Below are 545,069 nucleotides of genomic sequence, written 5' to 3' on the forward strand. Positions count from 1 at the left end.
TATTAACATGTGCTCAATAACTATGCACTTCATACTTAAATATCTGAGCCATCTTATCCAGGGCTATACATTTTATATGCATTGGCTCAGGGACTACATTTTCTGACATTCTGAACAATGCTTAGCACACCGAGGGTGCCTCATGAATAATACAAATCATGACAATAATCATTGACTTTAAGGACTCTGTAGATGCAATCTCTGTTCTTTGTTCTGGAATTGGCCCAAATACAGCTGAAACCCTAAGTATTTGAGGCATAAACACATCTGATACTCATATGACACTTTTTCATTCCTTCCTTTTCTCAAACTCAGAACAAAAAATGACAAAACAAAATGATTTTCAATTAAACCATAAAACTTCACAGCTCAACTTTTCAGCTCAGCATGGGGTAGAATCTGTCACCTCTAGGGTTAAGTGATCTCTTCTCATCTGACTCTCATTCGCTTTCTTTCTTTCTTCCTTCCTGACCTCTGTGCTGCTTTTCATGTTGTCAACCATGACATCCTTCCCAATCACCTGGGACCATTTGCTGGAGTCTCAGAGAATTGGCCTTCTTGGTTTTGCTTCCATCTATCAGAGTCTTCTTTCTTTGCACCATGCAGCAGAGAGATCAGCTGGTCCAGTGGATAAGGAGCTAGGCCCTGAGAGACCTAGGTTCTACATCCCCCATTGACTTCTTGTATGATGTCAAGCCACTGCCTTAGGGACAGAGTTTCAAAGGATTTTAGGCACCCAAAAATGCAGCTAGGCATCCAGTGGGGTTTACAAAGCACCTAACCTTCTAAGCACTTTTGAAAATTCTGCTAGGTGCCTAAATACCTTTTGAAAATCTTGGCTGTATTTCTTCTGAGTCTTCTGGGTTCTCTCTTCAGTACCTCTCCACTCCCCCCCCCCACCAGGGATTCCTGTTTTACAGGCTCATCTAATGACTTCCAGATCCTTAATCTAATCACCAGCCCTTTCTTATCTTAATCACCCTACCTCTATTTGTGAACAAAATACTGACTCCTTGCCCCAGGGACACAAGCAGTCCTTCTCTGCAGCACTCATATTCCACACTCAGATTGCACTACAGCGAAGAGCTCCTCCGGGCGCTAGGACGTGCGCTGCAATCACACCTCCTGTACAAAATGGGGGAGAGGGGCAGGAGCCTCCCAGCCCTCCTAAATGGCACCTCTGTCTAGAGGGTAGCAGCACCCACAGGCAGGAACAGGGCCCCACCAACTCAACCTTCAGATAGAAATAGTAACTTTTGAGCCCTTTTCATTGTGAAGAACCTTGCAACAGTTACCGTGGCAGACTGGTTGCTAGGGGAGAGAATGTTTTATTATTTGATAATGTTAATGGAGTAGTTCATAAAAATTAATGGTATTGCCATCATACCTAGATCATCTACAGCATTTGCCTAAGTACTGCATGACATTCTGATTAAAATATTAGCACTGAACAAAATCAATGCAGCACCTGTTAAATGGATGTAAAACATGCTAAATAATAAATCTTTAAAAGTAATAAGTGGAGAATCATCAGCATCTCAGGGAGTTGGTTCCAGAAGGATCTTTTTTTAGGCCATTGCAATTTAATCTCTTTACCAACAATGTCATGGTTACAGGACAAGCTGCATTTTAGACCCCGCTGCAGTCCCTCTAACGTGCAATCCTTCAGCTGACAGATCTGGCTTCCTTCACCTCTCTCAAAGGTGGAAACCCATGGTTTAACCACTCTGGCACTTGATGAATGGGTTACCCTGTTTCCCAACCATGTGAAACATAACAGGCCCAATTGTATTTGGCACCTGCAAGAAAACTTTTCAGGAGTATGTGTCTAGGAGCTGATTAAAATAACTCAAAGCAGTTTTTAATCAAAACAAGCATATTGGTTATTCACCCAGAAATACAGAGGAAACAGAGAAAAAGATTAAGACAAATGTCTATATGCACTTAGTGTCACCTAAACTTTAACCTTTTGTTGCAAATATTGATAAGCTCAATTTAGCCCAGTTACCTCCATCTCTAGAGTGGAAGACAGAACTCCAGGAGGATAGTAGTCTCTCTCACAGTAACTCCTGTACAACATCTCTCCCTAAGAAACTGCTACCTGTTCACCCCTCCTCCTCTCTAGGTAGGAGTTTTAAAAACAGTTTTGTGTCCTTTTGATCCTAGGCCCTGGGAAAAAAAACTTATTAACCAAGCAGGTGGTGGGCATTGTTCTCTTTAGGACCTTTTGTATTCTCGCTGGAAGTATCTTACCTCTGTCATTGTTTCATTTCCTACTTGTTCTCCCCAACAGCCTCATTTAACTCTGTATATCAGCACACAATATCAAGCAGGTAAACTGAGGTACATATAATATTCATACAAAAATTTTCCTTGTTCTCCGTCTGTAGTCTGGAAGAAAATGTTATTATTGGTAAAATTCACAAATGACAAAAATTGGTGGAATAGTAAATAATGACAGCCAAGTTCTACAGAGCAGTCTGACATGCTTCCTAAACTGAGCTCATCTGAACTACATGCAACAGCAAAATGCAAAGTCATAAATCTAGGATACAGCTCATATTTACAAGATAGGAGACCATATTCTGAAAAACAGTGACTCTGAAAAGGATTTAGGAGTCATAGTATGAAAACTGAATTTGAGCTCCCAGTGTGATCCTGTCACTAAGAGAGCTAATGTGATTTTTGGATGCATAAACGGGATTTTCAAGTAGAAGCAGAGAAGTGTTATTGTGAGCTATGTTATAGGGAGGTAAATCAATTTACTTTCCAAATCTGTGCTACAAAGTTCCTCTCTCTGACAAAGAATTTGCACAAACCCTGAATTCTTATCCTTGCAAAAGACTACAGCTGGATTTTTTATAGGAACCTATCCAAATACCAAAAGTGGAAATAATAGGATTAACTTTCTCTCTCTTCTTAGGAATTCAGCAATGGAATTTGAAAAGGAATTTGAAATTAACACAACAAAAATAAACCATTACAACACAGCAGTTACAATGTACCCTAGCTAGGCTAATGTAATTAAATAGAGATATGTTATTTTCCTTTAAAATGAATGTAACACAGGGCCTAAACCCAAATATATAATACCTTATAAAATAAATACAGGGATTGTGACTTCTGACAATTGGAGATCTTCTGCTTTCACATAGGTTCACCTTGGGTATTATATTGACCATTAAATAAAACATTTAGTTGTACTACATTACCAATTGTTTCAGCAGCCACACTATAAAGCACAAATACAACTTCAAATAAAAAAGAAGAAAACTTGACGATTACTGTAGGCGTTAGGTTCACACACTATCTCTGGTCAGTGACGTAATACACCTCCTGAAGATAACATTTGACCTCCAGACTGCGATTCCTCCTTTATGGAAAATTTTTTTCCAGTCTCAATTTCACTGATTTCTGTAAAATTACAGGAAACTGTACTGAGATCCAGCCCACAGATTCAGTCTGGGTTATCCTTGGCAGCTCCGTCTTCTCCCTGCACGACTGGGCTGGAGCTGACTGGTGGACTAGGATGTTGTGTCATGCCATGTGTGTCATATATAGGACATTCCCCAGGGTACAATCTGGATTGTTGAACAGTGGTGTCTCCTTAGTTCTTTAGCCTGGAATGCCTCTTATACTACTTTGTTGGTGAACAACCACCCCTCCAAGTTCTGCTCTCACACAGCCTTGAGCATGTAAATTCACTCCTAGCGGAACACATGAATGCTCTCCCAGCCATCCATGAATTACATGGAGGGTGACACCAGCATATCCTTAGCCCTAGCCTTGTTCCCCAGAAATGTGCATCTTGCATTTCTCGGTATTTTCCTGGGCAGCGTAAGCTCATAGTAAGTCCATCATTCCAGCACTGGGTAATGATTATGCACCAGCCTTGTCATCTTAAATAGATTCCCAAACACTTTAATCTAAACACACTGGTTTAGATAAAACAATAATACAAGTTTATTAACTAGAGAAAGATAGATTTTAAGTGATTACAAGTGATAAGCATAAAAATCAGAATTGGTTACGAAAGAAATAAAAAGATAAAACCACAAGCTAATTCCTAAATGAACTTAAAAGCAAAATGCCTCTCTCATCATAAGCTGTAACAATTAATAGGCTGGATTTTCTTTCAGCCAGGGACCTTTCCCCTAGTTCAATGTTCTTCCAGTATTCATTGATGCCAGAAAGACAAGAGGAGGAGAGGAGTGATGTGGAGATATCTGTCACTTATTTTTATATCCTCCTCCTATCTTTGAGGATTATCCTCCCTCCCTCCATCAGGTTGTAGACAAACAGTCCCCTGTGTACATGAGATTCAAATTGTCTCTGGAATGAAATGTAAATTTCTTGTTTATACCTTCTCCCCAGCTGGGGGATGGCCTGTTAAGCAGGTAATGGCCCTTTAGCACCTTGCTGGTGTGCTAGTGTGTCTTTGTTTCTAAAATATTGGTTTTTGGATGTTACCCAGAACTACAACATATTTCAGTAACAATCACATAGTAAAATCCCATAATTTTACATGCAGTGTTGTTACACACATTTCAACACAATAATAATATTCAGCAGGTTCTGAGTTTTCAAATGATACCTCACACGGCATACTTTGTACAAAATATAATCATATAAAAGTGGTGAACATGGGGTACAGAATGTCATAACATATTCACACAAATACAACTGCCTTACTTAATTCTAAGCTTGGTTCTTAGAACAACAAAGGTAAGGGAGCAGCCTTTTAGGCAAGTAGCAAAATTCCCTATGCCCTTAACTATAACCCATTGCTATAATAGAAAAATGCTTATTTTCCTTCTTGGGACTAAGATTTACAGATACCTTAACATATAACTTTTGCAGACCAATAGTGTCCAACTAACCTGTAAAATTACAGGAAACTGAATTGAAACCCACAGCTCAGTCTAGGTTACCCCTGGGCAGCTCTGTCTCCTCCCTGGAGGGCTTGGCTGGATCTGACCAGTGCTCAACATGGCTGCCAGTTTGCCTGAATATGCCAGTGTGTGTGCACATGCACAAATGTCTGCCCTTAATGAAGCCTTTCACATCAGCTTCAAAACAGCTATTGAACATGGTTAATAACTTCCTGCACTCCCTCTCATGTGCTGAAATAGCAACTACTTTGCAGTCACTCAAGGCTCTATAATGCCACCCTGGCTGAGAGCAAGTAGAAACAGCAGTAATAAATGTTTCTGGCTGAACACTATGAAAAAAGAAAAATATTACTTACTCTACGTGCAGCATTAGTGCAACCATTACTTGAATACCATGTCCAGTTCTAGTGTCCATACTTCGAAAAGGATATTGACAAACTGGAGAGAGTTCAGAAAAAAGTGCCACAAAAAATGGAGGTCGCACACATTCCACCAGAGCTGTATCTGCTTTGATAGCCTTCCTTATGAACATCTGCAAAGTAGCAATCTGGACGTTAATCCGTAACAACACTATACTATAAAGCTGCATTCAACATTAGATACTCTATTCGGACTTACAGTTTTATCATCTGCCACAACTGCAACTCTGAAGCCCCTTCCTTCCACTGACAGGCACTGCTGTACAGTCACCTAAAGTGGAGCACCCACAGGGACACTCCTCAAAGAGGAATAGAAGGTTACTCAGCCTGTGCAGTAACTGAGGTTATTTGAGATCATTGTCCTTGTGGGTGCTTCACTACCCTTCCTCCTCCCCTCTACTTCAGAGTTTTCACAAGAGATACTATGCAGTAGAGAATGAAATGCGGGGTGGGGGGGTTGGTCGCACAGCACTATGTTACTGCCTGAGACACAAGACGGACAGCGCATGTGTCACTCAACCAGGCACTGCTACTACAAATCTCTGATTACAAGTGCAGGGGCATGCAATCACCTAAAGTGGAGCACCCACAGGAACACTCCTTGAAGAAGAACTTGTCTTACAGTGAAAGACTTAAGATCAATTTATTTAGCTAATTTAAGAGATGGTTAAAAGATGACTGGATTGCAATCTCAGTGCTAGAGCTGGCTGAAGCTCAGCATTTCCAACACTTGAACTTTTTTTTTCTTTCCCCATTCTGAAGAGATCCACTTTGGCCTTGAGAAAGTATGGCAAGGAAAAACAAAGGACAGATGAGGTCTACCCAGACATTGGAAGCATGTGTATGAAATTTAAGAGGGGGGGGAAAAAACCCCAATAACACTGGGAGTATGTCTGTCAAATAAAGGAATAAGGGAAATAGCCCAACCAAGAATGAATAAAGCTATTTCCTAAGAACTATGTCCAAAGACAGCATTCATGAATAGACATATAAAGTTAAACTTGCAACTGTTTTGTTAAATTTAAAATTGATTTAGGGGTAGTGTTGATTGCAATCTGTAGAGAGACTTAAAGAGTCAAGACTACTCGTTAAAGCACCAGAGTAGGAGTCTGGAAATCTGGGGTATATTAATGGTTCTATGTTTGACTGATTGTGTGACCTGGGACCCTATTGCTTAACTTCTGTACCATAGTACACCTTTTCTGTAAAATACATCTAAATGATGCCTGCCACACAGGCAGGTTGGCTAATTCAGTATTGTTTATTAAGCACTTAGAACTCTTTGGGCAGAGAGCATTAGAGTCACACAAATTATTAGTTTTATACAAGCTTTTTAAAAATAATTTGAATAAACATTTATTCAAATAAATGCATCCCTTTTCAATTTTATTAAGATCTTCTTTGAAATTGTAACCATCCCTGCATTAATATTGTTTAGGTTACTCTAAGATGGATATATATTAATTGCTGTAATTCGCCTTGTATGCAAAATCATTAATTTTTGCTTCACGGTTCTTTGTCTTAGTCATTTAAGTCAAATTTCAGGTACAGCTATGCAGCAACTAGACACCCACAGCTGACTCATGCTTGCAGGGCTGTTTCATTGCTGTGTAGACTTCTGGGCTCAGGATGGAGCCCAAGCTCTGGAACCATCCCACATCATAGGGTCCCAGAGCCCAGGCTCCAGACGGAACCCAGAGTTGGCTGGCATGAGCCAGCTGCAGGTGTCTAGTTGTTGTGAGACATACCCATCTTGTTCTCTACTTGAACATGCATTGCCAAATACTAAACTTTATGTAGGCCTTTTAAATTAAAAGAGATCTTCAAAGATTCTTTGCTTATTTTTGACATGGTTATTGGCAAGTTGGCAATATTCTTATTAATTACAATGATTTTCAAACCTCTGTTGGCACATCACTGCAGCTGGAATTGAAATGTTGTGTTTCCGCCAAGTCCATTTGTATTTCAGCCAATAAAACTGTGGCCCAGTTGCTGCTTGCTTACGGTCTCTATAAAAAGTGGGCTTTATGCAGCATGGATATTGTTGGCCTGAAGTTTGTGCTTTAACGGGAATTTCATGTGGAGACAGATATGATAGGTTAAAGCTCCATGGACTAGAGTCATCCTTGTGCTAGTACTAAAGCTACACAGGACAGAGAAGCAGCTTGTGTCTTGCAACACCAGCAGATCTGGAATTTGGATGCTTCTGGCACAGGTTAGAAGTGCTCTGTGCCCCTGCTGAAATAGCTTCTAGGAGTGCAGAACTGGGAGTTTTCTTTATCATAAGCTTATGTGAGTGTGCAAAAAAGTGGACTCATCACTGGAGCGTTTCCTCATGACTAGGCATAGTGTTGCAGGCTCTCTACCCCCTAGCACCTCCAGCCAAGTCATTCCAGACGTTCAGTGGTCTCTCTTCTTCTGCTGCTGCTTCAGCCCACCAGCCAGGTACTCATGTAGATCCACCCCAACTGGGATCACAAAAGTACCCCTAAAAGTCCCAAATCATCCTAACACAAGAGCACCTTCTGTCCTCTCTTGGGCTATTCTTCAGCCCATCCTTGAGGCTGCATCTTCAATTCCACCCTGGATTTCATAATCTTGAGGATGGGTTTGGCCACCCCTTCCGGGGGCTGATAGACCCCACTCCACCAGATACCTTGCATTAAGCAGCTAGATCCATTCCTTCAGATGTGATGCTGTTTCCCTCTGCCACTTCTTACTTCGGAGGCCCTTGCGTTGCTTCCCTACAGCCTCTGCTTAACCTTGCTCTTCTCTGGTTTCCAGGTACCTGGCTTCTCACTAAGTCCTCTATCTATTTGGTTTCTTCATTCTGCCTTCCTAGAGAGAGGGGAACTCCATGTCTCCTAGGATTCTCTGTCTTGTGTTGATACTGGATATTTTGTGATTAATGTGGATATTAGTGAGATATGATATGTTTGATTTATAGATTAATAAGGTGTAATGTGTAAGGTTTTTTATAAATATATTAGTTAAATATAAAGTTTAAACTTTATTATATTTATTAAATTTAGAGAGTTAAGCAGTTATTTAGAAGGCTGGTATAGGAATGGCTTTTTTAGGGGCTTTGCTAGGGAGTTAGTTGATTTTTTGGTTTGGTAGTATTTTTTGTGGAGTTAGGTGTTGATGGAGCACCTTTTTTTTTTTGTTTAAATAGTGATTTTTAATATTTTTATACATAATTTTTATGTAATTATTTTTTATTTATTATTATATATGTTAATTATTTATATTGTGTTTTTATTTTTAATTATTTTATTTTTATTGTGATAATTGGGGTTGTTAAAATAATACTTAGTGATAGGAAGGGCAGTGTAAAAGTATGGTTTTTGGTAATAAAATAGTGTATTTTTAGATGTTTAAGGATAATTTCTTGTTTTTATTATTGTTATTTATGTGTAGTTGCAAACATACAGTATTTGTATTTTATTTTATGTGTTGTGGTATATAGAAATTGAGATATTTATAATGTTATTTAATAGTTTTATTTATTTTTGTTATTTGGAAGATGTTATGCTACAGGGTTAGAATAGCCAAGAAAGCAACTGAAGCTATGCTAGGCCTGTAGGACAGTGGTCAAGCAACTCAAATTGTACTGGGCCTCCAACATTCTCCTCCTTGGTGGCCGCCATAATTTAATAGGCTACTATAATGATTTTTTGATATACATTTCTGATTATGGCTTAAGCACTTAGCAGGGGTTTGAACAATTAGTGGGGGGTTTTTGTTGGCAGGATATATTGCAGGGCGCTACTTTATTTGTATACGGGTTTTTTTAGTTTTAGGGATTTTTTAGGGATCCAAGATGGATCCCTGTCCTTGACACCTGTCTCCCATAGCTTTCACTTACTTTTTTTATGAAGTCCCTGTTCCTCCCCAGCTGGGTCTAATAACAAATCAAGCCTGACACTCCCTCCAAGTGCAGCCAGGTAAGGTCAACTGAGCTATCAGAGTATGTCTATACTGCAATAAAAAACCCTGGCAACCCTGATCTTAGAGCCTGGATCACCTGGCTCAGGTTCATGGGGCTAAAAATAGCAGTGTAGATGATCAGGTTGAAGCCCGGCATTTGAGACCCACCAATCTCATGGCATTTCAAGCCTGGACTCCAGCCCAACCATCTACACTGCAATTTTATAACCCTACAGCCCAAGCCCCATTAGCCCAAATCAGCTGAGCTGGGCCAGCCACAGCCATGTGTGAGTCTTTTACTGCCGTGTAGATGTACCCTCAGACTCATGTTTAACCCTTTGTTCACTTGTGTGGAATAGATATGTATCACTGCGATAGGGTATTTTGTAGCTATGTATTCAGTTTCCGTATATCTCTGTTTGCTCTGTATGTATTTTAAACAAGGGTGCATGTGGATGTTTCCTATAAAATAATTGAAAACCACCAGTATTAATGTGTTTTGAAGGTGTGTGTATTGTACATATGTTTTTCTGTATGTTGTTTGCATGGATATGTGGGTGTATGTATAAAGGGTGTCATGAATTTTAATCTTGCTTTCTCCGAAATAAAACCAGCATGACTGGGGATGGAGACATCCAGTGGAGTCACAGTGTTGTACTGTATCTATTTCTAGGTGTGTAGTCTTTGGGTGGTGTTCGTGTTTGTTAAAATACTGAAACTTTATGTTGAGGGTTGCAAGATGGGGAAGCATTTTGGACTGATCTATATTAACATTTCCACAAATACTACTAGACCCTTATTTGTCTTATTACAGTTTTGAATAAACAGAAGAGTGTCTGCAATTGCAGCATACCTGGGTTGCAGGCCATAGGTCTAAAGCTCAGTCTCTGATTCTTTATAGGCAAAAAGTGTTACCACGACTACATGAATCTTGTAATTATGTTTTCTGACAATCCTGGCAACATCACAAAGTGAACCAGCTTTGTCTGAAGGTACATTTTTGTGAGAAATTTGAACTGCTTCTATTTGCAGATCTCCTCTGTTTAATTTGTAAGCTAGCAGCCCCTACTGAGAGCATGATGTTGGTGTGTGTGTGTGTGTGTATGTTGACAGAAGAGTGCCTTAGTTCTTATTTTTGTTAAATGTTTCAGTAATGCACCTATTTATTTGTAAAATACCCATAAGATATATTGAAACATAAAGAGAACACAATTTCTATTTACTTCACTTCTATTTGTTAAATTGTATCTTTTCCTAACATACCATGGCTGTTCGTTTTATATACAAATGTTGCTGTTTTACTAAAATTACACTCTGCTATGCATAAGCACCCTGTAACATTTTTTAAAATAACCATAAAGCTTAAACATTTCTGTCCTTCATACTTTAATACCCTGATCCTAATAAACCTGATAGACCATCATTACTGAATAAACCCACAGTGCCCTATTTTAAAGTATAGAACTAGTTGCTGATGCTGAGCTTAATCCCTGGTGCTCAGATTTCTATGTGGGTCTTGAAAACATACAAGTTAACAAAGACATTTTCTGTGAACTGCAGGTCTGACATTAAAAAAGGAGCAATCTATATTCACAGCTAGATGTGCAAATGTTTGTACACAAACTCTGACAGACTGGAGGCATAGTCTGTGGACAGAATTGTCAAAAACTTATTTTTCTTTACAATAATTTAAATACTGACTGTATTTTGCCTTTTCGAAAAGAGAAATTGATGTTTTGTATTCAGGTTTTTAAGCCATACCCAACACTGAGATATCAAAAACACAAAAAACAAAAGGAGAAATGCAATGGGAAGCAGAAGAACCTTGTGTAGGTTTTGAATCATTATCCCTTTCTTTGTCCTCATGTTCTCATTCAGTACAAAAGTCCACACTGCTTTACCTCAAATATAGAAAATAATTGGAAAAGTTTTCCTGTCACAGTCCATCACAGGGTCTAATCGTTGCTAGCAGGCCCCTCCTTCTGGCTGCTGTGGGGATTAGCACCTTCCAGCTCCAGGGCCCCCTTCTACAGCTCGCTATTGCCATTCTCTCCCTGTCTCTGCAACTCCAGTTGCTCCTTCTTCATGACTTGGCCCTCTGGCCAGATCACTTTAGGTGTTTCCCCGTTCCCGGGTACCAAAGTCTTTTGAGAGACTGTCCGAGGCAGTCTGCTCTTTTCTGCCTGCTCTGTGCCACTTCCCCAGTGGCTGCTAGGGAAACCTGGGTCCATTCCCTACTCCGGGGTCAAGCTCTGAACCCTCTAGTCCAGCGATTCCCAACCTTTTCGAGTGTGCGGACCTGCTTTCAACCTCCAAACATTTTGCGGACCACCACATGCTACTAGTTGTAAAATAAATTACAGTAGTAGGTTTTTAGAAACGATATGAAATTATTTTTTATTTGAAATTGTACATTTCCTTGGTGAGGATATTATTATTTTTCTTTTCCACAGACCCCTTGTAGTAGTGGTCCACAGACCACAGGTTGGGAACCACTGCTCTCATCAGCAGTCAAGGTTTGTTCCATCCTACACCTTACTGTCTTTTTGCTGAGCCTTTCTGTACCTTCTGTCTCTGGTTTGCCAGCCACACAACTCCCAGGAAATAACTGTAGGCTACTTGCCTTTATAACCCCCAAGCTACACTCCTATCACCCAGAGTGTTACTACAGCCTACAGTCCTTTCTCCTATCAGTTTCCTGCCCTTATAAATGCAACCGAGCCCAGCTCCTTCCCCCTCAGATTAGCTGGACTCCCTAATTCAGTCAGGAAATTATTTAAACCACCTGATTCCCCTCAGCTGTGGCCTGTCTGGTTAATTGGCCCCCTTATTAGCCTACATTAACTCTTTCAGGGCAAATGTGGAGTGAGCCTAATTTTTAGCCTAATTTAGCCCATTGCACAGTCAGTCAATTGTAGGGAAAAATCTGGAGGTACCATATTGAAAGCAATGAAATTAGGCTAAAAATAATGAAAAGTGGGGGAAAAAGGTAACTCGGACTCTAATTATAGGTTACAACTCAGGCTTTTTTGAGTTCCCTGCTCTTTTATAAATCCTTGTCTAGGCTCAAAGGTGATATTGCAAGACACTTTAGTTAGAAGTGAATTTAGGTATTGGGCAAACGTTTGTTTTTACTATTGTTATCATTATTATTATTATTTTATTAATGGGAAATTTCCCTTTAAGAACAGTGTATGGCAGTCTTAGAGGCAACAGCTATACTACATGCCACCTTTTGCAGCATGTAGCATACATACATGGTTAGGTCTTCTCCCCCCATGCCCCCTCTCCCGCACAGGTATAAATAGCAGTGTAGTTAGAGAGACATGGCTTAGGTGAGTTGGGTAAAGATGTCTGAAAAGTTTGGGTATTTAGGTGAGTACATACCCTGAACACTCTCTACTCGCCCAGGTTATGCCTTCCTAGCTACTCTGTTCCAGGCGAGGGGAAGGATTCCAGCAGCTCCTCACTGCTGGGGCTCTTCCCCACTCAGGGAGGCAGCGAGAAAAGGCTCCACCATCTTCCTACTGATGGAGCCTTCCCCTGCCACAGGGAAAGAGTCTGGCAAAGAGGAAAGGCTTTCAACTCCACAAGGAAAGGCTGAGCTTTTCCTAGTTGCCTCCCCCTACCACAGCCTTTCCCTGCTGCAGTGAAAGGCTCCAGCAGTGGGGAGCTGCTGATGCTTTTCCTCACTGTCTTCCCTTGACATAGCCTTTCACTGACACATGTAGCTACACATTGCAGCATGGATGCAGCCTGCTTTTCACTGCGGCACGTAGATAGCATAGTCTATATGCCGGCAAAAGTGGTATGTAGTGTAGACACAGCCCAAAGTGTGTTTGAGACTGAAAAATCTGTGGGAGATTTTGCCTGTGTAACCAAAGACCCTGTCTTTGTAAGCTCCAAGGAGGTCAGAACTTGATTTAATAAATGTATCTTTCCAGAAAGCAAACATCATTGTCAAAGGTGTAATGTTAGCAATGTATTGAGTCATCCAGTCCCCCATAAGCACTAATAAGCTATAGAATCTTTAAGCTTTAGGTCACCAGTTTAATTTCTGCCCAACTCAGCAGGCATTAAAAATTGTTCCTATCCCTATATGAGATGATTATGGAGAATCCTACTTCCAGCTCCCACATTATAAACTTACCACCAGACTTTGCACCAGATTGTAAATTCTTTGTCACAGGGACTGTCTCTTAGGGCTTGTCTATCCAAAAAATTTGTACCACTAATTATAGTAGTGTAGTCTAAAGCAGTACAACCCTTGCCTTGTGGATACAGTTATGCTAATATAAATGTGCATTACAGCCATATAGCTCTTCCCATATACAGTGCTAAGAACAGTTGGACCCTGATCTTGACTGGATTCTCTAGTAAGAGCTCCTGAAGGAGGAATAAAAATTACCTTATAAATTTGGGAGCGGTGGCAACACTGTTTAAATGGTCACATTGGGGATGAGACAGGCCAAAACACATGATAAACTTTGGCCCAAAATTCACTACATTTTTTTAATATCATGTTTTTTTGTGATCTGACTCATGATTTGTGAACTTTTGGGGTTGACAATATTATGATTACATAAGTTACAGACAGGGTCAAGTTAATTGTTCAAGTAACTCTCAGAGGTAACTCAACCAATCACTACCTGGCCTCTACAGCTAATTTGAACTTAACCGTTCTTTTGGTTATAATGAGCTAGTGGTATGATGGAGGCTAGATACATGGGTCAAGAATAGATTAAAGAGCAGAGATGATTGGGCCAAGTAAAGTTTCCATGACTACATGCTAACTTGGTCTTCATTGTTTGAAAGGCTCCCCCCGGATGCTGCTGCCCCAGTTTATGGGGCATTCCTCTATGCTACAGAAGGAAGCGGGCTGCTAGTGGCACCCTGAAAGTTACTTCAAGCACTCACCTGCTACCGCTGGAACAGACAGCAAACCCACTCCAGCTATAAGTGACGTATGTCATCTATGGCTGTTATAGTGCCTTCATGTAACTTCAGGGGGACCACCTCGTTTATAACTTGCTGGTCACAAGGCTGTAGCTTTCTCAGCTGGATTTCCCAAGTAGCATGTGGACTCCCTCTGCTGGAAAGATCAAGGAGAGAGAACAGTCACGCTATAGGGGAGAAGAATGTAGGAAAAAATCCCTTCGAACAGGGGCTTATGAGTAAATACTCCCCATCATGAGCAGAAATCAAGCCATCCTGATAATTGGAGGCCTTCACAGACCTTTTGTGGCCTCCTAAAGGCAGGTGATCGTGATGAATGTTTCCCTGTTAGCCTCCTAGCATGATGGTTACACCACCCTGCCTGACAGGAACCAGTTAAAAAGGGAAGGTACAATGTTGCAAAAGGGACATGTGCATCTCTGGTACAACCCTCCGCACCAGTCTGAGGAGGTCTTTCATGCTCTTTCCATTGGTTCCTGCATTCTTGCATCCATTGGACAAGGTAAATGCTCCAGTAAACAAGGAGAAAATAGTGAACCACCATCTGGGGTAAGGAAGCCAATGCACCCTCTGTGACCTCTAGCTGCCAACTGGGAAATCATCATCTCTAGCTATTCGATGGGGATTCCAGTGCCAAAAACTAAGAGGAACACCTGGGTTTCAGAAAGCTGTCTCTAGCTGTTCCATGTACCAATATTAAAACAACTGACAAGAACTCCATCTAAGGGAAAGTAGATTCTAGCTCCCAGTTGTGACCAGGCAGCTCTGAAAAAATTATTTCAGATGGTATTCTAAGAATTAAATTTTCCAGCTTCAGTAGGGTTGTGGCCCAAAACAGGGAAAATCTCACAAGAACAGCTAGCTTCATGGGACTTCCTTCATTTAGTTCTATTTATCTTCATCCATTTGTAATAGGCTTTTCCAGCCTACTGTTTAGCTTTCCACAGTAGCACATTGACATTTTGGGGTTCACCCAGGCCAATAAGGGGTTCAGTCACCATTCGCTTTGCAGCCCTTGGTGCATGCAATCTATGCTGCTGTGGCTCACAGACCTGACACCAACAGCCAGCATATAAGCATGGAGGTCTCACCCTGGCCTTCACCATCCAGTTACTCTTTGCAGGAGAATCTTAACAACTCTTCCAGCCCGGATTTCTCCCCACAAAAAACATGTTTCTCCAGTGGTCAGTCCCTCTCACTTGAACACTCACAAAACCTAAAGTTCACTGCTCCTTTAAAGGGACAGCACCAGCCTGTTAATTTGGCTGAAGATTTTACTCTTCAGTTTGAAACACTGCAGTGAGATGGTTGTGTAATAAAACAAGATTAAGTTTATTAACAAAGAACAGATAGGGAAACTATACTAAGCAGAAATAATTGAGATAGTAATGGTTATAAACAAACAAAAATAAAAATGTTACTAAGACTAAGGTCTAACTTAACAAACTAGAGTCCTTTGTTTAAGCAGGTTTCTTACCTATATTCAGTTTCCAGAGGCTTTCAGCACCCTGGGTTTTTTCTCCAGATGTAGAAGAGCTCTGGCCTCATGTATCTGCCCAGTAATGAATGCTAAAATGGCTTTCTGTCCTTACTTATATCTTCCAAAGGTCAGTGACCTGCTTCAGGAGGCAGAAAGGTTTCCTGGAGCTGCAGTTTCCATCCCCTGTTGCGTGGCCATCCCTCATTCTGGTTTATCTGATGGCTATGTCTACCTTGCATGTAAATGTAATTTCATTGTCTCTCCTTGCTCAATTTACATTAGAAACGCATTTGTGCAGGTTGAACCACGGTCCTTTAGGTAGGTGACTTAAGCACTGTCTGCCAAATACCTTTTAAGAACATATTTCCAGTACATATTTATAATTCCTCATAAAACACCCATACATATACAATGCAATAATATTAAAGATCAGTTGGCATATGATACCCTACCTTTCATCTTTTAGTACAGATTATGACGACAGTTGAATTGGGATACACTGAGCTGGTCAGGCCGGCCGAGAGTCTCTGCTAGATACTGGGGAGCCTCTGGCACTGGGATGCTCTTAGGGCCATACACACATACCATTGGGAGACATGTTTCTCAATTTTAAACAACTCAAGCACAATCAAACTCTTCTAGGTTCAATCATTTTAATTTTATAGACTAAAGTCTGTTTCATGACTGTTTAGTTTTATGCTCCAGACAATACTGCATTAACTCTTGCTTTAGTCAAGGGAAATTAGAGGTTGTAATCATGCATCCTCACTCCTAGGATGCTTCCTCATGCCTGGACAGAGTGTTGCAGGGGACTTTATGTTTCATTTGCCCCCACCTCCTCCTACCTGTGGCTACTTCCTTGGCCACACTGGCAGAGACAGGCCATTGTTTTCTTCATTCTTTTCAGAGCACCAACTCCCCAAACTTTTCCCCGATGGGAGTCCAAATACCACATAAATTGGTCTTCCACTCCCCCTAGGCTTCTTTTCTAGTCCTTTATCCTTGTAGAGCCTAGCTCATGGTTCCCCACAGAAGCCTACTCTCCTCCCTGTGGGTCTATATCACCTAAACTGGTCTTCCTCCCCTCCTGGGCTTCTTTTGTATTCCCATCCTTGTAGGTCCTAGCTCAGGGCTCCCCCAGGAGTCTACTTTGCTTCCTCATGGGTGTCTCAGCCTGACTTCTTCAGGCTCTTCCCAGAGGTGAACTCTCCTTTTTCCTTCCTTGACTGATTTCCCAGGGCTATTTCAGGGCTGGTCTACACTAGAAAATTAGATCAAGCCATCTATGTCTCTCAGACGTGTGAAAAATCCACACCCCTGAGCAATGTAGTTAAGCCGACCTAAGTCTTCCTGACTGACCTAAGTCTGACCTAGCTACTGCCTCTCAGGATTTGTCTACACTAGCTCTTGTGCTGGTAAAACTTTCGTCGCATAGGTGTGTGAAAAAAACAATCCCCTGAGCGACATAAGTTTTGATGGCATAATCACTGGTCCTAACCACATCAGTCACACCATAAGGGGCTCATTCACCTGTACATCCACTAATGTAATATATGCCATCATGTGCCAGCAACGCTCCTCTGCCATGTACATTGGCCAAACTGGACTATCACTACGCAAAAGGATAAATGGACACAAATCAGACATAAAAAAAAAAAATATCCATAAACCAGTGAGAGAACACAATCTCCCAGGGCACACTGTCACTAACCTGAAAGTCCCCATACTTCTCCAAAAAAAATCCTCCAGAAACAGACTTCAAAGAGAAACTGCTGAGTTAGAAATGATCTGCAAACTTGACACATTCAAACTGGGTTTAAACAGAGATTTGGAATGGCTCTCTCATTACAAGAGGTAAATTGCTTTGCTCACCCATTCTCACCTCCTACTCAATGACTGTCATTAGACCTTAAGCACACGGCTTTCATCCACCTCCCCCATTGTTCTCTGTGCACTTGTATATTTATATGATGATCCTATGTTTCTCATTTCTACCTCTGCATCTGACGAAGTGAGTTGAGCCTCACTAAAGCTTATGCCTGCTAAAATTAAATTTGTTAGTCTTTAAAGTGCCACAGAACTCTCGTTGTTTTTACTGTATACAGACTAATACGGCTACTCCTCTGGAAATAATCACTTGTGTGGACAGCGCTATGTCGGTGGGAGACACTCTCCTGCCAACACAGCTACCACTGCTCTTTTAGGTAGTTTTATTATGTCGGCAGAAGAGCTCTCTCCCCTCAGCATACAGCAGCTACATGGGAGACCTTACAGCCACGCAGCTACAGTAGTACAGCTGGGCTGCTTTAAGGTCTCTAGCGTAGACATAGCCTGAATAGATACATGGGATTTATAGCTTATTACAACAATCTATATCCTGCTAACAACCCCCCAGCTGCTTCCCCTCTCCCCCTCCTTTCCTCCCTATGACTGGAGGGGTGTTAATGGGCCACTTCACCTTGAATGGTCCCTTAAAATATGTAACTACTTACGCTAAACAATCTGTTCCACCTTGTATTTAGCTGTGACACTCTAAGTTCCTAGCTCAGAAGAAGAGCTTTGTGTAAGCTTGAAAGCTTGTCTCTCTCACCAACAGAAGTTGGGCCAATAAAAGATATTACCTCACCCACCTTGTCTCTCTAATATCTTGAGACTGACACAGCTAAAACAACGCTGCATGCATAAAATGAAGCTGACAGGGCCAGGAAAGTAAGTGCAGCTCACACCTTCTCAGCAGTTGGAAAGGAAAAGGGAAATTGGCTAGGATTAAAAGTGGAGAGATTCTACCTCACACTGGGACAGGGACCAACCATCTCCCAAAGGCATTGTGCTAAAACACATACTGCAAGGGGCCAAGCTTCTTTTGGCTGCCTCAACCAATCAGAAGTATTGGATTGACAGTATTTTCCAGCCTCTCTGTCAGGGTGGGAGGTGGGAGCTGGGATTTGGAGAGTGGAAAATCCTCAGAGGGGAACAAAGAGGTCAGGTGTTAACACTGAGGGCTTGTCTACACTACAAAATTAGATCAATTTAAGTTAAGTGAACCTACAGTCACTGTAGCAATTAAATTGCCTGTTGGTGTCCACACTGCCAGTGGTGTGCATCCTCGCTAGCAGCGCTTGCACTGACTGAAGTGGGGCATTGTGGGGCGCTGACAGCCACCTGGGCTCACAGCTGGAGCTCTCCCCACCCTAGGGCTGACAGCCAAAACCAGAAACAAAATGTGAAATAATAGTGGTGATGAAACTGACAAGAATGTCTATTTCACTGCTGGTGGGTTCCCTGCTGTGTAATTGAGCCCAGCACCAGGTTCACAGATCAAATCCCGGGGAGGGGGCTCCTGTTGCCAGCTCCGCGCCCAGCTGTCAGATCAGGGCTGTCAGCCGGGAGAATGGGGGGAGGGTTTACCAGCTGCGAGTGACAGCCAGCAGGCGATAAAATGCAGTGTCTACATGGACACTGCATTGCCCTAACTACTTCGACCTAAGCACAATACCTCTTACAGAGGTTGGAGTTATTAATTCAATGTAGTGGGCACCTACATCAGTGGGAGCATCACTGCAGTGTAGACACTAACAAAGTTAGGTCGACATAAGCTGTCTTACGTTGACCTAACTCTGAAGTGTAGACCAGGCCTGGGTCTTAAAAACCACAGAGCCTGAGAGAATTCAGAGGGAATCACAAAGACAAAGGAAGCTTGCAATGGGGAGAGGAACATACGCTCATAGCAAAGGGGTCCTTTTTAGCTATAGGATCCGCAGAGGAAGAAGAAAACTGTCTACAGAAGAGAGGGAGGGAGATTCCATGATTTGGAGGAAAAGCTATGTGCAGGAAGGGGAATTCTGAAATCCTTAGTGAGCTTGGATCTAAGCTATAAAGAACGCCCAAGTGGTGAGAAAACTGAAGAAGGGAAATGTTTCCTCATGTTTTATTGTTTAGTCTTATCTGTATATTTCTTGTGCTAGCTAAAATAAGTAGTGATTGGCTTTTGGAACCCTTTGCAAAATGTGTGTGTCTATTTGCTTCCAAGATCATGTGTCCCTGAAGAGCTGAACTGCAGTCAGTGTACCCATAAAGTGAAACTCTTTGTCCACATAGAGGATGACAACCTAATATTGCTTTCAGTTACTCTGTTAGCTCAAGTGGCAGCCATCTGTGTGGTGGAAAACAGTTTGGGATAATGTAATTAAAGACTATCATAATATATATGAACAATGAGGGGTGGAGAATCAAAGTTGCATAGGGTACTGTTACTCTGTCTACTTGTATGGGGACTAACATTTTTCCTGTACCCCCTCTTTCAAGCCCAACTGTCTACTGTCCAGGCTTACCCATAATTACAGTCTCTGAATGGGCAGTCCCACCGGAAATGACCTTGTTGCCCACAGGTGAAGCAAGCCCACACATTAGATTGGGGATGGCCCCTCTGGGTAAGGATGCTCTTCCAACCCTGTATCCCTCCTAGCAGGCTGCGGTTGGGTTTTGGGCTCCTCTGAAGGCTTTTGTACTCTCCCCCACTGGGATCGGGCATCCTAGTTCCCCAGGAATCCTTCAGCTAGATTCGGTGATCAGTAGTGCATGGGCCATTGGGGTGCGCCGAGCCATCCTTTGGAGTTTCTGCTCCAGATCTGAGGGACATCAGATAGTTCTCTGTCAGGGCAATGGCCTCTGTGAGAGTTTTAGGACAGTGCCTCACCACCAACTCATGCCCCTCCATGGGAAGGATCTGCGTGAACCGGTCCACGACAACCTCTCCACCACCTGAATCCCTGTGCAGCTATCTGGCTGGAGACATACCAGCACTGTTCTTTCAGACTCTGGGTGACAGCCCTGGGCCAAGCCTGAAGTGGGAATTTCTTGTTTTGAGAGAGATGTCTGGGATTGCTGCCTTGACTTGAGTGTAATGCTGGGCGGCTGCCATGTCGAGGCACTGGTCCACGTGGCACAGCCTGGTCCAAGTCCATCAAGTGGGGGGAGCCTATAGGGTGCCCCAACTTTCCATGGGCCATTGAGCCGCAGTGGTGACCCTCTCAAACATGACAAGGAATTACTCTGGGTCATCCATGGGGCTCCATCTTTGTCAGTTACGATGGATGGCACTGGGGCTGTACCTCTGCTTTGCGTGGTGAGACTCACTGCTGCTCCAGTCAGCTGTAGGAACATTGTCATCTGCTGGATGAGCCACTGTTGCCACTCATACTGCTGTGTTACTATTTTTTTAATCAGTTACTGGCCAGGAAGTTGCCTGAGCAGTTGGTTCTGCTGTGATTGTTCCTGGGCCACCTGCTTTTGCTGGTTTTCCAGGAACAACTTCAACAACTTCTCAAAATGCATTTCTGCCTCTCCCGCCCTTCCCCCCACTCTCTTCTGCAGGCTACTTTCAAACCTGGGACACTATGGTAACCACATTCTCCACCATGTATGATAATGTGCTTGAAGGCCCAGGCTTCCTAGTGGTTCGCACACCCAAATTCTAACCTCTTACCTTCTGTCAGGGTAGTAGAGGTGTCTGTTCCTGACTCTAAACTGGGACTCTATGGCTCTCCACCCGCATGTGGGCCTCAGCTTAAGGGAGTGGTTGGGGGACCCAGGGCCTCCCTCTCCCTCTGGTCCCAGCCCAGGACCCTGTAGGAAACAATACCAGCAGCGTCTCCCTTAAGTGAGTCTAAGTCTTGTGCCCTGGGCTACTTCCTACCTATACGTCCCTTCAGTTTTGAATGTAGACCATATAGTCCAAACAGTCAATCACTTAATAAAAAAAGTCCAAAGAAGCAAGGCCCGGCCGGACCTGCTAGTTCTCAAAGGGGGTGGTGGTTGTGGGGTGCCTGTGGGCCTTATTGTTCTGTGGTTTCCTCTCAGGCTAAACCTTCTGTCTGGCTTCCTGGAGGAGGATTCCTCTCTCCTGCAGTCTGTCTACCCCTTTGCATGGGCTTCTGAGCGTCTTTTAACCTGCACCTCCAGCTGGAGCATGCTCAGCAGGTCCAGAGAGGTGGGGCTACCTGAGCCCAGTATTGCCTTTTAATCCCTTCAGGCCCAGTGTGGTGTTTCTATACCTCACTACACCATATTAATACCATACAAATAATGCCTGTTAATGTTGATGTTTGTATATAACCTATATGTATTGAGTAATAATATGGATAATGCATTTCTGACTTGGCTCAGGATTTCCTGGCCACTGATGACCATGGGCTTATCCCAGTGGTTCCTGTTCCGACAGGTAAAAGATCCCCCAGAGTCAATAATTAATCAATTGGAAATAAATGAGTTTAATTATAAACACAGGAGTAATATAGGTTTAACTAGTTATAAAAGGACATAAAAACAATTAAGCACAAAACATAAACTGATATAAGAAAGTATTAAACAGGCAACTAACTACAAAGACCTAAACTAATATTAGCCAGACAGTGGTTCCTTGACCAGGAATCAAACCCTAGTTTTCCACATGGTAGACAGGGACACTTACCACTATGCTACACAGACAACTAGTTGCTTGTAGGAAACAGAAAGGTGTTACACAGACTTAACTGAAAAGCACAGAGGCAGAAGCAATTAACTACAGGACTAGTTGCTTGTAGGAAACAGAAAGGAGTTACACAGACTTAACTGAAAAGCACAGAGGCAGAAGCAATTAACTACAGGAGGGAATGCTCTCACATAGAGATTTCACAGACAATGAGTTAATTACAAGGCACAGAAGGGGTGGGGGGTCACACGGGCAGTCAACTGCAAAGGGGGCAAACGGGCAGTCAACTGCAAAGGGGGCAAACGGGGTTTAAAACAGAAACTGCACAGAAGGGGGGTCACACGGGCAGTCAACTGCAAAGGGGCAAACGGGCAGTCAACTGCAAAGGGGCAAACGGGGTTTAAAAGAAACTGCACAGAAGGGGGGGTCACACAGGCAGTTAACTGCAAAGGGGCAAACGGGCAGTTAAAACAGAAACTGAAAGGGAAAGAGAGTTAGCAATGGGGGGGGGGGGGGAGGCAGCTTCTGCTTTCAGAGCAGATTTAAAACAGAAACTGAAAGAGAAAGAAGGTTAGGATCTTACCAGTCCCAGCAGGGAAAGTTGCAACATCACCCATGAAGCTAAGTAGCAACACAGAGCAGGCTTACACGTTCAGGTTCGGAGTCCGGAGTGGGAGAGGGAAAAAACAGGGCAGCTGGTGTGTCTAGCAGATGGTCAGTTCTCTCTGGAGCCTGGGGCGTGCCCTGGCTTTAAACTAATCACTTCAGGTGGCCAAGGTTACTCCTGATTGGAGGGGAGACATTTGAATCAGGGCAAACCTTTGGCTGGGAGGTGAGCCGACCGTTAGGGTGGCTGTGCTACCGGTCACGTAGACAGCTGCTCCCAGTCACCTGGTCAGTTTCAGGAGGAGCGAGGAAATTGCCTAATAAGGTCAGTTTCAGCAGGAGAGAGCTAATGGCCTAATAAGGTCAGGTCGAGGTTTTACTGATGCACCAGGTGGGTAGGTGGGGGCGAGAGGTGGACATATCAGGTACTGCGTTGCAACATGCCCCCGTGGCCAGCCCGAGCACCCACCGGTCACAGCTACACCACAGACCCCCCGAGGCCAGGTGAACAGAGGGAAGAGGGGAGGACGGAGGGTGGGTAAGGGGTAGACTCCGAGCACGAAGCGATTACACCGACTTAAACAATACAGAAATGGGGTCAGGGGTTTGCAGATCTTCCTCCACTGGGAGGGGAGTATACCTAACTTGCACAGGTAAAGCAGTAACAGTTTTAGAAATAATATGTTTGACGAGGGAAATACCAACAATAAGGGCAAATAACAAACAATGCAAGGATTAACCAATGCTTGAGTGAGGCAGCCCACGACCCAAGTCCCAATGAGGTGAGGCTGGTTTGCCACCAGTCCCAGCGTTTGCGATCTTCGTGGGTGTTAGTAGACAAGGAGATAAGGTCGTTGATGACATGTGACCAATTATTTCAGCCTGATTTAAGGCGGAGACAGTAACGTCCGGCAAGATGGGGCATTAAGTTCTTTAAGGGTAGGCAACAGTCTTTCTGTAACATCGTCTGAAGCATGAGATGATTTCGTTCTGTAGAGTCAGCAAAATGGTGAGAGAGGTTTCCACTCATGAGAACCCCTCGAACGACAGCCTCTTCCCAGGTTCATGGAGGATGTTGTCGTCGAACTTGGGTAGCCAGATTTGGGGTGTCCAGTACCTGAAATACAACTTAGAAATACACGGTTTGGATGCCCCCGTGCGGGGCACAGATTAAATCTTGAGGGGTTTTTATGCTTCCTGATGGGATGTGAACGCCCCTGACCATCATATGGATGTGGAGGAATGCAACGGCTAGGGTGGTTAACGCCCAGACAGTGTTAGCGGTGATGCTGTGTCCTGGGAGCCCCCAGGCCCAATTGGCCGTACAAGCTATGGCCGTCACCTCTTGCTGAGTGACCCAATCCTGCCTATTTTCCAAGATGAGGCATCCCAACCAAACCAGCGGCGGTCCGTGGCCCGTATTACGCATGAATTCTTTTAATTTAGGCATGGTTTGGGTATGCGCCTCAGTAACCTGAGTGGTATTCCCTTGGGCAGCTATTTTACTTCGTGTGACCACTACTGGTAATGCCTCAACCGTAGGCATTGGGGCAGATGGGTGAAGTTTCTCCGGGAGGGGTGGGTACAATGAGGGTACTACGGGCAATGGGGACCCTTTACGTGATTCTGTGCTATTAAGCCCCTGCACATAGGGGGTTGTTTTAGTGGGCACATGTGGCACTTGGGCTTTAACGATGGACACTTGTGCCCCCGTGTCTAACAGGAATGAGATCGGTTGCCCACTGGCAGTGTAGAGGGTGGCATACGGCCGAGTGTCGCGTGGGAGGGTTGTGTGGTTGGCTAGACACCCAGCCGTGGCCCGTTTTTTGTCTGCTCTCCTGACTGCGTGGCGTACTCTGTCCATCCCAACCTAAGGGCTAGGGCTTTTTGTTGTTCATCGGACAGTTTACGAATTGCTTCCTTAGTGAGGTTTTGGTTAAGGAGGAACCCGAACATGGCCCGTTCGGCCTTAGTGCGTTCAGGGAATCGGGACTTGCCAGGTGAGACAGGGGGCGGTGAAAAGGGCGGCTTTGGTTCTGCCACCAGTGCCTGTCTGGAGGCCGGGGGCGACGGGGGGGGGCCACTTAACACGGTCCACGGCCTCGTATAATTGGCTGATAGGGCGCCCATTAAATCCCCGCAACCATAACACGGTGCCGGTGTCTGCTAGATTACACCCCTCCAAGGCCCTGTCTATTGCCCCTTCGTCAATGGGGATTAGAGTGGTGTCGGTAACATGCAGGAATGGAATAGGTGATGCCTGCTGTGCTTGGGTTAGGCCTATGGGGTGCGTTTGGGGGTTCCATACCGTGGCAGAAGCCCCGGCTATAGCGTAGATTAGTTGTTGCGGGGTTTTAATGCTGCCTTCTGGGATATGTGTACCACGCCATGTGTGACAAAGATGTAGAAGGGCTACCGCTGGGGTGCACAGTGCCCAAACGGTGTTGGAGGTAACGTGGTGTCCCGGGAATCCGCGGGACCAACTAGCGGTCCGGGCTATGGCGGTTCCTTCAGCGTGGTCAACCCAGTCTTGCCCATTTTCTAGTATAAGGCGCCCCAGCCACACTAGTGGTGGTTCATCTGGTCCGCGAGCCGTCTCGCGGAGGAAATCTTTTAATTCGGCTTTGGTTCAGGTTCGGGCCTCAGTAATCTGGGTGGTTACACCCTGCGCGTCGGTCTTACTGCGCGTGACTACCACAGGCAGTGCCTCGACCACAGGAGCTGGGGCCGAGGGGCAGGGCTTGTCTGGTAACGGCGGGTATAACGACGGGACTTCAGACTCGGGGAATTGGGAATTGAGTGGCGGGTTCTCATATGGTGGGGGTTTGGGGGTATTGGGGATCGGGTCCTTTATGGGGGTTATTTCAGGTACAGCTTGGGGCAGGGAAGGATTATCCGTGGATGGGGGGGTAGTGTGGAGCGCAGTCGTAAGGGCTCCGTAAACTACGGTCAATTTGTCTAAGGTTTGCCCCAAGGTGTGATATAGCACTGAGACTATGTCCTTAGGCTTGTAAACATCTGGTCGCAGTTTTTTGGGTTTCTTAATGTCCTCCATGGCCGCAATTAACTGTACCAGGAGGGCGTGCCCGGGGGACCCGGGGTAGACTCGGGGACTCGGGTTTAATTTGGGTAGGCTGCCCCCGCTCGATTTTATTACTTGGGAACAATGTGCCCAGAGCTTTTCAGGGTCCGAGTCAGCTGCTCTTTCGCCCGCGGAGGAGCATTTGGGCTGGAGGCTGCTGTCAGCGGGCGTTGCCCGTAGCAATGGGTGAGAAGACATTAAGCACCCAGCGTCCCATACTGTTAAGGGGACCGTATAAGACCTGCAAGCCTGCCCCCTACCAATAGAACACACCCACTCAAGGGTGTGTCCTTGGTCTTTACTGGTAAGGAGGTGAAACTGGAGGTGTTTAAATTGCTGTTCCTCATTAGCCTCCTCCGTGACATTTTTCCACGGGCAAACATAATTATTGCCAATAGGGGATCCTGTTCGTGACGCCATGTTCCGACAGGTAAAAGATCCCCCAGAGTCAATAATTAATCAATTGGAAATAAATGAGTTTAATTATAAACACAGGAGTAATATAGGTTTAACTAGTTATAAAAGGACATAAAAACAATTAAGCACAAAACATAAACTGATATAAGAAAGTATTAAACAGGTAACTAGCTACAAAGACCTAAACTAATATTAACCAGACAGTGGTTCCTTGACCAGGAATCAAACCCTGGTCTTCCACATGGTAGATAGGGACACTTACCACTATGCTACACAGACAACTAGTTGCTTGTAGGAGACAGAAAGGTGTTACACAGACTTAACTGAAAAGCACAGAGGCAGAAGCAATTAACTACAGGAGGGAATGCTCTCACATAGAGATTTCACAGACAATGAGTTAATTACAAGGCACAGAATGGGTGGGGGGAGTCACACGGGCAGTCAACTGCAAAGGGGGCAAACGGGCAGTCAACTGCAAAGGGGGCAAACGGGGTTTAAAACAGAAACTGCACAGAAGGGGGGGTCACACGGGCAGTCAACTGCAAAGGGGCAAACGGGGTTTAAAACAAACTGCACAGAAGGGGGGGGGTCACACAGGCAGTTAACTGCAAAGGGGCAAACGGGCAGTTAAAACAGAAACTGAAAGGGAAAGAGAGTTAGCAATGGGGGGGGGGGGAGACAGCTTCTGCTTTCAGAGCAGATTTAAAACAGAAACTGAAAGAGAAAGAAGGTTAGGATCTTACCAGTCCCAGCAGGGAAAGTTGCAACATCACCCCTGAAGCTAAGTAGCAACACAGAGCAGGCTTACACGTTCAGGTTCGGAGTCCGGAGTGGGAGAGGGAAAAAACAGGGCAGCTGGTGTGTCTAGCAGATGGTCAGTTCTCTCTGGAGCCTGGGGCGTGCCCTGGCTTTAAACTAATCACTTCAGGTGGCCAAGGTTACTCCTGATTGGAGGGGAGACATTTGAATCAGGGCAAACCTTTGGCTGGGAGGTGAGCCGACCGTTAGGGTGGCTGTGCTACTGGTCACGTAGACAGCTGCTCCCAGTCACCTGGTCAGTTTCAGGAGGAGCGGAGGAAATTGCCTAATAAGGTCAGTTTCAGCAGGAGAGAGCTAATGGCCTAATAAGGTCAGGTCGAGGTTTTACTGATGCACCAGGTGGGTAGGTGGGGGCGGGAGGTGGACATATCAGGTACTGCGTTGCAATAGTTCCCAACCTTTTCTCTGCCGCGGCACACCTCAAGCTCCAGGTGCTCTTCTCCCCACCCCACAGCAAGCGGCTGCAGGAGTGGAGAAGAGAGGCAGAGGAGCCAACCCATTGTTCACACAGGAGGGGAGGAAGGAATAAAGGGATATTGAACTCTGATTGGTTGTTCCGCCCCCTGGAGGAGGTGGAGCAGTGAGGCAGATGGCCAAGCAGAAGGCGGCTCCCCCCCTTTGTTCTCACATGTACTTTTTCAAAAAATTCCATGGCACACCGGTTGGGAAACACTGGCTTAGCCCATACAGTTACTTGCTCAAGTCATACAGCTGGCTACATGTTGAACCTAGTTGTTGTATAGGAATTGGAGGTTAGGCAATTGGATCTTAAATCTATGTCATGGGCCTCTTGCACTTTGAGGCTGGGGCTCATCTCTCCTGTTGGGGGTGGAACCAGAAAAGTCGCAAAGAGCCCTGAGGGAAGTCTTGTTCCACCAACAGACCAAATACCTAGTGGAGTAGGTAGGACATTATAATACTCTTCCCCTCCATCATTGATGAGATTATTGAGAATGAGACTGGTCAAATTAGGGACAGGCTGTCTGCTTGTATGGTAGCAGAGTAAGGTTTTGGTGACGACCAATGTATTATTGGCTAAGAGGTTAAGAGCTTTCCTTTCAGATATTAACTTTGCCATTAGGGTGACCAGATGCCCCAATTTTAGGGGGACAGTCCCAAAATTCAGGGCTTTTTCTTATATAGGCGCCTATTACCCCTCATTCCTGTCACAATTTTTCACACTTGCTCTCTGGTCATCTTATTTGCCATTGTTATTCATACTTTTGTTGCCTTAAGATTAGACAATTGCAATGTGCTTTTGATAGGGCTACACATTAAAACCCTTTGGAGACTGAAGCTGGTGCCATACTGCCACAGCTGCAGTCGAGGAGCACATCTGGATCTTCCAAATTATAAAAGAGAAGAAGTTGCTGGCTAGGCGTTCTTTGTGATGGCTCCAGGACTCTGGAACCTGTTCACTCTCAAGTTGGTCTGAGATAGCCCAACTTTGGTATGTTTCTGAGAATGATGAAAGGGTGGAAAGGATATTTTTTTGTAGGTGGCAGGCTGGCAGAGCTCCTTTTCAAATTATTTAATGCTACTGGAGGGTGAGTGTGGGGATGGGGAATTCAGTTGTAATGTGTGTCAGGGTACCTAAAACTTTGTATTTTATTATTCAAATCTAAATAAGTAAGCTTTTGTAACCGTTTTTACTTGATTAGTTTTGAAAGTGACTATCTTGAGAACTGTGTATATTGAAGGGCTTTCATTTAAATAAGGTATATTAAAAACTCAGTAGCATCTTATTCTACATATGCAGGTCAATTACCAGTAATCACTGTTTTCTAAAAATGTTCATAAAAATGATAGTAAGACACTTGGCTGAAATTGGGGGAGAGACGACTGATTGAATTAATACTGTTGAACTTCAGCTGACATTTTCAGAATGAAAGGGCATCTCTAGAACTTTTATATATAAAGCTTTCCTGAAACTGGTGCAGTTACTAAATTGAGTGACGATAATACATATCTACCTTAAAGCAAATAAAGATAATTTGTCACGACTGCTAAGACACAAAATTGCACTAACTGCTTACACCCAGCTGCATATTGATTTCCAGATTACAAAATTATAACTAATTTTCTTAACATTGCTATGCCACTTTTCTTCTTCCCGTTAATGAAAACAGACTGCAACCAATTATTGTTAACCTTTGTCGCAGAACAGAAGTGCTTTAGTTATTTCCATATAAAAGACTGTGCACAGTGCCTTCTGTATAACACCTTCTCTAGGAGCTATGCCTTTTTATTATTTTAAGAAGGTGTTATAGCAATGGAAATAAATTATAATTGGATTTAATGAACTGTGGAGAAAAGCTAAAGTAGACTTAATAGTAAGGGATTTTTAAGAGCCTTGTAATGGTGGACTACACCATTGAGAGTCACACAGAATATTTTGACACCTATTTCAACTATATTTGAGCATCTTTTTTAATTTGAATTTGTTGAATTATTAATGTTCACTGCTAGGAATATTTAAAATGCCTAATCAGTAGTCAATTAAATAATGTATTTCCTTTCTGTGGTGATTTTTTTGTGTAGTTAAAAACTATTAAAGTTATTCAATACCTGTCTGACCTTCACAGAGCATGAACTGAGAGATTTACAGGAACAATTAAGGTGTTATGCGTAGGACATAGCTTTGTAAAGATGAATACTGCATTGTAAAGATAGATATTACATTAGAAACTCACTTCCTGTCTACCATGTTTTTCCTGGAAGACTGCAGAACTAGTAGATTTGTGATGTCATAGATTCCAAGGAAATGACACCTGAATGACAAAAGAAAGCAATTAGATTAGAACCCTATTTAGATTAGAACTCTCAACATATTCAACTCAAATATCTTCAGAAATTGCTGGATAAAATACAAAGTTAAATATTCAACAATCCTGTATTTTCAAGTAAGGACTCAAAGCTCCCAATACTCATGCATATAGGAAAACAGTGCCTGCTCTGAAGATTTTACAATAAGCATTCTATTCCCTGACAGCATTCTTGAAGATAAAAGGACCAGACCATTGTTGTACAGCTTTAAGACATATTATTATTATTATACCAATATATAGCAGTTCTCCCAAATCCTCTCATCTGCCTTATTTGTACTAGTCAAGGCAAAAGTGGGAAAATATGAAAATTTCTACTTCATGCCATTTGTAATCAATTTGTGGTAAAAATGTAGCTCAGTATTGACTGTTTACAGTAACCTTAGACACTGAACATGTTTAGGCTGCAAATCTTATCCTTTAAAGGAAGGTAAATTACGTGACATTTGACAGTATAACTTTAAGAAAAAATGGAGTATGTTTTCTCATCCTCTTTCATTACGTAGTAAGGTGCAGGTGCACCAGGTGGCAAGAATTTCAATCTTTTCTGAGCTTTTGTAAGGTTGTCTTTATTTTTAATTATACGGTTTTGATCAAGCTTCCATTTAAGGGCAGAATGAGGGCACAAAATGAATAAGTTTGAAACAAATTATGTGTTTCCTTGGCGTGCATCTAAACTAAATAAAAAAAATTCTTCAGTGTTTTCAAATAAGAAATAGAAGGGGAGATTTTCTAAGGCAAAAGGCAGTTAAGTGCACAACTCACTGGAAAACTCAGTAAGTTGGGTTCCTAACTGTGACTTGTGCCTTTAAAAACCTCTCCCTTAAATGTTAACACTGTGTAGCAATTTAAAAATAAATTCAGATTAGTCTCTTATTAATTAGTACTAAGAATGGGTACCAGATCCTCTAATTTTAATGTACCAATTACACTTGCATATGCATGTATTTATGCACACACTTACAGGTTCACTGTTCAAACTTCTCACTTCATTCTTTGCTGTTTCCCAAGAATAGAAAAGAAAGAAATGCAATGTATTTCTGTTAAATGCACTAGCTGAAATCCTGAGTGCTTTGCTTCTAAAGAACATACTGATTCCTGAGTATGTTATAGGTGGGACAGTTAGCATTGTCTATTACTAAGGCTGCCTGACATGTCCCATTATAAAATCCTGTTTTCAGTACCGTATAACTTTACCAAACTAACTGTTTGGACCAAAATTTTCCTTCCATGTGTCTGCCTCAAGCTGAAAGTTTTAGAAAAATTTCAGGCTAAACAGTTCAGCTGTTTGAAAATGAGGCTAGGGAAAATAAGTTTTTTAATGTTAAAATTTTGGCAACCTTTTATGTGAAAAGATTTAGTGCCCTCAGGCTTTGGAACAGCTACATGAAATTCCACATGTGGGTGACTTCCCCGTGAAGATCCTGCCAAATTTGGCCAAGTTATAAGCCTTGGAGGAAAACACTTGCAGTTTGCACATGCTCAGAAAAGACTTGCTAGAGTTTAACAGCTAAAAGTTCAGAAGATTCCATCTTCATGCAGTACGCTTAAGCCTCTCACAGCCAGGGTGTCACAAGGTGCCCTCACCATTAGAGCTTCTCCTTCTCACTGCTCTGGGGATTAGCTCTTTCCAGATCCAACACCCCCTTCTGCTGCTCACTGTGCACCCTGGCACTACTCTCTCTTTCACTTTCTATGACTCAGGAAGCTCTTGTCTTCATGGCTTGGCCCTCTAGTCAGATCACTGTGTGTTTTCCCCATGCAGGGTATTAAAATGTCATTGAGTCAGTGGCCCACCTACTGTTCCAGTCAGCCTTCCAGTCCAAGGCCAGGTCCAGTGCTACCTTCAAGCAGCTGGTAGGGGAACCCAGGCCCACTCACTACTGCGGGTTCCAGTCCAGGGACCCTATTTCTGATAACAGTGGCCTGTTTTTCCTCAGACCCTGGACTCCTTTCTACTAGCTCCCCTCTCTCTGGGTGTACCAGCTCCAGCTCAAACGCCTTCCTCCCAGGGAGTAATTGCAGTCTACTGACCTCCATAGCCTCAAACCCACCTCCCTACTCCCAGGGGATGACTGCAAACTACTTCCCCTGCAGCACCTTTCTGCCATTTTCCTGGCTTTATACCATCCCCTCCAGTTCCTCCCCGGCTGGATTCCATCTTCAATCAATCTTTCAACCCCTGGTTCTTCTCCAGATGCAGCCCATCAGGTTAATTATCCTAATTTAACCTGCTCTGCCTTGGTGGATGAGGCTGGGGGAGTGGACATCTCATCACATAGGGCCAATTCTAGGAGTTGGAGACCAGGGCAGTTGCCCTGGGTACTAACTTCCTACAGAGCAACTAAGCATGCTCCCTTCAGTCCAGGGCTACAGAGGTGAAGGGGGGCTTTCCCTGCAGTGGCTGTCCCTGGCTGAGTATTGGAAATTGAGAAAAGGGGGCTTGTCTCTCCTGTGCTCATTGACCACACCTTTGCTGGCAACAAGGCAGCATGGAGGAGGAAGCAGTTTGATTCAATGCAGAGGGGAAAAGAGTTGGACCAACAGTGTTTTGGGGTGGACTGGAAGAATAGCTTGAGACAAGAAGCTTTGGAACCGGTAGAGCAGGTTGGGGGAGAGATCTCACAAGCAGCTCAGGTACAGAGAAAGAACTGAGGGCTGGCTGGGCAAAGATCCTGAGACAAGGAGCTGCGGGATGTAAGGACACAGACTGGATGAAAAGCCCAGGGAAGGAGATTGGGAATAGAAGCCAGCGGGATGTGGATGGGCAACTGGAAGCCAGGGAGGGACAAACTGGGGAGTGAAAGTGGGAACTGGGAATGACTGTGCAAGGAGACTAGGGATAAGGAGCTGGTAAGGGACATAGTGGGAATGGATGGGCAAGGAAAGTGGAAGGGTGAAACAGGGATGAGGAGTCTGGAAGAGTAAGGCTAGGAATAAGACTGGGGAATAAGACTGGGGTTGGGATCAGAAGCCTGAGGAGTGAAGACTGGACTGATCAGTGAGAGTAATGGGACAAGAAGCCAATGATGAGAAAAAGACAGGACCAAGTCAGGTTGCAGGTGGTAGGGCAGAAGGGTCCGTGCCCACTACAGCACATTCACCTCCAGAGCCTGGAATTGAAAGTCCAGTGTCATCATTATTCTGCTGTCACCAAATGTCTATGAAACCCACCGGCAAAGCATGTGTTTCATTCCTCTCTCATGCTGGTCCACATAGCAGTAATAAATTGTCATCCTTTCTCATATTCTCTGTTAGCTCAAGTGGCAGAGGTCAGTCTAGAGATTACATCCATGCTAATGACCCATGTAGGTGTCAATATGTTTTTTCAACCTACAAAATTACACACTAAAAAAAAATTAAGGTTGCGAAATAAAGCATGTACAAATTTGGAAAAGCCAGAATTAAGCTTGCCTGTGCAATCTTAATCTGGCTCCCTTGTGCATATGCATTATGACACAGTCTTTGGTTACATGATCACATCCTATTTTTTCCCTTGCATCTTTCAGTGCATAAAATGGACTGAGCTCTGGGGATTAATCAGGGTTGTGTAATGTGTTGATTCTGGACACTTTATGATCAGTGTGGATACCAGTGAGACACAGTACGCCTGATTTGCAGATCAATAAGGTTTAATGTGCAAGGTTTTCTATAAATATACTAGTTAGATACAAAGCCTAAAATTAACTACAATATATCATACTCACTAAGCCTGGAGAGCTAATCAGTTACTCAGAAGGCTGTATACTGGAACAGCTTTCTTCAGGAGCCCCGCCAGGGAGTCAGTGGATCCTCTTGTCCAACCGGCAGCACCTCCCATGAAGTCAGGTATTGATGGAGCGCCCCCCTTAGTCTAAATGGTGACTTCTTATACCCTTCCATAAACAACCTTCACCTAATTATATATCTCCTTTATCATATATGCTAATTACCTACATTGGGTTTTCACCCTTAACAACATTCCATTCTCACCATAATAATTGGGGTCATCAAAACAACATCTGGTGATAGGAGGGGCGAAGTAAAAGTATGCCCCTTGGCAATAAAACAGTGTACCCCCAGACATTCAAGGATAACTTGTTCCCATCAACGTTATCTATGTGCAGCTGTATCTGTATTTTGTCTTATTATGTGCCGTACTATGCAGAAACTGAGACATCTGTAAGGTTATTCAATCTCTGCCAACTGGAAGATGTCATGCTACAGGAGTCAGAATAGCCAAGCAAGCAACTGAAGCTAAGCTAGGCCTGTAGGACAGTGGTGAAGCAACTCAAATTGGGCCTCCAACATAATGAAGAGACTTGTCTATAGGATTCTGGCTTCTTGTTGCAGAAGTTGAAAAATGTATAATGAATGAGGCAAAGGATTGTAGGAAGTGGAAAGATGATTTGATGGCTAAGACAGTTGAATGCTTCCCTGAAGAATTGGATTCTATCTTTGTCTCTACTAAAGAGTTCCTATATATTGCTATGCAAATTCCTAAAACCATACTTCTGCAGGTGGTGACTAATGGTGTGTTTCTCATTTTCTGGGTGCCAAATTTAAAACACAGAGATCTGATACGCAAAACTGCTCAGTGTTCACAGCTGCAACTAAAGTCAATGGAAGGTGTGCTTTGAACATATAACATTATATATATATAATAATATATCATATATTATATATATATAATGCTAATTACTCTGGAAAATCAGGCACTAGGCATCTAAAATCAGGCACCCAAACTTAAACGGTAATTTTTTACCTTAATCTCTCTGTGTCTCAGTTCCCCATCTGTGAAATGAGAATAATATACCCACATCTCATGCAGATGATGTGAAAATTAATTAATTAATGTTAGTCAAGTACTCAGATACTATAGTGATAAGTGCCATAGAAAAGCCCATGAGGAAATTAATAATTCTGTCTTCACAGCAGGGTTTGAATAGAGTGCAGTAAATAAGGCATAGAGCCACACATTGAACATCAATGAGCAAACAAAATATTGAATAGCTGTTCATTAAGTGAGCATTGTCCAACCTGTTCACTACATGAGGCAGGGGTCTTTGGAAGAAATAGGATGTGATCATGTAATTAAAGACTGTCATAATGCATATTCACAAGGGGGCTGAGTTAAGGTTGGACAAGCAACCTTAATTTTGGCATTTCTTAACTTTTGGATGTTCAACTATGGAACCTTAATAATGTTATTTTAGCATAAGCAGGTGTGAAATTAATAGTACAGCAGTTTGTTTAAAAGAAAATAATTCACAGTGAGGAGGGAGATCTGTACTGTCCCTCAGGGAGAGTTCTTAACAACACCTGGCATTTGGTGTTCTCTGGGGCATACTGAAGGCAACTTTATGAGCTCTAGAAGACCCCACCACAAAGCAGTGCCTCATGAAAGGGAGCAGATTCTCAACTTGCCATCCACCTAAAATATGTAGAGGGAGAGAAGAGAGAAGGAGTATCTGTTGTGGAAAAAAGGGAATAATCCTACTTCATGTAACAGTCATACAGTGTGTATTCTGGAAACATACCAAAGTTGAGACACACACACACTCAAATCAGTAGGAGAATCTCCTAACAAATCCCACCACACCATTCCACTCAGAGATTGGGGTCAAGCAATTTTGTCCCCCACCACTTTAGAAAGGCTTCAGGGCCTGATGTATTCCCAGAGATCTGTAAGGAGTATGCCAACCCTCACTTGTCTGGCTCCATAACTATTTTTTTCTGAGACTATATTAATATAACCAAGAGTCGCTTATATCACTCCTCATACATATAATACCTCCATGGTTAGAAGCAGACTCCAAATATACTGTAATAAAAGAGCACAAATTGATATTCCAATACATCCACATACCTGTACTTGTAGATCCAACTCCTGCAGTAAGCACAGGATCTTTACTGTAAATTTGAAAAGTTAAGACTTCTTTGTGCCAGAGTCTCCATCCAACAAAAGATGTGATTCAACTTGGGAAAAAGATCAGTATACAAAACTTGACATTTCCCAGAAGACCTATTGACTGCTGCATTCATAAAGACAGACATAAATAGAAGTTTAAAGCTAAAATGATAATTTTAATTCTTTACATAAAATTTAGCTCTTCATATATGATACAATAGATATAGCAATCTGCAAATGAATTATGTAACATCACTTAGATGTGATGAACTATATAAATCAGTAGTAGCATCCAGTATTGCAGGATCCACAAAATGATTCCTTCCTAAATTAGCATGTATCCAACTTTGCAGGATTATCCAGTACCAAGTTCTCAATTTGATATGCTTGTTTTGTAGACACTCATTATAGTACATTTTTCACTCCAATCCTGAGTAATCAAGCAAACCTGTGTCACTGCTTAGTTACAATCCTAATATTTAACTACTTTAATGATTGCACAAATAAGCAATGAAATCAGTAATTTTTTCTTATTAGCCAATATTGGGAAACATTCTGGTGTATCTCCAATAGTCACACAGTTCAGTAATTGCTGAATACAAGTAATTTACAAAAGTAAATGTTTTGGCTACCAATATCTTATTAAAAGTTCTAAAGCGATTCGTGTTAAGATGACATCTCTTTTAATAATGAGGTTTATGTATGACTATTTGGCTGCTGTAGCATTTAATATATATGCACATGCACATCTTATTTGTATATGCACACATATTTTAGCATTACTATGATCTGCATCCCACCAGGCACATGGTATATTTGCCATCTAACAACAGAAGGAGCAAGCAGCAGTCAGACAATTTATGGTAACAGATTTATGAGATGTGATGACTCACAGATTGAAAAATCTGGTTTTAGGAATTACAATTAATCTTAATATTTCCTTAGTATAGGCTTGTATCATATGTTGAACGGAAAAAGTAAGATTCCACTCTGATGCCAAATACCATGAGGGATGTGATACTACCAAGTCATTTTAAAATGTCATTTATAAAGTTATTTTATGTTTGCCTTTGTTTTATCTAAGAGTGATTTTTATGTAATAGACAATTGAAAAGATGTTTTCACCTCTCAAGTTATTTTAACAAAATAAAAAGAGGAACTCCAAATACTGATTAAACAATATACTTACTCAGGAAAATGGGATTATTATGTTTCTGCAACTTTATTTGTTTCATTTTGAATGTTTGGGGGAGGAGAGGTTGGGAGAGGACCAAATATGAGAAGGTAAGAAAAAGACTTGATATGATTAGAAACAAAAATACTAGCCTCTCTCTCAAGTTCCAGCAGTGACAGCACTTTGTACACCCCCAGCAAACACCATGGTTATAGACAACTTCACCAGATAGAATCCAAAACCCTGGGGAATCTAGCCAACATTTCATTCCTCGCGAGAAAAGGAGAGAAAAGCAGAACTCAGCGCTATCTTAGAACCAAATCTGATGTAAACTCTTCCAGGTAAACCTCTTCATTTACATATTACCTCTCTTCTAACCAGTGCTGCCAAACAGTTAAGGGTTATTTCCCCAAACTAGAGAGTAAGGGGGCCTGGGAATTTTTTTAAATGGGAACCAAAAATAGCAGTTAGATTCAAACATTCTTTTCTTTAAAGACTAAAAACCATTAGGCAAGAGCTTCAGTTATTTGCAATATAATTTCTATTAGCAAGAGAAAGATATTTTTAGCAACACTCAATTAGCAATAGAAATTATCTCTTAAAATATTAAATATTTCAATTTTATGTCCTAAGATTTGAAATGTAAAAAAGGATATCAACATTCTTTTAGAGTTATATGAAACTACTTGTATAATATATTCATTAAACCAGGATTTAGTGTTTTACATCATTTACTTTCCAAATGTGTGGTTATGTCAGCATTACACAGCAAATACACCAGCTCTCTCAGCCTTGCTCTAGTTAACTCTACTTCTTTTTGGACTTCCTGGGCATCCTGGAGATGTGTCCTTCTGCAGTACCAAGGCCCTGTTCACTTTTTCTTACTAGGTCTTGGAGATGCTACAACTGTGGTATGTAAAAAATACATTTTTTCATAGTTATTATGGCAACCCAACAAAATCAGTCTCACTTAAGGCTCACTTAAGAGTTTTTCTTCTGTGGATAGTATTCTCCTCCTTGTAAGCCACATTCTTTTGTGCAACCCTTTTCCTTTGAAATGTCACTTTAGGAACTGGGGAACCTTTTGGGAAAGGAGAAGCCTAAACAGGAAGGATGTGCTTCACCTAAACTAAAATGGAATCAGATTGCTGGCATGTAAAATTAAAAAAGACTTTAAAGGAGTTTTTAAACTAAGGGCTGAGGAAAAGCCAATAGGTACTGAGGAGCACACTGTTCGAACAGAGACATCCCTTAGGAGAAGATTTATTAATGGAGATCCTAGTAAGGAGGAGAGGATGGCAGATGATCAAATACGGATAGGAATTGATGAGAAACAGTCAAATGAAAGAGTCTCATTCAATTACATCACATAATGGCAGATAACTAAAAAGTGACAAATTTTATAAATGCTTATATACAAATGCTAGAAGTCTAACTACTAAGATGGGTGAACTTGAGTACTTGGCATTAAATGAGGATATTGATATAATAGGCATCACAGAAACTTGATGGAATGGTGATAATCAATGAGACATGGTAATACCAGGGTACAAAATATATAGCAATGACAGAGTAGGTCTTGCTGGTAAGGGAGTGGCACTATACGTGAAAGAAAACAGAGACAAATAATAAAAATATTGACTGAGTCATAGAAACTCTATGGATAGAAACTCCATGCTTGAATAATAAGAATATAGCAGTAGGAATATATTACCGACCACCTGACCAGGATGGTGATAGTGACTGTGAAATTCTCCAGGAGATTAGAGAGCCTATAAAAACATAAAACTTAATCATTATGTGAGATTTCAACTATCCTCATGTTGACTGGGTACATGTTACCTCAGGACTGGATGCAGAGATAAAGTTTCTTGACACCATAAATAACTGCTTATTGGAGCAGCTAGTCCTGGAACCCACAAGAGGAGAAGCAATTCTTGATTTAGTCCTAAATGGAGCACAGGATCTGCTCCAAGAGGTGAATATAGCTAAACCACTTGGTAATAGGGATCATAATATAATTAAATTTAACTTCAGAAAGGGGAACTACACAAAAATGAGGAAGCTAGTTAAACAAATTAAAAGGTATAATCCCAAAAGTTGAAATGCCAGCAAGCTGCATGGAAACTTTTTTAAAACATCACAACAGAAGCTCAAATTAAATGAATACTCCCAAATTAAAAAACATAATAAGAGGACCAAAGAAGTGCCACCATGGCTATATAACAAAGTAAAAGAAGTGGTGAGAGGCAAAAAGGCATCCTTTAAAAATTGGAAGTTAAATACTACTGAAGAAAATAGGAGTATAAACTCTAGCAAGTCAAGTGTAAAAGTATAATTAGGCAGGCCAAAAAGAATTTGAAGAGCAACTAGCCAAAGACTCAAAAACTAACAGCAACAATTTTTTAAAGTACACTAGAAGCAGGAAGCCGGCTGAAAAACCAGTGGGGCCACTGGACAATTAAGAGGCTAAAGGAGCACTCAAGGAAGAGAAGACCATTGTGGAGAAACTAAATGAATTTTTTGCATCAGTATTCATGGTTTAGGATATAAGGGAGGTTCCAAATCTGAGCCATTCTTCTGAGGTGACAAATCTAAGGAACTGTCCCAGATTGAGGTAGCAATAGAGGAAGTTTTAGAACAAAATGATACATTAAATAGTAATAAGTCACCAGAACCAGATGGTATTCATCCAGGAGTTCTGAAGCAACTCAAATGTGAAATTTCAGAACAACTAAGTGGTATATAACCTATCATTTAAATCAACTTCTGTACCAGATGACAGGAGGATAGCTAATGTGACATCAATTTTTAAAAAGGCTTGAGAGGCAATCCTGGCAATTAAAGGCTGGTAAACCTAACTTCAGTACCAGGCAAATTGATTGAAACTATAGTAACGAACAGAATTATCAGACTCATAGATGAACACGATTTGTTGGGGGAAGAATCAACATGGCTTTTGTAAAGGGAAATCATGTCTCATTCTTTGAGGGGGGTCAACAAACGTGTACAAAGGTGGGGAAGATCCTCTCATGGATTAGTAATTGGTTAAAAGATAAAAAACAAAGGGTAGGAATAAATGGTCAGTTTTCAGAATAGAAAGCAGTAAATAGTGGTGTTCCCCAAGGATCTGTACTAGGACCAGTGCTGTTCAACATGTTCAGAAAAGATCTGGGAAAAGGGGTAAACAGTGAGGTGGCAAAATTTGCAGATGATACAAAATTACTAAAGGTAGTTATATCCAAAGCAGCCTGCAAAGGGATCTCACAAAATTGGGTGATTGGGCAACAAAATGGCAGATGAAATTCAGTGTCGATAAATGAAAAGTAATGCGCGTTGAAAAACATAATCATAACTACACATATAAAAATATAAAATAATAACATTTTCAAACCCAGGCTGAATAAGGAACATTATAGATGTTTATGGAAAATATAAGTGGAAGGATTTCTTTAGGGATGCACAACTCTTAAAAACAAACAGATGTAGCTGATATATTAAAAAGGGAAAAGAATGTGCAGTATGTTTCCTTACCTTATTAAAAAACACATAGCAGAAAAGATATAGATCAACAAAGCTATCTGTTTTAGAAAACATTATACACAAACTTGAAGTTTCAGCAATCAAGATTATGTCTATAATGTATAATCTCATGACTATGTTTTTATGGGATAAACGGCATAGAGTGATGGAGTGCAGACTGTAAATATGAAATAACAATAAAAGACTGGAATGAGATAATGTAGATTATAAATATTGGCTTTAATACTAACCAAATAGTGCAAGTTCAGCACTAATGAGTTTACAGAATGTATGTTTCTCATTCTCTGTATAGTAAAATACCTCTCCCAATATCTGTATGAGGGGAAGAGCCAGGCTGTCTTTCACACAAATAATATGGGACTGCTGGATGGTAAAAACATTTTGGAAACTATGCTGAAAGAAGTTAAAAAGAAAGTTAGAGACAGAACTTGAACAGGACTTAAAGACGTGTGTATTGGGAGTTTCCCTGTTCAAACGATTCAAACAGGGAATAAGGAAGCTACCTCTTTTAAGTGTTATAATTTATTTTTCTCTGCTAGTATACGCATTCCCAAGGCCTTTTAAAAGGCCTTTGTGTAAACTTAGAGATTTCCAAAGATTCTTGACCTATTTTTGACATACCAATTGTGGCACTGGTAAATCAGGTACCAGCTCTTGCCAAGTCTGCAGGCATCAGCTGAGCACTGACAAATTCATAGCTGGAAACCAGAACAGCTCACCTATATGTTACTATTGTTCAAGATAAGTGTTAGACTTCTAAGGATGTATTTAGTCGCTATAAAGTGCTTGTATATTTCTGCATGCATTAATTTGACTTGTAATGTCCGTATTCCATGCTACAAGGTAAAATATAAGTTTGTTTTATAATTGTAAAAATGTCTGCTTGGAACTTGTGAACTCAGATGGGAAGAATGGAGGAGAGGCAAGTACTGCATGTACTTCTCCATGGGAGGAGAGGCAACCAACAAATCTTTTGTCCTACACTGGCCGACTTAATTTTGATAGTCCTCCATTTCCAAAGACAAGCTTAGGGGAAAATAAGTTGTTTTTTCCATGTTAATATATTCATTGTAAGAATGTTTTTAGAAGGTCTAGCACCTCCATGCTTTGGACTAGAGAACTGAAATTTGGTGGGAGGTATGGGGGAAAGGGCTGCTCTGATATCAGGGATGTGACTTTTGCTATCCCTGTAAACATTTGCCCAAATCTGGCCAATTTACAAATCCTCGAAAAATCTCAATTTGGACATGCTCAGTAGAGACTTGTTAGAGTTTGGCTATTAAATTCTCCAAAGCTTTGTCTGCATGGAACATACTCCAGCCTCTCCCAGGTCCTACCTGCTGACCAACCTGCACAAGTGTCATTGCCACCAAATGACTGAGTATGCTCTACCATAGGGCTCCAGAGGCTGAGTAGAATTTTCCCTGCAATTGCTGCTCGTGTGCATTTTGACATACAGAACAGGAACTGAGAGCAGGGTGACCATGGAGGAGCTGAGTCTTTAACATGATCTGCTAACTTGGGTGAAAACTACAAAGTGCTTTGTCTTCACTGGGATTTTACCTTGAATTAGTTAATTAGAGTTAAGAATACATCTTCTTTCGTGGAGACATAGCCGAAGTGTTGCAGAGACTAAATGCATCTTTGTGGCTGTGTTTTCTGAAGTCAGAAAGTTAGCCAGCTTTTTCTGACGGAACAGTTCGCAATCAGTTTGATGTTCATATATTTACAGCTTTCTTTTGCTTAATTTATTTGTCTACCAGCCAGGACTAAGACTGTAACATGTGACATGAAGGTGCATATGTGTTACTGGATGCATACAGAAAAGGGTGTGCTTATTTTTGTTTCTGTTAAATGAATAAATAATGCAAAATATTTATTGGTAAAGCATTTCAGATATTTTGAGCAAGATCCTCACCCCAATCTCATCCTTTTATGCCATTTAAAAAGGCTGGTGTGGCATAAAGAGTCCCTAAAAGCCCCATATCTGGCAAAGTAGGATTCCCCTAGCACAGGCACCATGGAAGTGAGCAATAAGGCTGCCTCTGGAGAACTCCTGGTTTAGGGGACATACTGGGGATGAAGGTGGATGGAGATATAGAAAAGGGAGGGGTGTGTTAAGAGCATATGCAGAGATTATGGGCAGCACTGTAGTCCATAGGGAAGATTCCTGTGAACGGAAAGTGGAAGAGAAAGTGATAGAGTAAGAGAAAAATAATTGCACAAAAAGAGAGAGAAAAATGAAGAGGAACAATAGCATTCATCTGAATCCAAAACCATTTCTCCACCCTTAATTTTGGCAGAGCACATAATTTTAGAACAAAAAATTGTAGGCTTCCAAAATTTGATCTTTGATTGCTGAGTGCACTACTATGGTACTATTTAATTTGTTCAGTCACAGCGCCAGCTATACTTCCACCCCTCACAGCGATTCTCTCCTACACATAGTCACTTCCTTTCTCACTGACACAAATGATTGATTCAGTCTGATAATTGTACATCTGACATATATAGTGCTTTGGTGCCTTTCACCATTGCCTTTTGAGATGGACAGTTGCCATACTATATATATGGGTCAATAATGTGTGAGTTTTTGGACTGGTTTCTCACATATTATTGGAATGGCAATAGCTGTACATTATGTGCATGTGCATATATAGCCTGATCCGCAGTGGGGGAAACATAGCTGTAGCCAACCCATTCTAATAATATGTCAGACGCCAAATTTCCTGAAAATTATGAGTGACTGAAACCGAAGAGAATGGACGTAATTATGCAACTGCAGCTGTAGTCGATCAGGCCATGTCTTACTGTATGTTACATACCAAGCAGCAAACCATTTACGCTGATGCTTAAGTCCATGCCTACTCAGAAAATCATATATAATGTACAAAAAATGTTAATTTATAGCTAAATTGCTTATAACACCTCAAATCCAGTCATTTAAAATGAAGGCAATTAAAAGTTAAATTTCTTCATATTTACATAATTAGTTATTTAAAAACACAATATGCCATTAAAAAAAAAAAAAGGATCCCCAGGAGTTTTGTGATCTAACCATATATGTGATTATGTGTAATCAGATATGTGATTAGGTGATCTAGTCATATATGTGCTTCATTCCTTAACTAGGATATGAAACCTATCCTCTTCAGCCTTAAATATGATCACTTATTTATTGAAAGGCAAAAATGGTATATAACATACATACCACAGGCTACACAACAAAGAACATTTTATTTCTTATTAGTAGACGGCAACATATCCATGTATTTAATATTGGTAATATTTTTACAACATCAATATCAGTGTTTAAGAAAAATGAAATATTTAAAAAAATGTTTTAAGAACATAAACCAGTACACTGCATACTTGAGCTTTCATTTCTAATACAGCCAACACAACCTCTTTCTTTGGGTAACATAACAGATAATGAAAATTCTTCTGCTCTTTTATCTGTAGTTGTAGTTAAAACTACAAAGAACAATTTTAGCATCCTGCTTGAGGAATTAAGTGCATTTTAAAAATGGATAAATGTGATATCACAATCCTAAGGATTTTTATTTTTTGAAAATGTGCATAGTGTCTTTTAAATGACAAATTATGTAGATATTGTGATATAGCGAAGGCAGAAGGCTGTAGAAAAGTGATCCTATTTACAAACTAGGAAGGTGGGCGGGCTAATGCACCGCTCAAGGCCCCTCCCCCAGCCTAAGGGGGGGAGCCACTGGACCTAGGATGTAACTAATTGCATGGGACAACAAAAGTAAAAACAGGAAAGGGCGTGAGGGTCATAGGTATAAAAGAAGGGAACCAGAAGGGGACACCGAGCAGAGAGCCCCGGACAGCGCCCACTGCTCCCGGAAGGTATTGATGGAGCCGGTGGACGCTGCCCAGAAGAACTCTGCCCGGATACGTGAGCAAAGAAGGGAATGGAAATAGGCCCCACACTCGCAGGGCGCCTCCCCAGCCAACCTCCCCTCCCTGGTATTATAGATGGCGACTTTGGCCAGGGCCAAGAGGAGGTTGACCAGGAGGTCCTGCGACTTTGTGGGGCCACGGACGGGGTGTGCATAAATAAACAAGTGCGGGGAAAAGTGCAGCCAGAACCTCAGCAGGAGGTTCTGGAGGAGCCGGAAGAGGGGCTGCAGCCTGGTGCACTCCAGGTATGCGTGCGCCAGGGTCTCCCTCGTGCCGCAGAAGGGGGAGGTGTCGGGGCGGGGGGTGAACCGCGCCAAGTACACGCCCGTACTCACGGCTCCGTGGAGGAGCCGCCAACTGATGTCCCTGGCGGGCCGTGGGGTCAAGGTGGAATACAGGCTGGCCCACCGGGGGTCCCTGCCCTCCGAAGGTGGCAGCAGGTCCCACCATTTGGTGTCGGGGCGGGACGCGAGGGCGGGGAAGTGAAGGGTGTGGAGCACGAGTGTATAAAGGTGGTCTCTCGGCGCGGTTCCAAAAAGGACCGGCTGCAGATCGTGCAGCCGGCTCGATGTGTAGGGAGGGGGGGGCCGAGCGGGCTCACGGGGCCGGGGCCCGATGGAGAGTGCCGGGGGGCCGGGGCTGGGGGGCGGGTGGGGAGAACCCTCTCCCAGGACCCGCTCGAGGTAGACGTGAGCAGCAGGGGGAAGGCTGCTCTCACCTCCTGGAGTATGTGCCGGGGGGTCCGAAGGGTGGAGAGCCCCATGCGCCGAGCCAGTGCATGGGGGTCCACCCAGTCCCCCCGGGCATAGTCCAGGAGGTCTCTGATCCTGGTGACACCCGTCAGGACCAGCCTCCGTCGCAACGAGGGGGTCTCCGCCACCTGCACACCGAGTTGGGGGTTGTGTAGCAGGGGCTCCGCGAGGAGATCCTCCCCCCCGGGGACCAAAGGGGGCCTGAAGGCAGAGACCAGCCTCCAGGTCCGGAGGAGGTCCTGGTAGAAGACTGGCAGCTTGGAGAGGTCTCGCGGAAGACCCCTCGGGTGGAGAAAAAGGAGCTGCCGGTCGTAGCAGAGCCCTCAGAGGCAGCAGAGGAAGGCGTGCGCCAAGTGGCTCCACACCAGACTACCTGCACCATAAAGGAGTCTCTGCAGGGCCTGGAGGTGGAAGGTATGGACCTGGCTGCGGAGGCAGCACAGGCCCTGCCCCCCTTCCTCCAGGGGGAGACTCAGGATCCCTGCAGAGACCCAGTGCAGTGCTGGCCAAAAGAACTCCAGCACGGTCGTCTTGAGGTGGGCCAGGAAACCCGGGGGCGGGACCAGGGTGTTGAGCCGGTGCCAGAGCATGGACAACTGAGCACCAGTGCCCGCCCCCGAAGGGAGAGGCACCGGAGCAGTCCCGTCCATCTCCGCAGCCGCTCAAACACCTTGCCCTCCAAATCGTGCCAGTTCTTTGCCGGGGAGGGATGGGTGGCGGAGAGGAAAACACCCAGATAGAGCAGCGGACCCGCGCTCCACCGGATGGCTTGAAGTGCGGGTGGGAGGGAGCTCGCCCGCCACCCGGCCCCTACCATCAAGCCAGAGCTCTTGACCCAGTTGACCCGGGCTGAGGAGGCTGCCAAGTAGACGGCCAGGCAGGCCTCCAACCGCACCAGGTCGCCCGGGTCCTGGACCACGAGGAGCACGTCATCAGCGTATGCTGACAAGACCAGCCTCAGCCCTGGCTCACGGAGCAGCCAACCCCATCAACCTCCGACGGAGGAGACAGAGGAAAAGCTCAATGGCCAGGGCGTACAGCTGGCCCGACAGCGGACAGCCTTGGCGCACTCCGCGCCCGAAGCTGACCGGTTCGATCAGGGTCCAGTTGAGCTTGACCAGGCACTCCGCGGAGGTGTACAACACCTGGAGAAAACCCACAAAGCGGGGCCCAAAGCCGAATGCCCGCAGGGTGCCCAGGAGATACCCGTGGTCCATCCTGTCAAATGCCTTCTCCTGATCCAGAGACAGGAGGGCAAACGACAGACCATCCCTACACCCGAGCTCTAGGAGATCCCAGACCAAATACAGGTTGTCGAAAATGGTGCGTCCTGGGACAGCGTAGGTCTGGTCGGGATGGACCACGTCCTGCAGCACGGACCCCAGCCTCAGGGAGACGGCTTTGGCCACGATTTTGTAGTCTGTGCAGAGGAGCGAGATGGGACGCCAGTTCCGGAGGTCGCAGAGGTCCCCCTTCTTGGGCAGCAGGGTGAGCATGGCCCGCCTGCATGAAAGGGGACGCTCTCCGCTGTCCTCGGACTCGGCCCAGACGGTGGAGAGGTCCGGGCCGAGGACGTCCCAAAACATGTGGTAGAACTCCACGGTCAGCCCGTTTATGCCTGGGGATTTGTTGGTGGGCATGAGGCGGAGGGCTTCCGAGAACTCGGCCAGAGTGAGAGGTAGCTCCAGCCGGTCCTGGTCGCCCGTGCCGACCGTGGGAAGTTCGTTCCAGAGCATCCTGCGGGCGGCGGCATCGGTCGGATCCGGGGAGAAAAGGTCAGCATAGAAGGCCTGGCCCTTCCACGCATCTCCACCGGATCCGTGAGTGGGGCGCCGTCCTCCGCCAGAAGGCAGGTGACGTGCTTCCGGGCCCCCTGTCTTTTCTCCAGGGCATAGAAGAAGCGGGAGTCGCGATCCATCTCCCGAAGGAGACGGATGCGGGATCGAACGAAGCCATCCGAAGCCCGGAGGTCTTCGAGGGCCCGGAGCTCCTCCCACTTCTCCCAGCATGCTCCGCAGAGGGATGGATCCTCGGGGCTGGCAGCTAGATGCCTCTCCAGCGCTAAGACCTCCCGCTCCAACTGCTCTATCCCCGCATCCCTCCACCGGCTGGCCCCTCGAGTGTAGTCGCGGCAGAAGAGCCGGGTGCGCACCTTCCCCATGTCCCACCAGGACTGCGCCAAGGGAAAGGCACGCTTCCGCCCCTGCCAGACCAGCCAGAACTCCCGGAAGGATGCCACGAAGCCCACATCCTCCAGCAGGCTGTTGTTGAAATGCCAGTAGGCCGGCCCCGGCCTCTCTGCTGTCAGAGAGGCCATCACGGTCACCAAGTGGTGATCCGAGAACAGGGCTGGCCGTACGCTGGAGGAGTGGGCCCGCGAGAGATGGTGGCGGGAGAAATAGATGCTGTCCAACCGGGATTGGCTCAACCGATCTTCCCCCAGCTGGACAAAGGTGAAGGTGACAGTGTTGTCCGGGTGGTGGTCCCACCAGACGTCCACCAGGGAGTGGTGGTCTATGATCTCCCGGAGGACAGCGGCGGTGGCCTGGCACTGCTCGGTCCCCGTGCGGTCCCGCTCCTCGAGGGTGGTGTTAAAGTCCCTGCCCAGGACCAGGCACTCGCGAGGATCCAGTGCACCGAGGAAGGCGGCCGTCTGTTGAAAGAACCGCACCCTCTCCAGGCCCGCATTCAGGGCATAGACGTTGACGAGGTTCAACGTCAGCCCCTCCATGCGGACCCAGAGGTGCAGCAGACGGCCCGGCACAACCTCGGTGATCCCCAGCACCTCGGGCTGCAGGTTGGGGGAGAACAGGGTGGCTACTCCGCCCGCACGGGCAGAGAGGTGACTCAGGTGCACCCCGTCCCCCCACTCCAGCCGCCAGCTGGCCTTGGCGGCTGGGTCCGTGTGGTCTCCTGCAGGAACGCCACGGAGTACCCCCCTCCCCCCGAAGGAAGGAGAGCACCTGCGTCCTGCGGAGACCCGTCCTGCAGCCCCTGGTGTTCAAGGTGGCAAAGTGGACAGGCATTATGAGGAGGGCCGGGGGGGATTCTCGCGGCTGGGAACGCCAGCGGTTCTCGCTGGGCTCCGCAGCAGCCCGTGACCGGTCCCGAAGGCCATCAGGATGTCACGGAAGCTGCTGGCCCGCTGGTAGGCCGCGGTGTCCTGCCGCCCGGTCCCTTTCCCCTCCTTCAACGTGGCCCTCACGGCCCAGAGGATGCGGTGGAAGTCCCCCCAGCGCTGCAGCGCAAGCTGCACCCGGTTCCGGGCACCGCGTGAGTCCCGGAGAAAGGTGTGCAGCTCCTCGCGCAGCGCCTCGGGGGGCTCGTCCTCCGGCTCGGCCACTGCAGCGGCCCTGCTGCCGGACGGGGCAGATGATGGGGGCAGCAGCGGAGGGAAGACAGCAGTCCCTAAAGGGCTGGGAGTGGTGAAAACAAAGGCCGCCTCCTGGGAGCTCTCCAGAGGGAAGGAGACAACTCCAGGGGTGGCGGGGGCACAGGTAGCAGGGGGCGGGGGAGGGAGGGTTCGGGGGCGGAAGGTGGAGGAGGGGTGGGACCAAGGAGAAGGGGAGAAGTCGAGACAGGGGCAGGGTCGTTGGAAGGGACAGGGGGAGGAACAGGGTCGGGGTTGGGTACGGAGTCCGCGATGGCTAGGCCGGCGGGGCGTGGTGTCTCCCGAGTGGGGCCGGGAGCTGGAAGGTCAGGCGAGGCAGCGGGGACGGCCTCGGGGCACTTTCCCCAATATATATATATATATAAAAAGTTGTGACTTTATAAAAAAAAAAAAAGTTAAAAAACCAAACCAGATGTACAGCCAAAATAGCTGAGATGTTGAAAAGTAAAATTTGGCATGGAATAGCCGTACATAAAGAGCAGTGCCTTTCCTTGTTCCAGAGAACATTAGTTTGAATTTGATGAAATCATGAGCCTTTGAAAATGATGTACTGCACACGTGCTATAGATTTTTCTCCTGTAATCTTGTAAAGCACACAGCTAAGGAAGGATTTGCTGCTCATGTGTTTGGATGTATTTAGTTGCTTATGAAAGTCCAGTCAAATATACTGCTGCAAATCATCTGGGTTTGAGGAAGGGATTCTGAGGACTTTGTAAGGACCACAGTGAATTTTGTAAAGTGTGCAGGGTCTGAGACTCTGCCATACAAAGGAATCTGTAAGGACTAAGGCTGTTTCTTCATACTTAAGAAGAGGAGTTTTTAGTGCAGGAGAATGAGTGGGCATTAGCTATCATACTGCAAAAACACAGTGGAGCGAAGGCATTTTTTTGTTTTACTGTGAGTAGGATGACCAAATGTCCTGATTTTATAGGGACAGTCCCTATTTGGGGCTTTGTCTTATATAGGTGTCTATTAACCCACACTACCATCCTGATTTTTCACACTGGCTATCTGGTCACCCTAACTGTGAGGTAAACTAGGCAAGGTCAGTGCTGGATAGAGTATTCTGCTGCCCCTGCTCGGCCTACTTCATGGTAAACATTACAAATGTCTTGTCTCCATTTAGGGTTTTACAGCAAGATAGCAATTGTGTATTTGTTATCTTGCTGTAAATAAACCCACCTTTTTAAGCCGTAAAGACAAAGACTGAGGCGAGGGCTCCTGTTACAATTTGTCAGATGCCAAAGTACTTAGGAAGAGCTCCTGTTGACCTTTTCAGTTCTGAAGAGATTGAGGGTGATTTCCTGCATGCTTTGTCAGGTGTAGGGCTGCAGAACTGCTAACGAATGCAGAAGTCAGGCTTCCCTCTACACTGCTTAGAGCAATGGTTCTTAACCTTTCCAAACTACTGTACCCCTGAAGCCTGAGTCCCACCCCCACGGGGCTGAGGCATGTAACTTAGTTTCATGGCGCCTCTGTGGCTCCAGGCAATTACCTTTCTTGCCACCCCCAATACCAGCTCTGCACTTGCGACCCCTCTAAAACTCCAGGTTAAGAAACACTGGAGAGGATCTCCAAAAGTAATGTTGGACAAGGTTGGGTGGGAATGTGGGCTCAAGTAAATGTAGTGGGCATTAAGGGCCAGATTGACAAAGGTATTTAGGCACCTAAAGATGCAGATAGGCACCTCATTGGTTATTCAAATGCACCTAAATAGGTTAGGCACTTTTAAAAATCTCCCTAGGCATGCCTATCTATATCTTTAGGTGTCTAAATACCTTTGAATTTCCATAGGTAAACAAGACACAGAACTATTGCTTCAACCTCTGTGGATCTTATGACATGTGAAGAGGCTGAAGGGCTCAAGTAGGCTTTGTAGGTACTCAGGATATAGTCTAGTCTAATGCACTACAAGCATTGCAAGTGAATGCTATGATTATAGCACAGGTAGGCTTTTAATCTACCTGGATGAGGTGGCCCAGACTATCAACCAGAGTACATACCCAGGGTCTCTGGATGCTTGTATTCAGGATGCTAGCCCATGCCACTATGTCTATTCTGCTATTGTTAGCCATGGTAGCTAGATTAAAACTAGTATGGGTATGCCCACCTGTTCTACAATCACACCTGTAGTGGATGCAAAGCACATTCCCAGCTGTCGGATTCCTAGGTTTTGCAGCAAAAAGATTTGCTCTGGTGGATTCCTAAAGCACCTGGGAGAAGTGATATAGAACCATACAGTTCTAGGTGATGGAATTTACATACACTATTTGCAATTTCTGACAAACCAGCAGAACTTTGAAGTCATGGCCAGTGAAATAATTTAATTGAATTTTTGTTAAGAGATTCAAGAATGCATGGGGAAGTTCTCAGAAGTCAGGAAATACATGCCTTTTTGAGAGGCTACATTATCATGCACTATTTAGTTACACATTCACATATTATTTAAATAAATACAATTGTGACACAATGCAACCCCATGTACACTCTTATGGTGTGGTTGTGTATCATTCATGTTCACCCTTATAGTGTAACTGTGTATTGTTTACTGCAAAGTATGTCACGTAAGGAGTTTTTGGAATGCTCATGACATACTGAACATTGTTGTTATAGTAGTATGTTTGTTGCAATGTCATATGTATGGTTATGAAACTCTGCTATGTAATATTCCCAAATATGTGTCTCATGGTTGGAGGCAGATCTAGGAAACACAAAAAGCAGGGAGGTGACTCACACTTCACTAAGGCATGCATAAAACAAACCAGCTCTTCCAGGAACAATGGACTAGCCAAAGCATCGATAAGGGGATGCTCTTTCACTCAAATAGAGGAAGCCATGCCGGACATTTTCTGTCACCTGACCCCAGATGGGGGGAGAAGAAACATGTTAAAAGAAGAGATATTTTGCCATCTGGAGCTCTCTCTTCCACTCCCATATACACAACAACGTCAAGCAACTGAAGGACTGTCCAGAGGGGAAGGGCCTGGCTGAAGGAGTCAGCCAGCCTATGGTGAGCATTATCTGACTTTGCAGGGTTACTGAAAGCATTAAGCTTAGTTTAGAATGCAATTTGCTTTTATTTCATCCTGATCAAATCTGGTTTATATTCCTTAGATTTATAATCACTTAAAAACTTTCTGTACTTAATAAATTTGTTTGTTTGTTTTATCTAAATCTATGCATGTGGTTTAGTGTGTGTTAAATACTTCATTTAAAGTGACAAAGCTGGTGGAGGGGAGGGCTGGGCATTGCAGAACACAGATTTTTGGGAAATCTGGGACTGGGGCTATATTGGGGTCACCCAGCAAGTAGTAACTAAGGCTGAGTGGGGCTGTAGACAGGTTGCTGGGGTCAGAGTTACTAAACCAGGACTGTCTAGCACACAGACACTCAGAGTGTGACCTGCATGCTGGCAGGCTGGTTGTGAGCAGCCCATTTGGGAGCTACAACAGCAAAGCATTGTGAGGCACCGTAGGTTATGGGGCAGGCACTGACACAACTCCTCACTGGTCTGGATTGCACCCCAGAATATGACAGTGGCATAGTCAAAACAGGATTTATACAAAGCTAATTATTTTAACTGAGATTTATACTGTAAGCACTGGTGCAACTGTTTTAAGTGAGTCTCAGGTGCGAAGCCTGCAAATAGTCAAAAGAAAGATTTTTTTGTTTTCTGTTTGCTTATTTAGGGTGAGAGACAGAAACAGGGGCAAGAGGAGCAAAGAAATATATGGCAAATGCACCAGAAAACAGTAGAATAATTTGTGTTCAGATTGCTGCATATCTTATGCTGGAAAAAAGCTAGATGAGTTAAACAGCCTCCTCATGGATTATGACAAAACCCATGGAGGGCAGCCAGTTTACTAGGACCCATCTGAGGTCCCAGAGTCAGCCCAGAATGGATGCAGCTAGAGAGAGAGAAACTGCAGCTGGAAACCCTTCAAATCCAACATGAATAGGTGTGAGAACTAGGACATGGACTGTCTGACATAGTGGTTAGACAAGAGTTAGGCCAAGTCCAATACCAGTAGGTCAGAGCCCAAGAAAGACCAAAGGACAAACGAAGAGACAGGTGTCAGGAGGCAGGCAGGGTCAGATTACCAGGAGATGAGCAAGTATCACACAATACAATGCAGGGAGAATCCAGTATCATGGACAACTTCCTGTTTATGTGGTTGGGTTAAATAGTGGCTGGGGACCAATCAGGAAATCAGGGTTCCACCAATCAGATCCCAGGAGTGGAGGCCTCTGCTAAAGTTCAGCTGCTATTCTAGCAGCAGGTAGTAGGTTGGGACTGCCTAGCTTGTAAAAGCCCTGTAGACTAGGGTTTGAGACCCATGGCCCCCAACAATGGGACAAGACCAAAAAGAAACATCAATATGAAATCAAGATGTGAGAACTAAAGGTGGACAATCCCCAAGCAACAATCAGTTCTACCCAAGGACGTGTCCTCAGCTGGGATAAATTGTGGTCTGCATATAAGGAAGCTGAGTGTATTGGAAAATACCAGATCACTTCTGAAAGGTTATGTGAAGAACAAAGTTCCAGAGGACAAGAGCATCCCCACAATGATTGCAAAACTCTCTGGTAAAGCTTTAAATGTATTTAATGAAATGCCAGTTGAAGAGGCTTTGAAATATCCTGTATTTAAAAGAGCTGTATTACAAAGATTTCAAATTACCCCTGAAGTGTATAAAATAAAATGTAGGGGTCTTAGAATGAATGACAAGATGAGTTATATGAAATACGTGTATAAATTGTATGATTTGATGAGAAAATGGGGCAAGGGGATGAGGGCCGAGAATTATGACTAGTTCTTTGATCTCTTTTTCCAGGAATAGTTCCTGAGCACACATTCTGAGGAAATCAGACAAGCTATCTGGGATAAACCCCTGGATGCTATGCAAAAAGCTGCTGATCTAGCCAATGCATGTATGCAAGCTAAAGCATCCAGTTACCTCATGACACAGAGAGAGGGGCAGAAGCCTGGTATAAAGTGGGGGACACTGTTCTACCCTTGGGAAGAAGGAAGGTGGCTGGGAGCCTAGGCACTCACCTCCCCAGAATTGTTCCCCTCTTAGAAATCCCCATCACAGATCATCTGTGCAGGAAAATGGTCCAAGAAGGTGTTATCAGTGTAACTTTGCTAAGTATATGAGGAACCATTACCCTCAACTAAAAGAAGTTAAACCCACATGCCATCCAGCACACCTAATGCAGCTGTCCTAAACACGGAACTCCAAGAGGTACCTGGAGGTCCTCTGATGAATTTTGTGAGGTTTGACCTTGTGGGGATAGACCTTAGATAGAATTTATTAAAGTTGTTAAAATGAATGACCAAGAGTGCATAGGGTAGAGAGACATAGGTGCCCAGATTTCTCTGGTCAGGGACAGCATGTTCCAAAAGACAGACATTTCTAGGAGGGGAACAATTCTGGGGAGGTGAGTGTCTGGGCCCCTAGATCTGGGCTTTGTGTATGGGGAAGGGACTTTATACATCCATCTTCCTAATGGGGACAGGGTCCCCAGATCCTGGCACAGATGGAGTCAGGGAGAAGTGTTCAGACCTTCTCAGAGGGGCAGAGCCCCCCCCCAAATGCCAGAACCCACAAGAAGGGCTAGGAGAGGGGCTCAAATCCCACCTCCCCAGAAGGACAGGGCCCTTTCAGATTCTAGTTCACATGGGAGGGGGGTAGAGAGAGGGGCTCAAGACCTGTCAGAGAGGCAGTGCTCCCCCAGATCCTGGCACACATATAGGAAGGGAGAATATGAGGTTGATAGCCCCCCTGCCCTTCATCCCCCCTCACTTCCCCAGTCACCTCTTCCAAGTGTCCTACCTTTCCCTTCCCACTCCCTTTTAGGCTTTTTGCTGATATAGCTTATGTTGTCAGGGAATGTGGTTTAACTATACTGGCAAAATACCTCCTTTTGCTGGTATGTGCTGCCTCTCCACAAGGAGGCTTTGCCGGTTACTTATTTTTAAATTAACAAATGCATATAATGATTAGAATTAGATTTTGAATCACTTTGGTTGTAAAATCATAGATCCTCTACAGAATGTACATAAAATAACTAAGAAAAATTGAGTGATTTATTGCCTGAATTAGAGTAATAAGTGAGGAAAGATGGGCCAAATCAGATGAACTGGTTTTTAAAAATCATTGAGAGAACTTTTAGAAAAAACAGGATGAATGCCTACTGGGACTCAGATCCTATAATGTCTCAGCTCTTCTCTCTTCCCTTACCTTTTGTGTTTGCTCCCTCCCTTTTAATATTTATATGATGTTGTCAACAAATCTGTTTATATTTAAATAAAAAGCACCAATATTTTGCTCTCTAACAACATATAATAAAATACACAATTTATATTACAGATTACTGTAAGGTATCCTATAAATACAAAAGTATTTTACTTTCTCTTTAATTATGCATGTGACAAAGCATGCTGCTGTCTTTTTAGTTAATATATAGATTTACAAACATCTGTTTTTCTTTTGCAGGTTTATTTGCATATTCTAAAACAGCTCTCTCTTTTTTACACTTTAATTTTTCTCATACCATTAGTTCTTCATCATTTTTAGGGGTGACGTTATTCATCAGTCATTAATTTAGGATTCTGGGCCACATACTAAATCTGACTGGATTTCTTTAAATTTAATGTTGTGCGAAATTCCTGAGTTTTTAGCACTTTGTTTTAGGATAACAACAATATCCCTTTAATGTAGTTTCCCTAAATTACCGGTCTTAACTCCATTTTAACATAATTTTTGTCTGGGAATATTTGTGTATGCAGCTGGGGTCCATTATTCTTCATGTTACTATCAGCAGGTCTAACCCAACTCAGAGAAAGCTTAACTCAAATACATTCTTAAAATATTTTAAAAAATGCTAAGCACATCAACCCAGTGAATACCCTCTGGAGGAGTTTTACATCTAAGGAGCTCTGCGCTCTGGCTTCTAGCAGTTTGAAGGCAATATTTAGATACACATGGTAAAGGTCATTGCTGCTATAGCACAGACCATGAGAAGAAGAGGAAAGATAAAAGATTTCTCACCATGATAGACTGTAAAAAATAATGTCTGAAGCTTCTTCAGCATTCACTATGAAGTTTTGACAACAGGTATAATATGTGCTCAGCTTTTCCTAACTAAGATCCCCTGAGGTGCTTCTTGAATAGCCTCAGATCTGTAACCAGCAGAATCTTGACAACTGTAAAATAAGACATCATAAGTCCAGAGCAGAGATAAAAGCATAAGCTAAACTACTACATACATGGTCTTAAAGAGGTTGCAGTCCTCATATGCTGCACAATGAGTAAAACAAAACTAGCCATAGCTCATTACATGACAGCTTAAAGAAAATGTACAATTTTCCTGTACACACACAAATAAAATAGTCATTTCTGCAGTTCTGAGATTTGTGATGTGTAAAGTATCAGAGACATATAAAGCCCTCCTACACAAAGAAAGGGATGCACTGAACTATCACCCCTTTACTTTCCTTCCAAGGACTTTTAGGCATGGCTTGTCCAAATAGATTAAAAAATCCAATGAAAGCAGGGAGAAGGATTGTGAATACAGAGTAATTTAAAAATATGTATTTCATTGTCTCCTAGGACTGGTGTGTCTGTAAGTTACCTCCACTTACAATATACTTCATAATGGGAGTTTCTCCACTGACTTCAGTCAAGCCAAATTTCACCCCTTGTCTTTGTATATTTGTACATCTAGCAGAATGGGGCTTCAGTCTTGCTCTGGGCCTCTGGTCGCACCTGTAATATATGTATTAAATAATATCACGTCACACAACTGCAGCAGTTTCCTCAGCTTTTGTTGTCCCTATAGTTGCAGAAATGTAGCTGCTGTGATGAACAACTTCTTCTCCCCAGCAACCATGCTGTAAATGTAGTGGAAACACTGGCACTCGTTAGTCTTCACAATGACCAAGACTATGCCAATGGTATACCAAATGAGCCCACCTGAAAACAGTTTGTTTTCCTGCTTTCATGGGATTTAGCACAAATGTAGGAGCACTCAGGTACTTGCTTCTCCTGTTCCTGTAAGCTCAACTAGTCCTGTGGGAATACAACTAATAGTGGCAGCTTCCTTCAACCTATTCCAATTGAACTTTGTTATAGGACATTTCACACACAGGTCCCTAGCTATTTAAGCTTTTTAATTGAGTTCCACACAGTTACTAAACAACCATGGGATGCACAAACACTAAACACCATTTGGGATACTCAGATAAGCTGTTTTTCTTCACAGTTTGCTTTGTCGTTGCAATCATGGGTGCAGGCAGACGTGCACTACAGAGTACAATTCTTAATTTCCTGGAAGCAACATTTCCTGTGGAGATCGGCTGATTTTCATTATTTTTCACTCATCCTTTTTAGTAACCCACTACTAGACATCTATAACTAACTAAACCTGCAGTATTATACAATGACCTTGAAAAACTATGGGTTTACTGTGGGGACATGTGGAAGAATAATAGCAGATCAAATATCCCATGTATATGTTTCAGTTTCTAGGTCCTCACCTGTGGCTGTAATATAAAGCCGTCCACACTTAACTTTCCATCTTCCTCTGTAAGAAGACTCATACACCAAAGTAAGAAGAGCCTGGAAGGCTGCAAATATATGTCATTATTAATGAATGTACAGTTCTAGCTCCTTCACGCCATGGCTATAACTATGTCACAGGAATTGTGAAACTACCTGGAAGGCAGAATTGTTAATTTCGAGTATTTCCACATTAAGGATGTCAAAGTGATGCACTGCAAATTAATTTGAGTTTCTTGGACATGCAAATAAATACATTTGCACTCAATGGCCTCATTCCTTCTCCAGGCCTGGCTACTTGACAGTCTTAACACTCTAATCTTTCCCTTAACAGTACATTTATCTGAGGCCTGACTTAGATATTATGTGTCATTATCTTGGCAGAATCAGTTCACTATGAGAATTGGCCAGCTGTTGGTTCACAGACAACTGGCCAATTTTTATAGACAATTGTCAGTTAATAGACAAGAAGAGGTGCCAGATTCTTCATCGTCCACACTGCAATTGGAGCTGTGATTGCAGCATTGGCTGGCATACCTGTGCTAGACTTAATCTAACTAGCATAGCTAAAAATAGCAGTGAAGACATGGCACCAAGGGCTTGCCTGAGTATGCCTACAGGTGCTGCACCGACTGAATAGAATTAAGTTTGTCCAATAACACAACCAAATATACATTGTAGGCCTGACTGTGGCTGGTATGCAGTGTAATGCCAATACACCTTTTTGACTCTAGATGAGTCTTCACCTGACTGTGCACCCAATGACCAAGACTTTCCTCCCCTTTCCTAACTATCTAAATGAAGCAGGCCCAGTACTCACTCTTAAGACACCCCACTGCAAGGGAGCCCTATCCCTGTGCGGAACAGCTCCTAGGGTACCATTCCCTGGGTTTCCTTAGCCGAACAGGTGAGAGAAGTGAGCCCTTTCCTCCTGGATATGGAGTCTGGGACTCTTGTCCTATCCAGTATGGTGTCAGGTATTGATTGGGTCTCTTTGGCTGAGAGACAAAATGGGTCCTCTGTTCTAAGGTGCAAAAAGCAACATCTAAGCTATATCTCCTGCTGATCTTACTGATGAACAGACTGGTTTCAAGATAAAAAAATTTATTATCAGCAGAAACGATGTACAGAAATGCGGTAACAAACCTTTTACTACTCTGCATATCTACAGCCTGCAACTGCACTGTTCCAAGCTTCTTTATTTCTGCTCCAGTAGGAAGTGCTTCCCAACTCCCAGGAAACCAAAGACTACATCTAAAATATACAGGAAGCGTGGCATCTCTACACTTCCTGGAGACCATACACTAAAGCACATCTTCCCTTTTGTGGATTCCTTTTCAAACACTTCCTGACTTAATTCTTCAGGTTGCTTAAACAGAACTCTAACATGTCTCGATCACTGTCTCAGGGCGTTTCAGGAATCTTCCCAGTATGCTGTATTGCAAATCCTCTTTAGTCAAATCTTTGTCTGTAACAGACTGTTCAGTCTCATGGTCAGTAGTAGGGTGAGTTTGTGAATTGTTTTCAACTTGTATGTCTGCTCTCGCTTCACATGTCTCAGTCAAGTAGTCAGGTATCTTGAGCAGATGCTCACGATTCCTTTGTAAGATTTTGCCTTCATCTGTGATCCCTGATTATGAGTAAGGCGACTCTTCTTTGATCACTGTAGCTGTGACTGGCCTGTGCCTATCTTGCCAAATTCTCCCCAAACTGTTTTTTAACTATGGAAGAGGTCTTGCTCCTTTATTATAATAGTCTGTCTGATTGTACTTTCCAAGTCTTTTCCTCACTATCACAGACTCCTTAGAGCAGGGGTTTTCAACCTTTTTTAGAAACTGTACCCCTACGGTCTCAAGGTTTCACCTGAAGTACCCCTTCATGGTTTTCACCCTACCTGATGTAACCATGGTTGCAATAAAAGGCATACTGGCCTAAAATTAACACATTTTCTTCATGTATCTAAAATACATAATTTACATCACAACAGAACGGACACTGTTACCTTAGGCCAGAATTCCAAACAGTAGTTCTTAAAGCTCTCAGTTACAACTTTGGATGCACATATATTCTGCATTGTATTGGCTGGTTTCACAGTCTCTGATTATTACTAATCTTGGACTACTCAATCTTACTTTAGGTAAGGAAATCCAAGAGTACAGCTAAGCAGAGTCTGTGAAACCAGCTGTTAATGTTTATCACGCCACCCCTGCATTTACCTGCTGACTCCCTTGAACTTACCTGCTGCCCCCCCTTGCACTTACCTTCCATGAGGCACCTGGCTCTGTCTGGGCTCCGCCGCCCCCCCCTTGCACTTACCCAGGCTCCGCTCCCCGCATTTACCCGCTGCGTGGCACCTGGCTCTGGCCGAGCTCCACCACTCCCTGCCCCTGCACTTACCCACCGCCCAGCCCTCTGCACTTACTTGTCGTGAGGCACCTGGCTCTCCTGCTCCAGCCCCGCAGCCTAGTGTTGGCTCAGACAGGGCGGCCTCACCCCCCGGCCTGGAGGGGGTGCCTGGCTGGGAGCCTCTTGCGCCCCCCGTCCCCACTGCGCATAGTGACCCAGCGCCCCCCCGCAGGCCAGCACCCGGGGGCCCCCTCAGTAGGCGACTGCCCACCTCCTGCCCCGTCCGGCGTGCAGCTGGGAGGCAGGCTGCAGCCACCCACCTCCTGCCTAGTCCCTGCTTCCAGCTGGGAGGCGGGCTGCAGTCGCCCACGTACCACCTGCGGTACTCTGAAGCACCCCAGGGAAAACCTCTGTCAGAGTATTTTTGTATCTGTTGTAGAGGAGTTCATAAGGTGGCTTCAAAATTGCAGTGGTGTAACTCTATAGTTGAATAGTGCTAAGCATGGATTTTTTTGCATCCGTTGCTTTTTTGAGCACGTTGTTCACAATTTATACTTCTCACCCAGCTAATCCATTGATTTCAGGTTATCTGGGATTATATATCTGATAATGAAACTTGTACATTTTAGCAAAGTCCAGGCATTCCGTATTCTTGAACTATGGTCCATTGTCAGTTATTACAGTTCTTGGTATTCCAGATGCAAAGTATCTGACAACTGTTGTTGCTGTGGTATCTTCAAGCATGATTATTTCTGGGAAAGTGGTAAAGTAGTCCTTTATAACCAGGTGAACGTCTCAATTCCAACTTTGTCTCATGGAAATGCAAGTTGTTTGTGACATTATTGATTCTTTCTGCTGAGAATCGTTGTACTTCTGACATGTTCCACACATGCATATTATTTCTTTGATTTTTACTATTCATCTGTGGCCAGAATACAACTTGTCTAGTGCTCCTTGTTTAATTTGGCCATTCTCTGGCATTTCTTTAGCCAAACAGGTAAGAAAGGGTCATTCCCATGTGCCCTTCATGTATCTGTTCCAATATTTTCCTTCTGACCTTCTCAGAGATCACACCATAATCTGTGTCCCTTTCAGGAGAACTGAGAACACTGAAAGCTCATTTTTATAGTGGGATATACTGGTGGGAAGTGTTGATTTTCCCCCCTCCTTTATCTATTGCTTGTATCACTGCTTGCAGCATTTCATCTTTTGTTGTTTCTTTATCCAATTCGTCCCATATGCCTGGAGATACAGCATGTGACACTTTTATTCTGTTTACATTAATTTTCACTGCTTGTACCTGATCATCAGGCTATGTATTGTCAGATGGAGCATCTGCTTTTGAGAGTGTGTCTGCCATTACTAAGTGGTATCCAGGTTGGAACTCCAGGGTCACAGTATAGTTCTGTATTTTCAAAAGTAGTCACTGTAGCGGTGGTGGTTCTTCTTCAAGTTCCTTTTTTAATATCACAATCAGTGGTTTGCAATCAGTTTTTGCTTTGAAGCTATGCCTATAAGAGAAAGTAATAAAATCTTGTACATCCATACACCAGACCTAGGGCTTAGATACATGGAGCTGTAGTCCAAACTATGTGGTTGTGAACTGTAGAGCGCTCCAACATGTTGTACTCTAACTGCTCTGTATAGACCTGCTGGCACAAATTAAATGGTACCTAGTATGCATTGTTGTAGTCGTGTTTCAAGCAGGACTATGTTAAAGCGCACTAGATACCTTTTAGTTTGTGCCAGCAGAGTCTCAGGACACTCTCAGTCATCCCCTTCTCTTCCCTCTGCCCCAACCCCCTATCCCCTTCCTCTCCCCACTGTCCCCTCACCCATCCCATTCCCCCATCCCTTCCCTCTTGCTGTCCCCACCCCATCTCCTTTCCTTTCCACACTTTCCTTTCCACACGTCTCTTACCCCTATCCCATCCCTCTTCCTTCCCCACTGCCTCTTCCCCCCATCCCACCGCCTTGCCCTGCTGTCCCTTGGGCACTCACGGTTGTACAGAAACAGGACCCGGACACATAGAAGAGGATGTGGACAGGTGCTAGAACCCAGGAGACAGCATCCCAGAGCTGCCAGCCTGTCAGGGAGAAGGGCCGAATGAGTGGGCACAGCATGGGAAGGACAGAGCTCCCCTCCCTGCCAACAGGCTGAACAGAGCAAGCCCTGCTCGACACTCGCAGAAATCAAGAGGCAATGCCCTCCCCAAACTACACCCATGGCTAGTGCAGGTTTATGACCCAAAAAGCCCCCCCCCCCCCCCCCCCCCCCCCCCCCCCCCCCCCCCCCGCCTATGGTAACCAGACTTTTAGCGTTCAGCCAGCACTGCTAACCGGACACTGCCGAGTTCCCTTTTTGACTGGACTTTCTGGTTGAAACCAGACACCTGGCTCAGGGAGGGAGGCCGCATGCTCTGGCTGAGCTCCTCCCCTGCCAAAAGGGGCTGCTTCGCCTTCCCTGCCACAGGAAGTGCTCTGTGTCGCTGTCTCCCCTCAGTTGGCCCCACCCTGGCTGGACCCCGGGGTTGCAAACTGAATTTTTTTAGCACACAGCTGGACAGCAGGTTGAGAACCACTGCTCTATGGTATAATCCTCTTAATACCAAGCACCTCATGTGTGTAGGCCCCAGACTGATTGCTTGCCTCTGCGTACCCCAAAAACTCTTGTTTTGATAATTTTCCCTTTGAATTTAAGCATCGGTGTGCACGCTCCCAACAGTGGAATTGTTCCTTCAGTATAGTCTCTCACAGACACTTTTGGACTCTTCCACTTTCATGTGCTTCTTACATCTCTCTATTTCAGTTTCTGTTATTACATTTACTTGGGTCCCAGTGTCAAACCTGTATGTCACATAAAGGCCATTTGTATACATTTTAATTAGCCAAACTTTTGTGTTCTCGGCCTCCTCCATTACTGTGCTTAAGAAAAGCTTTTTCTCTTCACTGGAGAAATCCCTTCTGCACTTAATATATGAACTTTCCTGCTTTCTCTGCACAGTTTAGCATAATGATTGGGCTTATTAAAATTTCTACATATTTACCTGAATTCTGGTCATTGTTTAGATTCATGCTGGTTGCCACATCGCTGGCATTGTTTCCTGTTTTCCATAGTTCTGTTCCTGGCCAATTTAATGTCTATGAACTTTTCCCTTACTAGTTTAACTATAATACTTACAATCATGTGCGCTGTGCCTTTCTCCAGGTTTCTAATTTGTATTTCTGTTTGTTCTGCTTGTTGGCATATACATATAAGACTATTTCTGCTAGCTGTGTTAATAACGTCTTAAATGAGAGTGCTCTGATTTTTTTGGAGCAGTCAGATATTGAATTAATATACTAAGCAAGGACATATAAATGCCCTGTTTTACCAGACTTCTTTTTGCTGCTTGCTGTGCAGTGGTCTGCTAGAGGGCATGACAGAAAGAGAATAATTTACATACAGTGCTCAATGTCACTTTGCCGGAGACTATTCCTGCGAATGATTGCCACCCTCACTAAGGGAGCTGTAATCGTTTATCACCCATCTGGAATTAGATGTCAATTTAGTTTTTAACAAATCTGTTCTACGTGTTTCTATGTTCTATGTAATCATCTCAGGATCTACAGATTTTTAATATATTTCTGTTTACTCTTGATATGGTAAACCTAGCTCTGCTTGTACTTTGTTCAAAATAGAAATATGATCTTTAGGGGTTTGCTGCCACCTGCAGTTCGAACATCATGTTAACCCAGGTTTACATTACCAATTAAAATGCTACAGCCTAGCATCTGAAAGAGACTTTCAAATCCCAAATAAGCTGCTGAGCAAGATGATCAAAAGGCATCTTGTTATAACTTGCATATCATGTTCTCATGCTAATAGAATGAGGAGACCAAATCAGTCACATGACAAGAGAGAATTTCTTCCATTCCTAAAGTATTGCTTCAAATCTAACCCAAATATGCATTAGCCAAAATTATCACCATTTGATGGCTTTTCAGTCATTTATGTGAAATGAGTTGATGCTTTGAGTCCAGTTTCTAGTGGATAAGTGTGCAGACAACAAAAACCCCCAACTTGCAACTCTTGTTTGCAGTATCAGCAGGGTTCATTTCAACAGGAGCCGCATATGGAGAGGACTTTCTATGTACAGCTTACCTCTTCCTTCATGGAAGGGAAATCAGACACCTTATAGCATAGCCCTTCTTTGCCTCCTCTGCATCCATAAAGGACTCTCTGTGACCACAGGGAACTGCATGTGGAAGGGGTGGGAGAGGAGCAGTATGGGGAAAGTCTGGGGAAATGCATGTTGTTGCACCCTCCAAGCTCTTCAGAGAATCTACTGGAAAGCTAGTATAGCCTTTAAATGCATCATCTTTTATTCATAAGCCCTCCAGTGCTGTGGAACCTTCTTCATCTTGAGTAAGTTTAGGAGTCAGAAGCAGCCACATATGCAGTATTTCCTCGTACTAAGGTTTCACTGTAGGAGTGGTTAGGAGTCCTGGCATCCGCATAGGGGCAGAAGACTTTGTGTGATTGGCCCTGTATTTCCAGCAATTACCCAAGATCCACACAGATCTGAAGTGGGTGGACCCTGCTTTCTCCCAAGTAGGGAAACCCCAAAAGATGAACTAGGAGGAAAGTCTGTGATGTTGTTTTCTTCACCTCAGGACCCTCAGGACCATGGGTTTTCACAATGAAGTATACAATCTGAATGCATCCCAGTATAAAACTGGGATACATTAATATCTGTTTGTGCCAAGATGGCATAAATTGGTGCAGTAATAATCTTTGCATAGATAATTGTAATGAGACTACACCATATTGTGGGTGGAGTCTGGGCATTCTGGTCACTTTAGTACCAGAAAGAAGCAGATAAACTGTAGGATGATCAAAGTAAATCAACAAAAATCACAATTTAACCGCTTTTATTATTTTCCATCTATTGATACATGCAAAGAACAATAAAGCAGGATAGACTTCATGGTGCACAGAATTCAAAATCTTGGAAATAAATATAGACTTCATTCTAGCATTAAAATACCTTAATATGTTATGAGGTTCAATAAGGCAACCTCTTAATGAAAAAAAGATAAAACAGAGAAGAACATGAAGGATGTGAGTACATTTAATTAATTGCCATGGCATGAAGGTCTTTTAGATGTGTCCAGACATCGTTGCACCTTTTCAAATAGTTCCTGTTAATTAATGTTAGTTTCTCCATGAGTGTCATGTTAATGAGCTCTTTAAGACAGTCTGCATAGGAAAGAGAAACAACAGTTTCAATAATCTTAAAATGCCACTTTTGAATTCTAGAAGAGAAGTTAAAATCCATTTCTCAACGTTGGCTGGGAGCATCAGCTCATCTAATACAATTTACAAGTTAATAATTTGTGTATTTAAAGAGATACTAACACAATGGTCTTTTTTGCTGCCCTTATCTTTACCCTGGAAACCTTGACTGAATGAATAAGTACTATGGGCCTGATTCTCAGCTGATTTACATAGATGGAGTACCTGGCCCTCTTTTTAAAAAAATATGGTTCATAAACACTTCACTCACATTAAAAAAAATACACCAATCACATATATGGTGCTTCCAGTAACAGTGTGTTTTCTTTTTATTACTATTTACTCCCTTTTGTCCATTTAGGAGTACCTAAAGTGTCAAAAGTGTAATAAAAGTACAATATTATAATGATCAGCATAAAGTGTACCAATTTATTTTAGTTTAATTACTATGTAAATTGCAAGATTGTTTTTGCAATGTTACAAAAGCAATGTCATATTTTTTGTGACAAATGAAAAGTTACTTATTCAGATGTTGAAACGAGACTGGTTTTATTTTGCCAACTCATCTTTCTCAAAGCATGCTTAACACAGCAATCTAAAAGTTTACATAATGAGAAAGTTTTCAGTGTTGAGTCCAGCATCAAAAATTGTAAGCCAGGGTCAATCCTGCTTTATGAAATTGTCTGAGTGTTTTAGGGTTTTTCAGGGAATCAGGGATGGTTTCTGGTAACCAGAAGATAGGGCTCACCCTATCTTCAACCCATTTTTGTGCCTTGGGGAAGAAATCATGCTCCCTAGATATGTGCTGTCCAGGGAAAGAATATAGGCTAGTGATTAGAGTCAGGAGATCTGGTTCTATTCCCAGCTATACTACTGATTTGCTTTGTAATCTTAAGGAAGTCACTGAACTTCTTTTTAGTGTCTTATTTTACCTAGTTGCAATATGGAGATAATAATACTTACGTAACAAACTTTTTGTGAAGTTTTAGCAATTAGTGTTTGTGAAGTGCTTTGAGATCCTTGGATGAAAGATGTTCTTTAAAAGCAAAGTATTATTGTTTATTATGTGATCTCATCACTAATGACGAGTACACTCATAATACATAGGAATTTCTGCTCTAGAGACAGTCCTTTCTGTAAAACAACACTAGTAACTTACTGTAAAAATAGTCTGGTCAAATTTTATCTAAGGCATACAGTACAAACTATTTCCCCCAATATCCTTCCATAAAGACTACAGCTGAACTGAATAGTGTATTTTGAATCCTTTCATCTATCAGGCAGATGTTACATCCCAAATGGGATGTTTGGGAAACAGAACATGAGGGCCTCTTCTTGGGTCTCAAAGCTCATGTCTCCACTGCAATAAAAAACTCATGGCATTGAGTCTCAGAGCCAGTGTCAATTGACTTGGACTGGTGGGGCTTGGGCTACAGGGCTAAAAATTGCAGTGTGGACGTTCAGGCTTGGGCTGGAGCCTGGGCACTGAGACTCTTCCTGTTCGCAGGATCTCAGAGTTTGGAATCCAGCCTGACCCGAATGTCTACACTGCAATTTTTAGCCCTGTAGCCTGAGTCCCATAAGCTCAAGTCAGAGTACTCGAGCCAACCATGGCTGTGCCACAGGTCTTTTATCGCAGTGTAGATGTATCCAAAGTGGCACTCATCAAAGGCCACGGTGAATGGTAGGGGGCCAACAGAAACTGACATCTGGAATTTTGGGCCAAATGGAAGCAACTTTATTAATTCCTTAACAGGATAACTACTCAGGGCAACAGGAAGGCCATGGTTGATGGAAGGCCATCAACTCTCTCTGTCACCCACCTTCCTCATTTTTGATAGTTAAATCCTGAGCATCACAGTCTCAGGAGTTAACAGCTGCTCAAAACTTAGGCCCTAACAGAACCTGTTCCACTCCTAAAGACTATGGTGGCCTGCAACCCAGAACAGAGTATTGCTGGGGAACCCTCTGGCCTCATAGGATGCAGTGTTATCAACTCTGCAATTCCTTAGTGAGTCACGTGAGTTTGCTTGGGGCTGGAGCCAATCTCATAATGATGCAAGTAGCTCCAACCCTTAGGAGAATTTCAGCCCCTCCTGGGGGAAATCTCCCTCTGATTGGCTGCTCCTCCCTATTTGCCCACCTCCTGGGGAAGAGTAGACAATAAGAGCTACTGCAGAAAGAATGCACAGCCCTCATGACTCCCCTCAGGAACCCAAAGGACCTTTTATTGGGAGAGGGAGCAGCTGAAACTATTCACAGAAGAGGGCAGGTGAGGGGAAAAGGAGGGCGCAGAAAGAGTCCAGCAGCTCAGGGTGGCTCCTCCTTCCCCTCCTATGAAGAGTGGGTCAGTCTGCTTCTTCTCCTCCTTCCTCCCCCGCATCCCTGCAACACCAGGACTGGGAAGGCGGAGAGGGTATGAAGAACATCTGGAGTTGCCTGCCATTCTGTAATGGGGAGGGGGGACGGGACTCTGTTGCTGCCTCTCAGACCTGGGAGAGGGAGTGAAGAATGCATTAAGTGGCAGGAGGAGCAGAGATGATTTGGAGAGAGTGGGGATAGGCAGATTGTGGGCGTTGGGGATGGCAGAACTGATGCAGAGGCTGGGGAGGTGCTGGGCTGAGGGATAGGCAGATGGGTGGGGGAAACACACAATTAGAATTTTGGGGTTTGGATTGAAGCTGAAAGCTTTGCACCATCAGGAAGCCAGTGGGAAATCCTGGAGCGGGGCCAAAATCACTTTACTCAATAAATGTGGGAGAGTTAGCAACACCCCCCCCCCCCCCCCCCCCCCCACACACACACACACACACACAAAGAGCAGATGGCTGTGGGGAGTTCAAAAATCCAAAGACAGATCAAAACCATGATATAATCTTTTTGAAAACATCTCATGATTTTTGAACTTCTCGGGTTGGCAATACTGAGACTGGCTCAGACTTGCTCATAAATCCAACCCTCTTTCCCTAGAAAGGTGTGTTTATGCCCAATTCCTAGTGAAAGGGCTACCCTAACCCACCTGACTTTTATGGTTTTTGGGAGAACCAATCACCAAACCAATATCTACACTCTTAAAAAGAGGCGGGGGGTGGAATCAAACTCTGCTGCCAGGATCTACTATCCAAAGTTGCAATACGTGAAATAGACACTATATCAATAAAACAAATAAAACCTGTGCTGATTGGTCAAATTGTACCATGCAAACAGACTGAGTAAATCCGTAAGGCACCCGTGCCAACAAACTGCAAATGTCCTCAAAGTCCACGAGCCTCACCAGTGCCAAGTACAGTGGGACAATTACCTCCCATGTCTTACATATGTCACTCCTATTAATACACCCCAGAATGATATTAGCCTTTTTCATAAATGCATCACATTGTTGATTCACATTCAAATCTCTAGCTCTAAGCCCAATGTCCTGTGAAACCAAAACACAACCTGCAAACCAAATAAATGGCAAATTCATTTTTACATTCCACCAATCACCATCTAGATAGGAGGAAGTCATAGCAGAGCAGGAAGGGGCCCTCATCTGCAGCGAATGCTAATAACAAATGCCCCGTACCCCAGGCAGCCAACCCAAGAACCTGTTACATGGATGAGGCCTATCCAATGAAAGCCTCGTCTTAGAGGTGCTGAGTCATAGGCCAACTGTTGCAACAGGGCATCCTAAGGGCTGTGGCACTGCCCTCGAGGACCTGCAGCCCAATCTCATGCTGGATAGTAAGGCCAATGTGCCTTTTATTGAAGAGGACAATTAGACTTTAGTGTCTTTCAAAGTAGGATTGTAAATTACAGAACAGTTAACTGAGAAGCTGCCTCAAATTACCACTAGTCTCAGATGTGCCCAGACTCTCCAAGGAGATTAAGTAAGGTCATTAATATTAAAGACTGTGAATTTCCCCAAGGATGTTTGATGTTCTGACCCACTGAAAAAAAAGAAACATGTGTTTTATCAACAGAACGATTTGGAGCCATGATCTTTCCGCAGCCCCTACAGCTCTCATGGTCTCCTGACATGAGGAGTCACATAGTGAATGGGTGAAAGTACATCCTGCTTCAGCCTAAGGTAAAGGCATCTTTTGCCATTCATCTGGATCAATCTTCAGATGAAGAATTACTCTGGTTGTTGTTTTTGACAAGAGGCAGACAGGTCTGTCTGCAGAGATCCCTTCATCTGAGGGGCAGAGGGAATCTGAAGTAGAAAAATCACTTAACAGTCCAGTCATCTCTGTCCAGTCCAGATCTTTACAAGAGTCCCAGCCTGCTAATGAGTTCTTAAGGCCTGGGGTGTGTTTTCCTGAATCTAAATGAGAAAATAAAACCACAACATGCCTTGACTCTTTCAGACAAAGCTGAAAATCGAATCTCTTTTGAGCATATTATTGTAAAACATGAAATCTTGGTAAGATGCCTTCTTTAATGGACCTAAAAATTTAGTCCGTGTTTAAATGCAGCTTTATTTAGCAAAAAATCTGTTATTAATTCTCAGTATTTTATATGCTGAGAGTTTCTCTCTGTTTGACCATTCCTTTCTTTATAATATGCTCCGCAACACGGATTAACTTGATTGTAGAGATGACCTTCAAGTTGCATGAAGGAAAATCTCAGGGTTTTTTTGTTGTTGTAATTAAATGCAAATTTTAGCCCCCTTTCTCTGTTAAGATAGCCTTGAAAACATATACTGGGAGCAACTGAAATAAATACTAGGTTTAAAAGAAACAGTCAGCTGGCCTCCACTTCTGCAGTCACATAGAATCACAGAAATATAGGACTGGAAGGGACCTCACAAAAACCTCTAGTCCATCCTTCTGCATTGAGTTAAAAGCAAGTATACCTAGAACATCCTTGACATGTGTTTGTCCAACCTGTTCTTAAAAATTCTGATGACAGGCACTTCACAACCTCCCTTATGAGCCTATTCGAGTACATAATTATCCTTATAGTGAGAGAACTTTTCCTAATATCTAACCTAAATGTCCCTTGCAACAGATCGAGCCAATTATTTTTGTCTTACCTTCAAGCAACACGGAGAACAATTGATCACAGTCCTCTTCATAACAGCCCTTATCATATTTGAAGACTAATCTCAGATTCTCTTTCGATATTCTTTTCTCAAGATTAATCAACTCCTTTTTTTAACGTTTCCTCATACATCAGGTTTTCTCAAGCTTTTCCCATTTTTGTTGTTCTCCTCTGGACTGTCTCCCCTTTGTCCACATTTTTCTTAAGGTGAGGCACCCAAAACTGGACAGAGTACTCCAGCTAAAGCCTCACAGTGCCAAGTACAGTGGGACAATTATCTCCCATGTCTTACATATGTCACTCCTATTAATACATCCCCGAATGATATTAGCCTTTTTCATAAACGCATCACATTGTTGATTCATATTCAATATGTGAACCACTATAACTCCCCAGATCCTTTTCAGCAGTTCTACAGCCCAGCTACTTATTCCCTGTTTTGTATTTGTGCATTTGATTTTTCCTTCCTAAGTGTCGTACATTGCACTTGTCATTATTTAATTTCATCTTGTTGATTTTAGGCCAAATAATCAAGGTTCTGTTGAATTCTAATCCTATCCTACAAAGTGTTCGCAACTCCTCCCTATTTGGTGTCATCTGCAGATTTTATAAGCATACTTTCCAGTCTGTTATCCAAGTCATTAATGAAAATGTTGAATAGTACCAGATCCAGGAAAGATCCCTTCAGAATCCCACTATATAGGTTATCCCAGTTTGACAGAGAACCACTGATACATACTCAAAGAATAGTTGTTGTCAACCAGTTATACACTCACCTTCTAGTAATATCATCTAAACCAAATTTCCCTCGTTTGCTTATGAGAATGTCATGTGGGACTGTTTCCAAAGCCTTATTAAAATCAAGATGTATCATGTCTATTGCTTCTCCCATTTCCCCCCCCCCCATCCACAAGGCCAGTAAATTGTCAATGAAGGAAATTAGCTTGGTTTGGCATGATTTATTCTTGACAAATCCATGGTGGCTATTACTTATTACTCATTAACTGCTAGGTACTTCAAAATGAAATTTAATAATTTGTCCCAGTATCTTTCCAGGTATCAAAATTAGGTGGATTGGTTTAAAATTCCCCAGATCATCTTTACTTCCCTTTTTAATGATAATACTATGTTTTCCCTTCTCCAATCCTCTGGGACCTCACCTATCCACCATGAGTTTTTGATAATTGTTAATGGGTCTGAGACTCTTTCAGCTAGTTCCTTAAAGAACCCTAATGTGAATTTCGTCAGGTCCTGCCAACTTGAGTACATCTAAGTTATCTAAATATTGTTTAACCTGTTCTTTTCCAATTATGGCTTAGGGTCCATTCCGTTTGTTGTTGATATTAATTGGTTTAACTGCCTGGTCACAATTACCCTTTCTAATGAAGACTGAAGCAAAATAGACATTAAAAATCTTAGCCTTCTGATGTCATCTCCTTCCCCAAGATGTAGTGGACTTATATCTCTTTGTCTTTTCTTGCTCCTAATGTATTTAGAGAACCTCTTCACGTTGCCTTTTATGTCCCTTGCTAGGTTTAACTCATTTTGTACCTACGTCTTTCTGATTTTGTCTCTACGTGCTTATGCTGTTCTTTTATATTCATCTTTAGCAATTTATCCAGGTTTCCACTATTTGTAGGATTCCTTTTTCAATTTTCAGGTCATTAAAGAACTCCTGATGGAGCCATATTGGCCTCTTACTATTCTTCCTATCTTTCCTTCACATCATGATATTTTGCTGTTGTTCCTTTAACATACAATGATTTTTTTCCCCAGAGACTTTCAGTTGATATGCTTCTCAACTTGTTCTGGAAGTCAGAACAAGGGTGTATTTTCTTGATATATAATAATCCTTTTTTTCCTTGCCTGTCCTTCAAGCTATACCCTTCTATGCCCATATTCCAGTCATGAGATTTAGTCCCCCAAGTTTCAGTAATGCTAATTAAGCCAAAATTTAACATGTGCACTATATCTTCCATTTGTGTATATACATCTAAGATGTTGAACACATTTCCTCATTATTGTCCCTCATGATGCTTCTATAACCCTTCTGTAATTTACCATTCCCTCCACCGCAACTTCCAGCCCTTTGTTAAGGTCACCTTTTTTTATACCTATCTGTAGGCTCTTGTCACCTGCTCTTTTTAATCCTAGTTTGAAGCCCTCCATACCAGGTTAGAATATTGGTGTCTGCTGATGCTCTTACCTTTCTTGGTCAGGTGGCTGCCATCTCTTCCCAGCTAGGGGCAGCAGAGCTGGGGGCTAGTGGGGCCTAGTGTCCCCTGAATGGAAATATCATGAAAGTTGAGCTATGGTTCTACCTCCCTCCACCCCATCACTCTTAAGCAAGTTGTGTCACCCGGTCTGGCTGGAGAGGGTTCCATGGCTGCTGGGGGAGGAGGGGAGAGTGGGACGCAGGGAGGCTTGAGAAGCTACCACAGCACCTGCAATCAGGCCAGGAAGCAGGTAGGGACTGGGAGCTGGAGCCAGGAGCACCTACCCTTGGTGAGAGATTTGCAAATCCCTTTCCAGCCCAAAGCTGGCTACCCACACAGCCAATCTAGTCTCAGTGGCTCCCTTTGCTCTCCAGGCGGAGCACCCACCTTCTCTCCCTGGCACCCAGCTGTCCTCTGTTCTCCATACAGGGCACCCACCATGACTTCCCTTCTTCCCACTTCCTAATCTTCCCGCTCTGCCCTGCTGCTTCTGACTTGCCCCACTGTATGCAGAGCACCCACCCCAACTTCCCCTGACACACCAGTTTTCCCCCTCTTCCCATGACATTCCCTGCTCCCCATGCAGAGCAGCCACCTTGACTTCTTCCTGCTCCCCCTCATCCAGCTTAGCACCTTTAGGGTTTAACATGCATTTTAACATGCATCCCCCCCACCTCACCTGTCATTCAAAGTGAGATTCAGCCATCTCTATTCCCAGCAGTCCTCCTTCCTGGAACAGCATCTCATGGTTGAAGAAGCCAAAGGTCTCCTATAGTGGTGGACCAAAGGGAGAAAGGGGGGCCGAAAGGAGGCCATGACCCCCGTGCACTGGCCTGGGGGGTGGCCCTGGCCAGGCCCTTCATATGAGCTGTCCCAGAGGGAGTGGGGCTGCTGGGAGCGGCGGAGCAAAAGCAGCAGGCTCTGCAATGCATGCGCCTTCCTGGGGCGCCTGCGCACTGGCTTCCACCCTCCCTAGAGTGCTGGCCCCGGGCCGAGAGGCGCATGTCCCCAGCACATGCACGCATAGGTGTCTCCTGGCGGTGGCACAGGCAGGGTGGGTCAGGCTCTGGGTGGCCTGGGAGTGGCACGCGCCCTCGGGGACAGCTTGGCAGCACCCTCTGCAGGCAGCACCATGGCTGTGCTGCGGGGAGAGAGAGCCTGGGCTGGCAGGGCAGAGACCTGAAAGTGAGGCTGAGACTTGCTGCTGCTGCAAGCAGGTTTTGTGCCGGGGAAAGGCACAAATGCAAGGATTGGCCCCAGGCACTGGAGATTCACAGTATACCACTGGTCTCCTATGCACTGCCATGCATTCATCTCCAGGACGTGCGTGTCCATGCCTGGACCTGTATGCTGAACTGAGAGGATAGTTGAGAACACAACCTGCACCTTAAGCTTCTTCATCTGTGCTCCCAGAGCCCTGTAGTCACTGCTGATCTGCTCAGGGTCAGACCTAGCAGTATCATTAGTGACCATGAAGATGAGAAGCATGGCGTACAGTCAGTATTGGGTTTGGGGAATGACCCTCAGCAGCCTTTCCATAACATCTTGGATGTGGGGTCAAAGCAGGCAGCACACCTCTCAGGACACTGTGTCAGGCTGGCAGAGGAATGCTTCCATCCCCCTCAGAAGGAAGTTCCTGATCACCACCACCCTAAGCCTCCACCTATTGAGAATGGTGGCCATGGGCCTCCCAGCCTTGGGGGGAAGGTAACTTCTTTTCCTCAGCCATTGGGGTCTGCTCTTCTTCTCTTCTTGCTAGTACTTCATCCTGGTTCTTGACTGAGATGGACGGAACCTGGGTGGGGGTGGAGCACTGTCTACTGCCTAAGGTAGCCGGCAGCCAGTCTTCTCTCCATAGAGCAGCCAGTTTTCCTTTCTCCTCTGGTGCTGCTGCAGTCTTCTCTAGTACACTAGCATTCTCCACCCCAGGTGTCTCCTGTCTATGATGTCCTCATGCTTCAGGACGCTACAGTAAAAAGCCATTTCCTCCTGCAGCTCGCTTACATGCTTTCTGAGGGACTCTATCAACAGACATCTCTCACACCAGGATGATCCCTCTGTTTGGCTTGCTTGGGCAGTGATATGCAGGCCACATCCTTAGCAAGTCAAGACCAAGGCCTTGGTTGAAGTCTTCAGAGTCAGGATGCCTATCTCACCAGGGCCCCCACAAGTGCAAGCGGAGGGAGACCGAGCAGTGGTGTTGGCGAAGCACCACTTGGGGTTGGGGGCGGGGGGACAGCAGGAAGAACCTAAAAATTCCTAACTTACAAGAAATGCTGTAGTAATTGTACAAAACGTACTAGCTTACAACAGTGTTGCTGGGATGTTTGTGGCCATTGCTGTAGAAAATTGTAATGATTTTTAAAATAAAAAAATATATATAGGATATTTTCTCAATAGCACTGGGACCATCTTTAAGGCAGACATAGAATACAAATATGTACCAAATTCTAACATGACATTGAAGTTTGATGTATCAGCTGACTAGAACAGTGCAATACATGATTTTGGTTGGTGAAGTGGTAATGTGTTTAACAGGATTTTATTATATTTATGTTTTCCTTTCAGCACACATTATAAATGTCACAGTTCAGCACAGCTGAAAAGACTGAATTAATTAGTCTGTCACCTGAGGGAGAGCTATGCCCCTTTCTGCCTGGGAATGAAGTGTCTTGAAAGAACACTAGAGTCGTCCTTCATTGTTCTTGACCTTTCCAGAAATGTGGCAGATAGATTGACAGGTATGTGACTGCAACAAATTGACACTATGCAGATAGAACATACTGCAGGAATGAGGGAATGACCGAGTAGTAATAGAAAACATGTTTTCATAACCTTTGTTTTAAGAAAAAACTCTAATATAGCCTTAGTTAAGGCTGAAGCTTGTCTTCCACCATTTTGCCTGTCTCTTCATTTTGCTTTCATCAAAATCCAACCAGTCCTTCTGGAATAATCGCAGGTATAATCTTATGACAGGGCTATTTTCAGTACTCGTGGGTGTTCCAGTTTTTGAAGCCTGTCCTACCATCCCATTTGGTTTTACAAAAAGCAGTGTTTTGCCTCACTTTTTGCCTCAGTGAAATCCTGTAGATGCCTTCCTTTGTTGATGACTCCTTCAGCTGGACAAAGGATCAACAGCTGTGTGAAGATGGAGAATGACTCTGTGCTGTCTTAGTCAGGCCATCCAGACCAGGTGGATCTCATTATCTCCCACTCAGCAGAGACAAAAGACAGATTTCCTGAAGGGGGAAGCTAAAGAGTCAGGCCTTGTCTACACTAGCACTTATGATGGCAAAACTTTTGAAGTGCTTGTGTGTACTGTGGTATGTTGGCAGGAGACACTCTCCTGCCAACATTGCTACTGCCACTCGTTTTATGATGTTGGCAGGAGGGCTCTCTCCCATTGACATAACACGGCTACACAAGTGCTTATGTCGGCAAAACTTATGTCGCTCAGGGGTGTGTTTTTTCACACTCCTGAGCAACAAAAGTTTTGCCAGCATAAGTGCTAGTGTAGACATGGCCTAAGTTTGGAATTGCTAGCTCAGCAGGAGCTTGGGCCAAGTTTATGTTGATCTGTTTTGAAATAAATCTGTTTCAGGGCTCTGTACTTTGAGTTAAGGCTTAATGGAAGCTTAATAAAGGCAGCCAACAGAGAGACGAACATACCTTATGTTTGTTATGGGTACAGATCCCACCTGATTTTGCACGGAGAAGCCTAACTCTGCTCAGTTCAGTGGGGCTATCTGGCACAATAGTTCTTGCCTGAGACGTGGCTGCTGCTGCAGTATACATCAACTACTCCGAGGAAAATCAGGGAAGCCAGACAAAAAAGGAGCACTAGTGCTTCTATCCAGAGACTCAGAAGCAATAAGGGGTGCTGAAGGAGAAACTCTACCTCCTTCCGCGACCCTTCCCCCCCAGTCTCCTAGGGCAATTTGTGTGTGAAGCAGCAGTGTTGGTTTGTCCCTAAGTATTTGATATTTACAAATTTGAGACCAGCTTAATGAAGCTTTGGAGGGTTTTTTGCCTGGGAATTCAATTCATTGTTATGCTTCATGCTAATCTCATGGCTCTCACCCTGTAGAATTATGGGGGAGGGAAGCAGAAGAGGTCCTGACTGTGGAAACGGAGAGAAAAAACTCTCTGATAGGTTCGGTTTGGGATACGGGGGGTTAAGCGAGACAGTGATGATTCTAGGGGTTTGCTTAACCAATAAACCCTTTATTTTATAATAAACAATTCTATCCTTATAATAAACAGTTCTATTTCTATAATAAACAGTTTCACAGCAAGCAATTGCACAGCAAACAGTGATAGCAAAGGGCAGGAGAACTCCGTGCACGAAAAGACAAAATGTGCCACCCAAGACTTTAGCGTTTTGTGATCTCTCCTGGATCACCACATGGCTGCCAGCATGTGACACTAGGGTGCCCAGTTTTGGAGTTCCCCAAAGAAGTTACAAGACAAACACAACAGAAAACAGTTAATCCATACTCACAAACATTATGTACAGGTATACTATGCTGGCCAAATTCAGTTGCCGTTTGCTTAAGATACTGCAGACGGAAGAGAGCCACTGTGAGTGATCAGTTCACAGTGAAGCGGGCTAGTGAAGATGCGTCAGCCCGCCGAGCCGACAAGACCGGGGGATATGCAGGATGCCGGGTGGATTCAATTCCTCTCTGCCTTCTGCCACCTGGGTTTGAACTTTTATAGTTTCCCCTGGTCAGCAGAGGCTAAGCCCCATTGGTTGCTATTTGCTGCATGACCTTCTAAGGTCATGGCTTGGAGTTTAGCCAACCAGGTGCTCCTGATTTCCCGGGCAGGTATGAACCAGCCAATCAGGTGATTACAATTATCCTGGGCAGTTGCTGACCATGCACCAGCAGGTGGGGTCACTTCATTTCCTTATAAGGAGACAGGTACATGCAGCTCGTGCTGCTGAGTCAACCCTCCCTAGGCTGCCTCTTTATCCACGTGGGGCGGGGGCAGTGCATGTGGTGCTGCAGACGCCACTATGCAATTCAGTCTCCACACTGACAAGCTTTTTTTCCCTCCAGTAAGGTGGGAATTGAAGAGCAGGAAGTCGTACTGTAAGAGATTCTAAAAGAGTGGCAAGTGTCTTGTGCAGAGCATAGAAAACCATTCTATTTAGAGACAAATCTTCTGACATTTCTTATATTTCCCTGATCTTTAAAAAAATATTTTTATCAGTGAGGTGGATGGCATTAAAGCAGGATTTTTTGGGGGGTATGGTGGGAGGTGAGGGCAATGGAGTTAAACATATACCTGCTGTTCTGTCTTCAAGTGAAGACAATCATCTCTTTGTGACACCACAGTTGGTTGCTGTGGAGATATTTCCACAAGGCATCAGAGACTTTTAATGCCTATTTTATTTTCCTAAAGAGATCTAAGTAGACAAGGGCACTAGGACTGTAGAACTTCAACATGAAGGCCCTTAACATGCTGTGTGAATGTCCCTTTAGTATCTGTGCACATTAGTATACCATTAGAGGTGCTGACTTTGGTCGGGCAAGTAGTAAACAAATTGAATTACTCTTTTAAAGTGCAAATAACCCTTGCACAGCTATTTAAAATAAATGGTATGTACTGTCCTATTAATAGAAACGAATACATTGTAACTTCCCTGCTGGGGAACAATGAAGTACCTAGGTCTTCAACTGAATAAAGCACCTCAAAATGTTACAGGCAAAATTACTAACAAGGCGTTTTAATGATATACAAGCATGATGATAGCCTTTGAACAAGAAGTCCCCTGGAAACCCATGTTTGGAAGAGAAGAGAAATTGCTGACATTAAGGTATTTTGCCCCCTTTTCCACATAGTCTCCTGAAACACTTACTATTTCACTAGCTTAGTGGGTAAGAGGAAAGATCATCTTGTAGTTAAGGCATTAGCCTAGGCTTCAGAAACTCTGGGTTCAGTTCCCAACTCTGCCACAGTTTTCTTGTGTGACCTTATGCTAAGTTAGGTATCATTGATTTCGAGGAAGTCCAAGGATTTCAATAGGAGTTAGGCACCTAAGTACCTTTGAGGGTATGGGCCATAGCCCACAGTTCAGCAAGGTGCTTAAAAATGTGTGTCACTTGCTGAACTGGGTTTTTATCCCTCAATTCCCCAGGCTACTAGTATTTCCAATCTGTCTTATTTATTTAAATGATACATTATTGGGGGCGAGGACTGTCTCTTACAATATTTATGCAACATACAACCAGTCAGTTACTGTTGCTTCCCTTTCTTCTGTGTATTTGCAACCTGCCAGGGAGCTGAGTCTCCATTAAGATTTGTTTTGAGCATACGGCTAAAGCACAGCCTGTTGAATTTAATTTTTAGCAATATCATTTCCTCTTCAATGGAAAGTTGGTTTAGTTGAGTCCTGAGTGAAAATGATTATGCAAAAAAGGAAAAGCTATAACTTTTCCCTTTTTCCTTAATAGGTTTGAGCTTCTTCTCTCGGGAGACCCTAATTAGAGAAATGCAGGTCTTAGGAATAATGGGGTAATCAATGGTAAGTTGAAAGTGTAGATCTCTTACCCAATTTGTTCTTTTCATGACTCTGTCATGTTTTCCCATACAAAAAAGTGTGTTTTTCGCCATCTAGATGACATAATTCAGATAAAATAAGGTAAACAAAAAGACCAAACATACGGTCTCTATTGCAAGGAGGACACTGACTTATTTTGTAACATTCTTCATTTGAATGCAAACTTAAAATGGCAACTGCCTCACAACAGCCTCTGTAGCGGGAGCCTTCTCTCTGTCTCTAAAGTGCAGTAACAAGAACTCAGTGTGACTTCTCCTTTCAGTTCCATAGCTACATACATCACAGTTCTATACTTTCCTTTAGTACTTATATGAATGCATAATCTCAATCATACTTTTCAATGTCACAGTAGTATTGCTGCAACCTTGCCCCACTCTAGTTCCCTGCCAGTTTCATCAGAAGCTTAAGTATCTCAAGAACATCAGCAGGTGCAAATTGAACTTAAACTGGCTTCCACCTGATCAAGTCCAGAGTCCCTCCTGTGCTTCTATAGCTTTAAGGAAAAATACTGTTACTTTTCTCGGATTCAGATTTCACAGCATAAAACCACCACCTATTTATACACTCTGTGCACTGCATTCAACAGCCGTTGTCTTGATTACTAAGCTGCAATTGATTCACTTGACAGCAAATTGAAAAATTACGTCAGGCTTCTCTATAAAAATGCCTCCAATATCAGGTGCATTATGCAATGCTTAGTATTGACAGAGAGCTGCCAGGCTGCTGGGTACTAATGACTGCTAGGAGAAATTAAAGTGGTAAAATGTACCTAGAATAACTATAGGTGCTGGCAGAGCCCTCTGAGCAATGGCAAAAGAAATGAGGGTGGCTTTGAGACAGAAGGAGATTTCTAGCCTATTAGCCATGTCACTTCATGTTAAATGAGCCTCATTGGCTTCATTGACATTCTTGCTAAATAGTGATTGCAGGATCTACTGTCCATAAACTTGTCATGGCAATCAGCCTGCTTGTACTTAAGGGGATTCTATTATACACTAGGATTGCGGAAATGATGTATGTCTTTTGAGATCAGCCACTACCCTGATACGTGCACAAGTGTTCAAACAAGAACAAGAAAATAGAGGTGGAGTGTCAGAGGATTTGCCCTTGGAGACCAGAAGAGTCTCTATCCCTTTTTACAAGGACAGTATATTGATAGCCCGGCAAAAAGGAACTCTAAAAGAATATCTGTAAGGTTTGGAGACCAAGTATACAGTAACTTTGTAAATCTAACTTTGGTAGTATTGTTGTATATACAACTTTAAATGTAATATTAACCATAAGGGGAGGGAAGGGGAAGAAAAGAAGAGACTCCAACTGATAATTCTGCCTTCCACATTGAGGAAAGTGATCCATAATCTAGATGGAGCCCTTGAGAATCTGGGGAACAATCCTGAACTATTACAGGGGTATGGAGAGGAGGCCAATCCAACAGAGGTCTTTTCAGGACCTGGAGGATTGTGGATATTAGTGAAGCAGAGGAGCTCATACTTAGATTCCTGGCCAGGTTAACACCAAGGGTCAGAGTCTGATTCAGATTTAAGGGTCCAGATCAGGAGGCAAAATCCAAATCAAGCAGTCATCTAAGCCAGGAGCAGGAATAGTCATAGCAGCTACAGGAGATCCACATGGTTGCTTGCTTATATAGAGCCGGGAGCAAATTAGGAACCATGTGGCTGCTACCTTTCAGATCCCTTGATGCAGGACTTTCCATGGGCTGTATCTAAGGCAGATTGTGTTTATTGGAACAGAAGATAGTGACAGCTGCTGCTGGCAGCATAGAGATGCTAACTGTGTAGCTGGTCTAGGTTCTAGACCCATAAGATTTTCCAGCATATATTGTTCACAATTACTGCATAATTCAGGAAATACTTGTCCCCTCCACAACAAACAAAACCCCCAAACCTTTGGAAATCAGATGCACTTTCTCTTTTCCAGTCATTTAAAACTACAACTTCTAGAGTGTGATGATGTCACCACTTAACCTTCTCTTTGTTAAGCTAAATAGATTGAGCTCCTTGAGTCTAACACTATACCAACAACGATAATATTACCCCCTAACTCTTATCTAGTGTTTCTCATCAGAATATCTTAAAGTATGAGTTTTTTAATCCTTTAATTATCCTCATAGCTCTTCTCTGAACCCTTCCCAATTTATAAGCATTCTTCCTGAATTGCATACAACAGGACTAGATACAGGATTCCAGTAATGGTTGGACCAGTGCCAAATGCGGATGTAAAATAACCTCCCTACTCATACTGGAGATTCCCCTATTTGTACACCCAAATATTGGATTAGCCCTTTTGGCCACAGTCTTGCACTGAGAGCTCATACTCATCTTCCTATCAACCATGATCTCCAAGTCTTTTTCAGAGTCACTGCTTCCCAACATAGAATCCCCCATCCTATAAGTGTGGACTGCAGTCTTTGTTCCTAGATGTATGGCTTTACATTTGGCTGTATTTAAACACATATTGTTTGCTTGTGCCCAGTTTACCAAACGATTCAGGTCACTTTATATCAATGATTTTGTCCTCTTCATTATTTATACTCCCCCAATTTTAATGTAATCTGCAAACTTTATCAATGATGATTTTATGTTTTTTTTCCAGGTCATTGATAAAAATGTTAAATAGCATAGGGCCAAGAATGGCGGGGACCACACTAGAAACACACCTGTTTGTTAATGGTTCTGTATTTACAATTACATTTTGAGACCTATCAGGTACCTGGTTTTTAATATGTGTAATGTGTGCCAAGTTCATTTTCTATCACTCTAGTTTTTTAATCAAAATGTCATGCAGTATCAAGTCAAATATTTTACAGAAGTCTGAGTATATTAAATCAACACTATTACCTTTATCAACTGAACTTGTAAACTCATCCAAAAAAGATATCAACTTAGTCTGGCAGGATCTAGTTTCTATGAACCCTTGTTGATTGGCATTAATTAGATTACCCTCCTTTAATTCTTGTTAATCGAATCCCATATCAGCTATTCCATTATTTTTTCTGGGATTGATGTCAGGTTAACAAGTTTGTAATTACCCAGGCTGTCCTGTTTATGGTTTGAAAATATTGGCACAAAATTAGCTTTCTTTCAGTCTCCTGAAACTTCCCCGGTGTTCCAAGAATTATTGAAAATGAGCATTAATGATCCAGGGAGTTCCCCAACCAGATCTTTTAAAATTCTTGGATGCAAGTTATGTGGACCTGTTGATTTAAAAATGTCTAACTTTAGTAGCTGATGTTTGTGGAATCGCAAAAATTCCACAAAAATCATAAAAATAAGACAGGATGCCTTAGACTGAAACGGTGATAGAAATGCTAAATGCTAAATTCAGGCAGGATGTCTTAGAACTACAATAGAAATGCAAAATCGTTGGTCTATGTTGTAAGACGTTAACTACCTTTGTAACAGCACCCAGTCATACCCTGTCAGATAGATAACAAGTGACTCTGTGTGACTCGGGACTCACTAGCACCAAAAGAATCACCGGGACATGCTGGCACCATGAGGCCCCCATTGTGTGTTATAAGTACCCTATGTGCGATAAATGACCTGTTAAGTATCAGAAACTCCACTATATGATCTATATGTAAAAATGAATCTTAAAAACCTATATAAGTCACCTGTATTTTGTACCAAGGCGATGTTCCAGAGATCAGCACGGGGATGTGCTGTCTGGGCTTCCCTATAGCTGTCTGTGTGTATGTCACAATTAAAGTTCTGCTCGATCCAATCCTAAAACAGAAGCTGCGTGATCTTTTCCACGACCTGTTTAATAGCCTCCTGAGTTACTAGTGGAATGGAAATTGTTTCATCATCATTATCATGTGCTATGACTACATCATCTGGGTTTTTTTTAATCCAAATACAGAACAGAAATTTGTATTGAACACTTCTTCCTTTTCTGCATTATTATTGAAAATTCTACTTATTCCATCTAGTAATGGTCCTAAGCCATTATTACAATTCTTTTTTATCTTTGTATATTTTTAAAAACCCCTCTTTCTTATTGTTCTTATTGTCCTCTGCTGACCAGATTTTTCCTTATCTCATTTTGCTTTCCTTATCAATTTTCTACAATTCCAAGTTTCTGATATATATTATTACTATAAACTTCCCCTTTCTTACATTTGTTATACGTTGGGTTTTTTATTTTTGTTTATAGCTGCCATTACTTCCCCTCTAAGCCAGATTGTTTTTTTAGGGGATGCAGTCTTCTTTTTCAAGGACTGTGGTTTTCTGGTCATCTGCAGAATGTTCTTAAACAATTCCAAATTATCATTTAAATTTTTCTGATTAAATTCTTTCTCCCAGCTGATTTGGCTCAGAATTGTTTTCAACTTTATAAAATTGGCTGTTTTAAAGCACCAAATATATAGATTATTGGTTTGGTCTTTCTTCTGTGAACAAGTCAACACAATCCCTTGTACCTAACCTATACTTATTTATACTTCTGTAACCAATTCCTCTTTTTCTTTTTCATCAAGATGTGGTCTAATATAGAATTCCCTCATGTTGGGTGCAACACTTTTCAAGTTAAGAAATTTTCATCTGTTATGTTTAGAAATTCCAAGGATGTTTTAGTACTGGCAGCGTGAAACCTCTAGTATATGTCAATCAGACTAAAGTGCCCCATGGTCATGCTGGTTTTTCCCTTCATATTATAGAGAGGTGCTTAAGGAGTCAGTCATTCTGTCCCTAGTATGATTTGGTGTTATGTAGCAGTCGTCAAATAATACCCCATCTTGTGCTTTATCTATTAGGACATTGATCCATGAGCATTCAAGAACATTTGCTTCCAAATTGTCAGTGAGTCAGAAACAGATAATGTCATTTTTGACATAAAATGCCTCTCTCCCGCCCCTTTTGCCTACTCAATCCTTCCTAAATAAGTTATAACCATTGATTTTAACATTCTAGTCAGATGATTCATGCCATCAGGTTTCAGTAATATCAACCAGATTGAATTTATAGTCATAAATGAGCAATTCCATTTCCTCTTGTTTGTAACTCTGGCTCCTAGCATTGGTGTATAGGTAATTAATTAATTACTTCTCATAACATCTTTTAATTTCTTGATTAATTTTGTTCTCAACATCATGATTTTGTGCTAAATGAGTGATAATTTGTTCCCTCTTTTCGCATTTCCCTTTTGTTATTAGTTTAACACCCTCCTGAGTAGTGCAGCCAGGGTGTCTCTGAAAAGATTACTTCCCCTTCCCCTGAGGTGGAGGCCATCCAAACTGTACGGTTCCCTCTCCCCACCAACGTGCCCCAAAATCAAAGTCCTCACCTTACATCACTTACCTAGCCAGCAGTTCACTTCCAGAATCTTCTGTCTTTCACTCATGGGACAAGAAAGATATCTGAGAAGCTCACTTAGACAATCTTCTCCTTCAGCACCCTTCCAAACTCCCTGAAGTAATTAATAATCTCCGAGCAAGGCCTTACTTAATTTGTGATATTGTGGAAATGATGGATCCTGCAATATTAGGCTTCCACCCCAATTTTGTCAGCTGCCAAGAGCTGACAGCAGGCGCCCCAGCTGTCAGCTGCTATTGGCCGGGGCTGCCGCTGTCAGCTCCCAGTGGCTGGCAGCCAGGACTGCCACTGTCAGTTCCTGTGCATTAGTGACTATAATATAGTTGCAGCAAAATGTCTGGTTATCCAAAAAAATAGCAGGCATAACAGAATACTCGAGTGTTTATATTGTTCCAGCAAATTTTTCTTCAACAAATAGGTCTTTTCTGGCTTTTCCAAATTACCGCAATTGATAAAGGTCCATTATGACTTTGCCATGATTTTCCATGTCTTGTTGACAAGTGAGTCCCAATTATTTGACAATCATCCTCTGACTCAAGTAGGGCCTTATCTATGAGATATCCCATGACAGTGTCATTAGTGCTGAAATGCATCATCACCATTGGATCCTTATCCACCAACTTCAGAAACGTATCTAGTCTTTTTTTGGTTCTGGGAAAACAGCAAACCATCCTGTTGTCCACCTGTCTCTTGCAAAACTTCTTTCCATTCTTCTTAGTATAGAATTCCCCACAAGAATCGTCTCTCTTACTTGTTCTTCCTGTTATGCAAGGCACTACACAAACACATGGCGAGGCACTGCACCTTTCTGGAGGAGTGTGTAATTTAATTTAAACTAGACACAGCAAGTGACTGCAACAAGAAATAGATGGGAGGGAGGACAAGGCTAACAGTAATACAATGAAATGAGTTAGAAATAGTACAACATGATTATACTGAACTGTGAAAGGTTTTTAAATGTGTCACTGAATATCAGCTCTCTCTGACTGTCCAGCAACCTAGACAACATAAGTTGGCAAGAGAAGTGGACAAATGAGCATTCATCAGAGAGGTTGTTACTGGAGTAAAGGAGGGAATGATGCAGTGAGAGACAAGAGCAGATAAGCAGTGAAGGGTGGAGTTTGATGTGTCTTCAGGTTGAGGACAAGAAGCTTGAATTTAATGTGGTAGAAGAGGGAGCCAGAGTCAACAGCAAAAGAGAAGGGAGAATGTGGAGTAGGCCTCAGAGATAAATTCATGCTGAGTTTAAACTGATGGTGGGACATCCGGGAGGAAGTGTCAGAGAGACAGATTGAGATGTAGGAATGTAAGGATGAATACATGTCAGGAGTGGATAAATAGATTTACCAGTCATGTGGTAGCTGAGAGAAAGGATAGCTGAAAGAAAGGATGTAGTGAGAGAGAAAAAAGAAGGGATCCAAGGATGGATTCTTGTGGAATCCCCCCAAGGAAAGTAGGAGGGTAAAGAATGAAACCCAGAAGGACCAACCAGACACGTCGGAGTGTTAAAAGAGGATAGGAGTCATGAAAGCCAAAGAAGGATCAGATTTGGAGGACCAAGACGTGATAACTGTGCGCAAGATAAAAGAAAGTGAGGAGGAAGCAGTCTCAGAGCCAAGCAGGAAGATGCCATTCAAGACCTTAGCTAGAAGAGTGGGGAGGTGGAAAGCAGGACTGGAAGGGAGTCAATATTGGGTTGGAGAGAAACAGGGCCAAAGCATAATTTTTTCGGGCCCAGTACAAACTTGTAACATGGGCCCCCTCCCACACACATACCACAATCCTTCATCCCATACATACAATCTCATGAACCATGAAAAATTTTTTCCTTATGGTAATGGGGGTTGCAGCCTAGGCCAAGCCCTCCAGGTAAAGTGTATCCTTTTCCCCCCATGTGGGGGCCCTGGAGAGAAAGTTGAGGCAGTAATTGTGCACAGCACATTCACTGAGTCCAGAGGTGAAGGGCAGAAGAGAAATGGGGTTGTATTGGAGGGCTGGGTGGACTACAGGGAGGGCTTTTAGAGGACAGTGAAGAGCAGAGCATGCTTGTATTGTGAGAGAAAGCAACCAGGGAAGAACATGAGCTTAAGGCAGAGGGAGAGCTGTTACTAACATTTATTCAATATTAATGGTCTATTTTCCATTTTAATTTCTAAAATGGACACATTTGTAAAGAGAAAAACAAAGGAGGAGGAGAATTTCGGGGACAAAGGGGAGTCTGCTGGGGCAGTTGCGTTCCAATAGCATTATTGTGAAGCTGTTGGTAAGTAGCAGGAGAAAAGCAATATTAATTTTCCTAATTGAGAAAGGGTCAGTGTGTGAAGCCCATCTGTCAGCATGTCCAGTCTTTCATGAGGGCAAAAGAATGTTATGCTGGTAGAAAAAAAAAATCTGACTTTGGTGCATGAGAAAAACAAGCTTACTTACCAGTAACGGCTGTTCTTTGAGATGTGTTGCTCATGTCCATTCCGCTATAGGTGAATGCATGCCACTGTGCACAGTTCCCAGAACTTTTTTCCCCTTAGCAGATCCCATAGGGCCAGCTCTGGTGCCCCCTGGAGTCCTGCGCGCATGCCGCAGTATATGAGCACTGCCGGCCCTACGCCCCCTCAGTTCCTTCTTTCTGCCAACTCCGGCAGCAGGGACGGGGGATGGGATGTGGAATGGATATGAGCAACACATCTCAAAGAATATCAGTTACTTGTAAGGAACCTTGTTTTCTTCTTCGAGTGATTGCTCATGTCCATTCCATTATAGGTGACTAACAAGCAATACCTTGAAGGTGGGTAGGAGTTACCGGTGAGCTGCCCTCAGCACGGCTCTGCCAAATCCCACATCCTCTGTTGCCTGCTGGGCGATGACACTTGAGCTGTGGTTGAGTGTGCTGTGATGGTTCCCGGAAGGGACACCCTCACCTGCTGATTGCAGAACTTGATGCATGATGTAATCCGTGAGGAGATGCCATCTCCTCTCCTCCTCTGAACCATGCAGTTTGGGAAAAACACGGGGAGAAAATTATCTTGGTTACAATGAAATTGGGAAACCACCTGGGGCAGGAAGGCTGGATGCGGCCTCAACTGCACCTTACCCTTATAGAATACTGTATAAGGGGGCTCTGAGGTCAAGGCCCTAATCTTGGAGACCCTTCTAGCTGAGGTAATGGCCACCAGGAAGACTACCTTCTCTGAAAGCATGAGCAGGGGGCATGAAGCTATGTGTTCAAAGGGGGGCCCCGTGCATCTCGAGAGGACCCAGTTGAGATCCCAGGGAGGCCCGGGTCACAGATCTGCGGGTAAAGCCTCTCCACTCCCTTAAGGAACCTGACCGACGTGGGGTGGGAGAACAGCGGTCTCCCCTCTAACCGCTGATGGAAGGCCAAAATGGCCGCCAGGTGAACCTTCAGCAAGGCCAATGCCAGACCCTGGAGCTTTAGCTGGAGCAGGTACTCCAGGCTCGCCTGTTAAGGCGATCGGCTAGGCAGACTGCCCCAGACTCCGCCTAAGAGGTAAACTGTTTCCATTTAGCCCGATACATGACCAGTAGAAGGTTTCCTGCTGCCAAGCAGGAGTTGTTGGGCCTGCACCAAGCAGGCTCTCTCTCCCTCCGCCAACCACAGGGCCTCCAGGCCATGGGGTCCAGGTCCGGGTGCAACAGTTCATGAGGAATGCATCAGAAATCGACCCAGTCACACGACCCCAGAGTGAACAGAACCTTGGACACTTCGCATTTCAGGCCGACGTGAATAGGTTCAGTTGGGGAACGCCTCCCTTCTGGAAGATCATTGCCACCACCTCCAGGTGTAACGGCCAGTTGTGGCGGGGTAGGAACGACTTGCTGAGGCTATTTGCCTCATCGTTCCTCACTCCTGGGAGTTCTTGCAGAGGGCCAAGGGGTGCTCTCCCCCCTGCCTGTCTATGTAAACCATGGCTGTGGTGTTGTCCGTCAGCACCTGCACCACTCTGGCTGTCGGGAATCAGAGGGATGCCTTATACACCTCAGCTCCTTCACGTTGGGTGAAATTAGGGTGACCGACTGGATCAGTTCCTCAAACGGAACACCTTTCATTATTGCCCGGGGAGTCCGCCACCAAAGGGTAGGCCAAAGGGCAGGGCTATGAACTGGTAAACTATTTAACTGTTGTCCGACCTCCTGGGGGACCCCGGTTGGAGAGCTGAGGACGAGCTGGGGGGTTGATTTCTACTTCTGAACCCCCTATTCCTGTCCCTGTTTCTCTAGGGTTGAAACGGCCTAGAGGGAGGCCTTGACTGCTGCTGTGCCTGGGGCCATGCGTGCAGCTTTGTGTCGGTCTGATTGGAGAATAGGGCCGACCCATCGAAGGGGAGGGCCTGAATCGATTGCTGCACCTCCTGGGACAGGCCCAAGGATTGCAGCCACGAGCACCTTCTCATAGCAATGGCGGAGGCTATGGCCCTACCTGCCGAGTCAGCAGTGTCACTGGACATTTGGAGCGCTGCCCTAACCACTGTGATTTCTTTGTCCAGGATGGTGGTAAAGTCTGCGGCCTGGTCCTGGGGCAGGGCCTCAGCAAACCGCCTGAGGGAGTCCCACAAGTTAAAATTGTATCTCCCCAGGAGGGCCTGATGGTTGGCAATCCTGAACTGCAGGGCTGCCGTTGAATAAATTTTTCTCCCAAACAAATCCAGCTTTTTGCTGTCTCTGTTCTTAGTAGCGGAACCTGGCTGACCTTGCCTGTCCTGCTGGTTGGCTGCGTCTACCACCAGGGTTCCTGGAGCCATGTGAGTGAAGAAATACTCGAACCCTTCGGCCGGGACATAATACTTTTTCTCGCCTACCTTTGACGTAGGGGCGACTGAGGACGGGGTTTGCCACAGGGCCTTTACAATTTTGGGGACCCTATCATGGACTGGTAAGGCCATCCTTGCTGGGGCAGCCGCCGCCAGCACATTGAAGAGGGTGTCATTGGCCTCCTCTAACTCCTTCACCTCTAGCGCCAAGTTAGAGGCCATCCTCTTGAGCAGCTCCTGTTGTGCCCTGAAATCCTCCAGTGGCACCATATTGTCCCGGGAGACTGCCTTGTCTGGTGAGGAGGAAGAGGACTGCTGAGGCATTCTGCAGGTGTTCCCTCACCTGACGAAGGGATGCACCCATAGAGGGTCCCTCCAAACTCTTCGTCCAAGGAGTGGTGTCTATGGGCCTTCTCCTGAGCTGGAGGCACGGACTGAACCCCCACTGACAGGATGGATTTTGGCCCCTGTCCCATCTGGATGCCCCATGGGGCCCAATAAGGCCACTGCTGTGGCCATTGCTGGGGCCAACCTGGGGCTGACTGCGCCGCAGGCTATGGCGCCTTGTGGGGGCATCAGCTGTCCCGACGACTTTCCCCTCTGTGGGACCCCGAGCCACTAGACCTGCAGTGCTGTGCACGGCCTCGGTCCAGGGTGCCATCTGGTGCCGGGGACCATCCTCTTGACACCTCCAGTCTGGAGGACGACAAGGACCGCCTCCGTCGCTGTGAATGGTGCCTGTGAGTAGAAGTGCACTCTGAGGAGCTCGAGGTACCGGAGCATTGTCTAGGCACCGATGGGACTGGGTTCTGTGCCACCTTGGTGTAGGCGAACTCGTTGGTGCTGAGGATGCAGAGCAGGAGCTGTCTGAGCACTGCCTGGCGGACCTCGACCGGTGCCACCTCTTAGCCTGCGCTGCCTCCGGTGCCAGGGATCGACTTTGGCGCAGAGAGGGAGACTCCGCATCCCGAGACGAAGCAGGCCGACTCGATGACGCCGACCTGGAGTGACTGCTGGGGGAGCGTCCTCGCTCTACCACTGGTGGCTATCTGGCAGGAGATCTTCCTCCCCATACTGGGGATCTCCACCGTCCTTCGGGGGGACCCAACATGGGCTTGCCCCGGGACACCGGCCCCTTCTCCTTCGGGTGGGGGGGGGGCGGAGGTGGCGTAGGCAAGGCCAACAAGGGTCTTGCCGCCTGAAAAGCCTCCAGTGTCGATAGCGTTGGCTGGGGCACTCTCCCACCTCCAGGAATCGGGGGACGCTCCCTGCTTGGAGATGCAGGTACCAGAGAAGACTCAATGGGCCGTGGCTGATGCATCTCCGCACTCGACCCTGCCCTTACCGACGGCTCAGGGGAGTGTTCACGCTCCGCACGCTGTCTCTTCTTTTTTGGCACCGGGGATATTCCTCGGTGCCGAGTCAAGGCCGGTGCCGGCAGTGCACTCTGCACCGAGGAGACGCTCAGTGTCGAGGTGGAGAGGAACGGCTCAGACGCCGGGCGGAGCGCTGCCTCCATGAGCAGGGCTTTTAACTGGATCTCTCAGTCCTTCTGAGTCCGCGGTTTAAAAGCCCTGCATAATCTTACACTTCTCTTTCCTGTGCTCTTCCCCCAAGCACTTAAGGCACCAATCATGGGGGTCGCTGAGCAGGAAAGACTTCCCGCAGGAGGCACATGGCTTAAATCCAGGTGACCAGGGCATGGCCCGGCCGCTCTAAGTCCTTCAGGGACTTCCTGTCTAACTACACTTAACAACACTTTACTACTACTTAAGAACTACTTAAAACTAATGAAAATACTTCGAATAACAAAGTGTTCAAAGAAGGGGAATGGTACTTGCGGAGAGCAAGGCTAGTTCCAGCAACCATCACGGGCAGAAAGAAGGAGGGGGCGTAGGGCCGGCAGTGCCTCATATACCGCGGCACGCGCGCAGGACTCCAGGGGACACCAGAGCTTGCCCTACGGGATCTGCTAAGGGGACAAAAGTTCCGGGAACCGTGCAAGGTGGTGTGCGCTCACCTATAATGGAATGGACATGAACAATCACTCGAAGAAGAACTGAAGATTTTTATCTGCAGTAAATCCTACAGGCCAATAAGAGTCACATTAATGGTCACTTTATGCAGACCCTGTGTTCTATGCAAAGCTTCTCGGACTGCCGTCGCACCAAGTTTTCCAAGCGGTGTCATTTTCCTTGCTATATTCTATACAGTTTTCCCCCGGCCTTTCAAAAATGTCTGCGTAGCTGTGGAGCCTTTCTGCAGCACAACCATCCTCTTTGTCACCCTTCCCCATTTTGTGCACGTGTGTGCAGCAGTCCATTGCTTCACTGTGGCCCTGCTGGCTTGCGAAAAATGAAGCCACAAGCACCAGCATAAGTGACCCTTTTAAATTGAGACAACAGCGTTTCATCCCCCATAATCAGCATGTCTGGCAGCTGTAGAAGCTGAGAAATGACTGTGTTCCTCCACCCCTTCCCTCAATAATAGCCTATCGGCTGGCAAGGCAGTTTTGCATTAGTGTTGTGTAATGACCCCCCCTCCCCCCGGCTCATTTATTAACACTCCCTCTGCCCTAGGAAAGAAGGGCTGACACACGTCCTCCTGTTTTCCTTGCACTCATGCTATACTTTCTTCCCTTGCCAGACCTTTTGGCACTCAAACTCAGTTTATACTTACAGTGATTTTCTGCTGAGAGCTTAATGAGAGCAAAAGGGCACTTAAGACTTACAAACATCATAAGGCAAAATAAGTGCTATGTGGGAGCCAAGCTAAAAATGAACAGAAACAGCAGCACACAAAGAAGGGGGGAACGGGGGAAGGCCATCTTCCAAAAGCATCCAAACGCCTTGTAGTAGATTGTTATCTCACCATGAACATTTAAATTTTTTTGGTAGTTTATAGACTTCTAGCTAGGTATTTCCAATGTGCCCATTGCTAGGTTTAACAAGACACTCTCTTACATTGACTAGCACAGTGTAAAATCCTTTCACACTAAGCTCACTGCTCTAAAGAGGAATATTTTTAATGCTTAGAAATCTCTTGAGAAATAGCCAGCTCTTATTCTGGACAATAACTCATTGTAGCAGCTTAAGGTCCCTATTAGCCCTTTCCCATGGCAAATCACATGGAAGGGAAGGTGTTACTGACAAAGATTTATCCTCATTTCCAGCTCAGCATTCCGCCTTGTGTGCTCCTGCCAGAGGAAAAGCCAGAGCAGAGAGGAGACTCACAGGCCAATAATGGCAGGTCTCACGGAAGGCTGAGATTAGCAGACCCAAGAGCATTTTCCCACAAATCTCAGGCTGTTTGCACTGCATCCAGGCCTTCTATCCCACTAGCAGCATAGTCTTTATCCCTGCCACTCTGCCTAGCCATAGTGTATATACGTTACCATGCTTGGAGCAATAATAATTTATGCTGCCTATTGCCTCCCTAACTTTTGATTTCTTGAGAGGGGAACATGCTGAACAATGTGACTGTTCCAACTGACTGGCCTTTGGCTGAAGGGATGAGAGCCATATGCAGGGTGGGTGGAGGGGCTGAAGATGCCATGTAGCAATCTTTCCCCCAAGACACACTTTTCGCTGGATTACTGTGGTATTTCTTCTCTACCTTTTCACCTGATGGGAGCATATAGCCCTAAATTCTGATGCTTTTTGTTTCTCCTGCTAGATTAAGTACTTGCCCAATGTCAGGTATGCTAAAACAAACAACACCTGGAAAGGAATAGAAGTTTCAGGAGGAGAAATAAGGAAAAAATATTCTTAAAACATGCCTAGATCTCAGTGTCCAGACTTTTTACAGAGTAAACCTACTTTCCAACTTCCTGGACCAAGCCAGGGGAGGTGCTCTGAACTGCCATATGGGATACCATCATTCTAACCTTGCACTCCCTAGGTTGATAGACCTTGCAAAGTGATGGAGATGTTGACTTTTGCCCAGGGAGCATGGGGCAAGAGTACTTCATTTTGCCCAAAAGATGAATAATGCCAATGGCCACTAAATAAATCAATTCTGTCTTTTCTGAAATGTGTGTGTGTGTGTGCATAGACATACTTCATTTACATCTCTTCTTATACATTATGATAGCTGAAGTGCACACTACTGTAGGAGGAACCTATGACTTCAAAACAATGGGCAATGCTACGATTGTCCAGGTCTGTGTACGTTTTTTTTAGTTTATGTAAGCAGGATCTGAATGAGCTCTCCTCCTGACATCTGGGAAAAGATTTCAGGAACAGACAGTGTTTGCAGAGTACTCCCACTCTGTGTTGGTGCATAGCCTGATGGAGCTGCTTTGCCAAAATGATCACTTTTGGCTGGTGTTGGGTTACAAATCACTTTAGTACTGAGGCAGGGGTAATGAAATGTTATCCTTATCGTATACGGAAAGGGCAGCAGAATGGTACTTAGCCTGCCATGATTGAGGGGGGTCACCCTAAACTGAACCTCACTTGCTAATCAGGGTGTAGGGATGCCAAATCCCAGTGGAGATGAAGGTGGGGGGTGGGGTGGGGACAGGCCTTTCTACTTGGGGCTGTGAACTCTGCCTGAAGAGTCCTAGATACCATTTAACCTTCCCCTCTCCAGTGTTTAAAGACAGAGCTTCTTAGACTTAAGTGAGGGTCATTATTTCTTTTCAGGGATTACTAGAGCTCAAACCCTGATAAGCAGGTCTCGGGGGCTATCCATGAGACCTGGTGTAGAGACAGTGCTGAAATGAAAGACAATGCAGCAGCTGTACTGGCAGTGCGGTTTCCTGCTACTCAGTGAAGTCATTAAGAGCTGAAATCCCTAAAGACCTGGGCTAAGTGGTGGCACCTCAGAACATGGGACTCCAGAAGTGGCAGTGAGCAGCAGAGAAAATCAGGGGTAGCAAGTGACCAGTGGCAGGAGAGAAAAGCACCAGAGGCAGCTGCGAACAGCCAGTTGCAGAGGTGCACAGTGATCATAGAGATGTTGCTTGACACCCCCTCTGCTTTGTGGGGTGGGGACCAACCCCAGTGAACACACCTCAGAGTCTTTGTAGGCAAGGGCAGCCAACAGTGAATGGTGTGCAGTGGAGGGAGAGGGGAGAGATGTTTTAAAGGGACATTCATGTGTCAGACTTTCCCACTGCAAGGTGGGAAACTGAGGCAAATGACACTGTCCAATGCACTGTGGTGCCGGGGTTGCTTACGGTTGCATGCTTTTGAATGTTGTGGTGGTGTTTTCCCAAATGAATGCTTGGCTCTCTTTCCTTTTTAATAAAAGTTCTTTTTTGTTATACACAGACTCAGTTCTGGCAAGTGGGGAAGTCTTACCTCTTAGAGGCACCTAGGGGCTGTGGTAAATTTTCTCAGATTACTGGGACGGGGCTCAAGCCGGTTCTATTTTGTATTGTGAAGAGGAACCCCTAGATATTGAGCCTGGCCATTGATGCGATCGACGTCACTTGGCAGAAGGGTTACATTTAAAAACTGAAATCTGGCTATTTTTGTTGAGACAGCTTCAAGCTTCCTCAGGCAGAAGCTTGCTGGGCTTTATATGCACCAAAGAATTACGGAATCTTATTTCAGTGGGAATGGTTCCCTGGATGAGCATTTCCTCTTACAGAACAGCATCCCAAATATCCACATTAACAGTGACAAAGTAACCACTACACAGGAAGGCTCAGCAAAGGCTAGTGAACTCCTGAAGACAAGGCATATGACAGTATCAAAACATGGATCTTATTAGTTGTGTGTATTACACAGATTTCAATCCTAAAAGAGATTCAAGAGAGAGGAAAAGGCTAACGTCACTCTTCAGCCATATTAATTGCTGAGGCTCTGCAGACCTTCGAGTGACCAGCGGGTGGAAGTGTAGAGTTATTAGTCTTTACACTAGCTTAGTGAGCACTACAGATTTTGTTGGTGTACAACATTTTACACCCATTTGGTTCTAGTTAAATGTACATAGTTCTGGTTCTGTTTCACAAGAGCGTGAAAAATAACTACCCTGTGCCTGGTGTAATTTTGGTGACTCTTCCCCCTGTTACTGATTTTAATATCTGTACTTTATGACATATTTAGTAACACCAAAACCACATTAACCAGTTAGTTGCATATGTACTCCACTTATACACCGGTAAACATTGTATCTGAGAAGACAGTCCTGGATCTTTAATACCTTAAACTTTACGTCATTGTTACATATTTTATAATAATAATTAGCATTTATTTAGCTACCAGGTATATGAGATACCAAAGCTATTGCCTGTTTTAAGTACAGGAAAAGAAATCTCTGGTATCTCAGGTCTCACTGTGTGAAAAGTGTGGCAGAGGTCTTACTCTATGACCTTGGCCAAATACCTTACAAAAAATTCCAAAATAAAACACGCCACCATATGCATTTCTCCCCCAGGAAAAGGCTGTGAGAACAAACATGTAGCAGATGCTCAATGTGCTGTCAGGCACTCAAATAGTATGTTGATAAGCATGGAATGAGAGCCTAGATAGAATACAATTTCTGTGCCTCATTTTCCCTCCCTGTACAACTGGCATAATCTTTACCTCCCCACTTTATAACATGCAGGACCAATGAGATAGAGACGTAAAACTGACTGCTGTCTGCGTACTAACGGTAACACAGCCCACACCACCTCTTTATAGCCACTGGTATACTCACATACAGGACCTATAATGAAATAGAACTCTGTATTATCTTGCATGAGAAACCCACTGAGGGCAGAAAAGCAATCTCCCAATACTATCTTCTGGAACTTTTAAGAGACAAAGGAGCAGAGGCACTTAAGCAACTCCCTCCATGCTAGGACTTCAGGCACATCAACAAAACCTTGTGGTCAGTGGACTCAAACGCAGCTGATAGTCTATGCTAATTCTTTAAGATCTAACCCCATCAATCACCAGGAGGAGGTGCATTCTCTCTGCCGTAAAGAGAACTAACATCAAATTAATAGGGATCAAGGGAATATAAGCGCAGCAAGAATTACCAGAGTTGTGAGCTGCAAAAACTTCACAATCTTCCCTTTTAAAAAACAACAATTCAGAGGGTTAATAATTGGCAGAGTTCTTAATAAATAATTGGGGTTCTCAGCATGAGCCTAAGAATAGTTTTTTAAAAAAATCCTGGAAATTTAGCATCTCAAAAAGGAAGCATTGACAAATTCCTCCATTAACAAAAACTATGTCTCTCCTCTAGATTTTATCAGCCAAGATACACATGAGTCCAACTTGCTTGTGGTAATCCAAAGAACACTTCCAGAACCTCAGTGAGTTATAATGGACAAAGCTCAGGCAGGACAGAAATTAGCTGGCTCCATGGTTCTCATTCTATGAAAGCCGACATTTTGGTCATTTTGTCAATTGTAGATTGACAATTGTTCACACTGAGAAATACTCAACTCTGCAACCAAGTGGTGATTGTTAACTGGATATTTATAGAAGCAAAAGACCGCTTCTTTGCCACTTGCACAGTCATAACACCTGGGGAACCTGTATATATGCCTCATCCCACTCATTAGTTTTGGTTAATGGTGAAGCTATCTGAACATTTAATTTCATTCATGAGACAAGTTTGACTTTTATTTGCTGTCCACTGTTTTATTTAATCTAGACTCTTTCTGGTATCAAATAGAGACTATAACACAAAATGTGTGTAACCAGACAGATGAAATGATCTTATTTCTGACAAACCCAGAAAAAATTGTTTCAATTTTGTTATGGTGCCAAAAGATTTGAGAAGCTCTATCAGACCACAAAATTAATACTGCCAGCTCTTCCATGATGTATTCACTGTAACTTGACATCTTTAAATCAAGATCTAAGAACTCCAGTAACTCAGCCAGAGGTTATGGGCCTAAAACAGGAGTGGGTGGGTGAGGTTCTGTGGCCTGCAATGTGGAGGAGAGGTCAGACCAGATGATCATGATGGTTCCCTCTGGTCATACAGTCTATGAATTTTGCTAGGTCAAAAAAGGTGATAGAGGACAGAAAATAAGTTCCCATTTCTGATTTCAGGAATTGATAATCTGGAAACTTTTGGACTGCTAAAATAAGTGGTTTATATATAAAACAACTATATTTCCATGTTAAAATCAAGTAGTGAGTGACCTTGATAAACTTTATATCAGCTGCACTGAGAGAATGTTAAAATACTTACCCATCCCAATTTATTCTATATTCTTCTATGCTTTTGATTTCACTATCCAACACATTTTTTTAAAAAAAAAACTTCAAACGTTATTAATTACTTTGACCTAAAAGGTGTCCCGCTTTGAATTGGGCCACCATTTTGAACCTGAAAGGTAGAAAAGAGCTTGCTTTCCCCAACCTCAGTCACTTTTGGTTGGCAGCTTTCTGGCCTTGTCAAGCTGGTAGAAAAAGCCCTGAGGGGCAGTGACTCAACCTTGAACAGATGGATTTAAACTTTTCCTAGTTGTAAAAATGCAGTGGACAAGTCAAAACCTGACCCATGAAAATTACAGGCACATTTTTTCAGGAGGGTTGCACTCTATATTTGGGACAAGATCCTGAAATATCACTAGAGGAGTTTGCTGGCATCCCAACTTACAGCAATGCTATCAACTCAAACAGTTGTGCTAACAGCCTTTTCAGAATTTTACATAGCAGCGACCATCTATCTTATCGCAGCTCTTTATTAACAGTATATTCAGAGCTCCACAAAATATACAAGATGTGTCAAGGAAAAATATGTCCAGTTTTCCAATATGTGCAGATGAAACATTATGCCACATATAAATCAAGTTCTGATCAAATTTGCAGGCCACTAAAGGAGATTGAAAATATAGTTTTTAGAAAAAGCCCTATTAAAGGATTTATGTCAAGAATATACCGAGCTCTTAAAATGTCCTACAAATGGAAAGAATGCTGGGGAAGATTGACTTCTGACACAGCCTCTTTGCACCAACCTGGTCGCTCAAAGGGGCAATAATGCTACCCTAACTTCCACAGGTGGAAATCACTAGGTGACATAGAATAATGCCAAGAGCATGATCAGATTGGTGCTGTGCCCTGGCAATCCTCAGATGACATACTGCCCCACTGGGGACCGTTACCATTTCACGAAAGTCAGAGCAGTCCTGGGGTGCTTCTAATTTGTTCCGGGGGCCAAAGCAGCATCTAGCAGCATAGAGGATTGCAGAAGTGGGATCCGCACTGAGACTGCTCAGCCAGATACAAGGCTTGTGCCCTCAGATTCTCAGAAAGGTAGAGGAGAGACCTGCAAATCTTCTTTTCCTAATAAAGACTATAACAAGTTTAGGTTATACACACTGAATTGTTCTAATTTCTTATTGTGTCTAATGACACAACTTAAAATAGCATTTCAGATTTACCCCTCCCAGGTAATTAGATAAATATTCTCCTCTAACTGCTGCAAAAAATGCTTTGACATAGATTCTTCATCCCTGGTATGTCATGCTCCTTTATTACCAATCAAATCCAGATTTCCTGTGTTCCAATCCAGTGGCTCTGGTGCTGCTCTGGTTGGAGAAGTGCTCACCAACGGTGAGGCTGGGTGCTTTGGTGGATCTGCCAGTGCCACACTCAAGTGCGCATGCGGACACATCGCCTCATAGGTCTGACGTGGAAAGGAGCAGCAGATGGAACAGCGGATGACGATGCAGGCTTCACCGAAGCAGTAAAGGCAACATTGTTGCTTGTCACTCACTAAGAAGGAGTACGGGCAAGAAGCACAGTTTTAAAACCCAGCTTGTTGGGCATAGTCCCCCGGGGCTGGTAGGAGGCGCCAGATGGGGTAGAGTAATGGGACGCTAACTAACGATGAACTACTATCAACTACAAATGAAGAACTAAATACAACGTGCTATAAAACAGTCTTATTTGGAAAAAGAGAAGGTACATAGTTAAAAAGAATGAGGAGGAAGAGGGGTTCTGACTCTGGCCATGCGGCAGTAAGAGGGAAATAGAGAGACGTCAACTCACACAGCCTCATAAGTTCTTGGATACACCACGTGGATGGCACACGACACACATGCAAGTCAGATACTGCTTCAGACAGTTCCAGTTCCAGCTCTGGCCCATGGTGTGCGTGTGCACCCACATATGGAATCCACATAGGGATGGACTAGCATTTGAAGAAGAATAAAAGTTAGTCTCTGACTTAAAGAGCTTACACACCAAATAGATAAGACAGACAAGGGGTGGGTGATAGAAATTTTATTGAAGATAACGTTTAAAGAAATGGTCAGGTATAGAGTTTAAACAAGAATGTTTCTGGACATCCGGGCATAATGAACAGATTATCAGTGGGTACAGAGTTTGGTTGGAATTTGGAGAGTACAAGGAAAGCATAATCTGCGGTATCCCAGCTGGAGGGTAATAGGTTTGACGGTTTAAAATACAAGCAGTCGAGTAAGAGGGTATGTTGTTCATACAAAAGTTATGTTTAAGCGTGGTTTGTAGGAGGTAGATACGGTAATGAAAGCAGGTTGACCCTCATTGAGTGAGAATTATGGTACCTTCATAATTACACCACCTCCAATCCCAACAGAAAGGCAAGTTTTATTAGAACAATAAATACTGTAAATGGGGCAAAGTATTTAAAATGTGTGATTGAGTTTCTGTGTACAGATTTTTCTCTTTAGCACCCAGTCTAAATACATGTAGAATTAGAAACTGTTTGTGGAGCTACCGATTAAAATTCAGGCTGATCTGGGAGATGTTAAGCAAACAATATTTAGGAAAAGGTTGAGCATCTTGATTTACTGTCATGTTAACATTGATAGAGAGTGGATCGTTCACTTCATGAAAAGCATTACACTAAGAGCCCAACTTTCTCTTTCTGTGTTGTATTCATCATTCCTGTGTGTATTCTTGTAGGGGCAGGGGTTAGGCCATCATTGTCACTCCTGCTTGACAGGAAATGTCTGGCTGACAGCAGTGTTTAGGCAAAGCGCCAACAGTAAAAGGGTTTTCCTGTTAGCAAGAAAATGATTAAGAAGTAGGTTTGGTGCTTGGCATACAAATAGAGCTGTCTCATTAGTAAATGCACATGGATGATGAGGACGTCTTGACCAACATTCCTTTTGGCACTTATTAAACGTTTCTGTTGTGATGAGTGACCTTCCTCAAAATGGAATTCATTCTAAGGTGAGAGCAGGGGGCCACAACAGGGCTTGCCAGGACTTCTGGTTATTCTCTCCCAGCCTAGATGACAACATAAGGTATGAGGAGAGCCTGGGGGCCAGGGTATTGTGTGAGGAAGGTGGGAGTGACATCACGCTATTTGTGCACCCCAAATATTCAGAGAAGCATCTAAATGCTGAACCTTTTAAAAAAATCATATGATAACTCTAGATGTCTCAGGCACAATCAGAGGCCCATTGTACCAGGCACTGCACAGCACAAAGGGCTTGGCTACACTTAAACCGTTGCAGCTGTGCCACTGTAGTGCTTTAGTGAGGGCACTACCTAACTCGACGGGAGCGCTTCTCCTGTCAGTTTAGGTACTCCACCTCCCTGAGAGGCGGTAGCTAGGTTGATGGGATAATTCTCCCATCGCCCTGGCAGTGTCTACACTGGGGGTTAGATTGCTTTAACTGCATCACTCGGGTGTGGATAGTTATACAACCTAATTTCCTAGTGTAGACCAGGCCATGGCAGAGACAGTTCCTGCCCCCAAAAGCTTGCAATCTAATTGAACAAGACAGACAAAGATAGTATTTTCTTCCCATTTCACAGCTGGGCAAACAGAGGCACAGAGAACTGAAACTACTTGCCTAAGGTCAGACAGCCAGTCAGTAGCAAAGCAGGGAATAAAACCCAAGGGCAGATCCTCAGCTCATATAAATCAATGGACTTATGACAATTTATACCAGCTGAGGATCTGTCCTCAAGTCCCCTGAGTCCAAACCTAGTGTCTGAGCCACATGACCTCACTGCCTCTCCAGGCACAACCTCCTTTTGTGCCTCATTCATCCTTGCATTCGTATTTCATAGCAACAATCATCATTTTGTGGTTAAAGAACAGGACTGGGAGTTAGCAGCGCTCAGTGCTTTTCCCAACTCTGCCACTCACTTGCTATGTGACCATGGTCAAGTCACTTAATGTCTCTGTGGTTCTCAGTTTCCCTATCTGTGAAGTGGGGATACAACATTTGTCTCCCTGAACATTGATGTTTGCTCATCTGGGTACATTTCTTAATGTTTGGAGCAGTACTTTGAGATCCTGCAATGGAAAGTGCTATAGAAATGCAGCAATTATTCAAGATGGTATAGAAAGCCAAACTGTTGTTTCCTCAGCATTTAGTCACCTCTTTGGTGGTGGAAGTCACAAGTTCCTCCCCACCACACCCAAATAACACACGTTATGCAAATAATTGCCATCACCATGTTTAAGAAAGATGAATTCAGACTGGAACAGGTGCAGAGAAGGGAACTAGGATGATCTGAGGAATGGAAAACTGACCTTATGAGAGGAGACTCTAAGAGCTTGGCTTGTTTAGCCTAACCAAAATAAGGTTGAGGGAAGATATGATTGCTCTGTGTAAATACATCAGAGGGATAAATACCATGGAGGGAGAGGAATTATTTAAGTTCAGCACCAATGTGGACACAAGAACAAATGGATCTAAACTGACCATCAGGAAGTTTAGACTTGATGAAGGTTTCTAACCCTCAGGGGAGTGAAGTTCTGGAACAGTCTTCCAAAGGGAGCAATGGGGGCAAGAAACCTAGCTGGCTTCAAGATTGAGCTTGTTAAGTTTATGGAAGGGATGGTATGATGGGACAATTAACTGATCTTTGACTACTAGCAGTAAATATGCATAATGGCCTGTGAAGGGATGTTAGATGGGGTGGGTTCTGAGTTACTACAGAGAATTCTTTCTGGGTGTCTGGCTGGTGAGTCTTGCTCACATGCTCAGGGTTTAACTGATTGCCATATCTGGGGTCAGGAGGGAATTTCCCCCCAGGGCAGATTGCCATAGGCCCTGGGTTTTTTTGCCTTCCTCTGTAGCATGGGGCATGGATCACTTCCTGTTGGATTCACTGTACCATGAAGTCTTTAAATCATTATTTGAGGACTTCAATAACTCAGTCTTAGGTTAGGGGGTCTATTACAGGAGTGGGTGGGTGAAGTTCTGTGGCCTGCGGTGTGCAAGAGGTCAGGCTAAATGATCATAGTGGTCCCTTCTGACCTTATAGTCTATGAGTCAATAAAATGCCTTGACTATTTTGTTGTTTAATTAATGTGATTTTGATAATACGAATAAGTAAGGTGGCATTCAAGCTGATTGTGAGTACAGGAAAATTTAGGGGATATAATCCAAGGAAAAGATTCAACTCCCTTCACATCTGTTCTTCTATTTCGTTTAATTTAAAATTAATTCAATTATTTTTAATGAAATCCCTTCCCTCCACCTCTTTTTGTCCCTTCTGTTCCTTCAGCATCTGTCCTCTCAATGCCTTTGCTGCTCCCTCACACAGGGAAATAAAAGATACTTCATGGCCCAGCTGGTTGAGCAGGGCTGTGCAATTCTTGTCTCATCCCCTGTGGGACCCCTGAGTGTTATGCTTTGGAAAAGCTACTAGCCTCAGCTAGGCTGTTGCAGATTCTCTATTACATAGTTTCTCAACCTGTGGTACATGTACCCTTGGGGGTACGTGAGACAGGCAGGGGTATGCAGCAAAAAACCCATTGAAGGGAGGCAGGCAGCAGGTGCCTGCTTCTGGGGAAAGCGGGAGGCAGGCATCGGCTTCCCGCCTGGTCCCACCTCCTAGCTGGGAGGTAGATGGCAGCCGCCCCAGTCTTGGGAAGCTGGGCGGCAGCCTTCGGCTTCTTGACACCAGGCGGCGGCTGCAGTCTTTTTGTGAAGCCGGGTGGCAGCTGCCCGCATCCCAGCCAGTCCCAGCTCCCTAGTGGGAGCCTGGCAGCAGCCTCCTGCACCTTGCGAGCTTGGCTCGCAGCTTGGTGGCTGCCACTCGTGCCCTGGCTCTGAGTTGAGAGACAGCCTCCCACACCCTGGCTTGAAGATGGGCAGCAGCTGCCTGCCACCTGCCCACATCCCCAGGTCCCAGCCTGCGTGGAAGCCTCCTCTGATTGGGTGGCAGCTCGGATTGGGTGGCAGTCGCCCACCTCCTGGGTGGGCAGCCAGGCGGCAGGTGCCTGTAACTTGTCCAGGTGGTAGCTACTCTGCCCAGCTCAAAGCCTGGTTTCCAGAAAGTTAGTCAGGGAGCCCAGCAGCTTGCCCAGTCCTGGAGCCAGGCTCTACTGGCAGGCTTACTTGTCAATTTCACTGCTCAGCTATGACAGCCCCAGATTTTACCATTTTAAAAATGTTAAGAGGGGCCCACACAGTGTGATTTGCCCCAGGCCTGCACCCACCCTAGGGACGATCATGGGGAGCGCTGCTGTCCACTCTGGGCTGCTAGTGCCTGCTCATACCTCAAAAGTTCACACCTGTGTGAGGAGAACACCACGTGACCCCTGCCATCAGGCCATAGTGATTGGCTGGTGTTGATCTTTGCTCCTAGTATGGAGGAAGGGGACGAGGAAGGAGGGGAGAGAGAGCAGGAGGTTTTGTGATCTGCCACAGCCACACAGCACTGCAGAACTCAGAACTCTCCTGCTTTACGAGAAATACAGTCGTCCAGGAGCAAAGGGGAAAAAGATTGCATTTCTCAGAGTGGAAAATTGAGTGTTGGGGAACTTATTAAAATTTTCAGCAGTGAGGGGGTACCTGCTACTTAAAAGGTTGAGAAACACTGCTCTAGTAAACCCAAGCTTTCCAGTCAGCAGCTGAAAGGGACAACATCCTTCATCATTATGTCAGGTCATTATTGATTATAAACATGGAGAATCAAAGTCCATTGAGCTTTTTATATATATAAAAAAGCAATTGATGTTTGTGTTTAGTGAAGGTAAAGTAGTTATTACTGATTCATCTGCTTTGTATGCCCCTCAAACAGTGCTTATTTATTTTGGCTATTACACAAGATTCATGATATGATGGTCACAGTTTCTGAGTGGCCAGGAAAGAGTTGGATTCCAGGAGGATGCCATATGCCAGGGAAACAATCAATATATTAAACATAAATCAAAGGGTTTTATTTGATTATTTTTAAAATTCCAAGATTTTTTGTTGTTGTCTTTTTAAACTGTGAGCTCTTCAAGGCAGTAACTGTCTTCCTTTGAGTTTGGTATGCACTTAGCACATCTGGGGCACTACTGCAATATAAATAATAATAAGGCTTTGTGGATACAGATTCAAGAGACTCCCTCCAAGTCTACAGTCAGTCACATAATTCCCATAGTTCCAACAGTCTTTGGTCAGGGAGGGCCATCAAACAGAGAAAGCATCAGCAGAGTCCACAAGTTACAGATCTCCAGAAAGCAGCTGTGTCCAAACCACCAGATGTCAGTTTCTCTGACAAACACTGCCAAAACTGCTATGTGATTTGTATGTATGCTCCACAAACATAGTAAAAGATTTTAACAACATATATCTGGGCTGTCAACTCAATCACCACCTCACAGTATCAGTCTGAAACATCCCTTTTCCATCTCCAGGCTGATCTATCTTTGTGCATTGTAAAAAGACTCAATATCTTCCATAGTTGTTTGCAGTGTTCTTGTAGCCATGCTGGTCCCCAGATATGAGAGCGACAAGGTAGGTGAGGTAATATCTTTATTGGCCCAACTTCAGGATCCAAAGAAGAGCTCTGTGTTGCTCAAAAGGTTGTATCTTCCACCAACAGAAGTTGATCCCATAAAAAATGCAACAACACTGCAAACAAATATGGAAGATATCGAATTCTGCCATTCAAAATGGAAACTTCACAACCTGAAGAAGAAGCCAGACTTAATGGTGACATCTACTTCCTGACCATACGCATGAAACAAAACATCATCTCCAGAGGACTTATCATCTATAATCCTCTGACCACTACATATAACACCTGAACAGTTCTGTAGAAGGATCCCAGAAAAACTGAGGAACCATCTCCTGCATCTTCCGTATTTCAGAAAGGACATCTCCAACAACAACAAAAAAATCATCACATGCTCCCACAAAATAGAAGAAAAAAATTAGGAAATGTACCTAGAGATCATGCAGGAAACCCAAAACAACTATAAAAAAACTACTGATGACAGCCATCCTGAAGAAAAGCTGTGCATAACCAAAAAGTCTTGTACCTTCCACTAATGGAAGTTGGTTCAATAAAAGATTCTACCTCACCCATCTTGTCTGTCTCTAGTTTAAAAAGTCGTCATTTTCATTTCAAAGGAAGAGTCTCCAGTCTGCTTTTTACGCTTCAAGAGACAATGGGCCTCATTCTTTACTGCCTTCTTTTCATGTGTGTAAAACACTACCATTCTGATTGGCACAGGTCTAAATGGCTGCAAAGGTGTGAGACTGTGAAATGTGTTGTAAACGTCCTATTAGCTGGTAACAAATGTTGCCACTAATCACTTAAGCAAGTCAAGTACTTAACCCGTAACTCAACTCGTGTGCTATAGGAGAACTACAATAGGTTTTGACCATTTCACTGGAAAGCTATTGGGATCTTAAAATGTCCATTAATTAATTGTTTTTATATCTTCATCATTTTTGCTAAAACACAAACCAAGTAGACCTGAGAGGACAAAAAAGCAGCTTACTTCTCAGGATGCATTAGCAGGGTCCTATGTACGGCTATCTCCAGCCTGCAAACTCCAAGTTAGCTTGATATTATGCTCACTTAGCTCAGGATGAAAAAAAAAATATATAGCAATAGTAGATGATATTAAAAATAAGGCCGTGTATCATCAGTAGAAGGTGGATGTAAATTCTGCAGCAGTGCTGCCTGGTGGCTGCAGTGATCAGGTGCAGCAGACTGGAAATCCTGCCGCAATGTCAGACATTTTAAACTTGGAGTTTTTTAAATGAATTAAATATGAATATTAATAATATAATCAGGACAGTATCCCTCTGATGTTTGTGTTTCTATCACATTCAGTTTATTTAAGAGTTAGCCCCACATCTTCAATATATTGTGGACTCTTGTTCACATCGACTATGTGGTGGAGTGTTACCTGTGGGTTTTGGCAGCTCAGGAGAGTGCTGAGTCTATTAGTAAGTTGCTGGCCCTCTCGAAGAAAAGGGACAGAGGATAGTTCGAGCCTGATGCCTGTCCTGCATGTACTGTGCTGGGGGAAGGGCTGCCTCTACACCTGAATTCTCTGAAATGCGTCCATAAAATTGCATGTACCCCAAATTCCACTTATTTAAGGAAGAGCAGCCAAGCCCTACATTTCCATCCTTTGTCCCTATCTCAGTAAAACACGGCAGCAGCCTCAATTCTGATTCCTGAGACTTGACAGCTTATGTCACAGCCTTAATCTTTATGTATTTTAAAAGCTGACATACATAAATGCAAAGGAAATTATCATTGGACCCTGAGGTAAGCAATATATATTTTTTTACATTATAGATAAAATGCAAGTATAAATATCAAATTCTTCCTCTAATAGCATGTTTAGGAATGGTGAGTCTACTAGTCTCCCACTTAATGCAACAGGAAATCAATAGAACTCACTTAGGTTCATGTTATTTATGAAAGAACTTAAAAACTTGGGAGTTTTTACAGGAAGAAAACATTGTCTAGTAACTAGAGCACAGGATGGAGTCAAGCGCTCCGGGCTCTGTGCCAGCGGTTCCGCTGTGTGACCTTGGGCAAATCATTTTGCCTCTCTGCTTTAGTGTCCTCATCTGTAAATATGGGACTTATACTTGGCCACCTTCGTAAATTGCTTTTATCTCCAGATGAAAAGCACCATAGAATATAAAGTGGTATTTTAATGGCTGAATAAGAATCTTCTTGGTAGCTTGGTAGTGTTTGTTCCATGAGTACAATTCAGCCGTCAACTCGGTGCCCAAGATAGAGAGTAAAAAAGATTCAAATTCAATCCAGAAGCCAGGAAACCAGCCTGTGGGTTTAAAGATACAACTAATATGCAGATTAAGGTCTACATGGTGGGGCATTACAAAACTAATGTTACTGACGGGATCCTATAATGTAATAGATAAGCTCGACTGATGTACTCACAAAGCCACAAAATGAAATATGCCCCAAACACTCACTCTTTCCCAGTCCTTCAACACTGAAAACAGACTATGAAGAAGGGATTTGGGTGTTGCTGTAAGACTACCGCTGTAAGGCTACCACAGTGAAAAGCCAGCTACATACACACTGTGATGTGTAGCTACACTTGTCAGTGAAAGATTCTGACAGCGGGGAAAAGCTTCAGCGTCATAGATGGGGGGAAGAACCTCCCTGTCAGAGCCTTTCCCTGTTGCCAGAAAGAGTTGCAGAAAGATTTTGCAGTGTGGCAGGGAAAGGCTCCAGCAGCAGGGAGAAAATGGGACACTACGCTGATAAAAAATAGCAGTGTAGCCACAGAAACACAGCTTGGGCGCATAGCGATCACGTAAGGTACGTGTCTGCATACAGACCCACACCGTTAGGTATGGCTTTACTTGCCAATCCATACCTCCCCAGCTGCACTGTTATTTCAACCCGTGCTAGGGGAACCAGGCAGGGATGTTCACAGCATGCCACCAGAATATATATAGCCATGCTCTAAAAGGAAATAGCGCCTTCCTCCCATTGTCAGTGAGAGCATTTGAAATGCTCCGGGCTAATGGCTTTGGCAGGGTTGTTCTATTGGCTCAATTGAACAAAAGCTGAAAAGCTCAGAATCACACTCTGAAATTGCACAGTGCTGGTGTCCCAATCCTTCCCCTCCTATGACTGTGGAGACTGACTGAGTCACTAGGGTGACTTGCCTGAGGGTTTGAGGTGAGTATGGGAAACAGGTGGATACACAAGAAAGTATACAAGATTTGGCATAAATCACTTTTGCTGGCAGTTTGTTGTGAAGTCAAAAGTGTGTTTGTGTTCTTGAGGTGGGGCAGAGGAGTGAGAAGGGCTTATGATAAAGTGGATCCCATAATCAATATGCCAGGATATTTTAAGGCCTTGAAAAAATGTAACCAAGCCAATCTTGTTAACCAGTGTCTAAATCCCTGCACTTAGGAAAAAGGATATACTGTATACCGCTGGGCTAGATGGGGGTAAATGGATAGGCCTTATTTTGGAAAGTTGTGGGGGAAGCATCATAATTATTCTTTGGGATTATCACAAAAAGCCTGTGTTTCCATAGTGCAATAACTATTTGTTTAATGGTATGAACAAATTTTATATCAGAAACTGCTGCATAACGATTTAGCATTCAGCATTTTTATGCGCTTATAAGTAGGACATGAAACAAGACTGATTTAGGCTGATTGATTTATGCTTATAGGCAGTTCAGTTAATAAAAAGTCTTTACTAGCAGTCATCTTGGAAATGTCAGGGTGTTATGGTTTAAACCAGAGCTGCCGAAGCCTGTAGCATTCATCAACCTGGCAAAGTTTCATGGTTTTGTATTATTTCTAATTAGTATAATGATTATTCTGTTTCGCTTTCCACTTCAGTGGTATTGTTGATTCTGTGGGTGCTGTTGCTGTTCAGGCTGCACTTCCTTAATGGGTTACTTACAAATCATTGCTGGAAACTGCGAGCATTAGGATGTGCTCATGCCTCTTTAAAATACTGCTCTGAAGAGGTTGATGTGACATCCTGCCTTTGTATTATTAATCAGGTCATCTAAGTACCATCCTTTAGGGATGAGCATGTGTAACTGCTGTAAACACCCATTTGAAAATGGACCTTACTGAAATGCATATTGAGCACTGGCGGGAGGGCAATAAAGCTACCAATCATTTTACAGCCTACTTTGTTATATACTCAACTTACAAAAACATGTTTAGACGTAGGTTATGGCTGCACTGCTGTGCATACTACTTGATTACTGGATTGTGCATACGCATGCATGCTCCCCATCCCCATGCTGAGTATCCACATGTGTTGTGTTGGCCATGGGTATAACATTGTGTACACACACATGCCTGCATCCACGCTGCTGCTGCTGTTATACGACATTAACGTTATCCTTTCAAGGGCAGTAGCCCATGCTTCTGTGCATCACACTATGAACCGCTTTGCTGTGTTTTGTTGGTAGGGTCCCCAGTCTTTACACATTTGCTGACGACAGTTGAGGCTCAAATCACCATGCCCCTACCCCCACACTCTGTTATGCCCTGAAAAAAAATGGGTGGAAGGCATGGTGAAATGGGCTGCTTCTGGTTCAGTTCCTGTTCCTTATTGTAGAACAAATGGTTATGCAGTGGAGTAGGTGATCGGTGAGATGGTGGATGGAATTTGGGCAGAATTTTCCGACAAGTTGAAGATGGTTGACCTTGAGGATCAGTGACAATTCATTCAGCTCATATGGTGAAAGCTGGTATTGCCACAGTATGTCTGTGTGTGAACCAGTGCTTCTGGTGCAGGAGATCTAAGAGGGTGTGGTGGGATCACATCATTTTGGAAACCTGGGATGATCAGCAAAGAATGTCCAGCTGAGGAAACAGACCTTCATGGAGCTGTGTGAGGAGCGTGCACCAAACCTTCAGCCCCCAAAACACTTGATCTGGGGAAGCCATACTGGTCCAGAAGTGAGTTGCTGGAAACTGGTTACACCAGACACCTATAGGTCAATTGCAATCCAGGGTTGGAAAGGCCACCATTGGGGTCATGGTTGAGGCAAGTAACACTATGATCTACCCCAGGGGATGCCATTGGAAACATTCTAGCATTAACAGCTCAATTTCAGAAGACAGGGCTTCCGAGCACTGCACCCACATTCCAATGGCACCCACATTCCAATACTTTTCTCACCACCCGGAGCAAGTGCGCATGTGAACCGAAAAGGTTACTGTTCACTTGTTCTGCAAGGCTTAGTGGCCAGCAGAGGCTGATTCAGCAGTACAAAATATGGGAAACACTGGAAAGGTTCATGACGCCAGGGTGCTGAGGAGATCAGGATTATACTTGCAGAGGGAAAAAGGAACTTTATTCCGCAGAAATGATGATATTCTTGACGGTGTGTCTGTGCCGACTGTTATTTTGTGGGATCCCTGCATACCTGCTCCTGCCTTGGCTTATGAAACTGTACCATGACATCAATGAGCCTGGAAAAGGGGCATTCAATTACCATCTCAGTAGCTGCAGAATGGTCAAGGAGTGTGCATGTGGTAGGCTGAAAATGTGTTGGTGCTATCTACACACCTGTCTGGATGCCAATGTAGCAAATGTCATTCTTATAATGATTGCCTGCCATGCATGCTTACATTTCTGAGGGTAAAGAGGAGTGCTTCCATCCCAAATGGGCTCTGGACAAGTCTGGTTTACTAGCTCTGTACCAGCAGCCAGATCCCACCCACATGCCCACTGGTCCTGGTTCCCAGGGGGATGCCATATGTGCACACATACTGGCATGGCAGTGAGACAGAGAATGACATTGCCTGTGCTGAGAGAGACGTATATATACCCCGTATACACATAGGGCCTAGCTAGTTTTGTGAGGGCTTTGTTTCCCTGTAGCCAGATGTCATTAGCTGTTTGTTCCTATGACACTGCACATGTTAAGGACAATTAGAACAGGGAACTTGGGGTCGGGTTTGTGCTATGGAGGGTCACGGCCAAGTTGTTATGCAGTCATTGTGAAATGTTGTTGTCGTCACTATTCACACTTGTCTACAAACCTCTGTTATTGGGAGCACTCAATCGTTTTTAGTGACCTTGTAAAACTTTGCTTAGGGGCAGTGTGCAACCATTCTGGGTTTGACTGTTCATTGTCAGCAGCGCTAACTACACTTAGTGGCCATTATAGAGCACTAATCCCTGCTACAATTGAAACTGATTGAGGTTTTTTGTGGGGGGAGGAGAGAGGAGGGGCTGTTTATGCAACAGGAGGTGTACATGCTGTGATTGACTGTATTGTTACTATAATTGTGTTTTGATTTTCTGTATGTGAACTAAGCCATAAAGACACTCATCTACTTCTGCTGTCTTCTGCTGTTGAAAACTAGTAGTTTTCAGAAAGTACAGAACACTAACAGCACTTTCCCCATCCCTTTCTTGTATCCTTGGGACTTCAGATATTTCTGAACTAAAGTGGAGGCCAGGGACAGACAGAAAAGTGTTTGCAGTATCATGGAACTAGCTGGATATACACCACTCAGTTTCATGTGCTGGGAATCCTGGGGCCCAATCCCGAACCTTAAAACATCTTCAGTTGATCATACTTAGGAGGGAGGTGCCACACACAAGTTAAGGAAAGTATAATATTTATTAATAGTATGAGATGGAACATGTCTGAAATATTTTTTAAAAAATGTCATCAGATCTGTACAAATGGAATACAACAGGGAACAACGTTAACGTCTCAGCACCTGTCTCCTTACCCTCCTCCTGACAAGGGGGAATGACAGGGGAAAATGGGGAAAACTGGGGACTAGGGGCTTGGAGAGTGGACACTAGATGGGGTTCTAGAACTCCCACAGGCTCAGCATTCCCCTCTGGGTTGCTCAAGATGAGGTCCTAGAAGGGTTGCAGGCTCCAAATTCTCCTTCCCGTCACTCAGGGGATTGGTCCTTAAAACAGGATCTCTGGCTCAACAGAAGCTTGGGTGAAAGCTGGAGGATAAGGTGGTGGGGATAGTCCATGGACAGGTGCAGTGGCCCCAGCAGCAGGTGCCGTTTGGCTACCAGGTCCTTGACCCTTTTCATTAGGGAATGTTCCCATTTGCTAAGGTGTGCTTCCTGCTCCATGAACCGGTTCATCAATGTCTCTACCTGCTCAAGTGCCTGATTCTCCCATGCCTTGAGGAACTCAAACTGCTCCTGGTTCTTTCTGTCCATCCCTATGAGCAGGTCCTCCAGGGTTCTTCGCTGTCTGCAGGGTGCTGCTTCTGCTTTATTGGTGGAATGGTTCCTGCCAATTCCTGGCAATTCAATGACAAGGGTACATTATATTTTTTTTCCCCTTTGGAAGAAGCTGAGAAATCTCCCCAGTGTAGCATAACTTTGTTGTAGAAGGCCATGATTTGGACACTTTTCAGCATTCCAGGAAAATGACTATCCTTGATTCTCAGACAACTTCTATAGCCCATGAGGACAGAGCAGAGGCTACTAACGTTTTTAAAAATTTAAAATTTTTCATAGTATCTCAAGAGTGGTGGTGGCGTGGAGGATGTCCCTTCCAGGGGCTATGTACCCAGTTTGCAATTTCTTCCTTCAAGTTTAGCCAACACTTGGAGAACTTAACAGTTTTCAAGGTACCAGAATGGAAAAGAGATGGACTTTCCAGTCCTTTGGAGGAGATCTGGCCATCGAGGCCAGAGAAAGGTTTCTACTAGGTCACCCCTCTACGTATTGCTGAATGGAGGGACTTGGTCAGCCATGAGGGTGGCCCAAGAAGATCTGCACTGCCGTTGAACCTCAAGACCCAGCTGGAGTTTCTGAAATTTGCTGAAGTATGCTTAAAAGGCTCAGGAGGCAATTCAACTGGAAAATAACTATGTTCTCAGCTAGCATTTGAAGTTTCTGTACAAAGAGAGATGTGAACCATTCACCTTGCACAGTTGGCATGACCAGAAAATCCTAACTCTGTGCCTGCCTAAAAAATGGTGAAATTGCACAGGGAAAGGCTCTGTATTGGGAGGCCTTAATAGCATTCGGTCAAGCTCCTCATAGAACGACAAGCCCTGCCAAAGCAACTCTGTGTCTTCAGCGCTCCTGTGGAGGAGCCGTAGGTGCTAGAATGCGTTCCTGGCACAAGGCAAGAACCTGCTGAATGCCCACCTGCTCCAGCCACCAGGTGAAATTTACAGATGCAGGTGTATGTTTGTGATGTTTCTCAGGGTGCCCAGAACTGTGGGTCACCCCATGCCTCCAGTGAGAGACAGCAACTTGCTGGTGCTTATCTGGGTCCCAGCTCCTGGGCCCCTCCAGTCTGTGAGCCACACAATTTTCTTTGGGCTATGCCAGCTCTTCCTTGGCCTTGTAGATTAACCATCGGAGCACTCCAACCCCAGAGCCCCTTTGAAGCCTTCCCCTTTAGGGTTCAGACCCATATCCACTGAACACTCACAGTAACACCAAGTTTACTGTCCCAAAAGGAACAGTGAACCCACCAGCTTGAATGATTCAACCCAGGTTCAGTTATCAGGATGGATAATGTCACATCCCTGATTTATACTTATAGTGAAAACGATCATAAATTCATTAAAGATTAAGATTTAGGAGCTAGTGAGTAAGGATAATAGAAACAGAAATGTTACAGATAAAACAAAATCATAAGTTTAATCTCTAGAAAGCACGTTAACTGAGCTGGCTATCCGATCTAAGGAAGATTATCTGAACCCAAATGTCCTTTTGGCGTTTCCAGCCAAGGCTAGTTGGGATCCAATTTTCATTAATGTAAACATGCTGTTCATTTACTTCCTCAGATACAGAACACAGAGTGTCTTTTTGCCTTCTCTTTATGTTTCCCAAAGTTAATTATCTGCCCCCCAGTGACAGGGCAACTCCTGTAGTTCACTCTCTGTGGCCTTGTCTCCCTGTTGACTTCCCATCCCCCTTTGACTTCAAATGTGTTGGCTTGCAATGCTTAATTTACATTTCAACAGAGATACACCTCTTACCTCAGTCTGGATAATCAGATATCTTACCTCTGTCTGGAAGAAAATCGTATGATTATGAGGTTCAGTATAATAAGCTTTTGTTAGGGACCTCACATGACATCATTTATGATAAATACCATGAAAGCAGTGTGCTAGGTGTGGTGAGATTGTTAGGTCTGTGAGGAGCTCCAGGAGAAGTCAGTGGATTGTGTACCTCATTGATCAGCACCTGGCTACGGTAGGTAGGCCACATGGCTTTCTCAGAGCAGGACCAATTGTTACTTGAATTGATCTCTAAAGAGTGCATTGGGAAGATGTCCTGACATGGCCAGCGCTGCACAATACTACAGGCAAAAATGGAGGGGGCACTGGGGGGAGAAACCGAGTAGACTGAGTAACGGTCAGGAAGAAAAGTGTTGAGTGCCTTGTGGGAATAGAGGCAGGTGACTATTTAAACTTGAGACATAGTACATGCCTCTAACCCCTGTCCACACAGCAAATTGGCATGGGTATGGGATAGTGCCACAGATGAGGTGTGTACTTACCCAGACTCTCCAGGCATGCTAGCTTACTTGCCCTCTACTCACCTTCAGACATGTGCTTCTGGACAACAGGGGGTCATGATGCAATCACACACATGGATACATGCACCATTGCTAGTGTAGAGGTACCCTAGACAGCTTGTGAGCATCTCTTCAGCTAATTTGAATATGTAGAAAATGTCCCTATGGGCTTGTGCGAAATCTTTTCTGTCATAACCTTTAAAAGGTCTGTGTGCACATCTCTTAGGGATTTGCTGGAAGAAAGTATGTCAATTTCTAACCATCAAAGTGCAAATAAAAGGAGAACAAGGTTTAAGAAGGCTCTAAAGTGCACGAGGCCATGCTGTATCTAAGCACAAGTCCCTGAGGTAACTGTGTAAGTGCCTGGGGATGCTGCCAAATGGTATCTTTGCGAGCTGAGTAATTAGCTCCTTGACTGCCATCCCAAGGTGGGGAAAGCAATCTCATCAATGCACTGATTTGCTGTTTTGTTTAAAACACTGTAAAATAAATGAGCATGCAAAATTCAAAATGATATAATGAGTCGGGGAAGGAGAGTTGTGTAAGAATGATTTTGCAACTCCTCCAGGGCACTTCTGGTGCTAGAATAACAGCTCTGCTAACCTTGCAGAGGACAAAGCATGATTCTGACTCTGCATCTGGCTTATAATGGCTCCACCCTCAACCCAATCCTTTCAGACAAAGCACACATATTGCAGCCATTAGCAGAAACTATACTCCCCCTTGAGAGGCTGGTTAGGCCTGGTGCAGGCTGTGGAACTATTTGTGCCCTCTTCCCAACTGTTGCACACTTTCTCTGCCTCCTAGAAGCCCAGCAGGAGCTGACCTCATCTTCTAAGAGGTACAAGAAGAAAATTTTACTTCTACAGAGTCACTTGCAGCAAAGAAAGCAACAAAACCCAAACATTTTCTATTGTCTTTTAAGTTATTATTAACATATGTTTTTAAAAGTGAGTGCTTCTGAAAGGTACCAGATTAACATCCTTGTTTAAAACAGCAGCAGTGTAAATTTCTCCATCTGCCAGTGAGCTTCAACCCTGGATTAGAGAAACCATCTCTAGAGGTGAAATGAAAGGGTAGCTCAGTTTCTGTATCAGTTCAATACCTGGCCTTTCTCAAGACTTCTTGCAAGTTTACCAGTTTTGGTACAGACACACTTGTCCCCTAGAAAAGAACGGTTACTTACCTTGTAACTGTTTTACTTCGAGATGTCTTGCTCATGTCCATTCCCAATTTAGCAGTGTGTGCATGCCACATGCACCGGTGCCAGAAAACTTTTCCCCTTAGTGATACTCGTACAAGCCGGCTCTAGCGCCCCTGCAGGAGTGCGCATATGTGCCTGCATATAGGCATTGCCGGCTCCCACTCCCTCTCAGTTCCTTCTTGCTGGAACTCCAACTGAGGCGAAGGAGGACAGGTGTGGAATGGACATGAACAACACATCTCAAAGAACAACAGTTACAAGGTAAGTAACTGTTCTTTCTTCTTCAAGTGCTTGCTCATCTCCATGCGAGGAAACTGGTAGACCCTTCATCCAGTCCGCAACCACCATGAAGAGCTGTGTAGAATGACAGAAGGTTTTAGTTCTGTCGATGTAAAATGCCAGGGCCCTTCTCACATCGAGAGAGTTCAGACACCTCTGTTCACTGGAGCTGTGCGGTTTGGGGCAAAAGACACAGAGGAAAATCTCCTCATTCAGGTGAAAATGGGAGACCACCTTAGCCAAAATGGCCAGGTGCAGGCATAGTTGGATCTTCTTATAAAATACCATGTAGCGTGGTTCTGATGTTAATGCTCTGATCTCTGACACTTGCTTGGTGAACATGATAGCCACCGGGAAGGCAACCTTCCAGGACAGGTACATGAGGGAGCACGAGGCCATGGGTTCGACGGGTGGTCCGATGAGTCTGGATAGGACCAAGTTCAAATTCCACTGAGGAGAAGGGTCTCTTATCTGTGGGAAAGCCTTTCTAGACTCTTAAGAAACCTAGTAGTCATTTCATGTGAAAAGACTGTTTTACCTTCCACCAAAGGGTGGAAAGCAGATATGGCCGCCACATGAAACTTGATTGATGAGAAGGCCAATCCCTCTTGTTTCAGATGGAACAAATACTCCAAGATTGTTGGGATCGATGCCTCTGTTGGGGACATGCCACATTGGTCGCCCAGCAGGTGAAGTGCTTCCACTTCACGGAGGCCCTGACAGGAACAGAAGTGGCGGCACTTCCTGTTGGCCCTGGTTGCAGAGAGGTCCACTCGGGGATTGCCCCACCTTTGGAAGATGTGAGTCACTACCTCTGGATGGAGGGAGCACTCATGGTGAGAGCAGAAGGACCTGCTGAGACGGTCTGCCAAAGAGTTGTTGACCCCTGGGATATGACCTGATATTGGATGTATGTTGTGATTGATGCAAAAGTCCCAGAAGTGCATGGCCTCTTCGCTCAGGGCAGGGGATCAGGCGCCCCTTGTTTGTTGATATAATACACGGAGACTGTATTGATCATGAGAATCTGTACCACCTTGTTGGCAAGATGTGGTAGAAAAACTGCACAGGCTAGACAAATTGCCCTGAGTTCTTTGATATTGATGTGTAACCGCAGTTCCCCTGAGGCCTACGTGCCCTGGATCTTCAGGGAACCAATGTGAGCTCCCCATCCCAGGTCCGAGGCATCGGAAATCAGTGTTGCTGATGGCTGGGGCGCTTCGTAGGGCATTCCCAAGAGGATGTTACTCGGACTCGACCGAGGTGGATATGAGCAAGATTCTGCTGCATGAGATATGGCACTCATTTTCTCTTGCGAAGCCAGCTCATGGAGAGAGAACAAAGCCTCAAAAGCTAACCAGAAATATTCTGACATTCATAGAGGGAAATTTTATTTTTTGGGGTTTGAAGTCTCACAAGTAAAAAATTCTAATACACACAAAACTTCATTGAAGGAGGAAAAAAAATGAAATCTGAAGTCATGGATTTGTGTTAGCTAGATATAGCGTGGTTCTGGATTACAAGAAAACTGATCATTTACTTAGCCAGATACTACTATGATAAAATAGAAGGTATTTAATAACCACTGTAGCTGAATTTAAAAATCACAATCTTTTAAAACATAAATCAGCCACTTTATATAGGTTACGAAAAGAACAGAGAAGGGCTAGTTTTTGCTTACATATAATGATCCTTAAGACAGCAATATGAATATGCCTGTAAAATTTCATGAAATTGTTCTTTGTAAATGAAATCTTGGCCCCCATTGAAATCAATGGAAGTTTTGCCATTGACTTCAATGGGGCCAGGAATTCATCCTATATATTTTAATTCAGACAGGAAAATGAGTCTTTGGGCTAACTTCTGTTGCTGAAAAAGACAAGGTTTTGAGCTGCACAGAGCTCTTTGTAACCCACTTCAAAAATATTGCTTCTATGACGTTAGAAGAGTCAGTCTATCACAAAACATCTAAAGAATTGCAACTATGAGCATCCAGAAGGAGCCAGCATCATATGAGCAACCAACTCTCAACAGTCTACCAGAAAATGCTTCACAGACCACAGCATGAGAATATACCATGTCTTCTCCTCGCCTTTTAGATTGGAACAGAAGAATTATATGTTGAGATCTGTGGTACAATATATCAAATTTCACCTCACAGTGGGTTCTTGGATAGTTTCAGTACCACTTGGATATAGAAATGTCTTAGATTTATTAATGTTATTATACTATCTTGCATGCACATTCATTTCAACTTTATGGAGAAAAGTTGCACATGGACCATTTTTTAAAGGAAACTACCCTGACATTCTAAAAGGCACAAAGACATATTATTGTACAAAGATACTAATTTTGGGACTGTAGAAAACAAAAGAACATATTTAATTGTTTATCCAGCTACAGAGTGTACTCCAAGTAAGCACAGAGGAAAGAACATCAACTTATAAAAAATGGATTTACTCTACAATCCCACATGCCAGAAATAATTTAACATTAGGTATTAGCTGTCAGCATTATGATGAGCTCATTTCTGTTGAAATTAGGTCTACAAAATGTTGAAGAACAGTTTATGACATGAAAAAACATGAGTAGCTAATTAAGGAACCACTTTCAAAAGAGACCAAAAGACTCCTGCTAAGTAGTAATGCTTTGCTCAGTCCTGGGTTTGTGTGATTTACAAGGCAGCGACAGAAAGATGCAGACAACAGAATCGCTCTGTTTGTAGGAGGAATATGCTTGCACACAGGGTGACTCAGCAGTTACCTCCAAGTGCATCTCAAATGTTGTTCCATAAATGTGCCAAATCTGTGAGGTGGGGAGGTACGTATTCCAGAGTGCTGCTCCAGAGAAGGAGTCCTAGATGTGGGTCACCATCTTGAGGTAAGTGTTACCAGTTCTTCGCACTGCAGCAGCCCTGCTTTGCCACAGACTTCGTGTGTGACCTGGGGCAAGTCACTTAGCTTCTCTCTATCTCAGTTTGCCCTCTGTAAAAACTGGGATAGTTCCCTTGCTTACAGGAGTGTTGTGATAATAAATATATGAAAGACTGTAAAGTGCCTTTGAGGGCTACCGATGAAAAAAGTGCTAAATAAGTTAGGTACTATTGTGTTACTTTATTAAAAAGATACGACAGTTGTGCTCTGTATGCTTCAGTGGCTCCCAGATCATTTCTGGGTATAATTTAAGATGTTGTTCTTAAAGCCTTAAAAGAGTTGGATTCTGATCATTATAAAGGCCACTCCTCTTGTCATGAGACACTGTAGCCACTGAGATCTAAGACACGAGCGATCATGCCCCTGATTTACAGAGAAGGGTGCTGGAAGCAGAGCATTTTCAATGCGGGGCTATTAGTTACTGAAAGCCCAAATGTGTTAATCTCCAGTTCATACTACAGGTCCTATTTGTTCTCTGATGCTTTTGTGGTTGATGTTGCAGTGGTTCTGGTAGTGAAGGGATGGACACTGGAGTCTAGGTGGGGGCAAAAGCTGTTTAACATTTAAACTTCTCTCAGATGTTAGACTTTTTTTTCGCTATTTTGGGTAATTACTTTCTGCTTTCTTAAAGTTTCTCGGGGCATCTGTTATTCTTTAACTCCAGCCCTGAATAGCAATTAGTTGCTGCATCCCATGCCAGTTTTGGCTGCATTTCATTAGAGTTGAAGTGAATCTCATAGATAATCTCATCTCATAGATGATAGTGTCCCCCTTGGATACTTTTGGCTTAAAAAGTGTTATATAAAATGTAACAATTAGGATTACACAAGAAAAAAGTTATTTTTTAAGAAGTGAATAGAAGCTAAAAAGTCTTCAGTTACTTTTGCTTAAATTCTATGAGAATCAGTACAGTTATGTATTTCTATATTAAATTCATATAAGCACACAGAAATTTTACGTTTTATTTTTGGGGAAAACACTTAATGCCAGTATGAGTGTATGTTGCATTTAACTTTCCAACAGTGACAAATTATACCAAGGAGAAAAATGATAAATTGTTAGCTAATATATTTCTAGAAGGCTTTGTACTTATACTACGTTGTATAACTACGAACTGTATTCCCAGAATGCCTTGTACATATTCTACACTTTAGAGTGGAAATTTATTAGTAAGTAAACCGTGTATAGCCCCCATTCCTTGTACATATAGGAACTGTCAGAAACACAATATACATTCTGAACCATGCCTGCCAAATATGAACAATGCACTTGGTGCAATTAGCACAGATGCTAGAGTATTGGTACAGATGTCTTTTTGCTCGATAAGAAGACGTAAGGTCTGTACTAATACAGTAGAACTTTCTATCTGTTATAAACAAGGGGTATAAATATGAGCCAATGTGAGCTCATACTTTTGAAACAAAGTGACGATGTGATCTGCAAGCCCATTCTCCAGATAAGCAAATAAGTACTAATCTGCAATGTGCTGCTCTATCTTTGATTAATAAACTGATTGAGCCTGGTTATTTGATGTCTTATCAATAAAATTACTGAATCCTAAATTAAAGCTTTCGAGGGCACACACCCACATCAGTACAAGATAAGCAAACAGCTGCAGACTGAAAGAACAGAGAGCACTTTTGAATTTTAGAAAATTAGAAAAGTTATGTAGCCACAAAAAAACTCCCACACCATAACCAAGACTTAGTGGCAAAAAAATGGTGTGCACTTTTTGTTCATCCATCAGCTTGTGCCTGAGAGCAATACAATAAACTATTTTTGAATTGCACACTTCATATATAATGTCACATAATACTCAGTCCATTGTAAGCTAATGGAGAAGAAAGGGGCTTTAAGGAGAGATTTAAAAAGAAGTCTTCACACAGCTTAATAGCTTGAAATGGGTTTGGAGATCTAGGAAGTATGAGCAATTGCAAAAGAAAATTATATGAACCTGCTTCTATACACTATTCTGAAGTCAAGGATTTAAGATGTCAAGAGGCAGTTGTAACACAAGATTTCAGCAGAGTATTTATGGCAATGTTTCCAGCAGAAGGTAGACTACCACAAAGGAGATGGAGAAAAATGTTTACAGTAAAGAATGATGCAGTGATTTCTACCCCTAATAGTAAAGGTTAATGTTTGAATAAAAGACAGTGACAGAATCAAGACACTTTTCATAGGAGAGGGACTTCATTCTTTGAAGCATTTGTAATCAGAAAGTGATGAGAGGTTCTGGAGCAATCATCAGAAGGAAAGGAGGGACAGAACTGAGGTAATGTATCAAGTGCTAGCTAAACAGAAATGGTTTCCATGGCTGAAGATATCAATGGGCTAACAGAATCCAGAGATGAAAAAGAGTGATTATATAATCTGGATCACTTCCCTGCTGGTGGAGGATTGTTCGTCATTATACATTTGCAATACTAATATTTTATCCACTTGAGTAAGACGTTCAGGTGCGGAAGAAAGCCAAAGGCAAAGCCTTGAGGCATCTTATAGCAGAGGAGACAAGATGAAGATGTAAAGCTTCCACTATGTGGTTTGACATCAAACCAAATCAAGAGAGAATGCTGAAGGTATTTTACCAGATGTCCACGAATCATGCAGTGTAAGTCAGGGGGTGTGTTCAAAGAAGAGTCACTTTAGCACTCCCATTCTGGGGGCCACTGTGTTAGGACTGATTCCCTGAAATTCCATTTGCAGCCTCATGATGCTCTAACAGCCCCAGCTGGCTGAACTAGCAGCTGGGGACTGGCACACCATAAGGACATCCTGGCCATGTCTCTGATGCCAAAAGCAGGGAATGGCCACTGAGGAGGCTCTACGCTACCAGAGAATCCTTTTTGCACTGGGGTAATATTGCTGGGGAGATGATTACACTGGTTTTACTATCAGGATCTACTGACAATACAATAAAAAGTGGCACCTACAAGGAATTTTGCTTTTTGGATCCATGCCAGAGGTACTCAAGCATAATAGTAGCTTAGTGATACTCTGATCAATAGCGTGAAAGAAGCACAGTGCTCAAGATGAGAAGAGAAACGGATCAATAGTGAGATGTATGTCATTAGCCACCAGTAGAAGGTCAATATCTGTGCTGTGAAAGGTTAAATGCCTGACAGAAATCAGCCATGAGGTGGAGAGTGGATGGAAGTTAGGGGTTTTTCAAAAAGAAGGATTATAAGAGTGGTTTTGAATACAGGAGGACAGCCCATGAAGATGGAATAGTTGATGATGGCAGAGATATAAGGGCCACGGGTGAGGCTTTAGAATGGACTAATTTAGTGTGGAAGGGAAGTCTGTTCACTGCATTTATTGGTTCATAGAAGAGGTTGCAGCATTTCAGTGAAAGCAGGAAGAAAAGGTAGTATTGGGTTGAAAGTGGACCAAGAGATCATGCACCAACATCCATTTACAGCTTAACTGGAATTGTTAGGCAGTTATGTAAAACAACAGCATGACTTTCAATATCTACAGTCATTCACAAACAAATACAGAAAACTCAAATTAGAAGTTAATAGGAATTGCATCTCAGGTATTTGTAGGCTGCAATTAAAAACCCGCAGCTTGCCTGTGCCAGCTGACTCAGGCTCACGGGGCTCAGGGGCTGTTTAATTGTGTAGATGTTTGGGCTTGGACTGGAGCCCGGGCTCTGGGGCCTCATGAGGGGGAGGGTCCCAGAGCCTGGGCTCCAGCCCAAGCCTGAGTAATTAATCCACCCCTTTGCCCAAGCCCAAGCCTGCTGACATGGGCCAGCTGTGGATATTTAATTGCAGTGCAGACATTTCCTTAGACACTTTTCAACTGTTCAGATATAAAACTCTGAAACCCAAGGGCCCAATCCTTGGATTTGGAAGCTGTTCTTTGATGCAGGACCTACTCCCTTGAGTCTGGGACTGGACAGGGCTGGTTCAGTCTCGAACTTAAGATAAACAGCCAAATGTTTGTTCCACTAGCTGGGGCTCACCTGAGCTTAGCTGCTCTTTGGCCACACTCCTTTCCACAGACATGTCCCCATCCTAGGTAGAAAGGGAAGGGGAAGGACAACAGGAGAAAGAAGAGTGGTGGAAGCAGTACAGTGGGGAAGAGTAGGAGGGAAAGATAGATGGAGACAGTGGGAAATGGAGGAAGAGCTATGAAAATGTATCCTACCTTTAAATTCTATGTATAGTTTTGACTTGAAGATCTCTCAATTTCATTTAACACCGCAAAAACCCAACACCAGTCATGGTCCTCTAATGCAACTTGGCACATGGCTTAATCCATATATGTAAAATAAATATTTTCCAAATAGTGTATTGGTTGAGCTTTCCTCTTGATAAAATTTACATTTTTCATTTAATAGCACTTTGTATATAATCAGTCTCTTTCTCCTATTGTATTGTCAGACAGCAACAGTGAGACAACTGCATTTTAAAAAACAGAAAGATGTAAAACAATGTATTGACAAGTGATTTATGGGGCAGATACATTATCTGAAATAACTTAATTTTAAAAAATATTGAATACTGTATCTAAATTAAGAAGCCTTTAGTCTTAAATAAATATGTCCTGTAAAAATCATAATTAATTACCTTACCAGATATTTTTGGAGCTGACTGTGGTGCTCTCCAGTAAAAAGAAAATAAGAATAAGCTAAAATATATTAAACAAAAACTCTGTTAATTCAACATTAAGGTTGAGATCTTAATCACCCTCACTCAAAGGCTACAAAACGCAGTTACCGTTCCTATGACAACTGTCCATCTATCCTTTAGTGCTCATACTAATTATAACCTTTCATTACATGAACACGTAACACTGGGCAATGTGACAGCCTTGTCATTTCCACTGCAGTGTTTACCATATACCTAAATGGGAGCTAGCTGAAGTCTGCTTGTGATCCCCACAGCATGCATATTTTGAGTATTCTCAGAACTGACCTTCTTTTAGATCATTCCTGACTCCCCTGTCATCTCTGTCCTCCCAGTTTCCTGTCTTTTTAATTTTTTTTTTGTTGGTAATCATTCTTTTTCTTTTTTTGTTACCAATAGATATTTCTTCAATAGGACTGATTTAGTTTCTATAGATTTTTGTTATGGCAGCAATTTTATACCCTATTTCACAAACATTAATTGGTGCTTTTTGACTAATTACAATATTGTAACAAGTGATTAACAGTATTCTCTGCATTAATCAGAACTACTGATCAGAATTCAGCAGAACAGTGTCTCAACCATGTCTATGAAGCAGATTACTGCATTTACTTCTGCACTTATCTGCAAGCCTTTGAAATTCTTACTGTAATTCTTGCAATATACAGAACCTTCAACCATTTAGTAAAACAGGGAATAAACTGTAACAAGATGAACAGATATATTAAAAGACTTTATTCACAATAGAGAAATTTTTACAAATATAGTTCTTAAAAATTAAGCATCTTGATCTGTTATGTCCCCCATAACTTCAGAGATTTATATAAAGGTGGAAAAGACTAAATGGAATATGTACAAATCAAAAACAATTTAATGTACAGAAATGGAAAATACATATGATGAAGTCACCATAGAAACAGTGGGTCATTGGGTATTGTAGAACTGTCATACAACAAACATATGCAATATTCATTTCACAAACTATCGAAACAATTGTTTCTGAAACTTAATTTAAGTGCCATTTAAATTATTCACCATTTAGAATTTAACATGTAAACTTAACTGAACGTTATACGCTGAAAGGAATGAGAGTTTAGGCAATGTCTTTACAACAATATTTGATACACTGTTTACATTTTTTCAAAATTCAGCAGCTTCTCTTCCATATGAATTTCAGTTACATATACAGTGGCTTTAAATCGGCAGTTTCCACACAGTTAATTTCATATTGTAAGTACTAGGAAAATACAGCAGCATCTCCATTTTAGCTGTGTGGTAACTGCGGACTGATTAAATGGTGATCACTATAACGTTTCACACTTTGGTGTTTTGGGTTCTATTTAAAAAAATCAATATTCCTGAATTTACAAAAAAAGGGTTTTCTTACAGTTGGCAGATTCTACATGTTATACAATCTTCTTGTCTACTTACATTAGTTTACAAAAGGTACAGTACAGTGCAGTTCGTACACCTGAATACCAAATGCTTTGTCAGTAACAGAATCACATATCGACTTTGTGCTCTTTCAAATCATAACTCTCAAACCAGAAAAATTACATTCTTCAAAATTTCTGTATTCCTGGGAAATCAACATGAAATTTAAATATCTAAACACTTAGAACCCAATTTACATAATCATTTTGCATTTTTTACCTTTATTTGCCTGGAGGAAGAGAAATTTGCACGTACAATGAATTTTCCCCAATTTATCCCAAACTCACTAAGCGTGTAGTTGACCCTGATCAAGAAAATGTAAAAACCAGGTTTATAAAAACATATTTCTCCAAAATACTATTTTTCTGATTTTATTGGTTTTATTATCTGACTAAAAGGAAATGAGACCCACAGAAGCGCACACACAAAAATTACACAGCAGGCAGCACAAGATGTTTACGGACTCAGAATAACTGGATAAAAATTCAATATTGCCATTTTTTTTTGGAGCACAGGGAAATAAAAAAAATTAGTTTTACTCCAAAATTAGATGGACTTGTATTCTTTTTAAAAACACCTGGTATTATATTGGTGCATTTCATAATGAATAGGATGACATAATTAATATTATCCTCAAATTATACAAATCTTGACCCACAATTAAATGGGAGATTTACCACACATTTTAACGGAACCAGGATTGTCTAATACAAGATACCTAAAAATGTGAACACCTTGCCACTGATATTTGCTAAATGAACTAACATACTAATACACATTTTGGTAATAAAGGCCAAAATCCTGAGTTTTGCACTGATTAAAAGTAGCTAGGCTGGTCATTAGGCAGATGTGCATGGGGCACAGGAATTTCCCTCCACACCCAGGTTGTGTAGCCCTCAGCAGGTCCTCTCTGCAGGCTCATCCCAATGATGCATAATCTGACAGAGGCTTTATGCTCCCACCAAAACCCAAAGGAGGAGGATCAGCATAGCAGTGGATTCTCCAGCCTTGCTCTTCCATGAAACACACAGGCTACTTGGGTGGGATACACACCCTTTTCTACAAAGGGCCACCTGCAGCTACAGAGGAAGGGATATGGATTTGCTCCAAAAGGTAGGACATAATGGTAATAAGTTTCTTTTCTTCCTAATTTTTACCTGAAAAAAACTACTGCAGCACTTCCACCACTAAGGAAAAAAAAATGGTCTTGTTCTTTTGTGAAAGAAGATCTACATCTAATTGTGGCTGTGGAAATATAGTACACTTATTTAAAAGAAAATTGAGAATAAACCATGTTGGCTTCTTTGAAGTCACATCACCTAATAGGGTGCTTTTTCATGCTGGGAAGCCAGGGGTCACATCCTACTCTGAACATACAATACAGTCATCCTGTCTGCAAATAAAAAGTTACGTTCCTAATATCTATATGAATTACTCATGTAAACTATTCCAAAATACATCTCAAAAAAGGAATTTGTGCCTGATTTCTCCCTTTGGTGACTCCACTGAATATAACTTTTTTGGCATGTTTGTTGCCTTTCTTGGTCATCTAGGTCTTATGTCTGAAGAATACTTTTAAACATGTTGCATTTCTATAACTTTGGTCATCCTTGGAAGAAACAGTTCTGGTGCTTCCAAACTGTACTAATTCTGTGCTAATCAATTTCCATCTTCCGATGCAAACAATATGTTTTTTTTTTGTTTGTTTTTTGTTTTTTTTTTTAAAGAAGACAAGTTTCCTTTGAGCTATTCAGAACTACTTTTCTGATAATCTATATTAAACTACTTTGTTCCAGCTGACTGTCTTCGGTCACAATATAAACCCAATGGAATTGTGAAAAGTAAGATCACAATAGATTAAAAAATCATCTCTCAAAATAATTCACAGCCTAACGTTAGAAAGAATTTCATAACATCTCATTTATCTCACACATCCAGTCAAAGGAAAAAGCTAAATAGATTACAATAAACAACAAGATACAATTCCCTTTTAATAATTCAATGATGCCAGTTTGTAAATTGTTTATTTTGCTCATACCAAACTGATTATAGAAGTGATAGTAACTCTAGTAGAAAATGGAGGAAACAATTTAGTTTGCAGTGATATTCTAAACAAAACAAAAACAAAAAGATGAGTTTTAATAAGAACTAAGATCTGTCCATCAACTAACGTAATGGATTTGTAAAAATGTTTAGGTTTGCTTCAAAGTACACTGCAGTTTTAAACAGAATTGTGTCTATATGAGATGAAACTATTCCTACGTAGACTTCATTGATAATGATATACTTCAGAAGATATTTTACCAATTAATGATAGACCCGCATAAGAAGAGGCTGTCACAGTTACAAGATTTGTCTCAGATGACAGACAAAACAAATTAACATAGAATGAAAAAGAAAAAAGCTCTTTATACTTAATTCATTATGGCTTTTTGCAACATGGCAAAATATTACAGCTTAAAGCAGACATCTCCTCACAGAGGAGGAAAGAATTTTGCAGTCAAATCAAAAGTATAATAGGAAACAAGTAACATGCTATTCTAATTGGCAAAGATGACACTGCAGCTTAATGAAATCTAGAGACATCAGATTTCTTTAAAAAAAGTGGTTCAGCTGGATAAAGAAGATTCAAAGTTTTGTTATAATGAATTTAGGTCCATTCAGAAATATTTACTGGTAAACATAACAGACTGCAAAACAGTTGGCTTAAAACTCAAAATAACTCAAGAATTTAAGTAAAACTGCATCATGTGCCCAACACTGGAAAGAAACTTGTAAGGAATGAAACAAAGTATAATGTTACATTGTTTTAGTTGTGTTTTTCTTCCTTCTTTCCATCATCTCTGTGAAGAACTGGTAGAGGGTGAGCCTCAGTGTTGAAGATCCAATGTTCAAATGGAAGAAGATCATCTTCAGAAAAAAGTAAGTATAAGTACCTGGCAAGAGAAAGCAGATAACATGACATAACCTCAGGTTAAAAAAAAAGAGGAAGATGGAACTAATTTATTTTCACAAGTAAATATTAATGCCCCATTAATTTCTATCGATGGAAATGTTAGGTAGCAGACCTAATGCAAAACATTATCAACCAGTGACAGTTACTAATGTTTTGGCATCAAGCATTGAGACTACTCAATTAAAATTGGCTTCAAGGCTTGACAGTAGCAAGCAGTAATGTAGAAACTCCTATTTTGATAAAGGACGAAGAGTGCATATCCTGGAGTCAAATCCTGTTTGCTTTACCCATAAGAGCATGATTTGGTTCAATGCATGATATTTAAATAAACACAGTGATTGAAACAATACCTAGGATAAATGTTTACTAAATGGGAATATATTAATAGTAATATAATAATCATCATTAAAAAGACAACATTTACACACACACAGATATTGGAGATACTGCAGTACAGATATAAATTGTACAATCTCAAATATCACTGCATGGGAACTGCTGGCAAATGCTGATTTTTTTAATTACCACCACCATACTTAACTTTTTAAAGTACTTTACATTTTTCAAAGTGACACAAATTAGGTAGTTCTATAGCAAAATATAATCAAAATGGGTTTTAGAAATCCATGTATCTTTCTTCACCCTCGTCATTCAATGCATAGTATAGGGCCTGGTCTACACTGGTGACGGAGGTCGACGTAACGTCACGTCAATCTCCGAAAGCCTGTGTCTACACTGGTATGGCAGTTCCGTTGACTTAACACGCAGCAAAAGTCGATGTAATAAAATCACCTCCACAAGTGGTGTAGCACCTAATTAGATTTTATTGGGTCGATTTTGCGTCAGTGTAGACAGAGCGTAATGTAATTCGATGTTAATGGCCTCCGGGAGGTATCCCACAATGCCCTGTTGTGACTGCTCCAGACATTCGTGCTCTGCTGTTATGTGGTCACACTACCTTGAAATGGCCCCTCCCCTCATGCCCCAGGAAAATTTGAATTTTCATTTCCTGTGCAGCCAGCGTGGAGAGAGCTTTGTCTCTGGACTCCTCATAGCTCCTGCAAGGCCCAAACGCGCTCCAGCATGGAGTCGACCAGAGGTCTTAGATCTCATCAGGCTGTGGGGTGAGGAGTCCGTTCTGGCTCAGCTCAGAGCCAGCTAAAGGAATCTGGACATTTATGGAAAGATATCCCAGGGCATGCTGGAGAAGGGACACAATGAGGAGCTGCGGCAGACATATCAGAAAGCCAGGGAAGCTAACAGCCGTTCTGGCTCCTCACCAAAAACATGCTGCTTCTACAAGGACCTGCATGCAATTCTTGGGGGTGACCCCACCACGGTGCCGCACCGCAGCATCGATACCTCCGCGAGATCACAGTCCATGGACAATGATGAGGACTCCGTAGACGAGGAGGAGGCCGAGGAGAGCAGGGTGCGGGAGAGCAGGGTGTCCGTTCTCCCAGACAGTCAGGACCTATTCCTGACTCCAGAGCAGTCCAGCAGAACACAGGACAGCAATAATGATCCTGGGGAAGGCACATCTGATGAGTTTTTTTTCCTTCTTAGCAATTCTGTCATTTTAAAGGGGGGAAAAGGGCCGGCAAGTGGATTTCAGGCATTTAACAGACTTTTATTGGGAGGTTATCCCCGAAATAGATTATTTATGTGCAGAGATATGCTCCGAGAATCACCAATTGATATCTCAAGGAAACTTTCATATAGGTAATCTGTTATCCTTTGCACAAAGTTTCGGGGGAGGGCAGCCTTCCTCCCCGGTAGGATACTTTGCCGCGCCATGCTGCAATCAAGGGAGCCGGCATCATGGTGGAACACAGCATAGTGACATAAGGGCCAGGCGGGTACCCTGCCGCGTGCTGCAAATCTTCCCTTTCCTCGTGTGTTTCCCTCAGGTGACTGATATCGCTCATGGTCATCTAGGGAAGACGGCGCATGTTTAAAATACCCGAGATATATAACAGATACCCTGTACCTCTGTATTCCCCATTGTAGTGTCCTACCAAGTCACTTTAATTATTTTGATTTGGTTTCCGAAAAGACTATTAACCCCCCCGCGCAGTCCTCAGATCCCCTGTTGCCGCCTCATGACAAAACAGTCATCCAAATTAAACCATGTTGTCCAGGCACCCCTCTAATACAGGGATTTGAAATGAGCTTTTTAAAGATCATTAATCCTCTCTATAGCACAGTAAAGTGCCCCTGGCTTACCATCTCTGTAACGGCACAGCGAGCCGACCCTTCTGGGATGTTAGGAATGGAATGAGGGTCTGGGTTTGCCTTGTGCACTGCAAGGGGAGTATTTTATACATTGTTGCAGTTGTTTCATTTTCCTGCATCTGCTAACAATGGCAACCTTGTGCATTTCTTTTTGTTCTGTAGACACCTCGGCCTTGGCCCAACCCTCTAGAAATACTGTGGAAAGACTATCACAGATTAGAAAGTGGAAAAAAAATCAAGAGATGACATGTTTGGTGAGCTCATGAATTCCTCTGCGGCCACAGAGACAGAGCTCTGAGCATGGCGGCTGACCTTGTCCCAGAATGTGGACATGGACAGGGAGAGTTGCAGAGCAAGGCAGGAGCATGATCGCAGTACCACGCAGGAGATGCTGCAAATCATGCGCGACCAGGCAGACATGCTCTGGTGGCTTGTGGAGCTTCAGGAGGAGCGGAGGCCAGACAGAGTTCTGCTGCAGCCCCTCCATAATGCTCCTCTGCCTATGGCTTTGCTGCCCTGCTGCTCCCTCACCCCCAAGAGGTCTCAGAGAATGGCCAGGCTGCAGAATGTGGTGCACTCCACTCTGGTGGAGGCGAGCAGAAAGCAGCAGCAGCCCCACTGACAGCTGGCCTGCAAGTAACCATGCTACCCCTTGAGACTGTGAATGAACATTAACCCTCAGCCCCCGCCCCCCATGACTTGAATGTTCATAAATAAAAAAGTTTGCATCATTTCAACACGTTTCTTTATTAATTCATATCTTGTTTGGGAGGGATTTGGAGGGTATTGATATCGATGGTATTGAGCAAAGGCAAACAACATACAGGAACAGAAATCAGTCCTGCATCTCATTGCAGAACCTGGTTTTCAATGCTTCCCTAATGCAAAGCGCTCCGCGGTTAGCTCTCGGCGTATTGCTGGCATCTGGCTGCTCATAATTGGCGGCCAGTCTTTCTTCCTCAACAGCCCAACCCTGGGGGAACCTTTCCCCCTTCGCTTCACACACATTATGAAGAACAAAGCATGCAGATATCACTGACAGGAGGTTCTTTTCACTCATGTCCAGCCTAGTGAGCAGACTCCTCCATCTTTTAAACACCAAACGCACATTCAACAACCATTCTGCAAGTGCTTAGCCTGTTATTAAAACACTCCTTGTCGCTGTCAAGGTGCCCGGTGTATGGCTTCATTATGCAAGGGAGCAAGAGATAAGCAGGATCCCCCAGAATCACTACTGGCATTTCCACACCCCCAATGTGAATTTTTTGGTCAGGGAAGAAAGTGCCCGCCTGCATGTTACAGAACAGCCCCGAATTCCGAAATATGCACGTGTCATTCACCTTCCCAGACCACCCCAGATAGATGTCAGTGAAATGACCCCTGTGATCCACAAGGCCCTGCAGGACCATGGAAAAGTACCCCTTGCGGTTTATGTACTTGGTTGCTAGGTGGGCAGGCGCTAAGATAGGGATGTGCGTCCCATCAATGGCCCCCCCGCAGTTTGGGAACCCCATCGCAGCAAACCCGTCCACTATGTCCTGCACATTTCCCAAAGTCACTAGCCTTCATAGCAGAAGTCTATTGATGGCCCTGCACACTTGTATCATGGCAGCGCCCACTGTAGATTTACCACTCTGAAATGATTCCCAACCGAGTGGTAACAGTCGGGGGTTGCCAACTTCCACAGAGTGATGGCGACTCTCTTCTCCACTGCCAGAGCTTGTCTCAAGCGAGTGTTCACGCGCTTCAGGGACGGGGCCAGCTCTGAGCAAAGTTCAAGGAAAGTGGCATACAAAAGTTTTGCAGCCACTTGCCATCATCCCATAGCTGCATAACGATGCAGTCCCACCAGTCTGTGCTTGTTTCCTGGTACCAGAACCAGTGCTCCATGGACTGCAGATGATGTGTGACAGCCTGCAGCAATCTGGAATTGTTCTGCTTGATGGCTTGTAGCAGGGCAGTCTCGGTGGCATCACAGTTGTCTGTGCTTCGGCTTCTTGCTGTACTTCGAAAATACTCAATGATAAGCCGCGATGCATTTGTGACGCTCACAATAATAGTGCAGAGTTGAGCTGGCTCCAGGTTTCCACATCAATGGCGAATGCACAGCAGAAACAAATGGCGTGAAAATCGGTTTCCTGTTTGTTTGGGGAAAGAAGGGAGGAGGAAGGGGCGTTGCATCATGGGACGATGAAACTCGTCTCAACAGCCACCGCGGCTAGTTGCACTGTGGGATAGCAACCCACAGTGTACTGCTTTGAATGTCGACACAAGTGTGGCGAGTGTGGATGCACGAGCCGGGCGCAAAGAGCGTGGTGTGGACACGATCCAGCAAATTCTAAAAATCAGCAGGTGAAAGTCAACTTTAAGTAAGTCGACTTCACTCTGCAGTGTAGACATACCCTAGTTGCGTCTTTCAGCTCCATTTTGGCTGTGTTTCCAGTAGGGTTTATCTGAAAAGGCAGTGTTGCTAACACAGGTGGAGCTTCCCTGGCAATAGGAATAGTAATACACAAAGCTCCCAAGGCTGTCAAGGATTGAAAGGATCAATTTTCCTTTTTAGAAGGCTCTGGAGATCAGAGTATTTGAAAGCCGTAGGGTATGTTGCATCATTTTAAAGTATCTGATTAAATAAACAAGTGCCACTGTTTAAGTAAACAAAAACATTAAAAATATGTTATAAAACGTATAAGAATAGCTTTGGAACATTCTGATTTCCATAGCTTTTTAATAAAATGGAAAATTTCTTCCCTTTCTGTCTGCAGTTTCCAGAGGCAGTTCAAAGCTGTAGCATAGCCTGTGCTAGCCCCATGCCTCTTTCTCCAGCCTGCTGCCAGATGACTCATTCCAAAGGTGTGTAAAAACTTGTAGAAGATAATTAATAAAAATAATTCTAATGCCAGCAAAGTAACTAGATGCAGAAAGTCCTTGCTTATATAGTAACTATTCAAATAAAATGTTTACCCTCAGCTGGAGACCCATCCATGGTGGGTAGAATTGTGGGAGACACCGATAACAGAAAAAAAATGATCAGGTAAGAAATTTTCAATTCTGCTGTACAGCATTTCCCACAATTCTGTTGTCTGGCCAGTCTAACTACTCTGAGGAACCTGGATAACTGAGGGTTCTTGGCCAGAGAGCCCAAGGATCCTGCAAACAGTACACTACTGAGAGCAGACACCTGGGAGCTGTGGTGCGTGGCTGAAGCCCCTTATCCATTCCTTCCTGAAGGACGTCCAGATAATTGGAATCCCAGGATCTCTTGGATTTTCCTCTGTGCTCAACACCAAACACTGAATTTGGTCCAGATGAAGGAATAGGCTTTTAGTGAGGAAGCTCTCCTAGAAGACAGCAGAGTCTCCAGCACTTGAAAATAGGCCAAAAGTGGCTAACACTTCTCTTTCAAAAGCCACGCTGTCAGATGAAGACTGTCTGGGTCTGCAAGGAGGAATAGTTCTTGGTAAAGGATGTCTGGCCTTATGGTAGTTGCAATGGCGGTTTCAGCTTCAGTTCTATCAGTCTGGAGAACCAGGATCTCCTTAACCAGTGTGGAGATAGCACTATCACCCTTGCTTCTTTTTACCTTATTTTTTGGATTATTTTTTTGGATTATTATTTATTGAGAATGTGTGAACAGTGACAATTATTTCTTGTAATGAGATAACTAGTCCAAGTACCTATTCAGACGTAGTCCGATTGTGTGAAGTTTGCATACGAGTTCCAGCTCTGCAGTTTCTCGCTGAAGTCTGTACTGGAAGTTTTTTGTTGAAGTATGGCAACTTTCAAGTTAGCTACAGAGTGTCCTGAGAGATTGAAGTGCTCTCCTACTGGCTTATGGATGTTACCATTTTTTATGTCTGATTTGTGTCCATTTATTCTTTTGCGTAGTGACAGACAGTTTGGCCAATGTACATGGCAGAGGGGCACTGCTGGCACATATTACATTAGTAGATGTGCAGGTGAATGAGCTCCTAATGGTGTGGCTGATGCGGTTAGGAGAGCCCCACAACCTGAAGCAAATACTCACCAGCAACCGTACACCATACAACAAGAACACTAACCCAGGAACCTATCCCTGCAACAAACCCCGTTGCCAGTTCTGCCCGCACATCGACTCTAGTGACACCATCACAGGTCCTAACTGCAGCAGCCACACCATCAGGAGCTCATTGCTGGCACATGATGGCATATATTACATTAGTAGATGTGCAGGTGAATGAGCTCATTACAAGAAGTAATTGTCACTGTTCACACATTCTCACCTTCTAATCAACGATTGTGAATAGGCCTCATCTACCCTAACTGAACTGAGTTTGTTAGCGCTTGCCCTCCCCATTGTTGTGTTTCTTACCCTTGGATGTATATATATACCTCCTATCTGTGATTTCCATTTCATGCATCTGACGAAGTGGGTTGCAGCCCAGGAAAGCTTATGCCCGCAGAAATTTGTTAGTCTTTAAGGTGCTACAGGATTCTTGTTGTTTTTGTCTCTAAGGCATTTTTTGTTTTTTTGGGAGGGGGAGAGAGATGTAGTAATTAAAATATCTTTTGAAGCAAAACAGCAGTTTGAAGTAAACTAGTGAATAATGCACCCCTCTGTACATAAAGTGAACCCCTTTTTCTTAAAAATAAAAATATCACTGGGAAAAAGTGGTGTTTTGATAACAAAAAGTTTATGTTCTTATTTAAATAGGTTGGGAGGTGACTGTTTTTTTAATCCTTTCACAAAAGCGTGTTTTGGAGATGGTTTCAGACTGGGTTATTACAACTGATAGAATAAGAAATTTTGCTGACTTAACGATAGTCAAGAGCAAAATCTCCAAGAAACCATGACAATTTTATTTGGTCAAAATCCTTATATGGCTGACTTAAAGGATGGTATTAGGAAGGCAGAATGCTAGATTGTAAACTGTGCTCTTTTAAAAATTCCCACATATATAGAACCAAAATTAAAAACTCAGTAGGGAAATACATCTTCAGTAGAAACATTCCTGTTATACAAGACTAAGTGGCAAAGAAGAGAAAAAAATGGGGGAGAAAAGACTGAGGCAAAATGTCCTCTTTCATTAAAAGCTTAGGAGAGAATGAAGACACCTTTTTTTGTTCTCTTTATCAAAGCTGCATGAGTTTACCTTGAAAGTTAGTTCCTTCTTTTCCCACTCTATAGTTGGTATGAAAACTATTCAGTACCAGACAACAATTTCACCATCTTGTCTGGTAAAACAGAACCTCGGTGGTGGTAGGAGTAGTGTACCGTATTTCCCCATGTATAAGATGCTCCCATGTATAAGACGCACCTTAATTTTGGGCCCGAAATTTGAAAAAAAATGTATTACGGTAAAAAAATCTAAAACCACTGTATAAGACGCACCCAGTTTTTAGACCCCAAATTTTTCGAAAAAAGGTGCGTCTTATACATGGGGAAATACGGTATATAACTAGAACCTATCAAAGCTGTGAGATGCAATTTCTTAACAATAAATATCAAGTGGTCTTTAACAGAGGTGAAGATATTTCCAAAAGTCACAGAATTCAGTTTATTAATAAAAATGCAATCTGTCTTCGTGCCACATAAAAAAAGCAGTCTATTGTTCCAGTCAGATTTTACATTATCTGAATGTCAAGACTACTGATGGTAAGTACTCATCTGTAAAGATGACCTGTAGAGATACTTTACATTAATGAAAGTCTCCCTGCTAACTTACTTGAGAGTCTCTGAAAGGAAGAAACTCTGCTGCACATCATCATGGCCTTGATGGTTGCTATAAACATCTCTAATTCCAGAATAGCCACCGTCTACTCTGCAATGCTGTTCCAGTGCCTGAATTTATAAGAGAAAAAAAAATCAAGTCTAAGAAAATTAATCTTCTGTCAATTTTACTATTAGTCTGCCAAATCCAATTACACTGCAGCTAACTGAGAATCCTTCTGTCACAGTGTCTTTGGGAAAGATTTGAAATTGAAGAACTAGATAAATATATTTAGAATTCTTGCATTTTTAGTTTAAACAGAGTTTAATATAATATTGGCATAATTATACATTTAGGGAAAAAAACAAAAATGGAGGTTACTTACCTATAACTTGAGTTTCTTTGAGATGGATGGTCCCTATCTGTGTTCCACATGTGGGTATGCATGTGCACCAGGCACTTGAGGCCAGGGGATCTTGACCCTCCGTGTTTGCTTATAACAGAAGAGGGTCATCATGTTGTTTGACATTATTTAGACATGTTGGGATCATATGAGTGGTAGGACTACATTGCAGACCTGTCTGACTGACCTTAGTTCCAAGAGAGTAATATGCATCCTGGCCTGCTGAGGTGTCCACGTATATTGTGCTGTGTGATTGGTTGCTCCTGTGGGCTCCCCAACCTATGAGGGATGCACCTGTAATTATTGTCATGTGGGAGGCAGCAAAGGGACTCCAATACACGTTTTGGGTTCATCCAAAAGATAAGTGAAGCACTGACATTGACGGAGACTCTCACTGCGGTGTTCGTGCTATGTCTGTCTGGTGTACATATTGCCCTGAGCCAGGCTTGCAGACAACAGATATGCAGCCTGGCGAACAGAACTATATAAGTACAGGAAGGCATGTGGCTTAGCAAAGAAAGATGGACCTAGACTGTTGTTCAGGGTTTGTGAGTGACTTATTTTATCAGACTACTCAAGGCATTGAATCGGTCTGCTGGTAGGTAGGCCCTCACTGTAGTTGAGTCCAGGGTTATCCCTATAAAGTTTATGAGATGCTTGGAAGTCAGAGTAGACTTTTCTTTGTTTATGCACTTTCCCAGGAAGTGGAGCAAGGACAAGGTTGTCGACTGAACTTCCAGATGGGATCCGCCTGTTAGAAGCCAGTGATCTAAGTATGGGAAGATGGTGTAGCCATTTTGCCTCATTTATGTTGCCATCACTGAAAAGACTTTCATGAAGACCCTGGGTACTGCTGCTGCCCAAACGCGATTACTCGGAACTGGTAGTGTTCCTGTCCTACCAGAAACCTGAGGAACTTTTTGTGGGATAGTGAATATCCACCTGAAAGTAAGCATCTTTCATATCGAGATCTGCAAACCATATTCCTTTCTCCAAGGAGGGAATGCCAGCATAATCATGAAGAATTTTAATTTGCAAAAAAATATATATCTATATTTGGCTGACATAGGTTGAGAATGGCCTTTCATTCTTCGCTTTCTTGGGAGCTATGAAATAGTTGCGTAAAACCTTTTCCCTTCATGCTGAGGTGGCACTTGCTCTATATCTCCTTGAAGAAGGAGAGAGTTTGCCTTCTGTTGGAGTTGCTCCTTTTAAGAGTGGTCTCTGAAGAGGGGCTGGGAAGGGAGTTTTGGAGGGGGTAGGAAAAGAAACTTCATGGTGTAGCTGAAGTGGATGATATCTAGTATCCATTTGTCTGTTGTTATAGCCCCCCAGTTGTAGGCAGAATATCCTAGGGGGCCACCAAAGCAGACACTGAAAACAAGTGGAGATGGAATCATTGCAAGGTTGCAACTCTCACACATCCCATCAAAAGTAACCATTAGCCAGTGGATGAGGTTGGGGGGCTGTTGTCAAGATGGGTGGGACTTCATATCTTGGAATCTGCATGCTTGTGTGGTGATTTTTATAGTCTTCGACAGTAGAAAGACAGCAGAAGGGTCTTGGCTTATACACATATTAGTGACACCTCCTCTTTGGGGCTGGGATATAAATGCCCAGGGAGCAGAGAGTTGTCCTGGAATCTTTTAGTAAGTGCAAAAACTCATCTGTTTTCTCACGGAAGAAACTGGTTTAATCAAAGGGCAAGTCCTCAGTGGAGTTCTAAACCTCTCTGGGAAACCCCAGGGATGAAGCCACAACTCTTGCCATATTATTGTTGTGGTTACTATAGATCTTGATGTGGTACTGGCTATGCCAACTGCAGCTTTCACTGAAGTTTTAGCCACGATTCTACCTCCCTCAACAAGGGTTTGGAATTAGGCCTTTCTTTCTGGGGAAGTTTGTCTTTGAACTCCAGGAACTTTGGGTAGTTCATAAAGTCATATTTTGTTAACACGGCCTCATAGTTAGAGATTCTAAACTCCAGAATGTCCCACCCTGCCCCAAAGTCCCTAGTAGTACAAGCAGCCCTGGAAAGATCCAAGCAGCAACACCCTAAAACCACCACTGTACACAAAGGAACGCCCAGTTGTTTCACTCTGTTCTCCAAAGGGATAGTTTTAGTGTGCTGCCGCCTGAATCTCTCCGTGGTTGTTTGTACCATCAGGGACTTTGGGGCAGGGTGGGTGAACACGTATTCTGTCTCTCTTGCAGACACAAAGTAATGTTTCTCAGCTCTTTTAGGGATATGGTGTACATGTTGCTGGTGTATGCCATATCACTCTAGCAGGTTCCATAATGGCTTCATTCACTGGAAGAGCTACCTGACTGGGTCCCGTAGGCTGTAGGATATCCAACTGCATGTGCTGTTGTTCTGAACGTCTTCTAATGGGATCTGAAGTTCTGCCACTATCCTCCATAACAACTACTGATATTGTTTATGGTCGTCAGGTGGGGACAGTGAAGATGGGGTAATTGCCTCTTTGGGTGAGGAAGATACTCCTCTTGGTATGACCGATACTGCATACCAAGCCTGTCATTTTCCTCTTCCACCTACTCCTGCAGAGCCAGTTGCTGTTGCCTAGGAGGACAGGGACAATGTGATTCTCTGGTCGAGTGCACAGATCTAGGTTGTCGTGCATTAGGATCCCATGGACCCCAATAGGGACAGCATGAAGGGTCACATGCTGGTTGGAGGGGAAGGGTGGGGGTCCAAAGCAGGGTACCAGTGATCCCTTGGAAGATAATTCTGCTTGAGCAGAGGATGGGCCAGCAAACTGCTGAAGCCCTGTGTGGGCTAACCTCTCTGGAAGGTAATGGTTCATTCAGGACATCGGATTCAGCTGATAAGAAGGCTGAACCAGTCTCCACTGGTGGTTCCATCAGTGCCAGCAGAAGGAAGCTTTGGCTTGTGGTCAGAGAAGGGATTTAACCTTCTCCTTGAGGTAGTATCCTCTTTTGGGGTGAAAATGTCCCTTAGAAGGACTGAGCTCAGAAACAGAGGATAGTGTGGGTGTTGAGCATGAGATGATCCAAGATGCTGGCACAGACCAATGGATACTACTTGCAAGATTTTCCAGTTTCAGTTGTACAGCGCACATGCATACCCATATATTGAATAGACGTGAAGAAAAACAGTAAGTTTACAGAAGAAATTAGCTTTGTTCACAAAACTGAATTTTCAGCATGGGGAGTCAAGAACATTTGATTACCTTCTCAAATATTCTCTGTGGATTCATAGATTCAAAGGCCAGAAGGGACCACTGTGATCATCTAGTCAGACCTCTTGATTAAAACAAAGGCCCAAAGAACTTCCTGAAAATAATTTTTAGGGTGCATCTTTTAGAAAAACATTCACTCTTGTTTTAAAATGGTCAGTGATGGAGAATCCACCAGAACCCACAGTATGTTGTTCCAATGGTTAATTACTCTCATGATGAAAATTTTTTGCCTTATTTCTAAGTGACAGCTTAAACTAATCTCATTTTCCTTTCATTAGTAGGGCTCCCTCTATCACAGGAGAGACCCTATGATTCTCACAACTATTCAAAGACCTAGATTCCATCATATCAGATTCCATCATCATCAAACTCTTGACTTAACCAGGAGATCCTCAACAACCTGAAACTCAAGAACGAGTCATAAAAAATGGAAACTCAGTCAAATAACTAAGGATGAATATTAAAAAACCCACAAGCCTGATGAAACACATTTTAGAATACTTGAGGAACTGGCTGAAGAGGTCTCTGAACCATTATCAATTATCTTTGAGAACTCATGGAGGACAGGAGAGACCCCAGAGGGCTGGAAAAGGGCAAATATAATATCTATGTATAAAAAGGGGAATTATAGACCAGACAACTTAACTTTGGTACAGGAAAGATAATGGAGCAAATAATGAAACAATCAATTTGTAATCACCTAGAAGATAATAAGATGATAAGTAAACAGTCAAGTAACAGATTTGTTAAGACCAAACCCACTTAATATCCTTCTCTGATAGGGTTACAAGACTTGTGGCTGGGAAGCAGTCGATGGGATATATCTGGACATTAGTAAGGGTTTGATACTCTCTCACATGCCCTCACAACTAGGGAAATGCAGTTATATGCCCCTAGCTTAGATGAACCTACTAAAAGATGGGTGCACAACTAGCTGCAAAACTGTAGTCAGACAGCAGTTATCAATGATTCACAGTCAAGCTAATAGGTCAAAGATCTCTTCAAGCCAGTTTCTTAAGTACTCTAGGATGTATTCTGTCAGGCCCAGGAAGGGCCTGTCAGGAAGGACATAGCAACTAGGATCCCGCAGGGATCTGTCTTGGGTCCAAGTCTATTCAGTATCTTCATAAATGACATAAATAATGCATAGTTTACACTTATAAAGTTTGTGGACAATACCAAACTGGGAGGAGTTGGAAGGACTTTGGAGGACAAGATTAGAATGCAAAATGATCTTGACAAACTGGAGAAATGGCCTGAAATAAGCAGGATGAAATTCAGTCAGGACAAATGGAAAGTACTACACTCAGGAAGTACACATACAGAAGTGGAAATGGCTGCCTAGGAAGGAGAATTGCAGAAAAGGACGTGGGACTTATAGTGGATCACAAACTAAATCTGAGTCAACAATATAATAATGTTACAAAAAAATCAAACATCATTCTGGGATTTATTAGCAGGAGTGTTGTAAGAAGACATGAAAAGTAATTCTTCCATTCTATTCAGCACTGATAATGCCTCAACTGGATTATTGTGTCCAGTTCTGGGAACCACACTGGAAAGCAACAAAAATGATTAAATGTCTAGAAAAATATGATGTACAAGGAAAGATTGAAAAAGCTGGGTTTTTCTAGTCTGGAGAACAAAAGGGTGTGTGTGTGTGGGGGGGGACATGAGAGCAGTCTTCAAGTATGTAACAGGTTGTTATAATGAGAAGGGTGATAAATTATTTTCCTTATCCACTGAGGACAGGACAAGAAGCAATAGGCGTAAATTGCAGCAAGAGAGGCTTCGGTTAGGAAAAACTTCCTAACTGTCAGGGTAGTTAAGTACTGGAACAAATAACCTAAGAAGGTTGTGGAATCTCCATCCTCGGAGGTTTTTAAGAATGGGTTTAGAGAAACTACCTGTCAGGGATGATCTAGATAATACTTAGTCCTGCCTCAGTGCAGGGAACTGGACTAGATGACCTACTGAAGTCCCTTCCAGTCCTACATTTCTATGATTCTATGTTTCTATAATAAACAGCTACACTCTTGCAGAGAAAGCTCTGTGTACTCCACAGCAAGCCTGAAATGAATTCTGTGGCTAGGTCCCTATATTATTCTGCACTCCTGAGCAGTAGTCTGGAGATTCTGCATTACTTCAGATAAATTTAAAATTGGAGGTTACACTGAAATAAATATGAAAATGAACAATGCAATCACTACAATATCTCCTCTCTTATTTATTAGTACTTAATTCAGTTTATGCTGTTTCCAAATGTGTACTGAAATGTATAAGCATTATAGAAGGTGGAGGTTTTTGCAATTGCGTAAGGGACAGTTGGCATCAGGAAAGATATGGGAGGTAGTCTGGATTTGTGTGAAAAGCATTTTCACAGCTGATCATTTTACCACCCAGCTAAATAGTTAACATAGTTAACACTGAAACTGACATGAAATTCAAGGACTAGATTCTTAGATAAAACTCTAATTTGTTATTTCTGTATTATGGCGGCATCTGGTAGTGACTCCATAATTAGGGTTGTTTTCTAAAATGAGCTTTAAAATGGGGCATAAATTCCTTCTTCTTTCTAAACATAGATGGCCAATCAGTATGAAATTTCACACAGGGTTAGTTTTTATAATTTTGAATTTTCTTTAGAGTTTTTGTTTGGTTTGTTTTCATAAATTTTAAAGGAAAGTCATTGAAGCTTGGTTCTGGCTGAAATTTTCCTTGGTAATAGTTCCACTTTTCATTATTGACAGATATTTCTTAAAATATTTCCCATTTACCCATATTTTGGTAATCTCTGACTAGATTTTGTGCAACAGGTAGTTGTTTTAGATGTTGGATTGAGGGTTATTTTAACCATTACTGAAAGTTTGTGCTGCACACACAAACTGACTGATTGATGGAGGCTGGGTCCATTCAAGCCTGAGTGACTGATGGAAGCCAGATGTGAATAAAAGATTTTTATCTTACAACACGGAAGAATCTGTATTCATTGGATGACACGCAAGAGGTCATGTGCAACTACTGACAGATAAAATATTATCTGTCAGCTCCTGCATTACGACCCACCACATCTGACCTCTCATCTCCCCCTCACCTCTTCCTTGCCAAACTCCAACCTCCAATTAATAATTTCAAACACTAGCAGTTTAGTACCCATAAAACTTCATTGTGAATTAGTTAGGACTGCCACACACACAACACAAACCCAGAAAAGAAAATGATAAATTAAGCTACCTAACTATCCATACCCCATCACTTCTTGTCCTGTCCATATACCCTGTGGTGTATCTTGACTTTAGTAAGGCTTTTGATACTGTCTCGCATGACCGTCACATAAACAAACTAGGGAAATACAACCTAGTTGGAGCTACTTACTATAAGGTGGGTGCATAGCTGGTTGGAAAACAGTTCCCAGAGAGTAGTTATCAATAGTTGAAAGTCAAGCTGGAAGGGCATAATGAGTGGGGTCCTGCAGGGATCCGTTCTGGGTCCACTGCTGTTCAATATCTTCATAAATGATTTAGATAATGGCATAGAGAGTACACTTACAAAGTTTGCAGATGATACCAAGCTGAGAGGGATTGCAAGTGCTTTGGAGGATAGGCTTAAAATTCAAAAGGATCTGCACAAACTGGATAAATGGTCTGAAGTAAATAGGATGAAATTCAACAAGGACAAATACAAAGTACTTCACTTAGGAAGGAACAATCTGTTGCACACATACAAAATGGGAAACGACTGCTTAGGAAGGAGTACTCCGGAAAGGGATCTGGGGGTCATAATGGATCACAAGCTAAATATTAGTCAACAGTGTAACACTGTTGCAAATAAAGCAAACATCATGCTAGGATGTATTAGCAGGAGTGTTGTAAGAAAACACGAGAAGTAATTCTTCCGCTCTACTCCATGCTGATCAGGCCTCAACTGGAGTATTGTGTCCAGTTGTGGGCATCACATTTCTGGAAAGATGTGGACAAATTGGAGAAAGTCCTGAGAAGAGCAACAAAAATGATTAATTCATTCCAGAGGGGTAGCCATGTTAGTCTGTTTTTAGCAAAACAGCAAGAGTCCTGTGGCACCTTAAAGAGTAACACATTTATTTGGGCATAAGCTTTCGTGGGCAGAAACCCACTTCATCGGATGCAAAAATGATTAAAGGTCCAGAAAACATGACCTATGAGTAAAGATTGAAAGAATTGGATTTGTTTAGTCTGGAGAAGAGTAGCCTAAGCAGGGACGTAACAGTTTTCATATATATAAAAGGTTGTCACAAGGAGAAGGGAGAAAAATTGTTCTGCTTAACCTCTGAGGATAGGACAAACAGTAAGGGGCTTAAATTGCAGCAAGAGCAATTTAGGTTGGAAATTAGGAAAAACTTCCTGTCAGGGTAGTTAGGCACTGGAATAAATTGCCTAGGGAGCTTGTGGATCCTCATCACTGGAGATTTTTAAGAGCAGGTTGGACAGACACCTGTCAGGGATGGTTTAGATAATGCTTGGTCCTGCCTTGAGTGCAGGGGTTGGACCAGAAAACCTTGAGTCCATTCCAATCCGACAATTCTATGATTCTACTCTTCCACCAACAGTCTCACACTTATTACCAAAACAGACCATCCATAACCATTTAATTTTGGTATCTCTATGGGGTCAGCATGCCTCCTCTTTAACTACTCTTTCACCCTCTCCCAACTTTACCAAACCTACTCCAAATATCAACAACTATTAGTGTTGTTGAAAAATAATCTAGTACGGGGTGTGTTCAAAAAGGACAGTTACGGTCATGGAGTGTGGGTCTAGGATAGTAGTTATGGGAAGGTGTGGGTTTATCAGAAGAAGAGTACAGGGTATGGACAGTTAGGTGACCTAACTTATTATTTTCTTGCTTTTCTGGGTTTTTGTCAGTTATGTTGTGCATGTGTAGCAACTCTAACTGCTTGTAATGAAGATTTTTGTGTAGTGGTTTTTATTTCAGTCTTAGTACTTTTTTATCATTGCCTTTGTTTTAAATTTGTTTCAGTTTGCCTTTTCCTATATTTGTAGCCTTGTAGATAGCTCAGTAATAGTGTTAGACTAAATAAAATTTATATTTTTATCTATTCCCCCTATGTGCTTTTTTAAATACCTACAGTACCATAATATACTAAAGGAGGGGAGAAAGTCTAACATAACTGTCTTCAGAAGAGATTATTCATTTGAGGAGAAATCCAAGGAGATGTTATCCCTAGAGAATTTAAATACACTTAAAATAAGGGTCAGATTTTTATGGCAGTGAGAGTTTAAATTAAATATTTTAATCCAGGAATATAATACTCTACATTGTATTGTGTGGCTGGATGTTTGCATATGACTCATCACAGTAACATCTCGCAGTCACTAACAACTTGGGTTGGATCCGAAGTCATGACCTGAGGTGAATGACAATATATTCCATTCTCAATCTCCTGAGACAAGTAGTCCCCCATGTTTTTCACACTAGTGTTACAAATTTCTCTTAACTGCCTACAGTAAATATATGTTTATGTAGAGAAAGCTGTTATATTTCAAGTCGCATACACAGAAAAACTGAGGAAATGTAGATGGCATGTCTAAAGCTAGCAAACTGACAGAAGGAGCATTCCCAAATGAGATATGGGAGTAAAAATCAGTCACTATTACTGCACTATCTATCACCTCTACCCACTTCAGAGGTTGTTCAAGATCAATCTGTGTCTTGCTACATGTGTATTTCATAATTCATTATTTTTGTTAGAAATCCAAGCAAGCAATCTCATATTTTTAGCTCCCAAGTCATGCTCACCCTAGGCCTTATTGGAGAGCAGGATTACTTGTGTTTGGAAATGCACAAGTGTATTTAAAAGGAATTGTCAGCAAGGAGAAAATGTTATAACGCAACACTTCAAAATAGACCTATTTATATGTGTTTTTATGTCGTATAATTTTTCTGGCCAGTTTTTTTAAAATGGGAAATATATTTAAGTTTAAACCATATATTTCTACTGTTTTATGCATTTCCCCCCATCTACTTTAATGTGTAGTGAATTCAAAATGCTGAATCTCTGTTTGCCTGAATTTATGATGCTGAATTTTTAATGTCAAACACAAGATTATGATTTACAGGACATGGCAGAAGGAGAATATGGATTTTGAGAGGTATGGCTGTTATTCATATGAATGTCCACATTAACAGCAGGGCAATCCAGAATAAAAGTAAATTGCTCCCCCCCCCACAAATGTTCTTTTTTCACAATTGCGTTATATCCTTCTTTAAGAGAGACAGCTATCACTACCGTGTCAGCCATGCAAGAAAGTTCTCACGGTCATTCATCCTAGGATTCAGTCTCAAAATAGCTTATAATTCTCTCACTTGTTTAAAAAAAGAATGGAGAATACAGAATTATCCAAATTTCAGATAACTAGTAGCCCCCTTGAAAAGCATGGAATTAATTAAAGACAACCATGATAGCGATGAGACACATCAAATTAATTAAAAGCTGGGTAACTGATGGGTCTCAAAATGTAATTGCAAATGGGAAATCATCATCATTGAATGGGTGTTTTTCCAATGGGGATTGATTCTTGGTGCTATTCCTTTTAACAGCACTACCATTGACCTGGAAGAAAACAAATTCATTACTGATCAAGTTTGCAGAGGAGATTGATGTGGAGGGATATCTCTGCAGGTGACCATTTGCCTTGCATTGTGAGGCTGTTTAAATGCACACTACATCCCACAAAGGATGTATTGGTGGTAAGGAGCGCTGAACGTGGTGCCTGGAAAAAAAAGGGGGTCCCTTTGCATTGAGTGATCCTGGTAAGCAGAGCTGTCCCTAGAGTAGAGTGGATCGGGGTGACTGCCCCTGGCCCTGCAATTTGGGGGGCCCTGTTCTAGACTGGGCGGGAAGTAGGTGGCTGCAGCCCTCCTGACTGTACACCGGGACCTGACAGGAGGTGGGTGGCTACCACCAGGGTCCTGGCTTTGTGCTTGGACCGGGCCAGAGGCGGACAGCTGCAGCCCACCTCCCAGCTGCATGCCGGACCGAGAGGGAGGCAGGCAGCTGCTGCCAGGGTCCTGGCTTTGCACTGGGACCTGGCGGGAGCTGGGCAGTGGTGTACCAAGGGGGCCAGGCCTCCAGGCGCCCACCTGTGGGGGATCACCGGGCTAGCCCTTCACAACACGCAGCAAGGATGGAGAGCGCAGGAGGCTTTGAGGGGTGGGCGCCGCGTGGTTGGTAAGTGTGGGGAGGGCACAGGAGGACGTAAGCGGCATGTTCTTCCCCCTGCAGCTAAAGACCCCCCGCTTCCTAGGGCAGCTGGGAGGTGGTGCCATTTTGTAGGAGCTGGGGACCCCTTTTGCCCTGCACTGGGAGGAGCCATGGGAGGCCTGGGGGGGCCAATACAGGCCAATACTGGGTGCCGGAGACCAAGGCATGCTACTGGAGCTGGGTGGGGGGCCCACACAGTGTGATTTGCCCCGGGCCCCGCACTCCCCTAGGGATGGCCCTGCTAGTGACAGGGGTTTAACCAGACTGTCTCTGTTCGGTCTGTAAATTGAACTGAATCACAGCTGCAGGCATTGCATGTGAAGTCTGGTGTGTGGAATCACTGCCATGCTTGCCATCATATACCCCAGGAGCTGGAGTCTGATTCTGGCTGGCACTTGAGAATGCATTGAACTATGTCTATAAATGAGACCAGGGAATTGATCTGTAAGCCCAGTTCTGTGAACAAGCATATCGTGTCCTTGGTGGCTCAACGAGCCTCCTGAAGTGACTGGGATCTGAGAATACAATCATCCAGGTAAGGGTAGATCATTATCCCTTGTAATTGTAAATGGGTGGCCACCACTGAAAGAACTTTGGAAAATACTCATGAGGCTGCTGAAAGTCCGAAGGGCAAGACTCTGTATTGGTAGTGGTCTTATCCCAGAGTGAACCTGAAAATGTCCATGAGCCGGTAGTATTGAAATGTGAAAGTAGGCTTCTTGTAGGTCGAGATCTGAAAACATGTCTCCCTGTTCTAATGATGGAATGATTGTCGATAAGGTGACCATCTTGAACTTCGACAAACTTGTTGAGAGCTCTGAGGTCCAAGATGGGTCTCCAACCTCACTTCTTTTGAGTTTTAGGAAGTAACGAGAGCAGAACCTCTTGCCTCATAGATGTTGAGGTACTGGTTCAAAAGGTTAACAATGAAAGGGAAAGTTAACAATCCGCTAATGGACAGCTAAAGGGTCTGTCTTTAGCTAGGGGCAGTTGAGAAGGAACTGAGAACAGTTAGCCCATGCATGCTGGCTAGCCTCATGGTGTAGCATGAGATGAGCGCATGTGTGTGTCCAATGGATACTGCTACTCAAGTTCTCTGATCAGCAGTGCAGAGACAGACACACACCTACCGTGGAGCACCCATAGGGACACTATTTGAAGATGAACTCTCATTTATGAGTAGAAATCCGATATAATGGGCATTACTGAAACCTGATGGGATGTGCTGCATAATTGGAATGTTAAAATCTCTCATCATAAACTGTTTAGAAAGGATAGAGTGGGTTAAAGAGGGGGAGGTGGGGATGGCATCATATATTAGAGACATCACTACTTGTTTTAGAATTACTGATAACTCAAACCTGCAGGATCTTAAATACATATGGATCAATGTGCTAATTAACAAAGCACAGGAGGAGGTATTGATAGGTATCTATTACAGACCACCAAACCAAATTAGAACACAGGACAAGTTACTCTTTAAGTGCTTGTCTGAAATGTATGCAAAGAAAAATTGTGTGGTCATCAGAAATGTCAGCTTGGGAGATGAATGCTGGAGGTCCCATGCAGCCAGTAGTAAAACATTAGAGTTCCTAAAAATGATAGATGATAATTTTCTAAAACAAGAGGTATTGTACCCAAAATAGGTAATTATTTTGTGATTCATTATGACTGATAAAGATTGATTCATCACCAGACTGGAAGTCAGTGGTTGTCTAGTAACCAATGATCATATCCTGAGTGCATTCAATATGGGAAAATTGAGAACAGTTCCAACTCACGAAATGTATTATATATGTTTGGTACTTCATAACAGATAATTCCCAAAGCGGGAGAAAATTATGTATAAAATTGACAGGAAGGAAAAATTTGGACAGAAAAAGGTGAATGAAAATTGGGAGTTCTTTAAGATGTATTCAGAAGATGGCCAAAAAGCTATGTTTCCACAATCAAGAAAAATGATAACTGTGGCTAAAAGCCCATCCTGGTTCACTGACAAAGAAAAAGCAGAATTTAAAAATAAAAAAGCAATATATAACAAATAGAAAAAAGGAGAAATACATAACATCATAAATGAGAAGATATTAATTGTAGAAAATTTATATGAAAAGCTAAAGACATCAGGGAAAAATCTTAGCTTGGCAGAGCTGAGGACAGTAAGAAAGAATTTTAAAGAATATTAGGAATAAAAGAAATCTTAGCAATGATATAGGCCCATTACTATATGGATATGGTAACATTGTTAATAATAATGCAGAAAAGGCAATGTGTTCAATAAATATTTCTGTTCTTTCCGTATCTGGAAAGAAGGGGGATGACATGCTTCTATCACATCAGGATGATGAAAAATTTTCCAGTCCATTTCTAACCAAGGAGGATGTTAAACAACTACTAGGGCTAAACATTTTACCATCAGCAGGTCAGAATGACTTGCACCCAAGAGTCCTAAAAGAGCTGGCTGAGGAGTTTTCTAGCCCATTGATATTAATTTTCACTATATCTTGGAATATCAGGAAAATGCTACAAATCTGGAAGACTTCTAACATTATTCCAGAATTCAAAAAGGATAAGTGGCATGACCCACATAATAAATAAGCCAGTTAGCTTGACATCAATCCCAGCCAAAATAAGGAAAAAGTTGATAAGGGTGTCAACTGATAAAGAATGAAAGGATAGGAATAAAACGAATGCCAGTCAACATAAGTTTATGGAAAATAAATCTTGTAAAAAATGTGATTTCATTCTTAGATGAGATTACTAGTTTGGTTAATAAAGGTAATGTGCAGATGTAATACATTTACATTTTTATAAAATGTTTGATTTAGTACCACATGACATTTTGGTTAAAAAAATTAAAATTACACAACACCCAAAAAGTACATGTTAACTGAATTAAGAGCTGGCTAATTGACAGATCTCAAAAAGTAGCCATAAGTGGAGAATCAATAATAAATTAAATATTTTTAGTGGTGTTCCACAGGGACTGGTACTAGGTCTGACTCTATTCAATATTTTCATTAATAATCTGGAAGTAAATATAAAATTACGGCCAATAGAATTCGTAGATGACACAAAAGAGTGGTGGACTGACAAATATTGATGAGTAGGCAGGGCAGTCATACAGAGTGATCTGGATTGCTTGGTAAGCTGGGTCCAATTCAAACAAAATGTGTTTTAATGTACCCAAATACAAAGTTAAGCATCCAGAAACAAGAAATGTGAGACATGTGGTATGGGGGACTGTATCCTAGAGAACAGTGACTCTGAAAAGGATCTGGGGGGTCATAGTGAAAAACAACCCAAAAAGAATTCCCAGTGTGATGCTGTGGCCAGAAGGGCTAATGCGATCCTTGAGTGTATAAACAGGGAAATAGTGAGTAGGAGTCGAGAGGTGACTTTACCTCTATATGGCAGTGGTGAGACCGATACTGGCACACCGAATACAGTTCTGATGGCCTCATTTTCAAAAGAATGTTGAAAAACTGGAGGGACAGCAGAAAAGAGCCACAAAAACAATTTCAGCGTTGGAGAAGATGCATTACAGTGAGAAACATAAGGAGATGAATCTGTTTGGCTTATCAAAAAGAAGACTGATCAGTGACTTGATGACAGTATATAAGTACCTTCCTAGGGAGAAAATACTGAGTACTAAAGGACCCGTTAATCTGGCTGATAAAAGATATAACAAGAACAAAAGGCTGGAAGCTGAAGCCAGAGAATTCAAATAGGAAATAAAGCATAAACTTTAAACAGTGAGGATGATTATTGGTTTTTGGACCAAAATTACCAATTAAGGTAATTTAATTTACACTTGATTTACATAATGTAAATTTCCCCCTGAAAATCAATTTCGGTGCTCATTAGTGCTCATGCCTCTGACACTGCTCAGATCTCTCCACAAAGCCCTGCCTATGCACCCAATACCAACCTGCAGCATTTCTGTTCCTGAGAGGCAACTAACAAAGAAATACTGTGTGGTGATTTTCTGGTGTAAATCACTGTCAAGACTGGATTGAGCCAAAGCCAAAATTATCTGATTTCATCTAAATCTCCAGAGAGTAATTTACTGCATCACCTGGTGTTTTAGACAAACAAATCACAAAATTCATGTTTACTATTATTGAATAGGAGCAAAAGTAAATAACTTATAAAGATGTTTCTGTAATAAGAAAACAATTTCACAAACAAACAGAAACTAACAAACAAACCAAAGATCGACCGCACAATCCCACAAAATAAGTTACCTCTACTGCTTCCCATCCCCACTGCCTGTACTTCGGATCATGAGTGAACCTCCACATATACATGTAGGTCTCTATAACTTCAGGTCGCAAGATGTAATATTTCTCATTTTGCCTTGTAGCAATGGCCTCTACGCCACCATCAAATCTGAAAGCCTCTGGTCCCAGTTTCATACCTAGACAATAAAAATTAAATGTGTAACAATGTTAGCGACGATTTTGTATACAGGATTTTAACTGTACATCTTACAATTGTTTGAGTATTTTTTCCACAGTAAACATAAGTATTAAAATCTACAAACGCTCCTTTTCAGGCACAAACCATCACAATTTATGTAAATTACTAAACACTAATCACACCTTCATATTAAGTTAATTATATTATATCATGAGGTCTACACTTCAGCCATGAGTGTCCAGACTCCTACTTGTATCTGTTATATTTGGGAAATCCCAATTGCTGGTTCAAAATGGATATGCTGTATTGATACTTTAAAGTGGAGTTCTACTCCAAAGGTTGACTGTAAAACTTGCATATTGGGATATTTGATGTGCATTGTGACTCTATATCAAATATGCTTATATTACAGATAAAATGAATTTTTTCCTGTTTGTTCTGCAAATTCACCCTGTCTGGGTTCTTTCATCGTCTTACTTCAGCAACTCTAAGAATGATCCTGAAGGACAAATTCTGCATTCAGTCCCCTTCGTGTAACCCTACTGTCTAAATGTTACACAGGAGGAATTGTGAGCAGAATTTGTCCTTGCATTTAGAACTTCATTAATCCTGCTATTTATGCACAAATGAATAGAATCCATCTCATTTGCTTGTATTTGTGGTGGGCTCAGCAGAACTCAGACCACAAAACTGTCACCATTTTTGTCACTAATGCAAGCAAATATGACACCATAGACACAGACAGTATATCTGACAAAGGAGGAACCAGTTTTAGAGTCACTATTCAGAGCAAAACAACATTTTAAATGGGAATAAAAAGTACTCTACATTCATTTTACAGAACAGCATACAGTACTGTTTGCTCCTGTTTTAACCAGGACAGAATTATAGATAAAGATTAAAGCACAGCTAATCTCTCAAAATTCATAATACAGTACTTACTTGTACGGTCATAAGATTCATGGCATGTGCGAGCAATTTCAGCGCCAAGTTCAATATGATGCCCCGTTTTATCACTAGGTGCCCCATCTGCACCCAGTGCAAACATGCCTCCAGCAAAACAGGTCAGATGTCCCATTTTGTGTTCAAGCAGGCCACCCTTCCATTCAGCAATGTATGTCAGACCTCCACTAGATTTCCGGATCAGATGGGTTTCTATGGACTGCAAAAATATACATTTTCAAACCAAATTTACCATTTTGTAAAGTACATGTGAAAAACAAAGGCAAAATTGTACAAAAGAGAAAATAATAAATGTATACCCATCCAACTCATCTTTGTTTTCAGTTTTGTCTTCAGGATAGCGTTTGCTTTGATTGACTTTAGATTAATAATGCTAATTAACCTCAAGCCCAAAGAAAATACAACTCTTTTTTACCAGTGCAGATTGGCATACAATAATAATACGATAAACTGCTGACACTATTTGTATCTTACCTGGTAAATTTTCTAAAAAAGTTGAAATACTTCAGAAGATTAGAAAATACTATTTTATCATTCTGATTTTTTCCTCAGCCTTATGATAAGCATATGTTATATACATAGGATATATTTTTAATGGCCTCAGCGATTTATCTTGTAAATTTTCCATCTTAAAATGCTACTGTACTGGACATAGTTATTGTATCAGATATAATTGTGTAGTAAAGTGATCATCAAGGGATTGATTAACTGTGATACTCAAAATACTAGAACAGTGGTTCTCAATCTGTTTACTATTGTGAGCTGCATATACAGCTGTCTGTGTATTATGTGGGCCGCATCCACACAAAATATATATACTACCTGTATGGCCCTGAGGATGTCACATAGGCTACAGCTGTGTGCTGAATGGGTCGCAAGCAAGCTGTGGGTTGAGAACCACTAGACTAGAGGTTGGAGCCGTGCTCTAATCCTCCCTTACTTTCTGTTTTATTTGTATGTCTTCTCCCACGGTTTGTTATATAACTGAATAAAGCAGCAGGTTCCCAGCCTGCAGCACTGCAAGTAAAGTGTGTTTCTTAGGCACTGCCCTTTACAAAACTGGAAGGAAGAAGGACAAGGAAGAACATAAAAATGGTAATTCATGGGAAAAATTAGGAGTTTAATTCAGCAAATGAAGATTGGCAGCAATAAATTGGCAGATTGGGCCACTATTTTCTTGCAAATGAGATCACAGATAAGGACAAAACAAAGCAATTTTCCTCAGTGTCTGACAGTAAAACCCATTCTCTCTTAAAGAGTTTGTTAGGACCCCAGAAACCAGGAGATAAAAGTTTAAATGTCCTTCAAAATATCTTAACAGAGTACTACACACCAAAGCCAACCATTATTACAGAATGTTTTAAGTTTCATAACTGAATGTGGTGGGCAAGGTGAAAATGTACCTGTGTATGTGTCACAGCTAAAATGATGAATGGAATACTGCTGATTTGGACGTGTCCTAGAGGATATGCTGCGGGACAGATTTGATTGTGGTATCAATAATAAGAGAATTAAAAAACAACCGCTGTCAGAGGGGAACTTAACCTGGCCCAAAGCAGCAGAATTAGCCACAGCAATGAACGCAGTGAAAAACTTACAAGATTTGCACTTCGAATGCAGGGACAATCAAACTGATTCAATAAGCAAAATGCAAAGCCAGTTGCAAGAGACACAGACTCTTGAGGGGTGATCCGCTGCAAAGGAACTCATTTTACATCTGTTTGTAAATTTAAAACAGCCCAGTGCCATAAGTGCCTCAAGATTGGATACTTAGCCAGACAGTGCAAAGGTGACTTTCAAACAGCATCTCAAGCCCTGAAGGGTAGACTAAAAAACCAGAGCAAACGCAAGAAAACAGAGGGCTTTTTCCCTTGGGGGGCGCGGGGGGGGGGGGGGGGGGGGGCGCACGATGTACACAAAGGCACACACTACATATTGTGTAACAGGGAAGAAAGTGGGACTGTACAAAGTTAACAATAGACTTAAATTCGGGTGCATCACCTACTGTGATCAATGAATCTACAAACATATCAACAATGCAAAGCAGGACAAAGTTTGCTAGTGAATGCAGGCATGATCCTGAGCACCTACTGTGGGAACCCATTAAGGTGTTAAGTGCTGTGCTTATTCCTGTAAAACATAAAATCCAAAAGATAAATTTACTAGTCCTAGTGGCCCAGGGACAAAGGCAAAACCTGGGAGGCTGAGACTGGTTGTAAGAACTAAAACTGAATTGAGAAGAAATTTTCAAATTAGACCCTAGCAAAACACCAACATTCCAGGAAATCCTGGATGCTCACCAGACTCTTTTAAAGACAGGTTAGGGACCTGTCTTTCCAGATGGTGTAAAGGCAAAGATTTACACCCAGGATGGGGGTCATGCCAAAATGATTTAAAGCAGATCCAGATCCTTAAAGTTTCCGAGAAAAGACTGAGTTAAGCAGACTGGAAAAGGAGATCATCATTTCACCAGTGCAGTTTTCTGAACTGGCCACACCTCCAGTGCCTATGGTTAAACCAGATAAGACCATCCCCGCTTCTATGGGGATTATAAAGTCAGGTGCATCAGGTCTCCAGGTTAGACAATTACCCCATTCCATGGTTGGAGGACCTGCTGGCAGTGTTAGGTAGAGGTGCAAAAATGTAGTAAACTGGACGTCACAGGCGTACCAGCCCTTGAGGCTGAAGCAGGATTGTAAAAACAAAAAAGTTACCACTATAAACAATGTGGAAAATGTGTTTTAGTGAGGACTGATGGACATCCTTATCACAAGCAGAAATGACATTGAACATCTATTAACACTGGAGAAGGCACTTCAAAGATTGGAGGCAGTAGGAGTCTATTTAAAACATGGTAAATGCTTTTTGATGAGACCAGAAGTGATGTACGTGGGCTATGGGATTCACTATGTGGCAGACAAGGTCACGGCAAATGAAGAGTCTCCAGCCCTTCAGAACACAACTGAGTTACAGACACACTTAGGTGCTGACAGAGGTACATGATGATATCCTGGTATTTCAAGCATGAAATCTTTGGCTTGGTGCTATGTAGGAAGGCCAAAATGGATGAGCACCCAGAAAAAGTAGTAAAAGAATGTCAACCAATGTCAGGTACACAAGCAGACTCTGGCCTTGCAGGCCTTCACCTCTGGGAATGACCAGGATACTCCTGGTTTCGCATACATATAGACTTTGCAGGCCCACAAGTGGGAAAAATGTTTCTAATCATAGTGAAAGCATAATTAAAATGGCTAAAAGTACACGTGACAGCTCCATGAAATCCATTGCTACCTGTGAAAAGATCAGATAGACCTTTACCACACACAGACTGCCAGTAATACTTCTCACAGGCAATGGACCAAATTTTATAAGGATAGGGTTTAAAAACTTTCTGAGCAAAATAGGATTAAACATATTCAAACTTCCTCATATCATCCACCTTCCAATGGCCTACCAAAGAGAGCTGTGAGGTCTTTTGAAGAGTGGATGAAAAAGATGATTAGTGAGAGTTTGGAAATGAAGCTGGCTCGATTTCTTTTTAAATACAGAACGACTCCTCAAATGGCTATGGACATGAGTCCGGCCCAGCTGTTGATGGAAGGAAGGTGAGAACTCATTTGGACTTAAGCCATCCCAGAATGGAGGGGGAAGTGTTATGGAAACAAGCTTTTCAAAGACAATGGCATGGCTATCATGCTAAAGACTGAGCTGGACTCAACAGACCTACTCTACATAAAAAATGTCAATGCTTTCCAGCCCACATGGATTCTGGGTAATATCTCAGAGCAAAGTAGACTCTTGTCTTTTCAAGTCTGTTTAAAGTGGTGGAATCACAAGACGTCAGGATCAGGTTCCTGTCATGACCCTGGAGGTGGCCCCAACCTGAGGTGGCTGCTGCCAACAGGCATTACCCCATGAAAGAGAGAATAGCCCCTGGTTATTTAAAATGCTATATCTGGACTGCAAATTAAGAGTGGAAGGATGTAGTCAAGTGAACATCAAGGGGTTAACTTGGCTACTCAGAACATTATGAGTTGCAGCTATGATCTAAGCCCTCCCTTACCTCCAGTTAGTGTGTCTTTTCCCTTGCTCTGTCTGTTATATAGTTGAATAAAGCAGCATGTTCTCAGCCTGCAGTGTGGTAAGTACAGTGTATTTCTCTGTGCACTAAGTGGTCCCTTTACAAAAAAGTGTTCTTCAAATGGATGTACTTTACATATTCTAAAAGTGACTATGCTAAAGCTCTGACACTGTACTCGGAAACATGTGGGTAGGCTTCTGCAGCTCCATGAAAACCCGGCCCTCAGCTGCAGCCAACAGGGCTTCACTCAGGTCCAGGATTCTGCCCATGCAGTTCACAATGCATGATAAGGGTGCCTTGGAGACCTCTGAAAAACCTCGCAATAAAAATGGGGAATATACACCAGCGAGAAAGAATTAGAAGTAGGTGAAGTTAGTCATTACAAGATTTATGGAAATCTGAACACACTATGTATGTACCAGAAGATACACTATATATCGTGAGATTAAATGGGAGGCATAAAGAAAAATCTGAAAACATAAGACGACATAGAAAAGCACAGTCACAGGGAAAGTGACGTGCTCTTGAAAGAGACTAAAGATGAACCATACTACTGTACATTCAGTTGTCCACCAAATGCTTGGTTTAATCCATTAGAATAATAAAATCCAGAAAAATGGCTGGAAGATAAATTTAAGTGAAGAAAAACTTGATAGTTCACACTTAATCAAGCCTCCTCCTCCCTCCCCTTCCTCCCCCCAAAAAACAAAACAAAAAACAAAACAAAACAAAACAAAACCCCAAATACTGTACAGGGAACTATTATAGACAAAGATAAAAACAACAAACTGAGCCATAAATAGGAAATACTGATCAGAGTTATTTGTTTCCTTTTAAAGGCAATAAATGTTATTTTTAGTAGCATTAAAGGTCTTCTGTATACTGTAGCATCAGCAGAACAATTCTTTATTAACTTTTACTGCATCTATCCATCTAGGTACTTATGTTGTGCTATCTGAACATCTTATAGAAATAAAGTCAACTAATTCTGAAAAATATTAACTTTGTCTTCTCTCTCCTATGCCCAAGAATTTACCAAGGATATTATTTGTCTTTTCTCTGCCATCAGTTATTGACTTAGGAAGTCCCTTGACCTATCCATCTTGCACTTTTTTCTTCCTTTGCATTCCCCCAGCCACCCTGCTTTCAGGCTATTATTGTGTATTAGCTGTAATGTACACCTGCCCTTATTTTTAAAGCAACACTCTCTTGAAGGACATAGCATATGAAGAAAATATCCTGACTTCAGATAAAAAAATATCCCTCACATGATACAGATCTATACTAAAAAATTACAACTGCTCAAAAAATATCCACACACATTTATAAAGCTGTCGGTTGGGAGCTAAAATGTGTTGGGTTTTGGCAGATGAAGACTTCCTTTCATTTTTGCTGATAAAGACTCAAGGCAGGGGGTTCTCACAAGTTGTCCTAATGTGCATCTTATCCTAATAGAATCATGTAATCATAGAAATGTAGGATGTCATGCTGAGGCACAATTAAATATACCTAGATCACCCCTGATTATTTAAAAGACTGTTCTTCAAAACCTCCAATGACAAGGATTCCACAACCTCCCCAGATAACCTGCTCTGGTGCTTAACTATCTTTATAGAAAGTTTTTCCTCGTATCTAACCTAAATCTCCCTTGCTGTAAAATGATCTTATTACTTTTTGCCCTATCCTCAGTCGACATGGAGAATGATTGAGAACTGTTCTCTTTATAACAACCGTTTACACATTTGAAGACTATCAGGTCTCCCCCTCAGTCTTCTCTTCTTTAGACTAAGCTTGCCCAATTATTTCAGTCTCTCTTAACATGTCTTGCTTTCTAAACCTCTCATTTGTGTTGCTCTCCTCTGGGCTCTCTCCAATTTGTCCACATCTTTCTTGAAGTACGGTCCCCAGAGCTGGACACAGTATTTCAGCTGAGGCTTCACCAGTATTGACTAGAGCAGAACAATTATCTCCTATGTCTTACATACCACACTTCTGTTAATACACTAGAATATTAGCCTTTTTCGCAACTGCATCACGTTGTTGGCCCATATTCAATTTATCATCCACTATAACCACCAGATCATTTTCAGCAGTAATACTGCCTAGCCAGTTATTCCCCTTTTGTAGTTGTGCATTTAATTTTTCCTTTCTAAATGTAGTACTTTGCACTTGTCTTTATTGAATTTCATCTTGTTGATTTCCGACCAAATATCTAATTTTTCAAAGCCATTTTGAATTTGAATCCTGTCCTCTGAAGTGCCAGCAACCCCTCCCAGCTAGGTGTCATCCATACATTTTATAAGCATACATATTGGGGGGAAATACTAGGAAATAATAAAAAAGGATCAATTTCACACACTTTGAAACTAAAACAACTTCCAATGATTTTGTGAAAATAGGCATTTATTTTTCATCCACCTCTTCATGTCACCTCCCTGCTGTCATTGTCCTGTCTATTCCATTATCTGTCATTAATGAAAATACTGAATAGCACCAGATTGATAATAGATCCCTGTGGGACCCCACTAGATACTTCTTCCCAGTTTGACAGATTATTCTTTGAGTATGTGTTTTGAGCCTTGTGTGCAACTACCTTATAGTATCCAAACCACGTTTCCCTAGTTTGCTTATGAAAATGTTGTGTGGGACTGTGTCATGGACCTCCATTCACCCCCCACCCCATTTGTCCTCTTCCTTTCATTCCCCCCACTTTTCCCCCTTGAACCTTCAATATTTTTTTTCCTCCTTCCTCCATCCCAAATGCTTCCTCTTGGATTCTCTCTCTCCTCCTCAGCCTATTTGGAACAGAGGCCAGAACATGGATTCTACTCCCCTTCCAATATGGTTGACAACAGGATTATAGATATTGAGTCTGTCACAAGTGAATTTGCTAGTAATGCATTCCAAATGCAATAGAAAATTGCTTTTCTGTCAGGTGGGGAAGCTTCTTCTTTTGGAGTAGCTAGGTAATTATTTTTTAAAAGAATGCTGTTTAAAGCTTGCTTTCACTGGTTATTCCAATAGAGTTTATAATATTTAATTTATAATTATATAACTCAGAAGTTGGGGTCTCAAAGAAGCTTGCAGTGGAATGTATTACTGCATAAGTGTCTGAAATTTATTGGACAGAGGAATTTCCACAATCTTTCAACTGCTATGCAATAAAATATTTTGTGTGTTATCATAAACTGTGTTATTGTTTAAGATATCTAGTAGTTTTGTGGGTAACTGCTTGCAGAATACTAGTAAATTCTAATATTAAGCTGCCAACAATTTAGGGAAAAACAAATTCAAACTAAAACTCTTTGTGAACTGAGAGGAAACCTCTTTCAGAGTGCCATCCTTACTTACCAAAACCAAACCAAACCAAACCCTCAAACCACTATTCTGGTAACAGTTGATAATTCCACAGTAATTTACTAAACAGCAGGATTGGGGGCATTAAAAATAAATCAATTAATAAATCAAACTATTATACATAGCAAAGATTGCGTTTATTCCCATGTATGATAAAGCTGCTGATCACCAAGGAGCCACTAAAGGGGGTGATCCAAAACCCAGTGGAAACAACGGAAAGACACTTACTGATTTTAATGGAGCCACCAGATCCAGGACTCAACTGATTGCGGGGGACAACAAATAAGAAAACAGGAAGGGGCGTGAAGGTCACAGGTTTAAATGAAGGGAACCAGAAAGGGACACCGAGCAGAGAACCCTGGACAGCACCCACTGCCCCCGGAAGGTGTCAAGGGAGCCAGCGGACGCTGCCCAGATGTGTGAGTGCACAAGGGAACGGAAGTAGGCCCCACAGTCGCAGAGCGCCCCCCTTGCCAACCTCCTCTCCCTGGTCTTGTAGATGGCCATTTTGGCCAGGGTTAGGAGGAAGTTGACGAGGAGGGTGCTGGAAGGCATATATATTAGCCCCAGGCTCAACAAAGCCTTGTTCCCTGGGTAATTCAGCCAGGGTTACTCCAGGTCAATTAGGTCACCTGAAGTCAATTAAGGAGTTGGCCACAGCAGTTAAAAGCCTCCATTTCAGGCAGACAGGGGCAGCTGAAAGAAAGTTGGGAGAAGGAGCGGAGCGGCTACGGACCTTGGTGCTATTGCTGCCACAGTACTCAGGCCTGAGAGTTAGGGAGAAGCCAGTCTGGGCGGGTCAAAGGGTTGCAGGCACAGAGGCCTGAAGGAGGACCCTGCCGCTCAGGTAACTGAGCAAAGGAGTTGAGGTGGGAGAACCTCACTCAAATGGGGGAGGATCACAGAGATGGAGAGACTCAAGGTGAGGAAGGTGGAAAAACCCTCCTCCCTGGTTCCAGGAAGTGGACTGCAAGCAGGGGAGGCCACAGACAGGCGACCCACGGAAGGTAGTAGTTCTCATGGACTAAGCAGTTTGAGGCTACTCCTCGCAGGGTCCCTGGGTCGGGGCCCAGGGTAGAGGGTGGGACCGGGTCCCCCCCCCCTCCGCTCCCACCCAGCCACACCACCGGTGTAGCCGAAGAAAGTGCAGGACCCATGGAGCAGAATAGGCCTCCCTCGTCACAATATCTACCCCAGTTGCTATTCAAATTATTACTCTGTCTTCTTGAGAATACTACAGAGGAATGTTTTCATGAGTACCATGTTGCAACATTTCTCCTACCCCAGTGTGAGTACCACAAGTGTCAAGTCCATCAGACTAGGCTGTATCTTTAGCAAAATGTTTATTTCTTTGATATATTGGTTGGTTAGGACAGAGTGAGATCAGGGTCCTGTATATGAAAGGCATTTCTTTGTGTATCAGAGGAGGAACAGAATATTGTAGAGAGTCTTGCCTGTTTTATGAGGGTACACAGGATACAGCAGAATAGAGGATAAAGAAAAGTTGCTGTTATCTGTGGAAACTAAGGACTTGTCTACACATGGAAGTTGACCTGGAATAAGGTAGGGCGTAGATTTAAAATGGATTAGCTATTCTAAGGAACTCCATGTGTCAATGCTCTTCTTCTGGCATAAATGGATTAAGCTAAATTGGAAAAAGACAGTCTTATTCTGGAAGAAGAGTGTCCACACATGGAGTTAATCAGGAATAATTTCTGGTGCAGAAAAGCCCTAAAATAAGAGCTCTTGTAGTCTCTGAACTTTAGTGGTATGGTGCAGTCCCATGTAACTTAGTGTTGCACAATTTGTAAACTAGGGTGTAAATTCCAGGCAAGGAAATCAAATCTCTAAAATGAATTAGAAAGGGATATTGGGGCAGGATATTGGTAAAGGGAATCTTTATAGGTGAAGAATTCAGGATAGTGTACCAAATTGTCTACTTATGGCCAATATATTTTCAATTTTATATAATATATAGATTTTTAAAAAACATATATGACATTTATTTTAACCTTAACTCCATTTCAGCTAAGATTTGATCTGGGAATAATTCCACTGCAGTTTCCTCACTTGTGAATCTGGTGGTTTCATATTTATCACTATGAGATAAATTTATTATTTTATTCTGTATAGTGACATTTTCTACATGAACCAATTTACAGCATCTGTAAGGAATCAAAAAACTAGATGAGGTAGTGTTTGATTAGATGAAAATACTTTACTGATGGATAATTGTTTGGAACTGGTACAGTTTTCCTTTGCAGTAAATAGAAATGCATTTTACAGAATGAGAAGTTGGAGGGGGGGAAATGCAATTCACACTCTATCAAGACAGCTAGAAGAGAGGGTGCAATGCAAGAGTTTGCAGGGAGGAAATGGCTTGAGTGTATAATCCTAAAGGGAACAGCAGCAGATGCTACCTGGGAGCAGTTTAACAACAAAATAACAGCTGACATAAGGCAGCAGTGATAAAAAAGGGAAGAGAAGGAAAAGATTGAAACAAATGGGAATATATAGTTTTTGACAGCCTTATTCACGAAGAGAAATAAACTTACTGTATGTAAAGCTAAGATGGCACATGAGTGAGAGTGCACTTGCACGCTCACGTAGTTAACTTTTAGCTGATAGAGTCCTTTGCATTGTTTTTCATGCTATTACTTTTAAAACTTACTTCTGCAAGAATGAGGGCTAGAAACACTTTTATTGTTAAAACAGTGAGAGTCCTGTGGCACCTTAAATACTAACACATTTATTTGGGCATAAGCTTTCGTGGGCAGAAACCCACTTTGTTGGATGCAACTTTTATTGTTGTTTTTTAAGGGAAGCTCTTTCCACACACTCCCTCACTCTCTGCCCCTTCCAATGAGACCACGGGCAGAGCTCTTCCCCATTCCTGGGGCCAGCAGTTTCATGGAAGGAGTAATCTCTTATACTGTAGCATTAATTCCTCCTGGCATGAAGGGGATGTTGCTGGCCAAAAGGCAGCTTAGAGTGGTCTTCATTGCCTGTTCTTTCAAATCCCCTCCTCCCCTGCACACTGACATAACTTTTTGTAGAGCAGGACGGGAAGTCCTCCATTTTCAAATTCTTTGAAAAAGATGAATAGTTTACCTACAACAACAATGCACACATGGGGAGCAGACTTTGCTTTGGCTTCATCAGAGGGCTTAAGTGAACAGTGGAAGACTAATGATGGTAGACATAAATCTATTTATATTTATATAGCTTGTGATATTGTCTTGTTAAAAGTATGCCCGGATGTAATAAGATAGTACAAAATATGCTCATCTATGTAGTAAAGAAACAAGTTTGTTAGTGTAAAAAAAAAAAAAAAAAATGTTTTTTTGCATATCACAAAGTTGTCGTAATTCAAACATAACATACATCATGAAAATAAGTTACTGTTGCCAAGGGACATTAATGCCAAACAACAATACTCAAACAAATAATGCAAAACTCAACACCATAAAACCCAGGAAATACATGAAGTCATACACCTCACACATACGCAGCTCAATTTTTCTCTGCAGTAACGTCATGCAACCATACAATTATGATTAACACATTTTAAAGTTTGTTGTCCTTGGTCATACTTCTTTCTAAAGCCATTCAATTTGCTTAGTTTCTTCCTCAAGGTGTCACTACAGTCAGAGATAAGGTTATCTAAGGTTATCTGCGTGTCGTAAGTATACATTTCTATATCTTAGTATGTCTGGATTTTTGTTAAGTGAAACCTTAACTTTGAATTTCCTGGATTTACAATGTACTTTTTTTGATATAATTACAACATCTCCTTTTTGCACTAAATTATTGACATATACTCTCAACTCTAACTCCAGCTAAATGTATTTGTCCCCCAGGAATTTTCTTGTTTTTTAAATTATTAAAATTTCAGACATGAATACTGAACAAGAAAACCAAAGATCATGCCAATTTTCCATGGGATAATACTAATTATTTCAAGATATATAATATTAATCCTAAATCTTCTTTTAATTTTACTATTTAGGGCCAGACTCACCAACACACTTCAGAACAGCAAAAAGTGGCCAGAGTGTACGGGCCATTTATATTGGTAGAGTAATGCAAAACAGGCAGAGTGTACACTATATTTTCTCTTGTGCACACATTCTAAACTCTCCCTTCCTTCAAATTCCCCTGCACATATATATCCTTCATTCTCCATCCTATCCTCTACATTTTCCTGCACACATCCACATCCTAGTTTCCCAATCCTGCCCTCTCTGCTGATGTGATGCAATAGTTTTTAAAAAAGAAATAGATTGATTGTTTTTTCATTATTCTTCATAAATGAAAGTATATCTATCAACATAAACTGAAGAATAAGATCTCCTTCAGAATCCCACAATGTATTGTCCTCTTTCAAAATGGCCACCATCTCCTACTGTTCTCAATAGGACTGAGGTCATAAGCTGTGCTTAATGAAGATGGCCATTGCCTCCTTTTGTTCCTGATGGAAGAGAAGCCCACCTTTCCTCATGGAAGGAGGCATCCATGGTGTCAGAATGCAGAGAGGAGAACTGGTGGGAGAAGTGAAGGGAGATGATGACCATACTTGTAAGGGTAGCCTGTGGCTGGCATCTGTTCCATTGCGAATAATAGGAGATGGCAACCATTTTGAAAATAGGCAATTCTTTAATTGGTTTTCTGAAGGAGAATATTTTTATGTGACAACCTTTCTGAAGAATAAAGTTTAGTTGCGAACAATAATGGCAAAAAGTGACTGTTAAAACTTAAAAAGTTCTTAAAATGTAGTCTTTGTACAAGATTTCAATGAGTTAACTCTATGCAAAGTATGAAGAATATGCATTAAGATAATTTTTGGGGGTGGGAGGGGAAAGATGCCAAGAAAGGTGCTAAATTCCTTAAAGGACCAATTTAAATATTAATTTTAACTCTAAGGAATGTATTCACATGTGAATTCTGAAAAAAAAATTGGTATACAACAAGAGCTCTAATTTCAGGGAAGGATATATTGTATTTTTCATACCTAAGAGAGAAGTTTAATTCCTGTTTTAAATGCAAAACTCAACTCATCCTTACCTATGGAGATGCAATTGACAGCTCCATATTGCCAGAACTGTCTATGCCAACCATGGCATAAAAGTTCTAGTTTTCTGAACTCAAGTAAAAAGTTAAATATTTCATTAACAAAAGTGATTACATCATATCATAGACTAATCACCTACCAAGTTTCATTTAAAAATATCAAAATTGAAATCTACATATATAACATTTATGAGTCATTAAGATTTTTTTTTTTTTTTTATAGTGAACATATACTTCAATATTTCCTGAAGATGGTGGACACTTATTGCCTCTGGGCCTACATCATGCACCATATGACAAGCTTGAGCTTGATGTGAAATGTGATTTTTCTAGCAGAGGTGTACAGGTATTTATAACAGAAGTGCTGACAAGCCTCTAAAAGATGACGCATAATCATAACAGATAATGAACAGAGCGGTAAGTGGAGAAGCCTTGTTATGCTTGCTTGGGAAAAATGATAATTCATTTTTGTCTGAAAATCACCTATATTCTTCAGTACAGCCCTTGTAGCTGCCTGCCAGAGAACTACCATCAGGTAATTGATAAAATTATTAGTGGAATGATATGACAGACAACACATCTTCAGAGAGTAAAGTTATAGTATGTCTTTTACGAAGGGCTATTTCACATTAAACATTTATTGATACAGACAACCTTTTGCTCAATTAACCTTTGGGAGAGAACTGTGTGAATTCATGTGATTTATGAGAATCCATCTGGCGCATTATCACCTGCTGCTGACTGATCTATGGCATATTAATGGCTCTGTCCTCAATACAAGTTGCTTCTCTATTGGCCCCCTATTATCCTGGTACAAAGAAGGTCAGAAATGAATAAAGTTCAATTGGGGGGAAAACAGTGAACCCATGGTTGAAAAGATGAGGTATCATTAGACCTTACACGGTGACTAGAGAGATTCTACACAAATGCAGCTAGACAAATAGCAGAAAAGAAAATGAATAGCTTAGTAAAATTAATTTGTATTTTCTTTACTAAAATTGCCACAGATTTCAGTTGTCTCTCGACTATAATGTGTCTTGTCACCAAAATTTAAGATTTTACTTTGGCATCTCCCAAATTTTTCAAAACCATAGATCATAAACTTGTAAAGGTAGTTGGTTGATTGTCAGCATAAGAGTCTGTGTAATCAGAATATAACGGTACATTTAAGGCATCTTAAATCCTAGGGGGATATGACAAAGTCCTATGCTCAGTCCAACACCAATTTGCCTAACCCAGTCTGAATTACTTAACTCAGGATTTAATCCCTGTTTACAGAATATGTGTGGCTTGGATAGAGGAAAAGAAAGATGCTTTTCTAGATTGAAGCAGTGCCACCCTCAAACGTTCCAAAATCACAAGTCAGCCCCCCCCGCCCAAAACAAGCTTGGTTTAAAAATCATTTAGATTAAAAAATGGAATTCTTTAATATTTGCCGTCTGGCTTTGTGAGATTTTTGGATGCACTTGGGTTGCACTTTCAAGTTCTCTTTCACAACCATGGAGACTAAAAATGTACCTTGTTCTTCTAAATTAAGTCGATATTCTCATGTGCTTGCTTATCTTTGGCAGCTGGGGTTTAAAGTGAATCACCAAATATTGAGAGTTGGCAATACTCTCAATAATATAGTTCTAGCCTGACTTGCAAGGCAATTTCGCTTGTAGACAACTGCTTGTCCTCAAGAGTCCTGTAGTAATGACCTCAACCAATCATCATAAATTTATGTCCTATAAACAATTTTTTTTTTCTGAAAGAAGCTTCAGAAACAATTCCCACATGATTTCTCTTATAGGATTTTCTCAATATTTTGTCAATATCCTCAAATTATACATACAAGTTGTGGGAAGCTGTGTGTTACAACTCTATAGCTTGCTAGAACAAATGATGCCATTGAAACTACGTTTCCGCTATTTCCAGAGATATTTAGTGTACAGGTGACCAATTCAAATTTACAATTCAAGAACAATGATCATCTTATTAAGTACTTCATATTGCTGAAAACACAAGAGATTGCGTAATTGTGAATAAATGATTAATGACACAAAAATCTGATTGAGTGCAGTAGCCTTTAGTCACAAAACCTTCTGTAAGCAGTGGTACAGAGAGGGTCCCCCCCCATCCTTCCTTATACCTATTGTGGAAGTACTTCTGAGGTAATCAAAGGAGAGAATTAAACCTGTTAGATGGATACTCAAATATAGTAAACATAATGAATCTTGCATTTCTGCAAAATATAGCTGTATTGTATTTAGCGATGTGCAGAGTATTGCTGTGATAAGGACTTTTAAACATCAAAGCTGATCAAATGTATATTAATTAAAGGTGTGTGTGTGTGTGTTTTCACTGTCACTCAGTGTTTCAAGCACTAGCCCCTGTTTGCCCTGTGAAAGATCCACGCACCAGTCGGCTGGGTCACACAGGCTTACAGTAGGGCTGGTCAGACTGTAATGCTGCACAGGTCTGTTTACCCTTCCTTATGTGGAGACAGATAAAGTTTGTCATGTTAATTTGATGCAAGGTAGGCCATATCAAGGTGTAACATAAGGCAAATTCAAGCACATTTCTGGACTTGTAAACTCCCAAATGATGTTCAGGCCTAGCGTGGAAGGGCTGTGATGGGTCTCTGCTCTGTGATCATCATCATCCACAGACTTTGTAGGATTTCCAATCTTCATGGTTTCTTTTCTCTCTCCATATGTTGGAATCTCAAAGGCTACCCTGCACTAGTGCTGCAATATCCCCTGCACTACGACCATGGGGAGAGAGAAGGCTACTGGAATAGGATCTCTCTATTTTCTAAACAACCAAAATTAAATAATAGTTACCACTTTTAAGGTAAGCCACAGGAAGGGATGTTTGTCCTTCCATCCCCTACTGATAGTGTTCTTTGGTTTGACTGTTTCGTCTTCCAACCAAGAGCTGTTTTAGAACTGTTTGTAAGGAGGTCTCTTCTACTACAGCTCCTTTAAGGTAGATTCCCTGACTAGTAGGCCATTAGCTAGGGGACTGCATGTTCCATCCTGAACAGTCAGGGAGGTGCTTTACATGCACAGTGCCTTCTCAGCATTATTTTCCAGGCCCTACGTGGGGTGATGTAATTAATTTTGCCCTAAAGGAAGGCAAATGGCTTGGGCAGCCACTGGACTCGCTGAGGTCGTTGTGGCCCCAGCTCCCAGTGGCTCTGCATAGTTTTGGCAGGCTCCATGTTGCAGAGACCCCAGAATGGAAGATTTGGCTCCACCAAATTCTTTTTGCCATGTAAGAAATTAGGCTAGAACCAATATTTGAACTGAACTACTTATGTCCCTTAGAAAGCAACTGAAGTAATCCTAAAATAATAGACTAATTATTCTATTGCATTTGTGTGCAGATTGATGCTTTAGCTCATGAACAGTTAAATATCAGGAGAAAAAGAAATATTTTGTGGATTCTTTATTCTTGGACATTATCATCAGTTAGCAATTAGCTCTTTAAGATTCAATCTTCCTACCTGCACAATCACCTGAAACATGGGGATTACTTAAAGTATAATGCTTCCTCTTAATGGGGGAAAACAGGCCTACATTTGGTTATTTATTCACTGTCTCATACACATAAATTCCAGTTTTTAGGAATCTCTCTATGATTGCTTTTTAAATATTTTATAAGATAATGTTCTGGTAATTGAAATGAGGATAGCGCTATTCTTTTTTGCTCATTAAAAACAAACTAAATCTTCATTAAACAGGGTCAACCACAAAAATACATCTTAATAATGACATCCAGAAAAAGCTCAGTTTAAAAATATAGATTTTCAATTCAGTTATTGCTTTTCATGACAGCCATAGGAAAACAATCTGCAAGGACATTCTCAAATTTCAAAGAGACAAGAACTTGCTTTTAATATACAAGCCACTGGATGGAAGAAGAAAGATAACATTTCAGAAAAATACTTCTTTCTAAACAAATTCCAGATTAATGATTTTTTCACACAAAACCAAATCCCACCATGCTATAGGCATCTATCTTTTTTTGTTGCTGGGCAGTATAAAATAATAAATTTGGAATTATATCTTGCATCAGCACTATTTTTTTTTTTGGTGGGGAGGAGTAGCACTGATGGATGGGAATAGTGGATAATTACACAAGTCTCTGTTACTGCTTTGGGCTAGTCTCACATACTCTGAAAGCATTGCGGAAAATTAATCCCACCGTATGTGAAGTATACTTATAACAGTTTCAGAGTAAGACAGTGGAAAGAAGAAGAGGCCAGTACTAACAAAAACATATCACCACCTCGCATAAGGATGTCATTCTACTAGCAATGTTATAACATGTAAAAGTCTACCACATGCTTAATGATCACTGGATACTAATGAGCTTGCCAACTACCACTCTGTCTATAATTCTGCTGGATAGTCATGCTGACAGATAATTTAAAAGCTATTTATGCTTAAAATACATTATAACTAGGGTGACCAATGTCCTGATTTTATAGGGACAGTCCTGATATTCAGGGTGGTGTCTTATATAAGGCATCTATTACCCCTCACCCCCATCCCGATTTTTCCACACTTGCTATCCGGTCACCTTATATCTATATAATATATAAATATTATAATAAGTATATTAATAATAGGTTGAGAGTCATCCATGCTAATGTTAGATTTAACGGCAGCTCTTGATCATGAGGTGCTGCTCACCCATTTAAATGTCTAGCAAGGAAGAGCTAGATTAGCTTTTTCCTTAAACTTATCTCAAGAGGTCACAATGGGCATCATCTCCTCCTTACTCAGAGTTTTCACCAGCTGAAGCGTGCACAGTTCTGTCTTGTCCCTTCTTTTAGGGCTTGTCTACGCAGGAAAGTTATATGAGTGTTGGAATATAGAACTACACTAGACATGGTTTTCAACTGAGTTGTGCGTGAGCAATAGGCCTAAGACATGTGACCATAAAGAATGGGATTTTGAGAAAGAAGAGTTGTATTAAACTTGTAGTGACTATTTGAAATAGCATTGTTATCTTAGTTAGGGTTTGGTCTCAAGTAATCAAAATAAAATATGGTTAACTGGGTACCAGATGCAGTAAATAACTGGCTATATAAGTTTGTTCAATGTATTATAAAAATGCTTCATTTGGCCTAAGCTCAAGTCTGATAATCGGCCATGACATCACTTGTTTGTTATAGGGTATAAAGTAAACTTTTAAAGGGATGATTGCTGATACCTGCCTGACCAAGTTGAAGCCGAACAATATGGGTCTAAGCACCCCAGATCAGCCCTTTTGTAAGTATTTTAATCAAATGCTTATAAATATTTTATTACTGTTTGGATGTAGTCAATTTAGTATCCAATATTAATGATAATAATTCCAATAACTAGTATAGAAGTTAAATAGTTGAATTTCAAAAAGTTGAATTTCAACCAACATAATTATAGTGGTGTAAAACACACACTTTTACACCCACTGACCCACCTCTTATTCTAGTATAAGATGGTGGTTTTCCATTGTAGCTTATGTCACTTGGGAACAGGTTTAAACTAAAACAAATAAAGCCACTTTTATACTAAAACAAGTGTGTCCACACAGGAAGTAATATTGGTATAACTACATCATTTTAACCAAACCAGTATAATTATACCAGTATACTGGTAACACTTTCCTTTGTAGACAAGCCTTTGTTCAACACTTATGTAAGGCATGGGGAGACTGAAGGATGCTATAAGTTACAGGATCATCACTATGCTAACACATAGTTCTGCCTCACTATCTAGCACAGATAATGTTGACTCCCCTTTGTTACAGTATCTGAGGCAAACAGAAACCTAGATGAAAAATAGCAGGCTTCTGCTCAATTCACAAAAAATAGACATGAAACTGGTAGGCAAAAGGAAGCCTATGAAAAGAGTAGGAGGATCTGAACCTACAACATTAATAAAGGCAGCTAGCTCTCCTATTTTCATTCAGGCAGTGAGCAATCTGGATCTTTCATTTGTGGCCAGAATATATCCTTCCCCATTGATCTTTTGCTGGGCAGGAGGATATGCCTTTACTCTTGGATGTGAACCGAGTCACAGTGGTCAAGACTGTATTATTGCAATGTATTCTGCACTTCAGGTTGACCCTGAAAGTCATTTAGGAACTAGGATCTAGTCTACACTAGAAATGGCCTACCGGTATAGTTATGCAACTATAACTAAACCCTTCTAGTGTAAACACTTCCTCAACCAACAAAAAAGTGTGCTTTTACCAGTATAGTTTGTACCAGTTCCCCAAACAAAAAAAGGCCTTTTTGGCCAATATAGCTACAAGTACATTGCCTATATAAAATGTACATAAAGAGTCACACTCCTAACACACAATAATACATCAGCCAAAGTTTCTAGTGGAGACCTGGCCTAAAGCTGGTTCAGAAAGCAAACCACAGTGAGACAAATTGATAAACACACCACCATTTACTCCATGCTTTATAATAGCTGCCAGTCTAATTGCTGATCTACTTCAAGATCACTGTCCTTATATTAAAGACCTAAATATGCACAAGCCTAGTTTTAAAATCTGCTTTTTGCTCTGACTCTCACACTAGCAGCTACATGTGACAATGAGGCTGACAGTGAGACTTGAACTGGTAAGGATCAAAGGCAGGATTTTCTCAGCAGAGGGCTCTTGTTGTGGAATTCACTGCTATGAGAGATCAGGCCATCTTTAGAGCATCATGCATGATGCCTCTCTTCTGTTAACTCTTTTCCTAAGAACTGTGTTGGAAAACAGCCCTGTGTGCCTGAGAAAATAAACAGAAGATTTATTCTTCTTAAAGATATGGCTTCTCTCTGTTTGGGACCTGAAGGGAGCTGCGTTCTTCTTCCTTGAGGAATTAATGCATTTCCAAATTTATGTAATGACAGCCACATACTACTGGGATTAGTTTATTACTATTAATTAGCAATCAGAGGCCCCAAACTACATAGGCACTTTATCTACACACATATTAAGAGAGAGACTCCCTACCCCAAAGAAGCTCTCAATCATAAATACAAAAAAGGCACACAAAGGGTGGGAGAATGGAAGTAGAGTAATTTCCACTTGACAGAGGGGTAACTGAGGCACAGAACAATCAAAGGATTTGCCCAGGATCACAGAGAGATATTATGGCAGAGATATAGGAATTAAACCCACATTTTCCAAGTCCCAATCCAGTACCTTAACCTCAAGACGATCCTTCCTCCAACGGAATTATTTAAAAATAGTATTGATAATCAGGTATGGAGAAGTGTAGCATAACATCACAATATATTGCAAAACTGAGTATATTTTTATCAAATAAAAATGTGACAACGCACAATTTTTATTTTTGGATAAACTTTTTTCCCATCATGGTTCAATTCAAGCAGTTTGTCACTTCACAAAAGCTGAAAAATGAATATATGATAACACAGGTTTATCCAACACTAATCCAATACTGTCATTTCACCTATAATTATCCACCATCTGATTATATATTAAGACAGTATTATGCCCACATTCAAAATACTCTAGCAGTTTAAGTAATATGTTTTGGGAATTAAAACACACAGTAGAGGATTTCTTTCTATGATAAACATAGAGAAAAGGGATAGAAAAGCATCTAATCCTAGTTGGCACTGCTTGTACATAAAGCTTTCTTTAAAAAATTACACACTACTGCACATTTTATACACATTTTAAAATATTAGATACCAGTTTTATAACTTGAGTTGAAATAATTTCAGTTCAGTTTTAGATTCCTACACAGCATCTAAGATTTATATTTGATAAAGTCTTATAAAACAACTAGTTTTTAAAAAACTTATTCATTGTGATAGCAAAGGCATAAATTCCTCATTCTCCCCAGAGCCTGTTTCTTTAGGAATGTCATAGATTTGATGATTATGGCAAGGAAGATTTAAATATCTCATTTACCTGAACAGCATCATAATACATTTTCTTGCCTTCTTCATCTGTCTTGTCTGACATCAGCCATGCCTTGAGCAAATACTCATAAAAGCTATCTCCAAGCCCTCCAACAGAGACGTGATCTGAAAAGGGAGGAAGAGGATTCAACAGCAATTCCACCTTCAATTTGAGCACTGAAACTCAATTACAGTTTGAAACTGTGATATATTATCAAATTTAAATATACCTCCCACTATAACAATCATGTAATAAATATAGCCCAAAACCTCAGCAAAATACTTAATAATTTTACAGCAGAAAATAATTTTAGAATAAATGGTTAGTCTTTCAGCTTGTATGATGACCTGTAACAGTAGGGGAGGAGGCAGAATTATTATTTACATAGTGCCATTGGAGTTAATGGTATTTTACAGAAAAGAAAAAAGTCAAGGTCTCTGCACTGAATAAAGTGCTTATAATCTAAACGAGACAAAAGATGTGTACCTATAATATAGTATAATTTTTCTTTTAAAGCAGAAAAAATTGGCAGAAATCCCACTCCTAATCTCACAAATTCACTCCTTATTCTGCGGGATTAACAGTTAATTATTCTAGTGTGAAATTTTTAAAAGCATCAAAGTGAGTTAGGAGCACATGTAGCATTGATTTTCAATAAGACTTCTGCTGTTAAGGTCCGTTAAACACATTTGAAGAATGCCCTCCTAGTGTATAAAAAAATTAGCTATTTAAAAAAAAATTACAATTTTGAACTTCAGGCATTTCTAAAAACTGTGTCAAACATGACAGTGGTGGCCCTTAAAAAATTGCCAACTTTATCCCATATACATACTTAAGATTACCTCAATACCTGCAATGTTCCTGTGTTCTGCCCTATGTCTATTGTATAAAATGCCTTGATAATGAAAATATTGTGGCTGTCCAACTGCATTATTTAGGGTTTGATCTGGCAAGCATTTTGCGGTGTGACTAACTTTACTCACATGAGTTAGTCCTCCTGAAGGCAACAGGACTGCTCACATGAATAAAGCTACTGAAGATCCGGTGTGCAGGATCAGCCCCATACCTAGTTATCTAAAGTAACAAGCAAGTTTTTAAAAGGCCACCACATAATTTTAATGTATTCCTACTTACCAATATTTCAATATCTTAAGTATTACTATAATACCTGTTTCTTTAAGTGCCTTCTACTATACTTTAGAACAAGAGCATTAGATAAAGATTTCCTCTTCCACAAATAGTATTTTCTAATAAAACTATTGTGATTAATATTCATAATTTGTATTTGTTGAGCACCTTCAATAACAGGACTTCAAAGTGCTTTACAGATACTAATGAATTCAAAATCATTTAGTTCCACAGGTTTGGGAATTGAGGCACAGAGGTATTAACAGGAAGTCTGTGGCATAGCTGGATATAGAGCCAATGACTCCTAACTCCTACGCCTGGGCCTTGACTGCATGGCTATCCTTGCTTCTCAATGGAATTCAACAGGGCACTCTGAATTTTTAAAAACTCCTAAATTCCCTCCCTCCCCCACTTTCACAAAATGCATCCTCTTGCTTACCCTGGGGACTAGAAAGCCATGCACATGTAGAATCCACATGTATTTTGATTAAAACTTCACCATGACAGTGTGTCTTTTCTCCACTAGCCTGTGACCTCCAGTGTCCAATTACTTGTCCAAAATGTTCCCTACTATCCCATCCCAAATAAATACACTATGATGGTAAAGCAGGATTATGAAGAGCTTTTTTAAAAAAGTCCTTTTAATTTTTGAAAAGAATATCCCATTTAATTATTGTTCATGATCCAAAAGTTAAAAAGGTTTTTTTTTTAAAAAAAACAAGAGCAGTTTTTCTATGATGGAGGGCTGATCGCTGAATAGCAGCATTTAAATGACCTTTACTGTTTCCTAAATAAAATTACCATAGAAACCCCTGACATTTGCAAACTAAATAGCACAAGCACAATCTCATCAATAATAAGTCTTATTATCATATACATCATTGCAGGAGACAAATCCAATTGAGGCATGCTGCAGCAAATCACTGTAAGGTTACTGTCAAAATAACAAGCACTAAATGAATTTACAAGACAATGGCAGTGAACCAATAATGTCCTTCAGAGTTACAGAACTCTAAGTGAAATGCAAACATTCAGAAGCCGTTTTATTTTTCCCTGGCTGATGTTTGAAAGATTAATACTTTTATGTTATGGCAATTAGTTTTTTGTTGTAATCAATAGACACTGGAAAAAACAATCTATAATAAAACATCTTTTTATGATTTATGTTCTTATTTTCTTTCACTGTGAAAAATCCGTGCTTGCAAACAAAAGCAATTGAATTGGTATAGAGGAAACAAACATAGATTTTTTTTTTTTAATTTTAATTTTTTTTCAACATGCCATGGATTGACTTGCATCAACACTTGTGTTCATGGTTTGTATGGAGAAGCAGCAAATTTCCATTTACAGATTACATACCATTGGTAAGGAAAGATGACTTTATAAATTACAAGCTACCTGATACATACCAGGGATTTGATGCAAATAGAAGTTTCTGAGGCACTATTATATAAACATAGGAAGGGTCAAAAGTTCATATTAGCAGAATTAGAATTTGATTCACTTTTAAAAAAGGACAACCGGAGAGACAGTGACAGCCTTTAGCCTGGGTGAGAGTAAAGGCTTTTCTACCATGAGGCATTGCAATGCTAGGTAAGTAAGTTTAATGCCAGACAAGTGATGCTTTAGTCTAGTCATATTTCTCGTTCATTTTCTGGTCTCTCTTTCTGTATCTTTGGCAGTAAATATTATTATTATTATTGTTTTAGACAAGGGTAATTATGTTTGAAGATCAATCCAGGGCAGTTGCCAGCTGACACACCTTAAGAAAGCAGAGATTCTCTAGCCGATAAAGGGTGGAGAGGCAGAGGAGTAGACAACTATAATTGCCTTAGCACAGGATCAGAGGCATGGAGAAGGTCTTCCTACCTGAACATTACCTACTGCCTTAGAACATACATATAGATATATACAGATATGTATAGATATATACAGATATCTAAATATATGTTTTTGGCATGCACGCACGTTTGTGTGTTTTGCTAAGTTTTAAAAAGCCTTGCTAAGACAATATGGGTATGAAGTTACAAAAGATTGTCATGACCTGTACATATGCTTTAAAACAGTGGTTTTCAACCGTTTTTCATTTGCAGACCCCTACAAATTTTCAAATGGAGGTACGGACTCCTTTGGAAATCTTAGATGTAGTCTGCGGACTCCCACAGGTCTACGGAACACAGGTTGAAAATCATTGCTTTATAACATTGTTGGTAAAAAGAAGTACAAATGGAGTCAAAGGAATGAGTTTGTCCAGGCTAAAGCCTGGTGATAAAAAGACCTCGAAGAAGTCTTATGAATTTACAAGCTGGCATAACAATTGACTGGAAATTTATTAAAATGGAGATGTGCCTACATTTAAGGTTATTTACTATTTTTTAAAAAATTAAAGACAGACTTAAGAGTAGCATTGGGGTCCTCAAATCTCGGGATTCCATTATTCAATAGAACAGTCACTTCCCTTGCCTTTGGGGACAATCTCTAATCTATCCAGGATGAAAACAGTCCAGTGAGGGTTCCTCATGTCCCCTCTCCTTGTGGGTCTTGTTTAACTGACTCCATGCGTGGCAAGCTTTGAAATTATCTGAGCTGCCTGATATATCACCACAACCAACATAACAGGACAAGACAGAATAAGTAGCCTGTTCCTCTGTTTAAAGAAAAAGAAATAAAAAGATGAACGGATGAAAGATCACCAGATCATGCCAACTCAGTGTTGTGTTAGACTGAGATAGGAAGTGGGTGTCTAGAGAATAAAACCTACGCATTCATGCTGACTTAAATGATTTTCCCTATACATCTTTTCTTTTGTCCTCTAGTGGGTATGTAGGTCATTTATTTAAAAAGCAGAAATCACTAACAAAAATAAGGAAGCCAATATTAAATAGTTTCTTCAAAAACCGACATTTAAAACCAGCAAGAGACTTTCTAAACCATGCCATTCCCTCTAAAGTACTTTAGTAAACATATTTAAAAAGAAGATTTTCCCAAAACAATTTATTTCTTTCATATTCTAAGGCCTGGCTCCGCAAAGGAACTTAGGTGCTGAAACCCTGAGTGTCGCAATGCATAACTCTTAGGCATCTTGAAAATCACTAGAATCCACAAAGCCTGGCTTAGGCACCAAAGCTCCCTATATAATGAATGGGGAGAGATAGGTACATAAAAATGGGATCCACAAAAGCCAGCGCACTAAGTGGGTAGCTGCCTAAGCCAGCCAATGGGAGCTGTTACACTTTGAATAAATAATTAGTCATTGGAGCAGACAGACTGGATCCTGGGTCTCCCACTTCCAGGTGAGTTCTCTAAACACCAAGGCATAGACATTCTCACTCGCGCTCTCTGGCCAAATGACAATTTCAGCATCTATCCAAAGTGGACCAGGTTCAGCAGGAGAGATGGACAGAAACCCATATTAGAATATCCCAAAATCCAATGGTTAAGGCACTCTTCATAGAAGGGATTTGAACCTTTCTTCCCATCAGGCAGAGGGGAGGAATTGAATGGGGTTGCCCACGTCCTGGGTGAGTGTGCTATCCACTGGGCTAAAAATTATAAGGGTGGCACCACATTCTGCTGGATCTGGTATGGGCCCCAGTCCAGTAGGTTTGCTTAGCACATGCCTGCCAGATCAGGTCCCGCAGGTGAGACAGACAAGGGAATGCCTATCTTCACCTGGCTGGGGGATCCAGCTGGGGCTCGGGCATGAGACAGGCATCTGACTATCAAGAAGGAGACATTAAGCACATGCCCAGAGGAAGAAACTAGTTGCCAGGAGCATTTTTACAACAAAATTTAGGCACCAGGTGAGCTAAGTACTTACAGGGTTAGGTGGATCAGTGGTGATCCTAGATTTAGGCACCTTAAGTACCTTTGTGCATCTCAGCCTAAATATTTTAATAATTTCTATTTTGTTTCTTTTCAGTGGATGCACTGACTAAATTCTTCAGAAGAATTTCTATGATGGGATTGCTATAGTAAAAGCAAGCCAAAGTCCCTTCATGTAAAACCCCCAAACCATAACCATATATTGTAATAATATAAGACAAGATGTTCTAGTAACACCTCCTAGTTCTACAACCCAGATCCTCAATGTGCTATAGAAGTACAAGATTATATATATACAGGAGAAAGCCAAATGACCAGAAAGGGGCCAGGAGCTTAAAAAGCCTAAAACATTGTTCTACATATTCATTCCCTGCTAATTTTGTTAGCTATTGATTTTTCCTCATGATGCTTCCAATGGAACTGAAGGCAATATAATTCGGTTTAGTTTACTTCCTTAATTGTCGGCCAGCATCATTTAATGTCTGCAGAATAAACACACAGCTGTAGAAAAAAGATAACCACCTTCTTATAACTGTTGTTCTTTGAGATGTGTTGTGTATGTCCATTACACTGAAGTTCTGTCCGCATCTCATGCACCAGTGCTGGAAAGTTTTCCCTAGCAGTACCCGTAGGGGCAGTCCTGCTCATACTCTGGCTCCTTGTACTCTGAATGAAGGGTATATAGGGTGAAGCCACCCCACACCTCCTTCAGTTCCTTTGGACTGGCATGCCAATGGTAGACTCCGATGTGTTGGGAAAGAGGGTCGGCATATATCAAACACATGCAACATATCTAGAAAAACAATAATTACAAGGCAGCGAGTAACCATTCTTTCTTCTTCTGCTTGCATGTGTCCATTCCACTTTAATTGACCCTCAAATTGTTATAAAACGCAATGGGGCTCAGAGTCTCATCAGAAGAGGACCATTTCCCCCACATCTGTGTCTTCTCTTGTTGCAGGAGTAAGTGCATATTGTCTAGTAAGCATGTTGATGGAAGACCATGTTGTTACTCTGCAGATGTCAACAGGGAAACATCCAACAAATCTGACGAAATGGGTTGCAGCCCATGAAAGCTTATGCCTTCAGAAATGTGTTAGTCTTTAAGGTGCTACAGGACTCTCATTGTTTTTGCTGTATACAAACTAACACAGCTACCCCTCTGGAACTGTCCAACAAATGCTTGCTTTACTTCCACACTGCCTCTGAAGGGTGCAACTAGAATAACAGAATTCCCGCAGCGAAGTGGACACTGCGGGGACTCTGAGGGAGACTTGAAGGGGCTGGGCACCGGTTTCAAGATCTTAGTAGCCAGACTAGGGGTCATAGTGGATTCTCCATCACTTACAGTTTTAAATTGATTGGATGTTTTTCTAAACAGAATGTTCTAGGAATTGTACTGGGGAAGTTCTACAGCTTGTGTTATACAGGAGGTGAGGCTACATGATCACAGTGGTCCCTTCTGGCCTTGGAAACTATTAATCTACTCCAGGAATGTGGTTTCAGGGAAAGAATGAAAGGTTTCCTAGTTATGAATACTGTGCAACAAGGCGGAGCCAGTATCAGAGTTCTAGAGATCGACATGGAAGAGGCCAATGAATATGGTACCAGGCCTAAAGTTGATGGGCCCACAGCAAACTGTACTGAAGCTTATGAGTACAGTACAATGGTGCTGGAACAGGGTCTTCACCCTGAATCAATGGCAATGGTGGCACTGACAGGCACAGTAGGTCTCTTGTTTCTGTATAAGGCTCCGAGGCTGTCGGTCCCAATATAGGCAGTTGTCCAGCTATGATCAATGATGGCTGATCTAGTGTTGTAGCTGAAGTAGCCACTGTCTCAATGGTCTCTGGGAGGATACTGCAGTAAATGGCTCAGGTCTATGGGAATCAGTGTGAGCCGGGAGTGGCAAGCCAAAGGGTGCACTCTACCATCAGTACCAGTGCTGCCTTCTGCAGAGCAGTCCCAGACTCTGGACTTCAAAAAACCTGATATTGATGACTTCTTATGCTTCTGAAGCCTGGATTGCTCTGGTGTCTTAAAGGTATGTCTACGCAGCAACTAGACACCCATGGCTGGCCTGTGTCAGCTAACTCAGGCTCGTGGGGCTTGTGCTGCAGGGCTGTTTCATTACTGTGTAGACTTCGGGCTTGTGCTGGAGCCCGGGCTCTAGGATCCTGCCAGGTGGAAGGGTCCCAGAACTCAGACTCCAGCCAAAGCCTGGAAGTCTACACAGTAATGAAACAGCCCTGCAGCCCAAGCCCCACAAACCTGAGTTGGCTGGCATGTGCCAGCCATGGGTGTCTAATTGCTGTGTAGACACACCCCAACACCTTAAAGAATCTGGTTCCAGTGATAGAAATCTCTTGCCGCTTACATCTGCTAGTAAAGCTGGGGGAGCACTCCAGGAAAAAGTTGTTGATGAACTTCCTTTTGACAAACAAGAGAGTTCAGACACTGGTCTAAGAGCTGTCCCTGTAAGAATATATCGAAGGTGCTCTTCCTTTGTTTTTTTTCATGGGTCTTGAAGTCCTGACATATTGAGCACCTGTCTCTGATGTGGCCCTCACCCAAGCACTTCAGACAGGAATCTGACAGGAATCTGCTTTTGACAACCAGAGCAAGGATTGAAACCTGGTAACCCTGGCATAAGCTGCCCAGTACTAGGCAACACCCGGAGACCTGCCCAATTCAAAAAACAAACTAAAAGGAAATAATTTTTAATATAAAGGAAAATACTAAGTACTGCTAGGAAAGACTCTCTGGAACCGATGCTTGAGACACATACACCTACAATGTAATGGACCTAGGCAAGCACTCACAGAAGAAATATAGAGGCAAATCCTCAGCTAATATAAACTGACACAGTTTCATTGATTTCAATGGAACTACGCCAATTTATATCAACACAGAATTTTGGTCCAAGACAAGCTGATAGCATTTCTTTAAACAGCTGCCTTAACAGAGCACTTTAGATTTTTCATTGAAAAGATATTTACCATTTTACAAAGACATTTTTCATCACACACTTAGACTCACTCAAAAGCTTTCAACTAATATTAAATATGCTAGAGATCAGAGACAAGTACATAAACATATAAAGTAGATAGAAAAATAAGTAACCCAAGCTGAACTCATGTTTGTCAAAATACTGCTAGACCTCCTGTGAGGGATCAGCAATCGATAACAGTGAAAGAAACAATCAAGAGTTTATTTCTTCCTAGAAATGGTATGTAAAAATTAAGAACTGCCATACTTACGTTGACCCCACTGACCGCTACTGGGATTCAGATAATTAGGGTAAAGACCTTCTGGTTTATCAAGCCGGTTTAGAACTTTTCGAATGTTCATTACCTATTATAAAGAAAACCAAACAATGAGCACTTGAACCAGGCTTATATTTTCATTAAATACAGGTAGCATCAGTGCATCCTTCTTTTATCAACATGCATGAATACATTTTTTTAAATAAAAAAATTATATTTATTCTTTCAACATATATAATGTGCCTATCAAAATACTTCTATGAATAGGCACAGATTTTTAAAAAATAAATATAAATCTAATCTGATGTTAGCAACTAAAAAACTCCACAGAAAAAACAGAACTTCTCCCTCATAAAAGGTCTAAGTAAAGAGATTTGCAGTATGCCGCTGAAGGTCAACAGATTTGGGTCTCTTGAACTAAAGAGGGAGACGAGTTGGCGGAAATGAGTTACACAACTGAGAGCCTTACACTGAGATGTCTTGCCTCCCCCTGCCCAGATGTTCAAATCTATGGCATTTGGGCACTCCAGCTAAACTTAGCCATTGTGGCATGACAGAAGATAGGCAGCTCCCCTCAGTCACCCGAACCATAAAGAACTCTATACGTTTAAACCAGTAATTTAGATTGTAGCCAGGAATTAACTTCAAGTTTGAACAGCATATAGAACACTGATGTTCTCTAATGGACTCTATGTAACAAGCTTTGCTGAGTAAAGCCCCAATCCTATAGTGAGCTTCACAGTGCAGTAGCACAAGGGTCCACTGATCTTGAATTCATTGCAGGACCACAGGAAAGCAGTTATATTCTGCATTAGCTGAAGTCTGAGTGGCCCTCAAGCATGGTTCATCGTAGATAGAGCACATGTAGTATTCTGATGGAATTTTATTGAAAGAAACCAGATTAAGTGCACTGAAGAAGGATTTAGCCACAGAACAGAAACAGCAAGGCAGGAGCACTGGAAGCTTTTTCCTAAAACATTGTCAAGATGTCCCCAGATCTGATTTGGAGTTCTTACCTCTATGATACAAAAATATAGTTCTATTTAAAGGTTATTCATATCTTCGGCTTCTTTGCCAATATTATTATCTTGTGTATTTTCATTAGATTTTTCTTTGCTCTTAATACTAGTTTAAAAATTCAAATATGTTATCTTAAATGTCACTTCTTGTGAGTCTGGGGGAAAAAAACCCTATGAAATTCAGATTTATTTAAAACAAACTGTGTCCTTAATTAATCTTGTTTTGCACATGCATTTCATAGGTTACAATAATTGTGGGAGCTTTAATATTGCACTATAGAATTTGGTCTAATACTAAGCATAATGGTAACAACACATGTTCAGCCAATCCATGAAGCTTGGTGTATTTAATCCTCAATTAAAAGGTCTGACCGCTGCTTTTGGAGCTAAACAAAGTTTACAGCTTCCTTTGGAATTTCTTATTAAGATGTCATCATTTAACAGAGAAAAGTCATTTTAGATATGTTTATTGCCACATAGAAATATGCGCCAGACATATGTGTAATTAATAAACAAAATTAAGTACAAAAACTACATTAATGTAATATTCTTGTTGAGATTTAAAACATGTGATTACATCTGTAATTCTACTCCCCTGTACAATGTAATATTTTATATAAATGCATGTTGTATATACGTTAAATGTAGTTGAATTATAGTTGCTTAGGAATCATCATTAATTTAATTTTAACCACAGACTTGCACTCAATTTTTTTGTATTTTGTAATTTTGTTTACACAAAAAAAACTTTGATCACATATTCAATAAATCTACCTTTATGAGATCCAGATCCACCATCTCATCTCCCTGTTTAGTACAACAGAACCAAATCTCTTGACCTTCAGTGCACGCTGCAGATCTCTTTACCAAGGCATTAAAGGGAGATGAATAAGGGACACTCGTTTTTTTCTGTGGAATTTCTTCGTTGATGACATCAGATTTTATTTATTTTAATTGCACATATGTATAGAGGTCTTTTGACAGGCACACTATATATGTTGAAAGAATAAATATACATTTTTCTTAATAAAATGTATTTACACATGTTGATAAAGGAAGGATCCACTGAGAACATTTATTTTTATGTTGCACATACACATGGGAATATTAAAATTATTGTAGTACATTTATTCGAATATGTATCCATTCCAATAAACATCTGCACTGAGTCAATGTACATAGAAAAAACATACTGTACATGCACCATAGGCTTTTTTTGAATGAGTAAAAATGTATTTGTATGGGATGTTTCTTCAAATATGTAAAATATCATCAAACCAGATTAGAAGTTTTTAAAAGAATCCATTTGTAGTTATCTAAATGTGAATACAGGGCTAGCCACAAAAATTTATTGCAGTAGTGAAAAAGTTATTTTTTAGAGCTCAAAAACATGGCCAAGTAGAATTTTACCAAACTTTGAAAAAAATGCACCTTTAGGCTGTGAACAAGTCTAAGAAATGTCATATCAAAAGGGTACTTTCCTCAAAAAGTTATTAACGCTTTATAAAGAGGGACATAGAATGGAAAAGCCTTCTAATACCTCACTTATTGTAGTGACATCCTGTATTTTAAAAACAATGTATCAAAGTGATTGCTAGAAGGTCACAGTCCTTTGTATTTCTGCATGAACACAGTATGTTATCTGAATATAAAATTCATTTTTGGTTTTCACCTTAACAAAGCAAGTTACATCAATTAAAACAGGTGCTGTGTTCCAAACGCCTAATCTACCATTAATTTACCACTTAACCAAAATTCCAGATATTTTGTGGCTGATCAGTGCTTTAATAATTTTTGTATCCATGACAAAATTGATCTCCGTCCATTCAGTCATTGCTTTGTGTTCATTAATATGGATTCCCCCAGAAACTATTCACATGCTTCCTGTGACACACTTAAAGCTATGGAAATTCTAATTTTTCACTTTTTACAAATAAAAGTTTTACAAAAGAATCTAACCTTTTCGGCAAACACTGGGTTTCCAGACAAATGGCTCAAATGTATGAACTCCAAATGCAGAGTTCCAAATTCTGCCAGAATACTGCTTCCTCCAGAAGCCCAGGGCCAGTTTCGACCAATCCCACTAAAGGGGGGGAAAGAAGGCAGAAAAGGTCATTAGCAGCTATAAAGAAATGCTAATAAAATATAACAGGTACATGGTAGCTATCAGAAGAGAACTAACGTCAAAGCTTTTTAATTGATAACACAATGAAACTTGGACAAGGAACCCTCTTACTAGGTCACCTTCTGTTTTATGACTACTCGATAGTCACCTTAAATGTTTGACTACAATTCTGCTCCACCTTTATTAGAAGACTCTCTCTTTAAGCAAGTCAGCCATTGATTGATCACTTAAAAATATAACTGTATTTATGTTTACATGAGTACTATGCAATCCTAAAGTTAAATTATAAGTTCTTTGCGGATTCATGTGTATTTTCACAGTGCTTAGCACAACAGTCCCTAATTCTGATTGGGTTCTCTGGGTTCTACTGTCATTTAAGTATTGAATATTAGATTTGTGAAGTCTCAATACAAGATTTCATAAGACTTTAGAAGATAAATCCTATCTAATACAGTAGATCTTAAATACAGAATGATAGCCATCCATTGTTTTTCAGGGCACTCTTTCACCATGATTAATATTTTCAAAATTAAATTCATAGCTAATGACACTTCACAGAATAAAATTTAATCTCTATACCCATTACAAAACCTGAAAAGAATGAACTTAACTGAGAAGTAATGCTGGTCAAAATATGGAGGGAAAAATATGTCAAAGTCTCTTCAAAAACATTTTACTGCTTTTTGGCTGAAATTTCACCAAAAATTTTCAGCAAAAAATTGAATTTAGAAAATTTCAACTAGCTTTATTGAGAATGTAGATGAGTAATGAAATTTCATAGTAACAGTTTATTAGCATGAGTGTTAGATCGACACCCCAGCTGGCGATTTACAGGGTGCTGTTTCTCTAATTTCCAGATGTTAAACTGTATAAGAAAATTTAAATGCATTTTAAAATTTCCTAATTTTACTTTTTTATGTAAGCAATCAGTCTATTGTTGCCACACGGCTGCTATGGACTTGTGAATGAGAGAAGAAGTGGTCTATGGTCTGCATGACACATCTATTAAGATGTGATACTCATTATGAAAAAGTTAGAGAAATCCTGATTTAGTGCATTATGAATCCACAAACATTTTTTTTAAAAAGACAGTCTCCCAAAGTTCAAACATGTATGACTGAAATTTTCTTGGTACACCAAAGAACCTCTGAGGCCATTTCACACCTAGCTACATTTTTACCTTATTTATAAATTTTCACAAGTCCTACAAAACAACAAAACAAAACAAAAACACTAATAAACATTAGAATCAGAATGAGGAATACAAAACTAAGCTTATGTTCTAATTATATGTTGTAACCTCCCCCTTAATCTTTGTCTGACTTTAAATTGCAAGCTCCCTGGGCTGTTTGGAAAACATTCATTCCTAGGATACTATTAGAAATTAATAGTTCCTATTTATTTAGGTTGACCCTATCACTGAAGTATCTGAACATCTAGCAAATATTTAAAAACAAATAAAATAGTAATCATCTCTCCCTCACCGCAGCCTTTAGGAGAAATAGCTTGATTAATTTATAGGAATGGGAAACCTCGGAGAGCAGGTGGATTGAGATACCTGCTGGAGTCCTGAATGGCTCAAAGGGAACAGGAGGCTGAAACACATGGTAGGCCTCAGCAATCCAGTGTGTGATGGTGGGGGTGTTGAGAAATCATGTTTGTGTAGGTGCGTGTTTTTGTAATTGACCCTGGATCTCCCCTTCTGTCCCCACACCCTACAATGGTACCTACTGTGCCTCCTTCCTCAAATCCACCCTGATGGTCCTTTTTTTTCCAGTGTTGGCAACTCTCACAATTTTATCGTGAGTCTTGTGATATTTGGAACTTTTCTTAAAGCCCCAGCTGCAGGACACAAGTGAATATATGTGAATCTCATCTTTCATGTTTTTGAAAAGTTTGTGCCCTCCTAGTTGCAGAAAAAAGCTTGAAACATGAAGTGAGCGCACCCTAACATTTCAGAAAGCAGAAGGCAAATAAAAAGAACCCAAATTTTATAAATTGAAATAATCTATTGATTTTTAGATGCTTGGGGCTGGCAATATTTACTTGTTACATTTGATGTACTGGAGATGGAGAAAATGGAGCAGTCTATCCACTGCTGGTACATAAAGCTTTGTTGTGTCAAAAGCTTTCCCAATGACTCCATAGAGATTTTGCATATTATGGAGGAGAAGATCAAACCTTGTAACTTCAGAGGAAGGTTCAGGATACTTCTTTCATCTACAGACAGGAGGAGGTCATCTAACACAGGGTATGTCTACTCTGCAATTAGACACCCATTGCTGGACTGTGCCAGCCAACTCAGGCGTGTGGTATTTGAGCTGTGGGGCTGTTTAATTACGGCATAGTCATTTGGGCTCAGGCTAGAGCCTAAGCTCTTGGACCCTCCCACCTTACAGGTCCTACAGCCCAGGCTGCAGCCCCAGCCCAAATGTCTACACTGCAATTAAACAGCTCCTTAGTCCGAGCCCCTTAGCCCTTGTCAGCTGCATGGGCCAGCTGTGAGTTTTTAATTGCAGCATAGACATATCCAGAGAAACAAGTGCCATCTGTTTACTATTCTCTGGCCTGAAGCTTGATTGACAGTTGACAGGAAGCACTGGAGACATTTTTTGCTAGCGTCTCAATTGGTTTGCATAGGGGAGTTTAAACACTAGACTCTATTTTGCAAGCTGGTAAACTGAATTTCACTTCCACAAAAACATTTGAGGTTTTTTTTTTTTGGGGGGGGGGGGGGGGTGAAAAAGTTGGCTTTTTGTCCCAATTTGAGACAAAACCTCAACATTTTTCATGGAAGTGAAATTCTGCAACATTTTGTTTAGTTAACACTCAACCATTCCTGTAGAGGGAACATTTTTGTGTTTCTGAAACAAAATTTCTCAGGAGCCAGAAGCTTTGGGAGGCCCAGCACTGCAGCAGTCATTAAGGGGAGCAGCTGAAGATTTGGGCAGACGTGGTGACAGGAAACCAGGCAAATCTGAATCAAACAAATCTGAATTTTTTTTTTACTTTCAATTCATGAAATTTTCAAGATTTTGACTTTGTCTTGATTCAGAACTGATAATTTTTCAAAATCTCAAAAATGATGGCTGAACTGATCTGCTGCTCTATAAAAGTTGGTCTCAAAACAAATGATCTGAAATTAAGGACCTGTCCACATGCCCCATAGTTTGGGCTACGGGATGTTAATTGCAGGGAGCATTAGTGTGCTGTGCTGTAACTCCCCTGTGTGGATGCTGCAGGCATTATCTAAAAGGTACCTAGTTCACGTTAATTTAGCATTGTTTAAGGAGGACTATGTTAAAGCAAACTAAGTACTCCTTCGTTTGTGCCCACACCATCCACACAAAATTCACACACCCTGTAGTCTGAAATGCGTGGATGTGTAGAGAGACATCTAGTAGAGACACATTTTTCTCCTATTCTTTTAAAATTCATTAGAAAGGCTTTTAATATATCAGACTTTAAAAGTAACGTTGTCAAAGTTAATCACAGCCCAATGTAATTCCTTTTGTGCTTTCCTGTCAGATACTTAAATGCATTTTTCCAAGGTAAAAACTAACAACTTCAAAAGCAACAGAAAGCTAGTAAGCACTGGAGAAATTTTTTTTTACTAAGGAAACAGATCTCAGTTTCAGATTTGCAAGAGATTATAATGAATGAGTAAATATTTTTTAAATTTGTGAAAACAATACCAATGGTTTTTACCATGTGTAAGGAAAACTCTGAAAAATACTTTTATTCTGGACATTCAAATAGCTGTAGACGAGATAATAGTCACTGGAAAATAACTGTATGCATTAAAAGTTCACTATATTTTATTGTACCTCAAATAATTATGAACATTAAAGTGTTGACTTCTGTCCACCTTCCTTAAGTGTGGGATAATGGACTGTATTGTTTATATAACTAAATTTCTGACACATTCAGTGCTCTTGTTGAGAGATTTTTTTTTAATTTATAGGATTCTTCACCAATATAATTATAGGGGAAACTGGAAAAGGAAATTAGGCAGTTACCTAGCTTTCAATTAAAACTCATGGAGATAAATTATTACAGATATCAATATCCTCCTCATAATAACTGACAGTACCTAAAATGGAAAAACTAAGTTATCTTCATAGTACACTAACAAAATGAAAATGCTTGTATTTTATTTGGATGCACGATTAATGATGACTGATACTTTAATAGAACCATTAATTTCGTGACCTGAGCATGTCTAATTTAATTGTTCCCAAATCATTCTTAGTAGACTGGTGCTTTTTTAGCCTTAAGTATAATATCTACAGTTTTAAGGTGCACAGCCCTCAGCCCCCACAATTTCTGGTAATTTGTTCTAATATCAAATGGCTCTTTTTAATTTAAGTTTTCCTCTAACATTTAACCTGAATTTTCTACCTTAAGCTCATTGCTACTTCTTGCTCTGGAAATAACTGAACCCTGACACGCTTACAACATCTTTTACTACTATTTTGTATAGTAACTATATATTTGCCTTAAGTCTTCTTAAGACACATGCTGAGCCCACTTAGAACTGTGGCAAAAGGTTTAATTTCTAACCCAATTTGTGGTGAAGTTCTGTACAACACTACAAATTCCTGCAGTTTCTTCCACAGGAAAACCAAACTTTTCAGCTGACAGTACTATGCCCGTGATGAATCTAAATTACAAATGGCATCTTTGGGGATTTTCAGTGGACATCTCAGGGGTCTGGTATTGATACACAGGGACTTTTATCTGCAGATCACTGTTCTTCGCACAGCCCAAATCCATAAGGCCTAAAAATTGTTGCCATCTTATTCTTGGTCAGTTTTTCCTACAAAATGGGTTGGAGGTCTCATTTCACTTCCAAGCGAACCAGTGTTCACATTAATGACACCCATCCCCCCCGTCAAATCCCGGCATCATGACAACAGGAAGTGTCAGAATAGATACAGACTTATTATACCCCTCCTTCTGCCAAGTGGTATTTTCACTGGACCCAAACATGAGATATTTACCCTCTGTATACAATTTATTTTAAAAAACTGTTTCTCTTTACCCACTTCATCATCTATTTTTCAAATGGCAGGAATCTCTTCCTGTGTCGGTACTTACTACAGTCTTGGCTGCCATATACCTGAGTGCGGCTCCTAATTGTTTGAAAACAGAAGCTACAACAGCATACACGATTCCTTTTATATCTCTACCTTTCCTCTTAATCTTGAGGAAAATCCAGAAATAAAGTTATTTTGCTCTGGCTGGTGGGTGGCAGCATAAAACCTCAAGATAAACAGAACATTGAGCTGTAAATAAATCCATTTAGGTTCACCAGAGCAATGAGATCCAGTAGTGACTGGATTGTGTTTGGTACTTCAAGTAGGAGCTGATGGGTGAGGGAACTATACGTGCCATGCAATAAGCCCCTTTCAAAGTAAGCTGAAAGATGAATGGAGGGAGAGGGGAAGAAAGAAGGGAGAGAGATTTTATCCCATGGGGAGTTGAGTTTGGTGAAATTATATTTTTCAAAAGATTTTTCATTTAAAATGTGATGGTTTGTGATATTCACCACCACCACCACAAAGTCACTTAAAATGAAACATGCACAAAATATCAACCAGAAGTTTTTGAGCAATTTGGAAAGAGGAAAAATTCAATTAGGAAGAGGTTTCAATGATTTATCCCAGTTAAGGATCTGACCATAAATGAGAATATGAGAAAAGCATGTCCTCATTTAGGCAACAGTAGATTTTAATTTCTAACATGTATGCCTGACTTTTTATTATTTTCAGTCAATGGCTCAGTTTTATGAAGCCAAATAAATGTGTATTAAGACATTAAAGAGGAAAGCAGTCACATTTAATACTTCACAATGTAGTATTTTTAATTACATGAGAAAATGATTTATATTTTAGTTTTCTTAACTAGAAGTTTACTTAGAATGGTTCTATTTTGGAAAGGTCACTTGCAATAACATTCATTATAAATATTATTATAAGTATTATTATTTATTTGTATTACCATAGTGCCTAGTAGCCTCAGCCCTGGACCAGGACCCAATTGTGCTAGATGCTCACATAGTGCTACAATCTGTGCTTCTTATATGTCTAACTGGTTACAGCTAGGCAGATGGTACAGTACAGTGCTCAGGATAATGTTCTTTGTATAAGTTTCAAAAGTTAACAAATTATGAATGTGAAGAGCCACTATTACCGATGTCTTACATGTCGATTTTATTAGTTATAGTCCCTTATATATCTACCTAAAGAAAAAATCTCCATGAGTTCATTCCATTTAGGTTAATTTGATTGCTACCTCCAAACTGGCATCTCCAGTTTCCATAAGTGACTCCTTTCTGAGTCAGTTCATACTGACCAGTCATGGCAGCGCTCATAAACAGTATTCATACAGTGTAAAAATTCTCAGTCTAGTTCTCATCTGACACAACCACTTTTTCAGAACAATGTTTTATTAAACGAAGCCTTCTCAGAAGCAGTGAAAAGAGGTCAGTACCAATTCAGGTTTTTATTTATAAGTTAAATGTCTACTTCTCATATTAAATAAAATATATTTTAAAAGTCAGACCTGCTGCATAACCAGATAGTACAAAATAAGTCAATATGCTAAATAAGCACAACTGCTTTCAACATTATTACTAAATAAATGAAAGGAATCAATAGCGAACAACGAATATGTTATAAACATTCAGGATCACAGATGCTGACATAAAAATGAGCTACCTGTGAAGAACATTGTTCGAACTGTGCTCCTCTAGCTGTACACAATGGTTCCATAGGTCAGATGACTCTTGGCAGACAACCAACAAGGTGGCTATAATAGTTTGTTCTCTGCAAACATCAGATATTTTATACCCTATTACAGAAATGATTTCATAAGAATAATCCTCCATTTTCTCTGAGCTGAGGTTAAATTTTATTGCTCTAATATTTCATGAAAAACTGACAAACTTATTTTATCATCAGAAACAAACCACTGTACCATAAACTAATGTGGGGAGTGATAACGGTAGGCATTTGATCCCTAGAGGGTTTTATTGGTGCCCTGGACAGAGTTTTCAAAAGCCACTTGTAATTCTGGGTGCCCACCTTCAGACACTTGAAAAAGGCACCTGGTTTTCAAAAAGTGCTGAGCTTGCTCTGAATATCAGGTTCCATTAAAGCAGTGGTCCCCAAACTGTGAGGTGCACCCCCCCCCCAGAGGGACACAAAGGAACATCCAAGTGGGAGGGTGTGACAGGGCCCAGGTCAGCCCCCACAGAGGGTGAGGAGGGAGCACTACCAAGCTCTGCTCTGCCCCCAACTCTGCTCCAGCACCAGCTGCAGCTCTGGCCCTGTCCTTGGCCCCTGGCCATGGCTCCACTCCTGGCTGTAGCCCCAGCCCTAGTTCCCAATCACGGCTCCCAGGGGAGTGTGCACTAGATGCGGGGGGGAGAGGGGGGGAAAGAGGGAAAAAGTTTGGGGACCACAGCATTAAAGTGTCTCAAACTGAGCATGCAAAACCATCACTTATTTTTGAATATCTTGGTTTACCTATACATAAAATCAAACTTATACATACACAGGTGAGACAGTCACTTGTCTTGTCTTGTCTTACACGCATGTGCAGGGGAGCAAGATAACATAAGGCTCTCCCTTACCTCACTGTGCACTCTACCCATAGCATAGGTGGCACTGTGGAATGAAGGGAGAGCAGCCTCTGTAGGGCAACCACTTTCCTGCCTATGCAGGTCAACATAGCCTTGCCTCTCCCTCCATAACGTACAGGCAGAGGGCCGGTGTGGAGTACTACCCCCAGAAAAGGGTCAACAATTGACCATATTATGAGTGAGTCATAATATGGTCATTGGGCTGCTCCAGGAGCAGTGCAATTTAGGATTTTGAGGTTCTGATATGTCATCTTTGAACACTTGGGTTTGGCAACACAAAGTGATGTTGGTTAATTGTGAGGTTACTAGTCGAAGTAGCCAATATATAGTCTTGGTTAGGGTTAAGTGTATAACTGTCTCCGTTCAGGTTGTTTATCCTGATATTCCATGTTAATCCTTTCTAGTCTTCCTTCATTGTTCAAATGCAGTGCATCTATTTGGATTTAACTGGGCATTGGTTTATACTCCTTTCATCTGGTTGTCTGTCCTATGCTAATATGATGACATTAGTAGTACTCTGAAGACGGAGGGTCTAGGTTCGCGGACTAGGAGGCATAAAGTAACTAAATTATGCAGCAAAAAGTGTGTGTGCTTGCATATGTTGAGAGAGACACACACACACACACACAGTAGTGGGGTGGTACACAAACAATTTAAACATTGTTATAAGAAGCGTTAAGGTTTTAAATGCAATTTTTCAATGTTATAATTGACACATTATTATAACGTATTAATTTATACAATTATTTTTAATAAAAATAAATCAGTTTCACTATAGGTCTTAAATATCTTTCCTGCTATACACTAATGAATAAGCTAAACAATTCATATATCCTGTTACTTTATGCACCAAGGGTTTAATTAATCAATTTTCAAGAGCTAAAAAAGCAGTAGGGAACAGAACACTTCAGAACAGAGATAGCCATAATGCATACTACTGGGAACTACTTTTAATAGAGTCCCCTAAAGAAAAGTGAATAACAGCAAATCAAAAAATCATGAATAGGGTTCTACAGCTCTGCCATCCATGTAATAATAAATTAGAATGTGTAAAAGAGAAAGCTATTAGAGTAAAATTCAGTATTGCTACAACCTGCATAATTTGGGATAATGAGTGGAGTCAGTATCAATATAAAAAGTATTCTCAGAACTCAATGAAAACACTTTCCAAATTGGAAATTACTGAGAAAAATTAATAGAGTTTTGACAGGAGCTATGAAAAGCATACTTGTATACAGAATACACATCCTATAGTATTTAGAGAAAACTAAATCCATTTGTCCTATCTAAAATGCATCTTTGAACATCGTTAGCATGTCAAAAATGACCGCGTCACAGCTTTAAGCGCGAGGGTGGGAGGGATGCTGTTCGGCTGTCTGAGGGAAAATGAACAGTGCTCTGTGGGTGGGTGTGAGGGAAGAGAGGTCAGAAGCTACTGCAAACAGGGAGAAATGGGTCAGTGTGGCAAGGCTGATTTATCCCCTGGGACCGGAAGGGCTGAAAAAGGGAGAGCACAGGTGGGAGAAGCCGTTTTTCATGGAGCCAGTGAGGCAGCACCAACCCTCTCTCCTCTGTTGTTGGCAAAATACCAGATTTGCTCAGGACCTGCTGTGGGCATTGCGCTAGCTGCCCCTTGGCGGGGGGAAGAAGGGAGGCTGGGAAGAAATTTCTCCCTCACCATGAGATTGGCCTAGGTGGAGCTGGGGATTTTTCACCTTCCCCACACCGGGTTCTGGGAGGGCTTTGTTGACGTATGGTGTGATGGGAGTTAGGCCATATGCCACAACTCATTATGTCAGTGTGGGGCGGATGTCCAGTGAAGGTACTCCATAGGGAAGGCATCCAGTGACCAGATAAATGACTTGGTAAAGGACTTAAAAAGGAGTTGTTGGTTAAAGGAATGAAATGGAGAAGTGGGTGGGGGCAGGGGTTTGGGACTCCTATGAATGGTACAGCAGGGAGCCAACCCCCTTTCTTATAGCCCACCTTGACCCTCCTACGGGGAAGGGCAGTTGTGGATGGTAAGGTCCCAGCAATGGGTTGGCTGGGGGACCTGCATGGAAAAAGAGGTGTGTTAGTGGAACCCCCTCTTCCAGGTAGTTATTAAATGAACATGGGGTTACCTGCACTGTTCACTTTATCTGCAGGGTAGTCCCAGACATCTAGAAATAAAGCTGCAGCCTCATTAAAATAACATCAAGTGTCTCCTGTCCTCCTTTCAGTATAGCCTACGCTATGCCCAAGATCATCATAATACATGAATAACTAGGTTGGGTGCCACTAACATGTTGGGTGCCACTAACTTGACTGCTATAGGTTCTCTCTCTGCAGGCACGACAAAAGGACATTAATCACATAGTCACATTTTAGTAATCCCAGCAGGTAAAGGAGAAGGGGGCTTTCTTCTCTGCTTCCACCATAAAAGGCCGGTTATTCACTCAGCTATACATTGACAAGCAGCATATCTGCTCTGGCAGTATCTTTTTCTTACTGCTCTTCACCGAGAACCAAACAATCTAATCCACACTCCTTTCAAGAGAAGAGCAAAGTGCTTTACTTGTCTCCTAGAAAGTCTGTTCAGAAATGGATTCAATGATTTACAAAGGAAAATAAACATGAAAATATTCTTTACTAATTCCGCAGCAGAACCCATTTTATCAATTAACTAGAGGATTTCTCATAGAAAACTGCTTCTTTTTAGACAACCAACCATGAGGCACACATAACTAACCCTATGTAAATGCATATTATTTCAGCTATTTTCGCCCTCCCTGCCTCCTAATGTTGTTTACATTTGCTTGTTGTCCCTTCACTTAAATTACATTGCAGGCTTTGTGAGGCAGGGAAAAAGTCTCCATGTGTATTAATGCAGCACCTATGACAATGGCACTATACGTTCCTGATTCGTGGCTTGGGGCACTACTATAGTCTAAATGCTGAACAACAGTTTGTAAAGTCCCACAGAAAGACAATTTTTCTCAATGGTTGATTTGTTATAAATAAAAGTTACATAGATAGATGAGGCATTATATGCTTTATTTTTGCCATTAGCATACACTTCCTAAAATCAACGATGCTGGACTGGACTAGGGGCTACTTTGAAGATTACAAAAGAGGATCTTCTCCAACTCTTCTCCCCCAATCCACCCCAGAAGTACCAGAGACATTCCCTTCCATTGCCAAACTTCTCACTGACTCATTTCAAATTTTAAAGTTGCTTTACAAAATGTTGATTGAAAGATAGTTAAGATGGGCCTCCCTGCCTCAGATTCTGGAACAACTGTCTTCTATTTCAGATTAGTAGCCATGTCTGAGTAATAATGTTAAAATTTTTGTGAAAATGTCAGCTTCTCTTTTAGAAGCAGCAAGGAGTCATTTTCTAAAAGAAAGCCACCATCAATTTTCAAGGCAGGATAAGATCAAAGTATTCCATCCTTGCAACTTGGTGGAAAGAGTTCAGATCAAGGGAAAACTATGTCAGCTTACAAAGGTTTTATGCTTCAAAGCATTGGATGGCATAGCCTCCCATTTTTCAGTGTATCTCATTTATCAGATCATAAAAATAATATCATAAACTTATAAAATTAAGATTTCACAACTGACTTTAGATAATTACTTTTATATTGCCTAAACCATGTTTATTATTCTTTCCTATGGCCATTTTAAATATGGATTTTATCCTTCATTTTTCTGAACTCGCTTCAGCCTCTTGTTGAGCCTCTTGTCCTAGTCCTAATGAAATACCTTTTGAAGTTACAAATAATTAATGCCTTAAAAATGATTCAGCTACAATTCAGATTTATTTTTCTTGGTATTGCATGTGGCATGATTAAATTTTTGTTCTGGGGATTAAATTATTCTAACTGCATAGATGCATTATTAAAATAAATAGCTGATACAAAGTGTTGAAAATTTATTTTAACACTTAGTGCATCAACCAATTATGCACCATGGTAATTTTGACTGACAACTCATTTATTTCTTTTTAACACAGCAACTGTATCAACACTAGTTTCAGATAGTGGATAGCTTGTCATTAGACTGCAACTGTGACATGCATTATGACATTAATTTATAAATGGCTTAGCTTGTTCATTTTCATTATGTACACATATTTATAAATGTATACATATATTTAAACATTCATAACATACATGGACCCCATGTTGGTACGGGATGGCTGCCTTTTTGATCTCTACTTTCAGAGATTCTATGAGACTTACATGAAAGACTATTACATGGCATTCTCGTTCACTGAGATGGAGTTTTCTTATATAAAAAGTCAAGTTGTCTTTTTCAGACCTGTAATTTTAAAGCCACAATCTGCTTTGCCAAATGGTTTTTTAATTTTATTTTTCAGAAATTTTAACATATCCATACAAACATTCAAATACAGTGACAAGAAAACACAGCAGGAGAATATATTAAATAGCAACACAGTATAAAGTATTTATAGATAAATATCCTGAGTATTCTAAAATAAATAATTCCCTAACAGCCACACCTTCTTCCTGCAAGAGGGGAGAAGCCAAATATTTAAGAAAATGTGTAATGTCCCTTTCTCCAAGCCTGCCCCAATTTTCCTTTCCTCTCTCCGCATACTTACCTTTCTCCCATAAATACATCTGTCCTTGGATAAGATAATTCTTGTTTTTCTCAGTGACACTCACAATAGGCATGATCCTGTGCTCATCAAAGTCAATGATAAAGCTCACATTGGCTTCGATGGAGAAGGATCAGGCAGTAAAAGTTTCTTTAGTTAGCATCAAGCATTGTAACAAAGGACAGAAAGACCTTCTGAAGCAAGTTCCAAGTGTATGAAGAAGGTGCAGAGATACCTGCAGGGAAGAGGACAAACGGGGTATCAAGACTGGAATGGAGATGCGTCATGTGTTTCAGACTAACCTGGATAAGTAGGCAGAGACAGAGTTAGGCAGAGCCTTTAGGAGAGGCAAGAAGCCTGAACTTGATGTGGTGTAAAAGGGGAAAAACAGAAAGGGGTCAAGGCCCTGATTCAACAGAGCACTTAAGCATCAGCTTAAGTCCCTTGCTTTGCTGAATTGAGGCATACAGTACTACAGATTAGGGTATATTTCTAGTTAATAAAACAAATAAAACAAATAAAAAATAGGAACATAGCATTGTAAAGTCTTGCATTGCATATTCTGGTAGGTTCACTACAATCACCGTAACTGTCACAGTATAAATATCTTGAATTAAAGCTGTTTGGGTTTGAGAAATGAGAACCTCCTTTATGGGAATCAATAATGAACAGTAAAAACTAAGTGTTTTGGTTCCGCTCCCCAGCACAGGATATATTTATACATTCGTAATTTTATCCTTCACTACCTCTGACTATTTCATAATCAAGATGGAAGTCAAAATCCTGTAAAAAATACATATTTACATACTGTTTACAGGCTCTTTTTTCCCATCACATACATTTTAATAGTATATGATTATCCAGTCGTATTCAGTCAATTTACTGATAAAGAACTATGTTGCTTTTCACAAGATACATTTTTATTAAGTGAAACACTTCTAGTATGCCGGAAGATACCCATGTTATTTATGAGCTTTTTATTTTAGTGCTCTGCTTGTGACTCCTGATATAATACGGTATGATCCAACAGAAGTTAATTAATAGTGGGGAATTATGCAATTTCAATGGACTACAAGTTTATAAATGAAATTACCACACTCTCCATCAGGGAGATAAAGAGAAATCAAAAAGAATGCCCGGAATATGATCAATTTGATTAATTAGGACTAGTATAATTACACTTCACTAGAGATTAAATAGGAATATTTCTTTATCGTTGTCAAGGGGACTGGTTGAAAAGTTGGTATATCTGTGAATAATGTGCAGCATGTGCCAGGTTTTTCCTCAGCTTTCACACATTCAAGCATTGATACAGTAACCTTATAAAGCCATTGTAGTCTTTCCCACGTGCAAGATTCTCCTACCTATCAATTAATTACATTCTGGTGACCCTTTATCTTTTCCTTTCAACTATTTATGATTACTTCAGGCAACCCATATTTTCACACACTGGGTAGCCACCTTAGAGGCGACCTACAGGTATTTAAAAAGGATTTAACTGTAGTGTTATGTACTGTCTTAACTCACTGGCTCCCATTTGTTGTGATAAAAATCCAGTACATTCTCCATCTGATTTTAGTGCAACTCAAAACCTTGTCTAAAGCTTCCTAAGTATCCCTTTAAGATTAGGTTAGTCTAAGACTGTATTTTTTTAAGAAAGTATAACAGGCATACGATGTCATAAAATACCTACTGTTGAGTGGATAGTTAAAAATGATTGTTATACAATTAATCAGTTATTACTGTTAATTAAGTTAGCTACATTAAAAATAATTTAGTTCAGTAATCTTTTAGCAATAATCTGTTATGTAAATTAAGATAACATCCTACCCTGAAGTAGGGAATATCCTAAGTAGAATTTTTCCTCCCTTTCAATTTAACTACCAAATAATTCACTAGAGCTGAAAAAGGTTGGAAAGACTGTATATAGCAGGGTAGAAAATATGAGTATACTTAAATCATGACATATATTGTAGAATTACCCATTAACACACACACACACAAATAATGCTCATTATATGCACTAATATTTCTATCACTTCAGTTTAAGGCATTTAATTGAGAACTGTGTAAAATAAACCATTAAATTTTAAATTAGCTCTCATCAAGCTTTAGAGTAATTCTCTTACTCAGAATGAAGTGATTTTAATCATATGACACAATGAGAATTATACGTATTAAAAGGTAAAACAGAGTTGGCATAAATGCAGGACAATTTAGAGTAACTGACCAATCAAAGCTCCAGGAAAACTCTCTTCTTCGAATCTGACCAGATTCAATAGGTACATTTTCCATGCGAGGATGTATTAGCACACTGGCTCTAATCAACAATACCATACATTTCTGAATATATGAAATGATGAACACAATCAGTGAAAGTGTCTGGTATTTTCTTACATTTTTGCTTTTCTATTATTGATTTAATCAGTGATATTATTTTTTAAATATTTTATAAAAAGATTGTTTGCATTTATCTCAGGAGAGTTTGGTGAAAAAATATTTTAATTTGTTCTCAAACTAACTATACAGTTTTTCAACTTCCAAGCTAAGAATTGTATAACTGTAGCATCACAACCTTTCTGTCTCACTCAGTTAACCAGTTGTTATACAGGGCGCAGTACGAGCAGCAGCAGTTGTCTCACACCACTTGTTATGCTGCTTCAACCCTAAGTTGAAGGACAACTTATATGGGAAAAAGGGTAGCTCAATCTTCATGTGTTTATCCTGACACACTGAATACGGACGGCTGTTTCAGCAATGTGGCTAGCAGTCTTTGGGGACATAAGCCATTAAACAACTATCAATAAATTAGTTGCCTAAAATGAATCAGTGAAAGGCTCAAAAAATTCCATTATCAAATTCTTGAGCTTTATAGTTTTGCACATCTAGAGTATGGAATCAGCACATTTTATAAGTCAAAATAGAAATTATGGTTGGTACAAACTGAACATTTGTATATCTGCCATTTTTATCAGTGTAGTGCCCCACTGCTTCTCCACTGCTGGAGCCTTTCTCTGCTGCAAGAAAAGACTCCTCCAGAGGGTAAAGGCTCTGGCAAGGGGAAGGCAGCTGGGAAAAAAAACTTGTCAGCTCCCTGCTGCCAGAGTTTCCCCACTGAAAGGAAAGGCTCGGAGGGGGTGGGTAATGTTTGCTGGGCTTTTTCCTCCTGTTTCACCACCGCCAGAGCCTTTCAGAGCCTCCCAGAGCTCTGAATTCTTTAACTATATTTACCTATTTAAAGATGACCCGTGGAGTTAAAAATATGGGCTTGTATACTTTTCTATTCTTTATGACGTAATAAAGGGCTAAAAGAGTGTAACTTTACCCCTCCCCTCCAAAACGTAGAACTTCTGTATGTTTTTCACATTAAAAATTCAGGCCCTAACTAGGAAGACTTGACTGGAGAGGTAAACAAAATGATGGCCACAAAAGCCAAGAAAGTGAAAAATGAACAACCGAGAGAAGGGATTTTTAGTCTGACTATACAAAAGTCTTTGTTAACATTTATGACTAAGTTTTGGATTAAAAAAAGGCCTTTGATAAAGATTTAACTTCTTAGTATTTTCAGTTTAGATATTGGAGTTCAGAATAAATGTCGCTGAGATATCCCAGAAGTCATCCAGAAAAACCAGAGAATACCAAACCTGACATTCCCCATAACTTTAAGGTTTTAAAAAGAACACTCAAAATATTTTTAGGGTTTCTTTATGCATCAGAAGGCAGAAAAAAGGAACAATCCAATTTTGAAAGATCCTTTGCCAATCACTTTTAAAAGTGTGGATACTCAGAACATCTCTTTGATATGTTATACCAGAGAACAAGTCTGTTACGCACAGAACTATTTACACTTTGATTATTTTCTGTCTAGATAATATAGTCCCGGAGTGTGTCTCACTCAGAAGCAAGCCAGGGAGCATGTACCTCTTTGATTAAAACCTTGGCTGTCAGTCAAGCTTTATCATAATATGCTGAGCACAGTAAAGACAGTTTCAAAGCCTCAGGGAGAAGTCCAACAGCTACATTTTAAAACGTGCAGTTTAAATTATAAAACTACTAAATTCAACTTATTTACAAAGTCATATTGGGAAATAAGCAGAGGAAGTACAGTTTCTATACTGTATTTGCTGAACATCATGTGTCACATTGCTCCTGGACTGCATATTTTAATATTTGCATTCATTTGAAAAATGATAAAACATTCAGATTAAATTATGCGTTCTTTAAGGGGATGTATTTTGTGTGCGCCAATGTGTTGCACATCCTAGAGAGTATGGAAAAACTGAAATGGGTATCCAGAGAGGCTAAGCATAAAGACTGCTGGACTTACCGGGCCCCTTTTAATGATTTTTACTGGGGGCATTTAATGAAGATAAACATACTAAGACCATGTACTCAACTAAGTTACCTACATCAAGGAGCCTTTGACAGACTAATAATATCTTCTCTTCTCTATACCTCATAGAAACCATTGAAGGGCAAATATAGACACCAACAGCTTTTTAAAATATATTATATACACACCTACCACTAAAATCCAATTATAATGAATACTTCCCCCATTTTTTCCATTATAAGCCATTGTGGAGAAGCACAGCAATAGTGGTTCACAGATGTGAGAGTAGTCTTTCATTTAATTTGCTGAGGGATTATTTCCTTCTACTGACATCCCTAAGTAGTTAACTTTCTAAAATAAAATTAAAAAGTAACTTTTTATCTAAATTTAAATTCATGAAGACAAATTTCTGGAATAAAGGAAACTGTTTGGATGGCTTACCTGCCAATAGCAATCATTCTATGAATGTCTCAATTTTCTTTTTAATAGCATTTAAATTGCCCTACGGTTGCCTCGACCACAGCTGCTACTGGGATTCTATTACCATTTGCCTAGCTGAGGGTGTATCATTTATTACTAAGTGAATAAACTTTTGCGATACTGAGGTAATTGAAAAGCTCCCCTATCCCCAAAGGTCTCAGGACAGAGTATGAGAAAGAATGAAGGATCCTGGGGATGTGGCCTTCAGCACTTTCCAATGAGACACACCATGACTTCCTGCTCCGTACTGTGCTTTCAAATTGAGAAAATTCTATCATGATGCACAATTCCTGCTGTGCCCAGTAACCCACCACATAGCCAGTTGATGAATAGTGGGAAAACTCGTCCCCATAAAGAGGACTTTTGGGGGCATTCAGCACCCACATTCCCCATCTGGATCAGTTCATCAGCTCACCAGTTCCCTTTGAAGTTTATGCCTTATTCTTTAGAGATATGGTGGTTTTGGGAAGATGTATAGAGCTCAGAGGTATGGATGCTAGTGGGGCTGCTGCTCAGAACATAGTATTTTTCCTACTGATGCAGCCAACCTAATGTGGTCTGGTGCATGTCCACTTGAAAAACTGTCTCACATAACCTCAACCTTCAAGCAGGGTTGTGGTTCTAGGGTCCCTTTATTGGGGGAGGGCAGGGGGCATCATGAGGCCCCAGGATGTCACTGTTTAAAACAAACAACCTTGCAGGAATCTAAGGGCTAGGCAGACCTCTGGAAAATCTCAGACTTTAAAAGTTTAAAAAGGTAAAAATTGGCTACTGTGTCAGTAATTTATAAAAATGGCAAAGACTGTACATATTGTACTTATTTTAGCTTGACAATAAATTAGGACCCCTTGAAGATTGTTGGGGGGGGGGGGGTAATGTCCCCTTTGCCACCATGGTAGCATCAGGTCTTGTCTTCAAGTGAACATATAATACAGTTAGACCAGCGTGATCCCTGAACACAGGATGTTCTGCAATAGATCAGTGAGATGGTGATTCAGAGAGCTAATCTTGACGTGTCTGATTAGATGTGGATTCTTTGGCGATCCTGATTCCTCGTCAACAAGAGATCTCCTTAGACCCAGTCGTAAATTTCTCTCTCTCATGAAGAATCCTCAATATCACGCCAGCATTACCAGCACAGAGCCCCAATGGCAAATATGGGGATGAATTTAAAAGTTATTTAAATTATCAGGAAAATAAAACAGGACTAAAGTGAAGTTTTAAAAAATGTAAATTTAAATAGAATATTCAGGCAAGCCTAGCTTTACTAAAAACAATGATTCCAAATCTTTAAGCTACATATTAATTTTATTAGAAAGTCTTCTACAAAGCTACAAATACGCCTGAGATGAACACATGGCTGAAGTTGCTTCTGAGGAATCTGTTTTGCATAGTCCACTTGAGCTATGCAACAATATACTGCATCTGCACAACTTTGACTGAATTACAGCTGTCACCCCACACAATACATTGTCCGATATGTATCAGCTTGGGTTTTGGAACGCATATTCAATGCCAATTATCTTTTTATAAGATCTTGTAGTACATGAAAAGTGTCAAGGAAATAAGAGGTGATCTAAGAGCTGAAAGGTACAGTATGGTAGAAGCTTCAGCAGAGTAAAACAATTCTACATGCTACAGAAAGAGAAAATTTGGACAAGTGCACCAGGGTATTTTTGCAAGTTCTTAGCTGTATTTCAGTTCAGCTGTGTTTATACTATTTTCATTTGTTTTTTAACCAATATTTGTGGAAGCAAAAGTTTATTAGGATGAATGTTCATGAAAACTGAGGTGCTACATTCTCTGCAATAAATAATATTATCAGTTCTAAACATGAATAAATATGACTGAAGTATGTAGGACGTTAAATGATACAGAATACCAACTAATTTACAAGAGAACCTTAAATGAAAATGTAAGGCAAAATCAGCTATATATAAAACTTAAGGCTTAATTTGAAGAACTGCATGGAATACCACCTGGCTTCCTAAAACCCCCAGAGTACAACCATAAAATGGCTGTGAAGTGCTTACTAGGAGGAGCACTAAGTCAGTGCATTATTCACAGAAATAGTCACGTGAACCCAAAGACCTCTGTATTCATGTTTACATAGATCTGTCTTTTAATGCCTCAGGGCGCCATCTATGAAGTCAAAACAACTTAAGCCCTGGCCATCTCCTACTATTCCCTGCACTAGGGAAATAAATATGTTCCCTGAGCCCAAGTGAGTTCTCTGTGAAATTCTAGAGTCTTTTAATTGAGTAAAGCTTCAAGAATTTCCTCTCAAATAAAACATGTTATTTTACCTCAGGGAATAACCAAAGTTTTCATTTTGGTTTAAAGACCTTGATTTGAGATTATTTATTTGTACCTCCAGAGTGCTCAGGAGATACAATACTGGACCAAGATGCCTTTGTGTAAGGTGCTATAGGTGGAACAAGACGACGGTCCCCTACCCCAAAGATCTCCATGGTAGTAGCATATATTGCATCTGTGCGAATGGCCGATGCAGCCTTGATGGACCAGCCAGCTGCAGCCAACAGGGATAGATAGAGTCTGCTTTTTTTTTTTTTTAAATAAACATCATAAAATTCTAACAATTAATACAAGGGAAGCAGATTAATTTGACTCTCAACAAACTCAAAGTCATATTGATCTAATACTTGTTTTAATTTGTTTTTCCATTTTTCAGTTTGTTTGTTTTTTAAATGCTGCAAGGAGATCCAGTTTCTGCACATGGTAAACTGCCTGAGGAAAAAAAAAAAAAAAAAGGTCCAGTCTGAGTTATACCCAGTTGTTTTGTCTGGAATTTTTGATGACCATTGCAAAATATTACCATTTTTACGTTATTGGAGGTTTTCATATTTTAAACCCCCCCTTTTTTGGGAGGGAGTATTTTAAATTGTATTACGGACATCTGCAGTTCCTTGAGCCACTGTATCAATAACCAGCTACCCGATAACCAGCAATCCTTTAAGTGTTTGTGGGAAGCTCTGTATGCTTGAGTAATCAACTTAACGCTTTTGAAGATTTGGAGTTATTTCAAACAGAACAAACTTCACACAGTTGATTCTATTCAGCTACTAAATATAGCAGGATTTCTATGCTATCCTTGATTAGGAAATGAGTATAACAGACCAAACTGCATTTATTACTATTTCTCACTTCTTAGTGGTTCTGGTTTGATTTTCTTGTGTAAATAAAGCAGTGCATTTTGTAATACTATTTCAAGGCAACACGGATTTTTTTTTTTTAAAAGATATGGCGGACAGTATTCAGAGATTGATCTGCACAGATCCAAATCTAATACAGCTAAGTAATTTTTATTTTCTCCTTATGTTGCAGAAAAACAGATTTATGGATAATTATGAAAAATGCAAGTTGATAAAACCATTACAGTAATTGCACTGGTTTCGTTTATTGATTTCTCACAATTAAGTCAATAAGAACTTTAGTAACATCCTTATATTACTTGATTAGTTTTGAAAGTGATTATCTTAAGAACCCTATTTAATTGGAAGCCTCTCAATTTACAAGGAACATTAAACTCTCAATAGCATTTTAAGATTATTCAGCATATGCAGGTCAATTACTAGTAATCACAGTTTTATACAAATGTTCCATAAAAGCTAGTTTTGACACTGACAAAGAGGAAAAAAAGAGTGCTTTAATTAATGCTGCTGAGCTTCAATTGACATTTTCAGAATGAATGGGCATCACTTTTACATATAAAGCTTTCCTGAAACTGGTGCAGTTACAAAATTGAGTAAAGATAAAATAACTCTCTGCCTTAAAACAGACGAAGATAATTTGTCATGACTGCTAAATCACAATATTGCACTAACTGTACTCATGCCCAGCTGCACTTTAATTTCCAGATTAGAAAATTACAATTAATTTTCTTAATATTGCTATGCCACATTTCTTCTTCCAGTTAATAAAAGTGGATTGCAATCAATCATTGTTAACCCATGTTGCAGAATAGAAGTGCTGTAGTTATTTCCATAGAAGAGACACTGTAGAGATCCTTCTATATAACACCCTCTCTGGGAGATATGTTAGAAGGTGTTATAATAAGGGAAATAAATTATAATTGGACTTAATGTAGTTGGGAGAAAAGCTACAGTCAACTTTATAGTTAGGGATTTTTAAGAGCCTTATATGAGTGAAATACTCCACTGAGAGCCAAATAAAGTATTTTAACCTCTATTTCAACTATATTTTGAGCATCGTTTTTAATTGGAATTTGTTTAATGATTAAAGTTCAGTGCTACGAATATTTAATCATAATTAAAGAAGGTATTTCCTTCCTGTGGTTATTTTTTGGTGTAGTTAGAAACTATTAAAATTACTCAATATCTGTTTGACCTTCATAGACCATGAACTGTGAAATTTACTAGAACAATTGAATTGAAGTGATATGGGTAGGAAATAGTTTAAAAAAAATATAGACTAGAGTGCTTTGGACATTTTCATTTAGAAATATTTTCAAGTGAATTGGTACGTTTCACCAGCACAGCCTCTTATTGCATGTCTGTACTAATATCAAAAGAAGGCTTTTATGGGGTATGCAGTGCATGAGAGTGGAGAGAAACAAGTGGAATGAGGGTTACATATGGCTTGAAAATAACAAATTACTCTTTGACTTTTGCTTATTTACAGATGCGTAACAAAGGCCTGAAAGGTGTTTTATTTCTTCAACCTTGTTTCTGTTGGTTTATGCAGTAGAAATTCATTTTAGAGTATCCCATTTCTCCTGGAAGAATACGGATAACTGGAGACATTACAATTTCCAAGGAAGTGACATCTGATGGATAGGGGAAGGGATTAAATTAGAACTCAACAATCTCAGATACCTGAGAAATTATGGAAAATTCAATAACTAACAAAAGTTAAGAGATTCAACAACTATTAAGAGCTGAGAAAGTTCTCTGTGCACTTAGATAGTAGTAGGTTTGGAAGGATTAGATTTTTATCAGTAAATGTCAATTTCACCACCCACACACCCACCTGCCCACCAACAAAAATATTTCCATTGATAATAGATATGTAGCCATAGGCAAAGTAGAATGCTGCTTGAGAACTGTTGGACTATAATTTAAGGTTATTTACTTTGTATATTGTGATGTGATGTTTATTTTAACGTTTATAAAGCTTTTTGAATCTCAGTATTTACTGACATTAAATAATTCTCTCACCCATCCCATAATTTTCCCAGTACTGTGAACATTTAAAAACCTTAAAAATAAACAATTATCAATCATAATTACAAAAATAAAAATTGAATTCTGACTACTCTAGATATTACAAAAGTCTTCCTAACTCTACGAGTTATGTATTGTACTAATTTATCAGTGGAGGTTGTGGAATTCTCTTCATTAGAGGCTGTTATGAACAGGTTAGACAAACACTTGTCAAGGATGGTCTAGGTATACTTGGTCCTGCCTCAGTGCAAGGGACTGGAATAGATGACATCTTGAGGTTCCTTCCAACCCTACCTTTTTATAAAATGAGAAGAATGTGCTAAATGCTATAGAAGACATGACTGCTGACCTGAGGAGTTTACAGTCAAATACAACCAAAGGATACAAACACTGGGAGACCCACAAAATAACAACAATTCAAGAATAAAATGCAAGCAGGAACAAACCAATAATCATAAAAATAGGGTCTTTGCTGAATTACTGAGAAGGATCTTAACAAGAGGAGAAACCTCATTAAATCTTGTTATCACAGAAGCTAAAGAAATTTTGGATTTGAAGGTTGAGAACTGCTTGGCTTCAATTATCTTAATATGAATATGTGATTCTTTGATTGCTAGGGGAAAATAATCTATAGTAAATGGAACTGTTACTTAGGGAAAGCAAATTATAAAAATTGTTTCAAGGGCACTCTAAAAGGACTATATGACAAAATGCTATAGAAGAATGCTTGATATATTTAGCATCCTCCGCAGACTTATCACAAATTTCAAGACAGTAAATAATGTTATAAACAGCCATCCTACTAGCCAGATTTAAAATATGGTACCAGAAAGTCAATATGTTTATACAAATTGAAAACAACAAAGGTGGTGGAGGTAGAAGGAAATAAAAGTTATACTTAAGGGACAATAAAAAAAAGAGGCCACAAACAAAGATCTGAGAGATGGCATGGATGGAGATCAATTTACAGTATCTCCATTTGTTTCTGTCTGAGTGCAGTAGAAAGTTATAACGGGCAACTGCTCATCATTCCTGAAGGCTCTCTTGTGTGGTAGAGGCTGCAGATTTATATCCAGTCATTCCTCATGCTTAATATGTATGTGCAGCTGCTGGGTGAGACAGAGATGTTCTGGGTCGATAATGCAATCAGAATGCTAATGGTAGTCAAGTATAAATTTCTCTCTCAAATCCAGGCTCTGATCTCTCTGCTTTCCTAGTGCCTGGCTCAGATAGCATCCTGGATGAAAGTTAGTTGTTTTAATCCAAATTTAGTACGTGGAAGAAAGCACTTTGAGGAACTAATAGTTACAACTGCTGCTATTACAACTTCTACCTCCTTTTCTTCTCTGTGGTTTGCAATCATGGAGTTTTATTAGATCAAACGGTGCTGTTGGATTCCTAGTTGACCCTGGTAGCCTGAGGAAGCCAGTTCTTCATTCCTATGTTGGCACCACAGCACCAGCGGGAGCAACCATCAAGGTCTTAATCCCTATTTGAGGTATTAGACTGCTGGAGGCACAGCAAGGGTGTGTTGTGGTCCTCCCTTAAGGGTCTTGTCCCCTACACAATAGCAGCAGAGACCAGAAAACTTACAACTTTTCAATTTGCATTTGAAAGTCATGGAAATTGTAAAGCATATCGGTTAAATGGGCAGAAATCACTGCAAACGACTAACTTTCAGAGTAGAGGTATCATTAGTAATTTACTTGAGGAAGTGCTGCCCATTCTTGCAATTTTTCTGTCAGTTTCATGATCTCTTATGTGTGTTCGTTAAGCCCCATTTCCCAGAAACATGTGATTAGATAACAATCTCAGCTTTCATTTAAAAATTTTTCTAGCTGTTATGGAGAAAACCTTGAAACAAGTATATCATAAAGGCTCGAAACCCAAATGGTAAATAAAAAACTCAAATTTGTTTTAAAAAATAATCTTATTTTTAAATCAATCTCAAAATTTTCTGGGGCCTGACTCACAAGTTTGAAATTATAGGGATGGGTAGTACTGTTGAGAGGTCAGCGAGTGGACTGTTATCAGATGTACTGATGAAATAAAGACTGGTTTTAAGCAATGTAGATATCTATCATGAGCACTGAAACATTAGAGGCGGCAGACAGGTGGGTTTCAGTGGTTTTCCAAATGATATTAATTTTCACAAAAGGAAGCCAAGTGACGTGTTCTGGGATGTAAAAATGATATGGCAACTGAAATAACTCAAACGGACAGGCAAATAGAGCAACGTAGGGAACCAAGTCAGCAGTGGCATAATGGTATTAAAGAACACAATGTTTGGTTTCAGAAAAGAATACCAATAGGATCCCCAGCTACCATCAAAAAATGTTAAAATTCAGACAAGTGAAATAATTACATATCACATGTATGCACCTGGGGCACATTATTACTATACGTATATAGAAATTCCAGAGTAGAACTACTAAATTAACTAAATACATGGAAGGTTTCAGCTATTACAACCTAGGGAGACTACACCTTATAGTGTTTGGAGAAAGGCTATGGAGCAATTCTATTTTGTAAGTATCTCAGGGGATTATATAAACATGGCTAATGATCTATGTATCACGAGGAGAACACATTAAAAATGTTTAATATGGAAGGATGTCTTGTTTCTTTGGGGAATAACCAACACACAGAATTTTCTGCCCCTGAAAGTCCTAGCAGAATCAATTTTACCAGTGAATTATGAAAAGCAGTTGACATTTGTTTCTTAATGGTATTTTGGAGTGTTAATGAGGTTTTGGAGTTTCTTAATGGTATATTGAAGTATTGCCCCTTCTCACAACAAAAGCATGGCCATCATTTGTTAAAAGTTACTCCAGGAGTTTGAAAACTAGTCCATTTAAAAGCAAGGTTAAAGTCATTTCGGTCACTCAGCCAATGTTTGCGGTTTGAGTATCATATTTTTTATTTCTTAAATTATTTTTTCTTTTTCCTACAGGTAACTGATTCATTATACAGGCAAAACAGTGAAACTGAATACAGTATACTCCATATTTTCCAAAACCTTATTATCCAAAGCTCCACATATTCTGAATCCCATTGTTGTCTCCCAGTTGATTCAGATAATGTGGAGATTCTGATGATAAAGCAGAGACCCCCAGCTGCGAGGGAAACCATCTTGCTGCTGAATGGCTCCTGCTGCAGCGCAGAGAGACCTCTGTAGTCCTGGCAACACGTGGCCCCACTTGCTCACTCCCAACAGTGGAGCTGCAAAGGGGCTCCCGGTGCTGCTGCTCCTGCCCTCTCAATTATCTGAACTCCTGATTATCTGAATAAAATCTGTGCTCCCCTTCCCACCCCCCCATGCTACTCAGATAATGGAGTCAAATGCAGAAATTAAAACAATAAAAGGTTTTCCTCTAATCTTTCTATTAGAACAGTTTCAGATGTTATTTGTGGCAACATAGGAAAAAATTCAACACAAATGTGATTTTATGTTGACTATGCCCCTTACAGTTACTTTAATGGGGGAAGATGCTTGTGCCCGTTTTGCCTTCTTTATAACGCATGATGGCCATGTGCCCTCTCCTCTATTTCCCTCCCTCCCCCGCCCCCCAAAAAAGTATTTTCATGCTTTTTTTGCATTAGACACTTAAGTCCTGTCTATTATGAAACTACAGATTATTGGATAACTATTAGAATTAGGAATTCCTGATGGAGAAAGGATTTTTTTAATTAGCCTCTTTAGGTTATATATACAGAGTCTGAGAATATGATCACTCACATTATAAAGAATTCGTGTGAAGCAAGAAAAAAAAACAATTACTATCTAAATCTTGTATTGTAGTGAGGGCAGAACTAGAACCCGTTGTCCTTCAGATCCAAACAAACCACAGGCCTTTCGCACTTGGGCTAAAGGAGATATCCATGGTAAGAACAGTAGGCCAGTTATCCTTTCTCTGGGTTAGCCAACAGAAGGCAACTTGACACACAAATCTAATGTTATAATGCTTAAAGCTGCAGTCTGAACTACATATATTAATGTATGAGCTACCAAGGAAAGAAACATTTTTCTTGTTTTTAAAATGGTTATATGCTTACACTATGTTCCATGAAGTCTCTTCTGAAATGTTATAGTTTAGGATTTTGCACTGCTCAGTTGCAAATCAGACAGCACTAATAGGTTTAAAAATGTCCAGAAAATTTATTAAAAAAGACACTTTATTTTCTGTACTTTGCTATTTGGAGTCAAAGAAAAACACAGTCCAAATTGTAAAATTTTCCGTATTCTCATGGAAATTTCATAGAATCAGAGTTGGAAAGGACCTCAGGAGGTGATCTAATCTAACCCCCTGCTCAAACCAGGACTAACCTCAGCTAAATAATCCCAGCGAGGGTTTTGTCAAGCCGCAGCTTAAAAACCTCAAGATGGAGATTCCACCACCTCTTTAGGTAACCCATTCCAGTGCTTCACCAACCTCCTAGTGAAAAACTTTTTCCTAATGTCCAACCTAGATCTCCCCCACTGCAATTTGAGACCGTTGCTCCTTGTTCTGTCATCTGCCACTACTGAGAACAGCCTAGCTCCATCCTCCCTGGAACCCCCTTTCAGGTAGTTAAAGGCTGCTATCAAATCCCCCCTCATTCTTCTCTTCAGCAGACTAAACAAGCCTAGTTCCCTCAGCCTCTCCTCATAAGTCTTGCGCTCCAGCCCCCTAATCATTTTTGCTGCCCTCCGCTGGACTCTCTCCAATGTGTCCACATCCTTTTTTTAGTGGGGGGCCCAAAACTGGACACAATACTCCAAATGTGGCCTCACCAATGCTGAATAGAGGGGAATAATCACTTCCCTCGATCTGCTGGCAATGCTTCTAGTAATGCAGCCCAATATGCTATTAGCCTTCTTGGCAACCAGGGCACACTGCTGACTCATATCCAGCTTCTTATCCACTGTAACTTCCAGATCCTTTTCTGCAGAACTGCTGCCTAGCTCATCGGTCCCCAGTCTGTACCTGTACATGGGATTCTTCCGTCCAAAGTGCAGGACTCTGCACTTGTCCTTGTTGAACCTCATCAGATTTCTTTTGGCCCAATCCTCCAGTTTGTTTAGGTCCTTCTGTAGCCTATCCCTACCTTCCAGGGTATCTACCACTCCCCCTAGCTTAGTGTCATCTGCCCAATCTCTAGATCATTAATGAAGATGTTGAACAAAACCGGCCCCAGCTCCGACCCCAAATTTCTCTTTGTTTTTGATGTACTCATTTTTATTTTATACATACTCATTGAAAGAGTACACACACCAATTTAAAGCTGCACAAAATCCTTCATTTTAGTTTTAGTACTGCTCATCTGACTTTTACTATTGAAGAAAAGCACTAACCATGTATCATACAACCAACGAGCTCTTCATTTCAATTAAAGCCAAGTGTGCTAGAACAAAGCATCGGGGTGCTGATGATGGAAACCATGTATTTAGTGTTCAAGACAGGGGTGCAGCAGCTCCAGCACCACTGATTAAAGCAAAGCCTTAAACAATTTAATTGCTACAAGGAGGATTGTGTTGCCTAATACAATGTAACAGCTAACACTGTTTACACCATGGTGACATAATTAGAGTAGTCAGTAAATAAAGCTTCTTTTAAAAGTTAGAATTTAAATACAGGCTGAAGGACTTGTGTGTAATACATTAATCAATCTGTTGATTAAACAATGCTTGAAATGCAAATTAATTACTCAGATATATACTTTGCTGAGACAAAGGTAATGTAGATTGTTGTCGGCTGGCCACTCATGAGTCTCCAGTGCTAAACCACAACACTTGGTGATGCAGATGCCAGCAGGGAGATATTATCTGCACTGCTACAGTACTTCAGCATAGATACTACCTATGCTGACGGGTAGGGTTTCTCCCCTCAGTGTAGGTAAATCCACATCCCCGAGAAGTGGCAGCTAGGTCAATGGAAGAATTCTGCCAATAGACCTAGTGCTGTCTACACTGAGGGTTGAATTGGTTTAACAGTGCTGCTCAGGAGTGTGGATTTTTCATATCTCTGAGCAATACAGTTAAGCAGACTTAATCTTCTAGTGTAGACCAGGCTTTAGCCTGTCTTTTGGACACAGCTGGACTCTCAGAACTCCCAAAGTTAAGACCTAATCCCTAAATTTCTTTTGGTAGTATTGCTACTGCTTTTATTTGCCCTAAAATACAAGGAAGCAAGCAAAGGAACTTAGAGCTTTTTTTTTTTTTTTTTTAAAGGAATTTCATTTCTCTCCTCTATAACTATGCACAACCTCTAAAATTAGGTTTACATGATCCAAAATGTACTATTAAATTTTAAGATTGCATATTACAATGTTAGGACAAATATTTTTTTCTCGTTTTCTTTTTTCAAGAAAAACAAGGTGAGATTCTCAAGGTGAGAATCTCAAGGTGAGATCCTGTTCTGTGCTTCCTACAGGAATATTGGCTAAATTGGATTTAGGGCACCTTTGTGCCCTCTTAATTCTGGGCTGCTTCAGGGGTTGGAGAGATGCCAAGCCTAACTCAGACAGCCTTTCTGTACAATATACAGTAATTAAAGAAAATAAAAAACTAGCCTGCTATAAAACATTACTTATTGATACAAAGACATTCACAATGCTCAAACAGCACTGTTGATTTGTTAGGTGAACTTTCTTCCTCATTCAAAAAACTGGACATGTTTAGTTTTGAAAAAAGAAGACTGATGGAGGGACCTGATAATAGTCTTCAAATATGTTATGGGCTGTTGTAAAGAAGATAGTGGGTCAATTGTTCTCCATGTTCACTGAAGGCAGGACAAACATTAAATGGCTTAATCTGCAGCAAGGGAGATTTAGATTAGATATTGGGAAACATTTTGTAACTATAAGGATAACTAAGTATTGGAATAGGTTACCAAGGGAGGCTGTGGAATCTCCATCACTGGAGGTTTTAAAGAATAATTTAGACAAACACTTGTCAGGGATGATCTAGGTATACCTGGTTCTATCTCAGTGCACAGGGATGGACCAGATGACCCTTTAAGGTCCCTTCCAGTCGCATACTTCTATGATTTAAATAACTACTGTATCCAGTTTGTTCATACATATTTAAACCGTTCAGCCAACCATTTGATTTCTCAATTTATGAAACAGAGAACTGTGAGTTCAGCTCACATCCACTTTTAACTTGTAACAGATGTTAAAATGTAAAAATAAGACAATCTTTTGTGAGCAAGTGTTATTCTCAGTCTGCATTCAAACATAGTCAGTAGCCTATGTAGAGTCCAAACAGTCTTTTCTGGCATTTGATTTTATCAACAGAACGTAATACCACATTCAGCTCAAATTTTTAATGGAACCTAGTTCAACAGGCTTCATGCCCTTTATTTTTGACAGGTGAAAATAATACTGGAATGTTTGTTGAACAATGGTAACTTTGTCTTAATGGGAAGAATAGGGACAAAAATATCCAAATCTGCTCAAAAATAAAGGAGGTGGGCAGGGCCATATTTTTGGAGACAATTTCCATCCAAAACAGAAAAGTGTTGTATAGGAATTTGTCCCCAGGGATAGAGATTTGCCCTTGACCCCAAAATAATGACAGCAAACCAAACTACTTCGCTTTATGTTATAGCTTGTCTCCTGCCCACAAATGTCAGTCCCATTACCAACACTAGTCTTCCTTGAAGCCAGGGAAGCAAAGGATAAAGCTTCTACTGATGCTAGAGCTGGGCAATTAACTGATTTTTCTGTTTGGCCAGCAAAAGAGTTGGTTCAGTTCCGAAAGTGTTCAGAATAGATTTAATTTTGGGTGAGGGGGAAAAGGGGGCACTGAATTACTTGGTGCTGAATCCATTAAATCCTTGATGCCCCGACCCTGTAATCAGAGACTGATTTTGATTCCTGAGGCAGTACCAGAGTCTCAATACTGTTCTCCCTCAGCGCTTCTGTGGTACATAGATTGAAACCATGAGCGCTTCAAAAGTCCAGCTAGTTCATAACACTGCAGCATGCTTCCTCAGCAGCACTGTCTACCATGAGCAAATCAAACCCATCCTCTGCTCTCTATGCTGGCTTCTGATACAACAGAGTCAAGTTCAAGTGTTGGTCCTTATCTTCAAGGCACTCAATGGTGTAGGCCCAGGGTATCCAAACCATCACTTAAAGCTCCAGGATGAAAATTGTAGTAGACAACTCCATCCTCATGTAAAATGGAACTTTCTACAATAAAAGTGAACCTCATCTGTGCAGGAGACAGAGCTTTCTGCGGGGCTAGTCAGACTGTGGAATGAACTCCCAAAGAAACCAAGGACCATCATAAACTTCACCACCTTCTGCCCAAAGTGAAAGGCACACTTCTTCAACCTGCCTTCTCCAACACAAAAAATGTGAATATATTTTAAAAACCCAAACAAAACCCTAGTAAACCAAAAAACTGCATTGCAGACACAATTTTCCCCTGGGAAAAGGGAGAGAGAGAAATGGAGAGTGAACCACATGTGAGATAGATGTTACTTATATCGTTTAATGCACTCCCAAAAGTGCTGTTACTACTGAGATTAGGGTGGTATAAAAACAAATATATAAAATAGGTTTCCCCAAAAGGCTTTCCAAAAACCGGTAAAATGGGGAAAATCCCTATTTCCTTTCAGCCTCACATGTCTATTTTGGTAACTGGGACATTTCTATTACACTCATGCACAGGGTAGCTGACTAAGCAACACAGTGTTTTAAATTCAGAACTACAAAATGTAATGAATTTTTCCCCAGTTAGCACCTAGGAAGACTAATATTACCTAGCATATTAAAATGTGACCAAGTTCAGTACCATCTGGTGGCTGTTCATCAGTCAAATTCACAGAGAATAAATATTATCCCTTCAATTGGCATGCTTGTTGGCAGTCTCTATTGAGAGTTTAAGGACTGAATGGGCATGACTGAATTACCCTCACTGCTGAGAGATGAATTCTTCAGAACAAAGTTTGGGGTACACTGGTGGGACAGTAAGCCTGGGAAAGTTTATGCTGCTGCCTGTTTTATACCTGTTATGTGGATAAACACAGGACTTCAGCTTCAATTTAACTGAATGCAGCCCTTTTCATGCATGCTAAATTTACAAAAAATAATTATTTTTACCTCTTAATATTAAGCAATGCCCAAGGTATTCCAGTGGGAGTATTAAATGCTGGGAGCAACTTCTCTCCAAGTTCCACTGCTTTCTTTCGAAATATCTGAAAAATAAAAACAAGCATAATATTAGACAAAACAAAATATGTAAGAAGTAATAGGAAATAAATTCTGTTGTTGATATTACTACTGATAGTGTTTTACAAAGCATCCCTTAAGACTACACAGTATAGAATCCTGGGGTTTGTGCCGAGATGTTGAAGAAAAAAGAATACTCTAGTACCCAAGGAAAAGTTGCACCTGGCATTCTATTTACAAGATTTAGAAGTACCTCAATATGTCTAATCCTCAGCAGGAAACACAACAGAAGTTTTATGTTTAGGGCGAAAATAATTTGTTATAACAATACTACAAACACGGTTCTGCTCTCTCCAATTGCCAGTAGTTAGCTCAGGCTGGACTAAACTAACCATTGGAAAGCTTTCATCGAGCACTATCTGATCTCTTCAAGAAGAGAGTTTTCTAACACAGGAAAACTGTTCCAATGTAATATAGAAACCTATTTATGGAGAGCAATTACAATACTTGGGATGTTCAATAGCTATTATCTGCTTTGTATCACTCTGGGGTTTGTATGACATACAAAAAGGAATTATCAAGGTGCATTAAAAGATCAAAGTCACCTTTGCTGATTTTCTCTCCAATTAACTGCGCCTCCCTCTTTAACTCTGTTTCACTCATGAATATATTAACAGTACATGTTTTGAGGCATCAATTCTCAGTTTGATATATATCTATATATAGATATCTCCAATTAAAATTCTAGGCCAAATTTTCCAAGAAGAAAAATGCACATACAACCTTTGTAAAGAAGTGTGTGTAAATAACCACATTTGCTGGTGGACCAGTGCAAGAGAAGAGAGGAACAGACTCATTTGCCTTCTCTAATAAAAGCAGTTGATAAACAATATTGTATTTTGCAAAAGCCATTTTGAATACTTATACATAATGTAGGTTTTTAGTTAATCAGATGATCTCACACTTTTTGGGCTAATTTCAGTTGCTGGGTTTGGTGCATGGATGCTGGTTTATGTCGACCACCTAGAGTATGCGTCTCCACTTGCATGTCAGTTCCACCGACCTAAATCGCAGTAAAATTCAATTCAATAAAACCACCTCCGCAAGTGGCGTAGCACTGAAGTCAAATTCTATAGGTCAAACAAGTGTCAGTGTAGGCAGAGCATAATGTAAATTGATGTCATTGGCCTCCGAGAGGTATCCCATAATGCTCTGTTGTGACCACTCTGGACACTCGCACTCTGCTGCACTGTGGCCATGTAAACAGGAATCCTCCTACTGAGCCCCAGGAAATTTTGAATTCTCATTTCTTGTTTGTTCAGCGTGACGAGAACTTTGTAGCTGAACTGCTCATGGCGACTGCATGCCCCAAACGCGCTCCAGCCTGGAGTCGACCTGAGGTCTTGGATCTCATCAGCCTGTGGGGCAGAGAGTCTGTTTTGGCTCAGCTCCGAGCATGGAAAAGAAATTTGGATATCTACAAGAAGGTATTGTGTGATATGGTGGAGAAAGGCCACAACAGGGACGTGCAGCAGGGCCGTGTTAAAATCAAAGAGCTGAGGCAGGCATGTCAGAAAACTAGGGAGGTGAACAGTTGTTCTGGCTCATCACCGAAGATGTGCCGCTTTTATGCGGTGCTGCATGCTATTCTTGGCGGTGACTCCACCATTGTTCCACCGCGCAGCATTGATATCTCTGAAGAATCCCAGTCGAGGATGAATGAGAAGGAATCCGTGGATGAGGAGGAGGAGGAGGAGGAGAACAGGGGCAGGTGTATCCATTCTCCCAGAGAGCCAGGACCTGTTCGTTACCCCAGAGCAGCACAGCCAGGAACAGGACAGTGTTACAGATTGAGATGCCAAGGAAGGCACATCTGGTGTGTATAGCAAATCGCAGTTCTGTGGTTGTTCCCAGTCTAGCTTCTTATTTTTGGGAAATTTTGGGGGTATGTGTTTTTGTGGGGATGGGCTTCCTGAGGTTGGTAAACTTCAGCAAGGATTACTCCCTGAACAGACTTTTTATGTGCACAGGGATACCCCAAGAATCCACCGTGGATATCGCCAGGAAACTTTTGTGTAGGTACTCTACAATCCTTTGCAGAAGGTTTCTGGGGAGGGCAGCCTTATTTCTTTCGCCACAGTAGGACACTTTCCCCTGCCACTCTGTTATTAAATGAGCAGGCATCATTGTGGAACACAGAATAGCAGCATAAAGGACAGGCCTGTACCCCAATGCTTGCGGGAAATCTTCCCTTTCCACCTGCGTTACCCTCAGGAGACTGATATCACATATGGTAACCTAGCGAAGATGGTGCAAGTTTACAGTACCCGACCAATATAGCACTGCGTGTTATTTCCCTGCCGTGGATGGTGTCCCTGGGCCCCTACACAGACAATTCCTGGCCATGATATTGTTGGCATGGGCGTTACGGATCCAGGAACTGGTGTCCCCCTTTTTATTTTTCCTCCAGCGACACTTCACCCACACCCTCCTCCAATCCCTTTTGATCACCAAACTGGTCTTTGGGATGGTAAAAGGGGAGCTCAATGATCTGTCTCCTTGATTATGTATGAACTGGGGAATTTAGTGCTATATAGACTTCCCTGTAATGGATGCAAGGGCCCCTTACTTACCGTGTCTGGACCAGCACTCCGACCCGTGCAATATGTACAGATTGGTATGCAGGTCTGGCTTTGCCTTGTGAACATGAAAGGGGGTTCTTTTTACATTGTAACATTTCTTTTAATCCATGGGATCAGCTAACAATGGCAACTTTGTGCTTTGCTTGCCTGACAGTGGGAACCTCACCCTTCACCACATCTTCTACTCCCACAGAGCACCCTTCCCAGATTAGGAAGTGGGGGGAAAAAACAACTCGGGATGATGTTCAATGAACTAGTGAATGCCTCCGTGGCTGCTGATACAGAGCTCAAAGCCTGGAGGATGTCCTTGCCAGAAAAAATAAATATGGAGATGGAACACAGAAAATCAGCACAGGAACAGGAGCATGCAACGCAACAGGAGATGCTGCATACTATGAGGGATCAGTTTGACATGCTGAGGCATCTGGTAGAGCTCCAGGAAGAGCAGAGGCTGGACAAACTCACTCTGCAGCCCCTGCAAAACGGTCAGCCAACAAGCTGTTTCCCAGCCCCCACCCCCAAGCGCCCTAGGAGGAGGTTAAGCAGGGTGCAGTATGTGTTGCACTCCACCCTGGCAGAGGCGAGCAGAAAGAAAGGACGGCCCCTTTAAGAACTAGGAACATACGTGATTTGCTGTTTGCACTGTCACACTTTGCACTGGCTGCCCAAACGGCCTTATGAGAATGTTAAATTATCTTACTTTCCCCCCTGTAACTGATCACCAATAAAACTTTAATGCTTTAAAAAACATTTCTCTTTATTCATGGAGAGCTTGGGGACTGCCGGCAGGGAAAGAAGGGTCCGGGGGTCAATGGTGCGAGGGTGGGAAGGGAAGGCACAGCACTGACAGTGATTTACATTACTGTGGTTCATTTCAAAACCAGGTTTTCACTGCTTCCCTGAGGCACAGTGCTCCATGGTTGGCTCTTAGCATAGCACTGGAATCTGGCTGCTGAAAATTAGCAGCCAGCCTGTCAGTTTCCAACCCTGGGGGAACTTTCCCCCCTTTGTTTCACAAACATTATGGAGCACACAGCAGGCAGAGATAACTAATGGGATGTTGTGTTCACTGAGGTCTAACCTAGTGAGCTAGCTGCGGCATCTTCCCTTTAAGTGGCCAAATATACATTCCACCACCATTCTGCACTTGCTAAGTCTATTATTGAAACACTCCTCCTCGCTGTCCACGTGGCCAGTGTATGGCTTCATTAGCCAGGGGAGCAAGGGGTAGGCAGGATCCCCCAGGATCACTATTGGCATTTCAACATTGCCAATATTTATTTTTTTGTCAGGGAAGAATGTGCCTGCCTGCATCTTTTTTAACAGACCTGAGTTCCTAAAGATGCGCGCATCATGCACCTTTCCAGACCACCCCACATAGATGTTGGTGAAACATCCCCTTTAATCCACATGGGCCTGCAACACCATTGAGAAGTATCCCTTCCAGTTTATGTACTTTGTGGCAAGGTGGTCTGATGGTAAGATAGGGATGTGTGTCCCATCAATTGCCCCGCCACAGTTTGGGAACCCCGCTGCAGCAAACCTGTCCACTATGTCCTGCACGTTTCCCAAAGTCATTATCCTTCTTATCAGAAGTCTATTAATGGCCCAGCACACTTGCATCACAGCACCTCCCATTGTAGATTTACCGAATTGATTCCCAACTGACCGGTAACAGTCTGGGGTTGCTAGCTTCCACAATGCGATGACCACTTGCTTCTCTACTGTCAGAGCAGGTCTCAAGCCAGTATTCATGCACTTCAGGGCTGGAGACAGCTTTGTGCAAAGTTAAAAGAAAGTGGCCTTTTGCATGTGAAAGTTCTGCAGCCACTGCTCATCATCCCACACCTTCATAACGATTCAGTCCCACCAGTCAGTGCTTGTTTTCCAGGACCAGAATCGGTGCTCCACCGACTGAAGATAGTGCATGACGGCCTGCAGCAAATAGGAATTGTTTTGCTCTATGGCTTGTAGCAGTGCGGCCTCAGTAACATCTCAATTTTCCATGCTGCAGCTCCTGTCTTGGCCTTGAAAGTACTGCAGTTTAAGTCATGAGGTGTTTATGATGCTCACAATGATGGTGCAGAGCTGAGCAGGCTTCATGCCGCTCCGACAATGGCAGAGACTGAAGGGTTTAGAAAAACGGCATAAAAAAGAGTTTGTCCGTTTGTTTGGGAGAAGAAGGGAGGGGGAGGGAGCATGTTGCATCATGGGAGGATGACAACTTTCCCAAAAGCCTCTGCGTCTAGTTGCACTGTGGAATAGATATCCACTGTGCACTGCTTTGATTGTTACCCGAACGCTGCTAGTGGGGACGCAATACCCCAAACGCAATGAGTGTGGTGTGATCACGCTCCTGTGTCTTCTAAAATTCGGCGGGTGAAAGTCAATTTAAAATAAATCCACATGGGACACCAAAACTAACCATAGTTGCCTGTTGTGTCCCACATCTTATCTTCTGTGACTACGAATGATTGTGAGATTGGAATTACAACAGAAATGTTTCAGACTTTGGATGGGGTCTGCTAGCTGGATTCTTGACCTGGAGAAGGTAACTGTATATAGGTGGAAAGTGGGAGTTGGTGCTTCAGCTCCTACTCCTGCTCTTAACCTTGCTCTAGCAACTGACTGAGTGGTGTGAACAGGGCCAAAGTAGTACCAAGGCAGATTTAACAGAGTTTTGACAAAGGGGAAATAAGTGATTTGTTTGGGATGCTTTTGCTATCCAGATTGTTTCTGAATATCCAAGTAGTTTATGATATGGATTTTGTCACATACTATGTCTGTATCTTTCAGACTGCTTTATTATAATTCAGTTTCCCTAGCCACCTGAAAGGCCTCTGGAGTCGACGGCACCATCAGTCCACTGGTACCACAGTGGCTTCCCACGGTCAGCGGAGGGTGCTGCACTGGACTCAATGCCCTTGTAGTCAGTGGTGCTGGTAGTAAAATGGCCTGGAATGAGTCTCCTTCTCTCTGCTTGTCTATCTTCTGCACTGCAAACGATCTCTGTCAGTGCACTGTTTTTCTTCCTTGCTGCTGGGGATGAAGAATGGTGACAGGAAGAGCTAGGTGCAGAATTGGAGCGACTCTGCTTTGAGACAAATCTGAGGACAGCTTTCATGAGGATAGCCATTAGCCTGATGTCCCGGTCCTTTTTAGTGTAGGGTCTGAAGTCCCAGCAGCTTTGGCACATGTTCTTTATGTGCGTTTCCCCGAAAGCACTTTAAGCAACTGGAGTGAGAGTCACTTGGCATAGCTTTGCCACAGGAGGCACAAGGCTTGAAGCCTGGGGACCAGGGCATGCCCAGCCCCTGGAGCGAAAAGTCCCTTGACAATAGGAACTATATACACTAACACTACTTACGAAAACTATACACATGCAACTATTAACACTATGAGTGAATAAAAGAATCCAAAACCACTGCAAAGAAGCCTTGCCAGACAAAGAAAGAGTCATTACAGCAACTGTCATGGGCAGGAAGAAAGAATTGAGAGGGTGCAGGGCTGGTGGGGCCCCCTTATACCAGCGCATATGCATGCAGTTCTAAGGGAACTAGAGCCAGCCCTATGGATACCACTAAAGGGAAAATCTCTGGCAACGGTGCACGCAGCATGCACACACCTAGCATGGAATGGACATGAGCAAGCACTTGAAGAACTTGTTTTGTCTGTTTCAAAGAGAGATAAGGATTGGTTAGCCAAAACTAATGGTTCTAATATTAAGTATGAAGAAAATATTTTTCTACTTGTTAGATAAGCAAGGAAAGTCATAAGTTATTCATATGAACTGTAATGCTCTGAACAAATATTACATCAGCTTTGAAACACCGGAAAAATATAAGCATATTGATGTTAGGAAGTTAATTGGAACTCCCTTTTCAAAATTTTGCTTTTCCACTTTAGTGAGTAGCTAGAAGTACAGGAATTGAAAAGGAAAAGCCATTAGAAAATAGGACTAGAGTAATTTTTAAGTTGAACTAACATTCTAGAACAAGTCTTGAGCATAAACATCCGCTCTTGTCACTTGTAATAAAATTTTTAATAAAATCACTTAGTGGATGCTAATAATTGTACTTCTTTCCAAAATTCAAAAAACTTGAACTAGAATAAAGAAAATATAGACTACCTAATTTTATCTACAATAATTATAATTTAACATGATTATACTATTGATTGCCATGAAAATATCTAACGAGTAAAACTGTACTGGCAACTGTGATATCAAGCATACAATAATGCTGTGAGAATGACTTAACATATTGAATTTGAACATGATCCAGCAAAAGTCACCATCCCTGGACAGACACAAAAAGCTAATAGCTAAAGCCACTTTTTATTCATTTGACTGATACCTTTGGTACAGTTCAGCACAACAACAAGAAAAACTATCTTAGCTATGAGTTAGCTCGATCTATAGCAGAATATTTTTCTTTTGCAGACCATAACTTTTCTAATAGTGTGCAAGAAATAAATGAGAACCCATAAGGCACTTGCTTTTGACAAATTGAAGAAAATTAAGGAAGTTGCAACTTTCATTTTTAAAGACACCCACATACCAATATGGATTTATCAAATTATCAATGTTTATCAAATTTGTCTATGTTTCCTGCAAAGATTTTTAAATGTCTACTCCATCTAAATCACCACACACCAAACAACCTGTCATTTCATGCATGCAATAAACAAAACATTGAAAGTGTTAATGGATTATTCTGCCCCTAAAAATTAGCTTCTTAATTTTAAAAAATATTTAAGTAAAGGTATTCCTCCTGAGAGATGCTAGACTGATAGTTTTGCAAAATGAAATGTTTGTCTATAGGATACTCTGGTACTGCGGAGGCATGCCTTGGTACAACCCAATTCTTAAGTATGCTGTGGACCCTATTACTAATAAATTTAATTCTTGGTCTTCCACTGTATTAACATTTGTTAGAACTATTACCTGTAAAAGATAAGGAAAATAACCACATCTACATACATGGTATTTTCACAAGCAATCTTCCTACAATAATTGGTTTTATAATAATTTGTTCATTCATCTCTCAAACTGTGTGAAGCACCTTATTGAGCTCCCCCAAACTCAGAAAGCCATCCCTATTCAGCAAAGAAGTTATGTGCTCTGGTAAACTGTAGACTTGGACACCAACTTTGGACTGTATGTTGTGGGAGTTTAAAAAAAATTAGTTTTTAAAATGTCTATTTAGAGAGATTACTCCCATTCACCACACAATTATGTGGGATGCAGAGGTGGCGAGTGTGCACACATGAAACCTTTTTCTTTTATTGCATTGCTCACTGTGGGTTTAAATAAAGCCTTGTTTTCTTGACAGTAGACCAGATATTCAAAACTGAATAATTCAAACTAACAAACAGAGGCGTCAGTCCTGCACTCAGATCCACAATGGCAGGCCCTTATACTCACATAGAACCTTATTCACATCCAACATGGGCACAAATATCTGCTTGCCTGGATCTAATTGCGTGATTGAGGCCAAAGCTGTGTTCTGTGGTGGCAATGAACTCTGCAGCAATCAGCGTATAGGTTATTTCTCCTGAATGGAAGAGGCATACATATTATCTCTCAAAGAAAAATGATTCCCTCTCCCTGGAATGACAAATACCTATGAAAGTCAAATTAGCCTAAACTATTGCTAATGAAGTGATCAGGAAAAATGGAAATCAGAACACAAAGAAATAATACACGCCTCGCCTCGTACAAATTCTTACCATAATACACAGCCACACACAATTAATTATTATAAATTAAAGGGCGTTTTTAATTCCATTGAAAAAATATTAGCTTATACCAGAAATGATGGGGTAATTTTATCTTATCCTTCAGTTCCAAACTGATTTATGCATTATGGTATCTGATTGATTTAAAAAAAATTAAAAACCAAACCCCACAATGCTGAAAGAATTCTCTGCACAAAGATGAAACTGGAATTTAAAGTTTAACAACTTAATCAGGAAAACGTCATACTTGGAATTTTTAAAAATTTATTATAAACGTGAAGACATTTTCTTCACACTTCTAAACCTGTCAAAATATTTTTCACTTTTTGCATTACACTTACAGATAGAAATAAACAGAACATTAAGATATATAGTTTTCTTTGCAGTAACTGACTACCTTTCCCAGAGGGCCAGTCCAAGAACATTTCAATGCAAAAAAAGAAACAAGGATACGAGAATGAACAAGGACAGTCTGCTCTGCTTTTCCTCAGGCAATTTAATAGAAGACTTTTTACCACAATAGATACTGATTTATTTAAAATGATTTGCTAACAGAGAACTCTTTTGAAAAGCTCATTCTGATACTTTCCATACTACAAGACCACCTACTAAAATAATAGGTTTTTCCAAAAAAAGTTCAAAACTACACATAGAAATTCTATTTCCCACTTGGAATACCAATGCTAGCCAAACTGTAGGGGTCGGAGATGTAGACGAGGATGCTGGACCACATACGTGCACGCTGACAACCTTCAGCACCCTTTCAGGCACCGGCAATGCGGCTTTAACTGGTGCCGCTGCAGCCAGGATGTTAAAGAGACTGTCCATAGGCTCTATGAGCTCCTCAGCCTACAAGCCCAGGTTGGACGTGATACTTAAAGAATTCTTGGTGAGCCCAAAAGTCATCTGGCGATAGTGGGGGAGCCAGGCCAAATCTGTCATCTTGGAAGCAGTCTCTACCTTTGGGTCCCACAGTTCAGTGCTGGTAGCAGATACTGAGTCTGGGTCCCACACTGGGCCGCTCAGTGTCATGGATCATTTTCTGTAAATGGCTACAGAGGACCGGAGCAAGTAGGGTCCTGCTGCCACTGGGATCCCTCCTGCGTTCCAGTATGATCACTGGACAGGCCATTGAACTTGAGGCCAGGCACCTGCTCTCTGTCAGGCACCGAATAATGGTATACCCGCTGTCCTGCATTTTTGAGGCTGGTGACTGAGCTCTCCCTCCAACTTTGAGGAGGATCATTCCTAGGGGACCGAGGTGGAGCTGACAGTGGCTCCTCCTGCTGGCTACAGTGCAGAATAAGGGAGCGGTGCCAGGGAGATGGTGACCAGCAATGGGATTCCCCTGAGCAGTGCAGTGTTGGAGGGGAGTGGTGCCGAGACGGCAGCATGTGACTTGGTGTCGGGCCATGTGGTCCTGGGGGTCCAGCGACCATCGTCATGCTACCAGTGACCGATGCTGCAAGGGTGATGACTGATACCAGGGAGACCAAGATTGGTGATATGTAGCTGGTGAATCTCTCCTCCTGGTTAGGGACTGGAAGCATGGTGCTGGGGATTAGGGTTGAGACGGCAGACACCTTTGCTGTGGCACTGGAGACCTCATGACAGGTTTACCCCAGGAGCTGAGTGCCTTTACCAGCTCCAGTGCCAAGGGTAAGGCCAGCGGAGTGAGAGGGAGGGCCATCAAGTCCCTGACTTGCTTGAAAGGCCTTCAGCACTGAGGGCACCATTAGGCAGAGGGGGCCCCCTTCTGCTCCCAGGAGTCAGGGATGGTTCCCTCAGAGGACTTTCCGCCCTGGGGGAGGAGAGACTGGCTCTAGCCGCTCTGGGGCAGGTGATTGGCCCAATGCGGGTCCTTTATCCAACCCTGCCTTCTTACCCCTCTTCAACACAGGGAAATCGCCTCGATCGTGTTGTTTCTTTTGCCACTTCTTCGGCACCCGTGAAGGTGAATGGTGTCATGAAGGGCTTGGTGCTGGTGGGGCGCTCCGCACCAATGCTGAAGTACTCAGTGCCAAGTCCAAGCAGGAGGGTTCCGAGGCTGGTCTGCGTGGCGCCTCCATTAACAGGGCTTTCAGGTGAATGTTCCTGTCTTTCTTAGTCTATGGCCTGAAGCCCTTGCAAATCTTGCACTTCTCTCTCATGTGAGTTTCCCCTAAACACTTTAAGCAACTGTTGTGAGGATCATTAAGTGGGAAGGACTTGTGGCAAACATAATATGGTTTGAAGCCCGGGAACCGGGCATGCCCCGTTGGTGGGCGAATGTCCCCAAAGGGACTATCTCTAACTTACAAACTAACTAACGAACTATTTACAAGAACTATCAATACTAGCAATGAAAGAAACATTGGCACTTTGTGAACGCCAGAGAAAGCCATTCCAACAACCGTCATGGGCGGAAAGAAGGAACTGAGGGGGCGCAGGACCGGAGGCACCTTATATACCACGGCATGACCATGGGGCTCAAGCGGGCGCCAGAGCTGGCCCTACGGATACCACTAAAGCAAAAAAATGCCAACAGCCGTGCACAAGGGTGTGCACACACTTAACATGGAGTCGAAATGAGCAAGCACTCGAAGAACAGTCACTCTGATGCAGCACCGCAGACATGCTGCTTTTACAAGGAGCTGCATGCTATTCTCTGCAGTGACCGTCTAGAGCAATGTAGATACTTCTGAGGAATTGGAGTCCTGAGCCACCGCAGGCAACACTAAGAAGGTCTTGGACGAGGAAGAGGAGGAGGAGGAGAATGGGAAACAGACAAGCGGGGGAGATCCATTATTCCAGAGAGCCAAGAGATGTTTGTAACCGTGGAACAGTCCAACCAGTCACATTACAGCAGCAAGGCCAAGCATGATGCTGGGGAAGGAACCTCTGGTGAGTATGCAATTCAAATTAATATTGTATGGTCACATGTTTTTATGTGCTTTTTTTTTTTTTTCTTTTTTTTAAAACCAGTTGAAGTAGAGTGGCTATCTGCTTCCCAGTGGGCGGGCCAGCTAGGCAGAGGGGGGTCTGTGAAAAAGACTGTTTATGTACACAGGGATGTCCTGGGAATCCTCCATTGAGATCTGCAGTAATCTTTTATGGAGGTACTTTGCAATCAATTACCGAAGGTTTCTTGGGAAGTCTGTCTTATTTCTTCCACTGTGGTAGGACACTTTCCCCTGCCACTCCTGTATTAATTCAGCAGGCATTATTGCAGTACACAGCATAGCAGCATAAAGATCCGATCTGTACCTAGACACTTGCAGCTGCTGCTGTTCCCTTGCTGCCCGTTACCCTCTGGAGAGTGATATTAGCTAGGGTCACCTATGGGAGACAGTGGTAGTTTTCCCTTAAATTGCTCAAACAGCAAACCTAATGCTGTGGGTTCCCCCCTTGTGATTTTCCTTCCCTTCCTCCACACTTTACAATACATGGTTGTGCTTTGGGTGACAGGGGTTGGCACTGACCACAGAAACTCCAAGCCTTGATCAGGGTCTGGGCCTCCCCATAGCGGTGTGGGTTCCCTGAGAGGCTCTTAACACTGCATGGGTCTGACTTCTACATTCAGCAGGGGGTGGTGCCTCAGGTTCCAAACAGTGGCAGTGGCAATGAAGGGGGGAAGGGGGAGGGAAAATGTTGTATATAGGCAGCCATAATCATGGGGATATTCTTTTCACTGAGGCCTAACCTAGTGATCAAACTGCGCCAAAGGCTATTTAACCACCATTCTGCACTTGACGAGCCTATTGTTAAACCACTCCTTGCTGCTGTCCAGATGGCCAGTGTATAGCTTCATGAGCCATGGGATTAAGGGGTAGAGTGGGTTTTTCCGGATCACAATTTGGCATTTCTACATCCCCAGTGGTGATTTTGTGGTTTGGAAAGAAAGTCCCTGCTGGCAGCTTTCAGAACAGACCTCTTAAAGATGCATGCGTCATGCACTTTCCCATACCATCCCATACTGATGTCGGTGAAACGCTCCCGGTGATCCGCCAGCATTTGCAACAACACAGGAAAAAAAAAAAAAAAAAGGTTACTTACCAATAACTGATGTTCTTCGAGATGTGTTGCTCATGTCCATTCCAGCATAGGTGAGTGCACGCCACCATGCACGGTTCCCGGAACTTTTTTCCCCCTTAGCAAACCCCGTAGGGCAAGCTCTGGTGTCCCCTGGAGTCCCACGCACATGCCGCGGTATATAAGGCACTGCCAGCCCTACGCCCCCAGTCCCTTCTTTCTGCCAACTGTGGCAGCAGGGACGGGGGGTGGGTTGTGGAATAGATATGAGCAACACATCTCGAAGAACATCAGTTACTGGTAAGTAACCTTGTTTTCTTCGAGTGATTGCTCATGTCCATTCCATTATAGGTGACTAACAAGCAATACCTTGGAGGTGGGTAGGAGTTACCGGTGAGCTGCCCTCAGCACAGCTCTGCCCAATCCCACGTCTCTGTCGCCTGCTGGGCGATGGCGCTTGAGCTCTGGTTGTGCGCTGTGATGGTTCCTGGAAGGGACACCCTGGCCTGCTGGCTGCTGAACTCGATGCATGATGTAACCCGTGAGGAGATGCCATCTCCTCTCCTCCTCTGAACCGTGTAGTATGGAAAAAACACGGAGAGAAATTTATTTCGGTTACAATGAAATTGGGAAACCACCTTGGGCAGGAAGGCTGGATGGAGCCTCAACTGCACCTTATACAGTATTCTATAAGGATAAGGGGGCTCTTAGGTCACGGCCCTAAGCTCGGAGACCCTCCTAGCTGAGGTAATGGCCACCAGGAAGGCTACCTTTCCTGAAGGCATGAGCAGGGGGCTTGACGCCATGGGTGCAAAGTGGGGCGCCGTGCGTCTCGAGAGGATCCGGTTGAGACCCCAGGGAGGCCCTGGGTCACAGACCTGAGGGTAGAGCCTCTCCACCACTGTGAGGAACCTGACCGACATGGGGTGGGAGAATAGTGGTCTCCCTTCTGGAAGAACATCGCCACCACATCCGGGTGCAACGGCCAGTCGTGGCAGGGTAGGAATGACTTGCTGAGGTTTCTGCCTCATCATTCCCCAGTCCCGGGAGTCCTTGCAGAGGGGCAAGGGGCGTTCTCTCCCCTGCCTGTCTATGAAAACCATGGTTGCAGCGTTGTCCGTCAGCACCTGCCCCACTCTGGCTGTCGGGAATTGGAGGGACACCTTATATGCTAGGCGGATGGCCTTCAGCTCCTTCACATTGCTGTGCAGGAGCCTCTCTTCCTCTGAACAGAGCCCCTGATTGCCTAGGTCGGCGCTGATGTGGGCTCCCCATCCTACAGCGGAAGTGTCAGAATTTAGGGTGACCGACTCGACCAGTTCCTTGAACGGAACACCTTTCATCATTGCCCGGGGAGTCTGCCACCAGCGGGCAGGCCAAAGGGCAGGGCTCAACTATTTAACTGTTGTCCGACCCCCTAGGGAACCCCTGTTGGGGGGCTGAGGATGAGCGGGGGGGTTGATTCCTACTTCTGAACCCCCTATTCCTGTCCCTATATCTATAGATGGAGGCCATGGCTGCTGCTGCGCCTGGGGCCATGCCTGCCGTCTGGAAGCCTGGGGTGTGTACAGGCCCAGGGAGTGAAGCATGGCTCTGGAGTCCTTCAGACCGTGCAGTTTTGTGTCGGTCTGATCAAAGAATAGGGCCGACCCATCGAAGGGGAAGTCCTGAATTGATTGCTGCTGCTGAGACAGGCCCAAGGATTGCAGCCATGAGCACCTTCTCATGGCAATGGCGGAGGCTATGGCCTTACCCACTAAGTCAGCAGCGTCATTGGCTGTCTGGAGCGCTGCCCTAGCCACCGTGATTCCCTCATCCAGGATGGTGGTAAGGTCTGCGGCCTGGTCCTGGGGCAGGGCCTCAGCAAACCGCTTGAGGGAGTCCCACAAATTAAAATTGTACCTGCCCAGGAAGGCTTGATTGGCCTGAACTACAGGGCTGAAGTTGAATAAATTTTTCTCCCAAACAAATCCAGCTTCTTGCTGTCTTTGTCCCTGGGAGTGGAACCTGGCTGACCTTGCCTGTCCCTCTGGTTGGCTGCATCTATCACCAGGGTTCCCAGAGCCGGGTGAGTGAACAAATACTCGAACCCTTCGGCCGGGACATAATACTTTTTCTTGGCCACCTTTGACGTGGGGCGACCGAGGAAGGGGTTTGCCACAGGGCCTTTACAATTTTGAGGACCCTGTCATGGACTGTTAAGGCCACCCTCGCTGGGGCAGCCATCATCAGCACATTGAAGAGGGTATCATCGGCCTCCTCTAACTCCTTCACCTCCAGCCCCAAGTTAGAGGCTACGCTCTTGAGGAGCTCCTGGTGTGCCCTGCAATCCTCCAGTGGCGCCATATGATCCTGGGAGACTGCCTGGTCTGGTGAGGAGGAAAAGGACTGCCGTGGCGCGTCTTGCCGGTGTTCCCTCACCTGACGAAGGGATGCATCCGTAGAGGGTCCCCTCCATGGGGTCCAACTCTTCGTCCGAGGAGTGATGCGTATGGGCTTTCTCCCGAGCCAGAGACCCCACTGGGAGGATGGATTGTGTCCCCTGTCCCATCTGGATGCCCCATGGGGCCCAAAAAGGCCATTGCCCCTGGGGCCAAGCTGGGGCTGACTGTGCCGCCAGCTGTGGCGCCTTGTGGTGGCGTCGGCTGTGCCGCCGGCTGTCCCACCTGTGGGACCACGAGCCACCAGACCTGCGGTGCCATGCACGGCCTCAGTCCCGGGTGCCGCCCGGTGCTGGGGACTGTTCTCTCAATGACTCCAAGCTACAGGACAACAAGGACTGCTTCCATTGCTGCTCATGGTGCCAGCGATGCCTGGAGCGATTGCTGGGGGAGCATCCTCACTCTACCCCCGGTGGCCGTCTGGCGGGAGATCTTCCTTCCCATACCGGGAATCTCCACCGCCCTTCGGGGAGACCCAACGCGGGCTTGTCCCGGGACACCAGCCCCTTCTCCCTCTGTCGAGGGGGGGGGAGGGAGGTGGTGTGGGCAAGGCCAACGAGGCTCTTGCTGCCTGAAATGCCTCCGGTGTTGATGGCGTCGGCAGGGGCACTCTCCCATTTCCAGGAGTCGGGGGAGGCTTCCTGCTCGGAGATGCAGGCACCAGAGAAGACTCGACGGGCCATGGCCGGTGCATCTCCACACCCAACCCTGCCTGTACTGAAGGAGCAGGGGAATGTCTGCACTCTGCGCGCTGCCTCTTCTTCTTCGGCACCAGGGACGTTGCTCGGTGCCGAGTCGATCCCGGTGCCGGCGGTGTACTCTGCACCGAGGTGATTCTCGGTGCCGTGGAGCGGGACGGCTCGGATGCCAGGTGAAGCGCTGCCTCCATGAGCAGGGCTTTTAACCAGATCTCTCAGTCCTTCTGGGTCAGCAGTTTAAAAGCCCAGCAGATCTTATATTTATCCTTCCTGTGCTCTTCCCCCAGGCACTTAAGGCACTGATTGTGGAGGTCGCTGAGCGGGAAAGCCTTCCTGCAGGAGGCACACGGCTTAAACCCAGGCAACCGGGAAATGGCCCGGCCACCCTAAGTCCCTCAGGGACTTCCTATCTAACTACACTTAACAACTACTTAAAACTAACTTAAGTACTTTGAATAACAAGAGTTCAAACAAGGGGAATGGCACTTGCAGAGAGCAAGGCTAGTTTCAGCAACTGTCATGGGCAGAAAGAAGTAACTGAGGGGTCGTAGAGCCGTCAGTGCCTCATATACTGTGGCATGTGCGCGGGGCTCTAGGGGGCACCAGAGCCAACCCTAAGGGGTCTGCTAAGGGGAAAAAAGTTCCGGGAACCGTGCATGGTGGCATGCAATCACCTATACTGGAATGGATATGAGCAATCACTCGAAGAAGAACTATCCCTTTCTGTTTATATACTCTGTGGTCTGGTGCCAAAATAGGAATATGTATGTCATTTATCGCCCCACCACAGATAGGGAACCCCACTGCAGTAAAACCATCCTGTATGTCCTGCACATTGCCCAGAGTCACTACCCTTCTTAGCAGAAGGTGATTAATGGCCCTGCAAACCCGGATCAAAACAACCCCAACAGTGGATTTCCCAACTCCACAGTTGATTCCTCGGTAGCAGTTTAGCACTGCAAGCTTCCACATAGCAATCACCACTCACTTCTTTCACTGTCAAAGCAAGTCTCAATGCAGGGCCTGAGGAGACCACTGCACACAGTTCCCGGACAGTGGACTTGCACTTTAGAAAGTTTTGCAGCCACGGCTTGTCATCCCATACTTGCATAACAATGTAATCCCACTAGTCAGTGCTTGTTTCTCAGGACCAGAACCAGCACTCCAGCATGTTCAGCTGCTGCATGACTGCCAACAGCATCTGGGAATTGTTTCATTCCATGGCTTCCAGCAGGGCTACTTGAAGGACATTGCCATGTTCCGTGCAGCAGTTCCTCTTGTGGCTCTGGAAATACTCCGGGATAAGGCATGTGGTGTTTGCAATGCTCACAATAGTGCACAGCTGAGCAATGCTTCTCTAGAGATAGCATATGCATGGCTATGCCAGCCTCTTATTTTTAATAATAATAATAAAGAAAAAATTATTTCAGGTTACAGACGAAATTAGAGGAGGGAGCAAACTGCATCATGGGACATTGAAGCCATTCTCCCAGTGACCCCGCGAGATTGTTTTGGTCCCATGAGGCATTGCAAGCCCTTCCCAAAATCCCTTGTGGCGAGTTGCACTGTAGGATAGCTACCCACAGTGTACTTCTCTTAGCATTGATGCAAGTGCTGCTAGTGAGGACGTGCTGCACCAACACAAGGCGTGTGGTGTGGCCATGCACCACCAACTTAACTACTGCGGCGGTTGAACGTCGAAGTTCAACTTAAGTTTCTAGTGTAGACATGCCCATTGTTTCACTGCTATCTTAGATCTGATAGGTGGCCCGGGCAAGTGAGAAAGTTGGCTGATCCCATGTCCCACGGTTTCAACCATCCTGGAAACAGAGGTTATCTTGGTAGGCCATAGGGAGAGGCTCTGGCAAAGCCCGCATTAATTAATATCTGGTTCTCCTGCTATGAGCCCCACATAGGACCCCCTGAAAGGAGAAAGCTGCCTGTGCTCGCCTCAAGAGGGAACCACACCTGACTCCAAGTGTGGTATGGAGGCCAGAAGCAGAAGAAGCACAAAAGCAGATCACTCTTGGGGAAATTAGTGCCACGTTCCAGACACTTTCTCCCCGTTCTCTGTATTTGTGAGAAACTGCGATTTCTACAAAGCATAGAGGAATTATTCCATATGAATGAGGTAAAAGGAAGCTTTGACCAATTGGGGCGGTTCTTCCTGAGAGTGGCTAATCATGGGACCAAAATTCCAGAAGTGGAGTGGCAGATAAAGGTATGTGCTCATTAGTCCCAGACCAGAGTAAATATATGCAGCTATATAGATATTGTCTTTTGCTTGAGTTTATCCTTATTAAAAAAACTGCTAACATTTCCTATATTTATATTTACAATGTCACTTTCTAGTATACATTTACAATGGAAAAACTCCCAGTCTAGGGGGCATTTTCTCTGGATTTTTCTATTTTTACTTTGAAAGGCATACAGTCAAGTAACCTAGAAAGATAATTAATAAAATAATAGAAAATAATTAATAAAAAGCCCAACATTGTGACACTTTAGGGAGGTCCTACATTTGCTACGCTGCTACAATACCAGTAGAGGGAGCACAAGCTAAAAAACCCCTATTTAACCCTATTCTCCAAAATAAACTGATATCAAAGCTTTTTATCCAACAAGTCCAAATGGCCATTTTGGTGTTATTAGCCATAAGAAATACAGGGATAACTATAATGTTTACCAAATTAAAGATTAATTGATTTCCATAACATCCTTCTCATTATAATCCTAATTCAAGCACACAATTTTCTCTCTTTTTAGGATGAAAAAGTGAGGTTCTGTCTCTTACATGTCTGATTGATTGTGTCTGATTGACATTGTGGTATAAATTATGCAGTAATATAGCAACTTTAATTCAAAGGGCTCAAAGCACAAAAATGCATCATATGTAAAATGGAAAGAAGACATTCAAATTCTTAAAAGATTTATAAACTCAGTAAGAGTCACTTCCATAGTCTTGCCAAAACTATTGTTGCACAGCATTGGCTATTATATGTTTATGTTAGCAACAATGCTAGAAGCAGCTTTTAGTAGCCAGAGATGTGAAAATGTATTCATTGTGCTGGGAAAGTGAAATGGAAGTTATAGATGCTATAACGGAAGCCCATTTATATTTATTGAATATTTTTATAGTAAATAGCTTGAAATAAGCACAATATCCTTATCAAAAATTGAATATTTTGGGCAAGATTTTAAAAACAGAAATTAGAGTATGTAGCACTTCTGAAAATCAGGCTACTTATTTAAATGCCTAATAAGTATGGATTTAGGATCTTAATTTTGGACTCCAACTTTTGAAAAAAATCAGTCTAATTTTATTCAGTGTGAAGAAACATTCAAAGGAGGCAATATTTCTAAAGGACCTAGGAAATTATGGTCATGAAAGATCCAGAAATGAATAAATAAATGTGCCAACAACAGTATGTTGGGCATTTCACATATATACTGGAAATGGAAATTTGACTCCTGTCAAACTTGTAGTAGTCTACAAAACATTTCCACATACAGACTCCAGTGGTATCAATTCCCTAAAAATTCTTTTTCTGTTATACTACACTCCCAGAATACAGACAGCAGCAGTCATTGCTGAAGACATTTGGTGTTCTAAGTTGTTTAGTTACCGTTGACTTTGTTAGTTATTTTAAACCTTCTGCTTAGCCCAACACAGCATAGCTAAACTCTTATCTTATTTGCTTGTTTAGAAATTGCCAAATCTGTAAATATGATACTGGAATATTTCTTAACGTATGTAAACAGATAATACAGTACATACTGTGCCATTAGTATTTCATATTATTTGAATAACGTTATTTGGAGAGAGAGCACATGGAATATACCCATAACTTTACAAGCTAGTTAAACCTTAAGTCAAATTGCTATTGGTATCACGTAGCTCATAAACTAAGACTAATAAGATTGTTCTGCAAGTGTTTTCTATTGAGAAATAAAGAGTTACCTAATTTAACAACAACAAAAATGCCACCACCTTTTTCAGTAGATTAGCGTTGGCTGTTTTATGGTGCCATGAATGCAGGAAAAGAAAATTACTCCTCTATTGTTAGAATGATCATAGTACTTAAAAAAAAAAAAAAAAAAAGTCGCAGTGCCATGGAGATACCCCCATCAGAAAAGGCTTTGGAGAGTTTAATCAGATTGAAATAATTGGATTAAGTAAAAGCTTCTCATCTTTAATCCAAGTATACTTAGTAACAAACACTGAAAAATTAATCAGTCATATTTGCTAATCCTAGCAGTATCTAATATGTATAATCATTTTTGAAACATTGTATCTAGGGAACTAACTAAAGAGTAGCTCTATTGTGTCCTGAAAGCTTGTTTTAGGGAAGCCAGCAATGCCTAGCACAAACTACAAAAAACTTGAAGACAAAAATAAACAAGATCAGAAGAGACCAATGAGAAACAGGTGTACAATAATTTGTTACTTAGCTTTAAAATTGAAACTAGTTATGAGCCAGGGGACTGCTCAACTTTAGACTCAAATAAAACTTAATACATAAAACAAACTGCAAAACAAAGGATTGTGTTTCTGTTATATTTAGCTGTTTGCCTTTTGATTATTCTTCTGTACATTCAGGAATTGCTTATGTAGCCATAAACTGTAAAAACAGTCTAACGGCTTTGAGGAAGGCTTAGTCCGGAGGCGAAGGACAGCAACTGCTAACATTGCTGATATTTATAATACGTATTAGTAATTTCTCTGAGGTTTGTGTTTATTGGTACAGTTGAAAGTGAAGTCAGAGGAGCAACAAATGCATAAATTCCTCAGCTTCAGGCATTTAAATGTAAGGCACAAGAAGTGTTTGAAAAAGCTATACAATAATTAATAAATATCCAGAAGTAACAGAATCATAGGGCTGGAAAGGACTCAATATGTCATCCAGTTCATTCCCCTGTACTGAGGCAGGACCATCTCTGACAGGTGTTTGTCTAACCTGTTCTTAAAAACTTCCTAAGATGGAGATTCCACAACCTCCCTTGGTAACCTAGTCCAGTACTTTAACTAATCCTTAAAGTTATAAAGTTTTTCCTAGCATCTAACCTAAATCTCCCTTGCTGCAGATTAAGATGATTACTTCTTGTCCTTCCTTCAGCGGAAATGAAGAACACTTGATCACCATCCCACTTTATAAACAGCCCTTAACACATTTGAAGATCATCATCAGGTCTGTCCCCCCCCAATAGTCTTCTTAGCACTACACATTCCCAGGTTTCTTTGCTTGTTTGTTTTAAACTTTCCTCATAACAGGTTTAGAAAACCTGACCAGTCATTCTTATTGCTCTGCTCTGGACTCTGATTTGTCCACATCTTTCTTAAAGTGTGGCACCCAAAACTGGACACAATACTCCAGCTGAGGGCTCATCAGTGAGGAGCAGGGCTGAACAATTACCTCCTGTGTCTTACATATGACAATCCTGTTAATACACCCCAGAATGATATTAGCCTTTTTTCACAACTGCATTGCATAGTCATCACTAGTTCTTAAATAACTGGTGAACAAAAAAGGGCCAAATCTGACAAATAAGTTAGTTTCAGCTATTCATTGCAAACATCTCTGGCGTGAAAGCCTCTGAGAAACACAAAATTTAGTTCTCAAATTTTAAAAGCTTCTTTAAAAAAAAAATCCTATAAAATAGCTTCTCAGTGTCAATATCAATAAATCAGTGACAGAGTTTAGCGGTACCATTTTTATACCATGCCAGGAAAAGAAAATGAATGTTTTATATCACTGTAAAACCTGGAATCTCAAGATTCCAATCAAATAAAGTGTACATTTCTGGCAATCACAGATGGCAGGATATTAGACGTTAAAACCGTCAGTGGTCCATGACTGTATACTGATCCTAGATCTCAGACCACTGTAAATTTTCACATGACCTCAATTTATGGGAGAAGTAACATGGTATTATTACATTATTATTTGTACTGTGGTAGTGCCCAATAGCCTCAATCAGGATTCTGATTCACACTATGCTAGGCACTGTACAGACATATGCCATAGGTAGATAGCCCGTACTCCACAGAACTTACAATCTATGATAGGTTGTTTTTTTTTTTTTTTAAATGAATTGCTGTTGGAATGCTGCTCACAGAAACAGAATGTTACTTATCCCAGATGAGATTAATGGACAAATGGTAGGTAAAGGAGGCCGAAAATGCAACATAAATGCAATATACTTCATGGTTCTGTTTCCTCCATGGAAAACGAAGAAAGGAACTTAACACACTCCATGGTTTTGACAATATACTTTATGTGGTATAAATTAAAACGTTTAAATAAAGAATACAGTAGAGCATGGAAACACATACCATATATTGTGAAGAGATACAGTAAGCATCTGCATGTCATCTTAGAGCTTTGAGTTTTTCCTGATTAAGGAAACAGCTGTCCCAATAAAATTGCTCCATATCCACTGGTAATGATGAGTATCTTTAAGCACAGTTCCTCTGTTAAGCCACAAGCATCTGCTTCCTAATTTTCTGTTTATTTAGCCCTGTGTATCCAACCCTAGTGCTACAACAGCAAACTTAGATACTTCATTTTACGTGTTGTGAGCCACCATAGCCAAATAAAGGGTAGTACATTGCAGTACTTTGTAGTACTCTTTTCAGACAGTTGACTGTTGAAAGTTGATTTGCAGCAGACCCTGTGTGAATAGGGGGTATCACCTAAAAAACTCTTAATAGATGCTATGTTGTAAATCAATAATTACATTCTCCAAGCAGCATAAAGCAGTCACAGATTCATTTTTGGCCTCATAAATCTGGATATATCTTTTAATTCTAATGCCATTAACTGACTTAGAGCCATGACTTAGCAATAGAATAAATTCCTAAAGTACTATGGTAGTCGCATAAAGACTGAAATTATATGGTGATGGCATGCAATTTGTGCAGACAGTGGTGGTCCTATTTGCTCTTTAATGTTAATAGCAAATGAGGTGGGTTGTTAAATTTCAGGTTCAGTATCACAGGAAATTTGCGAGCTAGTTCTATTTGCTTGTGGGAAATGAACTTCCTAAAAATCCTTATTCATGTTAAATTTTGTAGCATGATAATATAAATAGGTGCATTATTTTACTGAGTATTCCTGTTCGTCGATTTATGCTTCCAGTCAATTTATTAATTTTGGTATCTGAATTTCTTATTGGTATGTCAGAACAATGAGTTCCTCAGCTGGTAGGACTGTAGTGTTAACTATTAGAAGTAAGCCATAGTATACCAAGACACTCCCCTTTTGATGGAAAAAGAACAGAAACCAGGCAGTTGGGGATTAGCCCTGGGATACAAAGGGCTGAGGAATTCCTTCATATTATAAAGGTGATCATCTGTATAATAGTAAGTACTGTTTTCATTCTGTTCTGAAGTCACACTTTCCTGTGAAGAATCTATATATTTCTAAACAAAACATTTTTTGCAAGTGACTTGAAACAATTCTTTGCCTTTAACTTAAAAAAGTGGAGGTAACACAGGCGGAAGAGCTGATTATTGTTACTTCAAAAGTGTTTGAGGTAAATAGACTTGCAGGTTTCATGTAGTGTAAAAACATAGGATTTGAAGTCCTATGCATGCACTCCTATGTCTGGCACCTGCAATTGCCTCCATGAGAGGAATGAGACCAACAACAGGTATAGAAACTGTGCTTTTGTTTTTAGAAGTTGTGAATAGTTGTGCATTAGTCAAACTTTTGTAAACAGTAGTGGACTGACAGGAAGAAGTGCAAGATGGCAGCTCAAATTTATTATTTTTTTTTGCAGGACAACAAATTTCCTCAGTTTGTCTGCCAAAGTTTTAAGGTGAGGCATCATGGGTGTAGCATGTATTCTGTTGTGGGTGTTTCAACAAATATTCACTAAATACAAAAGTCTAAAATGCACCAGTTCAATATTTCTTTCAAGAAAAATCAATATTTAAAGCTTACTTTACTGTCATTTACACACAAGATCTATGTTGTCCAAGCTATTATACAGCACTATCATTATGGTAGCTGCATACTATTCCTCCCCTTGGTACAGGAATTCCAGTGAACGCTAGTGGGATTTGTCTATGCAAATAAAAAAAATACAGTACTCCTTTAAAGAGTAACTGTTTCCTTTACTGAACATGAACCTGCAAAAATCGAATATTTAATATTTAAAAATATTTCATGTTTAAAGGGTAAAGTACTTCTAATTGTTAAACCAGGATTGAAATTAGAATAGGAATTACCAGCTCTGACTGTGAGCTCCCATACTAGAAACATCATATATTAGTAATGTAATGTATACTATAATTATACTAAACTTATACAGTGTCTATCATTGACAGGTAGATATTTTAATAGAGATCCCCCATCCATTTCCTCCTGTCCCCCTCCCTCTGAGACAGACCACATATTTTTCACTTAGTTTGGAAGAACTGATGATTGAAGCAGTTTTAGCTTTTTTTCTCCATAGCAGTTCCACTGAATTTGGGACTTTTTTAATTACATTTGCAGAGATCAGACCCAATAGTGGAGATATACAATTGGTATGTTTTGGGGTAAAAAGTTGCAGCGGATTGGAAAACTATTTAAATTATTTTCTTCCTATCAGTGCAAAGATTTCCAATTTTAATGAGATGAAGGGGGTAAAGATTATTCCCAAGGGCCCCCTTTTCTTGTATACAACAGAAGAAATGGAGACAGATTTGGAATCCAGGATTGTGACAACATGCATTGTGTAGCTGTGGATTCAGTTTCAAAGATGGTTCTAATCTGAATAGGGACTATGTAAAAACTGGTAATTTCTTGTTATTAGATCTATGCGGTGTGTATCTTCAGAGTCATATCTGCTTAGGCAAGTGACAGTAAATTTTTATGCTTTTCACTCCTGATAACACTAACAGCTAACTGCACATTCTTGTTGTGCATCAGCAGAAACGTTTAGCGAATTCCAGTGATGTCCATGAATCCCATTAAAAGCAAATGCTGCAGAGATGTCACTGAGGGCCAAATTCAGTCTGTAACTCCTTTACTGTATATGTGAAAAGACGTGAAACCAGAGATGGCAGGGCTAGCAGTTAGGGGAAAAAAATATTTGTAAACTTATATAGAAATTACTGAGAGGCAAACATGGAATCCCATTACATTTTAACACAGTCAATTTTCAGAGGAGAGCAACCTTTTTAGGGTTAGTATACTCAGCATCTCTCTCAATTCTTCAACAACTCTGGCCATCACCTTCATATGGCACATCTGCTAGAAGACACAAAATAAATCCTCTCCTGAATGGCTGGTTTCTTAAAGAAACCTCACTAGTAATTAAAAGAGAGGGGCTATTAGCCAGTCCACTGATAAAATCTCGCATCAAAGACATCAAACCTACTGGCTTTGTCAAAACAAGTCTGACTAATGCTAAGTGCCTGTACCCTTTGTTGAATTTAATATGGGAATTGTGAAGTCTTTTGCAGTTTGTGTATACATATAAATAAAAAGCATTAAGAAAGGGGGACCATGTGATCTAAGTAAGATCAACAAAGAGATCAAGTTTCTAAACCTTGAGGGAGAGTCATTTATTTATTACTGATCTTTTTGTTAGTGTAAGGTTCTCTCTATCACGTGAGTAATAGTTTTATGATTTGCCCAAGAATAAGTTTAAGGGAATAACGAGAGTCCAGTAGCACTTTAAAGACTAACAAATTTAATTTCTGCAGGCATAAGCTTTCGTGGGCTGCAACCACTTCATCAGGCATCCCACGAAAGCTTATGCCTGCAGAAATTAAATTTGTTAGTCTTTAAAGTGCTACAGGACTCATTATTTTTGCTGTATACAGACTAACACGGCTACCTCTCTGGAACTTGAAGGGAATAGAATACAAAAGGTAAACAGGTAATTGCCATCCAAATTTTTCCTTAGAGTTCGAAATGAATGTATTGATTAAAGTGCCGTGCTGCCAACATGTGATAAATTTATGAGCAATTTCAAAGTGCTCTCCCCAAATTCTCTAATTACGGAAAAAACATACCCGCTCATCAGCTGAAACCTATCATTTATGTCTGTTAATAAAACCATAATATTCTATTTCTTTTGCAACTGAAAAATGAACATTTTATTATTTCTGAATGATCCTCATGTTTGGAGGACCAGAAACGATAACTAGAGGTGTCTATGAAGAGCCAAAGTATTAGTATGTACAGATAGTATGAGTTACCTCTCTCACTTCCTTTTCCCTATTAAATGCAATCTCTTGGATTTCTCCAGCTGCTCCAAAGTTTCTTCCAACCCTTCTGTGTCTTGAAATCTTCACTACTACAGGTGGCTGTGATTCACACCACCTACTAATCCTTTTTGAATAGCTGAAACAGGAGCAATCATTCTACAAATTACAGCAATAGCACTTTGAACACTGTTTATTCTTTGTACTGAACAATGGTAGCAATGTCAAAAAACTGTTCTGCATTATGATTTGAACCCTATGTACACTTTTATGTTGCAAGATGCACTAAAGGAGATGAAGTAGAGAATTTTAGAGAGAGATGCTATCATTCAGGCAAAAGCAAGGGGAAAATTAAGGTACTATATTTAGGACAATAATAAGGCGCTACAGATAGTATTTCATGCAACTCTTCTCTAATACTGTACTAGTAGAAGTATATTCTGAAACACTCAACCTTCATTCATACACTATATTTTCAAGGACATCATGTCACAGCACTAATATTTTATCCCATTATTTAATTACTCTGTTTAAGTGAACAATTCTAGCCAGGCTTCATTGTATTTTTTCCTCGTTCATCTCTTGGAGAAAAGTGTTTGCTCTCAATATGCTGGCATGAAAATTAGTTCCAAATAGCAAATTCTAATAGCAAAGTTATTGGCCAAGTGTTTCATCATTTCTAAAGACAAAACTACGAAGTCACGTCAATGTTTGTTTTGGTGATTTGTTTTAGCTCTTTATTTTAATATCATTTACATGATTGAGCTGCTTACAACTTCATGTGTACATTCTTTTTTAAAGGCTGTTATGAGCAAGGAGGTACCCACCCCATCCTACTCTGCCTCTCAACAGGCTTTGGGCCAATTGGCCAACACAGCAAGTTGCCAGCAATTCTCTAAGCAAATCAAGAGAAGCAGATGGAGTGTAACATTGGCCTTCACCTCCCCAGCTGTGTGGAAAGACTGTTGCCAAGTCTACAGTTACCTGTAACAAGATGGAAGTGTTTGTCTGGAACACCCGAGCAGATGCTGATTCTGTAAGAAAAGTGGTGTCTCTAGACTCAGACAGGCAACTGGTTTCTGCACTTGGATAGAAAAAGGGATGGGAGTAACACTCTGGAAAAAGCAGATCTAGGATATAGGCCGAGTAGTCCTTGGGAAGTTACCCTAGAAGCAGGCAATCCAAATGAGAACATTTGAGTTTCATACTGGTTTTGTATGTTAATAATAGGAAAGGATCTGGAGTTCAGCAAACCCTTGAACTAAAGAATGTACTCCATTACATTATGATCTCCAGGACTCAGTTTGCAAAGATACCTAGCCATACCTGCAAAATTTAGACAACTGGTCTCAAGGGAGGAAATAACTCTAAAGAGACTATTAACAAAACTGAATCAAGGTCTTTTGCAAGACCTTAACAACTGCTGCTTTAGAAACATAAGAACAGTCCTACTGGGTCAGACCAATGGTCCATCTAGCCCCGTAACCTGTCTTCCAACAGTGACCAATGCCAGGTGCTACAGAGGAAATAAACTGAATAGGCATTCATCAGGAAATCCATCTTTTGTCCACTCCCACCTTTTGGCAAACAGAAGCTAGGGACACTAGTGTTACATCCCTGCCCATGCTGGCTAATAGCTATTGATGGCCCAATCTTCCAGGAATTTATCTAGTTCTTTTATGAACCGTGTTGTAGTTTTGGTCTTCACAACATCACCTGGCAAAGAGTTCCACAGGCTGACTGTGCATTGTGTGAAGAAATACTTCCTTCTGTTTGTTTTAAATTTGCTGCCTATTAATTGCATTAGGTTACCTCTAATTCTTGTGTGTTATGTGAAGGAGCAAACACTTCCTTAATCACTGTCTCCACATCAGTCAAGATTTTATAGATCTCTATCATATCCCTTCTTAGTCATCTCTTTTCCAAGACAAAATGTCCCAGGTTTTTTAATCTTTTCTCATACGGAAGCTATTCCATACCCCTATCTTTGTACTTTTCCCAATTCCAATATATCTTTTTTGAGATGGGGGGACCAGATCTGCACACAGTATTCAAGATGTGGATGTACTACGGATTTATATACAGGCGTTATATTTTCTGTCTTATCTGTCCCTTTCCTAATGCTTCCTAACATACTGATAGTTTTTTTTGACTGCCCTGCACATTGAGCGGATGTTTTCAGAGAACTACTGCTCACAATGACTCCAAGAGCCCTTTCTTGAGTGGAAAAAGCTAATTTAGAGCCCACCATTTTGTATGTATAGTTGGAAAACAATCTTAATGTGATTACTTTGCATTTATCAACATTGATTTTCATCTGCCATTTTGTTCCCCAGTCACCCAGTTTTGTGAGATCCCTTTAACTCTTTGCTACATAGAGTAGCTTGTGTATCTTCCATTGATTTCCTAACTTCTACCTACCACAGCGTCCCCACTATGCTGCACCGACGGGAAACGTGCTCCCATCGGTGCAGCGTTACTCTTTTTGTGGGGGTGGATTAACAGCGTTGACTTCCGGATCGATTGAGCGGGTCTCCACTGCCGCTCAATTGATCCTGCAGAATCGATCCGGTGGTGCCAACAGTGCCACCGTCAATATAGATGTACCCTTTGTTTCCCATCTTTTAACTTTGCTTAGCTTGCAAAAAGCAGCTGACAGCCTAGAAACCGAAAACAAAAAAAAAAAAAGACAGCCTTTACATGACTCCCTTATACTAACAAATCAGAGTCTCAGTGGAGCTGGAATGGACCTGAGTCATAACAGGGAACTGCTGGCAGAAGGATGATTGCTTTTTGCTAAATGAAAGCTGACTTGACCCACAGAAATACAGTTAAGACGACCAGATCAGCAACTAACTTTTAAAGTTTTGTCAGTCTATAAGGTTGTGTTTGTTCAAAAGTGTAGTCCCCTATCCTCCCTGTGGCAAAATGATCACCTTGGCCTGCAACGCAGCTGAAAAGAAAGACTAGAATTCCACAGAATTAGTGTCATAGGGCTTCAGGCCAGAAGGTACCACCAGATCATTTAGTCTGACCTGTATATCACAGGCCACTAGCTACCACCTTGCCATCCCTACACCAAGTTCAACAACCAGAATTAGACCAAAGCATTAGCCCTCAAGAGACTAAATAATCAGGTGCCACAGGCAAAGAAAAGGGCAGACTCAGGTTCACCAATGCCCAAGGCTCCTATCCAGTTAAGTGAAATGTAGACTGAGAATCCTCACAAGTGACATGTACCCAGCGCTGCACAGGAAGATGAAACATCCCCAAGGATCCTGCCAATGATGTAAGGAAAATTCCTTTCCGACCCTAAATAAAGCCTTTTATAGTTATTAGCTATCTAAAAAGTGGTATCTGTGTAGACTTCCTCTACTACAGGGCCTCTGAACTTAATTGAGTGTGCTCCAGTTGGGAAGATCTTGAGTGCTGCAGTCCAGCCTTAGAGACTACAACTCCCATGATACCTTGGGGAAGACAGGCAGACTTCCACTTCCAGGGGATGCATGCAGCAGGGACAGCATGAGGCGGACTTGGTTTTCGAGGGGAGCTGAGATCCTGGTCAGGGGAACTGAAGTTGCTTTGTGGAGCTCTGTCCAAGCTGCTGCTGAGAGTCTGCTGGGGTTTTGACCAAGCAGGGAGCCATGGAGGCTGTTGCTGGGCTTCACTGGAGCTAGGGCACAGATTGTTGCTGTGCCCAGAACTGACTGAGGCAGGCCTGCAATGAAGACAGGGAGAGTAACCACCACCCTTGTTGTTTGGGAAAGTGCTTGCAAGGGAAGGGGGACAGCAAAGAGACTAAACCCTAGTCTACACTTACCTGGCAATTTGGCAGCAGTCGACAGGAGTTATGCAAGCTACGCAGAGTAGCTTGCATAACTCCCATCGACTGCTGTGCTTCCCTTCTGCGCACTGTTTTCACTGCACTGCACACAGCGCTACGCCACTTGAGGAGGTGGATTTACTGTGTCGACTTCCTGATCAATTGAACAGGTCTACACTGACCGCTCAATTGATCCAGAAAGATCAATCTGACGGTGGCAACTTTGCCACCATCAGTATAGACATACCCTAAGGGATTGCCTGAGTCTCAGAAGAGATGAAGTGGTCTTATTGTCTAACCAGAATCCAGGAATACTGACCCTTGGTTAACATAACTCCTGTCCACAGCAGGGGTGTGCAGCTTCGATTGAGCTCAAGTTAGAATTGCTCTGGCTGGACTGTTTTACTGCACCAACAAAGGGCTGTCCCCAGCTTCAAGATCTTCAAGCGCACCCATCCAAGCAAGTGTTTGGAACTCAAATTCAGAGAGGAGTGCACACTCAGAGGTGGGGTAAATGGTGACAGTGTAAATGTAAGGTGGGTTAGTTTCATTTACTACTGTACATTGCATTTATTAATTGACTTACTGAAGTACCCCCTACCGATTTAAAATGGTTGTGACATTTTCATTCATATCAATCTATTATGATTTTTTAAATTGTTAAGTACATCATTAACTCTAATCTAAGTGTATAGTGGGTGTACATTGTTTATAAATGGTACTCCTGAATTAGACCCATTGCACATATTAGCTCAGGCTTACTCCTGGAGGCTCCCAAAGCATGCTATTGAGCTTGTACAGGGCCAGCTGCAGTCACCACCATGATTAATTTCCTTTACAAATAAAGGGAGTGCAGCAGACAGATGGATTGAAGATTCCCACATATCCATCACCACCACTGGGAAACTCAGGCTCTCCTTTACTGTCATCATCATCAGGTGCCCGGGCACACAGGTAAGTGTTGCTGGCTCCCAAGTAACAAGGGGAAAGGGTAGTGGTGGTGGTGGGAGGATTACACTTAGATTACCTAAATTAGGACAAAGTAGAACCAAAAGTGTCTGAATAGAGACAGCCACTGCCAAAGATCAAGCCACTGCATCTGGGAAATGATGCCATCTTGTTTCCTCCTCTCTAAGGCTATATGCATACTAACCAATTGAATCATTGATGCGTGTACAGATGAGACAGCACCACCGTAAGCATGCAACAGTGGTGCAGCATGTCCACATTAACAATGCTCTTTCATGTATATCTTGGTGGCAGTTTGCCCAAAGTCCGCACTGAGGTTAGTAGTTGCATCGTCCTAAAGTATCCCAGAATTCCCAATACAACAGTGGCTCCTTGGAATTTCAACAGGCCAGGGGAATTATGTGACAGAAGAGATGAAATTTCCACAGGGAGAAATACTGAAGTCCCCTGGTGCAGAAGCCATTCCTTAGGACTCCTCAGAAAACTGAAGCCAGATCAGAAAAATTCAGAAATGTGTAACAGGATCTTCTATTGACCCTCCCTGTAATAGATTTTAGAATCCATATAAAAATTCAGACTGATTTCTGCTGACGCACTATGACGGGTGAAGTTTGCTAACCCCATATTTTATATAAGTGGCAATGGCTCATTGGCCAGAGAGAGCTAGACCGTGGGGGCAGAGGTCCTAGACTGAAACCTTAGAATAAACTAGCATTGGGAAGAAACTTTAGGCTGGGGCCTTAGTTATTTCAACCAGTAATAAAAACTCTAGGAGAAAGGATGAGCTTGGGCCCCATTCCAAACTGTGTCCCGCCCCCATGCTAGAAAGAAACAGAGACTGTTAAAGAAAAATACTGAAGGGGTATGTATTCAGGGTTGAAACAGACCAGAAGGTCTGCCCCAGGCAGTTGCTCAACAGGATTTACACACTTATGGCTTCAAATTTTCCTTTAGATCCGTGACCTAGGACTAACCTGTCAAAGCTGTGATCCTAGAGTCTATGGCTCTGGAGACCATTCTTCCATAACTAAAGCACTGGACCTCATCGTAGAATAATTTTAGCTCTCATTAGACTTATAGTGAAACCTGACAGGATAGCTTTTGAAGGTAGTTGGGCTTGGCAGACTGCAGTTTATCCTTAGTCAGGAAGAGCAAATGCTCAGTTAATGGTAGCATCTAGCTGTTTTCCTCAAAATTTGGGGCCCTTGAAGGGAAAATTAAGGGTAAACCTTAGTTTAGAAGCAAAATCTCCAGCTTGATGTTTTAGCCATAATGCTCATTTTGCACTGATATTTTTAGTGTTGCTTAAACAAAAGAAGAAGGGGCATCAGTTGCAGTCAGCAAAATCTGGTTTATATACTTAAGCCATTTCCCCCTCTCTACCCTCTTCCCCCCCACCCCCACATATTGTAACTTGAATTTAACAACTTCCCTGATCCATGCAACAAGTGAAGCCTAAGGAATGAGTAGATAGTTAGGGTTCTTGCTAAAACTGATCACCATTGTGATGGGCTGAATTAATCTCTGTGTCAAAAGGATGCTTGCAATAGAGTCTAATAGAACAGAAAATTTTGCACATGCCATTGACTACTAAGCATATTTGGGAAGCATCCTCAAGCTTGCAGGCTGATTTGAGGAATTTGCTACTGGCTATGAAGGGAACTAATGAGAGAATATTTACAGTCTGGGAAAACCCTGGTTTACTGTACTCTTGACTAGGGAAAGTTCTCTTATTCTATCTAAGAAAAAAAATCCAGTCCTTTTTCCCTATAGACTTGCATTATCTGTGAAAATAGATGTCTAGAATCTTAGATATTTTTCTTATTCCTCCCTGTTATCACACCTATCTTCAGAATTATCTTGTACTACCTCCTCAAATGGGTATACCCCTCAGTTTGCTTATGAGCCGAGAAAACAAAAAAGCAACTTCCTTCACAGCTGATCTGTGCTCTGGAAAGCTTGCTATAAGGCAGAGCTGAGAAATGCTTCTTAAGAGGCCCCTTTTTCTAGTAAGACAGGAACTAACCTTGTTCTTTAAGTTACCAAAAAAGCTCAACATTAGAATACTATTGCTTTTATTTTGTAATATATACCCACACACACACATGCACGCAACAGGACAGCATATCTTTTTTTTTTCTTCTATTTATTGTCTGTAGACAGACTGCTCATATTTTACCATTTACAGTACTGATCAAATTAAATATTCAACATATAATTAAACGGGAATATCACTAAAAATGAAAGCTGGTTGTATAATTAGCAATAATTTATTGACTGGTGGAACACTTTCTACAATAAAAATAAATTTGCATGTAAATGACTTGGGTTCTTTGATATCCTATCTACATTTCATACACAACTGAAAAAACAAACAGTATATTCTGTGACTAACATTGCTTCATTTACATTCTGATTGTCCAAATAGCTCAGGAGACATATCCCTTGAAATCAGAATTTTGTCTCTTTTCACATTTTTTATCTGAATTTCAGACAATTGGGGTATAGCAGCACTCAACAAAATAAACCTTTTTACTTGTTTCATTCTGCAAACAGACAATAGCACTAAAATATAACTGTCTCCATTCATCTTCCTGGAATGTTAACTTATAGCTATCTGAATGCCAAACACAGCTGGTCAGAGAAATTTCAGCTCAGCTATAGTCTGCCAGAACATGCAGTTCCATCAGAATCAAAACACTTCATGAAATCAGGTTGACTTCACTGGAAATTTGTTTGGAGAAAAAAAATGAAATGAAAACCAAAAGTTTCAATAGTGTTTAAATGTCCTGTGTTGACATTTTCAGAACAAAACATTCTGATTTTCCATTTTGAAACAGCTTTTCATTTTAATTTTTTATTTAATTCTAAGTTTTAAAATAAAGTTAATATCAAAATAAACATTTGCTCAACTCAAAGCAATTACTTTTTCCCCCAGAATTTTCCTTCATGGAGAATTTCTAAGTTTACAGTTTTCATTTCCGATTTGGAATGAAGCCAAATTTCAAAATCTCAACTTCCTTCACAAAATGGAACTTCCATCCTCTGCACACATCTCAAACAACTCCAGTTATGAGGGGTAAGCAACTTCCCTTTCTTCTTCGAGTGCTGGTCCCTATGTGTATCCCACTGTGTGTGACTGATAAGAACTACTTGGAAAGGAGAGTGCAACATTGCACAAATGCTTGTAGAACCATTGTCCCAAAAGATGCATCAGTGGAGGAGGCTCGGACCAATGTATAGTGTCTTGTGAATGTTTGGTTGGAACTCCATGTGGCTGCCTTGCAAACAACAAGCAGAGGTACGCTCTTGAAGTGATGCTACTGAGGCTGCTTGTGCTCCTATAGGGTGAACTGATAAAGCTGATAAAGTAGGATATAACCAGAAATCCACTTACAGACCTTCTGGGAGGCCATAACTTGTCCTTGGGCTCATTCCTCCATGGCAACAAACAGCTCAGGTGACTTTCTGACCTGTTTTATTCTCTCTAAGTAACATGCCAAAGCTCATCTCACATTGAAGGAATAAAGTCTTTTCTCTGGGGACGTGAGGCTTTGGGAAGAATATAGGTTCGCTGACAGTCTAGTTTATGTGAAACTCCAAAACTACTGTAGGGGTGAATTTTGGATGTAGTAGCAGCAAGACTTTGTCTTTATGAAACATTGCACATGGAAGGTCTGCTATTGCAGCCCCCAGTTTACCTATCTGTCTGGCCAAGGCAATGAGGAAGATAAGTGCTTCACCTATCTGTGAAGGTCAACAGGTAGCCAGGGGTTTGAAAGGCAGCTTGATAAAGTGTTGGATGTGATAAATTAAGGTTCCATTGAGGGGTCAGTCTTATGACCAGTGGAAAAGTTCTAATTATGGCCTCTAAGAACCTGGAGGTGAGTAGGTGAGCAAATATACGGTAGCTGTACACTGGAGGGTGACGTGCTGATTGCTGCCAGGTGAACCTATATCGAACTAAGGGAAAGAACTGCCATCTTGAGGATAGGGCGGTAACCCAATGTATCAGAAATATTTGTTTTCTCAGGGGACATATGGTGTTGGGCCCAGAAACGCTTCTACTTGGCTAGGTAACATTTTCTGGTGGACTCCTTTCTGCTCTTAGAAAGAATGACTTGCACAGTTGCAGAACAGGAATGTTCTAGATCCAATGCTTATCCAAAATACCAAGGTGAACAGCTTCTGGATTGGGATGTCTGACCCAGCCATTCTTGAGTCAAGAGGTCTGTGAAGAGAAGAATGCTGATAGGTGGCTGGGCTGACATATACAGAAGACCTGGGAACCAGAACTGTCTAGGTCATTTGGGTGTGAAGAGAACAACTCATGCTCTGGCCTGTCGAATCTTCCACGCTACCTGAGGAAGCAGCAGGGTAGGAAGAAAGTCATGGTTCAAACCATCTATCCAAGGAAGTAGGGAATCATCAATCTCTGGAGAACTGGTCCTAAGCTCTCCTGGAGTGTTGGTGCAAATCACTTGCCAGGATTATCCAAGGGTATCTCACTTAATCATTTCCCTGACATTGCAGGAGGCCTTGGGTACTGGTGTATCTTGGTCCCTCCTATTCTCTGCCTGTGGCACGTAATAGTCTAGTCTCCTATGGACTGTAATACTTAGGACTAATTTCAATTGTTGGGTTTTAATGTGTGGGTGGTGGGTGGTGCTGGTGACCTGTGATACGCAGCAGGTCAGACTAGATGATATGGTGGTCCCTCCTGGCCTTTAACTCTATGACTATGGAACAGTATGTGCTGCATTTCCTATTTGTCTGGGAGGAAGCTTTCTTAGCTCAGATTCCAATACAGGGCATTTGCAGGACTGCAGCTTGGTCATCCGTTCATGCCTTCCCATCCCACTATGCCATCACGCAACCAGCCCTGGGACAGTGCAGGCTTTGACAGAGTGGTTTTTCAATAAGCACGTCTGTGAACTCCTGGCCCACCTCCGGAGGTGGTGCTTGTGAGTCACCTGACACAGAAACACTCAAAGAAGAAAAACGGTTACTAACCTTCTGTAATTGTTCGAGATGTGTTGCTCATGTCCATTCCATAACCCAGTCTCCTTCCCCTCTAGCCAAATTCTGGCAAGAAGGAACTGGGAGGGAGGGGAAAATGGACCAGCAGCGCCCCTTTTACTGGTGCATACATGTGCCACTGCACAGGGTGCTAGAGCTGGCCTTAAGGATACCACTAAGGGAAAAATCTCTGGCACCGGTGCATGTGGCGCACACACCTGACATGGAATGGACATAAGCAAGCACTCGAAGAACTAGATGATACTATATAAACCTTTAGATGTTAAGTTTATATATATATGATCTAAAGCTTTGAAGGGGGGAAAAAAATGTAGGAACCAGAATAAAAAATGTGCAAAACTCTTCAACAGGCAGACTTTCATCTAGGACACAGTCAGCATTTTAAAAACCATGGCATCAAACAGAGTAGACACCTTTCATATTTAACACTGAGAACAGAGAGAAAAAAGTTACATTATCCAATTCCAATAATCTGGATGATTAGTATTTTAGATTGACAATGCAGAGAGATAATCTTACCTCTTCTCCAGACAGATAATATGCCGAAAGCAGTCCACCAACAAAACGGATGTTCACTTCAAAAACTGAAATTTCTGCATTCTAGGAAAATAAATACATATATTTAGAGCTTGAATGTCAGTTTTCTATATGAAAAAAAAATCCAGTGTTAGTTTTATAAGGAAACAATTGCATGATACCTCATGCTATATATAATGTAATCATAATTTCCATTATAGTAGAAAGAATATCTCAAGTTTACCATCTTCCACCTTATTTTGTGGTTGTGAAACTCCGTGAATTCTAAATATCAGCACACAGAAGAAGGAACAACAATTTGAAGCATAACACTTTTTGTAAGTGTTAGTAGTTCTTCTTCACTTTAAACTTTAAAGGCTTTGTACAACTCTAGTGTTTCCTGTCTCTGATTTCCCTCCCCCCCCCCCCCCGTGTCTAAAGCTCCCCACATCTTGGTATGCTTCTCCCCAATATTCTTCTCCTACAAGTGACGCAGTATCTCTGTAATCTGCTCCGAGATCAAATATTTTTGTTAGGCTTCCATCTTGACGAAGATTTGCTTTCTCAATCTATAATAGATTGTTTAAAAGAGAAATTACATCTTAGACGTATTAATGATAAAAATTTAACAAAAAAGCACATAATCTTCCACTTTTGTAATGTTAGTCATTCCCCAGCTTCTCTTGCCCCAATATATTTTACATACCAATATTATGTAAAAGCTTTCATGTAACAAAGGCCCTGTAAGAGGGGGAAAATTCCAATGGATTCCTTGTCTGTGCTTCTAAAATGAATAACAACTTAAATAATTTGGTGTCATCTGAATGAGAGCTGTATGATTTCACAATACTGATGGTTTAAAAATTACTTAAACTAGTGCTTGATTGCTCTCAACATATACTGTTCAAACATTGCCTTCATTTTACAAGAATTGAACTTAGCTGACACTTCTGTTAAAAATACCGGAGAGGTTAGCACATTAATACTAATGATTCTGTCATAAAAGGACTCCTTGGGATTACAATGAGTTTGTATCATAGATAAAAGATCTGAATTTTGAAGTCGGCAGGACAGGAGCGCTAAGAAGTGCAACAGGGAAGGGGGACTATCAATTGCTAGCGGTTAAAAACTACTGTGAAGTTAGTGAGTTTCCCAATTAGCAAGAATCATATTTGTGTAGTGTCATTAGCCTATAAAGAATCAACTGTAGAATAAATATGCTGTGCTAAACAAACAACAGATGCTGCCTCTGAAGGACATACAAGGGATACAAAAGACTGCATCAACAAAGCAGAACTAAAATCAGACACGAGCATAAAAACCAAAACACTTCATGGTATAGAATGGGTTTAAGAGATTATTAAGAAGGCTGTTCCAAAATGATGATGTTCTCCAAAAGGTCAAAATCAGCCTAAAGTCTAGTAATTGGGGTGCGGCTCACTATCTATTCCCAAAAAGTGGCACATCTTGACTTTAGTAAGGCTTTTCAGACTGTCTCAGATGATGATCTCATAAACAAACCAGGGAAATGCAACTTAGATGGAGCTATTATAAGGTGGGTGCATACTGGTTGGAAAACTGTTCCCAGAGTGTAGTTATCAGTGGTTCACAGTCAAGCTGGAAAGGTATATCAAGTGGAGTCCCACAGGGATCAGTTCCAGGTCCGGTTCTGTTCAATATCTTCATCAGTGATTTATATAATGGCACAGAGAGTACACATATAAGGTTTGCAGACAATACCAAGTTGGGATGGGTTGCAAGTGCTTTGGAGGATAGGATTAAAATTCAAAATGATCTGAAGTAATGGTCTGAAGAGAAATGGTCTGAAGTAAACAGGATGAAATTCAATAAGGACAAATGAAAAGTACTCCACTTAGGATGGAACAATCAGTTGCACACATACAAAATGGGAAATGACTGTGTAGGAGGAAGTACTGCGGAAAGGGATTGGGCGGGAGTCATAGGGGATCACAAGCTAAATATGAGACAACACTGGTCATTCCGGGATGTATTAGCAGGAGTGTTGCAAGCAAGATATCAGAAGTAATTCTTCCACTTCACTCCGCACTGATTAGGCCTCAACTGGAATATTATGTCCAGCTCTGGGCCCCACATTTCAGGAAAGATGTGGACAAACTGAAGAAAATCCAGAGAAAAGCAACAAAAATGATTAAAGGTCTAGAATGACCTATGAGAGAAGATTGAAAGAACTGGGTTTGTTTAGTCTAGAGAAAAGACGACTGAGACCCTGTCTACACTTACCTCCGGGATTCAGTGGCAGTCGACGGGAGTTACGCAAGCTACGCAAAAACCTTGCGTAATCCCCGTCGACTTCTGGGCTCCTCTTCTGAGCGCTATCTTCACTGCACTGCGCCACTTGTGAAGGTGGTCTTAGTACATTGTTTTCTAGATCGACTGAACAGGTCTTCACGGACCGCTCAGTTGATCCAGAGCAATTGATCTGACGGCAGCAGCTGCCGCCAGTGTAGCCGTAGCCTGAGGGAGGGGACATAACAGTTTTCAAGTACATAAAAGGCTGTTACAAGGAGGAGGGAGAAAAATTGTCCTCCTTAATCTCTGATGATAGGACACGAAGCAATGGGCTTAAAATGCACCAATAGCGGTGTAGGTTGAACATTAGGAAAAACTTCCTAACTGTCAGGGTAGTTAAGCACTGGAATAAATTGCCTAGGGAAGTTATGGAAGCTCTGTTATTGGAGATTTTTAATAGCAGGTTAGACAAACACCAGTCAGGGATGGTCTAGATAATATTTAGTCATGTCTTGAATGCAAGGGACTGGACTAGAAGACATCTCAAGGTCCCTTTCAGTCCTAGGATTTCACTGGATTTTATGAGCCCAGTTACTGAGGAAATCTGTAATCAAGTAAATGATGCAGCTCTGTTGAGTGCCCACTTTATGTACTTCATTATACACTGGTCTCAGGGTAACCTAAGGGAGGCAGTTAACAACCGATTACTACAGTGTGCTGCACATGGGGCCTACAGGTTAAAACCCTTTGGAAGTTTCTGCTAACTGCAGAGTACAGCAGCCTATCTATTAAGTGGAGTATCTCAAGAGGGAACACTTTACACTGGTATGCATCAGTCAATTACATGGTCTATTGGTTTTGGGGTGTTTAACTTATTTTGACTTATAAAAGGAACATTGTTATCCAAGAAACAGCCTCCTTTCCTTGCAATACATCTGCAGTTGCATCAAGGCAGGCACTCAAGCTGGTGGCTCCTCAACGTAAGGGATACATTCACTGCTGGTAGAGCATTTTATATGCGAGTCCTCTACTTCAGAATTTCCCACCCCTCTATTCCAAAACAGTCTAAATCACTTGAGCAACAGGACGTGCTGCAAGGCCTCTTTTCTTGGATGCGTATGGAAAGTTGAGAGATTATATGGTTAGACTTTAGACAGGAGAGGAAATTTGTTAAATCTGATGTCTCACGCAATCGTTCATTGTGCTATCTTGATTGAGTTAAGTTACATGTTGATTTTAAATTTTGTCTGTGCACCTAGAGCTCAGAATAGATGTTGTTTTATAAAAATCAAAGAAAATACAATTGTGCAGCAATGATTAAGTTGGATGAGTTGCTTCCAGAATCTTTTTAAAAACTGCTCTCTCTCATGGGTTTAATATTGCTATTAAAGAGACAAATCAATGACATTTTTAATTGAGTGTACAGCTCTGTTGCAAAAATCCAATATAGTTTCCAACATCTGTTCCTGGAAGGACAAAAGAGATAGTTATGTGATGAAGGAAAGTGAGATAAAAAATTTTACTATCAAACATCTGCAGTGATTCTACCACCATTGTGGATGTTTGGCCAAATGATGATTCTCCAGTTCACTTTTTTGAAGCTAACAATTGCTTGAAGGTTATCAGATTTACAAAACTTCAGCCACATACATCTCTTTGCAGCTTTGTTTGAAATCTCAACTCTTATTGAATGCATTATACAAGCCCCTGAAGCATATGAAACAAATGAAGGAGCCAGACATTTTGTTGAGTGTCGCTTTGAGAGCTGTATCTTTAGTAGGATAGTTATCCTTAAGATCATTATGCCGAGAGTTTCACCTTGGCAAAGCATGTGGATGATACAGAGATTTGTAAAGCAGCAGAACAGATTTTATGTCACCTGAAGCAAGCCTCCATCTCTAACTCTTCTTCTAAGGAAAGTAGACATTCTACAAGCAGCAGGCTGCTGACATGTCAGCCTTAGGAATCAGGGTACAATTAGATTTATTGTGATGCAATATTTAAAATGTAAAGTCCTACCTATTTACTCTCCTTTCATTATGTTTATCCCAATATTCATTTATAATTTGTGCAAAGGATGCATATAAGGGTCCTCACTTTATATTTTTGATTTTTAAAGACTACAAGACCCTACTGTAAATTCAGATGCCTATCAGAAAAGAAACTTGTAAACAGGGCCAAAGAATTCTAGGACAAACCATTAACCTGCTTATCTTATTTAGACTTTTCCTTTTATTTCCTTATTGACTGAAAAGGGCTCTTTGGTTAAGGCTCGCTCCTCTCCCCGTTTTTGCAAAACCCAAGAGGATGGCTCTTATTTTCAATCCTCAGATCATGTGCCCTTGTCTTCCTTCCTCTGATCACTAAATACAACATCTGAAAAGTTATTTAATTTATTATGACAGACTTATCATAATCCCTGAGAAGTAACTGGATTTACGCTCATTTTTTTCTTTAGGAAGAAAATAATCCCATTTAGGGTCAGTAGAAATTGATCCTTGATGTTCCCTTTGTAAAACTCTATACAGAGCAGAGGCTAAGTTATCCTCATTGGCACAAATTAATAGGTATTGCTCCCGATTTTATTTTGTCTACCATTCTTTTCATTACCCTCACCAGCCTAGTGCGGAATGTACCTGTATGCGCCTCATTGACCCATTGAAGATAAAGCCGCTTGAAAGATTTCCTTCTAAACAAAACTGCAACAAAAATACTCAACACTCTGGTTTGCTGAGCATGTCTACTGAAAAGGGTATTCTAACACTTTAGCTGCACTGGAACAGACTTATTTTATTAATCTCACTCTGGCCCTGTTTACTCCTTTTCCAAGCAGCAGCAAATACTTTGGAATTGTCTGTTCAGTTCAGGAAGACATCACATCTGTTTATTAAATACATGTTCTGCAGCACTGATAAGCCTGTTTTCATTGTCCAAGCAAGGTAAAATGAACAAGCAGCACGTGTGGTATAAGTAAATTGTCCAGTTCCCTTACAGTCTCTTTAATGAAGGGAAAGTACATTCCCCTCACAAACACTCATACAATTAAAAAACAAAGAAAAAAAAAATCAAAGTCTCCACAAACAACTTCTCAGCTACAACTGAGCATGTTGAGCAGATACAAAAAAATATATTTCTGAAGAGAATGTTACACTAATTACAATCCTTTTGCTGTGCTGTGGAAAGGGACCTGTCAGGCCCTTGGCAAGTTTACACTGCAGTGATTGTACTCAGAGGATGGTGGGATGTACTGGCTTAGACAGGCCACGAGAAAGAATGAAATGGAACACTGGCTGATGGAAATCTCCCACATTTGACTGTGAAGTGCAAGCTTCTGTTAACCTTTAGCGTAAACAAAAACTACAAGCTTTTAAGGTCTCTACATGCTAATCTATTACTGTCACTACATATTGCCCTGCTGTTGCCAGATATTTTATAGTTCAGCCAACTGTGCAAAGTAAAGAGGATATGAAAACAAAATAAGTAAGTACACATGGTGAAGACCTCCTCTTCTTATCTCACAGACTGTCAGACCCAAAGAACAAAACATGACAGCATATTGAAAAATATGGTATCAGGCAAAGATATCTGCTGCAAGGTAAATGAAAGATATGTTGAATGACGCACCTTTACAACAAAATCTTAACAAAAGCAAGTGTACTGTCTTTTCTTACTCAAGAAAATGAAATGTAATATTGTTCAGTGTTTTATATTTTTACATCAAGCTCCATGTAATGGTAGGAATAATTCATTTTGAAGATGATTTGATGAAGATTTCAATAAAGGCCTTTTTCAACTAAATTACAACCCATGCATAAGAGTAAAAGCACAAACTTTATAAAAATGGAGTCATCCAATCTAGAACAAATAGCAAATAAGTGGGATATTTTAGCAGTTATCACAATTTGTCAATCTTTATTCAGTGTTAACCATTAACCTGTCAGAAAAGCAAAAATAAATGTAATATTTACAGTTGTCAGTGCGACTTTAGTTCTGCTTCCTTGTGTATGCATCCTTTGGACTAAATGAGGCACAGTCCTCTCAGAAAATATAGTATGTTATCATGTAATTGAAGACTATCATAATGAATACACAGAAAGGGCAGAATTGCCTATGCAACCATAAACCTGACATTTCCTAACTTCTGAGCACTTGATTTTGCAGCTTAAAAAACCTATTAGAATTTTAAGTAGTTTTAAACATTTTTGAAACAAGGTAAAATATATTCTATTATGTACAACTGTTATAAACCCCCCATCATGCATCACCATCATCAGGGATTGAACCCTGAAGCTTCAGCACTAGAGCACAGATAGTTCATTACATGAAAACAGGAAGACTCTCATCCCAGAGGGGAGGATGGACCACTGGGTCAAAGTGGTGGGGTGGTCAATGGTGGGCAAGAAGGCCAGGCCAGCACAGACCACGGGCATTCTCCCTCTGACAAATGACAAAGGTTTATTGCAAAACAGAAGCAAGAGAGTTCTCAAAGCAAAAGGTTTCAAGAATCCTTTATAATGGAAAGTGTAAGGCAACCTGAATATAGGGATCCCTCTAATACCAACATATGGAGCAGATCTGAAGATGATCACTGGAGAGTGAGCATAGGTTCTGTGAATTGTATAGCAGAAATTTTAGGAAGTACAGTACTAATTCTCATGTATTTCTATACTAAGGAAGTTTTACACCAACAAAGTAAAATGGATGTATTCATGCTATTTTGGAAGGGACCTAACCCACTGGTCTATCAAGGTGAGCAGATATCTTTTAGACAAGAAAGTATGTCTCCATTATAAAATGTAACATTTTTCTTACGTTAGTTTTGCATCAATTTTGATTTCTTTAGCCTTTCCTTCAAAGATCTGTATAACCTAACCTACCTCCTAACTTTGGTCAGCCAAAGCCACAGGTCTAACTTTCCTCTTTGTCATTGCCTCTTTCTGAGCTTCTTCTGTACAACATTCTGCAACTTCTTTCCTGACCCAGCCCCCCAGGCATCCCACTGTCTTTTCTTTCATGAAGCCCATCAATTTCAGAAGTATTTACCCCCCAGTTATTCTTGAATGAAGTAATTAAAACAAAACATTGATCTAGAAAGCATTCTTACCACCACCAAGGTTTTGTTTGATTACATTGGAGCATCCATCCTTCATCTACTTGTTGTCTATTTAGATCAGTGATCTACCCGAAGGCAAGGGCTGCTTGTGGCTTCCAAGACTATAAATAATAGCCCTTGAGGCTCCCTCTTAAGTAAATCAGCCTGTCACTAAAGGGAGAGATTAGGGGGCACCAAAATGGCTCAGAGCTGCTTTCATAGCTGTTCAGCTTCAGCTACTCTGCGCCCTACTGGCCTCCAGCAGCATCATGGGGTGAAGGGAGAGAGATCCCCAGGGAGAAAAGGAACTCAACTGACTCTTCCTGAACTTGGCAGAATGCCTAGCAAAGGATGACGTCTGTGCCTTACACAGCAACAAAGGGCAGCCCATAAAATGGGGAAGGGGAAGAAGCTGAGAACCAGCTTTCAGTTATTACAGTGATGACTCATCAATTCTTTGACATGGCTCCTGCTAGAGCAGCCAAGAACCATATACCTGCCAGTTTTATACTCAGAGTCCTGCATGTTCCAGATCCCATCCCTCCAACACATTTCCTTGGCAAAGGACTGTGGAGTCATAGGAGCCAGTTTTTCAGGGCAGGAATCTGAAACCTCATCATAAAGTGTCTGGCACACTTTCAGCAGAAAGAACAATCAATATTTAAAATAGTGTTAATTTACTAATTTGGGTTACTGAGTGTTTTTGATTGTTACAGTACTCTAGCAGGGTCTGCATTTGACTCTGCCTCAGTTTCCACACTTGTATAAGCTGGAAGGTCAACTTCTCAACTTCTCATCAATGAAGCTTCCATCAGTGTCAGTTTCTCAGTCCTATTTCTCAAGGATGCATTTATTGCTCAAAATATACATTTAGAGCTGTATATCAGTCAGAATAGTAAATTAAGTCCTGCTGGGTGGCCTGGCATAAGGTATCCCAGGGCTTTCAGATAAATCGGCGTGGTCCAGGGTTTCATGCAAGAGCTTCCCTATTTCTTGTAGATCTCCCTTTCAACTGAAAAGTTCCAGAGGGGTAGCCGTGTTAGTCTGTATACAGCAAACACAGCAAGAGTCCTGTAGCACTTTAAAGACTAACAAATTTCTGCAGGCATAAGCTTTCATGGGCTGCAACCTGACAAAGTGGGTTTCGTGCAGCCCACAAAAGCTTATGTCTGCAGAAATTTGTTAGTCTTTAAAGTGCTACCGGACTCTCATTTTTTCCCTTTCAACTGATTCAGAGAGTTTAAGGCCAGAAGGGATCCTAATATACAAGAGGTCTAATCTCCTTATGCAATACACGCACCTCATCCTATTTCTTTCCAAATGCAGAACAAATATTTATTTAACACCTCTGCCTTTTCTGCCATACTAACAATTACCATCTCCATCTACCCATCCACTTGCTGGCTTTTATGAGGACCAGTTGATCTTCAAGCTTTCACTTTATCCCTTGTCTCACAGCATCAGCTGAGAGACAGCTGCTAAATCACAGTGGATTAGACCTAACTCCCCTTCAAGGGCCAGCCTTCCTGTGACAAGTATCTTATGAATTCTGATCATGTTGCTACTTTATGTCAATGAAATGTTAAATTTTGCTTTAAAAATTTAACACATTTGTGGATAACTACCTTGGAATTCTAGTGGTTACAGTGTTTTTATGGATGTCAGCCTGATATTAACCCTGTTCCAGGTTGGTAGTAGCCAATAACTCTGCAGTGACAACATGTTCCCTCTGAGGGGAAGCATACAATATTGTTTCCCTCACTAACCCTTTAAGATGACTTTGAAGAGAGCTGAGCCTTGTCCAGCCTTCTTCGGTCAGAATGAATAAATTGCAAATGCAGGACTTTAGGAGGCAGGAAAGGATTTACCACGGAAAAGACCCCTTGTTTGAACAACTGTGACAATTTTTTTTCTTTATTCTAGAATACTCACTAAAAATGCACTCTATGGCTAAGGCTACTACAAAAATAAAACTGATGGTGATGGACTGTGGCTTACAATTTTTAAATAGCTTGCCACATTTTAAACCAAATGCCAATAATTTTGCAAATAAAATCCTGTTCATATTCCAACTACTAAAATTAAATTACAGGTTTTGCTGTATTACCAATCAAGAGTATTTTACACCTGCAACATAACTGGCAATTTGGATATCATACAACTAATAAGAAGTTGGTCTAACATCCCTTTTTTACTTAGAACTGTTCAAGGCCCACCGTGAACATTAGGAACTTCCATGCCATTCATGATATTTTATTTTCATGCTTATTTACCTTCTAACAGACTGACAGGAGAAACATTTATTTCACCCCATGATAAATTTATCCTTAGTATCCTTCCTGACCCTTCCAAATAATGTTTTTATTTCTATTTCTCCTAAAAACTCAACAAAACCAAACCACTTTTAAGTTAGACATTTAAAAAGTATACCAACTTGAGTCTATTCTGTCAAACTACTAAACAAAATCAAACATTAAAGAGCCATTTTCAGCTGCTAGTTTAACTAAACTTCAGCACAGACCTTATTTTACATTTAATTAATTATCTCAGAATAAAAACAGCCCAGTTTTTCAAGGAAGCTATTTTACTGCAGATCGCTATATTACCGGGAAAACTAAACGTTGGATGATAGCTAAAAAAAGGCTAATAGGAAGTGTCAACTACAGACAACACTCAAACCAGGGAATATACTAAGGAAGTCAGTATCCATCATAGGAGCCAAATACAACAGTGGCCCTCAAATGCTTGAGAGCGTATTCTGAGCAATAAAAACAAACTATATTTGACAAATACCTTATCCGGTTTTAGTCTTTCGGCTTAACATTTGTAGCTCCACTAATCAAGCACTAATTTCATACAATTCTTCATACAGATTTGCTTTGCTCTGTAATACCATTTATTTGGATGGATTAATTTTAAAGCAGCTGTTTTAATAAGTCATCCAGTGAAAAAGAACAATCTAAAACTAGCTAAATAAAACAGATGAACATCCTTACTTTTACGAGCTCAGAGATAGCATCGCTTAATTTAGCTAAACTATGTTGCAATACTCTGATGATGGGTGGCCCTATAGATACCTAGACAGAGGGAGAGATTAAAAGTTTCGCTTCAGGGAGACATTTTTAAGTGCTATATAAGTTTCTTCATTTTACTCTTGTTTACTAGGTTTGTATGTAAAGAAAACAAATTTGATAGCTGTGAAAAATGAAATGGCACAGTTCTAAAACTAAATGTGTAGAAAGCTATCCAGGAGTGTAAATGAAGACTTCAAGTACACTCTTTTTAAATAGCTACTGGATTAATCTGGTTTCTTTGCAACAACGGAAAAAAACAGATTAATTTCACAAAACCCTCATCTATACACCAGCTATGTAACAGTAAATATTTAGAAGCTGTGCCACTGCACTGATGATAAAAAATAAATCCTTTGAATGGGTATAAAGATAGTTACTAAAACTGTCACAGAAATTTAATATACAAACAAAAAGTTAAAGAAGAAAGAACATAAAATATTAGCTATAGCAGGATAATATGATAAAACATTTCAAAAGAGATATATAGACACATGAAAAGGAATGGAGCCTCTCCTGTTTTTCACTTGTAAGTGCTCAGCCTTAAGTAGTATTTGTAGCTAAGCTACCTAAATTAAAATTATTGTTGCTCAAAATAAGTTTAGAAAACTAAGTAAGATTTTGTATAGCCACTAAACTCCCATTGAACTCAGCAACCACTTAAAAAAAACGTGCTGGTTAAAAAGGGTTCAAGCTATAGTGCGCTATCTGTGAAAATAGGCACCTAAGAGTGCCTTCTTGAGATTTAGAAGAATTGAATTCCAGAAAGTGAAATAGTGTCCATACGGGAACCTAGTTTGCAACACCTAGTCCATGCTGTTTCTACAAAGAAAAGTCCTTGCAAACAAGCTTGTTCAGTTTCACATCATGCAATTGTCAACTTCTCTCATCAGTATGCACAGAAGTACCTAACTACACTTACAGGTGACTTACAGTGTAATGTTAATTATAGAGAAAGGTAATGTAACTTTATTTGTAGATTATCATCTTGTGTCCTGTATAGAAACAGACCAAAGTTTTCAAGTTTAGGAATCTAAAGTTGACACCCAAGTTATAGTGGGATAGCATCAAAGGTTCCCAGCAGGCAGTAGCCTTAACACCTATTAATTGTAAAGTGAACTGCAAGCATTCAGCCCTTCTGAAAAAAAAAAAAATCAAATTATTTTGATTTAGGAGTCAACTTTGGGTACCATTTTGGCCTGAAACTATTGCCAGTCAACTAAAAAGTGCTTTTTGATTATACTTCATTTTTTCACATCTGTGTAGTAGCTTTGACCAGTATATTAGTTCTCTCATGCATTTTACTGCATACTGACACGTTACAGCTAGTCTATGTATTACACAGTATTTCACTTATTTGAGTGGGGGGGGGATTGTTTTTATTTTGTTTTTATTTCTTTTAAGTTCAGAGTTCAAAATAGTACTAATGATCGTTTTGCTTCAGCAACTTTTGGAGCATCATGGGGAAGTGGAAAGAGGAAAATTAGAGGGCTTAAAATTATGCAGGAGGAGTGACCCCCTCCTCTGTTTGTTCCAGGAGCACTAGAATACCTCCCCAGAGCCATATGAACTTGGAGAAAAAAGCATTTCCAGTGAGAAGGGGGAATGAAACTCTCAAACTAACAAGAGAAGCTGGCTGCACAGAAGCAATGACTCTCCAATGTCCCCTTCCTTTATCCTTCCATTTAGTTAGTCCATTCACATGCCCACTCAAATAATGCCCCCCCCCCCGCAATTGTGGCACTAACATACCATTTGCTTATCACTGTATTCATTCTGACTGTAGGTTACATCTTTGCCCCCAATGTCGTCTAGTCTATTTAGACTGTATGCTTTGTAGGGCAGGGACTATTTATTAGTCTGTTTGTACAGTGCTTAGCACTATCGGGCCCTGTTTCCAGATAGTCCCTAGGCACTAACAATTAATAATGAAAAAAATAATCCCCAGTACTCACCACATTGAAATCTAAGTTTTTTTCTACCCATTCCTTGGCTTCCTTGAATTCATCTTTCATTTCCATGATATACAGTGTATCCAAGGCATCTACTATTGTTGCTCCTTGAATGTTACCTGAAAATACATGGAAATATAATTATGTACTCTCTACAGGTAATTCTTTCAAATAAATCTGGTTAAAAATAAACTAACATACGAACAAGTGGACAACTGGTTTCTAGTCAATTCATTTTGATTCTCATGCCGGAGGAAAACATAGCAATATTTTGTGTTGCAAATACAGTAGGAGAATGTTTATGTCTCATTGCCTTTTCAACTGGATTAAGAGACTGTGTTTTATACTTTGGGTTGGCAGGATTAGATTTTTATCGATATATGTGTCAGCAAATGTCAATTTCACTGTACATACATAAGCTGATGAAACATTTCCATGGATTGCAGAAATTTATAGATTGGAAAAATAAGAAAAATGCTGCTTGAAAGCTTATTTTGATTTAAGGATATTTACTGTATACATTTTTACATGACGTTCACAAATTTTTGTTTTAATAGTTATAAAATTCATTTTTTGACTCAGGGTCTGTCATTGAAAATTGTATAAACCTCCCCCAATAATTTCCTACAACTGTGAAATTTTAAAATGGATACAAATTGAAAATGCTTACAAACATCCATTATCCACTGAAATTATTTTTTTTAAAAAATCAAAATTTCTGCCAAGCTTATTTATACTGCAGACACTAAAATTCGGGCCCAGTATAAGTGATAATGTCCCTTCAAGTAGTAACGGAAGCTTTAACAATACTTTTGCATATATAGGACCCACAAAAGTGCATAAGTAAAATCTACCACAACTGTGATACTAGTTAATGTTATATTTGTGAAAATTTGAGTCTTGTTTTATGTTGTCAGTCACTGTCGTTGTCTTGCACACTCAGTGCATAATACTAAACATCCACTGAGAGGATCTTGAAACACTTGATTGACAATGTAATTAAGTATCACAATATTAAGAGTTAGGGAAGTAACTATTCTCATTTTCTAAGGTCACACAGGAGTGCTTGACAGAGCAAGGAACAGACCCTTTAACTGTGTTTTCTAATCATGCACTGCAATCAAAAGAACATCCTTTCTCTAAGTGAATTTTATTTTCCACTTGGTCCTACATAGATCTCAAGTAACCTCACCTACCGTTGTTCCAAGGAGCCCTACTCATGGACCAGGCCCCATTGTGCTAGGTGCTGTACAAACAGAACAAAAATACAGTCCCTGACCCAAAAAGCTTACAATCTAAGAATAAGACCAGAGACAATAGATGGATACAGAAAGGTAAAGACACAATAAAGATTAAAAAAAACCTAAGTGTGTGTGTCAGCCAATTTACCTTCCAATTCAAACCCAAAGAGGTGATCGATACTATTTCTAGAGCCAGTTCTTGTGACTCATGAAGGCTGCAACCTTTCTTCTTGATTTTGGGGACTTCAAAAAAGTCAGTTTATCTCAGCTTTCAATTTAAAAAGTATCTATCCTGTTTTGTTGCAAAACAAAACATCGCCAGACTTTAAAATCTGCCACTGACTTGTTCCTGAACATTCATGAACCAATCATAGCAGTGCGGGGCAAGGTGTGAGGAGGAGGGAGCCACCTGAGTTACTTGCTATTGGCTTTAGACTGTCCAAGCTTCATCCAAACGGGGTGTACAGCACTGAATAAATTCCATCACAGCAAAAGTGCACATACTGCGGAAGCCACAATAGCACAACAGGTACCAGGCTAGCCAGCCCCCACACATTCACCTGCAAAACACATATGCTTAGTCTCTATTCACAAGGGCGTAGGGACAACTCCTGAGATACCATGGAAGCTCTGATATGGTGATTGAGCACTGTATAAAAAACTTGGATAGATAAAACCTAAGCTAAAAATAAAAATCCCTGTTTTAATTGGAATATGAAACAAATTAAGACTTGCAGTGTCAGTGATCCAACTGTAAGCTCCAAATGTGTATTGGTAAAACTTGCTCCTCCACAAGATTTTGCAATGGGCAGGAGCCCAGCACCCATGAAGCAAGAAATACAACATCAGCGCTGCTATCACAGCAGACTTGCCACACATGCATGCAGTTCAGTGCTAGCTTCAATTTACTACTGCTGTTATGGAACATCTGCTTTTAGAATACTGTATGATTAATGATTAATTCAATGCGGTTACAGACAGAACAAAAATAAGAGGAATTTATGAGAAGGGTAATACATATCACACCAAATCAGAAAGACTCAGTGGACTAAGTAGTTCTAGAATAGAAGAAAGGGCTTAAAATCCTGAGAAATAGAACTGGAAACTAACTATTCAGATACTTACTGGAAAACTAAAACAACAAAAACAGAATATCCTACCGTTTCCAAATGGAGGCACTGTTAGCAAAGGATGTTAAAGTTCTAACCACAGATTAAGGAAGCAGCTCTATAATGCAGGTTAGTGCCTCTGGCTATGTTCAGACTGACAGCAGCAAAATCGCTGCTGCCAGATCGATCTTTCTTGATCGATTGAGCAGTCAGTGAGACCTGCTCAATCGATCAGGAAGTCGACTGAGTAAGTTCACCCCCTCAAGTAGCGTAGCGCTGAGCCGACGGGAATGCAGCGCAGCGAGAACAGTGCGCAGAAGGGAAGCAGAGCAGTCGACGTCAGTTACGCAAACTACTCTGCATAGTTTGTGTAACTCATGTCGACTGCCGCCGAATCGCGCGGTGAGTGTGAACCAGCCCTATCTTTTTGCTCTGTGCTTCTATAGCACCTAGCACAAGTTACTGGTTCATGATTGGGGCTCTTAGGTCTTACGGTAATACAAATAATAAATAACAGTAATAGTAAAGAAGCATTCTATTCAAAACCTCTACGCTCACTGATAACCTTCCCAAATTGCTATTTCAGTCCAAAACTGCTTATAAGCTTGTTCTCAGCCTAAAAGAATTGTAGTCCATACCAAGCACACTTGGTTAGTAGCAAGATTTACTCAGTAGTTTCGTATTTATATTTTTAAATGTATTTTAATTTACACGTGTGATCTAATTGTACCTTGTGCAGAAGCACTTAGATGTTACCAAAATGTTAACAAAAAACACTAGTTGCCTGTGAATTCATCAATTAAACTAAAATTATTGTAAATGGTTATAGATAAATAAGTTGAAAAGTATTTTTTCTTATTTTCTTTGTGCATTTGTGAGAACTGTGCAATTACCCACTTGCACTATGATGTTGATTGCCAGCTGTTTATCTACTCCACTTCACCCTGAATAATCTCTTGCAACATATGAATTTCTTATCTGTTCCACCTTTGTATTTAACTGTGACATTCTACTTCCCTGAAAAAGAACTTTGTCTCTTTCACCTACAGAAGTTGGACCAAGAAATGATATTATCTCACTCACTTTGCCTCTCTAATATCTTGAGACTAGCCTAGCTACAACCCTGTAAATAACCCACCCCATGTCAGGCATTAGCATGACGTCACCTTAGTGTTTTACTCGGAGAGCTCATGTTCATTCAGTTCTACAGCCTGCAAGAGGATGTTTACTTGTAACACTACAGCAGAGCTGCAGCTGTTTGAGTTTTGAGACCAGAAGGGCGTTTCCTCTTCTCACAACCCCCTGCATGCAGCCCCTTTCACAAACTCAAGCTGGCAGTGTCTCTAACTTGGTAAAGTAACTTGTGCTTACCTTAATCCAACCAGTGTCCTTACAATGTAAAACATGATAAAAAAATGCAAGACATGGTACACTACTTATAGCTGCAGGACAGCAGTTCAGGAATGATACACCAGAATCTAAATCAACAAAATCATACAAGAAAGTAAGGGGTATGCTCTGGGAATCTACTAGAAATGTGTAAGAGGATACATCATACCATGTTGTGGTTCTAGAGACATTTAAGAGCATAAGAACGGCCATACTGGCTCAGACCAATGATCCATCTAGCCCAGTCTTCCGACAATAGCCAATGTCAACTGCTTCAGAGGAAAGGAATAGAACATGTAATCAATTGATCCATCCCATTTGGCCATTCCCAGCCTCTGGCAGATAACAATCCCTGCCTATCCTGGCTAAGGGCCACTGATGGACGTATCCTTCATGAACTTATCTAGTTCTTTTTTGAAGCCCATTAGTCTTGGCCTTCACAACATCCTCTAGCAAGGAGTTCCACAGCTTGACTGTGAATGGTGTGAAGAAATACTTCCTTATGTTTGTTTTAAACCTGCTGCCTATTAATTTCATTTGGTGACCCCCTAGTTTTTGTGTAATGAGAAGGAGTAAATTACACTTACTTATTTACTTTCTCCACACCAGTCATGATTTCATAGACCTCTCATAGAAGGAATAACCAAAAGTACAAGTTTACTGAGTAGGCAGAAGTACCAGAGAGTAATCAAGGAGTTAAGTGTAATTAAAATATGGTTAAAAAAAATCACACACAAAAGGCAAATACCAATTGATGTTCTATTTCAGTTGCTATTTTTTGTTAATAAAAATGTGTGTGTGATTCATTTTTCCTGTATACTTAGGGTAGGAACCAAAGTAAGTGGGTGATCAACACAGCACACATTACATGGATTAAGAACTGACTATCATATCTAAAAAAGTAGTCATCAGTGGAGAATCATCATTGAATGGGAGTGTTTCAAGTGGATTTCAAAGGGATCAGCACTAGGCCTAACACTTCAACATTTTCATCAGTGATCAGGAAGTAATTAAATTGCCTGATTAAATTTGTGGATGACAAAGACTGGCAGAATGGTAAATAAGGAGGAGACAGAACAGTCACACAGTGCAACCTAGATCACGTGGTAACCTGGGCCCAATTTAAACAATATCGATTTTAATATAGCCAAATGCAAGGTCATATATCTAGGTCATACCTACAGAATGAGAAAATGTATATTGGAAAGCACTGACTATGGGGTCATAGTGGACAAGCAACTCAACATGAGCTCCCAGAACGATACTGTGGTAAAATGGCCTACTGTGAACCTTGGATGTCTAAATAGGGGAAGCAGCAAGGTTAATTTACCTCTGTGTATGGTATTGGTGAGATTGACAATGAAATACTACATTTAGTTTCGCTGTCTACGTTTTTTAAAGGGTGTTGAAAAAAACTGTAGAATGTGCAGAAAAGAGCTACAAAAATTATTCAAGGGTTGGAGAAAATGCTTTACAGCACCTATTTAACTTGTCGAAAAGAAGGTTGAGAGGTGACTGATTAAAGTATCTTGACAGGAAGAAAATACCAGGTATTAAAGGGCTCTTGAATGTAGTAGAGAAAGGCATAACAAGTACCAAAGACTGGAAGCTGACAATTCAAACAGGAAATTGGGCACACATTTTTAACAGGGTGATTAACTATTAGAACAAACTACAAAAGGCAGTGGTGGAGTCTGCATTCCTTGATATCAACTGGATGCCCTACTGGAAGATATGTTTTAGCCAAACACAAAGTTATGACTTAGTCAAACAAGTTAGGTTCAATACAAGGGTAACTGGGTGAAGAGAAATCTAACAGACCATGATATACAGGAAGTCAGACTAGATCAGTTGTTCTCAACCAGTGGCCTAATCGGCACACAGCTGCAGCCCATTGACATCCTCAGAGCTATACAGGTGGCATATATAGTGTGTGGATGCGGCCCACATAACATGGTTGAGAATCACTGGACTAGGTTATTTAAAAGTCTCTTCTGACCTTAAGCTCTAACAATCTATGATTTGTTGATTTTTAAATGGTAACCACTGTACTGCATGTGACTTGATTGGGGTGCGACAGCCTTTGCCTGGGAAATATATTATACAAATTAGAGAGAGTTCATGAGGTGGATTAAAAAATGGAAAGGTGTGACAAATAAAAACTGAGAAAAAACTAAAGGAATTTGGCATATACAGTCTGCAGAAGCTGCTGTCAAACTTTGGTCTGAAGATGTGACTTGATCACATGATCTTGTCGTCAGCTGCTCAAGTTAGGGAAAAACAAACACCATAAATACTTTCCTTTTACTAATTTTCCATTTAAAAACACAAAGTTCACATAGAGATGTTATAAAATTGTGATTGGAAGACCAAAATCATGAATGGTCCATATGTTTTCCAATGCAATGGGGTCACACAGTTATGAATGCAAGAAGAGGTAATCTGTGAAAAGCACACAAAAAGATTGTCAGCACTGTAACTTTGAGGATCTCTAGACTAGAGAAGAAGAGAAACGTGTTAATTCATAAACGGATGTTATTGACTGAAAATCTGAAGTAGAATACAGCCATCAAATTGCCAGGAAGAACATTAGTTATTGAATTTAATAATGTCCGATAAAATTAACTAGTCGGATGCAAAAATAAGCTTTTTGTTCCAAAACAACTGCTCAGATATCAAAGCGGGATACATTACTTGTCTAAGACAACAGTTTTAAAAATGGGGAAGTAGGTAGCAGTGTTTATCAGCTGTGATGCAAGACTTGCAGGCAGGTCACATGTGAGTCTGCTGGCTCGTTATCTCAAGCTGAAAAACAGAGCTTCAAAACAATTCTTTAGGCACCAGAATGAAGTAGAAGTGAGGTAAAGATCCCTCTCTCTCATTCTGCTGCTCTGCAGTATTTCTCTTCCTCCTCTACCAGCATCGTATCTGCTGGAATGGAAGGAAATCAACTGCCTTGACCTCACAGCATAGTGCAAAACAAACAGAGGAGGAAAGAGGACTGAGAATCACCATCCAGAACCATCAAAAACCTGTTCCAACACAGTATCGACCTGTGACGCTGGCTGAATTAGGGGGGCTCTTGAGGTGTATTCAGGAGCTCTGATTACTCCCTTCTATACCAATCTCGCGTTGGGGTGTCACGCTGGCTGGATTGGGGGGGCATTTATTATATTTAACGTCAATATGTCAAAATCATAATAATTCATATGAGATATGCCCTGTCAGGTACTGTTAGAAAGGCTATAATGTGTAAGTAAGATGGATGATGTTTATGTGTTATATGTGTAATAAAAGTTATGGATATGGTTAATATATCTGTATTTCAAATTGTGCTGTGTCTGGGCGACACCCCAGACAGGATGGCTGCAGCAATAGCCTGCTTAATGACATTAAGAAATTCACAGGTACAAGGGGCCCAGGAGGAGGAGCCAGGGATATACCTGATGAGTCACCAGGACTTACTCATGCGACTCTGGACTCCATTTTATTCTTGTAAATTTCCACAAGCAGCATGGCAAAGCCCAAAGGACATAAAAGGCAGCTGTCCCACATCCATTTTGTCTTTAGTCTATCTTTAGTCTCCAGCCTACCTCTGGATCAACTCATCTACAACTGCACTGAACCGAAGCTGTGAAACAAGGGACTGAGACCCATTCAGGTACTACATACCAGCCTGCAAACGCCACAATTCTACTAGAAACCTGATATATATGGACTTTCAAATCATTTATATGTATCTGATTGCTTTAATCCTTTAACATTTCTCTTATAGTTTGTTTCTTTCTTTTTATAATAAACTTTTAGACTTAGTTACTAAAGGATTGGCTGGCAGTGTGGTATTTTGGGTAAGATCTAAATTATATTGATCTGGTACTGTGGCTGACCCTTTGGGGTCAAGAGAAACTTTTTTTGGTAAAGAGCATAGAGTTTTAAATAACTGGTCTCTTTACTGGACCTAGTGGCTGATTGAGAGCCAGAGACTGAAATGCAGTAAAGGGAGCTGTGTATATTTTTATTTTGGCTTCTTGATAACCAGTGTGTGGGGAATCAGAAGCACTGTTTGTGGCTGGTTGGGAAGTCTGACTTCAGTGTCACCCACCAGTGCTGGGAGGATCTGCTCTCCTTTTACAGCCTGCCCTAACCTTGGCATTTTCAGGTGGCTACCCTAGGCACGGACAGGTCACACAACCCAATGCCGTGTACCCCATCTTGAACCATCCACCATTCAACCCAGCATCTGAGACCAGGCCCCAATCTTGTAATCCTGTGTGTTCACAAAAGAATATGGGATGAGTTATGTCAAGAAATCATGGCTTTGTTTTTGGGTCTCAGAGACAAAGAGAAGTTTTAAAAAGTAGGAAATTTGGCATAGGCCCATCTGTTAGTGGTGTTTCTAAAAGTAGTGCAATGGTCTCTTGTCCTAAGGGAAAGACAGTTTTTACTGTTACCTAATACTGTACTTTGTATTTCTGTGATAAAGTCTTTAATAATATATGTTTAAGATGCACTAAAGAAACACGTCTAATATTTTAGAGATTCTATTTTTACATTACTTCCATAACCAGAATCAGGCGACTAATGTTTTGCCATATTCCTAGCTACAATTTATACAGAAGTGGAAGAGGCTCAGCCAGGGCTATAGTACACACTATAGTCATTTAATAGTCACAAGTGTACATTTTATGAAATCCTGCACTCAGATTTGTTACTATTTTGTATCTGTACCCTGGCCCAATCAAACATGGCTGCCTCAGTTTTTCATTTTATCTAGCCATCAAGAGCTGGTACAACTTTTCTTTAGTACAAGAAAAAATATAAATCCAATTAGATATCATAAGAAGTTATCCTGGGCCAACAGAAAGGAAACAACCTCACACTGATAACCTATTAAAATGTCTACTAGCAGGAAGCACCTGCAAGTTTTCTAAGAATAGGTACAGTACTACAAAGAACACACTAAATTATGTTATCCTCACTACATGCAGAAACATATAAATGTCTGACTCAAAGCTGGCATTTCAGTACACCTACAGCTGCTATTAAAGTGCTGATATAAAGGCTGACTCAGATTTTAAGAAGCTGGCTTCTCGGATTTAAAGTTCACTAAAAGGTTCTTCTTCCTTGATTGTACTCCAATATATTGTTAGTAATTAAAATTGTCAAGAGTGATTAATTATTAAAAAGTGCACCGAAGCCCAAGTTTGCAAAGCCCTAGTTAAACGCTAGCTAACCCCCTGCAGTGCCGGAGTCCTGTCAGATTTCAACACTTCAGATTAGATTTTAATCCAGTCAATTGGTAATAGTGGAAAATTAAGAGAACATTTTTCAATCCAGTGAGTTTTCCTAACTGACTTTTCAGTGGACCATAGTGCATAGGAATTGGATAGTATAGCTCTAAATACCTCTAGGGGGTCTGTCTTCTCTTGAAGAAGTCACCTAAATTTAACATAGCAGCAGTGCATATATTTATGTAGGCCTGGTATGCTTATTTATAGTTATTGTATACGGTTAAGGGAAACTCAATTGTGCCCATGCAGTTTCCTCATATTCTTAATGATGCAAGAAGAGCAGACACAAGGACTTGGGTGACTAGGCAGACTTCTGAATGTATTACCCTTGGCATTTAAGAGCATATAAGATTTAGAGACCACTTAACAGACCAATAAAAATCCAGTAGCTTAATGGAAGTGATCACAAAGTGGAGCAGAATTCTACTTAATATATCTGGGGATGTGTCCTAAGATGGGGGTTATTTAATACAGCAATGTAAGCAAATAGATATCCCACCCCAATTCAAACACAATATACGTATATAGAATCTGGTGAAAAAAAAAAAAAAAAAAAAAAAAGCCCATTCACATCTTCCTGGGGTTTTACTTCATTGTTAACTTAAATAAACCGTAGACTAAAACTCTCCTTCATTTGGCTGTTCCTACAATTTTTTCCTTGCAGCCTAACTCTCTCAGCCTTAGGAAGGTTGGTGGTGGGGTGGGAGGGGCACACACACACTAACCTCTTTTCTTAGATTACAATTAATAAGACTCTCCTGTTACGAGTCCACAGAATAGTTCTTTATACAGAATTTAGCATTTTCACAGTGAGCTCCCAGATAAATCTGCTTAGTTTACTAATAACTTGTTCTCGCCCCCCCCGCCTTCTAGCTGCCTTCTCTGTACATGCAATACCAAATGTGAAAGTCAACCAGGATTCTTTCTGGCTCATGAATCAGCATTAAGATTTTATAACTGGAACTTAGAGGTTTTTTTTAGGTTCTCCCATAGTTGTATTGGCTCTGTAGTGCCAAGAGAAGAAAAATCTTTTAGGCCAGTAAATTTAGCAGTGACAATGAACACAAAGATCAAAATCAGAAAAGTACAGCTGCATTTGAGTATCCAATATTGTAGGAGTTAAATCTAATCCCTGCTCTCTTCCGTCTAAAGTCAGTTACCTTAAAAGTGAATGCATTTTTACCACCACGATTATTTTATGACACCCTTTCCTTCTCCCTAACATTCCCACCCTCCAAATTATGTTCCATTATATTTACTTGAAAACTGTGGCTGTGGTAACATTTTTGTATGAAAGATGGGGACAAAAACTAATGAGTCTTCCTCACATTCCTCTAAACCTTCCCCCCCGAAGAAGTCAGTATTCAATTTGTTTTGGAAATTCACTGAAGTAGCTCATATGGGTTTTATGAGGCTTACTGTCAGCTATAGAACTAGATGTTATATTTGCACATTAATACCATTAACACACTACAGAAGCAGCAAAGGCACACTCCTTTTGGGGAGCAAGGTGAGAAGGAAGACTAAGGGAGTGATACCAACATAGCTCTAGCAATATACTTACACCAGTATAGCCAGGCTGGTAAATTATCCTGTGTAGACAAGCCCTAAAAGTTTTAACTTTTGTCTTTCCAACACTCAAACAGAAAATGGTAGCATTATGCTGTTCCTATGTGGAGTGCCTTCCTCATGGCGAAGCAGCAGCCATTGGAATGGATCTTACAAGGCTTATGTTGCCCTTGGACAAGCGCCATTAATGATATGTATTATAGTAGCACCTACAAGGCCCCAATCAAGATTGTGGCTCCACTGTGCTTTGCAATGTACAAGCACATAAAATGAGAGCCCCCTGCCACAAAGAATCTATATGTATGAGAGTGGAAAGGAAAACAAAGGCACAAAGGAGTAAAGTGACTTTCCTAAAGGAATGTCTTCACTGCCGGCTCCTTGGGGATCGATGCAGCGGGACCAATTGAATGGGCAGTGGAGATGAAGTGCTGCCATTAATTCATCCCCCCAAGAGGAGTAAGGCTGTGTTGACCAGAGGGCATCTCCCGGCAACGCAGCACAGCGGAGATTCTGCAGTACAGCAACGTAAGTAAATCAACCACAGGTACGCAAGCTATATTATGTAGCTTGCTTAAATCTGTTGACCTTTGGCAGCTGTGTAGACCAGGCCTAAGTTACACAGTAGGTCAGTGACAGCCAGCAATAGAACTCAAGTCTCCTGATTCCCAGTCCAGTGCTACATACACTAGCCCATATTACCTTCTATGTGCAAAAGTTGCTACAAAGACACATTGTAGTTCTGCAGTAAAACCACAAAGGAGAATATTCAAAAAAGACGATTCATGCAGACTTAAAACAGACTGCATGGCTAACACAGATCACCTAGAGAACTCTGAAAACAGTGTTAATTTTAAAAGAAATTTCCCAGTAATGCCATATTAACATTACTGAGATACTTGGAAGTTGCATGCATATTGGTTATCTAGCTATTTTGCACTACTCCATTTACTACACATACACATGCTAATGAGCATATCCAGTCTGGTTTCAGGGAAAGTGGTTGAAGGGAAGGGAAACTGTCTGGGGAAGGAAAAAGAAGAGCCGAATTTACAGAGCTCTCTCTAGAATGCTGAAGACCATTTAATTTCTCCCTACTATTCATAAAACAGTTAAGATTTTCTCAGTTCTGACTTAGCATGGGTTCTCACCTCACATTTGATGTTCTCTACATGTCCATGAATCCCCATTTCAAATGGGTCAAGTTAATGCACTTTGAGGAAGATACATACAATGGCATATTGCTTTAATTAGTGAAGAATTAGTTTCCAACTTGACTGATTGCTTTCCTGCAACACCTCTGATTGCTATATAAGATAAAACATTTATTAGGCCAAGCAAGGAATTAAGAATGAAATGGAAAGATCTGTTCGTTTGAAAATCATACTAACTAGCAGTCCTACACAACAAGATGTCAGTGTCACTACTCCATACCGGAACTGGTTGGGGGAAAGAAGAACTTAGTATTGAAGATTTTAAATCACTCTCTTTCCAAAACCAAAACATCTCAGTTTTATTAAAAAACTTATTTCAAAGACTGCAAGAAGATTTCAAAATTGGTTTTTGTTTTGCCCTATTACCCTTTTTGCCACTAAATACAATACAGTAAGTGATATTCATAGATTCTCTGTTTTCTTTCTTTTCTTTTTTTTAAGTCAATAACTTCTCAAAAATTAAAGAGCTTTTGAGAAGTCAGAATAGCAAGGAAAAAACCCAATCCCAAAAATGAAACAAAAATACTCCTGGACATAATTCATGCTGGTGTATTTAGTGTAAAAAGTGGGAGACCCCTCATAGTTCTGGTTTTGCTGAAATATTAGAAGCTTTCAGAAGCTTTGTATGAAAAGTTTCCAGCTTAGAAGAAAGGAATTTTTGATAAAACAACAGCCTTACAAAAATTATGACTAGCTTTACCCCTCACACTTACTACACCTCAACACTTTCAGACTTAGAATCGAGTTGCAGCATCAACTCAGTACAGGAGGGATGGGCTATCCACATCAAGCAAATATATTTGTTTGGGGTTGGTTTTTTGGGAGTTTTTGTGTGGGGGGGGGGGAGGGGGGGGATATTAAGAACCCCAAAGCTTTCCACAGTCAAGAGACCTTGACTCAGCCACAGTAGAACATTCCACCATAAAAATAAAGCTCATCTGTGCAGGAGCCAGAATCTTCTCAGGGGGCTGTCTGAGCCTATAGAATGAGTTCCCACAGAAGCTAAGGACTATTACAAACCTCATCCCTTCTGTTCCAAGAGCAAGTCAGCAAAGCACTTCTTTGACCCTGCCTTCTCTCACTCACACACACAACCCTGACTTTAATTTTAAAATATATGCATAATAAGCCCTGACAAAACAACACATTCCACTCCACACACAAGCCACACCTTCAGGAAAAGATGAATAAGAACCAACTGCACATGACAGATATCAGCCATATCGCTTAATGAGACGATTAAAGGTGTTTAAATACTATGCTGATGGGAGTGGTATATAAACGAATATAAAATAGAATTGTTTTAAAGAACAGATGATCTATAGAATAGTAACCATTACATTTTAATTGGGCAGTAACAGCTACTGAGCTGTGGTTTTTTTGGCAACACACCACAGAGCAGAAGCTAGCTTATTGGACTGAAACACAAACAAACAAGTTAGTGGAAAGGAACTATTACTCACTCATTTTAAGTGGCAAAATTTATAAAATTATCACAAAATACCCATTTTCTGCAAATTTAAATTTTGGATGGAAACGACCTAATAAGTCAATAGGTTAAAAATTTAAAAAAAAAAAAAAAAAAAGTCTTAAGACACTGTTGTGGTAGTCCTAAACCTCTCTTCCTATACCAATTTTGTCAACTTCCTTTCCTGTGATCATATGATGAAACTGCCTAAAATATTAAGTCTGGTTGGGATGTACCCTACTATCTCTTGAGCATGGCTACAATTTTGTCAGAGAAGTCACAGGAATCATGAATTTGAATGAAGTCTGAATTCTTGGAAATGGCTGTTAAAAAACAACACAACACACATTTGATTAAGTCCCCCAAGCCAAGTGGCATTGTGACCTGGATCATAGGATTGCAGCACCACTCAGACTGGGCCAGTTCTCCGCTCTACAGATGGAGGCAAAGGGGCCAATGGTTCCCAATGTGAGTGGTGCCGAAACCCTGTGTGCTAGGTTGCAATACCTGGAGAGGGAAGCCAGACACAGTCCTATGGGACAGGAGCTGTTGCTGCAGGATCAATTCACTCTCCAAACCACCCTCCCCCTCCAGGCTTCACCCTTCAATACTTGTGATGTTGATGGAGCAAAAGCTAATTTGGTGACCTCTCAGTGACTTCCTATTCTCCCCACCAGACACACACAAACACACACCTATGCCATGAAACTTACTAAAAAATTCTGTACCAAAGATTATAGCCTTGTTTGAGAAATATTGTTTATATATAATCATTGTAGCTCCATCTACACTTACTCTGGACATCCTATCCCATCATCTTAAAAGATCTGATATAACTGCCATCTTACTTTATATTTTGGTGGATAAAAACTTAACCTGGAATGGTGGGGTAAAGTGAAGAGGAGAGTCACATTAAGAATCCCAGTAACTTCCATGTGCAACTTCACTTAAAACTATCCTTTATTTTGCCTCTTAAGAGATTACAGGACATGCACAAATGGTGATTTGCTGGTGGCCTGACATTCCAAACCAGACAGTCATGCTCCCAACTCAGGTTTTATAAATCCCAAACTAAGTTTTGAAGGTGGAATGTCACTTACATAGGCCTTCTCTGTATCCCCTCTATTAAACTAGATAGAACCGTTACTTACCTGTAACTGTTGTCCTTCAAGATGTGTTGCTCATGTCCATTCCCAATTTAAGTGTATGTGCACCACATGCACCGGTGCTGGAAAACTTTTCCCCAAGTGGTACCCGTACAAGCTGGCTCTAGCACCCCCCCCTTCAGCGGTGCGCGTATGCACCTGCCTATAGGTGCCACCGCCATCCCCCAGTTCCTTCTTGCTGGAACTCCGACTGAAGGGTATGATCGCGGGTGTGGAATGCACATGAGCAAACATCTCGAAGAACAACAGTTACAGGAAAGTAACCGTTCTTTCTTCGAGTGCTTGCTCATATCCATTCCCAATTTAGGTGATTCACCAGCAGCGTCTCCGGAGGCAGGCAGGAGTTCATGGACGTGACACTTCAAGCACCACTCTACTGAAGCCAGCATTGTCCCGACCTTGCTGCGTCAAGGCATCGTAGGACATGAAGGTATGTCCCGATGACCAGGTAGCCACCCTGCCCATATCTAGTATTGGGACATGTGCTTGGAAGGACGCAGATGTCACCTGCTCTCTCATTGAGTGGGCTGTCAAGGACACCAGAAGCGCGACTCCAATCTGCTCGTAACAGGCTCAGATGTAGGCTGTGATCCACTTGGAAATATGCTGCAAGGAAACTGGTAGACCCTTCATCCGGTCCATAACTGCCATGAAGAGCTGTGTAGAACTACGAAGGGCTTAGTTCTGTTGATGTAAAACACCAGGGCCCTTCTGATATCAAGAGAGTGCAATCGCCTCTCTTCACTGGGGCTGTGCGGTTTGGGGCAAAAGACAGATAGGAAAATCTCTTGATTCAGGTGAAAATGGGAGACCACCTTAAGTAAAAAGGCCAGGTGCAGGCATAGTTGGACCTTGTCCTTACAAAACACCGTGTAGGGTGGTTCTGATGCTAATGCTCTGATCTCTGACACTCACCTGGTGCACATGATAGCCATCAGGAAGGCGGTCTTCCAGGACAGGTACATGAGGGAGCATGAGACCATGGGTTCAAAAGATGCTCTGGTGAGCCTGGATAGGAACAAGTTCAAATCCCACTGAGAAGGATCTCTTATCTGCAGGAAAGCCTTTCCAGTCCCTTAAGAAACCTAGTCATCATTTCATGTGAAAAGATTGTTCTACCTTCCACTGAAGGGTGGAAAGCAGATAGAGCAGACACGTGGACTTTGATTGACAAGAAGGACAATCCCTCTTGTTTCAGATGGAGCAGATAAGATTGTCGGGATTGACGCCTCAGTCGGGGACACGCCACCTTCGGTAGCCCAGCAAGTGAAACACTTCCATTTAGCCCTATAGGTCGATCTGGTCGATGGCGTCCTGCTTTCCAGGAGCATGTGCTGAACTTGGGTTGAACAGACTTGCTCTTCCTAGCTCAACCAAGGAGCATCCATGCTGTCAGATGGAGGGAAGTTAGATACAGGTGGAGCAGGTGACCATGATCTTGGGGACAGGAGGTTGGGGCCATGCTGGTGCTACAAGGATGACCCATGCTTTGTGTCTCTGCACTTTCAGAAGAACTTTGTGGATCAAAGGTATTGGTGGGAAGGCGTACAGGAGGCTCCCCGATCAGGAAAAGAGAAAGGTGTCTGTGATGGAGCCCACACTGAAGCCATGGCGGAAACAGAAGCGATGGCACTTCCTGTTGGCCTTGGTGGCAAAGAGGTCCACTCAGGGATTGCCCCACCTTTGGAAGATGCGAGCTGCTCTGGATGGAGGGACCACTTGTGGCGAGAGCAGAAGGACCTGCTGAGACAATCTTCCAAAGAGTTGTTGACCTCTGGGTGATGAACTGTTATTGCATTAATATTTTGTGACTGATGCAAAAGTCCCAGAAGCTCATGGCCTCTTCTCAAAGGCCAGGAGATCAGGCCCTCTTTGTTGATATAATACACGGAGGCTATATTGTTCGTGATAATCTGTACCATCTTGTTTGCAGGATGTGGTAAAAAACTGCACAGACTAGACAAATTGCCCTGAGTTCTTTAATATTGATGTGTAACTGCATTTCCTCTGAGGCCCACATGCCCTGGGTCTTCAGAGACCAATGTGAACTCCCCAACCCAGGTCCAAGGCATCAGAAATCAGTATTACCGATGGCTAGGGCATTATGTAGGGCATTCCCGAGAGGACCTGACTCAGACTTGACCACCATTCCAGGGAGGGAAGTATTTTTGGAGGGACTGAGAGTATCCTGTCCTAGTGGTGCCTAACCAGAGAATACACTGATGCCAACCATATCCGGAGGGATATGAGGTGCAGTCTGGCCTGGAGAACCATGTAATTGAAGGCTGCCATGTGCCCCTGGAGGCTGAGGCATACCCTCACTGTTATGAGGGGACGAGTCGAAATGCAGGTTATATCTGTCATTGCCCGAAATCTTTCTTCTGGGAGGAATGCACTAGCCCTGGACGAGTCCAGCATCACTCTGATAAATTCTATTTTTTGTCCAGGGACTAACACTGATTTCTGTTAATTTATTAGGAGGCCTAGTGCCTGACAAACGCTTTGGGTGATTGTGATGCTGGCCTGAACCTGAGACCTTGACTTACCCCAATGAGCCAGTCATCCAGGTAGGACGACACCTGCACTCCTCTCCCCCTGAGGTAGGCCACTACCACTGACGTGCACTTCGTGAAAACCCTTGGAGCAGTCAAGAGGCCAAAAGGGAGCACCGCAAACTGGTAATGGCGGTCTCCTACCATAAATCTTGGGAACCTCCCATGACCAGAAAAGATCGCAATCTGAAAATAAGCGTCCTTTAGATCGAGAGCGGCCTACCAGTCACCAGGATCCAGAGAGAGGGAATGATGGTGGCTAGAGAGACCAGGCAAACTTTCAGCTTTTCAAAGTACTTGCTGAGGAACCTTAAGTCCAGAATGGGCCTCAGCCCTCCCTTTGCCTTTGGAATCAAGAAATGAGAGAAAAAACCTTGACCCCGTATGTCTCTGGGAACCTTTTCCACCACACCCACCTGCAAGAGTGCTCGCACGTCCTGTTTGAGTTGTTCGTGGGTGGGGTCCTTGAAGAGGGCCAGGAAGGGTGGGTGGGAAGGTGGGAGTGAGGCAAACTGGAGGGTATAACCAATAGCCACTGTACTGAGCATCCATCTGCCCAATGTTACGGGTAGCCCAGGCTGGGAGGAAACAGGCTAAATGAGAAGAATAAGGAAGGGGAGTTGGATCCATGGATAGAATTGGTAGGTCGCTCTTGGGTGCGCCTTCAAAAGGCCTGTTTTTCACCCTGATTATGGCAGCTAGATCCTGGTTGAGGGCCAGCAGAGGATGAGTGGCCCTGGTGCCTTTTGTAACCTTTGTTCTTCTTCTTATAGGAGTCTCTGTGGGGGTAATCCCCAGACCGCTGTTCATGCTGGGGATTGAAGTGCCTCCTAGAAGAGGAAGATGTATAAAGGCCAAGGGACCTCAAAGTAGCCCTTCAGTACTTCATGCCATGGAGCCTGGAGTCCATCTACTCAGCAAAGAAGGCCAGGCCATCGAAAAGGAGGTCCTGAATAGACTGCTGGACCTCTGACGGGAGACCCAAGGATTGTAGCCATGACACCCGCCTCTTCGATATTGCTGAGGCCATCATCCTGGCTGCAGAGTCCACTTCGTCGGAAGCTACTTGCAGAGCTGCCCCGGCTACCAATCTCCCCTCTTCCAAAGTGGTCTTGAACTCCTGTTTGGAGAAGGAGGACAATGAGTCTGCAAACTTGTCCAGCGACTGCCAGACATTAAAGTGGTATCTACCAAGCAGCACCTGTTGGTTCATCACTCATAGCTGCAGGCTGGCCATGAAATAAATTTTTTGACCGAACAAGTTGAGTCTCTTTGCATCCTTATTTTTAGGGGTCAAGCAGACTTTCCTGTCTTGTCCCTTTCACTGGCTACCGTGACCACCAGGGAACCCAGCACGGGGTGGGTATAAAGATATTCAAACCTCTTTGCCTGTACATAATACTTCCTTTCTGCCCTCTTCAACGTGGGTGGCTGGGAGGCTGGGGTTTGCCACGGGGTCTTGGCCAGTTTAACAACCCCCATGGATTGGGAGGGCCACTACTAGGAGTTGCCGAGTCCAATATTCCAAATATCTCATCAACCGGCTCGTCCATCTCCTCTATTTTGAGGCCCAAATTGGTGGCAACCAATCTGCACCACAGATGAGGGTCCCGTGACCGCCTCGTCCAGTGACGATGAGGAAAAGGCTGGTATCTGAGTTGGGAGAGGGGCCTCTGCTCTGGATAGGATGGAACCCTCAGGGCCCGAGGCATGCGAACCTTCATGGTCTGAGTCCATGTTCAGGTGCAGCACCTCATTCTGAGGAATGGAAGACTGCAGTACTGATGTTCCTCTCACGGATCTAGCCTGCGGAACCCCAGAGGGAAATCCCCACCAGTAAGGCCACGGTACAGGCCATTGACCTTGCAGACATGCCCCCATTGGTGGCACCATGGGGAAATCAGGCACCAGAGCTGGGTTGGTCTACCTAGACAACTTCCTCACTGTCCAAGGATGAGATGCTGCTATCTGACGGCCTGGTTGGTGCCATCTCTGAATAATTTGTGGCACCATGCAAAGCATGTTGTTGATGCACTGGCACCAGTGAGCGACACAAGGAGCTTCAATGATGGATGCGACAGGATCGGCTCTTGTCCCGGGGCTTCTTGAATGGGCTAGGCAAATAGGGTTGCAGTGCTGGGGAAATGTGCCGTGGGTCCAGCAACCTGTGTCACTCCATAACAGTGCTCTGCTCAGTGCTGGTCCTTCGGAAAACGGCAGTGGGAGCCCGATCTGGCAGGGTCATGACTCAGATAGTGTGGCCTTGACTCTGAGGACTGCCTGTGCACTGGTGAACGGTACCTCGGTGAAGGAAACTGTCAAGCATATCTGTCCCTCGATAGGCTGCCCTAGCACCGGTACCGAATCCCGGTGTGGCACCCTGTCGTCACTCGGCATTTGCGCTACCGGCAGTGCCGGGAGATCCTTCATCGCTTGGAAGGCCTTCGGAGTCAACGGCACCAGTGGGCGATGAGAACCTCTACCACTGCCCACATTTGCAGAGGTGAGGGATCCGTCCGAGGCTGGGAGGTTTGGTGGCCTGACCCAGGTCTCAACAGGTCCCCCTTAGCCTTCTCCACAGGAGAGCATCCCTGTTCCGCACAGATCTTCCTTGACCTCTTCTTCAGAACCGGGAAGGGAGATCAGTGCTGAGTGGAGCAAGAGGGAACTGGAAGCTGTTGTGCTCAGTGCTGAATCCGACCTGCTTGGTGCCAGCTCTCACCTACCGGGCTCCAAGACCAGTCTAAGAGCTGACTCCATCAGAATAGCCCTAAGACTGATATCCCAGTCTTTTAGTCCGCAGGTGAAAACTTTTCCAGATCTTACACCTCTCACGGATGTGAGCTTCCTCCAGACACTTTAGAGAATTTTGATGAGAGCTGCTCCGCAGCAGAGGCTTCTTACACGAAGCACAGGGTTTTAGCCCTGGGGAACAGAGCATGCCCCGACCCTGGGATTCTAACAACTAACAAACTAGAGTTAACTGTAGCCAAACAAGTAACTATATACACTAAAATGATTAATAAACCACTAGGTTTAACGAAGAAAACTTGAGAAGGCAAGAGATATTCCAGCATGGTCACTGGTGGCCAAAAGGAACTGAGAAGGAGGGGGAGCCAGTGGCACCTCTCTGTGGGCGCATGCGCTTGTACAGGTACCACTAGGGGACAAAGTTCTCCAGCACCGGTGCATGTGGCGTGCACATACACCTAAACTGGGAATGGACACGAGCAAGTACTTGAGGAAGAAGGATGGGTATACTGTCTGTCTGACATCTAGCACCAATGAATTTTAGCTCTGGAAGTTGGCACTCTACAGTTGGCTGTCTGAAGTCCAATCTGTTCCACAGCAGACACTCACTTTTTGTGTTGAATACAACAGAACTTAACTGCACCAAATAACTGGGGAAGGGAAAGGTTCAAAATTCACCAGCTGTTTAATCAGTTATATTTAGGCTTTATCTTATTACCACAAATGAAGTTACCATTTAGAAATCTTGTGACACAGGATATACAACAGCCAGAAAGAATAAGGTTTAGTACTCAGAGTAAAGACTCCTTATTGCAAATTGAAGATACTGATGACGACAGGGGGCTGAATTTAAGATGGCCTTGTTTGGTTGTTGGAAGTCGGCTGGAAGATTCTCGGGCTCACTATTAGGGATACATTCTTTAAAACCCTCCAAAAGTTACATTCTTGACCAACTCCATTTTGAATTTCTTTCTGGCAATCAACTGAATGAAACATTTGAAGTCCAACCTCTTTTTGTCTCCCCCCCCCCTTTTTTTAAAAAAAAAAAAAAAAACGAGGATAAACACAGATATCTTTTAAGACTACAGTTATATGTAATATGTGAGGAAAAAGAGGAGAAGAGCTTAAATGCTTCTAAAAACAATAAATGCAAAGTAATTCAAGCTTTTTATTGTTTTATGGTTCAAAAAACTGTCAGGGAGGGAAACAGGTAAAAGGGAGGCATTTATTGAAGTCTAATCTGAAGTTATGTATCAGACCTGCCTATCTGAAACCACTGTTAGAAATAGTTGCACGATTTCCCCCTATGAAAGACCCTGAGGATTTCAGAAAAAGATTTGGTGTTTTCTGGTATTATAAGAAGCAATTAGAGAGCCAGTGTTTTACTCTACTTTCTTGGATGCAGAGCAGTGGTACCTAAAGGAATGACTTTCTTCAGAAATAGTGGCAGAATATGCTAGTATAAGAAATTTAGCACTGCAATGAGACAGGAAGCTTTGGTGCCACAAGGCATCTTCTGGGCCTGATTTAGGACACCTTCAAAGAAACATCTTCCTTATACAGCCCAGACAAGGGGCAGAATTAAAGACTAGTACCTGCAATTGGAGGCCATACTTTTCTATAATGTTAGAGTCTTGAGTTATGCATCATATATGAAATTAGCAACTCGTTTACAATACATAAAGCCTAAATCCTATAGGCTGCTTTAAAAGAGGCACCATTTCTAACTCTTTCTTTTCTTCCCCAACCATATCTGACATATTTTAGAAACAAAGTAGATATCCACAGCTCATTTCAGTAGTAGCTAATTTTAGGGGATCTTTAAACAGTTCCTTCTACCAAGTGACTTCACAGACTCATGTTAGTTTAATTTTATTGATAAATGAGATCAGTACAAAGTAGATGGCCTCCAGAAAGGACCACTTAATGAATATCTGCTCCATGATTTCTTCAGTACTTTTACTTATCTCTGAAACTTTGCCAAGCAATAGAGTCCCATGCTCCATTCTTGGTATGAGGCTCATTTTTTCATTCTGTTTATCAAAGGCTACATTGATTAAAAAGGCTACATAGACTCAGATTTTAAGGTTAGAAGGGACCAATATGATCATCTAGTCTGACCTCCTGCACAACGCAGGCCACAGATCCTCACCCACCCACTCATGTAATAGACCCATAATCACTGACTGAAGTCCTCAAATCATAGTTTAAAACTTCAAGGTAAAGAGAATCCACCAGCAAGTGACCCTTGCCCCATGCTACAGAAGAAGGTGAAAAACCCCAGGGCCTCTGCAATCTGCTCTGGGGAAAAACACGACGACAGTGGGGAATTCCTTCTAATTTCACACATTTCACACTGATTCATTTGTCTCCAGAGCTTTAATTTTTGTGGCAGCCATTTTAATTGGGATATGTTAAATATTTTTTTCTTGCTCATTAGTCTCAAAAGTAGTTTGGACCAGCCTCTAATCTAAATTTTGCACTATAATATCCACAAGCGTAATTGGCACAGTGATCTGTCCATCACTGTCACACTCGAAAACAATATGGCTATTACTCTCCCTTGACATGTAAAAGTAAAGGTTAAGTATAATATCGCACTTGTTCCATAGTGAAGAGTGTCTAGCATGACCTTTTCTAATGCTATAAGCACAGAGCTCAGGCTAAGAAATATTTCATAGTACAATAGATCTTTAACAATTTTCCTATGTCTATCTAATGTCATGAAGGATTACAACCCCCACTTAGACATTTTGTTTTAACCATTTTATGGCTATTCCTTAAATATTGGTCTTTGGTTTTCAGGTCACAATTTATATGGTCTGAGCACTGAAACAACTTATATTGGATGCAAAATGACAACTGATAGTAAATTGCATTATAAGGGTCAATAACAGAATTTATTTACTGAAAAAGGATCCATCCTCCATCAATTAATGAAGGTGAAACTTCACTTTTGTTTTATGGTACACCAGAAAAACAGACATTCATAATTAGAGCAGGTAAAATTTTAAACTGTTTTGTTAAACTATTTTAGTCAAATCAAATATTAAACCTTTCAAATAGCAATTAACGGAAACAAAAAAAATCAATTTGTTCTCATAAACGTAGATACTGCAACAGTGTTTCCCACACTTCTGAAAGCTGAGGACCTACCTCCAGGAAAAGGGAATAAATCATACCCCTCTGGAAATCTTGTGCATTTCTAGAGACTTATCCAAAAAAATAGTAGTCTTCATAATACTTCTGCTTTTCTTACATGCTTTGATAAGCAGTGAAATGGTTAACCATTGACATTTAAATTATTATTTGACATCTGAATTAGCACCCACTGAAATGAGTGAGGCAGTTCACACCTCAGCTATTGTTCCAGATTCCCTGAAAACTCAGTATATGCCTTTACAGCAGAGCTAATCTATGTGATTAGTACCCAGGTATGAGCACCCTGGTTAGTCTATGCTGGGCCTGAGCATCCCCACAGCTAAATGATATCTCTGTTACTATGTCCTCACTGGTTCTTCACTTGGCTACACGCGTCTCTGGGGACATATCCCATGATTCTTTGCGCTGAGACACTAGGATTCTTTCACAGTCAATATCATCAATTGCAGAAGACCTTGTCTCTTCTTCAAAAATAGCAATGGAGGACTATCAGCACTTGAGTGATTTTTGTCTGTGTCCTCACTACAAAATGGGTGGATTCCAGACGAGGTTTAAAGCACCTCCAGACCCAGACAGAGGTTTTTATATTTGGATGGGGTTGAGCTAAAACCCAAATAAGAGCCTGGGTTAACTCTGCAGTGAAGACATGCCCTCAGATACTGCTGCATTCCTTACACTTAGATAATATTTTCAAATTTCTCTTTGCACTCAGATTTCAAAAAGAGTGAAAACTGATACTGGAGAACAATTAAATAGCCATTTATTCACAAACACCCACACACACCTGTTGTGGGCACGTAGCATATTTGTGCATTTGCTGCAAGCAGTTCATGGTCTTCAAGACCAAGTACAGGCTCTGCAGGCCAGAGTGGCTGAACTGGAGGAGCAAAGGGAGACAGATGTACATAGACAAGAATTTCTTGGACAGTAGCATGGTCTCATCCCCAGTCTGACAGCCTCTGTGCTGTTGAGGAGGATGAAAGTCTCGGGGAAGGGGAACATGAAACTCCAGTGGAGGGAAACGATCCCATAGGTGGGACCCTCTTTCCAGATGATGTCATGGTAACATCTCATAGTGAGGATACCCTTCTGAGGGAGGGGACCTCAGTTATTAGGAAGAGATAGGTAATAGTGATGGGGGATAAATAGAAATATTGCTGGGCTTGTGATAATGTCGAGAACTGTATGGTAAACTACCAGCCTAATGCAACAGTTGTGGAGCTCTTGAGACATCTAGACAAATGAATGTGCAGTGCTGGGGAGGAGCCAGTGGTTGTTGTGCACTTATGTACATTGTACACCAGTGACATAGGGAAAGGTAGGAGAGAGGTCCTGGAGTTCAAATTTAGGTTCCTAGGCAGGAGATTGAAGTCCTGGACTTCCATGGTAGTATTCCTTGAAATGCTTCCAGTTCCATGCACAGGGCCAGTTCGACAGGCAGAACTACCAGGTTTCAACAAGTGGATGGCACAATGGCATAGGAAGGAGGGTTTTAGGTTTATTAGGAACTAAGGAACCTTTTGTGAAAGAAGGAACCTATATAGGAAGGATGGGTTCCACCTAAACAAAAAAAAAACCAAAACAAAAACAAACAGAACCAGATGGCTGGCATGTAAAATTAAAAAAGGGGTAAAGGAGTTTTTAAATTAAGGGCTGGGAGAAAGTTGACAGGTGCAGAGGAGCACAAGGTTTGGACAGAGACCTCCCTTAGGGGAGGATTTGTTAATGGGGATTCTCTGTACACTATTAAAGAGGAAAGGATAGAAATTAATAAAGTACAGGTAGGAGCTGAAGAGAAAAATCAAATGAAAGAATCCCATTCAGTCTCATCACATAAAAACAGACAATTATATGCTAACAAATTTTATAACTGCTTATATACAAAAGCTAGAAGTCTAAGATATGTGAACTTGAATGCCCGGTATTAAAGACGATACTGATATAATAGGCACCACAGAAACTTGGTGGAATGATGATAATGTGACAAAATATATAGGAATGAGAGTAGGCCATGCTGGGGTAGGGAGTGGCACTACATGTGAAAGAAAGTCCAGAGTCAATACAGTAAAAATCTTAAATGAATCATATTGTACCATGGAATCTCTATGGATAGAAATCCCATGCTTGAATAATAAGAATAAAGTAGTAGGAATATACTACCAATCACCAGACCAGGATGGTGATAATGATTATGAAATGCTCGGGTAGATTAGAGAGGCCATAATAACAGAAAAATCAATAACGGGGGATTTCTACTAACCCCATATTGACTGGGTACATGTCAACTCAAGACTGAATGCATAGATAAAATTCCTAGACACTATTCATGACAACTTCTTGGAGCAGTCACTCCTGGAACCCATAAGCAGAGAGGCATTTCATTTAGTCCTAAGTGGCACACAAGAGGGGAATGTAGCTGAACCACTCGGTAATAGCAACCATAATGTAATTAAATTTAACATCCTTGTACGGGGGAATATACCAAAGCCGCTCCCACAGTAGCATTTAACTACAGAAAAGGGAACTATACCAAATTGAGGAAGCAAGTTAAACAGTGAAATGACTCCAAGCTGAATGGAAACTTTTTAAAAACACCATAACACAAGCTCAAATTAAAATGTATATCCCAAATTAAACACAGTAAGAGAACCAAAAAAGTACCATGGCTAAACAGAGTAAGAGAGGAGGCTAAAGACAAAGACAACCTTAAAAATTGGAAGTAAATCCTATTGTAGAAAATAGAGAAGAGCATAAACTCTAGCAAGTCAAGTATAACTAGGCAGGCCAAAAGAGAATTTGAAGACACAAGTTAAACAGCAAAATATACCTTAAGTACATCAAAAGCAGGAAGCCTGTCAAAAAATCAGTTAGGCTACTGGATGCAAGGTTACAAAGTGCTAAAGGAGCACTCTAGGAAGACAAGGCCATTGCAGAGAAGCCTTTGCATCAGTCTTCACTGCAGAGGATGGAATGGAGATTCCCACACCTGAGCCATTCTTTTTAGGTGACAAATCTGAGGAACTGTCCCCCCACTGATGTGTCAATAGAGGTGGTTTTGGAACAAACTGATAAACTGAAAAGTAATAAGTCACCAGGACCAGATGGTATTCACGCAAGAGTTCTGAAGGAACTTAAGTATGCAACTGCAGAGCTAGTAGCTGTGGTATGTAACCTACCACTTAAGTCAGCCTCCATACCAGATAACTGGAGGATAGATGAAATGCCAATTTCTGAAAAAGGCTCCAGAGGCCATCTGGCAACTACAGATGGATAAACCTAACTTTAGTACCAGACAAATTGGTTGAAACTACAGTGAAGAACACAATTATCAGACAAATAGATTAACATGATTTGTTGGGTAAGAGTCCACATGACTTTTGTAAAGGGAAATCATGCCTCACCAATTCATTAGAATACTTTGAAGGATTCAACAAACATGTGGACAAAGATGATCCAGTGGATATAGTGTCAAATGCTTTCTGAAAGTCCAAGTACAAGGTCCTTCACCAAAGACTCTTAAGCGAAGCAAGCAGTCATGGGATAAGATGGAAGGTCCTCTCATGGATCATTGGTCTGACCCATTATGGCTATTCTTACATTCTCACTCACCCACCTCTGCCCCCCCTCCAATCTAGGTCTTTGAATCCTGAGGGGAGTAAAACCCTAATTTCTGGAAACGCTGCACTAGAATAATACTTGACAATTTGCTAAATGATGCATTTAGGCAGTTTTAGATGGGTCATCCAAAAATAATTTAGATTTTAATCTCCCATTTCAAGCAAGATATAAAAAACGCCTCTCTATTCTTAAATATACATTGTTTCACAAATTTTTGTACCTTTGTAATAAATCAAAGCTATGCACCTTCTTGTGGGCACTGAGGAAATTAGTTCACTTTTACTATTTCCAGAATAATGAGCTGACAATAGTTTGTATATTCTAATGAGCAATTTTCATATTTTTCCTCTCTTCTGCAAGGTTCAAGACAACATTAATATGCAGGACATTGCTTTCTCAACCTCTCCTGTAGCTGCTGCAGTTCTATTCAGTTCTGCATGATTTCTAGGTTTATAAGATTACTCTAGTCTTCTGTCCATGTTATTTTTCCAGTACAACTATATTTTCAAACTAATTTGGGCCTGAATAAATGTTGGATAAAACAAATTTAAAGTTATATCTCTAGCAACATTTATCGGTGCAACTAAAGGCCATCTCAAGAAAGAGAAAACCAGTTAACTGATTTGAAATGGAGAATCTCTCTCACAGGACATTCATGCCTCAGCAGAATACATTTTTGCACCCACATAGAATAGGTAGTAGTAGCTACTGTCCCTGGTATCATATTTAATTTTTATGTTATGGTTTTAGTGTCTGAAGTGTCAAAGTGATTTGAGCAGAATAGTGCAATTATCCACACGTGGCAATGGTGGCCAATCTTACTGACTCCCTGAGACACCCCCACTCCCACTAGACAGAATCCTCCAGCCCCACCATCCTGCCACAGGGCAGAAGCTCTGAGCTCCCCACCCCAGTCTGGTAGGTGGAGAATGGGAGGGGGAGAGAGACATTGGAGGGGATCTGCAAGCCTCACTTTAACTGTAAAAGAGCCGCATGCAGCTCACGAGCCACAGTTTGGGCACCCCTGAATATGGTATAGTGCCGATAATGAAGCCTATTTTCATTCAGAGGAGGAAAGGATGTAACTTGTGACAAGGCAATACATGCTGTCACTTTAGTCCAGTGGTTCTCATCCTATTTTCCATCACTGGCTGCATCTGCAGCACTCTGTGTTACATGGGCCGCATCCACACAATACATACCCTGCCTGTATGGCCCTCATTATGTCACACAGGCCACAGCTATGTGCTGATTGGCCTGCAAGCGGCCCAAGGCCCACAGGTTGAGAATCACTGCCTTAGTCCGTTAACTTCTACATGCAACATGGTATGCAAAAAACATCAGTGTCAACAGCTGGGAAGAGCACATGTGTCACCACTGTAATCTCTTCAACTGATTTACTGTCTTAACATTCATGTCACTAAGTACAAAAGCACAAACTACTCACCAAATAAATTGCTTGAATGTCCTTGTTTAGATATGGGTTTCAGTTCATTTAATCCCCAAGCGAAACGCTTATAATTATCCCAGGAATGTTTCATCATCTGGAGAGAAATGAAAGCAGGATTATAATGTTGATTTAACAAGAAACCACCACAGTAAATACTGATTGAGAATATACTGTATTTTAAAGATGTGTTTAATTCAATGCTTAAAATAAATTCGTGTTGCATACATTAGAAGTGTAAGATATTTTAACATTTAAGCACAATTTAACAAGTGTTACTGATGCAATACTGTGGTTATACTCAGAGGCTCCATTTCAATTAAATCCATTCTCAATTTTAGAATTGACACCAATTAATTCTCATCAAAATGAAATTTGGTATACAATATATTAATCCAGTTAAGAATTTTCCTCAAAGATGATAAGCTGCTGGAACCAAGACAAGTAAACACTGTTTTGAAGACAGTCAGACATTTCTTCTCCTGGAGCAGGACAAGGCAATTTTTCGAGGTCAAAACTGGCAGAGGTTTAGAGTAGTTTTCAGTGTCTGGCAGAGACTGTGGCTTGTATACCAACTAGCTGGTTCGAGCTCTGACAAGGTAACATCAGCATAAGAGGATTAGGCAAAACATCCAGGGGAAAAATTGACAGCCACCCACTGCTTATTTGAGAAGATATATTCATATTTTAAAATTACTATAATTTGCAACTGTCATTGGGGAGAGGGGGTGTCGTACTGGATTCCCTGCTGCTTCTGGATGTCATTTAGCAGCAGTGGCCAATAGCTTTCTTTCTACAGTTGAACATTCAAACAAATGCAAACATACCCATACTAACAGGTACACCAAGTAGTATGTTGGTATTTGGAGATACTAAAATCACTCGGAGGAATTTCAGTACCTCAAGGAAAGATACAATTTTAAAAGATACAACACTAGCAAATTAAGTCCATTTAACTACCTCGGTCTGGGATATAAAAAAAATCCACATCCCTGAGTGGCGTAGTTAAGCCAACTTAATTCCAGGTGTGCACAACACTAGATCAAGAAACCCTCCTGTTTATGTAAATAGTGTCTACCCTGAACTGCTACAGCAGCGCAGTGTTTTAAGTGTACACCAGTTCTAAGACATACGATGCCGCCTGAACCAAGTATTTCTTGAAGTGTGTCATTTTATCAGAGCCACAGAATTTACATATATGATCACTGAATCACATCTAGACAGACCAAGATGCTTCTCCGGAATGGGTTGAGGCAGAGGTTTGAAAAGTGTGAGGCATGCCCCCCCCACAGATGGGAGGCATGTGATGAGGCTATAAGAGGGGCACCAGGACCTGATGGGGCCACCCTGACTGATAGGTGTCAGGAGCGGCTCTTTTTGGTAGGAGACGTGGATAGGGTTCTGTGCGGGCCGTCTTGGCTGATGGAACCAAGCTCCTTGCCAATCTCACTCCACCACTGCTACAGCTGCAGCAGCCCTTCTCTGCTGTGGAAGCTAAGCAGAGACCCTGCAAACAGAGACAAGTCTGTACCCTAGGAGTACTGGCCTCTTTGTCGGAGGGTGCCTCCTCCTGATCCCAGAACTTCAGAGTGGCCCCTTCCACACAAGTCTGCTGGTTAATAGGGGTGGGGAGAGGGACCCACCCTATCTGAAAACCTTGTCTTTTGGCAGGTTGGATTCAGCCCCAGAAGGCAGCTCTCATGGAATTGAGGAAAAGACAGGTGAGAGGAGGAGGAGGACAGAGGACGGTCTCTGTCACCATGGCTGAGCTTGCTAAGGTGATGACAACACCTCTGCTCAGTGCCCTCTGCTGGGGTAGTGTGGGAAGCAGCTCCTTCAGACCTAGGAGATTCAGAGTTAGCAAGTCATGAAGATGGATGTCTGTTTATACCGCTCAAACGACCATTTCATAATAAATACTCCTGTGAAAGATTATGTGAAGTGGCGGAAAGATATTTTTATCCCCCCTTCAAGCTTCTCTGCATCTATGTAAGCCAATAAACGTTATTCTATCATTTTTTTAAACTACCTAGTTTTAGACAAAGAAAAAGCTCCTTGTAAAATATGTTTCACCAGGCTTCCGGAATCATTACAGAGCATCCACCAAAAGTTCTGAATTATATTAACCTTTTAAGACTGACACTCGTCTCCAGTACCTCTCGTATCTCAAACGCCAACTTCATTTGAAGCATGTATTCCTTGTAATGCCAACAGCAAAATGAACTTAACACAAATCACATTTGTGAACTCTAGTGCTCTACATTACAATCAACTGTACTTCACCACTCCCAGCTCACTGAATACATTCTTTAGCATGGGAGCGAAAGTACTATTACATTTATACCTACATAACTTCAAATGTTTGGTTTTAAACTAGTAATATGGGAATTCAGAGTCAATGCTGCTCATCTGTCTATTGCCTAATGACCCTTTATTGTAGATGGCCTCCAATGACATACAGGCTACAACTGGAACAAGTGAGTTAATGACTGTTTGAAAGGAGAATGTTATGTGCTGATCGGTATATCGACCTTCTGTCAAACCTACACTTATAATCCAATATCAAAAAAAATGAGCAAAGGCTTTCTTCACATGGTGCTGGTTAACTGTTGAAACTTCTATCCACATCAGGACACTAGCACTACTGGACAAGTTAACAACCTAAAATTCTGTCACTCACTAAATGTTTGCAATTCCCACTGGCTATAATCAAAGTTATACACCTGCATCCAAAGGAATATTTTATCTTTATGGTTGGAGGTTTTTTTTATTGCAACATTCTGAAGCAGGCTAAACCAAAGTAAGCCCTGCTTTGCTGCAGTGCAGCTTGTCTAAATTAAGTGTTTGCACAGGAGTGAATTTTCTTAGCATAGACAACGCCTCATTTGACTGTCTCACTTTGTTCTCTTTCATTTTTAAAGCCAAACCATGCACACTGGTATAAACATGAAGTAGAAGAGATTGGGTATTTCCTTTCCTGTCTTTTTTTGGCTTTTCATTGAGCTGTTATTTCATCCTCACCTAGAATCAAGCAAGCAGATAGAAGAAAAACACTCCTGCAGGGCCACACCACCTGCAGCTACAGAGCAAGGGGAGCTAGGAGTGGGAATCAACTGAAGAGGAGCAGGAAGGAGAGCAGTATAGTCCCAAACACCAAAAGCCAGTTTATTCTGGTTTCCTTACCATAGCCTTGGTGTCTGCACTGGCTGTATTCATTCTCCCGCCACCCCTCCCGTAGCCACACTTTACTCATAGAACAAGTTTACATGTACTTTTTGTAGAACCCTAAGCACATTAGCTGGGTTATGAAAGTGAGTAGGTAATTAATGAGATCAAGATACTACAGAAATAAGAAATATGCAGTTATAGAACAAAATGTTTATATTTCATTTGAACTTATCAAATCTAAAAATGATTGTAAGTACTGAAATATACTGGTTTCAGACTTTTTTTTTTTTTTTTTTTTTTAAGTGATGATGCCATACTTTAAACACTAAAAAGTGTTCTGAAAATAAAAGTTAAGCATCAATATGTTTAGTTTTGAAAAGTGGGAGAATCAAGTATACAGCAACTATTATGAGGTTCACTGAGTAAAAATACAAACTAGGCTCATATATAATGGTCTTAACATAGCATATATTAAATAACCCAGTCCCCTTTCTGGTTTTTCTGTAATCTGTATCTTGAACACATATCCCAATATTATAGTTATACCCTTGGGAGAGGAAAACACAATCCTCACTTCAATACCCTCTTCGGGACCATAACCAACGCTGCATTCTTGTACTGTCTCTTATATGCTTTTGCTCAGATCATGACAAATATTTGTTTTGACCAAAACTTGGCAACTCATTTCACAAAAACGGACAAAATTTCCTATATATTTTCCCCATCCCCTACCCCATTTTGCAACCAGTTCTGCTTTTGACCTCCAGTGAAATGTGCTTATTTAGATAATACTTTCTACCTTTCTCCACACAATTTCATCAGTTTAAAAAGGTATAACTGAACTCACCCAAGTATTAGACTGAAAGCTGGCTAACGAAGAAATAGAAAGTTACTCTGTAAAGCTTAGAGTAAACACCAACAGAACCATAAACTAATGAAACAGTATAATTAACATGACTTAATAGGAATCCTAGTTCTCCACTTTGTTTACATAGAGCAGCCCCTAAACCCTGGCATATCAAATTCTTAACTGCTGATCAAGAAGGGTGACATCACCTTCATCTGGGCATTCAGCACCTTCCTTTTTCAAAATAAGTAAACGTATGTGATATAAAATATAATCTAACAAAGGAATTTGATTCATTGGTGATGAAATAATTGAAAAGTGGCTATTTACGTTAGCCAGACCATTGATTCCATTATATTGTGTGCAAGGCACTACATCTTCTACTGAGCAACAACAGAAAGTAGCAGTAAATTATTTTTCTCCTCAGAAACAAATTCTGCCCTGACTGGAAGGTTTTCCAGAATACTTTACAACTGTTTTTCTGGAAGGCCAGGATACATCTATTATGTTCCGCAAAGAAGTCTGGATATTGCTTGTATTTTACAATAATCACTAACTGTGACTGTACTAAGCTCTTATCCTAATTATTTCATCTGATGTTCAGGTGAGTTCTTTGTCACAGTATCATGGCAGCCTATTAGAGAGAAGACTTTCAGTTGGTTTCATGGAGACACTTTCATAATAAAACAGAAGAGAATCAGAATACTGGAACATGACTGAGCCTTACCAAGTGGTCTTTTGGTTACTAAAAGTTGTAAGGATACATGTTGTGTTGTGTTAATGAAAGATCTTAGAGTACCCGCTACAGTGGATTTGCCAATACAAGCAGACATGGCTTTTGTGGACTTCTGTAGATCGATTCAGCGAGTACAGAAAAGCATATAACATGCTACAGATGTATAGTAGGTGAAGTGCACCAAATACTCAAGTCCCTGTTCAGTGGCACTTAGTCAAATGGAATTAGTCAATACAATACAATGCAGTATGCTCTTTAACTGAAATGCTTCATTTAACAGTTGAGCCTTCCTTTTCAATCAATGTGGAAACACCAGAACATTAACTGGAAAATTGTACCAAGCATTAGGAATGATATTATGCTTTACCAAGTCTGTAAAGAAGAGTCACTGACAAACATGAATTGTTAGTCTGCAGTATTGTTGTAGCTGTGTTTGTCCCAAGATATGAGAGAGATAAGGTGGAGGAGGGTAATATCTTTTACTGGACCAACTTCTGTTAGTGAAAGACAAGCTTTTGAGCTACACAGAGCTCTTCAAGTCTTCATGAATTTTTAGCACAGTCAGATATACTAAATTCTGGAAACAGATTGTATTTGACATATAAAACCAGCTTAGAAAACTAGGTTAAAAGTTACCATTTAATATCATTAAAGACATATTCCTCAGTTTAATCAAGTCAAATAATTAGTGTATTTGGCAAAAAATGAAAAGGTCAAAGTACGTACAAATCAGAAACCCAATTCAAAATTGAACTGGCCAAATAGACATTTTAACAGCAGGATTTAAGGAAAAAAAGGCAAGAGATGACTGACTCTGTGGATGTGGGGAAAGAAGTGGATGTAATATACCTTGACTTTAACAAAGCTTTTGATACCATCTCCCACAGTATTCTTATCAGCATGATAAAAAAGTATGGGATGGATGAATGGATTATAAAATAGAAAGCTGGCTAGATCGGGCTCAATGGATAGTGATCAATGTCCCAATGTCTAGTTAGCAGCCGGTAACAAGTGGAGTACCCCAGGGGTTAAGTGTTGGGGCCAATTTTGTTCAACATCTTCATTAATGATCTGCAAAATAGGGTGGATTGCACCCTCACTCAACAAGTTTGCAGATGACACTAAACTGGGGCGGAGTGGTAGATACACTGGAGGGCAGGGACAGGATGCAGAATGACCCAGACAAATTAGAGGATTGAGCCAAAATAAATCTGATGAGGTTCAACAAGGACAAGTGCAGAATCCTTCACTTAGGACGGAAGAATTCCATGCACTGCTACAGACTGGAGACCAACTGAGTAGGCAGCAGTTCTGCAGAAAAGGACCTGGGGGTTACAGTGGACAAGAAGCTGGACCGGAGGCAACAGTGTGCCCTTATTCACAAGATGACTAACGGCATATTGGGCTGCATTACTAGGAGCATTGCCAGCAGATCGAAGTAAGTGATTATTCAGCACTGCGTAGGCCTAATTTGGAGTATTGTGTCCAGTTTTGGGCCCGCCCACCCTACTACAGAAAGGATGTGGACGAATTGGAGAAAATCCAGCAGAGGGCAACAAAAGCGATTCAGGGGTTGGAACACTTGACTTATGAAGAGAGGCTGACGGAACTAGGCTTGTTTAGTCTGCAAAAGAGAAGAATGAGGGGGGATTTGATAGCAGCCTTTAATTACTTGAAAGGAGGTTACAGGGAGAATGGAGCTAGGCTGTTCTCAGTGGTAACAGATGACAAAACTAGGTGCGAATGGTCTCAAGTTGCAGTGGGGGAGGTCTAGGTTGGATATTAAGAAAAAGCTTTTCACTAGCAGGGTGGTGAAGCACTGAAATGGATTACCTAGGGAGGTGGTGGAATCTCCATCCTTTGAAGTTTTTAAGATGCAGCTTGACAAAGCCCTGGCTGCGATGATTAGTTGAAGTTGGTTCTGCTTTGAGCAGGGGGTTGGACTAGATGACCTCCTGAGGTCCCTTCCAACCCTAATCTTCCATGATTCTATGAAAATATTTGTATGCAATGTGTGAGCACAAGCTGAAGGCAGGTCTACACGACCACTTTACTTGATATAACTTACATCACTCAGGGGTGTAAAAAAACCACACCCCGAGCGACACAAGTTACAGCGACCTATGTGCTGTTCACACTGGTTCTGTCAGTGGGAGATGCTCTCCCACCGACATAACTTCCGCCTCTCACAGAGGTGGCGCAATTATGCCGATGAGAGAGCTCTCTCCCGTCAGCATAGACACTGCTCTCTAGAAATCTCTGAGCTCAGGCATCCAAGGTGCATTCACACCTAGAGAGGTGATTCATGCAGGCAATACTCAAAGACAAGGTAACATTTATTTCTACCATAGAAACTTGGTGCTATCAAGTTACTTTTCAGGAAGCACAAGTCTCTGAGGTGACCATAGGACTCACCACCATTGTCAATCCTCACTAAAGCTTGAAGAGAACAAGAACTATTCCTCTATGCAGGCTGTAGCTAATTCCTCCCAAATTAGGCTATCATTAGTAATATTTTCTGCATTCTGGCTAGATAGGTGTGGATGGATTACTAGTTTTATACACCTGTTTCGTAATAGTCCCTTTTTATACAAAATCACACACTTCTGGGCACCTGGAATTCTGCAAGGGGAGAAAAGCCAAGCTAGAACCTTCCATACAGGAGACTAACATTTGCTGCTTAACATAGCCATCTCTTTCAAACAACAGAAATAGCTGATTATCTTTAGGGAGTAGGGAAAAAAAGTTAAGCAACTGAAAAAGTAATATTGTATCATTACAGCAAAATTCTAAACAATTAGAACTACACTAAAACTATGTTAAATATAATTTATAGGTTGCAAAGTCAAACACTCGAGAGTTGGGCAACCATAAATCTGGTACTTGCTGTGCAATTTTAATTCTGCCCCCTTATGTACCCATCTTGTGAAGTGAATAAAGCATGCAGGGATTGACTGAAGAAAATACAGTATTATGTGATCATGTAATTCATAACTATCAAAATGGAGGTCAAATTAAGATTGCACAGGCCACCATAAACATGCCATTTCCTAACTTAAAGCTTGGTTTTGCAAGCTTGACATTCTTTTAACAGATTGAGTACAAGATTTCCTAGGTTTGTGGATTTGTTTTTAAAAAAAGAAACTCAAAGCAAAGTCAAGTTAAGTTTGTGCAACTAGCAATCTATTCAACCCCTCATGAATCAGTGAGGTTTAAACCCTGAACTTCCAGCATTACAGCAGAGACCGCTACTACTTGAGCTACAGGTCTAAAGATGCACTCAAAGTGCAAGGAATGCTGGGTCCAGAGTGCGATTGGGGGATAGGTCCAGCATAGCCTGACTCTCTTCATCCTGCAACCATCCTAGGAGTTGATGGAGCTCCTGCTTATAGGGTGATGTCCCCAGAGGTGGAGAACTTGTTGCCAGCACCATGTGCTGGGTCCAGGTGGTGGTTGTGAGGGAAACCCAGCTTGTCTCTCTATCCCCTCCACTCCCAGTAGCTTCATGTAGCTCCCTGGTGATCTGGGCAGCATGTGTGAGCATGGCCCCTGGATGAATCCATGCTGCCATTTCTAAGGAAGGCAAGCCAGAGTAAGGAAATGGCAATTTTTAAATGTATTCTACCTCAGTAAAAACTGAATGGAATTTCATAGGACAAGAAGTCACTTTTGTAGCCTTGGGGCAATCCCTATGTTGAATATCAAAGGCCTGCAGCAAATAATGGTGATGAGAGATTCTGTAAGAAAAGGTTGCAAGAATCCTTTATAATGGACAGTGTTAGGCAACTTAAATATGGGTTCACTACTACTTCTCCTATAGTAAGGAAGGGAACAAATGGATAGGAGTTGAAAATGACTGACAGCCAAGCTTGTTCATTTTCTTGTATATGCCAAACTTACAGCACATTCTTTGCAATTAGTACTATACTATGTTTTACCGTATCACTTTACCATTTCTTTCAGAAATTATGAAGTCTTTGGATTCAATTTATTTTGCTTATTGTCAGGTAGATAGGACTATTAAACTTTTAGTCAAGTTGATTTCCAACTCGTTTTCTACAAACAGAATCCATAATGTGTGTGTGTGTGTGTGTGTGTGTGTGTGTGTGTGTGTGTGTGTGTGTGTGTGTGTGTGTGTGTGTGTGTGTGTGTGTGTGTGTGTGAGAGAGAGAGAGAGAGAGATACACACACAGGTTTCTCTTAGTTTTCTTGTAGCACTTAATACAATAATTTTTTAATGCAATGTAGGGTATAAGATAGTTTCCCTTTAAATAGTTTGTTAGCCCCCTCGTGGGCCTCACTGTGTTCTACGTTTCAGAAGCCTCCAGGATACCTGAGTGGTATTATGCAGCTAGAAGTTGCATATTTGTGTATATTTAGTAAACAGCTATTTAGGACACAACTGTGCCCCCTGTGGTTTCTTAATATTGTTTTGTTGTATAAAGAGCGAGACACAAACACACAGTAGATCAATAGACTCATTTTAGTTAGCACTACATGCTGGACAGACAAATCAGTTTCAAATTTGTACTTTTTAATTAGCCAAGAAGTCTTGTTTGTTGGAGTCTAATAATTTCAAATAATTTCTTGTGCATTTCATTGCAAATCATTGTGGTATCATTTCCCATTAATATTAAATTTGTCAGTGATACTCAGACTGAGGCTTGTGAGCTGCAAGTGGCTCTTCAATGTGTCTCCTGTGACTCTTTGCGACATATGATATTAAAACACTGATATTTAATTATTAACCAGTCTAAGTTATTTATCAGTCAGGATGCTTCTACTATGTTATTAACCAGTTGTAGTTGATCAAATAATATTTTATCATTTTACTGTGAGGGGGGAAAAAAACATAAAGTTAAATATTTCCCCCATCATACTGTTTAAATATGAGTACATCATACCATAGCAAATGAAAACAATGAATTCACACTACTGTGGCTCTTCTGGGTAATGTTGATTGCTGATTTGGCTCCTGAACCACTGAGATCTGAGTATCATTGAATTAATGTAATAGAAGTAGTAATTCTACTTCCAAGATACAGAACATTAAACAAAAAAAATTACCCCAAATCTAACTGACTCTCTTAGGGTATGTCTTCACTGCCATGGCAGCAGGGATCGATGCAGTGCCATCGACTGAGCGGTCTGCAAAGATCTGCTCAGTCGATCGGAGATCGCTCTCCGGTCGACTCCATTAATCCACCTCCCTGAAAGGAGTAAGGCTACGCTGACGAGAGGGCATTGTCCACCAATGCAGCGCCGTGAAGATGCCATGCTACGTAAACACAAGTACATCGACAGGAAACTTGCAAGCTATGTAACATAGCTTGCGTATCTCCCGTCGACCGCTGCCGTAGTGTAAACCAAGACTTAGTAGAGGATTGTCACATATGAAGTCTTGATTTTGGTGAGGCTTCTGGTACCACCACTTAAGAATGGAATTTTATCAAACATCTTCTGGCTAAATCAATCCTCTGGTTACAATCTTTAATATTTGATTTGTAAAATGCTCTCCATCCCCCATTTCCACTTAGCACTTCTTAATTACTGTAATTTATTCATTATAAGGCCAGAAGTGACCACTGTGATCATCTAGTCTGACCCCTGCCTAACACATGCCACAGGGCTTCCTTGAAATTATTTCTTTTTGACCAAGAGGACGTCTTTTAGAAAAACATTCAATCCTGATTTTAAAATGTTTCCAGTGATCGACAATCCACCATAAGCCTTAGTAAGTTGTTCCAAAAGTTAATTACCAACACTTAAAATGTGCATCTTATTTCTAGTCTGAATTTGTCTAGCTTGAACTTCTAGCCATTGGGTCTTGTTCTATATTCGTCTGCTAGATTGAAAAGCACTGTTACCAAGTTTCTGTCCCCTTATATAGGGACTTCTGGGCTGTGATCAAGCCAATCCTTAGCCTTCTCTTTGATAAGATCAATAGATTGAGCTCCGTGATTCTCTCATAAGGTGTTTTCCAATCCTTAAATCATTTTTATGGCTCTTCTCTGAACCCTCTCCAATTAATATCATTGTCCACAATTCAAGATTGCTAAAAATCACATAGGCTGATTTAAATCAGAGTGCCAAACCATACCTGTTAGAGAGCCAATTACATCTTGATTTCTCCTAAACGATTAGGTTTGTACTGGTATCTATGTCAACTCAAAACAGCAGTGTCGTGCCCCACTTCCCCCCAAGCTTTACACAGGAGGTTTAAGCATCTCCATTAGGTGACTTCTGAAGCATAAAACCCCCTGAATTTGAAATTGCTTGACCTAAAATTGGAACTAAATTTAAGAACATCACAGCTTCATTTGCTACAGTACTCAAATGCAATATGCAATTGTATCTGATGTAGGCAAAGCAAATAAAGCTTTCAATTCTACCTATCAGATCAACTGAGATTCAGTTACAAGAAAATAGGAAAGGGGAGGACCTACCTTTAGCCATTTCCATCTCCTGGTCAAACTGGTCTGAAGACAGCATTCGAAAGAGTTTAACACAACTAATATTCCCCAACTCTCAAGCATTAGGAACTCTTATTCTAATCTTCTTTTCCAAATATTGTTATTACAGATAATCCTATACTGAAGATTATATTTGTACAAAAAACTTGTAAACTACATAATCCAAATCTGTTCTATTCACTTTAAAAAAAATTATGCCTTATCCCTACGTTTAAAAGATAGCACTTAAAACTAATCCTTCACTAATTTAATCCCAGCAAAATTCACATAAAAACCCTAATAATTTCCCCCTCTCAGCCAAGATTCAATAACCAAGTAGTTTTTACTTTTACTACTACACTACAGTTAAATAACTGGCTGGGGCTCATATCAGATGACACAAACAGTGATTTGAGGAAAGCAGACAGAGGAAATTGCAAATATTAGCCCTTTGATTGGGGGTGTCTGTGTTTGGGGGAGAAGGAACGCACAATCCGCTAGTGTTTATATGGGTTCAAAACCTAGCGGGTGATTACAGACTCTAAAGTGGACTATAATATGGTTATCCACAAGTGACCAGGCCAAAAGAAATCTGATGCGGTTCAACAAGGACGGTTCAAGAGTCCTGCACTTTGGACGGAAGAATCCCATGTACAGCTACAGACTGGGGACCGATGGGCTAGGCAGCAGTTCTGCAGAAAAGGACCTGGGGGTTACAGTGGATAAGCAGCTGGATATGAGTCAGCAGTGTGCCCTGGTTGCCAAGAAGGCTAACAGCATATTGGGCTGCATTAATAGGAGCTTTGTCAGCAGATTGAGGGAAGTGATTATTCCCCTCTATTCGGCATTAGTGAGGCCGCATTTGGAGTAGTGTGTCCAGTTTTGGGCTCCCCACTACAAAAAGGATGTGGACAAGTTGGAGAGAGTCCAGGGGAGGGCAACAAAAATGATTAGGGGGCTGGAGCACAAGACTTATGAGGACAGGCTGAGGGAACTGGGCTTGTTTAGTCTGCAAAAGAAAAGAATGAGGGGGGATTTGATAGCGGCCTTTAACTACCTGAAAGGGGGTTCCAGGGAGGATGGAGCTAGGCTGTTCTCAGTGGTGGCAGGTGACAGAACAAGGAGCAAAGGTCTCAAGTTGCAGGGGGGGAGGTCTAGGTTGGATATTAGGAAAAAGTTTTTCACTAGCAGGGTAATGTAGCACTGGAATGGGTTACCTAGGGAAGTGGTGGAATCTCCATCTTTAGAGGTTTTTAAGCTGTGGCTTGACAAAGCCCTGGCTGGGATGATTTAGCTGAAGTTAGTCCTGCTTTGAGCAGGGGGGTTGGACTAGATGACCTCCTGAGGTCCCTTCCAACCCTAATATTCTATGTTATTTCCTCTCCTGTGCGTAGTTAGTACTTTTTGAGCCATTCCTCTCAGATTCTGACATTGCCACAATCACCCATGCCTTTGTCATCTCATGGATTAGATTCCTGTGATGAATTCTACATAGGATCACATCTAAAAAGCCATTCAGACTGAAACAGGTGCTGACTGCAGGAGCCTGCACAGTAAGCCATTTCTCTCTCACTGGCTGCATGAAGTACTGGCTACTTTTTTGGTCTTCAGGTGGAGTTTTGGATGTTTTTGTCTTTGGCCATATAAAACTGTCAGAGATTGCACCTCTCCTCATTCCTTGCTACCACAGTTGAATCAGCAGAAGGACTTCAGTTTGTATCTCCTCCCTACAAGAGAAATGAGGGTGTGAACAGGGCATTTCTCCACGAGGGGCCTTGGCTTCTGGAGCTCAGAAAGAGACTTGTGCAAGCTAGCTTTTATAGCTTTTTCAATCCACTGAACACTGTCAAGAATAATTTTGTTTCCTTGGAAGGAGAAACTAAGATATTTACTCTATCTAATATGCCAGGGCAGTCAAAAGATCTAGATGAAGAGACTACCACTATATAAAGTAGCATGTAAACACCATTTTCCGAACTTTCTTTATACAATATTCTAAAAGGAACAGAAGAGATAAACCATTTAACTTATTAAAAAAAAAAAGTGTAGTCCTATATAAACAAGTGCACACAAAAGAGTTCAGGCATGAAAGGTTGCCAGAAACCAAAACGGATGTTGAATCAACACAACAAAAGTTGTGTTCAGATGTAAGCCATTGTGCATCAGTTAAAGAAATGTAAATTGTTGTCTCAGCTAAACCTTTATGTTAAGTAGATATTTCTTGATTTTCTTACTCAATTGTATGGTCAGGAAAAACTGAAAGGATTTAGGAAAGCTGACATTGTAAGAGAAGATTTCTCACCCAGAAGACAGTACATGCAACAAGTGCCATGCATCTCTGCAATCCAGTCATTCACCAAGCCCACGCCATGCCAAGAAGATAGAGAAATAGGACAGAGAATGATAGAAATGATGCAAGCTAGACAAACAGATCATAGGAAGCATAACATTCCCCTTTATATTCTCCCTCCATTTTTATACCCCCTTCACTGTCCATATAACAAGACTGTAGGATTATCACTCTGGGTTGAGAGCACTTGTTTTTAAAAGTATCACTAGATTGAATCATTATTGGGTTTTGCTGTCTGCTACCATCCAATTTTTAAGTTCTCAGCCATTTTGACTTGCATGACTTCAGCTCCTCCTCTCCCTCCCCCCAGCAGTGTCTTCTATTAGAGCTGGGTTCTGCCAGGTCCAATGGTCCTAGTGACAGCCAGCAGCTCTGCAACATGAATTCTGTGGAGGAAAAATGGAATTCTGTGTAGAACATTAAATCTGCACAAATTCTGCATTGCACAGTGTTTCAAAATTCCACCAGGAGTAATATATGGAGACGTAACAACTAAGGAATGAGATTAGTCTTTTAAAAACCATTTTGTGATCAAAGTTATGTTGGACTGTTACCTACATTTGCTTATAAGTGGTTTGCGTTTCATTGTTTCATAAATTCCAAACAGGGCCTTCAATAAAAATGCAAAGTTCTGCTATCTTGACAGATACAGGTTTACTAGAAATTATTTACACATAAGATTCAAAGTATCAGTTCATTGAAATAAAGCCTATATTAGAATAAAATTAAAATGGGCAAGTATTCTAAATTTAAAAATTAACAGTGATAATTAACAGAATCTTGTTTAAGCCAGACATGGTTTATATTAAGTAAGATAATGCTTTTTAGGCTTTAAAAAAGCAGAACTTCAACGTCTTAAAGGGATTCTCTCCATTTTCTTTTAATTCCAGTCCATATATTTCAGTTTCATAGGAGGTTCCCCCCTCCCCCCTTTAAACGTTTGTATATGCAGACAACTGACAAGATGTTCCATTTTATCATGGGTAAAAACCATATTTTTTTTTATAGATATAATCATATCACTTGTCACCAAGGATCTTCATGTACAGAAGCTCTCACCTGTCAACGCGGTGATTATTGCAAACTGTGAGCTAAATGGATTCCCAGTATTAATAGCTTAATTTCCTAATGGTATCATACTGAGTAAAAAGTACGTACACACTGGCTTGTTTGCATAACACTCAGACAAAATGTCAATGTTTCAAAATTAGTAGAATGATGTCAAACATGTTCTGATGTACATTCATGTTAGAGTTCCAGGAAGTGATCTCCTGCACAGACTTTAATTCTAATGAAATAAACCAAAGGAGCTTTTTAAAAATTCATTTAAAAGAATAATTTTCATTCAAGGTTTTCATATGAGGGATAAGGTAGTATTTTCCAGAAGTGTTTAGTACTTTAAGTGGCCAAGTCTAACAGCCTATCAGTAAGACTTGGGCTTCTAGGCAGTTTTGAAAATTTTACCCACAGTGTAAGGAGTCCTGAACAGTGTTGGGAAAACTATCTAGAACTGAAAGTGCCTCAATAAGCTAGCCAACACTAGTTACCAGGATCACCTTTAAAATAACCATTCATATAACTCATAATATTGTGCAATATATAACTCAGTACTGGATTTAATACTCTGTATTAAAGAGAAGTGAACAATTTATTGTTTGTGCTTCAGCTTTTTAAGTCCTTCGAAGGATCAGTTTGTAGCATGCATAAAAATCAATATTATAAATTCTAGAGATTAAAAGGAAATAAGTACAGCAAAGGAAAACATTAAGTGCTGTTGTGAGGATTGAAGCATTTAAGTAAAGCACTTTAAAATCCTCAAATGGAAGGCATGATAGAAATGCTAAGTAGCATATCCTAATAGGAGTTGTGGTATGTTACAGATAAGGTTCTATTCTATATAGATTCTTAAACCTCCCTCATCACCATAGTATCTGAGTGCCTTCCAGTACTGCATTATGTGACGTGACTAATATCTGTCACGTTAGTTCTCTCATCCCCTCCTCAGGGGGAGAAGCGTGTGCAACAGTGTTTTGTTATAGTAGACTTTAAATTAAAAAAAAAAAAAAAAAAGACATATGCTGCTTTGTTCTAAAAAAGAGTAACTGTTAATTCTATAACATGAACATTTAATTAAAAAGTAACTAAAGAGAATGGAAATGAGTAGTTAAGGAAATGACTGATGTATTATATTCTTGACATTTCATATATACACTTAAAAATGTAGTGAACTATATAGACATAGAAACAAAAGGATAACCTTTCCTCTGACCCACCTACATAATCATAAAACTCCGTTACTTCATGCAAGAATTATTATATGTGCACCAAGTCACTCAGGATTACTGCCTGAATATAGTTTTGATATGGAATATACACTTTACATAAAACAGTACATTTTAGAAGTGAGTCTTGAATGTACATGTCTAATAACTCAATTTAACAAAAAACTAAAATTTCCCTGTTACCATGAGTCAGCGTTATCTGGCCAGACCCTTGGTTTCTGCTGAAGGTAACAAAGCACAAGTTGCAAACTGGGAGGGGATGTGGTAAGAAGATGATTTAAAGTTCACCTTAACACTCCTGACACTAGTGATGCTCTGCGCAGGATCAGTGTCTCTGCATCAAGTTAGAGCAGCCTAGGGGCTGCTGTGACTTGTGTGGCAGTGGCCATAAGCATAGTGCATGAGTATGCTGGTCATGATTCTTTTATTAGGGCTCACTATTCTCCCTGCTAAGCAAGGAGGAAAGAGGAGCAGTATGTGAACCCTTTCATCGGCTCTACACCTTGCACTTGGGTGATCCTCTTTAGGCTGTATTAGCCAGATTTAGGATGAAATTATAGTTCAAAGAAGTCATGCCAGACAACCTTGCCCATGGTTATCTGTATCCACAGGGTAAATATGTATAAAATGCAATTTAATAGAATATCCATAAAAATCAACTGTTTATTTCCATTTTTTAATGCTTAAGTTTTTTTAAATTGTTATAGTCTCATGTAACTTGTGTGAGTTTGAAAACTGTTCACTGGTTTTGAAAATATTTTCGCTGGCATGTTAAGTTCTGTGATCTTAAGTAATTTTGATTAACATCAAGCTTTCTTTGTCTCCAATTCTTTTTTAATTAAGTAAAACAGTTATGCAATAGCAGTAGTTACAATGTTGCAGTATATCACTCAATGTTAATTGGACACAGCCGCATAACAAGTTTAATAAGCCCAGTTTTCAGATAAGTATTTCAATTTCCATTTGAATTACCACATATAAACAGCTGGTACCACCTGAACCATTCCAGTTACATTATTGTCTTATAATTTAAAAGCAAAGACAAAACTTGTCTATCATGATCCACCAAACACCCATCTCATAACTGTGTTACTGTTGCCATGATCTGGATTAGAACATACCACGTAGAGGTTAAAGCTCTCTCCTCATTCTTCACCTATCCACTTTCATCTAGTTGTCTTTTCTTCCTTACTTTTAGCAAGAGTTAAAGAGTAGGGCGGAAGGAAGGAAAAGCATCAAAATAAGAGCAGGGGAACCAGCTCCATTATTCCCAGTACTGAACAAAAGAGATACTGGATGTTCCTTTTTCCCCACCTCAGGATTTCCTTTTACAGGAATTTGAATTATCCATCACATTGCCTTTCAAATATATAAGCAGAAGGTGACAAACACTATAGTAATGGTTAAATGCAGAAGACTTCCTTAGGGCATTCTACAACTTCCCTTTCCCAAAAATGTCACTGAAAGAGAATCCAAACTCTGATTAGATTGTTTATTGTAAAAAGAAAGAAAATACTTGCACTGAAGACAGATATGCCTGAAGAGGAAAGTAGAGGGCAAGAACTCAAATTGGACATTAATCCTGAATGATAAGGCTAGAATGAAAAATTCAATATCTACATTCAAGCATACAAAAATAATTGCATTTCATTAGAGACTGTAAAAAAAACCACGGGTATGTTACATCGATACTAGACAGAATTAGCATTGTCTAACATAATCCTTTTCATTTTATTCACAACTTTACTGATGTACCTAGAAAAAAGTAGTTTGTAAAAATTCTACTCAGCACCACACATTTATTTTCTTCCCTCTCACTCAGTTTTAATCAGTTCTACATATTACTCCCAGGGGGAATTCTGTGCCAAAAAATTAAAAATTCTGCAAAATTCCGCATAATTTGTCAATATTACACACCAGTTTTAATTATTTTGGTAATTTATTCCAAAATACTTGTCAGCAAATACTTGTATGTCTACAACCATACCGACAAAAAAGATTCTGGTAATGTTTTTCAACAAACAGATTCTTTACTAAGTATATTAATACAGAACTTTGATTAATAATTCATTGATACTAAAATACAGAAATATATTTCCCGCATCCCACACAAGCAGTGCAAAGGCTTGGGGGAGCCAGGGGCAAAAGTGGAGCTGAGGGAGAGGGAAGTAATTGCTGTGAAGGAGCCTGGGAGTGAACCTGGAGTGTTGTTGGGTGTAGGTGTGAAGTATGGAACAGGGTTGTTTTTTTGTTGGGGGGAGGGGGGGGGGGGTTTGTTAGGAAGTTGCCGGATCTCCCCCATGAAGACCCTGGCTGGCCCCTAGCCTCTCCTATTCATTCAGGTATATCTGCACCGTCCCCATGTGGCCCTTTACCCCGCACCCCTGTCCGCATGTGGCACTCCCATTCAGCTCTGCCTCAGTCTGTCTCTCCCTCCCCATTAGCCCTTCTGAACCCTGGTCTGTGACACCCCGGAGCAGCCTGGCTCTCTTTCCATTCCCCCCTCCGCCAGCCATATCCCATGCCTCCTCACCTGGCTCTGCAGGCAGGTCACTGTGAGGAATACAGCCTCTCCATCAGCTGCTAGTTGCTATGGCCAATGAGCCAGCTGCCCTCTGTTCTGGTGACAAAGCAAGTCCGGGGGGGGGGGGGGGGGGGGGGGTTGGGCAAAAGGCATAACTGCAGCGCCTTTCCAGCAGAATGTATTTTCTGTGGTTAAAAAAAGATCTGCAGGGGACATGAATTCCACACTTGCACAGTGGTACAGAATCCCCCCAGGAGTAACATATGTACTGTTACAGTTTCCAATAACTTTGAACCACCAAGCTAGCTTATGAAGCTCTGACAGGATCACACTTTTGTCTTCCGTCTCCCCTTCCTCATGTTCTTCACATGAATTTGAGAAGTCTTGTTTCAAATTAGACTGCAAGTTATTTGGGAGAAGGCGCGTACCTTCCTGCATGTTTGTAGCGTGCCTAGCACCAGAGTCCTGTTCCTAATGAGATAGCGCCAAAATGCCCCAAACTCAATACAGTGCCCCAAATAGAACACGATCAAGCAAAATATTCCATTTTGCAGTTGCAAAAAAGGCTAATATTTTGGGGGTGTATTAATAGGAGGTTCGTATGCAAGACAACAGAAGTAACTGTTCCTCTCTACTTTACTGGTATGGCCTCAGTTGGAGTCTGTGTCCAATTCTGGGTTCCACACTTTAGGAAAGATGTGGAAAAACCAGGGAGAGCCAAGAGCAAAGCTACAAAATGATAAAAGGTTTAGAAAACCTGACCTATGAGGAAAGGTTAAAACTGGCTTGTTCAGTCTTGAGAAAATAAGACTGAGGGGGAACCTGTTGACAGTCTTCAAATATGTTAAGGGATCCTGTAAAGAGGACAATGAGCAACTGTTCTTCATGTCCACTGAAGGTAGGACAAGTACTAAGGAGACTAAATCCAGAGCAAGAGTGATTTAGGTTAGATATTAGGAAAAGCTTTCTAACTCTAAGGGATAATTAAGCTCTGGAATAGACTTCCTAGGAAGCTGTAGAACCCCCTTCATTGGACGTTTATTAAGAACGGATTGGACTAACAATCATCAGGGGTGGTCTAAGTTTACTTAGTCCTGCCGCAGCACAGGGGGCTGGACCTGATGACTTTGTGGTCCCTTCTAGCCCTACATTTCTATGACTCTACAAAAATGAACTGAAAGAACAAATACTTATGTATCTAAATTCAAGTGTTGCTTTTCAAGCCATGACAGGAAACAACATACATAACTGATATATGAAATGTTTTTTAAAAAACCACAAACCACCATACATATTGCTTTCAAAAGCCTTCAGTATTCTTCCAGCTAAATCCACTTCATATTCAAAAGTGAATGTCTAGCAATGGAATGGGTATCGTATCTAGGTAGAAATGTCAAAAGAATGTACTTAAATAGTTGGTATAACTATTTCTTTTAACTATAAGTCTTTATTTAGCATCTTGACTTACAGAAAACAAATCTCTTAAATATAAACAGTTTCATTTACTCTACCAACATAGAAAGATATGAATCAGGAAAAGGTTTTAGTATCAATTTAACAAAGTTCACAGTTCAGTTATTTCCCTCAAGTTCTCTAAACACTCAACTGCTTACTTACTTAATAAGTCACAGAAAGCTGTACATTCCTGGATCACCGGTGCATCCCTCAACTGAGGCAGAAGGCCAAGGAAAGTGCACTGGTCAAGAAGTACATTCACTTAAATGGTTCATCACTATTATAAATTCTTTAATTTTCTCTTTTTAGTGGATTCAATTGCTTGTGAAAAGTGGCAGAACTCTCTGGATAGTAAAGTCCTATTTATGCCAGAACTTGCTTTGTTTTGAGAGTACAAGTGAAAACTTCAGCACAATCTCCTGTGCACATGACCTGTGAAGTCCACATCTAAGGGTGAAGGTCTTTTGTGTCAATTCAGTCCTCGGCACCAAAAACAAACAGTGCAAGGTGTCAACCACCACCACCACCACAGCTGTCAACTAAAAACTAGATTGAGACCAGCTCTTCACATATGTCGTGAACAGGAATCAATAAAATTGGAAACCAATTTTGAGACGTGATTATAGATATATTCCACTATCTGGAAAAGTAATTTACAGTTAAGATGAAGAGTTAATAGGGACAGCATTACAATGAGCACTATTCCTTCACTGCCCATCTCCACCCACTAAAGATTCTTGAAGTCACCTATCCCTAAGCATGGCAACTAAACTGTTACAGGCAGCTAGGGTAATCTGAATTTAACTTTCATTTGAGCAAGTAAACAGGCTCCTTTTTAAGGTAAAAAAAAAGAAAACCTGGGAGGTTGAACTCAGGAAGGACTGATAGTTTCCTTTGAAGTTCAGCTCACGGTATTTCACAAGTGGCTGAATTCCAAAGAGAAATGTTGCATTTCCCTTCTAGCCCAGTAGCAGTGGCTCAGCATTATTTCAAAGACAGAAGTACTGCTTTAAAGTTCAGCCTTTTTAGTATGAGCTAGAAGTGAATCTATTGCTCCCAATTCAGCTTTTTTAACAAGTGTAAAAGCTTAGAATAAGTTAGCTATCTGCACGTTATTGCAGTTCGGTTAGAAGGAATGGGAGGAGAAAGTAAGATCAATTAAAACTGGTATTGTTTACTATAAGGAGATACATAGGAATGGGAACAAAAGATGTTACCAATTAAATACAAATGAGAGCAAATAGTAACAGGTACAGAAAAATACATATATAATCTTGGGTCAGAGACTTATGCCCACTCACTCACTAGAGTTGATGAATGCCTGCCACACCCTCAAGAAAGGTAAAGCCACTCAGTGAAAATGTGGTTTGGGAATCACAGTTGGAACCTCAAATACAAATTCTACTTTTCTTATGGCTAGCTAAGTCAAAAAGAGTTAAAGTCTTGATGTGCTATATCATGAAAGACGTGGAAGTGACAAGTATCAAAAATCAATACTTCACATATACTACTGAAGCATAATGAATTTTTTATAAAAAAAACAAACATTTAAGCTTTTAGGGAAGAAAGATTATGTCTCTTAACTTTATCACAGTAGTAAATGGGCCTCTAAAATTATAAAGATGCAATGAGTTAAAAATCTGTCATTGTGACCCTCACTACCAAATGTGAAGTATATGAGTCTATAATATTACCACCACTCATCCAGGCATTGAACGTTACTCCCAAAGCTACGTAGCTAATTAAGATTTTTTTCCTTTCATTGTCTCAAACCATCTTTTGTTTACAGAAAAGAGCCACTGTCAACACTAGTGTAGGATTATTCCAGTTACTATTGTTTAGTTACAACAAACTTGGTATTCAAGTGTTCAGTACTGGATTGGTCTTTGAAAATTGAATGGCTGTAGCCAGAAGCAAAACATGGGACACATCTTCTGTTCCATCTCAAAGAGTTTTGTGCCCTTCTAGTTTTATTTCCATCCATTTTATTTTTAAATTATTTTCCTTAGTAATCAATAGTAATGAAAGAACAGTTACTTACCTGTAACTGTTCTTCGAGATGTGCTGTTCATGGCCCTTCCCAACTTAGGTGTGTGTGCATGCCACATGCACCAGTGCTGGAAAACTTTTTCCCCTAGTGGTACCTGTACGAGCCAGCTCTAGCATCCCCTGCAGTGGTGCACACAAGCACCCACACATAGGTGCCCCGGCTCCCTCTCAGTTCCTTCTTCCTGGAACTCTGACTGAGGGGAAGGAAGGCAGGTGTGGAATGTACATGAGCAACAATCTCAAAGAACAGTTAGTTACAAGGTAACCGTTCTTTCTTCGAGTGCTTGCTCGTGTCCATTCCCAAATTAGGTGACGCACCAGCAGTGTCTCCGGAGGCAGGCAGGAGTGCAGGGTCGTGACCTTTGAAGCACCGTCTTGAGTTTGCTGCGTCAAGGCATAATGGGACATGAAGGTATGCACTGCCGACCAGGTAGCTGCCCTGCAGATGTCCAATATAGCAGTGGTTCTCAACCATTCCAGATTACTGTACGTGTTTCAGGAGTCTAATTTGTCTTGCGTACCCGTTTCACCTCACTTTAAAATTATTTGCTTACAAAATCAGACATAAGACACAAAAAAGTGTCACAGCGCACTACTACTGAAAAATTGCTTACTTTCTCATTTTGTCTAAGAATTTGCAGTTAGTACGGACTTCACTGGTGCTTTTTATGTACATCTGTTGTAAAACTAGGCAAATATCTAAATGAGTTCATGTACCCCCTGTAAGACCTCTGCATACCCCCAGCGTATGAGTACCCCTGGTTGAGAACCACTGCAATATAGGGACATGCACTTGGAAGGTCGCAGATGATGCCTATGCTCTCGTTGAGTGGGCTGTCAGGGCCACCGGAGTTTGCTCATAGCAGGTCCAATACAGGCCATAAACCACTTTGAGAGATGCCGAGAAGAGACGGTAAGCCCCTACATTTGGTCTGCAACTGCCACAAAAAGCTGCGTCGACTGACAAAAAGGTTTAGTTCTGTCGATGTAAAATACCAGGGCCCATCGCACATTGATAGAATGCAAACGACTCTTTTCACTGGAAGGGTGATGCTTGGGATAAAAAAAAAAAAAAGACAGGTAAGAATATATCTTGGTTAAGGTGGAAGTGAGAAACTACCTTAGGCAAAGTATGGGTGTCGGCATAGTTGGACTTTGTCTTTATAGAACACCGGGTAAGGTGGTTCTGATGTGAACACCTTAATCTTTGAAATTCACTTGGCAGACGTAATAGCCATCAGGAAGGCAACCTTGTCAGGACAGATATGTAAGAGAGCACAAAGCCATGGGCTTAAAAGGGGAGGCCCGGTGAGTCTGAAGAGGACCAAATTCAAGTCCCACTGAGGAGAAGGCTCCCTTATTGATAGGAAAAGCCTTTTCCAATCTCTTAAGGAACCTGGCTGTAATCTTGTGTGAAAAAATTGTTCTACCCCCTACCAAGGGGTGAAAAGCAGATATGACCTTGATGGAGGAGAAGGTCAGACCCCCTTGCTTCAAATGGAGCAAGTACTCCAAGATAGTTAGAACTGATGCCTTCATCGGGGAAACGCCATGCTCAGCAGCCCCAACAGGAGAAGCATTTCCACTTAGCTCTAAGACAACCTGGTAGATGGTTTCCTGCTCTCCAAGAGCACGCACTGAACTTGGGATGAGCAGGCCTGCTTCTCCTGACTCAGCCATGCCGTCAGGTGAAGGGAGGCCAGATCCGGGTGGAGCAGGTGACCTTGGTCCTGGGACAGGAGGTCTGGTCGCAGTGGCAGGGACCACTGCCTGGGTCCCGTCAGCTCCAGCAGCATCCCGAACCAATGTTGTTGAGGCCACACTGGTGCCACGAGAATAACCCGAGCTTTGTCTCTTTTCACTTTCAGGAGGACCTTGTGAATTAGAGGAATCAGAGGGAAGGCGTACAAGAGACTCACTGACCAGGAAAGGAGAAAGGCATTGGTGATAGAGCCTGCACTGAGTCCCTGAAAAGAACAGAAGCGGCAGCACTTCCTGTTTGTCCTGGTGGCAAAGAGGTCCACTTGGGAATTGTGCCACCTTTGGAAGATTCGGGTCGCAACCTCCGGATGGAGGGACCACTTGTGGTGAGAACAGAAGGACCTGCTGAGACAGTCCGCTGAACCCCAGGGAGATGCACTGCTATTGGGTGAATACCATGAGTGATGCAAAGGTCCCAGAAACTCTCAGCCTCCTTGCACAGGGCCAGGGTCCAGGCCCCGCCCCATATGTTGATAGAATACACAGAGGCCAAATTGTCTGTGAGGATCTGCACCACCTTGTGGGATAGATGCAGAAGGAAAACCGTACAGGCCAGATGAATTGCCCTGAGCTCCTTGATATCGACATGCAGAAGCTGTTCCCATGAGGTCCACACGCCTCGGGTTTGTAGGGATCCCAGGTGAGTGCTCCATCCCAGATCCGAGGCATCAGAGATCAGAAGTACCGACAGCTGGGGCTCTTCGAAGGGTATTCCCAAGTCCTGTCGCTGTCCATCGTCCAGGGTGGTGCTGACGCCGAGTATCTCACAGCGCTGTGTGGAGCTCATTTATGCACCTGGGCATGACAGGACCGGCTTTTATCTTTTGGCTTCCTATAAGGGCTAGGCAAGCAGAGTCCTGGTGCCAGAAAAATATGTCGCAGACTGGGCGATCTTCAGTGTTCAGCCCAGTGCTGGGTCTCCAGAGACTGACAGCAGGAGCCCAGGTTGGTGCTATCCTGACCCGGAGAGCATGGTCTTGACTCTGGGGAGCGCATACGCACTGACAAACCGTCTTGAAGACGGGGACTGTCGAGCTGATCTGTCCCTTGACACATTACCTGCTGTGTCAGTGCCAAATCACAGCATAGCGGCCTGCCATCCCTTGGCGTTGGCGGCATGGGTAGTGCTAAGAGGTCCTTCGTGGCCTGGAAGGCCTCCGGCATCGATGGCACCACTAAGCGGTGAGGGCTTCTACCGCTACCAGGAGTCGGAGGACGCTGGGGTTAACGCTTGCAGCAGTGAAGGACTCTTCTGAGGCGGGGAGGAGTGGCGTCCCAACATGGGTCTCACCTGATCCCCTTTGGCTTTCTCTGTGGGGGAGCGACCACATTCTTCGAGTCTTCTTCGGCCTCTTTTTCAGTACTGGAGACGGTGACCAGTACCAAGAGAAGGAAGATGGTGCTGGAGGCATACTGTATGCCGAGGCCATGGTGATTGGTGCAAAGTCTGATCTGCCGGGCTCCGACACCGGTCTGAGTGCCGACTCCATCATGATAGCTCAGGAAACGAATATCTCAGTCTTCCTTAGGCTGTGGTCAAAAACTTTTTCAAATTTTACACTTCGCACTAACATGTGCTTCACCCAAACAATTTAAAGAACTTTGATGTGGGTCGTTCTGTGGCATAGGCTTTTTATATGAAGCGCAGGGTTTAAATCCCAGGAAATGGGGCATACACCAACCCTGGGCTCTAACAACTAACTAAAACTAAGAAACAAACTATGTACACTAGAACAGAGAATAAACCACTAGGTTTAGCAAGAGAACTTGCGAAAACAAGAGATGTTCCAGCACCGTCACTGGCAGCAAGAAGGAACTGAGAGGGATGGGAAGCCAGTGGCACCTATATGCAGGTGCATGTGCACGCTGCTGCAGGGGGCGCTAGAGCTGGCTTGTACGGGTACCAGTAGGGGACAAAGTTTTCTGACACTGGTGCATGTGGTGCGCACACAAACTTAATTTGAGTATGGACATGAGCAAGCACTCAAAGAACAGTAAGTTACCTTACCGCAGCATTAAGATTTGAGTTTATGCAGGAAATTTAGTTTTCCCCAGAACAACTTTAGCTATGGGTGCTAGTGTACAGTATACGTTATACAAGATTGAGAAATGTGACATTTAGAAAATATACTACACACAAAAGTTATGTTGAAACTGCATTAAGTTTGCAGAGTCAAGCACTCAAAAGTTACCGAGCACCAGAATCAAGATTACCCTTGAAAGTGTGTAGCCAGTGTTTTACAAAACGTTGGACATGGAAAGTTACACTTGCCTTTGTACTACCAAAGGCCTTGATACTGGTCAGGAGACTGACCATATCAAATCAAATACTGATAGTCAAGTTAGGAGAAGCACAGGATCTTCAACACAGGATCATGATAATGAATGCTTTGGTAAAACTGCCCTTTCAGAATTTAAAGGGAGAGCCTATTCCTTTTAAACTATTTACATAGATTTAATCTATGTATGGCAGTTGATCCATGCAGTAAATAGGGCTATTGCGTTATCACTGTGGACAGAAAACCTCAGTCTAACAGCATGAAATTGGAGTAACAGAGTTGGACTCTGTCTAAACTGCTGAAGACTACCAGTTACTTTACAGGTCGATTTCAGTTAATCACAATACTTGGGATGAAGCAGATAATGTCAGCTCACCATCACTAGATTCAGAAAGGGTCACATTCACCCGTAAATTTTTTCAAGCAGAACAAACATTTCAACAGTACAGTGACTCAGATTCCTGTGCCCAAACAATATCAGTTACAAGCATACATTTTAGGAAAATTGAAAATTCGTCTGTAAAATATTTTATGTTCTCTGTTGATTTTGCTAAAGACCTTTTTACAACAAAATCTCCTTTCAGTACACAGAGCACTGTAGATCCACTTTTAACAGATCAGAAGCTCTTTACTGATAGCCTTTCTTCCTCATTTCCCTCTGCCTCAATCTTACCTTATACCAAACCAATAAGGCTCTCTCTGCTCCAGTAAGATACTTGTACCTTTATTTAGAAAATGTAGTGTGAATCCACTTTTATCAAATAAGTCTTTGTAGTTATATAACCATTGCTACATATGCAGATAGGGTTAGTTATCTGTATGAACTATGGTCCCAACTTTTCCTGTACATTAGTGTATTTGATCTTACAGAAAAAGTTATTTAAAAACAGTTTACTTCTACAGCCTTTAATATAACTCTACAAAACATAAAAAGAAATTGTGCAAGTGCAAATTCTCTTTTTCACATTGGCTATTATTCTCTGCATGCATGCAGGTTTGTAACTAGAGTTTCAAAGATGCTAAAAGCACGGTTTCTTTCATCTTTTATGCTTTCAGTAAAAGCTGCTTGTAAGATCATGAAAACCTGGAAGCAGTGAGGGGGTTTTAAAACTGTCACCTACCTTCATCATTCTGAACCATAATATTAGAGATACATGTGCGCACACACATGAAAAATTAAGTGTAACCTGTTATTCTCCTCAGTACTTTGATTTTTTATGGTCAATAGTACAGAGTGATCATCACTCTAGAACATTATTATTATCCCTAAGGTTTTCATATAGCATTGCCTTATAAAAAGTGATGTGTAATTAGGGTATCCATTATTTCTTATTAGCAAGTTAAAGAAGTATGGGTTGGATGAATGGATTATAAGGTGGATAGAAAGCTGGCTGGATCATCGGACTCAACGGGTAGTGATCAACGGCTCAATGTCTAGTTTGCAGCCGGTAACAAGCGGAGTGCCCAAGGAGGTCAGTGCTGGGGCTGGTTTTGTTCAATATCTTCATTAATGATCTGGAAGATGGGGTAGATTTGCACCCTCAGAAAGTCTGCAGATGACACTAAGCTGGGAGGAGTGGTAGATACACTGGAAGGTGGGGATAAGATAAAGAGTGACCTAGACAAATTAGAGGATTGGGCCAAAAGAAATCTGATGAGGTTCAACAAGGACAATTGCAGAGTCCTGCACTTAGGAAGGAAGAATCCCATGCACTGCTACAGACTAGAGACTGACTGTCTAGGCAGCAGTTCAGCAGAAAAGGACCTGGAGGTTACAGTGGACAAGAAGCTGGATGAGAGTCAACAGTGTGCCCTTATTGCCAAGAAGGCAAACAGCATTTTGGGCTGCATTAGTAGGAGCATTGCCAGCAGATCAAGGGAAGTGATCATTCCCCTCTATTCGGCACTGGTGAGGTCTCATTTGGAGTACTGTATCCAGTTTTGGGACCCCACACTACAGAACGGATGTGAACAAATTGGAAAAAGAGTCCAGTGGAGGGCAACAAAAGTAATGAGGGGACTGGAGCACATGACTTATGAGGAGATGCTGAGGGAACAAGGGTTGTTTAGTTTGCACAAGAGAAGAATGAGGAGGGATTTGATAGCAGCCTTTAATTACCTGAAAGGAGGTTCCAGGGAAGAGAGAACTTGACTGTTTTCAGTGGTGGGAGATGGCAGAACTAGGAGCAATGGTCTCAAATTGCAGTCAGGGAGGTCTAGATCGGATATTAGGAAAAGCTTTTTCACTAGGAGAGTGGTGAAGCAGTGGAATGAGTTACCTAGGGAGATGGTGGAATCTCCATCCTTAGAGGTTTTTAAGGTGCGGCTTGTCAAAGCCCTGGCTGGGATGATTTAGTTGGGGTGGTCCTGCTTTGAGCAGGGGGTTCAACTAGATGACCCCCTAAAGTCCCTTCCAACCCTAATCTTCTATGATTCTATGATTCTGTTAAAGGTTTTATACAATATTTATCCAGTCTTAAAAGTTTTATTAGTATTCCAATTAAGGCCCGTTATTTCCAAAAAAGGAATATGGGACACTTGTGCACAGAGGAAGTGTACCATTAGTTGCAACGATTTCCTTTATTCCACCACAGGTAAGTGTGACAGCAGTTTTATGATGACGTTGTCGTCATAAAGAAGTGTGTATGCATTACATCCCCTTCTGGGGAATACTTTGTTGATTAAGGACATCTCTGCAAAACGCCTTGTGATAAATGTCTTAAGTCTTGGTAATTTCCTATTTTACTGATTAAAGGCATCACTTCAGGAGTCACTAGATACTTTATTAGTAGGGCCCTACCAAATTCACAGTCCATTTTCATAAATTTCATGGTCATAGTATTTTAAAAATCTTGAATTTCAGTTTCAGATATTTAAATCTTAAGTTTCATGGTGTTGTATTTTAAAGATGCAAAATATAAATATGTAAAACCCTGAAAACTCAGCATTTCTCAAATTGAGGGTCCTGACCCCAAAGGGGGTCAACAAGGCTCTTTTAAGGAGGTTCTGGTATCACCACCCTTTCTTCTGTGCTGCCTTCAGAGCTGGCTGCCCAGCTTTGAAGGTAGCGCAAAAGTAAGAGTGGGAATACCACAACCAGCCCCCCACAATAACCTTGCAACCTCCTTTTAGGCTGGGACCCCGAGTTTGAGAAACACTGTGCACTTGTGTTTTGCCCTATAGTATAAGGTAAAAGTACACAAAAGCCCAGATTTCATAGGGAAGACCAGATTTCACAGTCTGGGACATATTTTTCACAGCCGTGAATTTGATATGGCCCTATTTATTAGATACTTTAATGAATCCGAGAATTCCATAAGATGGAGTCTTTACAGTAGATAATACAAATCTCACTACTGATCTTGGGACACAAAACCCAATATGAAGACAGCACTAAAAAAATTAACACTAGTTTTCTAATTATATTAATATTTTCAACAAAAGAAAGTTGAAGATTAAGGAATTAGTGTACAGACTAGGTTAGTCAAGATTAGAGAAGACTGAGAAACTTAAAAAAAGTAAAAAAGTAGGCAGGCAGCATGATGGCAGATTAAATTCATAGCTGATGGCGCATTTTGAAAGGAGTAATTTTAGAACTTAGCAGTGAGAGAGACCAGCTAAATTAACTACAAAAATTTCAGGAAACCACCTGGACGTTAAATGTGGCCAGCTCAACATAAGCCTCTGTTTGGTGTCAGTCAAAAGAAATTAAGTGTTCACATTTCTAGAAAACAGAATGGAAAACACTAGAATTGATATGCCATTGATTTAGTTTACATAACCCATCATACCACCATACCTGACTAGTGGTATTCAGTTCTGATTATTCTACCTAAAAAAATGATATAACAGAAATAGAAGGGATAAAGACTTGAGGCCATACAGGCATGGGAAGATTTTCTTATGAGAAGAGACTGCCTCCAAAATAAATAGTGCCAATCTCAATCGTTGGACATGATAGAGATATACAAAGTAAATGATCTACAGAAGGTAAATCATGAGCTCCTACTTAGTCAATTAAATTGAATGCCAAATTTAAAATGGATGAAAGGGACATTTTTATAAAAACAGAATACAAAACATATGGAATCTCTGACACAAGATGCAATTGAAGCTAAGCTTATCAAAGCAAAAATAGAATAGATTTTGTATAGGTAAGATAATCACTGATCTGATCCAGTATTACACTTATGTTCCTAATTAAAATACTGCCATACATATGACAAAGGTTCAGCAACTAGGAACTCTGGCAAATGCCTCAAAACTTTCACGCTTCACTTGTATTTTCAATACTATTCTGCAGTGCCTGCTACTTTGCTAATGTCATGCTGACCTTTGCACGCTATAGTGTTATGCGAAGCAGCAAGGACTTATAAAATTGCCTGAAAGGCCAGAAAGGATTTTCTGTGTTGCTCCTCCACTCAATATTATTCTTAGTGTGCGGCAATTCTTAAGGGCCACATGCAGGGACCCATTGTGCAAGGTTCTGCATAAATATATAAGACAGGGACAGTGCTTGCCCCAAACACAATAATTGCATACACAAAAAAATCCTTAATCCTCCTCACTGTTTGTACTTAAGTAAAAACAGCCAACTGGGAGATAGCCAGATTCCACACTGTATCTTTGAAAAAAAGGGACTGAGTGGGAAGATAGAATCATTTGAGTGGACTTGTTCTTCTGTATCCGTTCTTTCCATATACTTTCCGTTAACACTACCAAATAAATAACATTTATGCTTCAAGTTGGGAAAGCCTGGGGAAATTTAATGTGGTTTATTTGCTCCCCTGGGAAAAATTGAAGGCATATCAAGATAAGATTGGTAAGACATACCGACAAGGAACTTCATCAGCATGCTACTACCCAAACCCACACCAAGGTTGATTGCTCCACGTTAGCTAGAAAGGACCTAATCTCACTTCGAACACTGGAACATAAAATAAGTCAGCCTGTCTTTTATTCTTGAGCAGAGAAAAAATCTTCATCACTCCTACTATGCAAGACCTCATGTTTGCTCAGCACATGGACTACTGGCAGAACTTTTAACAGATACATACTACCCTTAAAGCCCATTTGCCATTAAATTTATACCAGGAGTCTTGAGCCCTGTGCTGTAAGGCACTGAGTAATTTTCAATTTATATCACAGTAGCTCAACTGAAAACTAGTTTGACAATAAATGTGTTTAAAATTAAGAGCAATGAGATATTTAAGTGAAGTGCTATTAAGTGAAGGAATCTGTACAGGAATCTGAAGCAGCAGCAAAAAGTTTTATTTTTTAAAAGATAAGCGGCATGGCCTAGAAATTCAGCAACCTACCATCCACTGTGCACAGAGTTAAATTAGAATACAAAGCTTATTACATGCTTCATTTTCTGTTCTACTGGTATCTGCCCTCCCTCTCCCCCACAATATTATTAACTGACAAATGTTTCAGGAGAATACATTCTTATGCATCTTTCATTCAAAAATATGAAAACCAAAAAAACAGAGGTCTTTTTCTGAAACCTGTTCATGCACATGCACACTACTATGATTCAGCAGAAGGGAAAGAAAGTTCTTCCACCCCCATTTGAAAAAAAAAAAAAATTGTCAAGGAAAGGAAGAATTAGATTCAATATTTGGTGTTATAGTAAGATCAGAAAAAAGTATCTAGCTCATTTGTAACAGCCCCTTTAGCATCAGTTACAGTTCCAAGAAAACTTTTATAAAAGCAAATTTCATGGGGAAAATTTAGCTGTCAATTAGGGTCACGTGATTAACTCTCACAGGAAGGTGGCTGATAAAGAAAATCATTTTCTGTAACCACAGCCAAAAATCCAGTACAGTGTGTTGCTATCAAGGCTACAGAAGAGATATTTTAAACCAGAGAAAAGTAACTTGCTATTTCATTTATCCATTTTTACATCCAACAACAGTTTTGTTTTTAAATTTTTCAGTGCTATCAGTATTATAGATTGATTAATTCACAATACTTCTGCTTAATTTAGATATTAGCGGGAGAAGAGACTTCCAGTAGCATAGATGCTAGAAGCAGAGGTGATGCCACACCACCTGGCTTGAAGTGGTTTCCATTATATACAGGGTTTACAATTTGGTTTGATGGCTCTCAGCTACAAAATAACACCCCACTATAAAAACTGTTCCAGCACCCCTGACAAGTAATAATTTCTGAGTTTTCACTGGCTGATCTCCAAAATTTATGTTACAACGATTTTTATTAACATGATCTTAAGACTTTGAATTATACTGAACATAAAAGGAGTTTCTACAAACTGCAGTAAAAAGCTTCCTATTAGCTGGTCTAAGAGATGAAGGGCCAAGAAAGTTTTCCCAACGTAGTTGAGTAAAGTGAAGCACCTAAATTTGTATTAATAGATAAATGGCTTGATTTTTAAGAAGTCCTATTTACACAGAGTTCCTGTTGCCTAAATATGGATTATATGACTTTACACAGTCATATTAGAAACCTATTACCTAATCTCTTTACTCTGACTCTGAGTAAATGGGAAAGGTGGGCAGGGAGCATGAATATGCTGAGGAGAGAAACTCTGGAAGTGGATTCTACACCCACTTGCAGGACATTAACAATACGTAGAACAACTCTCTAAAAATATTTGCTGAGTTGTTCTAGGTAAACAGGACTACAAAACTAACAAAATGAGCATCAGGTCTGGATGGCAAGGCAAGAATATTAGAAGTGACTAAAGTTTTGTGATCCCAGATCAGACTTCAATGAGAGAGAAATTTGTGTTTCCAGGTCATATAGAGCTTCAAAGAATTTGCAAAGCTGTTAACATGAGAGACAGAAGGTCTGCAATAGATGCTCTAAATAAATATTTTTTGATATAGCTATATTAATCAACAGCTGGTGAATCATGACAAGTGTGTACAGGAGACCTGGATGCACACACAGGTTAGCGGAATGGATGAGATGGAAACACATGACTTAAGACTGGAAACGAGGATGAAAACGCTGACGTGTCCCATGTGGCTCCTAATTTTAGACAAATTGGCCATCTGGCCTCTTTATCTCATCAGCTCTCTACTAGTGACTGAGGAGCACCCTCTTCATACGTGTATGGTACAGATGGTACCATGACAAATATCAGCCAGAGGTGCCAAGCATTGTCTCTTTTTTCCACTTTGGCACTGGAATTTGCTTTCAGAGTCCTGCACTAGAAGGAATACCCCCAGGATAGCTAAATTAATGCATCTCATGTTATTCACTCAGCCACCAAGAAATCCAGATTCCTTTGGTATAGCCAGAAAAGCAAAACACTACCACAAGTGTTTCGTGAGGTAATGAATAACCCTTCCATAAGTAAGGATATGTATGGTAATGTAAGCGAGGACGGTTGAACTTTGAAGTCACACTCCATGCCATCCTCACAGAACTCAGTTTTTAGGGATCAAAGTGTTCAATATTGCAATATTAAAAGCAAGAGTGATTAGTTTGGTCAAAAACTTTTGCTTTTCAATAGGATCTACTTGAAACTCCAAAGAAAATTCTCATCAAGCACCTCAGCATTCCAGAAGTCTAGGTGTCTGTCCAAGAAGATTCAGACTCAGATGCATACTCTGATCCCAATCTGAAAACTAAGAGCATGACTTTCCAAATTACTTGGATAACATCTGACTTCAGGATGTGTGAAGACCCAACTGCTAAGACCCAGCTAGTTATACTAAAAGCTTGGCCCCTTCTCAACTGACCTACAGACTTGTTGAACCAAGGAATCAGAGGAAAAACATACAGGAAAACTGCCTATTCCAGACCAGAAAAGGTAAGTCTGCCAATGACACTGAATCTTTTTAGAGCAGGAGGAAGAAAGAGGATGTTCTCCTAGATAATAAAGAGACCAAGTCCGGACTTATGCCCCCCATAGAGCTGATGATGCCAGAAAAATCAAAGGTGCTGGACCCAGTTGACCATGACAAACAAAGGAATCTTAGTGACACTTAATAAAATGTTATACTGTACATGAGTGACTCTTCAGAGACACTGCCAGCATTGGACCTAGTTGACTTGGACAAAACTGCATACTGCTGATATTACCAACCAAAACTACTTTGACAAGTGGTTTACCAAAATTAATAGTTCTGGATTTTAGTCACCAAACTATGCTGACTCAGATGGATCCTATTGCCATTGAATTTAGTACAGAACCACTTCAATCAAGGTCAATGTTAGTGCCGATTAAACTGGAATGGACCCGCCTCAAGCAAATGGCTCACCAGTCTCAATTATGTCAGACACTCAGCACTAGACTGTAGACACGGATGGATCCAGGGAACAAATTCAACTTAATCTTACACTGAACCCTTCATCAAGTAGAACACAAGCCAACAGTGCCAAAATCTTGGCATCAGACTTATGGTTGTGGAAACAAATGCTGTGCGTAATTGGCATGGAATCACTTCTTCAAATGGTTCACTAGGGACTATGGATCACAGGCTGTGAACTGCTGACCTGGATATCTACAATGCCAGCAGGGCCTTGGCACTGGGCAAGATTGAGGACTGGACACCCCTTAAATTACTTCTTCATCTCCATCGTCTATGTTGCACTTATATATTACCTGACAGTTGACTGGGCTTGAGGATCCTCCCCTATTGAATGAGGCAAACATCCTGCTCTACATAGGTCCAGATGTTATCCATGACCACCAAGTACCATTTCTCTGTTCTTCTGTAGAAGAACTAAAAATAAATTTAGTCCCTGAAAGAAGGGGAAGGAAGGAGAGGGAACCAAGAGAATCATCAAGGAAGTGTGTGCAATCCAAGTTCACCGTCTCTTATAATTAAAAGAACTGACGCGTTCCAGTGGTTGGGGCCTCTCCCCCTTCTGTATCCTTGGAATCCTTTGCAAGGGAATGAGGGAGACATGGAGAGAGATCAGATGAGCACCCGGAACTAGGAGACCAGAGTGGTGACAGTAGGATTTTCTGGAAAGCTTGGGACTGACTGACTGACGTGAATAGAACTGAGGTAAGGTCAGGGTAGAAGAGGTCACACTTGGGGGGGAATAGGCAGAAAAGTCTGTGTCCTCTAGGGAACACTCCCCTCAAGTGCTTGGAATGGTACCCATTATCCTTGAGTCTTTCTATTCCTCTGCAGTCAGCAAACAAACTGCAAAATTCACTTCCAATGAATTCCATTCCCTTCTAGTGCAGGGCTGCAGAAAATAACTTACTACAACGTTATCCTTGTAAACACAAGTGGCCAACCCTTCCGATGGCACATGATTAACTCTTTTTCGATTTTCTTTTTTAAAGACTTTAAAACAAAACATTAAGGTTGCAAAGTCAATCACTCAAAAGTTAGGAGATGCCAGAATTGAAGTTGCCCACAGAACCTCAATTCATCCCCCTTCTGTGTATGCATTAAAAGGCATCATTCACTTATGTGATCACACAGTAACTTTTTTCCACAAGACCACTGCTTCATACAGTGCACAGGATGGACCTACTTTGGGGATGACTCAGGATGGTGTAGTAGGGATTTTTTGCCTCACGTGGTGGAACTTGGATGGCGCCTAGTGAATGTGAGACAGGACACTTCAAGAAGAGAAACGAGGTTCTCACAGGTAAGGCAGCTGAATGCTGCCCTGGAGAACTGGAGTCTATCCCTGTGTTAGCCACGGAGTTTGAGAGGAATGCTAGGCAAGTTCCTTAAACCCAGCTTTTCACAGGTGGCCACTAATTACATGTTCCTCATTTTCTGGATGTCTGACTTGAGACCCTGGGGTCTGATCTGCAGGCATACAGAGCACTTTTAGCTGCAGCTGAAGTCAGTGGGAGCTGTTCTTTGAACATATAAAGTGCTATAGAATGCTAAATACAGTAGACACTCATTAATAGCAACGTATTGGTGCCTTTTTGCTATGTTGCTCCTAAGCAGCTGTTGCTGTTATGGGGAGTATCAACAATTCACAGTAGGGAAATTGTTCCCCTGGGAAACGTTGCTTGTAAAGGGCAGTTGCTCTTAAAAGGCATTGTGGCAAACAAATGTCTACTGTACTTCGGTGGGGGAGGGGGAAAATTGAGGTTCCAGGCATCTCAAATTGGGCACCCAAAATTAGTAGGTACTTTTGATCTTAATCTCTCTACCTTAGTTCCCTATCTGTATAATGGGGATACCATCATCCCTGTCACCTCAGAGAGATGTTGTGAAAATGAATTCATTAATATTTGTCAAGAATTCAGATTCTATGGTGCTGAGCACTATAGTAATACCCTTGAGAAATGTAATAGTTGTCTTCCAACCAGGGTTTGAACAATGTGCAGTAAAGACGTGTGGTCACATACTGAATGAAGACTAAATCAAATATTGAATAGCTGCTCATTAAGTGACTGCCATCCATCTACTGCACTGGATGAGGTGGGGTCCTGCAGTGAAAAAAAACGATGTGATCATGTAATTGGGGATCATAATAATGCATATGAACAAGGGGGCCAAATTACAGTTGCATAGGTAATTGTAATTCTGGCATTTTAGTGTTTGACTTTGCAAAGAAGTTTAACATAATTACACGCAGACTAATGTAATGTCCAAGGCTAAGTACTTTACAGATGAGTCATTACCGAGATATCCCAGCCCTCTATTCCCTTTCTTCCATTAATACGGCTGTTGACTCTCTCCATGCTTCATTCTCATCCACCCTTAACTCTTCTCCCTCTGCAAGGTCCACCCCATCATCATCATCTGCTTCTTCCACTCCTGCTGCAGGGTGACTTTGGAGGGAAATCTCATGACGAGGCTGACTTCCTCCACTAGTAGAAGGAAAGGGGGCTAAGTCAAAATGAAGGATAGTTTGAAAAAAGCAGAGAAAAGTGAAAAGGATTGGAAGCATAGAAGTCCAACTTCACCTGAAATTTCTGAATGCTGTCAACAAAAATAGAGAAACTCAAGTTTAAAAACACACTACAATTAACTGAAAAGATACTCTGAAAACTCACTTAAAATTGATATTTGAAGTCTAGTGATTTTCTGGTTTTAACAAGAGTTCTCTTAACCGGATTTCTATTTTCTGAAGGAAAATGTCAGTCTTTCTGAAGTAAGACTTACTTCACTTGTTACTTGTAGATATGGTCATTTAAAAATATATATACATATCTTTAACTGTTGATGCTCAGCTAGTTTACTGAAATTTAAGAAGGGATATTTTACAACAAGAAGCTTTCAGAACACAGTTCTAAATTCATTGCAGGAGCATTACTGGCCATGGCATGTTAACACTTAAAAAATGGGCTAACTCCTTGCCGTAAATGTTACCATTTTGTTGGTGGCCCATTAACCCCACACTAAGCTTTCTTGGGAGAGAAAGATCTTTAACCTAGTTCTCATCACACAGCAAGTTTTTACAGATAGCCTATAGTATAATTTAAGCTATGTAGTAGCATGGCATTTACCCAAGTTCTGCTGTAAACTCCTAGAGAAACATATGCTTGCTGCATGAGCAGCACTTCAAGCAAAAAACACATTACATAAGTGCTCCATAGCCTGCACTGGCTTCCAGTTGATTTTGACCTGTACTCTCTTAAATGGCTTGGGGCCTGACTAATGGAAAATCTCTTCCATCCACCAACCCTTCTATGATCAGTGAAGGCACTTATGCTCACAGATCTTGTGTTTCAGGGGTTGGAGAAAGAAAAGACTGATGGCAAAATGTTCTTCACAGGAAGAACACCCTTATATGATCATTCCCACCCTTATATGAGAGAGCAATGATTGATTAGCTTTTAGGGTGAATTGCCAAGGTTAGTTTGGGAAAATGGAGGTTTATTTTGACGTGGGGAAGTATCTTTGCCCAGATAAATCTTGTGCAGGCAGTTCGTTTTTTATTTTTTTCCAATCACCACCTTTGATAAGCGTATTTTCAGTATTTATCTACTGACACATCTACCTCATGGATAGGTGCTAGACAGTAGAAAAAATGTGCACCCAAAACCCTTGCAATGAAAGAAAAACTTCTAAGTAAAATCTGTTACTACTTTAAGCATTTACAAGACTACTTAGACTGTATATCATTGAAAGCACAGTGACTTGAACATTAGGAAAACTAAAAAGTAAAAGACGACTTCAAATACAATCAACCTGGATGCTTTTAGCAACTTTCTATAATTGTAGAGTTACAGTAAATCATTTCTAGGAAGATTACTGGAGAGAGAGAAAAGAATATGTTTGTTTTATTAACTGATTCAATGGGGATAAGGCATACAAGAAAGCCAGCACAATATACAGAATTAGCCTAATACAAGTTAGCAATGCTATGCTGTAAGAGTGGTTTAGTAGCTACAACTGAATATGTGCCTAGGAAGAATTCAGAAAGCTCAAGACCACTCTGAGTACTTTCATTTGTTTTGTTGCAAGGCCAGATCTATAAAATCAAACAGTATTACATTTTAAAATAGTTACCCAGACACAAAGAGGAAGTACTTGTATTAGCTTTTATTCAGCACTAACAGACATTGTGTATTTGAAGTATGTTTTAGAGTGGCCTGGAAAGGAAGATTCGGTTTGCTTGCTTTTTATGCTTCATGATGTTTTTTAAAAGGCCCAAAAGGTTTTTATTTCCTTTCCTGCTTGTTTTTTAATTAGGAATTCAGGTTCTGTCTACTATGATTGGAGAACTAGATAAGTGACAGGAGCCAAGGGAATGAATGTTGGTAACAAAAGAGATTCCTTGAAATAGAAAATAGGTTGACATGTGTTTGACATGTTCAGTGGACTAACATTTTGATTAAGCAAAGCTTTTGGGGGTTTTTTTGGTTAAAGATTAAATATTGAAAAGATGGCAATCCCAACACACACATCCCAATTCCCTTCCCCATCCCCGTAGGGTCTTCCAGAAGCAAGACTCGGGAAGACTAAACTGGATTTAGTAATTCTAACGTAAGTTAGGATTTTTAACAGTTTCAGGACTTAACGTATAAAAACAAAGAACAAAACAAAAAAGTTACCACAGCACAGGGCATAGTCTCATTTTTAAAAATCCTTAAAGATCTGCAAAATAGTGACAGATGAAATGCAATGTCAACTCTACAGAGTATGTCTACATCTAGATTTCTTCTATATCTGGTGCAACCAAAAACTATTACTAAATGCAGTGTCAGCAATATTGACAGATTATTGCAAATCATAGTCAGAAAAAACAGAAAATAATGGTCAAATCTTGAGCTTAAAGTATATTCAAAGCATGCAGCATTATTTTTAATTCAACTGTATTGGCAGGTGAAGAGGTTTTGTATTTGAGGTATAATAAAGAGTGACAGTATTTCATACAATCATAGAAACGTAGGGCTGGGAGGGACCACAGAGTCATCAAGTCCAGCCCCTTGTGCTGAGATAGGACTAAGTAAACCCCTAGACCATTCTTGACACGTTTGTCAAACCTGTTCTTAAAACCTCCAATGATGGGGATTCCACAACATCCATTGGAAATCTATTCCAGAGTTTAGCTACCTTAATAGTTAGAAAGCTTTTCCTAATATCAAACCTAAATCTCCCTTGCTGTAGATTAAAACCATTACTACTTGTTAAAACAGTAAAAACATTACTAGTTGGACATGGAGAACACCTGATCACTGTCCTCTTTTACCAAACCTTAGTTTTCTGATTTTATTAAATTATTCAATTAAAGAAACAATTTATAATTATATAAATGCATATGAAGAGCAATATATTACAACTGCCATTCCAAATGCATTTCAATTGAACCCATTCAAAGTGTTTATCATGACTAATATACTATAATATTAAACTTAATATTAATTTCTGTATTCTTAATTTCATTCTTGCCACATATAGTATCAAATTATCCAGATGGAAGTGATTTAGGTTTTGTTTTTAATCACAGCCATTGCAAGGAAAGGAGTTTCACACTGACATGTAGATGCTACTTTGATGACAAGATGCTACTAGATGACAAGAGTTGCTACTTTTTACACCTCTCAGCCTTTGTTCAGATACTTGTTTAATGCTTACAGCCAAAAGTGGTATCCAGTTTGCAAATGAAGTTTTATTTCATTCAGCAGTTGGTCAAGAGAATCAGTCAGCATTTCGGTATGTTAATTTTGTTTGTTTTGCCAATGAACAGCTGATTCTTTGAATTAAGTTCTCATCCTATTATAATTCCCTTAGTAAGTGAGCCCATCAGAAAATTACAACAGAGTTGATGTACTGTTTCCAAAAGTCTGAAACTGTTTCCTATGTAACAAAATTGAGAACGTTCATATTTGTACCGAGTCACTAAGTAGTTCCACAAGGTAACAGCTCATGGTTTTTTATATTTTCTCCTCCTCACTCACATCAACAGGCTCATTTCTCAAATATCAATGCCTTATTTATCATTTTCAGAATGTTTGAATCATATCGGCAAAGCAGGATATTTAATTTATCAAATGTATCAGATAAATTACACCACCAATCAGAAGACTGACTGTGCAGTTACTATCCAGAAAAAAAATGAAGAGCTTATTTCTGAGTTTAAACAGTCAGCTGAAAAGAAGTTTCCTTTAAACAACTATCTTACATCAATATAGAAAAGGAGTTATTGATAATGAGTCAATCCCCATCTCAGCACAAATGGAAGACTCCGGACCAAGTGCCTTTGACTTGATAAAAATTTACCAGTTTTACCACAACGGGTGAGTTTGCTTTGGTTCAGAATCAACTCTGCAGCAAGTGCCTCTAGATAACATAGTGGGTCTACATTACACAAAGCTAGACCAGTGACAATTGCCATCATCATCCAGTATTTGTACCAATATAGTGCACAGGGGCCTCATAGGTGGCTCAATCGCTATGCCAGGTAGTGTAGATGGAATAAGGAAGTCATTCTCTGATAAGACAATTGTCTAATTTATGGTAAAATGAAAAAATAAGGTGACATGATAAAAGGAACATTGAGTGTGTGCACGCATCAATACAGACCTTATTCATAAGCTTTTTGTTTTGTTTTAAAATAAGCAAAAATTGCCAAACTGTAGAACCATCCATGTAGATGCAACGTCATTGTTCCTGCTGAATGTTTCTTTTTTAAATAAGTTAATAAGCATGCTCCCCACTAATCTGCACAATTAACTTAAACATTTAAAAAACAAAACAAAAGCAGTAGTTTCTTTCAATCCAGCAATCTCTGTAGACTTTATCAAGTTGCAGTGCAGATTTGCTTTATTTTCCTTCTCAATGCACTGAGATTGCCCAGAGGGCACCTAATGAATTTAGAATCTGCCATTGCTATTTGAATTGAAAACATTTTATTTGTGTCAACTATTTTTTCCTTTTTAAAAAAGAAATTCAACATCCTCAAAAATGGATGGCAGGATTAACTCTCACCGGTTGCATGAAGCTTTGTTGTTCTAATAATTATTGAACAAACTGCATGGGGGCCTTTGAGGCTTTTTCTGAGGTAATTCTTTGAAATGCAGTTTTCTGATTTGTGCTGTCACTTAACCCTTGATGTGGTCTCACACTTCAAGGCCAGAAGGGACCATCATGATCATCTCTAGTCTGACCTCCTGCTATATACACATTTCCTAGCAGATTCTCCTTATGGCTCCACTAATCCTGGTCCACAGCTTTTTGGATCAACAGTTTTGCTCAATCTAAGGGCTTGTCTTCATGCACAATGGCACAGCTTCGCCACTGTACCACTTTAATGAAGATGCTACTACACCATCGGTGAAGTGAATCAACCTCCCTGAGAGGCGGTAGCTGTATACACAGGGATTAGGTTGGTATAACTGTTAGGATATGTCTACACTGATGGCGGCAAAGTCGCCGCTGTCAGATCAATCTTTCTGGATCGATTGAGCAGTCAGTGTAGACCCGCTCAATCAATCAGGAAGTCGACGTTAGTAAACCATCCCCTCAAGTGGCACAGTGCAGTGAAGACACTGTGCAGAAGGGAAGCACAGCAGTCGACGGGAGTTACGCAAACTACGCAAAAAACTTGCGTAACTCCCATCGACTTCTGCGCTTCTGTTCTGCGCTCCGCCTTCACTGCACTGCACCAACAGGAACCATGTTCCCGTCAACGCAGCGCTACGCCACTTGAGGAGGTGGTCTTTATAGGTCGATTTTGGGATCGACTGACCAGGTCTTCACTGACCACTCAGTCGATCCAGGTAAGTCGATCTGACGGCAGCAAATTTGCTGCTGTCAGTGTATACATAGCCTTAGTCTTAGGTTTCAAAAAAATAATAGTTCCAGAAGGGTAGCCATGTTAGTCTGTATGCAGCAAAAACTACGAGAGTCCTGTAGCACCTTTAAAGACTAACACATTTCTGTGACCATAAGCTTTCGTGGGCTGCATCTGACAAAGTGGGTTGCAGCCTACGAAAGCTTATGCCCACAGAAATTTGTTAGTCTTTAAAGGTGCTACAGGACTCTCATTTTTAAAAAAATAATAGAAATTGCTGTAATGTGCAAGCTCTGTGTGTCCTTTGGAGTGAAGTCAAGCTAAGCAGCTTGGGGATTCCTTGCTTATGTTAGAAATATTGTCATCTCTCAATTCCAAGCAGCATAGTGATAACTTCTTGTTAATGGGGACTTTTAGTCCCTTCCCCCAGCATTCAAGCTGTGATGGGAAAGGGGCTTGTGCACATACCCTCTTCATGGGTGTGGGGGAAGCAATCAACAAAGTCTTTTGTTCACTGGTGTTCCACAGAGGCTTGTTTGATATCTATAGACATTATTTTATTGCGGAGATTAAACTTCTTGTGGTAAACTAGTATTTCACACTTGGTAACGCTTGTCTCCTGACTGTGGGGGCTTACAGTGTTAAACATTTTTAGATATAGAACTTATTACCTTAGAACATGGGATATGGATATCACAAGTAAGATCAATACATGCAGCATCCTACATGTATTGCATAGTCTAAACCAGGGGGTTTCAAACTGGAGATTGTGACTTATGGGAGGGGGGTCATGAGCTGTCAACCTCCGTGTATGCTGGTAAGGGTGGCATGGTAGTTTGAGAACCCCTGGTCTAAACACTAAACATTCTTATACTTTAATAGCTATTTTAACCATACTAAACACACAGGAGAGCCAGACTGGTTTTCCAGCTATGCAGTTGCCAGGGTTCAGTGAGTCCCAGGAGCCTTGGCATGAGCTACCATCTGGTCTGCCAGTGTCACAAACTAGTTATGCAAATATTAGTTGACATGCAGTTTGCGATCAGCCACAGTTCTGACGAGGTTGTCCAGAGAACCACTTCAATACAATAAATGAAGTATTACCACATTCTAGTACATCAGAGGTACATCTCCACTATTGCCTGAACAGCAGTTAGGGTGTCTGTTACAGGACAAAGCTCAAATAAATAATTTAAAGTGATAATTATTATCTACTTTCATTCATTTAGTTTCAGTTTATTTAAGTATCTTAAAATGATTACCTAGGTCCAACACAAAATTGGGAATGCAGTTCTCAGAATTACAGATGGGTGGAGAACTACAACCACAGTAACAAGCAGCATGTTTCCAGCAGTACTGGCAAAACTGTAAAAACCAGTCAACACAATTATTGATGCTAGTGCTGAAAAACTGTGACAAAATACAGTGAGCTAGAAAGAATGGGTCTGCATGTGTGCGCTCATTTATAGTCAACTGTAAAAATACACTCCTTAAACAGTGCAATTTTCCAAAGCAACATTCCCACCCATCCCCACTCTTAAAAACTTACTCTTCACACTGGCAATTTCATACTACTTTGAAAGAAAGCAGCTTTTAAAGAGGGAGAAACTCAAAAGGCATGGGGTCCTTTATATTATGTAGTGTGCTAAGCTCATGAGAAGCCTGCAACTAGTGAACTATTTCTTTTCTTTGAGAACAATTCAATATTGGCAGCCACTAATTAAAGAAACAAGTTATATTTGTCTAATGCAAGACATTTTCTTGCTACATTTTAAACAATGTTGTAATCCAAGACTTTAGAGGTTTGATTATCAGAGACAAGTTCCATGTTGCTGAACAGTAAAGGCATCCCTGGACACGGACACGGACACACACAATAAGACAAAAAATAGCAAAAGAAAAGAATAATCAGTACTAGACTAAAGATTTTCCTTTTACCTTCTTTTCCATTTTAATTTTGTCAATAGATACAAGTTATTGTATCTGTAGTAAATAAAGACATTAGATAGATATGGCCATGTGACAGAACTACACAAAAAAGTTCTTTCCTAATTATAACTTTTCTATCCAACTTAGGAGGAACTTCTAAAGGAAATTTTGAAAAGCAGGTAACGTCTTTCTTAATGGCTATATGAAGTTCTAAATCATTATCTCACCCTTTGTACAACATATCTTTTCGGCCCTTCCTTCAACATTCTTATATTATCTATCCTGCCTCTTTTGATTCCTGTATCATTTCTCATTAGAGTCCTATGTTAAGAGATTTAAGAAATTATTTTAAGTCAGACTTCATTCACTTGCTGTATTTCTTAAATAATTTAAAAGCCAAGATGTAGATAGCTTAGGAAAGCAAATTTTTACGTGCAGTTGCCTACAAGCAGCGTTTCCTCAACTGCTGTGTGTGCTTAACTCTAACAGATGTAAGACTAACTGGATGAGCACAAACTGCTGCTGTTAATATGTCTGCAAAAACTTTAAAATAAAAAAAACATCAGAAAGATATGCAATACCCAAATCTTCCTCAACACCAGCCAATAAATCCCAGTACATTTGCTAAGGCCAAATGTATCTATTTCCTGTACAAATTAATGGGACCAAGAGAAGTGCTGGTTATAGCAGAACTCAAACTGGAGAGCTGGGGTGTGTGAAACAAGATGTTGAGGAAAAGTTGGAGCATACCATCACTCAACCTCCCTTCAAGTACTGAACAAACTAGATTCTACTTTACAGGATCATTTAAGTATTTGGACCTACTGGTCAGCGTATATTTTTAAGAGCAAGTCTCAGACTTGCATACATTTGTAGTAGACATCCACCACCACAGCTATTGCTATTAGCTATCTTATGTTGGAGCCAGATTCTATAAGTTTAGCTTACACTGATCCCAATGAAAGACTACTTCTCTGAGAAGGAGCTACTCAATGGGATAACAGCTGCAGTATCTTACCCTTAGTGTTTAATGACAGCATAATATGGCATGCTTTAGTGCACAGAGCAGAAGGCTGGTAGTCAGGTAATTGAGTTCAATTCTCAACTCTACCACTGATCCACTGTGTGACCTCCAGTGAGTCACCTGAACAGATTCCCTATTCGAGAAAAGCTATATTTCAACTTCATAGAGTGCTTTGAGAAAAGCTGCCAAGTATTTTATTACAATAGCAACAAGTATTCTAGAATGTATTTCAAATAAGCTATTTCAGTAAATTCCCATTTTATACTTGACCTGACAATATTCATAACACCTATGCAAAGCTGAATTAGGCATATCGGAAACTAAAAACAAAATTACAAATACACTACCTTGAAATATACACATTTCCATTAAAGATCACCCCCACGCCAAAATGCAACACGATAAAGGAGGAGCCTATATGTTGAAGAACTGGTACTTTGCAGTAGGGCTGTCAATTAATTGCAGTTAATGAATGTGATTAACAAAAAACAAATTAACTAGGTTAAAACAATAGTTGCAATTAATCACACTGTTAAACAGAATACTAATTTAAATGTATAATAAATATTTTGGATATTTTTCTACATTTTCAAATATACTGATTTCAATTAAAACAGAATGCAAAGTATACAGTGCTCACTTTATATTATTTTTATTACAAATATTTGCAATGTAAAAAACCAAAGAAATAGTATTTTTCAATTCACCTCATACAAGTCCACTCAGTCCTACTTTTTGTTCAGCCAATTGTTAAGACAAACAAGTTGGTTTACATTTACTGGAGATAATGCTGCTCGCTTATTTACGTCACTTGAAAGTGAGAACTGGCATTCGCATAGTATTGCTGTAGCCAGCATTACAAGGTATTTATATGCCAGATATGCTAAACATTCCTATGCCCCTTCATGCTTTGACTTGTAGGCTCTAAATTTTAAATTGTTTTGCTTTTAATGCAGTTATAAAAAAATAATTCTACATTTGTAAGTTGCACTTTCACGATAAAGAGATTGACTTCAATATTTGTATGATGCGAATTGAAAAATACTATTTCTTTTGTTTATTTTTTTACAGGCAATTTGTCATAAAAATAACTGTACACTTTGGATTCTGTGTTGTAAAAAAATCGCAATTAATCACGAATCTGTTTCACAGTCCTACTTTGCACATATTCTTCCATTTAGAGGCCTATCTATGAAATTCCTCTCCTCAAGCTTATAGCCCGAGAAAAACCAAGTTAGAAGAGTAAATTATTCCCAATTACAAAAGAATAGAATCAACAAAAGAGGCCAATTTCCCCAAGACACATTTTAGCATACAGTGGTGTCATTTCTTGAGCAATAAGGCAGAATGAATTTTTGGATACTAGCTTAAGTGCATAAAATTACTTTCATGCTATCTCAGACTACAATTTACTGACAAAGAAAGAGATAGTATATTCTTTATATATTATACATGGAGTAATATAGTGAGCTACTCCATAGTATACAGTAATGTACTCCATTAAAAAAAAAAAGCCAGATTCAGATCGTGCTTGTAGCTGGTAGCCTAAGATGAGCAAACCAAGACTTTATGCACAGAACAAAATTAGAAGATTTAACTGTTTGGCATTTTAATGTGTGAGTAAACATTAGATGCTAATGTATATTCTATACAATTAAAGTAAGGATTGAGAGTCTTTCACTATATTACATCTTTTCCTCAAAGTGGAGGACTGTGGGGAGAGGAAGGAGAGAGAACCCACATCCCAATCTTCCCAAGAACACAGGTTATCCAACTTCACAGCAATATTTTTCAAGGCTTTTTAAAAAGTTATCCATACAGTATAAATGCTTATAATGAAGTTAACTATCTTGCATAAGAAATACAGTGTCAAATTCTGACTAGCACTGATCAGCTTTTCATAGATGTTGTTGCCTTCATTCACTTCAGCATCCACTGAAGCCCACTTCTCAATTTTTCCCATCTCAGATCTATTTGCAGTTTAAGTAGTGGATTTCAAAGTAAACTTCTCAATCTTTAATTTCTGCTTTTCTGCCTCAGTTACCACAAAGCACTGAGTTACAGCCTACAGCAGCTGCACTCTAACACTATGATTTACTCCACTCCTTCATGCTGCTTGGATGCCACAAGCTGCTAAGTGAACCTTAAAATATGAAGTTACCTTATGAGTTCATAATTTTAGCCAAAACACAGGAAAAACATTCCATTCTAAACCTGTCTCTTCCCAGCCTTGCGTAATTTTCACCAAAAAAACACCCACAGCCCACCAACCAAAAAACAAACCTCACTCTTTCTAGTTCAGATTTATGCTTCGTCTCTATCTAGAAGTTCGTGATGATGGTCGTAAATTTAAGAAATTCAGGCAAGACGCTATCTTTGTGACAGGTTGTTGTTTTGGGTTTGTGGTTTTTTGTTTTTTTTGCAGAGAGCATTTAGACCTTTTTGTTCTCCAATAACTCTGAAGAGCCAATTATTTGGATGGTCAAGCTGGTCTTGCACTTAATTACAATAAACCACAAGTGTGACATGTTTGAAAGTATCGGATATAGGAAAAAGTTGAACGTTACAATTGACTAAGCAGGTCTTTCAGATGCCTACACTGTAGGTACTGCATAGAAAATGTATACAACATATGTACATCCTTGGCTGTTTAGGTTATAATAGCTATGTTATGTTACAATTCAAGAGTTAATAAGTGGATGCTTCAAATCCATCTTTTCTAGTCTAAATAATCTCATGTTCAGTTTTCAAAACTAGGCAGGTTTGGACATGGTTAATACTTGAACAGGTAAGAATCACCCTTAACTAATCTCTATCAGCTCATTCCAGGGATAAATTTTACAAACCGAGAGTTGTAGCCGGATGAGAGAACTTTGGGAAAATGGAAAAGAACACAATGTAAGTTGTGCATTTCATACATCTGTCTCCTAAAAATAAACAACATTGCCCATCTACAATGGCAGTATAAACCCCTAAGATACGAATACTAGACGGGGAAAAATTTTCAAGTGTAGTCCAGGTAGAAGGTGAGGAGACAAAAACAGCCCCCCCCCAAAAAAAATAACCCCCAAAAACCCAAAAACAGTAGTCAATAAAGGCTCATTTCCACTGATTCTTATGAAAAACTGGAGGATATCTACCGGAATCTGGATTATTATAAAGTTGTGAAGTCTATGAGTCTATATATTTTTCTAAATTTCTATTAGCAGCATGACCAATAATCACCATTTGATTACTTCACTGCACGTCCATTCTCATTCTTTTCCCTTTATCCTGTATTTTTAAAATTTAAGCTCTTCAAGGCTCCATGCTTTTGTGATTAAAAAAAACCACCACACCAACCAATTGTAGAGATGCAGAGTCTGATGCACACAAGTGTCAAAGGACTAATATTGTATGGAGGGACAGAAAAGAAGCAAGAGCTAGAAATGCAAGCAAGGGGATAAAGAGATGTTTATGATATAGGTTAGAAGAAATCCTTATATCTACAGTAACCCTTATTGAGCCTCATATTGACAACATGAGAAGGAGGGGGAACGGTGGATAGATTCCATGAGGTTCAGTCTCAACCAAATGTCCTCACTTACTAGTAAAGTATTACCAATTTGCTTGATGATGTACAAGACAAAATAAAGACATGTTCCCCACACTGGGGAGTTTACATCTTCAATGTTCAAGGCCAAGAAAAAATAAGTTGCTTCAGATTAGTCTGCGTATCCGTTAATGTGAAGTAATTAAAAAGAAAGACTGGTGAGCAACATATTCTCATGACCTTACTAGAGATGAAAAGATAACAACAAGCCATCAGTTTACACCAGCATGGGCTTACCCATGTTGATTCTAACAAAGTCCTAGCCTTGGGAGAAATATAGTGTTATTTTTATTTGCAGTGAAGTAGTTTGGTAGACAAAACCATTTCACTGTCTTACAGCAGCAGCCCTTTCTTCACTCCCACAGGCTTGGAGAGCATAAAGGCTTCACTAACTGGTGCTGTTGTTCTACCTTTCCCTCCTGCTCAGCTCTGAAGAGGAGTTGGGAGGAGATAATACTTTGGAATGCAGCACCTCACATCTGCTATTAAAGGTAAAACACTGCCTTCCAAGAGAATTAGCACATCTGAACGAAACTCCACCCTAATAAAGCAATGCTACAATTCATATCTTAATTTTCTTCACTTCAGAGTGAAATCAAAATAAGCAGGTTTCACTATTATACTTAACATGTTTCAAGGGACCGTTCAAGGTAAGAACATAAGAACAGCCATATTGCATCAGACCAATGGTCCATCTACCCCAGTATCCTCCCTTACAACAGTGGCCAATGCAAAGTGCTTCAGAGGGAATGAATAGAACAAGTAATCGTCAAGTGATCCATTCTGTTGGCCATTCCCAGCCTCTGGCAAACAGAAATCTCTGTCTATGTTGGCTAATAGCCTTTGATGGACCATCCTCCATGAACTTAGTTTTTTTTTAAAACCCCATTAAAGTCTTGGCCTTCACATCCTCTGGGAAGGAGTTCCACAGGTTAACTTGAGTTGTGTGAAGAAATACTTCATTAGTTTCAAAACTGATGCCTATTAATTTCATTTGGTGACTCCTAATTTATTGTTGAGGAGTAAACAACACTTCCTTATTTACTTTCTCCACAGCAGTCTTGATTTTAGACCTCTATCATGTCTCCCCTTATTTGTCTGTTTTCCAAGCTTTTCCATATCCCTAATCATTTTAGTTGTCCTTTTCTAGACCTTTTCCAATTCCAATATATCTTTTTTGAGATGGGGCGACCAGATCTGCATGCAGTATTCAAGATGTGGGCATACTATGGATTTATAAAGAGGCAATGTAATATTTTCTGTCTTATCTATCCCTTTTCTAATGATTCCTGACATTGTTAGCTTTTTTAACTGCCATTGCACATTGGGTGGATGTTTTAAAAGAACTATCCACAATGACTCCAAGTTCTTTCTTTTGAGTATCTTAAGTAATTTTGAATCATCTGCAAATTTTGCTACCTCACTATTTACCCCTTTTTCCAGATCATTTATGAATATGTTGAACAGTACTAGCCCCAGTACATATCCCCTGGGGGACACCACTATTTACCTCTCTCCATTCTGAAAACTGACCATTTATTCTACCTTTTGTTTTCTTATCTTTTAACCAGTTACTGAACCAGGAGAAGACTTTCCCTCTCATCCCATGACTGCTTACTTTGCTTAAGAGCCTTTGGTGAGATAACTTGTCAAAGTCTTTCTGAAAATCTCAGTACATTATATACACTGGATCATCCTTGTCTACATGCTTGTTGACCCCCCATCAAAGAATTCTAATAGACTAGTGAGGCATGATTTCCCTTTATAAAAACCATGTTGACTCCTCCCCAACTATTTGTTTTCATCTGTGTGTCTGATAATTCTGTTCTTTATTATATTTCAACCTATTTGCCTAGTACTGAAGTTAGGCTGCTTGGCCTATACTTGCCTGGATCGCCTCTGAAGCCTCTCTTAAAAATTGGCGTCATTAGTTATTCTCCAGTCATCTGGTACAGAAGCTGATTTAAATGATAGGTCACATACCATAGTTAGTAGTTCTGCAGTTTCACATTTGAGTTCCTTTAGAACTCTTGGATGAATACCATCTGGTCCTGCTGACTTATTACTATTTAATTTATCAATTTGTTCCATAACCTCCTCTAATGACACCTCAATCTGGGACTGTTCCTCAAATTTGTCACCTAAAAAGAATGGCTCAGATATGGTAATAATCTTCACATCCTCAGCCATGATGACCAATGCAAAGAATTCATTTAGTTTCTCCACAATTATCTTATCTTACTTAACTGCTCCTTTACCATCTCGATCATCCAGCGGCCCCACTGGTTGTTTAGCAGTCTTGCTACTTCTGATGTATTTAAAAAAAATTGTTGCTGTTACAATTTGAGCCTTTGGCTAGCTGTTCTTCAGATTCTTGTTTGGCTTTTCTAATTATACCTTTACACTTAATTTGCCAGGGCTTATGCTCTTTTCTATTTTCTTCAATAGGATTTAACTTCCACTTTTAAAATTATGCCTTTTTGCCTCCAACTGTTTCTTTTACTTTGTTTAGCCATGGTGACACATTTTTGGTCCTCTGTTTTTTAATTTGGACTATACACTTAAATTGAGCCTCTATTATGGTGTCTTTTTAAAAGTTTCCATGCCGCTTGCAGGGATTTCACTTTTGGCACTGTACCTTTTAATTTCTGTTTAACTAGCTTCCTCATTTTTGTGTCGTTGCCCTTTCTGAAATTAAATGCTACCTTGGTGGGCTGCTTTGGTGTTCCCCCACTCCGCACAGGGATGTTAAATTTTATTAGGTTATGGTCACTATTACAAGCAGTTCAGCTATTTTCACCTCTTGGACCATATCCTGTGCTCCACTGAGGACTAAATCAAGAATTGCCTCTCCTCTTATGAATTCCAGGACTAGCTGCTCCAAGAAGCAGTCATTTAAAGTGGCAAGAAACTCTCTCTGCATCTCATCCTGAGGTGACGTGTACCTAGTCAATACAGGAATAAATAATGGGGGATATCAACCAAGTTTTTTATTTGTATATCCTCTCTAATCTCCTTGAGCATTTCACAGTCACCATCACCATCCTGGTCAGGTGGTTGGTAGCATATTCCTACCACTATATTCTTATTATGCAAGGTGGACTACTTATCCCAAACCACTGTTCCACCTTATATTTAACTGTGACTGTCTGAGTACATTTCCAAGCCTGGAAAAAGGGGTCTATATTAGCTCAAAAGCTGGTCTCTCTCACCAACAGAAGTTGGTCCAATTAAAGATATTACCTCACCTATCTTGTCACCTACATACAACAGCATTTCACTTTTATTTTCATAACTACTGTCCAATCCTATATTAACCACCTTGTGTGTATCCACTGTGATAGCCTTTAAACATATGATCATGCACCATCCTCCCACCCCCCACACACCCCACCTCATTTAATGCAAATGATGGGTGTTCAGGTAATGCATCAGGGTTCATCAGTGAATGAGGCTGCTCTCAATAGGAAATTTGCTTAATTGGTTGCAGAAACTGAGATGTGGGTAGCGAAGGCAGAGCACAGCAGTAAAAGAAAGCATGATCTCCCAGCTTAGGGAGTTGAATATCTACTGATGTTATAGTCAATCACAGAGTTCAATTTATTTAACTTAAACAACAAGAAGATTAAGGGGTGACTTTATTAGTCTGCAAGTATCTACATGGGGAACAAATATTTAAATACCTTCCTCTGAAAGACTGAAGAGCCCTTTATTAAGTATTTGGTGGGCTTTTCAATCTAGGAGAGAAAGGTCTAACATGATCCAATGCTGGAAGTTGCAGCTAGACAAATGCAGAGTAGAAATAAAGCATACATTTTTAACAGAGAGCAATTAACCACTGGAACAATTTACCAATGGTTGTACAGATTCACTGTCACTGACAATTTTTAAATCAAGACTGGACGTCTTTCTAAACATCATGCTCTAGAAATTATCTTAGAAGTTCTGTGGCCAGTGTTCGACAGGCGGTCCGACTAAGTGAACAGGGTCCCTTCTGGCCTCAAAGATCTATGAAACCTGGTGCAACACTTGGGGGTTCAACCCAGGCCAGTAAGGTTGCGTCACTACCTGCCTTGAAATTCTGGATGACTTAAGGGCTTATGCTACTGTAGCCCACAGCACTGAAACCAAAAGCCAGCCTTATAAGCTCACTGGTCACATGCTCCCTTCTACTGCCCAGGTACTTCTTGCCAAGTGACAACTCCCCCCCAGCAGCACCATCACCACACACACACCCTCCTAGTCTCAAACCATCTGCCAATATGACAATCTGATGAGGTTCCCAGACCGTCACCACCTCAGCGAGAGTTTTGCTATTACTAGCTATGTGACAACTCTGACACACCAGCTTATTTCTCTCTCCCGCACATTCTTCAGGACGTTGCCAGTCCTTGCCTTGCCAACAAGTAGTGAATCCTAAATTCCCCCACTGACTTCTCACTGCAGTGTCCAGCCCTCTCCTGAAACACTCAAAGAAGTTACTGAGTTTGCAGCTCCTTTGAAGAGACAGTAACAGCCGCTCATTAAATTTAATTGGAGTGAACAATCACTCTTATTGCAATCCCAGCATGGAATTGGTTTTTAGTATAAAGTTTATTTAACAAAATGACATAGGATTAAGTGATATCAGGTATAAGTAAGATAGAAAGGTTACAAGCCAACAAAAGCAAAAAACATACCACCAACAATAAAACTTACTTTCAGCAATTCACCATCTTTGCCTAAGTAGGTTTCTCACCTAATCTCAGTTCTCAAAGACTTCAGGCCTGTTGGATCAAGGACCCAACGTTCTGTCATTTCTAAAGCCCTTTGAATCCCCCAAATGATGGACAACTATGGAGTTATCTTCCCTTTCTTTTTATAGTCCAGTAAACCTCTGACATGCATTCTTTGAAAAGCAAGCCCAAACCATGCTCCTCTCTCCTGCTGGGATATAGATGGCACACTGTCTTCCCAAAGTTGACTGCCCCTCCTTCAAGAGGTAGGAAGGCTTCCTGCTGACTTCCAATTCCCCAACTAATTCATATATAAATGGGGCGTCTATTGTTTTGATTCCATACTGCTTAAATTACACTGGAGGCAGGTAGATACCTACCCTTCCCTACTGTCTGGGAGAGAACTTGTTTCTCCCTTTGTTTGGACAGACTTTAAAGCATACTGTCAGTGAGTATACATAATTCCTCATATAGTGTTAATATATACATTTCACAATATCAACCACCAGCATGTCAGGCTTTCTTAAGAGACCTAACTTACATTTTTAAAATATTTGTAAATAAGCAGTTGAATTAACTGATTGTAATTTGAGGTTCAAAGCTTCTTACCTATAAAGACAGGAACTATCTCCTCAACTCACTAGGTTGGGGACTTTGTTTTCCTTTTATGTAAACATCCCTTCATCCTCTCTACCTCAGGACCGGGCTGATCAACCGAACAAATACACATTCCATTGCCTAAGGCGGATTGTGCTTACGCATTGCTTGTCAAAACCATTGTAACAACATAATTTCTAGCACATATCCATAATTTTGTACATATCCCTTATGTACACCTTGCAACAGTATTAATGATCAGTGAGTTATCAGCTTTCCCATGATCTATTACATGCCATCTTTTGAGTATATATATTATGGCAAAAGTAATATTAAGTACGGCAAGCCAGACAAAAGTTGCTGACAGTAGATAACCACCAGTGGGCCCCTGTATCACACCTGCCTCTACCACCGACTTCCTTTATGACACAGAGCAAGTCACTTAAACCAGTTTCCACAGGTGGCCACTCTGTGTTCCTCATTTTCCAGGTACCAGTTCGAGATAACTAGATACTGATTTGCAGCTGCAGCTGTGAATGCTCAGAAGTCAATGGGAGCTGCGCTTTGAATATATAAAGTGACATATAATGCTGAGTACTCTGGAAAAATATGTCTCAGGCATTTCAAGTTGGACATCCAAAATTAGGGGACACTTGAAGATTTGGTTTTAATCTGCATCTCAGATCTCCATCCGTGAAATGGAAATAAGATCATCTCAGAAGGGTGTTGGGAAAATAAATTGACCATTTGTGAAGCACTGAGATACTATCGTGAATAGCACATAAAAAAAGCCCATGAGGAAATTACTTCTGTCTGTACTTAAGTGCAGGGTTTAGATAGTATGTAAGGGGATCACACATCAAATGAAAAGAATAAGAAATATAGAGGAGCTCTGTCCATTCATTTAACACTGTTCATTGTATGCACTGAATGAGGCTGGGATCCTGCAGAAAAAAATAGCATGGGATCATATAATTAAAGACTAACATAACGGAAATGTACATTGGGGGCACAGGCTAAGGTTGCAAGGACAACCTTAATTCTATAGTTTCTTAACTTTCAAGTACTTGATTTTCCAATTTTAATGTAATGTTGTAGGTTTTTTTAAAATGTAAATTTAAAACAAATTTTGTCTTGTGGAGTCATACTGATCCACACCTGGATCATCAACAGCACTAACTTGAGCTGGCTGAAAAATGGCAAAATTTGCAAGAATCTGAATATTTTTCATTTTGTGTGGAATGTCCCAGGATAGTTCAAGGGGGAAAAAAATGAAAAATGTTCAGTTTTTTAAATTATTTTTGTTGAGAAAACGTTCACTTCCCCCTTTTCTCCTTCAGGAAAAGAAAGGTTTAAATAAAGGAGAAAGAGTGGGAATTCCCTTAGAAAGAGGTTTAGTCTGAGATATTCAAATGTTTAAAGCTTTCTGAACAATCAGCTCAGTCCGAATAAATAAAATGATTAAGGAGTTGGCAAAATTTATATTATTGGTCATACATTTCACTACTACAGGCTATAAAATAAGTTTTTTCTAAATAATCTGTTAATTAGGACTTTACGTTAATATAGTTTGGCCAGGGTTACAACACACACATTTGAAAATCAGTATAACAACATATGTGAAATGCAGCAGGAGAGAGAGAAGTTCAATCTTCTGTTATATCTCTTACCAGTAGAGCTATTATTTTACTAGGTGCAGCAATTAATATGATACACCCTCCCCAATCTAGTGCAGTGAGAGAAGTAAACAAGTCTATTATATATGTGCATGAGTAGTAAAATACAAAGAACAAGTGCAATAGAACTGGACACACTAGTCACTTTGTGGGTACAATGAGGACAGCAGGCAGAGCCTAACGCATCTCTTCCCTCTGCCTGACAAACTTCATTTTCCAGGCTTCCCAAAGCCCCGTTTTACAGCCATGTCTTGTTATGATTAGTGAACATGGTTCATTCGGGTTCCCATCTATTAAGTCAAGACATGTATGCTTCAGTAAACTATATAGTAGCAAGAGCAGGACCAGCACAGGGGAGGCTGATAATAACTGAAAGCAGGAAAGCAAAAACTGAAAATATACTTAGTTAGTTTGTAGCCATAGGCTGAGCATATTATACCTAACTCCACCCCAGATAGAAAATGCCATCCCTGAATAGCTTCCTTAAGAACAGAAAGGCAAAAAGAATAAGCGATGAGGGTAAGAAAGATATCAAAAGACAGGAGAAGGGATCTTCAGAGAGACAGGCAATTAACCAGAAAAGAAATAAAGTGGGAAATTGACAAAGGAGAAAATGACATGAGGTACTTGCACAATAAAGGATTTACCAATGCACCGAAAGGACTAAATCAATGACAGTCATAATGAGTTCTTCAAAATGGTTTAAGAATCAGTTTGCAATATAAGTCACTAAAATACTTTTAAAGACTTGTTGCTGAATGCACAATAAATGCTGGGATTCATACTTTTCCCAGGTTTTGCACAGAAGCCTAGACTTAATTATGAATGTAAACTCACACAAACAAACAGGGGATACAAAGGCAGTTGCTCTGGTGCTTTGAGATGTAAAGTAACACCTGTACCGAGTTAGGAGCATATGCTTTATACCTCCGAGCACAGTACAGAGTAACCGCGATGCTTTCACAGATGCGGCTCCCCTTCGGGACCGGCTCTGCCACACCATCCTGACACCGTACGGCTCTCTGAGCTTTAAAGTTAATCTCACACGAAACTTGACAACTCGAGGTAAGGCGCCCAGACCCTCTGGCTTCCCAGGGGGGGGAGTGTTTGGAAGAGAGAGAGTTGTGAAGAGCTTCTAGTCCTGGTAGTTTACCTGGAAGATACCGTTCGCCCTCCTCCCCTCGCCGACACACGGTTAAAGGGCGGCCACGCTGCACTTCGAACTCTACCAGTGTAAACAGCGGTACAAACCTCTGCTAAACGCCCAGCGGATCCGGATTTCCCAGACACCCACTAACGTCTCTCTCTGCGGGGGCCGATCAGCCGGTTTCTGCTCTTTCAGCAGGAGCCAGCGTCACCCCCTAAACTCATTTCAGCAAATTGGAAGCTACCCGAGCGACACGGGGAAAACTTGTCAGTGAAAAGGGGCTGGCGGCGAAGGGGCAACGAGCGGGGTAAACAAGGGGTGAGGAGCGAGCCAGGAGGCAGCCCGGCCGACCGCGGAGCCTCCCGGGGGGGCAGCACCCACCTCTTTGATCTTGGCCCGTTTCTGCTGGACTGCAGGGTCCGCCGGCTCCCGCCCCACGGCCCCGACGGGCTTGCGGAAGAGCAAGCTGGGCAGCCCAGCGGCCCCCCCGCCCTTCCTGCCGCGCCTGTCCTGGAGAAGTTTCTCCTTGTCCTGACTGATGTCCCGGCGGATCTCCTCGGGCAGCTTCTGCAGCGTCTCCTTGGCCTCGCGCAGAGCCCGCTCGTGGTCCTCGCGGATCTTGGCCAAGTTCTCCGCGGCCGCCGCCGCCGCCTCCCCGGCGCTGCCGCTGCGGCTGTCGCTCCCGGCGGCGGGACCGGCTCCGGGCGGTAGCGGGGCGCGCTGCTCCTCCCCGGGGGGAGGCGGCGGCGGCTGCTGCAAGGCGGCAGAGTGGAAGAAGACGCCGCTGAGCAGCTTGGAGGAGTCGGGCAGGAAGAAGATGGCCCCGAAGCAGAGGGTGATGAAGGCGCTGAACACCAGCAGCAGCACGAACTTCTCGGTCAGGCGGAACGCGCTGGGGCCCGACGCCTTCCGACCGCCACCCGGGCCGCCGCCCAGCGGGCCACCCAGCGTGCCGGGCCCCGCCGGGCTGCCGAACAGCGGCAACAGGCTCACGGCGGGCATGGCTCAGCGCCGGGCGCCCGCGCGCAAAGTTCCCCCTCGGCGGCGGCAGGAACTTTTCCGCTCCGCTTTCCCCGGCCGGTCGGGCTGGGCTGGGCGGCGCTGCTGCCTGTCAGCTCCTGACCATGCTGCTGCTGCTGCTGCTGCTACCGCCGCCGGCCCCAGCACCTGCAGGCGAGTAGAACGCCGCGGCCGCTCGCGCTTCTTCCCCCCCGCGGCTGGCTGGCTCGCGCGCGCGTGCCACCTCCCGCACCGGGTCCTTGCGAACAACTGCCGGGCAACGCCGGCCTCCGCCTGCCAGAGCGAGGGGGAGCGGCGCCGCCGGGCCAATCAGAGCGTGGGCGGGGCGTGCAGGGAATTGGGGCGGGGCGTGTGTGTGAGGGAGGCGCACGCAGCGCGCGCGCGCACAGACGGGGCGGGGGGATAGGAAAGCGATGCATCATCGGGTCCGGTTAACACAAACAGCCCCGGGATCCTGTGGCAGCGCTAAAGGAGGCGGCGGCGGCGGCGGCAGCAGCAGCCGCCGCAGCAGTAATGAGGCACTGACCCCAGTCAATACATGCCCCGCTGTTTCTTTAATCGAATCCATGTAACCTTTTTAATTTGCTTCTTTTTTTCTTCCTGCTGCTGCTTGTGTTTGTTCTGTGGCGGGGGGGCGTTGAGCGCTTCTTCTTTACAGTTTGAACGTCCCCAAAAAGGAAGATCGCCAAGGTGAAATGGACATTAGCAGAGAGGATTCTTATCAAAGAAAGTCTTTCCCAATTAAGCAGTCAAGCGACCTACTCGGATGACTAATTAACCTGCACTAATCAAGATAAGAAATTGGAGAGTTTTGCAGCCTGGAAGCATCTGACTACAACTCTTTAGTAACTTACATGGATGTAGCATTAATTATCCCAGGGCACTTCACAGATTCATAAATACACACACAAATGTGTGCATTGCAATATAAAGTGCAACAACATTGTCTTTTCAAGAACATTACTAGGAGTCAGAAGTAAGCAGGGTCTTAGACTTGTTTAATATCACTTTTCATGCAGGTTCTGTTCCAAACAGCTGTGCTTTCACTATTACATTTTCAGCTTATACATTTTTAAGTAGTAAAGATGACTTTCCTCCCTCAAGAGCTCCCCTACAAATGAAACAATTTCTTCCACGCAGAGCACCCACACGTGGTAAATCCCAATGCAGCTTTCCCTTTCAGGGGTTTGAGGTATTGCCTCTTCTTGGCGGTCTTGTGCCTGACATTTTCTGAAGCTCAATATTCATGCTTTAGGGCTGCTTTCTCCCCTTCTAGTAGTTCAATTCTCTTAGTCTGGGTCTTTGTAAACTGGGAGCACCCTAGGGTTTTCTCACAGAGTTCACTCAGGTCTTTCTGTAACAGTAAGTGCTGTCATTTCCTGTTGTCTTCTTTTATCCTCAGGTAGGCTGATTCATGCTCTCATTTTATGGCTTGAGTGAGGATCCATTTTCTTAAGGAGTGTATTTCCTCTAGCTCCTGCAACGATACTGCTTTCTGGTCTTGTAGCACATTGAGTTGTGCCATGATTTCCATCTTGCCCTTGTAAAACACAGCAAACTTATCTTCTAACTCTCTCCACTCCTTTAGGGATAGGATTTGTTCAGTAGCTCTAGAAGCTACTGCCATTACTGCAGCATCTATAGATGCCACAGCCTCTGGGTAAATCTACACAGAAGGCGGCAACATCTGATCGACCTATCTGGATCGATAGAGTGGTCAGTGAAGACCCGCTCAATCAATTTAGAAGTCCTCAGAAGTTGACACAGTAAAACCATCCCCTCAAGTGCTGTAGCGCTGCACCGATGGGAACACGGTTCCCGTCAGCACAGTGCAGAGAAGACGCCGCGCAGAAGGGAAGAGTAGCTTGCATAACTCTCATTGACTGCCGCCGAATCGCCAGGTAAGTGTAGACCAGGCATCTGTATAGGTGGCCATCAATAGTAAGTCCTTCACTGAGTGGTAAATCAGTCTCCTTTCACCATCTTCCGCGATGCTTCCAGGACCATTTTCACATCTCCTATATGGGGATATGAGCCACTGGGTAAACAGTTACCAAGTTTTCCATTTCAATGTCAATGCTTGTGCCCTCTTCATGCAGCTCTGCCCTCTTCTTGACCTCCATTTTTTAGTCCTTTCAGTTCTTTCACTTGCTCAGAGAGAGGTGGCTGTTGGCTCAGAAGAATTCTGCAGCTGGACATTGAGATCTTTCTGTGCCCCACGAGTGTCTCCTACTTACTCTGCTGCTGCTGCTCCAGGCTGAACACTATGTTCTGGTCCCTTAGCAGATTCAGCTTCTAGATCTTGGATGTCTGGATCTGGTCCTGGAGAGCTTGCAGCGCTATGTTGTGTTCCTTCTTTTGGCTCTGCAGCTGGTCCTGCACTCCAGAGTAACTCTGCATCGCAGCCTGTAGATCCTGTTGCAGTTTCTGGTTGAGTAGCTGCAGAGATTTCAGCTCCTCATCCTTTCTCTGCGGAATTGCCTTCCTTCCAGTCCTGCTGTCATTATAAAGAGCTTTCATCTCTGTCTGTAGCTGCAGGAAACTCTTACTTCCTGTTCAGTTTTTCAGTGAGCTTGTTCAGCTCTTCCTGACTCTTCACCAACTTCAGATTCTGGGCTTGACCACAATACAAAATTAAGTCAACTTAAGTTGACATACAGCTGCTGCAGTAATGAAAGTGATGATTAATGTCCACCCTTGCTTCTTCTGGCCTCATCACAAGCCCTTCCACCGACTGAAGTGGGGCATGGCGCGACGCTGACAGCCTCAGCTGTAGGCATGAGTTCATAGCTGCCTCCCACTGCCCCCTACCCCTGCAGCTGTCAGTGCCAGTGCCAGTGCCAGGGTGGGGGGAGGACTCCAGCTGTCAGCCCCATTTGGGTCTACACAGACACTGCATTGCCCTAACTACATCAACATAAGTGCTACACCTCTTGTGGAGGTGGAGTTATTATGTTGGTGTAGCAGGCCACTTACTTCAGCAGCAGCAGCTTTGTAGTGTAGACATTGACATAATTAGGTTGATGTACGGTAAGTTGCCTTACATTGACCTAACTTTATAGTGTAGACCAATCCTCTGTAATTGTTCCTTTAGCAGCCCCTTCTATTCTTCTTCCATCTCCCATTTTATCTATGCTTATGACAGCAACTGCCAGGCCTGGGAGAGATTGGCCTTCAGGTCTTGCTGTTGGCCAGGATCTCCCACAGTTGCTCCTGCAGCTTGCCTGCTCATTTCTGCTCCAGGTGCAGCTGCCGCTTCAAATTCATCAGCAGGCTGTTGAGTTTCTGCTCCAGTACACACTGTCCATCCATTGTGTCTTACAACTCCTGTCTCAGCTGGATCATGGTGTCTGTTAGCCACATTAATCATGTCTGAATGCCCTTTCCAAAGTGCCTCTGTCAGGAGCTGTAGGGCTTGTTCAGGTTCTTTCTGTTACAGCTCCTGAAACTTGTTCTGTTGACAAGGTGTGTTGTATTAATTAAGATGGAATAAAGGGCCCAAAGGGTCAAAGGTGTCAACTTGACCCTGAAACTGTCCGAAATTAAAAGTTTTAAACCAGGTTCAGGGTTTGGTATAAGGAGACCTCAGCCTGCTGAGTAACATGGCAATCACCCCATTAAAATGTTTTTAAGAAGATGAAAAACAGTTAAAGCATTTGAAATGTAAAGTATTAAATAAGTGTTTCATTTTAACAACATCTTGTATTCCATTTCCTTTTAGCCGGAGATAGATTTTTAGAAGGAAAACTCGCCTTGTTCTTTAAATGTTATCAAAAATGGTAATAACTGCCCTTTTGGGGAAAAGAGAAGAAGTTAGTTGAAATGGGCTGGAACTTTTGTTATTGCTATTGTTGTTAAAGTCCAGTCCTGTTTCTTAGAAGGCAAAACAAGACAAACATACACAAAAAGAGAGAGAGAAAAACAGAAGCAGAAAATGCAGCTTCTGTCTTGTATTATGCTCATGCCACACCTCCTCATTTGTGCACACCCCACCCATGGCCCCACGAAGTTGCAAGACTTCATTGTCAACCTCCTCCTGGCACAGGCCAAGGTGGCCTCTATAGGAGCAGGAGGAGGATGGGGAAGTGCTCTGCGCCTGGGGGACCTATTTCTGTTCCTCTCCTGGTTCACAAATCCAGACAGAGTTCCTCCGGGCTGCATCCTCTGGCCTCCTAGACCCCTTCAAGGAGCAATGGGTGCCATCCGGGGTTCTCTGTTTGGTGTCCCCTTCTGGATTCCTGATGTTGAACCTGTGTTCCTCACAGCTGTTCCTGTTTTATCATTTGTTGCTCCCTGTTCTCACTTGAACCTTGGGTTCAGTAACTCCTCTCTTTAGGCTGGGGGAAGACCTATGTAATCACTCTTTCAGAAGCATAGGCACAGCATCTGATCTAATTACCCACTACAAGACCTGACAAACTTGTACCAGCATCAGGCTGTTTAGGGCATTGTTATTAGCTGCCTTTCTAGTCAGAGGCTTACAGCAGTGTTGCAAAATATACTATTTTGACTGGCTAAGCCAGATTTTTATGAGACAGAAGGAAATAGGAGAGATAAGAAAGAGAAAAATAAGGTAGGAAAGAAAAATGACACATGAGAAGGATGGGGGGAATTGGATGAGAAAGTCTCATGTCCAGGTGGTGTCCAGTATTTAGCCAGAGCTGGTAGAGGTGGAGATGTCATCTGGGTCCTTCTCTCTGGCCCAGTTTAGTCATGACATCTGTCAGCATCAGGATGACGAAAGCTTAAGGTTCGAAGAGACAATAGGAGTGGCAGCCATGATGGTGAAACTAACTCCAGTAGTTGAAGTTTTCTTCCAAAGTCTCTGTTTTTGAGGAACCCAAAAGGGAGTGATCAGTGGAATACCCATCCTCTCATTAGGGCTAATATCAGACACATTGATTTAACTGAGTTCTGGTCTCACATTTTTTTATTTACAAGTCAAGATCTTAACACAGTCCTTGAATTATATCAGTAGGCCTTTTTGTCTAGACTAAGGCAATTTTTCTGTCTCCCTTTTGCAACTTGTCCCATTAACATTTGTTATAGGCTATTGTGACACTTCATAAATGTTTTTCACAGATGAGCTCACAATTAGGTTAAATTGGTAGGCCCAATTATCACAACAGTTTCTTCTCCATCTCGGTTGCCTACTGGCCTTCAGTCTGATGTTTCTTGGACTCCAAGTCCCATTGCTGTTCAAGCGGTGTGATCCTCACTTCCAAGATAGTAAAGGAAGATCTATATTCAGACACCATTGTGCTTTATATCATCTGTACCTTGGCCCTTGGATCTGTATCTGCTCTTGCAAATTGGTTGTTCCCTGCTGTAGCATTGCTTTGATCCTCCTCAAGTTGAGCTATTCAGATTTCTGGGCATTGCTTTTCTTCCCTGACCTTGACTATTGGTCACCACCACAGCTGGTCCCTCCTGGTCATGTAGTGTAAGGTCTGAAGCCTTGTTTTTTTTTTGGCTAAGCAGTAGCAGCCATATTAGGAGAGAAAGCAACCATAAGCTAGGAAGCATTTAGTCACACCTTCACATTCCTGAAATTACTTCAGGACAATGTAATATCAGGCTGTTAAGAAGGCGCTACTGTCCTACTAGTACCTACCACCACCAGATAAAGAAACAGATCTTAAGATGTTTAAAGAAAACTTTGTTGAATAGCATTCTGTCTGATAACTTACCAGACATCAACTTATCAACATTTGTGGTTGTAAAATCTACACTTCCTATTGTTTTGTCTTTATGGTACCCACTTCTCTATTGTTTATCTGAATGATTTATATCTGGTTCTTTGATTGTTTCTATCTGTTGCATAACTAAAGGTATATCTACGCTGCAGGCGTGGTGTCGGGCCCCACAAATCGTTGCAGCAGGATAGATTGAGCGGGCAATGGAGACCTGCTCAATCAATCCAGGAAGTGCTATCCAGCTGACACAGTTAATCCACCCCCACAAGGGCGTCAACTGAAGGGCATTTCCTCTCGACACAGCACAGTGAAAACCCTGCACTAAATGAAAGTTAGTAAGTCGACGGGAGAGACGCAAGTTTCAGTACATAGATTGCGTCTCTCCTGTCAATGGCCACTGGCAATGTAGACCAGGCCTAAGTGTGCAATATTTAAACCAATTAAGGTGGCTGGGTATGATCAGTTAAAGAATTATTTCACAATATGTTAGGCTTGGTCAAAGAATTATTTTGTCATATTGTAGTAAAACGATTGGTTAAGGTATAGCTAAGCAGGACTCAAGTTTCACTATAAAACTGGGGTCCAAGAGGAAGACCAGCTGGGGAACAAGAAGAATAAGAAGAAGGAAAGACCTGAAAGAAGAAGAAGAATTCACCTCCAAGACACAGCCCAAGATCAGAGCTGCTTAGAGCCTCTGCATGACTGTGACGTGCAGCAACCAGAACCCAGATGAGACTGACCTTGCCTGGCAAAAAAGGAAAGTCTGCCTACCTGATCAGGGTTGATGAGCATAGCATTGTATGCTTAGCAGGAGTATTATGTTTGATAATTGTTGTTAATAAATGGAGGATAAGGATATTACTGTGTAAGGCTGTCTCACTGGTAAAAGGTCCTGCAAGCCCACAATAGAATACACTGGGAGCCCTACGAATTAGGAGAAGGTGTAGGTACTTAAATTAACCATGTTAGTTTCACCCTGAGCTCTACAAATTGGGTATGGGTGACGCTGAGCCCTAGACTGTGAATGGGTAAGGGTATGTGCCCTTCCCTCAAAACCGTACGGACTGGGAAAGGGTGGGGGCACCTAAATTAACCGGTTTACACCTGGAGCTCTATGGACTGGGAAAAAGGAGGGGTGCCCTACTGTGCAGGTAACAGTAGTGTCTGGCATTAGGCACCTTGCTCAAGTGTAAGCTTTTCCTGTGCTTGGGGCATTTTAGATATTGTCTGTCTAAGTAGGTGCTGGAGCTGTATCTTAGACATTGGGCTTCTTGGGCACTAACACAGACTTCCTCCTGAAGAAGGCTGCATTCCTTTCTAAGCAATTTGCCCCTTCACATTAGCCATGACTAAGTGACTTCTATCCCCCTCTGCTACTCATCCTGCCTGCCTGTTGGGTACTCACTGGGCTTGCTTCCCCTGCTCAAATAGTATCAGTTGGAAAGCCCACATTTGGGCCCATACACTGTTTAGCAATATCATTAAAGTTCCTTTCACCCATGTTTCCTGGGACCCTGAGAACCTCTGGACCAAGTTTGGCCCTCCCCCAAGCTTCCTCCACCTGGGGACTCCACTTTCCCTCCAGGCCCCTGTACTGTACAGCCCCTTCACATTTCCAAAACTCTCATTCCCTGAGGCTGAGGGAGGTATCAAAATAGTCTCAATAAATGGGGGGAACAGTGAACCCCATGGTCAAGCTCTTGTCTTGGTGTCCACATCCCAAGTTTATCTAGTTATGTGGCCTCTTACTCCCCCATAGTGATGTCCCATCTGTCTGAGACGTAAAGTGTGCCTCATGGGGGAATAGTGTATGGTTAGTGATCTACTTTTGGGGCCATTTGACAAAAGTGTTCCTGAGATAAAGCCCCACCCTCCACCCCTGAAGAAAAATAGCTTTTCTAAAGGTGGATGCTGTCTACCAACAATAATACATAAACCACTAATTTAATACAATGGACCCTTTTAAGATACTTATAAGATCTCCCAAGTATATGGCAGGAAATTACCTTCATTACGAATGAAGATAACCTTAAACTATCCCTATAGCAGGAACCCCCTTCAGCAGCACATGTCTTTTCACCCACATATGAATTATAAAAATCATTTTCTGCAACACTCCAAACTCCTGCAAAGCTATTAAACACATCTGAGCCCAGGCATTGAACGCTGATCCCTTGCAAGGTCATGTAACTCACTAGCGCTGAGTCATTATGCTTAACCCAGTTGCTCTTTGTTTTTCATTATTTGCATGTGGGCTGTGCTGCTGTAGCATTTTAAGTGTAAACAAGCCTTCAGTCCTGCAGTATTCCTCTTGTGCTTCTCTGTCTAGACTATCTGCCTCTAATGTTTGAACCCGCTTCCATTTCTCTCCTCCACTTTCAACACTTTATAACTTTCTTGCTAATATATTGCAGGAAATAACTTATCCCAGTCCTGAAGAGCTCTTACAACAACTGGAGAAGGAACCAGCAGATCCGGTTACTTTGCTGTATTCTTGTATGGCTGTCACCTGGCCCATATTTGAAAGTTGTCTCCAGAAATACACTTTGGCCTGAATCCACAAAGAGTTTTAGGTGCCTAGAAAAACACTGAAACAACAAAGGGATCCAAAAAGACTGATCTACGTACCTAGCTTCCCTCTCTGATGTATGGGGATAAATAGGTGCCTAACAATAGGAACCATAAAAGCCAGCACACTGAGGAGATAGACCTCTGGATGCTTAGAGGGAGGCAGCAACTTAGGTGCCTAAGGAACTTTTACAGTGAAAATTTAGGCACCGAGTGAGTTTAGGTGCCTGCAAGTTTAGGCAGCAGCTGAGCAGATGCTTTATGGATTGCAGTGGAGCCTAAGTCCCTTTGTGGATTTAGGTCTTTGTTTTTTGTGTACCCTCTGAAACACTTATAATCACTTTGGAAGGTGTCTGGCACTTTAAAGGAGAGTTAGACCTGTGACTGGTCAACTGCGTCTCAGCTCAGGTGAGGCCTTGTCTACACTAGAAAGTGTCGTTGATGCAAGTTACAGCGATGATTTAAAAGGGCTGTAATTACAATGCTTGTGCCTGTCCACACAGCACTCATTGTGTTGCCGAAGCGCATCCACAGTTGGTGCTCTAGCATCGACAGTGAGAGCAGGGCACTGTGGGCAGCTATCCAATTGTGCAACTCACCACCTTATGCTGCTAGGTGTTGTGGGTGTGGGGTCAACGTCCCATGATGCAGTGATTTCCGTCCCATCATTCCATGGGCTTCCGACTGCGTTTCGCGGCATTTTTCACTGGCCCCAGTTTCCTGTCTGCCCATCATCTGTATCTGAAAGGATGGATCCTGTGCTGCTCTCCACTGTTGTTGTTGTCAGTGTTCTGAATCCATCACAGCTGTTCATACAGTATATCATGAACTCCCAACTGGAACAGGAATCCAAGGTGTCTGACTTGCTGTGTGCCATGCAAACAAACAACGGCAGGTTACTGTTTGCATTCATGGAGCATATGCACAGAGTGCACCGCCACTTTTGGGCACATGGAACAAGCACTGAGTGGTGGGATTGCATTGTTATGCAGGTCGGGGATGACAAGCAGTGGCTGCAGAACTTTTGAATGCACAAAGCCATCTTCATGGAACTCTGTGCGGAGTTCGCCCCTATCATGTGGCAGAAGGACACCGGAATGAGAGCTGCCCTCTCAGTGGAGAATCGTGTGGCAATCGCCATGTAGAAGCTGGCAACTCCAGACTGCTACCGGTCAGTCGCTAATCAGTTTGGAGTTGCGAAGTTCACTGTTGGCACTGTGTTATCGCAAGTGTGCAGGGCCATTAATTGCATTCTGCTACGAAGGACTGTGAGTCTTGGAAATGTGCGTGAAATAGTGGATGGCTTCACAGCAGTGGGATTCCCTAACTGTGGCGGGGTGATAGATGGCACACATATCCCAATTTTGGCCCCGGAACATCTTGCGATGGAATACATCAATAGAAAGGAGTACTTCTCTATGGTACTGCAGGTGCTTGTGGATCACCGTGGGTGTTTCACTGACATCAATGTGGGGTGGTCAGGGAAGGTGCATGATGCACGCATTTTCAGGAAAACTGGCCTGTGCAGGAAGCTGCAAGCAGGGACTTTCTTTCCAGACCAAAAGATTCCAGTGCAGGATGTTGAAATGCCCATATTGATCCTGGGAGAACCTATCTGCTCCTTATCGCCATGGCTCATGAAACCTTACACAGGCAACCTGGATAGCAGCAAGGAGTGCTTCAATAGAAGGTTGAGCAGGTGCCAAATGGCTGTTGAAAGTGTGTTTGGCAGATTAAAAGCTCGCTGATGGTGCCTTTATGGCAGGTTAGACCTAAATGAGGAAAATATTCCCATGGTTATAGCTGCCTGTTTTGTGCTCCATAATATTTGTGAAGCTAAGGGTGAAAATATTCCCCCTAGGTAGAGCACAGAGGCAGAGCACCTTGTGGCTGACTATGAACAACTTGATGTCAGGGCTATTAGAGAGGCACAAGGGAGGGCCATTTGAATCAGGGAGGCCTTGAGGAGCCATTTTGACAATGAGCAACAATAAGGTGTTTTTGTAAACAGTGGTGTGCCATACTATGACTGCTATCCAGCTTGCACTGTGTATCAATGTGAGCTGCAACCACCATATGCAAGAGACAAATAAAGATTGCTTATTCATCACAGAGTATGTCTTTATTAAATAACAATTATTCACAACACACACAAAAAGCTGGACTGGAGGGGAGAAAGCAGTGAGGGGTAGTGTGAGCTATGGCAACTGGGTATATGTCTAGCTATCATTCTGTGAGCTGTCTGAAAGGGTGGAGTGTATGGGGTACTGAGATGAGCTGGGAGTTTGGTAGGAATGTGTGAGTGGCGTTTGGGGAGGGCACGGAAAGCAGTTCTGTATTGGCTGCAATGCGGGGAGAGCATGCATAAATTCAGTTTGAAGCATTAAGAGTGATTTTAGCATCTCTGTTTGCTTCTCCAGGGTTTTTATCACCAAATGACACGGTCCCTTCCTCTGCATCATCCTCCAACTCGACATCCTCATCCATGATTTCTTTGTCAGGGTTGAGTCCAGTGTGTCCCGTTGATAGCTCTTCTCCAACATTAAATGATAAATTTGACCATATATATCAAAGTTCCTTCAGCAGGAGTGGAGTGGGGACTGCACAGCCTCCTCTCCCTAAATGCCGATGAGATCCAGAAGCTCCAGTGTGCTCCAAGACAGAAAGCGTTTCTTGTGTGAAGCTGCGATGGCCAGCTGGGAAAATGAGATGTGAGCTCTCCATGCTGAACAAGCAGGAAATGGAATTTCAAAAATTCTCAGAACTTTAAAGGAGGGGGGATGGATGGCTGCAGGGCAGCGGAGTTCAAACTGATAGCCAGAGCGGTCCAGATGGGCATTGTGGGACACTTCCTGGAGGGCGTTTACATGACAGAACCAAGTGTGGTGTCTACACTGATTCTTTGTCACGAAAAGTTTGGCATAAAAAGCTCTACGTCTCTTGTCGAGGTGGATTTATTTTGTCGCAAAATCAGAGGAATTGGGTTGGGGTGGGGTGGGGGGGAAGGGCTGCAGGATGTACACCACCGCTGTTTTGGCACAGAAAGCTGACTTTGGTCGACAAAAGTCTGTAGTGTAGACTAGGTCTAATTATAAAAGCCAGCAATTGGCTTATTTGGGATGCACACTCATAGGAAGTGGGTTGGTTTGTGGAGTAGGTGCCTGAGGAGGAGGACTTCCAGGTAGATGACCTGTAAGAGGAATAGAGGTGGTGGTGCGGGGTAGGGGTTGTTCAGTAATGTCTTTATGCCAGTTGTGCTTGAAAGAGATCTTCAATGATGAAGTTCTCAACTCTCTCTGCATATCAAAGAGTGGGCTTCTTAGCATCTCTCCCTCAGTTGTACAGTCTGCAAAACTAACCCTTTTGAAGAAGGTATAGTTCCCCAAACCATATCTTCCTTTTCCAGCTAAAACTTTAATAATAACCAGGGTAAATAAAACATGACTAATGGATTTTTTAATTTAAAAAATAAATGTATATTAAAGCCTAAACATATTATTATGTAGTAAAATCATTGCAATTAACTAAATTTAAAACAGTGGAGCAATACATGTTTGCTGAAGTTTTAAAGAAAGTCAAAAGACGGCACTAGTGGAAGTCACTGGCTAAGCAACTTAAACCATAGTTTGTTCAAGTACTAAACCAGCTTTTGACAGCACTAGCCTTTTCTGCAGGTGCAGAGAGTATTTTCTTCATTTCAGTTTATTCAAGTAGTTTGTTCAAAGGTAAGAAAGCAATTGGGTGCTGAAAAAGCTGGAAAGCTTGTTCCTCTGTTCCAATCTATGAATAAAAACTAGGTGTGAGTGGATGAGAGCTACTTGTTCTAAAACCTTGAACAAGCTGGTGGCCAGAAGCAATCAGCTCAGTTCACTACTTATGAGATAATACTCCTTTTGTTTAATAAGTCAGTACGTTTTAAATGGAAAACACATTTTTCTCATCTATCCAGCATATTTAAGATAGTTTTATTTAAGTAAAACAAATTAAAATGCTGTTTTTAATGCATTTTTAATTGAATTCCAATTTCCAGCCAAATGCAGCTTGATACAAATTGGAAACAAAAAATTAATCATCTAGTAAATAAGAAATGCATCATTCACCATTTTCTATCATAATAAAAATTAAGATTCTAAATAAATGTTAAGCTATATAATTGCTTAAATAAATATGTATAACTCTAGTGTATCTTTCTGGTTAATAAAAAGAAGTACCACATTTAGTGTTAAGGCTATATTCGGTTCAAAGCAACATGTTTTAATGGATACCAACCAGTGAGAATCAACCTTTCAGAAAATAACTAAAAGATACAAATGAACACTAAGATTAAAATTGATTATTTAAATCAAGGTTTTCTATTTCTTGATTTAAAACATGATTAACATTGATGATTTAAATCACTTTGACTAAAATCGATCCATCCTCATAACAACACTTAAACACCATTTATATAACACACAATTCTGAGCACTTATAACCAACCTACTATATAAACTACTTAACAATGTTCAAGTAGTCTCTGAGGCACCCTGCATTGTTGCTTGGACTTGCAGCTCTCCCTTGAAATATCAGTACTAGTGTTGTCAAGAGGCAGAGAGTCCCTTTTGTTCTGGCAGTGTAATGTCATAGGGCCCAGTTATCTTGACCTGTTGTGGTTGTTGCCTAATTGAAACCTCAGGCTCAAAGGCATGAGTGCACCTCATCTCCCTCCCTTCTGGTAGCTGAAGAAGGTGGTGCAACTCTTGTTCAGTATATGTTCATCTAGGAGAACAACCTTAGAAGACCACAGGGCACCCTCATATTACACCACTGCTGTTTGTGATCATTGATTTCCATCATCAATGTGCCCTGCATCATGTTTATGATGTAACAGCTCCTTAGTCCCAAATCATACTGTTTTTGTTTGTTCAGCTTTATCTGTCTTGTGGTACTTCTGCAAATCCCCAGTTGCCTTACCTCAGCTTCTCTCATTATAGGCTTTCTAGTTTTCATTTTTCCGTTAAATAAAAATTCTACAGCTGACAAACCATGTTTCATTGGTGCCATCCTATAATTTAACAGAGCTAAATATGGATCAGCGTCTGACTCTTCAGCCTTTTTCAGTGATGCTTTAATATTTTAACACAATTTTCCACCAACTGTTGGATGAGGGAGAATGTGGACTAGCAGTTAGACATCTAAACCCAAACTTTACCGCAAACTGCTTAAACTCATGCTCATTAACCCAAGTCCCATTGTCCGACATTACTGTGTCAGGTATACCTTGTCTATCCAAAACAGATTTGATATGCACCATCACTTGTTGAGCTGTAGTATCTTCAAGTAAAGCTGCCTCAGAGAAGTGAGAATAATAGTCTAGGACAAGTACATAATATTTTCCAGCAATTGTAAACAAGTCAATGTTCACTTTACTCCAGGGGCCCGATTTTTCTTGTGCTGCCAACATGGGCACTTTTGCTTGACTTGTCCTGTATTTTTGGCATATGTGACAAATCTTAACAGCTTCCTCAATGTCACTGTTCATTTGAGGCCAGTATAAAAATAGCTCTCACCCTCTGCTTAGATTTAGCAATCCCTAAATGACCTTCATGTATCCTTTTAAACATATTTTTCTGTAATACCATAGGAATCACCATCCTGGTGCCTTGAAACAAAATTCCATATAGTATTGAGAGCTCCCTCATATTGATAATAGGGACTCGACTATGCTGTCCTAGCCACCTTGTGCTATTAGCCTTAATGACTCTCTGCAGAGTCTCATCCTGAGCAGTAGCTCTGGAATATGTCCTCAAACTCTTCCTCAATTGTATTGGTCCCTTGCCCTCCAATGAGTGCACCCTCTTGATGAAACCAAAACATGACACATTTTTAACCTAATATGTATACTTTTTACCCTTGTATTATTACAAATTGTACCTTTCCACTTTATTTACCCATATATCTAGTTTGCATATCTTTTAGTGAGGATAAGCTCACCACTGTAAACACTGAGTTTTACCTGTTTGCATTCTGTTACCTGTGGCTTTTCTTTCAGTGTTAATAACAAAGTTTCTGGCAACCTATTGGCTTGTGTACCATCGTCTAGCTTAGTTTGCTTTCAGGTTGATAGACCAATCATCTTCTGCTGCTACATTGTCCATTGCTTTTATTAAGAATTCATTGGAGCCAGTGGTACTGCTGTTGTCCTCTTTTTCCATGTTGTGCTCACTCTGTGCTCTGCATGCCTTTCTGACTCTTGTTTGTTTTCTTGTGGTATTTTGGATTCTCTGTAATAGATTCAGAGATTCCAAGGCCACCAGGGACCATTGCGATTCTCTAGCCTGACCTTCTGCATAACACAGGCCATAGAATTTCTCTGAAATGGTTCCTGTCAGAGCGCTGTCCATAAGCTTCATTCTGGTTGGGGTGATTTCCTGTTCTTGAGAAATTCTAATTGCCGGTCAAGGATTAATTCTGGCTTTGTCAGTAATCTTTCTCTGAGCTTTTTGGTTTGGATTCCAATCACATTCTGGTCTCTTTTCAGGGACTTGATTATTTTTAAATAAACAACATTCTTTTTCCAGGCTGCTTTGTCTGGGTGTCTATCCATGACCTCTTCTCAACAGCCATCCCTCTTGGCCAATCCATTCCATTCTCCTACCTGTCCTCCCCTTACCTCGAACACAGCTGGTTTCTAATCCAGTTTTTCTCTATCTCCTCCACATTCAGCTGGTTTCCCTGAGACATCCAGATTTAATGACAATCCAATTGCAACAATGACATCTGATGCTCTTCTCCATTGTCATTGCCTTGAGCTTGCAATACTTAATGCTTCCCTGAGTTCAAGGCATCTTAGAATGCTTTATACTCCTTTGGAAGCATCACACAGTGTAAGATCACAGTGCAGAATTAAGATAACTACAGCAGTGAACTGAAGCAGCATGTGGCACCAAGGCAGGACAATTTCTATTAAAGATCAGGATATTATCCAAAGATGAGAAGGGGAAGATAATTGGTTCAGGAGCAATCGGTCTCTTGGGAGAAGGGTCATGGACTGGGGAACTGACTGAGCACTAGAGGAGGGAGTGATCAGTTTTGGACCAATTGTAATGGGACTGAGGTCTTGATGCATCCATAGGGGACCTGGGAGGATGAGTGAGGGAGTGAATATGAGTTATTATTTGGAGAGGGCAGTAAGACAGAATGTATTTTAAGAAAACCCATAAAATAGGTCAGATAAGGGTCTAAGTTTGGGGATGGTTGTGGGAGGGACAGTTATCTAAACTTTTCATAATTTCACATTTTGAGTTTAATCTATTTCTGTTTTTAAACACTATATTGCCATTGACTTTAGCGGGAGCAAGACCAGACCCTACGTTCGTTTTTCTAAATAAAGCCACAGATTAACTGTAAACATGTGAAGTAAATATCTGCACATTTTATAACAGTGGTTAAATATACATTTTCTTAGCTATTACAATAATTAGCTTAATATACAGTGACTAGTGCTTACTGGGGTTATACATTATCTAATTTGTTAAAAAGAAATACCAAAGTAAAATCTGTTCTATCATATCAAGATTGGTTTGGTTCATCACTGGCATCTGCCATTTTTCTCAAGCAAATAAACGGTGGTGTGACTTTCTTTCTCCCAAGCTACCTGAAAGACAGCTGGGACAACACTATAGAAGTTAATCGTTATCTATACATGGACACAGAATGACAAATTTAAATTACAGCAGAACTAAGAAATTGATTATGGTCATCTTGCTCCTAAAATAATCTATTAAATCCCAGATTTACTCTCTCATTCCTATGTATTCATCTTCTGTCTCCAGAAAGGTAAGTGTGAAGTCATTTCTTCTTCAGAGGCACACTGCTAAGTATTTGATCTGTGCTGGGAATGAATTGATTTACAAACAGCTCTGGTGCAATTCATTAAAACCAGTATTTCTTTATGATGTGAGTGATTCCAGATTCACAGCAAAGTAACCATGTGACATTCAAGCATCTATAAATTATCTATCCTGCTTTTTAACTGGAGTGGAATGAACAATAAATGCATCCTCCTTGGTGTGCATGAAAAAATCACAGTTCTCTAACAATTCTTGCTGATGTGATCTGTCCTGTGACTTGGACAAGATGGGAAAGCCACTGCCCTTGAAAAAATGAAGAAATAGCCTTTCAAGATTTTTTATCAGGGGATGATGTGACATCATGTGATCTTTCCTGAAAATTTCCTTTGGCCTCCTTTAGAAAGGTTTTCTGTACCTTTCCTCCCCTCTTTCCCTCTTTTAGTTGTGTCTCTATTTTCAACTTTCCACCTGGTGGTTTGCTAATGTGGAACACAGGAGATTAAAAAAAATGTGATAGTTAGGGGCATGACTGAGAATTTCAGTAGGGAAACCTACATAAAATACTACTCAAAAGTAACATAAACTACATGTTTTGTAACACACTGGTTACAAAATCCCAAGAAATGTGAATTTAATGGAAAGAAAATTAAGATATTGGAACCCCCCTAAATTCTTGCAAAAAAACAACCAAACTAAACAAATCAAATTGTACTTTCAAATTAATGGTCGACCCGGGAGTGAATTTATTGGGAGTTGGACTCATGTAATTGATAACAGAATGTGGCCCACTTTGTACCAAAAAGTGGGGAGCGAACATTTGAAACAACATGGAGCCCCAAGGTCCCAGTTCTGTTACAATTACTACTGTTGAGTAGTACCTTATTCTGTCCTGTTTGGGATTACTTATTACAATAAGGAAATAATCAGTGTGAGTAAGGGTGGCAGCACTGGGCCAATGGGCCCTGATCCAAAAATTGCACATGTGAGTAGTGTTACATGATCTCATGGTCACTTCTTAGGGCTTGTCTACATAGGGACATCCAGGAAAGCTAATCCAAATTACATAAAGATGTGAATTTGAAGTGGATTAGTTAAACAGACTTGTCTTTGTGTGGACACTGTTATTCAAAATTAAAGTGGCTTTAATTTGGTTTAATTCACATCAAAATTGAATTAAACTAAATTCAGTTAAGGCCACTTTAATTCTGAATGAGGGTGTTCACACAACGTTTAATAGGATTTAACTAATCCACTTCAATCTCACATCTTTATTTAATTCAGATTAACTTTCATGGATATTCCCATACAGAAAAGCCCTTAATGGTTTAGCACAGTATGGCTGAGTCCCCGAAATAACAGTTCAAGCTGAGCAAACAACAGAACCACATCTATACATTATTGGCAGAAAGGATAGATGCCAGATCCCTCCTGCTGTTGGTTTTGCTATATTACACCATTTTGCTTTCTCCCCCGGAAGAGTTACTTCCTCAGACAGGGGCTCGTTTCACCATCTGTGAGCAGTCACACCTTTTAAGGGCTGTCTGCGCCAGTCCCAGAGACACTTACTCACCCAACCACTACAGCAACTCTGTTACAGTAGCTTTACACATGAGTATTCCCCATAGAAATCTACTCCTGTGTGTAAAGTTACTCATATCTGTGAAGCCCCAGTCTTCTAAATGGATCTGTGCAGGTCTTAGATTCACTGTAAACTCTATTTAGATGATAGGCTTTCCAGGGCAGTGCTATTGTCTTCATGCTTGCCTGTAAAGTGACTAGCAAACAGTTAGTGCAGTACAAATAAATAATGATTCTAATAATGGCAAATGCATTGAAAAATAAACAGCATGTACAGTTAAATAACTGGGGATAGAGACACATTTGTCTAAACTGGCTACTCAGTGTCCTGTTCAAAACAGGATGGTTTGTTATGAATGGAAACTGCTGGGCTGTATCCTGTGTCAGATCACTTTATCATCCCTAGCCGGAAAGATGTTCTTTTGTTTTTAAATGAGAATATCTAATTTATGCTGCCTATCAGTACGGGACAGATAACTTGACCTGGTGCCCAAGAGAGACTAAGTACTAGGGAATCTGAGGCATAAATAGCTTTTAAAGAAAAAGTGAGCCACATATAAAAGGTAATATAAAAATTATATATGCTGAATAACTGTACATAATTAAAGATAAAAATAACTTGAAGGAATATTGCTATCTTAGACAGACACCAAGTTTGATACTTCTGACTGAAGTTTACCATTTCATTGCCTATAAATTGTCTTTAATGGAGGCTGGGGCTATTCTGGTGAAGGACTAATGAACAGTCAACTGGCCAGCAGCTAAAATTTCTCTATCATAACATCTGTACAAGCTGGCAGAGACAATGAGTCCTGCTAAATGTTTCCCATAGGAGAAAGACTAGAAAGAAAAATGCTAGAAAAAATATAGCTTTTCAAATAAAGAATTTGCTCTGCAGGATCTCTCTAAAGAGATTTGCACATGTTTTTGTTAAGTTTATACTTTTTGTTTGAAAAAGGTTTAAGGGATAAAAAGAAGCCTTGCTTGACCTTAAATAAACTACATTAGACAGCCTTGTCTTCTGTTAGGGCATGAGCCTCTTGTAAAAATATCCTTTTTATAGACTTTTTTCACCCTCTTCCCCAGCCTTACTGCACAGTAATTTGCCCTGAACCAATAACACTGTGAGGATTGATTTGTTCCTTTTTTTGCATTTTTCATGACAGATTATTAAAGAAGTTATCCTACACCATACCTCAAAATGAAAATAGTTGGTCATTTTATGGCTGAAGACACCTAAATAGACAAAGGCATATAGCTGTAATCAGTAGACAATCAGGTATAGGGACTTCAATCAGAACTCACTTACTTACAAACATAGGCCTAATTCTACAATGACACATGTGCAGCAGACTAAAGCCACTAAGGTGTATCCTGAGACTGGTCTATAGTGACTCTAGTATGGGGAAAAACATGCAGCTTAGTGCATCCATATCATCTCACCTGAGCCATTGAGTGAATGGGATTCTGACTATGTTTGGGGCCTGGATGAGGATGAGTTACCTAAGATTCAATATGCATAAGAGTGGGGTAATTCTGATAGACTAGGAGTTGCAATCAGAAGAAGTGAAACATTTGTTTGCCCCTTGGTTGAAAGGATTTGCCCATTGTTAGCCCAGTTTGCAAATTGGATTCCAGCTGCTTCTGTCTGTCCAGGGGCATTGGTGGCCAAAAGCACTTTTTTCCATCTTCATTGGTCTAGAAGTTTGCAACCTTTTCTTTTGAGATGTGAACCTTGACTCAGTGATCCATGTCTTTGTCCTCTTAAGAATGTATTACTGGAATGCACTAAATGGGACCATTCAGAAACTTCAGCTGGTGTAGAATGCAGCTGCACATGTACCAAGGGACATTTCCCACAGGGAGTATATTACACCTGCCATCTGTGGTCTAAAATGGCTTCCAATTATTTCTGGATGAAGTTCAAGTTGTTGGTTTTGTCCTTTGAAACTCTTACTGGTTTGGATCTGGTTACTTTAGAAACCACCTGTCTCCAAGTGTGATATCACAGCAATTGAAATCAGCTGAAGTGCTTTCCACGGGTCTTAAATTATTATACAAGGAGTGGAGAACTAGGTCCAATGGAGTTAGGCTTGTGTAAAACTGAAGTACAAGAGAGGAGAATCAGGCCCAAGATTCCCTTGAACAAATCTTGTTATAGCACTCCCACAAATCAATTTCCCTCTTCCACAAAAGTTATCTATTAACTGGTGAAATGACTCAGCAGAACAGAAGAGTTTAGAAAATCAGGCTTCTTTCTTATGGGTTAGGGTTTATTAACCAAAAAAATAAGATCTTTCAATATAATCGGCAAACAAACAGAAAAACTCCCTAACTTATTCAGGTTTGAATATAGTTCTGATTTCCCCCTTAAAACATGATGTATGGGACATACATAATATATTGTACTGGGAACCTGTGGCTTGCGCTGGCACCTTTCTTGTCTCAATTATACTCACTTTTCTATCAAAGGTGCTAAACCATAACATAAGGACCATCTCTGAAGCTGAGAATTAACTGTTCACGCTGAGCTTGTCCCAGGTCTGCAAGTAAAGGTGCTCTTTTTGTTTTGGGCCACACACAGTAGTCAAATAGCAATAATCCTTTATTATTGAATTTATTCCAATATGAAAGGATGACCTAGAGGTGTAAGGCGTCAGAGGTCATAACTAATTCACTGGGTCACCCACTCCCCTTGCTGGATTAATTGGTTGTTTGGTCCCTGGACTTGGACACTTGGTTCTTGGATTTGATATTTTAAAGGTAAAGACAAGTATTTTTACATGTTTTCTCTAATTTGAGTACCACTGATTAATTTTATGACAAGTCTCTGAGAAAATGAGGCACAAGAAAGGTAAGTGACTTGTTCACAGCCACATAATGTGAAGGATTAGTTATTTTGGGCCCAGTTCAACGAAGCACTTAAGTATGTGCTTAGTTTGAAATATGCTTAAGAGTATGCTAAATAGGAATGGACTTCATATGCTTGAAAATAAACATTTCTCTAGTCACTTAGTTGAAAATCAAACATGCAACACCATGAAAAAGTACCCTTTGTGGTTTATGTATTCTGTTGCAAGGTGGTCAGGCGCTAGGATTGGGATATGTGTCCCATCAATAGCCTCCCCACAGTTTGGGAATCCCATCATGGCAAACCTGTCCAGTATGTCCTGCACATTTTCCAAAGTCACTACCCTTCGTAGCAGAAGCCTACTGATGGTCCTGTGCACTTGAATCATGGCAGCACCAACTGTAGATTTACCGACTCTGAATTGATTCCCAACTGACCCGTAGCAGTTGGGGGTTGCCAGATTCCACAGAAAGATGGCAACTCACTTCTCCACTGTCATAGTTTGTCTCAAGCGAGTATTCACGTGCTTCAGGGCTGGGGACAGCTCCGCGCAAAGCTCAAAGAAAGTGGCTTTTTGCATACAAAAGTTCTGCAGCCACTGGTCATCAACCCACAGCTTCATAATGATTCGATCCCACCAGTCTGTGCTTGTTTCCCGGGATCAGAACCGGTGCTCCACTGACTGCAGATGATGCGTGACAGCCTGTAGCAATTGGGAATTGTTCCAGTGTATGGCTTGTAACAGGGCAGCCTCAGTGACATCGCTGTTTTCTGTGCTTTGGCTCCTCTCTCACCTTTGGAAATACTCCAAGATAAGCCGCGAGGCATTTGTGATGCTCACAATGATAGTGCAGAGCTGAGCGGGCTCCATGTCTCTGCAGCAATACACGGCCTACACAAACAGCGCAAAAACCCATTTTGTGTTTGTTTGGGGCAGGAAGGTAAAAGGGAAGGACCGTTGCATCAAGGGATGACGAGAATCTGCCCAACAGCCTCCGGCGCTAGCTGCACTGTGGGATAGCTACCCACAGTACTCTGCTTTGAATGTCAACCCTAGCATAGCGAGTGGGGATGTACGAGCCCAGTGCAAGGAGCGTGGTGTGATCATGCTCCTGAAACTTCTAAAATTCGATGGGTGAAAGTCGATGTAAAATAAATCTACTTCATTCTGCAGTGTAGACATACCTAGGTCACTGCTTTTTGGCTTAGAAAAAGTGATTTGAGTCTAATTTTTGAAATTTTACATGTACATAACTGCATGGAACTGAATTTGCATCATAAGGTTTAATGTGGCCTTGACCAGCAGATATTCCCATCACATGCAGCAGGTAAACAGATCCTTACTGAGTACACTGCTGTGAAGCATTTAGTTTACTTTTCCTTGGTTAATATGTGTAATAGCAAAAGGATTATAGCCAAATGTGGAAAGGGCTAGCACCACTTATAGATGGAAAACGTAAAACACAATGTATAACATTGAGGCACATATGTTAACATTCTAAATAAGGATCTGATGGGAAAGAAATTAATGGTTATTGTTTGACCATATGTTTTACTTATTTCAAATTAGTACATTCATAAAAGGTACAATACTAGGTGCTTTTATTTACGATGAATTTATTATTTTAGAAAGCATCAGATCTGTGTTCTAAGGGGCTGATCCAAAGCCAGTTAAGCCAATTGAAAGACACCCCTTGACTTCAGTGAGTTTTGGATCCATCTCAAGATGTTGTGCAGAAAGAGGCAGCATTAAGAGAGAGCCAGCGTGTGTGTATCTAAATCCCATTTACATCACTGGGGCTTCTTGTGCCCAAGTGTGCAAAATTAAGGGGGTGGGGGGAGCAAGAAAGGACCAAGGCCTAGATTTGTGGATCCTCAACTACTTAGATCCACTAACCATTCTGCCTTTGTGGTGGGATATCACAGATGCAATTGCTGGTCTGAGGCAGGAGTAGCAGTCACCATGGAAAAGCATCACTTTCAGAGCATTTTTTAAATACAACATCGCAGAAGACAAAGTTCCTGCTTCAGACAAGTCATTTTTTTGGAATTTCAGAGTGGACTCATGAGAATTGTTCAACTGCTTTATGACAATATAATGAAACGCATAGCATGGTTTAGGGCAAATGAGACTGTCTTCATGAATAACTAGTACTCTACATAAGGGTGACGTGTGTGTGTGTGTGTGTATATGAAGTAACCAGAAACCACCACATATGCCTCTTTCGTACAGTTTAAATATAATTGGTATTCATTTATTCTCATGGGTTTCTTGATTAGCAGAAGATAGTTGCTGAAAAGGGGATATACAAGACAAAATGCAAATGAGGCAGAGCATGAGGAAAATGAGATGGCACCAGCAGAGTAGTAACTAGAAACCATTAGTATATAACCAAAAACTCCCACTAGTATGGGATTTATTCATGATTGTCACATAGATGAAAACTGAATTCTTATTCTTTTATTCCTAGAGAATGAGCACACTGGAAGTAACTCTTCATTGAATTTGACACTAGTTCACCATTCATTAGCTTACACCTTTCACCTATTAGATAGACAAGGTGGATGAGGTAATATTTTTATTGGACCAACTTCTGTTGGTGAGAGAGATAAGCTTTTGAGCTTACACAGAGCTCTTCTTCAGAAGTTGGTCCAATAAGAGGTATTACCTCACCCACCTTGTCTCGCTAATATCCTGAGACCAACACAGCTACAACACCACTGCATGTACCTTTCACCAACGACAGGCAGTGGTAAATCCCACGACTGGAGTTTCTTTTCTATGCTTAATTAATTTTAGTTACTGCCTTGACACTGTCACCACAAGATATATCACTGCTTTATGAAAGAAAAAGAAGTATTTATCCTTCTTTTCCCTTTTAACTTATCTTGAATATTGGCTATTTTGTAAAAGTAAAATTTGTGGCTGGAGTGTTTTCATCTTTCACCATCAAACATTCTACAGAAGGTGGCAAATGATTTTTTAGCTATTGGAAGAGAGCTTTGTATATACAGCATTACTTAAATACATATGTGTACAAACTTTATATACTGATACAGCCATTTGGACTTTCTGTATATGTATGAGATGCAGTAATGAGGAACATAATTATGACTTTATTGATCATGTCTGCACTAAGTACAGATACAGCCCTTTGGAACAACCTAAGAGATTCCCCCCCGAGAATCCTTTCTGTGTTTTAAACTGAGCACAGTACATGCTGGGACAAGATTTGGGAAGTCGAGCAAGTACAATGCCAGTCCTTAATGCAGACATGATCAATAAAGTCATAATTATGTACCTCATTACTGCATCTCGGTGGTTGATTTAATGAGCTCATAATAATTAAGGACACAAGAGAGAATATCAGTTTTATTTTTAGAGGGGTGAAGAGGCACAATATGTTTTTTGCAGTAGAAACTTGCTATTAGCAATATGGCACGATACTACCTCCCAGCAAATATTGTAGTTCCAATGGCAACTGTGGTAAAAGGCAGTCTGGCACAATACATTTTTGTAGATTCCGAGGCCAGAAGGAACAAACTGTGATAATATAATCTGACCTCATGTGTAACACTGGCCAATGTATTTAGCAAAAGTGTATTTTTGTTATAGTCACACTCGAAATAGGAAGTTAGACTGAAGAACCTGTCCTCCCAGCAAGCTAACCACAGGCTATGCAATTGGGAGTTACCCAAAGTTCAGTAGGCTCACTTGCTACCGCATGAACACACGGTCTATATCAGAACTCTGCTGTCATGTCTTGCATCCACGATGGTACTGAATTGGGCCATGAGAAGCAATACATTGTAATCCTTGATTCATAGAGCCACAACTCATTGCATCACTCTAGGTTCATATTTACAGGGTGTTGTTGGGCAACTAGTCTGCTCACTCTGGTGACTGTGGGAGGAAATGGTGGCCTGCTATGGAGTTGTGCAGAGCCCTCCCCTCCACAGAGCTGCTCTGATTAGTTAAAGGCAGGGATGGCAATACCCTCCAAGTGTCCCACTGGCCTACCTCCAATTGTGGGTGCAGAGCAGCAGCAGGAGTTAGACCTGACTTCCACTGGAGGGGAGGGGTGCCACTCTAAAACAAAGGAATTGGAGGTAGACCACCTCATTGGGTTTTTTTTTTTTTTGGTTCCTAATAGAGTTAAAGAACCTCCATCTTATGGTCCTTTACTTTGCTAGCCATAGATTCCTCTCATAAATTTCTCTACAACTCTTATCTTCTGATTTATATTCATCCCCATCAAGTTCCCCATCTTTTATTTCTTTTAATAGCTACCTTCACTTTCTGTAACAGAGTATGTGCTACTCATGGCGTATATGGGGAATTAACTCACCACTGTTCACCCTCTGTCCAGCAGTAACTCAGCCCATTGCTTCAGTCACTTGCTCTATAGTCCCTCTCTTGCTGATCAGGAGCTACAGCTTGTCTTTGTGAGTTAGTTCTCCAGTCAAGTCACCATTGTCCTCCACATCTAGGATCTCACCAGAATCCCTCTCAACACAATCTCAAGCAGTCTCCATAGCCACTGCACCATTCCTATAGCTGTTTGCAGGGGACCCCAGCCTGCCTTCTACTCTGGATTCCAATCTAGAAACCCCTGAACCCACAGTTCCCTGCAGGTTTGTTCTTTCCCTGGACTGCTTATTACACACCTCTTACCAATACCCTTCCTATCATACCAACAAGTATGACTCCAATTTTCCTCACTATAGCTCCCTTTACTGTTACCAGCTCCCTGGCTATATAGAAGTCCCACCTATTTCTGCCCAGTGGAGCTTCATCCCCAGTTAAGCCTCATTACATCCTGCCTCTCCTTCCAGTGCTACCTATGGCTAATTAACCACTCTTGCCTATATTGACCCTTCCCAGGGCTAATGTGGGGTGAACACCCAACCACACTTTCCTTCTAAACAAAGTCAGTTTTTTAACCAATGCAGCCTTCTTCCTGGATTGGGGGAATGGGGCATTAGGGTTATCTAGTAAAGTGTTCTTTAACAATTCCCAATTAGCATTCATGGTTTTCTAATTAAATTCTTAGTCTCAACTGATTTGACTCATAATTGTTTACAGCTTTGTGAAATTGGCCCTGTTAAAGTGCCATATATATATATATATATATATATACACACACATCACTGGTCTGGCCTTTACTCAGTTTGCTCATAACAAATGTGGTCAAGTCATGATCAGATGGACCCACATTACCACTATTTTTTAGTTCTGTGATCTAGCTACTTTAGCAATTGAGACAAGGCCTAATATAGAATTCTTCTATGTTGGATGCAGTACCTTCTGAGTTAGGAAATTATCATCTAGAATACTTAGAAATTCCAAGGATGTTGTAGTACTGACAGTATGAGACCTCCAATGTATGTCATTCAGATTGAAATCCCTCATGATCACGGAGCTTTTTTCCTATAATCATAGATAGGCACTTAATGAGCCAGCCATCCTGCTCCCTGATGTGATTTCATGGGCTGTAACAAACACCAGCTAATGCCCCAGTGACAGGGTGCTAGCTGTAGCATCCTGGTCACTGAGATTGCTGCAGCTCGGGGAAGATTACAGGCTAACTGAAGTTAATTAACCAGTTTCTGTTGGGGGTGGGGGTTATTGACACTTGCTGGCAATTGCTGGGCTAATGAGGCAATTCACTCAGTTCTTGGGAGGAGGTATATTTGGGAGGAAGAGGAAATATAGGGAAGTTCAGTGAGTGAGTTTAGGAGAGGTAAGAAAATAGTATGGAGCTCTTTGTCTGCTGTATATGTGTAGTATGTTGTTATGCTTTGAAACTGAGGATTACATGCTTATATAGGGGGGGAAAAGAACTGGCCTGTGTTTGTAGTAATTAGGAGACCCACAAGAATAGACTAGGTAGTGGTACTTGTAGAATAAATGAAGGAATACCCTTTGATTACCCAATTTTGTGCTTTATCTGTTTGGACACTAATCCATAAGCATTCAGGAAAATTTTCTTCAGAGTGGTTAGTGACTTGGAATGTCATTTTTGATATAGTGTCATTCCCCCCACCCCATTTACCCACCTGATCCTTCCTAAATTGGTAATAACAATTGATTATAATATTCCAGTCATGTAAATTATGCCACTAGGTTTCAGTAATACCAAATAGATTAAATTTAAGTTTGTTACCTTCGCTCCTAGCAGTGGTATATAGGCAATTAAAGAATTTCTTCTGTTCAGATAACTTAGATCCTTGATTAATTTTGTTCTCAACATCTTGATTTTTAGGCCCAGTGCTCAGATTTTCCTCTTTTTACCCTTCCCTTTTGTTATTAATTTAACATCATATAGCTTATATGCTATGAACATATCACATTCAGCCACTGTAAGCTATCATTTTCCAATTTTTTTTCTCTGCCTTCATCTTCATTTTAATCAGCATGATAGGGAGTGAGGGCAGAGGGTGGGTGAATGACTAATGGTGTAGCATCCACCCTCAACTGAAGTGGTAGCTAGGATTATAGCTTAAAACGTTGCCCAAAGATTTAGAAATATCCTTCATAATAATGATAAAGATGGCTGTATCTATGTTACCTAGTTGAGAAGCTGTACTTCTCCCTGGGTTCTTCTGTGTGGGTCTCCCTACCCCACTGTGCGTTTTCTGGTCCATAACAGAGAAGATCTTCCTGTGATTTGGTCTAAGGTCCTCTCTGAGATGGCTACCCTCTGAAGAAATCACTGGGAAGGGCAGTAGTGCCCATGTGGCTTGTGCTTCCCAGCGAGCAGATCTCTGTTGGGTAGAGTGGCTCTGGAATGTATTAAGGTGTGCAATTTGCATCCCATGTGTCGCTAGGGGTGAACTGTGCCTGACATAATTTCAAATAAGGAAACATTCTGCTGGGGTGTATATAAACCCCCACTGGAACTGGAGGGGCTAAGGAGCAGTTCTGGGCCCACATGACTCCATCCCACGTACTTGTAGAGCATAAAGGGGAACCACACAGCTCAGAAGGGAGCAGATAGGATGACAGACCTATCCTGAAAGCTGCTGAACAAGGGTACTGCAGCAGCCTTCGCTGTCAGAAAGGTATTTTTACCTGAGCCCAGCTGGCCGGATGGTTCAGTTATTTTCCTTTTGCTAACTTATGTTGGACTTTGAAACTCTGGGGGGAAGTGAATGGAAGGAAGTGGCCTAAGGACACAGGCTCAAGTCATTCCAGGATGCTTGAAATTGTTGACACTCATAGGACTCTAGGTCAGAGCCTAGTGGATTGGGTGGGCCTGGGAGCCCTTACTAACCACCCATGTTGCGGCAGTGGGGAGGGGACATAAACCTTCCTTCTACGCAGAAGTAAGGAGAGGGTAGAGATGCTGACAGCTCCAAGGCGAGGGCAAGTCACTTACAGGGGACAGGAGGTAGACAGAAGGACTCCCTGTTCTGTGAACATGGGACACAAGATATTTCTTTGGACTCTTACACCAGAAGGGGGCAAATTAAATTGGTGACCTGGCCGGACGATGGAATTGCTGCCTACTTAAAGGTGGGCCATCACAGAGTTGGCATGGTTGCCAGTGAGAGGCCTCAGATAAGGGAAGGTGGAGGCTCAGCAACTTCACTACTGGGCGATGTGTCCCTGTCACAATTTTGTAGAAAATGGAGACAAATGTCCCAGATCAACTGTAAAGCCTAGGAGGGGGGAAAAATCACACAGTGGAAGGAGGGAAAGAAAAGGAGATGAGTATTGACTAATTGTTGAAGTGGCTGATGGACAGTCAACAACAACAGGCAGCCCAGCAGCAACAAAACCAGCAGTTCCAACCAATGGCCACCCAGCAACAACAGCAAGTGGCATAAGAGCAACAGCAGCAGCTCATTTGTGAGTCAGTAGCACAGTCTCAAGAGCGATAACAGTGCCTGTTCCAGCCAATGGTAACCCTTTTATGATGCCAGGTGTGACCACAAACTATGCAGCAGGACCCCTGAACCCCTCTTTAGCCCCAAAAATTCTGATAAAACTAAAAAAGATGGATTCCCCGTCACCTTTGAGTGGGTCACCACTGAGGCATGGTGACCAGCTGGACACTGGGCTATTTTGTTGGCATCCGACCTGACAGGGCCATCCCAAACTGTGTATCAGGGCCTCAATACTGCAGGCGCACAACACTACATATGGGTGAAGGTGGCCATCTTAGCTGTCTTTCACATCATGGCTGAGACGCACCAACATTGCTTTTGCTGGGAAAGATACCCACTGGGGTCCTGACCTCGAGCAGTGGCCCAGAACCTTAAAGAACATTATTGCTGATGGCTCCAACCTGAAAAGCAAACCAGGGAGCAGGTGGCTGGGCAGATTGTACTAGAACAATTTACGTGGATCATCCCAACCTGGGGACGAGATGGCAGCAAAGGCTTGAGACTTTGGCTGATGTAGTGATGCCGACAGAAAATTATATGGTTACTGTAGGCCCAACTCCTGGAACTCCAAGACCGGAAGCTGCTCATTTCAGGGGCTTGTCACTTGCGGATCTATTGGCCAGGTGAGGAGGGTGGCTTGTGGGAAACTACATACTTAGCCTAGCTCCATGGATGATCAGGGGCTATGGCAAAGCCCCAGAGGCCTGGCCCCACATTAGGGTGGCCACTCTCACATTCCCAGAATACCAGACATTCTGGCACTTCTGGGAACAGTGTTGACCCGCCCCTGCCTGCATGACCCTGCCCCTACCAGCATCACCTTATATGCATGGTCTGTGCAAAGTCACGCTACCTGGAGGATGCCATTTTCAAAAATGCACTGTCCCGCCCCTGCTATTTGACCTCACATGCAGCATGTATATGAGCTCACGCGGGTGAGGGTGGAGGGGCATGCTGTTCAAAATGTTGTCTCCCGTCCCATACCGGAAAAAGCCACATCCAGTTGAGATGCTGAAAGCCCCAAGGCATGGGTAAGTCACGTAGAGTGATCAGGAGGTGGACCTAAGGCCCTCTCTGTTGTGAGAACTTGGGACTTTATATATAATTTCTTTGGGTTCTGTTACTCAGGAAGGGGGAGAACTAAGCTGATGACTGAGGTGGAGGGCTGAGTCACTGCCTACCAAGAGGCGGGCCTTCATAGTATCAGACTGGTTTCTGGTGAGAGGCACTGGAGATAGGGGAGAAAGTGGAGGCCCAGCGACCTAACCATTAGGTCATGCCACCAGTAAAACCAGGCTTCCTCATAGACACCTAGAACTACTGTATAGACCGATGATTTTACAGCCTAATGTTCAAAAGAAAATATAATGCTATTCAATCTTGAATTAAAAAAGGCAGGAATCCTTTGAAATTTACCAGCTATTGGGCCGTCTTCATTACAAATAATAATTATGGGATTCTAGCCAATGTATTAGCATCCTTCTTAGAATTGGATACCGTTAAATTGACAGTGAAATCTTATGAGTTTTGAAGAGAGTATGACAGAAATTAACACTAGGATTATGACTAGATCTCTTATTTATGGCTGCCTCAATCAACTCTGTAAATATTTCTTATTGTATTGTTTTGAGGTGTTAGATCTTAGTTCAGTAGAATAATGGAAGACTATTATGTAGCATTTAATTAGTTCCAAAGGAGCCAACTTTTTCGTTATAATGTCAAAAGAAATACCAGGCAGCACTGTTTCGCCTAGCCTTCATGGGATCTCTGGAGCTTAAAACAAGCAATAGGAAATCATCCCTGGAATTCAAAACGAGTGTCAACAATTCAAGGTATGTAGTATTCAGAAGATAATTATTCCATTTTTTTTTATCCTGGGTGAGGGTGGGCCCCATATCAGTCATAGGTCTAATGACCCTTTACTCTTTCTCTGCTTTACACCCCCAGGCTTGTACTTTTGATTCCCACTGTCTTGGCCACCTTATCTTTGGCTGAGGGCTAGAATATACTCAATACAAACGATTTCTACACCAGTTCTTGGCTGGCTGTGGGAAAACACTGTGAGATTTGCAAGATACACCATCCTTTTCTGGGACAGTGTGCATTGCTTAGTCAAATAATTACTTATTTCATCAAGACAATATTGTGACAATAATGTATTAGTGAAAGAAGGATGGTCTAGTGGGAGTGGGACTTGAGAGCTCTTAAGTCAATTCCCAACTCTGACACAGATTTCCCATATGACCTTGGGCAATTCACTCAATTGCTCTGTGCCTCAATTCACCATTTATAAAATAGGGATATTACTAACTTTCTGACTCATAGGGGCCTGGAGAGGGGAAAAAACAGTAACCGAAAGGGCATCATGCTATAGCAAAGGGGGCTTTAAAACAGATATACTTCTCCCTAAGAATAGGTCAGTCAGAGAGGACTATGATGGTGATCCTTTCCACTGTCATTTCTAGGCAAAGAAATAGGCCAGTCTTAGGCAGCTGCCAAGTGTCAGCAGCACAAAGCCCTGTGGTTGCAAGGAGCTCCATTTGAGGGGTGGGGTATTGTGGGGATTAATGACTTAGTGGTTGTATGGTGCTTTGGCCATGTAAATAAATATAAAAATGCTAAGTGTTGTTAAATATTACTCAGAAGAAGACTAAAGTCATAGACTGGCAGGTGGGGATATAGTGCTTGGTGGAGCTCAGTTTACTGCTTTTAAATTATTTTGTCTCCACAGCTTAAGAGGCTGTTGCAAATCGTTACTTATGGGGAATACAAACTGAGGCTTATATGTGTAGAGGAAGTGATCCATGTAATAGTTGTTCCAAGTTTCATTGTGTCAAACCATTGTGGGTTCTTGGGGTAGTTGGTTTCAGTGAGAGCTTTTTTCTTTTCCCCCTGAGAAAAAAAACAGTGAGTTACTTAAGTTTGGGGAAAATCAGACGAACCTTATTATCATTTGTGTTTATTTTCCAGACAGCATAATGTGAAGTTGTTAACAGATCAGTTCTTAATACTCTTTCATTTTATGACAAAAGGTATTAAGTTTCTGTTGGTGTATCATATTGTCTTTGCAGTGCACTGATTCATACAATTTCCTAAAATTCTGAATCTCCATGAGACTTTAAGCTTGACTGTACAGCTGAGCTGTAAAAAATAAAATAAAGTCTGTATAAACTGCAACCTACCTGTGTAAAAGTATATAAACCTGAAGTATTTTATTGTATATAACGTCTTGTTGAATTTGGAGGAATTCCCAAGAGTGAATGACAAATAGAGGTAGTCCCCACCTGCTGTGTGGTGGAGCATATTTTAAAGCTGTTAGCAGATGAGCCATTAATGCTTTTGTGTTTACAATTCTGTTTCCAGAAATATAAAATATTTCAAAAAAACTTGCCCATAATGTGTATTACAGCTGCATACACAGGGCCAGATCTCAGCTGTGGTCAAGGAGCAGCTGGGCCCTGATCCTGCCCCATTACAGCCAATAGAAGTTTTGCTATTGCATTCAATGAGTATAGAATCAAGCCTCTGGTGCAGACCAGAGGTAGAAACAAAGGAGGATTTAAATCACTTCTACATTTCTGATTCTGGGGCTGCTCTTTGCCAGATCATTCTTCTGGGCAAGAATTAGAGCACTTTAACTGCTTTAATTTGTACTGTACTGTAATGCTTCTGGGGTTACCACAACTGTTGAGGACTTCTGGAGAACTGGGACACCATGCCTATGTCCCTTTTCTCTGGCCACAGCCCCTGAGTCAGCTACTTGGGCATGGGTGACATAGGATGGAGCTGTTATGGAAGCCCTATGCCACCTGAAAATTTGCCTATGTGGGGGTTGGGGGTGTGGATCCTCCTGCTCATTAAGCTGGTGGAGCAGTGCAAAACTACCACAGTGCAGCCAAAGATCTGGTCCACAGTAACATCTTGCCGGGCATCCAGTGAGTTTACAGATGAATGAAAAGATAACCTCCTATTCAGAAGAAGCTCAGCATTACCGAAGGCAGTTAGATACAACAGCTACAGTTGTGTGACCCTTAATCCTAGCTCAGAACTCATAGGCGTAGTGTGAATTGAGTTGTTAGTATTTTATTATATTTATATTTTTACATGAATGAACAGATCATGTAAAAACGATTCCAGTGGGTGTAATGTCTCATTTTCTCTAGCGGCCTTGGCTATCAGGTCTGAGAGTACAATTAATCAACCAGGCCACGCTGTCAAGTGCTGCTTGCCATTATATTTTTTGTTATAAATTATTTGTGTCCAGTGGTACCCACAAGGTGAAAGGGATTTTAAAAACATTTAAGACGGCACAGCCATGTACCAAAGAGCTTAGAAATGGTACTGTCCACTCCTGAGTGATGTTACCTACCTTTTACTCAGCATGACCCCATTTAAACACTGAAAATTTTTAGCAAGCTCAGCAGACAAGTCAGGGCATTACAATGCTTATGGTATTCATATTTTTCATTTAAAACATTTTAACGTTTTTTTAAAATAAATACGACATTGAATACAAAGTCTAAAATAGCTATTAAATCCATTTGTCTGATATTTATTACTTTTGCTTTAACTGTGGATTATATTTACTGTGTGGTCATACTGTTAAAGAATCCTAGATTTCACGGTTGCTAAATTAAGACTTAAAAGTGTGGGAAGGGGGCACAGATTCTGGGCATTGCTGCTATGTATAGGTATCCAGCAAAGGACTGCTGTAATGTAGGCTGTTCCCTGGTGTTGTCTCAGTTTTGCCATGGGTTGCTCTGGCTCCCAGATACAAAATGATTTAAAACCTCCTTATCCCTTTTCCCCTGGGCTGCAAGTTTTGTTGAGCTGCACCCCTTTAGTGCCTTGCAGTAATTGTCCTCCATCATCTCACTTAGGCCCTGTCCACAACATTGTGACCACATCCCCTCCCCGCTCTCCTGCCCCAGGCAGATCCACACCCTGCACTATGACACCCCCTCACTCTCCTGCCCCTGGCAGCCCCCCAGCACTATGACATCCCCTTGCTCTTCTGCCCTAGGCAGTCCCCCAGCATTGTGACACCGCCCTCCCTGCTCTCTTGCTCCAGGCAGCCCCACACCAAGCATTGTGACACCCCCTATGTCTTCTGGTCTGCCCTGCACTATTCACCCCCCCCCCCCACCTGCCTCAGTCCCCAGCAGTGCATCCCCCCCATTCCAGGGCCGCCGTCCCGAGTCAGGCACTGCTGGGCATCACGACATGCCCAGGACTCACCGTGGCAGGGAGGGCGTGTGAACGGGGAAGCAACAAAGCGAAAGAGGAGGAGTGAGCTGGACCCCCCCCTTGCTGCCCAGTGCTCCTGTCCGGGAGCTGTCAAGCATATTTTCATCTGAGCATTTTTTATCGTTATGACCCCAAGGTTGGGGGCAGCTGACCTACGTGCTGGAGCTGCTAAGCAGGGGCCTGAAACGCCCATCAGCCCTCTCCTCACTGCACTTCCCTTTCCCCTGGCCAGATAGGGGGAGAGTCCTTAATCAGGAAGAGGCCAGGCTCTCTTGGAAAGCTAGGAGCTGCAAGGAAGCTGAAGCAGGAGCTATATGGCAAACAGGGAGCTGAACAGAAGCCCAGGGACCTGTGGACAGAGCTATGTGTGTAACAGGCTCTGTCAGATGCATGTTACAGTTGGGTGAAGATCTGTATGGGACTTACGGGGGAAAGCAGCACTGGGTAGGGAGCCAGTGCAGATGGGCCCCAACAGGAGACACTAACTGAGCCTGGCCACGAACCCTGCAAGCACTTATTTCCTTGGAATCGAGATTGGACTGGAGCGGTCAATCCATGCACTAAGCCTGAAGAGCCCTGGGCAATTGGACTGCCCTAAGGACTCAAACAAGAACTATTATTGCTTACTTTGAACAGTAACTGGTTAAGCTTCTGTACATAGAGTATTTCCAACCTTTTCCTTTCCTGCTAGCCCTAGTAACTTAGCCTTTCACTTAACCATGTGTCTAAGTGGTTATTACGACCCAGCAAGACTAGTGCCTAGAAAGCCCTAGCTGGTGGAGCCCCTGCAGTGTTCTGAGTTGTGGTACAGGGGCACACGAGGGGTTTGGTGTACAGTACAACCAAAATAAGGACACTTAGCAAACTAAAGATGGCTGAATGGTCAGGTTACAGCCCTCAGCTATACAAGAAAAAATGCATACCAAAAAAAATGTGCTGTTTGCTACCTAGTCGCTATTGTGAGTCCTAATGACTATTGTAACTGTCCCAGGATCCATTCCATGCTGAATCCTTTTACTGACCCCCTTCTAGCGACCTTTCAAACTCGCCTTTTGGCTTTTTTTTTTTTTTTTTTGCCAAGTCTTATGCCAGAAGAAGGTGTGAAATAAATTGGGAAGGACACTTTTGAATTATAAATCTGTCAAATATTTTCCATGTTCTTATGGGGTTTTGCACCTCATAATTAAAGACAATAGCTTGTTTACTTTAGATGCCTCGGACTTGACCCTGTGCTCACTGAAGTCTATGGTAATACTGCTAATGACTTCAGTAGAGGCAGCATCTGTCCCTCAGTCCTCCATGAAGTACTGTATCTTCTCCAAATTTGAATAAAACTGGCTCAGGTTATTAACATTTTAAATAGGAACTACCAATTAATGCACATGGTTCCTTTTAAAACCAAATACACCATTGTGTATTCCCGTTACCATAGCAGCAATAATTCATACACATACAATGGTAACAGGCTGGAGAATTATTCTGTGGGCCTGATCCTGCAGAGTGCGGAGTAACTCCTGGAGGGGCTGAGAGTCTCTGGCTCCCATTGAACTCAGTAGCAGCTGAGGGTGCTCAGCGTCTCAGAGGAGGCACTTTGCAGGATCAGGCTGTATAACTGGGAGTAAAAATGGACTTTTATACAATCAAAAGCAGAGCTTGTGAGGTGTGGATTAATCTCAAATCCTGTCAAAAGCAACTAAATTTGACCCTGTATCTGTACATTAGTCATAGCTTGTTATCTAAGCATCTAATCCTGTGAGGTTTGGAGCACCCTTAGCTCCCATTGAGGTTGTTTTGTCTGCTAGACCCATTTCTTTCAGATGAGATGCAAAACTCTGCAACACCAAAGTAGCTACTCAAAGAACTGCTGAGTGACTCCTGCAAAAGAATGCCAATAATTGTGATGGAGAAGTAAGAACTGAAAGTACAGGACTTGTTATTGAACTGCCCTTCAGGAAATCAGACAAGGGGAATGCATTACGTTTCTATTTTACAAGGACTGCTAAGTAAACTTGGTAAGATTTCTCACAATTTGGATCTCTTCCCTAGTCCCACTAATAGAATTTGTTATTCATCAAAAAACAGAGACATATATTTGGCATTCAGTCAAATAATCAAAATGACTCTTCAGAGCTATGAGTATCTAATGTACTGGTGCACACCCACAAAATCATTACTCACATCATGGAAGCTCCTTTTTCATCTCCTGCATCATGGAAAGGGGACATTGGACAACATGGTGCCCAGGGTTCAATCCTCATCTCATTAGGAGCAGTGTTATTTTAGCTCTCTGTTTAAAGAAGCTATATTAGTTCTTATTTTAATATACCAGTTTATATGCTATTAAAGCTGAAGTTGTGCAACATTTCTGGGCTGACACTGGCTCTTCTGAGCTTTCAGAGAGAAATGAACCAAAGATATTTCTCCTATTAGAACAGAAATCTGATTTATTTAAGAAAATAGTGTACATAAATTAGGTTATCCTAGACTTTACTCTCCCAAGACCCCCTCTTGTTTGGATGGAAGTCCCTCTTTTCCCTTTCAATGAAACACTTTACCCCAGTCTTACCTTTCCAAACAAAATATAGAGCAGCATTAACGGGCTTCCAACTGACTTGCATCCAGCATTTCTTGGTCAGAGGGGAAACTACTGACAGTAGTCCCCGGAGGAAGAAGTGTGGTTATAGAGAATCCATTTCCCTCTTTCTGTACCTTCGTTACAGGATTAATAGTCAGAAAAAGACTTTATTAGTTCTAGAAAATAAATTAAATTTTATTCACAAAAGGATTCAAGATATTCCCCTGACACATCTAAGTAGCCTATACCATCTATACTAAAAAGACGTTTTCTTTTCTTTTCTTTTTTTTAAAAAGTTGGTATAAAAACAAAGCAGAAGCTGGAAGGAAATGTGAAGACTCAAAAGGGATTAGAAGACTACTGTACAAACTTATATCTTATCTGTAGTAAAGTTTGAGACTAGCATTTAGAAATATAAAAGAAGGCAGAAGTTTAGACTTTTAGATGGTTATCAGAGGGAAATTAAAGTCTTGTCTTCGCTGCTAAAAAGGTGTGTTTTTAACCTCTGGGTAACTGATGTGAACGAGCTATCCTGATGTAAAAACAAAGTGAAGACAAGACATTTTATTTCTATAGTGAGGTAAACTCATCAAGGTCCACTCTATGCCCTTGTCTGGGGTTGACCTTGCCTAGCGGTTTTATCTACAGCATAATATGTTGTACAGAACTCTTGAGCTTATTTTTCACAGTTGCCTAAAATGGCTCTCTTCTGATGGGACAAAGATCAGAAAATAATTCTGGGATTCCATATTTTGATGCAACCAGAGCTCAGACACCAGCACTGCTATACGATGACTGAGCTATGACATCATTTACAGTATTGACATGTAATCAGCATTCCAGTTTGCTTGACTTTTGTAAGGCTGAATTTGGAAGCCCTTTTCATCCTTTAGCCTCCATGTGTAATTAAAGAGGTTTCTAATGTATTCTTTTCAATTTAATGTCATTTAGCTTGTGTGCCAGATAACAGTAGTTAAAAGAGATCAACTTTTCCATTACCAGGATCAGTTAATGCTATTGGTAGTACTGTGACTTGAATAACTCTACACTTGTTTGTCTAAGCTGCAAAAATTGGCCTTCTAGTGGTTGTTGCAATGGTATATTTGTCTTTTCAGGAATGTACCAGAAAGTGCCAGACACATTGTTTTACTTTTACTTACCTTTACTTTAACTACAATGTGTTGTCCAATACATATGTTAGATGTAGGGCATACCATATTAATGGTGTATTATACATGGCATGTAGGCAATTATGTTAACCAAATGATGTTATGTCTTTCCAACAGTTCTGTCCACTTTGCTCACTTATGTCAAGAGAAATATCCCGCAATACTCTGCAAAGCTAAACATAGCTTTTGGCATTAGTGAATATAAAGCCTGTCAAACAAAGGCAATATACATTCATTCTGCCTAGTACAGATATCTTCACATGGACCTGGTTTAAAATGTAGTATCCAAAACGGAGATAAGGAAAGGTACAGAACAAGTTAAGGAACTTGTACAAACTGCTATGTTGGATCTTAAGTAACATATAAAATGCTTGTTAACTTGTAAGCAACCATGCTAAAACTGTAAGTGATTTTGGAGGCATAGTTTAAAGTACACCTTCTGTGTAAGCTGAACATGCTACAAAATAAGAATTGCTTCCCAGAAGGAGGATATGTACAGCTCATTTTCATATTGTACTTTTGCTTTAGATAACTACATTTGGTTATTTAGTTTCTTGAATATTTTTCATAACACACCACGAGTAGAGTCAGTTACTTGGCTATATATATTAATCAACAAATTCAGTGTTAATCTAATGATTTTAAAATGTGGTTCTATTCTGAAAGATAACTCATTAAAAATGATGCCATCTTGCCCTATAGAGCTGCTCCCTGTGTGTATCCAGAGTCACATCTACTGATTTTAGTGACAACAATAAACCTTACTGCGTAGCAAGCCTGAGGCCTCCCACCCCATGAGCCTCAGAGGGAGGCCGTACCACCTCATTACTTCATGCCTATAAACACACTGCTTAACAGGGGAATTAGCAGTCTAAGACTCTGACCTTCTGGTCAGGGCAGAGCAGCACACAGTCTATTGCCTGACCTCCGGGCTGGGACAGGCAGCAATCTATAATATATAGCCCTGCCCTCTGCAGGAGTGGGGGGGGGGGGGGGTAGAGCAATGAGCAGTTGTTAGCCCAGAGCCTCCTGACTTGGGCAAACAACAATTGACTGACTCCTGGCTTTCTGGGTTGGGTAGAGCAAAGAGCAGTCTGTAGCTACAGCCTTCAGAGTGAATCAGGCAGCCAACACAGGCTGGGGCTCTGGTCCTCTGGGCAGGCAGAGCAATGAGCAGTCTTTAGCTCCAATCTTCGCGCTGGAGCAGATAGCAAAGAAACAATCAATCTGTGAAGGGGCTTTGACTAAAGTCAACGTGATGCTTGTTTGTATGTAACACTATAACTTTTGGACAGCACATCAGATCAATTCTGAAATGTGTGGGAACGTTCTGGGCATCAGTGGGCAGAACCCTATTGATTTGGTGAAAATTGGCAGACTGGAAATAGTTGCTCCCTGCTATTCCTGCTGAGAGCCGCCTAATACTTGTGGCAATGAATGCTCAGCCAAAAAGGGGAGCCAGAGGAAGAAGAGAATGAAGGAAGCTTCATTCCTTCCTCCTTCCTAGTGCATTGCCTCCCAGAAGCCCGCTTCATGATGTGGGGTGGAGGAAAGAGGAAATGGGGAAGAGAGAGAGAGAGACAGAGAGGATACCAGCTATTTGCCTGTCCCTTCCATCCTGAAAGGAAGAAAGGTGCTTTGGAGAGGGAAATAAAGAGACACACAGAACCTCTTTCATGGGGGGCCATCCAGAGTTCCTGGCATGCGGGGGGGGAGGGGAGAATAGCAGACCACACAGAACCCCTGGCATGCGGGAAGGAAGGGGGAGGGGAGGATAGCACATAGGGAACTTGTGCGCATGTTGGGGGGAAAATGGAGGGATGCAAGGAGCCTCTTGTGTGTGCAGTGAGCCCAGCCTACAAAAACAATGAAGTGTGCAACCCACAAGTAGTTTACATAATAAATAGCACTGGTTTCTGACTAAATCACATGACCATTTAATACAAACATTCAGCCAGCTTTAATGATTTGTTCCATCGTGATAGTGTGCTTGGATCTGTACCGGCACAGTGCCAAGCATGGATTCCCGTAGGATGGAGCAATAACTAAGAAGAAAATGAAAAGTTGCCATCGGCAAGGTCTCTTCTGCAAGGAATAAAACTTTTATAACTCCCAACCTTGGGGTTCGGTCCAGTCCCGTCACAAGGATGTAGAGCTTGATCTTCCTCTTTCATGACACTGTCAATCAGTCAGTTGAGCACTCTGGGTCTAATCCAGCGAAGCACTTAAAGCACATGCTTAATTTTGAGTACATGGGCTGTCCCACTGACTTGCCTCAGGTCAAGGGGAGGGGAGCAGGGGTTAATCCATCATTTGCTGTGGACCAGTTGGCACCCGTCACCTTTTACCCTGCATAGATACACTAGAAAGGGGGAAGGCACAGGGAACCCCTTCCTCACTTAACTTGCTGGCATAAGAAACAGCTGCAAGGGAGTAAGATTTGTTGGCCGTTGCGCTTGCCGGATACCTCTGGATTCATGATGATTTACACAGCCATAATGCCTGCATTACAAGAAGGCACACAAGGCGACCCCTTCTCCTTCAAAGCATGATCTAGATCCCAGTCCCAAGGAGCTGGCGTTCTGAATTAAACACTACGGTTCTGGCACACATTGCCCTGGATGACCGGATAAGATGAAATTGCTCAGTGCTGCTGAGTGCTTTTGTTCTTTTAAACAGATCTCTGATGATTATTAAAGACTCCTATTTCATTCACATTCCTGTATACAGTATCTGAAGATAAAGGGAGATATTGAAGGAGTTCCACAAAGATCCGTATTTAGATAGGGTTTGACTGAATATAGGCGAAGGATTTACAATAAGGGAATGAAGCTTTTTGAGGATACAAAACTGGGAAGTGAGCAGTGAATATTAAGAAGCATCGTATAGTCCAGAGTGACTTGGATAGACAACTGCCCTGAGCAGATCTGAATGTTCAGTGGACAGAAATGGAAGTGTATTATCAGACTCCTTCCTAGGGCACCTTGACATTCCATTCACTGTGTTACATTAAAACAGTCATAGGAGTTACCAGTCATTGAGGTAAAATCTTCTACTTGGCCACTGGAAATGATAAATCCATATGAAAACCATGCCCTTTGCAGCAGATGTTCTCATTTACAGGCAGCAATTACTGTACATGGGCAGAGACAGTGCTTCACCACCACTTAACAACACAAAGTCAGATGTAAAAAGCCCCATGACCCTAATAATTTTCCCTTGCAAAACCACAAATGATTTCCTTAATAGCAAATATTGAACATAGTAATCTCAGAAATGCCTTAATAATAATAGTCATTTTAGAGAGAATAAAATAAAATACTCCTGACAGTGATAAATCAGCCTATTACAACTTCGCTTTTTGCAGCAGCAGGGACTTTGTGAAAGAAAGATTGTAACAGGCATCCATGACAAGGGTTCAAAGAGCTGTAGCCATAAAGAAAAAGTGGCATGCTGAAGAAGTTCATCTGCTTCTAGTTGCTGGAATTAAGATAAATACATATTTACAAACTCAATTCAATTTCACCAGCTCCTATATTTTGGGTCAGTGGGAACGGTACTGACATATTGAAATGAGAGAAAATGAGTAAGTGGGGGTGGAGAGCTGTAGTTGCTCTTCACTAGAAAGAATGAGGACTGCACAACTGTATCATATGCCCCATACTGGTAAAAGTTAACAGACCTTCAGTTTAATTCCAGTGATAGCTGCCTGTGCTTTCGGAACAAGGGGAGCTGGGTTTGATCCTCAAATTGCTGGGAAGATCCAAATAGCCATTGTGTTGTGCACAGCAACAACTCTGATACTATAGGAGGCTAGGGTTTTGTTGCTATTTGTTGTTACACTGATACCTACTGGGAAGGGTGACTATGGATGAGCTCAGAAAAGGTAGCTAACTAACAGCAACAACAACAACAACAAATTAAACAGGACTTGTTGCCTACGACACTTCTGTTTTTTAAGTATGAAAAACATTATGTTATGTTGAGGCTGGGGCAATTTGTTCCGTGTTGCAGTACTGATTAATAGACGTTTTACAGAACTTCAAGGAAAAGGAGGATTTTAACTTCCATTCTTTGAGTCCTATAAGTTTTACACATAACAGCTGAACATTAACATCTACGTTTTCTAAATGCTGGATGGAGATTTAGACCTGCGACTTCCTTAGCAACCACTTTAGTGCTGATGGTTCTACACTGTACATATACATCATCACATTTTAATAAATCCTCCCTAAGCTCCCTGCCTTAGTCAGTCTTGACAAAGCAAACTTTTGCTTATGACCTGAGTATCTTCTGCACACTCTGGTTCGGTTGGATGTGAGAAGCCTCCTCTGTTTCTTCCTGTGTTTCAGACTTCTCATTTGCATTTACTATCTGTAAGTTTGATATCATCTAGATTCTGAACTCTCCTTCTCCTTTATGTGCAGCATAGATTTATACTTTGGACAGTCATTGACACCTATGCTGAAAACAAAACAAAACATTCCCACTCGTGCGAACAGAGAATTCATCTCATAGCATTTCATATCCCCTTTGCACCAGTGTAAATGACTATGTAAGATGCAAAGAAGTGGAGAATCAGGCCCACTGCATCTACATGCTGTTGCCATGACTCCATGTCTGTTAAAATCCATGCAATTGTATCCTCTTCCTAGATTATTGTAATCTCTCCTCTTTCACAGTTTTCTACACTTCAGCATGTGCAGAAGGACATACACAAATACAAATAATTGTCAGATGACTCCACTGACTCACTATTTATTTAATGAGCTAGTCTGCTCTATCTGTTCTGCAGTAAGGTACCCATGAAGATGCAGTGTTCCCGAATAAAAGTGACTTTATTCCAGAATAATTACTTCACTTTCAAAACTTTTCTCCATTTCCTGAAATCTAAAACATACTTCTTGGATCTGATTCGCCACCATATTACACAAGTTTTGTCCCAGGTGTCCCCTGGAAATTTTCCTTCCTGTATTAGACCAGTTCTAAGCTGGACAACTCTTTTGAGTTATAGAATGTGATACTGGTATGGCAGTGGAGAATCAGTTCTGACTGTCTTTCTGCCAAATAGATCCTTCTTCTAATTTCAAGTTTCATCTGATAATATAGTAATTCTCCCTGGCCTACATGTCTTAATTTCTCTTTCTCTCTGCTATTATTTAACTTTGTACGTTTTTAAAATAAATTGATCTGGCATTATATATTTGGAGATATATTGTATCTCTGTGTTATCTTTCATAGAAATAGTAATATTGTAATGTCAATCATTCACTCTGATTTGAAAATATAAGGATAAAATAGTCAAAACAATGACATTTTATAACTATTACAACTCCATTTTAAAGTTTAATTATTGTGATTTGAGTTGAATTCAGCAAAATAATTTGACATAAATAATGAGGATTTAAAAAAAATAAATAAAAAGGGATTTAATTTAATAGTCATATGATGTAAAGTATAAAGCAGGAAAAGGATCCCAGGCAAAATTCAAAAACACTTGATGTAACATTTAGTAGTAGAACATAAAACTAAATAAGGGAAACAAAATCCAAGATATTTCAATATAGATAATGAATGCTAGTGCCTGGATAATTTCATCTGTGTAAGGCACTAATGGAATCATGCTTTGAATACCATAAGCATACTAAGAACATTTCCTTTCCATAAGGACTTTTTGGGTCTGCTTAATATAAAAATCTGATTATAGAGATGATTGCTGTACTGTAGACACAGCAGAGGGCAACTGGAATGACACACACACACTTTGAAAACATGTCCCACTTTTTCTTCTCACTTCCATTTCCTTTCTGTATTGTCCATTCTGTGCTGCACTGCTAGTTGTACAGTGTTCCATTGAAGCATCAATAGGGGAATTGTGCATGAGGATGTGCTAGGTGATTACGTGTCTATGAAAACTGGGTATGTCCTTGTTTTCGGAGTCTGTCACTATGTCCGTGTCTCTTGTAAAAACCTGACAAAACAAACAAAGAAAAACCAAACAAACAACTCCAAAAAACAATGTCTCAGGGACAACCTCCCCTCACCAAATCTGTCATATGTTGCCATCCTGCCACCTGTGAAGCTCTCCAGTTGAGCCAGCTTTCCTTTACACACAGGGTCAGTTCCATATGAGCCAGTGACTCTGGGAACTGCTATGACAGAGTGCAGAAGCAGGTCTTCTGCCACTATATGCATATGACTATTGGTTAAGCATGGGATGGCATCCATCCTTCTTCTCATCTCCCATACACTGCAGGTGACCATTGTGTTGTAGCAGGACATGGGAACAGGAGGTCGAAAGGAAACAAAGAAGAGAACAAAAGAGCGAGAGTGACTGTATTAGAAAGAATGAATAAATGTAGTAGAGAGTGAGAGGGAAGAGGGAAAATGACAGGGTAGTAGATTGAAGGATGTGGGTGAGGCAAGAGAGAGAGAGAGGGAAGGGACACATCTACACTACAAAAGAAAAAAAAAGTATGTTCTTAAATTGTGTTAGCTAACCCCTGTTAGCTAAACTGGATTAAAGTAGCAGTAAAGACACAGCAACTCGGCTTTTAATTTGGGAAAACAGCTTGAATTCAAGCCTACATGGCCATCTCGGGTTGAACCTGAGTTGAAAGGCGAGAAGCCTTGTCTTCATTGCTATTGTAATGTGAATTAGCTGTTGTGGGATAGCTAACACAAGTTAAGAGCACACCCTTTATTGGGTTTGCCTACGCTGCAGAAAGAGAGAGAGAAAGAAAATAGCACAGAAAAAAAATTTAGTAGAATTTCTTTTCTCTCTCCATCTGCCAATACCTGTTACCCACAGATGTCTGAAATCCATCCCTTGTGATCCCCCTACTTAGATCTCCACTTTGAAAATCTGACCTCCCTAGATACTATTATTATTATTTATTTGTACTAGGCATTACAGAGCTCCCTCTCTTGGTCACTCACCAGACTGCTGTGAGGGATCCAGCAGCTAGGTTCCCTCTGGAGTCTGAATAGAGCCCAGAACAGAGCCCCTATCTTGGATCCCTAGGCATTCTCAAGGTGCAGACCCTCTATCTAGCACCTCCCTGAGAATTTAGACCACACAGCCAAGCTGCCTAGCTCCAGGGCTGCACAAAGGTTTTTTGGGGTCCAGAGCAAAATCTGAAACTGATGCCTCCCACCCTTCCAAAAAATTTCCATTGGGTGTGAAGTGTGAAAAGGGGGGGAGGTGTCGGGTTCTGACTCAGGGGTGCGTGATGCTGTTTGAGTGAGTGGCACAACTATTGTGTGGTCAAAGCAGTCATTAAAGTTAAGTACTTCCACTTGTCCTCCATCTGGTGGGTACGAGTTGCGGGTCCCGTCAGTGATGGTGGATACACAGAGGCATTCATGATACAGCAATTTTCATAGTAACAAGTGCATAAAAACTTCATAATATCATCCAGAATTTATAAGTTGTACAGAAAGATCCCCCAAATTACGCACCAGGGCAGCACTTAGCCTCCATACTCAGTATCAGAGCTCCCAGAATAAAAGACAACCTTCTGCTTTAAACAGCTTACAATCAAAAATTCAGCAAGGGGGAGTAACAAAGATGATCAGAAAGAACAGGAGAGGAAACATGAAGGAAACTGTAACAAGATGTGAGTATAATAACTGATGTTTTAATTTCCCTCTAAGCTAATTATACTGAATGAGTTTGGGCTTTTTTAAATTGTTTTTTCCCCCTGAGTTTTCTGTTTATGAAAACTGCTAGTCTGACAGCCTTTGAAACGGAAGTCCTCTAAGTGAGTAGACAGAAGAGAGACAGTGGTGGCAGTAGAGATTTTCCTCACCTTGCTTCAAAAATATTCCTCAACCCTGACTTGAAAAGCACATCCCTAGGTGTCAGAGGGTTAGTTCACATTCCATGCCCATTCAGCTGATGACTTGCCTGCTGAGGCTGTCAACAAAGATGTCAATTATGAAGAAGATAACGTTTCTTTATTTTTTTATTAAAAGGAATAAAAAACACCACATGAACACTTTATACTTTCATATGATGCTTCTGCTCATCTGTGCCATGCCGTCCTGCAACAGTAAGTGTATGGTATACTATATTTCTAAAAACAGAGGGAAGTGTACTTAGCCAGTTCCCTAAAGGAAAAATTAAAGGATTTTTTTTCTGTTTTATTATATTACCTTTTAAGTCTAGCATCTTTGTAGTATTAAATGCAGTCCACGTTAAAGTTTGTTGCCACAAACGTTTGATGTAAACTAAATATAAATTTGAGTTTTCTAACACTACTAACTTTATGAATTACTTAAATAGGCTTGACTTTTTATAGTTGTAGATCTTGTCAAATAAGGCAATATTGTGCAAATAAGTTTGTTTTGATTGGTCAATGTAATTTCTCTGCTGTTCTCTTTGTAATTAAAATTTACATTCAAACTGAAGATATAGTGCTCTTGAAAAGACTTTGTGTTCTATTCTTATCTTGGCAAACAGGGATTTAATGCTAATGTGAGTTACATGCATCAATCACACCATACTGAGATGAGGCTATAACTTTAATTTAGGATAAGAACTTAAATTTGTTATTTGAAGATGTGGCATGTGCTTCATAATATGCGGGTGAAGCAGATTTTTGCTTTGTGTCATTTGAAAAAGAAAACAAAATCTCAGCTTTTAAAAGTTCTGCAGGGGGGTTTTGCAGCTCCCAGTCACATTTTAATCAGTTTTATAGCAGAACCTTGCACATTGCTTTGACAACATAGAAGTGACTGTGTTTTTTAAAAACTATTTCTTTATTTAGGAAGTTTTAACAGGTGTACAAAGCCTAGCTATGTAAATATCAGAGACAATACAATAATAATTACAACTATGTACTTGTGTTTAGAGAAACATAATACAGTAATATAATCCTTGTTTCTCTCTCTTTAACAGGGTGCTATCATATTACAGAGTGAGCATCTTTACATTACCTATGTCATTTTTACTGATTTTATTTAATTGAGTGAAATCTCTGACTACACATTTAAAGAGGTGACTATATTAATCCCTTTGTTTATTAATGCCCTACCACTTTGTTAGCTGTTCTCACGTGAGTATCAAGTAGTATGCACTACCATGGATCTGCCTCAAACAGCACACCAGCAGTGTATTTGGAGGTTTTAACCTTGAAAATATCTTGTGGCATTAGACAATAGAGGATTTGGGGAGGATTTCCACCTTCAGGAAAGGGGATATAGCAAATATTTTCTGACTGTTATCACCAATGATTAGATCTGTTTGAAACATGTCAAATTAAATCCAAATTAAGATTGTGCCTGGCTATCTTGTTGGTACATGGTGGGGGAGAAGTGGTCACAACTGCACATCACCCAATCCTTTTAACTCAGTGACTGCTCCCTTGCAGCATGACCAGGTTGTGAGCCATCCCAGTGAAGAATGGGTTGGAGAGGGAAGCACACTGTGTCATCCCAAGGGATGGTGCCTTCTTCACACTCGCCCTGGAACAATCCCTCCCGAAGCTTCCCCGTGGCTGGGCTCTGTCACCAATACAGGTTTGTGATTACCAAGCACAAGCTGGCCCTTCATGTTTTGGTAGAGAGCTGACTCAGATCAAATAAGTGAATTTTTTGGCAAAATTTGAGCAGAATTTTAATCAAGCTTGGATTGAGTTGGGATTTAACAAGAATGGAAACCATTTAATGCTATTTGGCAGAACCTGGCAATTTTGCTTTGAAATTTAGGCTGACAAGGGGGGTGAAGTAATATCGTTTATTGAACCAACTTCTGTTGGTGAGGGAGATAAGCTTTCAAGTTTTCTCTCACCAACAGAAGTTGGTCCAGTAAAAGATATTACATCATCCACTTTGTCTCTCTAATATCCCGGGTGCGACAGGACTACAACAATACTGCATTTGACACTTGAAATTTGGACTAATTCAAACCTAAAGCTTCCATGAAATTCAGGAGGCTTGAATCCATGCCAAAAGAAGGTATGGAGAATTCTCTGAAAACATCTGCTCAATGTGCAAAGGTGGTCAAAAAAACTAACAGACTGTTTGGAACCATTAGGAAAGGGATATAGCCAGAAAATATCATAATGCCAGGGTATAAATCTATGGTATGCTCACAACTTGAATATTGCATGCAGTTCATCTAAGAAAAGATATATTAGAATTGGAAAAGGCACAGAGAAAGGAACAAAATTATGTGTATGGAACAGCTTCCATATGAGGAGAGATTAAAAAGACTGACTTTTCAGCTTGGAAAAGAGACGATTAAGGAGGGACATGATAGAAGTCTATCAAATCATGAACGGTGTGGAGAAAGTGAATAAGGAAATCTTATTTATCCCTTCACATAACACAAGAACCAGGGGTCACCCAATGAAATTAATAACAGCAGATTTAAAACCAATAATAGGAAATATTTCTTCACACAATGCACAGTCAACCTGTGTCTTGTCTGAGGATGTTATGAAGGTCAAAACTATAACTGCGTTAAAAAAAGAATTAAATAAGTTTATGGAGGATAGGTCCATCAATGATTATTAGCTGAAATGATCAGGAATGCAATCCCATGCTCTGGGTGTCCTAGGCCTCTAAGTGCCAGGAGCTAAAAGTGGAGGACAGGGGATGGGTCACTCAATAATTCCCCTGTTCTGTTCATTTCCTCTGAAGCATCTTGCACTGGTCAGTGTTGGAAGACAGGATATTGGGCTAGATGGACCATTGGTCTAACTCAATATGATTCTTCTTATGTTGCACAGATCTCTGCAAAGAAAAAATACTGAATTTTTAACAGCTCTGCTAATAAGCAAATGAGAGGGAGATATTCACTTGTGAAGTCTGTGCCTCTCCTGGAATTCAAAATAAAGTTTTAATGGCAACCACAGCTGATAATTTTTCATGTGCTAGAAATACTTCATAACAAATTCTCTTTCAGAAACTTTATTTGAATGGTTCTTGTTAATGACATAAATACTAATTATTATTAATATTATATTGAGAAGCTGTGTAATGGTTCAGAGATTCAGTCTCCTGAATTGTCTCTTTTCTATTAAGCAGAAAAAGTTCTGCTGAGATAGAAACAAGAGATTTACTTAAGACACCAACAAAAATCTACCTTAGAATATTTAGGGGAAAATATTGGGCATTGAATGGAGCTGGTTATGTTATTCCTTGCACATAAATTATCTAGTCAATTTACCCCTTTTTTCTGTTTGTGCATCATTTGTGCATTCATTTATGTGAAAGTATTTGTTACTTCTACTTATTCACTGAATAGCGTGGTTGAACAATTTTCAGCCTTTGGGTTGTTTGCAAACTTCACTATCTTGTTCATGATATGTAATGGATCACTTAAGTCACATGCTATTGTCTCTGGCCTCTAACCGGATGGCAAACTCCTTAAACAGAGGAACACAAACAACAAAATGATGTTGTTCACATACCAATACTCTTGTGTGCAGCATATTCATAGGTAAGACAGCCATGTCTCAAATGTTTGTGTAAAAAGGAACTTGTTTGCAGGAATTTTTGTGAAAAAGGACACAAACATGGCTGAGCTAAAACAGCTGGTTGGGATTTGAATGAATGTATGCACATGATGATTTTGAGATATTGAACCAGCTCTAATATTGAAATTTTAGGATTCGGGGAATCTGTATGAAAGAAAATGGTCAAGATCTTAAAAAATGGGATTTAGGAACCTAAATGTAGGCTCCCTTTTTAACTATAGTATCCGGAAAGAAACTTTTTCTATGAGTTTCTAGCATTATACTGGAAAAATATCTGGGGAAAAAAGAGTTTCTAGCATTATGTTGGAAAAAAGAGGAGTACATCATCAGAAAGAACAATAGAGTGAATTTTAGTTTGCTATTTTATCTTTCTATATAAATGTTAATTTCTATTATTTGACATCAGCCAACCAATGGTGGCTAAGCTGCACAGCACTCCATGATAGCTGGCTTCGTTTGGTTAAAGAAGCCAACGTTTCAGATGAAGGAACTATTTTTATTGTTGTTATGAATATTTATTTGTATTATAGTAACATATAGAAGCTCCAGTCATTGACTAGTACCACTGAGCTAGGCATTGTACAAACATAGAACAAAAAGACAGTCCCTGCCCCAAAGAGGTTATAATTTAGGTAAAGGATAAGAGACAAAAGATGGATTCTAACAGACAGACGGGGGGAGTATAAGGAAACAATGAGACACTGTTAGTTAGGATAGTAGGCAATGGTCTCAGCACACAGGCAGCCTAGCCATTGTCAAGTTTTTTGTAGCCGTCATGGCATAGGAGAGATTAAGAAAGAATTTGAGGCAGGATATGAGTCACTCCTGTGATGTTTACGAAGGGCTTCTCCTTAGCATAAGAAAAAACATGAAGGTGCTTGTTCAAAAAATTAAGAAGTGGGTGATGAAAGCTGACATCATGGGCCAATTGGAGGCAGGAGCTGACATTTTAATACTGAATGAGAGATGATAGTAGGAGGGGAATTGTAGGTAGCTGGTGTCGAGGGCTGGGTTCTCCCCGCTCCCTCATGTCTATCAGTCCACTTTGGCAGGCAGACCCCTCATCTACAAGCACCTGGGCCAGGAAGGGAGTGGGGCATCACAGGAGGAGGACCCTGCCTGCATGTGTACGGGTGTGTTACATGATGCTATGGTGGACTCCCATGACAGTCAATTGGCAGAGTGGGGAGCCTGCTGGGCTCATCCACCCAGGACAGGATGGTCTCAGTGCTCTCTTGTCGGCATACAGTTTTCACCAGACACTCTACAGCGGTGCTGCTGCACCAGTGCAGCTGCGCCGATGTAGCGCTTCTAGTGTAGACCCATCCTCAGTGTATCAATCTCTAACAATTTCTAATGAAACAGTGAAAAAGTAACATGCCAGAGGCTGTGTAATAAACATTAAGTTACACAAGATACTAGAAAGATTTATCTGCCCCTCCACTAAAGAAATATATTCTCTGAGATGTGGCTGCTTCTTACAAATTCACTACAGATTAAATAGTTTCAGAATACTGCATCTTGGTCAGAGTACCTTAAGTGCTCGTGAAGAAATGAGCATGATGCAGTAATAGAAGAGGCATATCGAGCACACTGTAGGCATAGGGAAAAATCATGTAACGTTGGCTCTTCCCACTATTATGGTCAGGGGGGGCATTGCTTTCTTACTCTGTGCAAGTAAAAGAATTCAAAGTATTTTAGAGATTTAGAGTTTACTATTTGTAAACTCTGAGTATGGAAATGTCAGTAAAGAAGACTGGATTGAGGGTGGAGGGGGACAATACAGTTTAGTTTGCATTTAGCAAAAGGGTATGTAATGATTGTAGACCTTAGAGCAAAGCCTGCAGCCAGTTCTCCCCTCATACTTTACATGCAACTTTTAATGACATGTTTTTTCAACAGCTTAAAACAGATGTTTGTGTCTGGAATAATCAAATCATTACACAACTTGTGTCAGACAACATGCCGTGCATGCTTGCACATGTGCAGTGCTCTGCTGTACCAACACGTTCTCACTTCTACTCTCATGTCACCTCTATTTTAACTCCTCTCAAGAAAAGCTTAATACTTTGGATTTTACATCAAACTTTTTAAAAATGCATAATCCATTTATTTGGATGCAAAGGGAATACATGACGGTGTGGTATAAAGAATTTATCAGAATGACCATGAGATGGTTGCATTACTTATGAGGGGCAAAGACACGTGAATTATGTAGTCATCCCAACAAGTGCTGAAAATATCTTTGTACCACATTGTCATGTATTCTACTATATGCCATATGTTAATACAAATGTTTGAAACTATTTTTGGTATCCCTCCACCAATAACAACATTTACCTTAGCTACCATGAATCCAGCTGTGCAGGACTCAGAAAAATGAAAACAACAAGTGTAGGAGATCTCCAGAAACAACCTAAAATAGCTTTCCTAGGCCTAAAATATACCATGACTTGGAAGGGCCCAAGATATTATAGTTCAAAGACTAGGACTGAGTGCTCAGTTCCATTAGGAAACTGGGAATCTTCCCTCTCCGGTGGAACACAATTATTAGCCTGTAGAGCAGCAGGCTAAGGGACTTTATAGATGTGATATTTTTATGTCTAGGAATTCTTTTACTTGCTGTAACAAGGTGACTGTCCGCTTAAGGGTAGTATGGACTAGGGGGTTACTCAACCCCAGTTCCATGGTGTGTTCCTAGGACATCTAGAGTGGATGAAAAATGAGGGAAGGACAAGTGAGTGGTTGGGAAAGAGGAAGGTCTTCTAGGGGAATAATTAAAGCTTGAGAAAAACTCAGGTTGCTGTTTCTTTAAGGACCTGGGACCAGGAGCCTGTAGAGTGCTTGGGGCAAGTTTCTCCTCTCTCCCAGCCAATACAGACAAGCTCTGGGAAAGAAGGCTGCATATATTCTGTCTCTTCCCCTCAGAACAGGGGAGATACCAGTAGAGGGGGAGGACTGCTGCTTTTCATCCCAGTTTAGGGTGGAGGAAAAGGACTGAGCTACAAAGTGGACTCTTGTGCCCAGGAGGAGAGAGCTGACTGAACTGATGCAGACCTCAAGAGGGAGGGCTATGAGACTCCTGAATGAAGACGGGTGGAGATCACTTTCCCCTGAATTCACATTTCCCACTGCTTCCAGTTTCTGTGCAACCTTGCTCCTGTCTGAGTCCGAGTCAAAGTCTGGCTGAATCAGAGTCTTGTCAGAATTTCTGTCTTTACTGGCCAGGAGAAAGGGATCCGCTTGTGTGTCCACCCTGGAGACTCATAGTCAAGGGGAATAATAGTTTCTTGCTTAGCCAGTTCATCACTGTTGGCAACACTGTAATAAGACCTCACTCACAATATCTATGAAGAAACATCTGCATGGAGGGGCCTGTGCAAGAGGCTGAAGAAGGTTGATACCATGGGAGTAGCATTCTTTCCCCTGCCCAACCCCTACCCCCAATCACTGTGCCCCTATACTTCTGCCTGCAAATGCTTTTAAAGATCTGGGGCCAGGTTGACGTCACTTTGATTGAAGGGACACACTTGCTATAGGGCTTAGCTTAGCAATAAATCTGAGTTTAAAAAAAACCTCTTCTTATAATTAAACAATCTCAGTGTTTCTCTAAATTTTTACAGGAACTTTAGCAACTCATTTACCTATAATGGTGTTATGTATCTGATCTTAATAGTAATTGTCTGTGTAAAACAGTTATTGAATTCAACTAGGCTATCAGCTCTGAAATCATGACTAAACTAATACTTGGGTTCAACTTTTCTCCATTGTTTTCTCTTGGGTTTTCCTTCTCATTGACATTTATTTGTTTTAATGTATACTCTTGTCACAAATTGAAATCTCAATAAAATATAAAAAGAACCTGACTAAGAAGACAAATTGTATAAAGGCAAACTTTATTCCACAAGCTCAAGGGGATAATTTGCTTTTCATCTCTTCCTTCTCTCTGAAAATACAGAACCATCAACAAATGGTATGTAAAGGAGAATAGAGCAAACAGAAGAGTAAAACTTCACAATTTATTAACTGAAGCATGAAAGTATAGAAAATAAGTAGAGTTCAACTTAGGTAGAAAAGAAGTCTGAACCTATTGCATTAAAACATGGTAGCGTTACACTAATCTAATGAGTTTTCTAGTAAATGAGGCATGAAACATATTGCCAGAACATAAAGTCAGTAAAATATCCAAATTACTGTATAATGCCAGTATTTGTTTTATCTTATTAGGGAGCTGGTACAGAATACATTATCTTTAAATTTGCACTACCAGCAAAAAAAGAGAAATTGTTATTTTATGGAGTAATTTCCCATTCAGATAAGTTGCTAATAACAGCAGATCAAAAGCTACTGAAATCCCGAGGAAGAATACACAGTATCTCATTTGCAAGAACACATTAAAAAGAACTGTTCAATAAAGATTTCAAATTTAGTGTTATATTTTCAGTCTGTATTTATTTCAGACTATCTTGAAAGAGAGCTGTATAATGTTGTACTTGTTTCCAGCATAGCTCCAAATAACCGAAGACTGCAATATCATGTACTGTTGACACTTATCAAATAATATAGTACATAGTATAATAATATTTCCTTCAGGAACAGACCCAAGAACAAATCTCTACTATTTTAGCATACTATATGTCTTTTTAAATTCTATTCCGGCAGGGCCAAATCCTGGACTCCTTTGTCAGGAAAACTGCCCTGGAGGAAATGGGATTTTGCATGAGTAAGAACCTCAGTGATAAAATAGAGAGGTAAATAGGATATTTGTTCAGAATCCTACTGCTTCTTTGTCTCATCACATTAAGGCCACCAGGAGGGCCTTAGTACAACTCTAATACAACTGGATTATTTTGTAAATTAATGTAATGTAATGTAATTAACTATTACATCTTGTGGGACAGGAGTTAGTCTACTCTAACTTCACTTAGAAGAGCAGTATCTCTGCCTCATTCCTCTCTTTGTGCTGCTTCAAAACTTTGTTTTATATAGTGGTTTATCAGTACGAAATGCATACTAAAAGCTTCACATAGTTGAATACAAGACAATAGATACTATCAGTTACAGAAACAGTAGTGTGATTAACTAAAATATTCATCCCTAAAGTCAATAGGAGAATTTGAATCCTTCCTATGCTGTGAAACATCACTTAGAGCACAAACAAGGCTCCACTATCCTTGTCTCTCTCTTGGGCTGCTGTTTGCATGTCCCCTATGTTAAGTCCCATAAGTTTTTTCTGCCTGAATACTATTCAATGGAGTGATTCTTTTTGTGGGCCCTTTTTGTGTGTTTGTCTAGCTGCCGAATGGCATGCTTGCCATAGCAGAAACTCTGGCTTCATTCTAAATACATGTTCCAGATATTTCCGTCTTCTTTTCGGGATAACTTAGGACATAAAGAGTGGTTGAATTCTGATGAATCTCAGCATTTGTTGTAACTTCATTCCATTTAAGACCTAATATTTTTTTGAGGCATTTGCTTTGGAAGATATCTGTCTATGCCTTTGGTGGATTTCCAGCTTTCACATCCATATGTTCAGGTTGGAATAATATTTGATTTGAAGACTTGCAGTTTGGTCTTTAAGGTGTTGATTTTTTGATGACCAAATCATATTTAAGCTGGTGAATGCAGCTGCCTCCAGGACAATTAATGAAATTATTTCCTTCTGGAATCATCCATTGGCTTGTCCGTTACTGCCAAGGTATATGACTAAATTAACTTCTTCTTTTCCTTTTCTTTCTAATGTAATACTTGAGTTGGGAGTTGCTGGGCTTCTCATTAGATTTGTTTTTCATTTCTAATTATTAACCTTGTCACTTTTTCGTGGCTGGACAGTCTTTTTGTGTGTGTTGGTTGACCAGTCAACTAGAACAGCTATGTCATCAGCAAACTCTATATCTTCTAATGTACTGTTGTTAAGCAGTATGATGCCTGAGTTGTATCTGTCTGCATGTTTTCTCAGAATGAAGTTAATGGCAATGACAAACTGGAGAGATGAGAGAATGTGTCCTTATTTGACACCAGTGTCTGTGTTGAACCATTTGCTCAAGTGTGCATTTACTTTAACCACATAAGCTTGTACTTTGATATAATAACTTCATTATAATTATTTCTGTTGACACACCATAACACTTCAAGGTGTTTCAAAGTTAATTATGATGGAAGATTATGATCGGTTACTCATTCACCACAGCTGATGCCTCCTGGCTGTTTTGGGATTAGTTCTCTTCCCAGTCTGATGCCTCCCCTTGCGGTCTCTCTATCCATTGTCTCCTCTCTTACTCTGGGGCCCCTCTCTTGCCCAGGAGATGCAGCTTTCTCTTCATGATTTGAACCTCTGGCCAGGTCATTATGTGGCTTCCCATTACGGGATATAGAATTTCACAGGACCCGCTCTCCAGGCAATGCCACTCCATCCATGGTATCGAGGACTGTGCTCTTAAAGGCTCAGCATCCCAGACAGAGAGTCTATGTGGGGCATTGTGAATCTCTTGTTGTTGTTATGCTCAGTCAGTTGGCATTGGACACACAATAAAGAGATCTCTTGACAGCTCTCTAAGCACTGATTGATCACTGACTACTACAGTTCATGCTGAGACAGACTCCATTACTTTGGCATGCTGTTTGCCAGAATGTCTGCCCTGCAGTGTTACTGTAATTTAACTTTTTTATGACGATAGGTTTACAGCCCATTGCTCAACCCACAACCTAAAGGAGACAGTGACTCCTCTTCATCTGGCCCTTACTCTTTGACTTGATCTAGCTTGTAGTTTGCCTGGCTGCAGAAGTTATAACTCCAAGTTTAGCTCTGAGGCTCATTGGAGTACAGAAGCCTTCTCAGCACATCAAAATGTAGTTTCCATGACAGGAGAGTTTCCCCAATAGGAGAGGAAGAGAAAGATTAAGAGACACAGACAAGGGACAAAATGTACAGCAGGGCAGATTCCACCTTTGCCAAGGCAGGGCCTCTGTAATGGATAATCTGCTGAAGAAGAGGTTGTGACAGAAAAAAGTGGACACAATTGTATGTCTGTAGTATGGTGTGGTGGTGGTGGAGCTTCCAGGGGGCAGAAAGTTGGTGTGTGGGAAGTCTTACCAGAGGATGTGCTGATTCAGCATGTGTCCTCAGTAGCCTCCATCAGCTGGGTAATTATGGAGCTCTCTGATGGAAGTTAAAGCTAACCTCCCTGGCACAAACTCCAAGACAATGTAAGCGGGAGGAAGATGGCTTGCTCTTTTTCAGAATGAATCATCCTTCAGGTGCAGAGGACCAGCCTGGTGAAAGGAAGTATAATTTATTCCTCAAGGTGCTAGGTTCAGTGAATCTGTCTCTGCAGGCTAGTGTTCTTAAACCCACTGCATGTCTCTTCCTTCCCACCATCACATACCTTTAACTGCAGCAGGACTCTTAAATAGGAAGATCTTGCCTCCCTCTTCCACTATTAGAAATTCTAAGGTGCATGCTCCCAAATGGGACTCTCCTATAGCTCAGTCTCCAAACCCCACTGCCATTAACTTTGTGTTTTGCATTCTAAAGTGCATAAAGTGATGCTCCAACATTAACAGTGTCCTCCAGAAGTTCTAAATCATGCATCCAATTGTCCATCCATAAAAATTAGTATTTCCAATTGCACAACAATCAGAGGAATATTATGGGAAATTAGCTCCAGCAGAAAAAAATATTCCATAGAACTGTATAGACTGATAGCTTAGGGAGTAGCTATTTCCCCCTTCAAAATATACAGGATTAATTAGATCAACCCTGGTGCAGGTCATGGATTGCAAATATAAAATAACAAATTTAGAATGCTTAAAGGCTTTTTCTGTGATTTAGATTTAAAAGGTGACTTTTTCTTTCCATTCACCCATAATGTAAATTGCACAAAGTAATAACAATAATTGTCTATGAGAAAATTCTACTTCAATTCTACTTCAGACAGTCTAAGACAGTCTGATAAGTTGTGGAGATATAGCCATTTTTCTTGTTACTTACATTGTTACTTATATGTTACCCAACTTATGCCTAAAAGGGGCAACCCAAAGAGATACAAGGTTGGTCACAGGAAAATCTTCTGTAGCATATTTTTAAAATAATTACACATGATATCAAATGTATACTAAGCAGAAGGATAGGTATTATAACTTTTGTACAACATTAACAATATGAGGAACCCACATGGACACAGTGGGTTACATATAAGCCTGTTTACTGGAAAAACTATATATACTATATTTACTATACATAAAAGAAAGGGAGGCCTACGAGACAGCTCCCATTTAAAGAGATACTACCCAATTCTTATACACTACAATAAGATTTGTCATATTAGTTCAGACCATTGGTCCATTCAGTCTATTCTCTTTTCTACAGCAATGGCCAATACCTGATTTTCTGGGAGGAATTTGAGCCTCTGATGGCCACAATGTAGATAGGGCACAAAACCAACAAGGGTTACATTTTAAAGATTTTATTTTTATTATTAGAAAGTTTGAGCTGGCCTACTGGTGGTGCTGACCTTTTTACCTCCACTGCTGAGGAATTAAAAAACTAGGGGATGTAAATCAATTAGGAAACAAGTAGTTAATAGAGGAATCAGGGAGAATGAAAATAGAATGGAACTCGTTGCCAGGGCTTGTTCGAAGGCCAAAAGGATAACAGGGTTAAAAAAGAATTAGATAAGTTCATGGAGGATAGATCCAACAATGGTGTTAGCCCAGATGATCAAAGACACAACCCCATGCTCCGGGTGTCCCTAAAGCTCTGACTACCAGAAGCTGGGATTGGATGACAAGATGATCATTCAATAAATTGCCCTGTTCAGATTCTTTTATCTGAAGCATCTGGAATGAGCCACTGTTGGAAGACAGGATGCTGGGCTAAATGGACAATCAGTTTGATCTACTATGGCCATTCTTATGTTAATGAATTAGTATACTTTCCACTACCACACTGTGGGCTGGGAAGGGAATAATATTTGAAGCAAAGACTATAGATTAGTTTGAGTCAATTACATTTGTTTATGGAGGGAGAGATGATTGAATGATCAGGTAAAAAAGGATGAAGGGTTTTTTGAGAGAAGCCAAGAAGGCTGGGCATGAGGACTGGGCCTATATTTCTATACCAATACAGTACTAGCACATTAACAATAGACAGCATTCTATAGAATGATAAAACACCTCTTGTTCTAAAAATGTAGAGGTGCTTTAAGTTGTTTTAAAATTTCTGTGTATTAAGCAGTTGAACAGTTACATCAAGTATTTTAAATGGCAAATCATAAGTGTGAATAAGTCATAACAGTGAGTATTTTACAAGTAGTCTACTGTGGGTTGTATTTTCAGAGATTTCCTTTCCACTGTCTTCCAGAAAATTCCATTCCACAGACATGCATATTCATGGCATGTCATTGTGGGAGTATAGTTCAGTGGATGAAGCAGGGCACTGGGATTCCCAACTTATATAGGGCAATTACTGTATTTCTAATGGGTCAGACCAGTGGTCCATCTAGTCCAGTATTTTGTCTCTAAGGATACATCTACTCTGCATAAAAAAATGCCACAGCAACAAATTTCAGAGCTTGCATTAACTGACACAAGCTCATGTGACAGGCTAAATATAGCAGTGTAGACATTCATGCTGGGGCTCTGAAACCCAGCTAGCAGGAGAGGCTCATAGCCCCATCTCCAGCCTGAGAAGGAATATCTACATGAGTATTTTCATCCCTGTCATAGGAACCCAATCAATTGACCAGGGCTCTGAGACTCATTGCTGCATGTCTCCCTCCCCCGCTTTTTAGTGTAGACATACCCTGAGAGTGGCCAGTCCCATCTGCTTCAGAGGAAGGTAAAAGAAACAAAACACTATGGTAGGCACTTATGGAATAACCCATCCACATGAATGATTTTTTCCCCCAACTTTATTTGTACTCTGGGTCTAGTGGCTCCTCCCCTTAGGCTGGGGGAGGGGCCCTCTGTTGCAGGCTGGCGCAAGCCTGCCGCTTCCAGGACTTCAATAGTTGTTAGCTTCAGGCATTCTGTCACACCCTCATTAGTTAAAAGTTGGCTTAAAGTGTTTGTAAAATAGGGAATGATATTCAAAGGGAAAGCAGTAAACCCCTGGGTTTTCAGAAGGGGGAGGATCTGTGAAAAGGAGCCTAGACTCAGTAATGAGACAGAAACACTAAGCTGAACAACAGGCAGTAATGCAGTGCACAGCTGATTGCTGCTGGCTGGTCACCTGCTGGCGAAGCTAGGCTGTCTAATTTTAGGGGAATAAGTAGTAATTGAGAGTGGGAGGAAGACAAAAGGCCCCTTTAAGCCTTAATCTACCCCATGTTTGGCTCGATTAGGTTTTATAAAGTACTTTGGAAGGCATCATTGTGTATTAGCGCAGAATATTATTCTTTTCTATTTTCAGCTAGAAATTAGAATATGGTTTATTTTAGAGATGGGCTACAAACCCTATTTCCAAACACACACAAATTTGGGGCTAGTGTCTAATAGGATGTGAATTCTGCCTCTGAGGACCATCTTCTCACCTTTACATAAGTTTCCAGCAACTCTATGAAGCGTATTTTCTTTATATTAATAACTATCGAAGTAACAAAGATAAATGAACTTCACAAACACTTTCAATGTGTTTGAACATTTAGGTTCCTCCTCCCTACCCCCAAGATCAGTTCCATCACTGACATTTTAGTTTAATGCAAGATTGACTGTGTTCCACCCCTCCAAAAGGTCTATATTTCATAATCAAATCACCAGTAGGTACTGAGGTGATTGGGTATATCTGGCAAAGAATATTGACCTAGATCTCCTGCTGCAGCAACATGCATGTATATAAAGTACAGCGACATGAGTTCTTTCTCTCTGAACACTGTACAATCAATATTCTATTACTCCAGCACTAGTCCTGCTGCATTGTAGCTAAATTAGTTTGTAAGATTCAGGAATGCTTAAACTAGGCATACAAGTTACAAGAGTGAGGGCAAGAATTCAAATTTTTATATAAAAATACATGTAAGTTGTTGCTTTTATCTTTTAATAGCCCTATGTTTCAAAAATCTCTTTATAGTATAATTTACTTAAATTTCACTAACTAGGATTTTGGAAAAACAATTTATTTTCATTATTTTTCTCTTCAGCTTTTCATACTATGAATGACAATTTCACTTCAGCATCATTCTTTTACTTTATTGTCTGTCTTCTTGCTGCAGATGACAAAAATGTAACTTTACAACATAAAAGTAGCTATAATATGTTCCCTTTTTATGTTTGGCAACCATAGAAAAGCCTAGTTCTGTAGCCTTTGTCACAAACAGAAGACCCTTTTTAGGTACAACCTTCCATCTGTCCCCATACCCCCATTTGGGAAAAAGTCTTTGTTATTTCATAGCCAGCACAAAATGAAAGTCACTTCATCGAGACTCAAAGTTCCTTGGGCTGTGTATTCAAAACAAGGGTCACAACACAAAATTATTAAATAGAAGCACATGTATTTGGTGTAATTCTTTAGGCAGTGGAGAGGAATTTTTTCCACACATCAATAGCTGCCTTAGTAGGTAGTTGGTATGTCCTTCATATGTGCTTTTGAACACTGGGGTTATCTGCCCTGCCTTCTTCCTTTCAGACCCTGACGGAAGAGCTCAGGGATTTTGCTTTCTACCTTGCAAGCAGACTGGAAATTAGGAAAGTATGATATGGGTCCATCATAACAACAGGATCTCCCTCTTGGCCCTGAATTGTCTATGCTACTCATAGAGCAACAAAACCAGCAAAATACACAGTGTGAATGTCAATATTTGAGTTGAGTGGCAGCTGTTTAGTGGATTTAAACAAGGGACTGAAACCATTAACTCTCAAACTCTAATCCTGACTTTCTTGATCACTGGTTGGACAACTCATTTAGGGCTAGATTTTGACTTGCTCAATATGTTTGTTGGGGTGGGAGGGGAGGGAAAGAGCACAAAGAACCTTCTACCAGTACGCCCCATTTGAAAAAGACAGCCACAGTGACTGCTAGCCATTAGCCTCTCCAGGAGGAGAGGGAAAGGTCTGGTGAAGAAGGTGCCCTGGCTGCACTTCCATTTTGCTTTGCTTAGCTCCACTGATTAGATGCAAGGGATACATGCTATGCCCATATTAAGTGGGGGTGAAGCTGTCAGTTCAGCAAGCACTCCTTGGGAAACGTTTATGGCTCCACGTGAGCCCTGTTCATTTAATGAATTGATGGCCTTGTTGTCATCCCCAAATACTAAAAAGTAATCAGTTCAGCACCAAAAAAATCACAAGATTGACTTAGAAATCATGAGATTTTACAAATATAATAATCTGGTTCCTTGCATTTGCCTCCTGGTTTTTGAGCATTCAGGATGCACTGGCATTATATTTTCATACTTTTCTCCATGACATTGACAACTAGAAACTTACTTTTTTTTTTAATGAAAGCTAAGATTCTTATGTAATGATATAACTCCAGCGCTAAGAAAAACAGCACTTATTGCAAGATTTGCAATAAAATCCATGTGTTGATTACACTGTAAAGTTGTAATTAAGGCACCTATATTTACAGGTGCAGGGAAACAAACGAGTTCCAAGAAATTTTTAAAAATCTGCGACACATTTGTCAAACAGCTTTTTTGTGTGTCACATTTGTGCCATATACTAATACCTGATGGTGAGAAGGGGTATAAAAGTTTTGTTGGCACTTGTTTCAGATGATCTGTATAAATCTCACTCTTTTCTTTACCACCCTACATTCATACGGCTTATAAATCCTTTATATCACACTACCATTTATTTATTCTTTTTGATACATACAAACAACACAATTCCATGCTTACTGGGTGAGAAAAAATACCGACTTGGAATTGAATCAAGCAAACACCCATAATTACAGAGATTTTGTATTCTCTTATTTGTATTTGTCTTTCATCTCTATTTTCTTTGATTTTTTTCTTGTCTATTGAATATCTGCTTAATATAAAGTAGTTTATATTTAAAATAAAAACAGACACTAGACCACATCCATTTAAAAAAACAAAAAGACCAAAAAAGCTCTCTCTTTTTGATCAGGGATTGTCTTTTCCTTATATGTGTACAGTGCTTAATAAGATGGGGCCTGATCCCTGGTTGGTCTAGAGGCTTTACTGCATTAAAAATATTTATTTTGTGTGGATTCCTGACAACCATTAACCTCATAGGGAACATTTTGAAAATGCTCTCTGTGGACTCTGTGCAAACAACTTATTTGCTTACTCGATATGTGTATGCAGAGATGAGAAAATGTATCCCATCAGGACATTGTTAATTGTATAGTGATATATTTGCTGTACAGGACTGGTTTTATCTTTACACATCAAATCTTAACATTTCTCATATTTGGAGCATAAGCTTTCCAAAAGCTTGAGCTTTCAGATAATTGGAAATATTTGTCAGACAGTAATTTCCTACAAGAGGGAACAATTTTATGACAAGTTTTTTTCATTTTAAAAAAACCCACCAACAACCACTGACCTAAAGCAGCAATAACAAATAAGCAAGAAAAGAACAAATTGTCTCTGGGACACTGCCTGAATATGAGGAAAAACATTTAAAATGGAGAGGTCTATTAGCCCTTTCACTGGGGGTGCTTTAACAGAGACTGGACAAAACACTAAAATATGTGCTCTAGGGAACAAGCCTGCATGGGCAGGGCAGTGAAGTAAATGATCTAATTAATAGACCTTTCTTTGATCTCCATTTCTTTTCTTTTTTTTCCCCTAAGACTCATCATTGAGATTTGGAAGGGAAGAAAAACAACCCCAAAATCACCAAAACTGAGTGGACTGGAACCCCCCTAGGCCAAGTTGCAAGGCCACTCACTCAAACTCATCATGACAGAGGGGTGGTAGAGCCAAACCTAAGTGGGCAGTGGTGTGGGGATTGCTGCTCCTCGCCACTGCTGTAGGGCTGGCTTCTACACGGCTCTGCCCTGGGGGCCTGTCTGACCTAGCTCTGCTTCCAGCATCCTGTGTCTCCTCTTCTCTGCCTGCAGGACTAGCTCAGTGACAACCTCAAGACCTGCTCTAAGTACTGGTAGCTGTAATGAGTGTCTTTATGGGGAAGCTGACTGGGAGAGGGGCAGTAGGGAGCCTTGGGGATGGATTTGAGGGGGTGCAGTCGTGTGTACCATGTAAAAAATTCTTGAGGGGGGGCAACCATGGCTCTATTCAATTCACTTCGCTATTGTACTGCTGAAACTAAGTGAATTAAGCTAAATCAAAGTCAGGCCACTTTAATTCTGTAAATGAGCGTCCACACAGAGGTTTAATGTGATTTAACTAATCCACTTTAAATTCACGTCAAGTTAATTTGGATTAATTTTCTGGTACGTCTCTGTGGCCACATCTACACTGCACACCACTGGCAGTGGTGGCTGGGGGAGGGGAGAAAAGGGAGAGGGAGGGCTGTGCAGCTACACATGGCAGTGAAAAGCAGGCTGCGCCCACACTGTGGTGTGCAGCTACACACATCAGTGCAAGGCTCTGGCGGAGAGGAGGCAGTGGGGAAAGGCAGCTCTTCTGGCCTCCCCTGCTGCCAGAGTCTTCACTGAGGTGGGGAAAGACTCTGGCAGCGGGGAGGCAGAGGAACTATGACAAGCAATGCAGACAAGGAAGGCACTGCTTGGGCATCTCGAGAGTCATGTAGGGTATTTACCCTAGAGTAGCCACAGGCACCTTCCTGGAATACCAGACATTCTGGCACTTCCAGGAATGGCATGGGACCACCCCCACAACCTTATATGCATGTGAGATCACGCCGCAGAGGGGACACCACTTTCAAGAGCATGCTGCCCTGCCCCCGCCAGCCTGACCTCCTACGCATGGGGCATGTAAGGTCACGCCGCATGGGGAATGCCATTTTCAAGAGCAGGCCGCCTTGCCCTGATCAGCCTGATCTCACATGCAGCGTGCGTATGAGGTCATGATGGCTGGGGCACAGCAGGGTGCAGTTCAAAATGGTGTCCCGAGTCTGATACTGGACAAAACTGCATCTGGTTTTGTCCCTGTACTGGACAGGCTGAACCAGCCCCCAAAAAGGACTGTCTGGTATAAAATAGGACTAGCAGCCTCTCTAATATATACCCTAGGGGTTCAGGTGTGCATTTACTCCCCTAAGCTGTACCTCACTGTCTACTCTGCCATTTATACCTGTGCTAGGGGGCATTCAGTGTATGTACTCTACACGACACCTTAAGGAGTATGACATATAGATGGACAGTGTAAAGAAATCCCCTAAAGGCTTATCTCATCTGGCTATATTCACACTTTGAGATAGTCTTGGCTCTCTTAAATTCAGAGAACATGTTTCTTCCATTTATCTTTGCACAGACATATATGCAAACTTATTACAAACCCCATTGATTTAATAAGAGGCTGAAAAATCTTTTTTAATGGTCAGACTACCTATTTTTCAGGATTTTTTTTTATAAAAAGGATTTCAAACCTATCATTATCAGACACTAACAGTAACCAGAATTAAAGGGCTGGGGAAACACTCTTTAAGTAACAGCTGCCCTAAGGGACCTGAATACAGGTCTATCAAGAATTTAACATATATACTATACTATACTATACTGCTAAACAATAATTTAGCAGTCTAAAGTGCCTTTTTTAAAAAACAGGGAAGATTTTTGAGTAGAACAATTCAAGAGAAAAATATACTTGGATGCTTTCTCCTGGCCCTTCCAATTTCTACTTGCAGAAGATGGGATAGAAGGGTAAGAGAGAAGTTGAATAAGAATGAGGAGATACAGTGCATCTTCAAACAGATAGTTAAGAGCTTTGATTCCCTATCTATGAAGACCTTAGTGTCAAGGGGGCAACAGATGTCTGAATGCTGCAAAAAGCATCTGGAATTCAGTGCTAATCAAATACACTTACAATATGTATATCAAAGATTAAATAATTTTCACTCAGGTAAACAAGAAATATGTACGAAACATGCCATCATGAATGTGTTTGCTTTCTGACATATTGTGCCATAAACCTTCAAGTGGAGTTCTGCATGCCAAAAACTTCAAAGAACTGAACTGGCTTGTATCATTGAAATCTGGTGTGGTGACTGACCTGGTTTTGTTTAAGCACAACTTGTCTCAGCAAGATCTACCCAAGGGAGATGGAAGTGGAGATAGGTAGCCATCATGTACCCCTCTGAACTCAGATGCAGAAGAGATCTTTCCACTGCAGACCCAATTGTTTGAGTACACTGATCTGATGCATACATCCAGATACAGGAACATACAGGCCAGTTTGAGTGATACCCTTAAACCAATCAGAAATTCCCAGCAGAAAATTCAGTATGTATGAAAATAGAAATTGTTACATTTCATTGCAATATGGAAAATTAAAAAATGTTAATGGGGAAGAATGTGCCCTCTTTCTAATCCTCAAGAATTGGATGGCAGAAGACAAACAATGAAATATGAGTGAGAAACTTGGTAAGAAAAAGCAGGAAACAAACATGTTTATGAGCAAACTTTATCTTCTTGTGTAGATTTTTCTCCAGGAACAAATTAAGGCTTGGCCTACACTTACCCGGTGATTCGGCGGCAGTCGACGAGAGTTAGGCAAGCTACACAGAGTAGCTTGCGTAACTTCCGTTGACTGCTGTACTTCTGTTCTGTGTTGTATCTTCACTGCAGTGCGCTGACGAGAACTGCGTTCCAGTCGATGCAGCATTACGCCACTTGAAGAGATGGTTTTAGTACGTCGACTTCCTGATCAATTGAGCGGGTCTACACTGACTGCTCAGTCGATCCAGATAAGTTGATCTGATGGCGGCGACGTTGCCGCCATCAGTGTAGACATACCCTAAGTGCCAGTTTAGGAGACTCCCAAGGTCCTTAACCAATTGATATTTGTGTATGGGTCACTTAATATATTTTCTTCTCTTCCTTTGCATTCGCTGACAGACATGATATGAAGAGCTTTTTCTGTGAGACAAAGCCCCTGTGTGGACCAAGCTCATATAGCCTCACACCACTAAGATCTGAAGATGGTAGCACCCTTCTTCAAGACAATGAATCCATCAAAGAGTGTTGGAAGGAACACTATCAAAAGCTTCTAAATTGAGAATCGACTGTGACTGATGACACCATCGACTCCATCCCTCAGCACTCCATCTGGGAAACTCTTGCCAACGCATCAACACTTGAGGAGGTCCATAAAGCAATTAAACAAATGAAGAACAGTAAAACATTAGGTCCTGATTGCATACCAGCTGAAGTACTGAAAGCGCAGGGGAGGGCGTGGGAGAAACACTGACAAACAAGCTCCAATTGCTGCTCCTCAAAATCTGGCACACTGAAGAAATCCCCACTGACTTATTTTATGTTAACATGGTCCTAATTTTTAAAAAGGGAGATAGGACCGACTGTGGCAATTACCGAGGCATTGCCCTCCTCTCCATTGCTGGGAAGATCCTTGCTAGAATCTTATTGAATCGTCTGCTCCCTCTTGCAGAGGAAGTACTCCCAGAGTCCCAATGTGGCTTCAGACCATTACGAGGCACCACCGACATGATTTTTGCAGCTAGGCAGATCCAGGAAAAAGTGTCCAGAACAACACCAGGAGCTGTGTATCACCTTTATCGATCTGATCAAAGCCTTTGACTCTGTCAACCGTGAGACTCTGTGGAAAATCATGTCAAAGTTTGATTGCCCAAGTAAATTTACCACCATTCATCCGGTGCTGTGGCTCTACCTCTGAGCCCTTTGCCATCTGAACTGATGTAAAACAAGGTTGTGAACTGGCACCTACTCTCTTCTCCATTTCCCTAGCAGCTATGAAAACGCTAATCCAGGACCATTTGTCACAGGACATTGGCATCCAATATCTGATTGATGGTGATCTCTTCAACCTCTCTTGCCTCCATGCTAGAATTAAAATAACATAGATAACAATAACTGAACTCCAGTACGCAGATCATTGTGCTGTAGTTGTATACTAAGTGGAGGATCTACAAATAGTCCTCAAGTGCTTCTCAGAAGCTTACAAAAGCTGAGGGCTAACCCTGAACATCAGCAAAACAAAAGTTGTACATCAGCCTGCACCTGGTCAATCATCAGACCCACTAAGGAAGATCTACATTGACAGAGAGAAACTGGAAAATGTAGAACACTTTGCCTACTGTGGCAGCCATCTTTCACAAAGGTCAAACATAAATGTTGAGATTCAGCACAGAATCCATTGTGTCAGCCTTGCCTTTGGCAGACTGTCCCGCTGGGTGTTCAAACAATCATGATATCAGAACACACACTACACTTTTTGTTTATAAAGTGGTGGTAATCCCAACCTTCCTCTATAGCTGAGAGACTTAGGTGACCTACAGAAAACACCTGAAAAACCTGGAACACCAGCACCAGCACTTTCTCTGGAAGATCCTCAACATAAAGTGGGAGGATCACCATACCAACGTCATTGTTCTTACGGAGGCCAACATCCTCAATGTTGAGGCCTCTGATTATCCAGCACCAGCTGAGTTAGAGCAGGCACATGCCGGATGCACACTTACCAAAACAATTGCTGTATGCCCTTTCACCAAAGGAGAAAGGAAATGGGGAGGCCAAAAGAAATGCTTCAAAGATATCCTCAAGAGAAACATCAAGAGATGTGACATTGACATCACACATTGGGAGAGAGTAGCCCAAGACAGGGCTAACTGGTGAAGACTTGTCAGAGAAGGAACGACCATTTCTGAGGAAAATCAGTTCACTCTGGTCAGAGAAAAATGCCAGAAAGGAAAGGACAGATAACTGTCATGCAATAATCGTGGCCCAACTCTGCCTTCCAACACCACCTGCAATGTCTAACAATGAGTATGCAGCTCAAGGATTGGACTCCTCAATCAACAAAAGACCCATAAAAAATAAAACCTGTAAGAGAGATCATCCTTGACTCTAGGGACCACTGTTGCCGACTTAATATAAATTATTGTGATATATATTTAATGCATGTGGACTACACTATTGATGTCTGGCTTAGTTAGTAAACTCCTCAGGACAGGGGACAAATCTTGCTTCATGTTTTGTATGGTGCTTAGAGTACTTCTGGTGCTGTGGAAGTACTAATAATTCTTAATTTTTCTCGGCAGAAATGGCTATCTGGAGAATAATTTTCTATAAACTGTATTTGTCCTTGAGATATTTCTCATTTTAATACTGTATCTATGCAAGATACAATAAAGAAATAGCAACAAAAATGTATGCAGAATATATAAAAGTTGTGATATGATAGAAGCCAGTGATATAGGCCATTATGATAAAAATCAGAAAATCTGATAGACAGAATTAGTATGACAAGATACTATATTAAGGTGAAACAATTGGATAGGTGGGATGTGGGTAATGAAGCAGGGCATTATAATTGCAAAGGTAAAATAATAGGACAGGCCAATGGGTAAGAAGTAAGTTAGCCAGCAGTGTATTGAAAGACAGAGTCAGTAGGAGGTTAGGAAAGACAAGGCTGGTTAAAATACTTCACTGTTTTGCTAGTAGTTTTTGATAGATGTAGGTTTGAGATGCGTATAGGTTTAAAAATTTAACTCTAAATGCCTGTGGTTTGGATGTCTCCTTCCTTTTTATTATTATTTTTTTATTTCCAGAATAGGAATGTTTTCTTTTATTAGAAGCCTAGTGCTTAGATGTAAATGACCTGGATTAAAACAAGGGTAGGGTGTGCTGATGAAATTTGTACTTAATACTAACAAAAGGGAGTCAAAGCAAGAGTACATGTATTATTAATGTATTATTAACGTATTATTAATAATTAAAGACACCATAACACATGCCTGGTAAATAGTACAGGTGAAATCCTGCCCTCATGAAAGTCAATAGCATAACCTAAATTGATTTCCATGGGGCATGGATTTCACTGTATATATACAGAAACCTTTATTACTATATGGGGCTGTGACACTCCCAGAACAGTCAGTGTATGATCCATAACAACTTAACAGGAGGCATTACAATTGTAATCAAGACAATGTACTTGTGTGTGGACATCAAAGAAATGTTAATCAGGCTAGCAATCTCCAGCCCATTACTCTGTATTGATAAGGATCAAAGCGTAGATGCTAATTGTATTTGTCTGTGTTTACCTATATCTTGTTCAAAGTTTAACAATATGATCTAATTAGCTTAGAGATGCTAAAATTCTGTTGCTGTCTCATAATGCTTCATTACTATATTTTAATGATTCAGAGATCAAAAGGGGATATTATCATTTAGATGGGACTTGTGATGCAATAATATTATTGGCCTCATTCCTCTTTTAAATGCATAATTCTACATAGTAAATTACACCTGAACTGTTTTGGTAATTTGGGTGGCTTCATGTATTGTCTGAGGAAGGACCCATTGAATAGATCTCAAACTGTCGGCTCGCTTTTATCAAAGCCCACGAGGTGAAATTACCTGTCAGCACCCAATTTGCTTCAGCTATAAGAAAAGCCTCAGACTTGATTCTTTTTTAATCTCAGATCTGCTTAAACGTTGACAGGGAAATTTAATTATAGAATAAACCTCCAGTTTTGGGGATTGCCCTATTCCTTGCAGTCTGCCCTGAGCAAGTGTTCTCAGCATGGCCCCTCTAGGCACCACGGTCACAGGGGCTAACAGCCTGATCTTGTAAACACACATGACTCATTTTAATCACATGAATAATCCCATTGAACTCAATAGAGCTACTCAAAAACTAAAGTTTTTCATATGTGTAAGTCAGTGGTTCCCATCCTTTTTGGCTCAAGGGCCACAGATATAATTTTTACAACCCTGAAGGGCCACCAGTCTCTACCAGCAGGCCCCCTCCCCGCACCCCACACCACAGCCAGACGGAAGAAGTTCAGCGAGGAGGCTGCCTGATCTCCCATCCCCTTGGCTGCAGCAAGGAGCCTGCACTGGAAACACACTCCATGGAAACACACTCCACCTGGGTCATTAGGCAGCGACTCTCTTCTGCAGCCAGCAGGAGGGGAGCTGTGGGCCACTTTAAAACCCCCCGTGGGCCACTTTTGGCCCCCAGGCCACAGGTTGGGTACCACTGGTGTAAGTGCTTGCAGGATTGAAGCCTAAGTGTCTTTATTGTTTGAAATGTTTGTGGAGCTGGCAGAAACAAGGATTTAATTTTCTTAATATTTTACAGTATATTAATCTCTTGCATCAAATTGTGACATTGCTGAAGGAATCAGACAGGCCAGCTGGTTTTAATGGTGATAGTTGTTGATACAAATACAACATGGAACAATGATGAGAAAATGAAAAAGTAGATGACGGTTGATTGGGGATTTGGTAAAATTTTAAGGGTCTGTTTTAGAAAAGTGTAAACCTCAAAAGTTTTAGAGGTTCAATTGGGAAAAGCACTTAAGAATATGAATGCACATTCTAACTATCCACATTTACTGAATCTTCAGATGGCTGGTACTTTCAGTTTCCAAATTGTCGAACATATTGCTAGAACAACCTCTCACTTTATTTTGGCTATTTGCTTGTGGCCCCATCCAGAAGCAGAATGACATAAGAATGGCCATACTTGGTCTGACCAATGGTCCATTCAGTCCAGTATCCTGTCATCCAACAATGGCCAATGCTGGATGCTTCAAAGGGAATGAACAGAACAGGGCATTCATCAAGTGACTCAGTCCCTGTCATCCAGTCCCAGCATCTGGCAGTCAGTGACTTAGAGACAAACAGAGCATGGGGTTGCATCCCTAACGATCTTGGCTACTGGCCATTGATGGACCTATCCCCCAGGGGGATACAGAGGAAATGAAACCGTGTAAAATAAAAACCAGAGGAAATGAAAAGTAGGAAAAATGAAAAATAAAAATTTGTAAAGAGTTAACCAATTTTTTTTTTTTTTTTTTTTTTTTTGAACTGCAGAACAGCTTTGGATTTGTATTGAGTTTTGGGCAAATTTTACAAAAAATATTGGTTTTTCATTTTACACAGCCTCAGCTTCTAGCCCTTTTCCTATCCTGTCACAATAAATTGCCCTATATTTTAAAAAGAATGTATTTTTTAAAGAATTTCATGATTTGGGATGGATGTATGTGTTGGGTGGGTCAGACAAAATTTTCCTTTAAGGATTAAGGAGAAATGGGAAATAAGAGAGATCTATGGACTATTTGGGTTAGATGTTGAGGTACTCCTGTTTGTTGTGGCATCTCCATGGAGAGGTATGAGAGCAATAGGGAAAGTCTGATAGGAGCCTATTAATGAGAACAATTTGCATAGTCACTGTATGGCTATTTGAAAATAACCAGACAATGATTATGCAAATCCCTGCTCTCTGGCTGAATAATGCCTCTAAATCGGTGTCCAGGGAATTGCATAATTCAGTAATAAGTGTATGGTATGGATCAGTAGTGGGATTTCATCCCTCCATGTTGATTGGCTCAGGAAATTCCACTTCAGTAGATGACCTTGTAAACAGGAAGCACTGGCAAATTCATCTAAATAATCATACCGCATGCAAATCCCTGTACAGTGATTCACTACTGCCCTTAGAATCTATAACCTCAGGCCACAACAAACATGGCCACCTCAACTTCCCCTGCACCTGCTTTTCCTTGTTTAGCTCTCCCTCTTCTCCATCACTAGTTAGTGATGTAACAGTTTATTAAAGTACATTTTTATGTTTATAAAATTTTCACCCTCTTCCCAGGTGTAACATACAGGAATATTGGAAGGAGACTGGCCTTTATATCCCAGCCCCAGCCACCTGACCTGGCTCAGGATTACTAAAGTTAATGGCTCTAAAATCAGTGGTTACTGTTACAGTATGAAGGAAGATGAAAGGTTATAAAATATGTAAATACAAGTTATTTCAGAAATAAGTAATTCATTGCTAGCGAGCAAGGGCTAAACCCTCCTTAACAGCAGGGATCAAAAGGAGCTTTTATACAAAATTATCTTCTCCTCCCCTACAGCCCTATCTCCACAAACACACAAGGTTTTTTGGTCTGCCCTTGGACTTTTAAAATCTAAGGGGCATACACTCAAAGCTCTTTAGGCTCCTAACTCCCATTGATTTCAATGGACATTAGAAGCCTAAATAGCTTTGAAGATCTGGCCCTCAGAATTAGTCTACAGTAGCAAAGGTTTGCCTCTGTGGCTATGTAACTATATTGGCAAACCCTCCTATGCTGGCACAGTATAGTTTATATTGGTTCCCTGAACAAATTATGTTATGCTGCCAAACCCCCCCTTTCTTTTTTTTTTTTTTTTTTTGCCAGTGCGTACACTAGGACTTTTGAAGTGTAAAATGTCATAACAAAATCGCATCCCCAAACCACCATTACTATACTGGCAAAAGTTTAAAGTACAGATCTGGCTCCCTTCACCTTTATTTGTGTGTGGTTTTGAGAGACATCAGACAGGCATATAAAAGATGGAGCTTCCCCAACATCTTCTTATTGACTGCTCATTTTGGGGTAGGTGGGTTGCATTTTCCCTATCTTTAACCCCTAGCAATGGATTGCATACGCCAAATAATAAACAATAATGAATTCCTTCCTGACCCCAAATATGTTGATCAGTTGGACTCTGAGCATTTCAGCAAGATCTAACAGACAGACAGCAGAAAAGAATTCTCTGTAGTAACACAGAATCCCCCCCATATCTACTGTCCCATCACCAGCCATCAGTGATATTTGCTACCAGCAGTTGCAGATGGACCACGTGCCATCATGGGCAGCCTCATCATACTGTCCCCTCCATAAACTTATCAAGCTCGTCTTGAAGCCAGTTTGTTTTTTGTCCTCACTGCTCCCCTTGGAAGGATGTTCCAGAATTTCACTTCTCTGATGGTTAGAAACCTTCATCTAATTTCAAACCTAAACTTGTTGATGGCCAGTTTATATCCATTTGTTCTTGTGTCAACACTGGTACTTAACTTAAATAACTCCTCTCCTTCCATGGAATACCCCTCTAAGGTATTTATAGAGAGCATTCATATCTCTCTTCAGCCTTTGTTTGATTAGGCTAAATAAGCCAAGCTCTTTGAGTCTGCTCTCATAAGGCAGGTTTTCCATTCCTCTGATCGTCCTAGTAGCCCGTCTCTGCACCTGTTCCAGTTTGAATTAATCTTTCTTAAACATGGGAGACCAGAACTGCACACAGTATTTCAGATGAGGTCTGACCAGTGCCTTGTGAAGTACATCACCTGATGCATCGTAGGACTACATTAGCCTTTTTTTCAGCCGCATCACTCTGGCTGATATTATTGATCAGCAAGTTGAGTTTTCAAATGATGTCACAAGACATTCCTTGTACGAAGATTATTACAATAGGGTGTGAACACAGGGGTTTATTCTGTCACAACCAGTGCTTAACTATCTTTATAGTTAATTTTTTTCCCCTAATATCTAACCTGAATCTCCCTTGATGCAAACTAAGTTGATTCAGATCTTGGACTCACAATGCAAATATTTTGCTAAATAGACATTTGGCAAAAATAAGCCAGAAGAAGTGTGGCTAACTGAGATATCAGTTAGAGGTGGGGTTCTCCTCTCCTCTTTTGAACTATCTTTTTTAATGCCTATGACATTCTTCCACCATCCCCTAGGGGCATAGGTGGAAGGCCTGTATCTTTTTCTTATGCAAAATCCTCCTGCAGAAGTAAGAGAATTTTCTTTGGGAGATGGCTATATGGCCCTCTCCCCATTCTGGCTGCAGCAGCTGGGTTGGCTGTAGGATCTAGCTGCATCTCTGGCAGTGAGAGGGGTCATAAGGCTTGGGAAAGAAAAGAACCATGGGTCAATTTGTGCATGACAGTCAGAACATAAAAATGATTTGATTTGGTACATGCTTTGGTCCAGTTTTATTTTGCTCATGCTTACTTACCTTCTACCAGTTCCTTTTTTTGGTAATTGATTAAGGTATCTTGCCCTTTACATGGACCTTATTTTATAAACTGTGATAAGTATACAGATTTCTGTGACCAAAAGCACCCCTTTATTCACACCTTACACACTAGCTTAATAATCTTTGTACAAAATATGCCTTGTGAAGTATCATTGGAAAACTATTAACTCGTTGGTCAATAATATCATGGTGAAATGTATGTAGCAACGTAACATGTAAAGCTAAGAATTTCCACTGTATGATGTTGTCAGTGCATGTTCAAGCTCCGCAGCCCTGACTAGACAAAAGTTGTGAAACAGGTCTATCCTAAACAAAGGAATGTGCGTTTAGCTCAATTTACATATAAGGAGTAAACAGAGTCCTTGAGACAGCAAGAGGGGGAAATGGCAGGAGACCAGGCAAATCTGCATTTCAGCAAACCCAGGGGAGAAGAAAGACATAGAGCCACTGTCATACTGGTTAGATTGTGGGGGGCATTTAGTATATTGTTTGACATCAGTATGTCAAACTCATAATAATTCATGAGAGATATGCCATGTCAGGTACTGTTAAAAAGGCTATAATGTGCTAAGTAAGATGATGATGTTTATGTTCATGTATTATATGTAAGATGGAAATATGGTTGATATATCTGTATTTCAAATTGTGCTGGCTGGGTAATGCCCCAGACAGGATGGCCGCAGAACAATAGCCTGTTTAATGGCCCATTAAGACATTCCCAGGTGCAAGGGGCCCAAGGGAAGTAGCCAGCATCACCTAATGAGTCACCAGGACTTGCCTATGTGACTCTGGACTCCATTTTGGTTCCTGTGAAATTCCACAGGCAGCATACCTGATGAAGCACCAGGACTGGCCCATGTGACTCTGGACTCCATTTTAGTTCCTGTAAAACTCCACAAACAGCATGGCCAGAGCCAGGAGGTATATAAGGCAGAGGCCTGGGGAATCCATTTTGTCTTTGATCCTGTTCAGCTACAGACACACACCTACCTCTGGATCAATTAATTCGCAACTGAACCGAAGGACTAAGACCCATCCAGGTATTGGATGTATACCAGAGGAACTGTATAAGTCTGCAACTCCACAATTCTTCTAGAAACCTGATGTACATGGACTTTCCAATCATTTGTATGTATCTGATTACTCTAATCTTTTAACATTTCTCTTATGGTTTGTTTCTTTCTTTTATAATAAACCTTTAGTTTTAGTTACTAAAGGATTGGCTGGCAGTGTGGTATTTTTGGTAAGATCCAAACTTACATTGATCTGGTACTGTGGCTGACCCTTTGGGATCAGAGGGAACCTTTTTAGTAAAGAGCATAGAGTTTAAATAACTGGTTTCTTTATTGGACTTAGTGGCTGATTGGGAGCCGGAAACTGGAATGCAGTAAAGGGGGCTATGTGTATTAGTGTACTGGCTTCTTGGTAACCGATTTGGGGGAATCAGAAGCACAGTTTGTGGCTGGTTGGGAAGTCTGGCTTCAGTGCCACCCACCAGTGCTGGGGGAATCTGCTTCTCCTTTTACAGCCTGCCCTGACCTTGGCATTTTCAGGTAGTTGCCCTAGGCACAGAAGGGTCACAGCCACCTTCACCACCAGACTCCAGGTTGCCTTCTTTGCTGTTTGAATAAATTTTGCTTTGAAGTGTAATCCTCGAAAGAATCCACTTCAAAGGGTGACTGGACTATAAAAGCAAGGGGCAAAACCACCCCAAGTCATCTCCCCCTATTTCTCTCTTTCACCTAAGAAGTCAAAGAAACCAGCCCTTTGACTTTGTGGGGTGACCATGACTAGAGAATTTAGTCAGCTATGTTGCTAGGAACCTTTGGTAAGGATTTTACCTTGAACCAAGTCTAGCTTGTAAAAAGTTTTAGCTACTAGAAATAGTTTTATCCTTATTTCTCTTGTAACCATTCTGACTTTAATTACCTTATATTTATACTCACTTAAAGTCTCTTTTTCTTTATAGTTAAATAAAATTTTTATTTTTAATCCAAACTAATTGAGTGTTGTGTTTAAACTGAACTGTTTAACTCCAGTTAAAGTAGCAAACTGTTGAGTATTGACCCTTTACAGGGGTAATACACCTTTAATAGCTGAACTATTTAGGAGAGGACTGGACACTGCAGAACACATGTTTTGGGAATATTCAGGACTGGGAATATGTTGGGGTCAAGCTGCAAGTAGTAAACGAGTCTGGTGGAAGCCAGAGTGTGACTGGAGTGTTGCTGACATGCTGCTGGGGTCAGAGCTTTTGGATCGGGGCTGTAGCTAAACACAGACACTCAGGTTGATACTTGCGTGCTGGTAGGCTGTTTGTGAGTGACCCAGCTTGGGAGCTACAAGAACAAAGCAGTGTGAGGCACCCACGGTTTCAGGGCAGGCGGTGCACAGCCCCTCACTGGTCTGGATTGCACTCCAGAATGTGACAATTTCAAAGAACTTTTTCTCTGATGAGAACTTTCAAAGGATATTATTGCTGAGGCTCAGGGTCACAGACAATACTATCTCATGTTGCTGCTCTTTTCTGTGCTTGAAAGGGATCCAGTGGAATTCCTAGTTAGAAGGAGAGTACATCTGAGATAAAAGGAATTGGGGATCACAAGGGGCAAACAGAGAAAAAAATCCATGTGAGCAGCTAACACTGTCTTCTCTTCAGTGATATCTATCACTCATTTTATTGGGTATTTTGAAATACAGATGATTAGATGATTTCACTGAATGTTGGGGTTATTTTATGGAAGAAAGGAGAAGCCTGTGGATATCTGAAATGCATGTGGATCTCAGTGACTTGCAGGGAGACACTGTGCATCTGCAGCAGCTCTGTGCCAAGGACTGCTGACCATGGCTGTCCCTATGGCCCTCCAGTGCTTATTGCACCACAAAGGGAAAGCAGTGGAAATCTAATCTAGTCATTGACTGTATTGCGTTTCTGAAGGAGTCCCTACTGCATGAAAGGGGGACAGTACACATACGCTCAGTTCTGCCTCTGCTCTCCACTTCTCCCTCAGCTCATCCACTTGCCTGCTTCCTCCCCACATGAGATCTCCAGCATGTGGGGATGTCTCAGGTGGGGTGAGAGGTCCAGGAAAAAGGATAGGAACATACTACTGTGAAGGCAGCTGATCCTCATTTTTCTATGTGTGGAGAGGAGTGCAGATCAAAAAGGCACAATCTGTCCCTCTCTCCTCACTGAATTGGAATGAGTCTGGAATTTCTCTAGATTTATACTGATTTGTGGAGGAGAAAATTTGGCCCATAAAGCTAAAGATGGAAAAATCTCATAGGTTATGTTGTCTGTCTTCTTCTCCATGTAGAAGGCCTTCCACCTGCTGACCTGCCCCGACGCCACCGTGAGCGCCATCGCAGCAAAGGCCCTGGAAGAGGCGGTTGCGAAACGGATCCGCTGAGCGCCCACCAGCGACGACATCGCCACCTACCTGAGCGGCTCCCTGGCAGGTGAGTTCGCGCGGGACGGAGGTGACATCTCGTCCCTCTGGACCCACGCCCGCAATGCCACGCGGCGCCTGGGTAAGCGCATCGGCTGCTGCTGGACATGGTGTGAGGAGCGCCAGGAGCTGTCGGTCCTGGTGCCCAGGATCAGAGCCGACGGCCACACCATCGTCACCCCCCGCGCCCGGGGCATGCTGGAGAGGTGCCTGAAGGCGTCCGTCCATGCGCTGTACCTCGAGAGCCTAAAGAAGAAGCCCGACCAGGGAAAGGTGTTTGAGGTGACCAGCAAGTGGGACGCCAGCAACCACTTCCTGGCGGGCGGCGGCTACACCCGGTTCGCGGACTGGCGGTTCATCCACCGGGTCTGTCTCAACTGCCTCCCGCTGAACGGGGCCGTCCGCCACGGGAACCGGGACAAGCGCTGCAGGAGGTGCGGGTACTTCAACGAGACCCTGCCCCACGTCCTGTGCGGCTGCAAGCCCCACTCCCGAGCCTGGCAGCTGAGGCACAACGCGGTCCAGGACCGTCTGGCGAAGGCCATCCCGGCCCACCGAGGCACGGTGGCCATCAACTCCTCCATCCCCGGGACCGACAGCCAGCTGAGACCCGACATCGTCATCACCGACGAGGAGCACAGGAAGATCGTCATGGTGGACGTCACGGTCCCCTTCGAGAACCACAGCCCGGCCTTCCACGCCGCCCGAGCCCGCAAGGAGGAGAAATACGCCCCCTTGGCTGACACCCTGAGGGAGCAGGGCTACGACGTCCAGATCCATGCCCTGATCGTCGGGGCCCTGGGCGCCTGGGAGCCCCACAACGAGCCCGTGCTCTGGGCCTGCGGCGTGGGTCGGCGCTACGCCAAGCTCATGCGTCGCCTCATGGTCTCGGACTCCATCCGGTGGTTTTGGGACATCTACATAGAGCACATCACCGGCCACCGGCAGTACCATGAGGAGAGGGACGGACCTGACCCACCACCACCATTACGGACGCGGCGGGGGACACACCAGCGGATGCGGCGACTGCTGAAGCATTGGACTTAATGAGGGATGCACCACTTTGTATGGACTTATTTACTCTCTTTGTTAAAAACCCCCAAAGTAACCCTCAGACATACTTAGTAACGTTGCCCCATTCCCATATATTCCCTTGTATCTCTTAGCGCCCACACCATCACCCCCCCATCCAGGACCCCGCAGCTTATCCCTTGTTATTCTCCCCAGACTTTCAACCAATCCCCATGCCTCCCGATAACCTGCATATCGTCCCTGGATGTTGCCCCTTTAAACTCTATGGGTTACCTGTTTGTTATCTTTTGAAACATTTACTCAATAAAAAACTTTAAATTTGTTATCTGTTGAACATTTACTAGACGTTTGTTAGCTTAACTGTCTGAAGTAACGAGGCATCTACCCATTCCTTTGGGAGACTGTTCCACAGCCTAATTCTCACTGTCAGGAAGATTTTTCTGATAGTTTTCATTTTTCCTTTTATTAATTTCATCCCACTACTTTTAGCTGTGTCCCCTCAGACTATCCTAAATAAGTCCTCTTCCTTCCATGCCCTCCAACATAGAGACAGGCCAGAATTAGAACTTCCAAGCCAACCACATCTGAACTTTGGGAAGGTTCCAAATCTGAACCCAAGCCAATCTGAATTTTCATCTTGAATTAACCTCCATTTGAAATATTAGCATACAATTATACTTTGTTACTGTCATCACTTAGCCAATCAACAGATGATTAACTTTCTTAATCTTTCTTCATAATTGATGTCTTCCAATTCGCTAATATATGAAATGAGAAAATACAAAACACATTATACACTGTGTAATAGACCCACTTGTTCCAGGGTGTCTATTTTTTTTTTTTTTTTTGTTGAGGAATGAGGATTCTTTTGTCCCTAAAACATAGCACAGGCTTTCTGATAGCTAGAAAGGCATTTATTTGTCATTGTTTTTGTTTGGGTAAATTGAAAACATTGGTTTAAACGACAACATTTACCACCTCTCCAAAAGAGTTTCAGGATTTTCCCAATGCCTGAACTCGATGGGATTCACACATCTTTTATTACAACTGTCTTTTCAAAATGGTTATCTCTGAGTGGCAAAGGTAATCTCTGACAACCCCATCTCTAAAAGTAAAGAAGAACCTGAGAAATGTTAACATAATCTGTCTGGATTTTGCCTACTAAACAATGAAATTAGTTTAATGGGATGGCACCTAGCTAGCATCAGCCTTGAACTGAATGAAAGCTTGCATCAAGCACCAGGAATCCCATTGGTGAGTGAGTGCCTCAATTTTCATCAGCACTCTAGTGACAAAGGACAGCACCAGAACAATCATGCTATTTAGCACTTCCCCTTTATGGGAAACATTAAGCTTTTTAAAATGTTATGCTTAATCTGCCTGGTCTATTGTATACTATTTGCAATTTCCCAGTCCAAGCTTTTAACTGTTAATTACACAGTAGCACACCAGAGATGCTTCATGGTGAGCTACTGTATTGATAAATATACAGAAATGAGCTCAGAGAATTTGAACCTTTTATTTCTGGCGGCTCTAATAAAGCAATTTGCTGATACTTTGACAGAGTCTGTGAGCATTAATGGGGGCCACCAGACTACAGTCTGTAGAGAGTAGTGCTTGGAGCATATGCAGCACTTGCTCCAAGCTTGTAGAACATAGAGCATGCTACCAGGCATCCACAACACTCACACACTGTTCACAGCACACTAGAGTACAGGGGGTTGGTTACAGTATTATCACAATTACTGAGCTAGAGGCACCTCTGTCCCCATTCTGATCTCTATGGTCTTGTCTTCATTGCTATAAAAGATTGCGGTTTTTACCTTAAGTAACTAATGTGTATGAGCAATTCCAAGGTAAAACACAGTGAAGACAGGGAACTGTAGTATTATCATAAGATAAATTTCCCGAGGTCCTATACTCCTGCCTGGGATTGACCTTGTCTAGTTTTCTTTCTGGAAAACTAATGTGCCTTTTCTTTACTGTGTTCTTATCCTGTAATAGCACATGTCCATTAGTTACTCAGGGGTAAAAACTGCACTTTTTTTTTTTTTTAAATCAGTGAAGACAAGGCTTCTGAATGCACCTATTTCATTCATTTCTTGGGCCTCCTGTCCCTGTCTATCTTGTGGGGGGGAACCTCAGGATTTTTCCAGTCAGACAAGCACCTGTGCACACTACCCTGTGTATACAAACAGCTTATCCTGCAGGTCCATTCGGGTTTTAGGCACTTGTTTTTTCTCCATTTTTAGAAGTTGTGACCAGTCATATTGAACAACAGCCCTCTTGAAGCAGCCTTTAGCACTAGGAACAAAGCATTAGAGAAAAAAGATTTTTAAGTAACAAACGGCCTATGTGAATATTCAGTCGCATCTAATCTTAAGTTTCTCTACAAGCTAAGTTAGCTGAACTTTCTCCCTAAGTGACAGGAACAGAACTGAGCCAACTCAAATTCTCTTAGACCTAGTCTAGCTATACAAGCAAACCCTTCACATCTTTGCTGGTACAACTGCATCTAGACTAGGGCTTTTGCCAATATAAAATAGCATTAAAAACACGCCCTAAATGACATTACTATACTAGCAAAAGTTTTCACATACAACAAAGTAAGGCCCCTTAACTTCTGAATGAGAGCATCCACATGGGGATTTAACATGCTTTCTCTTATGGGCATTGACTTCACACCTTTAATTGGTTCACCTTAACTTTCCTGAGCGTTCCCCTGTACACGACCTCAGTCCGGTTCTCTCTGATCCCTTTGAATGAAACTGCGTCCTTAAATCAATCATCCCCTCTTTGCTCCCTGGGTTTCCTACCAAGTGTTCATGGGTCCTGACCCACCCTGTTCAAACTGGTTTGGGTGCTGCAGAAGAGGTCAGGTTAGAGCCATTAAGGCTACTTGCTCTGACCTTGTCTCTTAACAATCTTTAAGTGAAAGCTGTTAGAGGACTCTTAGAAAGGGCTCTTCCGTGGTTAGCTTCTCTCAGTGATTTCCTTATTGAATGTGTTCAGTTTACAATGACAAATATTTCTGTCTGCCAGACATGCAAACTCAACCTGAGCTCACTGTCAAGCTGGATTCTTTCCTTTTCTCACGTCACCACCAGTAATAGTGCTTCCGCTGACCAAATTAGGCCCTCAGTGACCCTGTGCAACTGTACTGTCTTCACATCAGGCCTTCAGCCAGGCCTGTGCAGTTCCAGCATCGTCAGTTGTTTTGCACAGGTGACTGGAACCTATTAAACAGTTTTGTTGATGCATGACAATCACCAAAAAAAATCAGTGTACACAGGGAGCATGTCTGTGTAGTCAACCAGTGCCATTTTTACATAGTCTTTTTTATAATAGAACTGTATTTTAAAGGAGAATAAGTCCACTCCACATACTACACCTTAATTTTCTTATTCTTAATTAACTTTTGTTTCTCTCATTTTGTATGTGTAGCTCTTGCTCTGTACCTTAAATGCATTCTTGTTCTTCCTGTTTTTCTAGTTCTTTTTATTTTCACTAACTAAAGCCTCTTTTCTGTATTTCCATCTAAACTTGCCACTGTATACACTCCCTATTATCTGAGGTATTCCCTCCTCCCCATTCATTTTTTTTTTTAGATTTAAAAGATTTTTGTTGCTTGAGTTTTTCTGTACTTTACTTATTGCAGTAGCAAAATACAACTCCATGAGCAATGCCTCCCCCCTCTCCCCCCCCCCCCCAAAAAAAAAAAAAAAGCAAAAGCATGTCGTACCCATTGATAATAGCGTGGATTCTGTAGTGTTCCTTGGGAAGATATTTTTTACAAAGCAAAACTCAAAGATAGCCCAAGATCCAAGAAATAATAAAAATGACACTGGCAAGTAGGTTTATGTTTTTGGAGAAGCTGAAAGCATGTCTCTCCAGTGGCAGCCAAATCAAAGAAATGACAAAGAATTATATGTTGTACAAAATATACTTCCCATCTCTGCTTACAGTTTTGGCCCAGGTACCCTCAGAGGGATATTAAAAGTCTCTTAAAAATAAAGTAAACCTCATTTTTGAAGAAAGATCCCAGTAAACCTTGTCTGGCTGCTGACTCCCCCCATTCAGCATGGGCAGATAGGCTACCATATTGACTGGCCTTCTGCCATACTGCCTACGTCTTGGGACAGGTGGAATAGCAAATTCTGGCTTTAATTCCGCCACTCAAAGGAGCAAGCCAATTACATTAGAAACGGAAAGGAGAACCATAATATATTACATAAGTGAAGAGCTCAAGTCATCTCAACAAATCATATGTGCTTTGAATTTCAGGGATTTAATTTTGCTTGATTCAGATAATCATTTCAAGTCCTTCCATGGCGACTTCCAAATTGGCTACTTTCCCATCTGGTTTTTTGAAAGTTGGTCCAAACTGCTCAAGATTTCCTTTTGAGTAAGCGAGATCAGTTCCTGAGTGTAGTTTAAAAGGGCTTTTTTTTAAATAGTGCTTCCAGAGAATGCCTTGTTGGTGACATTGCCCTGGGGGACAATACAGCGATGCAGAAACCTGGCTGATGGGACAGTATTTGTAGGAAAGGCATTTTTAAATCAGAAAGCTTGTTGTTCATTGGTCCTATAGCATTTTATAAAAATAAAACAAAGGACAATGATTATTGAAAAAACAATGATTTGGGCTCCTGTTCTGCAATGGGTTCCCAAGAGATACAGAGGTCTGCACGGAGCTCATTACTGGCTAGAGTTGTCTTCCTTACATATATTACACATGTGTAATCATATACTTTTCTGAATGTCACACACCATTAAAACATAAACCTTTATATTTAACTGTACAATTTTTTTTCAAGCCATTCTATAAACTGACTCTATATGACACATGTAGATGTAAATGAGCTCTGCTTCTAGATTAATCAATGCCCTTTAAAATGGGTAAAAGTAAAGGGAGGGTGAAAAGGGACGCACACATCCCCCACAAATGAATTATGAGATGTGTGGAGCGCTATACATTTTTTATTGTCAATGCTACTTGGCTGGAAAAGACTTGCATAACTCACCCATCTCTCCAGCACTCATGAGGAAAGCTGTCATCCCAAATGTGTGGCAATAAAAACTTTATAGCACCTTGCAAAGTATGGTGCGCTATAAAGTGTTTATTACAATGCGTTTGGGATGACTGCATTACACCATCATGTATTCCCTGTAGAAAGATGCTGGCTTGCTATCACTCTTAACTAACTGATCTTCTTTACAGATGGTTCCTGAGCTAGTTCTCATGCTCAATGTGTCCCTGCTTTGTTGGATTTTTGTGTGCAGCATACCTTTGTTTCATTATGTACCATAGGGAGGTTGGATGGGGAACACCATACTGCAGTGGAGATAGTCCTGAGCTTAGCTCCTGTTTCCAGCTCCAGCATTATCTCACTTTATTATTCATTATTAAATGTTTGTGTTATGGAAGAGCTTATGTACTCTAGCTGCTACTGGGGGACCCACTATGCTAGGCACTGTTCAAATACATGCTAAAAACAGTCCTTGTCCCAAATAACAATTTGCAGTTCTGGTAACTGTTCCCCATCTGTAAAATGGGAGTAATCCACTTTTTACAAAACAATTTGAGATATACAGATGAATTGTGCTATATAAGTGCTGAGCATTATTAACACCACAGGGGCTCTATCTACACTGTGAGCTAGGGGTGTGATTTCCCTGCTCTCAGACACCTACTTGCACCAGTTCTCATTGAGTTAGCATGAGTATAAGTAACAGTCTGGCTGCAGTAGCACAGGCAGCAGCAGCTGAGGCTTGGCTGAGCCATGCCAAATAGAAACCCACCTGAACCCCCTGGGTATGTATTTGGCACTCCAAAATGGTGCCTCCACTGCCACTTCTTATGCTACTGAGACTACACTGTTATTTATACTCAGGTTAGCTTGATAAGAACTAGCACAAATGTGTACACAAGCAGGGGATTCACACTTCTAGGTCATAGTGTAGACATACCATATGAAATATGACTGTAACAGCGATGGGCCATCCCTCCCTGTCCACCTGGGAGGGAGGCCACCTCCTCACTGTGGTGATCCTAGGGGCACTGAAGCTTGAAGGGGAAATTGGCATTTGAGGGGCAGCTCTGGCCCCTCCTGCAGGCAACAAGTGTTCTGTATTTCCCAGCCCTCAGGCTGGGCAGCCAACCAGTATATAGCCCTAGGGCTCACAAGCAGGGATTGAGCAGCAGCAGGGTATAGAGGCTCATGGGCAAAGGGTAGGGTGGCAAGAGGGGGAGGTGGGTGCTCCCAGCTCCAGTATGTCCCAGCCCAGGGCCCTAACAGTGGCAGAGCATTCCACCACTCAGTCAACAGGGCTTCAGCCAAAACTCACTGACACAGCTGTAGGCCACACACCGATTGGTTGGTTCCCTTGGGCTCCTTCCTACCCCTTTTTTCTGGAGTATTGGGGCCTCAAGGTCACTTTCAATCTCCCCAGTGTAAACTGCAAGGGATAACCCCAACAGGCCTTCAGCATCACTAGCAGCAGGCAGCTCCATAACAGTCAGGCTGAAGCTCTGGCATCAGGGAAGAGACATCCTTCTCCTCCAGAATGAGTTAGAGTGCTCACCTCTTATACTTCCTGTCCCACTCCTTTGCTTCTGGTGGGGTGGGCAGGATTGTCCTGGCTCCGCCCATCAGAGGTTGGGCCATCCCTCCCTGTCCTTATCTGAGGGATCCTCGCTACAATGACTTTCAGACAACAGGGTAGGATAGAGACAGTTCTCTTGTACTCATGGGGCTTAAGGAGTTAAGAATCGTTTAAAAGAAATTTGTACAAATGTTGCTAGGCACAACATTCTTAAAGTTACAATGTTTGTAAAAAGCACTTTGCACCATGTGAATTGTCTTGAATATGATAGTTTTTATCTGGACAGAGTCTGTCAAGGCAGGAAGCCTTGAAATTTAACCTCTTTTTTAACTCTTGTATTTGTTTTTACAGTCTAAAAGATTTTTACATTTAAAAAAAAAAAGAAAGGAAGTTTCAGCATGTTTCTTAAATAAATAGCCCTGCTCAGAAGTCTCAAATTACACATAGCAGCAACAGCAACTGCAGTAACAAATGAATACATGCATGTTAGGGTAACAGCAAAATTGGTGAGGAAACGGTTTTCAGACTTAAGCTTCCAAAGGCATACTATATATATTGAGGGGAGAAAAAGATTTTTTCAAATGAAAAATACTTTGACCTTATACTGGGTATTTCTGAGTTCTTCACATAATCTTACTGAAAATATTTGTTTAAGTAGTAGTAGTTCTGTTCAGGAGACAAAAAGAAATAAAGCAAGATGAAATCAGTTAACCTCTTCGACCTTGGTCCCTTTTTACAACTGCTGATGTCATAAATAATGTCACTATATGCCAGTTGACAGATACATCAGGCAGGGAGGATAAAACAAGCCCCATACTTGAGTTCAGTTCAAGTCCCTTTTCTCAGGGCTAGCTTATTATTATTGATAATTAATCAACTTCTGTGTTTATTTAGTTGATTGCCCACAATTTTGCTCCACTGTTATTAGAAGACCAGCTCTGCAAGTAATTGATTATTGCTGGTTCCTTGATTACTCTATTAAAACAGGTTTCATAGGACATTTTAGGAGCTCCAGAATAACTGGGAGTTATGACTTCATATTAGGAAAGAGCCATCATAGTGCAGAAGAAAGGAAAAACAGAATGGTATATTAATTGCTATCTATTTCTGGTATAAGGGAGAACATATGTGAGGCCTGGGTTCCCATGATTTTGTACAATATATTTTGGGATGGGATAACTTTGGGATAACTTTAACTTAATAACATTCTGCAATACTATCTAGATATGAAAGAGGTTTTCCAGCATGGTCCATTCGGCAGGATGAAGAACCATATATTTGTACATGATTGTGACACAGAGGCCAAGTGATGGTTCACTACTCTGTCAGCAACTCTTATATGCAATGTTGTTGTAGAGTTACAAGAGAACTGGACTTGACATAATTTGGACTTGACATAACCTGCAGCCATCTTGTGTACTCAGCCACCATAACTTGGAAGCGAGGACCCCACGTACTCAGGAATAATTTAGGCTTTGTTTAAAGAGAGCAGACAAAACAGCTGCACAGCTGCAGCTTCAGTATTGCTTACAAGGTTACGAAAGTGACAAATTCATGGGAATGGAAGGGAGTGTGGATAGTTGATCTTGAATCTGGGTGCCTCTGATTATAAGTTTTTTTCTGGAAGACACTTCGCTGATAAGTAAAAATTATGAGTTCTTTCCTGTTGCTAAGAAAATCACCAACCCGTTAGCTGTTACTATGAGGTATGCGCTTTGTTTTGAAAAACCTATAAAAAGGCTTAGTTAGAGACTATACTATAGAAATTTTGGATTTTCTACGAACAAGGAAACACTGACATCAATCTCCCCAGCAGCTAGGAGGAAAGCTGGCCACCAGAGACCGGCTGCTGAACCACTCAAAACCACCTCAGACTTTGGGTAACTAAATCTGGGGTGTTCTAAGCTATTGCTATGTTTGATGTGGGCTTTAGACTCAATAAAAAAGGATTTTGGGGTGAAATCACTTGTGTGTGTGAGTGGGAGGGTGCTGTGGTCGCCATGCAAAATGCAACTTGGTGATGGAAGCCAGAGTGTAACCTGCCTGTTTGTATCTGGGCTGTCGGTATCAGGGCTGTGAGCTGCAGCAGCAGAGCATTTAAAGCAGGCAGAGTTGTGGGGCAGGTGGTCACACAACCCCCTCCCGCTCTGGGTTGAACCCCCAATCATCACAATGATATTTAAATGCACTCTAACTTCTAAAGATGAATATGCCAATCACATGGTAGAAAAAATTCTATTTAGTAGAATGAGTAGTGGAAGGAAAGGTTTTATATTTAATTGGATTCAGGCAAGGGTCTCACAAACTTTCATAGAGTAAGTAACATATGTGGAAAAAAATCATCCTTAGTTGGATATGTAGTGTTGCCTGGATCTGGGAGATTTCTGTAATGGAAATGTGGGTTGTAATGAGAAGCTGCTGGGCACTCCCTGCTTTATTGATGGTTTCAGGATTGAAGCCATGGCTTATACATGTCTTGTAATGGCAAAGAATGTATTCCAGGTGCAACGTATAACATAAATGCAAAGGACAAATCTCTGAGGGAGAGGACAGAGCTTTGCAATTAACAGCTGCATGTATGATGTTTCCTCCTGGAGTTGCTTAAGAAAGCTTACAATAAAGTAATTACATTTTATAGTTCATAGAGAGCACCCTGACTATTTCTGATCAATTTGTAAGCAAAGAATGTGAATATAATAAGGAAATATCTTTATGATTAAAGCAATGGAGTACAGATGAAGATCTTGTTTTAAAATAAATTCCACCTGTATTATTGAGAATATCATAATTGTGAAAGAAATATATAAACAAGTGTACTCTTCATCCTTTTTTTCATGTTTCTACTTTTGGCATTTAAATCAGTTTGAACAGTGAAAATAGTCTGAGTGAGTGCAGTCCTACTCTGAATAGTGTCTCCGTGAAAACAGCATTGTAGAGTTCCGGGTGTGTGTCAGTGATTTCCAGATCTAATATGATCAGTTTAGAAGAAAAAAGGGTTTTTCTAACTGCCAGACCTCATTATCTGATGTGGGTTCTGAAGAACAGATTGTATTATTATTTATTGTTTGGGAAGCACTGATACTGATTCATCACTGTAAGAAATAAGGATTGGGCCCCAATCACTCAAAGATTTATGCTTGTGCTTAACTTTAATCATGTAAGTAGTCTCATTCAATAGTTCTTGCCCTCAGAAACCTTTTTCTAACTCATCCATCAACATCTGTAACAAGGATTTTGCAGACAAAATGCAGTCTTCATTTACACCTCTGTGACCTTATTATTTCCAGAATTTGGCAACTGAAACTTAGCTAACAGTTTTGGTATTGATGAAAGAAGGAATACAGTGCTCTCATAGATGTGTTGGTTCCACAGTGCAAACAGAAGTGTAAATTATTTAAAAAACCCAAGAAACTTATTTTCATGCACTAAAGTCAGTAGATAAAACTCCAAATACACATAGGGCTCATACCTCTTTTTTACATAGCCACCTTTCAGAAGAAACCTATGTCACTTGCACAGGAACCGTCTTTCTGTTCTGTATGCAGCTAGCACAGTAAGGTGGGACTTTTAAGCTCTATGATAATATAAATAAATAATAATAATTTTATTTCAGTGTGTAGAGAGAAAGAAAGCAACATAAAAATGCTTTCTTCTGTAAACAATGTGGTTTTAGAAAGTTAATTATAAAACAATACTTACATTCACTAACAAGCCCGCAGTTTAAAAAAAAAAATTCTATCTCTGACTTGCACTATTTTGTCTAGACTTCAGACTAGTTATATTTTATGGACTTCTGACTCCTTCTTTTGGCTTCAGCTTGCCAATGCCTCCCTTCACTTTTTTTTCCTTCTCATCTGGTAGCTTTTTTCTTTATTTGTTTAAACCATTAAGCTGCTCTGTCAGCCGGAGTCAAGGGGATACCTATACCATCCACATATGAAGGACGAGTTGGAGAAAAAAATACACAAAGCAATGTTAAATTGGTATTTTTAGTCTTCCTTTTATCACTGCAATACTACATTTCTGCAATAATACAATTAGCAGCACCCCTAGTCTAATTTGCATGATTCAAGATGGTGTCACTTAACAGCGAAATAGTGCTACCACCATCTTCTGTCTCTCTGCCTGGACTCAGTAGATACAGAACATTAGAGATGTATTCCTCTGTGGTAAGAGAATTGCCCCAGTATTTGAGTTTAGTGGGCAAGAGAACAGAGGAGCCTTGCCGTAATATGCGCTTCGTAGCTGTAGTTAGGACTGCATTAAGGCAATCTACAGCCCTAATGCATGACTAACCTACAACATGACTTGGGGCCCCTGCAGTTCTGTCTCCATGCCTTGACTCTGACCTCCCTGTGGAGTGGTGGAAATAGAGCCTCCCTGCCCCACCCAGAAAAAGGCATCAACATGTGGCTCCTTTATCCCCCTATCCAGGAACCATTGTTCAGGTGGTCTGAAGACACTGGCAGACATCCCTGCGTTGTTTATACTGGGTTCACATGTTCAACTTCTTTACAACCAGGAGGGGTTAAAAACTGTTTTTTCCTGAATGAAAGCTGGAGTTCTGATATAGTCACATGACTTCAGGAGCTGAGGCCATAGGAGTGACTGGAGCTACAATAGTTTTAGGGAAGAGATGTGTGGGATACTCTTCTGGGTTAACCTTGCAGTGCCTTCTGCACTTGGGCTCTCTTTTTCTCAGTGGCAGTTTACTCCATTGGCTATTGCAGTTTGAGTTAAAAAACAAAAACATCCTTGGAAGTAACAAGGCAATGGCAAACTTTCAGCCACTTTGCTCTCATGTGATATCCTTCCCTCCCCATCCCTTTGTTCGTGTTTTATCTCTTTGGCTGCAAGATCTTCAGGGCAGTGATCTTTTTTCTATGTCTGCTATTCACAACAGTGGTTCTGTATAAATAACAGTGACTATAGTGACCTGTTTAATCTGTTTCACTTTCTTGGTTCTCATGCACTAGATAAAAAATATGTTGTGCTTGGATTTCCAACACTGCAGATGAATCTTTAAACTCACAAAAAACACTGTTTTCACTACAGAGATGTCAAGACGGCAGCAACTTTTCCATAGCGTCTTGAACTTTAGAGGGCTTGAACGTGAGTGTATCCAAATCACCTTCAATTTTACCTATCTCTAGTTCTCACAGACACTTTTATTAACATATTACATATACATTTCTATTCCTGTTAGGTTTTGTAAACCATTGACTTTATATGTACTTTAAGGGAGCCTAAACTACTTGACAGTATGCTTTTCAATTTCATAATGAATAAAATGATTATGTAAAGATGAAGGTACTAGGTTGATTGTGTTATATTACATAATGTAATGTGATGCCGCTAAAGGTTAAAATTGGAGACTCTCGCTATTGAAACAGTGGATAGGTTGGACAGGTAACCAGCCAGAGGGTTGTTAAAGGGATATTATGAAGTTAATGGCCCATGTTTAACTGGCCAGTCATGTGGCCCAAGTTAAGGAATGTGGAGCATTATAGGATTTTCTAGAGATTCCAAATGCAGGGGCTAGCTGTTGGTTCCATGCTTTGTGGGTTGGCAGAAGTATTTGCAGTGTGGCCCTGAAAGGAAACAGGGGCAGACACAGGTGTTTATCGATGCAGGGCTGCATTGTCTGACTTGGGATTTTTGCAAAAGCCCATGTGTTGTGTATTCGTTCTACTGTTCAGAGAAGCAGGACTTTGTGTATATTTTGTAAATAAACAGATTATTCCAAGAATATACCCTGACTCTGTGTCACCAATTTCTCATCCAAATGGAAGCCAAGGCCCCAAATTTTGGCACTGCTGCTCAGTCAAAGGGACAACATGGTACATAATTTGGTTCAGGTGTAATAGGGAAATGTAGACTATGCAGATCAGCTATTAGAATGTCTGAAATTCTTATACCACAGATCAGGGATTGAGATGCAAAATTATATTGTAATGTAGATGGTGTGGTTAGAAACTGCCAACGCTGGAATCTCTGTTCTGAAACCCTTTCAATTTTGGGGATTCATACTTGAGTTTTAGGAGCTGAACACATCGTTGCAAGTTTGTTTCTCAGATTGATCCAAAACTACATTTTCTGCTTTTTGTACAGGCCACCATCTCATAAAAACAACTGACCTCACAAGATTCCAGCCTCAGATAGTGGAGATGTTGTGAGACCATGTGCTCATGTTTGATATCTGCTATTTTGGACACACTGGTGCATCTTGGGAGAATTTGGGAGCACATCAGAGGTATGTAGCTGGGTATTGGACTTCTCTGTAAGAATATGTTCATGGGGCATTTTATGGGGCTTAGATAAGTTCAAACCAGCACCAGAATCTCTGGTTGCTTATCTGAGTGACAAATGTTTTGAGGTTCTTCCATTACTAAATTTTATCTCACTGTACAGTGTAAAGAGACAAGGCAGGTTATGTAATATCTTTTATTGTACAGTGTAAATGCTTATGTGTATGTGCTTACATTTTTTTCAATGGCAATGTTTTTATTTGTTTGTTAATTTTATTTCCATGCAGTTCTAGTAGCAGAACAAAAATTAATTAAAAGGGAAAAGGGACTTTAGTATGAGAAACTCAATTCGGAAGGGGAAAACATGGCTTTTAAAAAACCTTTCATATTCCAAGAGGCTGTAATTATGTTAGTTAATGTAAATGTTTGTGATAGGCCAAAATGTAAATGTAAATGTTTGTGTAGGTAGGTAGGGGGACATCCAGTATGATGTGGTTATGTGACTGTATGGTCTAAAAGGGAGAGTCCATTCTGAGGCCCTGATTACTAAGCCATTCATAATAAGAGCAACCTAAAATTCACCAGAAAGTAAAAGCTAAGGGATTAATGGCCTCCCAGTTTATTGGAATATTGTCCCTGGAAAATGTTTCAGTCCGATGTTAATAGTTCTGATCTAGAAACCCCCTGAGTAAACCCAAGTAAGTGGCATCCAGCTTTGGAACACATGTGGTAAAAGTGAATTTGTTATTTACATCATAACACTCCTTGCTGTAGACTGACATATCACACTGGTAATACTCTGAAGGAGCTGTTGCAATGCATTGTGCTCAGTATTCATTTATTAACCTCCACTACTTGTTGACATGATAATCAGCGAGCAGTTAAGGTGTCTCTTGTCAAAGTCTCTGTTATTGATGTGGTTAGGTTTCAGTCAATGCTGCAGTGCGCTGAGAATGCGTGCTGATGAACTGAGGTTTGGCATGCTATGATGGGTCTTAAAAGATTGCGGCATTACATGAAATGGTAGTCTCTGATAAACAGAAAGGGAAGTACAATGATAAAACAAGTGGTCTTACTTGCTTGTGGCATAGGAGACTTGTCCTGTTTCACATTACTAATAAGATTAAAATAAAAAGTAAATTCTGGTTGAAAATAAAAGGTTGCCTTAAACTGCCTGAAATTCAGTGTTGGGACTGCTAGAATAGTCTTATTTAATACTGTTGTGCCTAGGCATTGGTATAAAAGTCACGACACTGAATGCGTAGTGATCCTGCAAGATGCTAAGCACTCTGGCCCTGCTTCAGCACAGCACTTAAGCATGTGCTTGCCTCTAAGCATGCGAGTCCCACTGAAGTCCTTACCTGCTTTGCTGGAGCAGGACCAGAGTGCTGGGGACCTTGCAAGATTGAGAAGGCACTGAGGGCTTAATGCAGGGTTTGAGATTTCTTGCTATATATGAACCAATGCTAAGACAGAAGAATGTGGGATAAGAATGGAGTTACTTTCTGGACTTCAAATGGGAAAAGAAAGGTAATCGAGCATCTCTTTTTAAAAAATTATTTTACACTACAAAGGCAAGCTTATGACGAGGTGTATACCCCACAGAGGTTCCGAAAGATTGATGTGGGCTTGAGAGGTCAATTATGCTACCTGCCTGCACCTGGAGGGTGCGGCAGGCTTAGTTTAAAGATGAGTCTCAGGTGGAAGAGGAGCTGGGGTGGTTAGTTTAAACAGGGGAAGTATCCATTGAATGGGGGTTGCAGGGGAGAGTGGGAAGGTGTTCTGTACTCACTCACTCACTCACTCACTCACTCACTGAGATTAGAGCATAGGAGACCAGAATGATTAAGGTTGACACTCACAGGAAGAGGAAGCCCTAGAATCTTTGCTTGAGTAGAGAAGTCTGATAGGTGGCTGGGAGACAGACAGACATGACAGCTACTGGGGTGGAGCAGTCTCTGGTTGTGTGCTTTTAAAGAGGGGTAGGAACTGGACTTGCAGGAAGTGAGCTCTGGGAGGTGTTCAAGAAAGATGCAGTGAGTGATGAAAAGTCAAGTCTGAGCAGGACAGGATGGGGCTTTCAGTTTATATTTTTGATTCAGGTGTTAGTGGAGGATACCAGGAAAGAGCTCTGAGTTCTGGTCCTGAAAGAAGGGTGAAAGTCATGAGGCTGTAGTGGAGAAGGCCTGATAAAAGGTTACAGTATGAAGGTGTCTAGAAAGGCTTCAGCAAGGAGTCAAATGGAGTAAGCTGTGGCTGCTGGTTATAGAGTCCCTGGACTGCAAGCTAAAGGGCCCAGTTTCCCCACCAGCCACTTGTAAGACAGGAGACCAGAGAAGGGGACTAAGATGAGGGAAAGTCCTGGGTGAGGGCTGTCAAAAGCATAGTTCCCAGAGTGAGGAACTTTCTTGTAAGGACATTTGACTCTCTTCTGTTGGCCTTTTCTAGCTCAGAAGGGAAAAACTTAAATGTGACCTGGACATGGGCAGAGAGACCACTGTGGGCTGGAGTGACCTTCAACAGTGGGCACTAGAAAGGAGAAAACTTGTTACACTATGCCAGCCATCAGGAGGTGATCTAGTGGTGAGTTCATTCTTCCACCAAGCTTAATATTGCTATCTATATAAAACTTTAGAAGGAGCACTTCAGTCCTGTAGGCAACAACTGCAAATGGAATAGTACAGATGTAGGTTTTGTGTGGGGTGGTTGAGATTTCATTGAAGGTGGTGGGCATAATAGCTGCCCTTAATTCAGGATAAAGGTGAAAAGCAATTAAACTCCTTTATAGAAAAATAGCTGGAGCAATAGGAGCCACTGTCCAAAGCACAGGCTGTATGTAAGCCTGGTTAGGAATCTGAGCTATGTGGGCAGAGGGTTTTGGCGGGCATTTAAAGAAAAATGCAGGGTGTTGGATAACATTGGATGGAGCGCTGTGTATGTGAGAGAAGAAGCAGAAGCACAGGCAAAGGGCAGTAAGGAAGCCTGACAACCAGCCAGAGAAGCACTTGTACTGTGACCCTGAGAAAATGTAAAGAATGTTTTGGATAGAGTGCTGGCTGGAAAGTTCTTTGGAACCGTGAGCAAAGAAACGGTCTCCTGTTGATTAATTCCTGCTGTGGTCAGAGAAACAGGACTTTGATGGGTTTTTTCTTTGTGTGTAAATAGACAGGATTGCATCAAAGAAATACTGGATTGCATCATTAGGTTCTCCTTTTATGTTAACAGCTTACAAAAACTTTAATACTGGCTAATAGTAGAGTTAAAAAAGTAGTAACATTAAACAGAGAAGTTATGCTCCAGAGGTATGATTCCAGACCTAGATGAAATGTTGTAAGACAGAAAACAGTCAGCCATATCTCCACACATACAGCACAGGGGGAATAATCAAATAAATTTAAAACAGATAAAGAGCCAAGTATTGATCCCTGCATGTGTTTCCAAACAATTTAATTTCAAAGGAATACAATTGTTAGCCAGATTTCTCCTCTACCAGTTTATATGCTTCAGTATTAGAAAGGTCATGCAGGCTAAAAAGTTTTACCATAAATTAGGGCGTTATCCAGATTTCCATGAAAATCTAGCAGATTTCCATGAAAAATGACCAGCTTTGCAACAAACATCAGGAAAACTTTAGAAGAAGCGCTTCAGTCCCCTAGGCAACAACTTCAAATGGAATAGCACAGATGTAGGTTTTGTTGTGAAATCACTATAGCTCCTTCATGTCTCACTACATACCTGAAATGAACTATCTCACTACCACCACATTGCAAGTGTCTGTGTTACATTGTGCTGTCAGCTGTTTCCCAAAAATGTTGGTTACTAAACCTAACTCTTTTCCTTTACTTTGCATACTGTGAAATCTGTACTGGACCATAAGTATTAGGCTGTGTTTTTCTTAAGACACCACTCCAAAGTATCCCCAAAAGTTTATTTTAAATCATTTTAGGAGACTATCTCCATTATGCAATTAACTTTTGTCAGTCTCTTAAGTAATTGCTTAAGCAGCAGCTCTGCTTTGTCACAACTGTAAAAATGAGTTTGTTACTCAGATATGCTTCCTCTGTGTGTTGAAAGTTGTTTTTCTTACTAATGTAAGCAAGATAAAAAGTTTTTATTACTACTTCACTCCTGCTAGCACTGCAGAGGCTGATAGTTATAGCAAGGTGAGATGGATTCTCCTCTGGCTTGTACATTATCAACAATTTTAAACTGAATTCCACTCATAGGGCCAATTGCAAAAGCAAAAAAATAAGGGCAGACTTTGAAGATAATGAGGTTTCACTGCTGTAAGTCAGAGCAGAATTTAGTCTGCTGAACCTCAGTGGTGTGTGGGTTTTTTTTTTTTTTTTTTTTAAAGGAGAACCCAACTTGACTTTCAGAAGCCACCTTAAGTTTCCAGAGCTAGCAATTATGGAACAACAATTTTCATTTGTAAGTTGAGCAAATTCTGATCTGAAAAACACTAAGCATGAAATCCCACAATTCAGTTGGCTTTCAGAGGACAATAGCACTGTGATAGTTCTCATTGTGCATGCAGACAGGACTTCATAAATGACCTATCTCATCTGTATCATCCTAAATGCAAGCCTATAATAACAACTTGTGAGTCCAGCAGAGCAGTTTAGACTTGGGCTGCAACTAGATACCAGCTAAAGACCGAATCCTTTACTGTGGTGGATGTGAACGCACTCAGCAGGAGTCCTGTTGAAGTCACTAGGCTCTGTGTGGATGGAGGGTTCTGTCCACTTTGATTGCAATGCAGAATCAGGGTCTAAAAGTGTATGAAATCTTATGGCCAAACAAGATGCATGTAGCATTAAATAATATGCATTTCTTGTTTGAGGTACTTGTATGAAATGTTTTCTTTATTGTATGAGTAAAGGCAGCAGACCAGTTCTTAGCATGCCCTGACCGAGGTGGTCACCCTAATCTGAGCCTCATTTGCTAAATCGTGATGCCAAAAGCCAGTGAAGATGAGTGGGTGGGGACAGGTGTTTGTTTCTGGGGGGAGGGGGTGCCTAGGACTCTTTAGGCAGCACCCATGCCATTTGACCTGCCCTTCTCCAGCATTTAAAGACAGAGCTGTTTCCATTCAGCTGAGAAACCTTGTTTTCAGATGGGGAGTCTTAGAGCTGACATCCCTTAGGAGCAGGTCTAGGGGCTGAGCCTTGGGCCTTGAGTGGGGACAGTGAACACAGAGGCTGCATTGGCTGTGAGGTGCCCCACTACCTGCTGAAACCACTGAGAACTGAAATCATTAATAGCTTGGTTAAGTGGCGGCACCGCAGAAGGTGATATTGCAGGAGCAGCAAACAGCAGCAGCTAGCGGCAAGAAAGAGACAGTGGCCACTGCAGAGAAGCACAGAAGCACTAGTAGGGACCGCAGCCAGCAGTAGCAGTGAAGAGTGGTGGCGGAGAGATGGTGGCTGGTGACGACCAGCAGCGGCAGAGAAACAATGGTCGCTGTGAGGCAGCAGCAGCGGTACTGCTTGATGCCCTTCCCCCTGACCCAGGAGGGGAAGGTAAACCCCATGACCGCCCCTCTGAACTCTGGGTCTTCACTAACCAAGAAAAGCCAACTGAGAGTGGGGTGCAGTGGAGGGAGAGGGGAGTGGTGTGTTAAAGGGACATTTGTTTGTCGGCATTGCCCCCCGTAAGGTGGGAAACTGAGGCAAAGGCCACTGTCCATTGTGCTGTGGGAGTGGGTTTGCTTATGGTCACATGGGTTTGAATGTGGTTGTGGCGTTTTCTCAGATTAACACTTGGTTCTCTTTCCCACCAAATAAAAGTTCTCTTTTGTTCTACACAGTGCTTGCCCATGGGGAAGTATTGCCTCTTAGAGATGCCTAGGGGTTATGTTAAATTTTCACAGATCAGTGGGTGGGGCTCATGCCATTCTGTTCTTTTCAATAAGAGGTACCTTTAAATATTGAACTGGGCCCTTGGTGCTGCTGCCTGCACCTGGCAAAATTGTTTTATGTATACTGAGACACATAATGAATGTTGCATACTGAAAATGTTCATCTATGGCTGGTTTCATGCTAGAAGGATAAACGTAAAACTTCATTTAGAGTTAGTCACTTAATAAACTGCTAAATTTCTACATCTTTATTATTTATTTATATTATAATAGCATCTAGATGCCTCAACCACTACCAGGGCCTCACTATGTATTTATATAGCACCTAGCACAGTAAGACAACCCCTGTCCAGAAAAGCTCTCATTCGAAATAGCTAGAGAGGAAAAAGTTGGGAGAAAGGGCTAGACCACACGAGCAGATGATTGGAAACTGCAACACATGACAATTTAATGGCATGTCCAAGCTCATAAAGATTCTGTGGCAGAGCCAGAGGAGAAGCCATATCCATCAAGTCTCAATCGAGTGCCTTAATATTTTTTTCCCCTCCCATGATGATAAGAAACCTACACTTTCTTCATTTTTTCCAGGGCTTTGACAGCCCTGTAATCCCTAAATCATTTCCCATTTAAACTCCATCCATCTGCTAATGGTACCATACTATTGTATCTATTATTCTGTCAAAGTGAAATGAGTGAGATGTAATTGGATGTAGAAGTTACTGTCAAGCATGTCAAAGTACTTACTCGCTAACCAGGGCCCTGATTTAGGGAAGGATTTAATCACTTTCCTAACTGTAAATCTGTGCTTAAATTCCATTGAGATCAATGGAATTTAAGCACAGACTTACATTCATGTTTTACTGAAGAAGGGCCCTGCATAGGAAACTGTTGCTTCTGCAGCCCCTCTCCCTCCATTAACAAAAGTCAGGCTTTGCAATAAAATTGAAACATAGGTTTTGAAATAAGCAACTTCAAGTGATATTTCAACCAGAAGTTCTTGTGGCTTCATTGCAACCCAGATGCCTTTTATTAAAAGTCAGCCTGTAAATCGCAGTGTGACATCCATCCATGTTGTGAATTATTATGCACTAAAAATGTGTTAATCCAAATGAAACTGACCTTCCTTGAGAGTTTTTATTGCCTGCAGTCAATTCAGGCTGGGCAGAAGATACAGAGTCATGGATTTATGTGCCACTCTGTTTAGACTGATATAAATAATTAACTTAACTCTGCTTCAAACCAAACAAAATAGTTATCCTTTAAAGGCATCTGGAAAGGATTTTTTTTTTTTTTTTAAAGTTGAAAAGTTTTATTTCTTGCTTCCATTAAATACAGTAGTGACTTTTGTGTGTGTGTGTGTGTGAACTTTTACATGTTTTATATAAAGATCACAGCACACGTCTGCTTCTTTAAACTATGGTGAGATTTCCAGTGCCTAACTGTAGCCAGTGAAATAGGTTTTAAGTATTACATTTCTGTTAATATTGTAACAAGGTGGCCTGCCTTTAAGGGCTGGGGGGTGGCTGGGGGTGGCCAACCCTGGTTATTGAATGAGCCACCTGTGACAGAGATCAGGTGATTTCCATCTAAAGAGCAGCAGGAAGCTGCAGGGAGAGGGGGAAGCTCAGGAAACTGGAGAGTGAGAGAGGCTCTGGCAGGTAAGAACTTGACACCAGGGGGGTTCGGAAGCCCAAGCTCCAGATTGGTAAAGTCTGGGAGCAGTGTTTGAGTTAGACTATGGAAGACAGATCCCTTAGGAAAGAAGGACTAGACGAGTATAAAACTAATGTAAAGACTGGGGGCTGGGCAACCAGGGGAGAGAGACCACTGAATTCTATTCAAAAAAAATTGTTTGCCAGTGAGTGGAACTGGTGAAGGGTGAATCTAAAGGTAGGTCTACAAAGCGATTTAAAAAAAAAGCCAGGTCAGTTGACTCAGGCTCACGGGGCTGTTTCAAGGTTGAAAAGTTGCTGTGTGTAGGCATTCAAGCTTGGGTGGAACCTGAGCTCTGGGACTTGGGGGGGGCGGTGAAGGTCCCAGAGCTCAGGCTTCAGCCCAAGCCTGCCTGTCTACCCAGGAATTTTTAGCCCCACAACCTGAGCCGTGGGGGGCTGAGACAGCTGACTTGGACCAGCCACGAGTCTTTTATCCATCTGCAGACGTACTCAAAGGGACCAGGGAAGAGCAACAGCCCAAGCCCACAAGGAGAGCTGTGGGGTTCCCTTAGTCAAGAGGGAAGGGTTTGGGCCTAGAGGGCCACAGGAAGCTGTGTGGAAGATTAAATAAACTAGACTCCACTCAGAAGGGCTAAATTTGTTTGAAATACTGTGGGCTGTAGAATTTTAACAGGGCCCTCAAGCAGGGGAAACAGATGTAGGGTGCTACAGAATGACCTCCGGCCACAAGGGTGTGCTCATGAGGCAGCTGACCCTGTTACTTTCATCTTTGTGAAGATATGAAAGAACAAAACCATCCACTTCATCATGAGCTGATGTGCTATGCAGGGGGCATGAAATAAAAACTGTCCAGAGTTTTGTGAAAGTATGATATATCTCAGGGCTTCCAGCAGTGAAGGCTGTGGAGATACAGGACCTTTTAGATTACAATCTAATCTAACAGATGCTGTTGATCCATTTGATCAATATTTCAGCCTAAAAAAATTATCTGGCAGCATCACCATTTTTCTTCAGTGACTGCTTCTTTAGAAATATGCTAGAGGGGGAAATCGTGTTTCTGTCACCCCAGCTACTATGCTGGTGATCTTGATGGTGCTCCCAGACATACATCTTGTTTCCCTCTAGCATTTTTTATCCTATACAGTTTTTCCTCAAGACTATGAATAAAAAGACCTGCATAAATATTAAGCATCTGTATATGTGTTTATAGACTGTAATTTACATTTCTAGACACTTCAGTCTCACACCCAGAATTCTTATAATAAAACACTGATTTAAAAAAAAAAAAAAAAAAGCAAGAAATTAACCATTTAGAGTTTTCTTTGTTTTGCAGGTTATATTTTTGGTGGATTTCACCTTACTGACTGGAGCTCTACTGGCAAGTTGAGTGGTTTCTCAGAAAGGAAGCATAAAATGTAACTAGTGTTAGAGATTTCATTGTCCCAGGATATTGAGACAGCTAGCTTAATAGGATTACAAAAATAATTGCTTTTATTGGAGGCAAGAGTCTGGTTGAAATATGGTTTATTCTGGCTATGTATATGAAATCCCAATGAGGGCATAACTTTGCAGTGAGGGGTTGCTGTTCTTGGAGCCTCAGTTTTCCCTTCATTCTCAATTGCGTAGATTATCTCACTGAAGGCAGGTTTCTAAGCTTTGTCTTATTTTGTTTAATTATCTTGATTTACAGCTTTTTCTATAGCACTCATAACCGTAGTTTCTGAGTTAGCAGCATTTTATACACAAATACTTTTATGAACTTCCTGGATCTCTGGTTAAGATGCGAGATGGAGGGGGAAGCAGAGGTGCTCTACCAAAATCAGTGTGTGTATATGTATGAGTGACTGACCTGGAAAATTACTATATTAGATTGTGATTGAATTCTGCTTATTTAAGAACAACTAAAGCTGTCCACAAGCTACTGTGCTCAATAGTGTTCACTTACATAATAAAGAAGAATAATTGTCTCCACAGAAGGAATTCCTGGGTGTAACATTATGACCTGTGTTAAGCAGGAAACGAAAGACAATGGTCATAGGGGTTCCTTCTGGCTTTAAATCTATATGAAAGTTTGAAAAATTAAATCACATACCACTGAGGAAAAGGTAAGAATTAGGATACTCAGGCCTGTTGATACATTCAACAGTGAACAGTTGGAGAGAGAATTTATATTTTTACTTCATGTAGCTAGTCAAGTTGCCACAAATAGATTATACAACCCAGAGTTTTTCCTTGTGGACAGTGTATGAAGATGACTCTTGAATCACCTACTTGTGTGTGGTTTTGCGAAATGCTGTGCAAATGCTGTAGATTGACACTGTTATTCATTAGCCTGTCTTACTTGGAAGTTGCTTTATAATATCCCTATCCTTTCTTAGGCCTCGTCTACATGGGAAAGTTTAACCCATTATACCAGGATAGTTATAACTCGCTATGTGGAAAAGACTAGTTTCTTTTTCTGTTTAACATAACCTATCTCCAAGCAACATAAGCTAAATCAAACATACTCTCTCTCGTGTGTGTTTGTGCACGCACATGGGTACACGTACGTACGTACCGGTATAACTACTGGTTTAAATTCACACCTTAGCTTACACTGGTATAACCTTTCCTTGGTAACTTGCCCTGAGAAAAGGGGTTGTCTACATGGCATGGCAGTGCGCCCTAGAGGGCAGTAAATTGCAGAGAGCTCTGAAGTGTTGCACTCTAACTACCCCATGTAGATCCTGCTGACCTGCATTGATGCAGTCCCATTTGAAACAGTACTACGTTAACACACACAAGTATGTGTCCACAGAGTGTCCACAAGCAATTAGAGCACAACACTTCAGGGCACTGTACAATTTACACCCCTCTCTTGTGCATTGCTGCACTGTATAGACCAGCCTTAAGAAACAATGCTGAAACTCTAGTGTATTGTTTAAACAGGTGTTACAGCAGTAAAAGAATCTATCCTGATGTATAAGATCCAAAGTACACTTCCCTTTGCAAGCTGTTTTTAACAGTTGCTTCTGTTAAGTATTTCTTAGTGGATTGGGACTCCACCTAGTCCTCAACAGAGCTTACAGACTCTGAATTAGACTCTGTCTAGACTAGAAAAACAAGTTGTATTTTGAACATGTTAGTGAGCATGTTGTAACTAATGTGTTTAAAAACACTAGTGTAGGCAGGGTTTAACACCTTTAAGAATGTTAGTTGAATGTGCTCAATCTTGGGCTCCCTTCAGAGTTGACAGTGACTAGCTAACATGCTTTTAAAGGTGTAAAACCCTGTCTACACTAGTGTTGAAATGTGCTAAGTGGTACAGAAAAATACCTATCTTTTTTAACTTTAGAAATGGTTATTGTGTCCAAACTCACCCCTGCCTAGGGTTTAGATCTCTTGGTAACTCAAGTGCTATAACTTAAAATAAACCTCAGGCTAAACTACCTCCCTGAGCTTGGTTGCCCTAGGATTGGCTCCATGGCAGCTGGTGAACCCCTTCTTGTCTTGGCCCAGTGTGGAGTCTGGACGCCTTACCCCAATAATGTTGTATTAGACGTAATATACAGACACGTGATGATGATATCCATGTGACAAACTAAATTGTCATGTGATAAATTGCATTTGACTTGCTTGTTTGACACCCCATCTGCTCTCTCTCCTCAAATCCATATCTTCCAGGATTGCATTCCAAAAGCTGTGAACAGCTTTAATCACCCAAACTGGTGAAAAATAAAACAAAAGCCTGATAATTCTTTGCTCCTGACTCTACAAGCGTGGGCTTTTCTCCCTAAAATTATATTGTTCGGAGGTGCAGTATGGACAATAATCAGTCATGGACCCATGGCAGGTTTCTCATGTGATATCTTATGGAGAATCAGAGCTAGAAATAGGGGAACCAGATTCCATGGCTTCCTTGTGCTGTTCCAGTTTATATTTCAGTATAGAGCTGGTTTATTGCTACCTGCAGATTTCTGCAGTTTAAAAGGAATGGCCTGGTGGAAATCAACCATTGCAGAGGCTGTGCCCCCATGATCTGGCAGTCCCTAATTGCAAAAATCATCCTGTTGGGCCCTAGGCAGTGTAGGGCAACTTAAAATAGCTCAAAAGCTGCTGTAAGATGCTCAGGAGCATACCAAATTCCTGGCCAGCCATAGCATTGGAGAAATGCAGAGGTGGTATAAAGCCACTTTAGCCCTTTACTCAAGACCTGCATTAAGTTCAAATCATGTGGACCAGAAGATTCAGGCTAAGATCTTTGTAGCCTCAGAAAGATGCGAGTCCCAGTAGGATGTGAAGCACTTCCTTCTATGCCTGAATGGTCATGGGTTATCTGGCTCAAGTTGTGACCTTATGTATGGAAAAGTTATTTTAGGTCAATTTTAGAGGTTTAAGTCATGTTGGATACAATAGTCCTCTTTTTCTAAGGTTTGTACAGTTAGACTCCAGGTACGAAGGAAACCGAGCTTTACAGGTGGCGATACTGTATTTTCTGTGTAACATTAAAAACAAACAAACCAAAAAAAAAAAACCCGCTCTCCAACATCTCTAAAAGAATTTTCGTGTAAATCATGTTTCATATACAGAGTACGGGCTGTTGTCTTGTGGCATAGCAGCTTGGCTGGCATTTGTTGGGATCACCTTCGTCGTTTTTTGCCACTCACGAGTAAAGCGGCCATCCCAATGAAGGGTGTTATGTTTAAAGGATCAAAACAACTAAATACATCTATTCAAAGCTGTTCCTGGGATGGGAATTTATGGTAAACGCTAATCTTCATCACAGAGCAAATATCCACAGATGAATGAAAATAGGAGTTTACAATGAAAATGCTGGAAGAAGATCTTGAACTGTAGTAGTGCTCGTTCCTGCTTGTCCTGCAAGCTTTTATAAAAATCTTTTTTTTTCCCCACTACTGTAGCATGCCATGCGATATAATTTATTTTTGTAGCCACTGTATTTCAGCATCACCCTCCAGCATAGTTAAACTATTTACTATTACTGCTGTCTTGCTGCCAGCTTGGATCATCATCATCATTTCCTCTCACATTGGAAAGGCTCCTCCATGGAGATTTGAAAAGATTATCAGGCCAATGCTGAGACATGAGAAACACGCAGCCATTTTTTTATGACTGCAGTGACCACCAGCATTGTATGACTAAGAGAAGCATTATTAAGAGCAGCACTGAAGATGCATTCTAAATACAGAGTTAGTGATGGATGATGGGAGGTTAGGTTAATTGTACAGAACTATTTTTGCTTGGTTTTTTCCACCAGTGGGATTGTCTTCTCCATAGCTGCTCTGAGAATAATTCAGCTCAGCTTCTCTTATGCCTGAGGCAGAAAGGACTCCAATAAAGCTTATGTAGTTGAACAATGAAATCAAATTACTCCTCTGCTTATACACTAAGCTCTTCTTCAATGGCACTTAGGTATTTGGATGTGGTAGGAAACATGAGAAGAAAGTTGACTGGCAATTAGGGTTATTGTTCCTCACCTCAACTCTGATTTTTTTTTATTTTTCCTGGTGTTCATGATTCTTCAGTTAACATGTTCTTGTCTGTATTGTTGATAGCTGCTTGGTATAATAGTAGCAAAAATACTCTCTTCTCTGGCAACAATATCTCAATGAGCTTTTGAACCTTTAGCTGAGACATATTGTGAAACACTAGTGTCAGTTGTGAAAAAGAGGGTATATCTGAACAAGAAGTCTTTTGTTTTCCTTTTCTGAAGAGGAGGATTTCTGTTTGCACTGAGCTTTTTGTTTACTGCAAAGCGCAAGTTAATGTGGAACACAGCACGAGTGATATAAGATGCCTTTGATTAAACGGTAAATTGTAGTCTTACATGATTGAATAGGTAATGTAAAAGGCAGAATCTATGGATGTGTAGATTACTAGACTCCTGCAACATTTATTAAAATGAAATAAACTATTGGACTGTGACTGAGGTACTCACAGCTTGTTAATTTTAGTAACTTCCATTTCCCAACTCGCAGACTTGGTTATTCTGCATTATCTGTCTTCTGTCAGGGCACATTGGTCAATACTTGAGACCAGTGTCACCTACAGGTAAGAGAAAGGAATGGCGGGCGGCAGTGAGGGAACTGAAGTCAGAGCCTTGAAAGGAGAAAAAAATTCCCTTTCCTTCTTTCCTCCCCTACTAACTCGGGATCTGTGACTGCCTCATCACTGTCAGTCACTCAGTTCCTGAATTTTTTTTTTCAGTTCCCCAAATGATGTCCAATATTTCAAACTCCTTCATAGTGTGGATCACCATTTAATAGGGGATTGCCTTCTGGGCTGCTTGCCCTCCTCTTCCAGATCATGTGCTCTCCCATTCACATTAACACAATGTGTCCCTGTGGCAACTACAATGATTGCTTCCATGGAAAACTAATAGGAAGATAAGAGTGATAGTGCAAGTGATCTGTGCCTACAATAGGTCGCATTTAAGAAATTTAGTCCTGGGAGTGAATGCACCTAAGTATTAAGTACATATTTAGGCAGGTGTTATGAACACAATAACCACTATCCCACTTTTCATGTTATGCAATGGCATTACTTTCTATATAGCTGGCCTTCCTTTAGTCTCCTATAAACTTTATTAACTCTATCAGTATTCTACACCTATAACATTAAATATTTGTATTACAATAGTATCCAGAGGTCCAAATCAAGTTCGGGTCCTCCATTGTACTAAGTGCAATACAACTGCATGCAATCTAAGACAACAAGTGACACAAAGGATAGGTTGGGGCAAGAGATCAAAGGCTGAGGCCTTTGCATAAAGGAGAGGAGAGGCTGATTTACTTGTGTGTTCTTGTTCTGAGCAAAAGGCTATGGGTTCTTTTATTGTTTTTAATATATTTTCTCTGTAGTGATTTCACCTAAAAATATGCTTGCTTAGAAAGTCAGTGTGAAAATTTATACTATGGGCATTTATGCTGTTTATAACATCTAGAGAGAATGTGAAATGGGGATGCTGGTCTGTTTAGGCTGTCTGACTTGTTGGGGATCTTGTAGTGTAGGCAGGGATGTGTGCAGCCTAGAAAAACCCTGGTAAGGAAGGAGGCAGATGTAGTTCTCTGCCCAAGAGACCTGGTAGTTGGGGAAGCCTAAAAGTGGGTGCCCTTGCTGGACCACAGAGGAGGGGAATACAGGTGAAGTTGCCCTCAGTTTGGTCAGAGATGCTCGTGAGATGAGTTTGACTGGGAGCCCTTGAGCCAACCTGTGTCAATAGGGGAATTAAAAATATGAACCGTAAGGTAGCCAGGATAGTTGGAAGAGTGCCGACTGTGCTGTCACAGAGCAATATCTGATATGACGGCCCTGAGCTATTTAAGAAAAATGGAGCTCATCTATCAGAAGCTGGGGTTGAGATTTGGCTTCTTGACTTTAGGGATTAGATCAGGCAGAAGATGGGTACCATGCCTGGTACCCAGGATGTGCACTCATGGTAATCATTGGTGCTCCCTGAGGCCAGTGTGGGTAAAGGCTAAAAGGATCAGCTGCCAGAGGTAATTGAGAACCAGAAGAGTGCTGGGAGTGGGGAGGAGCTTGAATTCTTTGTGGACTGAAGCCCCTCCCCGCCCAGCCTTGGGGGCTCTGTCAATCCACCCCTTTATGCAGGTATAATAACGAAGTTGCAGACTGCTGATTAACCCCATCCTGTGTGTTTGTCAATCAATCATTCACCTGCTTGTCTTAATCAAAGACCTTGGTGTCACTGTGGACCACTCAGTGAAAATGTCTGCTTTCTGCAGCAGCAGTCAAAAAGAAAACCATGTTAGGTTGCATACAGAGCAGGATAGAAAATATTGAGGCTCTAATGATGATCCTATTTTATGTACCCAGCTGCAACGGTGTTCATTTTTAAAAAGCGATATCAGAATTAGAAGGGAATGGGCAATGTCCAGAAACCGGTAATAAACACAGAGATTACTGTGTGTAGAGAGATTAAGATTGGGATAATATATTTTCTTTTTATAGTTTAGAGTTATAAAACAGACAGAAAAGATATTTATCCTCTTTCTTTTAGAAAGGAAACAAATAGGTGATACAGTAGAGGGGCATGCCAAATAATAAATGGTACAGAGAAGGTAAATTTGGATGCTCCAGTTTTCCCTGTGTCAAAATACAAAACCAGGTAGAACTCATTGTCACTAGTCAATACTGTGGTCAAGAGGTGAACAAGGTCCTTCCCTTTCACGGTGTGTCTCTGAGTGGTAGTGTTCTGAAGTCATCCTTTTTAGTCTCTTCATACAGAGGGACCTCTCTCCAGAGGTATTCCAGGGCTGGTCCAGCAACTTCAAACCTTTAACTCCTCCTTGTCCTGGGTTTTGTACATCACATCCACAGCAAGTTATTCCATAATTATCCATCCTGGGGTGTTACCCTGAAAAATGAATTTTGGGATGTTGCTATAATAACCTGCCTATTTTCCCCTTAGTCTGTTCTTTCCAAAGTAAAAGTTCCCGGGATTGTTAAGGAAACACTAAAAGGACACAGATATAATCTTCTGATAAAGTAATTGACATAGACAGCATTCTTTCCAAAACAAAGTATCTTTTCATTAAAGTAACTAATAATCCCTGCTACAGTATGATCTAAAAATCCTAAATAAGGCACAAAATCCCTGAGAGGCAATCCCTTATTGCAAGTTAAAGAGCACTTAAACTACAATAGCATATAGTTTTAATGATTCTAAGCTAAGCAATTTGTTGCAAGTGGCCAGTTTGCAACAAATTGCTGACAGCAGTTCTTAAAGTTCTTTAAAGTTCATATAGATATGTCGCAATTAATAACAGATTTTTATACACTCTTATCAGTACACGCACACACTAACCCTATGTACTATCTTTTACTAAACTATAATTAACAGAATATTAAGCTTACTTTTTAAGTCTGTTGATGTTTCCTTTAAAAAAATCAATTTTTGTTCAATTCCTGGTCAGTCAGCTCTGCTCTGCTCCAGTTTTTTTCTTCTCTCTCTATCTGCAGCAACTTTTCTGACTTCTCTTGCTGGCTTCCCAGCTCTCCCTAACACTTCTCTCCTTCTCAGATGCAGACTCCAGACTCCTCCTCTCCCTCAACTGACTACTCTGCTTTAAGTGTCTGGCTTTATATACTGCTATTGGAAATCAGGTCTTTGCCGGGGCATGTTTTGGTCTTTGCTTGGGCATGTTTTTGCACATGCTCACTATTGCTGTTTACTTCACAGTTATGACTCTGCCAGCCCTTACACACGCTTGACTTCTTGCCAAGACGCCATCTTAAAAAGTCTGAGGTTTCTGACAATTGACTAAATTTTTCACCCTATCTTAGTATTGAGCATCTCAAGGTTTGCAGCATCCATCTCAGGATGGAGTGACTTTTGCTTATTCAGAACAAAGATTTAGGAAAGTAAAATGGAGACTGGAGAATTTCTCTGGTAATACGGGTTTCTTGTACTTTCTCGGAGGCATCTGGTATTGGCCATGCTCAGAGACAAGGTAGTGGTCTATTTGGGCCATGGGTCTGGTCTAGTTTTAACAGGGAGAAACAGAACATGATGAATCAGGGTGAGGTGTCCAGGCAGATGGGATTGAAGCTGAAGAGGGGGATGCATGGAAAGGAAGGATGTCTGAATAGTAGGGAGAGGAGCAGTGTAGGAATAAAATCAGGGAAGGACTAGATCTAGAGACAGAGAGCAGAAAAAGAGAGAACTACAAAACTGAAGGAATAAAGGATTGAAATCCTAAAAGTGACAGACAGTAGGAAAGATGGACAGAAAGAGTCAGAAGATAGGCTGTTCTCATTTGGCCCTCTCACTGTGTGAGATTGGCGTTCAATATTCCTTTTGGTCCTTGAATAGTTTCTCGCTTCCCTAGACTACACTGGCAATGGAGGTCAATGTAATGCCACTTACGTTGACCCCCCTAAAGTATGCATCTCCACTGGCACGTACATTCCGTTGATTTAAAGCGTGGTAAAAGTCGACCTAATAAAACCAGCTCTGCAAGTGGCATAGTACTGAATTCAAGTTCAAATTCGAATTTGCATAAGTGTAAGCAGAGCACAATGTAAATCGATGCCATTGGCCTCTAGGATGTATCCCATAATTCCCCGTTGTGACTGCTCTGGACATTCACGCTCTTCTGTAACGTGGCCATGTACGTAAGAAATAGCTCCTGCCCTCAAGCTCTGGGAAATTTTGAATTTCCATTTCTGGTTTAGGCAGCGTGAAGAGAGCTTTGTAGCTGAACTGCTCATGGTGACTGCATGGCCCAAACATGCTTCAGCAAGGAGTTGACCTGAGGTCTTGGATTTCATCAGTCTGTGGGACGAAGAGTCTGTTCTGGCTCAGCTCCGAGCCAGCAAAAGAAATTTAGATATATACAAGAAGGGGCACAACAGGGATGCACAGCAGCGCTGTGTTAAGATCAAAGAGCTGAGGCAGGCTTATCAAAAAATTAGGGAAGCTAACAGCCGTTCTGACTCCTCACCCAAAACATGCCGCTTTTATGAGGAGCTGCATGCAATTCTCGGCAGGGACCCCACCACTGTGCCACCAAGCAGCATCAATACCTCTAAAGAATCCCAGTCCAGGATGAATGAGGAGGACTCTGTGGACGAGGAAGGTGAGGATGAGGAGAGCAGGGCGCAGGAGAGCAGGGTATCCATTCTCCCTGAGAGCCAGGGCCTGTTCGTTACCCCCAGAGCAGTCCAGCCACACACAAGACGGGGACTGATCAAGATGCAGGGAAGGCACATCTGGTGAGTGTATGTGGCAAATCTTTTTTTTGTGGTTATGTCCTCAGTTCAGCTTCTTAAAAGGAGTTTGTGTTTTTGAGGGGAGGGTCTTACTGGCTGGTGGCAAACTTCTGTTGAGAGTTACATCTTGAACAGGCTATTTATGTGCAGAGGTATGCTCCAATAATCCTCTGTGGATATCTCAATGAAACTTTCATGTAAGTAATCTGTTAATCTTTGCAGAAGGTTTCTGGGGAAGGCAGCCTTATATCTTCCACCATGATAGGATACTTTCCCTGCCACTCTGCTGTCAAATGACCGGGAATCATCGTGGAACAAAGCATATCAGCATGAGGGCCAGGCCTGTACCCCAGTGCTTGCAGAAAATCTTCCCTTTCCACCGGCATTACCCTCAGGAGACTGATATCATACATGGTCACGTAGGGAAGATTGCACAAGTTTATAGAACGTGACCAATACAGTCACTCCGTTTTATTCCTCTTCCGTGGACGGGGTCCCTGGACACCTCCCCAAGACTATTCCTAGTCCTAGTACTGTTGCAGTGGGCATTATGGGTCGGGACACTGGTTGCTCTGTTTTGTGCCGCTACAATTCACCTGCAGTGTCCTCTAATCTGTTCTGCCCAACTCCTCCCAAACTGGTCTTTGGCATGTTACAGGGGAGCCTGGTGATCCCTGTCCTTGCTCAAGCATGGATTGTGGATTTTAGTGCTAATGAAGCCTCTCTATAACAGATGCAAGGGCCCCTTGCTTACCATGTCTATAACGCCAGTCCGACCCTTCCGTGATGTACAGAATGGAATGCAGGCTCTGGCTTTGCCTTGTGAACATGAAGGGGAGTACGTTTTACATTGTAACATTTCCTTTAATACTTTGGGTCAGCTAACAATGGCAAAGTAGTGCTTTGCTTATCTTACAGCCTTCAGCCCCCCTTGCTGAACTCCAGCTGAAAGACTTTCCCAGATTAGGAAGTGGGGAAAAAAAACCACATGGGATGACATGTTCAGTGAACTAATGAACGCCTCCACGGCTGCTGACACAGAGCTCAGAGCCTGGAGGATGTCCTTGTCTGAAAAAATAGACATGGACATGGAACACAGAAGATCTGCGCAGGAGCGTGATACACAACAGGAGATGTTGTGTATTATGAGGGATCAGTCTGACATGCTGAGGCACCTGGTAGAGCTTCAGGAAGAGCAATGGCAGGACAGACTCCCTCTGCAGCCCCTCCAAAATGCTCCGCCACCTACTGCTTTATCAGGCCCGCTCCCAAGTGGTTTAGGAGGAGACTGAGCAGGGTGCAATACGTGCTGCCCTCCACACCGGTGGAGGTGAGCAGAAGGATGCAATGGCCCCTTTAAGAACTGCACACAACCACAGTTGCTTGCACAGTGACACTTTACAATGTTAAGTTATCCTCCTTTCCCCCCATGAAAATGGGTCACAAATAAAACTTTGTAGCATAAAAAACAACTGTCATTATTCATTCATAGGTTGGGTGGGGAGAGCAGGGGAACGATGGTGGGGATGGGAACTAAAGGCACAGCACAGACATACATTACTGCAGTTCATTGCAAAACCAGTTTTTCAATGCTTGCTGAAGCGCTCTACGGTTGGCTCTGAGCATAGCGCTGGAATCTGGCTGTCCAGAATTTGCAGCCAGCCTATCAGCCTCCATGGCCCAACCCTGGGGGAACTTTTCCCCCTTCGTTTCACACAAATTATGATGCACAAAGCATGCAGATATACCTGATGGTCATGCAACTTTCCAGACCACCCCACACTGATGTTGGTGAAACATCCCCTGTGATCCACAAGGGCCTGCAACCCCATTGAGAAGTATCCCTTACAGTTTATGGTCAGGTGCTAAGATAGGGATATGTGTGCCATTTATTGCCCCCCCACGGTTTGGGAACCCCATTGTGGCAAACCTGTCCACTATATCCTGCACATTTCTCAGAGTCACTACCCTACTTAGCAGAAACCTATTGATGATCCTGCACACTTGCATTACAGCAGCTCCAAAGATGGATTTACCGACTCCTAATTGATTCCGAACTGACCAGTAACAGTCTGGGGTTGCCAGCTTCCACAGAGCAATGGCACTCGCTTCTCCACTGTCAGAGCTGGTCTCAAGCGAGTATTCACGCGCTTCAGGGCTGGGGACAGCTCTGTGAAAATTTAAGGAAAGTGGCCTTTTGCATACGAAAGTTCTGCAGCCACTACTTATCATCCCACACATTCATAACAATGTGGTGCCACCAATCTGTGCTTGTTTCCCAGGACCAGAACTGGCACTCCACAGACTGAAGATGATGCGTGACAACCTGCAGCAAAAGGGAATTTTTCCGCTCTATGGCTTGTAGCAGGGACACATCAGTAACATCGCTATTTTCCGTGCTGCGGCTCCTCTCTTGCCTTTGAAAATACTGCAGGATAAGATCTGAGGTATTTGTGATGCTCACAATGATAGTGCAGAGCTGAGTGGGCTCCATGTATCTCTGACAACGGTGTGGGCGTGGCATAGAAAAACACCTGGAGAAAGTGTTTGCTGTGTGTTTGGGACAACAAGGGAACGGGAGGAAGCACGTTACATCATGGGAGGATGTCAAGCTTCCGAAAAGCCTCTGCGACTTGTTGCACTGTGGGATAGCTACCCCCGGTGCACTGCTTTAATATTGACCCAAGCGTGGTGAGTGGGGATGCAAGAGCCTGGCACAATGAGCGTGGTGTGATCATGCTTCTGCGACTTCTAAAATTTGGCAGGTGAAAGTCGATTTAAAGTAAGTAGACTTCAGTCTGCAGTGTAGACATACCCTGAGTCTTTAAACATATTTCTATAAGTTGGACGGGGTGAAATACAGCTTTAATGTCTCTTCAAATAAATTTAAAAAACCATTTTGAAGCATTTGATCAGCCAGATCTTAATTGATTCATCTGTAGTTTGTGGTTTATGTTCAGTTCAGTAGTAATCAGTAGTTCATGAACTTATCTTCAAATGAACTGTTCATGAACTGCTGTAATGTATTTTGTTGACTGTTCCTCAAACAGACATGAGTTCCACATTCTCTGAGTAAAGCCAGTCAATGTCACAAGCCTATTTAAAAAGTGATGATAGAAATGTCTTTTTCCTTGGCTCTGAAAAGCAGAATTTGAGACTCCTTTTGGTAGCTGTGAGTGTACTGGAAGAACAGCTGAAATCAGCACTCTATCTCTAAGAAAAGTGTTGCCTCTGCATCTGTTTTGCATATTTGCCAGTCCTGTCATGAAGTATCACTGAGAGTGATCTAGGATGATGCTCCTCATGTCTTTCCATCTAGCAGCCTTTGAGTGGAACATAGAAAGAATAGACATGGAGTAAAAAAGTAACATAAAAAAAATCCCAGGATATAAAAGCAGGCAGGAAAGTTAATCCAGTCAACAAGAAAAAAATTGACTTATAGCAGGACTGTCTGATAGGGAATTTACCTACCAGTCATAATCCAGAAGGTCAAAGATACATCAGTAAAACTAGAATATTATGAGTTTAAGCAATTTTCTTACAATTTTCTGAATTTTTTCACATTTACAAACACTTCTGGGATACAATTACAAATGGACAATAAGGAAAGGAGTGGGTGGTTTTGTCTGCCTTACTACAGAAAAGATGTATTGTGTTAAGGATGGGTTATTTCACTGTTCAGGCTCTAATAACTGATTTGCACTCCGTGACTGCAGCTTATTGTTTCTCAGTTGAAAAAGTGCATACAACAAAATAAATACACTCTTTAATGCACATGGAAATCATGGAGCTTTAGACCTTGATGACACTGTTCCAAAATTGTTTTTTAAAAATTTAGTTTAATTAAATAATCATTAGTTTGATGGAATTTCTTCTGTTTAAGCCCAATCTGGGTAAGCAATTAAAGAAAAAGGACAATGTTATACATATACTGTGACGGTAGTTACATCAGCAGCATATGAATGGCTATAGAAAATGAATAGTTTACTATCAGTTTTCTCAAAATAGTTGTATTCCTTAAGAAATAATCAAATAGCGATACTGTAGGCGTATCACATTACTGTATGTTATCTAATTAAGGAGGAAAAAGAGGCACAGATCTTCTGGAAAAATAAATGAGATGCACACAATGTATATAAATATAAAAAGAGAAAAAGGCATAGACTTGCAGAATGAATAGCTGGCTGATATGCAGACAATGGCTCATGAACAGCCAAAGAACTGCTAAGAACAGTGCTGCATTCCTCTTTTCCATTTCTTCAGCATGATGCTTCATTTTTCTGCAGAATATTGTAAAATAGAAACTTAAAGGAACACGGCAAGTTAAAAATCGCACTTCTAAGTATTTACTTGTTTGCTTCAACTGAAAGGAAAAATATTTTTCTCTATTACATTGTAGAATCAGTTACACATTTTCTCCTATGTAATCAATTTCCTCTGAGTGTGGGCCTTTCACTCAGCAAAGAGAAGAACAAAAACATTTTAAAAATTGAAAATGTTTGAAACTGTTTTTAAATATATTTTACAACAATTGAGATTTCTGGTAAAATTTTCAAAAATGCCTAAATCCTGTTTAGGCACCTAAATAGTATTGAATCAATGAGGCTTAGGCACCTAAGTCACTTAGGTGCTTTAGAAAATGTTACCCTTCATGTTGACTATCCTTTGAAACATCTATAACCTGATTTCATAGATTAGTGTGTTAGGGTTATATCTATTTGACATCGCTAGTTCATTAGGAATCCTAAACTGTTATATGTTGATTCATACCTTCGGATGCATTAAATTTATCTTTGTACCATTATTCCTTTCTGACATTCATTTAGAAGAGCTCTCGTGTATTTCTCTGTGTGTAATATAGCTAAGGGTATGGAACATTTCTGAAGAGGTTTCACTGTACTTTATATAGAGCTGATACCATAATACAAAAATTATTTGAGTATATTTTTATAAATGAAGTTTGACAAATTCGTTTGGCTACTGGTCTTTGATCAGTCATGAGGATTCAGGTAACAATCAGTTTTTTCATGAAATTTTAGCTTGAATGAAAACTCCTCTATAAATTTGTACCAGAAGAATGTTATTTCATATTTTCTGTTCACTCTTTATTAGTCTTCATTATAAAGTCTATCATTCACTCAGGCAGCAGAAATAGTATGTGACTCAGATAACCAAACACACACAACAAATGCTGAATAACCAATACCAAATAATCAATCCAAACAGTTTGTGAACGATCCATAAACTGAAAATTTTATTTGACCGTGACAAATACTTATAAGTAATACATAGATCTACATAAATCATGATGAATTTGCAAATGATTTGTGAACAGAAAAATGGGCTAAATTCCTCAGATAACTTCTTCACAGTGAATAACTCAATTAGCTCTAGTATTGTGATAGTTTATACTGATTATTGTGCAGTGTGAAGGAACTTCTAATTTTTTGTAGTATGGCTCTGTGGGTAAGAGAATATTCTCTATATAGTGGTAATTGTATTCATGTTGTATATAAACACCATCAAAGACTAGAGAGAAAAGATTAACTATGACTAGTAGGCTGAAACGGAGCAAAAGAAAATTGAGAGGAATACTTTCGAGATCTTAATCAATAATGAGTTCTATTAAACTGCAGAATAGTTTCCCCAGGGATGGGGTGGAAGTGCCATCATTTACATGGGTTAAAGTTAGACTGGACCAATAGCTCATATATTGCAAGGGACAAAACTGCATTGGTAGGAGGGGGGACAGAATAGGTCATTATCAGTCTTTAAATGTTGGGAAATCTGAAGATTTGTATCTCCCACCCTATTGACTAAACGTGTTTGTGTGTGTGTCCTTTTCTGATTACTTTTTCTATACTGGCAGCAGTTTGTTTAGCTAACTGGCAATATTACAGTGTTGTTGCATTTATACAGAATAAAGGTTAGAAGTGCTGCAGTATTCCGTGTGAAGGTGAAGATTTTAAATGCTAGGGCTATTAAAAGAAACAGCTCCTTATAACTTTGTGTTACAAGATTAGTTGCTCAAGTTAAGATTTGTTACATGTAGCTGTTACCTTGTACATTTTATCAGTAGCTGTTCACCACCATAGCACTTGGGTATAGATGAAAAGCTCCTCCTTCAACTAATATTTTACCAGAAGGAAGGGTTGAGATCATTTGGAAATTCTAAATATTGTAGCATGACAGAAACATTTGAGGTTATCCTATAGAGCAGTAACAAAATTATCCTTGAAAACGACAATGTGAGTCTTTGAAAAGAATGTTTCATAAAAGGCTAAAACTGTATTGACAGCTTCCATGATTCAACAAGAATTTTTCTATGACATAAAGCCCCCATAAAAATTTCAGATATTGCCTGATTGTCACTAGATAAATGGTTGTCAGTAAATGGAAAAGGCTCATTTTCTAAATCTGAGTGGCAATTTTCCCATTACTCTGTCATATGGATAAAGTATTTGCTGTCCTCTATTGCGCTGAAAGTAAGAAAGTAATATTTGGACTAAGATTAATGAAATCATCAAAATATTTGTTTTCGTGGACATTTTATTGACATCTGTAAATTGGCCTGCCAGAACCTCTTTCCCAGGATCATTAGTTGGTTAATATAGTTGAGTCACTTCTGAGTGGATTCCAACTTCCTTGGTCACCATCCCACTGTCTATATCATCCAATACCTTTTCTTGGCCTTGAGTATTGGCATCAGGTGCTTGGTCCTCCTGCAGCACCATTTTCTAAAGATGAGCAGTGTCTGGCCTGTTAGAAATATTCTAACATATTAAGGGAAATCAGCAAGCCACATTCGTAACTCCAGGATTGACATTAGATGTAAGGGCTGGGTTGATCAGGCTGGGACTCAAAGCAGGGATTAAGCCATAGCTAGATGAGGCACTATCCAGTCCTGAAAGAGTGGTGGTGACTTTGGAAATGAACTGAGCTCTTCATATAGATCATTCAAGCTGTGGCATTGTCACTCACCCCTACTTCCCCTCAACAGGGGTAGGAACAGTATTCTGAATTGGCCAGTGTCTAAGGCTGATTTAAAACTGTGTGGTCAAGGGGAATGTGGTTATATAATTAAAATGAAGTATTGCAGAGCCCTGAGATGGGTAATTGACAAAGTTTAATTACTGCACAGTGCTCTGAATGTCAAAGTGAAGAAATACAATGAATTTCAAGTAAACTATGGGAATAACTTTGATGCTCTTAAGGTCATTCCTTGTATCTCTGAAGTCTGATTAGCCTTCTGGTCTGGATGACTATGCAGACTAAGGCTATTAAATAATATCCAAGGGAGATAGAGTGCATGATAACAAGTATGGGGTCCAGGCACAATACCCCAATTGACTGTGGCTGGTAATGTTAAGCTTATTAGGGCACTGAGGGCAGAGTACCAGAAGGTTGACCCTATGCCAAGTGAAATAGTTTCTTGGCAGAGAGGGCACCATATACAAATATATGTGTGTGTGCATCTATGTATATTTGTATATTTTGTTACTCATATATTCCATTTGTATGAATATTTAAAATATTTGCATATTCTACACAAATGCAAGTGCAAAGAGGACTTGCATATTGCATCCAGCACAAGCTGGTGATATACATACAGAAACAAGCTGATACAGTACACGATGTACGGAATACGCCTCACATGGCTAAGTAAGGCTGAAAGGTTGTACTGAGTAAGCTCTGGTATGGAAGAGAAATCCACACTGAAGTGCAGATTGCTCACAAAGCATGAATGACAGACACATTTGAAGGAAGAGCCCTTAAAAAGAAACCCACTGTTTGACAGTTCATATTAGCCACATCTACGACTGTAATGGTCTCATCTCTGTTTTGCATAAATATCTGTTTTGAAAGGATTTTCATGCTTGTCTTGACATAATTTCACATGCAGATTGGTGACATTATGCAATATGGAACCTTTAATGTGTCATTCCAAAGCAGATCATAATCAAAAATGGCAGGAGTTCTTCAGAAAAGAAAACAAACGTCACTATATAAAAAGGTGGTTTATACCTCACAGAAATTGGTGTATGGCATACAAAAAGTCAATCTAGTCAATTCTATTTTTTTAATCTCTGTTTGTATTGCCAGACCTGGCTCTTAGCAGCATAGAAGGACCTGTGTGGTGCTGGGTTACTGAGGCACGCTTCTCATGTGTTTGAAAGACATGAGACCAAAGTTCTCCTCTGTCTCTCACTAGATTCATAGATTCTAAGGCCAGAAGGGACAACTTCCTGTATAGCACAGGCTATAAAACTTCTCCAACATAATTCCTAGAGCATATCTTTTAGAAAAACATTAAATGATCAGTGATGGAGAATTCACCAGGACCGTTGGCTAATTGTACTAATTACTTTCATCATTAAAAATGTAAGCCTTATTTCCAGTTAGAATTTGTCTGGCTTCACTTCCAGCCATTTGATTGTGTAATACCTTTTGCTGTTAGATTGAAGAGCCCATTATTAAATATTTGTTACTCAGATAGGTACTTAGACTTTAATCAAGTCACCCATTGACCTTCTCTTTGTTAGACTTAAAGAGCTCAATCTATTTAGCTTATCACTATAAGGCATGTTTTCTAATCCTCTAATCATTTTTGTGGCTCAACTCTGAACTCTCTCCACTGTATCAATATCCTTCTTCAATTGTGAGCATCAGAAAAGGACACACTAGTGCCAAACAGAGGGGTAAAATAATCTCTCTGCTATGTGGTTTATACCTCATAGCAATTGGTGTATGGCATAGAAAGAAGTGCATATAGCCACTTGTGTCTCTTATAAACAGAATAAATTTCCAGAGGTGGCCCTCTGTGTGTTAGTAGGCCTCAATAGTCTAGTAACTCTCACGCTGGTGTGGCTTTTGCTACTGCAGTAAAGCTCATTGCTGGTATCTCATTACCTTTGGTCTCCCTTCCTGCTTCACTTGTGCTGTTTTTTGCACCCTCTTGATGTAAATTGATTTGTATCCGCTATGATCCGTGCCACAATGTGTCTGTATAATGTCTAGCATTATGGCACTGCAATCTTCAGAGGGGCCTTGGGTGATTATTGTAATATGAATAATGTAAAGAACAATAAAGCCCCACTAGTTAACTAGAATCTGGGTTTGGGCAATCAATGCCCATGGTCAACTACCAATGTGCTGTTACTCTTGCAGGTTCTAGGGGTTTGGTATGGTGGGTAAGTGGTTCATGCTAGCCTGTGGTATTTCTGATATAGAGCTCCACTTCCAGAAAACTATTTTGCATGCTCTGAGGTCCAGAGGAAAAGGGTTTCCCCCTTCAGTGTTTTGAATTAGGTGTGACATTAGGCCACAGATAAGTAGGCAACTGCCTAGGGCTCCTAATTTAGCACACTGGGACAGTCTTGCTCATTTATCAACAGACCTGTCCTAAACCACTTTGTTGTTTGACCAAGTTTCTCCCCATTGAGTCTCCCTTTTTGCCCCACTTGCTTCTTCACCCAACTGAACAGAGGTGGGAGCTGCCTTTGGGAGAAATAATGTAGAGAGAGGACTGTTAGCTTGATAAGTTGGGTTGGGGAAAGGGAGCAGAGAGCGCTTTTGAGGAGTGGGGTGCTGAATCCCACCTTCTTGCCTTTGTTCTAAGGTTGGCTCATTCTGATTCATTTCCATCCAGGCCATAGCCACCTTTCAGCATGCTGAAATTAATTCAGTGATTTGGTGGAGCAAGTGTATAGATGGGATCATCTCCTCACTCCCTTTGGTTTAAAAGAATGGTATGGTGAGAAAAGAAAATAATTGCCTTCCAAGAGCAATGGAAGCAGATACAGTAAATGAGCAGATTAGCTCCATTGCTCCCCATTGCTTTGATGTCCCATGACATTTGCCTACCATGAAATTATTGCTTTGCAACATACATGTCTTAAATTACAAATTAGTAACTTAAAAAGCTCTTAGGACGCTTGTTATCCAGATTATTGTTTTGACCGATCAGGCTCTTTTTCATCTATAGTGTTTTGGAGCGAATAGATTGCATCCTCTTACATTGGCCCTATGTGCATTCTTGCATTAAATTCCACACCCTGATACTCATGCAGCCCCCTTAGCTTCAGTGGGGTTGCATGTAACAGAGAAAAATTTGGCTCACCGAGTATAATAAAGTTGCACTCTTTAATTTCCAAAGCTCATTAATTAGTAGAGTTCAGCCAACTCTCTCTCTCTCCCTTTTTAAATCTATTGGACCTATCGTGTAAGATTCAGATTAAGTAAAGGAGAAGGAGACTGTTTTATGGGTATTAGGCTGAATAGGAACGACCTTTTTGCAGCTTAGGGTTAGTAATAATTGAAATAATGGTTGCAGTATTTCATGCAGTTCTTGCCTCGGTTAAGCCAGAAAGGCGCATAGAAATTTAATTAATGTTTGTGAGATGTTCAGATGCTATGGTGATGAGCACCACAGCAAAGCCTACAAGTAAAAAATAACAAAACAAAATGATGCTGTTAGTTAGCAAAGGAGCTCTTAGTGCCATGAAAATAACTCCCTCCACCCTGCAAAACATGCTGAATGGATATTCTTTTGCCAGTTGCACATTCACTTTTGCTTTCTCTCTCTCCTAGTATACTTGTATGATTCTAATCAAGTGTATGTAAAATACTGATCTAAATTTTGATGTGCAGTGAAGCTGATTACTGGTTACAAGTAAAACGTGAGAAGAGAGAAGTGGAGTTGATTTTGCTGTTGCCACAGGAGAATATATCCACTTTGTTTTCATGGTACGGCACATAACACTGTGCTTAGTGATCCTATCTTTTGATAGGCAAAGTAAGAACGATCTTATCTTTGAAATAACTAAGTGGATTGGGAACTAGGATAGAGAAATCTGGTAATCAGAACAGCCTTAAAATAGAGCTTTTTGGAAAAAGGCGCTATATATTTGTACTCATCTGGATATAGCCTCTTGTTATTGCTTGAAATTTGGATTTTTAAGGTGCCAGAGTATCTTTAACAGGAGCATTTGTTACAGCTGCTTTGTTAACTCAGACTATAAAGATCCTCATATATCATAGCAATGGCTCTTTAAACTACTGTGTCTATTCACTGATGTGATGATTAAGAATTTTCGCTATCCTTTCTGTATTTTAATTTTAGTCAGTACACATATCCCAAATATTTAGAGAAGGCAAATCCTTGATATCAAATCTTCTTCCAGTTTAACAGAATAATTTAATGGCCTCTTTGTATATTTGTTATTCACTCCCTTAGCTCTCTGTAAATGCTTATTCTGATTTAAAAATCTGCTTATCATGTGTTTGTAACAAATTTCTATTGATCACAGAATTGAGAAATTTCTTCTGCAGTAGCCGGGCTAATGCAAATATTTATTTTTGGCACATATTTTCAATATTTACCCTCCCTGCTGTGCATATACACAGAGCTGCTGTTGGGGAAGATTCCATTTTTCATATGCACGTGTTCGGAAAATGTCAGCTCCGAACCTGTGGAAATACCATTAGGAAATGTTTGCTGAGGTAACTGATAAAGGCAGAATGCTCTCTGTAAGATATTAGTATGTGGGTCTGCTGGAACAGACACCAAAAAATGGACTACACATTGCAATAGTGTTAGAAAACACCATCAATCAGTTTTTTGCTCAGGGATTAATAATTACCGTGGAAGGTAATTAAGCGCAGTTTATTGATACAAAGTATTTGTGGGTCCTCTAAAATTTCCTAGTGAATGGACAGCACTCAAAGAAGTCTCCCTTGAGTGCGTCAGTGTAGCATATTCCACAGGTTGGTGTTCCAGAGCAGCAGTAGCTCTCTTGTCTTTTAAAATCTCAATTAACAGAATATTCAGAACACAAATTGTGCAGCAGAGTCGGTGGGAACACGGAAAGCTGGACCTGCAGGTGCAACAAAAACCAAAATGGCCTGAGTTTCAGTCTGGTATTGCCTGGCACTGTGCTTGTTGAGAGGAAAAGGTGGCTTAGTGGTTGAAGCCCTGGGAAACAAGATAGGAACTCCTGAATTTAACCCTGGTTCCAGCACACGTTTTCTCTGTGGATTTGTGCAAGGTTGATTTCAGTTTCCCTATCTGTAGAATGGGGATAATGCCCACTTCGTGTGATTACAAGGATGAATTACTCAATGCTTGCATGGCTCTTTGAAGATGGAAAGGGCTGCATAATAGTTCTGTGGTGTTAAGCTGCCTTGCATCCTGTTCTATACTGCTCTACTTTCTAGATTCGTGCACTGAGATTTTTTTGCAAGTGTTTACAAAGTGTAATGTGCCATTTTATACAAGACAAATTAATGCAAGCTGAATAAAAAAAGTGAAACACATTGATGTGTGTTTTCCGTGTATTCTATGGGCACATTTATTTACAATAAGACAAAAGAACTGGGTTTTTTAAAAAGTTTTTTAGTGTTCAAGTAAGCAAATAGGGCCTGGCATTCTATATTTTCATTTGAATCTTCTGTTGACTTTTCCCAGTTGTGGGAGTTTAAAATGGGATAATACGTTAAAAAGAATTTTTCTCAGAGGTAGCCAAGTTGTTTTAGCTATTTTTTTAAATTTACCAGCAAACATTCTTCCCCGCTCCCTTAGGCTCCCAGTTGCCTCTGCCTGATCCCTCTGTTTTTCTACTGCTGTCTGACTGCATGCTGGCTTTTATCTGGCACTGTTGCCTCCCCTATGGCTTTTAATAAACAGTTTTCCTTACAATCCCTTAAAATGCCCCTACCAATTCTAGCCTCACTGTTTCATTCCCACCATACATCTAGTCCTGACTTCTCTTATTTCTGTCCCACACTGGCTAGTTCTGAAACTCACTGGAGTGCCACGCTTTAAAAAAAGTGAGATGTTTTTACTTTAGAACAGTTCTTGACAGACTTGCATTTTAATAGTAAATAATGACAAACTTAAACCCTGAGCGGAATATTCACTTGATTTACTCACTCGTTTTATTTTTGTCGTGTTCTGATCCTCTTTGGTTAATTTTACATTTTAAGGACCTGAGCCAAAGTCCACTGAAGTCAGTGGGAGTCTTTCCTTTTACTTCTGTGGTGGTTTTTGTAACAGGCCCTATATGAATTACAGGAAATTCAGCTTAAAATTTAGTTATTTTTGAGCTTTAATGGGAAATGATTAATCTCGTTAGTGAGCGGTGCTTTTTCACGTCTCCAGGTTGGGAAGGAATTTTCCCCCAGGGCAGACTGGCAGAAGCCCTTGGGGGTTTTTCACCTTCCTCTGTAGCATGGGCCATGGGTCACTTGCTGGTAGTTTCTCTGTACCTTGAAGTCTTTAAACCATGATTTGAGGACTTCAGTAACTCAGTCATAGGTTAGGGCTCTATTACAGGAGTGGGTGGGTGAGGTTCTGTGGCCTGCGTTGTGCAGGAGGTCAGACTAGATGATCATAATGGTCCCTTCTAACCTTAAAGTCTCTGAGGTCAGGAAGCCTCATGATTATGGATAGGATTTTGTCTTGGTAAAATTAGGCAAAATTCACAGAAGTGCCCTGGTAAAAATGCACGAAATCATGGTATGGTGATGGCAGCAAAAATGTGTAATAATTTAACAATAAAGTATTATAGTGTAACATGTAAATGAAACAAACATTGTTAATGCAATAGTTGTCACTTGTCAAAGTAAACTATTTTGAAAGTCTATATGCACATTGTGCAATCATTTTTCAAACAAAAATAATGAAAAATTATAGAACAAAAATAACGAATTGTTTTTAGTAAAGTCCCTTTACAAGCAATTGCAATTTTGGTATAACAAGTTATAGAAAGGCAGAATGTTATTTTTTATACGCCGTGTGTTGTCCCCAAGCACATTTTTATAAGATGAGAAGCATCCACACTGTTGACTGGAACTGCTAAGCATTGCAGGTCAACTGCAGACAGTGCTGGGAATCTGACCAACATGCTGCCTCAGAATTGGAAAACGTCCTTGTTCCTCAATTCTTGAACTGCTCCACAGTAAGCCCGATATTCTCTCTGTGCTGGAATGTTGTCTTCAAATGATATATTTTCAAATACCGGCATCTCACAAATGACAAGGTGTTTTGCTTGATTTGACTCTTTGGCATGCACTGAAGAAAGCAGCAGCAAGTTGGCAAAAGCGGGAGATTGAGTCAGTGTCCATGTCTGACTTCCTTTTTGAGCTTTCCAAGAGTGCTCTTTTTGCTGTTGGCTAGTTTCAGAGCAGTTCTCTGCCCACAATGCAAGATCACATGTGTCATTTGTGACTTGATGAGCACAAACTGTGGGCTCTTCATAAGCTGTAAGTGTGTTCATGATTCAGGGGCACAAACTCCTTTAGAGCCTGGGGGCTGTGGTGCACCTGCTGTCCGTGGTGGCTGACAGCTCTGGGGCCCCCACAGCCCCTGGCAGCTGACAACTTTGGCCCCATCATCCCAGAGGATAATTTCATAGAGGTCTCTGAAAGTCATAGAATCAGACTTCCATGACCTCCGTGACAAAATCTTATCCTTACTCATGATGGAGATTCCTATTCAGTGGTGGCAGACGGGGGCCCATCCAGGAAGCTGTTAGATTATCTATGCATCCTTTTGATCCATCCTCTTGAGAGCCAAGTAGGGAGATCATTGAGCATAAACAGCTTTTTGAGGCCTTGTTTTGGTGAGAGATTGCTAGACAGGGAACGAGTGAGCATGGAGCCAAGTATTCTGAAACGAGAATTTCTTTGGAAGCAGCGTTTTGAATAGCATGGCATTTGTGATCTGTTTATATTTGTTCACCTGTTTCTCAGTAACTGTGATCCACTAACATGATTTTCCAGGATTAGTAATAAATATTTTCAAACTTTATCTTTTTTTATTTGTAACTGTAGAAAGCATGATTTACTTTATTTTCTTGAAAATTATGGATTAAAGATGACATGACTTATTGGAGAGTTTTTCTATCAGTACCGAAAGTTCTCTGCTGCTGTCCAAAATACTTGGAAGACTTTACGTTTATGAGAAAAGTCAGGGATGGGTTCATGAATAAAGGTGGATAAAAGAAGAGCCAGAGTTTACCTATTAAAACTGGCTGATATAAGCTGACATGAGTGACATGTTCTGTTAGATACAAATAATTTTGAAAGATACTGGTTAGAACTCCTTATCTTTTAACAGAGTAATAATAGAAAGTGTTGAAGTGATATCCCTGTGATAAATAGCAGCGGGTCAGATTCTGCAGCCTGTTACTCAGTCAGTGGGAGCTTGCAGTGGAAAAAGGGCTGCATGTTTTGGCCTGCCCTAGTACTAGGAAGGGGTGAACCCATTTGGATAAAACAACGTTTAACCTGAATCTTTGTCTGAAAGTCAAACTGAACTGAATGCACATTTAAAGTTCAGAAGAAGATTTTAAAAAAATCAAAGCACTTATGTTTGGAATGATCAACACTTCCAAAGAGGAGCTTTTATAGTATTTGCCTCAGTATTTCTGCCCTGGTCTAAGCCAGAAAATCTGTCAATCTCTCAAGATTTCAAGAGCAAAAAGATATGGCTAAACTTCCGTTTAACATCTGCACTATTATTGGATGTTTAAACGAACTAAAAGGAAGCTTCACATTTGTAGAGCATCCATCTCTCATTGTACATAGAACTGAGTTTCCTAACATCACCTATAGAATACTGGAGGAATGGGTGTAGGATTAGCAGCAAAATTGTCCTTTTCTGAGTGTGCTAACATGTTTAACAGTTCAAACTACAGAAACAAAAAGTAGAGGAAACACTGGTGTTCAGAAAAAAGGAAAAATCATGTACAGCACTGCAAACTCCCTACCTTCCATAGGCAATCAGATTCTGCTCTGAAGCCTGACATTTTAATTTTACTTGTAGCTACACAAGTTAAAATATTAGTTCTCATAAAATTATTGAGCCACAGCGCTTGACTCTCTGACCTCGGATTAATATTATTTATCCAAAGACATGTATTTATGTAAACACAGGTAGCATAACCAGAAACCATTTATTTGTTTAAAGCTTGGCACACAATACAAAGAAGTGAAAAAATTCAGGTACCTATGTTTTTACAGTTTACTAACCAAACACATTTTGTGATGTTTCTGCCATTCTAAATGACTGATACTATAGTTCCAATGTGGCAGCTGATTTCTTTAGTCTACGTGACAGTTTTTTGTGCCTGCTCATTTAAGCTGCTGAATTCCTTCAAGAGCCACTCAACATCCTTAATTTCATCCTTAATTCAGAATTCTCTTCTCAACTCTCAAATGGGAGGCAGAGGGGATGAACCCATCTCTTCCCCAGAGGCATTCAACACCTTGCTGGTCTGGGCTCTTGTTCAATAATCCAATTGCATACTATTTTCATACATTACAAACTTTCCTGTTAAGTGTAATACTGTGGTGACCTTCAAGCTTCATGTAGGGTAGTGATCAGGGCTATAGGCAGGGTTTAGTGAGCCTGGGGCAAAAAGGAGAATTAAGAATATCTTCCACCCATAAGCAATAGTGCTCTAGTCCTGTCTAACCTTGTCTGCATCTATTTTCCCCTCCTTCTACCCTCATCTTTGTTCTTAATTATTTTGTTTTTCTTCCATCCTTTCTTGATTTCTCTCTCTGTCTCTTGCTGGATATGTTTACACTAAAATTTAAAACCTGACTGGTCCGTGCCAATTGACTTGGGCTGTGGGGCTGTTTCACTGCAGTGTAAACATATCCTCTGTGTCTGTGCCCATCCTTTCCCTTTTATACTGCACCTTCCTAGTATAATTCTCCCCACCCATCCAGATCACTGTAGTGCAATAAACCCTTTGAGATACTTGGTAGCGTGCTGGGTGCACCATATCTCATAGGCAAGCACTGAAGCAACTTCAATTGATAGGCTGTGTTGTGTTCCCAATAAGCACATTCACACACCTTGCTCAAGCATGTCTAACTTGGATGTTAGGGGGCATTGCTATAGAGGGGGTTGCAAGAGAAAACATGTCCTGGATAACTCCTCATACATATTCTTAATATTTATTTATTTATTCATTGTTATCAATGAAGCCCCAGTCAAGGATCATGACCTCACTGTGCTAGGCGCTGCACAAACACAGAACAAAAAGTTTACAATCTAGTACCTGGGATACTAGGGTTCTAGTACATCCCCTTTTTCTTCCACCCTTTAGTTCTAATACATCCAAACAGGTATCAGCCTGTAGGCCCCACTGGCCATGGTTTAGTCTCTCAGTTGCTCTAGTTGTGGGTCCCTCCATGTTGGCCATCTGCCATCAGATGTAGTGGGTTTGTCAAGTCTCCTGCTGGCGAACTGATTCACAGGTGGGCATCAAGATGCACCCCGACCCTGCTGTTCATGCTTTATGTCTGACTTAACAGTAGAGCCAGAATGTTCTGGGGTAAATCCCCTGTGTCTGAGGTGATTGCCAAAGTTTATTTCCAGTTACTTACCCCTTACAGAGCCTCAGTGGGCAGCTGTCTCTGCTCCTGTGAGCTGCTTTCAGGTCTCTCTCTATTCAGCCTTCTATCCCCAGTATCTGTTGCTACCCCACAGGCTGTGTTCAGCCTTATATCCTGCTGTAACATCTGCCATCCACAGTCTGCTCCCCTACTGGGCTATCTCTCGTCTCATACAGGCTCCCAGCTCACAGGCTGACTGCTGCTGGTGGTTCCCTCTTGGGCATGCTCCCTGTTTTTAAAGTGCATCCCTGTTGGCCTGGAGAGGGGACTGGGTCTGCTCTCTCCCTCCTGTTCACTTTATGACTCCTTGGTGGTGGAATGAGATGTGTTCAGCAGATTCATCAGACCAGTTTGCTATCCCATTTCACTGACTTCACTTCTGTCCCCTTTCTCCTCCAAACCGTTTTGCTCATCCTTCCCTGTTACCCTCTCTCCTCTTTCTCAGCCCTCCTCTGTGTTTGGTGTCTCTGCCCTTCTCATTCTGGGTTTGGTGTTATACTCTCATCAGGGTGCCAGAGCGGCCAGGGACTCCTGTGGGCATCTTTGAGTTTCCTTGTGCTCTGTTTAGGAAAACACAAGGTGACACTTGGGACAGTACTCACTGCTGGCCTTCTGAGACTGAGAAGCTTAGTAGCAATAACAGGTATCACTGCCACATCGAGTCGCAGACTTGCTTTTGGTTTTGGGGCCTCTTTCACTGAGATTACGCCAGCAATAACTACCACCAAGTGAAAACATCCAGGGCATTAGAGACACCATGTAACTGAGCAACAGGAAAAACCTGTATCTGTAACTTGTAACTGAGCAACAGGATACCCTTTGCTCAGATGTATCCAGTTTTGTATACACTACACTTCATCAAAGCCTATATTTAATGGCGCATTTCTCAGTAGTTACAGTGCTACTGATAGGCTGGGAACTTCAAATCAAAACTTACCCCACGCTGTCCTGAGTTTTGAAGCGTAGTAGATTTTAAGCCCCAGAACTGGACTTTCCCCTAAGGTCAAACCCAAACCTGGAAAGGACTTATTTTCTTGATCCAGTCTGGAGGTAACCTAACATGACAGAAATTTCAGGAGACCAGCTCATGCTGCTTGTTGCACTCATATCTGAGCTTTAGTTCTGGTTCAGCCTTGAATATGAGCTCTTCCGTAAATCTAATTCAATCACAGCACCAAACACCATCTCCTCAACACAACATTCATGCTTTCAATGAATGTTGTATAATTACAAGTAAAAGCAGATGTGGAGTCTAGATCAGCAATATTATACATACAGATGTATACCATTGACTTTTTGCATGAACACATGTTAATTCTAGAGGATTTTAATAACCACTTATTTTTAGGGGCACAATATAGTACATCCCTGTACAGAATAGAGTTGAGAGGGGGTCTTATGCTTCAGTATGAGTACTTTTGTGTGCTTTATTGGCTATTCTCTCTGCATAGGGGGTGCTGAGGGCCACGGTTCATCAGGAGGAGAAAAGTACAGGATACTGGAGTAAAGGAAACAATTCTGTTTCCTAAAGTTTGCTGGCAATGACAGTTTCCCCCAGATTGTCAATCCAGCAAAATTCATATACTGGAAGACTTGACCCTTTTTCCCCAGTTTTGTCTTTTTATTAAATTTACTTGTAGCTCTCTATATTTTTTAAAATCTGTTTTTCAACTTTCCATGTGAATTGAGGTTTGCATTTTGGGAAATACTGTATAATTCAAAGAAAAGTGCATACTGTTGAACCCTTTTAAGGAAATATTTTTCCTCAAAGCAACTTTGCAATGGACCAAATTATACCTTTCAATGATCGTATCTGCTTCCCATTTACTTCAGTAACAGCTATGGGTGCTTCTGAGGATGGAATCTGGCCCTATTGGTGAAGGCTTGCTATATTTGAAATTGCAGTTTGTGCATTATAATGCACTGAAACAGTGTGACTTTTTATCTACTTCTTTATAAATATACTTCCACTTTATGTGGGTTCCACTATATCTACACTAGTAAGGAATACTTTTAAGAACATCATTAGACTGAATGGCTTGCATAGAAGTGTGAAATCTTTTGTAGCAAAATTAGCAGGGGTAGGGCGAGATCTTTTTTTACACGTGTTAGAAATCTCTGATGATGCAATTAATCTACATAACCGTGAGTAGTAAATTGAAAGAATTGCTTTTAAGTTGAGTTAATTTCATTGCTGCTGCCTAGAATTGCTCATGCTCTGCACCAAATGAGATAATCAGACCTAATATTTGACAAATTGCATGATTTTGCAAACACTGCTCTATGATTTCTGTCAATTTTTATGAAAATGCTGATTAGCACTGTATAACAGGGGTAGTTGTCCTCTAGGAACTTCTCCATAATCAGTGCTGGCATGGCTGATCACATTAGAGTTCAGAGCTTGTAGACCACAGTGCACTCAATGGCTGGCTTCCAAATCACAGGCACAGTAATTTGCAATTAGTTTCTGAACATGCCAGGTGAGGAGGTTGGCCCTCTAAGCTGTTTCACCTAGACAGCGAAAAGATATTAAGCAAATTAGTCCAATACATTGATTTTTTTTTTCTTTCTCCAAAGAGGTGTTAGACACAAAATAAATGTCTTTCATTTCACCTATGGAGGATGGCTGTTACAGCTCTAGATAAAAACAACATTAATAAAAGAAGACGGTTATTACTAGTACAACCACCAAAAGCAAGAAGGGGTAAATATGATCCTGGTTAAGTCACAATAGGGCACTTTCTCAGGGGTGTCAGTACATAAAAATAAGTAAATCCACACAGAATTTCAAATTGGCTTTCTTTGTCATTTTGTATATTGTACGGTGTATTGTATATCTCTTCACTGATAACAGGTGAGAGGCGTAACCAGCCATTGTGCAGGCTTTTAACTATGATTGTGCTATGCTCCTGAGTCCCAGGATTGCCACAAAGATTTCACGCTGCTTGCACTTGTAGGTCCATTCCCCCCATCAAGTTAATTCCTGTATTTCAGCATAACCCCTCCTGTTTAAGGATCAGATTCTTTTCTGTTGAACATGTTGGGTGTGATTTTCAAAGGAGCTGAGGAGAGATGGGTACATAGAATTTCAATGGGACTTGGGTACCAAAAATTCTTTGCACATCTCAGCTGTCAGATCTAGGAGGGAAAGTGGGAAATAATATGAAACAGTCTTCAAACGGCCCACGGAACAAGTCTCCTTTACCAGAAAGGTATGCAGTTAAGTAGAAACAGTACATGTATGTGCTGGGAAACAGGTGCTAGAATTCTGCGCACGAATGAAGATGATTTACTCTGGGAGCTGCATCCTACAAACTCCCCCCCCAGGTGTTTAAAAGGACCTGAGGCAGAGGAAACTAGAGATCAGGAAAGAGATTCTACAGAGGAATAAAACAGCAAAGCTGAGTGGGAAGCTTAGGATAAGATGTGATTGTTGTGTAAGTTAACAATGTCAAGTTTCAGGAAAGGATGAGTTTACATCATATTCAGCATATGTATACCGTGTTAGGAGTAGGGTAGGAATGCTGCCTGCTTTCAGTATCTTTTGCTCTGTTTGCAGGGGGGCCAGGGAATGATTGTGCACTGAGATAGAGCTAGATTGTTATCCATGTTATAGGTGATTCCCCCAGATCAGGGCTGAGATACCTTGGAAGGTCAGAGTGAAGAGCCAGCACTGCCCCAGCTTCATGTAGTTTACCTCCACAATGAATAAATAGACGACTTCATTCTTCCAAGCTGAACATCTGTTCTCCCCTGCCCCAACTCCCTTTTTACATTTTTTTAAAATAAAATTCTATATTAAGAAATCATGGGATTTTTTGGGTTCATTGCTTTAGTGGATGCTATAAGTGCATATTATTCATTGTCAAAGGGTTTGCTGGGAACTTTGTTCAGATATTATATTTTTTAAGTAGACATCAAAGTTGTCTTAATATATGTCCAATCTTATTCCTAGTCATTCTTTTTGCTTATTTTTCTACTGGTCTCCCATACCTTAGGAACTTTGAACATGGTATTTTTCAATTTTTCTTCATTTATTACTCCCTCTTTCCTTCAGAAACCTCATGTCACAGCAATGTTCACGCCAGCTCCACTAAAGGGAGTTCCAAGAGAACAGCATGGGGCTCTGCTTTCCCCTAAATTCCACTGGAGAATTATGCCAGCTGCACCAATAGGATTGCACTTGAGCAAATTGCCGTGCAGTAAAACCAGTTTGGCATCCTGTTTTGGCTGCAGCTCTGTCCTGTGTCTATACAGAGCTCTAGTCAGAAGTTACAGGGGTCCCACTTTCCAGGTACTATTCTCTGAATTAGCAGCTTATGGAAGATTTAGAAAGCTCCTGTGGGAATATGGGTGATGGGATCAAACTCCTATGATGATCAGCCATTTCTGCAACTACTGTCAAAATGGAGACCAGGCTGGATTGCCGGAACTTGCTGTTTCCTCAGAGATTTCTGCTGGTTGTTTGGAAAATTAATTGCCCAGTGTCTCAGGAGATAGTTGAGGATGTTCAAGCATCACCTGCAGATAGTCGGGGAGCCACACTAGTTTCTGCAGCTTAGTGAGAGAGTCCATCTGCCTCAGCCAGCTCTGTGAGTCAGCTGAAGTAGAGTTTTACTGAGCAGATGTCTTCAGGGAGTACGTGCAAAATCCCAGATGTTCTCAAGCAGTAAGATGTCTGCTTCTGGCCAGTTGTCAGGATGATCATAGGATGATTTTGGAGATTTTCTTCTAAAATGAGTTGGAGCAATTCAAGCTCTCTCTACCAGCCTTGCAAAACTTCATTTGTTGCAAACATCCACTCAGTTCTCCTGAAGTTCTAGTGTGAAGGGGTTGCTGTTTCTGTAAGCCCCATGTGGATAAGATCAGCTGTGTGCAGGGTTAGATGCCAATGTTTAATGGTGGTGGCAATTCTCATCATTCCATCTACACTAAGGCTCCCCGCATTACTAATACAAATGGAGCTAAACTGGTATGAGTTGCTGCAGTGGGAATTTTTGCAAAATTTTTCTGCTGTAGACAAGACTACAGTGGTTCCAAATAAATGTTGACAAATAGATGTGTGCAGTGACGTGTGTGTGCAGCCTGATTTTTTTAAAAACACAAGTGAAGCCTTTTGGAAATCTTGTGTTTGCTATGACAGTGCTTGTTGATGCTGGCCTGGCACTGATGAAGATTAATGAGGCCGTTAAGTTTGCTTGCATCAAGTGCAATTCACATGGCGATGTGATCATTTCTGTGCTGTTGCTAATAATTTTGTACATGGATGTGTGTGGCATTCCTGGTATGCATACAGTGATTTACATACCAAAAATATCTAATGTGGACAAGGCATTGAAGCTTAGTGCACTGCCATTCACATTGCTTTTTGTCCCTATGGCCAAGGATGTGAACTTGTATCGTCTACATCACTATGCACTTTTTTGGCTTTAGGCTACCTATCTGGCTTCTCCATTTTATAACATTTGTTACAACAGAGCGATCAAAGGAGGAGAGTAAAGTAGTATAACTAATATAGAAAAATGTCATCTGCTGCTGCTGGTAAGAAGCAGATGCTTCCCATTGATTTGAAAATTCAATACCTGTCTTAAAACAGATATTCCAGCTGGTAAAGTTTGAATTTGAGAAACTGTTTATAAATACTACTGGGATGTATTTTAGTGACCACTCTGGTTAACGGTCCTCTCATCACTTATGTATAGAATTGTTAAAAGAGAGGCTAGAACTTTTACAATTGAGGAACCTGGCAATCATGGAAACTGCCTTCCTGTCAGCTATGAAGCAGAAATTTTGCAGGCTTGAAATGAGTCTTTCTGCACTGTTCTCTGCATGGTTTTCAATACTGAATTACAAAATTAACACGGCACACACAAAATGATCAAAAGCTGGCTAACTGATAGATCTCAAAATGTAATTATAATGAGAAATCATCAGAGTGGGTGTGTTTCTAGTAGGATTCTATAGGGATCTGTCCTTGGCTGCTAATTAACTGCTTTTTTTTATCAGTGACCTAAAAGAAAACATAAAATAATCACAAAGTTTACAGATGATTCAAAAATTGGGGGAGAGGGACAAGTCATTGATACAGAGCAATCTGGATTGCTTGGGAAACTGGGCATAAGCAAACAATGTTTTTTAATTCATCTACATGTAAATCTATATTTTTAGGAACAAAGAATGTAGTCCATACTTACTGGGTGGAGTCTCTATCCTGGGAAGCAGTGGCTCTGAAAAAGATTTGGGGGTTATGGTGGATAATCAGCTGAACATGAGCTCCCTGTGTGACACTGTGGTCCAAAGGATTAATGCAATCCTTGGATACATAAGCATGGGAATCTCAAGTAGGAGTAGAGAGGTTATTTTACTTCTGTATTGGGCATTGGTGTGACTGCTGCTGGAATAATGAATCCAGTTCTGCTATCCACAGTTCAAGAAGGAGGTTGATAAACTGAAGAGAGTTCAGAGAAGAGGCATGAGGATGATTAAAATATTAGAAAACATGCCTTACAGAGATAGACACCAGGACCTCAGTCTATTTAGCTTAACAAAGAGAAAGCTAAGGGTGACTTGTTTAGTCTAGAAGTACCTACATGGAGAACAAACGTTTGATAATGGGCTCTTCAGTCTAGCAGAGAAGGGTGTAACTTGATCCAATGGGTAGAAGTTGCAACTAAATAAATTCAGAGTGGAAATAGGGTGTACATTTTTAAAAAAAGGGTAATTAACCATTGGAACAGTTTCCTAAGAAGTTGTGATAGATTCTCCATCACTAGCAGTTTTTAAGTCAAGATTGGATGTCTTTTTAAAAGAGATGTGCTAGAAATTACTTTTCAGACATTCTATGGCCTATGTTACACAGGTCACACTAAATGATCACAAATGGTATCTTCTGGTCTTGGAGTATGTGAATCTAAGAATGCACATATGGTACTGCCATTGCATTTTTCATAGGATCATTACTGCTTAGTGAACTTGAAAGGTCTGTATAGGCATCTGAAAGTTGGAATGCTTATCCAAAATGTATCCATACCACATTTGTTTGGAAATCTTATGACTGAGATGTTTACATGGAATTTCTACTATTCTCTGGTTTAGGTCAGGGGTTTTTAGTGCCAGAAGGATTCTTGTCTTGTTCAGTGTATACGTCAGTTCTCACTCTAGCTGAACCATATTGCGGTCTGTTTCATATTGATGACAGATTTGAAGTCAGTTACATAGGAAACCCCATGAGAAGTGAGTTGCGCTGCTACAATGAACAAGAGATTTATATATTCTTAGAAAAAGGTGGCAAGCATTGAGCTGAAACTACTGTGAAATGAGCTGGGAATAGTCTCCAAAATACTTCTCTGCAGCATAGATCAGGACCTGTAATCAATTGCATGCCATCAGAGGAATTGTAATTGGAGTTCCCACCCATTCTCATGCAGGAGCTAAAGTATAAAGTATCACCAAATTTCCAATAGCAAGGGACAACTGGTTAAATATAGGTATGCTTAAGTGAAAGATCCTGGTTTATTTTCTTTACTGTAGCTGTCAGGAAAGGGGAGAACACAGATCATTGTTGCCCTAGGGATTCTTCACTTGCTTGAATCTGGGATTAATTCACAACAGGACAGCAATCCTGCAGTACATACAGCTCAAGACTGTTCAGAAGCAGGGAGTTACCAGATAATGTAGCATGCTGTCTTGTCCAATTAAAAGTTAATTGGCACTAAGAAGACTTAGCGGGCTACAGGCAAGCTTTAGTGCTAGTATCATTTAGTCTTATTCTAAGAAATCAAGATGAGCCACAAATTATGATGTGATGCTATCTAGAATATGTGATCATTTATAACATTATTGATATCAATATAGCAAAATTACAATAAATTACAATAAATATTACAGGACAGGGTTGCAGCCCAGGAAAGCTTATGCCCGCAGAAATTTGTTAGTCTTTAAGGTGCTACAGGACTCTCATAGTTTTTGCTGCATACAGACTAACACGGCTACCCCTGTGGAACTTACAATATACGCCATTCAGACACCATGGGAAAGGCTATAATTTGCTAAGTATGATAATATTGTTTGTATATGTATTGTTTTATATGTGTGATATATCTGTATCCAAACGCTTGTGCTGTGCTATTGGGTTACACCCCCCAGGCAGATTAGAATCAGCATTGATGACTCATCGACGATCATCACCTATACAAGGAACCCAGGGATCGAAGCCAGGGCTACACCTATGAATCATGAGGACATTTAGGGACATGCCTGCGGTCACGGGGACTGCAAGTGCTTTTCCCTGTCCACATACTGTAAGTTTGTGTTTGAAACAAGCCACATGGCATATCAGACTATAAAATGCAGCTGCACCATCTCCATCTTGTCTTCCTACCTCTGGATTAACTCATCCCCATATATATATATATATGGACTTTGAAGTCATTTGTATGTTTCTGATTGATTGCTTTGACCATTTAACATCTCTCTTCTTGTTTCTTTTGTTTTATAATAAACCTTTAGTTTTAGTTATTAAAGGATTGGCTGGCAGTGTGGTATTTTGGGTAAGATCCAAACTTATATTGATCTAGTAATGTGGCTTTGGGATCAGGAGAACATTTTGGTAATGGGAATAGAGTTTTAAATAACTTATCTCTTTACTGGATCTAGTTACTGATTGGGAGACAGAGACTGAAATGCAATAAAAGGGGCTGTGTATTTCTTGTTGTAGCTTCCTGATAATCAGTATGGGAAATCAGGAGCACTGTTTGTGACTGGTTGGGGAATCTAACTTCAGTGTTACCCACTGGTTCTGGGAGAATCTGCTCTCCTTTTGAAGTCTGCCTTGACCTTGGTATTTTCAGGTGGACTAACGGAGGCATGGACCAGTCACACATGAAATCCTACTTTTGCTTTTCCTCCTTACCATCTTCACTTTCATTATTTTAATAAATCATTTGAAATGAGGGAGTAGGAAAATCTTCTTGGCGATGGGTTGTGAGCTACAGGTGCACTATCCACCAGGGCATTTTTGTCTGGAGAGTCTGCTCTGCTTTTTCTTCTTTCCTTTTACCTGTGCAGTTTGCCTCCTCCACTGGGTACAGACATGCTCCCTGAGATACTGTACAGACTCAGGGTGATTCATAAGCTGCTTGTCTTGGAGTCTTGCTCTTCAGTTGTGCGAGTTAGTCTGACAAGAGAACAAAAGAAAGGGAATAATTGCTAATAATTCCTTCAACACCTCCCCTAGTCCCAATTTTTTTAATGGATACTTTTATAGTAATGGTGTGTACTTATCTAATCACTTATACCAGCTGACAAAATAAAAGCCCTTGTCCCTTAGCCCCATGCAAATTTTTCTTGTTAATTATTTTAACTATCTTTCCATCATTGCCCCTAGTGCTACTGTAATAATTTCCACATCAATGGGCAGACACAACATACCCCCTAGAAACTTAACACAGAGAAGTGCTGCCATCCCTGTGCAGACTCAAAAGGAGAAACAAAAGGTGTAATCCTCACCAGTGGCACTCCCAGCAATCTTTCAGTGAGTGATTCTCTTAATTTACTTTAGTTAATGATCCCTTATTGGTACCTGCGTGCGCCTGCACATGCAACCCTAATTAGTTCAGGCTTCTTGTTACCTAGTTAATATCTAAGAATTTCTGGGATGCCTGACAGAATATTAATCCGAACCATGTTCAAACTGAAAGGTAAAATTTTATCTCACCCTAGTCCAAAAGGGATCCTGAGGGCATAAAAAGAGATTGTAGACTGCAATAATCCTGCAATTGGCTTCTAGAGAGTAAAAAGGTTCATTTGAACTGTGGTAGAAATGCAATGAAGAGTGCTAACTTTGTGTTGTATTATATCTTTGAATTGTAAACTGAAAGACGAAACAGGTATTAAGGGAATACAGTTCCTGTCGCCCTCAAATAATTCTTCAGGGAGGGTGAAAATGAACCGAAGCCCAAAACCTATATAAAAAAGCACAATTGAAGGAAAGAGAGGGAAATGAAAATTATTATGAGTCTTCCCATGGGCTAGGAATATTAAAAACGAAACATTCTCAGCATGTGTGCCAAAAGTAAATTATGAGGCACAACTAGCTGAACAAAATATTTGCAGCAAACTATTTATTTGATAAACTCAATTCATTGTTGTCTGCAGACTTTTTCATATATATTTGTTAGTTACTCAGAATTATTTGACAAATGGTTATGCAAACAATGTTTCAGCCTATGGATTGCTTGTAAACTATTTACCACAACTACGGCTTCAACTACTTACTATTTGTACTGTAATTTGCCATATGTTATGATTTGTTACTGTAGTCACATGGTGGTATTTCTTCTTTGTTACTAGATGTCTTCCACAAGGAGATTTCATGATGGCCACATGGTCACTTCAGACTATTTATATTTGTACATGTATTAGCATACAAATGCTGATTTGTATTGGTATATTTGACTATGTGACACTTTCCCTTTAGGCAAACATTTTTGCAAACTAAATGTTGCCTGCAAAAATATATATGCAAAATGAATTAAAGGGATTATGAATGTCAAAATAAATTGAGATTTGTAGTCAAATGAATGTTTGCAAATACTTTTCTGCAGTATTTGCTGAACTTTAGAAACTGATCCCTCCCCAGGTGGGGGGAGGACACAAAAATCTAAAGGGAAATCTCACCTTTCATTTTCCAAAAAAAGAAGTAATTCTTTATTTCTTTATCTTTCAAGGTTGCCTCATAAATATAAACTGATATAAACCAAAGCAAGCCATTGCTGGAGGTGAATTTTCATAAAGGTCACAAGTTATTTAGTCTCCCTACAAATGACCTTTTAGGGTCCATGGAAACCATGTTGTTTGCCTTTTTGGAGTGCCTCAGATCAAGTTTGTAATTGTAGAGGCAACGGCACTGGCTTGCAGACACCAGGGCTTTTTCTAGCTAGCTGCCTATAGCTGAGCCAGCATTGCTGTGCAGCCAGTGACCTCTGTCCACAAGGAAAGACAGCTCAATAGCCTGCTATAGTGTGGACTAGACACTCCTGGATTCTAATCCTGCCCTGACATTGACCCCTCCTGTAGCTTTCATCAAGTCAAATGATCTTTTTGGCTTAGTTCCCATATCTGTAAAATAGGGATCATGTGCATCTACCTTACAGGATGATTAAATAGCTAATATTTGTAAAATACAGTATGTCCTAGCTGTAGTGCCTCAGAATGCACACACAACCCACCAGTGTCTGGGGACTGAGATATCCTCAGTTCTACAGCTTATTTGGGCAAACGTCCCTCACATTTTGGCAACTAGGCAGTTTGCAATTACCTGGTCCTGGACTTCTTCCCAACCTACAACGAGTCTGTCAATCAATGAGTCTGTTCATTTGGGATGCATCACAAAGTACCTTCTGCAAACTCCTCAGGCCAGCCCTGTGCAGAATAGTGTGATCTCAGTGAACAGGAGTTGATAATGTTTGTGGTCAGAGATGGAAAATGTTTTTCAGGATGCTAAGTTTTACAGATCCAGTTTCTGAGGATGGGCTAGGATCACAAATAGGAAAGGAAATGATGCCTATGAAGAGTAAACAAAGGGGACCAAGAGGAGACAGGGTCATGAAAATAAAACTCTTAATTCTAAAATTGTGTAATGAGCTAGTTGGTAGTGATCTCCAGCATCAGGGGCCTTGCAAATATAATAGAGATGCATGTGTTCTAGACCTCCAGGACAAAAGAGACAGGAGAGTAAAATATGTGATGAGATGAGAAAGGCATGAAAGCATAACAAGATTTAGTTATGGGTGATTTCACACTCCTCATTATAATTTGTGCAAGCTTTGAGCCAATTCTGAATGAGGGAGGCAGAAATCAGGAATTTAGCTAACGTTTCCTTACTTTCCAGTGTGCCAGAGTTTCTAACCTGGTGTGGTTCAAAACCAGGTTGGGTTTAGATGCGTGACCAGAATGTTTTAAGCCCAATTAACTGGCTCCCAGATTCCAGTGCCATTACTGTTGATATTTCCTGAAACTAATGAATGTGTCCAAACCCCAAATGTAAGTTTCCGGATACAAGTGAACTCTCTTCAGACAAACGAGAAAAGCTAAAATGACTGATTATGAAAGCTGTGAAAATGTATTGTGGGTTGAAGGAAATTTGCAGAAAAAATTACATATTCTGAACTGACACTGATAAAATTAACTCCTGGGATCACTCCACTGTAGTCAGCATAGTTATGTCAGGGGTGAATTTGACCCAGAAACCTTATTTAAGTGAACAGTGTCCAATACAGATTAAACAGTTCCATCATGAAAAGGTCTTGCTAGAAAAATCATATAATAAAGGACACTGGAATGAATAGTGACCATGCTGCAGGATATTCACTTTATGAAGACAACTACGTACAATAAAAGGTATAGATAGTAGTGTCGTATAGACAAACTAGGAGGTCACTTAGAGCTGCAAAATATGTAGTGTTTGTTTACTGTGTGAGTAATGGCATGCTGGTGTGGGGGAGAGGGGGATTGTTCAGTTTGGCTAGAGTTGCTACTAAGCATCAGTGATACTTACCCCACATGCTGAATTGCCATCAGCCAAGAAGATGAAGGCTGGTGAAGAGGACTGGGATTCGAGCAACTTGTTTTCCGTTCCCAGCTCTGCCACATGACTTTGGGCAATTCATACGAGGCCTTGATTTTTCAGAAGTGCTAAGTGTCACAGTTCATTGTTAGGCTGCCCCAGGTGAGACCCTATCCCAGTTTCCCAAGTTCAAGTGGCAGGCCTGTGCCTCCACTTCCGTCTTGCGATGAGACTCTGTGATCCAACCACTTTGACTGGGTCTCTAGACAACAGTCCCTGGCTACCAATTGTGAGTAATTCTGCAGGTCCAGGTAAGGTTGCATCCAACCGGGGTCTCTCTTTGGAAGCCTGTGACAGCACACATTTGCAACAAAACAAACCGCTACTTTGAGACAAAGCATGATTTATTTTGTCCAAAAGATATGCAGTGCTAAAAGATGTGAATTTAAAATAAGAGACCTATGTGCACGTTCCCTTACCTAATTGTAATCTCTCTCTCCTTAGCTCAGGTGGTCTGGGTTATTTCCCCATCCTTGATTTGGGAGAACCAGCCCATACTGCTTGCAGCCTTCTCCCTCTGTGTCTTGGGGTGTCTACACACTGCAATCAGAAGTGTGATTGCAGCTCACATAGGCCTACCCCTACTACTTTTAATTTAACTAGTGTGGCTAAAAATAGCAGTGAAGACATAGCTGCTTGGACCCCATTGTATGCTAGGAACATGAATAGGTTCCCAGGGACACCAGCATGCTTGTACAGCCTGTGCCACTGCATTTTCACTGTTCTTTTTAGCTATGATAGGTAGATAAAACTTGTGTGGATATGCCAACCTTAGCTGCAATCCCACTGCTGATTTCAGTACGGACATACCCGGGGATGTCTTGGTCAGCTAGCCTTTCCACTGACCCATCCTTGCTAGCCTCTCTGACCACTTCTCCCTCTCTTTCTTCCAGAGGCCCTTTTTTTAACTGGTCAGGGTCCTTTGTTGTTTTCAGGTTTCCTTTGATCCCAGGCTTAGCCTTGGGAAGAGTAAAACATCACAGCCTAGATGGAGCCACTTGATAACTTCTCTCCATCAGCTGATGACCAAGCCATTGTTACCTTAACTCCCTTGGTGCTGATACCTGAGAGGCTGTCTTATCGCTTGTTGTTTTACCTGACCTGTTTGGTTCTGTAACCGAACCTTTACAGCTTCCTTTGATTTAACTCTGTGCATTCAATACACAATAGCAATACACAAGTGAACAGGGAAAGAAAATCATACACAATATTCATAAGAAATAAAAATTTTCCCAGGTTGTCATGCAAAGCTTCTGCATTTCTTATGTGAAACCTCTGGGAGCCGTGGTGGTTCAGTACCTTTGAAAATCAGCCCCCACTAATCTTTCTGTACCTCTCTAATCAGACCCCACTGACCTCAGCTGTAAAATGGGCCAATACTTAACCGCATCCCAGGAATTGTGACAGTGAATTGATTAATAAAGTGCTATAGGAAATAGTAAATAGTATCATAATTATTGTTCTGTTTAACTGCAGGAGCCTACTATATATTGGCTGTTTAAACTCCCTGTCAATAGAGCTCGTGCTTCCTTTGCTGGTTTGGGGAGTAACATGTCATTGCTTTGCCATTCGTCACTCTTTTTATCCCACTATGTGCCTCACTGGACAGAATTTCAATTCATTGATGTCCTCTTTGTTGCCACTGATATTGCTGCTGTTCATAATTCATGCTGAAGCCCTCTTTCTATACCCATTTGTGCTGCAGGATTTGTTGGGAACTCACATGAGGTCTTCTGCAACCATTAAGTTTGAGGATGAGACACAGCCACTGTGGAGAGTGCCAGCTGGGATTTACATAGGTTTTTTTTATGGAGCCTTTTGCTTTCTTTGCTGACCGTTTCTCCCTATTCTTTGTTTCTGTTGCATAGACTCCTTTTGTTGTATGCTCTTCAGCAGGAAAAGACATAGTTGCCTTAATGCCGTCATCTAGCCCAATACATTCGGAGAAAGCCGACAGGTTTGATGTTGAGCTTTTTGCTGTATTGGGACTAAGAGCCTGTAGAAAATGTCATTGGCGTATGTAGAAGAAGAGGAATCAGGCTTTGTGGATGAGTGAGATATTAGCCTACTTTAGCATGCATGTGTTCTCATGAATGTCACCTCCACCTTGACAAATTACCGTGGGTATTTTTCCCTATATGAAAGGAATTTAGTTAATATTTACTGGCTTGGGCCACAAAATTTAATACAATCATAACACTAGCGTTAACTATATTCCTGTGTGTATGTGATGAACTGGGGGAAAACGCATAATGAGTGCAGACACTCAAGCCCTAGCTTAACAAACTGAGGGTCTGCTGACTCAAGTTATGCTCGCCCTGGGCTTACATTGCAATGTAGACATACCCATAGTGACTAAATACCCCCAACTTATTGTATGAGGAAAGGGTGCCCAAGTTAAAATCAGAGCAGACCCTTTAATAAAAAAATCCCCTTTTCACGTGTTTGGGAGAGGGATATTTTTCAGTGTCTTCTGGCTTTTTTAAAGCTGCTGTGTGTATTTAATTCCCTCTTCTAATTAGAATATCTTCCCAATGTTTGTTGGGGTTAACAGTTTCAGGTTAGCATCACATTGTTATGCCAGCCCTTCTGTAAAAGTCTACTTTTCTTGTTCTGCCTAGAATTGGCAAGCTGCTAGAAAATGTAGCTCAAAATAGAAATCTGAAATCTCTTGGGATCAAGTTCTCTTGTGCACAGGATTTCAGGAACTTTCTGATTTTCAGTGGGTCTGAAATACCCCCTCCCCAAAAAAATCCCAACAACAAAAAACACTGGTACTTTGGTATTGACAAGTAGAGCTAGGGAAAAGTTTTCCCATCCCATGAATGTTTTTGAGGTATCAATAGACAGACACACAAATTTTAAATCTAAAAAATGTTTGCAAACCGAAAATCTGAAAAAGTAGATTTGGACAATTTTAACAAAAAATTCCCAACCAGATCTATGGATAAGGTCCAGGTAAACTAGCAAGCGGAGATGTACAACTAGCAACTTTTAAAAAAATATCCAAACAGTTCTGGACCTGCCAAAAGGTTTATTTTAGAATCATTTCCAGTTTAGGGAAAAGATTCTGGGTTGGTTTTTTTATCTTATCTGAGCCACTTAATCTATACCTGGGGAAAGTGAGTGCTTCTATGGCCATGACATTGTGGTGATAACTGAATATTTAAATAGCTTAAAGACTGGGTTTCTCATGGAATTCCTCTTTCTTTAACTATCTCCTGGGCTATTCTTAAAGCTTGTGTACTGGATTGAAATATTTCTAAGATTTCAGATAATACATTGCATATGACTAAGATCCGTTTTCTACTTTGCATTTAGGTCATACAGAAGACAGCTGCAGATTGCAATATACAATATTAGTGAAGAATAATACATAATGTTACCCTAAAAAAGTTAATATGGTAAATTACAAATCTGTTGTGCAAGGTTTATATGTCTGACCTTTGGGACATATTGATAAGAGATCTTTATTTCATACTGTCTAATCTCTTGTGCTAATGTGTTGGCAGTATAGTGCTATTAATGCTGTATTCCATAATAGATCTTTATTTCTATTATGGCAATATCTTTAGGATACAATGTATATTTTTCATACTATTTAAACAGTTTTTCCACACTGTACATTCCTTGACCTTAAAAATCTGCCATTTTTGCTTTTGATAACCATAGGAGGTTACTTCAGCATTTTTAGTATACCCTATACTGCCTGTGGGGAATACTGAAGGAATGCTACAAATAACAAGGGGTACCATTTTGCTATTTAAGGATTTAGAATGCTTTTAGGGATGATATACCACATCTCAATGACAATAGTCTGTAGGTACAAGGTGGGTGAAGTAATATCTTTGACTGGACCAACTATTGTTGATGAAAGAGACAAGCTCTGGAGCTACAGGGTTCTTCTTCAGGTCTGGGAAAGGTACTCAGAGTGTGACAGCTAAGGACAAGATGGAACAGATTGTTTAGTCTAAGTAGTTATTATTAGACCATTCAAGGTGAAGTGGCCAATTAACGTCTCTGGGGGGGATTAGTGGGTAAGATTGTTGGAATAAGACATAAATCCAGTGTCTTTATTAAGACCATGATTTTACTATCCAGCAAAGCTATGAATTTAAGATCCAAGACTCATCTTTTGATGGTGTTGTGTAGGTTTCCTTTGAGGACAAGGACTGAGAGATCAGACATGAAGTGATCATTTTTGTGAAAAGTGTTCACCCACAAGTGATATGGTGTTTGTCTTTATCATTTTTCTTTGAGTTCATTCAAGAGTGTAGTGACCGTCTGGTTTCATCCACATAGTTGTTATAGGGGCATGTAGTGAAGGGGATGAGGTACATCCCATGTTGTGATGGGCGTGTGTAGGACTCATGGATCTTGAAAGGAGTGTTGGGGGTGTCAATCATTGTAGCAGTGAAAATACGTTTACAGGTTTTGCAACTGTTATGTCAGGGTCTGGTGCCGCTTTGAGTCGTTATGTCCTGGGCTGTGGGGAGCTTGCTTCTGATGATGGGTATGGTGAAGTTGTTTGTTTGAAACAAAGTTGTTTGAAGATAAAGGTGATTGTTTGTTTGAAAGACAGAAGAGGGTTTTTGGGAAAGATTTATTTCAGGAAGTGGTCCCTTTGAGTATGGGTGTAATTGTTTAATTATACCTTGTATGGGTTGCAGTGTGGGGTGATAGGTGACAACTAGGAGTCTGCTGTCAGAGTCCTCCCCACCCCCATATTGAAGCAGGTGCTCTCAGGGTATTTGGGTGGATTGTTCAGTGATGTGATTTACTTCTCTGGTGGAGTCTCCTTGTTCGGTGAAGGTGGCATTAAGAGTGTTAAGGTGTGTGTAACCCGGATTTTCTCCTTTGAGCATATTCTGTAGTATTTGAGTGCCTGGCTGTAGATAACAGATTTCTTGGTGTGTTAGGAGTGGCTACTGGATCTGTGAAGAGAAGTGGTGTGATCCATGGGTTTCTTGTGTGTAGGGTTTCATTGTTGAAGCTGACTGTGGTATCCAGGAGATTGATGGTGCTGTGGGAGTTTCTAGAGAATTTGCTGGATGGGTGGTGGTTATGCAAGTTGTGGTGGAAATCTTGGAGGGAGTCTGAGCATCCCTTCTCCCCTATCAAATTCTTGTTTTAAAAACAAAGATTTACTTTAAAAAAATATTTATAATTGTTTAAGAAAAAGTACAAAACAAATGCAATGCAATCAGCAAAAATATTTAAATGAACACAACTGCCACCACTGCCAACAGCGGGAAAAATTAGTGCAAACATGCAAGCTAAATTCTGCTTTTCATTATCCAGGTGTAAATCCAGAATAACTCCATTGATTCAAACTGAGTGAGTCCATGTTATGCTGGAGTAAATGAGCATGATTTGGCATTATAACTTCAAGATTTTGTTCCCTCTTTTGAAATGTAAACATATCAGATATAAATATAAATGTATCCATTGGTCACCACACTTTACCACCAGGTTTGCTAATTATCTAATGTATTTGTATTTCAATAAGGGATCTCTTCTTCCCAGCATTCCTTTTCTCTGCTGCTGTTGATCTTCAAGTGTAATCTTAATGATGAATTTGTAACATTAGGTTCATTTGCCAAGCATGGAGCTGTGCTGCCTCAGAAAAAAATTGTTTTAATTGCAGGATTAACAGAATAAGAAGCTGGCCATAAGGAAGGAAATCATTTATTCAAACACATCTTAAATATCAGTAAATATGATACACAATTACTGGTGAGTAAATTACTATTTTGGGGATTAATGTTCCATTTTCAAGTTCTGCTCACGCTCTTTATTATTTCAATATAATGCCATGAAGTCTCTGCAGAATTATATATTGTCTTAAAAACTGATTGTCAAGAGATAAATAGCACTCTAATAAGAATAAATATATTCCTCTTCCAATATAATGTATAAAGCAGCAAAAAAGTACATTAAGGAGCTGATTGAGCGATGAATTTAAGCATATGCCTAACTTTGAGCATGTGCTGAGAAGTCAGTGGGACTACTCATGTGCTTAAATACCCTTGCTGAATTGGGGCCTAACTGTAGAATATATATTCCCTCTAACAACATTGTGACAGATATGGCAATTTCCTGCAATATCCTGGACAAACCTTATTGAATTATGTCAAACCTTATTGAATTAAATTTCAGTATTTTAGGAGCTCATTTTATTAAAAATTCAAATGTTTGTGGTGTTGGGGGATTATATGTAAATTGTGTAGGCGACGTGACTAATGTAAACCTTAGAAAGTGTTATGAGCATTAAAAATCACTTTCTTAAACCATGGGCTAAGACCAAGAATGAACTGCTAGTAGGTTTCCTAGAAAATACGTGGGAGGAGGGGCTGCAAATGCCCACTTCTGCAATTCATCTTTTGAAGCTTTGTCCTTGGGAGTGGACTTTTATCTACGAATTACCTATTTCTAGTATCAAAAGACACACATAGATTGAAGGAGTAACTCCATGATTCATGGGGATGCTTGTTCTGAACTAACAGCTATTATGATTTTCAGACCACAGGAAAAAACCCTTGGTGGGGTTTGATGGATTGTTCCTGGCTAGAGCCCTTGTTGGAGTCATGGGGAGATCTCTGGTAACCTTGTAGTATGCATATCAATTCTTTTTATTGTTTTTAATATGCTTTCTCTATAATGCTATTACCTTAAGAATAAATGTGTTTGCTTAGAAAGAGCTGGGTGATAGCAATTGTGGTAATTACACTGTTTACTGTCTCTGAAGAGAAAGATAAAACAGGCCTGCTTTTAGGCAGTCTGACTTTGCTGGGGAATTCATAGTATAGGCAGGAAGCTGTGCAGTCTGGAAATACCTTGGTTAGGAGGCAGAGAGACTCATGTCTCCATCCAAGAGAGGTGACAGCTGGGGAGTTGGAAGCCTGAGAGCGGGTGCCCTTAGTGGACCATGGAGGGGGGAATACTGGTGCAGTTGCCCTGAACTGTGACAACTTATTCATCCCTTTAAAACACACTTAAAGTTTATATATTGATGTCAGTTATATAGCATTACGAACAAAGTAATAATCGATCCCATTGCCCATTCCGTTAATTACATTTTAATTAAATATATTTTCTGTGCTTCACATGTGAAAAGGCGGGGAGGGGGGAGAACCTCCAATGTAGAAAATAATGCAATGTAGTGATAAATCCTCTCTACTTGTGCATTACAATACAATATCAGGTTTTCTTACAGAGACTTGAAACCAGTGGCTGAAGAGTAGTGGCCCTTGAAAAGTTACTGGTTCTACCTAAGTGCATCCAGTTACCTCAGTATTTGCAGCATATTGTTGGGCTGCCCTGTACTTACTACATGAAAAGTCTTGAATACTGCAAATACTGAAGTTATATAGTTGCAAATACTTACAACTTGCCACTTGCCTTAAATAACTAAGGGCTATCACCACAGGCTGCATAAGTCAGAGGAACTGACTAATAGTTTCAAGTTTGGGTTCCTTAATCTCTCACAAAAAGTCAGCATGCCTTCTGTCCAAGGCCGGCCCCAGACCAAATGGTGCCTCAGCTGAGGAGTGTCTCCCCCCCCCATTTGTTAAACTTTTGAATACTTTTTTTTATTGCATTTGTACCCCATTTCATGACTTTGATGAACGATTTACATGCATGATTTATCCCTGTCACATCAGATGATAAATTTGCACACTAGAATCTGTAAATCTGTATTTATTCATGCCATATATAAGCAAATAACTTTTTCTCCCTCTAAGCTTATAGAAACTCTCTTTAATTTTAAGAATAACTGAAATGTACTAACATAAAGAAATTGAACTCTGCACCAACATTGGGTGGACCAGTATTAAATAGTGTTACAGTGGGTGACAGCCTTAGAATGTTAACCCTAGTCCTTTAGTTCAAAAGGTCACTTTTCTCGCCTTTTGTCATTGTGAACAGAAGCACAGCATTTACTTGGAACATGATATCGTGCCAAACCACAACTGAAACCAGAAATTTGAAGTCAGTGATCTGGTTTGCCAGGCTTTGTGCCTTGTGTCAGATTCTGGCCTCGGTTTTACTCAACTGTGCCAGTTCCATCAGGGTGTCATGAACCTCTGTCACGTGGTACCTCGCTGGCCTTATGCTGTCAGTGTGGCTGTCCCAGAGTGTGTCACTTAGGAGCTTCATGGTTGGATTTGTAACACTGTGAGGATCTTGCACCTGATAGTTGATGCTGAAAAGAGGACATATATCCTTTGCGGTACTCGAAAGACAGCTACTGAATCTAAACAAGATGCTGCTGCATCTGACACAACCAGGTTGAGGGAATGGCAGCCACAAAACACAAAGAAAGTTCTTGGATTTACCACAAGGATCCTTGCCTTGATGTCACTGTTTATTCCCTTCATGCTTGTGCTGTTCTCGTAGCCTTCGCCGTGGTAGTCCTGAAGCTTTATTTTATTTTCATTATCAAAACGTTCATAAACAGTTCTGTTAGGCCTTTTCCAGTAGAGTTTTCGCTACTATCACTGGGAGCTTTGTAATGTGATGTCCAGTGTCCCGTTGATGACATTGGTATGTTAGTAGTGTATTTGCACAAGGCACGAAGCACGAGAAACACCAATGCTTAACAGGAGCACCACATGAAGGTTGTTGTTTTGCTTCCAGCCAGCAAGGTGATGCCAGGCAAAGTTGACAGCAGATTCTGTTGCCTCTCATCTTTCTAACAGCAAGAAGCCAACAGACAAGATTACACACCAGGAGGCCCAGTGGGAAATCCACAGAAACCTTCACCGATGCATAGCGGAATCTCTCTCTCCTCTCCATAGTCTGCCGAGGAGATCAATATTGCGCTGTCGGAAACTGAAAGCTGGAAAGCTGCAGGGGTTGATGGCATCCGCCAGAGTTTTTAAAGAACCTGGGGAGAAGGGGACGGGAAAGACTGTTAGTGCTTTTTACCACCATGCATAAACCAGAGAAGTGCCAAATACCACCCCATCTCTCTCCTCTCAACCACCAACAAGCTATGGAATGGGTGCTGCTCCGCTGTCTGTCTGACGTTATCAAAGACATCCTCCCAGCAGAGCAGGCAGCATTTCACCTAAAGAGGAACTGCTGTGACCAAGCAGCTTCACTCACTGGCCACATTGAGGCAGGATTCCAATGTAAGTTGAAGACAGGGATTGCCCTTGTTGTTTTGTCTTTGGCATATGACAACATCTGGAGACAGCACCTCCTCCTCAAGATCTCTCTCATCATTCAGTGCCAGCGAATGATCAGTCTCTTGGCGGCGATGACCAGGGACCGCCGCTTTAAGATACACCTTAATGGCCAAATCAGCAGACCAAGAAATCTTAACTCAGGGAGCCCTCAGGGCTCTGTCCTGGCCCCGATGCTTGTTAATGTATACATCATGGATATACCAATGACGGAATCAAGGAAATTCGTGTATGTGGCTGACATTGCTTAGCTGCTCACCACACAAGCCTCCATACTGTCAACTGCACCCTAACTTGGGATCTTAACATAATGGCTGATTATTTCCAATGCTAGAAATTTAGGCCTAACCCAAAAAAACCCATGATGACCACTTTCCAGCTGAACAATAAAATGGCTAATACCAAACTTGATGTGCAGTTCTACGGTCAGAGTGTCAGCCATGAGGCTAACCCAAAGTACCTCAGCGTTACACTGGACCGAAGTTTGACCTTCTGACAACAACTTGAGAACACCTAGGTCTTGTCATGCTGATTAGGAAACTGTATGGAACATCATGGGGCTCCAGTTCACAGACTCTACAAACTGCAATAATTGCCTCGGTACACTCTGTGGCTAAATACTGTGCGACAGTGTGGTCTCACAGCAGTCACACTAAATTGCTTGATTTTCAACTCAGTAATGCCATGCACATAGTGTCAGGGACACTCAAATCGACCCCAGTTGACTGGCTCTTGGGCCTATCACACATCCACCCTCCACAGATTAGAAGAGCTGCCCAGACATCTCGCTTTCTTAACCATGTCAATGCAAACATGAGAATCCCATTGCACAACGACCTGCAGAACCCACCAAATACAAGATTAAAATTCTGCAACCCCCTATGGAACTGCATCAAGAACCTTGCCCTCAACTTTGATGCTGAAGCTCAATGGAGCGCCACATAGAGCAAACAGTTCTTTATTGACTCTGCCAAAGAACCACTGGGTTTTGGTTTATGTCAGAAAGACTGGTGCAGATTGAACTGCATCAGGACATCTCCTGGGAGATGTGGACTAACCCTCTTTAAATGGAAAATGGAAATAAGGCAAACACCTGTATGTCACAGTGGCTTCAACATGCCTTGGTGGACAGCTCACTTGGGACACCAGAGGCTATATAGACCATCTTTGACACTTTCGACTCTTTGCTTCTCAGTAGCACATGTTGCTGTGTTTTTCAAAAGTCTGCTGCTTTGTATGCCTGTGCCACGCACCTCAGATTAGAATCTGGCCTTCTATCTGTTTATTGCAAAGTACAAAATTGCTATGTTCTTTTTGGAGTTGTTCATATCAGTCCTTTGTTCAACTCAATTGCTACACAGTGGAAAATTTCATACAAGGCTTTCAGGACTTGTGTTCCCTTTTTAAGTCATATATAAGAAGTTCCTCAGCCTCCTCGTGATCTGAGAAAGTATTAAATTTTTTACTGTGGATTTTAATACACTAGCTAGAAAACAAAGGTTACATAGTTTCTTTTGTACTTCAGGGGCATTTATATTGGTATTTCTTAACCTTTTGTAGTGTTCTGATAGCTCTAAAAATTCTAGAGACTGTTTACTTTGACTTGTGTATTTAATCATCTGTTGAATTGTGAAATCTCAATTGCCTTGCATTTTGGTTCTGCAGTCAGCAAAGAACAAGCAATGACCCTGTCACACTGGTTAGATTTGGGGAGGGGGGGGATTTGTCATATTGGTTAACATCAGTGTGTCAAAAGCATAATTAATGTGAGATATGCCATGTCAGGTACAGTTAGAGAGGTTATAATGTGCTAAGTCAGATGGCAATACTTATGTTCATGTGTTATATCTGTAATGGAAGTTATGGATATATTTGATGTACCTGTATTTCAAACTATGCTGTATAAGACACACCCCAGACAGAGAGGCGGCAGGACAATAGCCCGCTTAATGGCTCATCAAAACTTTTTTTACAGAAGCAAAGGACCCAGGAAGAAACTAAAGGCATACCTGAAGAGTTACCAGGATTGGCCCATGTGACTCTGGACTCCATTTTAGCTCCTGTAAGTTTCCACAGACCGCATGGCCAGAGACATAGGGTATATAAGATCAAACCACAGAAACCATTTTGCCTTTGTTCCTGTTCAGTTACTGACATACACCTTCCTCTGGATGATTTCATTTTGCAACTGAACCAAAGGACTTAGACCCATCCAGGTGCTGGATGTATACCAGAGGAGACTATACAAGCCTGCAACTCCACATTTCTTCTAGGAACTTGATATATATGGACTTTCAATCATTTGTATGTATCTGATTTGCTTTGACCCTTTAACATTTCTCTTATGGTTTATTTCTTTCTTTTTACAATAAACCTTTAGTTTTAGTTACTAAAGGATTGGCTGGCAACGTGGTATTTTAGGTAAGATCCAAACTTATATTGGTCTGGTACTGTGGCTGACCCCTTGGGGTCAGAGGGAACCTTTGTAGTAAAGAGCATAGAGTTTAAATAACTGGTCTCTTTACTGGACCTAGTGCTGATTTGGGAGCCAGGAGCTAAAATGCAGTAAAGGGGGCTGTGTATATTTGTGTACTAGCTTCTGTGGGGATTCAGAAGTGCAGTTTGTGGCTGGTTGGGAAGTCTGGCTTCAGTGCCACCCACCAGTGTTGAGAGAATCTGCTCTCCTTTTACAGCCTGCCCTGACCTTGGCATTTTCAGGTGGCTGCCCTGGGCACGGACGGGTAACAGGCTCCTTCAGATATCAGTTTCTTGAGTGTGTTTTTGGGAACTAGTCAAATTTAGAAATAAATCACATGCTGTCTGAATTTCCCTCTTTTTTGAAAAATTCTATTGGATTAGTGGCCAGGAAACCTAGGTTCTGTTTCCATTTTGCCACTGACCTGGTGGTTGACCTTTGACAAGTCATTTTGCCTCTTGCCCTTTGCCTCTCTTGCATATTTAGACTGTTAACTCCTTGAGATATATTTGTACAGTGTTTCATACAGAGAGGCCCCAATCTGGTTGCGGCCAAGAGGTGCTGCCATAATATAAATAATGAGCAGACATTCTAATAGCCCTTCCCCCTGAGCACCTGTGTAGGTAGAAAGTGAAGATGAACTGGTGTTAACTCCCTATTCCCTGGAGTCCAGTCTGTGCCACAACACTGTCACATCAACACTCTTTGCAAACTTACCCCTCAAAGATTTGACTAAAGTACACCAGTTATTAACGTGAATGTGAATTGCTTGAGAAATATTTCTATTGCTCTGTGCTAAATGTCCACATACTGTAATGTCTGCTCTTCCTGAGCTCTGTAGTTTATATTTGTCAGATCCATGCGTAAGGGTGTATAGTTCCCTCTGGCAATGTTAAAGCTCATTTAGGAGCAGATTCTGCCACCTTTACTCACAATAAGTTAGTAATAATTCACTTTCCGAGTAGTCCTGTTGAAATCACTAGCAAGCTAAGTGTCCCTAGCACTGAACAGAGTAAGATATGTTCCCTACTCTGAAGAGTTTAGCAAAACACAGAAAAGGATTGGAAATGTATCTGGAGAACAAGACTATCCAAGGATTTTATATCAAGGATTGGAAAAAAAAGTAGCATTTTGGAATGGCTCTCATGCTTCAGGACATAAACCAGCCTCTGTTCAGGGTTACTGGGGGCAAGTTATTCCTTAACTGCAGCATTTCTTGTACCTTTCTTGAAGCAGCTGGTACTGACCACAATCAGAGATAGGATACTGGACTAGATGGATCACTTTTCTCTTCCACTATGGCAATTCCTATGTTCCAAACTAACAATTCAACATACAATGTCTGACTGGTCTTCCAGATCACATGATATTGTTTCTGCCCCTGGTTGGATAATCAACTTGTTTAATGAATAATGTACTTCTGCAATAATGTTGTGGACATAGGATAATAATTCATGAGACTTCTCATGTGTATACACTGGCTATTTGGATGCTTATGACTAATATTTTTCAAATTAACTCATGTTTTTATATGCATAAATATTACGAAGCAGGGTCTCTGTTTACTGTTCAACCACCTCTAGTAAGTGTGTGTATATTGTGAGCAGGTAATTTATATCTTGGAACTGTACCTGTTTGATTGAAATGACTTTGTGGACACTACACAGTGTTTCAAAATCAGCAATGCCCGCATGGAAGCTTGTTCCCCCTAGAATGGCTTTGTGACTTCCACTGTTCAGACCAAGCAGCATCAGCACCTGAAGACACTTCTTCATCCTATAAATGAAAAGTTTGAATGTGAAGTCAGCTAACATTTTGCTTAAAGGGGTTTTCATAAATGTTTTTTTTTTCTTCCTACTTAAAAGACAAGTCAGTAAAAATTTATTATAACTGCTGTCATGAGATCTCAAATTTTTGTAACTCTTCTCCTTAGATAGTCACAGAAATGATGGTGGAGCTCCACTCTGGAGATTTGTGGAATGACAGCCATTTTCTGATTTACAATTGTGCATTGCATTTGAAAGTGTCTTTATTAACCCCTTTATGGTCACGTTATTTTTTGTCAGAGGCCACCTCTGACAAACTAATGAGCCTGTCTCAAATAAAATCTATTGGGGGTTTTAGAGTGGTTTACAGAATTCAGTGGCTCAGAGAGTTGCATTTATATGAGGCATAGTTTGAGAGTGAGATGGTGTGGGACATGTGGACCGGAGATAGCTTTAAGACTTGAGGAGCTGTGGGCTGGAATGGAGGGGAAGAGGAGTAGAGAGGTATAATGCTAGTTACAGTAGCCCAGATCTCTCCCAAGGAAATCTGCCAGAAAAAGGGGGGTATGTGCCATTTCCCTGGTGCCTGGCATTTTCCCTCCAGTGGGGTTCTGTATTGATGCCATCTTGCTTGTTGCACAAACAGAAAGAGAATGGGAAAGACACTTTCATATGTTAATATGTTCATCACCAGCCTTTGTTTCAGAACATCTCCATCCTCCCTCTTCTAGCCACAGCCCTGCATTGGGAAGATGTAGAATTGCCTTGCTCCTGTGGGAGCACCATGTATGATTCCTAGAGCTCTCAGATGTTGGGAGGAAGCGAGGAAAGGCACACCACTTCCCTCATGCCATTGGTATAACTCCATGTGCACTCCAGTGGAGCTGAGACATAGGAAAGGGGAAGAACCCTGGTTCCTTATTGTCTTAACCCCTTTTGGGTTTGGCTTACATTACAGGGTGTGCTACCAGAGAACAGTCCCAGTGCTTAGGACGGTGCAGATAGCGGTTAGCCCCTGTCTGAAAGGTGCCAAGGAGGGAAAACATCTTGAGTTCTGCCCACTTCCTTGGGCCCACTTTGGATTCAAGGGCTAGCTATGTAACCTGGCCCTTCACTTGTTTGTTGGAAGTACCCACCACATCACGTGAGAAGAGTGAATGTTCTTCTGTCCTCCTTATTGCCGTTTAAAACCAGCATAACAAGACTTCTTTCACTCTGTTTTTTCCTGTGCTTGACTGACAGCTATTTGCATGGCTGCAGTCTAATTAGCAGAGGGAGGAATTTTACCTCTCAATGTCTATGAAATCTCCCAACTTTTAAAGTGTCTTCCTGTCGTGAATTACAGTAATATGATAAACCTGCAATTTGCTGGGGGAATTAAAAATGTATTATAAAGCTCACTTAGGTTTCAAAAGATTTTTCTCCTTCCTCTCTCTCTTCCCCTCAAGCCCTACTTCATCTTATTCTTATGCCTCCAATGCTTAACCCTCTCCTTGCACCTCATGTCTTCCTTCCTCTCTTTACCCAGATTACAGGCCAGACCCGTGATCAGTTGAAGGACGTGCAAGGGGGCTGTGACTGGCTCCAAAAGAAGAGATGCTGTTTGTTTGTGTTCCCTCCCATCTGCTCTCAAGCTCAGCAGGGGCAGGCAGACATCATGCTCTGCTGAGCAGTTGAGAGTCAGCTGCAGGAGCTGGTGCAGAGCGTAGAACACGGCTGTTGCAGACACATGCTCTAGGCTGACAGGGGTCCCATGATTCAGCTTCATAAGGGATAAAACTGTGGCCTCAGCAGAGCTGAGGTGGGGTGGTAAACATGGATCATGGGTCCCCATACCTGTCTAACAAACTCAAGGTTGAATTCAGACTGTAGCAGGCCATTTCCTGCATAGAAGGTCATTAAACGGATCAAGATATTATAATTAATGGTAAATTTCGCTTACATGCTTTTTTCCTCAAGGACCTCAAATACACACATACTTTCCTTCTTGCTTTATTGGTGTACATATTTTACATAACCCACTAGTGAAATGCAGCTGTCTTTCCCTTTAGGGTAAATCATGACAACTGCAGCAGCCTACAATGCTGCGCAGCAATTTAGAACAGCGTAGAAAAAAGCTGTCTTCAAATGAAATGGGAAACCAGTCAAACATTTACTACAAACCTACTCAAAAGCAGATCCTAAACAAGCAAACCACACACTGGTGTTGATTAAATAATATAAGGCCACATCCTCACCCTGCGTCTCTAAGGGTACAAAGCCAGGATACTACGCTGTGTCCCTGGAGCACTATTCAGATCTTAAGTCATAAGGTCTTCCAAGCATCAGCAATGTTGCTGTTATGTGACTGCTCAGTTCTGTTCCCTTTTGACTGTACCCCTTCCCTTCCCTCCCCTCCCCCCCCCATTATCTGTGGAGTTGGATTGCTGTGAAGTGATGGTAGTGGTTCCACCAAAGTCATAGAAGCAGTGGAGTTTTGCCTGAGCTGGCTGAGAGGTGCAAAGCCACTGAGGAAGCCACATGCTGAGAGCTATGGAGCCACTGAGGAAGCCAAAAGACCTCAGACAGCTTGTTAGGGCTAGCAGATGAACATTATAGGCCTAATCAGGCCCAAAGGTATTCCTTTTCCCTGGCAATTGAGAAAGGGGCACCTCAGAGCACCCTCTAGGTTTGTTGTTCTTCTCAGACATCCCTCTAGGTTCTCACATCCAGGCTATTGTAGATCTGAACCTTGCTGAATCTTTCCGCATAACCTATCTAAGTGATAGATATTCTTATACTTCCACACAGCTAAAACTCCTGCTCAAGTCTCAAATATTTCAGCATCCTTCGGTCTAGCCTTGACCAATGCAATCTTGCCCCACTCATGTCCATTCAGAATGCTGCAGCAAAGATCATTTTCCTTGCCTGTGACTTTGATCATGTCACCCATCTTATGGCATCCCTCTGCTGACTCTCACTTCTGTGTCACGTCAAACATAAGTTGCTTGTTTTCACTTCCAAGGGCCAATGCAGTCAATCACAACCATATCTATCATCTCTTATTTGCTTTTCATGCTCACCTCTGATCAGCCCAGGATGCCAGCCTCCATTGCCCACTTGCTAAATTTTCAAACAAGCATGTTTGTTCTTTCTCCCATGCTGCTCCTCACACTAGAGACACCGACTCTAAATATCTGCAAAACAACTTCACTATCCATCTTCAAATCCCTCCTGTAGGAAGCCACTGTGGCCTCCCACGGAGCCAGACCCTGGGGAAGGACCCGAGAGCTCTGATTGGCCCAACTCACACCCTGCCCCAGAGTCTGCCCGGCAACAGGAGACCCGGGCCGTGATAGGGCCACCCGGCCAGGCCAATTGGCAGCCCCGGGGCGGAGCCCCAACAGGAAGGGGAAATACAAAAGCCTGGCCCCTGAGCTCAGTAGGGCCCAGACTGCCGGCAGAGGCAGACGTGCTTCCCCGCCAGCAGAGGCCTAGGCCGGAGCCTAGCCGCCGCCGCCGCCGCCGCCGAACCCCGGCCCCACCTGGGCCCGGGGATTGGATAGGGCCCTCGAGGAGCTGGACAAGGCAACCCGGCCAGGACGACTGGGCCGAGTTACCCCGACCCCGAGCCCGGGGCCGTGCTCTGGGACTACCAGACTGGGCTGAGACCCCAGAGCAGCCCGAGTGGCGGACACCCCCGGAGGCTGGGCCGGATTTGGAGGAACTGCCAGCCGCCGAGCCCCTCCCTACAGCGGGGCAGGACTTGGAGGAGCTGCCCGAGGCCGACCCGCTCCCCTCCTACAACGACCTGGAGGAGCTGCCCCCTGAAGAGGAGTTTCCTGCCTTACCCCCGGTCGACGAGGAAGGACTAACAACGCTACCCCAGATGGACTATCCTTGGGACACGGAGGCAACAGGTACTAGGGTCAGTGGGGAGGAAGTAGCCCAGGGACAGCCACGGCCTGTGGCTGAAGCCGCCGTATTGCCGGTGTGTTGCGGCGGGAGCCCCGCCGGCACAGTGGCAGCCACTTCTGCCAGTGCTAGGGCTCTGGGCTGGGACGCAGTGGAGACGGGTGGGCCTGCGTCCCCCTCCCCTTCCCCTTGTCCCGAGCCACCCCAGGAGAATTGCTCTCCTGACCCCGCCTGAAGCCGTTGCCGCCTCTGCTCACCCTGCCTAGAGGTTGGAGCAATAGACTCCTTGTTCGCTCGCCCTGCCTGAAGGCCTGAGCGATCCGCCTGCTCACCCTGCCTAGGGGTTGGAGCGATAGACTCCTTGCCCGCTCGCACTGCCTGAGGGCGAATTGCCTAGACTGATCTCTCGCAAAGCGTGAGCTATTCCCCTGTAGGAAGCCACTGTGGCCTCCCACGGAACCCAAAACGCTTACACCTCCTTAAAACTTTCCTTTGCTGTGATGCCTACAAAAAATGTAGCAACAGTTAGGCAGTGGTCTCCACATTGATCTAACATGCTGACAAATATTGTCTCATTGTACTTCCTAGTCTGTCTATATCCATCTGGTGTTTCTTATTTTATACTTGGATTGTAAGCTCCTGGAGGCAGAGATAATCTTTTTGTTCTGTATGTACAGTGCCTAGCACAATAGGGTCATGGCCCATGACTAAGTTTCCGATATGATATTACAAATAATTAATAACCCATCTGGACCTACATACCCACCAGTTAAGGCTCTCTGGGATTCCTAGATTCTTCTGTCTCCTCTTCCAACACAACAAGTTGCTGGGGTACCACCCCTCAGAGCTGTGGTGGTGTTCGCAGGAATGCATGGGAGGCAGTGGCCAGCAGATGACTAGAGGAGAAGAGAAGAAGCCCATTTATGTGGATAATTGCCTTCCTCTCCCAAATCTATCTGTCTACGGTACTTATATGGCCCCATTTCCATAGTATCTGAGCACCTGACAATTTTCTGTGTATTTATCCTCACAGAACCCCTGTGAGATTGGGCAGTGCTATTATCTCCATTTTACAGATGAGGAAGTGAGGCAGTGAGACTAAGGCCCAGATCTACAAAGATACTTAGGTGCCTAAACCCCAGAATTAGGCACCCCTGCAATCTGCCAACCTTGTACCTAAACACACTTGGTGCCTACATTTCTGGTGTGAAAGTTCTGTAGGCTCCCATGTTTCTGCGTCTTAACATGCTCACAGCTGCCTCACTCCAGGTGTCTAACACCTATCTCCTCCTATCCATGGTGATCCATCAACCAAGAGAAGATAGGTGCTGCTTTACCTAATTGAACTGTGAGGCCTGATCCAGTAGACATGCGCAGGGGCTGTCTATTGGATTGGGTCCCCTTTACCATCCTATAGGCTATAGAGTCATCCTCTCTCTCTGTGGACCACTGACTCTTTAATTATTTATTCACAGTGGAACAGCTTCAACAGGAGCAATTGAGGGAGTCCCACAACAGAATATCCTGTAGCTCAGTAGTTAGGGGTCTCCTACATCTCGGGAGATTGCTCTTTCTCCCCCTCTGGCAGAGAGGAGAATTGAACCTGGATTTCCCACACCCCAGGTAAATGCTCAAAGTTATGGGATAGTCATCACTACTACCACCTCCCCCAGTTGTTTTGTATGGAACAAGGCATTCTTGCAAGACACAGCTTAGGGTACTTAAGCCCCTTGACTCCAGGAGAAGGGTTCTGGCAAGTAAAGATAAGTGCCTTCTTCTAACCTGGATTTAGATGCCTAACTCTGTGATGGGGTGGGGCTTAGGACACACCCCTTTTTGTCAGCCTCTCCCACTGGCTAGCTTGGATGGTTCCCTGCTAGTGTGCTGGCTTTTGTGGTTTGCATTCCAAGGTGCCTGTCTCTACCCATTCATTATATAGGAGCCTAGGCATCCAACTCAGGCTTTGTGGATCACAGTGTTATCCTAGGTCCCTAAAGTTAGGCATTGCAACACCGAAGTCTTTGTGAATCTGTGCTTAAATGACTTATCACAGGTCACGAAGGGAGTCTGTGGTGGAGGAGGGAATTGAACCCAAGCATCTTGAGTCCGTGACCGGCATCCAAACCACTAGATCATTCTTCCTGAATGTGGAACTATGTTATTCACTTACTGTCTTTTCCCAGAGTGCCCACACTATACTAGGCACTTTGCAAATGTGTCACTTGACCATTCTTGGGATCAGTTATGCTGCTGTGGTGCTCCTTTACTTAGGTGTCAGCAGCCTCTGCCTCCCTTTGGACTTGAACCAGTAATACCAACATTGGCTTGTGCTCTTTTGTAAAAATGCATCCTAATCGACTATCCTGCAGCTGCTTTTCTCTGTCACCTTATTGTGCTGAGCTGCCTTGGTCTGTCACTGTGATAGCTAGAGAAGTGGGAAAAGCCTTCCAAACCTTTTACTAAACTTATTTATTCATTTAGATAAATGAAACATTCTCTCTGGATAAATGTTGATGTTAGAGTGCAGTGCAAAGAGCTCTGGCAAAAACTACAGCCAATCAAGCAAATCGCCTTTTAATATTTCTAACCATATGAAGCTTCTGTGATCCTTCATCATGCCTGCAATAACTGTTTTCTAGCCAACATATCTGAGGCTTGCTTTAGACAGTTTTTAAATTAAGCAAGTAGGCATGAAGTACTGTTGTGTTGATGATTTATGGATGTGTATGTGTGCTGTAATGTACCTAGCAATGTGCACACTTACGGAATGATGAATAAAATACCCTGGAGTGAGGGACATAATTCACAATTAAGGTTGGTTGAGAGGTATGGATAGGAAATCTATGGAAGTCTTGCAAATTAACATATATTAAGACTGAGGCATAGCTTTGATTAAAGGGGATGGGGGAGGAGGGAAATGGCATGATGTAACGTAACATAAGCCTTGGAATCCAGTGTTATGGATTGGCTCCAAAAAACCTGATTAATTCTTTGACCCACTGGCAGATTCATGCTGCTTGACTGTGTGCGCCCATTGTTCATGAAAAAAAACTCAGTCTCTGGACTGGTGAGTAACATTTTCAACATTTGCAGTAACATGAAGCCTGATGAATGAATCTCCAAACAGGCGCATAGTGCACATCTTAGCAATTGCAGCTATCCCCTATGTTTATGAAACCAGTACCTTTATAGTGTTCCACAATTTGAGGACAAATAGAAGAAACTCCAGATAATTGCAGAAATATTTATCCCCCATATACCATGCACCATAAGAACAAAAGCAGTGGGTTTGAGAACCCATAAAGTATTTTGTACTTTAAAACCAAATAGGGACACTATTAAGTAATATTGTTTTCCTACTATATAGCACTTTAGAATGTAGTCATAGGGTGACCAAATGTCCAGATTTTATAGGGACAGTTCCGATTATTCGGGGCTTTTCTGATCTAGGTGCCCTATTACTCCCCCACCCACCGTCCCTATTTTTTCACACTTGCAAGCTGTTCACTCTATGTAGGCAAAACGTAATCCACAAGATCCCCACAGTCTGAACTTTAGGCTTAGTTTGTACAGTTGAAATAAAATACATGTTACACCACAGGTTAGAAGAATATTTAACTGTATGTACTGCTTTTCCTTCAGAGCAACTTTCTGCCAAACAGGTGCAGAGTTTTCCAGGGACATGAGCAATCTAAGACACGATTGCTAGCCAGCTAAGTAAAACTGGTCACTGCCTCTTTACTTCAAAACACCAGCCTTTGTATCTGTACCAGTAAGTTTGCAAGCACAAGCCTCAACATTTGCACATAAGGCCCAGTGCTGCTAAGTTCTGATAAGACCTGACCTTTTCTAGGGAACTTAGTACCTACAAATTATATGAGAGCCCGGCGTAGAAGTTGTATGTGTGCTCAGCACACCTCTGAAAACTGGGACCTAGGGCAGGGAGGCTCCGATGAGATGCTGAGCACAAACTCCCATTGTCTCCAGGAAGGGTTCTCAGTATTCTGAGTGTGAGTAACTTCCAAATCTATTTTTTCTTCTTATTGCTACTTGTATGTATTGCCGTAGTGCCTGAAGACCCTGTGACCCTATGACCTCTAAGTGCCAAGTGGCAAATTGTTCACTGTCATGTAACAATAATTCCTATAGGCAAGATAAACTCATTGCACCTAGCATGTTGCTGTCCTAGTATTTATCTATAAAGAATGTGGTATAAGATATCAATTGAAAGCTTATATAAGACTGATCATCATCAGTAGTGTGAGATGTATGCATGTTGATAAACATGTTTCTCCCAGACACAGGAATGTTGATTATTCTGTCTGCCTAGCCCTCTGATGTAAAAGAAGTGGAATAAGCCAACACAGAGAGACCCCTATTTCTATATTAAGTACACAGGAAAACAAAATGAAAGGGGGATGTGAAATCAGCATGGGACACCAAGGTCAGAGGGAGTTGTCTTGTCTTTGGGGTCACAGCAATGAGTTTGGGGAAAATATGAGGGGAAGCAAGAAGACAGTTATTTATCCCTTTACTGAGGAAACTCCTGATAGGGTGTGGGGGAATAACAAAAACCTGGATCCTGATTAGTTGAAAATCAACAGAGCTCTATAGAAAAGCTTTAAAACAGTTTTCTTGCCCTCAGTCAAAGGATTGTAGATTGCTAAAGACATATTTAGTTTCTTAAAATAAAAGTATAACATGCTTCTATTTGTAACCCATTCTACTTCTACTTCCACTACCATTTTTAAGTATCACTTAAAACTCTATTTTTGTTAATAAACTTCTTGGTTTAATCAGTGCTGTAATAGTAAGCAAAAAGTGAATTCTTAGTTAAATCGGACAAGCTGATGTGTACATGTTTCCTTTGAGCTAGTGTGCTTGATAATGTCTGTGAGTGTTCAGTAATAAGGGTTGGATATTTCAGGGGAATGCTCTTCCAGGGGGAGTTAGGAACTGGGGTGCACTAAGTGTTACCTGCAAGGCAAAGCAAAGGTTGGCAGAGTTCTGTGATGGTTGTCTGGGATGGCTGACAGACTGGGGTGACAAGGAGCTGTCATTCAATTTAGCATCTGTGAATCTCTCTCCCGCTGAGGGTTCTGGGCTCCGAGGGTTCTGGGCCATGGTTCTGGGCTCCCTGAGAAAGTGTCACAGACCCCACTAAGATCAAGGCTACATTGTACGAGTAGCTGTGTAAATCTATATTAAGCCACAATTTCTGTCCCCCCAGACTTGCAATATATAAGTCCCTATTGAATTCTATAGGACTTTTCCAGAGAGAGGGCAGTTTTTTGAGAGAGAACTTTAAATACTGTGCACCTCCATCCATCAAAGCCTCTGTTAATGCAGCAATCGGTTTGTAATATAGTTAAATGCTATGTCCGGTGATGCAGAGGCTAGTTTCTCATAGTCCTATTTACTTTGCCGTTTTGCACAATCATTTATGATTACATGTATATATTATTAAATGTATACCAAAATACACAGTATATATAATGTGGGGAAATTAATGTTACTATGAAAACTGTAAGATGATGTTTTTAGTCCTCAATCCTGAAAGCAATTATGCAGCTAATTTTACATATCTGAGTGGCTCCATTAACTTTGCAGATGTTAAGCACTGGAATAAATTGCCTAGGGAGGTTGTGGAATCTCCGTCATTGGAGATTTTTAAGAGCAGATTAGACAAACACCTGTTAGGGATGGTCTAGATATTACTTAGTCCTGCCAAGAGTGCAGGGGACTGGACTAGAAGACCTCTCAAGGTCCCTTCTAGTCCTATGACTCTATGATTCTATGTGAGTAGTTCAAATGAGTTAACATCCTATGTGCGTGAAGTTACTCATGTGCATAAGTGTTTTCAGTGATAGGTGTTTAGACTGTGAGGGGCTTATCTCCCAGGGTGCTTCTACAGTGCCTATAATAATGGGGTACAATTCTGACTAGGACCTCTGAGTCCTATTCCAGTATAAATACTAAATAATTATTAATTTCTACTTTCCCTAGCTCATTTACTTTTAAAAGTGTAATCTTGTCACTGCCTTCAGTGTAGATTTTTTTCTACGTTTGATAAAAGAAAGGGGAAAAATTGATTTTTATGGTTAAAAGGTCCTAAGACAAAATTTAATATAGCTTAGAAAAGTGACAGTCAAAACATTTAACAGCAGTCAATACAAATTTAATTGGCACAGAACACCCATTTGAGCTGCTCTTTCCAGTTCAGCACCGATGATGCAAATTAAGTATCATCAGATACAGAAAAGAATTTAGGAAGCAATTTTTCATGCTGCGAATAATAAATGTATGAAATAACACACCAGGCACAGTTGTTCAAGCAGAAAACATTGGGATCATCCAAATAAACATTAGATACCCCCCTGAGTGCCAAGGCACTAAAAGAGGACATGTCCTAATGGGCTGTGTAAACCTTCCTCATTCTCCTAGAAATACTTTAAATTATTTTGCAGACTCCTCGTCTGTAGTTTAATAGTTTCTTCAATTAGCAAAACTGTATGTATTATCTATAGGGATTTTTCTTCATGAAGGATGGTTATGAAGTTTTCATAATGATAGCGCTAATACACAAACGACAGGCAATTTTCACAAACAGTGAAAATGTCTGTCCAAAAACTGAATCTGAGAGTAATTGCAAAGTGACTAATATGGGATCACAAACATAAATTTTTATGAACAATTAAGCACTAGGTTGAGATGAGAAATTGTCATAAAACATCTTGTATTCCTCAAGGCAAAAATGGTTTTTAGGTTTACTTCTACTTGATTTTAGAGAGAACAGCTACTTCAAAGGATATGGTTTCTTCATAACTTCAATGGCTGAACCTTTTCCATTTGCTTTAATTTGTCCTATACATGTGGTCAGGGTTCTACAGACTTCCAGGTACTGTGCATGCCAGTGTGGGTGATAAGAAGAGTGTGTGGAGGTGGGGCTTTGATTGAGAATTAGGTCGTCTGCTTAATTTTAGACTTGTTTAACCTTGGGATGATATAAATCAGCAGACTGAGTTTCCAAGGAGCTCCTGACAAAATGTTAATGTCATTTTCATGTTGTGTTTTGCCTCATGACTGTGCTCTCCACCATCTTCCCCTTTATAGGGGTTGAACTGTACTGAATGAAAGACAGCTAGTCAAAAGAAGTCCAGCATGATCTCCAAAAGTCTCTTCTCTCTGCTTGTTACACTATAGCCCACTTGATTACATTTTGCTAAGTCTTGCTTACTAACTTATTGTTCTTGATGGACATATAGTGTAACCTGAACATTCCAATACAAAATGAGTTTTTATAAATGACATGGGGGAGGAGGGAAATCAAATCAGTATCTTAGATGTCTCTGTACTAACATGAGAAGTATGAGGAATAAGCAGGAAAAACTAGATATTGTGAGTAGGCCAGACCTGATGGCTACAGGAGAGTAATGGAGGGTATGTATATTAGCCCCAGGATCAACAAATTCCTGTTCCCTGGGTGATCCAGCTGGGGCTACTCCAGGGCAATTAGGCCAATTAGACCAGCTGAGGCCAATCAATGAGCTTGCCCCAGCAGTTAAAAGCCTCCCTGTCAGGCAGACGGGGGCAGCTGGAAGGGAGTTAAGAGAAGGAGTAGAGCTACTACAGGGCTTGGAGCAAACACTGTTGCTACCACAACCCCAAAAGGTACCAGAGAGAAGTGGGGTGCCTGTCCAGGCATGGCCAGGGATCCTAGGCACACAGACCTGAGGGAGAAACCCTCCCCCATCCAGTTCCAGGATGTGGACCGTGAGCAGTGGGGCCAAGGACAGGTGACCCAGGGAAGGGAATAAGTCATGGACTGAACAGTTTTGAGACTACTCCACACAGGGTCCCACACTCTGCCCCGGGCCCCCCCTCCTACTCCCACCTAGGCATATCGCTGGCATAGCCAAAGATGGCGCAGGACCCACAAAAGGGCAGAACAGGCCGCCCTTGCCACAATATGCTATTTAATAAACACAACTATGACATAGTTAGCATCACAAAGATTTGGCAGGATAATACACATAACTAGAATGTTGGTATAGAGGGGAACAGCTTGCTCAGCAAGGCTAGGCAGGGGAAAAAGGGAGGTGGTGTTGCCTCATATATCAAAAATGTATATACTTGGACTGAGATTGAGATAGAAATAGGAAACGGACTTATTGAAAGTGAGTAAGGATAAAAGGGATAAAAAACAAGGGTGATGTCACGGTAGGGGTTTACCACAGATCACCTAACCAGAAAAAGGAAGTAGATGATGCTTTTTATAAAAAACTAACAAAATTATCCAAAGCACTGGTGATGATGGGGGACTTCAACTGCCCAGATATCTGTTGGAAAAATAACACAGCAGGGCACAGATTATCCAACAAGTTCTTGGACTGTATTGGAGACAATTTTTTTATTTTAGAAGGTGGAGAAAGTCACTTGGGAAAAGACTGTTCTAGATTTAATTTTGACAAATAGGGAAGAACTGGTTGAGAATTTGAAAGTGGAAGGCAGTTTGGGTGGAAGTGATCATGAAATGATAGATCCTGTTTCTAAAGAATGATAGGAGGGAAAACAGCATGATAAAGAAAATGGATTTCGAGAAGGCAGACTTTAGTGAATTCAGGAAGTTGGCAGATTCCATGGGAAGCAAGTCTAAGGAGAAAAACAATTCAAGAGAGTTGGCAGTTTTTCAAAGAGACGTTGTTAAGGGCACAAGAGCAAACTATCCCACTGCGTAGGAAGATAGGAAGTGTGGCAAGAGATCACCCTGGCTTAACTAGGAGATCTTCAGTGATCTAAAACTCAAAAAAAAAAAAAAAAAAAAAAAAAAAGTCCTACAGAAAGTGGAAACTAGATCAAATTACAAAGGATAAATATGAACAAATAACACAAATATGTAGAGACAAAATTAGAAAGGCCAAGGTACAAAATGAGATTAAACTAGCTAGAGACATAAAGGGTAACAAGAAAATATTCTACAAATACATTAGAAGCAAGAGGAAGAGCAAGGACAGGGTAGGTCTGTTACTCAATGGGGTGAGGGGAGGGGACAATAACAGAAAATGTGGAAATGGCAGAAGTACTAAATGACTTTTTTGTTTGCTTTCACCAAACAGTTTAGTAGCAATTGGACACCTAACTTAATGAATGCCTGTGAAAATGAGGTAAAATCAGAGGCTAAAATAGGGAAAGAACAAGTTAAAAATTACTTAGACAAGTTAAATGTTTTCCAGTCACTTGGGTCTGATGAAATACATCCTAGAATACTCAAGTATCTGACTGAGGAAATATCTGCGTCATTAGTGATTATCTTCGAAAAATCATGGAAGACAGGTGAGATTCCAGAGGACTCAAAAAGGACAAATATAGTGCCAACTGATAAAAAGGGGAATAAAAATAACCTGGGGAATTACAGACCAGTCATCTGAACTTCAGTACCCGTAAAGATAATGGAGCAAATAATTAACCAATCAATTTGCAAATACCTAAAAGATAATAAGGTGTTAAGTAATAATCATGGATTTGTCAAGAACAAATCATCTCAAGCCAATCTAATAGCTTTCTTTGACAATGTAACCATCCTTGAGGATGGGGGGAAGTAATAGATGTGGTATATCTTGACTTTAGTAAGGCTTTTGATACTGTCTTGCATAGCCTTCTCATACATAAACTAGGGAAATACACAAAGCCTTGCAAATTCACAGATATCCACATGGAAGTGTATATCCATGGACCACGTTTTGCAGACTGTCATGGATTGACTTTCTGGTTACTCCGTGACTTTTGGGGCAGGGCTGGAGCAGCTGCCAGTCCTGGTGCCACCATAACAGCTGATCAGCTGTTAAGCAGTGAGCTGGGCTGATCAGTTGTTAGGGGTGCAGATGCAGATATATCTAAAAGAGGGAGGGTGGATTGCAGGTCGATAAAAGTTTATTCTCATGGATGCAGATCGGATGTGGATCCACATTTGTATCCATGCAGGACTCTAGAAATGCAATCTAGATGGAACTTCTGTAAGGTGGTTGCATAACTGGTTGGAAAACTGTTCCCAGAGTGTAATCATGACTGGTTCACAGTCAAGCTGGAAGGACGTATCAAGTGGGGTCCTGCAGGGATCAGTTCTGGGTCCAGTTCTGTTAAGTAAGACTTAACAGTGTAACATTGTTGCAAAACAACCCAAACCTCATTCTGGGATGTATTAGGAGAACGTTGTAAGCAAGACATAAGAAGTAATTCTCCCACTCTAATGTGCACTGATTAGGCCTCAACTGGAGTATTGTGTCCAGTTCTGGGTGCCACATTTCAGGAAAGATGTGGACAAATTGGATTAAGTCCAGAGAAGAGCAACAAAAATGATTAAAGGTCTAGAAACATGACCTATGACGGAAGATTGAAAAAAAAACTGGATTTGTTTAGTCTGGAGAAGTGAAGACTGAGGGGGGACATAACTATTTTCAAGTACATAAAAAAATCGTACAAGAAGGAGGGAGAAAAATTGTTCTCCTTAACCTTTGAGGATAGGACAAGAAGTAATGGGTTTAAGTTGTAGCAAGGGCAGTTTAGGTGGGACACTAGGGAAAAAAAAATTCCAACTGTTAGAGAGGTTAGGTGCTGAAATAAATTGCCTAGGGAGGTTGTGGAATCTCTGTCAGTGGAGGTTTTAAAAAGCAGGTTAGACAAACGTGTCAGGGATGGTCTAGCTAATACTTAGTCCTGCCTTAAGTGCTGGGGACTGGACTAGAAGACCTCTTGAGGTTCATTCCCGTCCTTCAATTCCATGATTCTATGAAATGTGTGTCATTTGAATCTTGTAAGCATGTAGCATCTCATCACAGTAATAGGTACAGTTCTTAGAATGATTCTTCTCAGCTTGCTAACTTGCAAGTTGTTCAAATTAAAAAGAAAAATTAGATCTTAACTAGCTAGTGCCAACATTAAAGATTTGTAAAAAAAAAAAAAAAAACTTCCCCTGCTCTTCCCAAAGTTCCTGGGCTTCTGACTCGTAGTCTTACAACACCTCTTACTCAGGCTCTATCATTCATCCTGCATTATTGGCTTCCCCAGGAGTTGAGTATGCAGGATGGGGCCACATTCGGGTGATGTCCCAGTAATCCAGTGCTGTTTGATTAATCGGAAAAAACAGCATCAGCTACACATCTACAAGACAATTTTCTTAACATTTAGCTGAAAATGCAGCAAGAATAAGCTTTGTGTTTTTTAACTATTCAGTTCCTTTGAGTTTAAAACAAATTGTTATAAATAGCTTGCTATCAGCAGGAAAAGTATTGGATCGGTGACTTGATACCTGCATTGTTTCGGTAAATGAAGAGGCAGAATTGCAAACAAATGGAAATTTTCAATCCCCTAGGCAGAGAAGGTGGTTGTTGGGTACTCTTTTCAGTTTAGTACATCTGAGTTAATCCATTGTATTAATTTATTTTCCTCAACACTTCCTAAGAAAGAATACTGATAAAAAAATTTTCATTGCTGTTTGTAAGTGTGCTTTGGTCTTTAGAGTCTGCTTGTTCAGACATATTTTTTCCATATAGATCATACAACCTTTACTTGGCCCACGTCATGGGAAAGAATTACTACATTTCTCAAACTGTTAAACAAAACTTTAAATAAAGAAGTTATTTAAACTAAAATGCAATTATTTAAATAATGAAGGATGATATTGGAACAAGCAGGAAACAAAAAACAGCAATTGCGTAACAGCAGCAACTGAGATTTTTTTCCCTCATCTGCATTCAGGGGAGAAGAGGTGGTTATCATTTATAATTCCTGCCTTTAAAGAAATGCTTAATTACTTGCTTATTCCCGCATACCTGCAGCCTTGTCTGTTCAATTGATCACATAAGGCTTGAATTATTTCAGGCTCTTTAGCCAAATTTATTCTCAGTCATAAACACCTAGGAAACCCCTTTTTATGATACATCATATTATTAGTGCTTTGGCCCCATAGTCTATAACAAACTAGCCATATTAGAAATGTGTAGCACACATTCAGAGCTTTCTGTAGAGATGCAGCAGGAAAAAAATTGTTTGCATGTATAACTTTGAAGACTCTTGAGGCTCAACCTAGTGCACTTTTAAGCAGCCGCAGGGATTTCTACAGTATGAAAGTCTCCAGCATGAAAGTAGCCTATCTCATGGGGCTCTCCATTAGTCATTTTATGTCTGGACAGGCTGGCAGTTGTTATGGAGCTGTCATTACAGTGCTGATGTATTCCCTATGGCTATAACAAAAAGTGACGGTATGTAATTAAGGGACTAGGGTCTAGATTTTCAATATCCAGCACCCACTCTCAAGGACAGATTTTCAAAAGCAATCAGCATCTGACATACTGAATTTTTATGAAAATATTGCCCTCATTTTGCATGCTGAGATCTTTTGAAAATTCTGGCCTAAATGCCTTTGTGCATATGCAGTAGGAAATTCTGATGGCATATTGACTGTATTGTTTAACACCACCATGTGAAGGTTATGAGTTCACTTCTTAGTTTGCATTCAACACATGATGTAGTGAATAGAACTGGTCAATGTAAGGATTTTTTTTCCTGTAGAAAACTTTTGACTTTAATTTTTTTTCTCAACAACTTTCCACAGAAAATTTCGACTTTTCAACAAAAATTCTTGGATGAAAACCAGAAGTTTCTGTAGAGGAAAATCAAAATGAAATATTTTGTCTGGTTAATGCAAATCTAAATAATTTGTTTGCTGAAACAAAAAGAATCATTACATTATGAGTGAGTTTTGCATTAAACCATCTGTCCTCCTGAGAATTTGTGGTATTTTTTCTGTGGAAAACCGTTCTGACGGAAAATATTTGACCAGCTTTAATCAGAATACCACCTGGCCTCATTTCTAACTCATTGGAAAGTTCAGAAATACCATTGATTGGCTCAATAGGGAGTTGTGTTCTCTCGCACATGACTAGAGGGAAGGCTGTCATGAAATTTGTGAGGATAGTTCCAATATAGGAAAAATTGTTGGTTCTTCAAAATTCGGAGGACTGCCTATTGGTGTAGGAGACTAACATCTCATTTGGAGTGTGGTTGTACAAAAACATTTGTTAAAGTAAAAGGTGTTTTAAGGGAAGTTGTTGCCTTGTATTTGTCATTAAGATTGCACAGCCCAACGGTTATCATCATTGTATAAAGGTTAAGGCTTTTGTAGATAACATGCAAAGGTTGGAAGATGCCTATGAAAGGCACTTCACTTGTATTACGTCATATTAATTCAGAGCAATTCCTGTTATTCCTAAAGCCTTTTCTAGTGATTTATAATCAAATTGGAAATAGCATTCATGGGGTTTAAATCCCTGTGATCCCATCTAGAGGCTTTATTCAATAAATGAAAGATGAAGATGTGAAAATAATTAAGCTGCTTTTAAGGAAAGATCTTCCTATAGGCATTATTCAATAGGAGGATTTGAGGAATGAGCCTTTGTTTAAGAAGGTATTGCAATGCTTGATGTTACTTCTACACCTCAGAGAGCAATACCTTGGAATTTTTAACCTTAATGGAACACATCTGATCCCGAGTAGCACTGCCATATGAAAGTTACCGCTTAAAGCATCTGAAGACTGGTACACCTCAAGGTTGAAGCAATGGATGTCAAAACACAAATTGACAAAAAGTGCAGCCCAAAAGAGCAACAATTCTCAAATATATACTATTGTTTGGTCAATAACTATATGGTCTGCTTGTGGTTGTCAAGATATTATGCGTAATACCTGTTCATAGTATGTTGTCATACCACTGCCTACTTGCCACAGTATTCTGAGTTGGGAAAAGGCAGAATTAAGCAATAAATGGCCTCTTGAAGATAGCGTGCAGGGGTAGGTAAGGTTTTGCTTTCCTTATAAAAATGTTACTAGAAAGTGCTGGAGAGTAGCTTGAGAAAATGTCATGTTAAATTTGTAGTAGAATAAGTTTGGAAAAATGGTCCTATAATATCTCTGCAAGCTATAGAGTATGATGAGGGTTGGTGCTGGGGTTGGCTGGGGTTGGTTTTGGTCCCGCTTTGAGCAGGGGGTTGGACTGGATGACCTCTTGAGGTCCCTTCCAACCCTAATATTCTATGATTTTATGACACTCTGTAGCTACTTTCTGTGATTCATTAACTAGCTGCTTACATGAGCCCAGCGTAAATAAGAGGAGTAAGAAACAACATAAGAGATTTAGAACACAGAAGCACAAAACATGATCAGACTGGCCAAAATTCTTAAAAGTTTAAAGAGCCTTTAAATAAAGGTTTAAAAAGATTGAATTTAGAAGATAAACACAAGAAAAGCAGCAAACATTAAAAATCAATAATACATTCCAGCTCTCCTGCCCCAGCAATACACTGTGTCATCTGGATTATTGTTCCCAAGCACAGTGAAATTCAGAGTGAAGCCTTTTCCATATTAAAAAGGGAGACTTCAGGTTCTTCAAGATGTGCCCAAATTCAACTTGAGAGCTCTCTTGATGGGTTGAAAAGGCAAATCTGAAGAAACCTAATACAGGGAAGCATAACTTTAAGAAAAGAAAGGAAAGCAAAGCAGGTTTCATGAGAACATCTCGGCATAAATTCAATGGCGTTCATTTATGTTATTTTAGGATTGGTATTTCCCATGCATAGGTTTCTGTTAGCTAGCCTTAATTAGCTGGCCAAGTCACAAGTCTGAGTGTGATTTTTTTTGCTTTCTCATGCACATACCCTAAGAGTTCTGGCTTATGCTCTGAATGTCTGCTTTTCTATAGCATCTGGCCTTTTGTTGAAGCACTGATAGCAGCACTGTAGTCAACGTTTTATCAGGCTTTTTCCTTTTAATGTGAACTTTAAAATTTGTATTTTCTCTCTCATGTTAATTATTTAGCACCCAGGTTTATTTTCCAGGATACTTGTTTTCCATGTGTTTTGGAAATTTTGTTTCCCTATAACGAGTGCAATGGATTTTACTTTCTATTCTTTACACACACGTACACTCTCTCATATCTAAAGATGTTGGATATAATTAGTAGTTGCCAACCTATCTGAGTATAACACAATACAGTGGCCACCAGGTAATTCAGAAATTGTCTATTAAAGTGAGGAGTACAGCAATCTCAGCTCTTTGTCTAACTAGTGATGTACTGTGAACTATTCTTACCTGGTATACATCTGGCTGCTGGCTAGGGCTGGTCCAGTTACTCTTGGCAGCGTAAACTTCAGTTACGCCAGCAACACGGAATTACCCATCAGACTTATGCAAAGCTCCACTTTACATGACTGTTCCTCGACTGAATGAAGGGTTCTTGTTTCCACAAGGTTAGGTATTGGCAATGGACACACATTTTCTTTTTCACCTGGAGTCTTGACCCTTTCCTCACAAAATGATTAATAGATTCTAAGACTAGAAGGGACCTCTGTGATCATCTACCTTCTACCCTGATCTCCTCTGTAACACAGGCCATAGATTTCCCCAGAAATAATTCTTGTTTGAAGTAGAGCACATCTTTTAGGGGGGAAAAATTCCATCTTGATTTAAAAATTGCCAGTGTCAGACAATCCACCACAACCCTTGGTAAATTATTTTAGTAATTCATTCACCTCACTGATAAAAATGTACATCTTATTTCCAGTTTGAATTGGTCTACCTTCAACTTCCAGCCATTGGATCTTGTTATACCTTTGTCCAATGAGGGCAGCAACCAGGTGGAGACTGGGCTGGCAGCGGGGGAGTGAAACAGTGAATGAAGTTATTTGGAATATGGGTGAAAAATAGAAATTTTGTCTTTCCAAAACATATTGTCCCTCATACCAAACCTGCATTTACAAACTGTTTTTCTTCTTTATTGTATGTACAGCAATAGTGCCCAGAGACACTGATCAGGATGGGGAACGAGTTGTGCTAGGTGCTGTACAAACATGTTGGGGAGAACAGTAAAGCCTACTTCAGCTGTTCTAACACTGAGTATTGTGTTATACCAGAGGTTGAACTTCCCAGCCAAATAGCAATCTAGATACATGGCCAAAGGGGTCAATGCAAATTATACCTCCTGTGCCTACAGAGGTCATCCTAGTTGAATGGGGATTTATCCTTAGGGGAGAGCAGCTTTAAAACCTGGGCAGGTTCCATATGAAACCAGCTAGCAGAAGAGGCTCTGTTTTCTTCTATACTGATTTTGCTAATTTTTGGACATACTCCTGGTAGCTTGAGGATTCCTGGCAGAACTGGGATTGCAAGCAATTTGTGCACTGTGTCCCTGTTCTGGCAGACTTTCTGTGGCTGAGGGCTTATTATCTTTGTTGAGCCAAGAGTGACTCTGACCCCATGCTTTAGATTGGCTTTAGGAGCAGAATGCTGCCATCCTGGATGTTTACCTGCAAAACTCCACTCCAGTGGAAAAACAGAGCAGCCTGCTCTCTGCAGCATCAGACTGAGTGCTAATGAGAAGTGTGTGTGAGAGACGTCCTGAGGCTTTTTGATATTCCGAGGAGAGTGATCTCACCAGCAACAGGTATTGGCCAGTTCATTACATTCATGTGCCTGTTTGGTGGGGAGAGAGAAGGTGTTTGGCTGGGCAGTATAGTGAGGGAAACAACAATGGATGTACCTCTGGCTGACACACAAAATGTTCTGTGCACTTACAGGTGTCTGCCACCGCAGAGAAATACGTTAGAGCATTCTATTGTGGCCACCTGTATGGAACCTGAATTTAAAGTAGCATTTGTTCTTTCCTCGTGCCTGGGGGACTGACAGACATAAACCACTGGAAACAGAGACTAACAGACAGTGGCTTGAGTGCTTTTGGCAGTGTCCTGATCCATATTTGTGGCAGCAGCATCTCGTATGGAGAGAAATGCAGAAGCGGCCTGAGGGTGGCAGATCTGATTCGGGGAAGTCCCTTTGAGGGAGCCCGGAGGACTTTGCCAGGATTGTCCCTGGGCTCCACAAGGGTTTAGCTGAAGTTAGGGCTTTATGGAATGTTGAAAGATGTTGTTGTGTCTGCCAATGCCACAGCTCTGTGCTGTATTGCCATTTGGAGGGATCTGCTGATGGGCACATTTCTTATAGCTGAACAACATGTAGGGAAGGCAGTGGATATGATATACCCTGACTTTAGCAAAGCTTTTGATATTGTCTCTCACAGTATTCTTATCGGCAAGTTGAAGTATGGGTTGTATGAATGGACTATAAAATGGATAGAGAACTGGCTAGATCATAGGGCTCAACGAGTAGTGATCAATGGCTCCATGTCTAGCTGGCAACCGGTCACAAGCGGAGTTCCCCAGGGGTCGGTCCTGGGGCTTGTTTTGTTCAACATCTTTATTAATGATCTGGAGGATGGGGTAGATTGCACCCTCAGCAAGTTTGCGGACGACACTAAGCTGGGGGGAGTGGTAGATACCCTGCAAGGTAGGGATAGGATACAGAGTGACCTAAACAAACTGGAGGATTGGGCCAAAAGAAATCTAATGAGGTTCAACAAGGAGAAGTGCAGAGTCCTCCACTTAGGAAGGAAGAATCCCATGCACAGCTATAGACTGGGGACCGACGAGCTGGGCAGCAGCTCTGCAGAAAGGGACCTGGGGGTAACGGTGGATAAAAAGCTGGATATGAGTGAGCAGTGTGCCCTGGTTGTCAAGAAGGCTAATGGCATATTGGGCTGCATTAGGAGGGGCATTGCCAGCAGGTCACGGGAAGTGATTATTCCCCTCTATTCGGCATTGGTGAGGCCGCATTTAGAATATTGTGTCCAGTTTTGGGCCCTCCCCCTACAAAAAGGATGTGGACAAGTTGGAGAGAGTCCAGCGGAGGGCAACAAAAATGATTAGGGGGCTGGAGCACAGGACTTATGAGGAGAGGCTAAGGGAACTGGGCTTGTTTAGTCTGCAAAAGAAAAGAATGGGAGGGGATTTGATAGTGGCCTTTAACTACCTGAAAGGGGGTTCCAGGGAGGATGGGGCTAGGCTGTTCTCGGTGGTGGCAGATGATAGAACAAGGAGCAACAGTCTCAAGTTGCAGGGCGGGAGGTCTAGGTTGGACATTAGGAAAAAGTTTTTCACTAGGAGGGTGGTGAAGCACTGGAATGGGTTACCTAGGGAGGTGGTGGAATCTCCATCCTTAGAGGTTTTTAAGCTGAGGCTTGACAAAGCCCTGGCTGGGATGATATAGCTGAGGTTAGTCCTGCTTTGAGCAGGGGGTTGGACTAGATGACCTCCTGAGGTCCCTTCCAACTCTAATATTCTATGATTCTAACATCTAGGCTGTTTCCCCTCAGATATTAACTCTGAATCGTGTTTTAGGGCTATAGTCACTGACAGGCCTATTTTCTTCTCCTCAGACAATGTGTAGAGGCTAGCATTCATGAAAATGAATAAATACCTGTTTCCACACGCATACTGTATGCGAGAGCACATGGCTATTAACAGCAGCAGGGCAGAAGAGGATATGGAGGAGCTTAAGTGCTCCATAACGTACAGCATATAAAGAAAACAAACCAACCTGTCAATGATTGCCTTCTTTACAAACAGATCTTATGCTAATTTTGATTCTGAAGACTATTTCATTTCAGTTGTTAATAAATTGGGGCCACAGATGGAGAGAACATGCGACCCAGGAGTCCTGGTCTCAGCAGTTGGGAGCTGGCAGCTGTCAAACAGCACAAAAAAACACCCTTGCAGTTATGTCAGTCAATAAATATTTTTGTTTCTTTCTCTTCCTCCCCCTCCTTTTGTTTTTGTTCAGTGAGATTTGAGTATAATTACCAAGTGACTCTGTAAAGGGATGGGCAGGAGTGGTCCCGTTTTCTAATGTATTTACTTATCTTTATCTTCCTTTTATCTTTATATATAAAATATTTTGCATCATATTTGATCTGTTCTGTCACAGGGGGCTATAACACCATATATACTGGTGATGGTGCTGCTGCATACAGAGCGCTCTATTGTAGTTTATTAGCTCTATATTCTAGAATAGTATTTCCCTACAGTGCCAGCTCGTTATGGTTGTGAGATGGTGCTTGGGTAACCCAGATACAGCACGTGTGAGGGAGAGAGAATGTTTATGGGCCCATTACTTTATGGACCCCAGTTTATATATCGGTGGGTTAGAAGCTCAGTCCTGCTCCCACTGAAATCAAGTGCAAAGCTCCTACTGACTTCAATGAGAGCAGGATTGGGCTTGAAGTTTGTGAGGAGCCTTCTGTGTGACATCCATACAGTGATGATCGAGGTGGATGACACTGCTACTCCTGCTGGCAGAGAACTAATGTGGTTTGTGGTCTTTTGTTAATATAAATTCCTCCAGCTCCAGCAGACTGTTGGCATGATGCTGGCTGCTCGAAACCTCTGTCCCTGTGATGTCTGAAAAGAATGTTAATACTGTGGTTGCAATGAAGCTGCTGGCAGAGATCTAGAAAGTAATTCCTGGTCTCTGTGCTTGGTTTCAGAAAAGGCAGGAGTTGTACAGAACAGATTTTTGCTCTGCGTAACATCATAGGACAGAGTGCAGAATGGCAACGACAACTCCACGTGAACTTTGTAGACTTTGAAAAAGCCTTCGATAGTGTAGACAGAGACAGATTATGGCAGATTCTGAGGGCCTATGGAATACCGCATCACATGGTGGAACTCATCAGGAGCTTCTACAAAAACTACAGCTGCTGTGTCGGAGGAAGCGACATATGGTTTGAAGTTAAGACCAGAGTTCGTCAAGGCTGCGTAATGTCGCCACTGCTCTTCAATCTTGTCATTGACTGGGTGATGCGACGCACGACTGAGGAGGGGCATACCGGCATCAGATGGACGCTCTTCTCCACACTTGAAGATCTGGATTTTGCCGATGACTTGGCACTTCTTTCTCACACTCATCGGCCTATGCAAGACAAAACAGACAAATTAAACCAGTACAGTTCACAAGTTGGCCTTAAAATAAGCCAGAAGAAGTCAGAAGTCATGACCTTGAACACCACAACACAAACCCCCATCAAGATCAATAACAACGATCTTCCCTTTACTGACAGATTTGTATACTTGGGCAGCATCATCACCCCAGATGGTGGAGGTAAGCAAGACATTCAGAATAGACTGAGTAAAGCACAGAATGCCTTCATCAGCATGAACAACATCTGGAAATCCTCGAAGTACAGCGTGCGCACCAAGCTGAAACTATGTAACAGCTGTGTTCTCCCAGTGCTTCTCTACGGAGCAGAATGCTGGTGCATGACACAATGGGATCTTACTAAGCTGTCCACATTCCATACCAAGAATCTCAGAAGAATAATCAGGATATTTTGGCCAAATAAAATTTCCAATGAAGATCTACTGTCTCAGTGCAAACAAGAAGACATGGCCACTATAATTATGAAAAGACGCTGGCGATGGATAGGTCATGTGCTACGAAGAGAGGACGGATCCATTATCAAAATTGCACTCCACTGGAAACCAGACGGGAAGAGAAAGAGGGAAAGACCAAAGACAACCTGGCGCCGAACGGTAGAACAAGAATTAAAAGACCACCACCAATAGGTGCTCTGGCCCGCGACCGGCAGAAGTGGAAGGACTTCGTTGCTGCCCTATGCGCCACTGGCGTCGCGGGCAGTAAGTAAGTAAGTCTGTGCTTGGAGACCTTGTACTGCACAGGGTTGAATATGAGCCAAGTGTCTCCAGGCACAAGGGACGTTGTCTTTGTGCTGCTTAATATTTCATCCTTCCCTTGTCTCCCTCCCTTCTCACATGCTATATAGCTCCATTAAATTTTTGTTTTTAAACCCCCCATTTTTTCATGGTCACTCATATCTCTTCCTCCTCAAAATCTCCCTCCTCAAACCAATATATATATATATTGGTTAGGTGGGTGACTAGTTCCAGCAAGAATCTGCATATTTGTGGGCTAATAATACACACAGAAAAGCTCCTCACCAAACATCAGTGCAAATGCACTGTGTTCACATGAACATTGACATGGCAGTCAACAAAAAAGCTTGTGAATGTGGCTGAGTTGTTATGCAGTGAAAATGATCATGGATGACTCATCCACTATTTCCCCTGCTCTGTTCTTAATACATGTGTGCACACTCCTCCTATGACTTTGATACTTTAGCTTTAATAAATCAAAGGTAGTTCTTTCCTGCTCTCTTTGTGAGAGGAAGCTTTCAAGTTACATTTTCACTGATCTGACACAGATAATGTCAGGTGAAGAGTACCCATAAGACTTTCATTGACCAGTTTGTTGAGAAATATTTTAAATATGTTCTGATGGGTTTATTTTTCCCTTTTCTTACTAAATAAGGGAGAGATGAGATGCAGTTATCTTTTCATCCTCTACTTCTTTTTTTCTCACACATGGTTCTCCAAAAGAGGCTTGTTTCCTGTCATTCACAGAAGAAGATTCTTTGCACTTGTCTAGCCCAGACAGTTTCTAACATGCCTTTTTGTTATGGCCTGGCACCCTGGTGACTCACCTGACATTGATATAAATGTTTCCCTTTACAGTGTCCTCCTTGTAACTGCGCCTGATGTGCTGACGCCTGTCAACCCTTCCCCGCACTTCTCCCATGCTCTGCTGCTGGAACACCTCCTGGTTCGCTGGTCATCCTTGTCATCTGGTCAGGACTCCGCAGGAAGTGGAGAGTGTTTGCAGATTTCTGGGTCTTGATTTGAAATTAATTGACATATTTGAATCTTTGAAAGATTCCACAGAAAAGAGGGGAAAGTCCTGTATGCCACAGTTAAAAGTGAATACTACTTGTAACACTTGAAAACAGAAGGGTTTGATTTCCATTGCATAGCAGTTTGCTGGACCTTCATGTGATATGAACTCCTGTTAGGTGGTTTCTGTAACTCACTGCTGTCAAGAGCATTAGCAGCAAGAAGTTCATTGATTATCCAAAGTGCAGTGACAGACTCAGGAGAAACTGTGTGGGGATGGAGTTAGCAGCAAGCTGGAAAGGACAAGAGGAGGGAATGGATGGAAAAGAGGCCAAAGAACAATCAGGAATCTTTTAAGATTGTCTTTGGTCAAAATCACTAGGATGAGGAGAGTTTTGGAGTTGGGGTCTTATCAGTAGGAAGAAGTATTGCACCATTTATGAAGGCATAATTGTGGTAAGAGCTAACACCGCTTTTATTCCTAAAATATACACTTCTCTATATTCCACAAATCACAAGAATTCATTCTTCTATATTTTTTCCCCACAAACAACATATGTTCTGAAAAGCTCTGGCATGCTGTGTATATGAAGAGAGCTTGAAAATGCTACACTGAACATACTAAACAACTCAGAAAATCTCTAGTTCTCTTTGTTCTAGGCCATCATCAAAAGATTCCCCCCCCCCCCCCCACACCCACCAAAAAGCAAACCAAAACAACCCGGCCCCCCAATATATCCCAGTTAAGGCTTCAGTTAATTGACGGCTAAAACGGTGCATTTCTGAGACAAACAAAAGCAGAAGAGTTCCAGAGGGGTAGCTGTGTTAGTCTGTATACAGCAAAAACAATGAGAGTTCTGTGGCACTTTAAAGATTAACAAATTTAATATTTGCAGGCATAAGCTTTCGAGAGACTTCAGCTCTCTTCTTCAGATGCAGTAATATAGAAAATAGGTAACACAGAGGCATCTTATAAAGTGCCACAGAACTCTTGTTGTAAAAGCAGAAGAAATGGTATAAAGTGGCCACCTAGTTATCTGTCCATATTTTCATTGTTTTGCAAATTAAATCATGTTAACTTTATCGGTTCCTGCCTTTGGAAGAAGGGTTCTGTACTCTGTGCTCTCCAAATAATCATTTTAAGTAAAGTCTGTCTGTCTTTACATTGTGTACGATTTATTAATCCTTTGATTCCATTACTGGCTATATACTGTTATTGAAAGTTGTATTGTTTTGTATCTGTTGACTTTTCCAGCAAAGAACAGGAAAATATCTTAACCAAAATTTTTCTTTCTCCTAGCACGAAAGTCCATGGATTCATCCTACGCAGCACAAGAATCACAGTATCTGAGGGAAAGTTTATATTATTGCATCTCTCTTCCTTTTTCATTCGGTGCACTATATTTATCTGCTAGTAGCGAGGTGGAACTTTCAAGTTGCTCTACAATAGGAAAATATTTATATGAATTTCTTGCTTTGTTCAATAACCTAATTATTGTTGGTTAAAGGAATTAGCTCTATGAAGCAGATCAGGAAGTATCTCTTAAACTGTGTCTTAAGAGGTGTGGCCACTTCCCTGACATAGAGGGGGTGGTATTCGTGGACTCAGAGCAGCCTGAAAGACCTTAACTTTAGGAATGTGGGTCTCTGGAAGCAGAGGAGTTGCCTCAGCCGAGGGGCGGGGGTGAACGAACAAGAATACGAATAGGGCTTTAACTGAAGAAATATGGCTCATTTATTTAGTCATTAATATTAATCAAGAGCATAAATGTAAACAATACAAACATGAAACCAAAGACAGATACAAAGGCCTAATATTTTTCTATGCATGCAATCATTTCTCATAATACACAATTCTATTATTGGTTATTTTATGTTTACAGAGAGATATTCGCTTGTAAACTCTGTTATTTACAAACAGATGGTCATTTGTAAAATCCTAGTTACTTTTCACAGACAGACAAACAGACAGATGTTTGTTTGTTATCTTAAAGCAAGTGCTACTTTCATACCTTACCAAAAGCGCTTCTCTCCTTAAGCCCCTTAGGCCGAGTCGACTCTGATAAGTGTTAGCCTTCCCTTGGACGTTGCTGGTTCATAGAAGGGCTCAGTCTAGCTACTGAGGATCCCAGCGGGCTGCAGTCCGAAGTGCCATTGACTTTCAGGGGTTTAAATACCCTCAGGCTGATCACCAAACTGATCAGCATGTAACCAACCAGTGAACAGTGTCACTTTTGCGGTCAGCTTAACCAATCAGTGAGCATTTCTGCTGAGGCATCCTGATTTATGGGCACTTTCAAGTGTTGTTTAGCTGGGTGTGGACAGCTCTGGTCAGCTTTTGTTTTTATGTCTGCCCTCTATTTGTGCTGTGCTAGCGCCCGGACAGCCCTTATCAGGTCCTTCCAGCCCTTTTCCCAAGCTATATACTTTACTATTCTATCTTAAAGCACAAAACCCATTAACTATTCTTTCTATATTCTATGGTATTATGGGAGCCTAATTTGGCAATTTGATCTTTGACCACTACTGGTAAATATGCCCAATGGTTTGTGATGGGATGTTAATGAGGTGGGTTCTGAGTTACTACAGAGAATTTTTTCCGCGTGTCTAGCTGGTGAGTCTTGCCCACATGCTCAGGGTTTAGCTGATCGCCATATTAGGGGTAGGGAGAGAATTTTCCCCCAGGGCAGATTGGCAGAGGCCCTGGGGATTTTTTGCCTTCCTCTGCAGCATGGGACATGGGTCACTTGCTTGTGGATTTCTAGTGGATTCTCTGTACCTTGAAGTCTTTAAACCATGATTTGAGGACTTCAGTAACTCAGTCATAGATTAGGGATCTAATACAGGAGTGGGTGGGTGAGGTTCTGTGGCCTGCGTTGTGAAGGAGGTCAGACTAGATTACCATATTTGTCCCTTCTGAGTTTAAAGTCTATGAGTCTATACCTCCATTATCCTGCAAGGAGCAGTAGAACCAAATGTCATGGATCTGTGGACTTTTCTCCTAGAAAAAGGAAATTTTGGGTAATGTGAGATACATTTTCCTGCTCATCATTTTTCTACTGTCAAACCAAAAACTTGATGTACCAGAGCAGTTTCAGAAAAAGCAATAGTAACTTCCAACATTATGGTTATTCTTCAGTATTTCTGGAGGTTTAGGTTAGATTCTTCCTTCTAATGTATGCATGTAGGTTCCACTAAAGTCAGTTTGAAAGAAGATTGTGGCCTTAGACTTTTTTGCTTTGTATTGCTGATGTAAAAAATAAAAGATCTCCATTTAGGAGGATGTGAAGGGATACATTCTGTTTCCCTAACTAAGTACCGTAGAAGAAGATGGGGGAGAAGGATGACCTTTAGGCATTTAGATATTCTCCTTTGGGCTACATACTACCACTCTCATGGAAGACTTGGACACTTCATTTGGTTTTATTTTTGTACGATCACTGTGAAAGAGAGCTAATAGAATAAGGGAGATAGGAGCTTTCTCCTATTCTCTGTAACTTTCTTTGAGGTGTTGGATGTGAGAAGAAGGGAGTTAAGGTAGTCCAAAAATGGAACTAAAGAGAGGTATATGGGAAGCCGTACTTCTACAGGTTTTTTGGAGGTTGGTTCTGTAAGTGGTAACAGAAATGTGAGAGGATATCGAGTGGGGTATTGCAGGGATCTGTCCTGGGGCCAGTTCTGTTTAATAACTTCAGAAATTATTTGGATAATGGCAGGGACTTAAAGTTTGTGGATGATACCAAAATGGGAGGGGTTGGAAGCACTTTCAGAGTCTGGGCCCGAGGAAGGATCACGACGCCCCTGCTGGGCAGAACAAGTCCCCATAGGCCAAATACCCTGGGAGCAGAGGGGCAGAGCCAGGACAGGAAGGGGAAGCATAAAAAGCTGGCCTAGCAGCTCAGTCAGGGGGAAGCTGCTGCCGGAGAAGGACGTGCCTTCCCCGAGGCTGTGGCCCTGGTCCAGCCTTCAGGGCTGTGCAGAGCAAACACTCCACTGACCGGACCCTCCAAGGCCTGCCTGGGCCCTAGTGACTGGATAGGCTGCTGAGTCCTAGTGACTGGGAAGGGCTGCCAGGCCACAGTAGCTGGGAAGAGCTACCTGAGACCACTGATTGGGAGAAACCCTCCGAGGCCGGCCCTGACCTAGAGGAGCTGCCTGCTGCTGGGGATCCACAGGAGCTGCCTGAGCCCAGTGTATCGGCTGACCCCCTGGGACCTGGAGGAGTTGTCATCCGATAACAGCCCCGAGGAATTCCTGGACCTGCTGCTGGCCGATGGTGAGGGACTCGTGGGAACCCCTCTCGCTGTCTACCCCAGCGACTTGGAGGAAGACCCTTGGCTGTTGGTATCTGGGTTCAGGGTTGGAGGAAGTAGCCCAAGGACAGCCGACTATAGAGTGGCTGAGTCTGTGGTTAAACCAGTCACCTTGTTGCGGCTGGATCCCCGCTGACTCAGTGGCAAAGCACTTTGCCACTGATAGGGCCCTGGGCTGGGACGCAGTGGAGTTGCGTGGGCCTGTGTCCCCTTCCCCGCTTCCCTAAGCACCCTGGAAGTGCTTGGCTCCTCTAAACTTGCTTTCCAAAGGATACTGAGCTTTTCCAGCCCTGCCTGCCTGAAAACCGGGGGCTACAGACTGCTTACCAGCCCTGCCCTGCTTGAGTGCCAGGGACTACAGACTGTGTGGCTAGTCTGCCCCGCTTGGGGGCTGGGGCTAAAGACTTATAACCCGCTAGCTTTGTCCCCCTAAAACAAGGTGCTGTGGCCTTCCTTGGAGACTGGGCCCGAGGAAGGGTTACAACGCTCCTGCTGGGTCATGTCGCCAGCCTACACCCCACTTTACATGTAATGCCACAAACAGGATTTGGGGAGTGTAGACAGGGGGCCCTGGGACCATGTTGAGTCAATATTCTCAACAGATAGCCCACCCTACCTCAATGGCTATGGGCCACATGAAGGTGGATATTTTACATCCTGATCTTCATGGATCTCTACATTAAATTCCTGGTTGCCATACCTGTTGTGGATGATCATGTATGTCTTCTGGTGCTACTTTGTCCAATCCTAGGGTTATCTCATCGAAGTGTTCATCGATGAAGGTACAGCGGTAAATGTTTAAGGAGTTGTGTTCTCTATATGGTAGTCATGCAGGAGCCATCAATTCACAGTGAAAGTGAAACAGTCCCTTTAAAGAAGCAAGATCTAAGTGGTTTCCTGCAGCAGATTCAGGGTTTGGTCTCAAAACAGGTCATGTAGGTCAGAGTTGCTAAGGGCAGAATGAAAGGTGCTCAGATGGGGAGCGTAGCTCAACATTGTTGACAGCAGAGGAGAATCTGTTTTTCTTCTGAAAATGTTGTGGCACTGGCCTGTGTATCTTCTTTTTTTGCTTTGTGTTCATAAGAATATTTTGTTTTGTGCGTGTTGCTGAATCATTGCTTGGACTTTCCGGCTGCTCAGGGAGTTTGTGATGTATTGAAGTCTAATTCATCACTGTATTTTCCGGAAATATTTGTTGTTTCATATCTTTCCTTTTTTTTTCCTGTAGTAACTTGAATTTTTATAGAGCTGGTTGTATATCTACATTATTTGTGAGCAGCCTTCTGTCTTTGTATTTGCTGGATATATTGTTCTGTGGGGACATCTTTTGTAGCATCTTGTTGCATTCATAATGTTTGCAAGTATTTTATGTGTACAGAATTCAATATCTTACATTTATATATCATTTATTATACTGCAGGATCCCATGTTATGCAAGCAACAGGCCCCAGACTCACTTCTGTAAGTAGAAACCATGTTCTCAGTGAGGGAGGCACAGAAGAGGAGAGCCGACTCCCGAGGAAGCTCTGCCTTTCCTCACTGAGGGGATTCGTATCCCTGGATGAATGGGGGTTGATCTGGGTTACCTATCCCCTCATGCCAAAGGGACAAATCTGAGTCTGCAATAATTTGCACAGATTCCCCCTCTCTATTGTGGATGACTGTTTCCATGTGGGGAATTTTAAGGAAAGCTGCAGTACAAGGAGCCCCTGTCAGCATGTCTGTTGCAAGAGCCCCCTGGAGGAAGGGGTGAGGCAGGGGGCATTGGAGAGGTAAAGTGATTTCATATAGATGGTCAATGCTTCCAACAGCTAATGGCATATTCACAGGACTGAATGGCTGCAGCCTTCTCTGCTGGGACTATAACTCTGACTATTGAATGGAAGGATGAAGAGGAAATTGCGACTTGAAATAACTCATGTAAGACTAAGCAGGTGTAGGTGAATGCGGCTCACTATATGTACACAGATTGAATCTCTTCATCCATGACAGAAATGCAGTCAGCTTTGGGGTAAAATGTAGCAGCCCAATGGCTCAATTGGTAAAGCAAATAAGAGGACACCTCTCTGAAAGGGAAATTAATAGAAATAATGACATTTAGCAGTCACGGTACATAGTGTTTTTCATCCCAGGATTTACAAGGGGGTAAAGCATTGTTATCCCCATTTTACAGATGGTTAAAGATGAGCTAAGTCATTCACCAAAAGCAAATCAATAGCAGAGCTGGAAACAGAACCCAGATCCCCTGACTTCTAGGACTCTAAATTACTGAGATATAGTTTAGAACTGATAAAATTGAGATCTGCAACAGGTTGTCATCCACATAACAAAGAGAAAAAAGCCCACTCTGTCTAACATTCAGACATTTTTTGTACATGTTGAATAACAGGGATTTCTGAATAGGATCTGGTGGGACCTCATTGTATGAGGTTGATAAGCAATTACCTAAAACAGTTGACTCGAACAGTTTTCTCAAAACCTTTTGGGGTCCAGTGACAAGTCAACAATCTCCATTTGAAGTTCAGAATTCTCCAGTGACTAACCAGTGGTAAATCAATCTACAATAAGTACAACATAAATGCCTTCCTTCTATGTCTGAGGTGATGGCTACTTACTTCCATCTGCTAGAGACTATTTTTGTTTCCAGTATATTACTCATAACATCTGTTAGACTAGGGGCAACAATTTCTTTAAGTTTGAAAAATTTCCTGGTATACCCATCTGGGCCCAGGGCTTTTACTGTTCTTGAACATCTTTACAACATATCCTACCTCTTTCAATTCAATAGGGACTATTAAGGATTCCCCTTGATCTTTTCTTACCGTGGGAATGCTATGTAAATTATTGAAAAAACTGTCAGTTTGTGTTTTTTGTTTCTTCATAATCTTCTGAATATAAAGGCTATTAAAATGTGGCAAATGAATCTTGTCTCTAACATCCTCTTTCATTTGTAAAATTTTAAGGTATTATATTTGACAGGGCTCTGGAAAATTCTTGTTTATTTAATTGGTTGCTGAGCAGTCTACTTGCCTTGCTTCTAAATTTAACATAAGAATGGCCATACTGGGTCAAACCAATGATTTATCTAGCCCAATATCCTGTCTTCTGACAGTGGCTGTTGCCAGATGTTTCAGAGGGAATAAACAGACTAGGGCAATTATCAAGTGATCCATTCCCTGTTGTCCAGTCCCAGCTTCTGGCAGTCAGAGATTTTGTGACACCCAGAGCATGGGGTTGAGTCCCTGACTCTCTTGGCTAATAGATCCATCAGTGACTAACTTCCATGAATTTATCTAATTCTTTTTTGAACCCAGTTATGCTTTTGGCCTTCACAAGATACACTAGCAATGAGTTCCACAGGTTGACTGTGCGTTGTGAGAGCAAGTACTTCCTTATGTTTGTTTTTAAATCTGCTGCCTATTCATTTTATAGGGTGACCCCTGGTTCTGTTGTGTGATGTGAAGGGATAAATAATACTTCCTTTTTTACTTTCTGTACACCATTCATGATTTTATAGGCCTCTGTCATATCCCCCCTCAATTGTTTCTTTTCTAAACTAAAAGTTCTAGTCTTTTTAATCTCTCCTCATAAGGAAGCTGTTCTATACCTCTAATCATTTTTGTAGCCCTTCTCTGTACTTTCACCATCTCTAAATATCTTTCTTGAAATGGGGGCAACCAGAACTGCACACAGTATTCCAGGGTGTGGGTCTACCATGGATTTATATAATGGCATTATGACATTTTCTGTTTTATCTATCCCTTTCCTAATTTTTCCTAACATTCTGTTCGCCTTTTTTGATTGCTGCTGCACATGGAGCAGATGGTTTCAGAGATCTATCTGCAATGACTCCAAGATCTCTTGCTTGAGTGATAACAGCTAATTTAGACCGCCTCATTGTGTATGTATAGTTGGGATTATGTTTTCAAATTTACATTACTTTGCATTTAGCTATATTGAATTGCATCTGCCATTTTTCTGTCTGGTCACCCAGTTTTGTGAGAACTCTTTGTAACTCATGGCAGTCAGCTTTGGACTTAACTCTATTGAGTAATTTTGTATCATCTGCAAACTTTGCCACCTCACTATTTATCCCTTTTTCAAGATAATTTATTAATATGCTGAACAGCACTGGCTCCAATACAAATCCTTGGGGACCTGCTATTTACCTGTCTCCACTGCGAAAAATGATAATTTATTCCTGCCCTTTGTTTCCTATTTTTTGTTTACTGATCCATGAGAGGACGTTCCCTCTTATCCCATGACTGCTTATTTTGCTTAAGTGCTTTTGGTGTGGTTATCTTTGTTTGTTATACCCAAATGGCAGTTCCTGGTTGGTAGCTGGGGGCTGAATTGGCATTATTTAATCAGCAAAATTCCTATGGCCTTGATCCTGAGTTCAGTTTGTAGAAAGAGCAAAGGTTCTTTGTATCCTTTAAGTAATCTGTATAATTTTTAGATTTATTGAAATGTAGAGCAAATTTTTTTTTCTTTGAGCCAATCTAACTGAAACGTATTTATTTTAGACTTATTTTGTTGTGCATGAGAAACTTCTGTTGATATGGGCAGAATTTCTGCACAAGAAAAAAAATGCAGGATATATGGTACAAGAGTACTTCAACATAGCTTAGAGGTGTAATTTTGCTGTTGGAATCTCATATTCAGTTCTTTTTATTTGATGTTTTTTTTGTGTGGAATATAGATTAGTTAGTTCTACCCCAGGAGCCATTTTAAGTTTTTCACAGTATGTACTTTTAATACTTTCTTTGTCATTACTGTACTAATAATTTTTATTACCTCCTTTGCAAATTGTTGACTTTCTTTTTGCCCCACTAAAGAATAATTTATGTTTCAAGTGTTTGTTAATGTATTATGCTTAAAGATACAGGAGTGGGATCAGAAATTTCAGATATTTGCATTCCTTTATTCTTCAGCTTTCAATCTGAAGTATTACAAAATGATGTATTCCTGTGAGAACTGAGCTTCTGAATAGTATGCAAAATCTTTTCTTGAGGATTTTTAAATGTTCAAGAATCTCACAATATCATTGCTCTGATTTTTGTAAGGTTTGGTAGAATGTAATTGCTGTGATTATTTGTCTTCATTAATATTGGTGGTTCATCTTTTTGTCTTTAAATTTGTCTTTTATTAGATTAAAGACTCCTCCCCAAATAAAATAGATTGATTGTTACGCAATTTCTTGAAAAAACATTTTGAATTCACAATGAGTTTATACTTCCTAAGAGTTGTGCAACTTCTTTCATTATCTGATTGTGTAAAAGTAATGAGGATAATTTTATGTATTGCATCTTTATTCTTCTTTGTGGAGAGAAAAAATGTTGATCAGTTCATCTTCCTTTAATTTATAATATTCTGTATTAGATAAATAAGGTTTCTCTAGTAATAGTACTTTGGAGTTACATAAATTACTTAGTGCCATTTTACTTTTTTAGGTGGGTTGACATTCAGACCTACTGTATTTTGTTCAGGAAAGCTGTCTTGTTTGTGCATTTATATTATATATCTGTCTAAGACAATGTTTCTCATCAATGGGTTGCAAAAAGATTCTAGATAGCTTGCCACATTCGGGGCTGGATTATACCATCACTGGGCTCTGGCCTAGGCAGACATATACTTCTCCTGGTCCAATGTGGAGGGAGGCTCTGGGGGCTGTTGGAGAATGAGCCTGCCCCCTACTCATCCTGCAGTAGCTGCTCCTGTCCTATGGGGCTGAACCCAGCTCCTCATGTTCAGTGTTGTGACCTGGCTCACAGGGTTACAGCGCCACTCAGATTTGGCTCAGCTGCTCCTTGAGGGGCGGCCAGGCTCAATCTGAGTAGCATTCGTGGTTTCATAGATTCCAAAACCAGGAAGGACCATTGTGAGCATCTAGAATGACTTCCTGTATAACACAGGCCATAGAACTTCTCCAAAATTAATAGAAAAACATACAATCTTGATTTAAAAATTGTCAGTAGTGGAGAATCCACCACTACCCTTGGTAAATTGTTCTGATGGTTAATTACCTGCATCGTTAAGGCAAATTTTTATTTCTACTCTGAATTTGTCTCGCTTCAATTTTCAGCCATTGGATCTTGTTATATCTTTCTCCGCTATATTGAAGATCCCATTATTAAATATTTGTTCCCCACATAGTTGCTATTGATACCCTGTGCACCAGGTCATAGCTCTGCCCATGCATATTTGGTCCAGCTGCCTCTCTGTTATGATGGAGGAGCAGTCAGGCCAAACCTGAGCGGTGCTGCAACCCCGTGCACCAGGTAGCAATGCCCAGAGCAGGGAATTAGGCCCAGGAAAATTGCTGCAGGTGAGTGAAAGGCGGGCTTACTCTCCAATCCTCCTCCTCCCCTGCTTCTCCACACTGCCTCCTCTCCATAGCAGGCCATGATTAGGGTTGTTGTGTCAGGTGGGTCACCTTAGCAAAAAGTTTGGGAACCAGTGATGTAAGGTACTTATACAGCCCCCATTGTACCTCTCTACACCCTTCTGAGGAGGTAGGGAAGTGCTATTATCCCTAATCCATAGGGCTGCACGCACCAACAGGGCTGTTACGTAAGTAAGGAGCAGCTGGAGCACAGAAGTCTTCCAGCTGTCTCTCTGAAATGCTCCCTGTGATGCAGTCTGCCAGGCAGAGTGGTGTGGCTGTGGCTACGACAGCTCTGCACTGCCTAGAAAATCCTCAGTTGCCTGGCTAGGATAGATTATGTGGCACCTTTGAACCACTGGGCCAGTGCAAAAGGCTGTGTCCTGGGTCAGGATATGGCTGTGTCATTTCTGAATCTGCCTTGAGAGCACTGGTTAAACTCTGGTGTTGTGATGTGAAAGATGGTCACTTTAAGAGGTATGCTCCTTTCTGAAATTAACTCTGTCCTGTATAACAGAATGCAATGGTGAATTTTACCTAACAAAGCTTTACATTTACTTTAAGAATGGGATGCTATCTAGACTTGCAGAAAAGCTAAGATGTGAATATGATTAACTGTGACCCGTCTATGCCTAGAGTAGCCCAAGTGAAAATGGCAACATCAGGGCAGGATGCAGATTCTCCCCAAACTGGTGGGTAATACTGAAGTTAGACTCCCTGACCAATCACAAACAGTGCTTCTGATCTCCCATACTGGTTATCAAGAAGCTAAACAAAAAAAACCCAACCATCTTTATTGCAGCAAATAAGACAACAAGACATCCCAGTCATTCTGGCATCTTTCCACATATATGTTGAGCATAGCCTTCAATGTTCCATTAAACCTTTCTAGCAAACTATTGGTCTCTGGATGGTAAGGGACAGCTTTTAGCTGACATCTCCCAGAGTTGCTTAAATACAATTAACATGAAATTGGCACCACAGTCTGACAAGATTTCCTTAGGAAAACCCACTCTGCTAAAAATAAACAAAGTTCTAGCCACGTGTCTGCCTTGACATTAGATAAAGCTACAGCCTCAGGATACCTAGCAGCAAAATCCATTAACACAAGAATATACTACTTTCCGTTCCTGGAAGGTTTAGGGAGTGGTCCCACAATTTCAACAGACATGCTGGCAAATGCCCCCCCAACAATGGGTAAAAACTGTAGGGGTACCTTCTTGGGACCCTTCAAATTCTTGCGCTTCTGACACAAATCACAACTTTTGCTGTACTCCCTCACTGTGTCACACACGTAAGGCTAATAGAAGTCTTGCTTCAGCCTGGCACAAGTTTTTTATATGCCCAGATGTCCCGCGAAAGGACCACCAGGAGCCAACTTCAACAACTCACTTCTATATCCCTCAGGTACCACAAGCTGCTTGCAGTTTCTACCAGGAGGCTGCTTTCTCCCCATAGAGGGTTCTCTGTGTAGCAAGCCACCATGCATAAAAAACCTGCCCATTTCTTCCCCTGCTGGGCTTGGTTTTAGGCATGAATTCTGGCCCCTTCTAATGAATCATTCTCTTGCTGGGCCTTGATAAATTCCTTCTGAACTTCACTTAAATTCGGAGCCATTTCATGCACATCCGACCCCACCTCAACTGGCATCATCTGAGGGGAATCCCCTGTCTGTTCACTGATCCCCTCATTACCCCAAGATAGGGTATCCACATATGGACCATATTTCCCTTGCAATCTGGTTATGAAATTGACATTCCTAGTCATAACTACTATATCATTTCCAATTAAAATATCCACTGGGAGAAGCTCCCTAATTTCAACCATCATATTACCCCTAAAATCTTCCCACTCTAAGTGGATCTTTGCTAAGGGCAACTTTGCCTTATACTTGTAAAGTGCCACCAGGTTCATGCTCCGATCTGGCAAATAATCTTCTTCCTGGACCAGTTCCTTTTAAACTAAGGTAATTTACAAGGTGGAATCCCTCCATCCAATACACACAATCCTATTGACCCTGGCACTCTTTATTGCCCCTCCAAGTCTCCACCCTAACGTAGTTAGTGAGCCTACACTCATCCCTCCCACTAGGGATCACTAAAGTGGTAGCATTAACAGCTGCAGTGTTTGTGTCCGGATACAAGGTGGCAGTGTTAGCATTTATATGGCCAGTGTATGTACTTAAAGTAATCAAATTTGAATTGATTGTGGGCTGGGACGTTGCTGGCCTTTGGACATTTTTGTGTCTATGGTTTGGACATTTTGATTTTATATGGCCAACGAGTTCACACAGGTGGCATGTAGCAGGTCTTTCTCCAGGGTGAGAGGTTTTAAATTCTGGGTTTGTAGAAGGCTTCTTAGCCAAGTTGGGGTTAGTCTTATTCCTGAACCCATTTCCCTCTTAACATGTGATGAATAGAGGTTTATTTTCCCTTGCATCTTATGCTGTTCACAGTTCCTATTCTCTATGGAAGCATCAGCAGTTTGTGCAGTTCCAAAATGGTATCAGAGTTTTTTTTTTTTTTTATAAAGTACAGCTGCCCTGATATGGTGGGGTGCTATTTCCAGGAGCTGTTCCATAGCAAATAAATCAATAACTCTACCATAAATTCCACAAGCCTTTGCCCCCTCAATCCATTTTTCATATAGACAAGCAGCTTATGAGCAGTTTCAACATAGGTAACATTGTCAGATAGCTTAACATTTCTAAATTTCAGCCTATAAGACTCAGGAGCAATAAAACTTCTTTAAACTTTACATAATTTAACAGATCATCTTATTTCATTTAATTAAATATCTTCCTTGACCTTCCATGCAGTCTGGTCAGGAAAACAGGCATCTTTCTTTCATCAGGAATCTGATGAATATCACAGAATCTTTCAAATGTAGACAAAAATTCCTCTATCTTCTTCATCTCTGGAAATGGGAAAATTGTTTCCAAATGTTGATGGTGACAAGCGAAGAACTTACAGGCAGTGGCAGGTATTTTTTCCCTTCCAGGATCTGGATTCTGGCTGCTTCCATCTGCCTTTGATGAGCTCTCTTCCCTCTCATCCATCTTTTGCTTTTCCTGCAGTCGAAATTCTGCCATTTCTCTTTCATGCTGAAGATGCTGACTATCTTTCAGGGCTTGCAGTCTAATTTCTTCTGCAGCAGTTACCTCTGTGAGAGAGTCAGGTGAAGATCCTGCTCTCTGATAATTGTTCATGAGCAAACCTCACATTTTCTGCTCTGAGTTATTCCCTTTAAGGGTTATTTTTCTCTCCTTACATAATTGTTTAAGCTCTTTTGTGTTCATAGCCTCATATGATCGCAGCTTACTCATCATGACTAACTTTAACCTTTAACACTCTCAGTATAAAATTTTAAAATTTGGAATAGTGTGGTGGTTCTGATCCAAACCCCAAATGCTATGATCCTGCCAACTACACCACTGTGACCCATCCATGCTTAGGGTTGCCCTCTTGAAAATGCCAAGATCAAGGCAGGCTGCAAAAGGGAGAGCAGATTCTCCTCCAAATTGGTGGGTAACACTAAAGTTAGAACCCGAACAGTCACAAACCATGCTTCTGATCTCCCACATTGGTTATCAAGAAGATAAACAAACAGCCCCCTTTATTGCATTTCAGTCTCTGGCTTCCAATCAGCAACTGGGGCCAGTAAAGAGATAAGTTATTTAAAACTCTGTTCCCTTTACCAAAAATGCTCTCCTGACCCCAAAAGGTCAGCCACATTACCAAATCAATATAAGTTTGGATCTTACCCAAAATATCACGCTGCCAACCAATCCTGAGTAACTAAAACTAAAGGTTTTTTATAAAAGGAAAGAAACAAAGAGTAAGAGCAATGTTAAATGGCCAAAGTAATCAGATTCATGTAAAGTCCAGATATATATATATAATGTCCATATATATCAAACATACCTGACACGGCATATCTTGTACAAATTATTGTAATTTTGAAATATAGATGTTAAATAGTAATATAAAAGGTCCCCCTAATTCAGGAAGCATCACACTCCTTTCTGAAATGAACTCAGTTCTATATAACTGAATGCAGTGGTGAATTTTACCTAGCAAAGCTTTAAATTTACTTTAAGGATGAGATGTCACTTACACTTGGAGAATAGCTAAGATGTGAATTTAATTAAGAAAACACCACCATTAATGACCGTACTGTTAAATCCCAAATAGTAACAAGATAGAGCACCTGAAAAGTGCCCGAGAGAGTGCACACAATGCTCCACACCAGCATTCATCTGAGCTGTGACCTCATTTAGAAGAGAAATTAAGGAATTGAGACAAGAGACAGCCTCATCATTTTCTAAGCTTGAGAATTCAATCTCAGAAATAAAACAAAGCTTAATAACAACAGATGAGGGGGCAGACGAACTGCAGCAGCAAATAGAAGAAAGAAAAAGTGTAAAAAGTATTGATTCTTGTTTATTGAAGCAAGAGAGACAATTGTGCATAAAATGTGATAATTTACAAAACAGACCAAGAATGAATGCTATAAGTTTTTATCGGTGATCAGAAGAAGAAAATTATTAAATGCTAGAATTACTGCCTTTATTTTTAAATTAAGAGCTAGAATTAAATGGGAATTTTTATTGTATTTTAGTAAATAGCCCTGGGGCACTGACCCAAAGAAGACTGAATGTGCTCTGGGATTATGTGTGGGTGGTAAAACTTGCGAATAGAGGTTAGAATGGAGCATACTGTTGATTTAAGTGGTGATTACTTTGATTTATACTGATTGCATTGGCAAGAAATACATTTGGACAACACCATTTATTTATTCATTTATTATTGCGATAGCACCTGCAGGACTCAGTCAGGCTGGGGCCTGATTGTTTTCTGGCAGACTTTTAAGATAAAGATTATTAAAATAGAAGCTGCCCCTGTACTCTAATTGGACATGTGGCTGCACTTGCAAGATTTTTCCTGGATCTGCTGTCAAATTAAATAAATGTGTTCATTGTTATGTATGCCCTAGAGTCCTGAATACAGTCATCTGGGATACTATGAAGGTGATCTGTTCTTAACATTCCTTCTCCTAATACAGATGGGGATTGTATTTGTAGCTCCATTTTGCTGCTCTAACCAGAAATATTGAATGTGTTGCTAAAAGAAATAAACAAACAAACAATCAATCAAACAAACAAAAAACCTGCTAAAACCCTAACTAAAATTTCATGACTTTGTTGTTAATTTGGTTTTTTTTAATAGGCTTATTTTTGAGTTTTTATAATTTTAAGACATTTCCAAACTTACGTGGATTTTTACAAAAATATAAATTTTTCAGCTTTTTTCCCTTAATTGTTGAACCTCTGTCTTGTAAAAGAGAAAGATAATATTGTGGTGCAAGCTTTATGTTAAGGAATCCCAGAAATAAAAGAAGGGGGATATTGGATTGCTTTGTTGACAATGCAAGAGATGTTAAGAACTGCACTATTGTCCAACATCAACATAGGGAAGCACTAGAATACAGATGGGCATGTAGTGCTGAGGAAATAAGAGTTCAGGGTGCATTACTGCCACAGAAAATGTACTAAAAAGAAACCAAAGGAGCATGATTTCTTCCTACACTAAGATCTTTGGAATCTCATGGGAGGAACATCCTACTCAAGAATTAAAATATTCTGTACTTCTCTCAAGAACAGACAACATCTCAAGTGATCTAGCTGGGAAAAAGTAACTCATCCTTGTCATGCAAAACATCTAAGAAATTGGTTTGAATTACTTTATGCGCATTTTGAAAAACTTAAATTGCTGCCGTGAGGGTTTGTCCAGCCTTATTTTTCACTCTTTCTCTCTCTTTAAACAGCTCTTAAGTGAGGAATCTAGACATATTTTAAATCTGTGAAAGATGCTCATGGTGACTGTGACACCTAATGCAGGTGAGACATTTAACTTTCTTTTCCTTAGAGACACACAGTCCATAAAACGTCATTGGAAGCTGACACATTACACATTACACAGCTGTGTCCCCCTAACTCTTTAACTTGGAAGGCCATTTACACTGCTTTGCTGTCAGAACAGCCACTCCTGGCCTGTTCCTACAGCCTTCAGCATGCAGATTCACGCATAGCTAAATACATGAACACTGGCCAGTCACTCATGAATTACATACAAGGCAATACCTGCATATTCTTAGTCCCAGCCTTGGTCCTCAGAAATGTGTGTCTTGTGCTGCTCAGTACCCACCTGAACAGCACAAGCTCATAGAAAGTCCATCATTTCATCAAAGGAGAAAGATGATGTACCCGCCTTGTTAACCCAAATGGAATTTCACACACACACTAATCTAAAAAACACTGGTTTAGAAAAAACAAGAAGATACGTTTTTATTAACGGCAGAAGTAATTACCATTGATGAGGCACAAAAGTCAGGCTTGGTTACAAATGCAAATAAGAGTAAAACACAAACTCATACGTAACTTAACAGCTGAAGTGAACTTAAAAGCAAAAGATTTTGTCTCACCACACTCTGCAGTATATTCCACAGGCTGGGTCTCCTTTCAATCTGGGGACCTCTGCCCCTTAGTTCTGTGTCCTTCAGGTATTAATTGTGGTCATGAGCAGAGAGATAGGAGGAGGAGGAAAGGTGAGGTGGAGGCCATTGTCTCACATTTTTATACCTTTCCCCTCTTTGAGAGTTATACCTAGCTGGGATGCAGCCAACAAGCAGTCTCTTGTGCCTGTGTGGTTTGAATTGTCTCTGTGATTAAATGTAAATTTCTTGTTTACACCTTCCCCCTGCCAGTGAAAGGCTGCTTAAGCAGCTGAAAGTTTTTTAACACTTGGCTGGGGCCACTGTGTCTTTGTCTCTGAAAAACTGCTTTGTGGGTGTTACCCAGAATTACAACTTATTTCAGTTACAGTCATGCAGTAGACTCTTATAACTTCACATACTGTGTTGCTACACATATTTCAATGGGATAATAATATTCAGCAGATTGACTTTTCAAATGATAGCTCACAAGGCATACTTTGTACAAAATGTATCATAGTCCTGTAAAAGTGGTGAACCGGCTGATACAGACTGTCGCCAGAGCCAACTGTGATGGGGTTAGAAAGGTGAACTGTGGATGTTATAATTGTCAGTAAGTGCAGGCCTTTCACTTGTTTCTTCCTGCAGGTAACAGAGATTTGA

General features: G+C 41.3%; 1 protein-coding gene across 1 annotated transcript; it reads right to left on the reverse strand.

Annotated features, from left to right (window-relative positions):
- Positions 1-125,437: 125,437 nt before the first annotated feature.
- On the reverse strand, positions 125,438-349,136 carry MAN1A1 (mannosidase alpha class 1A member 1). The gene is made up of 12 exons (XM_067546665.1): positions 348,193-349,136; positions 291,086-291,182; positions 263,115-263,230; positions 250,729-250,809; positions 214,577-214,671; positions 183,050-183,173; positions 180,066-180,159; positions 171,862-171,977; positions 151,416-151,635; positions 150,299-150,471; positions 135,185-135,300; positions 125,438-127,224 (listed from the first exon to the last, which is right to left on the reverse strand). The coding sequence occupies exons 1-12, from the start codon at positions 348,811-348,813 to the stop codon at positions 127,098-127,100; spliced, it is 1,980 nt and encodes a 659-aa protein (XP_067402766.1). The 5' UTR covers positions 348,814-349,136; the 3' UTR covers positions 125,438-127,097.
- Between the last annotated feature and the right edge of the window lie 195,933 nt (positions 349,137-545,069).

Source organism: Emydura macquarii, unplaced genomic scaffold (genome assembly GCF_026122565.2).
Source record: "Emydura macquarii macquarii isolate MOO-44397 ecotype Brisbane River unplaced genomic scaffold, CSIRO-AGI_Emac_v2 contig_1146, whole genome shotgun sequence".
Classification (NCBI taxonomy): Eukaryota; Metazoa; Chordata; order Testudines; family Chelidae; genus Emydura; species Emydura macquarii.

Coding starts and splice junctions, on each gene's coding strand:
- MAN1A1 (XM_067546665.1), bottom strand. CDS start 348,813: ATGCCCGCCGTGAGCCTGTTGCCGCTGTTCGGCAGCCCGGCGGGGCCC. Junction 214,672..250,728: donor ATTATCTGTCTGGAGAAGAG/GTAAGATTATCT, acceptor TTTATTTTTCAG/ATATTTCGAAAGAAAGCAGT. Junction 183,174..214,576: donor GCATTGCTTAATATTAAGAG/GTAAAAATAATT, acceptor CCCCCCCTTTAG/TGGGATTGGTCGAAACTGGC.